This window comes from Phycomyces blakesleeanus (assembly GCF_001638985.1).
Source record: "Phycomyces blakesleeanus NRRL 1555(-) unplaced genomic scaffold PHYBLscaffold_1, whole genome shotgun sequence".
In the NCBI taxonomy this organism is placed as follows: Eukaryota; Fungi; Mucoromycota; class Mucoromycetes; order Mucorales; family Phycomycetaceae; genus Phycomyces; species Phycomyces blakesleeanus.
The window spans coordinates 1,759,118-2,209,664 of NW_017265134.1; the positions used below are offsets into that span (position 1 = coordinate 1,759,118).

Consider the following 450,547-nt stretch of genomic DNA (forward strand, 5'->3'; position numbering starts at 1 on the left):
GCTGACGCTTCTAATAATCTAACCGGTAGATAAGCACATAATACCAATTATTGTGCGTCTTGCAAGGTCCCTGGATCAAAATTTATGGATCTTCTGATCAAGATTTATTTCGAGAGCTCACCACAGCCCACACATGGTGGCTCATACAAGAATATGAAGAAGTTTGAAGAAAACAATAATAAGATCAAATTATAAATTAAAAGGGTCTTGTATTAAATATATTAGGTTTGGTTTTCCAATTAATATTCTGGTTGCTGCTACCATGGACAGATTGCATACTTTTTGATTTGATTATTCTTTAAATATGTACATCCTAACAAAATCCCCTTCGATATTTTGCAGAATATAGTTACACAAATAAAGTTCAAGGTTATTTTAGAAGGAGCATCTTGTACCAACTGATAAATTTGTAAATATGTATATAAAGATTTTACCCGCAAGTGTAGAGCAAAGTATAATAGGCGAATATTCGATAAATTAGGTTGGTATAGACACACACATAAGATATCATTTCTTTTCCTTCCTTCCTAAATATTAATGGGATACTTATCTACCATACGTGAGATCTGTACTGATCTATGTTGTGCTTGGTGTAAAACATCAATTGACTAGAGCCCTGGTAGTTTTCTTTTTTTTTTTTAAAGAAAAAATATGTGACATATGGTAGAATTATTCTAGAGTACCATTGAGTGAGTTCGACTGGCTTCACATTCCAAACTTGGTGTTGTACACACGTACCTCATAGATATGCGTAACCCTGAGTAAAATCGAATATGTAAATAATTCTACTCTCTTCTCAATTGTGTGTTAGCCGGTGTCGTATTCAATAAAGGGGTCAGTGTAAAGATACGCTCCCATACAGCTTATACATAAACCTGTCTATTTTAGATTAAAAATATAACTTTTATTCTGTAATTTTTTTCTCACTTTCTGACTACAAATGCTTGTCTATATGACAGGAATACCTAAGAGTAAAAAGCTCTGTGTTTTCTTTGATGTGTGTGTTATTCTGAAAGAAAAAGAAAGACCGGACACATTCAAAGCTTTTGTAGAAACCGCCCTTATTACTATCTTAAAAATTGATCTTTGTCATCCCCGAGAAGCTGTGATACAGTAAATAAAGAAGAATATGGACAGCCAATTATACTATTATTATTGATATCTTTGTATCTATACACAGTGTATTATAAGCTTCTTTTTTTATATTAATGAGGAAATGATTACTCTTTCATAATATTTCTTTTATGAAGTAAAGAAACTATGTGGTGCGTAAGGCCATTTATGTTCATTGGTAAGAAAGTCCATATAGAAGTATAAATGCATAATGGATACCAGATATATTATAAAACATGATTAAATGTGATTATTTGATATTCTTATAGTGTAAACACCTTTTTATTCTATTTTGATATATAAAGTAGTCGTACATACATTAGATGTGCATATCGGCAATCAGTTACCATTATACCATATTATATTGCATTATCTCTTATAGTGTATTAATAGGTTCCTTTAATATTAAATGTTTTCTTTTCAGGGTCAAAGGCGCCACACAGGAATGCACATAGATATGCATTATTTGTTTTTGTGAGAAAGACTAGTCAAATATAAGCTACGTGGTGGATATAATTTCTTGAATCCGCATATTAAAGGATGCGGTGTGATTCAATTTGTATTCTTGTTTTATTAATGTAGGAACCTTGTTTTATATCTCAAGCATACTTCATTGTAAGCATTTATTCATTATTCACTATACTAAGATAATGTAAAAGTACTTGATGTTTTAAAGCCTTTTTTCAAATTTTAGTTTTTCTCTGTTTTAATTGTCAATCTGTGCGAGTCTTATATTGAAAAATATGTAATATAGATCTTTTGATAGAAAGCAAGAGATATGTATCTATGTCCAAAAAAAAACAGGGTTCATAACCTAATAATAAAAGTCCACCCACAAATTCAAAGCGCATATAGAATATATGGTCTTTAAGGCTAATATCTTAAACGTCTATAGTTAAATGTAAGACGAATAAAGAAGCATATACACACAATATTATACAGTCAAGGAACAACAGGTGAACGTCTAGAATGAATGTGTTTGGTATTAAATACAACCTGGTCTTATTTCATACTCTTCCCGCCAAACATAAAGCTAGTCTAATATATACTTTTTTTTTCCCCACTATTTTTCCACAGTAAATCTCATCTTCATATGTATATTGAATATCCTCACTCCATTTAATTGCTATTATTTCAAAAGACTTTTAAATAAATTATTTATTTTCATGGTAACTTTTTTTTATATATAAAAAAACTTTTATATAAGCCAGCATGGAAGTTATCACAGACTATTATAAGTGGACTTACCATATGTTTGGTACACACTATTTTTAAGTTACAAGGAGGAACTTTTAGGCTAAACGTTTTAGACATTTAGCTTGGTTTTAGTAGGCGTTCTTTAGTCTACTGCAACAGTATTTTGGTCTAAATTGACTTGCTGTTTGTGATGCATTAACCAAACCCAAGGTATACGTACATATATATTATAGTGTTGGCGTAATCTTATAAGCCATAGCTTTGATGTAATACTTGATAATTTTTTATGTTGAGTTCGATTAGTGTATTGTATAAACCTTGAAAAGAATATTTTTATATTTTGGTAAGAGTGGACTTGTATCCAAACGTACTAAACGTTAATTGTGTACCATTAAAAGGCTACTGAATAATATATCCACTTATATTTGTAGAGTTAATACTTCTTATAATGCCTTTAATATCAGTACTCTTGCAAAAATGCATTAAAATTCAAATTGGCCCCAGTGGTCGACCTCTGTTTTCTTGACAATACAAGTAGTATTAAGCCTTCCATATAAATGTTAATGTGGTTGTTTTATGTTATTGCTTTTGTCACTAAAAAATTATGTAAATGTTAGGATGATGTTTATAAATAGCCTTTCTGTTTTTATGTATTATTATAATAGTCTACATCTAAGCCTAATAAGAATATTCAAATGATCTGTATATATCTTATATAAAGTTACGTCCAATTGATATTCTTTTCTTTTTTATAAGATACTTGTTTATTTGCGAGCTTTATCAGGTAACAGAAAGATTTACAATTCAACACAACTTGCCAGTATAAACAATCTATTCTAATATTCTATTGTAGTAAGACGAAAAGGTATTTTACAATCAGAAATAATAATACTATTTAGCACCAAAGATACTAAGGAAAAAAAATGACGTTACAGATAGTTGGACCAAGGAAACGCGTTTTTGGTAGCAAACTTGATCTTAGTTGAATGTTCTTAATCGACAAAAAAAATACTCCCAGTCTTATTTGTTTGTCTGTCTATTCTTCAAAGAATATTACTAATCAGAAATATTAACCAAAAAAAAATGGGAATCGTTCTTTCTATATATTGAACATTAACATGAATTGATTATGTCATCTCTTCCATTTTATTACATCAACAAACTACTTATTACAGTGTTTTTGAGACTAGTAAATACGACTTACTCCCAATAGAGTATGGAAAGGCTTCCCACTAAAACTCGTACTCGTTTAGCTTCATTCAAAATAAATAAAGTAATGTAAAATATAAAAGGCACACTATAGAGAATTTTACTCTAATATATACATATATATATAATAAAATGCTTGTAAAATTGGGTGATACTATAGAACAAAAGTACTCTATCGGTATATGTAATCCAAGTCGATCAAAATCATCTTCTTTATTGACGAATTAATATTAAATTATTAGATTATTTTTTGCAAAAGAAATTCGAAGATTTGTATTATTTGATAAAATGTTATTTATGTAGGTAAATCTTTATCCTGCAAATATCACGCTTCGATATCATAAAAGGCAAGTGGCTCTGAACATTCCCTCCGACAGTTATAATAATCTATGATAATACCTGGTGTAGCTGTATACAAAATCTTTCTCTTTATATACTCTGGAGTAATCTGTCCTTTTTTCAAGCCCATATAATAGGCAGTTAGTCCTACAACATGTGCTGCTGCTGCCGATGTTCTGAAAGGACATATTTTGCGCTCTTGTCCGAATTCCAGGCGGATAGTATATTTTGACCAGGTGCATATAAATCTACACAATCTCCGTAGTTTGAGAATTGTGCAGCTGTGTCGTAGTATGTGGATGCTCCAACTTTAATTGCCCCAACAGCAGAAGGTGGTGAATAATAGCAAGCATTATTCCCGCTATTTCCAGCAGGAACAACAATAGAAATCCCATAATGCGTTCCCTGTGTTTTTATAATTAACTTTTAGCTTTTACCTCACTATATTAAATGTAAACAAGAAAAACTACCTCGTCAACGGCTTGGTTGAATACAAATGAAATCGTTGTGACACAATTTAAGGCTATGATGGCTTCTTTATATCTCCATTTATTAAGAAGAGATTTCTGAACATCGAATGTATGCCTCTTTAGTACCCAGTGAATTCCAGCTATAGCATCTGATACTGTTCTAGTACCATCTTCATCCAAGGTTTTTACAGAGACTAGCTTGGCTTTTTTGGCTACTCCGTATATATTACCTCCAATAATTCCAGCAGAATGGGTTCCATGACCGTTGTCGCCTTCCGAAGAAGAATTATTTAATAGATTTACTCCAAAAGAAGCTCTACCCTCAAAATCATTGTGTTTGTCATAAATTCCGGTATCAAGAATGTATATCTTAACATGTTTGCCGCCGTCTTTTTCGTAAATGTATTCATCAAACGTAAGGTTGTTTAATTCTTCACGGTGTGAGATTCGAGCCAGGCCCCAAGGCGCTTGCTTTTGAATAGATGCTGCTTGTACATATTTATCTTGCTCGATATAATCCACCTGCTCAAATCCGGATATTTTTTTTTTTAAAAAAAAGATCAATTTTGTATTCGTTAAATAACCCAATCGATTTATGTGCTTAATTACCTCTTCATACGTTTGAATAATCCGTATTACATTTGAAGAGAATTTTCCAGAATATCCTTTGAAGCCCCCTATTTCGTACTTGTGGATGATCCCATAATCAAGATTTTGATTAGTGTGGGATATCTAAGACTGTTGGATTTCCTCAATTTCATTGTAATGAATCAATGCTGTTTCTTGGTCTGTTTCTGGTTTGAATACAACTATGTACGCATTGGGAATAGTGGAGAACTGCTCAACCGAGTGTGGTTTCACAGAGTGAGTATTGGATGTATAAGTCGGCACCAATGGAATCTGGGACGGAATATCTTGGTCTGTCATAAGATTAAGATCTCCACTTGATATGCATAATACAAAGTTCAGCAAAAGCAGTAGTATAAGGTGGAGGATCATTTTCTTTGCTTCAAATAATATACCCGGTTAAGAAAGGGTAAAGAAACAACAAAAGTGATTTTTTTATCATTCTGTAAATAGCTTAAATATTAGATTTTAGACATACAGCTAACATATTTTTTATACTGATAAAATCTAGCACGATATATTGAGGACTGTTGGCCAATATCAAATAAGCAAAACAGATTCATAATTAAGCGTAAAAATAAAAGAAGTATATAGGCAGACAGACAATGAAAAAAAAAAGAATAAAAGAATAATGCATATAATGATCAATAGGAACAGTGTAGAATAATCAAAGGGCAATTAAAATAAAGCCTTGGAAACATTACTGATGGGTACCTACCCGATAGAAATAATGAAGCTATTTACTTGCATATGTCGACTTTGACTTCTTGGATATTACAATTTATTAATTTTGAAGTAGAAATTATTGTGCAAGCTGGTTACTACTATTGCGCTGATTTTGAGTTACTCTATTAAAATATAACACAGTTTATCAATCTTGAAAAAATATAAATCAATGAAATGTTGTTTACAGGCATATTTTAACTGGAGCAAAAATACTTTATTTATGCGTGCATAAACTTGCAATAACTGATTTGATCTTTAAATGATTATTTTAAAAGTTTTTGTGCTAGGATGAACTGCTAATAGCTTAAACATAACTTAATCTTGCAAATATTATAGTTTAAAACCATTAAAGGCGATTGGCTTTAAAGTAGAACGCCCATAAGGATCAAGCTCTAATATTACATCCGGTGTAGCTATATCCATAATTTTGCTCTTGATGTATTCAGGTGTATTTTGTCCTTCTCTCATGCTAATAAAGTAAGCAGCCAAGCCTGCTACATGCGATGCTGCCTCAGATGTTCCCGACAGAACTCTTTTTGAATTTTTATGAGAGTTTCCGGCAGATATTATGCTTTGACCTGGTGCGTATATATTCACACAATTCCCATTGTTTGAGAACAATGACTTTTTGTCATAATAAGTTGATGATCCAACTTTGATGGCCGCTGTAACAGAAGGTGGCGAATAATCGCATGCGGACTGGCCATCATTTCCAGCCGGAACAATAATGGTAACACCTCCATAAATTCCCTAGTTATGAAAATAAATTATTAATATCATATTTACTAAAGCATATTTAAAGAGAAATATCGGTTTCTTTTCCTACTTCTATGACGGCTTTATTCAATGCTTTTGTACTAGTAGTAATAAAATTCAATGTTGCCACGGCTCCCTTATACGTATTGCCTTTCAAAAGAGATTTCTGAATATCAAATTCATGACATTTAACTATCCAGTCAATGCCAGCTATAGCATTTGAGACGCTCCCAGTAGCGTTTTCATCCAAGATTTTTACAGAAACTAGTTTGGCCTTTTTGGCTACACCGTATCTTTTTCCTCCGATAATTCCAGCCGAATGGGTTCCATGGCCGTTAGTGTCATTATCTGGAGAGCCCTTTAAAAAGTTTACCCCAAACGAAGCTCTGCCACCAAAATCTTCATGTTCTTCGTATATTCCACTATCCATAATATAGACCGTTACATGTTTTCCAGCATGTTTGTTATAGAGATACTTGTTAAATGTGTTATCTGTTAATGCTTCTTTATGAGAAATTCTGGCTAGTCCCCAAGGAGCTTGGTTTTGTATACATGCTGCTTGTACATGTTTATCTTGCTCAATATAATCCACCTATTAGAGATAATTGATGCGCAAAATACAATAGTTAGCTTTAGATTTTGTTTAATAAATCCAATAACTTTAAGAAAAGTTGGATATTTGCATTACCTCTTCGTATGTCTGGATAGTGCTAATTACGCTTGAAGAGAACTTTCCAGAATATCCTTTGAAGCTGCCTATTTCGTACTTGTGGATGATCCCATAATCAAGATTTTGATTAGTGTGGGATATATCGGACTGTTGGATTTCCTCAATTTCATTGTAATGAGTCAATGCTGTTTCTTGGTCTGTTTCTGGTTTGAATACAACTATGTACGCATTGAGAATAGTGGAGAACCGCTCGATTGAGTGTGGCTTCACAGAATGATTATTATGTAAATGAACTGATATCAATGAACTCTGGGATAAAAGATCCTGGTTTGGCATAAGATATGGATCACCATTAACTATCGATAATACGAAGCTTAGGAGGAGTAAGAAGTGGCGCATCATTTGTTTTGCTTCAAATGAGATATATGGTCAATAAACTATAAGAAAGCAACGCAATTGATGATTTTAAATAGGTTTAGCAATTAAAATACTAAATTCTAGACGTACGGCTGATATAGTCTTTTTGTATTAAAAAAAAACATAGCACAGTATATCGATAGCTTTTGTTCAATATTAAACAAAAATGAAACATAAAAAAATATGAAACAAACATATAGAAAACCAGACAGATAAAGATGAATAGCCAGAAACCAAGAAATAACTCAAGAATGATAGATAAAGCGATTAATAAAAAAAATGTTAAAAGAAGGATCTTTAAAGTATTGGTAGAGGTGTGGTAAATAATTTAATGATTATTCTAGAGTCTAAAGATGTTTTTAGTAAGGAGCTTTAGAGCCTTAGACCTAAAAAGAAATACTAGAGCTAAAAAAATTTGTTAAGAATATATATATATGTAACAGAGCTTGTAAATGTAGAGAGTATCGTAAACACATAATGTGCTACTTATAAGTGTAATTAAATTGAATCAAAATGATTTATTTACCCTGGATTAAACAATCTTCTTTTTAAAAAAAACAAACATATGAAAATTGTGTAATTTGATAAAAGTGTATCTACATAGACATATATCACTCTTGCAAATATTATGTATTTGTTTCATAAAAGGCAAGTGGTTCGAAGTATGAGCGACTGACCAAGTCCACTCTGATGATATCTGGTGTACTTGTGTATATGATTTTTCTCTTGATATACTCTGGAGTACTTTGTCCTTCAACCATACTAGTGTAATAAGCAGCCAACCCTGCAACATGGGATGCGGCAGTAGATGTTCCCGAAAGGACCTTTTTTGAATTCATATCAGTATTCCAGGCTGACAGTATATTTTGACCTGGTGCATATATATCCACACATTCTCCAAAATTTGAGGGTCGTGTATCATGATCGTAGTAGGTCGATGCACTAACTGTAATGCAATTCTTTGCGGAAGATGGCGAGTAATTGCAAGCGTTCCCCATATTATTTCCAGCAGGGACAACAATTGAAATGCCCTTATATGCTCCCTATTTTACAAAAGTTAATTGTGCATCTAATTCCTTATATAAAATGTAATATACATATATATATCTATAAGCTCCTACTTACTTCATCAACAGCTTGATTTAGTGCAGTACTCTTGGTCGTGATAAAATTCAAAGTTGCTACAGCTCCTTTGTATATCCACTTTCTTGAAAGACTTCTTCGAACACCAAATGCGTGGTTCTTGAAAACCCAATTAATTCCGGCTATAGCATTTGATAGTGTTCCAATACCATCTTCATCCAAGATTTTTACAGAGACTAGTTTGGCCCTTTTGGCTACTCCATATACCTTGCCTCCGATAATTCCAGCAGAATGGGTCCCATGACCGTTGGTGTCTTCTTCTGAAGAACAATTTAATAAATTTACTCCAAAAGAAGCTCTGCCATCAAAATCATTGTGCTTATCATAAATCCCGGTATCAAGAACATAGACTGTGACATATTTTCCGCCATTTTTTTCGTACATGTACTTGTCAAATGTAACACTGTTTAGTACTTCACGATGTGATATCCTGGCAAGACCCCAGGGAGCTCTGTTTTGAATAGATGCTGCTTCGATATATTTATCTTGTTCGACATAATCCACCTATTTAAATGCATGTGGTAAATATGTGTATAAAAGCATACAATGCTTAATTTTTTTTTCTGTATTTAATAAATCCACCGTTACATTTAATTTAATTTAATTTAATTTAATTTAATTTAATTTATTTTGAAATTACCTCTTCGTAGGTTTGTATAATGCGTATTACACTTGAAGAGAACTTCCCAGAGTACCCACTGAAGTTTCCTATTTCGTACTTGTGGATGATCCCAAAGTCAAGATCCCGACTAGTCAGAAATTTTTCAATTCGCTGGATCTCCTCAATTTCATCATGATGAGAGAGTACCGTTTCTTGTTTTGTTCCTTGCTTGAAAATTATTAGATAGGAATCAGGGATACTGAGAAATTGTCTAATTGGATCCAGGGTCACAGAAGCAGCTTCTGATGGGTGCTTTGACAGCAATGGAGTCTGGGATGAAAAATCTTGGTCTGTGATAGAGTGTGTTTCTCTATTGGCCATCCAGAATATGAAACCAAATAATATGATTAGGTAGTGCATCATTTTATTTTATTTTATTTTATCTTTGCTTATAATTCTGAGCAAAAAGGTATGGTTAAAGAAAGGTGACAAGAAGCGATATAATTCGTAATGTTTGTTACTTTGTCCTTAAAAAATACTATTATAAATGGATTGAATATTTTGGATTTGAGAGCCAAAAATCTTCAAAGAGCCATGTCTTCGAATTGATAAAATGCATTATGATATATATATATATATATATATACATATATATACATATACATATTAATGGCTCTCAGGTATCATTAAACAAAATTTGAAAGAAAACGCTTGTTATAAACAAGAAATATCCATTAATCATATCAAGGATGTATGAACTAAACAGTTAAAGGAAGAAATAGACAAATGATAAACCATTTGTTAAATATGTATTACATGATAAACATAGTTAGCTAGTGTTGTATCTTCTTTGAGACTGTTGAATAAGATCAACTGCAAATGATTCTTTTTCTTTTTAACACAAAAGCATTTTATCTTATTGATAAACTGGATGAGAAACTGACTTTGTTAAATGTACTAATTAATATCGTAAAACGCAAGAGGTTCTGCACTATGTAAGCCACTGGGATATGCTACAGTGATTGTTTTGTTGGTACTTGTAAGAGAAATAGTCTCTTTGATGTATTCTGGGGTACTTTGCCCTTTTCTCATGCTGGCATAGTATGCTGCTAGCCCTGCAACATGTGAAGCCGCCTCTGATGTTCCAGAATGAACCTTTTTTGCATGTCTGCCAGAGTTCCAAGCCGATAGTATATTTTGACCTGGTGCATAGATATCCACACAGTCTCCAAAGTTTGAAAATGATGTACCAGCATCGTAGTACGTAGATGCTCCGACTGTGATTGCTTCAGTTGCAGATGCTGGCGAATATTCACAAGCATTAACTTTGGTATTTCCTGCAGGGACCACAATGGTAATCCCATGGTAAGTTCCCTAATTATGCACTATAGTTAGCATTCTTTTTTCTTATCTAATTTCACTGGAACATATGCAATAAACAAAAAAAAGTATTCTTACTATATTGACAGCCTGGTTTAATGCAACTGATTTAGTAGTAAAAAAGTTTAGTGTGGCCACTGCTCCTTTGTAGATCGAGTCCAACGGATGGAGGCAGCTTTGTTGGATGTTATATTGATGTGACTTGGAAACCCAGTTGATTCCGGCTATGACAGTCGAAACTGTTCCGGTGCCGTGGTCGTCCAGGACCTTTACAGCAACTAGCTTGGCCATTTTGGCCACACCGTGTATTTTGCCTCCTATAATGCCAGCCGAATGAGTTCCATGACCATCGATATCAATGTCTGGAGAGTTCCTCAAGAAATTTACTCCCCATGAAGCTCTGTCCTCGAAATCTTCGTGTTCCTCGTAAATGCCGGTGTCAAGGATATAAACCGTGACATATTCTCCACCATCATCCTCGTAAATAAATTTATCAAACGTCATGTTGTTCAATCTTTTGCGGTGTGAGATTCGAGCTAGACCCCAAGGTGCTTTGTTTTGAATAGAGGCAGCCTGTACATATTTATCTTGCTCGATATAATCCACCTACTCAAATACAGATAATTTTGTATTCGTTAAATAAGCCAATTGATTTAGTTTTATGTGTTTAATTACCTCTTCATACGTTTGAATAATGCGTATTACACTTGAAGAGAACTTTCCAGAATATCCTTTGAAGCCTCCTATTTCGTACTTGTGGATAACCCCGTAATCAAGATTTTGATTAGTGTGGGATATCTCAGACTGTTGGATATCTTCGATTTCATTATAATGAGATAGTGCTGTCTCTTGCTTTGTTTCTGGCTTGAATACGATTATGTAGGCATCAGGAACAATGGAAAACTGCTCCATCGAATGTGGCCGCACTGAATAAGGCTTGGGTGGATGAATTGACATTAGTGACACCTGGGATGGAATGTCTTGAGCTTTAGCAGGATCTGGATTCCCACTGGCTATCCATAACATGAAGCTGAATATTAATATTGTACAAGGTATCATTTACCCTTGCTCTGAATAATTGTTTGCTTTTTCTTCTGTTTTTTTTTAAATGATTAAAGAAGTAGCCAAACCAAAAATCAATTCAATTCGTCATTATTTACAAAATGAATTGAACAAAGACTATTGTTTTTTTTTCCTTTGGGTTGATAGAATGCATTATGATACATTGATGGTTCTCGGCCAGTATCAAACGAGAAATATATATATATAGAAAATATTTATTATAAACAAGGAGCAATGCATTCAGTGCATAGCAAAGAAAAGAATAAATGGGATACAATAAATAAATAAATAAGATTATGAAATGGTCGAAGAAAGAATAATAATAAAGAAAACATGTACAAGATGATAAACAGGCAACCCCCAGGTGTATTCTTTTCGCTCCATTTTATATATAACGTGTGAATATATATATAATAATATAATAATATATGTACATACAATATCTGGACCCCGAGGTTAGAATTCTGGAAACAAATGACGATGTGGGTCTGCCTGGGCCAGTCCATAGGGCACCGTTTCTTCTGGGTACTTGTCAAAGTTACTAGTATCCCCTTCACCCTGCAATTTCGGGATATAAGGAGGTGTGATCTTTCGGTGGATCAGTTTTTCAAAATCCATTGGCTGGAACCATGGATGTTCGATTATGTCACTACACCCACGTTTGAGATTACCAAACCGATTTGATAGATCCTTGGTTAACAAGTGAGACAGCAAGTCCTTTGCACTAGCGCTAAAGTAACTTGGATAGACCGGCTTGCAAGCTACGATCTTTTCATATAGTTTAAATTGGTTCTCGTCGTAAAATGGTGCACTCCTTCAATATGAATGTCAAGATGTGTATATATGAAATTGTAGATGTTAAAAATAATTAGACCAAGTACCTTCCCTCATACTCTCATACACACACGCAAAATAGTACCGTTAAACAATGAAATACAAAGGGAGATTTTTGGTATCCCCTTTGAATGCTTACCCTACAAGCATCTCATAAATCAGGACACCAAACGACCAATAATCGGCTGGCTTTCCGTACCCCTTTGACTGAATTATTTCAGGTGCTGTATATATATATATATATACACTATTCGTCAACCCCATTCTCTCCTTGTAGAGCGTCTTTATCGGGAATCACAAGAAAGAATCTTACCTAAATAGTCCGGTGTTCCGCACAGGGTCCAGGTTACATCCACGACATGCTTAGCAAATCCAAAATCAGTAATTTTGATGTTTCCTTCAGAATCCAATAGGATATTCTCTGGCTTCAGATCCCGATAGATAATATCCTTGTTGTGAAGGTAAACAAGACCCAGAAGGACCTCTGCAGCGTAGAATCGTGCAATGTTTTCTGAGAATCGCTAAAGAACAATGATAATGAATCAATACATATATATATATATACATAGTAATGTGTATAGGGAAGAATTCAAATATGTATTTTTTTTCTTTCTTTATTTATTTACCTTACTTTTGCGAAGAACACTAAAGAGTTCTCCACCCGGAACATAATCCATTACCATGTAAAGGTTGGCATCGTCTTGGAAAGTGTCCCAGAGGTTGATCAGGAAGGGATGGGAAATGCTCATCAGAATTGATCTTTCATTGCGTGTGTGTTCGACCTGCTTGGATCGGACTACATCGGCTTTTTTAAGAACCTTCAATGCATAGAATTTCTGGTTGAACTTGGATTGGACCAGATGGACACGGCCAAAGGACCCTGTGCCGAGGGTGCGCTGGAGATGAAATGTGTTGAGGTTGATCTGGCAACCAGAAGATGATATCTTGCGACATGTTGTGGGCGTGTTGCTAGGTTGCATATGCGGTACCAGATGCGGTTCCTGTCCCTGCTGCTCTTGGTTCTGGTGGTTCTGGTGGCTGTCATCGATCATCATTGTGTGAGTGGATGCCTCGAGGTGACTGATTTCGTTAGCTAATAAATCCGGCTCGTCGGGTTCAGCACTAGTGAGTTCTTCGAATTTCATTGCGGGCTCCGATTCTTGGCTTGAATTTTTGCTAGCATTATTGTTCATGAGCTCAGCTCCCAGAGATGTCTTGTATGACACATTGGGAGACCGGGGAGGTGAATTTGGGAATGAATGGCCTCTTGGTTGGTTAATGGATAATGGGGCTACATTTCTGTATGTGAGAATGTGTAGTAATGAATGTATTGATATATATATATATATATCAAATCAATGTACTTACGATAGATGTTTACATTTGATCCACTAGTGCGCACAGATCCTTCAGTTGATTCAGTTGGCCCGACTAGATTATGATTTATTTAGTTTTTCGTTTTGGTTTGTTAACAAGATGATATAGAAATTCTAGACTCCATTGACTTTGGACAACACCTTGGATTTTTTTTTCTTTTCTTTAGATCTTTTCCTTTCTTTCTCTGTCTATTTTTGTCTTACCGGCTCTATCTTCATTTGTGTTCCAACTTTCTTCTTTTAAAAAAGGATATGGTGGCGACATTGGACGATAGTTGTTGTAGTACTGATAGTCAATATCATTGCCGTAGTGATCATGATCATGATCATGACCGTGACCGTGGCCATGGCCGTGGCCGTTGCTGCGGTTATCAAAGGTCTGGTTGTGATTGTGCTTTTCCGAGCTATCCCCGCGAAAAGACGCCATAGGGTGTCGTGCTTTGTGCATGATCTTACTTAGGAGTTGAGGCATCAGAGACGAGTAGAGAACGCTAAAGCAAGCTGTTAAATATATATAAATATAAATATAAATATATATATATATTTAAATAAATAAAGTTAAGATAAGATAAGATAAGACAGGATTTAATATTTATTGATCTATATATTATTATTTTTTGGATCTTTTTTTTTTCAAGTACATAAATATATATATATATATATATAATTTATTTATCTATTTTTTTTTTTTTGCTTAGTGCAGAATCAATGAGAGGGGGGTTTAATTCAGTACTCAGATAATGGTGTCACAGTTAAGTAATGCATTTAAGGCTATATATTTTATAATTTTTTTTTTATCCCAATTTATTTATTTTTCTCAAAATTAATACAATCAAATATAATAATAATATTAATATTACCAGGTTTCATGAAAAAGCCACCACCCATGGGTTTTGGTCGTGAAGTTTGCTTTGGCATATCGAGACAATTGAGGGTTTTTTTTTTTTTTTAAAAAAAAAGAAGTTGGTAAAGGAAAAGAAGGGTACTGGCGGTACATGAGCCTGCTACAGCACACCAATAAGCAATGGCAAATGTAGCAGAAATGAAAGGGGATTTGATACAAAGTAAAACAATAATAATTTATTTTATTTTATTTTTTTATTTTTTAAAAAAAAAAGGAAAAGAAAAGAAAAGAAAAAAGAGAGAAGAATTACTGAAAATATGTCTTGGTCGGCTTATTTTGTTCTATTGTCATGGCAATTAGTATTAGTATTGATATCAGTATCAGTATTGATATCAGTATTGGTATCAGTATTGGTTGCTGTTATTGTTGCTTACTATTGCTTACTTGTCATTGATGTTCTTATTGATATGACTACTATTGTTGTGCCGGTTTTTATCTTTGCCGAGATTATTAGTCTGTACTTTATCAAATCCACTTTAGCTTTCTTCATTCGTGTGTGTAGTGTGTATACGTAAATTAGCATTGATGATTGGATAAGACATATTATTATTATTTCTCTCTTTCTTTCCTTTCATCTCTCTCTCTCTCTCTTTCTTTCTTTTCCTTTCTGTACGACAAGGGTTTGGTGCTGTGTGTGTGTGTGTATATCTTGTAGTGTTTAATTTTTAGCTTCTAAATATGAAAATGTTCTTTTAATGAGAAATTATAATAAATTGTAATTTTGTTCTCTTACTTTTACTGTACTGTACTGTAATGTAATGTAATGTAATGTAATGTAATGTACTTGACTTTGTCTTTTTAACCATTACTCAACAGTACGTAAGAAATTATTTCAATTGGTTGCCCACTAGATTCTACTACATTACACTAAGAAACGGTAAGCAAATCGGTAAAAGTAATTGACAGTGTAAATTGTGGATATTGTTAGCTTTCAAGAGTTTTATTTTTGATGGTTTATTACATATATGACCATTTATATAAATATCCATTAGAGTATCTTACATGGTGTGTGTATGTGTGTATGTGTGTGACCGAATTCATGCATATATGCCATATCTCCTAGGGCTATAAGTCACCATTTGTCTTTTTTTTTTTGATTTAAGCATATATAAATATAAAGGGAAAGAGCTTTTAAAAAAGCAGGCGTTGTTAGATCTTGCTTTTATTTATTTAGTATTAAATTTCCTTACCCCTACATAATATTAAAAAAAAACAAGAATAAAAATAATAAAAATCACTATCAGTGGCTCTTACATATTACTTGTAAAATATTAATGATTTATTGTGGGTATTCTCATAAGTAATAAAAATGCTATATATATATATATATTTATTTATGGGTTTGAGTGTAGTCTGTATTGTGTATAGACGCTTTTGATCCCCCATATTATTGGACTCTGAAAATGGGATTTTCATAAATACCAGCAGGTATACCAATGGACCTTTCTTTCTTTCTTTCTTTTTTTTTATGATAGTAATCAATAAACCAGAGCAAGCTATTATATATATATATATATATATACACATAAAGAATCGTGTATGCTTACTGTGGGTAGACCTACAATAATTCAATATATGATTATATAAAAAATCACGCAGTGTACAGTACACGATATGAGTGCCTACTTGGATATTCTCTCAACTTTATGCAATTATATCACCATTCTTTGTACCATTATTATTATTATTAGTATCTTTTGGTTTAAAAAGAAAAGAAAAAAGTTCAAAATTCGACTGGTAGTCCTGAAGATCTCTTTCATTTTTTTTTTAAAAAAAAAGGTAGGCGTATAAGGTTGATGTTATCACCCCAGATTTATAAAAATGGTTATAGTTTATGCACCAAGTAATACAAACTAAATAAATATCAGACTTTCTAATCAACCCAATGCTTTGGGTAACGCCTTTGATATATAATTATATATAAATTACAAAGGGATAATGTTCTCGTTTATTCTATTTCTTTTTTTTTTTTTTTTAAAAAAAAATATTAGGCTTTTAGAGTTATTCGTATCTATAAAAAAAAATGTAAAGATGATTCTGTGATTGACGGGAAACTAGAGACCCAATAAAAGCTCCCTCCCAAAAAAAAAAGAAAAAGAAACTAAAGGCAAAACAAAAAGAAGTGTATAATGAAGACAAAAACAAAACAAAATGAAATGAAATGAAAGACAAGACAAGACAAGACAAGACAAGACAAGACAAGATCCAATTGTTCTTGTAATATTCTTTCTTTTTTGGGGGGTTTTTTTATATAACATCAAGTGTGTGGTACAAATTAATTGAAAGAAGGGGTAAAGGTAGGGTATATAAGAAAGAGAAAGAGGATGAAATGGTTGATATCTATTTGTTCAATCTTAAACCAAAACCAAAATAAGTCTATCTATATGAATATGAAGAAGGGTTCGTGGCGTAGATCCCAAAAGACTAATTAGTAGTATTATTGTCTTTTGGGCGTCTGATCGATCATTTTCGCATTATTAATTCCATCCCTTATTATTGTCTTATATATATATCATAGCAACAGAAAAGTAAAGAAAAAAAATGGCATATTCATGGCATGTAACACCCACAAAACCCATTCATGATATTCTTAGTATTATTAGTATTGGTATTTTTTGTAATTACTAGATGAATAATTCGTGTAGACTTTGACTCTTTGTGATTATAGTAGCTGTGAACTTTTTTTTTATTGGATCAAACCAAATGGTAACTGCATTTAATATATATATATGTATACAAAAAAAAGGGAGATCCTATAGGTTGGTAAAAGAGTATCAGGAGGGATCTGTGAGCCGATTCAATTAATAATGGAATGTGATTGAACTGAACTGACTTGACTTGACTTGGCTGGAAACAAATAGAGTTAGATGAACCAACATCACAATCAATTCAATTCAATTCAATTCAATTCAAATTATAATATAATATAATAGTGTGATCTTCAGGGTTTTTGTTTGTATTTATTGGTGCATATTACTTTCTTTGTGATCTGAAGTGAGCTAAAACTAGAAGAGCCCATTTATTTTAATTTGTTTTCTAATTGACAAAAGAGACAGAGTTTTGTCAATGTATGTGTGCGTTGATTTTTTTTATTTATTTATTTATTTTGACTTTCGATCTATAGCAGAAGAGTACATCAGGGAGAATAAAGGTTGTTTAAGATATAAAAGGATAAAAAGGAAAGGTAGATCTTGAAGTCCACGGTTGACGCCAGATACCAGAAAGATATCATGATAGATAAAGAAATAATTTATATATCAAAAAAGGAGCAAAAAGAGAGAGAGAGAAAAAAGCATAAATCACCAACTGAATTCTCTTTTTTATACATATAACCAGGTCCATTCTACAGTAACTGAAAGAGAAAACAAAATTGAATGGATAATAGGCCTTGCCTGTCTTCAAGATGAGTCGACCAGGCAGATCGGCAAAGTTCTAGATTTAGAAGTCAGGAACATGCATCTTTGGGGAAAACAATAAGACACAAAGGGGAGAGAGAGAGAACAAAAACTTTCTTTTTTTTTTCCTTTGGGTAAACGTGTGCCATTCTGCACTAAAAATAGAAAACCGAAAAAGAAATGACATTTTTACCTTTTTTGAAATGTTATTGTAATGACATACTACTATATATAGATGTCCTATTTATAGAAATACCATTTATAGACCATACTTTAGTATATCACATTCCCGAATTTGTATAGTCTCCCAAAGTATTGTTTTACCCCACAAATCTTGTACACTGCTTTACTTTTTTTTTTTACACTGACTTCATTCAACATGCACACACCTCTACAGATATTATTATACCCACAACTGTCTATATACATATACATATACATATATATGTATATAAGTATTACGGATAATATTACTATTACTATTATATTGGTCTTTCACTAAAATGAAAATAGAAAACAAATCAATAGAATCTCTTGGTTGTAACTTCATGTACATATGTGTTTGAAAATGGCATCATTATAATAATGATCACCTACTACTAATACTAGTGCTAAAACTATTCTTGCTATTACTAATATCTAAAAACAAACAAATCTATGGTATCTTTTAATGATAAATTTAAATCAAATTATTATTATTATTATTATTATTATTATTATTATTATATGCATCTTTAAGCATATAACAAATTTTATAAAATTAATGTCTAGTGAAATTAAAGAAAATACAATATATTTATATATGAAGGAGGGGTGTGTGTGTGTGTGTGTGTGTGTGTGTGTGTGTATAGATAGATGACCATGCGTTCTTTCATGAGTCAATGGGTGTTGGGTTTCTTATTTAGGAAGCCACTAATTACTATGAAAGGAAAATACAGACAAACAATGCGTTTTTTTTTGTTTTATATTTTTTTTTGAAGGTTGAAGATAAAAGATGGAAATTTTGCAGGTTGCAGGTTGCAGGTTGCAGATTGCAGATTGCAGATTGTAGATTGCAATTGTTCATGAATTCCCATCATGTGCCTTATTGGCGCATCACTAAATCAGGAAGGAGGGGATGGTCTACCCACGCACGATAAGTGCTCAGACCATAATTTCCTTTTTATATTTTATTTCATTTCACTTAAATAAAACTACAGCAAAAAAGGCTGGTGAGTTCATATAAAAGCACTGTTGAGATTGACAAGGAGTCCATAAAGAGTCTATCTGTTGTAAACTAAAAAAAAAAAAGAAACTGTATATAGATATCTATCAAATAGAGCGTACTTCTTGAACCCCATTTAGACTCTTTCTATAGTCACCTTCTCTCTTTCTCTCCACCCCTTTCTTTTATATGTATTCTCTGCGTATCGTCTAGCGTGGTGTAATGTAGTGTACTGTAGATGGCCTGGACTTTATCATCCTTTTTGTAAAAGAAAGACAAAAAATTAATACCCCTTTTTTTACTTTTACGTATCTTACTTTTTGTATAATCCCCCCCCCCCCCCTCCTTTCCTCCTTCCTTGCTCCCTTCATCCCCCCCCCCCTCCTTCCTTTGTCCCCTTATTTCACACCTATTATATAATTTTTCTTTTAGCCGCTAATGAGTTCCGAAGGGGTATAAATTCAATAAGTCTCATCTTTATCTTCCTCTTTCTTTAGCTCTCTCTATCTTTTTTTTTTTTAAAAAAAATAAAATAAATAAATAAAAATAAATAAATAAAAAGAAAAGAAAATAAAAGAAAAAAGAATTGAAATCTTCTACCTTTCTTATATTATATACTACCTTTACTACAATGTCTCCACAACCATCTTCACTTCCAAAGGGAACTCGCATCGACAACTATGAGATCAAAGAAACATTGGGTACAGGTGGATATGGTCAGGTTTACCTTGGCCAGCACATCGACAACCCTGACAAAAAGGTCGCCATTAAATCTCTGCAACACTCGATTATGGACGACCGCCAGAGAACCTTTTTACGTACCGAGATTGCACTCCACACACATCTATCAGGACATGCACACATCATCAGCCTCAACCATGTCGTTAAGGAGCGCGATTGGACCCATGTAATGCTCGAGTGTGGTCTTGAAGGCGACCTGTTTGAAGCAATCACGGACCGCAACATTTACTCTGCCAACCACAATCTAATCCGAAAAGTGTTTCTGCAACTCATCGATGCAGTCAGCTATTGTCACGCCAGAGGTGTCTATCACAGAGACATAAAACCCGAAAATATCCTTGTGTTTGACAAAGGACACACTATCAAATTAGCCGATTTTGGTTTAGCCACAACTGATCCTATTTCTAAAGATTATGGTTGTGGAAGTACCTTTTACTTTTCTCCAGGTAAATAGAGAAAAATATATATATATATATAAATACTAATCCTAATCTAAAAAAAATATACATTTTTTTTCTCTCTCACAGAATGTCAGGGAGATTTTGCCCGTGAATCGAACCGAGTCGGCTATGCTACTGCACCAAATGATGTATGGGCTCTTGGTGTGATCCTGATTAACCTAGCAACTGGCCGAAACGGCTGGAGACTCGCTTCTCTCAAAGATGACTCTTTCCGTGCATATCTGACTGATCCTGATTTCCTTCTCAAGATCCTGCCAATTTCTCGAGACATGGCTCGGATCCTAAAACGGATCTTGTGCGTTGATCCCATGCGTCGGATCGGCCTCGATGAATTGAGAGAGCGAATCGAGCGCTGCAAGTATTTCACACGCACTTCAGAAGTTGACGTATATGAAAAGCAACAGGACAAAGAGGCTGCCATGCGTCGCATGCGTTTGTTTGGCACACTCCAATCCAAGCAGCACACTCCTCAAACCAACACATCACCATCTTCGTCTTCGTCTTCTTCCTCCTCCTCATCATCATTATCATTATCATCAGTATCAGTATCACCACAACCACTGCCTCCTTCTCCTCCGGCAACCCCTTGTACTTTCAGATCGAGGTCTCCAGCCGGAACAAAACCATCTACTGTTGTGCCAGCCACGCCTAGTCCATTCACACCAAACACCACAAATGATGCTCGTCTTTGTATTAACTCAGATGGCACAGACAATCTCTTGACAGGACTTGCCACGTTGGTAGTCTAACCTTCTTTTTCTTTATTTTTATTTTACTGCCATTACCACCCGTCAATTCTACCAACAGAATCCCTCTGTCTCTCGATTCAAGTATTACCCACCATATTATTCTTCCTTTTCTTGTTGCTGTTATTGTCGATAATCTCGTCTTTCATTCTTGAATGAGAGAACAAAACACAACGATACACATCTTTTTCTCTATTATTATTACTATTATTTTTGTTCATTTCTTTTTCTTTTTCTTTCCAGCCTTATGCCATCTTATTCTTCACTTTTTCTTCTTCTTTTAATCCACATCCACAAACGCTGATTTAATCTACGCCAGTTCAAATAGCAAGGTTGAGCTTTGTTTTCATTTATATATATATATATACACCTTCATATCTACACTCACAATTATATACATACACTCTCACATACATTAACACTATGCTTTATCCTTCCTCCACCTCCTCTCAATTTCCCTAACCTTTGAACCGCCCCCCTCTTTTCTTCTTTCTCTTTTTATATATATATATAACATTATTACAAAAAAAATTCATATCTTATGGTTATCCCTTTCTTTTATATTTATGTAAAGCATAAATACCTACTATCTTTCTCTTTCGTTGTACACAGTTTTCTAGTTTTATTCTCTTGTTTGCTCTTATTTATATTTAAATATATACTTAGATATAGTGTTTTTGTTCAATATGAATCGCATTGTTTCAATAACCAAAATAAAATAAAAAATAAAAAATAAAATAATAATAATAATGACAATTTCATCAAATTCAAACCACCAAAGAAACTCAAAAAATATTAATGTAAAAAATTAAAAAAAAAGACATATTTTCTTTTAATGTTTAAGGTGCATTGTGCAGTGTGCAGTGTGCGTGGGAATCAATAAAATTCTTTTTATATTTATACATTTTTTTAATATTACTCTCACACTCTCACTCATACTTGCTCACATGTAAAGGAACAGGCGCTTTTATTTATTTATTAATTCATTTATTTGTACTTTAATGTATATAATGTGTGTAGTGCATATAGTATATCTGTATGTGTGTGTGTGTGGGGAGAGGACTTTTTATTTATATATATATAAAAAAAAGATGTTTGACTTTATTCGTGGCTCCTTGTGCCTTGGTTTATTTTTATTTTATCTGGCTTTGCCAAACTTTGTCAATAGCCTGTAGGAAACCATGGTCAAACTGCCACACCTGAGCAGCCAATAGATCCAAGCCGGATTGATCTTTGTATATCTCCAGCAGAGGTTGCACGAACCCTATTTGACTCTGATTCTGATTGACGAATCTTTGAGCCACGTCGAATCCAATCCGGTATCCATCTTGAAACAAACCAAAACATTCTATCACTTGCTGAGAAACCCCACCGGGCTGGCCAGTCCAGTAGTCTCTATGGTTCTCAAATGCCTCATCTAGCCAGCCCTGTTTAAGACCACTGAGTCGATTTAAATCAAGAGAACACTGGCTGGTATCAACAGAACCACTGGCTAGTATCTGGTGCTCTTGACAGTATACAAAACTCCAGAACCAGGTGTCATTACCGGCTCGATAATTCCAGTAGAAATTTCCTGCACTGACTTGGTCCCACACCTGTAGTTCGGCTTTTCCAAAATCACGCATCACATTGGCATCGTTTTCGTGGGCAGGAATCGACTGGTGGTTCAGAACAACAGACCACTCACCGACCACCAGACACCCGGCCAACTGATCCCTGGCTCGCCCGACGCGATCTCTGACCAGTGTTTTTAGATCCTGTGTGTGCTGAAGAGCTGATCTGGCGTGGTCTCTGGGGGTGTGACAAAAGTACTGGTGTGTATCCATGACAATAAGTTGCCTTGGTTGCCTTGGTTGCCTTGGTTGCCTTGGTTGAATGTTGCCTTGGTTACAGTTCTGGTCGTACAGGCGGGACTGTAACCATTGAGTATACTTACCATCTGGATTCCAGCAATCAGATATGTACAATGGTAATCCGATTGTGTCTGGATAGCTAAGCTTAGTCAATGCCCTTTCATAAAACTGCTCAAGACTCGGGTGGTCAGTCGGTTCATTCAGGAGTTCCAGACCGACAACGTTGTTGATCTTTACCAGCGTATGGGCAAGTGTACAGAGCACCTCTAGGGTAACCTCCTGATAGTGGGGGTTGGTGAAAAACTCGGCCCGCCCGGTCGATACCCCACAGTGTGTATCTGAATTTTGACCACCTACCAACCAACCAACCAAACTTGGATTAAAAAATTTTTTTGTTTTTTTTTTGGTCTATATAAAATATTTTATATATATCAATAGAATATTAATCATTAATCAAAAGAAACATATAACAATAGCAATAACGCAAGCAAGCAAGCAAGACTTCTAGAAGTTTCTATATATGTTATATGTTATATGTAAATATCATTATTGTTATGATTAATATTTAATATTACAAAAAAAAGGTAGAATGAATTAAACAACGTCAATATACATATGTATTTATGTATTTTACCTGGTGCTCCATGTAGATCAACCAAGACGCCAATACCGTATTGGGCAGCCATGTGAATTGTACGTAAGAACCAATTCCAGGCAGAGTCATAGACACCTTCAAATGATGCGAACGGTGGGACCAAAAGCGAGCGTTGTACGATCCAATAGCCGATTGGAAGTCTAATTGTGTTGATTCCTTTGGAGGCTAAAATGGCCATGTCATCTTGAGTGACATAGGTCTCCCAGTGGTCCTCTAGGATTCTCCTAGCCTCTTGTGGGGAAGAGCATGATTTCAAGAAATCGTGTTCTGATTCCCAGCCCTTTGCGGCCGGTACCTGTTGGCACAGCTTAAGGGGGCACAGCCAGCGCTCGAGTATGAATACACAGCCGAGATTGACACCGATCTGACGGCGGTACCGGTAGACCTGAGCCACGGCTGGATCAAACGGATCAAAGGTTGGTGGACTAGGTATGTTTGTCGACAGAGGCAGACAGGTTGACGAGGAAGTATCATTTGGTTTTTTGAGTAGTTTGAAAAGAGAATGAAGACCCATCTTTCTTTCTTTCGTTCTTTCTTTGTCTTTGTATTTGTATTTGTATTTGTATTTGTAAATCGGAACAAATATACGATAAAGACATGCTTGCACGTATGTACACACATACATATATATATATATATATATATATGTATGTATGTATGTATGTATGTATGGTAATTAGTATATCACCCAAACCAATATGTAATATATTTGTAATGTTTATTGACGGGTACAAATCAAATGAACTGATGATAAATACCTTGTTGCAATAAGATAAAGATAAGTAAGAAGAAGAAGAAGATGAACACTAGCAATACTACCACCGACACTGACTTTGACACTGATACTGATAATAATGCTATATAGATATAGATAGATATATGTATTGGGTGTTTTGAGTACAAGAACAGTAGTAAGATCTACACATGATTTGATGTGAAGCACAAGAATAAATGTGTGTGTAATTTTAAGACATAGATAGATAGAAGATAGATCTATATAAAAAAGCAGAACAGACAGGACAAACAGAGTTCATGATTACCCCGCTCTCAATAATTTCTTTATTTCTTGTTCACAGCTTTGGTTTCTTGTTACTATTTAGTAATAAGAGTACTAATCTTTACTAGTTTGACACGATGTATTACTATCCAAGATGACGATAAAGAAATGCGTGTGCGAATGTAAAGATAGTAGTAGTAGTAGTAGTGATTATATCTGTTCTTTTGATTTGCATTCCCATCTAGCCTGACAGCCATACCTACTTGAATAAAAATGATCCGCGGCTTTTGGTATGTTGGTTTTACAAATAAATATATATATATATATATATTGATGTATTTCAGTAGTGATAATGTATACCATATGTGTTTTGTATTATATAAAGTACAAATATTTTCTTTTTCTTTATTGTGATTATTTGATGCCCTTTTTAATTCATTCATTCACTCATTCACTCAATTTGCTTTGATTATCTGCTCTTTCTTTTTCTTTCTTTTTTTAAAATATATATATATATATATTTCTAATACCATGTATGCTACACAATGCGGAGATGAATACCAAGCATGTGAAGTAAAAAGATGTAGGACGAGGTGTCACTATTGAATAAAGCGTCGTGCACGTGCAAAGACATTTCTTGAAGAGGAAACAATATACATATATATTTATTTATTTAAAAGAAAAGAGAATGCTTAATAATCTATCGTCAATAGGTTGAAATTTTCATTTATCAGTAAAGAATTTATTTGAACCAATAAAATAAAATATATTATATTATAATATAATATAACATAACATGTTGAAATAAAGAAAAGCAAGCGCAAGAAGAATAAAATAAGAAAAAAAGAGAGTTGATTGATAGATAGATAGATTAATTGAAAAAGGGATGTGGGGGACTGGCTCTAAAGAATCACATGATAAGACAGCAGCACCAAGAAATAAAGAAAGAGAGGGAGGGAGAAAGAGAAAAAAAAAATCAGATACAAAAAGAGTCTATTTTATTGCCACCTTTATTTCTCTCTCTTTTTCTCCTCTTTCTTCCTTGAATCTTATAAATAACCTTTCTTCTACTCTTCTCTTTATTTCTCTTCCCTAACAACCACAACAACAACAAGCTCAAACTCACCTTGACAAATGTCACCCATCGCACCAACAACAGCTTTTATTATTAGACATGGAGAAAGAATAGGTATGTATTTTGTATATATAAATGTATGTATGCATATATGTATAATTTGTATGTATAATGTGTATGTATGTATGTGGGTATATACATATATTATATAGATAAATATAATTTCTTATAATTATATAATATAAAGTATAAAAATATAGAGTATATTCAAAAATTGCTTAAACTCGATAAGCCAATTAATCATCAAAGCTATCTAGATCATGTCAACAAAACATGGCAACCTGATCCAAGAGATGGTATCTGGGACCCTCCCCTGTCAAGCATTGTAAGTTTATACATTACATTACATTATATTGTATTGTATTGTATTGTATTGTATTACATTGTACTAGATATATATATTCATTATCTAATCAAATCAAATCAAATAGGGTCATAAACAAGCAGAACAGACAGGCTCCCGACTGATGGATCTTCTTCTCGATCGTGGCATAAAACCTCAAAAAGCTCTAATTGTCATCTACACATCCCCTTTCCTTCGTTGCGTCGAAACAGCAATCGGAATAGCAAGCGGAATGGCCAAATACAACAGCAAACTAGAACCAACAAGAGAAAAAGACGATGTGATTCTTATGAAAGACATCCTGATGGACGCACAACCAGATCACGGATCTCTGCTCCGACCCATCCTCCGTCTGGATCTCGGGTTGGGCGAATGGATGTCGGACAAGTTCTTTCACGAAGTCTGCCCGGCACAGGCAATGATCAACCGTCGACAGGAGACCCTGGCCCGTCGTCAGGCCATGACTTATGCCGCAGCAGCACACCCTCACAGACTATTCCCTAAAGGGACCCTGGAAACCCTTCCTCCTCTTGTCATTGACTACGGTCACCACTCTCTCTGCACCGAATTCAACTATCCCGAAAGCTACCTAGAGATGATCGACCGGTTCGAGGAAAGCCAGAGACACTGTGTGGAGCGGGCTACATTGGGCCTGCCCGTCAAACTAGAGCCTGAGACGGTTGTTGTGCCCGTGTTTGTGACTCATGCAATCGGTGTCAATGCTCTCTTGGACAGCTTTCGAAATCAACCCACTCGACCTGTTGAGACCGGATACTGTGCAATTGCATGCGTTCAATCAAATCACATCAACACCCATGGTAACACAAATGGGTTTCGGGCTACGATGAATAACGGAAGCCTTATTAGCAGTAGTATGAGCAGCAGCAGCAGCAGCTATAGTAGCAGCAGTGGAAGTAGTGGCAGCGATCAGAGTGATGGGGATCTAGACGAGGATGAGCCGCAATACGCTGAAATAGCAATGCCGACAATAATGTCATTCAAAAACCGATGGACTGTCAACATGGCTGTGTCCAATTCTCACCTTCAAGATATCTGTTAACCATAAAAGAGCCAAAAGAAGGCCTTTTTAATCAAATCACCCGCGCCCACAAAAGAAAGAAAGAAAGAAAAACATACGCACACATAACGACGATAAACAAAGGACGACAAACTTCTTTGCTTTGCTTTTTTCTTCTTCTTCTTATCCCCTTTCTTCTTCTTATACATACATATTTACTCTCTGTTTTCTTCCCCTTTTGTTTATACATATTTTAATATTCTTTTTCTTTAAACCTCGCACCTTTTACATAGTTTCTCCTCCTCTTCTCTTCTTGTAAAGAATTACAAATACAAGCAAATCTATTTACATATGTATCTATCTATCTATCTATATATATATAGGTAGGTAGGTAGGTAGGTAGGTAGGTAGTTGGATATACAAATCAATAGTCCAATATATATCTATATCTATATTTATTAAAACGACATTCATTGTTGATATGTGGGTATTTGATCTCCCCACATGGATATTTCCTAAATCAAGTAGACTTCCTTCCTTAAGAAGCTTTGACAAACACCATAAATTATGTCGTGACAACAAGAAGAATTTTTCTTTGTTTTCTTTATAATTTAAATTTAAATATAAATATAAATATATTTTTATACTTGAACGACAACACAAAATAAATGAATAGAGCATTTTATTATATATATTTTTTAAAATAATAATAATGAAAAATGAAAAATATGCGATTTTCTATCCAAGCAAAATAGTCGCAAAAAAAAAACTTAAATATAAATATAGAAAGATAGAAATTCTAGATAATTCTGTAATTGGGATATGCTTTTATTAAACTAGTTCTCAATAATAGAGAGTTAAATGAGATACTTCTTTATAAATGAACAAGATGATATAATATTAATATTAACTTTAAATACTATGTAATGTAAGCAAAAGAGGTTTATTTCCTTATAATAATAATAATAAATATTAATTAATTAAACATGGTATGGTTTGGTATATATAGGTTTTATATTCAAATCGTTTCAACTAATCCAGTACCTCGTTTCTATCTTTTGTCATGACCTGTGATCCTCTCTCTGTGTGTGTGTGTATACATTAGGGTTAATTATTATCCAATTGGTTCAACCTAGATTGTTTTAATACTATCCGTCCGTACTCATCATTTAAATCTTACTTGACTATTTAAGTGGTAAGAATAAGGCAATATCGACACATAAACATACACATTTTTCTTTATTTATCTATTCTATGAAACATGCTGTGCATATCTGCAGACCTACTGCTTAGAGAAAGCGTTTAAACTCTTTAAGGCTTTCCGGAGTTGGAGCCGATTAGGAAAGAAGTATAATTGTGCCAAGTATTATCCTTTTTATCAACAACAACAACAACAACAACAACAACAACAACAACAACAAGAGTAATGTATTCTGAGAAAATACCTAAAGCCATGTATATAAATATAATGTCTTGCTTGGATCTAAAGACCATATTCGAATAGCCAAAAACCAAAAAATAGTGGCCTGACAACTTTTTGGTTTTTGTTTTTGTTTTTGTTTTTGCTTAGTTGCTATCTGCTGCTTCCTGTTGCTGTAACCCTAGAGTTTTTTTTTTCTCCTTTGTATTTTTCTGCAAATTAAATTAGCCACACCCACATACAGGTCCACCTAAATCTACATCTACATCTACATTTAACACACATAAACACACACTCATTATACACTACAAACTACATACATGTTCACATACGCATGAGTTGTATTCTATTCAACATCATAGTATTGCTGTTAATTGAACGATTCCCCCCCTCTTTTATATAAGCAAGAGCTTGATTAAAATTGGCCACTCTGGTCAAAGCTATACGTATTATAATACTATAGTCACAATACTTTGAGGTTGTATTACCAATCATGCATAATAGCTGTATGAAGCTGGGATGTGCAGTGAGATAGAAAAAAAAAGATTGTCATGTCCGTAAGATATGTAACTATGAAAGGAAGCTAGCCTAACAGCTTAAACGACATATGGTAATGTGTTGGCATAGTAACAACAATACTCAAAATTAAAAAAAAAAAAAGAATGGTTATGTATCATAAACGTCAAACGCAAAACAAATATAAATAAACAAATTACTAATTGATATCATAAAAATCATTATTAAATGCCTTATGATCTGGAACACACTGTAGTAATATCTTCTTGTTCTTCTTAAGAACTAAGAGATTGTCAAAATAGACGTTGAATTAAAGATGAATCACAATGACGTTTGAGCAAAATAAACCAAAACCAAAACCAAAACCAAATAATAAAACGTTAGTGGCCAGTGCATCATTCCTTGTTTCGATAAGCTAATACTATAGTATTATTATTATTTTCTTTGCTGTACCCACCATCAGCAAAGTAAAAGCACTCTCTGGTAAAAAATCAATTACGTTATATCAGTCAGAATATAGAACAGACTGTCATATATATATCTATGTATTGAAAATAATCAGGTACTCAAGCAATATTTCAAAGCACAATTATCCAAAAAAAAAATATATCGAATCAAGTCCAAAGGGGAAAGAAAAAAGAAGAGGGGGATTGGGGTGCTGGGGTGCTTGTTTATTCAGAAAGGTTTCCTCCGCAGGTACTATTAATTCAACGCATCTTTTTTTATTCTTTTAAAATATATATATATATATATCAAGTCATCTAAAGTAACGTGCTATTTAAGCTAAAAAATGCTTATTAGGTTATGATTATGTGGTACCTAGAAAAGAAGCAGAAGCAGAAGCAGAAGCAGAAGAAGAAGAAGAAAGCTTGGCACTGGTTGTTGCGATTTGTAAAGAGAGTTAAAAGGGGCGGTTTCACCAGTTTTAGATTATTAACTTTTTTTTTGATATAATGATTATTGTTTTAATATATATTATGTATATATAAAATGAATGATTAGCAGAAATTAAGCTTAAAAGAGACGGAGATAAAAGATAAAGAGTCTCGAAATTTAAGCATATTTTATTTATATTTCGCCAGAAAATATCCAATATTACAGGATACTTATTTGTGAATTTACCTTTACCTTTACTTTTATCTTTATCAGTCCTTGTGTATCAGTATATTGAATACCAAGATCGCCCGACTCTCTTTTCTTTACAGGCAATAGTGTTTCTGCAAAGATGAATTTTGATCCTCTGCATCCTCGGATAAGTGTTGAGCTGGTACATGCTCGCACATGCTCAATAGGAATCCCAAATATATATATCCAACAACTTAACATCCAGAATATACAATCAGTGCCTCATTTTCCTCTAATTCCTAGTTATTCTGAGCAGTATTTATCACAAAATCTACAATAGATCCTATCATATACCTACATCTATGTCGTTTTTATTTTGATTAATTAAATATTAAATCTTAAGATTAGTAAATAGAATATTCCATCATTCTTTACTCACTTGACACCAAGCAGATTTAGCTTTATCTATCTATCTATCTATCGCCTCTTCTGTTCTAGATATCGCAAAAAAAATCGTAATTGATTAAATCTTGGGACTGCCACAACATTAACTCCTCAAGAATATGTACTTCTTTACATACACACATACATTTGAATGTATGTTTTATAGCCTTGGCTTGTTTGGATATGAATGTATATATTTAATATGATGAATAGAGTTCCACACCAATGTAATAATAATAACAATACTAATACTAATACTAATAATACAATTCTTAGATTGGATACTGGAATATTATTGAATTTACTGGTCCACTTTGGTGGACGTTAATAAAGGATTCTTTGCCTTTTTCTTTTCTTTTGTTTTCTTTTTTCGAAGTAAAACAATCAAATCAAATCAAACGGATTTACCGTGCTTTCTACGGAAACGTTCGATCATTTCAGATACAAGTGATATAGAGTCTGCTCCAAGGATATAATACGACACATTCCTAGTTGAGCTAAACATGGTCGTGTGAGCAGTCACCTCTGAAGAAGCATTGGAAGAGACTGGTACAAAATAGTGGGATGTTTCATCAGGTGGTAAATCAATAAATGTCCTTGGTTGATCACCAGTAGAAGGCAACTTAAAAGCCGAGCCGAGCCAAACCAAACCGATACACAATATAATATGAATTAATATAAATAAATCTATATAATTATTTTATCTAGTTTACCTGTACATAGAAGCATTTAAATAATACATCATCTAGCTCTATAAGACGAGTGACTCTACAAAATCCAATCCAATAATTAAGTAAATATTTCTTTCTTTCTTTCTTTAGTATTCTATGCATTTACCTTTCTTCACATCCTTGTGTGTCGATCAAAGTATTCACAAATTCCAGATGATCAAATGCTTTATTGATTCCATTCGAAATCAGCTCTCGGCCCACATAGGCAGCAGCTCCTATTGCTGCCACACCCACAATTCCAGCAAATAATCCCCATCCGGAAGACGAAGACGAAGACGAAGCAGTCCGGGCCGTAGCTTTGACTGCTGCTTGAGCTGTGTTTCCGATTTGTCTCGCATTAGCTGTAGAGGAAGATGAGCTGCTGCCTTGAAGAAATCGACTGGCCTGGTCTGCATAACTAATGACTCTGGAAGACACATACTTTACGTTGACAGAGTAAAAAGGTGTATCATAAGCCAGTAAGCCCACAATAAAAGCTCCGTCTAATGGATCGTCAAGTCTTTTCTTGAGTCCCAAGATAACCTCTGCAGCTAAATAACCATAACAATAAGAAATGTATATATATATATATAAAAAGAGAAAGAGAGCTAATTTTTTTTTAAGAAAAATAAATAAATTCTTACAGACAATTCCACCCATCGAATGTCCAAGCAATGCAACCATTAGTCTGCCTTTACCACCCCATGCTTTCGATTCTTTTTGTCGAGTATTAACTTGATCAATCAGCCAGGTGGTCAGGTCCTGGACAGCTAATGAGATATCCCTACACTAGAACAATTCGCATTTAGAATGTAATATAATATTTGAATAGCACGTCTATCGATTTACCCCATTGTTTTGTAGCTGGGATAAATAACGGCATCAACATCGACTTTGTGAGTATTGGTAAGGATTGTACGAATTCGATTGGGGAAATCCTATAATGGTAATAAAAAAGAAGAAGAAGAAGAAGAAAAAGAAAAAATAGTGAGTTACTATGGAAACCACATTTTGTTTTATTATTATTATTTACCTCAAAGCTAGTATCAGATCCATGGAAACCATGAACAAAGATGAGCAATAGTCTATCTGCATGTTCCGGTTCACTCATCTTTTAATAAAATTAAAAATAAAAATAAGGGGGTGGAAAGGAAAAAAAGATAGGAGTTTTATTTATTTTTATATTAATATTTTTAAACAAAAAGAAAAAGAAAAGAAATGATCTTGCAAATTGAGACGACAAAGAAGCCAAACAAAATTCGTGCTTATACATTTTGGTTTCTTCAATAATGAACCATTATAGTTCGTTGATATAACTTCCTCATGACCTCTGTATCACACTTTTATGTCTTACTCTTTGACATCAAAAAATATATCTCTTTCTCTCGTATTTTTGTTTGGCTTTGTTAAATAATCAACCTTGTCAGGTTAAGTCGAACGTCTTGCCCTTCTTGTTCTTTATCATTTAATATCGTTTTATTCGCACATAATATTAAAATTAATCTTCTAAAGTTATATTGAGCTTGTAATGGTTTTGTAATTAAGTCAAGAGCTTATTAAATTGATTGACCACTTGTTATTTAATAACCAATTAAATATATATATAAAAAAAAAACAGGTGTATTAAAGGATTATCTTCTTCAAGATATTTTCTATGGTTAACAAAACCTTAATTTTAACTTGTAGACTTGGGTTATCTCTCTATTTAATAATAGTCATAGTAATATCTTTTTTATCATAAAAGAAGTATTATTATTAATTATCTCTATATACAAATTATTTCGAAACATTTTTTGGTTTTTAATTTTTTAAAAAAAAAAAGTCTATATTTTAACCCACCAGAATCAAGTCGAAATATGATTGGCCAAAGTATGTATCTAGTCCCCCCAGTTTTACATGTCCCCCCAATAATGTTTTGCCTATTATGGACAAAATTCGCCCCGTATGACAAAGTATGATTTTGGAAGGAATTTTCCCAAAAACATCTCTGGTATTGAAATACGTAGACTTTTATTGGCCAAATCAAACATACTTCTATGTTTGGGAATAATTTGTTTGTCGGCAAACTAATTCAGCCAATGAATAAAAATAAAAGTCCTCCATTTGGGCAAAATTCGCCCCGTATGACAAAAATACAATTTTAGAGGAAGTATCTAAAAAAAAGTTCTGGTATTGAAAACAATGAATTACAATTGGCCAAAATCCAAAACAAAATTCTATTTTCGGGCATATTTTCTGTTCGGCAAACTAATTCAGCCAATGAATAAAAATAAATGCTCTTCATTTGGGCAAATAATTCGTCCCGTGTGACATAAGTCTATTTTTAAAAATAAAACGCTTAAAAAAAAAAAAAAGTCAGGTATTAAAATAAAGAGTGAAGTTGAGTTTTTTTTTTTGGTTTGTTCATAATTTCTTTTTTCTTTTTCTCTATTAAATTCAATTAAAATCTTCATCGTTATGTCTACACTAAAGCAGCGACATTCAGAAATATTACAAGAGACTCTCAGATATAGAGAAAGGTAAAATTATAGGATTTCATCTTGTAGGAATGGCTGATGCTAACATTTGCAGTCAGAGGCAATGTTCCAATAAAGACAATTAGCCGTCTAGTGACAAAATACGAAACACCAGAATATGCTGCTTACAAGAACGTTTTTGATAGAAGCAAGTGGATCCCAACTAGAGAAGAACGCTAGCTTACTTGTGACACCAACCTTCTGAGGCATATGATGACTTGCGTTGATCCAAAAGAAAAAAAAAAGCAAGGCAATGGAGGATCATTCATGGTTTGGGGATACATTTGTTCAGAAGGGAAAGGGTTACTTGTATTTCTAGATGACAACATGAATGGTTCCAGGTACATTGAGACTCTTGAAAAGCACATTTTGTCTTTTCTTAGCAGTCATCTAGTTCCAGAAATTTGCACGTATATCTTCCAAGACAATTCCCTAGGACACAAGGCCAAGGTGGCAATCACATACAAGGAATGCATTAGGTTTAATGTCATGAACTGGCCCAAACAGACTTGACGTAATCTCGATAGAGAATATCTGGGCTCACATCAAGGACAAAGTACGCTCTTCAAAATTCCAAGCTCAAAGCTTGAAGGAGCTGAAGGAGTTGGTCCAGAAAGAGTGGGATGCTACTGACTTAAACATATGTCAGACTTATTGTTTAAACATGGAGAACTGCTTGGTTGCTTTAGAAAGCAGGGATTTGAAGCATACTTTTTATTCTTATTATTATGTATACAATCCGTTTTACTAGATTATCTGTGAGAATTAGAGCTCTAAAATACTGGCATGTGTTTTATTATGCGTTTAAAGATAAAGAAATCCGTGTTATAGAAAAGGTATTGTAAATTGACAAAAGATATGACTACCTCCTGTATTTTTTCTCGTCTTCACCTGTCTACTGCTATTGCTATCAGAACACATTGTGGTAATCATTTTTATTTTTTACGGCCATTACTCGATTTTTAATCCCTTTTTTGCTTTATAGGCTGGTATCTTTTCTACTCCGAGAAATACATATAACGCTCTTTTGGCCAAGAGTTTTGTTGAAATCTGTTTATTTCATCTTTATTTTTAGTACTAAATGCAAAGGAAAGAACAGTCATTTGATATGCGTTTAAGTGGAAAGTTTTACCTCTGGAGGATATAGTATTTATTATAGCACAAATGTATTGTCTAAAGTACAAAGTACCAATATTTCTATTGTTCGTACGATTATCAAAAAGAAATTCTAATCGATCAAGCCGCTCAGTAAGCACTTATGGTATTGCTAAAAGTCTATTTATTTCTTTCAAAATATCTGTAGATATTTAACTTTGATTAAGCCACAGAATAATAATAAAGTATTTGTGAGAGTCTGCATAGAAGGACTAGCTCTTTTTCAGAGGTCTATTTATATTCAGATACTTGGAGTTTATATGCAAGTGGGAGAATACCTACTATATGTATCCTGAAGAGTATCTTGATTTTTTGATAATTCCCACGTCCACTTTTACTTTCACTGTATAAACACGAAAAGCGTGTAAATTGTTTTTTTTCTGTTTCGTTCTATTAAATCTTGATGAATTTCTGTTTATAGTCGAGTTTTAGTTCTACCATGATAAAGCATATTTTGCTATTTTACGATATATCTGTTAATGCAGGTTATTTTTGAAGCTTTTTTCTTTTTTTCTCTATAGAGGCACTATATATAGAAGGATTCTTATAAGCTAGTAGATATTATATTTAGAAGACGAAGAAATAGAAATAAACCCAAAGACACATTTGGGTACATCCTATTGATTTTTATGATTTTATCAATCTATAGAGTCCATGTCTTTCGATAATTAGAAACAAAAATAGAATCTCAAAAAGAAATAAGATATTTACAATGGTAATTCTTGTATTATTTCATATTTTATTGTCATTATTAGAACAATGATACCAAGATTAAATTCCCAGGCGAAAGGAGAAAAGTAGAAAGAAGAAGAAACTTTCTTACGTTAAACTTTGAGCATGCCTCAATTCTGTAGATCGATAGCCAAATGAAGAAGAACAAGAAGAAAAATACATGTAAAAAGATTTTTTTGTACTCTATATATTTGTAGAAATGATCGATTTTCATTATAATTTATTTATATATATATATATAAATGTTGGAAGAACAATAAGAACAATTTACTATCAAAATGTAATTGTTACATGTCAATTGCCTGAATGAATTTGAGGTAAAGAACAATAAGACTTAAAGACATAATTATAATGATAATGAAAAAGAAAGAAATTTAGATGAATTTCAAAACTATCTGATATGGTTTTGATTCTTGATGTATACTTATTGTTCAAAAATTAGCTTTTTTTTTTCTTTGTTCTTTTTTGTTCTTCCCTGGTTTAATTTTGTGGAATTGTTCATTATTGACAATCAGAATATTTTATATGTACGGCAAATGTGTCAAAAGTTATGACAGAATTATTTCAAGAAAGCGCATTTTTTTTATATTTACAGAAATAGCAATTGAAATATGATATGATGTGATGTGAGGTGATGTGATTTCATTTGATTTTATCGTATTTAATATAACAGATATATATATATATATATTGGGATCATATACAATAAGGTACCCCGCATTTTTCCTTTTTTCTTTTTATTTTTTTACTTGACACTTTGACATGATAAAATGGGATCTTTCTGGCCGTTGTGATATATATATACGTGTGTGTGTGTGTGTGTTTCTGCTTATGAATATGAATATGCATATGAATATGTGCGGGTGTATTCCAATACTTTCCAATGACATTACCCAACTATGATTCACTAGATAAGTAATAGTAATAATAGTAAAACAATCTATTCAATTGATAGCACATACACTAATATAGCTTAACCTTCTTTTTTTTCTTGTTGAATAGATAATTCAGCTATCTTTAAAACCAAAACCCAAGAAAAATAAAATCCCAAGAAAAATAACAATAAAAATAAAATTCCCATCTTTTCTTTAATGTCCCTATTGTTGATATGTGATCTTCCATTGGATTTCTGTATATCCAAAGCCAAAGTAACAATAGTAAAATATTCTAAATCTTTCCCAAATTTCTTACATGTATATGCATGTATAATTATTGATATCTATTGAATGATTAAGCGCCAAAACCAGAATACCAAAAAAAAGAGCCTCATTAATTCACATACTTGCTTTTTTTTTATATACATTATTATTCTTACAAAACATATACCTAACACATGTTTATAATTCTACCTTTATTGTATTGAGCAGTATCTTGTAATAAGCAAATCGATTGGACTCACTTGGACCTGTTTTAATTATATCAACAACCAATTGAAACAGTGATATAACAATGTGTATTCTTTTGAGAAAGTATGGGGGTTTTCTTTCTTTAATAAAAAAAAATAGAATCTAAACTGAGCTCAAAAGAATATGATGTGAAATGAAAGAAAAAGAAAATATTTTGAGGATGCACAGACTACTGATATTTAATGTTACACCCCAATGACACGCCCCAATAAATACTCAATTATATGTATCGACTTCTTCTATGACAAATACAAGTCTTGTTAATTTGTATACCAGAAAACTAAAAAAGTAAAAGAAATAAAGTGATATTACAAAAGTCTATTCATTTGATGGCAAGTTTCTATAGATAGAAAAAGCAAGACAGTAATGGGAATTTCGCCCTATTGAAAATCAAGGAAGACCAAAAGAAATATATTTATATAGTATTTTGATATAAGAAAAAAAAAACTACTAATGATAAATGGTCTCAATCAGGTAGGTACCTTTAGACAAAAACTTTTTCTTTTAGTATCACTTCCCCTCACACTTTCAGTGTGTTCTTGTACACAAAATCACGCATACATACATATATATATATATTTAAGTCATAATTCATAATGCATAATTCATAATTCCCAGAAATCAGCAGTTTTTTTTTAAAAAGAAATTTTACTCTACCCTACTCTACTCTACTCTACTCTTAAGCTTAAAATGAACCAGGAATAGTTTTTGACTAAAAAATAAAATTACGGGAGTTGAATTGGTTTGAGCACAAGCGTGAAAATACATTAGTGCACGTGATATGCCTTTAAACTTTTTCCACACCTCCACCTATAAAAAGGCTGTAGCAGATCTCTTTTGATTGGGGGTTGATCTTCATCTTTTCTTATATTTGCCTACTTTCTCTCTCTCTCTCTCTTTCTCTCATTTCTTTATTCTTTTTCTCTTTTTTAAAAAAAAAAAGATAAAAATAAGAAGCCAGTCATGACTGTACCCGAAGGAACTACCGAAGCCAGCATTGCTTCTGTAATTTATGACCCAAACCTCTTCTATGTAAATCCTCCAGTCGAGCTATCAGCCGCCCAGGCTGAGACACTAGAGGTCATAATACGTACAATCGTACCCTCTTTAACCCAGGAAGAAGAAGACCAGATAGTGGCCCGTCTGTGTCGCAAGCCAAACCCACTCCACACTCCCGAGACCGTGCGTGAATTTTGCCGCTTGGACGGATTTACAGAAGAGTCTGTCGAATATGCCAAATACTTTATCTACCGCGCCATCCCACTCGAAAAGAGGTCCGAACTTCTGGCCGTGCTTTCGATACTTTCCACAACCCCAGGAACTTTTGCGCTGACAAGTCATCTCCGACAATTCAAGAATCTGACCCAAGCCGAGCGCGAAGCGGTGTTTTTGGGCTGGAAGGACTCGTACATTCCTCAGATCCGAAACCTCTATAAAGCTTTGGTAACAGTTTCTGTATACACCATATATGCTGCACAGGAGTCTGCTCTCCACAACCTAATTGGATACAAAATCCCAACCAAAGAAGAGGAAAAGGCGAAGTATCTGGACCCTGTGCCTGAGAGATTGAAAATGTTGACATTGGAAGAGCTCAAACAATCCTTGCATTATGATGCCATTGTAGTTGGTAGTGGAGCTGGAGGAGGTGAGTAAACCCCCCCCCCCCCCCCCCCCCCCCCATAATATATATATAAGAAATAGAAAGTAATGGTCGGTTCTGCCTATAGGTGTGGTTGCTGGTGAATTGGCAAAATCTGGAAAGTCTGTGCTGGTAATCGAAAAGGGAAGATACATTCATGAAGAAGACATGATCCAAAAAGAAGATACCGGCTACGCCAACATGTATGAGACTGGAGGCGCGTTCACGTCTTTAAGTGGCTCTATGAATATATTTGCTGGAAGTGTGTTTGGTGGTGGAACTACTGTTAATTGGAGTGCATGTCTCAAGGTTAGTTACTTTGGCACTATTTACCCATACATACATATATATTAGAAAATCAAGTAGTGTTACACAATAATTTGCACTAAGCAAAAAAAAAAAGTGTGTTCCTCTCTCAAAATCCCAATCCTAATCCTAATTCTTTGATTTTTGAATTAATTAATTTATTTATTTACAAACCCACAAACAAAGCTTCAACATTTTGTACGCGAAGATTGGGCAAGACAGGGATTGACCCATTTTACATCCCCAAAGGTAAATTTTTATTTATTTATTTATTTATTTATTTATTTTCTCTATAACTTTCTAATAAATATATATAACTATAATTATAATTCTTACGAGAGGGAGATGTTTGAGTGGTCAAAGTTTAAAAAGACTACAAGTCCTCCTCTAATTTGCATTGCTCTAATATATCCTATTCTATTTTATTGTATTTCTACTTTCATTGCCTAGTTTTCAAATGACCTTGATCGAGTTTTTGAGCGCATTGGTGCTACAGCAAAGGGTATCAACCACAATGGTCCCAATCAGATCCTATTGGATGGCGCTAGGTAAGTAAGCCTACAAAATAAGATTTTTCAAAGAGAGAAAGAGAGTTAGAGTAGAGAACCAATTACAATTAAAATTACAATTGCGGTTGTAGTTGCAGTTGCAGTTATAGTTACAGTTACAGTTATCCAAAACATAAACCCCTTCCCAAAAGAAAAAGAGAAACATATATGGATATATGTATATGTGTCGATTTACTTGTTTTATTTATATATTTGTAAACAGTAAACTTGGATATCACCATGCAGATATTCCTCAAAACACAGGGGGCCGGGCCCATGATTGCGCCTTTTGCTTTACTGGATGTAAAGCAGGTGTCAAGAACGGTACAATGAATACCTGGTTACGAGATGCTGCAGACAACAACGCTAGATTCATTTCCCAGACAAAGGTCCTGCGTGTATTGACCGAAAAGGGCAAGGTTACTGGCGTAGAGTGCTTGGTGAACAACAGGGAGGTCGTCAAGGTCTATGCAAACACAGTTGTTGTTTCTGCAGGATCTCTTCAAACTCCTGGTGTATTGCTTCGAAGTGGTTTAACAAACAAAAACATTGGTCAAAATCTCCGGCTTCATCCCTGCTCTATTGTCTATGGTTTCTTTGATCACAATGTGGACATGCATTCTGGTTCGATCATGACAGCCGTAAGTTATTACTATATATCTCTCTCTCTTTCTTTTAATATATATATATATATATATATGTATGCTTATTTATTTATTTGGATTAACTTTATTAATCTACTCCTTGTACCAATCATTGTATATATGTTTGTATGTGCTATTTTTTTTCTCTTTAGGTGAGCAATGTAGCAGAAAATGTGGATGGCGAAGGGTACGGTGTTAAACTAGAAGTTCCGTTGACCCATATACCAAGCTTCGCTACTATCCAAGTCTGGAGAGGCGCGGCTGCTCACAAAGAAGCCATGCTTAAGTACCGTCAAGCATCTCCGATTATTGTCATCACACGTGACAAAGATCCCAATAGTAAGGTGCGGTACGACGGCAACGACAATATGATCATAGACTATGATGTTTCGGACCACGACAAGATTTCTATCGTCGAAGGTATCATACATGCATGCAAGATAACAGTTGCAGCCGGTGCCCGTAGTGTGTCTGTGATCATGTTCGCAGTCGAACCGTTTGAGTTTGCGGATGATGAAGAGTCACGTACAGACAACCCCCGATTTGTAAAATGGCTGGCTAGGGTCAAGAAGAACGGATTACCTCGCTATGGATCTGGTATTTTCTCGGCACATCAAATGAGTACCTGGTGAGTTGTCTTGTTAAATTTAATATACATCATATACAAATGAACAAGAAAGAAAGAAGGCAATCAGGTCAACATTCCAGCGGGTCAAAGGAACTGTATTGAAGTGAAGGGTTTAAAACTTGATTCTATTGTGGAATTGAATACACAGATTACATACATGCCTACATACATTTTTATTTATTAACTTTTTCTTTCTTTCTTTATTTTCATAGTCGAATGGGCATTTCTCCTTCTGTGTCTGTTACCAAACCAACGGGTGAGACATGGGAAATCAAGAATCTCTATGTGGCCGATGCTTCTCTCTTTCCTACAGCTTCAGGTGTTAACCCAATGGTTACCACCGAAGCAGTCGCACTTCACGTAGCAGACTGTATTAATGAAAAATCTCGGGAAAACGTTGCAAAACTTTAAGATTTATTCCTATATATATATTTTTTTTATCTATTATCCATTATTCATTACTTCATTAATTAATATATATTTATATATACATAATACAAAAGAAAACAAGAAACAAGACAAAGTTTGATAGCCAATCTGAACGAATAGTTTATATACATAGTTCATTGGTAGAACGTTTATTTCTTTTACAACATACAGGTGTTTGGAGAGAGAGAGAGAGAGAGAAAGATAGAGAGAGAAAATTTGTGAATTCGGTAGATATATAGATAGACCCAGAAAGATGGTCAGATAGTTAGATCGTAAGAGAGATAGAAAGGGGAGGTTTGGTAAATGTGGTGATAAAAAAAATGAAAAAATGAAATAAAGAAAGAAAGATTGATTAACAATATATATATATATGTGTGTATGATTATTATTATTATTATTTTCATTCATTCATTAATGCATTCTTTTTCTTTCTCTTTAGTTGGTGCTGTTGTGCTTTGACTTCTTCCTGCTGTTTTCTTCAGCTTCTTCAGATTTGTTGGTACGCTTTGAAGTATTGTTAGGTTCGTAATAATCTTTGGCTGGCGGGGGGATGTAGGTGCCACGATGACGACCCAACTTTGGTGGAATACGCCAGAAGTACTGTTTGTCCTGCAAAGTACACTTGCGAGCACTTCTGCCGACCTGTGTGTAAGCTGTACGTCTCCATTCAACAGGATCCTTATCACTGCTGTAATAATAAAGGTTTTCTTTTGGTGATCCGTCTGCTGTCTTTCCCTTGCGAACAATTTCTCCAAAGAATGGGCAGATCTGCAGAACGTGTTGAATACGGGACATCCATAATTCACGAGGTTGTTGGCGATAGGTTGGGTTGGTTTTCATGATGCGTGAACAGATATCACTCATAGGCATAGATGATTTACGTGAAAATACTAAACACATACACATACATTTGGCGTAGAAGTACAATACAAGTTGTTGTTTTTCTTCATATTAGCTACAGTATCTTACACTCCAAAACTCCAGGATCCAGATTTTGTAAAAGCCAAAATTAAAAAGAAACATTACTTACCCAAAGCATCAATAATAATTTCAGAATAATCTGTTTCCTTTTCAACACACTGCTTTTCTTCCTTTTTGTCTTCTTCTGCCTTTACTTCTGCTTCTTCGTCATCGTCACTTTCTTCGTCTTCTTCTTGGCGAGGACGCTGGCGCTGACGGCGAGTGTTTTGAACGACATTCTTTTCTTCATCTTCCTCGTCTTCATCTTCGTCTTCTTCAATCAAGAACTTTCTGGAGATCTTCTGGTTTACTGGTTTCTCATCCTCTTGGTCCTCCTCTTCTTCGTATTCTACCATTTCTTGTCCTTTTTGTCTTTCCAATATTTCCTCATCTTCGTCATCATGGTATACAGCTGAGAGCATAGAAAGATCTTCCAATTCTTCCAGTTTATCCATTTCAGATCCTTCCATCATTGAGCTCAGTTCAAGATGATCACCAAACAGATCTTCATTCTCAACAACCTCGTCCTCCTCTTCCTCCTCGTGTTCAAGCTCATGCTTATTATCATGATTATATTCATACTCGTGTTCATGAACATGTTCATGAATATGTTCATGCTCTTGGTCCTCTGCCACTTCTTCTTCTTCCTCGTACATATGCTCCTCTTCCTCCATTACCTCCTCTTCGTCTCCTGCTTCGCAGAGTGGGGGAGGTTCTTTGAAGAGAATGATGTCTCCCAGTACATCAATCATGGAGTCCTGCGAGAGTTCTGCCCTCTCGTGCTGACCATAGAGTACATTATCTACGGTCGCGCCATTGAGACCAAGGACAACAAGTTCAAAAGAGTCCTTTGTGGGGTTATGTTCGATCGAGACGTGGATACGACTGATCTGCCGGTTTCTTCTGCCAATCTTTACTGTCGATGCACCACCTCTGCCTAGTGTGATGGTTTTTTCGCGAGAGCCAACGATGACTAGTGCACGAGGGGTGTGGTCTGCTGGAGAGTAGCCAACGTCTGAGGTCTGGACGAGGTCATCTGAATTGAGGTAGTAGAGGTCAGAATCCTGGCGATCTGGTGAGTCGGGCATGTCTGATGGCTGTGTAAAAGGTGTGATGCGTTTGATGTTCCAATTGGATGGTGGTGTCTCAGGGGCTCTGTCTGTCATCATCATCATCGTCGTTGCCGCAGTCGCAGTTGCCGTCGTCGTCGTTGTCGTCATCATCATTGTCATTTTTTCGTCCATCTTATTCATGTGTTTACCATCACAGGTCGTCATCGAATTGAAGCAGGTATAGAAAGAATAAAATAGTAATTTTATATATATATTGATATATTTATATAAGTGATGAAGTGTGTATTTTTTGTGTAATTACAAAGACAAAAGAAAGGAAGAGAAAAATGGAATAAATATTAAAATAAAAAAAAAATCAAAAAGAAATATCAGTGGAATTATTTGTTTTTTTTTTTTTAATTATTTATTTATTTATTTATTTATTTATTTATTTTTATTTTATTTTATTTTTTGATTGATTGATAAATTTTTTTTAAAACAACTTATACGATAATGATCATTATTGTCATTAGTAATAATAGAAAAAATAAAATAAAAAAATAGCCCTTTGTAATATTACAGATTTTTCTTTTTAGTATATATATATATTTCACTATCCATGGCAACCTTTACTATTATCAATCTTTGAAAGCTTTGGAATTCCAAGTAAATTCCCATTTTTTTTTATTTTATTTTTATTTTATATAAACTAAAATAAAGTAAAATAGTACGCGACAGATTCGCGTTTTTATTTATTTATTTGTTTAAGGGGAGAGAATGTGATTGGTCAGCGTGGATTTAATTGCGTCCAATAAAACAAGCTTTACTTTAAAATGTATTAGAAATATATCCACAGTAGATTATATTTCTTTATTTGGAGATGTGCGTATATTTTCTAAAAATAGAAGAAACTGATGATATGATGACATGATAAACTATGTGACTGCATCTGCGATTTATGTTCAACAAACCGGAGATTTGAAATTACAGTGAAGCATTATATTTTCGACATTTTTTTATTTTTTTTTCAAAGTGAAAGAAAGTATACCTTTCTCTACAAAGCAGTACAAATACATATATATATATAAATATATATATATATATTACAAATAACAAAGGATGTCAGCCAAACTGCCTGAATTGGACGCTCATTATCCCAAAGACCTAAAGCTGAAGCAAGTTGAATATTTCTTTATTTCTTTAAAAGACAAATAAATTCTAAAGATATAATATATATATATATATGCAGATATGTATATGTATATGTATGTATATGTATGTACATGTATGAATATATTGCAAGACGTCAAGACTAATTATGTTAATTTGTACAAATATATCTAATATTTGATATTTGAAAACAATGTCTATTATTACTATTTTTATGTTTATATTTATTAATATTAATACTACTATTTAAATAATAACAATACTAATGGCAATAAAGACTGTTGCAAGTAGTTCATCGCCATGGTATGGGCCAAAGCTTCTTTTTATACAAACAAATATATATATATATATTATTTTGCTTTATTTCATTTTAGGTTTTTCTGGCTCACTTTTGTATTCCTCAAAAAAAAATTATAATTTAAGAGAATAAGAATGGTAATGTTAATATGTACAAACAGGTGAACGTACACCCGTAAGAAGAAGACTAGAGCATATGTTTCCACCCATTTGGAATATGTGTGATACCAATCGCCAATTGATGTCCACCATTACAAGTATGGATGGTCTGGATGCTAAATCGCAAGTTATTGGAATTGAACGAATTGTGGACAGACCTCATCAATTCACAGCAGACAATGCATGGTAAATAGAGAGAAAAAAACTTTACTATGGTTTTTGTATATGAAGTTTTGATAAGTATTTATTTAAAAGTAATAGTAAGAAAATAAATTGAGTAAGAATAATTAGATATATCTATCTGGAGGTACACTGCTTTATTATTATTATTATTATTGTAATTGATTTATGTATGTATGTATCTAAACATTCTACTTTTGTGCATTGGTGTGCTGAATAGCTATTATGGGCAATTGACCAACCTGGGAAGAAATAGCATGAGCTTACTGGGAACTCGCCTCCGAGAGATCTATGTTGACAAGTAAGCTTCTGGAATTCACATCCAAGACAGTGTTACAACCATCATTAAACAACTTGGTCTTTATTCATCTATTTTGTATATACAAACAATTAAAAAAAAACAAAATTAGACTTGGGTTTCTTCCTGATCGATATGATGAAAAGACCATCTACATTCGCAGTTCAGACTACCCTCGTACTCAAGAATCTGTCCAGCAATTGGTTGCAGGCGGTCTTTATCCACCCACCAAGCGCGAAGATGACTTTAAACTCAAGTTACGCATAAGGTAAACATTTTTAAATACACGCTCACTTTGAGATAAAGAGGCAGAACTAGAGAACCAGAGAACCAGAGAAGTATATATATATATATATATATATATATATATATATTATATTTGTAGAGGATACAGTGTACAATCGATACCAATGTCTTCTATAAATGTACATATATTAATAATAATAATTAGATATATATAAATATATAATTCTAAATTGAAATTTTCGCTATTAAAATATATAAATATATATATTACATATATATTTTTTATATTATTATTTTGCTCATCCATTTATATTATTATTTTTTGCCCCGCACACAAGAAATGTATAATAAACCAATAGTCCAATAACCTCTCTTTAATTTCTGCTTATATATATATATATATGTATATATTTTAGAGATCCACGCGATGATAATATGTTCCCCAATCCTAATTGCCGCAAGTTGCGTACATTGGCCAAGGAATTTAACAAGACAGTTTCTGTGTTGTGCAAGGATGAGTTGGAGATTGTCTCCGATCAACTGAAGCCCTATGTTGACACCGTCTCACTCTCCAGCCATCCTTCTGCCAACGGTGTCCTGGACACCCTTATTTCGGCAAAGACCCATGGCTTCAGTCTTCCTGCCACGGTTACCGACGATGTCCTTCAGAGACTAGAGGCAGTCGTGGTCAAGGAGTGGTTCTATGGAGCAATGGAGTCGCCTGTTGTCCGCAGACTGGGCATGGGTAGGTTGATGGGAGATATCAGGGACCGTATGGTCAATAGGGCAACTCGACTAGACAAGGACACCCCAGAGGCCGATCATCAACTGGCAATCTATTCTGGCCATGACACGTAAGTCATATGTTTATATTTAATATGCTTTATAAAAAAAAGTATTTTATTTTATTTTATTTTATTTTATATAAATAATTAAATGGGAACACAGACATGCCCTGTTCTCAGGCTTATTTAAATGGGTTGTTAATTTTCTTTTATTATATTATATTTTATTTTTGTATGATTGACTTGTTCCTTTTTCTGTGCTTTTTTTTTTGTTTTTTTTTAATAGAACGGTGGGACCTTTATTAATTATCTTGAATGGATTTGATGAGCGGTAAACCAATGAGGAAGCCTTGTGCACCAAATCCAAACCCAAAAAAGAGATACTTACACTCACCTACAAACACACATTTGTAAGTATGTATATATGTATATATGTATATATGTGTTTGTAAGTAGGTGTAGGTGTAGCTTATAGGTGTTTTGTATTTGGAATTAAAAAAAAAAGAAACATAGTTACTAATGTATATATTGTATTGTATTGTATTGTATTGTATTATTATTTTTCTGTTAGATGGCCTCCATTCGGTAGTAGCGTGATATTCGAACTCTTTGAAAAGGAAACTGCAAAATGGTTTGGAACCAAGACTGAACATTTTGTTAGAGTGCGATACAATGACAAACTGCTCGAATTGCCCGGCTGTGCTGGTTCTGGAGATCACCTTGCTGAAGACAAGAGCATCTGTACCCTCGAGGCATTCCAAAAGATTGTAAAGGACAGTATCCCAGAGGACTGGGAACAAGAATGTAATCAATAGAGATTCTCAAATCATCAAAAAATAAATAAATCAATAAACCAATAAATCAATACAAATTTGTATACATATCCATTATTTAACTATATTCTGTATACTGTAATGTAAATTTAATTTAATGTTCTATGCTATGTGCTATTTAGTGTAGTGTTTTCTATAGTTAAACTTGGTCAAGCTTTGTGTCTGTGTTTATGGGTGTACATGAAGAAAATTATCAACTACTTTAAGCAGAACACATAACTTTACTTGTATTACAGTTGAATGCAAAGTGCAAGTGTATGTATGTATGTATAAATAAATATGTATAAAAAAGAAGCATCTTTGGAATTATATCGCCGTTTTAAATATATCGTAACAATCCAAAAAAAGAAAATTAAGAGTTGCTTATTTTTTTTAAAAAAAAAAAAAAAAAAAAAAAAAAGACGAAATTACGCCCTATATTTTTTGTGTCTTATTCTTCTTCTTCTTCTTCTTCTTCTTCTTCTCTTTCTCTTTCTTTCTCTTTACTTATTTTTCTTCTCTATTTTTTTTGCTGTATATAATACAAAGATATACAACTATATATATACATATATAGAAAATATATTATCCATTTCAAAATATATACATATATATTCTTAATATATTTATATACATAAGCATAGACATCTATATCTATATATCTATATCTATATACACCTTTGTTGATTTACCCCAAGACTCGAATGCTTCTATGAACTATAATACTCAAGACAATTCATTTTCTTCTGTCTCTGACAATATCTCTAACGGACAATGGTTCTATCCAACTGGAGGAATCACATATCATGAACCACTCGAAGAGCCTGTGCCTTTTGAAGGTAATAATTATAATGTCAAACGACAAATCAAATAATATACACCCAAAAAACCCCAACCATGACTAACTTGTTTTTATTACATTTTATTATACATATCTTTTGTTTCATGCACACCAGACTTTCAGTTTAGTTTTGGTCTAGATCCTGACTTTGCAATGCCCATCCCACTCGACATGCTTCCACTTCCACCAGCAGATGGAGGAATGCCTCCAGAACCATTTGGTCTACTTGCACCACCACTACCAACACCTACGACTGTATTAAACGAAGACGATCAAAAAACATTCGCTCAGTTTTTGGACACTTTTGTTATTGACCCGGATCCGCAAGTCAATGTGGTCCCCAGTCACTTACCCAGTCTGTACGATGGCTCACTAATGGATTCTTCCTCATATCCATACCACCAATCTCGCCAGTCACACACCAACACTAATACAAACAACAACAACAACAGCAACAGTAGCAATAATAATAATAATAATAATAATAACTCATTTCGTAACTCACCACCATCGGTTATAATGGGTCAGACAACAGCAGAAGAACAGGAAGACGCCTACAGACGGACTTCGATTCTCCAGTCGCTCGACCAGCAAAAACAACAGAAGCGAGCAAATCTACTAAACGTCGCACAGGCCAAGGAAACACATGTTGAGTTGGGCCACTACTTGGACCACCCAGACTTTCCCCCTCCCCCTCCCATGCTTCCACTGTCTTCAAACACCCGTCAATCTCAAGCTCAAATTCAGGCCCAGGCACGCGCTCAAATTCAGGCTCAGGCTCATGCTCAAGCACAAGCTCGAGCCCATGCTCAGGCACAGGCACATTCTCAGGCTCAAGCTCAAGCTCAGGCTCAGGCTCAGGCTCAAGCTCAAGCTCAAGCTCAGGCCCAGGCCCAGGCTCATGCTCAAGCTCAAGCTCATGCTCAAGCCCAGGCTCATGCTCAAGCCCAGGCCCAGGCCCAGGCCCAGGCACAAGCTCAAGCTCAAGCTCAAACCCAGGCACAAGCAAAAGCAAAGGCACAAGCCCAGGCCCAGGCTCAAGCACAAGCACAAGCACAAGCACAAGCTCACGCACAACAGCAGCAACAACACAGTCAGTCTTCTACTCCTTCGCCAGTTTATGGAGCCGGATCCAGTTACAGATCAGACGCCGTCTACTTGCAACAGAGTAGCACGATTACTGCACCTTACACTGCCACGCGTCCTCAACCTCCTCCAAACGATGACGATGAAGAAGATGAAGAAGACGAAGATGAAAATATGACCGAAAAGGGCTGGAAGCGCAACAACAGCAACGGTGGCAACAGCAATGGCAACAATAAGTCCCAAAAATTGCACAAGGAACTTTTGACAGAAGAAGAAAAACGCGCCAACCATATCATGAGCGAGCAGAAACGGCGCAGTACAATCCGGACTGGTTTCAAAGACTTGACCGATATTGTGCCCACCCTCAAAAACATCAACAACTCCAAGAGCACGGTCTTGTTCAAGGCAGTTGATTATATCCGGTATCTCGAGAAACGCAACAAGAATCTTCGGGAGAAGATTGGTGGACTTGAGATGCGTGTCGATGTCGAAGGTCGAATGGGAGGAGGCGGAAATGGAGGTGGTGGTGCTGTAAATGGTAGTGGAAACACTGGCATGATGACGGGCCGGTCTCATCATCGTGATTCTCGATACTCCCAGCCTTATCCTACCCCACGTCAACAACAACAGCAACAACAAGCACAACAACAAGATCGGTCTTATCGTCAAGAAACAGCTGAGCACCCTTATGCAAATCCTAGTCCACCCCGGTCATCACCCTCTGCTGCAAATGCTGCAGCTGCTGCTCTCATGGCTCATAAAAACCAACAAAAACAACTCATGGCACTTCAAGAACAACTTCATCTCCACCAAAAGTTACTGGCACATCAACAAGATATCGGACCTCGGTCCAAGACAACATCAAGGCCTCTTTCTTCTCACTACACACACGCACACGCAAATCACCATCATAATTACCATCCGGCTCTTGGTAGTGGTGGTGGTGGTGGCCGGCAAGATGATTTGGGAGGAGTCTTCCGGTCAGTGGCGTCCGATCGATGGTATCCTACAGATCCTTCTTTCCTAAGCTCTCTTCCATCTGCCACACAAATCACTCGGCCAGACGCCACTAGAGACGATGAAGAACCTCTCCAGACAGCTGTCTCTGCATAAATTTGTTTCTCTTTTCTTTAAAATATTTTCTTTCTCTATTACATTCATATGTTGTCTTTTAGTTTGTTTTATTTCTTTTTATTTTTTTATTCTTTTTCCAAACTCACACTCACACACAAATCCACTTTCACGCACATCCTCCTCTTCATTTGCCTACCTATTCACCTATCTACCTATCTACCTATCTTGTCATTTCCCAATTTATTATTATCATTATTATTATCGTTTGTCCTTTACTGTTTATCATCTTTTCTTTTTCTTTCTATTCTTCTTTTCTAGTGCTTAATAAACTCATACTGCCCACCCCTCATTTACATCAAAAAATAAAGATAAAAAAAATGAATAGTAATAATTGGTACAACAAACACTCTTTCCGTATACAGCATTTTTATATGTATCTTATTATAAGAATCGTATTATTATGTGCTTTGTAAAATGTATATAAATAAATAAATAAATAAATTATATATATATTGAATTTGTTGTCTTTCTCACGTACACACAAATATATATATTTATATATATATATCTAATTATACAGTAGCATATCAGTTTCTTTTTTGTCGTCGTTGTTAATGTTACTGTTGATAATCCAAGCAATTAACAAATTTCAACCTAAACCAAACCAAACCAAACCAAACCAAACCAGACCAGACGAAACGAAATGTACTAATATGTATAAAAGAAGTATAATCCATAATTGGATTCCGTGATGGAGACAGATTAAAACCCGAGAAGTAGGCCAAAATAAATAAAATAGAATAAAATACTACAATGCAACAAAAAACCAGACCAAATTATATAACTAAATATGATATAATATAAAGTACAATACCCCAATATATTCTAGTAATGATCTTAATGAACTCATCACAAATGATACGAACAAGCATGTGTTTTGTACTATTATTTTCAAGTGAAAACCAAGTGTGCTACCTTGTCCTCCAAATACACATTTGTATTATAATTATATATATATATATTCTTTTGGTTGCTTGCTGCTTGTTGGTTTGAGTACCACCAAAAAGGGGTTCTAGATCGAGCCTTTAAAGACATCGTTTGTGAATGTGTACAAGGATATTGTGTCTCTCGCTTCCTAACATTGACAACCGTGGCTCGTTGTATTCAAATACTTTGAAATCGTACAACCTTGAACAAGGAACATAAATAATAAATAATAAGAACAATAAGCAAGAAAATGATAAAATTGATCGTATTAATAACAATACTATATATTCTTGTTGCAGTAAAGAAGTTTCGTAAAGTGGGTAGCTATTTTATAGTATATAAAATAAAATAAAAAAAAAGGTAACATAAAGTAATAACAATAATGCGCCTTTCAAACAATCGAAACATCCCAAAGTTTTCTCTTTCTCTTACAAAAAGAAATAAATAAAATCACACCTGATATTTTGTCAAAGATAACGTTATCCATTCCGTAAAATCCTTTATTTTATTTTATTATTTTTTTATTTGTTGATTGTTGTTCTCTTCTTGGGTCTTTCTTTTTTGGTCAATCTGATTGTGCTTCAGAGTACGATTTTCTTAGTCTTTAAAGATGCTCTCTTTTGTTTTTTTTTTTTTTTTTTTGCTTTTTTCTTTAAAGAAAGCCATTATGATTATGCTTATAATGTTATTATAAAATATTTTTAAAAATGGGATCTCACTCCACTTTGGTTTCCATTTTGGGTTTACTTGATGGAGACAGATAGAGAACACTAATCTACAAATGTGGGTTGAGGGAACAAAGAAGGAGAAATGAGGTGGAAAACGGAAAGAAACAAGGAAATAATAATAAAAAAAAATTAGAGTGAGTGGGTGAAGGAAACAGTCAGATTATACAGACAAGAGAAACGGGGAACATGGAAGGGTTACAGTTTTTCCTTCCAGACACATGACGGTGTATCAAAGATGTGTCGGCCTATTAAATACAAAATAAGCTATTTATTCGCCTATTTAAATAATATAAAAATATTTTAGAGAAAATATCGTAAAAAAAAATTTATAGGACCACTTTATCCCTAAATTTTTTATTTTTTATTTTTTTTTATTTTTCTTTATACCATCTGAGATTATATTTGTGGCGTTGCTTTAAAATATACAACAACTATTTAAAGAAGCGAAATAAAATATATACATTTGTTAATAACTCAGAAGAGCAGTTGGAAGCACTCGCAAAATAAAAATAAGATACATGTATCGATTGAGAGGTACACAGTACAATTTGACTTTCTCTTGTGTAAGTTACATACGTACATACTGTGTACTGTCACATGCAAATGCCTTGTCATATTACCCGGTTCACGAGCCAATATTATCTATCATTGAATCTCTCCCTCTCTCTATACGTCAATACAAAATAACCAAAAATAATAAATATATATCTATATATATCTATATAAAAAGACATGTGAAAACAAGAGGTACATATATAAAATAAAGTAGAATAAAATAAAAAGAGGATAGCAATATCTTGGTTTAATGACACTTTTGTTTCACCAATTTTGCTTCTTTATTTCACTCTTTTCTTAGTACAGATAGAATAAAGCCAAGAGATAAAATAGCACAAAAATGAAAATGAAAATAAAATGACAAAGGGAATATTTCAAGTCAAGAGTACTAGTATTGATTTGTTAGTCTCTTGCATAACCTTTTACATAATATTGTATATCCTTTTAGTGTGTGTATTTGTATCTATCTATAGATATTCTATGGCAATCAATCAATAATTCATGGTTTATTAGTCAAGTATCCCATTATTTTTATTTATTAGTGTAGCACAAAATTCTGGCAGAAATAGTCTGAATAAAGGGTAATTTATTTTTATATACATGTATTGCAATTATTGGTAAAACATAATGGGAGTTCTTTTTCTTTCTTTCTTTCTTTAATGATGACATCAATGGTCTATGTTCTTGGAGGAGAACAATATGCATATTATCAAATAAAATCTAAATTCCCATGTGTCTATCAATATATCTCTTGTTGTGTATCTATGGTGAAGCTCTTTGATAGTGGCTTATAAATTACTATATGTTTTTTTACTCGTTCTGTCGATCTCAAAGATCTCATTTCATAGGCTGGCCAGTGCGTACAAAATCCTCTTTCTAGAATCAATTACATCTTTTTTCACATGTTCATAAAAGTGTACAAGACACAAACACAAACACAGACACGAACAGTATACACACACACATATTGCTTTTCTTTAAATTACAGTTGTGTGTACAATAACAGTAACAGGAAAATAATTTCCTCTACAATATGGAGAAAATATATTCCAGAAAGACAGTCTTTCTTTCAAGGCCTTTTCTTTTTTTTCTTTAAGAAAAATAAGAATTTATTGGTTTCCAGGTTATTAAATTGTTATGTACATACAGACAAGATTTTTCTTTTCTTTTGAATATGATGAGTTTTATGATGTTCCACAATTTCATCATCTTGAAGGACAGTGGATTGAATTAAGTACTCCTCCTTTGAGCACAGACCACACAGACTACACACTACACTCACACACCTTACAAAAATTATTATGAGAGCATGAGGAAAATAAAATAAGAAATTTAAATTAAAGTCAAAGAAAGAATACATATCCTTGAAGATCCCAAATTAATGATGAGTTTTTTCTTCTTCTTGTAATTCTTGGGGAAATTGTCGTGAATTCACAAGAAAGCTTAGAATCAGAAGAAGACAAAGGCACTTCAACATTTGACAGCAATAGGATCGTCAAGGAAAGAGCACCATTTGTGCAATTCAAGATCATCGCCGTCAAACTTTATTATTATTATTATCATTACTCTAAGTATGATTGTTATGATCATTATCTTATTCTTTTCTATTGGCTTATGATCTTCATATTTATTATTATTATTATTACTATTATTATTATTATTATACTCTTTAGTCTATAGCAGATTACCTAACTCTCGAATCTACTAGTTTTGGGCAACATATTTCTTTTTGTACTTTAAGGCTTACTTGACACAAACTTAAATATTTCCAGTTAAATATAAAAAATTTATCCCATACATCTTTTGATAAATAGATCTATAGATACATATTCATTATTCATCATTTTACCTTGAAGTATCAACGGTAATTTTTACTACTTATTTATTTTATAATCTAATTCAATTCAATCCGGAAAAAAAAACTTGTCTTTATTTGTTGAGTGAATAACACAGGCATTGAAGATAAAAGGAAACATATTAAAGAGTAATCTCTAGCAAAATAAATGAATAGATATTTATTTTCTCTATTGAAGGAACAGTAGTACCAAATGACATATGAAATTTACTTTCCAAATAAATAGGGACATATATATATATATATATCTAAAGAAAAAAAATCATCAGATAAAATTGAAACATTATAGGAAGAAAGGCTAAAGGACAAAGGAAGAAATTAGATAAAGGAAAAACAAAACAAAACAAAAAAGCTAATAGTGCCTTTTCTTTATTTTTGTTTTTATTTATTTTGTATACAAAAATTCAATTAAACATTTGAAGAAATAAATGGGTTACTCAATAGATCACAATCGATCTCACTTACAAAATTTATGATTGTCCAAGGTTTGATACTCAAACAACCACCAAATACAAGTACAGGTACAAGTACGAGGGAAGGGTACAAAGGATCGACATCAAATGCTTCCAATTCACATACGTGAAACCGGTTTCAAAAACTGAAAGCTGAAAACTAAAGTATGGTACAAAAAACAATTTTTGTAAATACAGTTTATATTATGTCTTTTAAATAATTCATGGGAATTTCATGAATATTTTTTTTTTATCTTAAAGAAAAAATAAAGTAGTACTTGTTTGTACACAATAGGCTATCCCAACATGCCTTAATATATACAATCGTTTAAAGAAAAAAAAAGAAAAATAGAATTTAAGGTGAATAATTCCGTGGATACAAGAGTTGTTTTATTGATGTAATTCACGTACATCAAATATATTGTATTATTATTCAACAAGCTTCTTTGTATATGTTAGTGGTATATGCACAATTAAAAATCTAGTCATTATAATTGGGATCATATACTACGTCTCGGACTCACCATAAGCCAGTGATGCTTTATTTCTTTATTTCTTGTATCCAAATAGGCTTTAAAAAAATCCTAATTCTAATCATAATCATAATATCCATAAATATAACCATAAAGAAATAAAGAATTTAATTAACGTTTGCTGATCTTTCTACTTTAATTTTTTACCACACACAAAGAATTCATTGCTTTAAAGCCAAGTGAGCCAGAAACTTAATATCATATATAGTCTACACTATTTAACTATATAAAAAAAGAGTGGTGATTCCAGTGGTGATTTTTGGAAAGTACTATAAATATTTTCTAAAATCACCATTATAATCACTACTCTTTTTCTTTCTGGAATTTATCTTGTTGAAAAGAAGCCCTATTTCATCAAATCTGATTACATTTTAATAAATAGTTGGTTGAATTCCACACACAACAATGTCAACGACAAAAAAAAAAGAACAGGAATATATGCATTAACAGAATTGCAGAAATAAGAAAGGCATAAAGAAAGAAATGACATATATATAGTAATAATCTATCTACAACACCATTAGGGTCTTGCCTTCTAATGTGGTCCGTGCACTTGTCTGTGCGCATCTTATATATCACCACGTTTTATGTTATAAATACACCATTGTTAACTCTCCTACAAACTATTTTAAATAAAGAAGCATACACACATATATATGTATATTATTATTATTAGTATTATTTCTATTAGATTATGTGAAGGAAGTGGTGATTCCGATGCTAATTTTGGAAAGTACCATAGGCATTTTCCAAAAAAAAAAAAAGGTCATTTAAATCAGTGCTCCTTTTTCACGATGTTATTATTATCACCTTGAATGAATAGGTGGATAGATTAATGAATAACTTGGTAAAGTAAAGATATATATATAAAAAAGGAAAATTGGATAGCTTTTATATGTAGATACATAGATGCGTGTGTAAGTATATAATTAGTATTAGTATTAGTATTAGTATTAGTATTATTATTTGTTTCTTGTTTATTTATTTTATTTTTATTTTTATTTTATTTTCTTCCTTAAAATGCAGAAGATCCCCATGGAGATGCGTTCATGTGGGTTGGCTTCTGTAGTGACTGTAAAGTGTGCGGGTGACCAAACGGATTTATGGGAGCCGCGATATCCAGTGTATTCTGCTGAGTTGTGTGAGCAAACGGATTAAAGGCATTTTGTGAGGTTGGCAAGGGTGTTTGGAACTGCGAAAAGGTTTGGCTTCTTTGCACCGTCGATTGTGCAGCAGGCATGCCCGTCATTTGCGCTTGCAGACCTTGGAAAGATATACCAGCACCACCAGTATTATTGTTGTTATTATTGATAGATCCTGGTGGCATTGTCATACTTCCAAACGATGATCCCAAAACAGACAGACTGTTCTGGGCCGACGAAGGAGGCGGTAAAGTATTGGAGCGGAAAGGATTTGCGTTGGTGATTGTGGCTGGAGACTGAACGAGAGATCCGGCAGGTAAAGAAGATAGGTTGGTTAGAGGGTCAAAAGATTGTGGCTGGACCATCGTGGCTCGAAACGGATTGTGTTGGCTTTGCATCGTCGCCGGACTGAAGCTTTGTGTGGGTTGTAGACTTGTAGGAGATGAATTAAAAGAAGCCTGTCCAGCTTGATTATAATAAACTGTAGCCTGTTCTTTTTCGAGACTCGAAAAGAAATCAATTAACTCAGTTGGGCGTTGATTTTCTTGTACAACTGGTGGTTGGACAGTAGAGAATGCTGACTGTGTAGCTAGATTAGATGGCGAAGATGTTTTTGGTGAAGAAACGGTTGGTGAAGATACTAAATTAAAGCAAAAGAACATTGTTATCATTATTAGTATCATTATATATATCTATCTATCTTAGGGGTACTTCTTTTATTTTCTTTTTTGCTTTCTCTAGTATACCTACCTTTTAAGGTGTCTTGCTTTGGTGCTCCATCACGCTCTGTATCATTTAGGTATTCTTCTAATGCCTCTGCCAGCGATAAAGGTGCCTTTTGTTAAAATAATTAGATATTTATGTATGTATTATTTGAGAGCTTACGATACTCCAACATCTCCCTTTATTATTTTTATTATTGGCGCTACTATTAACAGTAATAATAGTCAAGGTCTTTTTTTTTTACTCACATGTTTTATGGCTGGAATCGACATTTGTAATTCACTTTGCAAGTGTCGTGCTCGATTTAGGAACTCGATTATTTCTTCTGTTTGTCTTGCAAATCGTTTGTAGATATCTAAAGAGGCCCGCGCATCATGTTTGCTCATAGCAAAATAGTGCTCTTATATATATTCAATAGTGACAAAGAACTAAATGAGTCTTTCTATTATATAATTTCTTGTCCAAAATTTCCAATTACTTACCCAATATATTGACAACACCTTCATTAGTAACCTGAAAAAGTACCATAAGATCCTCCACCAAGAATCGTGTAGCAAAAAGACTGATGCTATTATCTGTATCTTCCAAATGAAACTAATATAGATAGATAGAAATAAATAAAGGTGTATTTGTCAGCTTATACTATCATCATTAGCTGAAAGGGGTTTGTTTCCTTATATTTGTTTTATGTATACATATACATATATTCTTCTTCTTATTCATATATTCGTTTCATTAATTAATTAATTAGTTAATTAATTAATCCTTTTGTTTTACCTTGCATTTTAATAAAGCAGACAGTTGTTTTTGAAGAGCTATTGTTTCGCGCAAGAGGCCTTTTGCAACAGTAAGGTGTCTCAGACGTCCCTCCTTGTTGGTTTTGATTGCTTGGATGTGATCAAAATTCAATTCACGATAGACCGCAACCCTTTGTGCAAGGTACGCTGTGTAGACGTAGATGTGTTGTATTTGAATCACGCCCGATGACTTTTCCCGGAGGCGTGATGTATCCAATGCCGATGGATGTTTTCCCATGTAATCCATCACACGTTCGTTGTTGCCATCTCTCATCAAGACATGAGTGATGATCAAGACCTTGAACACAATCTACCAAAGCAGATTACAATAAAGAAAAAATAAAAAAAAACAGAATACGCATTGATATATATATATATATATATTAATTATATAAAAAAATGGTTTCTCTCTCTCTGTAGCTCTCTCTATCTCTCTATTTGCATATATACACGCATATGTGTATGTACGTTTCTGGCTCTTTATATTATCACCCCCTTTTTTTTCCCTTTTTTCTTCTCTTATTCTTCAAGTAGACACATACGATCCAAGAGTTTTCTCGTAATCTTCTTTCTAATAAATCCATCATGTCTGCGATCAAAGCTGGATTCTGAAAAGTTAAGGAAATCAAGGCTATTTCGAAGTTAGATTAGCTCAATGACCTCATTTGAGCTTGTGCTTTTTGTTTTTGTTTTTTTTTGGTGGGTTTGTCCACAAAGATTAATATGTGCTTTACTTGACAAATGTTTTTGTTTAGGTGGTTGGTAGTCCAGTCGAGTTGCTTTCCGTACTGCGATTTCCATTGTGTCTTTTTTTATGTATGTAAGTATGTTGGTTTCTATACTTCTTTTCGTATTGAAAATGAAATTATTATTATTATTTAGAATAAAATAAAATAAAATTTAGTTTTTCTTTAGAGTACAAAGATGTGTTTAGGCAAAGTAAAGAAAAGTAAAGTTAAAGAAGAGCAAAGAAAAGGAGGTGAACCAAAGATTTAATTCTATTTTGCTCTTATTTTTTTATTTTATTTTTTATTTTTTCAATGACTTTAATTTTATCCGGACCAACCTTTCAGGATAGTCAAATATATATATATATATGTATGTATATAGAAAGTAAAATATAATAATAATATAAAAAGGCAAAGGTTTACCCTATTATCCCTTTACCGTTCTCCTCTCTCTTTCTCTTGACCCCCCTTTCCACGTGTAGGGCTAAAAAAGAGGATAATGTATGTCAAATTGCCATATAAGAAAGCAAGAGGTCCTACAATTTTCTTTCTCTCTCTCTTTATTTCTGAGGTTGATTTTTTTTAAAAAAATTTATTTTATTCGTTTAAATATATTCCTGTCAAGGTCTTGTTTTCTTTTTGCTTGGAGGGCTTGAGATTATGGTTTCAATTGGTTTCGTTAAAGAGGGGTCCAAAATCCCCAAATGGTTTGTTTGTTTAATTGATCGATCGATTAATTGATTTTGCTCATTTGGATGTCATTGTTCAGAAGAACTCTTACTAGGATAGAAGTCTATTCACGCAAAATCGAGTGAGAAACCAAAAAAAAAAGAGTCATATGATAATCTACTTTCTTTTTTTTTCGTGTGTAAAATATACATTTTTGTGCTTGAATGTGCATAAATGATCAAGACATCGTATTACTAAGACATGCGTTTTATTACAACAAAGCCATTCTCTATTCAATTGGGCTATTAACTTGTGTGTGTGTTTTCTCAAAGATTTATAGCACACCACTCTATAGAAAACGGCAATATAATAGCCAGGGTATCCAAAAAGAACCAAATTAAATATTAATGATATTACAGTCAATCCTATTGAATTTGGCGTTTTTGAAAAAATAAATGGCTGAATCTCAAAAAGGAATGGCCAAAATAGAAAATTGATTGGCTGAAATATAAAAAAAATATTTGTCCTTTAGGCTATAGGCAAATGTCAACAAGTGCTAGCTAAACTTGGCATAAAAGTAACGTCTTATTTGCTATAGTCTTGAGTTTAGCTTTACCACTTCTTTTTGTTTTTTACGAAAATGGGCTTGATAATCTTTACAGTGAGCGAGGTGAGAAAGTTTCCGATCCCAATATTGTCCTTGAGATCATCGCTAGTAGAGAAAAGTACTTGAGCGACAAGCGTCCTGAAAAAATTCTTGAGAAAGTTTCAGCTAAAAAGCAACCGAGATCTAAAAAGTCCAGACAAGCCAGCTCTTACAAAAATTACATCGATTTTTCAAGGGAAACTTTTATTGATCGTATACTTGAGCAACCAGTGGAGCGCGGTGTAGTGAGTAGAGTTACAAAAAAACCCTTACAAATTAGAAAGATATATGTACGTCTGCTATGTTTGAAATCAATTAACATGTTTTACGTTAGTATGGCTTACATGTATCTGATGAAAGAAAGAAAGATGTCTATACGAAATAAGTAATGTTTCCTGGAAGATGACAAGTTAGTATCCGAAAGTAGAATAGCTTTTGCTTTATGAGCTTTGCTTCATGAACACACAAGCATCTTAGAAACAGTCTCAAAGTACTTTTACTCTGTCAATATTTCTTGCTTTGTTTTCTATTTCAAAACACCACATCAACAACGTAATAATATAATGAGTAATACCAGTATGTATATATGAAACCCGACTTTTTATAACAAAAAATCATAGTGACTTCAAGAAGCGAATGATTGGTTTGATTACTTCAGAGTATTGATCAAACGAAGGTTATGATGACTTTTTTTCTTCAGAAGGCAGCGATTGTTCAATAATTTGCTATAGTAACAATTAAAAGTCATAATGAGAAGATACTTATCATATATATGTTTAATTATAGAGTAAAACCTACTTTAGAACTATAGAAATTCTCAAGTATTTTTTTCAATTGATCCATTAGCTCTGTTACGCTCTGGGATTTCAACTGGCTTAATAATTGAATAATTATATTCTCCATTATCAAATTGCAGCTTTGTAAGTTTCAACACAATTCCTTATTTCTCTATACGAGAATACATCAGTACACTTTCTTAAAGCTTACATATAAAAAGATATTCTTGGAGACTGTTATTGCCAAAGAAGTGTTGGGCTAGTTGCTGTATTGATCAAATCCCGTATTAGCCCATTTTCTTTTATAAAAAGGCCCCATTGGGCTATGTTAAGTTCTATGTAACTGTTCCCTACTGGTAATAGTGTACGGCACACAATTACCAAGTAGTATAGGTTTTTACATTTTATTTTAGTGAGTAATAGCAAGTAAATTAGAGAACACGTGACCGATTAGAAGGGCTAAATCACATGATCTCTAATTTCATCCTGTCTTTCTAATATGATGATGATGATGATTAGTACAAACATTTATTAACACTATAGTCGCTTCATACCTCCGGCAAGTATTCCAAATGTACAGTGCTCTTTGGTGTGATTAACTTATTTGAAGGCGAAGGTGTAATGCCTTTTGCAAATTTCAGCTATTCTTGCTCTGTAAATGTCTATCAATTCTTTACTTTTCTTAGGAGGCTTTACTTCTTCACAGCCCACTTCAATGACTTTATAACACATCATTATGATGTCCGGGCGTGTTGTACGATACTCTTTAGGCACTTCATCCATCAATGAAAAAGAAGAGGTATCCCTATTTAAAGAATGAGCCGTCAATATTTTTCTACTATATATAATAAGAGTGATAACAGTAATAATAAATAGAGCTCTAAATCATAGATAGTACAAAACAAAGTCAAAGTGATTTAGTTATTTTTTTTTAAAAAAACACACACCCACCAAAGGGCAACACTATGTGAAATCCAATTATTTAATTTTAACTTACCGACACCTTTTTTGCTACTTTTGCTACTTTATTTGTAGCATTTAAGAAATAGACCGTTTAGTAAAACATTTTATAAAGTAAGCTTCTAATTCCGAAATAACAAAATTTTGCTTTTTTGATTATACGACATTAGGAGAAACAACATATTAAACCACCACCGCATTTTTTTTTGTGGACGAAAACTGCTAGCCTCACAAAAATGCCACGCTCCCAGGTGTTTTTAAATTACTAAAAACATCTTAGACCGTTTAAGTTTTAAAAATGCCCTACAATCTGCCAGAAATACTTGACAGTCGAAAAAAAAGTGATATTTGAAACTTGAATTAATTATTTTATTTTATTTTATTTTATTCTATTCTATTTTGTTTTGTTTTGTTTTTGCTTTAGTGCAAGTTTTCAATTAGCCTTTGAAAGCTGTTATTTTTTATTAAAAAGAATTACCCCTTTTATTTCAACTATGATTCCATTTGAACATTACAATCCATTGCAATTGAGGCATTTGGGATTGATTTTGGGTAAGTATTTCAATATTAGAAAAAATAGATACTGTGAGAATTTTGAGGTGTTCGGAACTAATTTCTGGCTATTATCTTAATATTAGAAAAGGTAGATACTGTGAGAGTGTTATTTATTAAAGAGATAGAATAATATGCTTATATATATATCAATCGACAAAGACTTTCTTTTTCTTACTATTCAATTTATCTCTCTTAATATTTGTACCCGCTGTACCACGTCTGGTACTCAAAAATCCACCCAGGCACACATAAATTCATAGACCTATATAAAGAATAAGTTATTAAATAATTAGCATACTTTTTGGAAGTAGAACTCCCCTCTCCCTTCAAGCTTTATGTACATCTTCGCTATGAAAATTTTAGCTACTATATATTAAAATTAATGCGCAAAAATTAGTGGAGCAGTTTATTGAATGGATAGTAGACATAGATAATGTAGCTGTAAAATGGTAAGAAGATTTGCAGAGAACTTCAAGGCAGAGTCTAAGTCACATGCTTATATTCCAACTTTTTAAAGATATAGATAAAGAAGAAGATAATAATAAAAAGACCTCATCTTCATCTCCGCTTATATGACTAGACTCAAGGCTTAAGACTTAGGCTAAGGCTTAACAAGTTGGTTCGAGAAAGCATGGTAAGAGAAAATAAAGAAAATAGAGTAATAGTACCACCTAATTATTTCCTTCATTTTGTGGAGAGTATAAGGTTAGATTCACAATGCACATATATAAATATGTATATACATACTTCAGTTTAATAGCAAAGTACATGTAGAAGGATTAGGTTCTACATTTCTATTGAGTTCTTGGTTTAAAATGAATATAGATTTATATATTTCTTATATATATATGAATTTTACCTATATTGTAACCTTGTTTTCAAATGACAGAGTTTGTAGAAAGCTTTGATAAAGAAAAAAACAACATGGAATATTATAATTGACCATTCACATCTATCTCTCGTTCTCTGGCGTTTTTTCTTATTCTTATTCACGCGTAATGTCTAAAGACTTATGGTGTCCTGAGAAACCATGTGAGAAAAGATCTACACGTTTAGCTTAAGCTACAATGTCCGCACAACCACATATATATAAAAACGTACCGCAAAAAAAAGATTATTCTTTTTGTGTCCCTCCTCCTGTTCTTCTTTCTTATCCGTCATCTTCCTCTCCCCCCAAAAAAAACAATAAGAAAAAAACTTCTGGCCCGTAATTATTCAAAGTTGGCTAATAATTTGTGAAAATACAGTATGTGATACCGATTGACTGGATGTACAAATGATCTTATTCACATGGAAGATTAATTCTTAAGAATGTTCTTCAGTAAATGTTACTATCTCACCACATGTTTAACATTTTTACTTTTATTTTACTGTTATTATTATTACTATATTTTGATATTTAGACAAATAATATATAGTGATTTTATAAATCATTAAAAGAAAACAAAAAAAAACTTATTTGATATGTAAAGGGTGTGTAAGAGCAAAATTTTAAATTACTGCGATACTTATTAATATATATATATGTTAACGTGCACATATACATAATATGTATAGAGAATTTATTAATTACAAGATGTAATCCTTAAAGTTGCTAAGTAGATTTTTGTTTTTGTTTTTGTTCTTGTTTTTGTTTTTTTTTTGCTTGTATGGACAATTGAGATTTTATTATTGTTACTAGTGTTATAAATTATCTGCGATTTTGGATATATGTTTCTCTGTATTGTTACGATTTCTGGATATATGTTTGTCATATAATCGCAAATTCTATTTTTAGAGACACATATTTTAAATTCATAAAAACAAAAAAAAAACAGATGTATAATTAATGGGTATATATATATATATATATGGATATATATGTACATGTATAAAAACAAAGATAAAGACTAATATAAAGATGAGCAATGCACTTTTGACTTTTTGGTTGGCGTCTCTTTTTTTTTATTACATACTTCTTTAATGTATAAAATAGCTTAGCATGAGAAACAGATGTCATCGTTTACGAATATGTAACATGCATGCTTATAGCACAATGAGGTAATAAGCAGATAATGGAAATAGCATTACTTACCACTATTTTTTTACAGGGTCTATTTGGCTCTTTTGTGTGTGTGTTTATTTTTTGTATTTTTTATTCAATAAGCTCTCGACCTTTCATAGGTCCTATTCCTTATCGAAAAGCAGGAAAAATCTGCACTGCATTGGAATAGATTTGGGCTCAGAGGGACCCCATTTTGGAGCTTCACTTCTTTTCTCTCTCTTTTTTTTCTCTTCTTTTTTTATTATTATTTTTTATTTTATATCTTTCTTTTTACAGCCTTTATCCCTTTCTCACTTACGGATTTTGGAGAAACAGGTTTATTGTTCAAATCCAAATCCAAATCAACTATTATATTAGCTTTATCTTTATTTAATTTTCTTTGCACACACACACACACACACAACACTATATACATATATATTATCATTATCATTATTATTATTGTCATTTTCTCTATTTATCCTCGACTTTTAGAACCTTTCAATATCCAATAAAATACCATCATGAGCATCTCGGTTGATCTTTTGCATGGAGTCATGACAACGGGATTAGGTACAGAAGCAAATAAATAAAAATATAAAATAAAAAAAGACAAAAAAAAAGAAATAATAATAAAGACAAAACAATCTTTAAAGCTAAATGCCCAAGATTAACAATCAACCAACGTTGATGTTAGATTGCGGTCAATGGACAGCAGACTGCTCAGTGTGTGCATCTAAGAAAGGTTGTGGATTCTGTGCAAATGAACTCGGAAGTTGTGTAAATGGATTCTGGCAAGGCCCCTTGGACACCAACGATTGTCCTACCCAAGCTTATTTCTATGACCAGTGCCAACGTACGTTTATTTTATTTTATTTGGTGTTATTTACAAACACACACACACATACACATGCACACTAAATGTTATATCTATATATAGTCTCTACTAGATCTCTTGAAATTGGTATATTTGTTGCCTTTGTCTTGGCTATCCTTTTAATCGTTTTCCTCTGTGTATGCTGTCGCCGACGACGATATAACGACGAAACAGAAGAAGAAGAGAGACAATCATTGCTACCATCGGGAACTTTTGGAACAAAGTATCTTCGGCGATCGGCTACCTATTATCAATGGAACCGACCACCACCACCACCGCCCACAAAAGCTCGATTTACGAAAGCCCTCCAGAATCAGAAACTACCTACTCAATCACCTCCTCTGTCACTTAATGGTCCTAGCCAACCACAAAACGCCAATTGGGAGGATCGTCGATTAGCACTGTTGAAGAAATACGCAAGAGGAAGTTCAACGGGCACAACACGATAGCCTTGCTTGTTTTATTCGTGCTTATTATTATTAATATTCTTACACTTATTCTTACTCTTTACCCTTATTCTTATTCTTTTGTGTATCTCCCCACTCCCCGCTCCTTTTTTTTTATATCTCTTCTTCTTACCTTTACTTCACCATATTGTGTGTATTTATCCTTTCTTTTCCAGGTAACTTTCTTATTTGCCGCATCCTCTTCTTTTTCTTTGTTACTCTTTTTCTTTTATTATTTTGTATACTGTCTTCATTCTATAGCATTACCATGGAAACAATTGTGTGAGTGTTTCTGTTTTCCCTTTTATTAGTACCATTAGTATTACTCAAGTACAAAAAATCAACCTTGCCATCTTTACCTCTCTGTCTTCTTCTTTTGAATTGTGGTTTCTTGTTAACAGTTGGGATAACACCAACCATTGTTTCTTCTTTTCTTCATAATTGAAATCATGACAGACTTCACAAACTCAAACTCAAAACGAAAATACATATTAATTTTTCGAACCCCCAAATACATTAAATATATTGTCATTAATTCTCTAACCTTTTTATTGGAAAAGCAAGAAACAATAGCATCTTGTATATATAATTTGTTCTTTCTTTCGATTTTCTTTACACGTAATTCCTGCAATATTCCTACTCACCTACTCGACAAACAGATTATTTTTATATTTTTATATTTTACCTTTTTTACAAAGAATCCCGAAAATTATTATCGCCGCTTAAAACGTTGATAACTGATATAATATTTGAATCGAAAAACGCAAGACTTGGAACTGGAACACAACAACACTGACAAAGACTGACACCTTCATTAAGGGTACTTTGAGTTAGCAATAAGTACTTCTTCGAATAACCCAGGTTTATAAGATAGAACTAAAAGCACAATATAGCGCAAAATAAAGACAAAAGAGCATTTAACAATAGTAATAATAATAATATCAAAGAAAAACAAAAAATCTCTTGAAATAGATTGATGTTGGTGATACATACATCAAATCCGGTCAGTCTCCAATCTCAAAGTTCTTCTTAATATATTAAACGCTTAATCAAAAGAATACCACCGTTTCCAAGTTTCACCAGACCCTCTCACATTCGAATTGATATCCGGAATGCGACAAATATGTTTGATCACTAGTGTAACTAGATATTAAGCATATATCATTATCATTATTCTTATTTTTATCATTTGAAAGTTCCGTATTCCGCCAATGACTGTCAGATCCCATAAATATTAAGCTATTACCTTTACATAATAATACAATAGCTTAACCTGTGGTAAGAAACTTTGGTTAAAGGTCGTCTAAAAATAATTCAAACTTTGGAGAAAATCGAAATAAATGCATATTCAGAAAGGATTGATACCGGGATTTATACTTCAAAAAGTTTCCTTTTTTGCTTCGGTTTCAAACTATAGGAATTACAAAATCAAATCACAGTTTGATTTTACCCTGTAATGATTTATTTATTTATTGATAAAATATTTAATATACATTATTACAATTTGTACAATCTGGAAAAAAACTAACACTATGTTCAATCCAGTACGGACAGTTATCGCGAGCGACTTTAATAGAGCATTCGGATATATATCTCCTGAATGGATCATAGGCCATAGTCGGCTTCCTTTTGACTAGTGTTTAGAGGCTTGAGAAATACTCTCCAATTGGATTGAGGAAGGGGGAGTACTGAGGGAGAAAATGTAGCCTGTGTCTTGAATTATTTAACAATTCCCTGACTAGGGGAAATTTGTTCCTGGATACGTTATTTATAATAAAGTTGTGCGGATCAGCATTATCTTGGTCAAGTGAATCCATAATTGTCTTTACAAATTCAATAAAGACAGATTCTGGTGTGCCACCATGTACCATTTTTGCTTGAAATTTTTCAACGCCTTGGTAAGCGACAGCAGCAAGAATTGTAATGCCCAAACCTCTTTTAGCCAAGCTTTTAACAGTGCTTTTTTCGCTTCTTTTTGTGCTCCCAGCACGTCTGATTAAGTGTACTTTGAATTCTGCTTCATCCACAAAAATAGAATTGGTTATGTATGAGACACCATTTGATCGCATGCTGTCCATAAATTCTTTTCTTTTCACAATTGTCTCCGGATTGTTTCTTATTTCTTCGTCTGGCTTGGCCCTTTTCATAGCAAATCCAATATTTTCCATAATATGTTTATGTAAATCACCAGGCTTCAGGTTTTGGTCTTGAATTTCAGGGAATTATTTGATCAATTCTTCTTTTATTTGACCCATGTTCAGAGTAGTACATTCATCCAGAAGATCTTGGATGAACTTGGTATGTTCATCATAAATCTTCAGGATTTTTTTCGTGATCCTCCTCGTGGTTTGGGCTCTACTGTGCCATCTTTTGCGTATTTCTCAACAACATTGTTAACAGTTGTCCAAGATAAACCGAGCATTCTTGCGATTGTGGCCCGACTCATGGGATTTTTCCGATAATATTTGTTCACAATTTCGTTCTTGATATCAGTCGTCAAATGTTTTTGCGGTCCTTGTCTCTGTCTTTTTTTTTGACAGTAGCGCCTGAGTCTGGGGTCATTTTATTATTGCTATTAAGTAGGATTGAAAGAAAGAAAAGAATTAAAGCAATTGAAGGAATTAAAGCAAAAGGTAATGCATTATGATGATATTCAAAATATAACTGAAAATTTAGCATAATTAGAGAGGGTGTCGAGTTGTGATAATCTCAAGACGGCTAAAAAATAATTATTTGTAAAACCCAATCAAAAATAAGAATAAAACTCAGACACAGCTGGGAAGATTTATGCTGAAAACATTAATACTAAAAAAAATGTAAAATAGACTTTAATAACCTTGGCTTTCCAAGGCCTATTCTATTAAGTAGATGTAGAGAAGAGACTACTTGCTATCACATATTTTGTTCTGAGGGTAGAAAAATAAGCCCAATTTTTACTAGAAATTTAGTGAAAATTTGAAGCCAAAAGTTAGGGATGCCCTGATTTTTGGCTTCAAATGCTCACTAAATGGCTTCGACCATGAAATTTGCGAAACTAACATTGGAATTTAATTAGGCGCGTTAAATACAAATTTGCAAATGTTTGCAATCCAGGCTCGAAGACACCCTTTCTATTATATATTTCTTGCTTAATGACGTTATTGCCCATAAAATACGGAATATGAAATTATTTGTTTTTTTTAAAAAAAAAACATATCAGTAGCTTAAAAGCAAAAAATCAAACTTTTGCAGTGGAAATTCTGTACTTCTCACTCTTTCACTCTCTCACTCTCAAAGTTTTTGGCATAGTTGACTCTATGGTCGATAAAATCTTATCACTTTGAAAACTTGCTTGCTTATATGCAGGGCATAAAAGCACAGTGTATTTCTAACATGCGATTTATACAGACTTCATTCTGAAGTAGCTATAGAAGAGTAGGTCTCCAAAATGTAATATGAAAAGCACTCAAAATTGCTACAAAATGCTCAGTTCATTTGTCAATACTTTTATTTGCTTCAACTCATCCAAAATTTGATTTTTTTAAAAAAATAAATAAATAAACTTCAGTGGCACTACTTTGTAGCTAATATCCTTAATTTAAACAAAATGCAGAATAGTAATTATTTAATAAAATGACCAAACGCTTAATCAGTTTAAATACGCAAATACTTAATATCTCTCTCTGTGTGTGTGTTCATAGATTATTTATTAATACGTGTAGACTTTATATAGCTTTCGCTTTAAAAAGTAGCCTAAAATATCTTAAGCTCTTTAATTCAAAAGTATATCATATAATATATAAGTCCATCAGTTCACGACAATACGTATGAACAGTGGAATCTTTATCACAGTACTAGAAGCGACCGAATTTCAGGGCGTGACTGATTTTCCTCGGGGTAACCTTGCACTCTTTGAAAATAGGCAAGTCTTTTTCTTTGTTTTTGACAAAAAAATCGCCTTGTCTCCGCCCTCCTCCCCACTTTTGTAGCAATGGCCTTCCGACCACCACCCACTGGACTTGCTAGACACGTTTCTAACCTCTTGAAAGGTGACCTGTTGAAGAAGGCTCCTGTCTGGCTCCCAGTTCTTCAGTCAATTCCCCCTGGACCATCCATCATTCGCGCTCAGCACCACAACCCCATTGAGGTAGCAGCTCTAGATGAATCAAAAGAAGCCTTTAGACAATCCAACACTCGTAATACCGTTGCTGCAACACGCCACAAACAGAAGCATCTTCGTACAAAACCACCACGACCAGTAGCAATTGTCTACCCTGAAGATAAATTAAGAAGACAGTTCTACAGGGATCATCCCTATGAATTGGCCAGACCTAAAGTACTTGTTGAAAACAATACTGGACTGAATCGCACCGACTTTAGCAAACTTCTCTTGCCAGAAATGAACCTGTATGAGGTTGATGGTGAAGCGTAAGTATAAAGAAAGATAGAAAAAAAAAGGAAACCAAAAATTTGGTGGATTTTTCTTTTATTGTTTGGGTGTGTTTCTTGGTTTCTCTGTCATTTACTTATTGTGAGCTTTTATCTTTTTATTTGTGTATGTGTATGTGTTTAGTGTTGTAAAATATCAGCTTTACCTCATGACACACGAAAAGATGCCAGAGAGAAAGGCTTATGCTAAAGCTACATCTGAGTTCTATGAGATCCGTGCTCTCCAGGAACAACAAGAAAGAGAATTGAGAAAGGAAATGTTTACGATCGTAGAATCTAGCCACAAGCACAGCCAGCGTGCATTGCGTCTTGAAGAACGTGCTTTGAAGCAGGTCTAAAGAATCGTCCTTTCTCTTTTTTTCCCCTTCTTCTTGACACTCTTTAGAATGTATAAAGTATTTTTTATTTGTTGGTATTTTTTGTTTTGTTTTTGCTCGATGTAAAAACACGGTACACATCAAGGTAGAGAGAAGAAGAGAAAAGAAAGGATACTTTCTGTATAATAGTTGTGTGTGTTTGTGTGTGCTTGTGTATGCACACTGGGATAAAATAAAAGAAGAGGAAAAATATTTTACACTCAAACGTAAAATATGTACATATATATCATACATATTGCGTTGGCTAGATTCGTATTGAAAACTACATAGTAATTAGATAAAAACAACTTGATAATTAACATTAGCCAATTATCTTGTTATTTTGGTATTAAGCCATATATATGATAATAATAATTGGCCATTTATAAACATTCTATCAATTTGTCTTGTCTTGTCTTGGATCCGGATTATAGCTTACAATACTGGCTGACAGAATGTAAACATACAAAATAAACTTCCTAAGAATCTCAATTATTCAAACAGCTTGATTTCCACTTTATATTTTCTTTAAATGTTTTGACTGTATTCTTTTTATCTGACAAGCTGTAGGAATTTTATAAGCGCAAAGAAGTATATTTCAATCGTTATCGTTAATGAGAATCATAATAAGAATATTATAGAAAGAAAGAAAGGTTGAAAATGAGTTTTTACCACTCTCTCCCTTCCCTCTGTCTTTTTTTGGGTCACTAAAATAACTAAATATAAAGTAAAAATCATAATACATATGTACACACATCTTATTAAATCTCTAAATAAAATATGTGCCTTAATTGCGTGACGTCGAGTGACCACTTGCTGACGTTACTTTGTACTAAAAAACACAAGCAAAGATAGCTTGGCTTCAGGAGAGTTGGCGTTTCATTCTTATTTGTTTATTCGTTACAAAATAAATAAGTAAAAATAAATAGATAATTATATATATTTATATATATAACGAAGAACAATAATAACAAGAATAACAATAACAATCGTAATAACAATCATAATAATGTCATCCGTTAAACCGACCTATCTCGGCGTTTCTGAGCCCATATCAATTGCTCCACCATCCGCAAATGATGAGAAATTAAACGAGAAACTCGAAGCCACGTTAAAAGATCACAACATGTACGAGACGAAAGAAAAAACATGCTTGAGGTACGCTACACCAAAACAAAGAAAAAGAAAAGGGAAATATTTTAGAGTAAAGTATACTTGCTAACATCATCATTCAAAAATTAACCTGCATCTATCGTAGAAAAAAAGTTTTGGAGATTCTTGAAGCATTAACAAAACGAATGGTAGAAAATGTCTACAGAAAAAAAGGCCGTTCTGAATCAGAGATAATGATTGCTGGAGGAACTATAAGAACCTTTGGAAGTTACAAGCTGGGAGTTCATGCAGCAGGTGACTTCTTGTTATTCTTTTTTTTAAAAAAAAAATAGACAGTAGATTATATTACAGGCAATAAAGCTTGACCATTCCATCAAGGAGAATAAATTTTAGATACTAATTCAAATTTATTTGCAGATGCCGACATTGATACAGTCTGTATCATCCCTTGTTATGTAACAACGACCGACTTCTTTGACGAATGGTGCTCGATACTTCAAGCACAGGCTGGAGTGAAAGATGTATCGGTACGTATATAATAATTAAAACGTGTATATAAAAAATTCGATAATGTTCGAGCTTTTTGTTTTTCATGCCTTAATTGAATTCACTTTTATCTACACAAATACATGCGTGTGTCTACAGGCTGTTAAAGACTCGTATGTTCCAGTAATCAAGTTCAAGATATTCGGTATTTCTGCAAGTCATCAAAACTGTATTACAAATTTTTGTTTTGGTTAGCATAATAAATAATATCTGTACATATCTATGTACACACACATGCACACGAACACGCACACACACAATCATATATATATATATATATATATATATAGGTCGACCTTGTGTGTGCCCGAATAAGCGATCCATTTGTACCCGTCGACATAGATGTCAACAGCACTGATTTACTCAAGAAACTAAGCGAAAAAAGTCTTCGGAGCATTAACGGTACTCGAGTTGCCGACGAAATTCTGGCGCTTGTTCCAGACGTTACAGCTTTCCGTACTGCATTGAGGTGCATCAAACTCTGGGCTACGAGAAGAGCTATTTATTCAAACTCACTTGGGTTTTTTGGAGGTGTTGCATGGGCTCTCTTGGTAGCCCGAATTTGTCAACTCTATCCAAATGCATGTGCAAGTACGATAGTAAGCAAATTTTTTATGGTCGTAGCACAATGGGCTTGGCCATCACCCGTTGTTTTGAAAGCAATTCAGGGAGGTCATGGATTCTCTACTCTAAAACCCTGGAATCCAAAATTAGTACGTAACGTTTGTTTTGTTTTATTTTATCTTGTATATATTATTCGTATATACAAGATACACCTTTTTACTGTTATTATTATTTATTAATTATTATATATGCATTATTTAGAGTCACCATGACAGATCTCATCTGATGCCGATTATCACCCCAGCGTATCCAAATATGTGTGCAACGCATAATGTTTCTCAGTCGACTAAAACGATTATATTGGGCGAGTTGAAGAGGGCCGCAACGATTGTCGATCGAATCATGATAGGTTCTTCATCATGGAATGTACTCTTTACTGAACATAATTTCTTTGGTACATATGATCACTATATACAAGTTGTGGCCAGCAGTGATACATACGAATGTCAATTAAAATGGTATGGAAAAAATAACACAATATTACGCTTAAGAGAAAGGAGGGAAAGGTTTAAATAATAATAATAATAATTCACAATTCTCGGTACATACACACACATGTATATATCTATATTTAGGGGTGGTCTTGTTGAAGCTCGTTTACGACATCTATTGTTGAATTTGGACTCTACAGATGGTGTGGCACTCGCTCACCCATATGTTCACGGGTTTGACAAAGCTCATCTGTGTCAATCTACAGAAGAATTATCTGCTGTCATTAATGGTATTGACACAAATGGATACCCTATCACTTCAGAAAATAGCGACGATTGGAAGAACAAGACAGGAGTTTATTTTACACGAACATTCTATGTTGGACTTTATATAAAGCTGAATCCAGGTAAAAAATCGTATCTTTTTTTAAAGAAAATCCTTTCCGTCGACAATGACAACAACGACGATAACGACAACGACGATGATTACGACAACGAGAAAAGAAAATAATTCAACCACGGTTCATGATCTTCGATGAGATAGAAAAAGAGAGACAAAGACAAAGAAGGCGTTTTCTTGGATAAAAGAAGACTACAGTACACTTTTGAGTGTGTGCTCTGATTTCTTTTCTTTTTTTTTGAATCTTTTTTATATATTGCTTTGTGAATTTCTCACTTATATAGCGTGGACGTCAAAGAAAGTGGATATTACCCATGCAATCGAGGATTTCAAGGCAAAACTTACAGAGTCCAATAGTTATGAACCTGCTAGAATGTCAATATCTTTCCAGCAGTTGAAAAGGTCAGCTCAGCAGCAGAAGAAGAAAAACAGATTACTATATTGCATTGCTAGTATTACGCACATACACACGTACGGTTATATTATCAGGAAGAAACTCACTAGGTGATCTTAGATCGATGTTACCTCGGGAATTTATCAAAAAAGATAGTACCAAGCGATCCCCTCAGGTTTGTTTCGCTTAACCAAGACAGCTGTACCTTCTATATTATTATTTTTCACCTCTTTCCATTCAAAGAACATAGTTACAAGATTATCAAAAGTCTGAGAGAGAAAGAGAGAACAGAGTTATTTATTGATGCTCTTATGTGTGTGTGTTAGTCCAATGATTTAGCAACACAGGCAACGCCCGGAAAGAAGATGAAGATATTTGGAGATTCAACAACAGATCAATCAGAAGAGAACAACACTTCGAATGACTTGTCTAATACTTGTCATTCTCTTGGTGCGACAGACTATTCGCCATCACCACCTTCTGTTTCAACAACCATGGATACCAACTTTATTTAGTGCAACTCAGAAGACAATGTAATGCAAGGCAAGGCAAGGCAAGGCAAAACATGGCATGACAAGACATGACAAGACAAGACCGGCCGGAACGAAAAAAAAAACACAAGAAAAAAGAAGAAGAACAAAAAAAAGAATGATTTAAAAAAAAAAAGAACAAAAAAAAAGATAGAATTAGGCGAGGGATTGAAGTCCTTTGGATGTCCCATTCTGGGACTTTCAATTCGAGTGTTACAAATACGGGTAAGGATTTGTTACGGCTTGTTTATTCTTTTCTTTATTTTTTTAAAGAAAAAGAAAAAACATAAAGGCAAAAAAAAAGAAGATAGCTCTCAGAGGACAGAATACCACAACAATATAATTATTTAGGAATCCCATCCATATATACAAATTACATAAAATAACTTAGTACAAATTTGCAAAAAATAACAAAAGAACAAAAGGAGAGTTCTTGAGTTGAGCTTTACTCACCTGTTCTGTAGTGTCAAGAAATAAGTATATATACATACACATATAAATACATATATATATGAATAAATAAATAATAGGTGTGAATTTTTGATTTATTTTTTGTCAAGTTCAATAACTACATTCTTTTTTATTTTTACTGGGATTTGATTATTTAAATGATTGGCCATTATTGATTTGAAAACAAACAAACAGATGGATTCTATTGGTTCAAATATGAAAGTTTTTAATAATTCATCATTATTGGTCAGTATTTAAATCCAGATGTGAATAAATCTGTAAGAGCATGAAATGCTTGCTCTTAAATTTTAATCCTTCTCCCACCTCTCCTTGATGTTATTTATTCAATCCAATTTTGGTAACCTAAAATCCATTTTATATGATTCTTTACAGGCTGGGTGACTGGTTTCTTACAAAATGAACTTACCCCATTTTAAAAAAAAATCCATTACAGGCATTGACTATCTTGTAAGCAAATATGCAAGCGCACATTCGAGTTCTTGACAAGTTGGATAATGAATTCAATACACTAGACCAACAATATTCACGTGGAGAACTACGGGTGTTTGGTAAATATATATATATATCGACCATGGATTCTTTTTTATACATTTTCCTCCTTCCTTTTGGCCATTAATAAGTGATATCGATTATCCTTAGGAAGTGACACAGAAAAGATCTTTAAGGAACTTGATGTAATTCGCCATAAGCAGATTGAGATTGCTGGGGATCACATTGCCATTGAATCCATTGGAGACATCTCGTATGGCAACAACATTATATATTTGTGAATTATTTTTTCTGTGCCTTACTCTTTTTCTTCTTCTTCTTCTTCTTCTTCTAGCCATCAGTCATCACGTTCTAAAGAGGCAGATGTTCAGGATGACTACCAGCGAGAAGTCAATAATTTTAATAAAAAGAGAATTGCACTGAATAATCTTATGAAAAAGGTAGCTTTGATATTCTAGTAAAGAGGATTACCCACATTAATGTGGACTTTTATAATAATAATAAAAACTAATACATACATATATATTAGCTTGATGATCTTAGGACTTCAATGTAAGCCAGGTTTACCCAAATATAATCAAAATATATTTAGAGGATTCTATTTATTAAACATAATCTATTTAGGACTAATTTTAGAGAAATCTCTGATTTGGATGGATAATATATACTTTGGTAAAGTACACCCACACAGAGATATATATATATAATTTCTTGGCTATAGATTATAAAGCTAATTTATATATATCTATACATATATACATATATATATCTCTTGCTTTATCTCTCCAAATACAATACAGGTTTTCCGGAAACAAAGGCCAGTCAACAAGGAAGAAAAATTGTCTTACGGTTGGATAACTGATATGTATATATATAGCTTGTTCCAGTTGCTTTTTATATAATCAAGATTTTTTTTATATTTTTTTTTATTCATTTAAAAAATACATTATTAGAGGAAGTAATCAGGAACTGACTTCTTGATTGGTAGACCTCTGAAATCTTGTTGAGGTGCTGCATCAAACATCTTGTACTCCTTGTTAAGATTATCGTCTAACTTCAATATCGCTGCAACGTTTCCACAACTATATATATATGTGTGTGTGATTTGTTCAATAAAGTGCAAGTTAAATTAGTATTAGTAATACATGAGAACAATAACAAAATGAATAATTATCTTCCTTACCGATAACAGTAGTTGGGTGCTGACCAAACTGTAACAATGGTATCTTTGAACATAAGCTTGTAGCCTTCCATCACCAATTGATGAGCACGAGCAATAAGCTCAAGATTGTTTGTTTGTAAGAACTATATATGCATACAAATTAAAATAAAAAGAAAAAATTAAGAATATTTTCTGTTCAAAGAATTTTTCGTCTTCTTAAAGAAAAACATTACTTACACCATTGACAACGTCTCCTCCAAACAAATAGCCTGCGCCGCGCGGACTATACCCCCATCCTTCGATTTCTAGATTATACACACAGCCAAGGGCACATGTTAGAAAATAATAATAATTAGAAGAAAAGGTGCATAAGCTTATAATATCAATATATCAATATACCAATATATCTATCATTTTCTTTACCTTCTGGATCAGACCATAATAAGTCACACATGGCACCATCGTGTGGGACCTCTTGTTTTCTATCGATGGTCCGAATCTACAACAAATTGCAGGTAAAAATCAACAAAGGAGAGAAGGTAATTAATAAACACACACGCACGCACACTCACTCACACACATGTATACATGCATATATGTATATTTATATATATATATATAAGTGTGTGAGTGAGTGTATATATAGTGCGTTGTCTAGAGAGAGAGAAAGATAATAGCCTTCAAAGAAACAAAAGAAAGAGGGAAAATGGGGGTTTATGAGGGAAATAAAATTACGATACCTGATCAAGGGTTGTGATACTTGGTGAAAGACCTCCATGAACGCAAAAGATCTTGTCATCAATAATAGCACTCAAACTGAGATAGTCAAAAATCTCGCAGCAGTAACGCCACACATTAGCAGATCCAAATTTACGCAAACATTCTTCATAAAAGCCATAGACTTGTGTGATCTGTCGACTTTCATGGTTTCCACGGATTAATGTTATTCGGTCAGGGTAGCGCACCTTGAGGGCAAGGAGTAAAAGAAAAGTTTCGACGGAATACAAGCCACGATCGACAAAATCACCTAAGATGAAAAGGAATGAAAAGAAGAAAAATAAGATGAGATGCATTCTCCAAAGTTGTCCAATTGTTAAAACAAAACAGAGAATGACCATCCGCAAAACCTCACCCATAAACAGATAGTTGGTTTCTGGGCATTCGCCTCCTACTTTGAAAAGCTCCTTGAGGTCATGAAATTGACCTTGAACACCAATAGCAAGCACACACCACACAAGTTAGTACTCCTGGGCATCCCAATGTCCACACAACATGCTGACCGTGAATGTCGCCACAAATCTATGTACGGCATAATGAATAATCGGCAATTCTACAGCAATCTAGCCTCACCGTCACTGGGGCATCTACCCGCTGGACATTGCTTTCTTCAATCAAGATCTCCCTTGCTTTGTTGCACAATTCTTTAACTTCCTGCTCAGAGATGATTTCACCACGACGCAATTGATCGAGTTGTCTATCAAGACGATCTCAGTTACAATTATTTTTTACACAATGAAACAAATAAAAAAAAAGAATTATAAAATAAAGACAATAAAACAAGAACAACAACAACAACAGCAACAGCCAAAAAGAAAAAAGAAAAAAAAATAACAAAAAGAAAAACAGCAAATATAATGTATTTTAAAGAGGTTCTTATTTTCTCTTTCTTTTTCTTCTTATTATGATTATTATGATTTGCTACCTATCAAGCTGTCCCATGGTTCAAGAAAGCGTGCAACACAGCGGGAAAGAAGTAGAGTACAGATGGCTCTATTTTTGTTTCTCCATTTGTCTTTTTTGTATTTTAAACACCGACTAAAACGCACACAAAAATGGCGGTCGCAATAATGAAACAAAATGATGATGAACATATATAAAATATATAATATATTTATAGTGGGTTTAAAGAAATTGACTAGGATTTCGATTATTATTATTTTTGATTGCTTTAAAGCTGATTTTTCTTTTCTTGATGACGTTCTTATTAATTCTTTCTAATAAATAAAGTACCAATTCATTGTAAACCTTATAATAGTTGGAAATATTTATATAAAAGTCAAAAGCCACTCGTCAATGTTAGGCTTAAAGCACCATAGGGCATACAAGCAAGTATATCTGGGCTTAACCGAATAGAAAGATATATATAAAAAAAAAATTACGTCTTGAACTCTTTCCTTTTCCTTCATTGTCTCTGCCCTGAGCCACGCATAAGACGTCACATTTGTAATCTATATATATCTATATCCGTATATAACTACAATTATAGTGATAATTAATTATATATATATATATAGAAAGCCAAGAGTTTATCACCTCTTTTGTTTGTTTTTGACAGAAGCCAATGGTCTTCAATCGCAATCGTGATTCTGAGGAAGCTAATGCCATGCCCATGCTAGCTACTCACGAAGAGGCTATACCCTTAAATCCGTCCCAACCCTCTGATAATCAAGAAAAAGGAGGATGGGTAGACGAAATACCTCCTCATCTTGAACCCTATCTTCACACCATACCTACCCAAGGTCTATCCGAAAGTGAAGTTGCCGAACGACAAACTCGATTTGGAAGAAATGAACTGATTGAAAAGAAACGAAACAAGATAGCCCACTTCATGTCATTTTGTATGCCCCTGATTTTTTTTTTTTACTCTTATATATATATATATATACTTCTTTGGTTTTACTGATATATTAAACCCCCTCACATTAACCGTACACTACTCATATAGCTATTAACATTATTAATATGTTTAGTTACTGGTGCGATCGCCTACCTGATGGAAATATCGATTATCTTGACAGCTATTACAAACGACTGGATCGACTTTGGAATTATTCTGGCCATGTTAATCATCAATGCCATGATTGGCTACATCGAGGAATCCAAAGCTGAATCAGCCGTAGCTGCACTCAAGAACAGTCTGGCACTAAAATCGAGATGCTGGCGATCGGGACGTTTGACAGAAATCGAAGCAAGAGATATAGTAATTGGCGATATAATTGTTCTCCGTTTGGGAGATATCGTACCTGCCGATGCCCGATTACTTGGTCTGGGATCCACTGGTGAAACAGCTGAATCTGATTTACTGGTGGACCAGAGTGCACTCACTGGCGAATCTTTACCGGCTCGGAAAAAACTCGGAAGCATAGTCTACTCATCATCTATTGTCAAACAAGGCCAACAACTAGCCATTGTTGTGCGCACTGGCCACCACACATTTATCGGCCGAGCTGCCAGTCTGATGACAGTTACTACGGACGCTGGTCACTTTCAGAAAGTCATTAATTACATTGGAAACTTCTTGATTGTTGCATCTGTTGTATTGGTTTCTATTATCTTTATTTATGATCTGGTAGAACAAAAGGTCAAGTTTGGCGTTGTCACGAGCCAGCACGTATTACAGGCACTCAATGAAATGGTGGTTTTAACTATTGCAGCGTAAGAGATACATTTATTAATTATACTACATATACGAAATTTCAGACAGGTTCTAACCTTGTAAAACGAAACAACAACAAAGTATCCCGGTCGGTTTACCTACAGTTATGTCGGTCACTATGGCTATCGGAGCCAAGCAATTAGCTAAACGACAGGTCATTGTGAAACGACTGACAGCTGTAGAAGAACTTGCATCAGTTTCGATCCTTTGCAGTGACAAAACCGGCACACTTACTCTCAACGAGCTCACGTTTGATGAGCCTTACCTCAAGGCACCCTTTGTAAAATCAGACATTTTACTCTATTCTTATCTGGCTAGTGAGCCTGCTACTCACGACCCCATCGAAGTAGCAGTTCGAGCAGCTGCACAAAAGGGAAACCCAAAGATCAGTCCAAACGATTCTGGGCATGCCGAAGGATACCATGTCACATCATTCATGCCTTTTAATCCAGCCGACAAGATGTCTCGTGCAACCATACAACACCTAGAGTCGGAAAAGGTGTTTAGGGTAGCCAAGGGTGCACCTCAGGTCATTTTGGCTTTGGTGGGTGGAGATTCTGAGGCAGAGCGTAAAGTGGATGAACTGGCTAGCCGAGGCTTACGTTCGCTCGGTATTGCATGCACAAAGTTGGGCACCAATGACGAGTGGCAGCTAGTTGGTATGTTGAGTCTTATTGATCCGCCACGCCACGACTCGGCCGATACTATTCGCGAGTGCGCAAAGTATGGAATTTCGGTCAAGATGATTACTGGCGATCAGACAAGTATTGCTAAAGAGGTTGCAGGTCGTTTGGGTATGGGTAACTCTATAATGGATGCCGATCATCTTGTCGATCACAACAAGTCTGAACAAGAAGTGGCCGAAGAGTGCCTCAGAGTTGATGGATTTGCTAGAGTTATTCCAGGTAAAAGCGACAATCCAAACAAACAAAGACTGTAGAAGTACAAAGATTTATTTGCGTGTATACGGAAATATTAAACAAATGGATTTATATGAATGAATAGAGCACAAGTATCGTGTAGTAGAATTATTGCAGGGTATGGGATACTTTGTAGCCATGACTGGTGATGGTGTGAATGATGCTGCTGCCCTAAAAAAGGTAAATGATAATACTAATACATCTAAGTAGAAGAATTAACATTTATGTTTTTTCTTCTTCTACATTTATTTTGACAATATGTGTATTTATCTGTACATATAGTCCAATGTTGGAATTGCTGTTCATGGAAGTACAGATGCTGCTCGGTCTGCGTCTGATATCGTATTACTTGCACCCGGACTGTCTGCGATTATTGAGGGTATCAAAACCTCTCGTATTATTTTCCAGCGTCTGCGCTCTTATGCTCTCTACCGCATTACATCAACTATACATTTCCTGGTCTTCTTCTTTATCGTAACCCTCGTAGAAGATTGGCAGATGCCCCCCATATTTTTGATCCTGATCTCTGTACTCAATGATGCGGCCACTTTAATTATGGCCGTCGATAATGTCAGCATATCTCTAAAGCCAGACATGTGGCGCCTTGGACTTTTAATTGTACTTTCTTGTGTCTTGGCGGTCGTGTTGAGCATTTTCTCGTTTGCACACTTTTACATATTTAGGGACATATTTCATGTTACTCCCGGACAATTGTCTTCAATCATGTACCTTCATATTTCTTCTGGTAAAGTCAAATGTTTCTTTTCTTGTATTTACTGCACTAATACTAATACTAATATTAATATTAATATTAATCCTATTCTACTCCATTTTTTTTCAAAAAAAAAAAGCTCCTCACTTTGTAATCTTTTCCACTCGTATCGAGTCTTTCTTCTGGAACAACATTCCTTCCTGGCCATTTACTTTGGTTGTGCTGGCGACCCAATTTGTTGCACTGATCTTGTCCGTGTACGGTGTATTTGGAAAGATACCGAATGTAGAGCCAATTGGGTGGCCACGCGGAATGATCATTATGGCGATATCGATTGGCACATTTATGGTAGTTGATCTAGTCAAGGTCTTTACGATCCGGTTGTGGAATCGTTTTGCAGATAAACAAAGAAAACCAAATATTCCACAGGGTCGTGCTCAGCGATTTCAGCAGCAGCAAAATGAACAACATTCACGTACGGGGTACGACAGAGCAGAAAGAAGAGAATCTGTCAACTCTGTTATATCATTTTAAACAGATACAATATACATATATACATTTTTAATAAAATATTTGATGTCTATAATCTACCGTCTGTTTCCAACTGTAAATAAAGATGTATATACGGTTCGCCTTTTTGTTTACAATTAAGTACAATTTCTTAAATTATTGGATTTCTTTCATTTGGTTTATTTTACTCTTTATTTGGTTTCTTTTATATACAAAATAGTAACAGGATGATATCATAATATCTAATTGGGTCTGATATGATCTAAAAGCGATGCTTCAAGCATTGCAGGGACATTTGGCCTTTACACAGTTATCCCATTCGCTGGTGGTGTTGTGGTGGTTGTTGCAGTAAGTAAATATATTGTCTGTTCAGAAAGATGGGAATTGTAATTTATTTGTTAGAATTCATTTTGCTGATTTGGCTTATGTGTATCATCTATATCTTACCAAGATACAATTCACAACTGTGGGTTTCATTTCTGGTTCCATCAGATTTGTTGTAGCATAGACACATGGATGCATCTGTGTTGGTTTTGGTGGGTGTTGTCATGATACATTTGCAACCTATTGGGCTCAGCTTTGGGGTGTGTACCGAGGCAGCCAAGGCAGTGGCAGCAGCGAAAAGGAAGATCAAGGAAAGTGAAAACTTCATTGTAAATATAGAGAAAGAGAGAGAGAGGCTAAGAGTGAGATGAAGAAATTAAAATTGGAGATTGTAAGCAAGCCTTTATATATCAGAGTAAATATGTATAAGCATGTATAAATATATATTTATATATTTTATATAATAAATGTAGTTTAATACTTCATTAAAACTATTACCCATTTTTGGAATTAATTTCATACACTTTTCTTGTGCGGTCATCATTAGCCTTTAAAAGGATAAAAAAAAAAGACGGGCGGTCAGGGAACAGCACAATGAAAAGAAAATCTCCTTACTTTAAATCCACATAATAGTATCAAGAAGTAAATGGAATTGTGTGGTCGCTTATTTGACGAAATAAAATCATATTTTTTTAAGAAAAAATAGGATAAAGACAAGAGAAGAAGAGGAAAATGAGAATAAGGATTGAGGGAGAAAGTGTAGCAACTGATTCTAGTTGACTCTAAAGAGGTATGGCGTATTGGCGGTCAAAATGCGTAATATCAAATGCATCAAATTAAAAACAAATCAGTGTTTTAAAGAGGTTAAATATAATTTCGCGTGTTCTGTTTGAATACAACTTTAATCTTCTTCTTTTTTCATTTTTTTTTTGGTGTGTAACTATATGGTTTCTGCTGCACCACAAGTAGATGTCAAGTTTTAAGTGCGAATTCAACATCATCTCCGCTTTTGAATTAATGGTCGATTTTTGGAAATATTTTACTCACACTGTATATATTAACATGTTTATATTTTGCTGCTTGTAGTGTTGTATTTGGGGCCATGCTTTTCACTTTCTTTATTTTTCGTTTCGCCAAGAAAATCAAGGAGATAAAGGGATATTAAGGGAGAGGTTGGTGATGATATTTGTATCACAGCCCCCTCTCTCTATATATTTATGTATCTTGTTAACTTTTTTCCTATCATTATTTAAGAGCATTGTATTGCCATCGTGTTTAAACTATACCCTACCATTTTACTTTACTTAATATTCAATTTAATAGCTGTCTTGTCCATTTAAAGTATTATGATGACCTTTTGGCTATTTATAAACCACCGGTTGGCGCCACCCAACCACATCTAGTACGATTGTATTACTTTTGGGAAGTCTGGATAATAGCAATTGATTGGTGCTTCAAAGCCAATAGTCTTTCTAGGGTAGTATACACCAAAACAAGTAAAGCGTATGTAATAATAATAAAGTAAAAATCAAAGAAAAAGAGATGGAGAAGAGGGAGGAGTTAAAGAACAAGATCTATAGGCTCCCCTTTATGTGAATAAATAAAGAAACCACTTTGACTTTATAAATCCCAAATTCCAGGAGCTACCTTTTTCTCTTCTTCTTCTTTAATTGTACTTTGTTCTTTAAAGATTTGTCTATTTACAAAAAGAACTAAAAGGCAGCTTCTTTGGCTTTCAAGGGCGGAAACGAAAATAAAATAAAAGGAAATACCCGAGATAAAATTAAGAGCCCATGGAATTGATTGATTTTTGCTTGATAAAGTATCTAATATGTTATAGAGGAGAATAAATTAAGGTAATGAAAAAGATAAAATAAAACAAACCAAAACTTTACTTGTCATTGTTCTTCTTCCGCTTATTTATATACTCGGTCTAACCATCAATTAACCTTTTACTTGAGAATTAAGAACAAGTATCGACTCGAAATAAAGAAAGGTCCGGAATTTATAGAACATCTCTAGAAGTCGTCTTTTTTTTTTGCTTTCTTTCGCTTGACTTATTATTACCAATCTTTTATTCACATACACTAAACAGAGTGAAAAACAAAGAAGAATTGCCCATTTACACTCCATAAGCTCAATTGCATATTCATTTTGCACGCACAGTTGCACTTGTCGACGTCGTGTGTCCTACGTTTATTTCCCTGATTTTAGATATAATCCGTATTTCCTAAAATTGTTTCAAAAATAAAAATACAAATAATACAATATAAAATAAAATAAAATAAAATAAAATAAAATAAAGGACATAATACAAACACGCACATACACATTAAAGCGCCGGGCCGAGGTATCATATGTGCAATAAAGAGCATTTCTTCTTCTTGTTCTTCCTCTTATTAATAATAATCTCGGCGGCTCATTCAGTAATAGTATCTGTTCTTTACTTGTCTCAAAATAGAAATAGTAATATTAGTTTACATTGACAAAATGTCTGCAATTTAGCCACTCCTAAATACAAACAAGCCAACCAAATTTATATATAGCAAATTAGTTTTCTATGCAGGTTCATTACTTTAAATTTCATTTAATTAAAAGTATAGGACATCACACTTGGTAATAATAAAACCGGCGTTAGTTTGAGATTCTAACACAAATTTCTTGGGGGGTTTCAAAGGGTACGCTTATTTTGATATTTTAGAAAAAGTGCTTTTCCTCCCTGCTTTACATAAATTGGGACGTTGCAGGCGGCTTGACAACGACTGAGGATGTGGCACAGGCTCTCAGAGTAGTTCTTTATTCATCATAATGTTTTGTGATATCCTACTCTTTACATCTTTTTAAGGAGGAATATTTATCATATTTTTTTTCTTTCTTTCTGTGGTAAAGGGCAGGCAAACCCGGTCTAATTATTAGTACAAACAAATAAAAACTACTGTGTGTTTAAATCAACATCCTAAACCATGGGCAGGAAATCACCACACCCTCAGTCGTTGTCAAGTTGTGGGCAACATCTCTGTTTATTCTATATATTTAGAGTATTCACAGTGATTTGTCTTGATAAATGTTTTAACCAAACAAAAAAAAAGTTTTAGACAAATATTTAACGGATATTCAAATCTACCCACTCAGTATTTTTAAGTCTCATATGAACAATTATATAGAAACCAAACTATGCATGACAATAAATAAGCCAGTTTTTGAATTTACCGATAGAAACTTTCCAAAAAAAAACCCCCTCAAGACATATATGATTGGTATATAATGTGGAAAGATACGGATATAAACTTTATAAGGAATTGAGTTTTTATTGATGAAGTCAGCTTTTATATCAACATGAGATTCAATTGGAAAAATTCTGACATTGCAACACAAGCAATAGTAAATACGCCAAAGCCAAGAGGAATTACTCGCAGCATCTTGGTTGTTATTCACAATTCAACAGTAATGCATGTATCGTTGAAGCTGCCACTCAGAAAGCTGAAAACAGAAAATAACCCTATTCCTTTCCCAAAAAAAAGGACTAACAAAAGCAAAGGCGTAAAAAGAACTGCTGATGAAATTGATGATGAACAAAAAAATGAACATGACGAGAAAGATAAAGATGATTAAGTATTAAATTTTTTTAAAAAAGAAACAATATCCCATTACTGGTAAAAAAAAAGTCTTCAAGAGTACTAGCACACTTCATTTTATTAAGATTATTAATGATCTGTTTGATGTTATGGATAAAGATGAAAGGTTCCAAAACTCATACCTGGTTCTCGACAATGCTAGTATACATAAATAGGATCCGCTGTACCGCAAGGTAGAACAAAAGGTTTGCAACGCCTGCCTTCTTACTGCTTCTCACCCAAGCTTAATGCAATTGACGAATTTTGGGTAATATCAAGGTGAAAATAAAGCAATCAAAAATGAATCCGACCGAAAAAAACCTATCAAGTATAATAAAGGATGTAAGCAATGGGATACCAGCTAGAAACTTGTACGATTGATGTGCTTATTCAAAATGTATGATAAATATTTGCTTTATTAAAAAACCAATAGATATTTAATATGTGTAGGTTACTTTTGGGGATAATGCTACTGGGGAGAGGTAAGGTAATCGGGTTTGAGCGGGATATGGATCAATTGTGCCCTGGGCTGCTGGAGACACTCATAGGATTATGTTCTGCCATAGTACTTGTGTGTCTTTCTTCATTCAAGCGACTATGATTGAGTTTATTATACTGCAAAGTTATTTTGGTTTCTTACCCTTTGATCGTAAAATGGTTTTATGTTCTTGTTAAAATTCCTTCAGCACTGATAACGTTCCCTGCAAGCAATCTATATTCCAAAACTCAATGTTGTGAGTTAATACACTCTTCCTCTATCTAAACCATGCTCTTGTGCCATCCAACTTAGAGTAAGTGTTTTAAAGACGCCAATAAACGGATGAGCTGGAATATCTTTTTCAGAGAATCTTATAGGAGCACTCACCCTCTACTATTTGGTCACAATGTAAATGCCAGGTATATATGTTGGCATTGTCCATTGTCTGGTAGAACTACCTATGCAAAGAGAAAAATACAGTTACTCACACAAAATGTACTTAAACATCGTATTTCACGAGTCACTTACGATGGGCATGTAGGAAATGGATTTAAAATTTTGTGAAAGTATTTAATGAGACTTTGTCACAACAGCGCCACAGTTCGTACTATTGAAAATGTTCCAAATATGGATTTATAATGGTCAAAACTTACACCCGGCTTAGGGTGAAATTGACTTACTTCCAACTCCGCCATGACTTCTTTCTATGCAAGAAGACCATCCTCTATTTTCCTTTCATTTTAATTCTGTAATCTCTCTAATAAAACAAATCACAATGCCAAAGAACAATAAAGCTAAAACTACCAACTCATATTATAAGACAACAGATTTCGAAAAAGGAATGATTATTGGAAGATATAAAGAAGGACGTAGCTCCTATGAGATTTCACATGCAGAAGGCATACCCCAATCAACTGTTTATCATATAATTAAAAAATACGAGACAAAGAAGACGTGCGCTGAGAAGGAGCATCCTAGGGCCTCTAAGAAGCTATCACCATGGGCAATTCGTTATTTGAAGTTCACCGCAAAAAAAAATAGACGTGACACATTAGCTACCATCACGCGCAGTGTTAAAGAGATGCATGACATCTCAATCAGTCAAGCAACAGTACGCAAATATCTGCACGATATGGACCTTCGCTCTTGTGTTGCTGTAGCCAAGCCTTACCTAGATGAAGCACATAAGAAGGCACGCTTGCAATGGGTTAGGGAGCGAAAAAATTGGAATGATGAATGGACATCAGTAATTTGGAGTGATGAGTCCAGATTCACCCTTTTTCAGAAAGGTGGACAGCAATATGTTTGGCGCCAACCGCATGAGAAGTATGACGATGACTGTCTGGTACCAGCAGTGCAAGGGTTGGGTGGTTCAGTATCAGTTTGGGGATGTATTTGGGCAGGAGGTGTTGGCCCACTAGTTATATTAGATGACTACATGACAAAAGAAATGTATGTCCAGACACTGAGGGACAACTATCTCCCATTTCTTGCTGCCCTTCCTGACAAGGACACCGCCACCTGCCTTCTCCAAGAAGACAATGCCAAGCCACATAAGAGCAAGTTGGCGGAACAGTGGAAAAAAAGAAACGATGTGGCTATCTTACCATGGCCTGCAAAAAGTCCAGATCTCAATCCAATTGAGAATATGTGGAGCTACCTTGATAACAAGGTTAGAGATAGAAGACCCCAGCCTACCACGCTAAAAGAACTGGACGTTGCTTTGTTGGAGGAGTGGGCAGAAATCACAGCAAGTACTTGTGTGAAGTTTTGCCTGAGCATTAAAGATCGTATGATATTAGTCAGGAAGAAGCATGGAGGAGCTATTAACTATTAAACCTCCATCAATTTTTAATATAAATAAGCAACACATATTACAAAATCTTCCATTCATTTTTTGTCTTTAAGGATCATGTCTTTGAGAACTTATTTAACCTTGAAAAACAGAGGTGTACTTCTTTGATTTTAGCGGAGTTGGAAGTAAGTCAATTTCACCCTAAGCCAGGTGTATTTTACCAGCTTCATTTGAGCCATAACCAGACGACACTTCAGTCAAAAGAGTTTCAGTGGCAGAGATATCATTGACTCTTAGTATTCCATCATCATTATACTTATATCGGCGATCATTCATTCCTTTATGTTTTAGTGGTATGGATATGACAATGAGAGAAGAAACTTGGGTGGAGATAGTTACCGAGAGGGTGCGTAGGAAAATATAGGTAGATTGGAATTAAAATCACTATCCTAATCCCTTGAGAGATTTGCCAATGTGCAGATCGCTAAAGGTCTCATGCCAATATCAGTTGTACATTTGGATGTGGGTCGGTAACAAAAGTAAGTTGAAGGTCGATCAAATTTAAATCGCACTTGACACAATTGTATATGTTCGTCGAATGGATATAAAAGTTGTTGTTGGTGAGGTTATTCTTTGTATCATTTTTTTTTATATCTTGAAGTTTATGTTTGACCACAAAAATTTGTATCGCTCTTCCGAAAATAAAATCGTTTGAACTGGGCGCACCAATGTTGAGCATTTGTTATTGACAAGGCAGATTAATGAAGTGAATAAACCATTCATAATTGTGGTGCCCAGAAAATTAGTTTTTTTTTTCGAACTGTCATTTTTTTATTAAAACCATTTTAATGTTTTCGTATCTTGTGCCAGCATTAGGTAGAGATGATTGTGGAGTGTTCCCTTTCTTTGATGCTGCTGATTTCCCATAAATAGTATCGATGGATGACAGTTTTGAATACATTTCACCACGAAGGACAAATAATATATTTTGTTTTCTGTAGGTATCGTATCTTCCATCGGTCTGGCACATTAGTTAACTATTCCAGGGTTTTGTGTCTACCCGTACCTTAATCAGAATGCGATTTTGTATTCAAGTTCGATATAATTTGACTTGGAAAGCAGATTTCTATAATGGTTATCCAGAATCGCTAATTCTAGAGAGGCCACATTTTGATTCTAACAAACCACAGTATGTGTCTACTCTGCTACGATCTTCACCTGAGACAGCGTGGCATGAATCAATAGCTTTGGAGGAAAGGGCAAACAGATTTGCTTACCTTTCTCTTTCAATGAAAGGCCTTTGGTCACTTTCTGGCTATATAGATAGAATAGGTAAAAGAGAAAGGTATCATACGCGTAAGAAGGCTAATAAATAGTAAAATGTCCTACAATATTGCGTCACAAAGTCTGTTATGACAACAACTCCTAATAATCTTTTGTATAACTGGCTATTGATAAAGTGTATTCGTAGCTATTTTTTTAGAGTGGTCGAGTCTAAATTTAGGGCTACTAATTGAATGCATTGTATGAATTTCAGGACACACCATTTTGCCCTGAAGGATTAAAGAAAGACGCTGTAACCCGAGCATGGCCAGGTCAAATAGAAACTTCGTGCCCCACTATAAAATATTGGCCCTGTAGGACTGTTGATCCAGAATGGTATTGCAGATGGAAGGGGAAGAAACTTTGAGTGAATCATCTTCAATGGTTGTCTTTCTTTCTTTGGGCACAACTAGAAAAATGATAGCAATAGATCCTTCTCTTGTAATGATATCACATTCTGAATAACTTTTGGCGCAGCTAGTAAGCTGTGCTCTTTTCCTTCATAATCAGTATATGGCATTGGCCTTATATCCCTTAAATATGCTATCCGAGATTTTATTTCATTTTCTCTGTCCCTTTCAGGTTGATTTGATGCGTTGAATACTGGTGGTACGGCCGTCTTGTAACAATGTCTTGTTGTTTTTTCTTCTTCTTGCTCTTCAATGGATGTGGGGGTCGTCACTATATCAAGAGAAACATGAGCACTATCGTCAACCTCAGATGCAGTCTCCACCCGATTTATTTCGTTCCCGGGTTGCTATTGCGACATTTACGACAAGCATAGTAAGTCTTCACTTCTTGCATTTTGGATGTATTTGGATGTACTCTCAGCTTACCATTTATGACAAAACTTGCAGGTTAAGGCAATTGTCGACTCGATCAAGATTTACACATTTTACGAATTCTATTTTAAAAAATTAAGTTAATAATATACGACAGTTTGTTTCCGTCAGCTTCATTTTGCTTTATACTTTTATTTTTTACCTTGTGAATCGGCATAGTTAAAACTATGTGCTTCATTATTATATTGGTATTTGTGATTCTGGAGGCTTTTCTTATTAAGCTTATGGTGAAGGCATGGTGGAAGCAATGTCTATTCAGTTTAATAATACTGAAAAGAAGAGTATTGATTGGAAAAAAGGCAGTTGAAAAAACTGACAGGCAAAAATCAAAAACGTCTGAATTTCCTTTTGTAAACGTTTAAAATTAAAATAGAAGTCGTCCAAAGCAAAAAAAAAGAGAGAGAGAGAGATGGTCCAAAAGGTAAGTGAAAAGGCTGATTTTTTATGCTCATATTTGTATGATAGAACAGAGATTAAACTTTTTTTTTTCTTCTTCGTACTCTCTTAAATTATTCATAGAGTTTGGCCACTGAAGATCTTCATCCGTGACACACTTTACTGAAGTGTCGTTTGGGGTTCTTGATTACAAACTAGATTGATTAGTAAAAAAAATGCCTGCTTGACTGTAACATAAATATGTAATTTATGTGTAGGACTCTTACTAACACTTGAATATAATCAACGTTTTCTTCTTCTTTTATTTTGGTCCGAATTATGCTTGGATATTTTGATAGTCTTATTAGACTCGATAGAAAAAGGAAGAAACTGGTATGATTATGAAATTGCTAAATTTGTACATCATATATACATATCACCAGCCAATCCTTAGTCAGCTACTTAGGTGAAAACAGCTTAATATTTTTCTCGCATTTTCTTCTCAAAACTGAACATAAACCACTCTAAATCACCTGAAAATCGAGTTTTCTTATGACTGAATCTTCTCTGTTCCCAAAAAGAAAAAAAAAATCACTCTGAATTCAAAAAATCTGAACCTATAATTTCGGAATCTTAATTACGCGTCATCATACGTAGTCCTTACTGTTAGCTGTATAAATAGCTGTAGCCAGCTTGAATAAGCATGTCTTTATCTCAAATAATTTGTAATCATGTCCAACATCGAAAAGTTTGTTAATGACAGCATTGCCAACAACAAGGTTGTTGTCTTCTCCAAGTCGTACTGCCGTAAGTAACTCTCTTTCTCTCTGCTTATTATAAATAAAAATTCAATATATATATATTAAGACTTTAACCGAAACTTTATTAATATTATCTTTATCCTTATATAAATAGCTTACTGCACCAAGGCCAAGAAGATTCTTGCCGATTTGAAGGTCGAGGTCTTTATCGTTGAATTGGACAAGCATGGTAATTGTTTTATTTCTATCTTTGAATAATTGCCTAACGGAATGCGCTATTATACCAAATTTTTAATTTTTTTTTAAAATATATATATATATTGTTATTATAAATACACAGCCGATGGCGCAGCTATTCAGGACTATCTCCAGACCTTGACCGGTCAGCGTACAGTTCCCAACATCTTCATTAACACCAAGCACATTGGCGGTTGTGATTCCCTTACTGCTATCTACAACAGCGGTGAACTTCAAAAATTACTTTAAATAAATCATAAAAATTATATGTATACCATTTTTTTGGAGGGAAGGATTAGATCTTCGTGCGATAATGAAAAACATTCTGGGTTTGTGTCTTGGGATGATTGTGAACTATAGAAGAAAGGAGTGAGTGGCATTGTAGCTTTACGAGATATATATATTTGTATGGAGTTATCTTTGACGCGCACTGTGGGTTGATGTAGGATAAAATACAAGATGATGACAAACAATAAATAAATCAGAAATCAGAAATCAGGAAAACAATGACAAGGCTCAATAGAAGTGTTCCAACAATAACATAACCGAACCAGGCAAAAAATATAAAACTCTTCAGATATCTTGCATTACTTTAAGAAAAATAATACTATACTTCCGTATCAGAAACCATTGATAAAATCTTTGATTCCTGCTTCCAAATAAACCATACTTCAACTTCATTATGGTATATTTTCGCAGAAAAATGACAAAATAAGACAAGTTTTTGTTCTGTTATAAATAAATGTATACATATATATATATATATATTGTAGAATTAAAAAAAACAAATTCTAACATATGATGTGGTTACCACAAGCTTTAATTAACACTTTGTCTCTGTCGGGTGGGCTTTTCACAAATGTGCATAGCTTCTCGGCCGAGCTGCTCCCGTTTCTAGGTGATAGATATTTTAGGATCTTGGATATTACTCGTAGAACTTTTTATTTATTGAACTCTGGCTTTTATATTATGCCAAACATCCTCGATTGTGTGGAGATTTGGATTTTGCAATCTAATAGTCAAATCGTTGAATTTTCTAATAGTTTTCCAATCATATCGGATAGAACCCAGTAAGTTGACTAACAATATCTTGTTTGAATATAAGCATTGCGTGATGTTCTTTATTCAATTTATTTAAACATAGGGTTAAAGTTTTCGGGCATATAATGAATATATATGTCTTGTATAGTTGCTAACATGAATTGGCATCCGGAATTTTTTTATGCCATGTATAACTTTTGAAAGGATTACATCTTATACTCAAAGAAAAAAAAAGACTGATAGCACCTGTATTAATCTATTTAGTATTTGAGGTCTTGATCTTGCTCTAGCTGCTACAATACGATACTAGATTTTCATAATGTTGTAAAATACGGCTATAAAATGTTCATGTGGAAGCCCAACAAAAAATAATCCGATCCACGCATAAGCTTCAATAACTCACATCTAAATGGAGGACTTTTGAGCCTTTTGTTTTATAATAATATTTGTCAGTAAATATGACGAAAACGCTTTATGAAGAGAAATATAAAGAGTGTAATAAAAAAAACCCAATAAAAATGCAAAAAATGTGGTTAATTGGTGATTTATGAAGTAGGGGTGTAGCAGGAACAGTAAATGTATCTATTTAAAAAATCGACAAAAAATTAATATTTTTATTTTTCGTTTATGTATTCAGTACTGACCTGAGCCATTAAACTCATTAATGTTTGATATCGGAAACGTCGTTTTCATCGCTGCCATTGTTGCCGTAGCCATGCATGACATCTGAGTATTCACTATTGATCTCATTGTCAGACATGAAGTTGGAATCTCAAAAAGACGAGCTAGCCCGATTCACCATCGCTTTTACAGAATCAGATGAAAAGGTTGTGATTACTGCAAGTAAAATTTACAGAGGTTTATTAGTTTTGATATGTTTTCTTCAGAGAATAAATAAAATAAAATTACTTCACATTATCTACTTTCATGGTTCTCTTTTCAGCTGTGTTTTACTCACAGCTATATATACATATAAATGGTTATTAGACAGTAAATGGCAAAAGCCCATATCAAATACATTATAATATTCTTAAATATCTAAACAACTTCAAATGTAACTGTTTTGTTATCAGTCTGTAATATGTGTTGCTATTCTAGAAACAGCTTGCTGATTATTATTGGATCTACTGCAGCAAGAGTCCCTGATGCGTGTCTTTGGGATAAAACGAGGGGATGGAATATGTTGTGTGCATTTTGAATTGTAAGTTATTAGTAAAGCAAAATATATTGCTTTCGAAATTTTATCAACTGCGATGTTAAAGCATAATGAACTTGAAGTATTTTGCATTTTGTACTTTTTATTTATTTTAAATCAAGATGATTAGACTATTGACGTACAAGCACTGTTTTAAAAAAAAATGTGTAGAAGGAACAATGTTGTACTTAAGTTAGATCACCTACCACCACAACTCTTAGTATCCTCCATTACCTCCATCTCTTAGGAAGCATATATTGGCATCATAGTGTTGATATGTTTGTATAAAAGTGGAACATGCCAGCTCTAACTACTTCGAGGTAAAAATCAAACAGCTTGGCATACATTTACATTGTTGCATATAAAATGACATTTGTTTTTACAGCAATGACTCCGTGAATATTTAATAATTAATTTTTCTTTTACAGTGTATTCTCGACCCACATGCATATGTTTTTACTGTATCAAGATACGGTTAAAATGAAGCGCAATTTCCGACAACCCAACCTCTTCATCTCTTTTGCCTCTTATTATTCTAAATTCAATATTTAAGCAATATAAAGTGTATTAACAATTAAATAAAAAATGACTAATACTTTACCATCCACTAGGATACATAAATATATATTCGTCCAGAGTAAATGAAAACAATAACGAGGATTCCAACTTAATCGTAAGACAAGTTAAAGAAAATTGAATTACCAAGGTGGGTTGGATGGGGAGAAAGCATGCAATAACTGGATAACTGTAAGTGGTCAACAAGAGGATAATATATAGAAACAACTAGGAGATTTTGAGTCGTCGGTTTTGTAAAGAGAGTCAACGGCTGTCATTTACAACATAACATTAGCGCAGTTCAGTTTTCTATATTTTCTTAAAATGCAGCAGGACATCCTTAACCATGTAATATCTGATTAAATCTTTGTTTTTAAGGATGTCAAAAGGTTTCACAAACGTATACTACTCTTCATTGCTGTTTTCTTGGACCTTCAAGACTATCTCTGGTAAAACAGCTTGATATATATATATTCTTTCATAAAATATGCCGGCATATACAACATGCAACCTAAAAAACTTATAAAGTAAAATAATCATAATAAAACCGCTGTTTAAGGTGCTCTTCAGCGATCTCAGTATAATTATTTTGGCTATAAGAAAAAAACGGGAAATTACAAATAAAGTAGAGAGACTGCTTTTTATAGTAATCATGATACACAGCCATAGATTTCACTCCAAAAACTAATGTGAAACATCTAATTTAATTGGTGCTGTTGTAAATGAGTATTGGCTACTGCTGTAATTGAGAATAAGTCTGAAGGAAATAATATAAGGCCTCAGCTATTCCAGTCAAAGGTGTCTACCGATTACTTTATTATTTAACACACAGGTTTAGCATGCATGATAGTGATTATATTTCATATGATGATATCACCATAATATGGGATACATCAGTGGATTATTATAAGCATAATTATAACTCATAAACACATTTACTTTCGATGTTAATACTTCATTAGGACTACACACATTTATATAATTAATCATACATTAATTATCCCAAGATCACGTTGCTCTGATTAAGGCTCAGATAGGATCGATTACCTGACCCCAGTCATATAATTTTCCCAATCCAAAACAATATAAATAGCAGTAGTAGTTCAGTGTAGGAACCTGGTCAAACTTTGATACAAAATCTTTCTCAATAAACAAAACCTACACAAGTTCTCACGAATCTTCGTTCCTAATTTCAAATCTTCAATTCTTCCTCTTAAAAACTTCTTCAACTTCAACCACCACAACAGATGCAAAACCTCGGGAAACTACTTGGCAAAACTATATTCAAGAGGCGTTGATATAAATGGAAACGATAGAACCAATTATAGTTTACTAAAATAACTGCTCGCTTTCAAATACTTTATTATTTAATAAATATTTTAATATGTCTTTTGCCTTTGTTCCTGTAATATTTACATAACAACTCTCTTTTTTAAAACAAATATCCTATCAACAATGAACCCTACCTTTACCAACACCAACTCCATTCACCAAAATGTGTTGAATATGGTTCCTTCGCAAGAAATAACCGTTTTCCAAGAAGTTCCTCAATCAGGAAGAACCCAAACTGTTGGTCGTCCATCTGCCTGGAATGACAATATTATTAAGGTCCTTCTTCGCCTGATAATTGACACTGGGTTTTATGCAAAGCATGCCATCTTGGATAACTCTGGAAAGACAAGACTATGGCAGAAACTTCATGATGATTTCTGTAATCATCTAGATGTTGTCCGTTATGCAGCATCTCCTCTCAATGCTGGGTTTTCTAGTAAATATGAAGCTGTCAAATATATAAAAGACAAGTTCCAGTCGATCAAGAAGGATTTCCAAAAGATTACTGCGGAAATCAGAAGAACTGGATCTGGTGGACCTCCTCCTCAAGAAAGGTATATCCACTTTGATGATATGAAGGAGATTACCTTGAGCAACCCTGGTTTCTTCCTGTCAATGTTGATGGAGACAGGCCGTGTTGTTGAGGAAGTTGTTGCTGAAGCCGTGATCAGCATCTGCCAAGATGACGGTGTTACTTACAAGAACACCCAATTGACAACCCCTTCTTTTGTCTCGGAGGGACGGTCTGAGATGAGTCAGTGGTCCTACAGCACTCCCAATCCTGTCCCATCCCCAAGACAAGGCACGGAACCAGTGTCAACATCCGGGACCAGAAGAACCACGCCATCTGAGCTCCAGCAAGCCTTCCTGGAAAACTCAAGAAGCCAAACTGACATCATGACATCCATGCACGACCTTCTCAGTACCAGGTACCAAAGACTTGAAGAGCTATATGAAGATACTCTTCAGCAATATAGACTGGATGTGATAGCATCTCAAGAAGCAAGACGTTTGGATTGGGAGAGTAGAGAGCTGATTGCAACACGTGAATATAATAGACAAGTTATAGCTGATGAGAGAGAGGAAGAGTCAAGAAGGTCTCTATTGGAAATACTTTCTAGACGTAAAAGATCAAGAGGTCCATCATCTTACCTCACTCGTATAAATGAGTTAAATTAATAAAATCATCTATTTTTTCTTGCTTTTTCTTATATAATAATATATTCATCATTAATTACCTCTTATTTATCTCATTAACAATATAAAAGCATAGCTTTTCAAATCATTTTGGTCCAATTTAAAATCTATTTTAAAGAAAATGTATAAATGTTTTATGAGACAATATATAAAGAATCTTTCTCTTCATCTCTTCTAAGTTTTCCCTCTGTACTAAGTCTAGCTCTTGATCGTGTAGAGAGTACTGGCGTAATGGTAGCATCATCATCATCATTGTCAGAGTTGTCATTGTTATTATTATCATTGTTTACAATGTCTAAAGTTGTACCATCCATGTTATTGGTACGAGCAAATCCATACATTGTGGGTTCTTCATATTGCGAATCATCAATGTCTTGTCACAACATATCATTAAGATACTCCTGGCTGTCTCCATACATAATACACAGATTATGCAATATACAACATACTGTTATGACTTCACACATTCTTTCTGTGGTAAGAACATACAGATGCTTAAACATAAACCGCCACCTGATTACAAGCAATCCAAATGCATTCTCAATAGCAAATCTGGTAGATGATTATACCTTGTTGAAGTGCTTTTCACGTCGAACAGTTGTTGAATGGCTATATGGGATCATGCAATGCTTAAGAATTGGATATGCTGAATCTGATATCATTACAGATGTACAAGTTTAGATATAGTGTAAATAATTATGTATTTATAAAAACATACCTCCTACTATGTATGATCTTAGATCAGGAAAGAGTGCTTGGGGATTGTGAATCATATCATTATAAAAATAACTTGTTGTAAAGATATGTGTATCATTTTGACTACCTAATTATAGAATATTTTAGAAAGAGTAACATCTTTATTGTTTATCAATGTCATTTACCTGGATGTCCAACCTTGATCTTTATGAACATCTTTTTGTGATCACATACAGCCATGAGGGACATTGAGGCATTACCATGTCGGTCCAGTCAGCTATTTCCAAACGAAGATTGTTTCTGAACTACCACAAGTTTACCATCAATTGCACCAATACAGCTTTTTAAATGAGGATTCCCTGTTCTGCGCGATGCTTCAGCAAACCCTGACATTACTCTGCGACTTTCTCTAATAGTCGATGGCCACTTGATTGTGTCATTCAAAAAGCAGCAAATCATAGCTTTCAGAAACCTCTCAGTGAACCGGTGGTAAGCTGCCTGGCTGACACCAAACATCTCTGATGCCATTCTGTATCCCAAGTGGGTATTACTCAGGCGCCAGAGAACAATAGCCACCTGTTTCCATATGGAATGGCTAGTATTTCCTCTTTCATTTGATGCTTTGAACTCGGAGTCTCTGGACAAAACATTGACCATACAGTTGAATGTTCTTCTATTGATTCTGTAATGATCACGGAAGCTGTTGATTCCGACTCCATTATGTAAATGTGGGTGGCAAAGTATCCACCAATATACATTGCTTCCGTCTAAGTTGTTATGTACTATACGCTCTGCAGTGATATGCATAGGAGAACCAAGGTAGCAAACAGTTTGGAAATCATCTGTCATATGGTTATTTCCAGCAAGCATTATATTGCTGTATATTTGAATAAGTGTCTCGTGCATGTTCAACAGATGCTCTCTCATGTAGTGTAAACGTTTCACTTCAGTTTCTGCTTCTTCATAATCTTCATCATTATCAGATGCAATAGTTTTTTGGGATGAAAATTGAAGGCTGTATACAGCCAAGATCTCAGTTTCTGTAAGGTCAGTGTTGATGTTATTCATTTTAAATATTTTGTAAGATAAAAGTAGTAAAAAGAGTAAAATGTATATAAAAAAAATATGGGGACGTTTTAGTAAAACCGTGGTTTAAAGTTACTTTTATGATTTTAGCGCCGCTTTGAGTTATACCAAGTAGTTTCCCCTGCAAATTCGCGCGTAAAACTACTTGGTAGAATTAACAATTTTCGGAAAGTAATTCATGATTTTTTGGTGTATAACTACTATATTTAAATAAAACTTTTCTTTATCACATAATTTTGAATTATACCGAGACTGCTGAAGAGCACCTTTAATATAATGCTGGATTTGATGAATTGGTTTATGAATGACAAACATCAAAGCTGGCTACCACTTTTGGTAAATAGTAATGTTTTTGACAAATATAATATGTATTTAGAGATGCTCTTGGTAAAATATGGGTGTGTGTGCATGTGCGCATGTACATGATTGTAGTAATGTTACTTGTAAATTTGATTGCAAGTTGATGTTAATAGGCATGCTTATTGAAAGAAATGCATATGAAAAATAAATAGATAAATAAATCAGTAAGAGTATTATTTTTGTTTATTCTGCTAGAAACCCCCTGTCCTCATTTCTCAACTAGAATCATTGCACCAATGACTGCATTGAAAATATTTTTTACAACTTTTCAACCTCTCAACAGAAAATATAAAGAATATCAAATGTATACATATATATACCTCTTGTAATTAAGATTATTTGAACAATCTGTCGCCTTGGTTAAAGGGCATGCAAGATACCAAAAAATAAATAAATAAATAAAAAATATTGGTTTCAGTTGACATTTATAATATTATTATTTTTTTATTTTTTTTAAGAAATCAATATTTTATCAAAAAATAAAATTCATATAATTCCACTTTTCTTGACTTCTACTGATTGTATTTGTATGTTTCTTAGCTCTACTGATAGCTAATAAAGGAGAGTAACAAAAAAGTGGTGTTAGAGACGCATTGTTGATCTTTAGAATTTTCGGAGTTTGAATCATGCTACGATTAGATGGCCACCGGGATTTGGTATAGTGGGCAAGTTGGTAGAAAATTAAAATAAATTGAATATTGCTGCCCAAGTAGAATATAATCATTATATATATATATATTAATTTATTCATTAGATAAAATAAAAATCGAATTAATTTACAGAAAATATATCTATTTGCTTAATTTTTTTTATATACAACTATTTAAATTAAGTAAAATAATAACAACAACAAAAAAATAAAAATAAAACAGTTGTGTGAATACTTCAATAAAACAAATATTAAAAATGTAGACAAGTTAGTACAAAAAAGTCTTATTTTTAAAAATTTCTTTAAATAAAAAGTAAAAGAATATTCTATTTAACATGAACAAAAAAAAACAGAAGATGATTAAGATTGGGATAAAAGGCAGTTAATTTTTTTTTACATATCAACCAACCATTTAGACTATTCCGAGTAGATTGTCTAAATATAATATTGCTTTTTTATTGACAGAATGAATATCTTATAAAAATATAAATTAAAGTCATCATTAACTATTGCTAAAATTATTGCATACAATATTTTGTTCAACAAAATATTCTATTAAAATTAAAGATTTTTTATAAATTAACACAAATGTCTATATATCACTTTTTATTATATTTCAAAAACTACTTTCTCTTGATCATCAATTTTATGTATAACAGTGGTAGACAAACAGTAAAATTCTAAATAACTATTTCTTCAGCTTTCTTTGTAATAAATCAGATTGGTTAAAAGAGTAAAAACTTTGTCTCAAATTTTGTTCTCTGTTTTTATGTGAGCAAAATTTGAAACAAAAATATAATAAGGAGAAATATACAATAATTCTGTAGAAGTCTCCTAAGATTGGTACACTGCTCAATCTTGTTCGGATTTTCTACTTTTTCAAGTTAATTGTAGACAAATAAAGCTTAATATGATTGATTTAATCTAAAACATACTTATTCAGAATTTTACCGTCTGTCTATTGCTAACATATTAAATTAAATTTCTAATCTGATTTATACATAAATTGTAGATTTTAATTTTATTTATAAATATACTAAATACAGCTATTTATTATACAAAACATATGATACTTATAAACATATATTAAAAAATATCTTACATTGCACAAGTAAAACAAATAATTATATATTAAAAATGGTGGAAATAATATATTTATTGCTCTCATTAACACATTTATTGCTTCTCATAAAAAAAATCAAAAAAAGGAACTCATACAAAACTTTAGGGACTTGTCAACAAATTAAATAGTAGTCAGCAATTCGGCATACCAGAGTAACATTGTTTCAACTATCGAACATATGTTTATAAAAATATAATATATGTCTCTTATGTATGATTTGTATGAAAATAAATATTTTGATATTTATATCATAATAGATATGATTTAAATAGTTAACTTATAGATAATATAATTTAATACTTTGATTATATTATGATAGATATGATTTTAATAAATAATAACTAAGTATAAGATAAACTAAAAGCAAAGTAATAATATATAAAAATAAAATAACTAGTTATATGATTTTAGTCAATATATTGATAGTAGACTAAGTAATTATACAGTCAACACTCAATTTAGTGATATAGTTGGGAGTCGCAGAATTTTATTACTACCACCAAATCAAATGTGATATTTTCTTATTCCGAATATTTTTGTGATATTAGAACTCAGTTGTATGTGACTGCTGCTTTTCTCATAGCAAGATGATAATATATTATTTTCTATATGTTAAGATCAATAGTAATAAAAGTCATTAAATATATAGAAATATATTAAATACAAGATGTTAATCTATAAAGTAAAATCAGTACTTTAATAAATAATTTTAAAGAAAGATGGATGAATGTATTAATAATAAAAGCCATTTAAAATTACATTCATCCATTACATATTTATATATTATATAGACAAACACTACAGGAAAAGACAGACAATATAAGACATATAGAATATATGTTCTATTAATAATTGTATATTCTTTTATTCAACAAATTATTATAATATCTTTATAATGAGATATATAATCTTAAGAACCAATAATAAATGAAGCATTATTTGAAACATCTTTGTAAAAAAAATTGATGGTAATGATTGTTTTATATATTCTTAATTCAATAAAACTTAACCAAGTTTACATATCTTCTAAGACATAGTAAAAACCAATCAGATGTATTACCATATTTCATTTTATATCATATAAATGAGCTTATACTTCTTCTAAGAGACAAAAAGCTTAACTAATGATCTCCTTATACTTTATCCATGAAAACAAAAAATATGATTGGTGTGTTATAAGCGCTATGTCTTGTTTAATAGTAATATGTTTTATTTAATAATAATATGTTTAATATAAAAGAAATACTGTAAAACATATTTTTACTGTTATCTTTATTGATAAAAATATTCTTAGCTATAAACTCTTTTTAAACACACACTCACACACACTTACACACCTTCAATCACTTTATTTCTTTAACATGCCCATAGTATCTAACACCTCGTACACTTCTTCCGACAACAACAGCAATGTCATGGGTCGTGTCCATCTTAATGGAAATCAGAAGCTTGCTATTTGCAATAAGTTTAGACACAGACTTAACCAGAAGCAGTTGAGAGCCTGGGCTAAACAGCAGTTTGACTTGCCTAAGCTCCCATCTCAGGCAGCCATATCAAAGATTTTGCAGGAAGAAGAGAAAATCCTAGAAAGAACAAAAAAGAAGTTGAAGAAGACGTCCACCAAAGAGACAACCTACCCTTAGTTGGAAGAAGACGTTCATTAGTTTATTTTGGATATGGAGAAAAAAGCAGTTCCAATCAATGTTCACTCAATCAAAAACTATACCAAGATAATTGCAGTAAGCAAATACAACATCACACAGGAAGACATGCTGAGCTTTTCAGATGGGTGGATTGCAAAGTTGAAGAAGAGACTCAGAGTAAAAAGCAGAAAGATGCACGGCAAAAGTTTCTCTGCTCCTAAAGACACCAAAGAAATTAACCTGAGAGTAGAAGAGATAAAGAAGAAGTTGAGAATGTATGAGAGAAAAGACATTTTCAACTTTGACGAAACTGGTCTTTTCTATAAGCAGCCACTAGTTTCAACCATATCAACAGCAGCAATTTCTGGTCAGAAGACCGATAAAGTTCGACTAACAGTTGCATTGATTTGCAACTCAGATGGCTTCTGGAAGCTGAAGCCTTTCATCATTGACAAATATGCCAAGCCTCGCTGCTTTGGCAAGAAGAATGGTAAGTTATTACACTATTTATATGTGCTGAAACCAATAATTTTCTTAGTATACTAAATGTTCTGATTTTATAAAACAGGCCCAGAGCATGACTTTTAGTATTATAACAATGATAAAAGCTGGATGACAGGTACCATATTTAAAGATATATGCAAGATAATTGACTGTTGAGCAAGAAACTTGGGCAGAAAGATACTTGTTCTGCTTGACAACGCAGCCTGCCACAATACCCATGTCAACTATACCAATGTGGAATTCTTATACCTCCTACCAAACACTACATCATACCTTCAGCCACTAGAGCTGGCATTATACAGAACTTTAAAGTCAAATACCAGCACTACCAATATACCCTTGCTACTCAAAGATATATCAGCAACATGGCCATCAATCCTGATGACTACTTCAAGCTTTCACAACTAGAAGGCATGAATTTTATCAAGTTGGTGTGGAACTAAGTGACTCCAGAAACCATAATCAATTGCTTTAATCATACTGGATTATTTCATGACAACATACCCACATCACACAGCATATCCCCAATTATACCTGAGACTGTCAATATACCTATTGAAGATATAACTATTATACCCAGATGCCAACATCTTACAGAAAGCAATATCAAAGTTGTTGATACCCCAGAAGAATTCTTATATACCCTAGAAGATGATACCATTGATGAAGAAAATGAAAATGAAGAAAATGAAGAAAATGAAGATGAAAAAGATGAATATTCTCCCAAGGAAAAAAGAAAAATAGTAAAAGAGTTAATAGCCAACTTGATACATTTAGTAGTACCAAATAGTCAGCCTTATTAATATATAATGATGAAGACACTTTGTCAATTTATGAATAATATAAAAGCTAAAGAAAATTCTGAAAAAACTCTTTAAAAAAATATAAAAGAATACTTTAAATAATAATTGTAAATAGTGATAATTGTAAATAGTAATAGTTGTAAATAATAATAGTTGTAAATAGTAATAATTGTAAATAGTAATAATAAATAGTAATAATATATTTTATAATAAAATTCTTTTTTTTACAAAACATTATCTTTAAATTTATATTTACTAAGAAAATTACTGTTATTTTTTTTTATTTTTTTCAATATGTATCCCATATAGTTTATTTAATTTTAAAAAATAAAAATAAAAATAAAGCTGTAAAATAACATTTGGATAACCCAGTGTTTGGTATAAAGTATTGGCGTACTTGACATTATAATCAAATGTGTTTATTCTATGTAAAAGTAAAGTAGTCTAACTTGTCATGTTTCAAAAATATTGAGCAGAAATTTGTATTAAATTTTTTTTCACTATAAAAAACAAACTCAGCGTTCGATATAGTGATATCAGTAGAATTTTTTTTCATCACTATCACTAAATCAAAAAATAGTGATAATTAGCAAGGAACAGACAAAAAATCTCAAAAAATATCACTAAATCGTGATTATCACTAAATCAAACATCACTAAATCGAGCTTTGACTATATATATAAATATAATAATTAGCTATATGTCAATAGTTAATATGTATATAGTGGGATATATAATGATAAATAATATATTAACAAACAATAATATGATAATAATTAATATACTAATTACCAATTATATAATAGTAATAATATACTAACACTACAGGAAAAAAAGTGGTCTTTTTGGTGGTCTTTTAGATGGTATTTTAGGTGGTCTTTTGGGTGGCAGTTTTGGTAAAACCAGCAAAAAGACTATCCCTATTTTTGGAAATATAATTAGATCTCCGTTGACTGATGGATGTTAGATTTTATTCATATCCTGATATTTAAATTTATGTATTATTCTTCTCGTTCTATTGGTAGAAAGAAAATAAAAAAGAGCTTTCTTATTAGTATAGATGGAAAAAAAGAATCTTTGTATTGTCACTCATAAAATACTTTAGTTATACTGCTACTTTTAATTGGATAATATAAACTTTATTGCAGTATGCACATTGATAGTATTGGTCATTTAAACAAAAGCATTCTCTCAATTGGTTCTCATATATATATTCTGATTCATTCACAGTTTTAATTGGGCAAAAAAATTTTATTTCATAGAAGATCATTATTTAAAAATGTTTTTATTGGTTGTTATAATAGAAATAATATTTTATTCATGAATCGTACTGGCTAAAATTTCTTCAGATTATTACATATTCTCACATTAATTACACAATTTATTGTACCTACCAGATATGAACTTACCAGAGTATTCTCACTTCTTACGCCCTCTCCAGAGCTGGCTAACCCTTGCAATTGATGCCTAGTTTCTGTGGCATCTGGTATAATCGATTCCATTGTCTCTGAGTATGATGGAATGATTGATACACAGCCTGTTTTTATCCTCTTGAGGAAGCAATGACCAGCCAGGGTTTGTTCCAAGATCCTGAACAGATGGAAGAGCTGCCAGTTGATCACATATGACCTTGGTACATGTGTTAACAATTCTTTTGGTTTCCTTGGTCAATTATATTCTAAGATCATCTGTTATCATCTTGTATATATGCTTTAAAGTTATATCGTTGATTTTTGATACGGGTCTTGGAATGATGCCAGTAAGAGTCTATTATGTTTGACATTAATTGAAAGGACTTTAGTTGTTATAGTATTTGCTTACACTGGTAGAGGTTACAATAGTTCTGTCTGGAAATTCCCGATCTTTAAATTCATTGTAAAAACTTGTCATTTGAAGTTGCATTGTATCTTGTTTTTTTTCTAATGCTTCTTGATGGCCTAGCAATGCTTCTTGACCACTCTTTAGGGAAATAAGTGCAGCTTGTATTCCTTAAAGCAACTGAATCACTGTATTGTCTGTATTGTTCATAATTGTAAGAAAAAATCAGTTACATGTTTGTTATAGAAAAAGAAAGAAAGAGAAATTTTTTTACCAGAAACTATTATTAGTTTCAAATCTTTAGCTTCAATTTTTTAGCTTCAAATTATTAGTTTCAAATTATTTATACAAATCTATTGGTTACTCCTGAAGAAACATTGATGTAGTAACTTCACTGATGACATACAGATACTTCTTTAAGATCCCAAGCATATAACATCATTGTCTTTATATAATTAAGTATAAAGCTATACATTCAGAAAGTAATTAATTCTATTCTTACTTATATAACAAAGTTTTTTTTTACCTATCTCAAACATGTCCAAAATTACAAAAGCCCCTTGTTACCAATGCCGTACTTGCAAGTCGACCTTTAATAACAGTCAAACATATAAAAGATGTCTCAAATGATGCATGACAAATAGGGCAGAATTACTTGCCAATGGCGGTTTCCCAAACTGTTTCTCTTCCTGATCAAAGCCAGTTTACATCAGCAATGGTTCCTAACTTGGCTTTTGGGTAAGCTTATCAAAAGCAAAAACACAAAACGATAGAGAGTATATTAATTAGCTGTATACTTTGATAAACAAACAGAGAAAACATCAACACAAGCAGTAGTAAGGATATGGATATCATTGACAGTACTGAAGATGATGAGTCCATGGTGAGATACATAAATACATATATTATGATAATCATACTTATTGTTGTTTATCTTACTATAGTACGATTTTGGAGAAGAATGCAAGAATGTCATTGACGAAATTGAAGGCACCACACCCTCACTAGTCTTTGATTTTAGCCAGCCTCTTCCTGTTCTCAGCAACGATGATAAAAAGAATCTTGCGTTCATGCAGTTGATCCAAGAGTTCGGAATTTCTTGACGAGCCCACAAAAAGATTGTAGAACACTTCAACCAGATCCTTGATTGTTCTATCAATATTATGTACCGAGCATGCAGCCCACACCTTAGAAACAAGCTTCTTGAGCACTTCTTGGGTATCAAAGCAGACGGATACAACATTTGCATCAGAGGTTGTATGCAGTTCAACAACAAGAATGATATCACATGCGTAAAATGTGGTGAAGCAAGATACAAAAATGGCCAAACTAGCAAAAGTGATACCAGGGTTCCTGTGAGATCAATTGTATAGCTTCCTTTAGCCAGACAGCTTGCTTTGTGCTTGGCTGATGACAAGACCAGGGCTGAAATGCTCTATCGTCATAACCACCAATCCAGCCAAGACGGGCAGAAAGCAGATGTTTTTGATGGTCATGTATACCAATCCATGAAGCATCTGTTTTCTGGTGAAAACAATATTGCGATTTCGTTGTCCATGGATGGGTTCAACCCACACAATGTATCTGGACCAGTAACCATTGTTCATGCAACTGTCTTGAGCTTGAATCTGACGATCCATTATGAGAAAAACAGGATGATCCAAATAGCAATGCTTCCTGGTTGCACTGGTCCCAGTGACATCTGGTCTTTTCTTGAGCCAATACTGAGAGATCTCCGTTTGCTCCAGACAGAAGGCATAGAAGTAAAGATACCGACGACAACAATCAGGGCAAAGGTACATGTCCTCATAGTCACTGGCAATATTCCAGCTCTGGAAAAGCTGGCATGCCATGTTGGCTGCACGAGTAAGAATGGCTGTCATATTTGTCACGTAGTGGGCCAAACTCCTAAACATGGCCAGTGCTTTCGCATGTTGCCTGGAACCCAGACGCGCTCACTGGAGAGTTTCAGAAACTATAATCTGGCAAGTAGTGAAGACAGAAAGGGGCTCAATGGTCAGTCACCATTAGCCTCAATGGAAACATTCTCTGGCCCGTTTTTTTTCGCATTAGACGAGATGCATGGTCTGTGCCATGGAATTGGTAAACAGGTATGGGTGTTATATTTTTAGAAAAGAAAGAAAAACAAAGTGCAGATGAGAAGTACGGTGAGACTTTGTTTATTGATGAAAAGAGAGATGATCTTCTATTGCTATTTGCTATGTGAGTTTATATAGACATTGCGTGTGTATTTAGGATAATGATATGAGTATATCATGTGATGTCTGTTTTCTTATATCATAGATAATATATTGTTAAGTTATTATCTACGCTCTTGTTTGAGTGATTAGTGATGTTGACTAAGGTGTGTGACCTTGTTATTGGTATATTCTTTATTTAATGATAGTGTGAGAAATAATGTATAATTGATACTGGTCGCTTATTCAATATGTCTTTGTCTTATTGTCTGTGCACTCTATTTGAATCTACGATTATGTTGGATACAACAATGGGGACTTGTATGCGAAAAGTATGGAATCAAGCATCCTCTATGTCTTTCTCTTGCCACTCAAAGGGAGATTGGTGCTGCAATGGTAGCCACAAAATCCACAATCCCTACATTGTTGCATGGTGCCTGAAGAGACGTGACAAAGAATGCCGGTTTCTTTAGAGCTGTAGATTGGGCAGACTTTTTACTCTTTGTTGTCCCCACGTTGGTTGCAGAGCGTGTCCAGGACTTGGTTGCCCAAAATGCATTACTTGGCCTGGTTCAAACATGCAATTTACTCATGAGCTAGAAGTTATCAGCAGAGGATCAAACCTTGATAAGAAGGTATGTTTAATGCCATATTTTATTTCATTTTTCATAGTAATTTACTTTTATCTTTTTTCTTAGTAATCTTGTAGAATGGAACTTATTCCTAGAGAGTCATCTTTCTACAGCAGATATTGACATTGGCATGTTCACAATTAACCAGCACATTATTCAGCATTATCCTCAGATGATTGATCTATATGGCCTGCCAAAAGCATATAGCACACAATCCGTGGAAAGAGCCATTGGTGAGTACTGCAGATCCATCAAGAGTAACTCCCAAGTCAGTGTCAATGCTGGAAACATCATGATCAGACTGGCGCAATCCCGGCATGTAGTGGAACTGACAACCATTGCAAACACAAAAACTCCACCAGCTAACCTTCTAGTTTACAGTGCATATACTGATGGGTGGCCTGTTACAGAAGGAGGTGATCCTGCCAATGCTGAGTGTGAGATTGAGTTCTGGGGGCCTTTGAAGAATTTAACAATTTTCAATAGCTTTGAAGATAGATCTCATCTTTCATTGCTTCTTAAAACGTTTTATGATTTGAAGGGAGAAGAATGTAGTATGCTTGAGCCTTCCATAAAGACAAGCTGGAAGGCCTATCTTAATGGTTGTGTTATTGACGCTGCATTCAACCAAAGTTCTACAAGAGAGGCATGTCATGTTCATGTGCAGCTACAAGTGGACATGAACTCCAGAAGATCCCACTCTTACCGTCCAGGATATAAGCATTTCTTCGGAAAAGTGGTTATATTCTTTCAACATGTACACAACTCGAAGAGATGGCCACTAGCTCTCATAACCATATATAGTGTACATTTGAAAAATGGATTGCCTATTACATCTGTAGTAAAGCCGAAGACTATAGTGATTCATACCAGTGACATTGTAGAGTTGATTGGCTTGATGCCATCAAATGTCAATGGTAGCCATTACATCATTTGGCCTAGCCTTAAACATGGCCCAAAATTGACACTTGGTGTCTTAAGTGATATATAATTTGTTTTTTTTTCTTTTTGTAATAAATTTTTCTTTTTTTTCAAATTGTCATAACAAATTTTATCCAAGCAGCAGAAAGTTTAGATATTTTCTTTTTTTTATTTCTGACATCCAATATTTCTCAATTCCAATATATATTTACCAAAAATGTAAGATGTTTAATTAGAATGGACATTTGTCCCTTTTGAAATTTAATTTTAAGCAATTCATTTGCTTTTTATCAACCATTTCAAAGAACAAAGATTTTCTTGTTTCAACTTGAATTTTTGGTGATTTTTTGATTATTATAGACCAAAAATGAAGTCACAAATTCAAAAAAGACTACCTTTTTCCCATTGTGTAATAGCTAGCTATATGATATTGTTTAATATATTAATAGTCAGCTATACAATATTAATCAGTATGTTAGTAACTAACTATATGATAGTAATTAATATATTAAAAGCTAATTATATGACAATGATTGATATATACAAATAGTTAATTATTTAATAAAAGATTATAAGTTAATAGTTAATTATATACTGATTGTTAATATAATAATAGTAAATTATATGATTATAATCAATATATTAATAATCAACTATATGATAATATTCAGTATGTTAATAGTCAACTATGTGATGATAGTTAATATTTTAATAGTTAATGTACTAATAGTCAGCTATATAATAATGATTCTATAGTATTTCAGGTACAAAACAATAGAAAATAATAAATTTGATAATAGAGATGTATAGAAATACTTTGAAACTATATATAAGTTGTCTTTTATTTATAAATAAAAAGTGTTTCTTTTTATAAGAAAATACAATCTGCTCTTATCATTACATTTTAGTTTTTTAAAGTTTTGTTTTGTTTACTATATTTAATTATTAGAGTGTATTTACTACTTAAGTAGTGTCAGTGTTATAATTATCACTGGGGAATTAAATTTCTACACATATGCGATAGTATGGGAAATTCTGAGTGACAGAATAATTAAATTCTGGAATTTGGCATTTATAGATTCCATTCGCAATATGTTATGTTACATGTGAGTTGTTCATGTAACTTCTGAACTTATAATGATCCATATAGAGATGTAAGGTTCTTTTAAACTATTTAATCGCAGAGAGAATAATCAAATTATCGCATTTTTTTTGGATGTTACATTAAATTAAACTTGATTTGAAACAGAGATTCTAATAAAAAATCTATTTTTGATAGAAAACTGTCTACTGAAATAATGATATTCTATTGGATCATTTAACAGAAGAAACAGGATTTATGTATACTATCTTCCAAATCTAAACACTTTTATTGAACAATTATGCATGTCTAAACTATATGATTCACACATGACATACTACTACAATACTTTTTGCACTTCATTTCAAATATTTATATAGGGATTGTTTTGGAAAAATTGCTTTTATTTTAAAAAAAAGCTTCTTGCTTATAATATGTACGGCTTAACAATATATAGTCTAATCTAATATATAGGCTACTACATAATTAATAGAATAACAAACCTTTCATATATTATAATATATAAATACTTCCAATATGATAGAATCCTAAAAAGAAATGCGTATTTACGGTATTTCACTAGTAAGAGAAGGCTAAAAATTTATTCAATTATATTAGATTATATAAATATTTATTTTTCTTTAATTTAAATAGTATGGTTACTTACCAGTACTTTCGTCAAAATCAGGCATAGTGCACATTGACTGTTGTTCTGAAAGGTTTAATAAAACACATTAGTAAAGATTATGGAATAAAATTTGGCTTTATTACTTACCAAAGAAAACTAGTTTTCAAAGATAAGTCATTCAATCAGGTACATAGATATGTTGGCAGTACTAACAGAGATAGAAAATAAACAAAATTAGATATAAGGATAAAATAAATAAATATATTATTCAGACTTACCAGATAAATTTCTGCTGTTGGTATGTCTTTATTATGAGCTGAGGAGTTAATGAGCTGAGGAGAGAAAAAGAAAATAATTAATAAAGAAACACATACACAATAACCACATTTTACCTTTTTGTTCTTGTCCACTAATCAACACGGCAAAGACTTGTAATACTATCAGCAACCACAATAATAACAAAAGAAAAAACATTAAGAATAAATATAACAATAGAATAATAAAGACAAATTGCTTACCAGGGTGTGAACTCAAATACATTAACCAGAATAAAAGTAAATAAAGCGGAAAAGAAACAGAAAAAAAAGAAATAAAAAGAAGAAAAAAAGTGGGCTTTTAAACAGAAGGCAGTTTAGATGAGAATTGACTCTAGTAAAATACAATAGTAATAAAATGAATAGTTCAAAATTATATTGTAACACTAATTTCTATGATGAATATTAAAGAAGTTGTTCAAGATTATAAAGAATTTTATAGAAAATAATATATAATCTCTTTCTTTTCTCAGCTATTTCATAAATTTACTTTACATCAACTTATTTTGTATGTATATCTTTGATTAAACAAAAATAAATATATTTCAACCCATACATTTATTTTATTTTAATAATTTATTAATATATAAAACTTTAATAAAATACAATAAGGAAAAATGCCTTCCAATAGCAGCAGAAAAACAGATCATAAAGGAAAAGAAAAAGCATCTGCAAGTATATCTACCTCTGCAAACCATGTTTTGGCTGGCCGTGTTGCACCTGTGGTGATCCAGACACTCAGATGTTGGATTTATCACATATAAGAACATATTCATATTGGGATAGCATAGTAGCTATCATCTTGTCAGTATAAAATATATATAAACGATTAAGTAATCAGCCCAATAATTATTACAGTTAGTACTGTAGATAATATCTTAAAGATTGTTAAGATAATTATATCATACTGCTGGGTAAACTGTGTCAGATCGATATGGAGCTAATTTAGTAGGAAGTTCTAAAGCTCTAGTATAAAAGAGAAAAGAATAGCTAAGAGCTAAAGAAGTACGATTTATGACTTGATGTCATAATTGTAACACTGACACTAGTTAAGCAGTAAATACACTCTAATAACCAAATATAGTAAAGGAAGAAAGCCTTAAGAAACTAAGACGTAATGACAAGAGCAGATTGTGTTTTCTTATAAAAAGGGACACTTTTTATTTATGAATAAAGAGAACTTATATACAGTCTCAAAGTATTTCTATACGTCTCTATTATCAAATATTTTATTTTTCTATTGTTTCGTACCTGAAATACCACAGCACCTCGAAAAATTTCCCCCAGTTTCTCATCTGCAACTATCCAAGATCAGCGATACGCAGAAATTGTTGAAATGTTTAACAAAGTAAGCAACAGTATCAATGGTGTCAAGGATGACATTGCTGCTGTCAATAGCAACATGACAGCTTTTAAAAACAGGATGGGCGTTGTTGTTGACATGTCTGGAAAGACACATACGGCATTTGCAGACTTTGCAACTGCCTATGCCAACGATCAGACTCGTATGGCTAGTCTAGAACCATCTCTGATGCCATTCTATGTCCCCCAGACCTCCCTCAGTGATGCCAAGGTTTCTGTCATTATCTCGGTAATTAATATTAATATATGTTAGTATCAACAACTTATTAAACAACCTGTATTTAAGAAATCTTTGCAGAAAAGTTGTGGGACTAAAAGTTTGAGTCTGATGACCCTGCTCTTGTTGCTGAGAATGAGAGTAAGAAGAAGTGGAACTTGAACAAGATTAACCACTGCAATAGCATAGCTGTTATCAACTACTTGAAGAGCTACATTAGTGCCCAGACTTGTCTAGCTGGTACTCACCCACCAGTAATAAGTGATAAAATAAAGAACAGGTACAAGTACAATCATCATACTTTTCACAAGTCTCCTGAGCAGAAGGCCAAGAAAAACAGCAAGGGGTGAGCAAACAGTCGTACTCTTCAGGTTTGTATATACTATATAAAAAATTAATTGGTATATTACTATTTTCTCAAGCTACAATATATATAACCAGATATCTATCCAACGCAAGTCAACATACATGGACAACTGAGTAGCCATTGATGCTGCAATGGGATATAAGACTGGAAACCCTGTTGAGAAGGCCTATCTCAAACTCTTTCAGAAGGATGCCATGTCTGATGGTGAGTCGGATATTGAGATTGTGGACAATCTTCTATGATGGTGTTTGCATGTGGCTCGCCCTACTTGGAGAAGTGAAGAGGTAAATAATATTTAGAATAAATAAATAAGTTTTATAACAAGAAAAATAAAGAACTAATAAAAATAAATACAGTTCAACAGATTGCTGACAATGGTTGACAACATTGATTGTATCCATCATGTGTCAAATGCAGGCGTGGGAACAAAGCCAAGAATGAACAGATATCCAGCAACATTGTTGCCTTGCTCTGTTCCTGCCACCCTGTCCCAGTCATTGCCTCGTTGGGCAATCAACGATGAATAAACATTTTCTTTTTTACTATGTTCTGTTCTAGGGCCAAATAGTAATAATTGAAATTGAATTGATTAAAGGAAATAATAATAATAGAGGATAAATATATAAGTAAGTGTGTGTATGAGAATTAATAGTAAATTTTTTTTGGTAAAGGAATCGCGAGTTTTTTGTTGACATTTTTTGTAGTTTTGTAATCTACTATTGCAACTGTTAGGAGAATCCGATGTACTGGCAGGATGCTTTGAAAATCTTGCTTGTAGAATTCATCCTGTAACAACTCAACTCCTTCTAATTCTCTTGTTTTGTCCAAAGTGGATTTGAACCATTTGACAAATGCAAATACATGCTGACTACTATGGAGATTTCTGTATGTTAGAGAAGAAACAGTTGGCCTAAAATTGTGAACAAAAAGGTATTAAATCTCTCCAACATACGCATGTTTTGACCCAGTTCGTTCAGTGAAATATGCTTGTATGTATGATCCGCAGCCATTTGTGCCAATGCACCCTTTGTAGCTTTGCCCAAGAAGATCAACGGACTTCACTATTTCGATCCAGTCATTGACGAAAGGTGAGTCATCAATTACATCTTTGCAACCTGAGATCTGTGGATTCTTGTACGCAGCTTGATAGTATTCTACAAGACAATCATATTCATGTTTTGGCATAAATGATAATGGTCTTGTTTTCAATGGCAAGGCAGATAGTGGCAGGGACTCGTTTCTACGAATTGTCATTGAAAGATTCTGTGAAGCTTCAAGATATTTGGAAATTGAGAAAGAGTGAGAGAGGTAGGTGTTGGTGTTGGTGTTGGTGTTGGTGTTGGTGTTGTTGTTGTTGTTGGTGGTGAACTTATAAAAAATTTCAAAACATGCAAGTGTATGCATAGGTTTCAGAAGTCGACAAACAAAATCTCCCTTCCACGACTCTTCAATGAACTGTCTCATAAATGTTGATTCGAACCTGTTTCTTCGATTGGTCTTGATATTTTTCAGAACATTATTGTATCTTTCAAAGCTGAAAAGCCAATAGCCATAGACGGGCCCAAAGTCAATCATTGTTTGACGTAAGTGCAGATGCAGGTGCATGTTGGAAGAGAGAAGGTCCAGGTCGTACAATGTCTCACACCCTTTACAGAATTCTTCTAAGCATTTGTGTCCTTTCTCAATATCTTCTTCAGAAACACTAGGCTTGGTGAAGTATCTGCATGCATTAACAAACTCTATCCAGTTCTTGAACTCTGGCAATGACAATACATCCCTTAGAACCACAGGAGAGTACACAAGGTACCAAGACTTTCACTCATCAGCCTTCATATAGGGAAATCCCTTAGCAATCTTTGTCCCAAGTGACATGTAATTGGGCGGCAACACTACCTTCTCAACAGCCTTTTGCATGGCAACAAGTTTTTTACTGTCAATTAATCCATCTGCAACCCATCTCTCCAGCATTCTTTTGGGAGTGTCTAAGAAAAAATTGTACATGGGATCAATGATCGTGCAGCGGACAATGTCAAAGTACTGAAGACAATGCAGTTTGGACCAGTAAACAACATGTGCAACTTCATGACACTGTCTCTTAGTTGGTTTGATTGTATTTCTCCAGATCTCTGCATCCTTACAATTGTCATTCTTAGTGCGAAAGAGCCACTTTGAGAAATCGAATCCAGAATAATCAATGGAACTTGTTCCAGCCAACCTCAAAAATTGACGCTTACACTTGTGGTATGCATTTGTACTTGTATGTGATGTGAACCCACATACTTTTCTTGCAGCAGGTATATTACAGACAACCATGAGAAGGGCTGCTTGGATAGAAGTACCGTTTGGACATTGGTGAGTCTTAATCTTAATATCTTTGTACAGCTCTATCAACTCATTCACAAGTGGTTTCAGATAATTATTTATGTCAGAAGTGTTTGCTTCTTTAGGCCCTGGCATTAACCCAACAAGAATCACATTCTTCTTCTTGAACTACTCACTGCATGAAAGATTATTGATTGCAAGATATATGGCACCACAGGAGTAGGTAACACCATCAAATGGCTGAAACCAGTCAATGTTCAGCGTGAGCATAGTGATCGTTCGGTATCAACAAAAGGTATAACATCTACGTCTACTATCTCATTCTATATCGCACTATCATACATGTCAAACAAAGTGCTATCCATTTTCGGGCCGCAGTTCTATGAGTTGATCTTGTTTTCAAAATCCGGGCATTGAAAAAACGTCTTTAGGACTTTCTTGATGGAGTGGAATACATATGTCTTTTTGGGTGCTTTTGACCTGGGACCAGACTTCAACAAGCTGTTGCCACACAAGGAGGTTTTACCAAAATTGGGTGATATACAACACAAAGGGGCGGCTTCATTATCATATATGGCATGGCATTTGCTACATGCAACATACTTCTTGACACCACTTGTCAACGCTTCAAATGCGGCCAAATGTTTGAGGTCAGCAACACTCACAGGAAGGTGGAATGGGTCAAACAAAAACTGCAGGATCTTGTTGATTATGGCAATCAGGATTACAGCTCCTTCATTCACAACATATAGTGAGACAAAAAGAGCAACTGAAATAACAATGAATCAGTGAATCAAATTCAATTCTGAGATTGATTCCAACAAAGAATTTTTAATTTGATTTTTTTTAAAGAATGTTGATTAACTCTCTATTTTCTAGAATATAATATTATCTAAAGCTGTGTACCTACCTTTATCATTGTCCATCTCAACATTGGATTCATCTTCATATTCTTCTTCTTCTTCACAAGTGTCACTTGTATACTAGACATTATCTTCAGAGTCAAACACGCAATCCATTTCAGAGAAATGTTAGTTTCTTGTCCATATATCCAAAATGTTATTTGTGTCATTTAGGTCTACAAAAGCGGAATGTTAGACCCAAATAAATCAATGTAATAAAAAAAGTTTTCTTACTTCTAAGCTCAGAATTGATTTCAACATCTTCCTGTTCAAATTCAAAACTATCTTCCTCTTGATTTACAGGCTCAGAAACAGCACTACTAATTGTATCGCATGCGTCTTTATAGGCTACATATTTATTATTATTATTATTATTATTATTATTATTATTATTATATAAAATAATAAAAAAGGAAATGATACAAAATAAAATAAAATAAAGTAAAGTAAAGAAAATGTATTAACTGTACGTATTTGAACATGTGTAATATCATGATTATCTTTTTCTTGATGACATTTAAATGTTTTAACAGATACACGATCAAATTCTAGTGTCTTGCTTTTACAGATAGAGCATTGACACTCTTTTCTAACAGTTGGTTTGCGAATAGAAGCCATTTTAAAATGAAAAGAAAGGTTTACAATAGTATTTAATAGTAAAGAAAGAGACTTCAAAGAAAATACACTTTTATTTTATTTGAGTTTGATATTGCATTCTAATGCTACACAGCTGCTAGTAGCCAATAGAGTAGCTTAAAATACTATTCAAATACTTTACTCACAAAAGTGAGCTGAACTACAATTTTATATATTCTGTTTATCAGAATTTAGGTATACTTTACATATGGGAAATTGATCTGTTTTTGCAGTGTATGATATCAATTTATAAATTATACTTCTTTAGCTGTTAGCTATTTTTTTCTCTTTTATACTAGAGCTTTAGAACTTTCTACTCAATAAGCTTCATATTGCTCTGACATAGTTTATCTGACAATATGATATAATTATTTTCACAATCTCTAAAATATTATCTACAGTATTAACTGTAATAATTATTGACCCAATTATTTTATCATTTATATATATATTATACTAACAAAATGATAGCTACTATGCTATCCTAGCATGAATATATTCATATATATAATAAATCTAACATCTGAGTGTCTAGATCATCACAAGTTCATATATTAATAGTTAATATACTAATGACTTCTATACTAATAATTAATATGATGATAGTCTCTATAATAATAGTCAGCTATATGATAATAGTCAATACAATAATAAAATATATTCTGTGGTATTTCAGGTATGAAACAATAGAAAAATAAAATATTTGATAATAGAAACGTATAGAAATACTTTGAGACTGTATATAAGTTCTCTTTATTCATAAATAAAAAGTGCCCCTTTTTATAAGAAAACACAATCTGCTCTTGTCATTATGTCTTAGTTTTTTAAGGCTTTCTTCCTTTACTATATTTGGTTATTAGAGTGTATTTACTGCTTAACTAGTGTTGGTGTTACAATTATGACATCAAGTCATAAATCGTACTTCTTTAGCTCTTAGCTATTCTTTTCTCTTTTATACTAGAGCTTTAGAACTTCCTACTAAATTAGCTCCATATCGATCTGACACAGTTTACCCAGCAGTATGATATAATTATCTTAACAATCTTTAAGATATTATCTACAGTACTAACTGTAATAATTATTGAGCTGATTACTTAATTGTTTATATATATTTTATACTGACAAGATGATAGCTACTATGCTATCCCAATATGAATATGTTCTTATATGTGATAAATCCAACATCTGAGTGTCTGGATCACCACATATTCTAAGAGTTAACTATAAGATAATAGTTAATATACTAATAATTAACTTTTTAATTATAATTAATTTTATAATAATTTACTAAAAGATTATTTATATGATCATATTATATATATTATTTTAATATATATATATATAGCTATAGCTATTATGGTAGTAATAGACTAAGTATCTATATATATAATTAAAATAGTCTGTTATATATAGCTAAAAGCTGCTGTGGTGGTTGAAGTTTTTAAGAAGTTGTAAAAAGAAGAATTAAAGATTTGAGAGGAGGAATGAAGATTTGTAAGAACTTGTGTAGGGTTTGTTTATTAAGAAAGATTTTGTATCAAAGTTTGACGAGGTTCCTACACTGAACTACTACTGTTATTTATATTATTTTGGATTGGGAAAATTATATGACTGGGATCAGGTAATCAATCCTATCTGAGCCTTAATCAGAGCAATGTGATCTTGGGATAATTAATGTATGATTAATTATATAAATGTGTGTAGTCCCAATGAAGTATTAATATCGAAAGTAAATATGTTTATAAGTTATAATTATGCTTATAATAATCCACTGATGTATCTCATATTATAGTGATATCATCATATGAAATATAATCACTATCATATATGCTAAACCTGTATATTAAATAATAAAGTAATTGGTAGACATTTTTGACTGGAATAGCTGAGGCCTTACATTATTTCCTTCAGATTTATTCTCAATTACAGCAGTAGTCAATACTCATTTACAACAAAAGCAATATAAATACTTAAATATAAATAATAAAAAAATAAAAAACTTAAAAAAAAATACATTTTGATCAAAATCTTTATAATGTTATATAATATAAAATGATACTAACTATATATAGAATAGAAAACAACAATTTGTATAGTTTATTTCTATCATTTTCTCAAAAATTAAATATATATAATATATGAAACTTATACCATTAGATATGTCTTGAAAAATGCTACATTTTGACTATAGAATTATTTTTGACAAAAATTGTCTTTTATAGTTAGTACAAAAGCATGGCATGGGAGTACTTCTAATTTAAAGTATATATAAAATTGAAATGGATCAAAATTTTGAAATGATATCATTCATTTATAAATGAGCAATATTTCATAATAATTTTGGATTTCTGAGATTTATGGGTTTTTAAAAGCTCCGAATTCAAACTCCGCCATTTGCTTACAGTGTCATAAAGCAACACTATGGCGGAGAAAATGGTAACATAACTGCCATTTTTTACTTAATAAAAAATGGCAGTTATGACTCTGTATAAGGCCAAAACAGGCACTGTTACCATTTTTTACATAATAAAAATGGTAGTTATTTACTATGTAAAAAGCCAAAACAGGCACTGTTACCATTTTTCAAAAAAAAATTAAGCGTCCTTCCTTTCCTCTATTACATTCTTTCTTTTGTTCTATTGCTTTCAATTCTAGCACAACCTCTTGTTTTTCCTTTGCAGCTTTAACAGAATGGTCTGTTTTTTATTATACAATATTGAATCGGGTTTAATTGAATTGAATCTTTATTTCAATGCATGTTGTTGTGGTGGTTGAAGTTGAAGAAGTTTTTAAGAGGAAGAATTGAAGATTTGAAATTAGGAACGAAGATTCGTGAGAACTTGTGTAGGTTTTGTTTATTGAGAAAGATTTTGTATCAAAGTTTGACCAGGTTCCTACACTGAACTACTACTGCTATTTATATTGTTTTGGATTGGGAAAATTATATGACTGGGGTCAGGTAATCGATCCTATCTGAGCCTTAATCAGAGCAACGTGATCTTGGGATAATTAATGTATGATTAATTATATAAATGTGTGTAGTCCCAATGAGGTATTAACATCAAAAGTAAATGTGTTTATGAGTTATAATTATGCTTATAATAATCCACTGATGTATCCCATATTATGGTGATATCATCATATGAAATATAATCACTATCACGCATGCTAAACCTGTGTGTTAAATAATAAAGTAATCGGTAGACACCTTTGACTGGAATAGCTGAGGCCTTATATTATTTCCTTCAGACTTATTCTCAATTACAGCAGTAGTCAATACTCATTTACAACACATGTTTTATTAAATGAAAATGATACTGATAATAGTAATAATGAAAAAACAATTCCATCAGCCACTTGCAATAAAAAATGGTTCTGTTTAGCTACTGCAAAACGTATGCAGTAAAACACTACTATTCAAATTGTATTTCATATACTTTGGGTATTCTAATATATCTTAGATAGCACTTATTATTTTTTACCGATTTCTACAAATATACTAATATTAGAGAAAAAACTTAAAATAAATAAATAGATATAATATTATTATAATGCTTACCTTTATATAATATGCTTACTTGTTCAGTAAAATAAGCATTTACTCTAAGAATATATATATATATTAAAGAATGTATTAATATTTAAGATCTATATATAAGAAAAGCAATAAAACATAAGCGCTATAGAAAGTCGTTATCGTAGAAGAAGAAAAACTTGAGCAAAGATTCAAGTCATGTAACATGAAGCTAATTCGAATCTGATTCATACAACCGGAATGAGCATCTTGTTAGAAAGCTTAACGTGTTTATTCTACTCAATATACTTACATATAATAGAACAACTCCCAAGTATAATATATCAGTACAAAAATATTACTATTAATTTTTTTCCCAAAAAAAAGGCTATATACTATTTCCTTTTATATTTGAATGTAGCGGAATTGTAGATGTTGTACATTAGTTTCAAATTCTTGTAATCACAACATTAGCAATCATATGAAAGAGGTCAATAAATTTTTTATATGAAAGAAAAAAGGAATAAAAAACATAAAAAGAAAAATGACGAGATAAGAAAAAAAATGCACTAAAGACAGACTAAAAAAATCAAACTCGGCCAATCACAGCAGCCAAACTACGATCTTTGGCTTCTCTTGCGAGCAGGCTCGACACTTGCTGTGGGTGGAGGAGACCTACATAAAAGAGTAAGAAGTTTATATTAGTTTTGTATTAACAGCGCATGAGAAAAAGCAACAATGGTAACTTACAGCACATCTGCCATTATGGGCGACTCAACATCACCAGTTTCTGACATATCAGAAGAAGAAAGCAAAGAATCACTTATGTCTCGTTGTGTCTATAGCATAATAAAAGGAAACAATGTTAATTAAAGTTTACAATATATAGATTTGTTAATTGATAAACTTACTTTGTTCTTCTCTGCCATTCTTCTCTTGTGCGTCTGGTTGTCGCTCTTGAAGCTTTCCCGAAGAAGGCTTCTTGCACACCTCATTCTTTTACATTGGTGGATGTGCAATCCACCATTCTTCGTCAACCTCTCCAAATGCATCATGTAGTATTCCCTGTTTTTCTCTGGGATATTCTTCCATTCTTTTGAGGCCGCAGGATAGTCTTTGTCAATGATATCATGCTTTACCGTACAGCCTAATGTTTTGAGATGCAGTCTTTTTACTGTCAAATCATGGTCTGAAAGAGGGACTAATGGGGGCAAAGGCTGCCCTTTTGGAACTTCTTTGCAGCGTGCCTTCCAGTCCTGCTCATGAAGAATCTGAAGCAACAGATTGTATTTTTGTGCTTTGTTTTTTCCTTTGAACTTGCCGCCAGTATTGAGTACTTGCTTACCGAGCTGATCAGGATACTCTGTGAGCTGGGCTCTTTTCACAGACTCGGCAATGCGCTCAAGAGCTACAAAAAATGTATGACAATATTAATAAAGTAAATAAACATCTAAGTACAGAATATATATGACTTACAACTCTGCTCAATAATGCTTTGTTGCATTGTAGTTAGATCTTCCGCACTGACTGCTGGCGCAAATTGATTGCTGAATTGCCTTTGAAGCTCGTGCAATGCTTGCTTGATTTCAGCAAGATCAACCTCAATCTTTTGAATTGAGTTGAGGAGAGTTGTGTTAATATCGGACATGTTTAAGTTTTTTTTTAGCTATAAGCAGTGAGTTGAAAAGAAAAGGTGATAGTTTAGACAAGTAGAATAAGAGCGATTTGAGTTTGAGAAAGGCAACGATTTATTACAAGCAATTGATAGCTATTTATATGAAAAAGATACAGACAGATGTACAAACAAAACATATAAAAGAAGGGATGCTTATGCACTTGTATGCACCTGTCTGCACCTGTCTGCAGTAGCTCATGTGAACATGATACAGTCTTTTTGTGTCGACACAACAAAACTGTAAGAAATATAAAGATAAAATGAATTAGACTTTAAATCAATATTATATGTATAAATGTTCATACTTTGCACCGTCTACATATTAAACGTTTTAAAGTATATGATATAATAATATAACTCTATACATATTGCAGATATAGCATGAAATTTGGTTAAAGTTCTTGGTGACAAAACCCTGTACCAGTTAAAATTATAACTTTAAATATACTCTACAGTAGCTATATAACATCTGAACATCATATAGTTAATTAGCCCCTTTTTATCAACATTAAAGTAAATGTTATGATACTCAAGTTCATATCATACTTATTATCATTATCGACTAAAATGCGTTTTGATTGATGCTGTCATCAAAGGTAAAAATAATTTTAACTGTCATTACTATTATTTACCAAGGGGCATTTTTGACTGAAACCATACATTTTTGAAAAAGGTGTGCTTTAACTCACATCGGCACTTTCAATTAACACCCCTTTTGATCAGTAGTGCTTATCTTGATGATGTCAGTAAAAGAGTATCAGACTATAGCCCTCATTATCTATATCTATTTCTTTAAGTTTTATACATAAACAAGAAAATAATGCTATTAGCTAAATATATATTCACTATCTCAAAAATATTATTAGTACAACACAGATAATATAAATATGTCTTTTCTACCAATGTGTTTAGACAGTACTACTTTTTTTTAACTGTTAATTATTAGAAGGCTGTTTTTCTTTGCCTTTGGTATTAGAGAGTAATTGATAATTTATTTAAAAAAAAACATAAATTATTTGGTCATTAATTATCCTAAATATACATATACCTCTTTATAAAGCCCAAAGAATATCTAATTGCTCACAAGTAAAGAGTACGTGTCTGTTTCACCGGTGCTCTTTTAATGGTACCCCCTTGTCAACCAAGAAGTATTTTAACTTACATCATAATTATTAATGAAGAAGAATCTTTCCAACCACGGGAATTATTTACTGACAGGTGTTTCACCTAGCATTAACATTACTGTAATCATTGCTATATCATCATTATGAGAGAGAAAAAGAAAAAGAGCCGCAAGCATTTTGGTTAAAAAATAAAGAGTATATAAAGATGTCTTTTACATTTAATAAATAGCACCAAAATCCTCTTCGCAGCTTTATTTTATATATTACATACGTACCAACTCAACCAATATGTCTTTTTCCAACGCCAGCCAGCAGAGAGATAGAATATCTACACAGCAATACCAATGTGATCAATGTGTCTTGTTTTTTGATAACTACCAGAAGCTGCAAAACCACAAGAGAATTCACAGAGGAGATTCAGCAACAATGACTGAAATTGACCAGTCTATTCTGGATGATGTTGACATGTACCATGACGAAAATGATACTAGTAATGAAGATGAATCTGTTAGCAATTCAGGTAATGAAAAGAGCTGTAATTGTATTATTTATTTTCCAATTACTAAATAATGTATTACAGAATATACTATGGAGTCTATGGAGCTTGATAATACTATTTCATATAAGTGCGCATGTAATTTTGAGGACAGTGAGGGTGAAGCTCACATTTACGACAGCAGCCAAGTCAGTACAAATACTTTTACCAAGGCCGAGTTGATGAGTATTCATCTGTCTCAATTGATGCTACAGCATAGAATTGCTAGAGCAGCATATAGAGATATTGTTCAATTTATAAACACTGTCATCCGAGACCATGACGATATAATGATGGGTAAAATATTATATTTTCTGTTACCTTGTACTTTAATTCCAGATCACTAACATGTAGTGATATCGTTTTTTTTAGAACGTGGGGCTAAGATCAGTCATGGCGAAACTGTTGATGCTTTGCTCAAGTCAAAGTCAAGTGTCAAGGGCCATGAGTATGATGTCTGCTCTAGTGGTTGTCGATTATATGGCATTAATGACGACCAGGAATCTTGTGTTGACTGTGGCAAACCGCGATACAAGACTGATCCCAATCAAAGTCAGACACCAGCCGCCAGTATGAAACTTATGTCAGTTGGGGATATGCTTTCTCAAATGTTGGCAGATCCAGCCACAAGAGAACTCCTCTGTTACAGAGCAAACCGGGAATCTGTAGCTGGTCAGCTAACCAACATTTTTGATGGTGACAATTACAAGCAGTTGGTGCAGCAGGGCCTGTTCTCCAATCCCGATGATATTGCCATTGGGCTTTATACCAATGGGTTTGTCAATCAAAAGAAAGGCAAAAACTCATATACCATCATCCATTGCATAATATTCAACCTAGACCCATCCATCAGGTAATTAATTAATTTATTACTATTTATTATTATTATTACATTTTTTAAAAAAAAAATTACTAATAAAATACTTAGATATACTAACAAATACCTTTTGCAACTGGCAATCTTGCCTGGCCCCAAGAAGCCAACTCATTTGGACTCCTTTCTTATACCCATCATCAATGAATTGCGAGATCTTGAGGCACATGGCTTGGTTGTCAAGCACAATGGAGTGGAGCTTTGCAGATCCAAGGTCTATCTTCTGCTTGCTTCTGGCAATATTCCAGCTGTAGCTGATATGGCCCACATTGGTTCCCATACAAGTTTATTTGGTTGCCGTTTTTGTGAGACCAAAGGCAAATGCCCTACTAACAGATGGCATGACATGTACTTTGATGACATTTCTGCCCAGTTAAGACCTTTGGAAGACTTCAAAGTAGGCAACCCTGTAAGTATACAAATGTTCAATTAGCCATCTTTTTTTCATACTAAATAACTGCTTGTAATAGTCGAAGAACATATACCAGCCGAGCATATATACCCAACTCTCAACCTTCTCTGGATCATCATTTTTTGCATTAGATGAACTTCATTTAATTGCAAGAGGGATTGGAAAGCTTGTGTATGACCTGATTACCATCACCCTCACAAAGGAAACCAAATTTTTTTATACCCATCCAGACAATACCCTCAATACCACCGAATACCCTTTTCATATACCAAGAGCAGACCTTGTAACAATCGGAAACTGTATCACCAGCTCACGAAAATATATACTCACCTCATTTCAAGGCAGTTTCGACAACGTATTTGCCAATATCGATGGTACTCGCGCAGTGGACTGGCTTGACTTTCTCTTATACCTTGTCCCCACTTTGGTCGTGCCTTATTTACCAAATAGGGCTGTCAAAACGGCTCTATTATCTCTCGTGAAAGGTTGCGTGCTTGCCTTGCAATGGACGTTGACATCAGAATTGCTTGATGAGATGGAGTCGTAAGTTATTATACATCTCATATATTATCATTACAAATAGCTGATTGTTACCATTTTTTAAATATTAATAATAAATACTTCAAGCACTGGCACTCGTTTTTATACCAACAAGTCCAGGATAATACCCTGTCTCGTAGTGTTTTCCAACCAGTGCAACATTACCTGGTCCATATACCCTATATCATCAAGCAGCAAGGCCCTCTGCGATGCTACTCCACTTGCTCAATGGAGAGAGTAATTGGCATCTTCTCGAAATTGATAAAGTCCAAATCAAAGGGTGGCCGAAACGCCAGTTTTCTTGTCGAGCGATTTGCGATTCACAATTATACCAGCACGGCAATCAGCATCTGTGATGAAATCAACCTCATTCGGCCAAAGCCATATGGAAGAGAGAGCTACATGAACCTTCCTAATGATCCTAGTGGTGCGCAGTTGTGGGAGCCGTTTCATCAGTTTGTTAATTTGAACGATGATTTGGTGGAAGGTGTAGGTGGCCCTAGTGTGAAGGAAGCTTTATTGAAATACTACTGGAGAACAACAGGCTTGACTGGCCACGAGTTTGGTGACTCTGTTGTTATTGTAGCTGCACGTCTGTGGATGGACTTGACTGTATATTCCTCATGCATGTACCGAAGAAAGAAAAACGAGACCAGCCATGGCAACCATTACGTGATGTTTACTTGCCCCTATAGAAAGTAAGTATAATATTTTTCAATATACAATCAAAAGTTGCTTACATTCTATTTATTTATTTATTTTAGCAACCGTAATGTAATTGTTCACAGCTGGCTCGTCGGTACAGTACAGTTCTACTTTCAGCATGTAGATTTCTATGGCTTCCCACACTTTCTTGCTTTCGTGGAGGTCATGAAGGAACATGACGCGGCTGGTCATGACTCATCAGTACCTATCGTCAAACAACGGTCACAAAGCACCCGTACACTAGGCCACCAAACGCAACCAACTTATGCAGTTATAAGTGTAAATGACATTTGTCATCAAGTTGGTCTGGTCCAATACCCACCGAATGGAAACCAGTTTTATGTAATTGCGCCCTATTATATCTTTAACAACAACATGCGCATTACTAAAGGCAATCTTTCCATTCTGTAATCCTTTTTATTTTTATCTTATTTTTCTATATGCTCTATATCCTTATATCTTTTATATTTTTTATATCATCCTTGTATCTTATATTCTTTTTTTAATTTTCTCTATTTCTTATGTTTTTTTTAATCTCTATACACCTTATGCTTTTCTCTTCATTCTCTATATGTTCTATATGCCATTACGCGATTTAAATAACATCAAATTGCCAATTCATCAAGATAAAAAGAATATCTAAAAAAAAAGAACGTAGTTTAAAAAATAAAAAAATGGCAGTTATGTTACCATTTCGTTCACACATTCCAAAAATTATTAATCTTAATAATTGTTGACATCTTTGATATTCAATAAAACATATATTTCAATACTCAAAGTGGTCATTACAACTTACAAATATTTTTTACAGTATTGAAAATATTGTACAGCAACAAAAAAAGTGTTTTCATGTTACTTTTTTAAATTGCTACAAATGACATTACCATCTTACAACAAACAGCGGAGATTTTATTGGGTTTCGACCAAAAAAATGGCAGTTATGTGCCTACTTTCGGCCCAACTGCTATTCATCCTGCTGTAGTGCAATCTGTTGATCACTAGTTCAATTCCCACAAAAGACATATAAATACTTAGTGAAATATAATATATTTAAATCATTATTATTAATCATTTTAAAGTTTGTTTTCTTTATCACTTTGTGACATCTTGTGACGTGCATATACCTAAAACAATGCTGTGACAGTACGCTATATAGATTCAGTTTGATTGTCACATAATGTCACAAATTGATAGAAAAAACATAATTATAAAGTTTATTGTATCTGTTTTAAGTATTATAATCTTATAAATAATATGATTCGTGTGGCTTAGTTACGTGCTACGTCACAGAAAAGTTTTGTTGATGACTTTTATTTTGTTTAAATATTATGTTTATTTGTTTTCTTTTGCTTTCTTTTCTTTTATTTCTACTTTTTTTATTTTCAAATGGATAATTAATCTTCTTTATCAGTTTGTCCATTATCTATTCCTCCTTTGAGCTACACACCCACTGAGATTTTTTTAAACTCAATGTCGAAGCTAGATTTAAAGTTGGCCTGACTAAAATTTCCTAAAGCGGAATATGAAGTGTCCGCTCGAATTTACCGCAAATGGAAAAAAGGATGGATACAAAAAATCTGAAAAATGGGGGGTCTAATAATTGCAATTATAGGGTTTCAAAAAATGTGTTTCAAAAAAAATGTTTCAAAAAAATGTTTTTATTTTGGTTTCAATAAAAAATAGTACTAGGATTACGCATTCTATATACTAGTAGCTAGTCTAGTGTAGCATCCTCTCTTATGCAAGAGATTGGGAGATAGACATAGTAAAAGTAAAGAAGAATGACTATTAAACAGAAACAAAGTATTAGTGTTATGATCTTTGAAATAAATAATATGGTAAATTATCTTTTTATACTAGACAGACAGTGATATATGAGACTTACCTAAAGAGATGAGGGTAAAGTTATTAACAAAAATAAAGGAAAAGACTACTTGTTTAGTTATGTTAGGAGTAAATACCTTATAATACCACAATAGACAGCTTGGCATAGTTTGAAGTAACTTTCTAATACAATCTCATGTTGGAATCTCCATAGAATCTAATAAAAAATATATATTAGTATCAATATGAAGTAGGACATAATAAATATATTACTTACTGAGGGTGTTTGGTATGATGAACGCTATCATCTTGTTAGATTACGCTTGAAACTTACCTTTCAGTCATGAGAAAAAAAAAAGAAAAAAAAGGAAACAAGTAAACAAAAAAAAATTAGCTCACATTATTTTACATGATTTTTTTGCAGTCTTTTTTTGCATGATTAAAGATACGGTACCTCAAATTAGTTTACGTTTTTCTACATCTTTCGTTCCAAAGATTTTTAAACATGGAAAATCACTTCACAACAAAGAGGAACACATTCCTCACACTGACAGCTACAGACAACCAAACATTTGTGTGCACTATCTGCGAAACCAAAAGAGTGTTAGGGTCCTTGCAAGGCCTCAGAAGACATTATACAAAAAAACATCCAAACGAAACGGGGGAGTATGAGAAACTTCTAAAAAGAAGGTAAGTTAATCCTAAAAGTAGGATGAAAAATACTATGTAATGTAAAGCTGAAATTGAGTATACCTTAACATTAGACCTGCTATGTTTGATGGTCTTTCTTCTTCTGCAAGCACTGCCACTGCCACTACCACTGCCACTGCCACTACCACTGCCACTGCCACTACCAACCTGAACAGTAATAATGGACCTGCCCCAATGGAATTTATTATTGAAAACCCTCAGGACACATATGGCCATGAAATCTCTGACAAAAACGAATTTAGTGATGATCACATTCTATTGTAAATAAGAATTAGTAATGCAATATTGAAATAGATAATAACCTGTTTTTTTTTGCTGAACAGTGATTCATCAGATGACTATGATGAGACCACTGACGACAAAGACATGGACACCAGAGTAGAATATGATAGCCAGGATCATATCGCTAGAGTGGCAGCAGAAATGAGAACCTTCCAATCTCTTTCTCATGCCATGAATTCCTACTCGAACGAAGACAGCAGCAGACAGCACTGGGGAATTAGATTTCTACACATATGCGATAGTATGGGAAATTCTGAGTGACAGAATAATTAAATTCTGGAATTTGACATTTATAGATTCTGTTCGCAATATGTTATGTTACCTGTGAGTTGTCCATATAACTTCTGAACTTATAATGATCCATATAGAGATGTAAGGTTCTTTTAAACTATTTAATCGCAGAGAGAATAATCAAATTATGGCATCTTTTTTTTTTGGATGTTACATTAAATTAAACTTGATTTGAAACAGAGATTCCAATAAAAAATCTATTTTTGATAGAAAACTGTCTACTGAAATAGTAGAATTCTATTGGATTACTTTACAGAGAAAACTGTCTACTGAAATAATGATATTCTATTGGATCATTTAACAGAAGAAACAGGATTTATGTATACTGTCTTCCGAATCTAAACACTTTTATTGGACAATTATGCACGGCTAAACTATAGGATTCACACATGTCATACTACTGCAATACTTCTTGCACTTCATTTCAAATATTTTTATAGGGATTGTTTTGGAAAAATTGTTTTTATTTAAAAAAAAAAGCTTCTTGCTTATAATATGTACGGCTTGACAATATATAGTCTAATCTAATATATAAGCTACTACATAATTAATATAATAACAAACCCTTTCATATATTATAATATATAAATACTTCCAATACGATAGAATCCTAAAAAGAAACGCGTGTTTACGGTATTTCACTAGTAAGAGAAGGCTAAAAAATTATTCAATTATATTAGATTATATAAATATTTATTTTTCTTTAATTTAAATAATATGGTTACTTACCAGTACTTTCATCAGAACCAGGCATAGTGCACATTGACTGTTGTTCTGAAAGGTTTAATAAAACGCATTAGTAAAGATCATGGAATAAAGTTTGGCTTTATTACTTACCAAAGAAAACCGGTTTTCAAAGACAAGCCATTCAATCAGGTACATAGAAATGTTGGCAGTACTAACAGAGATAGAAAATAAACAAAATTAGATATAAGAATAAAACAAATAAATACATTATTCAGACTTACCGGATAAATTTCTGCTGTTGGTATGTCTTTATGATGAGCTGAGGAGAGAAAAAGAAAATAATTAATAAAGAAGCACATACACAATAACCGCGTTTTACCTTTTTGTTCTTGTCCATTAATCAACATGGCAAAGACTTGTAATACTATCAGCAACCACAATAATAATAAAAGAAAAAACATTAAGAATAAATATAACAGTAGAATAATAAAAACAAATTGCTTACCAGGGTGTGAACTCAAATACATCAACCAGAATAAAAGTAAATAAAGCCGAAAAGAAACAGGAAAAAAAGAAATAAGAAAAAAATAAAGAAAAAGAAGAAAAAAAAGTGGGCTTTCAAACAGAAGGCAGTTTAGATGAGAATTGACTCTAGTAAAATACAATAGTAGTAAAATGAATAGTCCGAAATTATATTGTAACACTAAGTTCTATGTTGAATATTAAAGAAGTTGTTCAAGGTTATAAAGGATTTTATAGAAAATAATATATAATCCCTTCCTTTTCTCAGCTATTTCATAAATCTACTTTATATTAACTTATTTTGTATGTATATCTTTGATTAAACAAAAATAAATATATTTCAACCCATACATTTATTTTATTTTAATAATTTATTAATATATAAAACTTTAATAAAAATACAATAAAGAAAAAATGCCTTCCAATAGCAGCAGAAAAACAGACCGTAAAGGAAAAGGAAAAGCATCTGCAAGTATATCTACATCGGCAAACCGTGTTTTGGCTGGCCGTGTTGGACCTCGAGAAATTGCCCTCAGTTTCTCATCCACAACTATCCAAGATCAGCGATACGCGGAAATTGTTGAAATGTTTAACAAAGTAAACAACAATATCAACGGTGTCAAGGATGACATTGCTGCTGTCAATAGCAACATGGCAGCCTTTAAAAACAGGATGGGCATTGTTGTTGACACGTCTGGAAAGACACATATGGCATTTGCAGACTTTGCAACTGTCTATGCCAACAATCAGACTTGTATGGCTAGTCTAGGACCATCTCTGATGCCATCCTATGTCCCCCAGACCTCCCTCAGTGATGCCGAGATTTCTGACATTATCTTGGTAATTAATATTAATATATGTTAGTATCAACAACTTATTAAACAACCTGTATTTAGGAAATATTCGCGGAAAAGTTGTGGGACTGGAAGTTCGAGTCTGACGACCCTGCTCTTGTTGCTGAGAACGAGAGTAAGAAGAAGTGGAACTTGAACGAGAAGATTAACCACCGCGATAACGTAGCTGTTATCAACTACTTGAAGAGCTACATTAGTGCCCAGACTCGTCTAGCTGGTACTCACCCATGGGTGATAAGTGATAAAATAAAGAACAGGTACAAGCACAGTCATTGTACTTTTCACGAGTCTCCTGAGCAGAAGGCCAAGAAAAACAGCAAGGGGAGAGCAAACAGTAGTACTCTTCAGGTTTGTATATACTATATAAAAAATTAATTGGTATATTACTATTTTCTCAAGCTACAATCTATATAACCAGATGTCTATCCGACGCAAGTCGACATACATGGACAACTGGGTAGCCATTGATGCTGCAATGGGATATAAGACTGGAAACCCTGTTGAGAAGGCCTATCTCAAACTCTTTCAGAAGGATGCCATGTCTGATGGTGAGTCGGATATTGAGATTGTGGACAATCTTCCACGACGGTGTTTGCATGTGGCTCACCCCACTTGGAGAAGTGAAGAGGTAAATAATATTTAGAATAAATAAATAAGTTTTATAACAAGAAAAATAAAGAACTAATAAAAATAAATACAGTTCAACAGATTGTTGACAATGGTTGATGACATTGATCGTACCCATCACGTGTTAAATGTGGGCGTGGGAACAAAGTCAAGAATGAACAGATATCCAGCAACATTGTTGCCTTGCTCTGTTCCTGCCACTCTGTCCCAGTCATTGCCTCATTGGGCAATCAACGATGAATAAACATTTTCTTTTTTACTATGTTCTGTTGTAGGGCCAAATAGTAATAATTGAAATTGAATTGATTAAAGGAAATAATAATAATAGAGGATAAATATATAAGTAAGTGTGTGTATGAGAATTAATAGTAAATTTTTTTTGGTAAAGGAATCGCGAGTTTTTTGTTGACATTTTTTGTAGTTTTGTAATCTACTATTGCAACTGTTAGGAGAATCCGATGTACTGGCAGGATGCTTTGAAAATCTTGCTTGTAGAATTCATCCTGTAACAACTCAACTCCTTCTAATTCTCTTGTTTTGTCCGAAGTGGATTTGAACCATTTGACAAATGCAAATACATGCTGACTACTATGGGGATTTCTGTATGTTAGAGAAGAAACAGTTGGCCTAAAATTGTGAACAAAAAGGTACTGAATCTCTCCAACATACGCATGTTCCGACCCAGTTCGTTCAGTGAAATATGCTTGTATGTATGATCCGCGGCCATTCGTGCCAATGCACCCTTTGTAGCTTTGCCCAAGAAGATCAATGGACTTCACCATTTCGATCCAGTCATTGACGAAAGGTGAGTCATCAATTACATCTTTGCAACCTGAGATCTGTGGATTCTTGTACGCAGCTTGATAGTATCCTACAAGACAATCATATTCATGTTTTGGTATAAATGATAATGGTCTTGTTTTCAATGGCAAGGCGGATGGTGGCAGGGGCTCGTTTCCACGAATTATCATTGAAAGATTCTGTGAAGCTTCAAGATATTCGGAAATTGAGAAAGAGTGAGAGAGGTAGATGTTAGTGTTGGTGTTGGTGTTGGTGTTGTTGTTGTTGGTGGTGAACTTATCGAAAATTTCAAAACATGCAAGTGCATGCATAGGTTTCAGAAGTCGATGCACAAAATCTCCCTTCCACGACTCTTCAATAAACTGTCTCATAAATGTCGATTCGAACCCGTTTCTTCGATTGGTCTTGATATTTTTCAGGACACTATTGTACCTTTCAAAGCTGAAAAGCCAATAGCCATAGACGGGCCCAAAGTCAATCATTGTTTGGCGTAAGTGCAGATGCAGGTGCATGTTGGGAGAGAGAAGGTCCAGGTCGTACAATGTCTCACACCCTTTACAGAATTCTTCTAAGCATTTGTGTCCTTTCTCAATGTCTTCTTCAGAAACACTAGGCTTGGTGAAGTATCTGCATGCGTTAACAAACTCTATCCAGTTCTTGAACTCTGGCAACGGCAACACATCCCTTAGAACCACAGGAGAGTACACAAGGCACCAAGACTTCCACTCATCAGCCTGCATATAGGGAAATCCCTTGGCAATCTTTGTCCCAAGTGATGTGTAATTGGGCGGCAACACTACCTTCTCAACAGCCTTTTGCATGGCAATGAGTTTTTTATCATCGATTAATCCATCCGCAACCCATCTCTCCAGCATTCTTTTGGCAGTGCCTAAGAAAAGATTGTGCATGGAATCGATGATCGTGCAGCGGACAATGTCAAAGTACTGAAGACGATGCAGTTCGGACCAACGAACACCATGTGCAACTTCAAGACGCTGTCTCTCAGTTGGTTTGGTTGCATTTCTCCAGATCTCTGCATCCTTACGATTGTCATTCTTAGTGCGAAGGAGCCACTTTGAGAAATCAAATCCAGAATAATCAATGGAACTCGTTCCAGCCAACCTCGAAAATTGACGCTTACACTTGTGGCATGCATTTGTACTTGTATGGGATGTGAACCCACATACTTTCCTTGCAGCAGGTATATCACAGGCAACCATGAGAAGGGCTGCTCGGATAGAAGTACCATTTGGACATTGGTGAGTCTTAATCTTAATACCTTTGTACAGCTCCATCAACTCATCCACAAGCGGTTTCAGATAGTTATTTATGTCAGAAGTGCTTGCTTCTTTAGGCCCTGGCATTAACCCAACAAGAATCACGTTCTCCTTCTTGAACCGCTCACTGCGTGGAAGATTATTGATTGCAAGATATATGGCACCACAGGAGTAGGTAACACCATCGAATGGCTGAAACCAGTCAATGTTCAGCGTGAGCATGAGTGATTGCTCGGTATCAACAAAAGGTATACCATCTACGTCTACTATCTCATTCCACATCGCACCATCGTACACGTCAAACAAAGTGCTATCCATTTTCGGGCCGCGGTTCCATGAGTTGATGTTGTTTTCAAAATCCAGGCGTTGAAAAAACGTCTTTAGGGCTTTCTTGACGGAGTGGAATACATATGTCTTTTTGGGTGCTTTTGACCCGGGACCAGACTTAAACAAGCTGTTGCCACACAAGGAGGTTTTACCAAAATTGGGTGATGTACAACACAAAGGGGCGGCTTCATTATCATATATGGCATGGCATTCGCTACATGCAACATACTTCTTGACACCACTTGTCAACACTTCAAATCCGGCCAAACGTTTGAGGCCAGCAACACTCACTGGAAGGCGGAATGGGTCAAACAAAAACTGCAGTATCTTGTTGATTATGGCAATCAGGATTACAGCACCTTCATCTACGATGTATAGCGAGACAAAAAGAGCAACCGAAATAACAATGAATTGGTGAATCAAATTCAATTCTGAGATTGATTCCAACAAAGAATCTTTAATTTGATTTTTTTTAAAGAACGTTGATTAACTCTCTATTTTCTAGGATATACTATTATCTAAAGCTGTGTACCTACCTTCATCATTGTCCATCTCAACATCGAATTCATCTTCATATTCTTCTTCATAAGTGTCACTTGTATACTGGACATTATCTTCAGGGCCAAACACGCAATCCGTTTCAGAGAAAGGTTGGTTTCTTGTCTGTATATCCAAAATGTCATTTGTGTCATTTAGGTCTACAAAAGCGGAATGTTAGACCCAAATAAATTAATGTAATAAAATAAGTTTTCTTACTTCTAAGCTCAGAATTCATTTCAACATCTTCCTGTTCAAATTCAAAACTATCTTCCTCTTGATTTACAGGCTCAGAAACAGCACTACTAATTGTATCGCATGTGTCTTCATGGGCTACACATTTATTATTATTAGTGTTAGTATTATTATTATTATTATTATTATATAAAATAATAAAAAAGGAAATGATATAAAATAAAATAAAATAAAGTAAAGTAAAGCAAATGTATTAACCGTACGCGTTTGAACATGTGTAATATCATGATTATCTTTTTCTTGATGACGTTTAAATGTTTTAACAGATACACAATCGAATCCTAGTGTCTTGCTTTTACAGATAGAGCATCGACACTCTTTTCTAACAGTTGGTTTGCGAATAGGAGCCATTTTAAAATGAAAAGAAAGGTTTACAATAGTATTTAATAGTAAAGAAAGAGACTTCAAAGAAAACACACTTTTATTTTATTTGAGTTTGATGTTGCATTCTAATGCTACACAGCTGCCAGTAGCTAATAGAGTAGCTTAAAATACTATTCAAATACTTTACTCACAAAAGTGAGCTGAACTACAATTTTACCTATTCTGTCTATCAGAACTTAGGTATACTTTACATATGCGAAATTGATCTGTTTTTGCAGTGGACATCAATGTCATTGATGGTAGTTGCGTTACTGGTGATCACTACACTAATTCTTGTATCCATCAATGTGATATTATTCTTCATGGCCTTCATCTTTTCTTTTATTGCATTCAAAGCTTGTAAAAACTGGACATCAGTGCTAGCAAGAGAAGGAGCGAGTCTGCGGTTGGGGGTAGACATTATCTGTAATACATTATAATATTTTCAATTGTTAATATTAGTTCTTTTTTGTAAGAAATAATGCATCTATTTTGTTATGTAAATTACAGTAAATTCGCAACATAGATTTGTTGAGATGATATAATCAAGAGTGAGTGACATTGAATTGCAAATATATATATTAAGTATTTATAGGTGGTAGTGATGGTTCAGGAACACTTCAAAGATAACTTCTTGAAACACTGAGATGTAAATTGGCCTTGATACATTTTTTGGTCTCAATTGATCATCTCTTTTCAGTTTTTTTTTGCTATTGTTTATTGAATAAGCTTTTCAGTATTTTGTTTCAAATGCAGAAAAAAATTTACATGTTTTTCTTTTTTCTTTTCTGCTCCTTTCCTCTTTTTCAATGTTTGTCATTATTATATTAGTGGCTTTTTTTTTGGCAACATACTTCTTTATTAGGGAGGTTTGTGTAATTTTGTTTTATCAATCTTTTTTCCAATGTACTAATATGGACAGAAATGTTTTACCAATTTTCTGAAGTTTCATTTCTATGATGAGGTCCACGTCACGGTCGGAAAATAGAATGCAGCTAAGCTAATGAACATTAACTTGTATTAATGATTAAGTTGATAGTCTGGTAATGCTTGGTCAATCAATTGGCATAAACTATATTGCTAATTGCAGAATTAGTAATAGAGTGCATAATATATATAATTCAAATATATAATTTTTAAAGAATGACATAAAAGAAGTCATATTAATATAATATATCTACATTGTTAAAAGTATATCTTTTAACATATTTTACTTCTACATCTTCCTTTGAATATATTGTTAGTTTAGCAGTTAAAAATAATCTTCAATTATTGGCTGAAGACAATTTGTAAAGCTCAAATTGGGCTTACAAAATTTTTGGAAAAGGTGCCCTTTTAACAAAATCATTTTTTAGAAGTATAAAACAAACTATTCCTTTTTAGATGGGCAATTTCCTTTTTAATTTTGTTAAGAAAATTGCACTGTTGTGTCTAAGGATAACCCTGCCTGTATCCCAGTCATAACTAGTACTCCGGTGTTCTCACTGTCTGCATCTCTCAACGCATAGATCATCTCTCTGCATCCTTCTGTTTCTGTCTCTGTCTCTGTCTTGTACTGTTGTGGTATGCATAAGCTTACGTATACCACAACATGTCCTATCTTTAGCTTCTCTATCTCTCAATATTTAGTAGAAATACTTGCTCAATTGCTATCAATAAAAGACTATCTTTCTTAAGTTCATAATCTTCATCTCCCAAGCCTAGTTGCCTAAACTAGCCTTGTATTCCTACATAACTCTGCATAGTTATTACAGCACAAACCTCCCTATTATATTTTTTTATAAACAGTAAAAATTAATACATTCTTTTATTATCATAATAGATACTTGTTTGCTCTCATTTATATGCATTCATTTCACAATCGCTGTCCAGATTAATAAAGGTCAATATTATATTTTGCAAAATTGATATCTATAAAAATCCTTCTGACTTGTTTTTTCTTTATTACAGACTTGATCATCAAGAATAACTGCTACAAATGAATTTGGTTCAAAACAGCATAGTAATGTATATGTTGTAAATGAGTATTGACTACTGCTGTAATTGAGAATAAGTCTGAAGGAAATAATATAAGGCCTCAGCTATTCCAGTCAAAGGTGTCTACCGATTACTTTATTATTTAACACACAGGTTTAGCATGCATGATAGTGATTATATTTCATATGATGATATCACCATAATATGGGATACATCAGTGGATTATTATAAGCATAATTATAACTCATAAACACATTTACTTTCGATGTTAATACTTCATTGGGACTACACACATTTATATAATTAATCATACATTAATTATCCCAAGATCACGTTGCTCTGATTAAGGCTCAGATAGGATCGATTACCTGACCCCAGTCATATAATTTTCCCAATCCAAAACAATATAAATAGCAGTAGTAGTTCAGTGTAGGAACCTGGTCAAACTTTGATACAAAATCTTTCTCAATAAACAAAACCTACACAAGTTCTCACGAATCTTCGTTCCTAATTTCAAATCTTCAATTCTTCCTCTTAAAAACTTCTTCAACTTCAACCACCACAACAGTATATATATATATATTATTTTGATATGTATCTTACAAAAATAAAGTTTTGTTATAGGTGAACACTGTTGATCCCATCTTTGATTTCCCTTACATTATATTACTAGGAATGACATAACATGGTAAGGATCACTATTTTATTTTGTTTTTTAATTATATTAAGATTATAATGTGTTAACATAAAATATTATTCTTTTTCACTAGAGTTCTATCAAGTATTTACAAAGACGATCTATCTCTGTTAATATATATTCTTGCTACTGGTATATAAATTATTTATTATTTTATTTAATTCACAAAAATTAACGTTTTTTGTTGTTTTTATAGTGAAAGATATCATAAGAAACATCATGGATAAGCAATATCAACATCTATTTTTGCTTGCTCTTTTTCAATATTTGTAATGTAAGTATAAAAGTGTACACAAAATATAAAGACATACTACATTAAGTGTAGTATCTAGCACACATAACTAATAATTTGTCTATGCTTCTTAAAGACTGTTATATTTCAACAAACAGTCTGTTTTTTTTTATATTTTCAGGTATTTCTTTTCTGTAAATAATTATTCTATTCAAACAGTATTAAGCAGACCAGTAGAAGCAGTAATGCATATCCAATAAATCAGTACTACAAGATTGTTATAGTTTTAAAAACATTCTGTTCTTTCCAAATAAATACTATTATAAACTTTTACTAATAAAGCAATTTCTGAAATTAAAATAAAAACAGTTGAACTATACTATGGTTCAGAATCCAAAGAATTGCTCAAGTATTGAATTTAATTGAATATAAAAGATAATGAAGAGGTGTAATATTGAACTATACTACTGTGTCAAGATAGAAAATAAATATATTATCTACCTTTAAAGCTCCATATAAAACATATAAAAATAAAACCTTAGTTTCAAAAAAGTCTTTTCAATATCCCAAGTCAGATCAATACACCAAAAGTGCTGAAGAACCATATCCCTGTCATTTTTATTTGACTCCACACATGTGTAAAGCTGGTCATGACACATTGTGCTAAGACAAACTTGTTACATGGTGATATGTATCTGGACTCAATGTTAAACCCCATCTTGACAGCTAAGTAACTACACCTTTACACATATGTATGTCAGATCATTTTTCCAGTAGTTGTATAATCAACAATCTATTAAATGTGATTTGTTTTTTACTATCATTAAGTACAAATAAAATAAAATAATTATTAAGTCATAGTCATGAAGATAATTATGCTTGTAAGAAAATATAATAAAAATAATATTAATTCCAAATTGATTTGTTCAGTTAACTATAGTGAGAAAATAAGATACAATATGTGGTTGCGTAAAGTTATTGTTGACAGAAGGATACTTTTTTGTTGTATTTATTGGTGTTTTGCTCTACAAATAGAAAAATTGCTTTCTATCTAGCCTCGGCTACCATCGGAAAATCAAAAAAATAATAGAATATAATTTTTCTAGAATTATAAAGAATTCTACAACGTCACCGCATTGCTGGACAACCAAAATTTTGTTAACGTTTAATCATTTTTACAAACTCTGTATCAAAACTGTTGCGTGTGATATGTAGTTGTGTGTAGAAGATGTACAAGAAAAGATAATTGTATATAAGAAGAGGAATTGAAAAGAGGAATTGAGGGTTTGGGTTTGATATCAGATAAATTGAGGTAATAAAATAGTCTCTTTGTTACCAAATAGAAGAGTTAAAGAAATTAAAAAGAAAACTAACACTAAGGTAAGAGTGTAAATAATTTGAATGATTAGAGAAATAGTTAAACTAAAAGAAGTCAAGTAAATAATACTAATTCTAAAGAGTTAACTATGAGGAAGAAATGTTTCATAGAGTAAAGGATTTAGCTAAAGGGAAATTTATTATGGTAAATTTACTAAGAGATAAATAAAAAGGGAAATTGGAATAAAATAATAAAATAAAAGGGGATGGTCAATCTTCCATGAAGACTTGACAGAAAAATAAATAAAATGAAAGAAATTTCACAAGAGAGATCAGAGATAATAGACAGTGTCTTGAAGAAAACTTGTATCAGAAAAATTTGACAGTTGTTTATTGATTGATTTTAGAGAGATACTAGGGGAGCGGTGCTCCCCCCCCCCCCTTTGGGGGGGCCCCAGATCCTACCAGACCTTAATAAAAAACCTTTTCCTATAGGAAGTTCGAGTGCTGTATAGCATAATTAATATGGTTATTTATTTATTCTCTTTTTATTTATAAGTTTATTTGATGAATAGAAAAAGTTATACTATAATGGTATAGACATATATATGAAATTGAAAAAAATAAGAATAAAAAAAGATCTTTGGATGTTGCATAAATATAAAATAGCATGAAAAGTACATAAAGTTGACAGTAATAAAAGAAAAGGGCATACTTTTGTAGAATTTAAGTTATAGATTATAGGCATAAGATTTCGGGTCTAGTTTGTGGAAAGTACTTCCTTGTATACAACATTATCAGTATATACAGTAGTTGGGGGCATAAGTGTGTCATATGGACACTTAATCATAATTTTGACCCCAGATGGTCTCCAAACCCAAGAAAGAGCAACATATAATTGGCCATGACCAAATACTGGGGATGGGAGATACAGACCAACACTGTCAAGGGTTTGATCCTGTGCTTTTTTTATGGTCATTCCAAAGGCAAGACGGACAGGAAACTGACAATGCTAGAAATTGATTGAGGAAGTAGACTTGGAAGGACTAAGCTTGATCTTAGGAATAAGAACAAGTTTTCCACAGTGTAATCCAGTTACAATTGTTGTTTTGATTACATGGCCACCGAATGAATTACATATCAGACATGTACCATTACATAAGTCATTCTTAGGGTCAAGGTTGCGAAGAAGCATTATAAGACAGCCTTTTTTTAGTATAAGAGAATTTGGAGGCAGTGACCCAGGGTTAAGACTGTTAAGTAACTCAATTGGATATGCTAACAAATCATTTTCACTTAGCCCTTTGTCAATGCTTTTAAACTTGTGTGCCTCTCCAGGGAACTGATTAATTAATATACTATTAATTTTCTTAACTTTGTTGTTCTTAGAAGTAAGGATTGTATGACCCATTAAGAAGTCAGTATTTGTTGAGTTGTTAGCAAGATCATAAAATATTGTACTGGCCAGATGCTTGAGAGTATGGCCATCTGCACGCATTTGTGTACGAACAGGAATAGAGAATTTGTCATCAGCTACAGAAACTGAGCCACTACCAACTTGTAACAAATATGCTGCAAAATCTCTGAGATCATCTACTCTATTTTGGTCACTTACTTGTGCCACGTGCATGTTCTGACTAAGGGAAGCTGCTTTACATACAACCACAAAAGAGATTTGTTGATACACTGTGCTACAAGTTATGCTCTTGAAGATCGAGGGACAACAGGAAGAACTTGATGGATGTCTCCTTTAAAAACAAAAAGTTTCCCTCAAAATAGTACATGCTCAAGTATTGGGTTTATTGCCTTCATGATATCTTGCATGGTTTGACTTACAGCATTAAAAATATCCTTGCTTATCATCAAGGCTTCGTCCCAGACAATGAGCTCAGTTCTTTGGAGTAATTTTGCAAGTTGGGAATTGATGGGAATATTATACATTGAATGTGTATCAACTTCGAGAAGGATTTTGAAAAGGGAATGAGCTGTTTGACCACCATCCAAAAGCAAAGCAGCGATTCCATTTGTTACAACAGCAAGTATAAACTTTTCTTGTTGTCTAACTTTTCTGAGTAAAGAATTAAAAACAAAAGTCTTTCCAGTACTGCCTGGGCCATCAATGAAGAAGAGTCTTGACATATTATGTTCTGCATTGACTGCTTCCATTATACTGCTGTAAACTGATCTTTGATCGTTGTTAAAATCAAAGGTATCTGGGTCTGGTAATGTCAATGCTTCAGCAGAAAGGTCTTCCTGTTCACTAACCAATGTATGTCTTCTATATGTCCGACTTTGCTCTGCTATTACTGGCATAGGTGGAAGGACGAAACCATCAAAAGAAGATATTGATACTGTATTAATGGACAGGTGGTTTTCTATACTCCACATGCATTGGTCATACATAACTTGAGATGATTCAAGAGAAGGGTTGAATTGCTCTGTTTGTGCTGTGTGAAGATAATCTTCTATCATTGATTTTCAGTGGGCATTCCAAAGAGCAAAAGGGTCTGATATCTTATAAAAGACTAACAGGACTGCAAACAACCATCTCATTTCTGATAGAAGCGAAAGGGCAGCAGCTTCTTCCATGCAAGTATTCCACTCACAATCATCTACTAACAAACCAAGAGCACGGCATGCAGTCTGATTTGTGTCATATTCTACACCTTCTATAGTTCTTAAATGTTGGAAACTTGTGGCTCCTCAAACGTTGTGTAATAAAATATGCAGGAAGTACTTCTCAGGATCTCTAAGTAATACTGCATATACTCTTCCTATGGTTCCTTTTTAAAACCTTATACATGGAGTCCACACTTTTTCTTTTGTTTGCCAAACATAGTGGCTAGGAAACTCCACATAGAGATATTGTCGAGACTCTGTATTTTCAACATTGTATACAAACCATGACGTCAATGTGGTGTTGATGTTGATGTTGGACAGTCTTTCTGCGTTTGTGGAATTAAGGTAGTATACAGGCTGCAGGTTTTCGAGATGAACAGCAAGTCTTTGGTAAGTGGGGAATTCGTGATGGAGCTTGAAAGAGAATATTCTCCAACATGTCTCAGATGCTGACACATATCTGGCATCAAGAAATTCATTCACTTCATTTGTGTGTTGTTGCTCTTCTTGCGGAGCTCTAGTTACTGCATTTTCTGTTCTTGTTGGCTGCACGCTTGCTATTGCACAGTCATGGCCTTTGTAAATGTACTTTTACAGATATTTGATAGAAGATACAGAGGTACTGATCTCAACGTTAATATGGGCATCATATTTTGCACACAAATATTTGTTGTGAGGAACAACCCAAAGGTTATTCACTTCTATATCTCCTTTCTTAACTGTTCTTCCATTTAAGCATCTTTTATATAAAGGATGCCCAGTCCTATCCTCAACTGTTTCTGTTTGTTCTTTCTTTGGGTAATGCTTTTCACAATTATCATTCTTCATGCACCGTGCTGTCTCATTTAGCTCACTGCATGGACCATGGATCATATTTCTGCTGACTGTAGCATATGCAAGAGGTTCAGTAATTAGATCAGATATTTTGGCTGATACTATATGATCATAGTCTTGAACTGTTGTTAGCTTATCTTCTGGACACAGAATTAATAATATGTGGATATGTGGGAGTCCCTGCTTCTGAAATTCGATCACATAAATGAATGTCAGCACTTTCCCAAATACATATCTCTTGGTCAAGTCCTTTATAAGCTCCTTTAGTTTCAAGTTAAAAACTTGAGAGCAAATATCTGTGTGGTGATCCAGACACTCGGATGTTGGATTTATCACATATAAGAACATATTCATATTGGGATAGCGTAGTAGCTATCATCTTGTCAGTATAAAATATATATAAACGATTAAGTAATCAGCCCAATAATTATTACAGTTAGTACTGTAGATAATAGCTTAAAGATTGTTAAGATAATTATATCATACTGCTGGGTAAACTGTGTCAGATCGATATGGAGCTAATTTAGTAGGAAGTCCTAAAGCTCTAGTATAAAAGAGAAAAGAATAGCTAAGAGCTAAAGAAGTACGATTTATGACTTGATGTCATAATTGTAACACCAACACTAGTTAAGCAGTAAATACACTCTAATAACCAAATAAAGTAAAGGAAGAAAGCCTTAAGAAACTAAGACGTAATGACAAGAGCAGATGGTGTTTTCTTATAAAAAGGGACACTTTTTATTTATGAATAAATGGCAGCTTATATACAGTCTCAAAGTATTTCTATATGTCTCTATTTATTAAATTTATTATTTTTTTATTGTTTCATACCTGAAATACCACAATCTGGCCTGTCATTAGCTTTTTGTCTACCTAGAAGAGAAGAAGTAATCTCTGGCCACTGTGGGCTGCAAGTAAATGTAATGAACAAATCAGGCTTGTCAAAGTGATGAACAATGCTCATTGCATCCTGATACAACTCACGCATGTGTTGTGAACTGCCAATAAATGAGGAAGAAAGAATTACTCTCTTTCCAAGATTTGCCACATTTGTATTGTCAAGGGTAATTGCATCCTGGATGCCACTATACAGATCTACACGAAGGTGAGCTTGATTTTTGTTGATGTAGTGTAAATGGTTATGTTCAACTTTGGTATACATATCAACAATAAATTGCTGAAAGAGGTGGCCAAAGAGGTGGAGGTGATGTTGAGATGATTGACGGTACATCAAATGACTGGAATACTACTGCATCACTGTTACACACTTTCCTGAAAGAGAGGTAGATTTTATGGTCCAGCCATCTTCACTGTATAGAAAAATCAAAACATAGTGAAGAGCATCATAGGATTGATGGTATTCATTTATGTTTTAGAGAGTGTTATTAATAGTATGCAGAACAATGTCTTGAGAAGAGGCTATTTCATTGCTCATTATTAATATAGCAACTTTATCAGTGGTTGGAGCATTGTAGCATCTCTGATCTTGGGAAGCCTCTGCAATTAAACGCAATGTCAGGTCTGCCATATGGCCATTATGGCTAGAAATTTGATTCATTGATCTGAACAAAGACACAAATGGATTGATATTCAAAAGAACAGACTGTATCTTTTCAATAATTTCTTTGTTTAAATATAGAGCATTGTGTTGACGGTGTTGAACTTGAGTTTGAGAATTATATATATATAAATGGGCATATTTAGAATGAGCAAGATCTTGATCACTTGTTGAGGAAATAGATCCCATCCTATGGCAAACAGTTCCATGGATTCTGAAATTATAGGCTCCTCCTATATTGTTGGCAACCAAATTGTTGATTTTTGCTCCCAAAGAAGTAAAACTCAAAGTACTGTTGTAGCTTCTGATTTTTTCATAGAAATGACTGGTGTTTTGTCTTCCATGTGCCAAGAGTTCAGTGAATTCAGGTGGCATTGGTTCCAAAGGAGGAAGGACAAACTTTTCATAACTACAGCACATAGAAAATTTAATGTTCTCAACTGTTGAACTGCCAATTTTCGCGTTCATCCACATCAAGGTTCCACAGTGTTGACATTCTACATCCATTTGCCCTTGATTGTCAACAGCTGGTTCAGTATACACAGATAGGCAAGCAATTTTGTGGGTGCTTAGACCATTAATTCTTGATCTGCAGCCAAGTCTGTACCTCGGGTTGTTGGGACACTGTAAGCTGTTACCTTGTCAATGATCAGTTCCAGAACAGCTGGGACATTAATGGGAAACAGTGCTTACATCCACTGGCACAATGATCTCTTCTTCTTCTTCTTCTTCTTTTTCGTCCTCATTTTCATCTTCGTCATCGTCTCCTCTGTCTTCTTCTTCAATTTCTTCTTCAATTTTTTCATCTAATTCGAATTCTTCGATGTCTTCGTCTTCAAAGGTAATATCTTCAGAGGTAATATTAACAGGAGAAGCTACTGATTCTGTGCTCAATACAGGCTCTTCCTCAATTCTCATTCTCAAAGCAGCAGCTAAATATGTCAGCGTTACAAAAGTTAAAATTTGTGTTATTGCTTAATTGTAATAGTTTAGTATTACATCTACTGCTCTCTGCAGGATATTTTTCAATAAATATAAACTCGTTTGTTCTTTTCTGAGGAATATTAAGAGTATTTTTCTTTTTATTCATTGGACAAAGTAAGCTGGAACTACAGCTATGACAAACCAACTTGCATGAAGCACAACGTTTCTCAGCGGAAAGCATATTTTTAATTTTAGTTTTTTTAAAGTTATGTTTCAATAAAATTCTTAAAAGATGAAGAAGGGGTTTTTTTTAGAGAAAATAACATTTATTATAATAATTTTTATTATATTCATTTTCAGAAAATAATTAGGTACGCTTTTTTAATCTGGGAAAAAAAGACATCTTCATTATTAACTGAATAGGATATATGTATATGAGAGAGGAAGGGGGAAATGTGTTTGTTTTTTGTATTTCAAAGGCAGAGTATAGTCGGTAAGTCATGTGATTTAGAAAAGGCAAGGATTTTAAGATAATGAAAAGTGGTAGTTGCTAAGTCATGTGATTTAGAAAAGATAAGAATTTTAAGATGGTTGTAAGTTCCAAATTGGGAATAGGTAAATCACATGATTTTTAGTTACTAAGGATTTTAAAGATATAAATTTACATTACTTTATAGATAAAATATATGGCAAAAATAGGCTAGATAAAACTTGATGAGATAATTGTAAATAAAAATATAAAGAAAAATAGCTATATAAATATTTCGTCATGAAAGAAGAAATAGATGAAGTTATAATATATAACTATAAGAAAAGAAAAATATTGAAAAGAAGTATGTTATAAATAAAGGGAAAAACTATTCAGTTAACAATTTTGGTAAAGTAGTTGTTGTGGTGGTTGAAGTTGAAGAAGTTTTTAAGAGGAAGAATTGAAGATTTGAGATTAGAAACAAAGATTTGTGAGAAATTGTGTAGGTTTTGTTTATTGAGAAAGGATTTTGTATCAAAGTTTGACCAGGTTCCTACACTGAACTACTACTGCTATTTATATTATTTTGGATCGGGAAAATTATATGACTGGGGTCAGGTAATTGATCCTATCTGAGCCTTAATCAGAGCAACGTGATCTTGGGATAATTAATGTATAATTAATTATATAAATGTGTGTAGTTCCAATGAAGTATAAACATCGAAAGTAAATGTGTTTATAAGTTATAATTATGCTTATAATAATCCACTGATGTATCCCATATTATGGTGATATCATCATATGAAATATAATCACTATCATGCATGCTAAACCTGTGTGTTAAATAATAAAGTAATCGGTAGACACCTTTGACTGGAATAGCTGAGGCCTTATATTATTTCCTTCAGACTTATTCTCAATTACAGCAGTAGTCAATACTCATTTACAACATATATAAATATGTTTTTAGTTTAATAACCTTATCTTCAACATTGATGAGATTGTGAAAGAAAACTTGGGTAACAACATTTCCCAGTTGTTAGACAGAAATCTTGCCAGCCTGTCTGAGAAACTAGTTCCCAATGACGTCATGTTATGTTTCCCTCTGTGGACCCTTAGAGATGGGCCATAATAAAAATAATAAAAATCATTGTTTATCTCATCTTATTTATTCTTATCTTCACAAACTCGATGCTGACGATTTATATAAAGATAGTAATTATTTTTCTCTGCCCTTTTTTGTTATCATCATTTACTTTACTTTATCTTTTTTAAAAAAGAAAGAAAAGAAAGAAAGGATATTTATTATTGTTTTTTTTTAAGCATAAAGCTTTTTTGGTAATGCAATTACCAGTTTTTTTGGACAAGTCCTGTTGTATGATTAGCAATTGCTACTTCTAAAGAGATTCTATGTACAGGCAAAATTGAATGATAGTTTGATGACGAAGGTGTTGAACCACAAATATCAACTTCATCTTTCTCTCATGATTTATCTCCATGTAATAGAAGCCAGTTGACAAATACAAATACATGTTGATCATGATGAGTGGAATCAGCTTCATAGTAGGGCGACGTTGGAGGAGGAGTAAATGAATGAATGAAGATATACTTGATTTGACAAGTGAAGGTTGTTTCTATACTTCTATCACTGCCAAGAAATAATGATTGGACATATGATCTGCGGCCAGTGGTGCCATTATTGCCATAGAACACTTGGCCAAGAATATTGATTGATTTTAACTTTATAATCTGATTGTCAACAAAGAATGGAGAGGCAGCAGCATTTTGATAATGGACGAGATCAGGAGTGAGGTACGTGAGTTTGTAGTATTCCAACAAATGGGAATAATCAATATCACCCATTGAAGAAGGTTTACTAGCTGAAAGTGGGAGAGATGTAGGTGGGAGAGATTTGTTGTCTAAGATAGGAATTCTAGCAGTTTCAGAAGAATTCACAAATGCTTGCAAAATGAATGATGGCTGAACAATGTGAAGGAGGCAGATGGCAAGATAAGGACAGGTGTAGATGAACAGACAAGTTTGAAAAGGACAGGAAGAAAGGGAGCTTGAGTGAGACATGTGAGAGCAGAATTAACAAAATCACTTTTGTATATATCTTCAACAAAGCATTTCATAAATGTGGCTTCAAAACCGTTCTTGCTGTTTGTGCTGATATTCTTGAGTAGGCCATTGTATCTCTCAAATGCAAAGAGCCAATAACTATACACTGGTCCAAAATTGAAAATAGTTTCTCGAAAATGGAGATGTAAGTGCATATTATAGATAAGGATTGTGGTAGTGTAAATTTCGTTGCATTTTTCACAAAAGCTTTTGAGATGTCTATGGGCAGTATTAATATTATCAAATGTAATGCTGGGCTTTACAAGGTGACAGCATACATAGACAAAATCAATCCAGTTATTGAAATGCAAGGATGAGAGCACTGACTTCAACACCACTGGAGAATATATCAATACCCACAACTTCCACTTGTTTGCTTTCATAAATGCAAATTATTTGCCAATTTTGCTTTTTAATGCAGTATATCCCCTTGGCACAATCATCTTATCAGCTATCTTTTGCATGGCAATGAAATATTTGTCTCCGAGAACACCACGTTCAATCCACTGATCTATCATTCTTTTTGCTGTCCCCAAGAACAGGTTGTGTATGGGATCATTGATTGTTTCACATACTATATCAAAGTATCCAAGGCGATGCAACTACAACCATCGAACACCATTTTCGATTTCCAGATGCTGCCTTTCTGAGATGATAACTGCGTTCTTTCACTCCTCAGCATGCAGTCTATTCTTCTCACAGTTACGATGACACCACTCAGACTCTTTAAATCTACGGAAATCAACCTTGTTTGTGCTGTCAAAGCGAGTGAAATGACGGTTGCACTTAAAGCATGCGCAAGTGCTATTATGCATAGTAAATCCACTGGTCTTTCTGGCAGCTGGGATGTTGCAGGCAACCATCATCAGTGCAGCACGAATCACTTCGCCAGCAGGAGACTCAAATGTTGGGATTCTTACCCCACAATACAGCTGTATCAACTCATCTACCATTGGCTCAAGATAGTTATTTATCTCATCAGTTTTAGACTCCTTGGGACCAGGCATAAGTCCTACAAGGATTATGTTCTTGGCTTTAAACCAGTCACTGCGAGGCAAGTTGTTAATGGCCAAGTAGATTGAACCACAGGAGTATGTAACTTTATCAAACGGCTGAAACCAGTCAATATTGAGCATCAGCATCAGCAAACGAGGCTGCTCAACAAATAAAACACCATTACTATCCTTGAGTTCTTTCCAAACCGCACCATCATACACATCGCACATTGTGTCTACTAATTTTAGCTCTGTATTCCATTGACGTATCTTTTCTTCAAAGCCTGGATGATTAAAAAGAATCTTGAATACATTTTTGATGGACTGGTAATGGAAACTATGCTTGGGAACCAAAGCACCAGACAAAGATTTCTTTGTCATTTCACAGTTACAAGCTGCATGAGCACATGTCTTTACAAAGAAGCAGCGAGGAGGGACAGATTGATTTTCTTTGTAAATTGCATGGCAATCCTTGCAGGCCACAAATTGTTTTATGTCCTTGGAGAGCTCACAGAATCCTGTCATATACTGAAGACCAGGCAGACATGTGGGAAGCTGGAAGTCCTGCTTGTAAATCTTCAAGAGCTTGTTGATGAACTCAATCAAGACAACTGCGCCCTTGTTGACCACGTAGCGGGATGCAAATAGCACAGTGAATGTTGCGATGAATCTGTGTACAGGATTCTCAGGCATACTGCTGTTTGAAAACATGTCTATTTAAAAATATAAAAAAATATTAATTTTTTTGACTTTTTTTTAGATTTTTTTGACTTTCACATAAACATTCAGTATTGACTTCTTCAACATCAATATCAACAGTATCTTTGGCATTCTCATTGCTCTCATACTCAAAGTTCATGTCATTGAAATTGACATCAACCTCATAATCAACTGACATAGGGGAGATATCCAAAACGGGTAAGTCAGACTGATGTGCAAGAACTTTTACGGATCCAGATTCTTGGACTACAATAGCTACAAATATAAAATATAATAAGAAACTTGTTTTTTTGATACCCAAATAAAAATGTCTTTCACTCTGCATCAACATTCATTACATATCTCTGCGCACCTGTGTTTAATATAAAAGCTATTAATATATAAAAATGCAAATTTTATATTATAAATGACATATCAAGTTCACTTCTGATAGCATCTTTTAAAGCTGCTTTCTTGCCATGACACTGGGCAGTTCTCTTTGACACTAAGATGTATTCATTATAATTTTTAATGCACTTGGTATAATAGCACTCTTCAAAGTTTTGTTTGATAGTAGAAGACATGACGTTTGTGTTTTTTTAATAATGAAATAAAAGGGAAACAGGTGTTACATTTATCTATTCACAAAGACTTTATAGTAATAAATAAAATAACTTTTGTTGCTTGTTATATCCGAGCCAATAGAATATAGTAAAAGCAGATTTTTTTATTTGAACACAAAAAGTAGTGCTGAGATGAAATATACTCTAGATATACATTATCACTGAATTATTTTGGCACTAGTATATTCAGGGGTATTTTTTCAGTGAATAGTATAATAATGAAGTCTAATAAAAATTTAATAAAAAATAGTGTAAATAAATATTGGCAATAAAGAAGTGTATAAAATTAGAGGAAAGAAGTATAATTTTTAGTAGGTGACAGATGTTTCTGAGGTGATAATATAGATGGGTATTCTAATTATTTAAGGAATGGAATGAAATTGGAGGTTTGGGTATAAAGGGTATCGGAAACAAGATTTTCTAAGAAACCTGGGGGGATCATACCTGTCTCTCAAGACACGTCACCTGGTTGACTCACCATTGATGTCAACATCCACGAGTCCGATATCACTTGTCATGGCTCACCGCCAGACCAAACCACCAAAGGAACCCACCATCTGGTGTCTATCATCAGAAACTGGCTGAAGCAGGATTTGTTCACAAGACACGTGAAAAACTGATGAGTGTGGTACTTGAATTTGTAGTAAATGTTGACAGGTGATATTATCATGGTTTTTGAGGTTTGAATAGGTTTGTAAATGTGAAATAATCTCTCTTTTTTACAAGAGAGAAAAAGACAAACTCAAAAGAAAATGTAAAATTAAAGATAATAAAATCAATAAAAGAAAAATAAGAGAAAAACAGTACTATTGATCAATCTCAATAGACTTGACTTAATATACTCAGATAATCAAACAAGTAAAATATCAACAGCGTTAAATATTCAGAGAACTTGTCAGAAAATAAAACAAAGAAAAATTTATGTTTATTAAATGCAAGTATTGCGATATTTATAGTTTTGCAACTGACTTGTTGAATAATTAAATAAATAAAATTATAAAAAAAAATATAATAAAAGTTGTATAATTGACAATCTATTAAATGTGATTTGTTCTTTACTATCATTAAGTACAAATAAAATAATATAATTATTAAGTCATAATCATGAAGATAATTATGCTTGTAAGAATATATAATAAAAATAATATTAAATCCAAGTTGATTTGTTCAGTTAAATATAATGAGAAAATAATATACAATGTATAGTTGCCTAAAGTTATTGTTGACAGGATAATGCTTTTTCGTTGAACTTATTAGTATTTTGCTCTACAAATAAAAAAATTGCTTTCTATTCAGCCTCGGCCACTGTTGGAAAATCAAAAAATAATAATAATAATAGAATATAATTTTTCTAGAATTACAAAGAATTCTACAACATCACCACACTGCCAGACAACAGAAATTTTGTTAAATACTAAGAATGGTAATATAACAACCCGTGTCAATATATCAAGTGGGACTATGGCCCAATGGACAAGGCGTCTGACTACGAATCAGGAGATTCCAGGTTCGACCCCTGGTAGTCTCACACTTGAGTTTGTTCAGAGTCTATCTAGATTCTTGTTTTTTATTTTACTCTAATATGTTGTACCCGAATTCTTGTCAGCCAATCAGTGTCGTGCTTAATTTTGGTGATACATGTTCTAGTGACTTGTTCTTAAAAAAGAAGCAGGAATTAGAATGATTATTCATCAGTTTGTAATTTTAGAAATTTTTAATCAACTTATAATAATTTGTAATATTACTAGACACTACTTGAGTGTAGTCAAAAATGAATAATCATTTCAAAAAGTATATAAGATAACCCAAAGCAAAATAATAAAAGTCATCTTTTTATCCTCTCTCTTATTTACTTACTCCTGTGTTATTAAAGCCTGACCAGTTTGGCTACATTTACAGTGAATTTGAAGATAGCCTAGATCAGGAACGACATCAGAATGACAATTGTCGTTTTCAATCTGGGTTGTTTTTCCAATGCTATAACACAGCCAAAATTGATCAAACTCACTGAGAATCGTAAATGAAGATAAAAGTGTCAAGTCTTGATCTGGTATTTCTTTTCTGGCACTTGTAACTCAGTCACAGAATCAATACCACTAGAGATCGTCAAGTTTTAAGAATAGTTTTTTAGATAAGAATAAAGATGCTTTTTATTAATTATGTTTCTTGACTATTTATACAAAATGATGTTTGATCTCTGGCTAAAAAATAGCTATAATAATATGTCTTAGATGCTTGTTGTCCAGTAATATCTTCTACAAGTATATTCAACATCTTAAACATCTAAAACATTTACAAGAGATCAATTGGCAATGTCAAGATTTTTTATCCTAAAAAGTCAACTATTACTGGTTGCTTGCAATTCCCAATTTTGGACACCAATGTCAACTCTGACAAAGTCTCGACTGGGTGTATCTTTCTATTATTTTAACTTGTGTCAGAGTTGACATTGGCAATAAAAATCGCAATTCACAAGCAAGTAATAATGGTTGACTTTTAGAGTAAAAGATCTTGTCATTGCCAATTGGTCTTTTGTATATATGTTTTAGATGTCTAAGATGGTGAATATACTTGTAGAAGATATTACTGGATAACTAGTATCTAAGACATATTAGCAACCTTTATGCATTTGGAACTTTCAAATACTTTTTTAAATGTTGGGTATTACATTGTCTTTGTCATATCAGATTAAATTGATCAAAATTTCAAATCTGTCTATATATATTATTGGACATGTAATATTGTGGTATACACACCACAATTGAGTGAAGAACAGACCCCACAACCAAACACTGGTTCCTTCTTGCTAATGAACCTGGCAAGTTAACAATCTCCGGAACTGTTACACACCAGGTACACGTACACTACACACTCATACAGTGTAAACCAACCATTACACAACCACTGCAAAAGGAGGGCCAATTCAGTATACTAAATCTTGACCAAATACTGTCTGAATGAATAAAATTCAGCATGAATTCGATCGGAATTTATGATGCCAATTTTTTAAAATTCGTGAGCTAAATGAATACAATTAGTATACTGAATTTTAGGAACGCAAAAAGAAAAAGTGTGATATACTTTTATGTGATATATTTTGGTCGTGAAAATATAGACGCACTTTTATCAGACCGCAGATTTTTCATTTTATATTGGTTTTGGGGGTTTTTTTTAAATACACCACATAACATTCAACATCTTTTTATTACTATATATGGGTTGTTAAAGAAGAGATTTGGTCAAGATTTGGTCAAGATTTAGTCAAGATTTAGAGGTTTATGGGTCATTTTAAAGGTTTTTATTGGTTTGAAAAAATTTTCTTATTGTTTCTAGCTGTTTCTATTCGTCTACATCACTAATCGTCTTCTGTTGCAATTGGGTAGAAACATCACACTCGATGCCATCATTTATTTTAGTGGATACTATGTTATTCCTTTCGAACATCCATTGGTCCACCTCTGGTGCAATCGACCCCTACTGTATTCCATTGCTTGCTGCAGCATGCCTTCTTGGCCTGTTTGTTTACTTTTATAAAAAATAATTATAGGGTGGATTAGAAAAAATGTTCTAGGTATATTTATTTGAGAGCAACAGATTATTTAAAAAATATGAATGTACTTACAATAAAGTTAAACACGAGAACAGATGGATGTCTTTAACATAAAGATAGATATATCAACGTTTTAGTTAAATGTCTCAATTATAGTAATATTGTCTATAAAAATAATAACTTTTGTTAATACGATGCAAAGTAAATAAGACTATGATTTGCTTACCAGACAGTTCAGAAAACAGAAGAGTTGACAAACACAAAATACAATGACATTGTCTATAAAATATAATCTTTTATTAGAATGAAATAAAGAGTATCAGACTATTTTTTGCTTACCAATTATTCAATACAATAGAAGATGCAGCATGCGGGAAATGGAGATATTATCTATAAAATAATTTCTTTTCATTAGAATTACATACAAAGAAGTAGAATGATTATTTACTTACTTGTCTGTCTGTAGAGAATAAGAGTCGGTATATAATCAAAAAAAGAGGACCGAGATAAAGACCAGTGACTATAGAGTATATGGTATACATAAGAAAAATAATAAATACAAGTTGTATCTTGAAGGTGCACGTTAATATTTATACAACATACCATTTTGTAAACCCTCCCAAGGTATATGTCTTTGTTAATGGGCCAGAAAAATCTAAGCAGAATAATTAATACATAAATCGTGAATAAATATTCAAGTATATTTTTATTACCTTTTTATCATTATTTTTGAGGCAGTTAAGAAGGACTTGGTGGTTTAAAGCATAGTGTATCATACTAGAATAAAAACAACAAGATGATTAGGTCTTGAAACTTTGATGTGAGTTGATGCTTACCATGTTAGACATTAAGAAAGAAGTAAAGAAGAAGAAAGAAAAAATTAAAAAAAAAATGGGGGAAATTCAAAATTATAATTTTATGACCGTTGACCCTGAGAAACTGATAGAATCAATGGAGCAAATTGAAAGTCATTCAACCCATCCCGATTGAGACAAGACATTACGTACTAAACCATAATCTCTCACATCTTTGTAATGGATGTAAGCTATTACAAATGCCTTTCCAAGTCGGCTTATAAAGAAAAGTATAATATAGAAAGCAAAATGCTATAAAGAGCATCATCAGAAAAATAATCTTTTGGTGCCTTACTTTCCACCTTTACGTATGTTTTGATTTATTTTATTATTTTAAAGAAACCCGACTCTAATTATTAAAGTATTCACATTGTTTCCATTTCTTTCATTAACCTTAAATATCTCAATTCATGTCTTCTAATACGCAGCAATCCAAAAAAATGAAAAAGACGACTACAAAAAAGTCTGTTCAACAAACTGCTGGGACAGCAGCAAGCACAAGACAACGGGAAATTCTTCCCAGCTTGACAGTTAGCGCAGAGCTAGATGGTACTGTCCTGTCCACTTTGTCCACCATGAGCACCCAACTGAATGAATCTCATTCACTTTTGGAGAAGGTCTACCACAACATGGGAGCAACCAATGGCCAGAATAACAATTCGAACCATAGTCCCATTGGTCAGGCTCTTACTACAGGAGAATATATAAAGTACCGCCTTCCAATGGTTTTGGTAGGATATATACTAGTAATAGAATATTGCAAAGTTACTTACATTATATTTTGCAGAGATTGATCCGTTCTCAAACACGAGCAGTTCTGGCAACAATGCCATTGACAGTCAATGAGGGCGCCTTCTCGACATCCAACCGTCCCATTGCTGATGTAGTGCAGAGCTACACACATCAGCAAGCTGAAGTAAAGTCTGTTTCGTCTGCAGTTGTGGAAGAGAAAACCCGAAGACATATTTCGTATATGCTTCAAAGGGCAAAAGCTTTGCCAGAAAAGATAGCTCGACAAAATCGGATTTCTCGACGCCGGTCCAGAAAGAGAAACGTAAGTATAGTCAACAGTTTTTGTGTAAACTATTTTAACTTTTTTTTTCAGATTCTTGCAGACTACAAGGCAATTCACTTAGCTGACAAGGCAAACCTTGAGTCTAAGTTTGGTGAGACTGTCGTTAACCTTCTGGACTATGACATGTTGTCTGATATTGAGTCAGATGAGGAGAAAAATAAAACTAGATATACTCCTAGAAATAGACATCTCTTGGTAAGGCTCTCATGATAAAAGTTATTTTTTTTAATACTTCTAACTCAAAAGTATTTATATTATAATGCAGGTGGATGAATACTTTACTGTTTTGAAGAAACAGAGACTTGCTAACAAGGGACCAGACGTCATTGGCAATTCTGTCTATCCAATTATTTTGAGAAACACCGAGTTATCGAATGAGAAAAAGGCACGTGTTGCTGCTTGGATTCACACACGCCAACAATAAATCATTATTTTGTTTACAAAGTGCATATAGTACTTTAATGATTTTTATTGATTGTGTTGAATGATGTGGGGTGAAGTGGTAAAATATAATCAGGTGGTATTGTCAAGATGAGAAGCAATTAATATATGAATAAAAGGAAAAAGAAAAAGACAAAATCAAAAATCAAAATAATAAATTATTATTTTATTTTATTTTATTTTATTTTATTTTAAAGCCAATTAATAAAAAAAATATATATACAAAGCAATTATTTAATTATATAACCCTGATTGTTTTATCCTCGTTTTTTTTTATTGGAAATTATAATACTGATACTAGCAAGAATATGTAATAAAGGCAAAGAAAATGGTAAATGTCGGGTATTAAATATACAAGTTTTTTTGTCTTTTATATTATTGATAAAAGCAAGAGAAATAAATAATGGTTTTTACTATTTGTTAATAGTTAAAAAAAACTGGTAATATAATTTACTATTGCTCTTTTAAATACTTAATAAAGAAGTAATGTTAAAACTAAATAAGAATACAGAGATAAATAAAGCTAAACCTTTTTACAGTCAAAAAAACTTGTATTATAATTATTTATACTGGTAACCTAAATAGTTGTTATTTATTTTTTATGTGACTACTTTTCTAGGCAGTGGAATAACCAGGTGCTTTTGCGTCCCACTCTGCATTTTATGTGTAGTCAACGCAAAGCACGAATGCAGACGATGCACTGGAACAATGCACGAAGCATCTTCTTCCATAAATCCCTTGTCCCACAACTGCAGACCTTGATCAGCTAATGGCTGATGACTACTTGAATAGTAGGCGGGAAACCATTTAATGAATGTGAACATTGACACTCTTTTGACTCCACCAATCTTGATGGTATGAGTAAATAAATACTCTATTTGATCAGGGAATTCAGATACATCGTCATTTGTTCTCTCAAGAAACAATACCCTCACAAAAGACCCGCGCTTCTTCTTTTCACCACTGCAGTACTCTTGCCCCAGCAACGAAATCTTCTTCACCTTTTGAATCCGATTGTTCACAAATACATCCTCACCAATTGGGATTCTCCCTACCACACAGAAGGAAACACTTGTACTCTGGTAAGCCTTGACATAGAATTCAAATAACCACTGATAGTGATCATCCTTCATCATAGTCAAAGGCTGCAACTTGATTGGCAATGTGGTCGGGGGCAAGGCCTCACTTCCGGTGACATTGTACCATGGATTTGTAGCAGCTTGCTGGAACATTGCTAAGCTAAATGGCAACGCAGGAGGGTGGCCAGCATCCAAATTCAAGGGAGAAGAGCTGTCGGAATTTGATTTTACTTGGGCAACCCCCTCAAGGAACTCTATCAGTGGTGATGAAAGATTGGTAGAATATGCTCAAAGAAAGCTACCAATGAATGCTTTCTCCAGGAAGACTCTCATGAAGGTGACCTCAAGACCATTGCAACGGTTCGTCTTGATGTTCTTCAACTTGCCGTTGTATCTCTCGAAGCTATACAGCCAGAATGCGTATACCAGACCAAAATTAAGCATTGACTCACGCAAGTGCATATGCAAGTGCATATTTGGCGTGATGCTGCTCTCTCCATAAAGAGTCTCACACTCTTTTCCGAATTCTCCAAGGAGCTGGTGTGCGCTGTCAATTTCTGAATATGTGACTGAAGGACCGGTCAACTTTTGGCATGCTTTTACAAAGAGAGTCCAGTTTTTGTAGTCGTCTTCAGGCAAAGCGTCTTTTAGTACCACCAACGAATAAATCAGACACCACAATCGCCACTCGTCTGCCTTCATATACGGGAAACCAGATTCGATCTTTGTTGATAAAATGGCATACCCAGGAGGAACAAGAATACCATTGGCAAGACGTTGCATACGGATGAGAACAGCAGTTGGGAGATACCTCAGGTCTTTCCAAACACTGATCATATGCTTTGCTGTCCCAAGAAACAAATTGTGCATGGGATCAACAATCGTGTATCGGACGGGATCAAAGTAGTGTAGGCGATGCAACTCGGAAAAACGGGTGCCATGCTGCTTCTCCAAAACAGCTCTCTCTGCATCAGATTCTGCACAGAACCACATCTCAGCTTCGGTTGCATTTTCCTCTTTTGTTCGGGAGACCCAGTTCTCATGATCGAATCCAGAATAATTGATCTTACTTGTTCCAGCAACAACAGTGAAATGACGCTTGCATATGTGACAGGCGTTTGTACTTGCAAATCCTGTAAATCCAGCAGTCTTTCTTGCAGCAGGTATGTCGCAAGCAACACACATAAGAGCAGCGCGGATACTAGTACCATTGGGGAACTCTGGAGTTTTCATAGTTATGCCACCGTATAACTCTACCAGCTCGTCTACCAGAGGTTCCAAGAAGTTGTTCATCTGGTCGATCTTTGCTTCCTTTGGACCAGGCATGACACCAACAAGGATAATGTTTTCCGGCTTCATTCTTTCTTCCCTAGGCAGGTTGTTCATTGACAGGTACAAGGCCCCACTTGCATGTGTATGACCCTCGAACGGTTGAAACCAATCCACATTCAATGTCAACATCAAAGAATGGTCGTGATTCACAAAAGGCTTGTCATCTTCATCAAGGAGCTCAGACCACATTGCACCATCATAGACGTCCAACAAGGTACTGTTTACGGTTTCCCTTGATCTCCATTGAACGATTTGATGCTCGAACCCAGGTTTGGCGAAATGCTGTGCCAATGCATTCTTGAGCAAGTTGTATGGAAAAACCATGAGAGGGACGGCGCGATCAGCTTCGGTGTCAGAGAAAAGAGGATTTCCGCAGTATGTTGGTGGTGTGGTTGTGTATTTTTCGAATGTGCAATTTGGTTGGCGATTGCCTGGCAGGTAAATTGCAAAGCACTTGTTGCAGACGGTGTATTTGACGATGCTTTTTTTCATGAAATTGAAGCCGGTCATAGTCTTTAATGCATCAATGGTGAGTGGGAGATCGGTATCCTTATCAAAGGCAACAAGAAGATGGTGGAAGAATTTCAACATAGCAGTTCCACCTGCTTGAACCAAGTAAAACGCCTGAAAGATAACGCCAAATAGAGCCATGAATTGGCTTGTTTGAGACATTTCATGAATTTTCAAAGAAGCAACTACAAAGGCAAGTATTTCTGTTAATTATTTGTAACACAATTTATGTATATTTCTTTTTTAAATGTATGCATACTGGAAGCAACCATGTCTTCAAAATCTTCAACACTGGCAACCTCAACTTCACTCTCATCTTCAGACTCATCGCTTGAATCAGGATCGTCATTGTCAGAAGCCAATGATGTTGTCTCGACATCAGACTCTTCGAATTGAAAAATCTCGTCTTCTCTCAAAAAAGGTACACTCTGTATGGTAGTTTCGGCTGATACAATAGAATAATTGTCTTCATCTATAGTAAAACCAGACTATTAGCTATCTAAATTATGATTTATTAAAAAGAAATTTTATACTCACAATCAATCGATGTTTCAGATACATCTACCATCTCAACGTCTGTCTCTTCTTCGACAACTTCTGTATTAACTGATAATTAACAAAAAAAATATTAGATTACAATTTATCCAGTAATGCGCGTACTACTCAAATGTCATTTACCTCGATTTTTTGGGCCAATGTCTAATAACTTATCAGCATTATTATGATGCTTAAAGGTCTGTGCATTTTGCAAAATTCCGCCAATTGCATTTTTGGTACATGATGAACATGTACACATAACAGTGTAGGTTTTAGTTGTAGAATTCATAACAGTAAGAATAATATTAATAATAATAAAATAATAAAGAGGTGTATACTATATTTTATTTTCATCTTTTATATGTCTCTTATTTTTGTCATTAATAATGAGTTGATATATCTTGTTCACTATGTCATTGACTACATTGAGCTTACCGTCCCTATTAGTAAGAATTACAAATGGATTTTGATGCAGCGATCTTTTCTTAAAAAAAGTGTGCCTGATTATTAATGGGGCTTCAATTTAATAATCACTGATATAATGGCGTAGTTTTTCTCTTTCACGTTTTTTTAACATGACATCAATTCTCACTCATTTTGACAAGTAGCCTTTTTTGGATTTTCTTTTTCTTGTATTTTTTATGACATCAATTCTTGCTCTTTTTTTCAATTTTTTTTGATATACTTTCTTATTAAAAATAAGTCATATATCATACATTATTATATTCTAATAAAATTCGGTATTTTTTGCAATGCAATAAAAATATTATTGAGTCTAAATTAGGTGCATCTGTAACAACAAGTTTTTCCTTCTAGAAAAATAATTAAATACTACATTTAACATTTAATATTTTATTTTTATTTTTTATTTTTCTGCCAAGTCAATCGAAACATATATTTTTTAAGACAATTGTGCGATTTATTGCCTAATTAATAAATATTTGTGTTTGTATCTGTGTTTATTTAATATAATCAGAAAAAATTGCGAATTCCCATCTCAAGAAAAAAATATATTGAAAAACGATGGTGTTTGAAATATTTTTCCAAATTTTGCCAAAATTCAAAAAATAAAATTCGATTGAATCCACCCTCCTTTTGCAGTGAACAGGGATTTGAATTACAGAGATTTGAATAGTAGCAGATATAAACAATATTATTTTGTCTCTTTAATAAATAACACTCTCACAGTATCTACTTTTCCCATTATTGAGATACTAACCCATAAACAATCCCGAATACCTCAAATATAACTAAAATTGCAAATGGTAATATTAAATAATTTCATTTCTTTCTGCTAGTATTTTTTAATGGGAGTTTAGTACAAAAATTAAAAGCATATAATTGGTTGCAAATTTGAAAAAATATACTTCTTACCAAGCAAATTTTGAAAAATAAGAGACTTCTTTTTTCAAATTTCTTTTGTTTTGTTACACTTAATTTAAAGTTAAAATTTGAAAAAAAGTCTTCAATATCCTTATAAAGTAATTTTTTAGTTTTTTCAAAATGCATAAAGATTGCTATTAACGTAGCTATTCTTTTAGTCAGAAATCAAGTATCAATTCATATAAATAGTCAAGAAATATATTTATAAAAATTATATTTTATTTCCAATCCAAAAACTATTCATAAACTTAACAGTCCCCAGTGGTATTGATTCTGCAACTTAGTTACAAGTACCAAAAAAGAAATACCAGATCAAGACTTGACACACCAATGTCAAATCTGACAAATGTTGTTCCCAATCTGGGTTGGTCTTCCTTTTACTATAACAAAGTCAAAAGGTCAAACCCACTGGGAATCAAGGAGTATACGTAAAATCAAAGAGAGGATAAAAGATACTTTTTATTGGTACAGTGATCCCTCAATAATTTCACGCCCCTTTAATTTCACGCTTCAATAATTTCAAGGCTCTGAAGACCCAACTCGAAAAATAGGGCTTAACTATCACGATTCTCGTTAATTTCACTTTCACGAATTTTTTTGGCCATGAATCCTTAAAGAAAAAAAATTAGCCAATCAGACAAGAGCACTATAGTTAAATTTTGCTTTAAATTTTTTTAATTCAGACTTTTCATGATTTTGTAATTGACATCAATTGGTGTGGACAGACTAAAAGTTCAAAAAAAGGGCAAAAAAGGGCAAAATTAATCAACGGCTATAATTGGCCAGTTTTCGTCTGATACTACTTGCATGATAATATCATGCATCCCTTCTAGTTGCATTACACTTAAATAGCAAACGACAATTTAAAGCATATATACTTGCTATAATTAAATACTAGCATATATAAAAGTGAGAAATATATTACTCTTTTACTTATTATCTTAAAAAAATGCCGCATACTCCAATAAATATACTCGCAAAATCATTTTTGGATGCATCTGCAGCTATCACTCAACACACGTTAAAGAAGATGATCAAGATGTTGTCCAACTCTAATGTCATTGCTTGTGAGGAAGATCATGACACATACAAAGATTTTGCAAGCATATGCAAATTAAAGCTACAACAGGAGAAATTGATGGTTACAAAGGCCCAAGACAAAATCAGCAAAGGATGCTATTTTTTTAAAGGGCAAAACAAGATCAAGAAACTTGTAACTCAAAAAGAAAGATTGAATTTTCTGCTTGCCTTGGATGAAAGCGGCTTTCTGGAAGAGTTTCGAATGAGCAAGGGCTCTTTTTATAAGCTGTATGATCTTGTAAAAAATCACGAGCTTTACAAACAATTGTCAGGATTTTACTCGATCGATGTTAGACTACAGATTTCTATTGTTCTTGACCAATTAGGATCAAATAGTAATTCTTCATCAAGTGGCCGTTTGGCAAGACGTTCTGAAATAGGAAGTAAGTGACTCAGAATAATATTCTACAACTGTTTACCCACATATACAAGAGCAAATTTATTCACCTGTTTCCTACAATAAAAACAAATAGAGGGCTCTATCAAGAATATAACAACCAGATTCTTTAAAGTAATTCTCTCTTTGGAGCACAAGTTCGTTTATTGGCCAACCAAATCTGAGAAAGCAGAGATAAAATGAGCAAATGAATATCCATTAGGATATCCAAACCTTGTTGGATTTCTTGATGGATGCTTATTTAAGCTGGCAAAAGCACCATCGTGGAAGTCAGAGCAGTTTTTTGGTCGCAGATTTGCTTACTGTGTAAACAGTGTCACAGTGTGTGATCATAGACACATAATCCGATGCATATCAACCAGTTTCTTTGGAAGTTCACATGATATGTGTACTTTGTCTGAGTGTGAGCTTGGAAAATTCCCAGAGCAATTCTTCTCTGATGATGAGTATGTGTTGGCAGACGCGGGGTACAAGGCTATGAACTATATTGTTCCAATCAAAAAGAAACCAAAGAACAGTGAACTCTCATTAGCAGACCAAGAGTTCAACACCAAGATCTCGAGCATGCAAATAAAAATTGTGCATGAATTTGGAATCTTGAAAGAGAGATTCTACTCTCTCAAATCAATCTCTGTAAGAATAAAAAGAAAGGAAGACATTGTAAAAGTTAACACATGGATTCAGGTTTGCGTAGACTTGAACAATTTCCTGATATGTCAAGATGATGACAAATGGTCTCAGGAAGCCAAGCGTCGATGGGAAGATAGAGAGAAAGCTGAAGTTGAATGTCTGCGGAAGACAGGATATTCAGAGAAGTCTGGTATAGTAGATGGATCCCAGAATATAGACAAAAATACAAGGTGGATCCAAACACAATGTGTTGTTATGTCAAAAGAGAAGAATAAATCTTCTTGAATAAAGAAAATAAGCTTTGATCATTCTAAATACATTAAAAAAACAGAAGTATTAGCTTTTATATCTATTAGATAGATCTCACTTTTCGGCATTTGACAGCTGTAATTAAATAGATATTTTGTCATTATTTATGTTCTTCTCTTTCTTTAATATTTTATTATCAAACTATTTTGAAGATGTAAGTAGAAGATCAATTTTACCTGTTTTAATGATAGTATCTTTATATAGTCTACATGCCTTTACATTTTTTTAAATGAAATAACATTAGTTCTGAGAATTTGTATATATATAAATTAAATGCATAGTATAAATAAAAGAAATACAATTTATTAATTGAGGTATTGGTTATATACCTCTTCTAATTCATTCTTAGTCTTCTTCTCAGACCAGTCAAATGTTTTTGCCATAAGGATCACTCCTTTTACCTGCTGCTTGCATTGAAGCTCTTTTTGCAGCTTCTCCTTCTGGTTCTTGAGCTCTTCCTTGTACTTTGATTCTAAGAGCAATATCCGGGCATCATTGAACTCTTTTATACTATGCCTGATATTCTCTATGCTCTTGACTGATCTTTTTGCCGTGTTCTTCACAATCTTGCCAAAGAATTTAGGGCATATTTTGCCACTGTACGCACTGGCATCAGAGTGCTCGGAGCTGCTGCTTTCACTATTGCTTTAGACAATGGCCTCTCTCTGAGAACTGATCTCATTGCTGACATCAGCTCCCTGTTCTTCTTGGTCTTTGTAGCTTTTGCTGCTCTCACTGGCTTCGTCACCTCTATCGTTTTCACCGTCTTCACTGTCTTCACCGTCTTCACCCTTGCTCATGTCTTGGGCTTTGTTTAAGTCTAAGAGTGTTGTTGTATTACATACAGCAGGTGACTTTGCCTTACTTTTACCAAGTACTTTTCTCATCTGCGTGAAGTTTGGGCATATATTATTAAGATATACTTATAAAAAATAATTTAAATTATTTAGATGTTTGTTTTAACTTATACGTAACAATATTCATATCTTCAAGCTCATCTTTTTCATGTTGAGACATTTCTTCTTTGCTAATTCTCATTGTGCTGTCTTCCCAGGCTTTGAATGCAATAGGATATTGCTTGGTTATTAAATACGTCAGCTTGCTTTTTATTTGAGAGCTGGTGTGCTTCACACCATGCTTATCAAAATACTGGCAGCAGTTGTTGATTACTCTGGTCTTGCTGACCTTGACCTTCTTCCCGTTCTTGAAGCCACCAAGATACTTCCTCAGATTGTCTGCATCGTCTTTCAGCAGAAAGTACTGCAGCCAATCATTCGATGACAACCCATCTTTACCACCATCTGGCTTCATCCAGGAATGTGACTGATTGTCATCTTCCTGATGAGAAACGAACTCAATAGCACTGGGGGTGGACATACTTTTATTATGATAGTTTAATGTAAGGTACAGACGATACAAGAAGATAATTTTTTTATAAAAAAAAGACAAAAAGGATGGAGTTAAAATGAAGGTAGATGAGTATTGATTATTATTTATAACTTTATAAGAGTAATATATACTGCTAAGCTATTTTGGCTAAAATGTTATACCTGTAATAAATGGGTTTGTAAAAAAAGTGATGTAGATAATTAGATTATGAGATGGAGAGAGGTTTGAGCTCAAGAAGAATGATTTTTATTGATGAGAATTGTTAAGAGTTCTTGTACTGATTGAGAGGACTTTTAGAGACAGGGGATATCGTTTGCATACATATGCTTTGACGATATGCAGATACGGATTCAAGCAGGGAGAGATTCTGAAGAGTTGTAATTGGATAATATAAATAAATTCGTCTTTATCCACAACAAAACAGACTTCTTTATGTTGATGTATTTGAATATGAAGCATTGACTATGCTTACTGACAGTGACGGCATTATGAGCATAGCATTACCTAATATTTATTTTGAACTAATTTTGAACTTTTAGTCTCTCCGCACCAAATGTCAAGTGCATTAAGTTTTCATGCCAAACACTGGGTTATCAAGTTGTCATCTAGCTTAATTTTTTTAAAATTTTTTTTTTTTCATTTTTTTTCCAGAAATAAAATAAAACTATATGTACTATATTTTGATTAAGTTTCATTTATTAATTGTTTAATAAATATTATTCACTTGAAAACTATAAATATAATTCTAATTTGTTTGTTATAAAAGTTTTTATTATAGATTTTATTATTTCTATCTGTTATTACTATTTATTGTTATTTGCAATTGTTACTATTTACAAACATATTACAAAATCAAGCTTTGACTGTACTTGGCTGCTAACTTTTTTTTCTATTTTTAAATGAAGAAAAATATATTTCTTATAGAAAATTGCTTTTATTTTATTTGAAAAAGAATAAATTTTAAAATGACTTGAAGAAGCTGATTACTTTAGTTTGCTTTGAGTTTGCGGTTTTCTGGAACTTGTTTCTAAGGCCTTAAATCTTACTGACAAAGTCTCTGTTAATATCTTTGTCTTCCAAGATATTCAAAAGCGTGCAAACACACTCAAACTTTTCCGAAGCAGAATAAGTTCTTTTGAAAGGAACTGCTGATTTCACTTCTACAATTTCTTCATTGCTGTTGTTGTTGGCTGCATTATTGTCTGCGTCATACTTTTCCATGACAATGTCAGTGATCTCATTCTCATTGATCACTCTATGAGTGTATTGTCTCTCATAGAGTGGATCTGATTTGCTGGTTGGACAATCTTCAAGAGACAGAAGACCTGATCCGGCAATATTGTCTAGGGTTTCTTCCAAACCCTCAACCAGAACCTTTTCAGTCAGACTTTGCTGAATCATAGCCTGGTTTACATCTATAAATTATATTTAAAATATTAAGAAAGTGAAATTGAAAGATTATACTACTATTATAACCAATAAATTGTTTTACTAATATCTTCACTATCTTTGTCTTCAATGAAGCAAAAGATTGTTGCATTCTAGCAGTTCTCAATAGTCTTTGCTGAGACAGATTCCCGAGCCTCTCTTATCCATTTCATGACCCACAATTGATCAATTTCAAAGATTTTATCAATGGCCCCAATCTTATCTTGTTAGCCATTTTGAATCATGCCAATATACTGATATGTCTTGGCATACTGTTTATGCTTGAAATAAGCCTTAAAAGCCCGAATGATACCACCATCCAATGGCTGAAGGTGGGACGTGGTGTTTGGAGGCAAAAAAAGAAACTCAACATTTGTAGGTGCATAATCTACTATATGGCCAGAGAAATTATTGAGGATCAAAAGCACTTTGCAGTTTTGTACTTTTATTGAATGATTAAAGCAATGGAGGAAAACATAGAAGATTGATCGTGTTATTCAGACATTACTGTTGTAATGATACATAGACAATCCATGATCTACTGCCTCTTGTTTTTTGTTGCTTTTGTTAAAACAGTTTGGTCTTCTTGCATGACCAATCATCAATATGTCAGACCACTTGTCTGTTCCATTGGCATTGCACAAAAGGTCTACTGTAAGCCGCTTCTTATTTTCCTTCCAACCAGAAAATTTCTGGCAGGAAATTGTTGTTCTTGGTGGGGCGGCATAGAAAAGTGCTGTTTCATCAAAGTTATAGATGTCACAAGCACTATAAGCCTCTATCTTCTCTTTGATAGCAGCCTTGTCAATCTGAAGCAACTATATGTCTGTTGAACCAGCCTCACCATGAATTTGATTCATCTTGATATAATGACACTTTACAAACTTCTCCATCCAGCCTTGAGAAACATTAAAATCTTTAACACCTATTCTTTCAGCAAAAATAGTAGCTTTAGTCTTAATCAATTCTCAAGTGATGGGAATCTGATTATTTTCAGCAATGTTAATCCAAAGGATCACTGCTTCTTCGATTTTCTATAGTTATGTGACAATATAATAAGGTTAATTTTATTTTTTATATAGAGCAAAAATACATAATGTTGTAATATATTACATACAGGTCATTTTTTCTTTCTAACATGCTTTCTGTTCTTTATGTTGGCTTGCATTATCAAGCTCTGGTCTCCTCTCTTCAAAATCTTTGAGATTGTAGAAGCATCAGGAGCTTTCTGAAGGCCAAAGATTTCCTTTGCCCACTCAGCCAATTGAAGGTTACTCATAGATGGCTTTTTCTCTTTCATATCACAAATCTCAAGATGATTTGCAATATTAAGCAAAATGTTTTTTTTACTCATATTTATTGTTTAGTTCTGGATTTGATAGATTTCATTAAAGTATGAAAAAAATTGAAAATGATATTAGATAAGTATTATATAATAAGATAAAAGCATACCGAGAAGCTGTTATTATTTGATTGAATAAGAATTTGAAACAATAATTGGTTACGAGACAGGGGGGGTGGAAAACAGCAATGCAGCCAGAGATTATATTTAGCTAGAATGAATTTAAACAGAGGATTGAAGCATATCAAATCATTACTTGATATATTTTTCTTTATTAAAGAATACTGTAAACTCTGCCAATAGTTAGCGGGAAATATATACTCCAAACTCATTAATTTCACTCTTCAATAATTTCAAGACACCTGGCCTTCCCTAGGCCTTGAAATTATCGAGAGACCACTATATAAATTGAATTGTCTTATATAGTTTTCTAAACTAATACTGTGCATTATCCACAGTAGTTATTATTTATTTTTAATTAAAGAAATAGTCATTATACTGCGGTTAATGCTCAGGAAGATATTACTGCACATAAAGAAGTACTGTGGTTAACTATCTTCAGATTTTAGGGATTCATCAAAATAATGTCTGACATTTGCTATAGTAAAAGGAAGATCATCCCAGATCAGGATCTGACATTAATATAAAATTAATATATTATATCGATGAAAAGCCCAACGGGGGGGTCGAACCCCCAACCTTGAGATTAAGAGTCTCACGCTCTACCGATTGAGCTAGCCGGGCGTAATTGTTTTGACATAAGGTACTGTAATAATTGTCAGCCGTTTACAAATTTCGGTTGTCCGGCAGTGCAGTGATGTTGCAGAATTCTTTGTAATTCTAGAAAAATTACACTGCAAAACACTGCTGATTTTAGTTCCTGAAAACCTGCAAAAATTTTACTACAATTTTCGATTTTTAATTTTTTCAAATAATTTCTATTTTTTTCTGTTGTGATTTCAGATCGCTTTTTTTTAGCTGTAAAATCACACTACCGTCATTTTTTTGGCCATAAAATTACAAAATTGGGTTTTTTTTGATATTATACACTTCTTTGATATAATTCTAAATTACATTGAAAAAACACTTATACAAAAGTTAATATAATATTTAATAAAAATTATATATATTCTTAAGGTTTCACTTTTTCTATTTCAAAATAAATCATTTAAATATTTTTTATGTATTATAAATGTGAATATAAGAACAAATATTTAATCCATATATTTCAAGGGAACAAGACAAAAGATTGTGATTTCATTTTTACTGTGGCAATATTTTTGCGTGATTTTTCCCTTTGATATATGGAACTAAAATATCAGATTTTTTTATTTCACATGTTGTGAGAGGCGAATGTTCCATTTTTGAATTATTTTTCGTCATGGTTGAATCATCGTCATATCAAATATTATAATTCTAAAAAAAGACTTTTAAAAAAAATTGCGTACACTTTTAGTAATGTACGCAGTATTTGACTTGGTTAATGACTTAACAATATATGAGTATAATTATGATGATATGTGCGGTAGATGTATCAAAGAATTACTTGACATACTATAGTCATGGCATGGAGCAGTATTTTATCTATTTATAATTTTTTTTTTGGTATATAAAGATCTTGATCAAGATCTTTTAAAATCTATATAATTTTTTTTATAATTTAAAACAATCGACATGTCTAATAATCAAAAGAAAGACAGTTATGTTATCTGCAAATGTCCAGACTGTACAAAGTTAGATAGCTGTGGAAAGAAACAGAAAAGACAAAATGCATAATGACACTATGAGAAACATATAGTGCCTGTTGCCAAAGACGATGCAATGGGTAAATAACAAGAATAACTCGAGCTGTACATGTAAAATTAATATAAATTAATTCATAAAATATATGTTCCTGAAGAACATTTTGACGACATGGAAGTAGATAGTATTGACAGTGACAATGACAATGATTATGATTATGAGAACGAAGGCGAAGGCAAATATGAAGACGAAAATGAAGAACAAAACATTGAATTTGATCAAGAAGATAAGAAAATAAAATAAAATAAATGAACAAAATAATAATTGAAACTGATATATATTTTTTTTATTTTTTATTTTTTATATGATTATAATTGTAATTATATTTTTATTTCTACATCTTTACAACAATTATTCCTTTCCAGTTGACTTACCTTTGTCCCAAGAAGAGTCCATCTTTACTGCCGAAGATACAATTACAGGAGCATTTGTGGTTGATGGCAATGAGATTGAAGAAGGCGATACCGGTTTTGATTTTAAACAAGAAGAAAACTTTGATGAGACCAGTGGGACCTTGATAGTAGAATCAGGTATAAATTAATACGGTATAGACAATTAATCAATATATTAATTTAAACTAACTTAACCTTTGTCTTCATAGTTCGTCCTTCGTCTTTTGATAACATGCCCTTGTATATCCGCTTTGTTGCAGTATTCATTGTCATATTTCACTTGATCTTTTTGGTGGAAAGCGGTGGATCGATTCTCATTGAATTTTGTAATACTCTACTGTCTCTCTGTGATATGTCTGGTGCCCTTCCACTGATGATCAATAGCTTGAAGCATAAGACAGGATTTAACATGGCAACAGACGGAATGACAGTATACATTGCATGCTCACAATGTCATTCAATTTATCCTCCAGAAACAAGTCAAAGAGTCTGTACATTTAAGAAATTCTCTCAATCCGCCATTTGCAACAACAATCTCTTTAAAGTGTCAACCGGAAATCGTTCTCTTCCAGCAATGGTATATCCATTCAACTCTCTGAAGTATGCCTTGTAACAAAAATTCTCCAAGCCAGATTTCGTGTCCAAGATCAATTTGTGGAGAAGTTGTCAAATAATTGAAAACACCAAACTTGACATTTTCAATGGTGCAGTTTGGAGTGATATTAAAGACATCAATGGCAGACAGTTTGTTGATGATAGCCGATCTTTAATGTTGACTCTGAATATCGATTGGTTTCAGCCATTTGATGGACGAACACATTCCAGTGGTATGATATATCTCTCTATCAACAATCTCCCACAGAGTGAACGCCTTAAGTCTGAAAATGTCATTCTTGTTGGTATGATGCCTGGGCCGAAGGAAGCAAGCACTGACAGCATGAATCATTACTTGAAGCCGCTCGTTGACGAATTGTTGGAGATGTACATTGGTGTAGAAATGACAGACTCACAAAATAGAAAGATTGTTGTTCATGCTGCATTGATGTGTGTTGCCTGTGATATCTCTGTCACTCGCAAAACCTCTGGATTTACTAGCCACATGAGCACATGCGCCTGTCACAAATGTCAACGACAATTCACGACTATAAAGAAGACCAGCAAGCTTGACTACTCTGGATTCAAGTATAGCAATTGGGTGAGACGCACGAAGACAATGAATCTGGAACACGCTGTCAGCTGGGCAAATGCATTGAACAATACTGAGCAAACACACCTAGAAAAAGAAAACGGCACTCGGTGGTCAGAGCTTCATTGGTTATCTTACTTTGACCCAGTCCGCTTTACAGTTATAGACCTGATGCATAACCTCTATCTTGGAACTGCAAAGCAAATGATTCAGATATGGCGCAAGTGTAACTACATCAATGAAAAGAATCAGTTAACTATGCAAGAGCTTGCCAATGGTATTGTTGTACCTTGTGGATATGCCCGTATAACAAAGAAGATTGCCAATGGGTTTTCGTTCATGAAAGCTGACAAGTGGAAGTCGTGGTGCATCATATACTCTCCATTTGTTCTGAAGCATGTGCTCCCAGCCAAGAATCTTGAAAACTGGATTTTGTTTGTTGACGCATGCCGCTTACTCACAAAAACTTCGATCAATGACAAAGAAATAGACGAAGCCCACAGTAAACTCCAATTGTTTTGTACAAGATTTCAGACACTGTATGGAAAATCGGCCGTGACACCAAATATGCATCTACATCTTCATCTTAGCAAGTGTGTTCATGACTTTGGGCCAATTTATGCTTTCTGGTTATTCAGTTTCAAGAGATACAATGGTTTGTTGAAGAATATCGAAACAAATCAAAAAGGCGGCTTCGAATCAACGATGATGAAGAGATTTTTGGAGAGAACATACATTGGCAGCTTCATACAATCTTTCGTCAACCATCTTCCCCAGTTTGCAATTGACTTTCTGCATTGCATTTCAAATAGTCAAGATCAATTAGCAGCATTGCATCCATCTTCTACTGCCAGTACCTTTTCTCTGTCTGACTTTGTTGAATATTCGTTAAACCCTCGTCATTCTGCTTTGGGTTGTGAGCCGTTGCCCCCTTCAGTGTTTCCGATTAAACTCGACCAAAGGATTACAATGTGCAAGGGACATTATGAATGTTTACTGGAGTTTTACAGACACGCGTATGGCAGTCACGATCTTTTTGGCTATTATTCAAACTGCGAGTCTAACCAGATTTTTGTCAATAACCAAATTGAGAAAATGAAACGGATATCTCTTCTTGGACAGGAATACTCTTCTGGATCTTATTTCCGCACCTATTATCTTGAGAATAACAGTAAAGATAAAGCAGTGTTTCCTGACCGTATACTGTATTTATTTCAACATTTGATAACTATCAACGAAACTGTCATCACCCATACTTTTGCGTTTGTTGAGTGGTACTCTAGTTATTCTTCGGGGAGTTACCAGCCAATGTTAAATGAAGGCATTGAGCTCTGGAATGAACCTTCTTCTGTACTTAATTATGAATGTATTATTCCAGTACATCGTTTATATTCACCAATCGCAATTGCTAAATATAGGTTTACTATAACTAGTGAATTTAAACATTTAGTAATCCCTTTACCCCAAAAATAGAAGCTTAAATAATATTAATAAAATACCACTTTGCACTCTTTTATCAATTTATTAGAAAATGTTTGATTTATTATCTTATTGTTTCTTTGACCATGATGGCAGCTTGTTTGCCTTGGTCTTACTAAGCTGCTTATCTCTTATTCCTTTAAATTTATGCTCGAATGGACGGGTATTATTTTTCTTATCATGAGCTGCCTCATAATCCGCATCAAGTTCATCAACGAACCTATCTCCCTATATGTCAATGTAAGTATTATTACACACCATCCAAAAAAATAGTTTTTTGTACTATACCTCTTTGCTTCTCCAGCTTGGGCGGAATCTCCAAAAAAAACTCTTTTCTGAGGACGAATCCTGTTCCTCTACTTCTCTTTCGTCATCACTCTCAAGGTCTGACATGTAATCAGCATAGAGAATACTGTCAACATTCTCTCCAAAGCTGTTCACAAAGTGTGCCCGATTGGCTTTCAAGGCAGATTGTCTTCTTTCACACGACTATATATAAATATATAATATTTCTAATTTAATATCACATCTAGTATATTGTGTGCGTGTGTTTTTTACCTTTACACGTCGCTGACAAAGACAGGCCCGTCGATTCTCTTCCTGCTTCTTTTCTCCTGTTTTTTTTTCTTGCAACTTTCTGTTGCCAATGTGCCGCACAATCTTAGTTTGAAGAGTTGGCAAGTCCACCTTTTTCCCCTCTTCTTGACGACGAAGATAATCGGTAACAGACTTCAAAACGAGTCTGTTTCCCTCACTGTTTTTATTTTCATTGGTATTGTATTGGTCATACAATTTCTCTTCACTCAAATAATCGCGCAATAATTGCTATAATATAAATGTATATTAAATTCTATCTACATAAAAACATATTATGATTACTTACATCCAATGTTGGTTGACGTCCAGGCAACATGTCTTGCTCAACTGCATTACTAGCAGTGGCTTCAGCTTTCTCAGAAGATGTGTTCTTCAAAACAGTGTTTAAGACACCATTCATGGTATCAAGTTTCTCGTACACATCATGGATGTTACGAGTTCTACCCGACAAATCACCTTCAAGATTCAACCAAGCTCTCTTTGGTGCTAGTGGTCTTTGATTGCTCACTGTTCCCTGTGAGTGTTGCAACATTATTATCCTTATATCATTGGTATTTCTTGGTGGGCTTTTTTTTGATTTTTATAAAAAACGAAAATAAAATTAATATAAGAAAATTGAAGACTGCCTGGTTTTAATCTACCTTCCCACAGAAGGTTCTTCACCAAAAGCATTGTTAACTGAATTGTTATTGAGATTTCTTGACATTGTGAATAATAAGAATAGCTTGTTTTTTTTTAAATCCAAAGGGTCTATTTATATTATGTTTAATTTGGGCTTTAAGTTTTATTCTTTCTCAGAGAACACCATGATCTATTACGTAACAAGAACAGCTTTGAATGTTTCCACTCTTGTTGTGAGTATTTTATGTGTTTCTTTAATTTAATTTTCAATCCATGTTTTATTCTTATATTATGTATTAGTATTTGAATAATATGATTTTATACTATACTCTGTTTTTCATATGTATTAACTGCTGGCATAGTGCAACTGCGTTTTCTTTCAATTCTAAGTTACAGACAAAAATTATTTTTTGATTTATTTATTTTTAAAAAAAACCCCGAATTCGTATTTAATAGAATAACCGCGCCCCTCTTTTTTATTTTCTCTTTCTTTAACCTGCTCTTCTCATTTTGTCTCTTTTTATATGTCTTGGTAAGCTTACTCTTAAGATCTCAACTTTTATTAATACTTTTGGCTTTTAGAATCATCTTAATATATATTAGATAAACAATACACACAACAAGTATTCAAAACAGTACAGGTAATAAACAATCTCCTAACCAAAATGAAACACCTTGCTGACTAAATATCTTTTATTTTTAAAACGATAGGGCTTCTACCCATTTTGTAATAAAAGATGTTTTGCTCTTGACACTATATACTTTCTGGTATTTTCAGTCTATGAAAAAGTAATATATATATAACTCAACTTAAATAATGTAACTTATCAATTCTTCTTCTCAGATAAATATGTCACGCCTTTTTTTCAAGTCATACTGGTTTGCCCCCTTTTGCAAACGCGTGTCTATAATATGTAAGTAATTCAAGTGTCTTTACAATCAAAGCGTACATATTAATAAAGTTGTTTATTTTATTTCTTGCTTTTTATTTAAAAGAAAATATCAATCAAACGGATTTTTATTCTATCACGAGATTTGTTATGAACCCCCATAAATGATCTAGTAAGTATGTTATTTCATTTTATTTCATAAAGAAACCTGTATTAATACTTCTGTATCTTTTTTTTGCTCTAAGCTAATGTAGTTCCAAACAAACGTATTCTCCAAGAAAATACCAAGGATTTCATTTTCAGTTAAAGAAGTGTAAAACCAAAAAACGCACCGAATACATGAAACTGATAAGGTAGGGAAGTATAGTATAAGTTAGGTCATCCAATGTATTCAAGCCGTCCAATAAATGAAAGTATAACATGTATACAAGTCGTACTATTCGGATACACACTTTTAAAGAAGTATTAGTGGTCCATATTAAATAGCTAAATATATTTTCCAACCATTCAAAAATCAATAAAAACCATTTTTTCCATGAGATTCTATTTCAAATGCGTCATCTCTTGATGATGTCAACAAGATCTATTTAAGTTTTTTTTTACAATCATTCATTTGAATGCTGGTTCCTGTCAGATTTCAGACTGATTCTAGGTCGATTTTAGTGAGGTCTATCCAATAATATCATGTAATTAAAGCAAATAAAATTCTTTAAGAGGTAGAGAGTTCAAAGCCAATTCCATAACAAGTAGGGTTTAGGTACGGTTTGAAGTTATGGGTGAATATATAATCAGAATTACAGACAATTATAACATTTCAAGAAAAGGGGGAATTATAACTCTCAATTTATCTATTGATTTTAGTATCTATAATCTCATCATTTGGTTAACTAAATGAACCAATTTTTGTAACAAATACCGAACTATAATTGAACATAAACCACTGATTTTTGGAGGATTTAAACAAAAATTAAGCTACTTAAATCGGTTGTCTTTTGCAGTGTTATATTCTATTATTATTATTATTTTTTGATTTTCCAACAGTGGCCAAGGCTGAATATAAAGCAATTTTTCTATTTGTAGAACAAAACACTAATAAGTACAACGAAAAAGCATTATCCTGTCAACAATAACTTTAGGCAACCACACATCATATCTTATTTTCTCACTATATTTAACTGAACAAATCAACTTTGAATTAATATTATTTTTATTATATATTCTTACAAGCATAATTATCTTCATGATTATGACTTAATAATTATATTATTTTATTTGTACTTAATGATAGTAAAGAACAAATCATATTTAATAAATCGTCAATTATACAACTTTTTTTTTTATAATTTTATTTATTTAATTATTCAACAAGTCAATTGCAAAACTATAAATATCGCAATACTTGCATTTAATAAACATGTATTTTTCTTCGTCTTATTTTCTGACAACAAGTTCTCTTAATATTTAATACTGTTGATATTTTACTTGTTTGATTATCCGAGTATATTGAGTTAAGTCTATTGAGATTGATCAATAGTACTGTTTTTCTCTTATTTTTCTTTTAATGATTTTATTATCTTTAATTCTACATTCTCTTTTGAGTTTGTCTTTTCTCTCTTATAGAAAAGAGAGGTTATTTCACATCTATAAACCCATTCAAATCTCGAAAACCGTGATAATATCACCTGTCAACATTTACCACAAATACAAGCACCACACACATCAGTTTGTCATGTGTGTTGTAGGTAGATCTGGCATTTTACCATGTTGTAGTGTCCGGTACTGGAAGGTCAGTCTGCTTAGTAGGTTTGTCCAGTGGTTTGCTGTGATGTGTCATCCTGGTTATGAGAGGCTGATATTAATGGTTTGTTGATGTGGTGTTATGTCCTCAGTGGTAAGAGGAGAATTTTTCTGTACACAGAAAAAATCTTGTTTCTGTTCTCTGTTCCTTCTACAAACAATACCTTTTCCTTTTCTCTTGTTAACATATTTGTCTACATTGTACTCATTCAAAATCATAGTCCCCCATGCTAATAACATTTCTCTTCTACAACGCACATAATTCATCTTGCCAATATCTCTATGCAACATCAGTATCTTTATTATTATATTTGTTGTAAATGAGTATTGACTACTGCTGTAATTGAGAATAAGTCTGAAGGAAATAATATAAGGCCTCAGCTATTTCAGTCAAAGGTATCTACCAATTACTTTATTATTTAACAAACAGGTTTAGCATACATGATAGTGATTATATTTCATATGATGATATCACCATAATATGGGATATATCAGTGGATTATTATAAACATAATTATAACTCATAAACACATTTACTTTCAATGTTAATACTTCATTGGGACTACACACATTTATATAATTAATCATATATTAATTATCCCAAGATCACGTTGCTCTTATTAAGGCTCAGATAAAATCGATTACTTGACCCCAGTCATATAATTTTCCTGATCTAAAATAATATAAATAGTAGTAGTTGTTGTGGTGGTTGAAGTTGAAGAAGTTTTTAAGAGGAAGAATTGAAGATTTGAGATTAGGAACGAAGATTTGTGAGAACTTGTGTAGGTTTTGTTTATTGAGAAAGGATTTTGTATCAAAGTTTGACCAGGTTCCTACACTGAACTACTACTGTTATTTATATTGTTTTGGATTGGGAAAATTATATGACTGGGGTCAGGTAATCGATCCTATCTGAGCCTTAATCAGAGCAACGTGATCTTGGGATAATTAATGTATGATTAATTATATAAATGTGTGTAGTCCTAATGAAGTATTAACATCGAAAGTAAATGTGTTTATGAGTTATAATTATGCTTATAATAATCCACTGATGTATCCCATATTATGGTGATATCATCATATGAAATATAATCACTATCATGCATGCTAAATCTGTGTGTTAAATAATAAAGTAATCGGTAAACACCTTTGACTGAAATAGCTGAGGCCTTATATTGTGTCCTTCAGACTTATTCTCAATTACAGCAGTAGTCAATACTCATTTACAACAGTAGTAGTTCAGTGTAGGAACCTCATCAAACTTTGATATCAAATCTTTCTCAATAAACAAACCCTACACAAGTTCTCATGAATCGTTGTTCCTCATTTCAAATTTTGAATTATTTCTTTTACAACTTCTTAAAGACTTCAACCACCACAACAATATTTTTACCGTATTTTTATTCATATATTCTATTCTTGCTGTATTGATTATTTATCATTCTATTTTTACTATCTTTATTTTTTCCAAACTTTTATTATCAATTTAAAATCTTGTTGACTATAAAAAGAGAAGTAAACTCAACTCAATAAATAATCAATCAATCAATCCTTGGATCAGTTTCAGTATTTTTTCTTGTTTTCTTCTCTTTGTGGTCTATATCATCTTGCAACATAACATATTGGTTTCTTGGTTTTAGGAAGGTTGTTTGTTGGTTTTGGTCTCCTCATTGGTTATTACTTTTTTGTTTTATCATTCTCTTTTCATACACCTTTCTCTCTCTCGATTTTAACAACAATTCTATCAGTTGTTCTCTCTTTTCTTACCTGTCAACTATTGCTGCTTGCCGTCTTTTGCTGTATCTGTCTTCTGTTCTATTCTATTATCCTTGTATTTCATTTACCAAGTAATCTGTTACAATCTACAACAAACCTAACATATCATGCGTCATGTTTTTGTTATGCGTGTTATAAAAAAGGTCAATGCCAAATCATGTTGTGGTGTCCGGTATCAGAAGGTTAGTCTGCTTGGTGGGTTTGTCTGGTGGTTTGCTGTGATATGTTGTCCCAGTTATAAGAGGCTGACATTGATAGTTTGTTGATGTGATGCCGTGCCCTTGGTGGTAAGAGGAGATTTTCTGTGCACAGAAAAATCTTGTTTTCATTTGAGATATATGAATAAATTTCAGAAAGGGAACAATAGGTACTGTGAGAGTGTTGTTTATTTAAGAAAGAAGATCATAGCTGTTTATATGGACATTTAGTTCCCTAATTTAAGATCTTCATTAGTTAATAGTTGGTTATCACTGAAACAGTATGAAGTGTATGAGTGTCTGGTGTGTGTTACGTTCCTGAGATGTGATCTTGCCAGGTTCATTAGCAATTTTAGTATCTGTTCTGAATTGTGAAGTTTGTATTTCACTCAATTGTAGTGTGTATACTACATCATTCCCTGTTTTTTTTATAACAATAGGTGCTTGCCGTTGCCTGAAAAATTATTGGCATAGAAAATATATTATTATTGCAAGCATTCTAAAAGGAACATCACGTGTTTTTTATTTTTGTCTTGTTTTGAAAAAATAAAAAGATATGCTAAAATAATCTGCCTTTTTCCTATTTAGTTATCTTTTCTTAAACAACAACCTTTTATTTAACATCTTCAAAATGAACAATAATAACAACAACAGCAGCAGCACTGATTTATCTGCTGAAATTCTTCAACTTCTGGTCTTTATTATTAATTCTTACAGAAATACAATCTTAACCAACATTGAACTACTCTTGAATCAAATAAGTAAACAACATTTGATTTTGCAGCAACAAATTGAATAGTCCAGACAGTAACTTATAGATTGTGTAACAAACATCATGATTGAAAGTTTGCAGTTACACTGCAAAAATCCACTGAAATACTATGCTGTAAAACCGCCTGTAATATAGTATAATTTTGGGGTTTAGCTTCTATCTTTGGTGTGATTTGATATAGTACTAAAGGTAGCTTGAGAACAAGTGCTGTGCCGCACCTAAGATGTGGAATAAATCTTGGAAAAATGACCGAGTAGGGCGCATTAGTATTTCTGTGTGTGCACTGGCATAGTATGAAGTATTAAGAAGGTTTAGTTTAAGTTTACACTTTATTGTGATACACGGGTCATGCCAGTTTAAAGAACAATATGCAGGTACTTGACTCATGTAATAAAGTTACTTTTACTGAAAACTTTTTAGTAAAGATAGGATTGTTAACTGTTTTAACTAATCTTTGACACTTTTTATTATGAGGTTATCCATAGCATGCTCCCTCAATTACTTGATATTCAGTTATTATTGGTTTAAAATATAATTTATTTTTTGTATTTATTAAAAAAAAGAATTGTTCTGGACTGATGATCTAATAGTACTATTGTATATCCTGGATCCTTTCTACTGGTCTGCTTGATATTATTTTGGATTGGGTGGTTCTTTACCCAAAAAATAAAATGCCTGAAAAATAAAAACAATATGCTGTTTGATATGATAGAGTAATGTTTAGAAAGTATGAGCAAGAAGTGTGTTCAATCAAAAGGATTATGCTTTCTATAAATTTATACTTATATAACAGCTGTTTGTTGAGAATAGACAGAATTTTTTTTGAGGATGATAAAGATGACGTTTGATATGATTTCTTTGACTATGAGAATAATTGACAAAAATTAGTTCGGATAAATTGGATACTAGAGAAATTCATTTACCTTTATAAATCAAGAGAATACATTTGTAAGCCAAGAAGTACTTTTCAAGAGCTAATATAGCATCTAGTAAAAGAAAATGTTATATTATTATAGTGTAGCAATAATATTAACATATAGATATTCTTTACAAAAAAAGACTTATCATTGCAATGTCAGTAGCATGGGATAAAGACTCTTGATCTACGGCATGTTCGTGAGAGGAACGTTCACCTATAATAAAAAGTATATTTGGTTAGATAAATATTAAAACATAATATAATAAAAAAGAGATATAAAATATTACTATGTTGATAGCCGTGTTTAACTATAGAGAGTATTTTTGGCAATATGATCTTTATGAAAGAAAGAGAAAAAGTTAGAATAATGTTATGGGCTGATAGCAAGAAGTATATTTACTAACCTTCACTAATCCGGATGACCATTGTGAAGAAGATGCATCAGAAGAAAATAAAACGCTAGTGTCTACAACAACAGAAACAATTATTATTTTTAATTATATATATATATATATTATTTTAAATAAGTCATCTTACTAGAAAAATGCGTGAAAATAATGAAAGTTGGAAAGAAAAAGAATGGAAGAGAAAAAGAGAGAAGAGAGAAAACAGTAAAATGGGGAAAAAGTAAAAAAAAAAAAGCCAAAAGGCCGAAGGACAGAAGGATGGAAGGACAAAAAGACAAAAAGACAAAAAGACAAAAAGACAAAAAGGCGATAAGCATATATTAGATGGAGTTCAAAATAAAGTAATACAAAGGCCAATTCTCATTTAGTATTCAAAGAAGTTATTTTAGATATATTCATAAAATAATATTCATCGCATATAAATATTCTCAGACCTTTAATATCCACTACGGCGGAGAAAATGGTAACATGTTACCACTTTGGTAACATAACTGCCATTTTTTACTTAATAAAAAATGGCAGTTATGACTCTGTATAAGGCCAAAACAGGCACTGTTACCATTTTTTACATAGTAAAAAATGGCAGTTATTTATTATGTAAAAAGCCAAAACAAGCACTGTTACCATTTTTTTCATAATAAAAAATGGCAGTTATTTATTATGTAAAAAGCCAAAACAGGCACTGTTACCATTTTTCAAAAAAAAATCAAGCGTCCTTCCTTTCCTCTATTACATTCTTTCTTTTGTTCTATTGCTTTCAATTCTAGCACAACCTCTTGTTTTTCCTTTGCAGCTTTAACAGAATGGTCTGTTTTTTATTATACAATATTGAATCGGGTTTAATTGAATTGAATCTTTATTTCAATGCATGTTTTATTAAATGAAAATGATAATAATAATAGTAATAATGAAAAAACAATTCCATCGGCCACTCGCAATAAAAAATGGTTCTGTTTAGCTACTGCAAAACGTATGCAGTAAAACACTACTATTCAAATTGTATTTCATATACTTTGGGTATTCTAATATATCTTAGATAGCACTTATTATTTTTTACCGATTTCTACAAATATACTAATATTAGAGAAAAAACTTAAAATAAATAAATAGATATAATATTATTATAATGCTTACCTTTATATAATATGCTTACTTGTTCAGTAAAATAAGCATTTACTCTAAGAATATATATATATATTAAAGAATGTATTAATATTTAAGATCTATATATAAGAAAAGCAATAAAACATAAGCACTATAGAAAGTCGTTATTGTAGAAGAAGAAAAACTTGAGCAAAGATTCAAGTCATGTAACATGAAGCTAATTCGAATCTGATTCATACAACCAGAATGAGCATCTTGTTAGAAAGCTTAACGTGTTTATTCTACTCAATATACTTACATATAATAGAACGACTCCCAAGTATAATATATCAGTACAAAAATATTACTATTAATTTTTTTCCCAAAAAAAAGGCTATATACTATTTCCTTTTATATTTGAATGTAGCGGAATTGTAGATGCTGTACATTAGCTTCAAATTCTTGTAATCACAACATTAGCAATCATATGAAAGAGGTCGATAAATTTTTTATATGAAAGAAAAAAGGAATAAAAAACATAAAAAGAAAAATGACGAGATAAGAAAAAAAATGCACTAAAGACAGACTAAAAAAATCAAACTCGGCCAATCACAGCAGCCAAACTACGATCTTCGGCTTCTCTTGCGAGCAGGCTCGACACTTGCTGTGGGTGGAGGAGACCTACATAAAAGAGTAAGAAGTTTATATTAGTTTTGTATTAACAGCGCATGAGAAAAAGCAACAATGGTAACTTACAGCACATCTGCCATTATGGGCGACTCAACATCACCAGTTTCTGACATATCAGGAGAAGAAAGCGAAGAATCACTTATGTCTTGCTGTGTCTATAGCATAATAAAAGGAAACGATGTTAATTAAAGTTTACAATATATAGATTTGTTAATTGATAAACTTACTTTGTTCTTCTCTGCCATTCTTCTCTTGTGCGTCTGGTTGTCGCTCTTGAAGCTTTCCTGAAGAAGGCTTCTTGCACACCACATTCTTTTACATTGGTGGATGTGCAATCCACCATTCTTCGCCAACCTCTCCAAATGCATCATGTAGTATTCCCGGTTTTTCTCTGGGATATTCTTCCATTCTTTTGAGGCCGCAGGATAGTCTTTGTCAATGATATCATGCTTTACCGTACGGCCTAATGTTTTGAGATGCAGTCTTTTTACTGTCAAATCATGGTCTGAAAGAGGGACTAATGGGGGCAAAGGCTGCCCTTGTGGAACTTCTTTGCAGCGCGCCTTCCAGTCCTGCTCGTGAAGAATCTGAAGCAACAGATTGTATTTTTGTGCTTCGTTTTTTCCTTTGAACTCGCCGCCAGTATTGATTACTCGCTTACCGAGCTGATCAGGGTACTCTGTGAGCTGGGCTCTTTTCACAGACTCGGCAATGCGCTCAAGAGCTACAAAAAATGTATGACAATATTAATAAAGTAAATAAACATCTAAGCACAGAATATATATGACTTACAACTCTGCTCAATAATGCTTTGTTGCATTGTAGTTAGATCTTCCGCACTGACTGCTGGCGCAAATTGATTGCTGAATTGCCTTTGAAGCTCGCGCAATGCTTGCTTGATTTCAGCAAGATCAACCTCAATCTTTTGAATTGAGTTGAGGAGAGTTGTGTTAATATCGGACATGTTTAAGTTTTTTTTTAGCTATAAGCAGTGAGTTGAAAAGAAAAGGTGATAGTTTAGACAAGTAGAATAAGAGCGATTTGAGTTTGAGAAAGGCAACGATTTATTACAAGCAATTGATAGCTATTTATATGAAAAAGATACAGACAGATGTACAAACAAAACATATAAAAGAAGGGATGCTTATGCACTTGTATGCACCTGTCTGCACCTGTCTGCAGTAGCTCATGTGAACATGATACAGTCTTTTTGTGTCGACACAACAAAACTGTAAGAAATATAAAGATAAAATGAATTAGACTTTAAATCAATATTATATGTATAAATGTTCATACTTTGCACCGTCTACATATTAAACGTTTTAAAGTATATGATATAATAATATAACTCTATACATATTGCAGATATAGCATGAAATTTGGTTAAAGTTCTCGATGACAAAACCCTGTACCAGTTAAAATTATAACTTTAAATATACTCTACAGTAGCTATATAACATCTGAACATCATATAGTTAATTAGCCCCTTTTTATCAACATTAAAGTAAATGTTATGATACTCAAGTTCATATCATACTTATTATCATTATCGACTAAAACGCGTTTTGATTGATGCTGTCATCAAAGGTAAAAATAATTTTAACTGTCATTACTATTATTTACCAAGGGGCATTTTTGACTGAAACCGTACATTTTTGAAAAAGGTGTGCTTTAACTCACATCGGCATTTTCAATTAACACCCTTTTCGATCAGTAGTGCTTATCTTGATGATGTCAGTAAAAGAGTATCAGACTATAGCCCTCATTATCTATATCTATTTCTTTAAGTTTTATACATAAACAAGAAAATAATGCTATTAGCTAAATATATATTCACTATCTCAAAAATATTATTAGTACAACATAGATAATATAAATATGTCTTTTCTACCAATGTGTTTAGACAGTAATACTTTTTTTTAACTGTTAATTATTAGAAGGCTGTTTTTCTTTGCCTTTGGTATTAGAGAGTAATTGATAATTTATTTAAAAAAAATAAATTATTTGGTCATTAATTATCCTAAATATACATATACCTCTTTATAAAGCCCAAAGAATATCTAATCGCTCACAAGTAAAGAGTACGTGTCTGTTTCACCGGTGCTCTTTTAATGGTACCCCCTTGTCAACCAAGAAGTATTTTAACTTACATCACAATTATTAATGAAGAAGAATCTTTCCAACCACGGGAATTATTTACTGACAGGTGTTTCACCTAGCATTGACATTACTGTAATCATTGCTATATCATCATTATGAGAGAGAAAAAGAAAAAGAGCCGCAAGCATTTTGGTTAAAAAAATAAAGAGTATATAAAGATGTCTTTTACATTTAATAAATAGCACCAAAATCCTCTTCGCAGTTTTATTTTATATATTACATACGTACCAACCCAACCAATATGTCTTCTTCCAACTCCAGCCAGCAGAGAGATAGAATATCTACACAGCAATACCAATGTGATCAATGTGTCTTGTTTTTTGATAACTACCAGAAGCTGCAAAACCACAAGAGAATTCACAGAGGAGATTCAGCAACAATGACTGAAATTGACCAGTCTATTCTGGATGATGTTGACATGTACCATGACGAAAATGATACTAGTAATGAAGATGAATCTGTTAGCAATTCAGGTAATGAAAAGAGCTGTAATTGTATTATTTATTTTCCAATTACTAAATAATGTATTACAGAATATACTATGGAGTCTATGGAGCTTGATAATACTATTTCATATAAGTGCGCATGTAATTTTGAGGACAGTGAGGGTGAAGCTCACATTTACGACAGCAGCCGAATCAGTACAAATACTTTTACCAAGGCCGAGTTGATGAGTATTCATCTGTCTCAATTGATGCTACAGCATAGAATTGCTAGAGCAGCATATAGAGACATTGTTCAATTTATAAACACTGTCATCCGAGACCATGACGATATAATGATGGGTAAAATATTATATTTTCTGTTACCTTGTACTTTAATTCCAGATCACTAACATGTAGTGATATCGTTTTTTTTTAGAACCTGGGGCTAAGATCAGTCATGGCGAAACTGTTGATGCTTTGCTCAAGTCAAAGTCAAGTGTCAAGGGCCATGAGTATGATGTCTGCTCTAGTGGTTGTCGATTGTATGGCATTAATGACGACCAGGAATCTTGTGTTGACTGCGGCAAACCGCGATACAAGACTGATCCCGATCAAAGTCAGACACCAGCCGCCAGTATGAAACTTATGTCAGTTGGGGATATGCTTTCTCAAATGTTGGCAGATCCAGCCACAAGAGAACTCCTCTGTTACAGAGCAAACCGGGAATCTGTAGCTGGTCAGCTAACCGACATTTTTGATGGTGACAATTACAAGCAGTTGGTGCAGCAGGGCCTGTTCTCCAATCCCGATGATATTGCCATTGGGCTTTATACCGATGGGTTTGTCAATCAAAAGAAAGGCAAAAACTCATATACCATCATCCATTGCATAATATTCAACCTAGACCCATCCATCAGGTAATTAATTAATTTATTACTATTTATTATTATTATTACATTTTTTTTTAAAAAAAAAATTACTAATAAAATACTTAGATATACCAACAAATACCTTTTGCAACTGGCAATCTTGCCTGGCCCCAAGAAGCCAACTCATTTGGACTCCTTTCTTATACCCATCATCAATGAATTGCGAGATCTTGAGGCACATGGCTTGGTTGTCAAGCACAATGGAGTGGAGCTTTGCAGATCCAAGGTCTATCTTCTGCTTGCTTCTGGCGATATTCCAGCTGTAGCTGATATGGCCCACATTGGTTCCCATACAAGTTTATTTGGTTGCCGTTTTTGTGAGACCAAAGGCAAATGCCCTACTAACAGACGGCATGGCATGTACTTTGATGACATTTCCGCCCGGTTAAGACCTTTGGAAGACTTCAAAGTAGGCAACCCTGTAAGTATACAAATGTTCAATTAGCCATCTTTTTTTCATACTAAATAACTGCTTGTAATAGTCGAAGAACATATACCAGCCGAGCATATATACCCAACTATCAACCTTCTCTGGATCATCATTTTTTGCATTAGATGAACTTCATTTAATTGCAAGAGGGATTGGAAAGCTTGTGTATGACCTGATTACCGTCACCCTCACAAAGGAAACCAAATTTTATTATACCCATCCAGACAATACCCTCAATACCACCGAATACCCTTTTCATATACCAAGAGCAGACCTTGTAACAATCGGAAACTGTATCACCAGCTCACGAAAATATATACCCACCTCATTTCAAGGCAGTTTCGACAACGTATTTGCCAAGATCGATGGTACTCGCGCAGTGGACTGGCTTGACTTTCTCTTATACCTTGTCCCCACTTTGGTCGTGCCTTATTTACCAAATAGGGCTGTTAAAACAGCTCTATTATCTCTCGTGAAAGGTTGCGCGCTTGCCTTGCAATGGACGTTGACATCAGAATTGCTTGATGAGATGGAGTCGTAAGTTATTATACGTCTCATATATTATCATTACAAATAGCTGATTGTTACCATTTTTTAAATATTAACAATAGATACTTCAAGCACTGGCACTCGTTTTTATACCAACAAGTCCAGAATAATACCCTGTCTCGTAGTGTTTTCCGACCAGTGCAACATTACCTGGTCCATATACCCTATATCATCAAGCAGCAAGGCCCCCTGCGATGCTACTCCACTCGCTCAATGGAGAGAGTAATTGGCGTCTTCTCAAAATTGATTAAGTCCAAATCAAAGGGTGGCCGAAACGCCAGTTTTCTCGTCGAGCGATTTGCGATTCACAATTATACCAGCACGGCAATCAGCATCTGTGATGAAATCAACCTCATTCGGCCAAAGCCATATGGAAGAGAGAGCTACATGGACCTTCCTAATGATCCTAGTGGTGCGCAGTTGTGGGAGCCGTTTCATCAGTTTGTTAATTTGAACGATGATTCGGTGGAAGGTGTAGGCGGCCCTAGTGTGAAGGAAGCTTTATTGAAATACTACCGGAGAACAACAGGCTTGACTGGCCACGAGTTTGGTGACTCTGTTGTTGTTGTAGCTGCACGTCTGTGGATGGTCTCGACTGTATATTCCTCATGCATGTACCGAAGAAAGAAGAACGAGACCAGCCGTGGCAACCATTACGTGATGTTTACTTGCCCCTATAGAAAGTAAGTATAATATTTTTCGATATACAATCAAAAGTTGCTTACATTCTATTTATTTATTTATTTTAGCAACCGTAATGTAATTGTTCACAGCTGGCTCGTTGGTACAGTACAGTTCTACTTTCAGCATGTAGATTTCTATGGCTTCCCACACTTTCTTGCTTTCGTGGAGGTCATGAAGGAACATGACGCGGCTGGTCATGACTCATCAGTACCTATCGTCAAACAACGGTCACAAAGCACCCGTACACTAGGCCACCAAACGCAACCGACTTATGCAGTTATAAGTGTAAATGACATTTGTCATCAAGTTGGTCTGGTCCAATACCCACCGAATGGAAACCAGTTTTATGTAATCGCGCCCTATTATATCTTTAACAACAACATGCGCATTACTAAAGGCAATCTTTCCATTCTGTAATCCTTTTTATTTTTATCTTATTTTTCTATATGCTCTATATCCTTATATCTTTTATATTTTTTATATCATCCTTGTATCTTATATTCTTTTTTTAATTTTCTCTATTTCTTATGTTTTTTTTAATCTCTATATGCCCCGTCTTTCTTTTCTTCTTTATATACTCCGGTTTTTTTTCTATTCTCTATACACCTTATGCTTTTCTCTTCATTCCCTATATGCTCTATACGCCATTACGCGATTTAAATAAAATCAAATTGCCAATTCATCAAGATAAAAAGAATATCTAAAAAAAAAGAACGTAGTTTAAAAAATAAAAAAATGGCAGTTATGTTACCATTTCGTTCACACATTCCAAAAATTATTAATCTTAATAATTGTTGACATCTTTGATATTCAATAAAACATATATTTCAATACTCAAAGTGGTCATTACAACTTACAAACATTTTTTACAGTATTGAAAATATTGTACAGCAACAAAAAAAGTGTTTTCATGTTACTTTTTTAAATTGCTACGAATGACATTACCATCTTACAACAAACGGCGGAGATTTTATTGGGTTTCGACCAAAAAAATGGCAGTTATGTGCCTACTTTCGGCCCAACTGCCATTCATCCCGCCGTAGTGATCATTGAAAGTTTGTTCTTTATTTATTGTTGTGCACTTAATCACAAATCTTTACCTACTAACTTACTTACCCAAACATTCACACAAATGATTTCAATCTACCTGTGGTGATTCAGACACTTGGATGTTGGATTTAGCACATATAAGAACATATTCATATTGGGATAGCTTAGTAGCTATCATCTTGTCAGCATATAAAATATATATAAACGATTAAGTAATCAGGTCAATAATTATTACAGTTAGTACTGTAGATAATATCTTAAAGATTGTTAAAATAATTATATCATACTGCCAGATAAACTTTGTCAGAGTGATATGGAGCTAATTTAGTAGAAAGTTCTAAAGCTCTAGTATAAAAGAGAAAAGAATAGCTAAGAGCTAAAGAAGTACGATTTATGACTTGATATCATAATTGTAACACCGACACTAGTTTAGCAGTAAATACACTCTAATAACCAAATTTAATAAAGGAAGAAAGCCTTAAGAAACCAAGATGTAATGACAAGAGCAGATTTTGTTTTCTTATAAAAAGGGATACTTTTTATTTATAAATAAAGGATAACTTATATACAGTCTCAAAGTATTTCTATACGTCTCTATTATCAAATTTATTATTTTTCTATTGTTTCGTACCTGAAATATCATACTATCTCTGTAGGTTTATTATAAAAGACATAAAATATATACGAATTTGTATAATAGACCAATATTAATAATTGCAAAATGAGCAATATAACATTTATTAGAAAATGTCTAGAAACCGCCATATTCTCTCTGAGATTACTGTGGGAGAGAAAAGTATCATTGGCAGCCTTGCTTGTATGCAAGCTGACATAAAAGCAGTAAAGTGTCAATTGTCTGACATGGGCAAAAACGTTGGTGCTATTGCGGCAACCAGCTCTGATAATGCTGTACCAGCCAGCACGGTTGCCAACCCCATTTCTGCTCCTATTGTTGCCACCATCCTTGCTACTGCTAGTACCAAGATCACTGCACCTCCCCGAGCAGATTTTGCTGCGGGACCAAGTAAGGCCGATACCAAAAATGTCTATGTATGTATTCGAATATATAAAAATATATCAATTCAGTATTTAATTATAATCAAACAGAAATTCATCAAAGGGTACATGTGGAATTCCAACTTTTGGTCAGACGAGCCTGCCTTAGTGCAGGCAAACAAAAATAGGTCCAGATGGGCTACTACAGTTTGCTTTTGCCTTTCACCTAACTGAGAATTGGCTAAGAATTTTCTTAACTATCTGGTGCCTAAGTTTGTTGGTGTTGGAACAAGAGAGGCAGACCTGAACAAATATGTCTACATGACTTACTGCTCACATAAGTGTGAGCAGAACAAGGATAGAGAGGCCAAAAAGAAGTTAAATACTGTTTCCAGAAGACATGGGCGTGAGAAGGAGGTAGGTTATATTTTTTATTGACTTCATTTTATATTTTTCTTGATATAAATTAGAAAAAATTCTTAATTGATATTTCTATTAGCACTTCAGACGTTGCAAGGCAGCATACAATAAGAACAAAATTGCCATTGAAGAGAAAATGATGCAAGATTGCTCTGCTCTGCTCATCAGGGAAGCAATGTCTGAAGGTGAATCAGACAGTGTTTCAAGAGGCTTGACTTCTTCCTGACCGATTCGGATCTTGCGTTCAGAATGGAGAAGCAATGAGGTAAATTTTTCAGATAATTTAAATATTTTTTTGTTTTCATGATGTATAATAATATATGGATATGAATATTGTTCTTTATATAGTATAATAATTTGATTGAACTTGTTGATGAGGCTGTTATAGCTGATTTGGGCAGCAATGCCCATCAGTTACTGGAATGAATTTGGTTTAGAACCACAGATTTGGCAGTCTCAGATGCAATTGCGTCACAGTTACCTCAGTGGGCTATTAGAAATGGGCCCTAAATAAAATATGCAAATTCTTTTTTTTTAAACAAAAAAAAACTTTTTGTCTATGCCTACTTCCTACACTCTAATTATCAAAAAAAATATAAAAAGAGGTACTACTCATCTTTGGAATTTTCTTTTTGTTTTTCTTTATAGAAAGAGGGGCATAGGGCATATTTATTAATAGAAACTTTAGACATAGTATTTTTGGGTAAAGGAACGACGAGCATTTTTTTGATATTATTTCTTGTTTTTTCAGTAGCAGTTACAACTTCTATATCAATGCGATGTACTGACAGAATACTATGGTAATTGTCTGGCATGAAGTTTGGCAAGTAGACATCAATGCTTTCAGTTTCGCGCCTTTTATCAGCTGTAATTGATAACCATCAAATATATGCAAAGATGTGTTTTTTTTATGGACTTGAGATGCAGGAGAGTTCGGATGTGGTGGAGGTTTGAATGAATAAATGAACAAGTACTGTATTTGTCCCGTGAATGCGGTTTTAGTTACATTGTTGCTGCCAAGAAACATTGCTTGTATGAAAGACCCACGATTTCTAGAACTGTTTTTGCCTTTATATATTTGGCCAAGAAGATTGATTGATTTTAATTTTGTGATTTGATTATCAACAAAATAAGGGCATAAGGAAGCATTGTGGTAACTAACAATACCAGGATTGGCATATACAAGCTGATAAAAATGAAGTAATTGAGAATAATCAATATCGCTCATTGTTGATGCATTTAAGGAACGTAATGGGACGGATGACAGAGGAAGTGGTTTGTTGTCTTTCGTTGAAGGTGATGGGCATAAGGATATGTTAACAAATTGTTGCAATCGGAAATTTTGGCGTGAAAGGGAGGCACAGAAGGCATAGGAGGCATAGGAGGCATAGGAATCATAGTTGGCGGTAGTTGTGGCAGAGAAAGTAAGTTTTTGAAGGAGTGGGATGAAGGGGACTAGGCTAGGGCATGTCAAGACCTTTTGCACATAATCACTTTTATATGCATCATTAATAAATGTTTTCATATATGTAGTCTTAAATCTGTCTTTTTGGTTGGTGTCAATTTTCTTAAGCAGCCCATTATACCTCTTGAAACCAAAGAGCCAATAACTATACACTGGTCCAAAATCGTTGATGGTCTCATGAATATGAAGGTGCAGGTGCATGTTGCAGGTGAGAAAACCAGGTTTATATATCACTAGGCATTGCTGACAGAAACTCTGCAGATAGTCATGAGCTTTGTTGATTTCAGGCATTGTAATTGATAGCTTTACAAGAAGACGGCATGCATTTACAAAATCCATCCAGTTCTTCAACTTGTGTCATAGCAGAAAATTCTTCAAGAGAACTGGAGAGTATATTAATACCCAGGATTTCCATTTGTCTGCTTTCATATACAAGAAACCCTTCCCAATTTCAGATCTCAAAATTATGTAATCAGCTGGCAGCACCATTGATTCTGATATCTTTTGCATTGTGGCCAAATCTGCTGGTGATATGCTATTTTCTTTAATCCATTTTTCAACCATTCTTTTTGCTGTTCCCAGAAAAAGATTATGCATGGAATCAATGATCGTTCCACGTACTAGATCAAAGTATCCAAGACGATACAATTGCGACCATCAAACATCATTTTCGACCTCCAGCTGCTGTCTTTCTGAGGGGGTACTTGCACTTTCCCACTCCTCAGCATACAAACGGTTCATATTATTATTCTTTGGCTGCTATTGGTCTGTGTTGAATCCAGAAAAGTCAACAGTAGAACTGCCTTCCAGGCAAGAGAATTGTTTGTTACATTTGTAACATGCACAAGTGCTATTATGTGAAGTGAATCCACTGGTCTTTCTTGCTGCAGGAATGTCACACGCTACCATTAATAATGCTGCACAAATCCGGATGCCTGCTGGGTGTTCGTAAGTGGGTACATATATTCCAACATACAGCTGCAATAACTCATCCACCAATGGTCTTAAGTAGTTATTAATTTCGTCAGTTTTTGGCTCCTTTGGCCCAGGCATAAGTCCAACTAGAATTGTGTTCTCTGCCAAAAATTGTTCTTCTCGAGGAAGATTGTTGACAATCAGATATATAGCACCACACAAATAACTGGCCCCATCAAAGGGCTGGAACCAATTGATGTTCAACGTGATCATTAACGAACGAGGGTCTTCAACAAAGGTTTTGCCATCCTTATCTTCCAACTCTTTCCACATATTGCCATCATATACATTGCATAACATGTTTACAATCTTTAACTGCTTATTCCACTGTCTGATTTTTTGCTCGAAATCTGGGTGGAGAAAGAGCAATCTTAATGTATTTTTTACTTACTGGTAACAGTATTCACGTTTGGCGACCTGGAGACCAGAGGAAGATGTTTTTGTCAATTAACAGTTGCATGCAGAACGCATGCCAAGCTTCATGGAGTCACAATGGGAAGGAGCCAATGCACTTTCCTCATATACCTTGTGGCAGTCCTGACACACAAGGAATCTTTGAACGCCTTTGTTCATGGCGGAGAAACCTGTCATGCATTGGAGACCAGAAAGGCTCAAGGGCAATTGGAAATCCTGCTTGTAAATCGTTAAGAGCTTGTTGATGAACTTGATCAAGACAACAGCACCCTTGTTGACCACATAGTGGGAAGCAAACATTACCACAAAAGTAGTAATGAACCTGTGCACTGGGTTCTCAGGCATATTGGGGGTGGCAAAAGGGTCTATTATAAAAAAAATTAACACCCCCATTTTTTTTCTTAGTTGTTCAATACTGACCTTCATTATCAAATTCTTTGACCTTGATTTCAACAATATCTTTGACCTTGATTTCAATAATATCTTCGACCTCTTCACTTTCTTCTTTGTCATTGTCTGTGTCATTGTCAATAGTCATGTCGTCATTTTCAGACATAATATTGGCTTTCCAAAAAGGTGAGTTAGTCTGACTGATCAATATTTCCAAGGGGCCTGCTTCCTGGAACAGAAAAGCTACATATAGAATAAAGCTCTTAGTTTATATTCTCTGATATTAAAATATATTCTGCTTACTTTCAACATCAACTTCCATTGAGCTGCTTTGAGCAGATGTATCTATTAAAAATTATTATTATACAAAATACCCCCAAAAAATAAAAACCAAAAATTCCAAAAAAAAGTACCCATTTCACTTTTTTCGAAGGCTTTATATCTTGTTTTTTTGGTATGGCGTTGAGCAGTTCGTCTTTGAACTAGACTGTAACCTTCTTGGTTATTTTTGCATTCATTACAAAAGCACTTATTATTATGAGTGTTCGAAGTAGAGGACATTATGTTTTTTTAATTGTTTAAAATGTTAAAGTAAAATAAAAACAAGTGTTACACATGTTTTTATTTATTACAACTTTATAATAATAATGATAAAGTAACTATGATGATTGAAATAGCTAAGCCAATAGGATCCAGTACAATGATACTATCAGTTTGAACACAAAAATAATGCTGAGATAAAAAATCACCCTAAATTTACTATGGTGTTTAGGTACCCCCACACGTAGATATTCAGAGTCATTTTTCCAGTGAGGAGCAGATGGTTTGTTTGCTGAACTGGTTCTGCAAGGTATTTGCGACCAATACCCGCACAGTAACGTCTTATGTCCAGCACAACATTGACACTGATGACTCTCACCCTATCTCTGGGTCACCACATTGAGCATCTGCTGCCAAAAACAACTAAATCAGTGACATGATTGATGACATGCTCAAGGATGACATTGTTGTTCCCTCCAACTCCCCTTGGAGTTCTCCAGTGGTCATTGTCAGGAAGAAGGATGGGTCACCTTGTTTCTGCATCAACTATAGGTGACTGAATGGTGTGACTACCAGAGACGTATACTCACTCCCACGCATTGATGACACGCTCCATGCTTTGGGAAACTTGGCCTTATTTTCCACCTTGGATCTAACTGCGTTCTACTAGCAGATTGAACTGGACAATGCCTCCCGCCCTCGTTCAGCATTTGTCTGTTAAAAAGGCCTTTTTGAGTTTGTTTGGATGCCATTTGATCTCTCCAATGGCTTATGGATGCTGTCCTTGCAGAACTCAAATGGCAACTCTGCCTCGTCTACCTTGACAACATCATCATCTTTTTCCCATCGTTTGATCAGCATCTCCAGGACTTGGCCACCATGTTCACTCGTCTTCAAACAGCATCCCTCACTGTGAATATGAAGAAGTGCAGATTTGTATGTCCTGAAGTCAAATATCTTGGCTATCTCATCACAGCCTCTGGTTTCTGTACCGATCCTGACAAGATCAAGACTGTTGCATCCTGTCCTACCCCATCAGAGGTCGATAGCCTCCAATCTTTCCTTGGTCTCTGTGGCTACTACCACTGTTTCATCCCGCAATTCCCCAAGCTTGCTGCCCCCCTCAACCGTCTTCTTGGCAAGGACGTTGCCTGGATTTGGGACGATACCCATGCTGCTGCTGCTACCAAACTGCAAACAGTACTCCTCACAGCACCTGTCCTGAAATTCCCTGACTTCTCTCGACCTTTTGAGCTTCACACCAATGGCGCCTGCACAGCTAGAATTGGTGTCATCCTGTCCCAACATAAAGCTCTCTCTTCTCGCCCCCATGTGTTGTATCCAACATAATCATAGATTTAAATTAAAAGTACAGACACTCAATAAATATGTACATTGAGTTACCGACAACTAGTAACGATACTAAAAGATATACCTTCCCTTATACAAGAAAATTATATGAAGAACATACTAAGACAAATACTAAGACTCTAGTCAATAACACTAAAAACATAAGAACTAAATCATAGAAGATAATGGTAGAGAAACAGACATTATATGATATCATTATATCATCACCAAGCTAAATGCAATGTCTATATAAACACACAATACTAATAGCAATAGAACAGAATCTCCTTTCTGATTCTTTCACTTCTTCTAATAAAACAAAGTCTCACTATACTCTCATCTGCACTTGTTTTATTTTATATCTTATTTTTACCTCATACATAACAGTATCTATACTATTGTTTGTATCTACTCTATTATTTGTATCTGAATTCTTGTTCCAACCCTTTCCCCTCGTTTCCATTACATCTCTGTTAACAATATGTGTTTGAACATGTTCTCTCTATCTAGCCAAAAAGTATAAATACTCATTGTTTCTTCTATCAGTAAAAAGCATCTTTCTTAAGCTCAAACTTCTTTCTCATCGCCCAGTTGCCTAAACTAGCCTCCAAATTCAAACCCCTTTATCCATAGTCATGTCATACTTAATTTTTGTAATACAAGTTCTAGTGACTTGTTATTACAAAAGAAGCAGGAATTAGAATGACTATTCATCAGTTTGTAATTTTAGAAATTTGTAATCAGTTTATAATAGTTTATAATATTACTAGACACTACTTGAGTGTAGTCAAAGATGAATAATCATTTTAAAAACTATATAAGATAACTCAAATCAAATAATAAAAATCATCTTTGATCCTCTCTCTTATTTGCTTACTCCTGTGTTATTAAAGTATCAAGTCTCAATCTGGTATTTCTTTTCTAGCACTTGTAACTAAGTCACAGAATCAATACCACTGGAGATCATTAAGTTTTTAAGAATAGTTTTTAGATAAGAATATAGATGATTTTTATTAAATGTAATTCTTGACTATTTATAAAAAACGATTGTTGTTTTCTGGCTAAAAGAATAGCTACAATAATATGTCTTAGATGGTGGTTATCCAGAAATATCTCTACAAGTATATTCCTCATCTCCAACATCTAATACATAGACAAAAGACCAATTGGCAAAGTCAAGATCTTTTATCTTAAAAAGTTAACCATTACTAGCTGCTTGTAACTTCTGATTTTGGTCACTAATGTCAACTCTTGTCAGACATTATTTTGATGAATCCATACAATCTGAAGATGGTTAACCGCAGTACCTCGTTATGCACAGTAACATCTTCCTGAGTATTAACCACAGTATAATGACTCTTCTTTTATTTAAATATAATATAATAGCTACTGCAGATAATGTGCAGTATTAGTTTAGAAAACTATATAAGACAATTCAATTTATACCAATAAAAAGTATCTTTTATCTTCTCTTTGATTTATGTATACTCCTTGATCCCCAGTGGGTTTGACCTTTTGACTTTGTTATAGTAAAAGGGATACCAACCCAGATCAGAATGACAGGCATTAAGACGAAAAAATATGAGACTACCAGGGGTCGAACCTGGAATCTCCTGATTCGTAGTCAGACGCCTTGTCCATTGGGCCATAGTCCCATAGTTGGGATGACACAAGATGTTGTATAAAATGTTCAATTGTTAACAAATTCCGGTTGTCCAGCAGTGCGGTGATGTTGCAGAATTCTTTATAATTCTAGAAAAATTATATTCTATTATTATTTTTTTGATTTTCCGACAGTGGCCGAGGCTGAATAGAGAGTAATTCTTTTATTTGTAGAGAAAAACACCAATAAGTGCAACGAAAAATCATCACCCTGTCAACAATAACTTCAGACAACCACACATTGTATTTTATTTTCTCACTATATTTAACTGAACAAATCAACTTAGAATTAATATTATTTTTATTATATATTCTTACAAGCATAATTATCTTCATGATTATGACTTAATAATTATTTTATTTTATTTGTACTTAATGATAGTAAAGAACAAATCATATTTAATAGATTATCAATTATACAACCTTTATTATATGTGGTATTTCAGGTATGAAACAATAGAAAAATAAAATATTTGATAATAGAGACATATAGAAATACTTTGAGACTGTATATAAGTTTTTTTTATTCATAAATAAAAAGTGTTCCTTTTTATAAGAAAACACAATCTGCTCTTGTCATTACGTCTTAGTTTCTTAAGGCTTTCTTCCTTTATTATATTTGATTATTAGAGTGTATTTACTGCTTAACTAGTGTTGGTGTTACAATTATGACATCAAGTCATAAATCGTACTTCTTTAGCTCTTAGCTATTCTTTTCTCTTTTATACTAGAGCTTTAGGACTTTCTATTAAATTAGCTCCATATTGATCTGACACAGTTTACCTGGAAGTATAATATAATTATCTTAACAATCTTTAAGATATTATCTACAGTACTAACTGTAATAATTATTGGACTGATTACTTAATTGTTTATATATATTTTATACTGACAAGATGATAGCTACTATGCTACCCCAATATGAATATGTTCTTATATATGATAAATCTAACATCCAAGTGTCTGGATCACCACAAGTACTGTTTTTTCTCTTATTTTTCTCTTATTGATTTTATTATCTTTAATTCTACATTCTCTTTTGAGTTTGTCTTTTTCTCTCTTGTGGAAAAGAGAGGTTATTTCATATCTATAAAAACATTCAAATCTCAAAAACCATAATAACATTACCTGTCAACATTTATCACAAATACAAGCACCACATGTGTCAGGTGACACAAGTGTTGTAGAATACTTTGACAGTAATCAAAAACATATATTTGGTTGATGTGATGTCAATTTATAGACAGACTATTAAATTATAGACAGTGCAAAGTTATAACTCTATCTTCAAACACAACAAAATCCAATTTCTTGGATTTATTTTCTCTTTCCCTCTTTTTCCTTTTTTTCTTGCTATCAACATTTAAATTCTTGCTGGACTTTAAATGCTTTTTCCTTTTTTTCTATTTTTTTCTTTGATTTTTATTTCTTTTTAGCTTTCTTCTCTTTGCATAGCACTTGTTCTTTTACACTTCTTGATATTATCTTTTTAAGATGCTTCCCGAGAGTTCATATTTTTTAGTAGTTTGATTATTTTTATTTTTGATTATTTTTGATTATTTTTGATTATTTTTGATTATTTCCTTTTGTAATTATGCCCAAAGACCTGTACACATTGCAAAAATTATCCTATAATAATATGTAAAATATCTGTAATAGCAGACTTAAATATAATATAATAAGCCTTTTTGAATTCCATATAAGATTGTAAAAATGGACTTCTGGATTTGTCAATGATAATGTTTTGCATACTATTAGATAATAAGTTACATTTGACATTTACATTTATATAGAATTAAAATGCTATAATCCATTAGTATTTTGGTTATATATTTATTCATAGTTATGAATCCTACTCAAATATATCTTTATATGAATCTGTTTTTTTTAAATAATCATCTTCACTGAAAAAATGACCTGACATACATATGTGTAAAGGCGTAGTTACTCAGGTGTCAAGACAGGGTTTAACATTGAGTCCAGATACATATCATCATGTAACAAGTTCGTTTTAGCATCATGTGCTATAACCAGCTATACACATGTGTGAGGTCAAATAAAAATGACAGGGATATAGTTCTTTAGCACTTTCGGTGTGTTGCTCTGACTTGGGATATTGAAAAGAATTTTTTGAAACCAAGGTTTTATTTTTATATGATTTATATGGAGCTTTAAAGGTGGATAATATATTTATTTTTGATCTTGACACAGTAGTATAGTTCAACATTACATCTCTTCGTTATCTTTTATATCCAATTAAATTTAATACTTGAGTAATTCTTTGGATTCTGAACCATAGTATAGTTCAATCGTTTTTATTTTAATTTCAGAAATTGTTTTATTGGTAAAAGTTTATAATAGTATTTATTTGAAAAGAACAGAATGTTTCTAGAACTATAACAATCTTATAGTATTGATTATTGGATATTCATTATTGCTTCTACTGGTCTGCTTGATACTGTTTAAATAGAATAATTATCTATAGAAAAGAAATATCTGAAAATATAAAAAGAAAGCAGACTGTTTGTTGAAATACAACAGTCTTTAAGAAGCATAGACAAACTATTAGCTATGTGTGCTGGGTACTACATTTAATGTAGTATGCTTTTACATTTTGTGTACACTTTTATACTTACATTGTAAATATTGGAAAAGAGCGAGCAAAAAATAGATGTTGATATTGATAATTCATGACGTTCCTTATGATATCTTTCACTATAAAAACAATGAAAAACATTAATTTTTGTGAATCGAATAAAATAATAAATAATTTACATACCAGTAACAAGAATATATATTAACAGAGATAGATTGTCTTTGTAAATACTTGATAGAACTCTAGTGAAAAATAATAATATTTTATGTTAACAAATTATAATATTAATATAATTAAAATACAAAATAAAGTAGTGATCCTTACCATGTAATGTCATTTCCAGCTGTATAATGTAAGGGAAATCAAAGACGGAATCAACAGTGTTCATCTATAATAAGACTTCATTTTAGTAAGATACATGTCAAAATAATATATATATATATATATATACACTACCTGATGTTTTTAACCAAATTCATTTGTAGCAATTATTCTTGATGATCAAGTCTGTAATAAAAAAAAACAAGTCAGAAGGATTTTTATAGATGTCAATTTTGTAAAATATAATATTGACCTTTGTTAATCTGGACAGCAATTGTGAAATAAATGCATTTAAATGAGAGCAAACGATATCTATTATGATAATAAAAGAATGTATTAATTTTTATTGTTTATAAAAAAGTATTTAATAAAGATATATGTTACCAAAAAAAAAGTCACTAATATAATAATGACAAATGTTAGAAAAGAGGAAAGAAGCAGAAAAGAAGAAAGAAAAAGACGTAAATTTTTTTTCCACATTTAAAACAAAATACCAAAAAGCTTATCCAATAAATGATAGCAAAAAAAACTGAAAAGAGGTGATCAATTGAGATCAAAAAATGTATCAAGGCCGATTTGCATCTTAATATTTCAAGAAGTTGTCTTTGAAGTGTTCCTGAAGCATCACTACTGCCTATAAATACTTAATATTTCTACTTGCAATTCAATGTCACTCACTTTTGATTATATCATCTCAACAAATCTACGTTGCGAATTTACTGTAATTTACATAACAAAATAGATGGATTGTCTCTTACAAAAAAGAACTAATATTAACAATTGAAAATATTATAATGTATTACAGATAATGTCTACCCCCAACTGCAGACTCGCTCCTTCTCTTGCTAGCACTGATGTCCAGTTGCTACAAGCTTTAAATGTGATGAAAGAAGAGATGAAGGCCATGAAGGATAAGATCACATTAATGGATACAAGAATTGGTGTAGTGATCACTGGTAAAGCAACCGCCATTAATGACATTGATGCCTTGTCTGCCCTCCCAGCACCTGTGCATGTGCCCACTAGTGTTGCATCCACTTCTGCTGCCCTTCCCACCACCAAATCAAGTGATACTAATGCTGTATTTGTAAGTATAAAGATACAAAAGACACTTGCCAATCTTGTTGCTAATTAAAATATAATAGGGATATATTTATGGTTATATGTAGAACCCAAAGCTAAAATCAAGAGACCAGGCAGAAATCCAAGCAAACGCCATAAAACCAAAGTGGGCAGTTGATGTTCGTTTTGATCGCTCTCTAAATAGAGAGTTAGTTAAACAACTCTTGTATTACTTGGAAAAGAAGTTTGCTGGCACTGATATGAGGACACGCAACCTTCATAAGTGTATATACACAAACTTCTGTAGTAGACATCGCCAGCAAAGGGAACTTCTAGAAACAAGACAATCCTTGAATACTAATTCAAGAAGATCTGGCTGTGAAACTGATGTAAACTATATTTTCAATTTATACTAAATAATAACAATTAGAATATTAATTGTATTGTCTTTTTCCTTTAGAACTACACTCGCCATTGCCTTGCTTAGGATACTTACAAGGCTGACATTGATCTCAAGATGAGTCAAAACTGCTCTGGACTGATCCAAAAGTTGGTCATGTCTGAAGGCGAATCAGACAATGATATGTCCCCCTCTCAGCCAAGAAATGAGATTCGTGTTGCTTGCCCAAGTTGGAGAAGTGACGAGGTAAAACCTAACAGTTTTCTTTTTTGAATGATGCCAGGCTGAATGTTAATATATGTTTATTACTTAGCTTAACAAATTCATTACAGAGGTTGACTCATTTGTTGTTAAGCAATTGGGTGCAAATTCCCACCAACTGCTTAAGAGAGTTTATGGTAGAACAGTGGAATCAGCAGTTTCAATTGATTTAGATCCTGCTCTACCTCAATGGGCTCTTAAATATGGGTCATAAATAAAACTTATTTTTTGTCGTTTTTTTTCTTTTACTCTCAAAATTTCTTAACACATATGTATTGTTCGCAACATATATAATAAGACTACATTAGCTTATGTATTGAAATTTTTTATTAAAAAAGAAATGTATTAAATATTAATTGTATTGTTTGTGTGGTAAAGCTTTGACAAGTATTTTCTTATTATTTGTGCTGGTTTTATAATCACATGTTGCAACAACTGATGATATTCGATGTACTGGCAAGATGCATTCAAAATCACATGCAATAAAACTGCACTGCAGATGTTGAAACTTTCCAACTCTCTTGAACGGTCATGCTCAATCTGGAACCACTTAACAAACACAAACATGTGTTTATCTTGATAAATAATACGTGCTTGGAGCTCTGTGTTGTCTACTGGTAGAGTGAAAGAGTGCAAGAACAGATACTGAATTTGGCCAGTGTATGCCAACCAATTATTGCCTTGACTTTCAAGGAACAGAGATGGAACAAATGAGCTGTGACCAGAAGCATATTTGCAGCCTTTGTAAACCTGACCAAGCAAATTGATTGATTTCAACTTTATGATTTGGTTGTCAACAAAGGTGAATGGAGAGGAGGGATGCTGGTAACCTTCAAGATTTGGCATGCAGTATGCGAATTTATAGTAATCAAGCAAATGAGGATAGTCGACATCACTTATTGCTGATGGGGGTTTGATATGGAGAGGAAATGCGGATGGAGGAAGAGGTTCATTGCCAAGGACTAGAAGAGAAGGGTTTGAGTATGCTTGGATGAAGGCTGATAGTCTGAACGGGCACTGGGGAAAAGTTATTGTATTTTTTGAAGTGGAGGGTTGAGCTGTGGCAGTAAGCTTGGCAAGAAGAGGAAGAAACGGTACTTGGCTTGGGCATGTGAGAGCAGCATGAACGAAATCACCTTTGAATGCATCTTGGACAAAACTATACATGTATGTAACCTCAAAGGAATCTTTTCTGTTCGTATTCACGTTCTTTAGCAGACCATTATATCGCTCAAACCCAAAGAGCCAATATCCATATACTGATCCAAAATCACGGATGATCTCGCGAAGATGAAGATGTAAATGCATGTTACAGGTGAGAATAGTTGGAGTGTAAATACGCTGGCACTCAGTACAGAATTCTTGAAGAAATTTATGACTATCGTCAATGTCAGAGAACGTGATGCTTGGCTTTACTAATTGGTGACAGGCATCAACAAAACTGATCCAATTTCTGAACATTTCAATTGGCAGGACGGCCTTCAACAAGATAGGCGAATACACTAGCACCCAGGACTTCCATTCATCAGCTTTCATGTATGGAAAGCCCTTTCCAATCTTCGATTTCAACACCACGTAATCCATTGGCACCACCATTGTCTCTGCCATTGTTTGCATCGTAGCTAGCTTTCTATCGTCTATCAGTCCTTCTTTTATCCACCGCTCCATCATTCTCTTTGGTGTCCCCAGAAATAAATTATGCATGGGATCGATGATCATTCCACGTATTAGATCAAAGTATCCAAGGCGATGCAGCTGCGACCATTGAACACCATTTTCGATTTCCAACTGATGCCTTTCTGAGGGCGTACTGGCACTCTTCCACTCCTCAGCATGCAACCTGTTTTCCAGACCACTACGGATTTTCCACGTCGAATAGTCGAACCCACTGAAGTCGACCTGATTGGTGCTTGGTAACCTGGTAAACTGCCTCACACATCTGGGGCATGCACAAGTACTGTTGTGGGCAGTGAATTCACTGGTCTTCCTGGTGGCAGGGATGTCACAGGCAACCATATGTAATGCGGCACGTATATTAACACTGGCTGGGCACTCAAAGGTCGGGATGGTTATCCCTGTAAACAACTGCAGCAATTCATCAACTATTGGCTTTAAATAGTGGTTGATCTCTTCGGTCTTTGGCTCCTTAGGACCAGGCATCAAACCAACAAGGATGACATTTTCAGGCTTAAATCTTTCCTCACGAGGCAAGTTATTTATTGCAAGGTAGATAGCTCCAGTTGAATATGTAATGCTATCAAATGGCTGGAACCAGTCGATGTTCATTGTTAGCATCAATGAACGAGGTTCATTCACAAACAATACGCCACTTTGGTCCTTTAGCTCCTTCCACATAGCACCATCATAGACGTTGCATAGTGTATCTACGACCTTAAGCTCTTTGTTCCATTGTCTGATTTTTTGCTCGAACCCAGAACGAAGAAAGAAAACTTGTAATGATCTCTGGATAGAGTTGTAGACGTATGCTCGCTTGGCTACCATGGCACCAGAAGATGAAACCTTCATCAATTCACAATTGCATGCTGATCGAGAATCATGCTTTTTGAAGTTGCAATGAGTAGGGAGAGGCACATCTTGTTCATAAACCTTGTGGCAGTCTTCACATACAACAGACTTCTTGATACCATTGGCGTAATTGGAAAAACCAGTCATTCTTTGCAGGCCAATAAGACTTGTTGGTAATTGGAAATCTTTGCTGTACATCTTGAGTAATTGATTGATAAATTTAATCAATACGGCGGCACCTTTGTTAACAACATAACGCGAGATAAAAAGAACGGCAAAGGTAGCAATGAACTGATGGACAGGGTTTTCAGGCATGTTAGGAGCATCAAATGGGTCTATTTAAAATTAACAAAAATAAATTAGAACAAATTTTCTTTAGGTCTGTTTTTAAGAAAACAAAATCATTTATGACTGACCTTCATTAACAAACTCTTCAACGTCTGTCTCGACACCTTCTTCTTTACCACTGCCAGAGTCAGAGTTCATGTCTCTTTCAATGTCAGAGTCATTGCCATTGACCTTGCTGATCTCATCGTCTACCGAGACATTGTCCACCATTGTGGTGGCATTCAAATCAGGTGAGTCGGCCTGATAGTCTATTTTTTCAATGGATTCAGATTGACAGGTTGGGATATATACAAATATAGATTAGTTTAGCTCATTGTCTCTACTGGTTTTCAAATATTTTTTTTCTTTTCTTACATTGGGTATCAACGTTCATCATTTGTTCTTCTTACACAGCTGTGTTTCATTAAAATTAAAAAAATAAAGTTATTACTCAGTAATCGAAAAATAAACCCTGAATATAACATACTATTTGCCAATCTTTAAGCCGTATCCAGTCTCTCGATTCTCTCAAGCTCATCTTTTCTAATATGGTGCTCAGTGGTTCTGCTTGTCACCAATGAGTATCCCTGTGAATTTCTGCTACATTGAGCACAACGGCAGACAACATTATGGCTGTAGGAGATAGAAGACATTTTATGTGTTTTGTTTGATGTGATTTATTGAGAATAAAAAGAGAAACAAGTATAAAATATACTCTATTTTCACCAACTTTATTGTAAAAAAAAACATTATATTTTATGATTGTTTAATTGAATTCTTCTAACAAATTCTTTTCTATATCATTAAATATAGAAAGAGACATGACAATTATGATATTATCAATTCATAGTCTTTATTCAAATGTTTTCAAGAATGCCTGTTGTGTGTAAAAGACATATATTTTTTACTATAAGTTTATAAATAGATTATTGCGAGAGTAAATCCAGAAAATAGTGGGAATAAAAAAAAAGAAGTGGTAGAATGAGAATTATGATAGGTCTCTGTATGTGAATTTAGCCTTCCATACCAGACTGATATTCTAAAATTCTGTTAGCCAATGAAACCAACTAAAACTACATCTTTGACCTGAACTTCAAAAAACACACTGAGTTGAAAAAAATCACTATTTCTACACATGTGTTTACCAACCTGGCCACATTGTTAATCAGGGCGGTTTTTCCAGTGTGGCTGTTGGAAATTCTGTGTAAGAAAGTAATAATAAATTTGTCAAAACTGGTTGAAAAGGCTCTGATATAGCTGCCGATGTATGCTTTTTCAAGAAATTGCTTTATCATTATTGACTCAAATCCACCCTTCCGATTTGTCTCAAATTTTTTTAGCAAACCATTATAACACTCAAAACTAAACAGCCAAAACACATAAACAGGGCCAAAATTATTGATACACTTGCTAAGGTGAAGATGCAAGTGCATGTTTGGAGTAATTGCTGGTTTTTTATAAGAAGTCTGACATTTGATACAAAATTCTTGAAGATACTTGTAAGCTTCTGCAGTTTCTTTGACAGTTATGAACGGCTTAGTTAGCAGACAATATGCTTTTACAAAAAGTATCCAATTGGCAAGGTTGACGGCAGAAATTATGTGCTTCAAAACAAATGGGAAATATATTATGCACCATGACTTCCACTCGTCAGCCTTCATAAATGAGAATCCATCACCAATTTTCTTTGTAATACGAGCATACCCAGAAGATACAACAACTCTATTAGCAAGTTCTTGCATGGTCAAAAAATCCTTGTCACTGATCAGCTTGGAATCACGCCAAATGTTGATCATCTGCTTTGCAGTTCCAAGATAGAGATTGTGCATTGGATCAATAATGGTACACTAAACTGGATCAAAGTATGGCAATAAGTGAAGCTAAGACCACCGGGTTCCATTCTCTCTCTCCAAAATTGTTCTTGCATTGTTGTTTTGTGCTGTTTTCCATCTGAGAGCATCTCTGAGATTTGTTGTCTTTGTATGCTTTATCCACGTCTTGTAATCAAATCCAGAATAATTGAGCTTGGTGGTTTTTTTGAAAGTTTTAAATTGGCGTTGACATCAGTGACAGGTGCATGTACTCATATGACTAGTAAATCCAGACGTTTTTCTGGCAGCAGGAATATCGCAAGCAATACACATCAAGACAGCACAAACAGTTATCTGAGTATTTCTATAGTCTGTCATTGATACACCAGAATACAGGTCTATCAATTTGGCAACAAGGGACTCCAAGTAGTGGTTCATACTATCTGCGCTTGCTTCTTTTGGTCCTGGCATCATGCCAACAAGAATGATGTTTTCTGGTTTGAGATGTTCACTTCGCGGGAGATTATTAATGGACAAGTAAATCGCACCACTTGAGTGGGTTTGGCCATCAAAAGGTTGAAACCAATCAATATTTAATGTCAGCATTGGAGATCAGAAATCATCAACAAACGTTGAACCATTGCTGTCTTGTAGCTCATTTTATATCGCACTGTCATAAATATCAAGTTTTGTATTTTCCATTGTTGGGTGGTTTCTCCAAAGATTAATTCTTTGCTCAAAATCTGACTTGGAAAAATGTTGCTGTAATGTGTGCTTAAGTGAGTTGTATGGATACATCATTACTGGAGAAGAATGGCTGGCAATTGTGAATTTGTATAGTGGATTGTTACAAGTATTTGATTCAGGAAAAATTTTAAAATTGCAATTCTTTATGGTTGTGCCTGGAGGATATATCAAATGACATTTTGAACATGTCACATACACTGTCATTCCTTTTGTTGCTTTGTCAAAACCAGTAATATGTCTTAGGCTGTTGATTGTCAAACAGAGAGAACCAGCCAGGTTGCAAATGGAGAGAAGATTGTTGCAGAACTCAATGAGAATATATCTATCATTATCCACCAAAAAGATCAGGTGAAATATGACAATAAAAATAGTCACAAAACAAATATAGATGGGCATGCTATTTATTGAAAACTCACAAACTATGAAGACAAATGATAAGTTAGATTCACAATCCAGCTTTGCAACAAAAAGAAATATTGATATCATAATATTTCATACTTCTAGAAGTTACAGAACTCTCAGTGTCAACATCCAAAGTCTCACCTTGTTCAAAATCGAAACTTGTATTTCCTTCTTCAATTTCATTGCTATTAATTACAAGTGATTTAAGGTTGGTGTCTTCAGAAAAAAATATTGACTCTTCTTGATATGCCGATATGAAAGCTGATAGTGTATATTTATTATTAATGAGTTAGAATAATATATTAGCATCATATATAAGAAGAAAGAGTAATAGATTTTAATAATCTTTTTTTAAAAATTATATTATTTTATTACCTTCTTCATCATCACTATGATCAGAATTTACATTGTCTTCATTATCATTATCAAAGATAAAGTCTTCTTCCATATCAATATCTTCATTTTACATGTCTATATAATATATTTATTAATATCAAATCTATATATGTAATCTTAGTTTTATTAGTTTTTTTTATTTATCTGTTGTGTTGGCTGCAGAAACTAGGAGATCACACTGGAAAAATTAAAAAAATAAGGTAGTTTAAATATGGGGTATAGTGTAGTATAGTTTCCATATTTAAATTAGTTGATTTTTTTTCCACTTGTGCTGAAGGTGACCTTCACAGATAGTGGAATGACTAGAGTCAACTAGCGGAATTGTGGGTGGGGGTGCCGCAGATAAGGTTTGTTAGCACTTTAGATATACTTATCTGACTTGATATATAAAAAGAAAGGTTTTTAAAACTGCGTATCTATTTTGATATTCTTTATATGGAACCATAAAGGTCAGGCACCGACACATTATAAAGATTAAAAGTAGCATAAAGGTGACCTTTAAGCTAGTTTATTGTTAAGAAGTTTGGTCATCAGCAGCAAAAAAAGGCGTTTTTAAAATTATAGACCAGTAATATGTTCTTTATTTATTTGGTTTCCCGTTCTTATTAGGTTGGTAATGGTTTACGCTTTTATTTTTATTGGAAAGAATAGAATGTTTCTAGGTTTCAGATCTAATAATACTATTCTATATCTCTAGCTACTTCTTGCTCGGTCGGTTTGTTATATTTGGGATGAAAATTTTTCTACAAAAAAGAAATACCTGAAAAAAAAGATCCACTGGAAAAGAGGTGCGGTTTTCTTATGTGTAAAACTGTAATTAATTATGTGAAAAGACCAGGTTTTACAATGCGATCAGATAGTTTTTACAAGTGTATGAAGCTGGCTTACTCATAGGTGGTAAGACCAACTTTCGAACATAGGAAAAGGTCAGAACAGCAGGATAGTAGGATGTGTTTGCATTTTCTGTATATGGGTTTTTACCACATGCACTAAAACGGCAACTCAGAATTACGTTTTGTTGTAATATATCCTACTGCTTTCCGATTAAAAGAACAATAAATGAAAGATCGATTATACAGATATGCCAGTTTTTACATTGTTTAATTTATGGATATGCCAGTTTTTACAGGGTTTTGTTGTATTTGAATTTATTTTATCCAATCTTAGAGACTTCTTCTTATACTGTTTGCTTCCATACACTTCTCCAATCTTTAATTTATTTATAATAATTATTGGTTTATTTTGTTTTTATTAGAAAGAAAAGAATATTCTTAGGTTTATAGTACAGTGGTTATATTTAATATTCAGGAACATTCTGGCTAGTGTTCTATCCTTCATACAATTTGAAATGGCCAATGTTCTGATAAAACAAGTATTCTCCAAACAATATCTCCCAGAGAAAAGCCCAGTTGTGTGTTGCTTGCTTGTAAATGGTTGTTCTATGAAATTAGAAAAGTGTTAGCTGTTTGAACAAGAAATCGTGGATATTAAGAATATATATATGTAATTATGCTTGCAATATAATAGCTTACCAGAGACAAAAAGAAAAGGCATCATGAATGCGAACCATAGTACTCAATATACTTTATTTGGCTATAAAAATGCTGAAAAAAATTATTTTTTGTGAACTGTGTGGTAGAATATTTCATTTACCTACCCGAAGCAAAAGGATTTATTTGCAGACCAAGAGAGTACATAGGAGACGCTAATATTGTCTTCAGTAAATGATATACATTAATATACAAAATAAATAATATTGTTATATGTACAAAAAAAAATACCATGTCAATGACACTCATATGAAATGAAAGTTCTTGATTCGCGATGTGCTCATGAGAGGGAGGTTCATCTATAATAGAAATTATGTTAAGCCGTGTGCTTATTAAAAAGAGATAGATTGAAATAAAATAAAATATTACTGTGTTCATAACCGTGTTTAATAGTAGAGAGTAATTTCGGCGATATGGCCTATACAAAAGAAAGGAAAAGGTCAGGATAATTTTATAGGATGATGGCATAAAGTATATTTACTAACCTTAGCTAATCCGGATGGACATTGTGAAGGGGATGCATCAGAAGGTAACAAAACGCGAGTGTCTGTAGTAATAGAAAACAATTATTATCATTTTAGTTATATATATATATAATATTAAAGAATAAGATATCTTACCAAGAAAATCTGTGAATATAATAAATGTTGGAAAGAGAGAAAAGAGAGAAAACTTGTAAATGAAAAAAAAACAAAAAGAACAAAAGACCAAAGGGCCAAAAGGCCGAAAGACAGAAATCATATATTGGATTGAGTTGAAAAAAGCATGTTCAAAGCCGATTTGCACCCCGTTAATTCCAGGAAGTATTAATAGAGATACGTGTATTAAAGAAATCCTGAGTATTTACAGCAACAAGTGTAATATAATAAATGGGTTCTTGCTTTTACTTTTACCATCTTTCCATTAACTACACTTTATTCTTTCGCTTAACACCTAACTTCTTTTGTATGTTAATAACACTCTATATATACAATGAATAGATATATAAAACAAATATAATTAACAATCAACTCATGTATAACATTTTATTAGATAGCTTTCAGACCATGGTTAACAATTGTCAGTCAATTGCCCCGGCTCCATCCCCGGAATATACTGAGCTTTTAAGAAGGCTCACCGCTATGGAGGAAAGTCTCAAGACCATGGATTCAAACATTGGTATTGTCATCAAGGGGAACAAAGATTCATTGGAAATACTTGATAGCATTGCCAATGCCTCTGGAGAACTTCTTGCAGTTATTGTTCCTACCACTATACCTGCTTCTGCTTCTGTCCCTTTCGCAGCTTCTTCCATTGGTTCTACTCTGGATTGGTATACAACACCTTCTGAGGCTTTTTTTGGTATCTCTTCTGCTGCTCCTTCTGTTGCTCCTTCTGTTGCTCCTTCTGTTGGTCCAGTGGTTCTTACTGGTGCAAACGCTGGTGAACTTAGTAAACAGGATTGCACTAGAGTTTTAGTAAGTGTTGAGATATACAGTAGCTCATCAACATAATATCTCACACTAAGTATAGGCTCTTATCCGAGGAGAGTCAAAGAAACACAACTTCAAATCAAATAAGCTGGAACTAGTTGCAGCTAATGACAGCAAGCGCAGTTGGGATGTTAATGTTGATTACAGACTTCCACCCAACAGACAGCTGATGCATGACCTTCATGCATATCTGGCTCCAAAGGTTGTTGGGACTAGTGTTTGACAGGCCAATATTAGCAATTGTATCTACACAAACTTTTGTGGAACGAGACGCCGAGTCAAGGAATCCTATGAAGCACGCAAAAAGACAAATTCTCGGTCAAGAAAAGCAGGTCGAGAGACCGATGTATGTTAGAAGTATATTTTGATTGCAAATTAAATGTATTCATATTAATACATTTATAAACTAGCATTTTGACCGTCGTGAGCTGACCTACCATACATTCAAGGCTGAAATTGATATGAAGGTGGGTAAGAGCTGCGACGGACTCTTACAGAAAGAAGCAATGTCTGAGGGCGAATCTGAAGACGATATGCCTGGAGTCTCAAGCAACCATGCGATTCGTACAGTGCGTCCAAGTTGGAGAAGCGATGAGATAATTTCTTTTGTTTACATTATTGTATATAGCTTTTTTTTGTTTTTTTATGGATTTAAATGAAACAGAACTTTGATTAATCACTTATTTGTATTTAGTACAATCACTTTCTTGCAGTTGTTAATGATTTTATGCGTAATCGCATGGACTTCAATTCGCGTCAGATGTTGAAGAGGTCCTTTGGTAGAGATGCTGTTTTAGCAGTCCCGCCTAGATTGACGTCCCTTCTCCCTCACTGGGCTTTTAGAGATGAGTTTCAATAAATTTTGTTTTCTTATCCTCTACATCCTCCACATCCTCCATCTGACAATGATAAACGTACCAACAAATACGAACACTATGATTATTCTTTTCTGTGTGCCTTTAAAAAAGGGAGTTATAATTTTATTATTTTTTAAATGTATTGTTTTTTTGGCAAAGGAATGACCAGCATCTTTTTTACTTTTCTGCGTGTTGTGTGCTCAGCAGTTGCTACTTCTAACATAATTCTATGCACTGGCAATACACATTGGAAATCGTCAGGAGAAAATGTTGGAAAGCAGGTTTCAACGTGCTCGTACTCTCGCGATTTATCATTTTCGGGTGTGTACCATTTGATAAATGCAAAAGTATGTTGAGAATTGTGAAGAAGTTGTGTTGGGTGGCGATGGGTGCGGAGCAAGGGAGTAAGGAATGAAGAGGTGGGTGGAGGAGTGAAAGAATGGGTGAAAATGTACTGTATTTGACCCGTGTATGCGATGATATGCTCACCAGTACTTCCAATGAACTTTGCTTGTACAAGAGAGCCACGACTTCCAGATTCACCTTTACTCTTGTAGACCTGCCCAAGGATGTTGATGTATTTCAACAGGGTGATTATATTGTCAACAAAGTATGGTGATTCTGACGCTTATTGAAAGTGAACTAATTGTTCATTGTTGTACGCAACTTTGTAGTATTGTAAGAGATGAACATAGTGAATGTCACTCATTGTGGTAGCGGATTTTAATGATAGAGGGAATGCAGAAGGAGGGAGAGGTTCGTTGCCTTTTACAAGTACATTTGGATCTTCAGAAGCCTCGACAAATGACTGTATGTGGAAGGTACGTTGACGGATGGATGGAATGGTAGCGGGTGTAAAGGAAGAAGTGAGTTTGGTAAGGAGAGGAAATGCAGATGTCTGGCGGGTACTCTGAAGGAAACTGTTGACAAGATCGTCTTTGTGCACATCTTCAATAAATTTCTTCATAAATGTTTCTTCAAACCCGATCTTCCTGTTTGTCTTCAAATTTTTTAACAACCCGTTAAACCGCTCGAACCCGAATAGCCAATAACTGTACACTGGTCCAAAATCACGAATTGTATCTCGAAGATGGAGGTGTAGGTGCATATTACAGGTGAGAATTTCGGCGTTGTACAGCTCATCACATCTGGTGCAAAAAGTTTGAAGAAACTGATGGGCAGTGTTGACTTCATCAAACGTGATCATTGGCTTGATCAACAGGTGGCATGCATCAACAAAGTTAATCCAGTTTTCGAATCTGTCTTTTGCAAGAACATCTTTCAACAGAACTGGCGAGTATACGAGCACCCATGACTTCCACTCGTCTGCCTTCATATACGAAAACTGCTTTCCTATTTTTGAGTTCAAAGAGGTGTATCCACCAGGCACAATCATAGTTTCTGCAGTCTTCTGCATTGCCGCAAAATCGCCATCTTGAATGTCTTCGTCTTTGATCCAACGATCCATCAATCTTTTAGGCGTTCCCAGGAATAAATTATGCATGGGATCGATGATCGTTCCACGTACTAGATCAAGGTATCCAAGGCGATGCAACTGCGACCATCGAACACCATTTTTGACCTCCAGCCGATGCCTTTCTGAGGGGGTACTAGCACTTTCCCACTCCTCAGCATGCAACCTGTTCTCTACACCGTCACGAAGCACCCACCAAGAGAAGTCAAACCCACGAAAGTCAACATTGACACCATTTTCCAAGCGAGGGAAATGTCTGTTGCACTTGTAACATGCGCATGTACTGTTGTGCGAGGTGAAACCACTTGTCTTTCTTGCTGCCGGGATGTCACAGGCCACCATCATCAATGCGGCACGGACGCGGACACCACTAGGACACTCAAAAGTTGGGATTGCCAGTCCCTCATACAATCTTATCAGATTATCTACCATAGGCCGGAGATAATGGTTTATCTCTTCGGATTTGGGTTCCTTTGGGCCAGGCATCAATCCTATGAGAAGTGTGTTCTCTAGCTTGTATCTTTCATTGCAAGGCAGATTGTTTACTACCAGGTATATGGCACCAGTCGAGTGCGTGACGTTATCGAAAGGTTGAAACCAGTCGATGTTGAGAGTCAACATTAATGAATGCGAATCCTTTGTGAATTGCACGCCATCTTTGTCTTTGATCTCCTTCCACATGGCACCATCGTATATGTCACACATCGTATCCACCATCTTCAGCTCATGATTCCAATGTCTAATTTTATCCTTGAATCCTGGACGAAGAACAAACATTCATAAAGTATTAACAATGGACTGGTACAAGTATGAACGCTTGGCCACCAAAGCACCCGATGCTGATGTTTTTGTCAATTGGCAGTTGCAAGATGAGCGTGCACCAAGCTTTACGAAATCGCAATGAGACGGGACAGATGCACTTTCTTCATACACCTTGTGACAATCCTGACACACAACAAATTTCTTTATGCCTTTGGTCATGGCTGAGAAATCTGTCATGCGCTGAAGACCAGGAAGGCTCAAGGGCAGTTGGAAATCCTGCTCGTAAATTGTCAAAAGCTTGTTGATGAACTCGATCAAGACAATGGCGCCCTTGTCAACCACATAGCGGGAAGCAAACATCACCACAAAAGTAGCAATGAACTTGTGCACTGGGTTCTGGGGCATATCGGGGGTGGCAAAAGAGTCTATTATAAAAAAAAATTAATGCTTTTTTTTTAAAAAATTTTTAACACTAACTGACCTTCACTATTCAATTCATTGTCGTCGAGCTCAATAACATCATCTTCGCTTTCGTCTTCACTGATTTCATTGCTGTTGCTTCCACTGTCATCATTGTCGCCATTGCTGATCGCATCATTAGTAACGGAAACGTCTTCAGTGTCAGACATTGAAGCTCCTTCCCAAACAGGTGAGTTTGTCTGAGTGTACGATTCTTCCAGGGCTCCGGGTTGATGGGTTAAGATAGCTACATTTAGAATATAACACTTGGTTAATATCTAATGGTATCTGAATTAAATAAACCTTACGTTCATCATTGACCTCCATCATATTTCTTTGGGTAGACATGTCTATTACAACACGTTATTTCATGGATTACAATACAATTAAATAAATTCAAATATTGTACCCCTTTCACATCTTATGGCATTTAGTCTTGCCCTTTTGTTATGACGTTGAGCAGTTCTTCTGGCAACAAAACTATAGCCGAGATCGTTCTGACTACATCCAGCACAATGGCACTTTTCATTGTAGAGTTCAGGAATTGTGGACATAATGTTTATTTATTTTTACTTTGAAGTGTTAAGAGAAAAAGGAAACAAGTACAACGTTTACTAAATTTACTATGTCTTTATAATAATAATAATAAATAATATTTTTGCCTGTTTGTTATGTATGAGGTAAAAATAAGATATAAAATAAAACGAGTGCAGACGAGAGTACGGTGAGACTTTGTTTTATTAGAAGAAGTGCAAGAATCAGAAAAGAGATCCTGTTCTATTGCTATTAGTATTGTGCGTTTATATAGACATTGTATTTAGCTTGGTGATGATATGATGATATCATGTAATGTCTGTTTCTCTACCATTATCTTCTATGATTTAGTTCTTATGTTTTTAGTGTTATTGACTAGAGTCTTAGTATTTGTCTTAGTATGTTCTTTATGTAATTTCCTTGTATAAGGGAAGGTATATCTTTTAGTATCGTTACTAGTTGTTGGTAACTCAATGTACGTATTTATTGAGTGTCTGTACTTTTAATTTAAATCTACGATTATGTTGGATACAACATTACCCCCCTCCAGGTTGGTACAACCGTTTGAATTGCATGCGGAGGTATATGTGTCTGCAATGTTGCTGTTGTTTATTTGCGTGTACGTTTACTAAAGCGTGTAGGCTCTTGTGCTGGATGTGTACGCTTGTTATGTATAATTGTAGATTTATTGGTGGGTTTCTCTGGACCTCGTCTTTGCCAATATTTGTCAATTATGCTCAGATCGTTGAAATTGCTTGTGGGCTCCCAAGTGTCTTGATCTGGTGCATAGTTTTTCCAGCGCACTCTGTAAAGGTAGTCGCCTTTTTCTTGACGATGATCAATGATGGCCTGTATCTCGTAAAAGCTATCTGGAGATATAACAGTATCTTGTGAGATCAGCTTTATCTGCAAAGGTGGGATGTTTCGTGATAGAAGTGCTCCCGTTTCGTCTTGCAAAATGTAGCTGCCTCCCTTTGTTCTGCCCTTGACTGTGAATGGTCCTTCATATCTTGGGTCCATCTTAGACTTTCTTAATATGTTCTTTATCATCACGTTGCTGTCGTTCGGGAACTCCATTATTATTTTATGGTCTTTGTCGTGTTTTCCTTTATCAGCAGCTTGTGTAGCTTTGATGCATTCGCAGATTGCTGGGAATACGACAGTCTCCATTTGTTCAATTCTTTTTTTCATATCTGGTAGACTGTTAGGAGCGTTGTGCATGCTCTCTGTTTTTCTGTAATCAGCAAAATCGTTTGGTTGTCTTGCAAACATTAGAGTGAATGGGCGTGTGCCATGTAGCTTAGCATGTTTGCTATTTATGGCTAGCTGTGTGCTTGGGATGTATATGTCCCAGTCTCGCTTTGCTCCCTGTGTTCTCTTGTTGATGACTTCCTTGGCTGTGTGTACCCATTTTTCAGCAACTCCATTTGCTCGCGGATGATAGGGTGTTACAAGCCGATGATCAATTCCTGCTGTATTTGTGAAAGTCTTGACGAGTTCGTTGACAAACTCGGTACCATTATCTGACTGTAAAACCTTGGGTAGGCCGAAGTCGCAAAAGATTTGAATGAGTTGTTTTGCAATTGTTAAAGATGTCTTATCTGGAATTGCGCGGAGTATGCAGAATCAGGAAAAGATGTCAACCATTACTAGCATGTAATGATTGCCATTGTGTGAGGTGGTGTATGGGCCAGCTAAGTCTATGGCCCAGTGTTCACCTGGTTGACTGGCTGTAATAGGCTTCAGCGGATGATAGCTGTGTTTTGAGACATTGAACCATTGGCAATTCAAGCAGCGCTTTACTGTTTCTGTTGCCTCTTGCTTGAGATTAGTCCAGTGTAGTCCGTCACTGTGTATAGCATTTACTATGGCATCTGTGCCAAAGTGGCCAAGTAGATGTGCTTGGTCAAGCAGATTCTGTCTGTCTTTGACCGGTGGTATTATCATGTCACTTGTGCTATGCATGCGTTGAATGGCATGTGTTTTGTGTTTTCTGTCCTTTGTTGGATGTTTCGTAGAGATTTCTACGGTTTTACCCTCCCCCAGCGGTTTTTCCGAGGTGAAAAGGCGCGATAAAACATCCGGCAATACATTGTCAATGCCAGGGCGGTGGACTATGTCATAAGTATAGTCGCAGAGTACATCAAGCCAGTTTATCATCATAGGGTTGGCAATTTCTTGCGTGTGAAGGTACGTGAGAGCCTTGTGATCCGTGTACAACGTGAACTTGTTACCCCACAAGAACTTATGGAATTTAGCCAAAGCATAAACGATGCCCAAAAGTTCGCGTTTGGTGACAGGATAGTTGCGTTCAGATTTGGAAAGTGACCGTGCCATAAAACCAATGTAGTGATATTGGTTGTCTATAATCTGATAGAGCACGGCGCCTATACCTGTGTTGGAGGCGTCTGTGGCAACCAGAAATGGTTGGGTTGTGTCAGGGTGGCTTAGTACTGGTGCGTGTGTAAGTGCAATTTTGAGCTTGGAAAAAGCTTGCGTTTGTTCTTCTGTCCATAACCCGTGTAGTGAGTCAGCATTGCGTAGTTTGTCCAGAGGAGAAGACAGTTGCGACAAGTTGGGAATGTGCTCACGAAAATAGTTGACGAGACCCATGAAGCGTTGAATGTCTTTGCCAGACTTGGGTTGTGGCCACATGGTAGCATTGTGAACCTTGCGAGCATCAAGATCAATACCTCTAGTGCTTACAGTAAAACCCAGTAACGATACAGAAGTTTGTGCAAAGTGACATTTCTGCGGATTGAGAATGAGATTGACATCCGTGAGCTTTTGAATAGCCGTTTGGACGTGTTTAACATGGTCAGACATGTTAGTGGAAAAAACTACGATGTTGTCGACAAATGCAGTGACGTATGGAGTATCGTGATAAATCAAATTGACTACTCGCTGAAACTTGGACGACAATGGCTTGAGACCAAAGGGACATCCTCGAAACATATACTGATTGCCTTCAAACGTGAATGTAGTCTTGTGTCTATCGTCTTCATGAATTTTGAATCGATGAAAGGCACTCTTGAGGTCTAGCGTAGTGAAGATTGTTGCACCTTGTAGCCTGTGAAAGAGTTCAGAGATGAGTGGCAGAGGGAATCTGTCGTCAGGTAGCAGAGTGTTGATGGCTCTGGGATCTAAGCAAGGACGCTTGCCTGTGGGATTACCAAACTCATCTTTTTTAGGAGCGAATGTAAGTGGGCTGTTCCACTTAGTATTGACGGGTGCCCTTTGTATGGTGCCATCAGTAAGCCATTGGTTTATATGTTTGGCCATCAGTGGAACAAGTTGTAAAGCTATAGGATACTGTCGTCTATAGACTACTTGGCCTGGAGGTGTTGGTAGTCGTACAATAGATTCCTTAACTGTACAAAATGAAGTGATGGGTATGGCTTCATTTGCTTTAATAAAGGGTAGTAGAGCCTTCATGAATTGAGAGTGTTCAGTGGGTGTGCCAGCTGGTGCATTATTGGGTTTTTCTATTTCTGCTATGGGTGTTGGAGTCTGAGGTGTATTAGAACCGTACCAACTCTCTGCTAGTCCAAGTAAATGAATACCTAGACTTGGCATTAAATCTGTACCAATGCTAACATCTATGTTCTCAGCAAGATCCAAAACTTCAAATGAATGTATAATATGCTTGTTGTTATAAAAAACTTTTATTGGTTTTGTTACTCCTAGTCTATGAGCTATAGCGTTGTTAGTGGCCAACACAATTTTTCCGTTGCGCGGAATTGTGGGCCAGCCCAACTTGCTACAGATCTTGGTGCTGACGGAACTGATAGTAGCCCCTGTGTCCACCAATGCCCACAGTTTCTCCTCCTCTAAAGAGATAGGAACAAGATAGGAGTGAGTAGATCGTTTATTGTGATCTGTGTGAGTGCTTGTATACTTACATGTGGAGCACTGTTCAAAGTCCATGACCATGGACTGGTCGTCCTCAGATGAGCTGGCATCTGAGGGAGTACTGTCGTTGGTGACAGTGTGGATGGAGCGGACGGCGAAGTGGGGAGCAGAACCCTGGGGAGAGCCAGACGCAGAACCAGAAGAGCTGGAGGAACCAGAGACCGAAGAACAGCGGTGTTTGTGAGACCAAACTTCACCGCACCAACAACAGGGAGCAGAACCAACGTACTTGTTGGTGTGGGGTGCCTTCTCCACCCGATTGCCGCCCTTGGTGGCAAGTGCATTCTTGAGGATGCGACAATCCTCAGTGTCATGGTTACCTTTACCATGTAGGGAGCATCTCTTGTGAGTTGAACGCTCACGGCTTTGAGCGTTCTCCCTTGATGAACCAGATGAGCGCCCAGCAGAAGACGAAGAAGATGTGCGGGACACCTGCTCAGAACCCAAGGTGTGTGCCCTGGCCACGGGCTCATTGCTACGGGCGGTTAGGAATACTGTGCTGTAAATAGACCTGGCCAGAGACGCAGCTTTGTCAATTGTGTCACGCTTTTCTCTGGGCATGTTGACCTGAAGGAGAGAGACCTGGCGTGCAAGCTCTGGTAGCAGCGTGGAAGTGTAGGCAATGGCAGCCTGCATATTATCGGCTACATCAGCTTCGTGGCGTACCCTCTGATATCTGTCCGTATAGTTGCTGACGGACTCTGTGGTTCGCATACGCATGAGCATCAGCTCATGTGTGAGCTGAACGCGTCTCTCAAGGTCATTGATTCCATATGCCTTGATGAAGGCATCCCGAGCAAAGGACCAGGGGAGTTCTGGGGAACTGCGCAAGTAGTTGTCAAACCAGGATCTTTGCTCGCGTGACAATACAATTGGGAGGAGACGGTGCCAGTCGACGTTGAGGTCCATGCTGTACGAGTGCAGCACATCCTCAAACTTGTCCAGGCATTCTTCGATAGATGCATAGACCTTCTGTGTGTGGTCCCACTCGTTGCCTTGCCACTGAAATACTGGAAGCTCGCGGGGTACCAGACGAGACTGAGGAGCGGTTTGCTCAGCTTGAACCGGACTTGAGCGCACTAGATGACCATGGGCCGAGATCAGCATGACCAGGTCGCCTTCTGTCGCTGCAATGGTTTGGCGAATGGAGTTCTTGTTCTCCTCAGGCATATTATGTTCGATTGCATCTGCCAGTGCCGAGGAACAAGTGGCCAGCATTTCCCTGAGGCGGTCTATTGCTTGCAGGGTGCGGTCTGCATGGTTGATGACTTGGTTGTTGACAGGGGCTTCCATCATGCTCAGATCGCTCTGGGCAGTCAGGACCGGAGAGTTACTTGTTGTTTGTTCAGAGGACATGTTTGGTAGAGGTTGTTTTTCAATGAAAAAAAAGAGTTCACCATAAAAAATGTTATGTATGAGGTAAAAATAAGATATAAAATAAAACGAGTGCAGACGAGAGTACGGTGAGACTTTGTTTTATTAGAAGAAGTGCAAGAATCAGAAAAGAGATCCTGTTCTATTGCTATTAGTATTGTGCGTTTATATAGACATTGTATTTAGCTTGGTGATGATATGATGATATCATGTAATGTCTGTTTCTCTACCATTATCTTCTATGATTTAGTTCTTATGTTTTTAGTGTTATTGACTAGAGTCTTAGTATTTGTCTTAGTATGTTCTTTACGTAATTTCCTTGTATAAGGGAAGGTATATCTTTTAGTATCGTTACTAGTTGTCGGTAACTCAATGTACGTATTTATTGAGTGTCTGTACTTTTAATTTAAATCTACGATTATGTTGGATACAACACTGTTGTATCCAAGCCAATAGAAAACCAGAAAACAGTGTTTTCATCTTGAACACACAAAAAAAGCTGAGATGAAAAAATACCCCAGATTTTCTATTGTTATAATTTAACTTTGTACATGGTAATTCCCGTATGTTTTTCTAGTGAGAGCTGCTCAATACGTTTTTTTTGGGGTACAAGCAGTACTCTTTGAGAATAGATAAATCGTTAGTGATGGGTGTGCGTGTGTGTTAGATATTTCAATTCTTATAAACCATTAATACTTACATTGGAATTATCCAGTACAAAGATCAAACAATAAAATATTACAAGTAAAGCTATGGAATTATGATTTCTTTGACTATGAAAATGATTAGAAAAAATTAATTTTTGTGAATTGGGTGATATAATTATTAATTTATATACCCAAAGCAAACGGATTTATTTGTAGATATAGATAATACTTATCAAAAGTTGATATGGTATCTGATAGTTTTTTTATTAATAAACAGCATAAGTAATATAGTGATATATATAAGAATAGTAAAAGAACAAAAAAAGTCTTACCATGTCAATGACAGCAGCATGAGATAGAAGCTTTTGATCCATAACATGTTTTGGAGAGGATTGTTCATCTATAGTAAAAATTGGATTCAGTTTGATTAATATTAAAGAGAAATATAATAAATAAATAGATAAAAATATTATTGTGTTAGTGGTCGTGTTTAGTTGTAGAAAATATTTTTGGTGATATGTCCTATAAAAAAGAAAGGAAAAAATCAGGATACTTTTATGAGATGATGGCATGAAGTATATTTACCAACCTTGGCTAATCCAGATGGCCATTGTGAAGAAGATGCATCAGAAGGAAACAATACATGAGTGACTATGGTAGCAGAAACACTTGTTTTTACTCAGCTATATTTGAAGAAATTACTAATAAAGAAAAAAAAGAAAAAAAAGTGCCTTACCAGAAATATTTGCAAGTATAAGAGTAAAAGAAAAAGAAAGAAGTAAAAAGAAAAGAGAGGGTGAGTGTCTATGGCAACTAAAACAACTAATTCTTTTTAGTTATATAAAAAAAGTACTTTAAAAAAGCAGATTAAAAAAAAGACTAATAAAAAAAATAAAAAAATGGGTGGAGACAGCGACGAAGAGTGTGTCTATGGCAACAGAATAAATAAATTCTTTTATTTTCTATAAAGAAGACTTTTTAGAAAGAACATGTCTTACATAAATAGTTTGCAAATATAATAGAAGTTGCATAGATAGAGAAACAAAGAAAAGACCAATAGCAAATATAAAGAGCAAAAAAAAGAGAAACAGGAACAACAATAAAAAAAGAAAAAAAAAGAAAAAAGAAAAGTGCGTTTGAAATAAAAGACTAGACTGGTTTGATCAATTGGGTTCTAAAGCAGTATGAAAGCCAATTTGCATTTCAGTGATTACAAGAAGTATTAATAGAGACTTATATATCAAAGATATACTGAATATCTATATAAACCATACGTTTTATACAATTTGTTTACTCTTTCTCCTGCTTTCTTGCTACTTATTGCACTCATACTCAAACACACACACATCAACCTATTTTATTTCAAATAATTTAAGTATGTAAATTTGATATAATTTATTTTTATTTCAATTCAATTCAATTCAATTGTATAATAACATCAATAACAATGTATGTGGTGATCCAGACACTCGGATGTTGGATTTATCACATATAAGAACATATTCATATTGGGATAGCATAGTAGCTATCATCTTGTCAGTATAAAATTTATATAAATGATTAAGTAATCAGCCCAATAATTATTACAGTTAGTACTGTAGATAATATCTTAAAGATTGTTAAGATAATTATATCATACTGCCAAGTAAACTGTGTCAGATCGATATGGAGCTAATTTAATAGGAAGTCCTAAAGCTCTAGTATAAAAGAGAAAAGAATAACTAAGAGCTAAAGAAGTACAATTTATGACTTGATGTCATAATTGTAACACCAACACTAGTTAAGCAGTAAATACACTCTAATAATCAAATATAGTAAAGGAAGAAAGCCTTAAGAAACTAAGACATAATGACAAGAGCAGATTGTGTTTTCTTATAAAAAGGGATACTTTTTATTTATAAATAAAGACAACAGATATATAGTCTCAAAGTATTTCTATACATCTCTATTATCAAATATTTTATTTTTCTATTGTTTTGTACCTGAAATACCACAAGTGACGTGCCCAAATTCTTGTCAGCCAATCAGGATGACGATTACACAGAATTCTCTTTTGAGAACAACGACCAAACTGATTTCCTTTTGCTCACAAAAGAATTAGAAAGCACATAGCTTAACAAAAGTAGAATAGAAACTGAAACAGACATTTATAATGGCTGGGTAGGTTTAGAAAAGATATAAAAGAGAACGTTATTTCATTCAATAAAAGTTATCTATCTTTACGATTCCCAGTGGGTTTGACCAATTTTGGCTGTGTTATAGCATTGGTAGAACAACCCAGATCAAAAACGACAATAGCCTAGTGTTGTGCTTAATTTTTGTGATACAAGTTCTAATGACTTGTTATTACAAAAGAAGCAGAAATTAGAATGATTATTCATCAGTTTATAATTTTAGAAATTTGTAATCAGCTTATAATAATTTGTAATATTACTAGACACTACTTGAGTGTAGTCAAAGATGAATAATCATTTCAAAAACTATATAAGATAACCCAAATCAAATAATAAAAATTGACTTTTTATCCTCTCTCTTATTTGCTTACTCCTGTGTTATTAAAGCTTGACCAATTTGGCCATTGTATCTAACATAATCGGATTTAAATTAAAAGTACAGACACTCAATAAATACATACATTGAGTTACCAACAACTAGTAACGATACTAAAAGATATATCTTCCCTTATACAAGGAAATTACATAAAGAACATACTAAGACAAATACTAAGACTCTAGTCAATAACACTAAAAACATAAGAACTAAATCATGGAAGATAATGATAGAGAAACAAACATAACATGATATCATCATATCATCACCAAGTTAAATACAATGTCTATATAAACGCACAATACTAATAGTAATAGAACAGCATCTCTTTTCTGATTCTTTCACTTCTTCTAATAAAACAAAGTCTCACCATACTCTTGTCTGCACTTGCTTTATTTTATATCTTATTTTTACCTCATATATAACAGCTTCCAGGGGTTGAACCCGCAATTATTTCTGTAGAAATTTTAAGCTATAACACTGTATCAGCAATCAACTACCAGCTTTAGCTCAGATTAAAGATTATTTTTATTATATCACATAATGCTAACAATCTATGGATCATATAGCTGTGATAAGAACTTATTTGAGAAATTTTATTACATAGAGAAGAAAGGAAAGAAGAAAGAAATTATTTTTGATTATCGCTAATTTTCTGACAGAGACTTAGAAAGAAGAGAACATGCTTCATTAAACCCATGACAGATATCGTAAATTGCATCAGAAAAGGGCACCAGAACCAAACCAAACCACACCAGAACAGTATCAAAACTCAATGGGACAGGAGATAGAAGAACCAATGACTTGCGGAGACAGGAAGGGTAGTAGGACAATGGCTGCACTCAGACATTAACGCCTATGATGCAACACCATGACAGCAAGAACAAAGAAGGGAACCAGGTGTACAGACCCAGATAAATGTGTAGCTTCCAAGAGTTGAACCCACAATCTTTTGATTAAAAGTATCAAGGTTTACTTACTATACTAAGTAAGTGACATATGTGATACTTTGTTGTGTGTATGATGTGTACAAGAAAAGCAAGGTATGGATAATAATAAGGATTGAAATCTGTAATGAGGTAGGGTTATTTAAATTGGGAAACGATTGTAGTAAAATGTAAATTAAACAAGAGAAACTACTTCTAGAAGAGAAAAATAGAAGGAATTTCAGAAGGGAAGAAATATCTAGAGCTAGCAAAAGGAAATAAAGAATGCTAATGTAAAATAAACTAAGTTAAGAGAAGTATTCAGAGAATAAAAGATTAAAAAATAACTAAGAGAATTTTTAAGGTAATTTTATAATGAAAAATAAAAGAAAAATTTGACAAAATGAAAACCGTAAAATTTGAGGGGAAGAAAAATAATAGAAAATAGTCAATCTTCCATGAAGACTTGACAAAAAAAAATAGTAAACGGAAGAAAAATTCACAAGAGAGATCAGGGAAAATAGATAGCATCTTTAGAGAAAACTTTTGTATCAGAAAGATTTGACAATTGTTTATTGATTGATTTTGAAGAGTTATTTATACTACTTCTTGGATAAAATTTATGACAAAAATAGATTGCACTGATGTCTAGGGGATAATTATGATAAAAAGATAGATAAAATAACTGTAATCAGGATTCGTTATAAAAGGAAAATAAATGAAGTTATAATATATAACTACAGAGAATGAAAAAGATTGGGAAGGAGTATGTTATAAAAAAAATAGAAAAACTACAGTTAACAATTTTAGTAAAGTAGTGTTGAGAGAAAAACGTCATATTTAGTGCATAAGAAAAGTAAGAAAAATAAAAGAGGGAGAAATTAATTTTGGGAAAGAATAAAGGGAAGGGAAATTTGTCTTCAGAAAATTGGAGAAGAATAAAAATAAAAATAACAAGGTGAAATTTTTAGAATAAGAAATAAAAATAATATAAATAAAATTAAAATTAAAATTAAAATATAAAATTATAATTGGGGGTTTGGGACTTTGGGACTGATTAAAAAGATTGAAATCGATTGAAAAAGGGACTGATACTGCAGCCGATAAAAACCACAATGCACCGTGTCATAAGCACTATGGCAGGATGAATGGCAGTTGGGCCAAAAGTAGGCACATAACTGCCATTTTTTTGGTTGAAACCCAATAAAATCTCCACTGTTAGTTGTAAGATGGTAATGTCATTTGTAGCAATTTAAAAAAGTAACATGAAAACACTTTTTTTGTTGCTGTACAATATTTTCAATACTGTAAAAAATGTTTGTATGTTGTAATGACCACTTTGAGTATTGAAATATATGTTTTATTGAATATCAAAGATATCAACAATTATTAAGATTAATAATTTTTGGAATGTGTGAACGAAATGGTAACATAACTGCCATTTTTTTATTTTTTAAACTACGTTCTTTTTTTTTTTAGATATTCTTTTTATCTTGATGAATTGGCAATTTGATTTTATTTAAATCGCGTAATGGTGTATAGAGCATATAGGGAATGAAGAGAAAAGCATAAGGTGTATAGAGAATAGAAAAAAACTGGAGTATATAAAGAAGAAAAGAAAGACAGGGCATATAGAGATTAAAAAAAACATAAGAAATAGAGAAAATTAAAAAAAGAATATAAGATACAAGGATGATATAAAAAATATAAAAAATATAAGGATATAGAGCATATAGAAAAATAAGATAAAAATAAAAAGGATTACAGAATGGAAAGATTGCCTTTAGTAATGCGCATGTTGTTGTTAAAGATATAATAGGGCGCAATTACATAAAACTGGTTTCCATTTGGTGGGTATTGGACCAGACCAACTTGATGACAAATGTCATTTACACTTATAACTGCATAAGTTGGTTGCGTTTGGTGGCCTAGTGTATTGGTGCTTTGTGACCGTTGTTTGACAATAGGTACTGATGAGTCATGGCCAGCCGTGTCATGTTCCTTCATGACCTCCACGAAAGCAAGAAAGTGTGGGAAGCCATAGAAATCTACATGCTGAAAGTAGAACTGTACTGTACCGACGAGCCAGCTGTGAACAATTACATTACGGTTGCTAAAATAAATAAATAAATAGAATGTAAGCAACTTTTGATTGTATATCAAAAAATATTATACTTACTTTCTATAGGGGCAAGTAAACATCACATAATGGTTGCCACGGCTGGTCTCGTTTTTCTTTCTTCAGTACATGCATGAGGAATATACAGTCAAGTCCATCCACAGACGTGCAACTACAACAACAACAGAGTCACCAAACTCGTGGCCAGTCAAGCCTGTTGTTCTCCAGTAGTATTTCAATAAAGCTTCCTTTACACTAGGGCCGCCTACACCTTCCACCAAATCATTGTTCAAATTAACAAACTGATGAAACGGCTCCCACAACTGCGCACCACTAGGATCATTAGGAAGGTCCATGTAGCTCTCTCTTCCATATGGCTTTGGCTGAATGAGGTTGATTTCATCACAGATGCTGATTGCCGTGCTGGTATAATTGTGAATTGCAAATCGCTCGACAAGAAAACTGGCATTTCGGCCACCCTTTGATTTGGACTTTATCAATTTCGAGAAGACGCCAATTACTCTCTCCATTGAGCGAGTGGAGTAGCATTGCAGGGGGCCTTGCTGCTTGATGATATAGGGTATATGGACCAGATAATGTTGCACTGGTCAGAAAACACTACGAGACAGGATATTATTCTGGACTTGTTGGTATAAAAACGAGTGCCAGTGCTTGAAGTATCTATTATTAATATTTAAAAAATGGTAACAATCAGCTATTTGTAATGATAATATATGAGATGTATAATAACTTACGACTCCATCTCATCAAGCAATTCTGATGTCAATGTCCATTGCAAGGCAAGCGCACAACCTTTCACAAGAGATAATAGAGCTGTTTTGACAGCCCTATTTGGTAAATAAGGCATGACCAAAGTGGGGACAAGGTATAAGAGAAAGTCAAGCCAGTCTACTATGCGAGTACCATCGATATTGGCAAATATGTTGTCAAAACTGCCTTGAAATGAGGTGGGTATATATTTTTGTAAGCTGGTGATACAGTTTCCGATTGTTACAAGGTCTGTTCTTGGTATATGAAAAGGGTATTCGGTGGTATTGAGGGTATTGTCTGGATGGGTATAATAAAATTTGGTTTCCTTTGTGAGGGTGACAGTAATCAGGTCATACATAAGCTTTCCAATCCCTCTTGCAATTAAATGAAGTTCATCTAATGCAAAAAATGATGATCCAGAGAAGGTTGAGAGTTGGGTATATATGCTTGGCTGGTATATGTTCTTCGACTATTACAAGCAGTTATTTAGTATGAAAAAAAGATGGCTAATTGAACATTTGTATACTTACAGGGTTGCCTACTTTGAAGTCTTTCAAAGGTCTTAACCAGGTGGAAATGTCATCAAAGTACATGCCATGCCGTCTGTTAGTAGGGCATTTGCCTTTGGTCTTACAAAAACGGCAACCAAATAAACTTGTATGGGAACCAATGTGGGCCATATCAGCTACAGCTGGAATATTGCCAGAAGCAAGCAGAAGATAGACCTTGGATCTGCAAAGCTCCACTCCATTGTGCTTGACAACCAAGCCATGTGCCTCAAGATCTCGCAATTCATTAATGATGGGTATAAGAAAGGAGTCCAAATGAGTTGGCTTCTTGAGGCCAGGCAAGATTGCCAGTTGCAAAAGGTATTTGTTGGTATATATAAGTATTTTATGAGTAATTTTTTTTTTAAAAAAATGTAATAATAATAATAAATAGTAATAAATTAATTAATTACCTGATGGATGGGTCTAGATTGAATATTATGCAATGGATGATGGTATATGAGTTTTTGCCTTTCTTTTGATTGACAAACCCATTGGTATAAAGCCCAATGGCAATATCATTGGGATTGGAGAACAGGCCCTGCTGCACCAACTGCTTGTAATTGTCACCATCAAAAATGTTGGTTAGCTGACCAGCTACAGATTCCCGGTTTGCTCTGTAACAGAGGAGTTCTCTTGTGGCTGGATCTGCCAACATTTGAGAAAGCATATCCCCAACTGACATAAGTTTCATATTGGCGGCTGGTGTCTGACTTTGATTGGGATCAGTCTTGTATCGCGGTTTGCCGCAGTCAACACAAGATTCCTGGTTGTCATTAATGCCATATAATCGACAACCACTAGAGCAGATATCATACTCATGGCCCTTGACACTTGACTTTGACTTGAGCAAAGCATCAACAGTTTCGCCATGACTGATCTTAGCCCCACGTTCTAAAAAAAACGATATCACTACATGTTAGTGATCTGGAATTAAAGCACAAGATAACAGAAAATATAATATTTTACCCATCATTATATCGTCATGGTCTCGGATGACAGTGTTTATAAATTGAACAATATCTCTATATGCTGCTCTAGCAATTCTATGCTGTAGCATCAATTGAGACAGATGAATACTCATCAACTTGGCCTTGGTAAAAGTATTTGTACTGATTTGGCTGCTGTCGTAAATGTGAGCTTCACCCTCACTGTCCTCAAAATTACATGCGCACTTATATGATAGTATTATCAAGCTCCATAGACTCCATAGTATATTCTGTAATACATTATTTAGTAATTGGAAAATAAATAATACAATTACAGCTCTTTTCATTACCTGAATTGCTAACAGATTCATCTTCATTACTAGTATTATTTTCGTCATGGTACATGTCAACATCATTCAGAATAGACTGGTCAATTTCAGTCATTGTTGCTGAATCTCCTCTGTGAATTCTCTTATGGTCTTACAGCTTCTGGTAGTTATTAAAAAACAAGACACATTGATCACATTGGTATTGCTGTGTAGATATTCTATCTCTCTGCTGGCTGGCGTTGGAAGAAGACATATTAGTTGGGTTGGTACGTATGTAATATATAAAATAAAACTGCGAAGAGGATTTTGGTGCTATTCATTAAATGTAAAAGACATCTTTATATACTCTTTATTTTTTAACCAAAATGCTTGCGGCTCTTTTCCTTTTTCTCTCTCATAGTAATGATATAGCAATGATTACAGTAATGTCAATGCTAGGTGAAACACCTGTCAGTAAATAATTCCCATGATTGGAAAGATTCTTCTTCATTAATAATTATGATGTAAGTTAAAATACTTCTTGGTTAACAAGGGGGTACCATTAAAAGAGCACTGGTGAAACAGACACATACTCTTTACTTGTGAGCGATTAGATATTCTTTGGGCTTTATAAAGAGATATATGTATATTTAGGATAATTAACAACCAAATAATTTATGTTTTTTTTAAATAAATTATCAATTACTTTCTAATACCAAAGGCAAAGAAAAACAGCCTTCTAATAATTAACAGTTAAAAAAAAGTAGTACTGTCTAAACACATTGGTAGAAAAGACATATTTATATTATCTGTGTTGTACTAATATTATTTTTGAGATAGTGAATATATATTTAGCTAATAGCATTGTTTTCTTGTTTATGTATAAAACTTAAAGGAATAGATATAGATAATGAGGGCTATAGTCTGATACTCTTTTACTGACATCATCAAGATAAGCACTACTGATCGAAAGGGGTGTTAATTGAAAGTGCCAATGTGAGTTAAAGCATACCTTTTTCAAAAATGTACAGTTTCAGTCAAAAATGCCCCTTGGTAAATAATAGTAATGACAGTTAAAATTATTTTTACCTTTGATGACAGCATCAATTGTGGTATTTCAGGTACAAAACAATAGAAAAATACAATATTTGATAATAGACGTATAGAAATACTTTGAGACTGTATATCAGTTGTCTTTATTCATAAATAAAAAGTGTCCCTTTTTATAAGAAAACACAATCTGCTCTTGTCATTACGTCTTAGTTTCTTAAGGCTTTCTTCCTTTACTATATTTGGTTATTAGAGTGTATTTACTGCTTAACTAGTGTTGGTGTTACAATTATGACATCAAGTCATAAATTGTACTTCTTTAGCTCTTAGTTATTCTTTTCTCTTTTATACTAGAGCTTTAGGACTTCCTACTAAATTAGCTCCATATCGATCTGACACAGTTTACTTGGCAGTATGATATAATTATCTTAACAATCTTTAAGATATTATCTACAGTACTAATTGTAATAATTATTGGGCTGATTACTTAATCGTTTATATATATTTTATACTGACAAGATGATAGCTACTACGCTATCCCAATATAAATATGTTTTTATATGTGATAAATCCAATATCCGAGTGTCTGGATCACCACATCAATTAAAACGCGTTTTAGTTGATAATGATAATAAGTATGATATGAACTTGAGTATCATAACATTTACTTTAATGTTGATAAAAAGGGGCTAATTAACTATATGATGTTCAGATATTATATAGCTACTGTAGAGTATATTTAAAGTTATAATTTTAACTGGTACAGAGTTTTGTCATCGAGAACTTTAACCAAATTTCATGCTATATCTGCAATATGTATAGAGTTATATTATTATATCATATACTTTAAAACGTTTAATATGTAGACGGTGCAAAGTATGAACATTTATACATATAATATTGATTTAAAGTCTAATTCATTTTATCTTTATATTTCTTATAGTTTTGTTGTATCGACACAAAAAGACTGTATCATGTTCACATGAGCTACTGCAGACAGGTGCAGACAGGTGCATACAAGTGCATAAGCATCCCTTCTTTTATATGTTTTGTTTGTACATCTGTCTGTATCTTTTTCATATAAATAGCTATCAATTGCTTATAATAAATCGTTGCCTTTCTCAAACTCAAATCGCTCTTATTCTACTTGTCTAAACTATCACCTTTTCTTTTCAACTCACTGCTTATAGCTAAAAAAAAACTTAAACATGTCCGATATTAATACAACTCTCAACTCAATTCAAAAGATTGAGGTTGATCTTACTGAAATCAAGCAAGCATTGTGTGAGCTTCAAAGGCAATTCAGCAATCAATTTGCGCCAGCAGTCAGTGCAGAAGATCTAACTACAATGCAACAAAGCATTATTGAGCAGAGTTGTAAGTCATATATATTCTGTGCTTAGATGTTTATTTACTTTATTAATATTGTCATACATTTTTTGTAGCTCTTGAGCGCATTGCCGAGTCTGTGAAAAGAGCTCAGCTCACAGAGTACCCTGATCAGCTCGGTAAGCGAGTAATCAATACTGGCGGCGAGTTTGAAGGAAAAAACGAAGCACAAAAATACAATCTGTTGCTTCAGATTCTTCATGAGTAGGACTGGAAGGCGCGCTGCAAAGAAGTTCCACAAGGGCAGCCTTTGCCCCCATTAGTCCCTCTTTCAGACCATGATTTGACAGTAAAAAGACTACATCTCAAAACAATAGGCCGTACAGTAAAGCATGATATCATTGACAAAGACTATCCTGCGGCCTCAAAAGAATGGAAGAATATCCCAGAGAAAAACAGGGAATACTACATGATGCATTTGGAGAGGTTGGCAAAGAATAGTGGATTGCACATCCACCAATGTAAAAGAATGTGGTGTGCAAGAAGCCTTCTTCAGGAAAGCTTCAAGAGCGACAACCAGACACACAAGAGAAGAATAGCAGAGAAGAACAAAGTAAGTTTATCAATTAACAAATCTATATATTGTAAACTTTAATTAACATCGTTTCTGTGGTGATCCAGACACTCGGATGTTGGATTTATCACATATAAGAACATATTCATATTGGGATAGCGTAGTAGCTATCATCTTGTCAGTATAAAATATATATAAACGATTAAGTAATCAGCCCAATAATTATTACAGTTAGTACTGTAGATAATATCTTAAAGATTGTTAAGGTAATTATATCATACTGCCAAGTAAACTGTGTCAGATCGATATGGAGCTAATTTAGTAGGAAGTCCTAAAGCTCTAGTATAAAAGAGAAAAGAATAGCTAAGAGCTAAAGAAGTACAATTTATGACTTGATGTCATAATTGTAACACCAACACTAGTTAAGCAGTAAATACACTCTAATAACCAAATATAGTAAAGGAAGAAAGCCTTAAGAAACTAAGACGTAATGACAAGAGCAGATTGTGTTTTCTTATAAAAAGGGACACTTGTGGTATTTCAGGTACGAAACAATAGAAAAATAAAATATTTGATAATAGAGACGTATAGAAATACTTTGAGACTGTATATAAGTTGTCTTTATTCATAAATAAAAAGTGTCCCTTTTTATAAGAAAACACAATCTGCTCTTGTCATTACGTCTTAGTTTCTTAAGGCTTTCTTCCTTTACTATATTTGGTTATTAGAGTGTATTTACTGCTTAACTAGTGTCGGTGTTACAATTATGACATCAAGTCATAAATCGTACTTCTTTAGCTCTTAGCTATTCTTTTCTCTTTTATACTAGAGCTTTAGGACTTCCTACTAAATTAGCTCCATATCGATCTGACACAGTTTACCCGGCAGTATGATATAATTATCTTAACAGTCTTTAAGATATTATCTACAGTACTAACTGTAATAATTATTGGGCTGATTACTTAATCGTTTATATATATTTTATACTGACAAGATGATAGCTACTACGCTATCCCAATATGAATATGTTCTTATATGTGATAAATCCAACATCCGAGTGTCTGGATCACCACATTATCCCCACCCAGGTATTAACTAAATACCGTTCAAGTACTCTATGCAATTCTTCTGATCAGCTTGTTCTTTTTTCTTTTTTTTATTTTTCTATTGTTTCGTACCTGAAATACCACAACACTTTTTATTTATGAATAAAAACAACTGATACAGTCTCAAAGTACTTCTATATGTCTCTATTATCAAATATTTTATTTTTCTATTGTTTCGTACCTGAAATATCACAGTTTCCTTTTATTATGCTATAGACACAGCGAGACATAAGTGATTCTTTGCTTTCTTCTCCTGATATGTCAGAAACTGGTGATGTTAAGTTGCCCATAATGGCAGATGTGCTGTAAGTTACCATTGTTGCTTTTTCTCATGCGCTGTTAATACAAAACTAATATAAACTTCTTACTCTTTTATGTAGGTCTCCTCCACCCACAGCAAGTGTTGAGCCTGCTCGCAAGAGAAGCCGAAGATCATAGTTTGGCTGCTGTGATTGGCCGAGTTTGATTTTTTTAGTCTGTCTTTAGTGCATTTTTTTTCTTATCTTGTCATTTTTCTTTTTATGTTTTTTATTCCTTTTTTCTTTCATATAAAAAATTTATTGACCTCTTTCATATGATTGCTAATGTTGTGATTACAAGAATTTGAAGCTAATGTACAGCATCTACAATTCCGCTATATTCAAATATAAAAGGAAATAGTATATAGCCTTTTTTTGAGAAAAAAATTAATAGTAATATTTTTGTACTGATATATTATACTTGGGAGTCGTTCTATTATATGTAAGTATATTGAGTAGAATAAACACATTGAGCTTTCTAACAAGATGCTCATTCCGGTTGTATGAATCAGATTCGAATTAGCTTCATGTTACATGACTTGAATCTTTACTCAAGTTTTTCTTCTTCTACAATACTGACTTTCTATAGTGCTTATGTTTTATCGCTTTTCTTATATATAGATCTTAAATATTAATACATTCTTTAATATATATATATATATTCTTAGAGTAAATGCTTATTTTACTGAACAAGTAAGCATATTATATAAAGGTAAGCATTATAATAATATTATATCTATTTATTTATTTTAAGTTTTTTTTCTAATATTAGTATATTTGTAGAAATTGGTAAAAAATAATAAGTGCTATCTAAGATATATTAGAATACCCAAAGTATATGAAATACAATTTGAATAGTAGTGTTTTACTGCATACATTTTGTAGTAGCTAAACAGAACTATTTTTTATTGCGAGTGACCGATGGAATTGTTTTTTCATTATTACTATTATTATTATCATTTTCATTTAATAAAACATGCATTGAAATAAAGATTCAATTTAATTAAACCCGATTCAATATTGTATAATAAAAAACAGACCATTCTGTTAAAGCTGCAAAGGAAAAACAAGAGGTTGTGCTAAAATTGAAAACAATAGAACAAAAGAAAGAATGTAATAGAGGAAAGGAAGGATGCTTGATTTTTTTTTTGAAAAATGGTAACAGTGCTTGTTTTGGCTTTTTACATAATAAATAACTGTCATTTTTACTATATAAAAAATGGTAACAGTGCCTGTTTTGGCCTTATACAGAGTCATAACTGCCATTTTTTATTAAGTAAAAAATGGCAGTTATGTTACCAAAGTGGTAACATGTTACCATTTTCTCCACCATAGTAAAGCTGATGCGTGATGTGTTAGGTTTGTTGTAGATTGTAACAGATCACTTGTCAAATAAAATACAATGATAATAGAATAGAACAGAAGACAGATACAGCAAAAGGTGGCAAACAACAATAGTTGACAGGTAAGAAAAGAGAGAACAACCAATAGAATCATTGTTAAAATCGAGAGAGAGAGAAAGGTATATGAAAAGGGAATGATGAAACAGGAAAGTAATAACTGATGAGAAGACCAAAAACCAACAAACAACCTTCCTAAAACCAAGGAACCAATATATTATATCATAAGATGGTATAGACCACAAAGAGAAGAAAACAAGAAAAAGATACTGAAACTGAATTGAATGATTTATTGAGTTGAGTTTGCTTCTCTTTTTATAGTTGACAAGACTTTAAGTTGATAATAGAAGTTTGGAAAAATAAAGATAGTAAAAATAGAATGATGAATAATCGATACGGCAAGGATAAAATATATGAATAAAAATATAATAAAAATATAATAATAAAGGTACTGATGTTGCGCGGAAATGTTGGCAAGATGAATTATGTGCATTGTAGAAGAGGAATGTTACTAGCATGGGGAACCATGATTTCGAATGAGTACAATGTAGACAAATATGTTAACAAAGGAAAAGGAAAAAGTATTGTGTGTAGAAGAAACAGAGAACAAAAGCGAGATTTTTCCTGTGCACAGAAAAATTTTCCTCTTACCACCGAGGGCACAGAACCACATCACCAAACCGTTGACATCAGCCTCTCATAACCAGGACGACACATCACAACAAACCGCTGGACAAACCTACCGAGCAGACCAATCTTCTGGTACCAGGCACCACGACATGGTCAAATGTGCTACTTACCTACAACACACGTGATAACGCAACTACCCGGCTTTAGCTCAGTTGGTAGAGCGGAGGACTGTAATGAATTGTAATCCTTAGGTCACTAGTTCGAATCTGGTAAGCCGGAAGGGTATAATTTTATTCTCAATATGTCTGAAATTATTTTTTTCAATCCTGATCTAGGCTATCTTCCAATTCACTGTAAACGTAGCCGAATTGGTCAAGCTTTAATAACACAGGAGTAAGCAAATAAGAGAGAGGATAAAAAGTCAATTTTTATTATTTGATTTGGGTTATCTTATATAGTTTTTGAAATGATTATTCATCTTTGACTACACTCAAGTAGTGTCTAGTAATATTACAAATTATTATAAGCTGATTACAAATTTCTAAAATTATAAACTGATGAATAATCATTCTAATTTCTGCTTCTTTTGTAATAACAAGTCACTAGAACTTGTATCACCAAAATTAAGCATGATAAGTCTGTCAGAGTTGACATCAGTGAACAAAATTAGTAGTTATAAGCAACCAGTAAGAGTTGATTTTTTAGGATAAAAATCTTGACTTTGTTGATTGGTTTTTCATATATGTTTTAGATGTTTAAGATGGTGAATATACTTGTAGAAGATATTACTGAACAACAGGCATCTAAAACATATTATTGTAGCTATTCTTTTAGCCAGAAATCAATTATCATTTTGTATAAATAGTCAAGAAATATATTTAATAAAAAGCATCTTTATTCTTATCTAAAAACTATTCATAAACTTGACAATCCCCAGTGATATTGATTCTGCGACTTAGTTACAAGTGTCAGAAAAGAAATACCAGATCGAGACTTGACAAGTCTGTGTCGGACATTATTTTGATGAATCCAAGAAATCGGGATAATTGACCGCAGCAGTTCTGTATGTCAAAGATACCTCATAGATAACGAACTGCAGTAATGTCTTGTAAAGATTAACCACAGTAACATCTTCTGAGCATCAACTGCAGTAAAAGGACTTCTCTTGTAATTAAATAGAGTATAATAGTTTACTGCGGATAATGCGCAGTATTAGTTTAGAAAACTATATGATAATTCAATTCCTATCAATAAAAAGCACCTTTTATCCTCTCTTCGATTTTACATATACTCTCCGATCCCCAGTGGGTTTGACCTTTTGACTTTGCTATAGTAAAAGGAAGACCATCCCAGATCAGAAACGACATCTGTGTTGGACTTTTCCAAGTTACGAGTATCAAAAAATAATTGTAGATTTGTTTTCTACAGTGATAGTTCCCCAACGGGGAATTGAACCCCGGCCACGACGGTGAGAGCGTCGGATCCTAGCCACTAGACCATTGAGGATAGTATACCTCTATTGGATTGCGTTACAATTCTAAATCACTAGCCAAGCAATATAAAAACAGGCAAAGAAGTATACTTAAGGAAGTACAATCAAATAGACAAAATAATATAGTAGATAAAAAGATGATTTTATTATGAACAATTGCTATTGATATTTATACTAATTATTTGGAATGTTTGTCTTAGGGTCTTATTCGATATAATGCCTCATCTGTAAGAATGTTACACTGGAAAAACCGCCCTGATTAACAATGTGGCCAGGTTGGTAAACACATGTGTAGAAATAGTGATTTTTTTCAACTCAGTGTGTTTTTTGAAGTTCAGGTCAAAGATGTAGTTTTAGTTGGTTTCATTAGCTAACAGAATTTTAGAATTTTAGAATATCAGTCTGGTATGGAAGGCTAAATTCACATACAGAGACCTATCATAATTCTCATTCTACCACTTCTTTTTTTTTATTCCCACTATTTTCTGGATTTACTTTCGCAATAATCTATTTATAAACTCATAGTAAAAAATATATGTCTTTTACACACAACAGGCATTCTTGAAAACATTTGAATAAAGACTATGAATTGATAATATCATAATTGTCATGTCTCTTTCTATATTTAATGATATAGAAAAGAATTTGTTAGAAGAATTCAATTAAACAATCATAAAATATAATGTTTTTTTTTACAATAAAGTTGGTGAAAATAGAGTATATTTTATACTTGTTTCTCTTTTTATTCTCAATAAATCACATCAAACAAAACACATAAAATGTCTTCTATCTCCTACAGCCATAATGTTGTCTGCCGTTGTGCTCAATGTAGCAGAAATTCACAGAGATACTCATTGGTGACAAGCAGAACCACTGAGTGCCATATTAAAAAAGATGAGCTTGAGAGAATCGAGAGACTGGATATGGTTTAAAGATTGGCAAATAGTATGTTATATTCAGGGTTTATTTTTCGATTACTGAGTAATAACTTCTTTATTTTTTTAATTTTAATGAAACACAGCTGTGTAAGAAGAACAAATGATGAACGTTGATACCCAATGTAAGAAAAGAAAAAAAAATATTTGAAAACCAGTAGAGACAATAAGCTAAACTAATCTATATTTGTATATATCCCAACCTGTCAATCTGAATCCATTGAAAAAATAGACTATCAGGCCGACTCACCTGATTTGAATGCCGCCACAATGGTGGACAATGTCTCGGTAGACGATGAGATCAGCAAGGTCAATGGCAATGACTCTGACATTGAAAGAGACATGAACTCTGACTCTGGCAGTGGTAAAAAAGAAGGTGTCGAGACAGGCGTTGAAGAGTTTGCTAATGAAGGTCAGTCATAAATGATTTTGTTTTCTTAAAAACAGACCTAAAGAAAATTTATTCTAATTTATTTTTGTTAATTTTAAATAGACCCATTTGATGCTCCTAACATGTCTGAAAACCCTGTCTATCGGTTCATTGCTACCTTTGCCGTTCTTTTTATCTCACGTTATGTTGTTAACAAAGGTGCTGCCGTATTGATTGAATTTATCAATCAATTACTCAAGATGTACAGCAAAGATTTCCAATTACCAACAAGTCTTATTGACCTGCAAAGAATGACTGGTTTTTCCAATTACGCCAATGGTATCAAGAAGTCTGTTGTATGTGAAGACTGCCACAAGGTTTATGAACAAGATGTGCCTCTCCCTACTCATTGCAACTTCAAAAAGCATGGTTCTCGATCAGCATGCAATTGTGAATTGATGAAGGTTTCATCTTCTGATGCTATGGTAGCCAAGCAATCATACGTCTACAACTCTATCCAGAGATTATTACAAGTTTTCTTTCTTTGTTCTGGGTTCGAGCAAAAAATCAGACAATAGAACAAAGAGCTTAAGGTCGTAGATACACTATGCAACATCTATGATGGTGCTATATAGAAGGAGCTAAAGGACCAAAGTGGCGTATTGTTTGTGAATGAACCTCGTTCATTGATGCTAACAATGAACATCAACTGGTTCCAGCCATTGGATGGTATTACATATTCAACTGGAGCTATCTACCTTGCGATAAATAACTTGCCTTATGAGGAAAGATTTAAGCCTGAAAATGTCATCCTTGTTGGTTTGATGCCTGGCCCTAAGGAGCCAAAGACCAAAGAGATTAACCACTATTCAAAGCCAATAGTTGATGAATTGCTGCAGTTGTTTACGGGGATAACCATCCCAACCTTTGAGTGCCCAGCTGGTGTTAATGTATGTGCCGCATTACATATGATTGTCTGTGACATCCCCGCCACCAGGAAGACCAGTGGATTCACCATCCACAACAGTACTTGTGCATGCCTCAGATGTGTGAGACAGTTTACCAGATTACCAAGCACCAATCAGGTTGACTTCAGTGGGTTCAACTATTTGACGTGGAAAATCCATAGCAGTCTAGAAAACAGGTTGCATGCTGAGGAGTGAAAGAGTGCCAGTATGCCCTCAGAAAGGCATCAGTTGGAAATCGAAAATGGTGTTTGATGGTCCACCACAATTAGGACACACTGTCTCATGACTGTCATTGTAAAGTTTATAATCGTTATAACAGATGTCATACTTATCTTCTTTTACAGAAAAAAATCTCTCAAGAAGTTTATCTCTAAGGTATGAAAAGTATGCTCTGTATGTTATGTCATTAGATGTCTCTAGAATCTTGTTGAAATGACAAGCAATCATTCCATGTGCTTCATGTGAAATTCCAAAATTCTTGATTATCTTAATGAACTCAAGATTTTTTACATTGTCATTGTTAGGAATGGGAGTTAGTTGACTGAAATCAAATATCAGAGAAAAGGTTTTGACGTGAATGTCATTCATGGCATGATTCAGATTGGCATCATACTTTATTAAGGTAAATAGTAATTAGTGTTATAGATATAGATACATAGATATATGTATATATCTTACCATGGGCTGATCATTATTGTTGTCACCATTATTGAAGGCATTCACAGTTTGATTATCAATTGTGGCTGTATTTTCTCTGCTTGTTCATAAAGATAATAATATAATTAATTACTTGTTCTAACAGTGTGTATGTCTTTCATAGACTTACTCAGAGATGTATCCAGGTACAATGCTTGATGCAACTTTGGTTTGCTGAGAGACAGAAATGGGTTGGGAAATCTCAAAATTAACTATGTTTGAAGAACAGGTTTTCATACACTGAATTCTGTATAAATTGACTTTTCTTGTGTTAGTATAAAATGTATTGCAGAATCTGCACTTGTAACTACTACGCTTTGTAATTGAGAACATTTTTAAAGGTTGAAAATAACATTTTGAAGTAAAGGTATGAGTATCAGTAATTCGTTTTAAATGATGTCTTTATACTTAATAACTTTGAGTTTTGTGTAGATATAATAGCTTCAAGATAATAATGACATAGATAATATGAGTATAAACTCAGAAACAGAATCTAAAACATTGCATATTAGCTGTCAATATAACTATAGTAAGTCAAAATTAATATTGACTGAGATAAAAAAGTTAAGCTAATTAATATGAAACTAATAATAGATGATAGAAATTTTTTTCACTCTTTATTCTCCTTTCACAACCATTTTTTTGCTTACACAAACTAAACTCTTAACATGAATAACACAGAAATCCAGATCATATCTTTACTACAAGCTATGCACAGTAAAATAATCTTTTTGAAGACAGGACAGGACATAATCAAACTGGAATTGAATTCTACAAGAGAAGAGTTGAATTTGAAGATTGACTACCTCCAGAGTCAACTGGACAACAGAGGATTTTCTAAGCAAAAGACAGTACCTTCTGCCACTGACATTGTAAGTCAAAAATAAAATAAAAGAAATATGTATTAACATGTAATCCAATAGCCTTGCAACAGTCTTATCCGTGCACCTATTCCAAATACCTGGGATATAACTTTGAAGCACGTCTTCAAAATGATGAGTGAAGATCTTGGTATTGAGATAAACAATGAAGAGAAGGCCACTCTTCAAGTATCTACAAAGATTATTTGTGATGAGTTGGCTGTCCATCCTTTGGTGAAGGATCTTGGTTCTTGTCCTAGCTGGAGGTCTATACCAGTAATGGTTAGAAAACAAATGTGTACTAAACATACAATGTTGATGAAGGATGCTGGTATCAACCTTATCAGATGCCATGAAAACTGGACATCTGCCTCGAGAATCTCTTATCTCTGGAGAGACCATTATAGAAGATTGTAGTCTCATAAGTAATCGAATGTAATAAAATTGAATGAGATACTCTACTATACTAACTTAGAATATAGTGTAGTTTATAGCCAATAAAATGAATATTAATTTTTTTTGTATAATAACACCCAATAAAACAAACAATAAAAACTTTTTCTTATATTAATATCCAATAAAATGAAAAATAAAAGCTTTTTTTTCTTTAATAATACCTAATAAAAGCATAATTATTAAATCAAACAATAATTCTTATAAATATAATCCAATAGACAGCTATTTTCTTTAGAGCAATAATAACAAAAATAAATTGTGTCCAATAAAATGTCTAGTTAATCTATATTTTAAAACAATAATTGTCATATAAGAGGGTACCAAATAAAAGTATCCAATGACGTATAAGCTTTATACAATAAATAAAAGAAACCACATCCAATAGAAAAGCCAATACTAAGAAAAGAATATGGCTATGTTATACAAACAATATATTAAAGAACAGAGTACAGAAAGTCATTTATTTTTGTTTAAACTCAACAGTGGTTTGAATGGAGAACTTGCAAAAAACCACCAGTCAAACCATCAGTCAAACTACTAGTCTAACCACTTTTTTTTCCATAGTATATAGTATAGTATATTGTACAACCCATTGTATATTTAATTGTATATTTCTATTGTATATTCTACTGCGCAGCAAGCATATAAATAAAAATAAAATCCACCAAATTTACCACCAAATTTACCACCAATTTTTCCATATATGAATTTACTACCATACTTTTACTCAACTGGCCAGTACCCAACGCAGTAATGACACAACAGCTCCTACTTGTAGTCTCACTGGACCCTCGTCAGTTATTATCAATTTTCCTCTTGTGTGGCAGATTGCGTGTTTCTGATGCATACACTTATGATTATACCATTGGGTGCATTTTTCAAAGAAGAGACTAGAAACTTTGGAAGGCTAGAAGTGCTATCGGCTCAGCCTTTTCACTTCTAGATCATGGCAAACTGCAGCTAATTGAGTGGCTCTCTGTCCTTACCAACTCGGCTAGCTAGCCCCCAGACTCTATAATAGCTTCATTCTTCCTGACTCCTCCTCACCATTTTAATGGTTTCCTGTCTCCAGGCCTAGAGGAGGTGCTCTATATTCACTAATTCACACCTAAACAGATTTGATCATATATTCGTATCCCTATAGCAGCCCTTCCACCTCCCTTTCTTAGTGCCCCAGAAAACCACTGGCGCACATTTTGGAACTCCAGTATTCCACCCAATGGCTTCACAATCTGGTGGAGACTGATACATCAAAAAATCTCATGCCGTCAAAGACTATATGACAGGAGAGTCAAGGATGTTGACAGTTCAAATTGTATAATTTGCAACAATCCAGAAGATTATTGGCATCTCTTTTGAGAGTACCCTTCAAAAAGATCAGTATGGAATATTATTACTAACAGATTCATTTCTAACCCTGCTACACTGAATTTTGAACAACTCTGTATGTCTTGCTCTCTATTCTCAATACAACTCACAAACACTATTGTCAATGTACATACGGTACTAGGCTGCACTCTGAGTGCCATATGGTCTGCTTACTTCAGACTAGTGTTTGATAAAATACCATTCAACCCAACTTAACAGCCGTAATAGCCACCTTAGCTATTTGACGAGTTGAAGCAGAAAGGTATTTAGATCTAATCTTCTAAATACATGTATAGATAGATATCACATAAGGAAATTTACATCCAATAAACAATACAAAAAAACCATCTTTTTACTATCAATCTGTTTGAGACTAAGTTGATCAAACATGCTGCTTTACTATCCAGTAAATTAGTAGCAATACCACTATAATTAGTGGCAACCATAGCTCATTTACTACCAATTTTCCCTGCTTTAGCATAGTGTGGCCAGCCATCAAATTTCATGCAAATTAGTAGTATTACCACACCAATTTCATTCATAATGTACAATCTCGAAGGTCACTCACTGGTCTGTTCTTCTGGAAAAATCCATATGTGTCTACAGTGACAACAACACTGCCATTGCCTACATGAACCACTTTGGGGGGACTTAGTCTGCTTATGACATGTCACTTGCCACCAAAGTTTGGTACCATTGCTTGGCCACTGGCACTTGGCTTTACCTAGCCTATGTACCTTCTCCTTTCAACTCTGTGAACTCTCTGTCTCACTAACGTACCCACCAGTTAGAATGACATATTTGCCACACCTTCTTTTGTCACTTGGTCTTGTTGTGAGTTCACACCAAGTCGACTTCTTTGCTTACCAGACAAACACACAACTTACTCTGTACATGACATGGAGATAGGATCTTCAAGTCATAATAATGTATAACTTATCAGTGTCAGGAACAAGACAAGGCAGAATGAAACAGGGGAAAACAGATAAGAGAAAAAAGAAGAGATTTTTTTATTTAACGTGTTGTTTGCTTGATCTTTAGAGGATTAAGTGCAATGAGTATTTATACAAATGGGAAAGTTGACGAAGTAGAGACAGAGAATGTGATATTAGGCTCTCCGAGCTGCGCTTTTATTTTCAGTAAATAATATATATAGTAATACACTTTAAGTATCCCCTTTTCCCTATATCTTTTCTAGCTAATTATTCTATTTTTTTGTCATGATGTGGTGTGTTTTGTTGTTTAAGGTAAGAATTCTGTAAAATTGTTAAGATATAAATGTTGGTTTAAGAAAAAAGAAAAGAAAACCAGTGGCGGGTGCCTACCACATCCTCTGTCTCCACTTCATCAACTTTCCCATTGTCTGACGTACTTAAGACAATTGGTGTTGCACATCAAAACCAATGGGAAAAGGTTAAGGTCACAGTCCAATGGATTGCTAAGAAACACACTCGTGGCTTCACAGCTTGGCAGACACAACAAGAAAAAGCTCTTCAAAGCAAGCAAAACCATCTTATGTGTAAATTTAAGATAAACAATATTTGCAACACCCAGCTTTCCATAGTGAAATGCCAAATGTCTATTATTCAACAGGAAACTGTCGAAATACTGACCATGTGAGCCTAAAAACACTGGAGAGAAAATGGTGAACGTTCAGCCAGGTACCTGATAAGAGCAATCTTGGCAAAGACCATTAAAAAAGATATTTTTTTTGTGTCACCCTGCCTCAGAGGCCTTGTGCACCACATCCGATACCATAACAGATGCGGCCATGCACTTCTATGAGAAGTTGTATACTGTCAATTCAATTAAAAACTTGTCAGTTGAATATCTACTCAATCATATCCCTCCTGAGAAATTCTTGAGTGAAGCCACTCAATTCTCAATGACATGTTCACTAACATTTGATGATATCTGTGCTGCAGTTAACCGCTTCCCCCATCGTAGCAGTTCTGGCCTAGATGGTGTGTCCTATGAGATTCTCTTTCTTGTTTTACAAAGACAGATATTTCACACTATTAACAAACATTTACAATAACACTCTCAACAAAGGAGTCTTTCTATTTTCTTGGAGCTCCACCTGCTTGTCACTCCTCCCAAAGAAAGAGGATCTCTTCAGTCTTAAAAACTGGTGGCCTATAGTACTGATCAATGCTGATGCAAACGTGTGTATTTGTCTACTTAACACCTGAATTATAGATGCCTTAAACTCCCTTGTCAATCACTACTAGACTGGGTTTGTGAAAGAATGATTTATAGCTGACAATAGACTCATGGCTCATATGGTTATAGAACACGCCCAACACACTTCTGATATCTCAATCAATCTGATACTTAACCAAGAAAAAGCATACAATTATGTCTACCCTGAGTATTTGAGATTAGTTCTTCAAAAATTCCGGTTCTCTGACACAATAGTGCACTGTATCTCACAATTATTTTTCTCTACAAATATCTTGATCAATGTCAACGGTTTTTTGTCAGCATCAATTGTACAAAATTGAGGGCCACAACAAGGTGAGCTGCTGTTCTCTGTTCTGTTCAGCCTTGCTTTCAAACCTTTGATTTGCCAGCTAACTGCTGATAAATTTCTTTTAGGATTTGGTCTGCCTATTGACAATCACACTGACCAATCCCCACTGCTACCCCTCAAATACTTAACTTATGCAAATGACATTCTTATATTTTTTAAGACATCATCTGATCTTGATACTCTACACAGACACCTGAAAACTTATTTCAGAGCCTCAAATGCGCAAATTAAGATGCATAAGGCACAAGCCTTATACTTGTCTGGTAACTTACTCTCAGAGTGGCATATACACCTATAACAAAAGCTTATTACCTCATGTCATAATCGTACTTACCTAACCACTCTTACATATTTGGGCTTTACATTGATATCATCTCTTGCACAAAGAGATAAATTCTGCACCTCACTCTTGAATACAGTTGACTCATCCTGTAGCATGTATCTGCAACAATCACTCTTGGTCCTAGGTCAAGCTACTGTAGTGAGCACATTGATTCTTTCCCATGTTTGGCATGTTCTTTGAATAATACCAATCTCCCAAAAGTTTTTTGACAAACTCCGATTCATTGTAGATCAGTTCCTCTAGCAGTGTATGTTCTCTATAACAAGTTTGTCTACTCTATGATTTCCAAAACTGCAAGGAGGTCTAGGTGTATTGGACTCTCAGATTCAACAAAAAGCTCTGACTATGCGATGACTACTGTGGTGATCCAGACACTCGGATGTTGGATTTATCACATATAAGAACATATTCATATTGGGATAGCATAGTAGCTATCATCTTGTCAGTATAAAATATATATAAACGATTAAGTAATCAGCCCAATAATTATTACAGTTAGTACTGTAGATAATATCTTAAAGATTGTTAAGATAATTATATCATACTGCCAGGTAAACTGTGTCAGATCGATATGGAGCTAATTTAGTAGGAAGTCCTAAAGCTCTAGTATAAAAGAGAAAAGAATAGCTAAAAGCTAAAGAAGTACGATTTATGACTTGATGTCATAATTGTAACACCGACACTAGTTAAGCAGTAAATACACTCTAATAACCAAATATAGTAAAGGAAGAAAGCCTTAAGAAACTAAGACGTAATGACAAGAGCAGATTGTGTTTTCTTATAAAAAGGGACACTTTTTATTTATGAATAAAGACAACTTATATACAGTCTCAAAGTATTTCGATACGTCTCTATTATCAAATATTTTATTTTTCTATTGTTTCGTACCTGAAATACCACAACTACAATCAATTCTTGATGACCACCCCTCAGTATCGTTTGTCACCCCTTAGATAAAGTACTTTTTTCACCTCCACACGTCCTTTAGGGACTCTTGCCTTCCTTTATTGTTTTCTAGACTGCGTATTCCTGCTTTATGGACAAAGAACAGTGTACTTTCTACTCTTATTGGCGCAATGGACTTTATCCCACAAAAATTTTTACTTCTCACTCTGAGCTAAACCACTTGTCATTCTCTGAAGCTGCTGAATGTTGTAACCTACACAGCTTCTTCTGCACCTGTCACCTCTGGCTGAAAGCGTCTTAATGCTTCTGATGCTTTAATCTTTGATCAGAACCTGCAAGCTATCTGCCCCCAAACGCAAACCAAACAGTCCACCTTGTCATATCTGATTGCTAAGCTGTTTTGGGTCCTTGATAATGCAACTGCTGAGCTCACGCATTTTTTTTGGCGTGCTACTTTACCTCCCAATGACTATCCTGAATTGCTACTGCCAGTTAACCTTTTGATTATAGATTGCAAGCCATTTGTTGGAGCCCTCCAAACTGGATGTAAACACTTATCTGACTTTGCAACCAACCGATTTTGGGAGGCATGCCGAGATCACACTCAATCTCCTCTTGTGCCCCTCCCATTGCAAGCTAAACAATGACATTTATTTTGGGCCTTTTCCATCTATCACACATCCAGAAACATATGGTATCGAGCTATACTTAACTGCATGTCATGTTAATACACCCTTCACAGTTGTGTACCAATCATATTTGTCACTCAACTGTCCCATTTGCTTGTCTGAGGTGGACACACTTTCTCATTTTCTCTACCAGTGTCTACAAAAATGGACGGTGTGGAAAACTCCATAGATTAAGTACTTTGAACTATCCCCATCAACATTTGATATCCATTGCACACTATTCTCTAAAAATGTCTGACCATCCATTATCTGTATTACATATCCACTTATATCAAATAATTAGCAGCATCATCCTTGCTCTGTGGTGCACTCACTGAAGCTTTGTTTTTGATAGCAGACCTTTCCAGACCTCCTCAATTAACTCTAAAATAGACACCTTTGTTTCGCACCTTTCCTCTGACTTAGATTTAACATAGACTTCCCTTAAACCTATATTTCTATTTTCTTCAAACACCAAAAACAATCCAAAATAATTGTGTTCCTTTCTTAACACACACTAAATACAAGGACTCGTTCCTCTTTACAAAAAAAAACTGTTGTTTCACCATCTTGTTTTTGACATTGTGCTAGTTATACCCTTCCTTTGCAACGTTGGTCCTAACAACCAACCCATTCCCATTGCTCTTACCCATAAGTTGTGTTGGCTTCTTGCAGTTTGTGGCTTTCTGCAACCAGCCGATCTTGAAAGGGTTGATGATGTACACATATCTGTTGACAATGTCATTCTGTGCGTCATCATCATTGCACCCAAGAAGAAACTTTTTTTTTAGTATTTTATTGATCTGCTGTCACGCTCTGCATGCAGCTTTTAAAATGCCATCAAAGTGGACTTAATTGAACAGATAAGAGATAGAGAGACAAGGGGAAGGAAATACGAAAATATAAGAAAAAAAACGGAATGAAACAGGAGAGGAAATTAGACAAGAAATACTTAAGCTAGTGTACCGATGTGTTTTTCTATTACATTAGACGCTTTTTGTGACATAACACCTGACAGAAAGGGTTGGTCATCAAAAACAAATTTCCAATGAGTACTCCAAATCGCTTTAGTAGTGACAGCGGAAAGGAGAATCCAAAGGCCTTGATGAGAGAAATGTCATAGGAAGCTGCCTCTGGTAAGGAGAAGACAGATTTCAGCAAGGTTCCAGGCCAGGCAAAAGCGAGAGAGAATGATGTTCCACACCTAGCGTTTGATAGAACAGCCAAAGAAAAAGTGATACTGATCTTCAGTAGCATCTTGACAAAAGATGCAAGATGAGCTGGGGAAGCGTCAAGGTATAAATAGGTTGAGACGTTTTTGGGTTGGCGTTCTATCCCAAAGCATTTTCCACCAGACTGTGCGACAGTAGTGGGGGATAGAGACAGACCAGAATTTACACCATTGGACAGACAAATTTAAAGATGAGGGCACTTGCGGGTAAAGATAGCATTGAAGAGATCCGGTGCTAGCTTTACCCAAACTACTGCTGTCCAACTGTACCAAAGAAAGAAGTGAGGAAAGATCGGGGGAAGGGGTATCAGTAGAAGGTTGATGTTCAAGGCAAGAGATAAACCAAGGACAGAGGACCATCCTGCCAGAATCAATCTGTTGAAAGAAATGACCAATATAATTACGTGCCTGAGAAAATGTATCACAAACCTTGCAGACAAGACGGTCATCAGTCTCCAGAGAAAATGTGTCAGGGACCAGAATTGTTTTCAGGTTCAGAGAAGAGTCAACAAAGGGTGGTACGCTCATCTATATTGAAGTTAATGGGAAGTATTGTACCACAGTTGGTGGCAATTGCAAGTTGGATGGGAGAGAAGCTGGAAGAAGTGAGGTACAAGCGCGATGCAGTAGAAGAAGTGAAGTCAGGCAAGTTGCACTACTACAGGGAAGCAAAAGTGCAATACTGGCAGAAGGAGCGCAAAAGTTTAGAGGAAGTATAAATTCGAGGTATGGCAGTATAAAGGAAGTAGAAGAAAAAGAGGAAGAATGAAAGATAGGAAGAATCCAACACAATTGAAGAGCTTATTGTTGATAATCAGGATCAATCAGGCCCAAACCGCTTGATTTGCGTGGCAGACAGAGAAGCAGCCAACTAGGGCTATCAAAATCCAGTTGCAGGAATGAGCAAATATGAGTGCGAATGGCAGCAAAGAAAGATAGCGGTGCAGGAGTCACATATATCACATGCCATACTGAGCTGAGAAGAAGTAAGTTTGCCACAATACTTTTACCACGAATGGACAAGCATCTTTGAGAAAGTAGCATGCAATGGTTTCTAAGCTTGCCCAGTAAAGCCGCACGGAAGGTCTCAAGCTGGGACAGATGTGAGCTCAATGGGAAACCTAGATAACGGATGGCAGTGGCGGAGTGATGGTCATGTTGACTGTGAATATCAGCAGCATCCAATACAGGGCCCCAATCCGGATGAAATTGTCCAGACATAGCAACAGCAACTGTCTTATGGAGATTGACTTTTGCATTAGAGGCTAAGCCAAATATATGCAAAAGGTTGAGTAGGCCACTCATCTCAGCAGGCAGAGAAAGAAAGACGAGAAGGTCATTGGCATAGGCAAGAAGTTTGAGTGGAGGTGGTGAGAGCTCAGGAGAGGACGATGAGAGAGATGGCGGAACCAGAAATTGGAAACCACATATGGCAGGAGAAGCAAGAATAGATCTAAGCAAAGGGTTGAAGGCCAGGTTAAACAGCAAGGGGGAGAGAGAATCACCTTGACGTAGCCCCTGGCTTTGTAGAAAAGAAGAAGATATGTGCCCATTCACATTCATGTAGATTTGAGTAGAGAAGAAGAGATCACAGATGGAGTCAACAAAAATTGTGGGGAAACCGGCTCTGGCCAGGACAAGATGGATATGCAGGGTGGACATGGTCATAGGCCTTCCCCTGATCCAAAAGAAGGGCAACACATGGGTCTTGGGTTATTTGTGCATGTGACATGGCAAGGCATGTCAGCAAACCATTGTCAGCAATAAAACGATCTGCAATAAAACCCGTTTGGAATGGTGTTATGAGTGTGTCGATACCATGTCATAAACGGGACGTGAGCATTTTGGTAAACAACTTAGCATCACAGCTTATAAGAGATATGGGTCGCCAGTTGCGGAGAGAGGTAGTGTCACCGGCTTTTGATAGCAGAACAAGTATGGTTTCTAGCCAAGATGGAGGAAAAACACCATGCATTGCATCATTATAGACTTGAACTGCAAGATTTTGGACCGTTAGGTGAGAGAAGAGCCGAGCCCACAGTGGATAGGGCAAACCATCCATCCCAGGACTAGAGTTGGTGGGGGTGGCTTTAAGGACAGACAGAATGTCATCCAAGATGACATCAGCAATGAGGTAGGCAGAGTCAGTGGAAGACAGATGGGCAGAAGGTGGGAATTTGTCAATAAGAGAGTGTGCAGCAGGATAGTCAATGGGTTCTGGCGAGTAAAGGGATTGGTAGAAAGAGCAAGTATGGCCAAGCAAATCCGTGGGAGAGGTGTAGATCATGCCAGTAACAGGGTCGACAAGAGAGGAGATGGTTTTTGCAGCGGCTCACTGTTTGAGTACACAAAAGAAATATTTTGAAGAAGTCTCATCAGCTTCACACCATTTAGCACCAGATCTGGCAGCCAAGGTGGATGCCTGAGACAATTGTATGGTGGTGAGCTCATGTTCAATGCAGAGAAGTTGAGGAGAACGAGTATGAATTGCAAGTTCATTTTGAGCACGATGAAAATGGCGTTCCTGATTTTGGAGTTGACGTTGAACTCGTTTAGAGTATGTTAGGGCAAGCTGTTTGATAGCATGTTTAATATGATCCCACCGAGAACTGGGAGACATGTCAGGAGAGAGGAAAGAGTTGGCCTTATCCAGAAAGCCAGTAATGAGAGCATCAAATTCATCATGCAGGAGATATTGCGTATTAAACCTCCAAACTCCAGGACCTGGTGGGCGAGAGAAAGGAATAGAGACAGCAAAAAGGCAGTGGTCAGTCCATAAAGAATTGATAAATGTTACATCAGGGCGTTTGGTAACAATGCTGTGTGGACGGAAAATGTAGTCGATGTGTGTGCGGGTGAGAGAGCTGTGGAAAGTGGGTAGTGGGGGTGAAGAAGAATTAGTGATGGCATTCATGCAATTACCCTGTATGTATCCTTTCCAGTCTGGTGGATGGCTGCAACGATGGCTAAGATCACAGTTAAAGTCCCCAAGAATAAAGGCGGGCAGGGAAGAAATGACAGTAGAGAGAGTGCGTGCTAATGAGGAGAAGAAAGTGCGCCAGTGGGAAGGAATGTTGGGTGCATAAATGACCACAACTACAAAAGGATTAACATGATGGTCGGTATATGTAACCTTGACAACGAGTGCACGGTTGTCAGGAGAAACATGCAGTTGAGATAATTGGAGGAGGGGATCGAAAGAGATAAGGCCACAATGTGGGGTCCATAGGCTGGTCTGTGCTTGGAATGTAAGGTGAATAGATGAGTGATGTATAGGGAGTAAATGAGTCTCTTGGAGAGCAAGTAATGAAAGGGAAGGGGAAAGGGAACGAAGGTGTCAGATGAAAAGAAGTTTTGGGGATTGCGGGTTATTGATGGTAGAGAGGAGGTCTTGAACGTTCAAGGTTCCTATGCGAAGATGTTGTACAGTCATTTATGAACTTGGTTGACTTGAGCGGTTAGACTTTTCAGTTCCATCAGTCATAGGTGTGTTACCATCCAGATCAGTATACGGCAGTGCACCTTGGGTGCGAGTCTGGAGAGTAGCCTTAAAAAGAGACTGTCAAAGTTCGTCATCAGTGTAAATTGCTGGGTAAATGCCATCATCGCAACTATGTAGGCCTCAGGTGCCTGGTGAGTGCTTGCTGGCATTGAGCCCACGGCCAGTTGGGTCATACATAGTTGTATCAAATGGAATTGGGGGATTGTCGTTGTGTGGGGTCTGGTTTCTGGTCGTCATGGCGCGAGTATTCATCGCTGATATGGAACAGCGACATATTGTGTGTGTAGCAGGTGGGTTGAGAATGGGTGAAGCATGGGTAGGAGTCAAGGTTTATGATGTGGCTGGTGGTACAGGTGTCTCTATCATAGCGACCAAGTATTGGTGTGTTGGAAGGGATGCAGTATTGGCAAGTGCAATCTGCTGCTGCTCTTGGGTAGCGCGCTTGGCTTCGATATTGTCTGGATGAGTAGGTCACTCGCAACTGTCTATGGCGTGACCAAGAACACTGCATCATTGGCAGCAAGGTGTGAGGTGCGAGGTGCGAGAGGAGAACGTTTTGTACAGGAGCGTAGATAATGTCCTTCCTCTCGGCAGTATCCACACACAGGTGTGATATCGGTGGAGCGGAGCTCAGCAAGGCAGGAAAGAGACCCACCAAGGTGGAGACGGCTTGGGAGACTGCGGACCTCATCTTGTTCAGAGGTGTCTAAATAGATAGTGGCTTCGCCATAGAAAGTACCACGGTGTGAGAGATAAGCTCTCAGCTGAACGATTTTGCCAAAAGGCCGGAATGCATTTTCGATGGGCTTGAGAATATCTGTGCTAGGATCGCAGGCGTTAATATGGTAAAGATTAACCTTAACAATGTAGCAGTTAGAAGGCAATCTTAGTGTAGCAATGATTCGGGTGTTCTGATAGGTCAACTCGTCAGACGTTGCTTTGGTGCGGGAGGAAGGGTCAGTAAAGAAGGCTTCTGTCAGAAGGTCTTTTGAGCGAGTATAACGTAGAGTGAGAGAGGTCATCCGGCCTACACGGTCAGAGAGAACATCATCCACGTCCCTTGCGGAAACGAGTTTTCTGAGATTAAACAAGACCCTCATTGGATGGATAGTACTAGCCCATGCAGCGGATGCAAGATCTACAATCATATTCTTGTCAAAGTTGGGAGCAGTGAAGATGTGCAAAGATTTGTTCTTTGGACATAGTGTTGTAGACGGGGCACGGTTAGGTAAGTTACCTTGCCATAACGTGTGTGCCCTGTCCTGTGGGTTCAATCCCTCAGGGGTACTCATGTCAGAAAACGTTAATTGGTATTAACTTGTATCGGTTATATGAATTTCAGTAAAACTATTCTTTAGTGGAGAAAGGTGACCCAAGGAGAAACGCTCTGGTCGTCATATTGAACGTGTCATGGCTATTCAACCTCACAGTGACCCTCTCCTCTGTCCCGTTGCCACTTACAACTCCTACAAATTTCGGATTGCTTGCATCGCCTGTGTACGTCCACACCCTGTTCTCTCAAATGTTCGCATCTATCGGCTTGTACGTGGTGTATATTTCCCCAACCGCCCTATTGGTGCCGAGTGGATATCCAAGCATATCTGGTTTGTTATGAATAAAATTTCACGACCTGCTAGTATGGCACGTCCCAGGGCAAGAGCCCTAGGTTCCACTTTTGCATTGGCTGCAGGTGCTTCCATCAACGACATTCTTATGCATTGTTCTTGGGCTCTCTCCACTGTGTTTGACACATTTTACCGCCTGTTCTGACAAACTGTCAGCAACTTTTCCGTGCTAGCCCTTTCTTCTTCTTCTTTCTCCTTCTCTTCTTCTTCTCGTAGTCCTCTGGAGTCACAGTCAGAGTATCTGTCAAACAAAGAATAATAGGTTTTTGGTCGAGGCCGTAGGGCAAAGATCTATTCTTATTATTCGAGGAGACAGAGACTCAGGCTGTCCCCTTCCTTCCCTTCCCTCTTACTAATTTCTTAATATCATTCGCTTAACTATGATAATGAGTACAGAATATGTATAGCAACAATTTATTCTGAAAATTTTGTATAAATAAAGAGATGATGGTAACACAGTCAGAGTCTCTGTCTCCTCAAATAATAAGAATAGGTCTTTGGCCTACAGCCTCGACCAAAAGACCTATTCTTCTCTTTTCTATTAAAAGTAAAATTCTTTATTAATAGGGCTCCTATTGAAGTAAATTCCAGAAAGTACTTATTAGCACGGTTTCAAATTGCTAATCTGCAATGACCAAAGTAATCTCTTTGCTATCTCCCAGAAAAATGATGATTTTTTAATACAACTGATTAATAGTTCTTATGAGATGAGTGTACAATAGAAAAGAAGGTTTCATATCTAAGTATTGAATTAAGAATTTCAGGACACATCGTTTTTGCCCTGAAGGAGTAAAGAAAATACATTAGATCCCAGGTAAATAACTACAATAAATAAATAAATTAGTCTGGCAAAAAAAAAGGTAGTTCCCTGTCAGAAAATATTGCCCACGTAAGATTGTTGGATATGATATGTGAGTAGACATTTATAAATAAAGTAAAGGAGAAAATAGGGGATAGAAACGAAAAAGACAAACAATAGAAGAGTAAGTTTTGGGTACCTCTTGCAGTTTAATTTATCAAACAAGGGCTAATTGATTGATAAAGTATTAAACTTTAAATAAATAAAAAAGGGTTTCATTAAGGGGGTTTTTTTTTTAAAAAAAAGATTGAATTTCAAGTGGCTATAAATTGTCTGGATATTGTTTTTCGAATCCATGTTTTGGGAATCCTATATTCTAATAGAGCATTAGCCAATTTTTATATATAATTGACTTAATAGTTGAACTCCCCCTTTTCTTTTATGTTTCATATCTGTGTATGCAAATATATTGACCCAAAATAGTTTGGATTTCGATATATAATTTCTTCACAATAGTCCTCCAATTTTCTCGACTGTTTGAGATTAAGAATTTTGTATTAAGAGATCTAATAGCTTTATTTTTTTAACTGTAAGATATAAAAATAAGGGTAATAAATTTAGGGTTAAAAAGAGATATATAGCTCAATGAAAATGAACAAATTAATAAAACAAGATATTGCTTGTGCTGGAGATAGCATTCTCGGACTTCTTTGCATAATTGTCTGTTCTAATTTTTCTCTAGTGTTTATGTGATAAAATGTTAAAATGTAAAAAAAAAAACAGGAAAACAACAAAATAAAGAAATATACATTCTACATGGATAAACTAAACATAAATTAATTAATTAAAATATGACATTGGACAAGAACATGTTCTTGTATTGTCTTCAGTAATACGATTGTTTTTACAGTCCAAAGGAAAGAAATATGTTGAAGAAGAATGGGAAATATGAAAGGGAAATCTCTCTCCTTCATCCACCCCCTTACACCATGAATGTTTTGTGTGTGTGGATCATCCACGACTAGTTATCCTGTTTCTCTCTCTCTCTCTCTCTCTCTCTCTCTCTCTCTATTACTAGCAGTAAAGTATATATATAAAGAGATAAAAACCTGTCCCTCCAAACTAATTTAACATTCGTATTTTCTCAAAGACTTTCGCAGACTAGTTTTACACTTCATGAATGTTGTTGCTCTCTGCTAATATTGATTATGGGAAGCAACGGGAGTCTGCATCAAAGCAACAGGTTCATGCCTTCTAGGATACAATTGCGCTGGAATCGGTGCTATTGGTGATGTGCTTGATGCTGGGGTCACTAAAGGGAGAGGACGTTGGTAAACAGCTGAGGGTAGCGGAGTAATCTCGGTGTAACTAGGAGGGAGACAGTCTGACGGTACCAATATTCCATTCATTGTATTCGAATTTGTGAAATCGACTGCTGCTTGGTAAGGTGGTAGAGATTCTTGCTCCATCTCAGAGTCTACATCCACTACCTCGATCAAAAGGCAAAATAAGCCAACTCTTTCGGCTGGAGTTAAAGGGTCGCGTTCGTTAGGACGACGTACACACCATTTGATACGGTGTGCAGCGGTGTCAAGTTTAGTAAACTCCTTGAGGGTCTTTTTTAGAGCACGCTCAAACTATCAGATATGTTTTTATGTTTGTTTGGATTTTAGAAATATTAAGTAGACTGAAGACCTTTTGCGACTGAATTAATAGAAAAATAAAGCGAAAAGAAGAAAAGAATTTCGTCCTTACACTTCTTATCCGGTCAATTAATCCAGATCGGCGCTGGTTTGTCCATATATTAAGACCGGCTGGGATCAAGAGAAGCAGGAGTGGATACCACATTGATATACCAGCAGAGCGTGCAGCAAGAGAAAACGCAGCAGAACATACCACACAGGCAACCGTAAAGACATAAACATAGTACTCAAGATGTATACTCGGGCATGAGGTTCGGACAAATATATCAAGTGAGTCAATTCGGGCGTCAAACAAGTCTTTAGGTACCTTTGATGACCAAATGATAATAGAGCAAGACGAATATCAGCTATGGTTATTTTCTTTTTCTTTTTTTTTCAAAAAAAAAGTGACAGCTAGAATTTAGCACATACAATTTGAAATATATTTGGATGCTGTTCAAGAGTAATAGAACAGAGTGTAGGAGGGCGCCACCGTCGACTGAGAACTGATACAGTTGCTAGAGCGACCATCTTAAACCAAACGAGTAAGAAAGGGGAAAAGAAAAAGAACTACAAGGGAAAAAATAATAACAGAAAAATCAAAAATAACAATACAAATGAAAAGTTTTCGTTTGAACAGAAAGGGGAACCAAGCAGCAGAAGAGGACACGGGCTCAGGAGAGTTACAAAAAAAACCATCTGTTTGATTTCCTCTTTGGTCTCTTCTGCCCATCGATGTTGTAAATACTTCTCCTTTGCAAGTATTTCATTTCATTTTACTTTATTTTATTTTTCTTTCTGTCTGTCTTTCTTTCTCTCTTATACTCAATACACTGAAACTATTCCAACAATACGCGTGCAGGAAGAAGTACAACCTCATCCTCATCAATAAAAAGTGGACTAACGACAAGCTTGACAATCTTATTCTTGTCTGCGGTGCTGTCTCCAACAACCGCCATGATTTCTTCATCGTATTTGCTCCCGGCCGCAATTGGTTTTGCATAAACATCAGCATCTCCACCGTGAATTTCCAATGACAAGACCATGCAGAGATCGAGGATATCGTCCCATAGCTGTCGATCTGGAATTACATCGCCTTGATCGTCTGTAGTCTTTCTCATGCTTGCCAGCAGATCTTCAAGATGTTTTGTCATTTGAGTACGCATCTCTCCAAGATACTCCTTTGTAGCAGGATTTAAGGAGAGCGATTGGACAGTCTGTCGTCTGTACCATTTTGAAAAGTTGGAACCAAGTGTGCTCTGAAATCGCCGAATTTGATCCGAGTAAGCTGTGTTAAGCAATTCCTGTTTTTCGGTTCCAAAAGGAAGTGAGCTCAGATAAGACTCGACAATTTGTGTAAAGAGAGATTGTTCAAGAGTTATTCGCTTGTCTTGGTCGACAGCATCTTGGACGAAACGAGTAAGCCATTCGGCAAGTTGTGCCAGTCGTTGAGTGAGAGTACGAGCATTGACAATGTGGGACAAAGGTGCGTTACGTTCCATGTCGAGATAGCCATTGTTTTGCTGGCAAGAATAATCTGCGGCATCTGGGAAGGAAGATGTGCTAGGAAGATATAGACCCGTTGTTTCACGACCTAGCCGATCCTGCTCCTCTGGTGTTGCATGGGACATATGAAGTGCTCTTCCATACACCTCCTCACCACACGCCGTCAATGTCCTCAAGTTTGCAATAACCTCAATTTGTTGTTTCTGGCTGCGTTCCAGGTTCTGAAGTTGTTCTCTCAGCATCTCATTTTCTTCTATCAAGGTTGTATAAGGTTTCGTAGCCGATGCAAAGCTAGGTTGAGGCTGAGGAGGAGCTGATATAGCATCGTTAAGTGCAACAGGTGCCTGACTATTTCCTTGGTACCCAGAGTCGGCCGTGCGCTCCTCGTCATCACTGCTGTCAATGTGGCTAAAGTCTCCAGCAGCAGAACGTGTACCATCGTCACCAAACTCTGCAGCGACTGAGCGAGGGTATTTCTCTTCATCATCACCAGTAATTACACTGGCATTATCATGGAATGCTGATGGCATGTCGAGATCACGGAATGTCTCTAAACGTATTCCTGGATTATCGATTGAAAGAGCGGGTTCATTACTCGAGCTGACACCATTGCGGGCGCTTCCATCCAGGGTGGACCTGTCATCGTCTGTTTCTTTCCCTTCTGTTGTGACTCTACTTATGCTTCCTGCTATGCTCATATTGCCTCCATGACCGCTCATAACTGACTCTTGGTCATCTACTGTTGCAGCCACACTCCAGGCATCAGTGTCGCGAGGTCTGGTGTTAGATTCAAATGTGTCAAGTAAATCTGTTTTACGAAGATATGCATAACGAGATGCAAGCCCCTCTGGGAAACTCCTATGAAAAAAACCGTCTTTATCGCTGCCTTCGTGTGATGATACAGAACTCATGAAGAAAATAGATGGAAGAAAAAGAGTGAAAGAAAGCACTCATATGATTCAGCGGGGGTTGAAGTCCAAGGGGTTGGGGGGCTGCCGATAGAACCAGAGCTGCTTATTTCTTGACTCAATCAAGTGTTCTATGTACAGCATCTAAATTTAGTTATATTTATACCTATTGTAATTTAATTGTCGAGGGAGATCCCACCTGCAGATGTTAGAAATAAGAGCACGAATATAAATACTAATATAAATAACAATAACAATAACAACAATAATAATAATAATAATAATAGTAATAGTAATATACGATACAACCCAAGTTTTAATAGAAAAGTCTGAAGAAAGACAGAAGCATTAACAGCGATGTGACTTTTTGTGAGGCCGAGCTTCATGTAAAATATTGGGTTTTCTTTGATTAGACTTTAGTTCCACGTATTATTCTTTAGCATGTTTTTACCAAAGCACTAAATAGATATATATAATACGTCTGTATGCTTATCTGCTTTTGTTTTTAAGCTAGTAGTCTTTGATTTTTCTTTCCTTGTTAAAAAGATTTGCATGCAAGAAAGCATACATCTTAAAAGACAATATATTTCTGGGACCAAAAAATCACAGCCAAACAATTTGCTTTATGTTCGTGGAAAGTCAAATTTGGTTACAGATTTTCTTTCGATTTTATTTCAAACATCGAGAAGGGAACAAACCTGGAGCACTTTTGAAAACATTCACTCTAAGGATAGTCTTGGGTTTTATGAAAAGCATGGGCATGAATTGGTTTATGAGACTATCCTATATAGCTCATATGCATTATCCTACTATCGATTCTATAATACAATAGTTCCAAAAAGTATACTTGTTGTGGCACACAGATGTTTATATAAGCCACAGCATATAACAAAGGTTTTATGTAGGCAAATCAACACTTTATATGATATATCTGTTAGGAGAAGTATCATACAAAACATGTATATATAATAGAAACCATATCAATCATTATGCTTCTCTAGTAGATAGGATAAAGAAAGAAACAAAGGTTCCCTTGTTTTACTCGGAGCCATTTACTCCGACGTTGGCTTTAAATTTCTTTTAATCTTTTAGCAGTCCCGAAAGTGATCCAAGCTGTCCCTTACTCTTGACACGGGTGCTGTGTGTTCTCCAGCTTCGCACACCATGATTTATTTTCTTCTTTCCCGATCGTTCCCCTCTCCCTTTTCCACGACCATTCTTTTCGTAAAATCACTTTTATATAATATCACATTTTTACCTTTTTCATTTATAGTAAACTCAAAAACCGGCTCACCAAATGTAAAATTTGTACTCCGCAACTTATATCTTCTTGAGTTCTTCTTCTTTCACAATAGTTCTAGTACACACTGGGACGTCTGTTAGAGAACTACAACATACTATGCTAGTACCCATATATATATAGTATTAATAAAAAGTTATATGAAAAAAAAAGTTGAAATTTTCAGTGAGCCGGTTTTTTAGGTAAAGGTATTTTTTTATTATTTTTCGGTAATAAAATACCCTTTCTTCAAAATGCATTTATGCATTCTGCTTTGCATGGATGCAATCAGATTCGTGCACGTCTCCTCTGGGATACTATCCCATTCATTCTGGAATCGAGCCCACAGTTCCTTCATTGAGCTGGCCGGCTCCTCATGCTGGTACAGCTTACCCTTTGGGCATACACAAAGGTTTTCGATGGGATTGAGGTCAGACGAAAACGGTGGGAAATCAATGACCTCAATCCCCTCTGTCTTCAACCACTTCTTGGTATTGGCTGCAGTGTGCGACCGAGCGTTATCATGCAAAAACATGATTTCTGATTTTCTGAAGTTTTGCTTCTTCAAGGTCTCGAGCAAGCCCTGCTCCAAAACTTCTACATATTTTTGACTTGTCATAGTCTCCTTGATCTTAAGAAGCTCTCCGTGACCTCTAGACGAAAAGCATCCCCAAACCATGACATGTCCTCCAGCGCGAACAGGGGAAGCCTTACCCTTGTATTTTTTAAGGGCCGACTTCTTCAACCTCCATCTCCACCTCTTTCCGTCAGAATCAAAGCGATTCACCTTACACTCATCTGAAAAGACTACACACTTCCAGTCCTCCACGGTGAAGTTTATGTAGTTCCTGGCAATCTCCATGCGCTGCTTACGGATCGCGGGGTTTGTTTTCACCTTCGGAGGCGATTCCAGGCGACAGGTAAACCCAGATGCTTTCAACAAGGTACAGATTGCTGGAACCTTCACAGCAAAACCTTCACCACATAATTGTCTCTCGGCTTGTGTAGTTGTTACAAATTCCTCATTTAAGAATGCATAAATAATGCGGTGGGCGAGCCTTTCGTCAATTTGGGCAGATCTACCCCCAGGAACTGAGGTAGAGATGTCATATTTTTGTCCGTATCTCTTGACAGTAGACTGCGAAACACCAGCAATCTTCGCTACTTGAGCGGTAGACTTTCCGTGTCTAAGTTCGACTGCAATTGATAGGGCTTTTTCGTGCGAGATAGGAGACATTTGATTTTAAATTTGAGCAAAAGAGCGAAGAAAACTCTGAATAATTTAATATAATATACCTATGTTTTTGCAGGATTGTGATGCAATGACAAAACATATTACGTATGCAAAGTGTGACAAGGAGCTCTGCATTGGAAGTGAAGAAAGAATACTTTACTCTATTTTTTGGCCCATACCTAAAAACCGGCTCACTGAAAATTTCAACTTTTTTTCATATAACTTTTTATTAATACTATATATATATGGGTACTAGCATAGTATGTTGTAGTTCTCTAACAGACGTCCTAGTGTGTACTAGAACTATTGTGAAAGAAGAAGAACTCAAGAAGATATAAGTTGCGGAGTACAAATTTTACATTTGGTGAGCCGGTTTTTGAGTTTACTATAATTACTTATTTATATTCTCCTCATATATTCTGCTTTTGGCACCTTTACCCTTTTTACATATATACATCTTCCCATTTCCTTTTCCAGTTTCTTCCCTACATTTATTGCATATACGCATCGTACACCTTTCCATTGTAATTCATCTACATCCACACCTTCATAACATACTTCTACCTCTTGCGTCATTTTACCCACTCATACTACTTATCCTTCATTATTACTTGGTGTGAACAGACTAAAAGTTCAAAATTTCGAACTTTTACTATGCTTACACCAAGTGTTAGTGTGTGTTTGCGTGTTTGTCAATAAATAATCATGGTATGAAGGCGCAATTTACCAAGAGTAAGATATCATCTGGATTAATCGATAAAGATACATAATCACATTTTTACTAGTTTTTTTTTGGCAAAGCTAGTAAAGGTTCCAAGATTTTTATTTTGTATAAAGTAGTATAATGAGGGGCTATCCGGAAAACTTGTTTCGAAGAAAACTCATCACGTTTGTAAGCCCTTTCATTACCAAGGTCTACAGACAGAAAGATGTTGCTAACAAACTTCTGTAGCAGAGATTAGCAATATAAAAGACGTTACATTAGTAATGAATGTAAAGATGAATAAATAAAATTTATATATGCCTTATGCTAATGTATAACTTGATTGTTGGACTCTGTTATGTCTTTCTCACTAGTACTTGTGGAGGTTCATGAACTTTTTGTCGAACGGCGGTATTTGCTATAACGAAATGAGAAGTATTTTGTTCGCCAAATAGCTACTAGCAATGGTTCGAAAGAGATATTGTTTGAATAATACAGCTCATTTTCATTATAGAATCTTAAGAATAAATTCATGGCCAATGCACCGACAGCACTGACTTCAGTTTGACGACGATGGATTGACTATCCGTACTCGATCTTTCCGTGCCGTTTTTTTCAAAGGTCTTGGCTGCCACCAGAGCAATAAATTATGTAGCACTTTGATTATCTAGCTCCAAAGAGAGAAAAATCGGACAATTGCATTCCAAGAACTATTTGACTTTGGCATAGATTTGCATTGCCGATAAGAAAGCAAAGTCTATTTCGACATGCACGGGTATCGTTTTTTAACATCTGGTGCGCGTGTCGTATTCATGGTATCAAGGCAAGCGCGGAAAAGTGGTTCTCTTACTAGACCATTAGGATTCCACTAAAAAGCTTTATGTTTACTACATATGTCGGATATTGCTTTGTCATAACAATACTAATAATCTGTCTAATAAAATCTCTGAGCAGTCTTCCATCCTCTTTATTTTACGCCCTCTCTTTGTGACACTACACATCAATAAAAAGCTTAGTTTCTCATGGCACAATTGCCGCTTAAAATCTAAAAGCAATACGTTTAATACCTTTTTTTATAACGAGCAATATTATATATACTGTCATTTCTTATTGCTTGGCAGAATATGCTTTGGAAGTATTCTCAGACCAAAGCTCCATATTTTGTGATAAGGCTAATTGGCTGCTAGTGCATATTGCCGATCTGCTATCCATCATTCTCTGAAGGCTTGTTTTGTTGACAGCAGGGTTAGTGCTGTTGGTGCTGTTGTTACTCATTTGGAATTGGATAAATAGAAATAAAATAACGTATAGTATATCAGCAAAATTATTCATAAAGCCTTTGAAAAATTGAAGTAGTAACGTACTAATTAAGGCATAGATACACTTATAGCTCTTTATGAAAATATTTGGTTTGTTATAAAGTATTTTTATTTGAAAAAAAAAACCTAGATATCGGTGTGTCGTACTAAAGATACACTATGAAGAAAATTAAGCACATTAAATTAGAATAGTATATTGGAAGTGTAGTAGTCATTATCAAGAAACGATTTCTTGGTTTGTTAAAGATAAACCAATCCTAGACTTCAAATGCCTTGCAAATAAAGATATCTTGCTTTTATTATTGGATAAACCACCAAGGATTCATACTTCTCTTCTTAATACATTGTAGTGTAACATGTAAAACAACGTAAAATTAAATATAGGCTATAACGAGTAACCATAAAAAAAAAGCCATTTTTCATTAGATGTATTTGCATTTGCATTTCATATGAGTCCGACATACGATATATCATGGTAGTCTTCATGAATATTGTATGGAAGCAGAGGACTATTTTCTCTTTTCTTTTTGAAAGAAAAAAATGCACAGTAAAGCTTTAGAATGCAGCAAGAAGAGATTTGAGTTTAACGCAATTTTCATAAATCAGATGCTGTATTGCTTTTGACACTAATTAGCCTGTTGGGCATGCTATTACGGTAAATATAATGTTCTTGTGAACTTATCAATCACAAGGCTTCTTCTTACCAGATAATAGTCTACATCTGGTTATATGTACTTTTATTATTTGCTTTTTAAAGTGCCATGTTTAAATAATCCAAGATAATCTAAGAAAAAAAAACAGGAGCATTACAAGAAGTATAGTCGGAATTTAAAATCATGGATTATTCTTGTGGTCACTCCTTATATATAATATTAATATATTGTTAGTAAAAGTGTTGTATTTTTCACAAAGAGGTATATTGGAATATATCTTTTTATTATTATCATTTCATTAGTATGATTATTTATTGTTAATGATATCTCTTTACTCTTACAAAAAATCACTTTTTTTTCCTTTAGGTTATAAAAATATATAAAAGCTCAAATCCAAAGACCCTGATGGTCAAAATTGAATGACCCAGAAATACGGTCTGTATTGTGTGGTGCTTGTAATTTTTTTTTAAAAAAAAAGCGAGATTGTGATATTTCTTTGTTACATAAATGTTTAATTTTTGTACACTTTGGATTCGCAGTAAAAAAGAATGTGTAGTATTCTGATCATAATTGGAAGTTGAGATAAACCGAAGCTGTAGAACAATAGTCGAGGTACTCGAACGGGACCATGTAAAAGTGATGAATTACACAAGAAGTTCCTCACAACTGGTTAATATATCATTTGTTATCTTTGACCAATTATACAACAGCCATGATAAAGGAACTGATTGGTGTATCCAAATGTTGAAAATTTGCAAAAAGTAATAATAATAATCCACTCACCATTGCCTAACATCAGCTCATACAGAGACCCTCCTTGTGGTGACACAAAGCAGAACGTGTCATTATTGAGACAAAAAAAAGAAACTTTTTTTTAGTTGGTAGAATATGTGGGACAAAATGCCACTGGGAGATTAAAAAATATGAAAATAGTTGAAAAAATTTACATGCGAAAAGAGAACGAAAAGAGATAGATAAGATGAGATTTTTAGTCTAGTTAAGCCCCTCCACAATTTCCTTCATAGCCTTGGCACTTGCAGCGAACTGTTCCTCCTCCTCATCAGTGAGAGGAATCTCATAAACATCCTCAACACCGTTCCAGCCAAGCTTGGCAGGCATAGACAAAACAGCACCGTACTTTTCAACAAAGACAGAGAGGGGGCGGATATCAAGTTTGTTCAAGATGATGGACTCGCACAGGTCAGCGGCGCAGGCACCAATGCCATAGTAAGTCGAGCCCTTGAGACGAATAATTTCCATGGCCTTTCCACGAATAGTCTGGTGAACCTCTTCCTTATCAAGTGCTTGGATCTCGGGGAAAGACAAGAGGGGTTTGCAGCCAACACTTGCAGCATTCCATGCGATCATTTGCGATTCACCATGCTCACCCAAGACGTAGGCGTGAACAGCATTGGGGCTTACCTATAATCATTAAACCACAATCAGCCACCTTATTTCCCAATCTAATCCCAACCCAATAATTTCTTCTTCTTCTTTTGTTATTGTACTTACATGAAGAGTCTCGGCCAAAAAGACACGAAGACGGGAGGTGTCAAGGAAGGTGCCGGAACCAATAACCTGGTTAGGGGGGAGGCCGGATAGCTTTTGAGCAATGGCTGTCAATACATCAACAGGATTGGAAACCAAGATCATAACTGCGTCAGGACGAATGGGTTGCATCTGACCAATGATGCTTTCAAGGATCTTGTAGTTGCGGCCGACAAGTTCAGTTCTAGCCTCTCCTTCCTTCTGCTTGGCACCAGCAGTGATAACAATAATGTCGGCTTGACCGGCCTCCTGGTTGGTACCAGCGCGGATTTTTGTTGAACTGATGAGGCCGGCATCACTGAGATCAAGGGTTTGGGCCTTAACAATATCAGCAACAACATCAACAATCATGATTTCAGAGGCGACATCCTTGAGCATAAGGGCGTATGCAGTTGAGGCACCGACAGCACCAGCACCGACGATAGCAACTCTTGAGTGGGGAGCCATATTTGTTATATATAAAATAAAATTTCTGAAGGAGAATAATAAGATTTAGTTGATGGAAATTTGATGGTCGCTTAAATACTTTCTGAAATAGAGGGGAGTGAAAATGAACGATTGCTTCGGTCACAAGAAAAAAAAAGTGTTCCGGCCATTGCCAAAATCAGCTGACCAAAGAAATTCAGTCTTTAGAGGTAAATGAAGATAAAATCAGATATTATGCCCAACACACACCCAACCCACATACACCCACAATCGTACAAACTCCAAAAATATATAGACTTAGTCACTTCTATATCGATAGCACATTCACTTGTCTTTAAGGATTAAAGATATCTATATCTATATAAAAGCTGTTTAATATAGTGCTTGCTTTGTATATCCGACAAACTCCATATTTGGTTACAAGACAGAAAGAGAAAAGTAATACCTTTAAAATGGATTGATGAGGAGAACTTTAGCACCAATTGGCTTGTGAGTATTGATGTTGCTACTGTGTAAGAGTAGGCCAGGAAAGATATACACTATATATTGTATTTGAGCTACCAAATACATTAGCAATACTTTAAATAAAGACATTATCTATCAGAAACAGATCGAAACACGCCATTTGTTTGCTGTAGAATCGATATAACAAAGCCTTTCACAATATGATATGCCATTAAATATACATATATTAATACTTTACTGCTCATAGTGGCTTATTTTTGTGACATTTTCTGCATGAATTGAACGGAAATATAAAAACGTCATATCATGCTATACTGTTTCGCTACTTAAACCCCTCCAAAGAGAAAGAAAGAAAAAGTTATTTGATTTGGATCTACAGAGTAATATGCTTTAAACACATCTTGCTCATTTTAAAGACGTTTGTTTCTTTTTTCTTGTTCGTTTAGCTTTGTATCATATATATATATATATACGGTTTCCGTAAATCAATTCTTAATGTATTAAATATCAAATTTCTTGATTTAATTTTGTAACACACCATTCAAACTATAGACTTATTGTTCTTTGTAACCCATGTATGTATATATGAAATACCTTGAAAGGTTATATACCTAATATTGGTTCAAATTACTTAACCAATATATATATATATATATATATATATATACGTATTTGTATTTGAATTCTTTAATTGCAACACTCTATTTCTAATAACAGCTTGTTAACATGAAATATTTATATCAAACCATTGTTTTGTAAAATATACTTTAGTTACCTATAAGCGACAAGCTCAATTTTAATCACTATTCTATACTTGTTTCACTCTTTATCACTTATATATACATATATATATATATTATAACTAAATTTTCATATCTTAGGACTAGAACTTGATTGAGGACCTTGTAGTTCTTCAAGTCCTATATACATATAAAGTTCTTCACATGTATAGAATCTCAGCAAGAGAGCATCGGAGTGCACGAGACTTTAAAATATTCTTGTACAAGGGAAGAACTGTCTAAGATTAAATTTTTTAAAAAAGAAATAGAGAGATACTGGGAGATTAATGTGATAAACGGCTTCCAGTATCTCCCTTTCCTTACTCTATTAACCAGTGCTGTTTTATTTTCTGTTTATTGTTGAAACAACATCCGTTCTATTTTCGTACGGATTAGGATACACGATAAGGGACCGTGCATCTTACATTACTTTTCAAATTATCTAAATTCTAATTTTAAACCGCCGGGTCAAGCTGTGCTGCTGCCACCAGCTATGTACGGGTCCCATAATAACGACTAATTCCCATGTGTTGGTGACTACCATATTAACTAGAGAGTAAATCCATAAATGATATCTGAACTCCTTTGGGAGCACATTATGCCCAAGCGGGTTGTTGTAAGGCTCGATAAGAAAGTCAGGGCGTGGGTAGCCTAGAGAGACTAGGACATCTGGGTTGCCACAGTTAAGTCGCACAAGGCAACCGAAAAAATTCGGGTCTATCATCATACGTTGTCTGCCCTTAATATTGGATTTTGTCGGCTTATTCAACTCTGCACTTACCCGCTAACTCCCAGTAGCTCACAATAGCCACAAATACAGCCCAAACAATAATAAGCAGGTAATTGCGTGCCCAGAACTGCCGAAAGACATTGCCATAGTTGAATATCAGGGCTGCATTGACAAATTGAAAGAGCGAAACAAAAGTCAAGAGAGATGCTTCAAAGCTGTCTCCTAGCAACCACCATTTCGATGCATCTGTGGCACGAGAATCCCACTCATTGCACCGAAAAAAATCATCGCGAGTATAAAGCCAAATGAATGCGCCAACCAGAAATCCTGCATTAATCACCAGCTGCCCGAGAACAGAGAGAATTACTTGAGGTCCAAGGATACGTGCAGTAGGACGGTAAGGAGACAGGCTTGTGGCAGGACCAGCGCGTGTGACAGCAAATGCACAAAAGACAGTAATAAACGCATCAACAAGAATGAAGTTCCACTGAGAGAAAGACATTGTGTAATAAAATGTAAAAAACTTGACGGTTGCCATGGTTTCACCATACATTATCAAGTATTTGTAACTTGCAAAAGACGTTGCTAAGGCCGCTCTGCCCTCTATTAGCAGATCAACACACGCTTGAACAGAGCGTCTGGGTGTACTGAAAGGACTTACAACCGATGCTTCTGCCTCAGACATAGCGATACCTACGTGGGCAGCTCTAAGAGCGCCACAGTCATTTCCACCATCGCCACACATTGCTGTGATCTTTCGCTCCATCATAAGCTCGACACACACTCGTTTGTTGGCTGGTGTCATACGAGAGAATATACGGGTCTCAAATAGTATGTCACGTATCTTATTGGTATCGACAAGAGCGTCAAAAGCATACCCTGTGAGAGCGAGTTCTATGTTACCATTTGAAGCTAATTGTAGGATATCTGAATTGACAAGGCGGTTTGTATCCATATCCCTCCATACTACTTCTGAATTTTCTACATCTCCTAGCACTAGCTGGGTGACTCTAGGCATCAATCCACAGGTTCGACTGATAGCTGCTGCCGTCAGTGCATTGTCGCCAGTTATCATCACTGTACGAGTAGAGCCACTCTGCAGAGCATGTAAAGCGTTGGCAGTATCATCCCTCAAAGAGTTCCTGAAGAGGATCAAGCCCAGAAATTGCAATTGGTTGGACTCGAGCGTGTCCCGGGACCAACTGGCCACCTGGCTGCTATCTATCGCTGAACCTAAATCCATATGAGCCATTCCCAACACATACAGTCCCTCGCGTGCCATGTGCGATGTTACATTGTCAAACTCAGAAGGCACAGACGTACTTGAGCAGATATTCCCAATTCGCTCAAAAGCGCCCTTGCAGAAGATGTGAATATGCTGCGTCTTAGTATCCATAACTACCACCGACATCAGCGCTCGCGTATGCTCAAACTCGAATCGTCGTAATACTTTAAGTGTTGAAGGGACGTGATCGGGACCGCTTGGAGAAAGCAGGATATCGCCTGTTTCACAAAGATGTGCCCCACTGGCTTGAAACATAGCACTGTCGACTGGATTACCAACAATTTCTGCTCCAATATGGGTTACGGAATGACATCCGCTCAATCCAATTTTCATTAAGCGCCCCGTCTCTGTGTCGTTTAGTTCGTTGATATTGTGTATGATATCTCCAAACGAAGGCTCTTTCAATTCATTTCCATTAGTCCCGTGGGAGGGGTGTATACCGTAGTATTCCAATCCTTCCTTGGTTAGAGTTCCTGTCTTATCAAAACAGAACACCTGGACCTTTCCCGCCATTAGAATTCGTGGCAAATCTACACAAAACACTCCTTTTTTCTTTAATCGGCCAGCAGCCACCGACTGTCCTACCACTAGCATTGCTAATTTACCCCAAACAAAAAAAAATATTAAAATGTCAATCACATAACAGCCGTACCCAAATGCCAAACATACCTGGAAGTAAAGGGTTCATAACCTGAGCTGCACAGATAGTCCCATAAAACCATGCTGTCATCCCTGTTCCTCCTAACCACCAGGATCCCACTGCAAGCAGTATGAGTGCATAGCCCATCAAAATACAAAATACCAATTTGAGCTGCTCGTGGAATATAAATGATACATTCTGTGGGTAAAGTATTTTCTGAATAAGTTTTCCTTTGTCCGTATTTGTTCTAGTTGCTAGCACAAGTGCTAGTGGCTTAAGGCTAGTGTATTGAACTGTTGTTCCAGAAAATAGGCTGTGAATTTTCCCATCGCCACACGTATCGCAAGAGTAGTACTGTTCATCGTTGCGCAAAGGAACTTTTCGAATCGGCAAAGGTTCTCCGGTGAGAGAGCTCTCATCTACCACGATATCATCTTGAAGAAGGACAGCATCAGCAGGCATGACCTGCCCTGTCTTTAGTTGAATCACATCTCCTGGTACAAGGTGTGAGCTAGGTAATGTTTTCCATTGGCTGTCTCGCAAAACATCACAGCTGATAATATTCTCAGCCATCATTTTGATCCGGTGTTCTGAGCGCAGACGGATCACAACTTTGACAATAGCTGCCAAAATAACTACAAATGTGTCCGAGAGGCCAATTTGCCAATACGCCAAGTAAAAGTAACACCAAAGGATCATAATTTGGTAAATGTAAAAAAACCCTGTCAACCTTTTGTGTTATATGTAATTAAAAGAGAACTGTAGTGATGAGTATGTTAAAGAAACAATCTATGCGCCTTACTTACTCTTTTAAAAGGGCCTTTGCAAAGCTTGGGATGGCTACTTCAATAAAGTTATGTCCCAAAAGTTCTAGCCTCCTGCTCGCTTCTACTTCTGAAAGTCCGGACACCATGGCCAAAAGAGCGGGCGGGTTGGTAGATAGCTGTATATTAGCCGGTATAAAATTAGCCAGAGTATCATTCCATATGTAGCGTGTGCTCTGAAATTCAAAAAACGGATCATTCATAGCAGTCAAAAGTACAGGCACTGTGGACACTTGATAATCCAATCCAAGAATACTTTTAAATACGGCCTCTAGTTTTTTGATGTAAAGCAATATGTAATTAGATGTCATGCTCTCATGTGTAAACATCTCGATTGACTTGAGTGGTTGTTCAATTTGAACAAATGACGCAGTCTTAATATCGTGTCGAAGTCGAAAACAATTTCTTAGTTTGGAACGAACAATATTAAGGACCAAGTACCAGCTGGTAGACAGAAACCATAAAAGGCAAAAGGCTTTACTGCTCAAAGCATATGAACTGTATGTAAGCCCAAACGGAGTGCCTGTGACCTAGAAAAGATTACAAGTCTGAGGTTATTTTATTGGTATACTCCTTTTGGTCTTTTAGCTCTTTATTTTTTCTTATTACTCACATAGCCATAATAATCTAAAGAGAGGATCAATAAGAATACAGAAAGACCAACTGATACAATGACAGTGTAAAAAACCAATAAGGTGCCAAACCAATGATCATTATAACCCTTTAGAGTATAGTTGGATGTAGACAAGGCAATGTTTTTGAGACAATAGGCGTCATCTTTTTGGTAAACTATTTCCTGTTTCAAAATAAGCTATTAAAGACATACTAGATCATCAGATATTCGAACAAATATGTGCTATACTGATTTCATGTGTAGATCCTATCCCATAAATTACCTTTTCGTGGCATCTTTTGTAAAAAACCCAAAGAAATAGCAGTATATAGAATGTCCAATACAGAGCAAGATATAAAATTACCACAGGTGCTTGGTTCAATACAAGCATTTAGCCAGCCGTTGTTGTTTTTTTTTAAAAAAAAGTGCATATATATATACTTACATTTAATCGGAAATATGATGTTTTCTGGTGCAGTACAAATATTCCACACACCATTGATAGTAGAGTTAATATCAGTAAAGCCATTAGCCCATGTGTATTGATGTGGTGTTTGGTTCATTGCAAGTGAACAGGCTGCCAAAGTTTGCTGCTGTGACTTTGCCGGATTGTAGTGACTGATCTTAACCTTGAGCATTGCAGCACATGCATAACGAACTACCCCTGGCTGAGAGGAGCAAGTGCAGATGTTTTGAATTCCTTGACAATTATGCTTACAGGTACCATCTCCGCACAGATCTGTTCCTGTAGGACAAGATGTTATGCCTGAAACTGGTCCAGGGCACATGTTTAGATCAGAAACGCAAAGAATGGGACATGGTATATTGTCAACTGTTATTGATGGACAAAGAGTTCCATTGTGAAAAACATGGTTGACTAATAGAAAATATTACACGCATTTACATCAGTTTCCTAGAAGAAACAAATATTAATATTTCATTTTACCAGTATGGAATTGAGGTACAGCAAATATGACAGTAAAGGTAGTTATAAAGATATAAAGGATAGGCAGGTTGGTTTTCATTGGCAACAGTTAGATAGTAAAATCAACGGGAGGAAAGGAAAGGAAAGGGAGGTCGGTTAAAAAAAAAGGACCTTCTAAGGAATGGGCCAAAAGAAAAGAAAGGAGACTATAACAATGTCACCAATACATTTCATTAGTTTATCTATGTATTGCATATCTAAGCTCATTAGTGTACCTCTGATTGAGAAAAAGGATTGACACTCAAAGAGGAGCAAACCTCCATTGATATTATTGTGGTATTGCACGAAGTACCAGTATAATATAAGAATATTTTGGCTGCTTAAAAAAATACTGATATTAGGAGGATATATATGAAGCATATAATTTAAGTATTATAAAGATACTTATACATCTTAGTTTTGACTGTATTTTAACTCCTCAGTGTATCTGACGATCCCTCTCGGTCGGTTTAAAACCATTGATATATTTCAAATTACCCTAATTTAATAATACACTATTTATATAAGCACAATATCTAGTTTATTGGTTAAAATGGGCAGATATTATATAGTATATACTCTTTTGAAAATCTATAGGATATAGGTACTTATAATATAAAAAACGACAGATAATTAAAAGTACCAAGAAGAAAACTGTATAAATATATCAATTCCCCAAGAATTCATCTAAACGATATCTTTTATGCATATTAAATATATTAATACATTAATAATGTGAAAATAATAATGATCGAATAGAAATCCCTTAAAGAGCTACAGTTGAATGGTTTAATTATGTAACTGAGGGCATTGATCAAATAAGTTTAATTTCATATTTAGGTTTTTCTCTTAATTCTCATTATCTATTTTCCTTTCAGCACACTCACTTTTAAAAGCAAAACTAAGTTTACTCTTGAATACATCTTTGGAGGCATCTTAACCTTAATTTGAGCCTCAAGGCAATATAAATCTAAATATGAGTTATACAAGATAAGGATCATATTCTGCATTTCATAATAATTTTATTTATTTATTCCTAATATCGTGCTACGTTTCTCATATTAAACTCTATACAGCCAGCTGCAAACTTTTGTGCCGTACTCTTACACATCGTGTCGTTCAATGAGTACAATTTGTATCACTGTACAAAAATACGCGAGTCGTTTATTTTTCTAACTGAACGTTATATCAACTTTCAGTTTCTGTATGAAAACATCCAAGGAAATTTACACAAAAATAAATATCTGTTGACTAATGTCAAAAAAAAAGTGCTCAAAAGAATGCTTTTTTGCAAAGTCTATTTAGAATTGGGATTACTAGCGTGGATCCTAAACTTTGACTTTCCCAAAAGCTTGCAGTAGCAATGCTATTTTTTTTGGATGTTTTCATGGCTTGTAGCATAATTTACATGTCCCGAATGCCTTGCGGTTGGACGCTAGATTTAAACCTGGTAAAATAAAGAGAACGTTTTCTCGACTTATTGGGCGTGGGTTTAATCCTATAGCAGAACTTTTTTTTTGGTATACACGATATGATAGTTGGCTGTCAAGCAATTTACCATTTGGGTATATTTTAGTGTGTTTTGACTTGACGTGCTTATTATGCTTTATCAAAAATCTATGTAAGCAACTGCAGAAGCTTTATCCAGAGCTGTGTTTGATGCATTTCATGTATTGTTGCATTAACACTCGAGCCTCAAAACAAGGTTGTCTTTCTCTTCTTTTCTTGATGCCGATTTTAATACTATTTTGCCTTTTACATAATGGCTCAGTTGGGCCAAGTAAATATGTGACCTATGTGCCAAGCCAGCGGCTATAGCATGTAGTGCGAACGAAATGATAGCAATTCAGAGCGTCATAGACCAGTAGTTCCAGTACTTTCTGTGTCAATGTTACATCAAATACGCATGGCGTTCCCGTATCAAAAAGATGTAAATCATCTTAAGACATATAGTGATATGGTTTTTATTCTTCTAACTATATTAATAAACCAAGCTTTTCCTGTGAGTCTATCTTTAAACAAACAAAAAATAACGCTTAAAGATCATCCATCATAATATCCCCCTCTCTTTCTTTTACTTTTTATATTACCATTTAACAATTATTCCATAAGCTATACGAACAGATAACAACAATTATAGTAAAATATTAAAGTCCTGGGTGTTAAGTGGCACTGATGAAGCACACTGTTACTAGAGAATATACACAATAATGTATGTATAGAAAATACCAAGAAAATGACAATAGTATACCTAATCAATTGTATCCATGGTTTTTGTAATGCTAGATTGATAACATACTCCCATCATTACAATTAATGAAATGATAATAAATGTATTTTTGCCAAAGACAGGCTTAACCACTACTGGGCGTCTATTTTTCCAGGGATTTGGCTATCTTTACAGAAATAATAATTAAATAATCAATATATTGGTATTGGTATTGGTATTGGTATTGGTATTGATATCTGATCTTGTTAGTTTTAGAGCCAATGCATTTGTAAGCAGCTTGAGTAGACAGTAGCAAAAAACCGGCCCCAATGTATAGACATAGAGACGAAACTTTAATGTCTATATCTACGGGAATTGTCATACAACTAATGTTTCTTATCAAATACAAACTGTTTCGTGAAAGCCTCAGTGGCGACTTTGTTAATCCGGCAAATTACTTCAAATATTGATTCAAAAGGTCCATCAAAATCGGTGTATGATGCTAGACATTAAAAATACATGTCTTTTTCTGTGAAAGTGGGTATTAAATGAGTCTCATGCAACTTTGAGCATTATACAGCTAAGCGTATTATATGACCAGTTTGCTACACAATGCTGTACTATCATTTAGAAACGTTAACAAGACATTCTTTTCTCTGTGAATCTTTCCAGGTCCCTTAAGCAGTTAGAACAAGAAATGAAAAGACACTCTATCACTTATTTGAATTATAAAAAATCGTAGAACAAAGTTTAAATGGGTTGGTCAGAAGCCGAATAATAAGACAATAAGAAAGGGCTGTTACCTATGGATATACTATATTCATTGATATTCCGAAAAGTATGATTGAATATGAAATTAGAATTCTTTAGAGATAAAAATGTATAATAGACGTAATATCACCTAGTAAGGAAGTGGAAGGGTACCAAGAGTACTTATGTCGCCATGCTACGCTCATTATATAAGATATTGTGAAGGTATATTAGGGATTAGCTTGCCCAAAAACTACGCAAAATCCGAGAGGATGAAACCAATGTAAATATACCTTAGGTGGTAACCTATAAGACATCGATAGAGATAGCACTTCAAGTGCTGGAGGTTTTGGTGACCAGCGTACCAAATAGAGTTCAAGAATTAAGTGCCACTATATATGCCACAACCAAATACCAGTCTCTCGTATTTTTTTCTCATTGATATATATATATATATATATATTGGACTATGTTTTCTTAAAGTTTAGTCTTATTCTGAGCACTTTTCAAGATTTAAATTATCAATAAGAAAACACCGTCAATAATATGCTTGGGAAAAATCCAAATATTCGAAATTTCATCGCTTACCCTCTGCCTTTGAGTGTATTTTATCGCTTTAAGTAATAGAAATCTCACTTTTTAGCCGTCTAACTTAACTATGTACATGTGTTGTATTAAAAAGCCTTGGGATTAGAAAATACTCTGTAATGTAAATGTGGTTGAAAGGTAAAATTGATATATATATATATACTGAACTCTTATTTTAATGTGAATATGGCCCTAACTTTCTTGAGGGTTGGAAATAAAAGAAGTGGGAGGCATACACAACATATCTAACTTTGGTAGGCCAGTGCCTGTAAGATTTCTATGTAAAGGTGAATTAAGATTCTACACCATTCAGGTCAAAGTATAAATAGAAGACTTGACAGACAATATACTGATTGAAGTTACTTTATAAGATCTACTGTCAATCTTTGAACATTTTTAGATGACTCAGTACTTTTGTACAAAAAGAATATATTTAGGTTATATAATTTCTATGCGTATTTGGAAACAAGTGATTGTTGAGCTTCTTGATCAACACTAGATGTGGTTAAAGAGCGTTTTTTACGTCGATATTGACAACGTCCAAAAGACATAATAAGGTACATGCCAAAGACAAGACATAGAACTTGGAAGAATAATTGGTTTGGTTGCTTTGGCTTCACGAATTGAGGAGCTTCGACAATCAATGTGGGAGTAGGTGTGTGCAATGTAACAAATGGGTCTTCTTTATCAATGAGAGTAGGATAATTTTTGTCTTTGGTAGGTAAATCTTCCAAGACTGTTGAAGTATCCAATGTTGAAGTAGTAGGTTTAGAGATAGTGGGAACTCTCTTAATTTTAAAAGGCGTTTCTGGTAATACATGGTAGTTGTCATAATCGATCTACATCGAGAGTAATTAAGCCCAGGTCAACTCAAATTCATCAGATCCACTTTATTCCATTAACTATACTTTAATATATTTACCACAACCATGCCCTGGACTCGCAACTGGGTTTTTGATTGTATCGTCTCAATTGTCCAGCCTACATTAAAAGGCCATGACTTTGGACTTGGGTTGGAATGCCCAAGTACACCAAAGTTTTCGTCTCCAGCTTCATCATCACATGCGACCGGCGCAAAATCGGAATCGCTATAGTCTGTAAACATACCGACGGTTTGGTTGAGTTCATTTTTAACTTGTAGCAATATCCCTTGGTACTTGACAGGGCCAGTAATCTGAACTGTAAGCAATGAATTAGGTGATGTGATTGGGATGATATTGATTGTATAGCATTGATCGCAAGTACTCTGAGAAGGACCATGGCCCTGAGTGGCCATTAGCTCTACATCACACTTAAAAACTATAATTTAGCGTTCTCCGAGCCAAGTAGTTTAGTTTAAATCGCTTATTCTTACAGCACCAGGAGCACTTGGATAGGCCATAGTATATGATGCCATGACAATTAACACAAAGATGCCATACCATGACCTGCATGTGGCTGCCATATTAAAAGATAATAATGTAGGTAAAAGGAAAGCAAAAGTTCAACTCGACCGGTCACAGAATCAAGACACAAAGTGATTATCAAGGATGTTTAAACACAGCACAAACCCACTATGAAATATATTTTTTTTTCTTATATAAAAGAGATAATAAGAAAAAAAGTTTCAAATAAGAAAAATATAGCCATAGAAATAATGGGATAGAGAGAGAGAGAGGTAAAAAGAAAAAGCGCCCGAGATAAAGAAGGGCAAAAGACAGAAAGAAAGAGGTTCAAGTCAAAGATATTTTCGTTTTGTTTTGCTTTTTAGCGCATAGAGGTTCTACTCTTTTCACTCTCAATGCGTGAATACAGCATATAAAGTGCCATCTGGTTACTCTCGGGAGTTCCAGTGATAGTAACAAGACGTTCGTTATTGTCTCCGTGTGGGTCAGCAATCTTGATATGGCTGCCACTTATTTGTCTTATTTCGTTGATCTTGGAACCGCCTTTGCCAATGATACATCCGACCATCTCATTAGGAATGAGAATTTGTTGAGCTTGAGAGCTGGCTACCATTCCGTAGTCAGCACAACCTCCTCTTGGATGGGAAGCACCATTGTAGCCTGCAGCTGCCTGATAGTAGAACTGCGGGTTGGCAGCAACATTCATACCCATACCCATCATTCCGTAACTGCTGCTTGAATGAGAAGCCATTCCAGGGTTTGATCGAGGCATAGAATGATACCCACGGCTACTTGCAGAAGGAATGCTATTATTGCTGCTATTGTTTCCATTGGCAGAATTTGTCATCTGAGGTTGAGGCTTGTAATGCATCATCCCACCATTAATGCGCTCCATGTGGTCCATGAGGATCTCGCAGATCTTGTATACTGCTGTCTGGATAGCAGGAGGAGTTCCTATGACAGTGATAGTACGCTCTGTAGACATGGGTAAGGTTTCTTCTGATGCAATAAGACGAGCACCACTCTGCTCTTGTATTGACTTGATTACGCTTCCGCCGCGACCGATCAATGTACCCATGCGATTGTCAGGAACCAAGATACGGATGGTAAGTGTTTGATCTTGTCCATCTTCACCAACAGGTTGCTCCAATAAAATCTTTTCTCCAACCAAGGAATATGCCTATAAAATTGAAATAATATAAAATAATATAAAAAAAAGATTTTTTTTATAAAATAATAATAATAATAACAATAATAATAATGGTAGTAGTAGTGATAGGAAGCGTTTAATACGTGTATATATGTATATATTTTATTTTGTTATTTTATTTTATATTACATCACTCAATGGTATTACTATATACTTCTTATTATTATTGAGACTTTTCTTACCTTTGCAATTGCAGCAAGGGGACCACTGACGGTGAGAATACGTTCAAAGGCGCCAGGGACGATGTCAGAGATGGTGACGCGAGCAGCGGACATCTCTCTAATCTCGCTTACGTTTTTGCCTCCACGTCCAATGATTACTCCAGCGTCTTTAGTGCCTACCAGTGAGCGGATAGAGAGAACAGGCTGCTGAGATGGATCGTCTGGATCAAGTCCATTACCGACGGACTGGTCAGTTGAGGTAGATTGGATTGGTTGAGCAGATGGCGAGAGTTCTTCAGTCTTGATGGTGTCGTCAAGAACAATCTGAACCTCGTCGTCACCGTCTGACTCTTGGGAGCCATTCTCATACTCTTCCCAGCGTTTACGTCTATTACGTCCAAAATCCTTTTTTGTGTCGTCGTCTGATTCGTCTGGAGCAGTTCCAGCAAAGTGAGGTGCCTTTGTTTCTGGATCAGGGACGGCTTGTCGCTTAGATTGACGGTCTGTATTGCGGTCATCGTACTCCTGGTTCCAGTCTTCGTCTTCAAGACGAGGGCGCTTAGACCGATCTGTAGGGGAGTCAATGAGATCTGCGTCAGAAGTGTTTGCCATCTACAGGACACGGCTAGGGTTAGAAGGTAAATATAAGGGGTACATGTGCGTGAGTGTGTTTACAGTGGGGTGTGAGGTTTTTTTTTGTGGGCTGTGGAAGGGGGGTGGATGACAGTAATGAGACATGGTTGACGATCTATCGCAGTATTTACCTACCTGATGTCACGTGGAAAGCGGTGCTATGACGGAGTGAAAAGGGCTGACAATACAGACGTGTACAGATTTTGATTTATTGTTACAAAAAGGGTGGGGGCTAATGTAAGGAAAGGTGAGTAAGAATAAACCCAGATAAAAACAATCGTTGGCTTTTCAATAAAATAAATATAGTTGTGTATATGGTTGCTGGAATCCGAATAAATGATCAGTTGTGTGTGCATGTATGCATGCACAAGTATGAAAATGTGTGTTTCATTGGTGAATTGAGTCATGGATAATTGTGAAGTGCGAGTGTGTTTGTATGTACATTATTTTTTAATAGGCGTAAAGAAAGAAATATCAATAGATGAGTATAGAGAGCAAAAGAGTGCGATAGAGAGAGAGAAAGACAGTGAGAGAATAACCGTACCGGTACTGGTACAAGAAGATGTGTATGTGTGTGTATATATGTGTGTATGTGTGTGTGTATGTGTTTTTTGGATTATTGTTTTGCCAGGTAAGGTAGTAAAGTATAACAAAATAAGAAAATAAAATAGAGGTCAAAATAACGTAATTTCTTGTAGGAGTGGGGGGGGGGGTTTGCCTTTCTTTTTTCTAGATTCCTGCTCTTCTTCTCTGGTAGACGAATAGGAGGTTGAATAATAGGCTAAGCCACCGCCGCCCATGGCTCGAGCGTTGATTAAGCAGAAGAACAAAAAACTTGTCAGTGGCGGACTTGTTGTGGATGAAGGGAAGATCGTCGTAGTGACAACAGAGCAGTCCTGCATAGGCAGAAACCCAACAAATCAAAGGTAGGAGGATTTGTGTGGGCAATCGATGTGATTACGGTGGTTTTAGACAGGCCTGGTAATGAATTGTGTGGTGTAAACCTTTTCCTTCTTCCCTTTTGATTCCCATTTTCTTAACGGGCACTTTGGTAAAGTAGGAATACCTCGTCTATAACAATATTTTTGTCTTTCTGTCTGGCTTGTGTGACCATGCGATCAAAGTGTGTAGGCTGGGCTCAAAAGACAGACAGACAAAGACCAGAGCAATAGACATACCAAAGAAAATTCAACTTAGCCTTCTTCTCTAGTAATCTTCCCCCCTCTTTAACTCTCCATTGTGGCTCCATCCATGTCAGAGAGTCAAGTCATCCTCTGGCCACCTATCCGCTGTTCTTACGACGAACTTCTTCCAAGACAGCCAGTAAACCCTTCTTCAGCCTCCGCGCTGACCGTCAAACGCACAAACATCGAGGGTCTATATGAATGGATACCATTGGCCACAAACAATTACCATAGGCTGCATTTAAACAGTTGTAGATTTGTGCAACACAATTTTTATGCTATTGAAGTCTCCTTGACAGTCGAAAGACCAGAAGTTATCCCGAACTTGCAGCTCTGTGTTGGCTCGTACATAGTACCCACAAAAGTTTGTCCGTACAACACTGCGTCGGCAGTTCTGCTCACATCTCTGCCGGCTTTATCGGGACCACAGGGACAGGATCGAATTCCTATTTGGGTTGTTGCAATTGACCAAGATAGAGTGCAGGATAGTGCACTTGTTGCAGAGTGTATCTATCGTGAAGACCAAAGAGCTGACCTTGTTGCAGTTTATGTCGATCAACGTCAAAGGCCGATCCCTTCTTTGACAGGTAAGAAAATAACTCTGTCCGGAATGTACTCATAGTGTTCTTTCTGTTCCTGTGGCTAACATTCTGTAGATAATTTGGCTCAAATTTCCGTTGTCGGTTTTAACGAATACGACCTCGGACGTACTTCTCAGTTGGGATACTCTACTCCCCGTGATGACACCTTTTATGATAGTAAGTCAAAGATATTAATATTCATTTCTTAAAAAAAATGCTTGTGTTCCATTGTTTCGCCTCAACCAATCACTAACTCTTCCACTTTCCGACAAAGGCTACCCTCCCAACTCCTATCCTACCTATTCGTCTAACATGACACTTCCAGCTGCAGAATATTCTCTTGATTCAACCACACGTCAATTACCTCCCCCTCTTCCCCCACCTCAGACCTCTTCTATCCAAAATCCAGCACAAAACCAACAACAGCAGCATCCAGTACAACATCAGCATCCAGTACAACATCAGCATCCAGTACAACAACAGAATCCAGTACAACAGCAACAGCAGCAGCAGCAGCAGCAGCAGCAGCAACAGCTACAGCAGCAACAGCAACAGCAACTACAGCAACAACAGCAACAACAACTACAGCAACTACAACAAATACAGCAACAGCAGCAATTACAGCAACAACAGCAATTACAGCAACAGCAGCAATTACAGCAACAACAGCAATTACAGCAACAACAGCAACTGCAGCAACAGCAACAATTGCAACAACAACAGCAACAACTGCAGCAACAGCAACAGCAACAGCAACAACAGCACACAGCTACAAGTTCTCACTCTCGGTCCCATTCACACTCTAACATTCAACCTAAACCGCCTTTACCAATTCAACCATTACCACCTCAAATCTCTCGACCCCAAATATCACAACAAGGAGCTACAGTATCTACTACCTCTGCTACTACTAGTACAGCAGAAGCTAGTACTTCATCTACTGGTATTAACCCTGACCCAGCGGTTAATTCAGCCACTACTACTCCAGATGTTCCACTAGCGGCATTATTGAATCAACCTGATTTTTATCTTCATGGTCAACTTTCAGAGGCTACTCTTGACTGGACTCCCGAAGAATTCAATGCAGGTCGACGCCTTGTCAGCTTCTGGCGTAATATTGGCAACAATGTAGTCACCTGTGGTTTCAGCCTTATCGAATCGTGGGCTGATGACAATGATGACACTCTTACCATATCGTGTATATATTGGCAAGAACAAGATGCATTCTATTACACGTCTGTAGACTGTATTCGTTTACTGGAGTATCTTGTTGACGGAGAATTCACTCAACAAGAAAAGAATCGTGTCCGGCGTAACCTGGAAGAGTTTCATCCTCTGACACTTGGAAAAACCAAATCAGAAACAAGCCGATTTTTTCGTATGATCATGGGGTATCCTGGCCCTAGACCACGAAATATTGAAAAAGACCTTAAAGTCTTTCCTTGGGATACTCTCGAAGAAGCCCTTCGTAAGATCATTATTCATTATACAGCCAGTTACAGTAGCACCGCTACTGTACACCAATCTACCCACCGATCCAACACTTAACTTAATCGCACTAATCAATCCAAATACTTACTACACACCCTTACTTAATTCTTAATTTTCTATATTGCAATGTTCATTTTTATTCTCTTTAGACTTTAGACATTTTCTCTCTTTTACTATCCTTTTTATTCTTATTTTTACTATCATTTTCACTATCATTTTTCACTATATTTTTTACCATTCTCTTTTTTTTAAAAAAAAACCAAAAAAAACATAATTATTTAAATTACATTTTTGAAAATTTAAAAGCCTAGTTTTCAACCCTGTTCTTTATTTATTTTTGCGAGTAATTCAATATACACGCTTAAAGCATAGAGCAAAAACGAGTTAAAGAAAATGGAGTATTTATTATGCAGGGAATAACTTGTTGTAGTATAAAGCTTATTTCCCGAAGCATAAGATGATTTTGTATACTATTGCCGCATTTTTATTTTATTTTAGAAAACCAAGATAGTTAATACGAAATATCCTGAGACAAGACGCACCTTGACATATTTATAGCATAGTTTCCGAAAGAAAACTGGTAAGTATAATATCTACCTTTTCTTACATACACTCTTTTTGACTCTCTTTATACGACTTGAATATTGAATCCTAGGCTTTGAACGAGCTACTGCTAGAGAATTTTAATTGCATGACCCACAGAAATCTTGTACAGATAGCCATGCCATTCTAATGTGCTGTACTGTTTTTTTTTCGCCACAAAAGTTCTAGACCAAATAAATTATCTACACATTTTGACTTGCATTTATTACCAAGTATCACGGTACTCAAGAATCTCCTGCGCAAAAATAGTTCTAGATCAAAGTGTATTGTTACTTTATTTATAGATAATATCAGTAAGCTTTACTATATACTCGCCTTTTACAATGAATAAAGACCTAAAGTACCAAGTGATAATTTTCATTAGCCTGCCTATTTGGTTGATCCTGTAACTGAATTTACTTCAAATGTCTTTATATCGAATCTAATTCGTGTCCTGTCATCTAAAATAAGAAACTCAAAGAGTCTAAAAAATAGGTATTGTGCTTTTTTCAGACAGATGTTTCTGTCTACCTAACTTCCAATTTAAGAGTACCACAAATTGAAAATCCACCATTTTGCATATGAGCAAGTTTTCTTTTGTCCTTTTATTACACTTGTTTTGGGCATTCAATATATATTGAATCTTTCTGTGATGCTTCTAATCGTGAGTAAGCTCATCCTCAGTGCCATTGTAATTCTAATAAAATTAAGTTAAAGCTAATACATCTAGATTATTGCTCAAATAGTATGAGTCGCGTGTATCTTATAATCTACAAGTAAATCCTGTCTTGGTTTTGAAAATGATTAGCAGCACGGATGGTTAATCTATAAAAGTCTATAATTTTTTCACTTTGTAAAACAGTATCAAAATAATAATAACAAAGCACCAGTTGGTTTCCAGCACAGTGAGTTTTCTATTTTAATGTCAAGTCTTTCTTTACTACCACAGATAGAAAGAATAAGAAGAAGAAGAAGAAATAATTGTAAATTAAACATGTCTTTGCTCAAATATTTCTTTGTTACAAACTATATGATTTACAGACAAATATATTGTGGGTGGGCCAATTGATTCAAGAGACATTATTGCCCAATTATTTTTACAGCTATTAAAAGCTTAATATCTAATCAAATATTGGATCATTGATAAGTATTACACTTTAATTAGATGCGTTATACAACCCTTGAATTCATTCACAACGCCCTATTTTTTTTAATTTTTTTTAAAAAAAAAGAATTTATGATCAAAACTATAAACCAAAAATTGTCAGGAAACTCAGTAGTTCAACACACAGAGAAAACACCCACCGTCACATACCTTTTCTTCATGTCACTCTACTCCTTCTTTGGCTGTCTCTTTCTAGCCTATGGTCCCATTCTTTCCATATTCTTTCTTTACATTGCACGTAATGCTCAATATGTTCTCTTGATGGTCTCAAGGTACTCATCATTCCCCTTTTTATTATTCACATGCTCTATAAAAAAAGAGTAAACTAACCAACATCCAGTGCATTCTTTTGCTTGATTGCCCTTTTGATCTCGAGTGTAATATGGTACCTGGCTAAGAAAACTCAATCTACTCATGCCGTCACGATAGCTTATAGTGTCGCAATCCAGGAAATATTCCGCTGGGGATTTTTTAGAATCCTGAGGTAATGCATCCAAGGCTTCTATTCCCACCACAAAAAAAAAGAAATGAAAAGAAAAAGACAACCCCTCGGTTATAATTAGCTTTAAGTTTATGTCTACTAATAATATGACAGTCGTGCCGAAACAGGTCTTAACCTCGTTTCCAGAAACCCAAACTCCCCATTCAACAGGCCTGTGTTTGGTTTTGGTTTGTGCTATAATAACCAAAGTGCGATTCTGATACTTGCTTATTAACCCAAATATATATATATATATATATTGTAGTCTCAGGATTTGGTTATGCATTGATGTCTTGCTTGGTCAGTTACATATCCCTGCTTGTAGAATCTTTAGGCCCTGGCGTTAAGATGTGCCAATCTTGCCCTGGACTTAGCCTATTCTTTGTATCTGGTAAAGGAATAGAATATATATATATATATATATATATATATTTGTAGATGTAGATGTAGATGTAAATGTAGATGTGCATATATGTGGGTGTGCATAGACATTGGATTTATTAATTTTTCCATGTGCTATTAGCCATCAATACCACAATATTCTCTCTGCTACATATGGCTTGGATGATGGTCGCATTTGAAGGATTCTCTTCTTACAAGACAAAATCGGGCATGCTACAGATTACCTGGGTAATCTTTTCACATTACGGCGCTTCCTATGCAGTAAGATAAAATTTAACCGATATTGACCGGCTTTAATTGTAACAAGTATTGATTGAATGAACCATAGACATTGTTCAATGCGTCAGATATTCATCTTGGCTGTGTATATTCGGCACTTATTGGTGTGGTTATCTTAGCAATATCTTGTGCTTGGATTGCCTATGGTCTAAAATCAAGAAACTACATCAATAGACACACAAACTAAACCTTCTTGTGGTGAGAGAACAATAATTGCTTTCTTGGTATGCAAATGCGTTCTGTACTTTGTTTATTCTGGCTGACAACTCATATTATTAAAAAGAAAGAAAGAAAGAAGTATTTCTTCGCCTTTGCCTCCACAACAGAAAAAGAAAAAAGTAAAAACGAAATATGTGAAGTTACTAATCAAGATCCAGATCAGGAGCATCATTATCAGGATGATCTTGGTTGTTGTCAGAACTAGCGGGTGAATGGTTATGGCCGTTTGAGGCGCGTCTCTGGCCAGGTCCCCAAGAAAACGGACCCGGAATGTTGGCTGGCCATGATGGTGTGTTTGAACCACCTCGGTCTTGTCGAGATCCTCCTAACCAAGAGAAGATGGAGGCACTAGTGGGGGGTTGTTGGCCTTGATTACCGGAAGAAGTGTCGTTTGTGGACTGGTTGCTGTCGGCAGCAGTGTCTGTCGCTTGACCGGATGATAATGGATCATTCGTAGTCTGGCTTCCGTCTCTTGCTCCTGCTGTCTCTGGCACCACCGAATGACGACTTGGAATGGTCATCAAATCCAACAGAAACATTACATAAAACAATCAAAGCAAAAAAGGAAAAACAAAGCAAAACAAACAGACAATCACCCACAACCCCATAATTCCATCACCCCCCCCCCCCGTTTTCCATATGTTTTACTTACCATACAGGACAGGTTCCATTCATCTTTAACCAGGGCTTGATACATTCATTGTGAAAGATGTGTGCGCATGGCAACTCGATTACTCGTTCTTTAATATCGAATTCTTCTTTGCAAACAGCGCAGTCGACCTGGAGATCTAGATACATGGATATTCTTCTTGTTACTACCCATCATTTCACAATCAATAATATCATCACACTTGGTCGTACCTTGTTCTGCCTGTGTTAATACACGATCTCCGAGAGACTCGATAACCTCGTCTGGGGCAGGGGGAGGTGCTGTGCGACTGATTTCTTCGTCTTAGCCCTCGTCTGTTTTTCACGCCACTTACCCAACCGTCTGCTCCATTAGCTGCGAGATGATGTTGTCCAGTGCGCCTTGCGAGAATACGTAGTCGTTCGGGTTCCCCACAAAACCAGCGTCAAGGGGTGCACCTGCCAATGTCTGCAACATTTGCATTACACTAAACAAATACAGGAGTACATAATAAGTATTCTGATGAAGAATGGATTGGGTGTGGTCTAATTTTATATTTGTAATCGTAATAATACCTTGCAATGCTGCTGACTCTATTTCCCGCTTCACCGTCGGGTGTTTGATTCGAAGCATCTCTGTTTTGTGCAGAGTCGTTTTCAGAAGAGGCCCGCCGGGGCATGTTGGTACGTATTGGGTGAATGTTACCACCGTCTACAAGACCAGTGTAAAGCACAAATGGACTTCTCTGGTTCTCTTGACCACCACCTGTCTCGGGTGTACCATCAGTATCTGTTCCATTTCCTGGAGTATTGGTTCCATTGGGGCGCATTGGTGTCTGCCCAAGTATGGCAGCCATAATGCTCTCAAAGAATGGACCAAGCGCGTTCTCATCGGGTCCACCTTCGCCTAAAGAAATACTCAATTTTAGTCAGCCGCCATACGTTCTTTCTTGATGATTGAAACCAATGTAGTCTCTGAGTTAATGTTACCCGTCTCGGACCGGAAAATGTTCATAAGTGGTGGTTGACTCTCAGTCCCCGAGAGGAAGCGTCGGGGGTCATCAGCATCATCTTCAATCTACACAATCATTCGATTCGTAAGACACTCTTTTTTTTATTTTTATTTTTATTTTTATTTTTATTATCTTTTCTAATTCTAACCTCTTCGATAAACTGCTGGTTGCACACTTGACAAGTAGGATCTGGGGCCATGTAGATGGGCACTTCAGTACTGCACACATGGCAAAAGTGTCTGGTATTATTTGGTGTGGACATGTCCTAGGCTGAGATGTTTGTAAGAAAAGGGTAAGGGGAGAAAGATGACGAAGGGAAAGCCCGCCGAGTTTGCTTTCGCTCAATCTGTGACTTTCCACTATCCCAAAAGTATTCTATATATTTAAATCAAATATTACACTCATGGCTCTTCCCGCTAAGACTCCGCCACCCCTACCAAGGGACCCCTCACCACCTCCTGGCTCACCCACGCCATCACTCAACACTCCATCTACACCAACTGGCTCACCACCATTGTCTCCATCTTACGTAGCTGCGGCTGTTAAGTCTGTAGACAATTCTTGTACATCTCGCATCATCGGCTCCATCGCTGGTAATGGCGCTCCACGCATATGGAAAGAAGACTCCTCTCCATTTTCTGTTTTCTACGAGGTCCCTGCTGAGGGAAACCCTCTTCGTCCTTTGTTCTTTGAGGCTCTTAACACCGCTTTCCCATTGGGTGTTGGCCGCGGCCTCACATATGCCTCTCGTACTTCCCGCACCTCCTTCGAATTCCATCTAGTAGACCAAGAAGCATGCTCGCGCGCATGCCAAGTTGGCTTTCCTTTTAATGGACGTACTGTCTTCGCTTCTCCTGCCATTCCTTCGACGTTTAAGCTCTTGCGCTTACGTGTGTCTCGACTTCCTCTTCACGGATATGCGGATTTTGATGAACTTGCCGAGAATCTTCGCCGCTGCCTTGCTATATACGGACAGGTTCAGGAAATATCCTTGAATTTGAAATATAACTACCCCGACGGCACAGGCACCATCCATATGCTATGCCCACCTAATCCTGATCTTCATCTGCGTCACTTGGAACATGAGATCAAGTATAATGAAACTACAACTTTCCTTGCCACTTGGGCACGTATGGGTACTCATTGTACTTTCTGTAAAGAGATGGGTCACGAGAAAGAAGCTTGCACCAAGCGACCCAAAGAAACCCGCACCTGCTTCCGCTGTGGTAAGGTTGGTCACCTTGCCCATCAATGCCCACGAAACGAGGAAGCCGAATCAAAACGCCCTCGCAAAACTGCTCGCTCCCCAACCCATGCCCCTGCACCCCCAGCCGCTCAGATGTATCATGGTCTTCTACCCTCTGAAACAATCTACGGCTCACAGCACGCCCCGCAGAACATACCCCTACCTCCATTGGCTACTGAATCCCTTTCTAGACCACGCGCGGCCCCGGGCGCCATTCCGGGTGTTCTTCCCGCCAACCATCCTGACTTCCTGATAGAAGCAGCGGCTAGTACTGGCATGGATGACAACGTCCAATTGGTTAAGACCAGTGATGGCGAACTTGGTAACGAAGAGACGAAGAAAAGCGACGATGAGGAATACTACAGCGACGATGACATCGATGAGATCGCCAAGTATTTCGCTCAAATGGAAGATGATCCCATGGATGGTGAAAATGACGGTGGACAAGATCCTCCAAATCCAGCTCTTACTTTATGATTAAAATCTCCACGATAAACTGTCGAGGCCTGGCCAAATTGGCCAACCCCACCTTACGCTCATTATTTATACGCCACCTACGCTCTCAGCATGTCGATATACTCGCCCTGCAAGAAACTCATGCTTCCTCTATGGATATACAGAACACATTCAATATGCAGTTTAGGACTACTTCCTCAGTTTGGTCCCAACATTGTGGTTTAGTGTGCCTAGCTCCTATGATTTCTATTGTCAACCCTTTAACCTCTGTCTGTGGCCGATGTATATCTGCTACAGTTGAGCATGCCAACAATAATTTTTCCCCTTTTCAGATCTGTATGGTATATGCCCCAGCTACAGTTGGACAGCGGTATAAATTCCTATCTGCCCTGCTTGCTAACTCTTTATTATTGCCCACTCATCCTTCACGCTTCATCCTGCTGGGAGATTTTAATCACTCCTATCACACTCGTTCACCTCGGCCCCGACTTGCACCTCATACGTGGCTCCAATTCCTCTCTGACCACCTCTTTGACTGCGTCACTATGCCTGATTCTACCCCTATGCCTACCTTCCATCGCGGCACAACGTCCTCCACCTTGGACTATATATTCTCCTCTTCCGATATGTTTTCCCACCGCATTTCGTCTTCCGTGGATTATATTCATCCGCAATGGTCAGACCATTTCCTAGTTTCCGCATCTTTTCTCTTTGATTCAGGCACTGTCTTGGGGAAAGGCCTATGGCGTGCCAACCCACGTCTGTCCTACAACCAGCATTTCTGTCTCCAGCTTGACTCTCACATTCATTCCCTCGTCCACTCTCTACCAACATCTCTATCTGTTCAAGAACAGTGGGATAGTCTCAAAACCGATGTCATCCATTTTATCCGCTCTTATTGCCGTCGCCCTCGCCGCAACCTCACTACGATAGAAGCCCAGTTGCAGAGCAAGCGCGCGCACCTGATACAAAAGTACCGACTCAACCCCTCCATTAACTTCCAGCTTCCTTTTGTGGAACGACAGATTCAGGACATACAACACGAAAAGGTAGAAACACAGGCATTGCGCGCTGGAAAACACTGGCGGGAACAGGGTGAGACCTCTGCCGGTTACTTGAAACGTACGATTGAAACACGACAAGTCCGTAAGTCGATCTCTGGCCTACGCCACCCCTTCACCAACGTCCTTTCGACACAGCCTTCTATCATGACCGATTCCGCGGCTGCATTTTATGAAGATTTGTATTTCCCCGATGACATTGAGCAAACCGCTGTAGACGACCTTCTACATAATCTTCCGACTCATATTGTTCTCTCTGACGCTCTTGTAAACAAACTCACTTCCTCCTTTTCCATCGTAGACATACAAGAAGGTGCGCAGCGGTCTCCTTCCGCCAGCAGTCCCGGTCCTGACGGGATACCCTATGAAATCCTTCGTCTTCTTTTTGACCATCCCGCGTGTGCTCATATCTTGGAAAAGCTTTACAATGACGCTCTCACCACTGGAGTTTTTCCTGCCTCTTGGCAATCTACTTGTCTCTCCTTGCTACCGAAGAAATGAGACCTTACATCTTTGAAGAACTGGCGACCTATTGCCTTGATTAACACTGATGCAAAGGTCTTTACTCGACTACTCAATGCCCGTATGATTCCTGCTGCCAGCTCAATTGTGTCTCAATATCAAACCGGGTTTGTGAGGGGAAGGTTCATTGCTGACAATGGCATGCTTGTCAAGACCATTATGGAACAGGCCCGGCTCACTCAATCCACCAGTATTGGCTTGCTCTTGGATCAAGAAAAGGCTTACGATCGTGTACACCCCTCGTACCTGCGACAAGTCCTGCGCCATTTCCGTTTCCCTTCCTCTCTCGTCGATTGTATTTGCAACCTATTCTTCTCTACTCGAATACGAGTCAATGTGAACGGTCATATCTCCCGAGAACTTGTTCAGCACCGCGGTCTCCGACAGGGCGATCCTCTGTCCCCCGTTCTCTTCAATCTCGCCTTTGAGCCTCTTCTACGCCGCCTCCAACATGACCCTGAATTTTCTGGGTTTCTCCCACCTATCTCGCCAATCCTTCCAGCCCCCCCTCCAGTCAAATGTCTTGCATATGCGGACGATGTCATTGTTTTCCTCTCCACACCCGAATGTTTCACACGCCTCCACACACATCTTGCCACTTACTCTCGGGCCTCCAATGCCAAGATCAACATGGCCAAGACGGAGGCCATATCGCTTTCGGGACAACCACTTCCTCACTGGATCACGTTCCTACAGGCCCACCAAATAACATCCTGGCACGACCGTTCCTGTCCTGACTCCCTCCGCTACCTTGGCTTCCCTCTTGTCAGTTCGATTGCCCAACGCGATGCCTTTTGTTTTTCATTGTTAACAACCATACAATCTTCCTGCGCCATACACCTCACTCGATCCTTATCGATCCGGGGGCGTGCCACCGTTCTCAATACTCCCATTCTCTCCCGTCTCTGGCATGTCCTACGCGTGATCTCTGTTCCTGTGTCGTTTCTCGATAAAGTGAAGTCGGTCATGGGTCAGTTCTTGCAGCACCGAATGTTTCCTCCCATTAAGCTGTCCACTCTTTGTCTCCCTCTTCGTTCTGGCGGCCTTGGAGTATTAGATCCTTCTATACAACAAGGTGCTCTTCATCTGCGTTGGTTACGTCCTCTCTGTCTCTCTCCTCACTCCACCTCTGGTTTAGTTCCTCCTTGGCTGTCCTTTCTCTTACGTTATCATACGTCTGGCACCGACCCCCGATTGACACTTCTCTTCCACGATCTTCGCCCCCCCGATCTGACTGGCCTTGCAGGTTGCTTCCGCAACATATTCTCTGCTATTGATAGGCTCCCGCACGACTTCTCCCTTGCCCCCAACATTGCTACGTGTTTGGCACTTCCCCTCCGCTCAGTATGCCTACCAGCCACAAGCACTACCTCCTTCCCTCCCTCCTGGCAACACCTCCGCGTTGAAGATGCCTTTCTTGTTGACCCTTCTTTCGACGTTCTCTGCCGTCGAGCGCCGGCTGATTTCCCACGCAACCCGCTCATATTGCGCAAGTTTTTCAAGAGAGTTGACTCTCGCGACACCTTGCTACAACATTTCCTTGTTCGCGCTTTCCTCCCTTCTCATATCCTTCAGCTCAATGACCCTTCCATTCCTTCCCGTTCAGGCTCATCAATCAATGCTAGCCCTTTTGTTTGCGGCCTTTTACCCGGAATACCGTGGTCCAAGCTGAAACCTCGTATGTATCGTTCTTTTTGTTCCTCTTCTGTTTCTCCTCCCCTGTCGTCTACACTGTCCAGCTCACAATGGCTAATCTTTTGGAACCTTCCTATACACCACCATGTCCGCAACATCTGGTACCGAGGTCTGCACCACAAATTGTCATCCCGCTCCCTGTTGCATCGCATACTTCCTGGCCCCTTCCCCACCGACTCTTGCCCCATTTGTGAAGCCTCTACAGACACACCCGACCATTTCCTCTTCTCCTGCCCCCTCAAAATTGACGTTTGGTCTACATTCTGGCAAGATGTCTTTGGATCTCATCCTACTCTTCCTATACTCCATGATGCATTTTACAACCTGTCTTTCCCCTATACCCGCCCCTCTGATATTCACGCCGCCTCTCTCTTTAGCTGTGCCCTTCTGGCGATCTGGCGACATCATTGGTCCACGGTGTTCGACAATACACCTTTTGTATCTTCCACCGTCCTATCTACCGTTTCCCGCTTGGTTGCCATATTTAAGGCTGAAAAATCTCGTGATGACCTTGCCTGTTCTCTTGCTACTTAGCTCTACCTTTAGTTTTCCTTCTTACATATACACCTCAAAAAAAATCAAAAACCCAAAAACAAATTTTGTGACGTGCGTCCTTTTGTTTAGCTAGTGATCCTCACAATAAAAACCTGAGCTCTAATTGCTCCCTACAAAAAAAAAAACTATCGGTAGCAGCCAATGAAGATATGAAAGACCTATGTTGGAACCTCTTTAGCATGGGGTCGTAATGGTTTTCGCTCAATAAATGGCCTTGGTATAAAAGCGTCATCAGACAAAAGATCCATTGGCGCTATTCGTACCGATGGTATTGCATTTGAATTTATTTGCGAACGGCCTGTCCGTGCCGCTGAAGCTTCTTTGGCACCTGCTGATATTGTCACCAAGATCGATTTGAGAACTGCTACTATATTGGAGTTAGATTCTAGATCTGGTGCTGGCTAAAATAGGCAAAGACATAGAAGACGTAAAACTTCCACGGGTGAGTATTACCAGCTTTTCGGATTCAAGTCTGCTACCATAAAAAGAGCCAAGCACGACAGAGTTAATCATTATGTGCACCACCTGATTTGTAACACTCCATCAACAAAGATATGTAACTGGGACTAACTTAATGAGGTTTTACAATATATCTTTCGGAACTTTGAGACGATCAAAGGCTATTACTTTGATTGGCTTGAGAAAGTTCAAATACCATAGTTATAGTAACAAGAAAAAGACACTAGATGAACTGTATAAGCGACTGTTGGTCAGGCAAGTTGCCTTGCTGTAATTACATATTACATTATTTCATACCAACATTAGTGTTACTTTATGCGAAAACAATGGCCTCAACGATTCAATGAAACTATGTCTTGTATAACAGCAAGACACTCTGTACTTAGGGGTGATATTCAACCTAAATAACTGACACTAAACTTCTTTTATCTCTTTGTAATTCTATCTTTTTTATCTCAATCTTTGGACTAAATGCCAAGTTCTCTAGTCTACCCTCAGCTGTCGGCATAGATCTTTATATCTTTATTTTTATTACAATGCTACTCTCTTACTCTCAGGTACGCAATTTGCTTTCCTTTTTCTCCCACCTGTTTCCGAAACTGTTTCATAAAATGCTCGAGGGATGATACGTTCATATATTGACCCGCATAGTGCCATGGAAAGTGCACTGAAATTCGTTAATCGTCAGCACTCGCCCCTTTCCTTTATTACGAATGTAGTTTTAAAATTCCCCAAGCCGCATGTCTACATTTCTATCATGAGCATAGAAGGTTGATTAATAATGTGTCACCATCACCAGCTTAAGCTGATCTACTGTCAGGCAATGATATACCTTGATCTCTTCATTTTTTTTTGCCTCTGAGCTCTAACATATAATCGGTATATGGCATCATTCTTGTTGCCCATACCTGACATTATTCCACAGCATGAAGCTCCCGTATCAAGGTGCTCATACCTAAAGAGAGAGAAAAGCATGGATAATATACACAAAATACAATCAAGTTTATCTAATCGAATGAATAAAGCACTTATTTTCAGTGATATATCAGAATCCTTTGATATAGTGAAAATAAGAGCGAGTATTAGAGATGTCACAAATGTTAGATACGGGTAAAAGATTACACAATTTCCCACTTTTTAAAGCAGAAAAAAAAAGGCATGTAGGATGACAGGCTGTTGATGGCAAAGAATGACTCAGAGATCCAAATTGCCGGGTTTATTCGACTATATGTCTTTACAGTTCATAATTGGTGTACTCTTCTTTTTTTTATAGATTTTGTTTATGGCTCATAATGACACTTAATTATTATTATTATTATTTAATAATTCCGACTGTTTGCTCGTAGAACTTGGCTTGATTAAATTGTTTAATAAACTCTTTAGAGCTTTTTTTTTGATTTTTGTGAGCGTGTATTTTTATTATTGCTATCACTATTGCCTATCATACAATTTATTAAACCATGCCCTTTAATATCGAAAAGGTCATTCGTCCTAATATTCTTGCCCTTGCGCCATATCGATGTGCCCGCGACGACTACAGCAAAGGGGTTCTTTTGGATGCCAACGAAAATGCGTTTGGCTCTGCTTTGCCAATTAAGTACAAGGAGGAGCTCAATAGATACCCTGACCCTTACCACCCCAAAATCAAAGAACGTATTGTCAAGTTGAGGAATGTGTCTTTGATTCGTCAGGTCTTCCTTGGAGTAGGGTCTGACGAGGTCATTGATTTGCTGATCCGTGTGACATGCACACCAGGAAAGGATAAGATTCTCACTACACCTCCAACCTATGGAATGTATTCTGTTTCTGCTCAAGTAAATGATGTTGGCGTTGTCCACTCTAATCTTAATATCGAGAATGGATTATATCAACTACGCTTGGACGATGTGAGTCATGAACCTTTTGTGTACACCATCATATAATATATGTATATATATTGAATCATTATCGTTACCATTATTTCTCTCTCTCTCTCTTTAGATAACAGCTAGCCTAAAAAACAACCCAGAAATTAAGGTTGTATTCTTGTGTTCTCCTGGTAACCCAACTGGCACTGCTTTATCTCATGATAGCATTCGAGAGATACTCAAGTCTGGGTACGAAGGCATTGTAGTAGTCGATGAGGCATACGTTGACTTTGTAGACCATGAGAACGGCACTGTTTCTTCTTGGATAGATACATATCCAAATCTAGTTGTTATCCAAACCCTTTCAAAGAGTTTTGGTTTAGCAGGTATCAGGTACAATAAAAAAGAGAGAGAGTCTGTAGATATCTAGAAAACAAGACTTCTAACCGCCCAGCCCCCACAGACTAGGAATAGCGCTGGGTAACCCGGACTTGATCCAGATTCTCAATAATACAAAGGCACCTTATAATATCGGTACTCCGGCGGCTTCAATTGCTTACGAAGCTTTATCTGATGTTGGTCTAGCTACCATGAATACACACCGATCATACCTTATCCGGCAACGTAGCATGTTGGTCCAAAGGCTTTTGGCCTTTCCTCTTCAGGGACTTGGTAGGATTCTTGGTGCAAACGATGCAAACTTTATCCTGGTTGAAATTCTTGACAAGAATAACAAGCCGTGTAATGTACGGGCTGGAAAGGTGTACAGTCGCCTGGCCGATTGTCTTGGAGTTGTGATTCGTCTAAGGTGTAAGGAGTATGGGTGCTTTGGATGTGTTCGTATCACTGTTGGTACTGAACAAGACAATGAGTACTTGCTAGACCAATTAGAAATTGCATTGAAATCAGTTTAATATACCATATTTTATGTGGGGTTTCTGCTAAAAAAAATAAGAGTTTAGATTTGCTCGACTCTAATGAAATTATAGACACACCAGAATTAAAATATAGCACATATATATAATTTGTGATATATTTTGATAGTATGTTCATTGTGGTAATTTGAAAATCTCAATTGTCTATATGAGGGTGGGATGATAAAATCAAGAGTGAAAAGAGAAAGTAAAAGAGACGGTATATTCCGTGTATGCGTTTATTGCTGTTTAGTAACTTGGGTATAGATTTTCTTCTTAACAGTTGAAGAATATTCTTTTTGTATGTATTGAGCTGCATGCACCAAGACATATGAATATACAAACATATAGGTTTAGTTCAAATTTTGCAGACAGTTTCTTTTTTTCTTCTTCTTTATACCAATAAATGACCTTGAAACAAATCAAAGGCTTATTTCTATTATTGTTACTATTATAGCTGTATAATAATACTAATAAATACAGACGTACCTGAGTCAATCACCTTGTGTGTGTGTATTTTAGAGATTTTTATCTTCCCTTTGAGTTTTGACCGATATTATTGTTCGATTAATAGGAAAACTTATCCGGATATATGATTAAAATCAGACTCAAGCCAGATCAGTGAAGCCCCCAATTATAATAGTATTGTGTTATTTTAGAAAAGAGAAAAAAAAATTATCGATTCAGTAACACCAAGGACAAAAGGAAAAAAAAAGTGCTATTTTGTATGCTAATTCCGTTGGGTATCCCATTCCAAACAAAAACAAAAGACAAACCTTGATGAGGTTGATGAACACCTGTAAACCATTGACTAATATGAACGACTATCAGTTGACTTTTTTTTATAATATTAATTAGTTTAGTATACCCACCCACACACACACACCTATACACCTATACTCACTTTGTCTTTAATTCTCTTGTTAAATATCAAGAATCTATACATGTAATTCTTTGGTGTGCTTGGTTTTGTCTTTGTACCTCTTGTGAATTCTATTTTGAAGCTGTATAAAATGTAAGTAAAAGAAAGTACAATGAAGATGTCCAAAATTATGGCTCATGTAACTCCAATCAAAGAATAGAATAGAATAGAATAAGAAAATGACAGATTAAAAAAGAAACATTTTATTTTTATAACAAAATATATATATATCTGAGTTGGGCATTCTACAAACGCCAGAGTTTCACAAAATGTAGACAAATAAGAAATCATCGAGGCAAACAACGATATTTCTTATTTATTTTACAGTGAAAATTTTCCCTTTTGTCAAAATCAGTTGTACAGTGGTATAAACAGCGCCTAGTCGACATTGATAATTTACAAGGCTTAAAATGTAGTTTAAAGAAACAAAAAAAAAGCCAGAGACAAAGACAAGAATTCAGGTCCCTTATTGACACAATACAAAGCTGTAATACAAATCAGGTCAATTCATTGATAAAAATGGATATATGAATGTCTTGTGTCAAGGCATGCAGCTGTATGTAGAGTATGACGTATGAATATATTTTTTTTTAAAAAAAAAGACCAATTCTCTTCTTCTAGTGTATTACATTATTGTAATGTAAAGAACAAGAAGTGTGTCAAGAACTATATATTAATGGTATTTAATTTATATATATTTATATTTAAATCAAATCAAATCAAGTAAAAGCTTATACTTAAAAAAAAACCTCTCTTTTGCCTTTATTTTTATTTCCTTGGTTACATAAACTATTTGTTAATGTTTTCTCTACGTCATCTCACTCTGCATCGTAACACATACTTTCGATCAGAGCACGATTGTAGCCTTGGAAGGAAAGGACTGGACGGTGTCTGTAGATGATAAATTCTTAATTGCTACACATATTATATATATATTTCTTATTAAACAGCTTCCCCCCTTTTTTTTTCTTGTCTTTTGGTCCTTTCCATTCCTTTATTCCTTATTCTTTATTTTTTTTATATTCAACTAGCACTACATTCAAACGCATACCAATTCATCATACAAAACATGTCTCACGTTGATAAATCTTTTAAAAACTGGCTCAAGAAAGTAACCCTTCCAACTCGGAAAATAGTCACCTCTACAACCCCAAATACTGGTAGAGGTAAGACGATAAACGAATAACTGGTTCATAAAAGTCCTGTCTGACTTTATTGGTATTATTGTTTATTAAACATGTACAATATTTTTCTGTTACAGTATTTAGTGTTCATCTTGAAGTATCCATTCGATATGCCCAATCAACCATTAGCTATCATGACACAGCACGTTCGGACCAACCCCAACTTGGTGCAATTCCTATAATAGTAGCCAGATGTGGTGCATTTCTGAAACAAAATGGTAACATATATAAAATAGTCGTACCATTCATCAATCAATCAATCAATCAATTAATTAATCAATTGATTGTTTATTATATCATTTCTAATAATCCTCAAGCCCTTTCTACTGTGGGTATCTTTAGACTCTCGGGAAGCTCTAGGCGAATACAAGTTCTTCAAGACATTTTCGATAAATCAAGCACCTCTTATGGTGTCCACATTGACTGGCATGGATTTACAGTACACGATGTTGCAACACTCCTCAGAAGATACCTCAACCATTTACCCAACCCAGTCATTACACACGAATTTTATCAGCCATTTTGTGATATAATGCGTAAGTAGACATATCAATAGAAAGAAAAGAAAAAAAAAAGAAAATAATACTTACAGGCACCATTACAACTTATCAAAAACAAACAAACAAATAAACTGGTCTCTATAGACAATCGAACTTACACAACAACCAATCAACGAATCATCGCATTTCGATCTCTGATCCATAAATTGCCTCTGGCTCACCAACACCTCTTGCTCTATCTACTCGACATGCTCAATGTCTTTGCACAGAACTCATGTGTCAACCGAATGGACGCTTCTAATCTTGCGGCCATGTTTTGCCCTGCTATTCTTAGTCACCCGTCTCAAAATACACCAATCAGCTACGTTGTTTCCCAAAGAGTAATCGAGTTCTTAATCGAGTTCCACTCGTTGTTTGGTATGCAAACCATCTCACGTCGTAAATCATCTCGGTCCCGCCAATCGTCATCATCGGCCTTTGGGCGCATAATAACCGTATCAAACGGCAAATGTCCATCAAATACGGTACCTGCTCTTCGGAGACGTCGTCCTGCCACTCTCGAAATCAACTTGATCCGAACTCCAATGTACTCGCCCGAAAGTCTTGGAGACGACCAATTTAATATTGGAACAAATATACCCACACGCGACACAAAAGAGCAAGAAGAAGAAGAAGAAGAAGAGAGAGGAGGGTTGATAACTCCAAGAGTTAGTGGAGACTATGATAGGGGTAATAGTCACGTCAGAGATGATGAAAATGGTCAAAAGAAGACTGTGTATAAATTGCATGATGCACCGGTTACTATACTACCGTCATCTACAGAAACCAAACCCACAAGACCAGTTTCATTAAACAGAGAGACTATTCAATTGTGCGATGCGATTGGCAGTGGGATGAGTGAGTAACAAAAAAAGTAATTACAATATCACGCATTGGATTTGCCTCCTTAATTAACAATATGTATATATGGCTTTCAAGGCAACATTGACACAAAACTACCCGATCCAAAGTATAAAAACGGCCTCACTATTGATACAAATCTCAAAGGTACAATTTTTTTTTCAATTCTTACTATTATTGTATTGAGTCTCTTTCTCAATAACAAAGAAACAAGCAATTTTGAAATCCTGGCATTAACAAATACAAATACGAAAATTGTATTTGATCCCTCAGACAAAGTGCTGAGTCAAAGTACGACTAGTGTAGGCACAGATACAGTGGTTGAAACGTCAATAGGAAGCTCTACAGATCTATCGCTTGATGTATTGACGGACGAGATATCGATTGAAGATACCGACAGTATACTAGAAATGTCTCTAAAAGAGAACCTAGCGCGAGAGGAACAGCTGATGCAAGACGAGGAGGTGATGTTCCAGTGGCGAGATTTGTTGACTCGCTCCTGGAAGACAGATGAAAGTACTCCCAAGATTCCCCTGACTACCTCCTCATCGGTTTGTTCCAAGCGAACAGACTATTTTGGCCACGCGTCATTACCAGACGATGATAGATCTGGGTCTCATACCTCGACTCCAAGCAGGTTTCTTGAAGAAGAAGAAGAAGATGATGATGATGATGACGATGACGATGATGATGAAGAGGAAGAGGAAGAAGAGGGAAATCTTGAGAATAAATCTGAAATGAAACATACTGCAAAGCAATTTTCTTGTGAAGCTACCTGGAATACAGACACACAACAGAATCAACCACATTTTCAACGTATTTGTCAAGAGGCATTGTTACCCATGAATATTAAAGGCCAAAGGTGATGACTTGTGTGGACTCTCAGAAGAGTGGCCGATGTTAGTTAGCCCTTAACTTTAGGGTGGCTTTAAAGTATTCAGGTTTACTAGACCATAAAATTGTATATATAAAAAAAAGGAAAGGTTGTACTTTTACTACACAAATAGTTTAGGTTTGTTAAATGGGTAAAACAGGTGTGTTACTTGGCATATTATTTTCATGTGCAAAAATGCGGCCTCCTTATGCCTAGTCCCTGCTGTATCTACTATGTACATTATAGTTTCCTTTATTATTTCTATTTTATTATTAATACTTGTATAATAGTAATAGTAATAGTAATAAAAAGATGCTTGTTGTATATGCTTTAAAGAGATATAAATATATATCTTGGGTTTGTTGAATGATTACCGGGTAGTTCTGTAGGACAATGTGTGAACATCGGTTGTATTGCCCTGTCGATCATCTTTCGATAATCTAATTGGATACCAACAGAATGTTTAATCAAACACATATATATTTATAAAAAAATAGGACGCTTGATACAAATCCGTAAAATGAGATTGGTACTCTATTCCTGGCTACTCTATTATGTGCTATGGCTCTGCATGACTCTGTTTCATAACAATGGTTGTCATTGCGCACCGGTATTATTGTATTCTTAGACAGGCTATCAATAGATACCCTCTTTTATATATATATATATACTAGAAGCTAAACACCCCTTTTCTTTGTTGTATTTGACCACAATATATATATATATATATTATTATTATTGCTGCTAACCATTTCATGCAATTCTTTTATATATAGATTATTGTTATTATTATATTGGTTAGTTCTAGACTTCCAAAGCCAAATAAGATCTACGAATTGAAATGTAAACTTACGAGTCTAAGGACAGACCACCAAATCTCAAGAAACACAATCGAGACTCTTTGTTGCGAATTCTTAGGTTCAATCTACGGGTTTTGTGCTCGACAGTAACGTCCATTTCTCTTCAATTGGGCGTTTCTCTATGCAGACTAATAGCAAAAAGAAAAACCAAAGAGCCCTTTATATTACACTAATTTGGAATAGATACCTACCTACCTACCTACCTACCTATATACATACATACATATATGTATAAGTATAAATACTTCTTTTTATATCTATCTATAAATCTATGTAATTTTATCTATGTATATTTGAATTTCATGTGTCGATCTGGATCATCCTGGCCCGTCTAAAAATAAACAATGAAATAATTTGCGATATACAGCTAAACATTCGATAAATACGGTCAAAGTTTTTCTATTATTATTATTATTAATATTATTATTATTATTATAGTGCATGTATGCCTGTGCAAGCGCAGAGATCTTCCATTTCAACCACTCCAGTTTGTAACAGTTCAAACACAGGTTTGTAAAAAATAAATAAACAATCGTCCACTTTAAGAAGCAGGTCTTACACTTTCAAGGCCTTTGGTTCATGATTTGCTTCTTAACTGCACTTGGCATTTACGGTGCACAAGCAGCACGGCCATGTAAAGCAATTCAAAAGGGATATGTCTCTAACGTCTATCTACTTATCTATTTATCTATTCTGTACTAACAAGGCTTTAGCGAATAAAGATACTCTTAATAAGATGACCCGCTTTATTGTTATACACACATACACATATACATACACATACACATACAAATTTCTTATAAGCCATGTCATTACACTTCCTGATCCCTTGTTTTTTCTTTCTATGAACCTCTCTTTTCTTAACCCCTTGGCCTCCTGCAGACAAGTCTTTAGAAAGAAAGAAAAGAAGAAATAAATAAATAAATAAAAACAAATCCCTACTATGGTAAACTAACTTCAGTGCCATTATATGCTATTCCTATCTGCGTGTCTGTATTTTGAAACTACCACTATTAATATTATTACTAGTACTAGTATTTGCCGCCTATCTTTATTCGATCAAAAAAAAAAAGAAAACAGGTTCTCGCAGCCTCCTTTTGCTTCCAATGTAAGATCCGAATCTGCCTCCCTCTGCAACTAGAAGACACTGTAGACCAATCACTCGATCTGTTCTCAGAGCGATCCACCTTGCCGACTTGAGACCATTCAACCCGCACGCACATATACACATAGAGCTTACATCTCTGAATCCTATAAAAAGGGACCCCTCTTTCCCAATTGTCTAGCTTTTCTTCTTCTTCTTCACCACTCGCTTCTCTCTTTTCCTTCTCTTTATCTTACTGTCCCTCTACAGAAATTAAATGAAGTTCCAAACCTCCCTTTTGATCACCATTGCTGCTGCTAGCCAAGTTATGGCCCAAGGTACCAACAAATGAATACAAACACACACACACATACATTTGTATATAAGTGTTTGTGTGAGTCTGTATTTGTATACCTATTTCAATTGAAAAAAAAATAATGTCTCGGTATTAACTAATTGATAGTCTCGATTCCTGCTGCTTCCGAATCAGTTGCAAGTGCTCCAGAAGCCACACCTTCTCTTGTTTCTGTCGCCACAATTAGTGTTGATACGTCTAGTGTAGTGCCAGAAGTTAGCCCAGCCACTCCCTCCGAATCAGCTGCTCCAATTGCCTCAGCCGCCACCATCCTTGCTTCTGTCTCCGGTGTACCAGCTGAAGCAACAACTGTTCCTAGCGTTACCGACTCTATTCCAACAGAGACGGTCTCGGTTTCAGCCGATCCTCTCGGTAAAATAAAAATAAAAATGATATACATACATACATACATACATATACATATATATACACGTACATGTACATATAGAATTTACATATTAACTTGTGATCTGTACATCTTTTGTACCTACAGCTTCTGGCACCTCCCCCGCAGCAGTAGAAAGTGGAAGCCTTGGTTCTGCATTTGCGAGTGGAACACCAATTCCCTCTGGTGCTTCTGCTGCTCCTGCTAGCAAACCAGCATCTGCAGCTGCCCTTATACCTCAGGCAAGCGTTGTTCCTGCTTCCACTGGTGCTGCTCCACCTGCCCCAGCTGCCTTCCCACCTCCCGCCCAGGGATCAGTATCCGCCAAGCCATCTTTGGGTGGCTTCCCTCTTCCTTCCCGTGCAGCTTCAGTTCCAGCTTCTGCAGCCGGTCAAAGTAGTGCATCATTTGCTGGAATCTCAACCCTAATTATTGCCGTTGTTGTGTGCTACTGTCTCTAAAACCAAAAGAGAGAGAAAAAAAGAGAAAAATATCCAAAAAGATAATAATAATAATAATATATTTTTGCTTCCTATACTACATTAGTAGAATTATTTCAGACTTTTATATATATATATATATATATATACCCACACACACACACACACACACACCCATATACAAAAGAGCCTTGATACTGTATTTTGAATGAATACTTATGATACTGTATTGTAATAAAAAAAAATATCCACCTTTTTTTAATGATACACTTAATTTGTCTATTGATCTATATATGTGGACAAATATCATTAGGGGTCATCAGCCGTCAATATTCATCGGTTTTTCGAAGAAGAAAAAAAGGTGCAATTGTTTTGGGTAATATGATTGGATGATCATATATATATATATATTTATCTTTTTGAAGAATTTCACCTTTGAAATTAAAGTTTTTGTTTTGTTTTTTGTTTGGGATACATTATTTGATCGAATATTTACGGTTGACGACCCCTAATGATATTTGTTAGATGCAATTTTTTTTAAAAGGTGGATAAGCTAAAGTTAATTTAATTTCGAGAAAATATACAGCTTGGAAACAAGCGCACTATTATCAAAAACACACACACACACACATATATATATATATTAAAAGTGGGTACTCTATTATGGCTACTTGGTGTACTATGTAGACAAGAAGAAGAAGAAAAAAGCCAAATATCTTGTTTTATTTTATCTTGTAATAATTGTGATGAAATTGTTACCAAAGGATATTATTGGCTGAAGATTCTATCCAGGAACGCGTTTTTTTTCCAAGATAATTCAGTCTAGTCTCGTTTTTTTTTTCTGGGCACAAGCCTTACACGTTTTTGTTCTTTCTTTGCTGTTGGTGAATCAGATTGCCCAGTTTAGATATTCAGTGTACAACATTAAATGTCTGGATCTAAAAATAAATGACTGGTTACCTTTTTACCTTATTTTGTTCTTTTTTTTTTCTTCTTTCCCTCTCCTCTCCTCGCCTCATCTCACCTCACCCCACTTCCCCCCCCCCCCTTATTTGTGTGTGTTTGTAGTGTGTGTGTGTGTTTCTGTGCCTGTGCTTGTGTGCCTGTGTGCCTGTGTGTGAGTGCGTTCTTCTTTAAATTCACAGCCAAGAACCGAGTGGCTCGACTTCACCTCTTTCCCCCTTTTTTTACTCTTCTTCTCCTCGCACTCCTGTCTTTCCTCATGAAGGTTCTTGGTCTTGTCTCCTTTTTAGTTGCCACCGTGGCTGGCGTGTCCGCCCAGCTGTCTGCTCCTATGAAAAACTACAATGTGACAAGCCCTGTCAGCAATGGACCCTATGTGGTTGGCCAGGTTGTGCCCTGTACCTATCAGCTCTTCAATGAGTACGATACCTCTGGTATGCCACACATACACATACAAAATATTATAATTTTTTTTATTACAACAACAAGAGAAGAAGAAAAAAATGTAAAGACTAATGCCATCATCTTAGTTTTGAAACTCCAGATCAGCCTCGAATCAGCCACTAATTCAAGCATTAACTTCCCAATCACAACAAATGCTGACATTTCAAAGACTACCGAGTTCTCCAAGTTCGAGGGCAACTATACCTACTATGAGCACTCGATTAACTACCAAATCCCCAGCACTGTGGCTGTTGGTCAATACAACGTCGTTTTTCTCGATGCAACCACCCAGACTAAGCTCGTTGTGCCCATTGAAGTCCGTGCCGCCGCTGTAATTCCATCCACGACAATTCCTCCCAGCAAGGCCGCCACAGAGGGATCGTCGTCGCCCACCGGTGGGTCTGGTGCTTCTACTCCAGCTTCCTCTAATATCTTTGCTGGAAACTCGGGTGCCATGACTAGCCCCGGTTTGGCCACAAAGACTTTGTTTGCCTTGGCAGCCGTAGCTGGCATTGCTTTTATGCTCTAAATTCATTGGAGCGAGATAAAGAGAAAGCAAGAAAGATAGAGAGAGAGAGAGAGATAGAGAGAGACGATATTGCTTTATAACAAAAGAAAGTGGGATACTCCTTTCAATACTTACTACTTTATCTTTCCTTTTTCTTTTTTCTTTTCTCTCTTTCTGTTTTATTACATTTAATTTATTGACATTAATTACTTCTTCTTCTTCTTCTTCTTCTTTACTTTGAACACAATTTTTTCTATTGGGAATTGGGGTCAATGAAACGGTGTTGATTGTATGTTTTTCTGCTATTTTTTCTTTCTTACTTACTTACTTACTTACTTACTTATCTTACTTTGTACCAATTATTCTTTTCTTTTCTTTTATTTTATATTTTTTTTTCTTAAAATAATAATAATAATAATAATAATTATAATATTAATATTAATAATAAACTCCTTTATTATTATTTTTATTATCAGTAATATTAATATTATACATTCAACTATATGAGCCAGAGACGGAGAGAGAGAGACAGAGACAGAATCAAAAGTAAAGTGGTTTCTGGTAGTGGTTCTCGAATATGAGTGTCCGCTCTTTATTTTTATTTCCTTGTGAAGATAACTATAGCGGAGTGAGTCCAAGTCAAAGGAATATATAAAAAATAGAATATTGTGTCTTGGGCGTCTGACAGGGAAAGATCAATGTAATGTTACCCATACTTCTTCTGTATAAAATAAAATATAAAAGTAATTTAAAAATGACTCAAAAAAATCACTCCGCCTTTTGTATTTATATTTATATATTCTTATTATTCATACTCTTGTGTATCTTTGTTTTTAAGAAAGAAGACCTATCTGGCGTCAAAATTCAGTTACAACAACAGCAACAATCTATCTATTTATCTATATATCTCCCACGCACACAGAACTTGTACCAGCAATATACAGGTCTTTTGAAATTCTATTTCTTTCTTTCAATAAGGTTGGCAGATTTTCTATAAAATCTGGGTTTGCAACTAGAAATTGCAACCTGTTACACTACTTTTCACTGCTTTAAACCGATATGCTTAAAGTATTCATTGGTACAACAAATGTCGGGTATTTCTTATTGGCTGTCTCGGTGATACACAAGAGATACGTAAAAGATATATGTTTAGAGAAAATAAACCTCAAAAAAAAAGCCCTTGAATTTATTATTATAATTATTCTGTAGATATCCTTGATGAATAATGCAACCATATGATAGGTGTCAAAACACACCTTTTTACCTTTTCTTTCTTACTAATAAAGGTTTACTAAGCTATATAAGTGTTTATATATCTAATTAGAAAGCCATTCTTTAATTATTATCTGTTGGGTATGAAATTCACATCACCAAAGAACCTGTATTTTTTTTTTTTTTTTTTTTTTTTTTTACTTTTCCAGATTGATATTCTGTTACAAGTTATAAACGCAAATATATAAATAAATATAATATATATTTATGGAAGAAGATGGGAAAAAGAATAAAGGCTTATTTTATTTTGGTGGTCATACTTTAAAACGTCCTAGCTTCTAAAGGTCATAAACTGGGTACAATACTTTGAAAGTCGAATTCTCTCCTATTTCAGAAAAAAAAACCTTTTTTTTTCTTTTCTTCTTTTTGGCTTTTGAAGTATTAGGACTGGTGCACCCCACCCTACCCCAGCTCAAGTGTTTTATTTCTTCATTATTATTTTTACTGTAAGGAAAGCGTAGGTCATTATTACGTGTCAATTCGTTTTAAAAGATATCTAATTACATAAAAGGGTCAGTACACAGCTATAAAGACAATCAATCACATGAAAACATAGAGTAAATATGTATGTATATCTATTCTTGCACAAATATCTCTTGTATTCTCATGACGAAAGTTTTTATATATATATATATATTTATACACATAATAAGCTTCAATAACACTACAAGTGGAACTGGTAATACAATAGACAATATTAGTTTGAGAAGAAAGAAAGAAAGAAAGAAGAAAAAAATAATTAAAAGCGCAAACTTGACTTGAGCTATCCAACTGAACATCTTTTGAGAGACCCTATTAGTTCAAAGAGCTATAAATTACAATGAAAATGAAAATACAATGCTAGAATGTATAAGCTACCACTTACTCAAGCTAAAAGGAAATCTAATAAAGACTTGAAATTTATTCATCTTTATTTCTTATTGGATAGACTACAGATATAATACAAGGCGTATTGAGCACTCCTTATTTATTAAATACTCTCCTGGAATAGCAAATAGAGAATATTACAGTAATAACTATATTTTATTTTTCAATAAATTGCTAATATCTCTAGACATATGGTAGATCTTGCTTGTTCAAGAAAATTGCCAATATAAATACACAAGTCCTTATTAAACTTTGACCAAAATTAAAACCACCAATAAATTTCCCCCTTTTCTTTCTCTCTCTCTCTCTTTATTTTATATATATATATGAATACATTACTTCTGTTAAGCCTTTCTTCTCTATACAGTATTCATTGTAGAAATGTAATGAAATATAAGAAATATATTAATACAATTTCAATTAATAAATAATAATAATAATAATAATAATAATAATAATCTAATTAGAGTATAAAGTCACAGGCTCTCTCGTAAATATTAACACTTTATTAATTCAATATTATGCCCAAAATATTCCTTTTGAAGCAAAATCAAAAAGAATAAGAACAATGAGAGAACAATCGAACTTTTATGGTCTGTTATTATTTGATAACGCACATTTCATACATATACATATTTAATAGCATAATTATGGTAGGCTATTAAAGTTACACATCTAAAGAACAAAAAAAAACCTGATATTCGGGTTAAAGATAAAAATCATATATATATATATATATATATTGATTTTAATGATCGAACAAGATCATATCCGTATTCTGTCTATTATAAATGCACTCGAGTTTATAAGACTCAATAACAGTCTTTTATGTATTTAAACCAACACATACCCGTACATACACCCGTCAACTCACACGTATTTACAAACGCTTGTATATATCACACCTTATTAAAGTGATAGAGTGACATTATTTTATAATATGTAAACCATTTTTTTTTTAAAAAAAAAGAAAGTAAATGTCCACTGGTTCACAAAAATTGAGTAGAAAAGTCTGATAACCGAAAGAGATAGAGAGATAAAACAAAGACCTTTTACAATATAGGCACTTTTGTTATTTTGATCCTCGATCTTTTTTTTTCTGTATTGCTTATTCCCTTCCCAAGTGTCACTGGCCAGTTGGATTTCTGATATTGTACTTTTAATCTATAAATGATATTAAATAGGTATATTTTGTTGCGTAATTTGAACACATAATCTCATAATGAAATGTCACCTAATACCCAGACGCATTGTTGACCTTACTTTCTAATAAACAATACAAAAACAAACGAACAAACAATGATCTAATTTGTAGTCAAGCCGATAAAGCAGTAAGAAGAAAACACACACACACACACACTTTATTGTATATAAATCAAATATACATTAAAAAAAAAAAAGCTAAATTACATCGAGATCAATTTGAAATAAAATGCAAACTTCAAGTTAAACCAACTTTGGTTCAAATTTGATCTCAAACAATATACATATGAGGTGGATAAATTGCAACACACTTTCATTTTCACTTTAGCTTTTGCTTTTGCTTTTGCTTTTGTAATATCTGAACAAAACCCTATGCTCAGACAGTCTCTTTACTAAAAAGTAATAATTAGGAAATAAAATGAATGTCAAGAATTTTTATTAATTAAAATGTTTTGTGAAAATGAGGTTGTGGATTTTGTGGAACTTGTAGATCTTGTGGATTTTAAAAATTTATGCCAAGCGAAGCCCGGCTGGCAGCAGAAATAGGAACTTGTCCTGATCTATTAGCTTGTTGAGGTACAAGGCTGCCTTTGCGTTGGCGGTCAAAGAATAGAGCTCCTGGCCCTCCATTGTTGGCCATAGAAGAGGATATAGTAGAAGATTTGGAAGGTTTTGGGACAATAGGCAAAAAGTCAGATTCTGGAGTGGTTGTTGACCGGGAAGTAGCCAAACGACGAACTGCAGTGGAGGGAGAGGCAGTCCGTTGAGTAGGAGCCTCATCAGTCGTCTGCTGAAGAATCTTCTTGGCATTAATCATCACACGGAGAGCTCTTATCTGAAGAGCAGTGCGGGAAGTGAGGGCTGCGGTTTCGTAGACTGTACTTGCAGTCGAGATCGTAAGTAGTTGATGAAGGGCATGGCTGGCGAGGAGAACGAGGCGTGGAAGATTGTAAATGTCACCAATTACCAATAGTCGAGTAAGAATATGAGGTTGGTGTTGCTGGGCTGTCATAAGATGATCCGTATAAACAAACTGAAGGAAAGCCAAAGTAACAGAATAAGTTTCTGGAAACATAAATGTCTTGTGAAGAGCTTTGTTGGTCTTATAAGTGTCTTGAAGCATCTGCGCAAAATACGGCCAGCGTTGTGCGAGAATAGAAGAATTGGCTGGAATCGATTTGTTGTCTACAGTAACGACCTCCATATCTGACATACTTGGTTCATTCAGCATGCTTAGCCCGAGCTCTTGTGCAATAGGCGCACAGGTTGGTTTTGGGTATGAATAGATCCCAAAGGCCTCCAGATCCACAATGGCCAGATGGTCAAAGTTTACCTGTCTGTGATTATAGTCTTCTAAAAGATCACGGTCTCGATGGCCCAAGACATATAATTTCTGGCTAGTTTCGTTCAACACACCTCTGTTCCATGATCCACCAGATAATAGTGGGCCTGAATCAATGCGTACCCAAACAAGGTTAGCAAGATTTAGTGCCCAAATATGGAAAGACTGGTGGGTTGGGGTAAGGTAGGTTCCAGTCAATAGTAAATGGTGTCCAAGTAAATCTCCTGTGGGAAAACGTAACCCAGGTGGGAGAGCAGTCCCGGACATTGCAGATGAATGATCGTGGAAAGTGATGGGGTGTGGGCGCTGGGGGTAGAAGCTCTGAAGTTCTCTAGTGACGTCTGCAAAGTTGTAATTTGAGTACACGCATACTGGGACATCATCTGCATCAAGTCGTTCTTCTTTATCCCAAAACGTCGTGTGTCCAACCAAAGCTGGATCAACTCTGGAAGGTACAAACACAATCGCTCTGTAAGCACCTATTTGGCGATCAAGAGGTCCGTTGTGAACCCATTGCAGACGATCCAAATCAAATACGTTGATTTCATGAATATACTGATTCTCCATATCCTGACCACCCATAACTACGAGCTTATTTTCAGCACAAGTTGCAAGATGGGCATATCGTGCTTGAGGGCTAAATAGACTGGGAATAATTTGCGATTGTCTCCACGTCAACGTCCCAAGGTCGAAGATGCATATGTCGTCTAGGGCGCACAGTCCTTGAGATGCCCTTCGCTGAGATTGACTCATTCCACCAAAAATCACTAGGGTATTTTTATACACATTTGCAGAATGAAAGTAACGTGGACGAGGAGGATCAGCAGAACCAGGTTCCGCAATGTGTCTCACCCACACTAGTGTGCGTACATCGAGAATGTAGAGATGATTTGTCATCTGGCGCGATGAAACCAGGCGACCTCCGAACACATACAGATGATGGCCTACCATTGAGGTAGATGCTCCCACAAGTGGGGGCGGCATGTCGCCGGTCGTCTGCTTGGTTTCAGTTGTCAAGCCAGCAATGGACTGTGCAGCCTGCATCACCGAGGAATTAAAAGCAACGATAAAGTGGTAAAAGAAAGAAAGAAAAATAGGGTTGATAAAAACAATTGCTCGATAATCTTCATTTCGTGTTTCCTGTCCCTTCAGGGTTCGTTACACGCCGTTTATAAACAATTGAGAGTTTTTAAATATGTGATCACACCTTATTGTTTAACCGAAAAGGATAATCTGGGAATCAAATAGCATCTCTTTTTCTCGTCTGACACTTTAACATGGTGAATCGAGTTGCTGTCACCGTTGAACATTACACTCCAGAGGATCCTCTTAGAGCAGTCGACATTTACACTCCTCCTGATGTCCAACCTACAACACCCTTAATGGTTTTTGTTCATGGCGGTGCATGGGTCTCGGAAGATAAGGCAGATCATGCTGATCTCGGAATGGCCTGGGCAAAGTTGGGCATGGTGGTTGCCATTCCTAATTACAAGTAATTATATACATAAATTTCCCGGAAATACTGTTCTTTTTTTTTGCTTAATATCTTTTGTATATACATTTGTATATCAATAGACTTAGTCCTCGAAAATACACAAAAGAATCGATTGTTCATCCCAGCCATTGCAATGATATTGCCGAGTCGATCATATATCTGGAGCAAACTGTAGGAAAGGGACGTCAAATATACCTTTCAGGTCACTCTGCCGGTGCACATATCATTATGATGCTACTCATCGACCCATCCTACTCTATCCTCCCTCTTATCAAGGGAGCAGTGGGTATTGATGGTATATATGACATTAAGCTCTTGCTCCGTACGTTCCCATCTTACATTAGCTTCATCACGGCTGCATTTGGCGATGATGATGAAAAATATGCAGAATGCTCCCCTGCTTTAATCCCAGTTGCTTTTAATATTCCCCCTGTTCTTATTGTTCACAGTTTGGAAGATACATTGGTGGATTATGCTCAGGCACAAGTCATGTATGATCATTTGAGGCCCTTCGCCAAAGTCGACATTGATATTTCAATCAAAGGTGATCATGCAATTATGCTAAAGACACCTCAATTAGCAAGCTTGATAGCTACATTTATCAACGCAAAAGAATAAAACTATATATATATTTTATAATATTTTTATTATACACACACATACAGACACAAACGAAGATTTAGGAGTGCCTTTATTTCCCACAAAACATTGGCAGTTACGTCCTTTTTTTTAAAAAAATAAATAAATGATAAGAGCATCTGCAGCAGTAGCATTTCAATTCAGTTTTTCTCGATTTAAGTACTTTTTGGAAATGCTTTTCAAAAGAATCGTCTGCAGCAGTAACATTTCCGACAGCATGTATTTACATGCTCCGTGATTTTTATGACCTTGAGCATGGAAATAGATGCTCAATTTAAAAACTTGCCGAGCATTTAAATCGTTTTTCTTTGTTATTTTTTTTCTTTAAATCGAATAATAGTATATAGCAATACTTACAAAAACTCAAAAAAAATTATGCTCACTACAAAGCTGATAGTCTTGAGAACATTTAACTTTTATTTTTTATACTAAAAATAAAATAAAAATATATAATACTAATGAATTTTACTAGTGAAGAAGACTGTACCAGATAGTAAAATTATCTAAGAGCATCTGCAACGGTTACATTAAAGTTGATTTTTGCAACTGTTTTAATGTAGATTCCGAAATGTTCTCAAAAAATCGCCTGCAGCGGTTACATTACAGACAACATTATAGATAATGTAGTCCATTTTTAAGACCAGGAACATTACATGTAGTATTTCATTATAAATCGATATTATCTTTTCGAATTGTTTTCTTCCCTCTCACATCCTTTGTTAAAGCGAACAATGGTCTATAGAAATGAGCAAAGAAATTCTCACAAATTATGCTCACTATTAATTTGACAATATTGAAATTATTAAATTCATATTTTTAATGCATCTATAGAGAACAAATGTCCAATAAAATAAACTTTAAGAAAAAGAATATGAACAAAACCATTAGTGAAGAACTGGCAACTTTAGACAGTCAAAAAGCTCAAATTGTTCTTTTGTAATGTAACCACAATTTGGCAATCTGTTTTTAACTGTTATTAAATCCCCGGTGTGGCTATACTATATTATATATAATGTTTTTGATAATGTAGCCGCTGCAGATGTTCTTGCTGAACTTGTCAAAATGAACAACCTACAAATGAGTGCCCATAACTTCTGTAAAAATGAGATCTGCGTTAATTGAAAGGTCAAAAGGCTCATCCGTATTTAAGGGAGAAGATCTGATCAATTCTCTCATTAATCTTGTACTTGGTGCGCAATTGGCCAACTTATTCAGCAATAAGTGACAAACATGGGTGAGAGGTTTATTTGGAATTTTCGTGGAGCTAGCTAAAATTTGAGCAGCTTCATTGTGATGAGTCGAGTCCTTGTCTAAAAAAAAATTCTCGCCTAATCTGTATAAATAAAAAATAAAGTTAATTAAGCATAAAAAATAAAATCTCAACAAGCATACTCATCGAAAGAGTGATATTCAAGATCTTCAGTAACTTTTTCCTTGGTATCTCGTAAACTATGATTAGTTGAAATACTACTAGCTCCAACACTATCAGAGTTGTCATTTTCTGATGAATTATTTGCAGCTCTACCACCACTGGCAGCAGCGGCAACCTATTTTGTGTAATTAGTACTTCAGCTATCATAATTCTATTCAACCAGAACTTGCCCTCTTTACGATTGCTTCAAACGTGGAACAAGCTTCTTCGTTACTTGATTCAGATGCTCTTCTTTGTCTTTTTGTTATTCTCTCTTGTAACTCATTACTATTTCGACTGGACCAGTATTCTTGATATTTCTTAAAAAAAATGCTGTGTTTTCTGCGTTTCTTTCCTGAAATTAAAAGATAGAGATAAGTTAACAACAAGTCTATATCTGATTATATAGGGTAGTTTCTTACATTAAATCCATTATTTTTTTGAGCGATCTCGAATTTATCTGCTCCCTTTGCAACTTCCGAAGCTTTTTTTTATCGCGTTGCCGTACCAACGATTTATACATCTCTGGTTTTCATCAAAAGTGTTGGCAAAGTCAAAATAGTCGTATGCTGGAGAAAGCCGACCAGCCGTTGGTAACCAAGAAAAGTAAGAATATCTTGTTGCTACTGGTGCTTAACATAATATTTTTTAAGGAAGAGAGCAGATAATAAATAGCTGGTTAGATTGTTATGTATTTTAAACTAAAAAAGTGTTTCAACACTGTCGTAAAAGTAACTCCATTATACGTTGTTTTAGTTAAGTGGAAACACCTTAATTTTCCACAGTAGTTTTACTTTTTGTAAAAAAAAGCATTTGCTATAGTTTCAAAATAAAAAGATAAAAGGGAAACCTTACGGACAGTCTGGCAGGACAGCCTGGACAGCTTGTACCCTAAGTTTAGGGGGACGGCATTTCTTGGTAAGGGGTGACATTTTTATTCTACCGGAACACAAATAGTGGCCTTTTTTCCGGCATGAAATAACTCTATCTGGCTCCTAAGGATACAGAATATTTGAATAAAGACATTCTTTTGTACTTTTCAGAAAAAGAGTGGATGGGGATTACTTACCAGCTGGTACTGTCTGACTCTGGGAATATTTAGGTGAAAGAAAGACAAATGCATTGTACGCGTAAGAAGGTCAATAAATAATAAGATATCAAACAAGATTGCGTCACAATATAATGACAACAACTCCTTATAGTCCTTTGCATAACTAGCTACCGATATAGTTGGTGTGGACAGACTAAAAGTTCAAAAAAGGGCAAAAAAAGAGCAAAACTTTAAGTCATATCATTGGGCGAGAGTTTTAATTAATTTTACCCCTTTTTTGCCCTTTTTTTTGGAGGTTCAAAAAAAGGGCAAAATTTTTAATCGACTCTAATTAGCTAGTTTTCTTCCATTGCCACTAAGATTGAGAAGAGAAGAATTTTTTTATGGAGAAGATATCCCATATGATGAGAGGTCTAGAAAAACTCGCAATAAAAGGTTCTCACTTAATGACAGAGACGGGATTATGCACAATTTTATCTAATATGTATTTTGAACTAATTCTGAACTTTTTTTTTTAAAAAAAACGGTGTGGACAGTCATAAATTAGTCTGATTGACTAAGTTCTGGATGAAGTTGTTTTACCCTTTTTTTGCACTTTTTTTGAACTTTTAGTCTGTCCACACCAATTGATTTGGTGCAAAGATGGAATACACCAAATGCATCAAAAAAGATGAATTAAGCAGAGAAATATGAATAACAATAGAAATACAGTTTGTCCCGGACCCGCTGAATTCCTTCAGGTTCGGGAAAAATGTGACCGCCTGTATTTTGTAGTATATAAACTTATCGAAGATTTAGGTGATCGGTATATGAAAATCAATTACCTTTAATGACATTTCATCACTGTCACATTAGTCGTGGTTATCCATATACAGCTCCCTGCCCATGTTCTCATTTCTTCGACGATCTGCTGGTGTCTTAGCAGACTCCAGTGCCAAGGGTACATAGAATCCGCCTTTTTCTTCGTCAAAAGAAATTATGCTTACCTCCTTCAACTCTCAACATTCTCAAAGCCCTCCGCATGGACGGTCTTCAGGGCTGGCAAAAAGAGCTACCAATGGCTGCACTCAACTCTAAAAAAGATCTTGCTCAATGGGCAATTGGCTGCGACAAAGACATTGGTGGCTTCACTGAGGCTAGTCTCGACATTACTCCCGACAACACTGGACTATTCCATGGCAATCTTTCGCTTGAATTGCCTGCTAACCGAGAGATTCAGCATAGTGGTTATGCTGCCATTCGCTCCAAGGTTTGTACATTTATTTGGCTATAGAAAACTGGCGCTCAATTATACATGTGCTTGTATATATACTTTTTTGCGGTTTGTATGTGAACATATTTAGGTTAAGCCCTCATCTATGTTTGGTACTCCTTGTTGGGACACAAGTTTGTTCCGCTACCTTGGACTTCGCGTCAAAGGTGACAACCGCAAGTACTTTGTGAATATTCAGACTGACGGCGTAATCCAGACTGATCTTCACCAGCACAGACTATTCTTGAGAACGCCAGGTCAATGGGAAACTGTTATGGTATAGTTGCACCACACCTCTTAAAATGGTCTCTGGCGTACAGAAACTTTGTTTAGATCTGACACTCGCACTATTACTGCTATGTGTAGATCCCATTCCGTGATTTTATCTTGACAAACAATGGTATGATCCAGGAAGAGCAGGTCGAGATGTTCCGTGAGAAGGTCAAGACAGTTGGTGTATCTCTTATGGATCGTCAGGAAGGTCCATTCAAACTAGAAATTGACTGGATCAAAGCCATGAATACAGAATTCACAGAAGGTGATATGGATCGCGTACCACCAAGTAAAGAAACATCAGATATTTCATAGATTGACATATAAGAAATGAGAAGAAGAAAAGAAGAGAGAATGTCATGTTTCTCGTCTTTTCTTCATTTCCCTTTTTTTTTCTTTATTTTTTAAACAACAACAAAATCATACCTCACCTTGGATTTCAAACGAAAAATAAAACAAGAAGATAGATAGAGAAAACACGTATTGACTGTATAAAGACTATGGCCATAACTATCACTATCATTATCATTATCATTATCACTATGAATATAAGCTCGAGTAGATTTTGTGTTTATTAATTAGTTGGGTCGTTTAACATAGTCAAGTACTATAAAAATAAAGCTTCTCTGATGCCGTATTATTGATAAAAGAAATATCGATAAAAATAACAATGCATTACTTTTGGAAACTTGAATACAAAAACGTACACTAGACGAGCAAGTTTCTTTTTTCTTTCGGAATATTTAAACCCCGGGGCTTCCCCTTTACTGCGTCTTCGCGTTTATTAAAAAAAACTGATTCTTCTTTACACTTCTATACCAATGACTCTCCGCGAACTTAAGATTAAGACCAACGTTCTCAAGCGGTTAGTTAGAATCTCTTCAAAGTCATGAGCTAATACCAAATACAGTATCTACCGAGAAAATATTGGTTACGCCCAGGAGGAACAACAGCAGCTGAAGCGTATTGACAAGCTGATTGCTGATGGTGCTGATGAAGCCGATGTCAGAAAACAGGTAAATCGTTTCCTTCCAGATTCTTGAGCTAAGCTATCTCAATAAAAATAGAAAGAGGTCCTTGAAGATACACTCCAAATGATTCCCGACGTTCAGAAGCGTCTGGCAAAAGCTTACGCTGACCTTGAAGATAAAGTTGTAAGTACACAATAACGATATGCTTTATTTGTTAATACTTATCTTCCTTTTATCAAAGACCGATCCAGCCTATGCTGACTCGGAGGAACTTAAGGATGCATTGCAGGCATTAGAGGAGTATAAGCCTGAGTAAAAAGCAGCTTATTTCATCTACATATAAATATATGTAAAAGTATATGTTACTTATGCTTATACTTACCTTGATCGTGTCTGTGTGTCTGTACATATGTATTTTGTACGTACGCGTGCGGGTTTGTGTTCCGCCATGGTAGAATTGCTTTATATTTGATAAAGAAAATGATCTTGTTTGTTCAATAGTAAAAGTCTATAGTGAGAATCAAGCAAGTGATCCTAATGGTTTGCGTCTTTTTAAATAGATTTTGTGTCAAATTAAGCATTCATTTGAGAAAACCAATTATTAATCTGTAGTTAGTTTATTAGTGAAGCTACCATTAAACCGATAATAGTAGTTACTAAAGAGAATACAAGTATGTGTAGTGGGGATAGAGATACTAGAATCCACTGTAAAGAGAACACTACAACTTCAAGGACGCGATTAAATAACATGCGAAGAGACGTAGGCTTATATACCAGTAGTCATCATAAATCTAAGCTCTCCTCAAAACAATAATACAACCTCTTTAACTCTCTTATCCTAGTTTTCTACTTTATTTACAAATACACACACATGAAAACACACCGACAAAAAAATATAGATTCCTTAGAATAATTCCATGTATTATTCATATAACTTTTTTTTATTTGTGCTTTGTGATTAGACATATATATACAATATATTTCAAGTATTTTAGCTATAATATCCTTTCATTATTTATGGATGATAGTGTTGAGCTCTGGGCTGTTTGGTAGCCACACCATCACTAATAAGATCTGACACTTTTCAGAGACACTTTAAAGCTTTAGCCTTTGATATACAGCGTTATTTCCTTGGTAAATGAACTTGCAATAATATATATATATTTTATCAGATATTCCCCTCATAAAAAGTAAGTTTTACGCTAAGTATCCCCTAAAATCCTCTATGAAATCGTCCTCGAAATCTATCATTTTCTTCTTCTTCTGTATTATGTAGGGGAGTGACTATTACGTAAAGTTTATGAAAGTGGGTAAAGTAAAATTAACAAGAAAAGCAAAAGGGATCTTTATATATTTATTATCTTAAAATATATAGTAGGGCCATTAATAATGAATTTGGACTTATCAAGTAAATATTAATACAAAAGATTTCTTACCCTTTCTCACCTTTTTGTTGTAATTTTGTAAAGGGTATTTTTCTTATTTAATCAGACAATATGAGGGAAAGTATGCTTTTTTTTTAGAAATATATATGTATATAATGGTCTTTTCTATGTGGAGGGTCTAAGTTATTGCTTAATAGTAACGAATGTGCTGGATAATTTGGCTTTTGCACATTCACCAAGCATGATCTTTTGGTCAGTGGGTGTCCAGACGTCTTGTTCAGGGACATCATTCTTCTTAACACCATTGCCCAAATATGTTTCATGATAACGTCTTGATTTTGCAAGCAATCTATAAAATCAATAAGATTAGTTTAATTTCACTTTAGTTAATACTCAAAGACTTACTGTTTATATCTTGGTACATCGCCAGGTCCACCCATCACAACAACAACAGTAGAAGGAGGTAGACTTTCGTATAGTTCCTTGAACAATGCATCAAATCGAGTCAATCTAGATGCCACATCATGTGAATCCGAGAATGTCTGGGGAATAACACTGGGTATTTCCTCGTCATCTTTTATATCGTCTCCGGTTTTCATACAGCGGAACATCGAAAGAATGAAATTTTGTGTCTGGACCTTTTCGGTTATCTTCTCCACAAGCTCCTGATCAGTATCGCATCGAACGTATTCACTTCCCACTGTAGATCCCAACAGGCGATTGGCAGCATCGGCACTCTCGAGGATAGCACCGGTCTTTGGAGGATCAAATTTTCTGAGTCGGTCAAAGATCAACTCTGTCTTCTTACCATACACACCAAAACCAGGACCACGCTCCAGTTTGAGTTTAAAGAGATCAAGAGTTGCGCGGGCATCTTCTGCGGAATCGTGACCAATAGTGTTTTCGTTTTGTTCCTGGATACCACGCTTCAGGAAAGTACGAGCGAGCATTTTGAGACCTGGTCTGTAAGGAGGACCCCTGTAGTGATCAAATAGAAGCGATGTATCTGCACAGTAAGGGTGGACAAGTTTCATGGCTTTTAAATCGTTATCTAAACTGTGACCAATCAAGAGGACATCATGATCGACAATTTTACGAATATGCTTTTGGGCACGGGTGAATGAACAGGTGGTACTTTCCATAATATCTGGAGTAATACCAGAGTATTGTGTTAAGTAGTCCACGACAGGTTCATCTGGCTTTACAATCTCATCAAGCAATACGATTCCACCTACACGCGCATATCAATTAGAATCTCAATATTTCTATCTGGCCAGGCAAACCTACCTTCGTCAATCAATGTCACACGTGCTAAAGCACTTCCACTAGTTGTCAAGACCTACAATAAAATACAATATAATAAGTTTTTTTTTACAAACATTTACACATAACTCAGTAATTTTACTCACCATCTCACAATCTACGGCAATCAGCTTCTTCTCTTTTGATGGGACCTTGACAGCTCTAGTTTCTTTCCAGCCCTCAGCCAATTTCACAGTGGGATCAAGGGAAGGAGGGATAGGGTAGTCAGCCGCCTTTAGCTGATTGAGAGTCATAACATAGTATTCCTTCATATTATCCTTGTGTTCAATCGAACCTATATACAAGTGTTACTTTTAGACACTCGTTTTCTCTCTCTCTCTCTCTTGTAGTTATTGAACTTACGATCCCATTTCTCCTGGAGCATCTTATTTTTCTCAGTCAAACTGACATCGCATTTAAGAAGTTCAGAGATAGGAGATTCAATCTTTCCCTTCTCACCCGACAGCTTGCTCACTATCATATGGCTGAATGTGCTAGAGAAAAATGGCATGGAGGATTTTCCAATAGAGTCATCTTTGATATCAGTGAAGGAGATAGTGTTTGGTACATTTTGACGGTTCTTCTCTGCTCCAAAATAAGTAATATCCAAGCCCTGAGCAAACACAAGTACCAAGTTTTTCACCAGGCCCTTGTTGACAATTGGGGCCCAAGAAGGAGTCGAGGCCTCAGTAAGACAGTAGAGAATGAACTGACGAATGCTTTTGAGAGGCATTTTGACCTTGACCTCCTGAGGTCTGATGATAAGCGATGGTACTTTTGTCTAATATGAGATCAGTAATCAACCCACAGTCTTTATTCACTATATTATATATGCTTACCACAACACCATCGACAGTCTTTCGGGCCAACTTTGCCAGGCGTTTTTTCTCTCGGTTTTTTCTAACTCTCTCCTTGACATCTTCAGGATCTGTGGATGCCTTTACGTTATTTTTTGCGATGAAAAGCTTGTGAGCTGGCTTTTTAATAACTGTATAACATTATAGAGATTCTTGTTAGCATGACTCGAGCATTGATATATTATTCTAGTATTCTTTCCAACACACCATGAACCATTGTATCTAGTGCCTTTCCCTTCTTTACAGGCGTGGTTGTTGGGGACGATTCTTTAACATTCTTTTTCTTTTTGTCTTTCTTGCTATCTTTATTCTCAGCCGAAGGTTCGCTTTCTTTGGTCGTTTCGACAATATCCATAGATTCAACAGGTTTAATTGTCTTTGGCGATTCAAGTGATCCGGATTGTTTTGTAACTGGAGGATCATGAGCAGCATGATGTCTCGTCTTTTTCTTTTTTATCTGACCATCCTCATTTGTTAATGACCGATCTTCCGTTGCTGGGCGTTTCTCTGACTTGGACTTTTTATTCTTCTTCTGCGTAATGGGTGTTTCTTCGTCAAGATCGAATGTCATATGCACTTTTTTTGTAACATCCGCAAGTGCCAGGTTCTTGGGAACAATGCTGGGTGTGAACTTCATGGTCGAAAGTGCTTAATAGATCAGATCGTTATATTTCTTCTGTCACTTTTTTTTTTTCAACTCTTCACTTGGATTTTTTTTTTTAAAAAAGAAAGGATTAAATTGGACATTTTTGTGACTAGCAAAAAAAATTTAAGCGTACGATCAAGTCTACAGGGATATGTGGTCTTGCGTGAGCAAACCTCTTTACCATCTAAGAAATAAGAATGGCCTCCGAACTCACAGTAGCCTTTACATGTTTCTCGATACTTATATATATATATATATATATATACATTGTATTAATGTATTAACTGTAGGCATTGATAACATTGAGAATGATAATGTGAACCCCTGTAAGCTCTTGTGTGCAAAATACACTATTACCAAAAAAAAAAAGGTACGCCCGAGTGAGGTGTCAAGAGAATGTGATAAAAAAGAGATATATTTCATAGCACAGATCCTCGTGTTAAATACATGACAGAAGAATATTAATATATTCCAAATATTTTTGCTAATAAGGCAAAGCTTTTAAAGTATAAAATTAAGTGAATGAGCACTTTTACTACAGAAAATATTACAGCAATATTTGATGGTTTTCGTGCTTCTTGTATGATTTAAAGTTGGAGAATACCCAACTCTAATATTTGCCACGTATTAAGTAGAGAATTAGGTCAATCGGCCTATCCAATTTCATTAGTACAAATATGCTTTATAGATTCACAATTCGGTATACTTCTTTATCAGGATTAATGTTTGGTTTTATAATTTTTTTTGACGCATTGGCTCCAACAAACGATCAATTCAAAAATAAACTTCTACTTGGGAACTTGCTTGACATTAAACCATAGAATAATTAGGTGCTACTGTGCCGATCAATTTAGCCAAACCTCCAATGATATACTCAATCTATTTAACTTAAATGCGAAGATTGTTTATATTATTATCTTCTTGACTTTCACACAGCCAATGCCACTTGCCTACAATTCGTGTGACTAATTAGGCCAATCAGGATCAGGTCCGACAGCTGTCTTCAAGAGTTAGTTTTTTATTATTTTACTTATGAAGAAGATGAGTATCGATAGTTCCAATATGTCCTCATCATAATTCTTTTAAAAAGAAATATTTGTATAATTAGCAACGCATGCTATACATATATAAGAAGATTAAATATATATATATCTTTATTTCATGATATGTACATATATAAAGAGCTGTCTATTTTTTGCCGTTCTTTTATTTTGTCAAGATAGTTTATAACTTTTTGGATAGATTAATCAAATTCAGTACAAATACGCCCAAGAAATAACTAGAGGTAGCTGGTATACTTTAAAGAAATAAGCAGGATGAAATATTTCCCGGTAATATTGACTTTTTTTTATTGATTCCTTTGAGCTAGCCACAATAGCTTAAAGAAAGTAAGTAGTAGAGAGAACTAGAAGAAGAAGCCTCGAACACATTCTCTATGGCACCATTAGAATTGTGCTAGTAAATGATGACGTATAACTTTCGCCATTGATCGTATAATCAAGCACGACAGCTGTTAAAACAAATAAATTATCAATGTAAACTACCTTTAGTGTTTCAAGTGAATTCTTTTTTCTTTTCTTTTTTTTACTTTTATATTCTAGGGTTCAAAAGCTAGTCAATGTATCAAAAATGATACTGTTCTATGGTTTCCCGAATATATCTTTTAATATCTCGATCAAAGTTTCAAAAATCCTTTTCTTTACGAAAATTCAGTGTTTAATTTCAAGTACATGATTTCACTTTAAGTCTAGAAGGATAGAATTTAGCTTATTTTGTAGTAAATGGGGAATGTAGTGTAACATGCCGAAGTGTGAGCAAGTGCTTTTTTCTATCGGTTTAAAAATAAACAAATAAAATAGTTTATTTCCAGTTTATCTTCTTTGGCCGCACATTTTCGTTAAAAAGTAATGAGTGAACCATATTCTTGTGTATCCAAAGTAACCTTGGCGTACGACCGATTGGTTGCAGCTGAACTTTGATGATTTACGTGCTGGTTACTTCTATAAGAAGTCTTTCCGCCGAGCCTCACTCTTTTCCTTTTCTTTCTTCTGTTAATTATCTTTTTTTTTATATTTCTCTTATAATCATGTCTGGCGAAGCAAACTCATACCTCAGTAGGTTATCGTTTCTATCGGGAAAAGACGCGTAGTGAAAACACATGATTACTAACCATTAGCTATTGCAGGCCACTATTCCCGACCTGACCCTCAGGCTGCTGCCCGTTATGCTACTCAGCAGGAAGGTGTTTCAGAAGGTACAAACTATAAAATAATAATAATTAAGGACGCGTTCTATTCGTCTTTGTGAAGATATAGAAGTGTTTTCCTAGTAGCACATCCCAGAAAGATAATAACGCATATTATTGTTTTTGGGGGTTTGTTTTGTAGAGGACGAAGGCATGTTCTCTTCTGTCCTTTCCCGCTTTACCGGAGATGATGACGATGATGATGAAGCACCCCACAAGCGTCCTATCCAGGATGATGAGGCCAACGAGGCTGCCTCAGCTCACGACCGTATCTACAGTCAAAACAACGGTCAGCCCGACGAAGGAAACACTTCACGTGACCTTGGATCAGCTGCTGCCCTCCAGGCCTTCAAGATGTTCTCTGGTGGCGGAGGTGGCAGCGGTGGCGGATCTAACGAGATGATCGGTATGGCTATGGGTGAAGCTATGAAGCTTTTTAACGCACAGGGTGGCAAGGCAGATCAGTCCGAGATGCTCCAGAGTGCTGCAATGATGGCCTTGAAGCTCTACACCACCAGCCAGGCTTCCAAGGCCGGCGGTGAAAGCAGCGGTGGACTTGGCTCTATTATGGGCATGTTGGGCGGAGGTGGAGGAAGCAGCGGTGGCATGGCTGCCAGTTTACTTTCTAAGTTTATGTAATAATACCAATACCAATAATAATAGTAATATAATAATGTATCAATTCCAATAAGAGCAGATAAAACATGGCTCATCTATATAAAACATGACGTCTATCTGTATTTTACCAAACCGACTATATCCAAACCAATCTAGTCAATTTCAGTTCATTTTTATGTGTAAGTATAGACTAGTATGCACCATAGTGCTTTTTTTAGCTTGAATATACATATACATATTTTATCATACTGGAACATGTATAACTGTTAGAATGTTCCAAATAAGAAGGGTGCGTAGGACAATGCTTTTATGCGCTTTATACAAAAAGTAAAAAAAAAATATCATTTTAAATTTTAACATTTATGAAAGCAATATCATCAATACGTAGTAAACCTTGAATGTCTTGGTCAATTATGAGTGCAGTCTCTTTCATCATCTAACTTCTTTAAATACAACTGTGAAGAAAATTGAAAAAAAAGGGTTATGGAATATGAATCCAAGTTACACCCACTGATTTTTTCGGGATCAGTTTACAAGCTTGATTTAAACTGACCCGATAGATTTCTTAAAGCGGAACAAAAGGTGTTTTCTCAAAAGATTCCTAAATTGAATTAGAGGCGAACACCAAAATTCTAAAATACAAGAGGGGTCCAGTTGTTGGAAACTTCTTGTTTCAAAAAATGCATATACTTATTGATTTTGTTTCAAAAAGCGGTGCTACAACTAATTTTATCCTAACTCTACTACCAGGTAGTATGATCGATATACAAACCTTTCATATAATATTCTTGATAAGAAAATATTCAACTTATTCAGTTATATGACGGGTTCACACCTAATAATACTGCAACAGATATACTAAAAAAGTACTTTTGGATATCTACTTGCTCTAATGATGAACTAGTTTTTGTAATTACTTATTATAATGTCATTGGAATCATATAAGTTTATCTTTTTTTTTTCTAGAAATTAATTATAAAAGTATACATTCGATATATCATCATACAATACACTTGTAGTAGGCAAGGATCCTTTGGCCAGATCACAATTGTAATGTACCTTTCAGTGATTAGAAAAAAAACCCCGTCTCCAATAACGATACAAGAATGAAAGAACAATTAGTCTATAATACTTTAAATATCACATCTTGAAATATTCTATTCTGATTCTCTGCATTTAAGGTGAATATCAAGATCACTTGCAAGAGCAAACTAAATAATAACATAATATATAATTTTATTGTATATGTTGTTTAAATGTCAGAAATTTGAATTAATACGCACTTTCTTTTTTTTTCTTCTTCTTTAAGATGAGTAGCAATCTACTACAGAATTGCGATGATACTTGAGGAAATGACCTTTGAATCCAGCAAGAATAACCTTGTCTTTGTCTAGATTATTGCTGTATAATTGTTCTATTAAGACGAAAAAATAGCTTTTAATGTTTCAAACTTCGGCATATTATTTTAGACTTTCATTGACTTGGCAAAAAAAAAGCCATTTTTACCATTAGGCTTTTAACCAATAAAATCTTTATTCCAGGTCCCTTACCTTTACCCTTTTTTTTTTCCATTTCAAAAAATAATAATTTATATATATATTTTACAATCGGGAATTTAATTCGAGGGCACAAGAAATAAGTTTAATCCTATTTTAGAACATTTCTAACCATTTGGTACACCCAGCCCTGAGACTAAACTCGTTTAATTTCAGAAGAGTTTTTCCAACCAATGGAATCAAGGGCGCTTTTATGAATTTCCATAAATGGGTGGAGTATCAGTGGGTGTGTTTGACAAATTTTTTTTTAATGTGCTTGTCAGCTTACTTACTTTTAATAAGTTTCTAAAATATGAAAGTATCTAAAGGAAAAAAAAATGGATATTGGGAGTTTTATTCAGTTAAGCAATAGGAGTATATCTTCTTGTAGACGAGCATGCCTTGTTAAAGATACCAGTATAGCAGTCTGTTGGCATTGAGTCAGGGTGGAATATACGGGTACCTAGTGTGTGTGTGTGTGTGATACTTCCCGAGAGGTTACCTTGGCAGGCCCAAAAAAAAAACAAATGAACCTGATAAATACGAGCTTTCGTACAAAATATTATGGATTTAGTGTCTCGTCAAGCTGTAGTATACACACTCGTATATATATACAACAGTACAGATAGATGAAATCGACTGTTGGCTAGGGTCACTTGATTTTGATTACATGTATAAATCTGCGGGAAGAAACGATATATCTGAGCACTTTTCTTCAATTCCCTTGTCTTTTATATATATATATATATATATATATACAATTTTCATATGTAATTTATTCAGTTCAAAGAACTATACTGACCATTATTGTTAAAGAAAACATCAAGAGGTTGTACAGCAGCTTAGATGGCAGCAAAATATAGAAGCTGAGCACCGAAAAGTTGATTAATATATATATGGAACGACTTGCATTCTCGTGTGAATAAGCACAGCAAGAGTGATTTGCTGTGTAAGGTAGAAGATTGTATTGATTAATTAATGCTGTAGCCCGGTGTACTCCTAATCATGGATTCACAATAAGTTTCGTGGTGCAAGGACTTCACAGTGGATGAGTAGAAAGAAACCGCGCCACACAAAGCGCAAACATTCCAGGATTTTTCAAACAAAATGGAGGAGTATCTTCAGTCTTACAAGACTTTGGTAATCAGCACGCTTGTAAATATTTAAAAATAATAATATGAACCCCCCAAATATAAACCCGCTTTTGTTCCCCTTTCACTCCTTTTCCTTTTTCTCTTCTTCTTCTTCTTTTCTACCTTTCTTCTGTTTCTCTGTTTCTTTGTTCCGCTATTCCTCAATTTCCCAATCTTGTTTCCCTTTAGACAACCAATACTATAACAAACCATGCTCGATCCTAAAAAAGACAAGTCCAAGGACTATCTCCTTGGTTTACACTGGGCAGCCACGACAGGCAATGTAGGTGAGTAAACGAGCCCTCGACTGAACACCCTATCCTCACACAATTACAAGGCCTTGTTAAATTTGCATTGGACCACGGCGCACCCATTGATGCCGTTGTTAACGGATTCATGCCTCTTCAACTGGCCTGTATCAGTGACAATAATATTGCAGTGGTTCAATATCTCATTGATCGAGGTGCGGGCGTGAATGCCCAAAGGTAAAAAGAGGGGAACACAAGTCATCTGGCACGTTGTAGCCTCGCTAATTAGGCCCTCCCTAATGCCCTTGTCATGTGTTTCGTACAACCTTACCGTTGTTGGTTTTTTTCTGTTTTAGATGGTCAAAAAAGCACAGTGCCGATAAGTCGCAGGCAGTCGCAGGGGCAATCGGGTCAACTGCACTGCATGTTGCTTGTGCCAACGGATGTGCAAAAATCGTAGATTTACTACTAAGAAACGGCGCCAAAGTCAACGTCAAGGACAAATACGGCTCACGACCCATGGATATTGCAGCAGCCAAACATCATGCTGAGATTGTCAAGCTTTTAGAAACATTTGGCTCAATGCAACATCAAGAATCCATCTTAAAACATCGAGAAGAAGGAACCGAAAGACGATCAATGGATGTCGGTAGTAGCTCGCGAGACGAGCGGACAGAACGTTTGCGTAGACCGTCATTACCAGCTATATTTGAAGGAAAGTCACAAAGACCCGGTCTTCCACCATTGTCAACCCTACCAATACGAAAGGAACCAGAAACAATTGCAGAGATAGAAAGCACGACAAACTCGATTGATATCCGACGAAGACGTCCCTCAAAACACAAAACCCCCGAACTGGCGTCGTCCAAGTCTTCCGACGGCTCAGCACCCGACGATATCCTCGGCATACCGCCGAACGATGGTGATCCGGTCTGGGTTGAACCCAAACCAAAGGTCAGTATGGACGGGCGTCCAGATTGGTATGGTTATGGCGTTGTGAACCATTACGAAGACGACACCTATCTTGCCTCCCTCGAGCGTAGAGCCTATGGTATCGGAGAGGACCCTAACGAACGTGCTGGACGAGCATCATTGGACCAATGTAGACCCGCTAGAACTTCTATTGATGGTGTTTCACCAAGTCTTAAACGATGTTCATCTGATGGAGGACATTTACGTACAACGGCACTCATGAATGCCATGGCTGCTAATGCAAGTCAGCAACAACACCAAGACGACGAACCTGCACCACGACCTTCTGTTGCCCTTGAAGACGGACCTGAGGCAGAAGCCTTGCGCCAATTCCACGAAAAAGAGATGAAGAAGGCATGGTGGAGTGCCTTTGGAGGGCGCAAGTCTATGGATGTTGCTACTTATCAGTACCACCATGGTCGTACTTCTATGGATAGTCCCCGAAAGAGTATTGATTTCAGACCAAGCTTCGATGGACTGTCGCACCTCGCTAAAAAGAGTGTCGAGGGTCTTTCCCGAAAAAGCGTCGATTGTTCAGAGGATGATGGCAGAAACTTTTCGATGGCTGACATTCACCCCTCTGCTCTAGCACGTAAGAACAGCAAAGCTGGTTTCCTCTCGCGCTGGGTTGGCGCCTGGTCGAAGAAGTAATGAGGGGACCTTCTTTTATTATTATTATAATTACACAAGCGCAACATTCACCAAACATTCACATCACATACGCACCCCATTTTTCATGCAACACAACGTTGGTTGTGTCATGCCAACACCTCAAGGCTTATATTTTTTTCTTTTATATGTACGATACTCTCACTTCCCTTCTTCATGCCCCTTCTCTTTTTTTTTGTATATACCAATTCAATGCAAATTCCTATTTGAACCCCCAAGATATCTTTGTTCCGAGATCTGTTTCTGTAAAGATCAAAGAACCCTTTTTATATATATAAATAGTATGGAGATGCATGCGCTTGAAGGAAAGAAAAAAGAAGAAAGTAGAGAGAGAGAGAGAGAGAGAGAGAGAGAGAGAGATAAAAGCGTTCTTTAACGAGACCCAGACGTGCCAAGATTGTAAAAGATGTTATTATGCAAGTGGTTGCGATTTGTCAAACCAAAGTTTCACTGACTTGTCCTTGTCAATGGACCCTGATGCAATAATATTCATAGTTGGGTGGCAGGCAATACAGAGAACAACATCTGATTGGAGTTAATAGTATGGTTAATACAGATAAAAAATAAGGTTCCAATCATTATTACCTGAATGACCCTCCAATTTCTGAACAATTTCCTTTGTTTGGAGGTTCCAGATGTAGATAGAATGGTCCTCACTGCCACTAACAATCCACTTGCCACCAGTGACACTGAAGCTTGCAAAGATACAGTACTTGTTGTTCTCGTGTCCACGATACGTCTTTAAGCATTTTCCGGTGTGGTAATTCCAGAGACGGAGTGTATTATCCAAAGTGGATGCCAAAATATATTTACCGTTGGGCGAGAATTTAACAAATGAACTGCAATATATTATATTAGTTCTTTCTTTCTTTCATTTATATCACGATCTAAACTTAGACTTACACTGGCGGATTGTCATCATCTACAAGAGTTTTCAAACATTGCCCACTAGCCGTATCCCAGATGCGACTATATTATACATTAAATATCATGTACATATACTTTGATACTTTATGTATGCCTTACATCAGACCGTCATGACTGCAGGACACAATCATTGTCCCGTCTCGGTTAAAATGAACGGCTGATACAGGGTCTGAATGTGCTGGCAATGTCTTCATACATTTACCTACATACAGTTACACCATAAATATCCCACGTCAAAGCTTGCCATCCCAAAAATAACTTACCCTTCTTTACATCCCAGATCTTGATACTTTCATCAAACGAGCCAGAGACAATAAGATTTGATTGAGGGTTGTAGTTGACACAAAAGACATAGTTGGAGTGACCTCTCAGTACTTTTGCTGTTTCTCTCTATACATATATAAATCTAGCTTTTAGCCAAATCCTCGTTTTTTGCCCTTTTGGTTATATCCACTCACTGTGCTCAAGCTCCAGATACGAATTGTCTTGTCGTCTGATGCAGAGCACAGACTTTGGGAATCTGATGCCCACGCAACATCAGAAAGGCCCTGTGTGTGTCCCTCTAATGTTGCTTCGTATTTTCCATCCAATGCATGCCAGATTTTTACAGTTTTATCCGCAGCTAGTTAACATAGAGAAGTGTCAAATAAGAAAAAAAAATCCTTTTTTAACACGTATGATCTGATTTGATCGAATAAAGTAGTTGCCTTGACTTAAACTTACAGCAACTAGCCAGCCATTTGCCGTCTGGAGAGAATTTAACACTCGACACGGACATACGATGACCGACAAGGGAATATTTGAGTTCATATTGAGGTTTTCTATGTTCTGCTTTGGCTGCTGCAACTGCTGCTGCTGAAAGTACAGGGGCATCAGTTGCCGGCTTAGCTTGTTTTTCGGGACCACCCTCTTCGTCTTCTTGTGGCCGCTTCTCGGGTCTTTCATTCTCTTTTTGATCAGTTTCTGGACTAGGCACTGATTTTGTAGGGGTTTCATCGTTGTGTGGTGGGGATTGAGACTCCATTGCTAACGATAATCCAGCAACAAACATTAAGATAACAGATTAAGGGAAGCGATAATGATAATAAAAGAATGAATGAAAGAAATAAATGAAATGAAATGAAGGATGGTAGTGATTTCGGCGATGAGGCATTCACGCGGGCATGGTGCATCTTGCACTAATTGCTGAATGATTTGGTTTACCTATAACAATAAGTGATTAAGCGGGAATGAATCAAGACTAGGGCGACGTCGTCGACAGGTTTACTTGTCGGCAAAACAAAAAAAAAAGTAAAGAGGAGGACAAAGGTTGTCTAGAAAGGCTCAAAATGGAGAAGGAGTCAAAACAGGCGTGACTGTGAATTATTTTTCATGCCAAAGCAAGAGTGTTTTAATGATGGATGAAAAACGATATGGTAATAAAAAATATAGGGAAATCTAACTACTGCTTGTATCCGAGTTCAGCCAAGGACTCAGTCATGGCCTTGATAACCTTGTCAATGTGGTTGCGCTCCATAACAGAAATACCCATGTGACTAATTATTTCAATAAACAATAAATAACCATAATTTTTTTTCCGATGAATACTGATTTACTTACCCAACACGGAAGTACTTTGGTGAAAGATCACCAAGAATACCACCGGCAATCTGTACGCCCTTTCCGGCGAGAGATCCAACCAATTGACCGGCAACAAGACCCTCGGGAAGCCAGACGGCAGTCATACCGTTGGCAGCAGCATCATCAGTAACAGCAACCTGCTTAAGACCAAGATCCTTAACGGCCTTGCGGAATTTAGCAGCGACCTCTTGATGCTTAGCCCAGCGCTTTTCAATAGGCTGGCTGGTGATCTGCTTAAGAGAAGTGTGGAGAGCATAGATAAGCTGGACAGCAGGGGTGGCAAAGTAAGCAGGTTTGCGAGCTTCGTAAGCCTTCATGATGGGAAGCCACTTCTTCCAGTTAGAGTAGTAAGCAGCAACAGGAGTCTTGCGGCTCTCATAGATGTTAATAGCCTGCTCACTGAGAACTACGATGGAAAGTCCAGGGGGGACACCGAGACCCTTTTGGGAGCCGGTGATGAGAACATCCAATTTCCAGGCATCAAACTGGATCTCCTCAGATCCAACAGCGCACACAGCATCAATCACAACCAAAGTCTCAGGGGACAGGGCTTTAATAGCCAAAGACAAAGTTTTGATGTCAGACAAAACACCAGTCCTGATAACAAATAAGATCAGTAAAATTAAAAAAGAAATAAAGGGGATATGGTTTTTTTTTGTATAAAATATTATATTATGGGTACTTACGAGGTATCGACCTGAGTGATTGTAACCATCTTGTACTTCTTTTCCTTGACAGCGGTTGTGACCTCGTCTAAAGTTGGGCGGGAACCAACAGGGGCACGTAACTGGGTAATCTTGGCGCCGTATGTTTTGAGACTAAAAAAAACGATTTCAGGATCTGTATATCGTTTTTTACCCTCGACTCATATACACACACACACACAAGATTCTTACCAGTCAGCAAAGTTTTCACCAAAGTAACCAGTGTTCAGGACAAGAACCTCGTCTCCCTGTTCAATTACGTTGACCATCTGATCCCATCCAAGGGTTCCTGAGCCAGACAAAATCAAGGGTTGAGCGACCTTGGAGACAACAACCTCACGAATCATCTCGATGGACTCGCCAAAGATAGGGACAAAGAGAGGATCAACGTGGGAAGTAGCAGGGGTGCTCATGGCTGTCAAGACATCCTCGTGGAACTCGATAGGGCCTTATCGAATCGACCGCAGTATCGTGAACGCGTCTCTGGGTTAGCTATTTGGTCGCCAAGGGCTTTTACTAAAGGATACTTACCGGGAATCATACAAAGCTTGCGGTCAGACATCTTGAAAATTAGTGAATAAAGCTGAAGAAAAGAGTAAAGACCCACGACCGCAATCAACGACCACTTAATGCACTTTGGACTGAGGATCATGTGATAAGTACTAAAGTTTTATCCAACCAATAAGAAGACAAAAAAAAAACAAGAAGAAAGAGGATGTGAAAAAAAAACTGTATTTGATACTGTGGAGAGGCGGAGTGTAAAAATCACCAATCGGAAAAGAGTGAGGCATAGGAGAAGATGACAAATGCTGCCCTCGAATCAGCAAAAGCGGCGTGAGAATGCAATAGATAAAAGAAAAAAAAAAGTTGAAAGTAAAAGTATAAAAGGCTTTAAGAATACAAAGAAAAAATATATAGAAAAAAAAAACACTAGGTAGAGAAAAACAATAAAAATATAGAATATAACAGCAACAGCAATAAGCAATAACAACAATAAAAGAAGAAGAAGAAAAAGTTTACATATACAAATGAAGGGGGAAGAGATTCATTTAAAGAGTCTAACTATACTCGAAAAACCAAGTCTCGTTTCATAAAAAGGGAGAGGCGAAGGAGAGGCAAGTGATAGAATAACAAGGTGGTCCATTTAATCCATAATAAAAACACCCGTTTTCGCTTTAGTGGGCTCCATTGTTTACAAACCCTTCTGGAGATCTGTTGAATAGAAGCATTGGGGCTTGTTTTTCTGTGGAATATACGGAGAGTGAGAAAAAGAATGAGTCTGGAGGAAGTAAGATTCGAGAGGAATGGTGAAGGAGAAGAAGGACTTTGCTTGAGAAGAGAGAATGCGTTACGGAAGCAGTCTGGCAAACGAATCGCTGGTATATGTTGTCCGAAATGAAAGTGGTTATGATGGTGAATATGTTGATGTATATGTTGATGAGTATGATGTTTCTGTATTGGTCTGTCCAAATGCGACTGGGAGGGAGATAGTGCCTGCACTGTCTCAAATAATTCGTCCATAGCCTTGGCTAGACTTTTTTCACTATGAAGATATTTTGTTGAATGGTCATTTGATAGATAAGATGTATCGTTGTCGATTGGGTGTTCATATGCGTCGAATTCAAAAGGATCCCGGAGATTCGGGCAAGAGCTAGTACGCGTTAATGGTTTTCTGCCGGGGTTGGTTGTGGTTGAAAGACTGGCTTGTGCCTCTGCAATCATGTATTCGACCGAACGACCAATGCGTCCAAGACTGTCACTCAAACTAATATTGCCGGATAGCGTAGTTGGTGATAGAGGTGCGGCATCAGCTGAAATGTAACCTTGGCTACTGTTATGTGCCCTGATCGCCGGTCTATAAAAGGAAAAAATATAGAATTCAGTAAAGTGGGGCAAATGAGGCGTGAATCTTAATTGTGCTCTTCAAGTGGAAGGCAACTTACTCATACTTTGGCTGGTTCTTTGGATAGACTGGTACTGACGGATATATCTGTTCTAACCTAAGAATCTTCACGTGTTAAATAAGTTATATCCAATTGAAGTACTTCGACATGCAGGAATTGTAATAGACACTAAACAGTCCAAATACGAAATTGATCAAAGATGATGAATAATGAAAATCAATCTACCTTGAGAAACGATCCTCGAGGTTTTGCATCATCGATTGAGTGTCTTTTATCGTTTGTTTCATCTCAAAGCATGTCTGGTCGAGCTCATACATCTAAAAAGCAAGCAGTATTAGTTAATTGAAAGTTTTGCATTTGTCTGGCAATATTTTTTTTGTGGAATAAAGTATAAACAATAATAATCACTCCACACACCACCATTCGACATACTTTCTTTACCCACATATCCTGATGGCTATGAACAGAAGCATATGGTGGTGGTGGTGATGATTCTAGTAGACAGTCCACCAGAACTACTGTTTTAAGATCGTTTTTAGGGCTTCTTGCGAAGCTCGCCATTTGAAGTGTATGAATGAAAGAAGGAACGTAACAAACCCCAAGAGTAGAAAGACAAAAAAGAATAATTTGTTTCAGTTTCTCCATATTGATGTACAACAATAGCAAATTGGGGATATTCTGGCGCCGATTTGCTAGCGGAGCACAGACTGCACATGGCTTTTGTCTTCACAGCTAAAAATCCCACCAAAAAACCAGGGCTAGTCAAACCTGACCTTCATCAGTGATAATAGATAGTCACACCAAATACTCCTTTACTCTATTGTCCTCTACCAGCCTTTTATTCGTATCTTCTTAAAGAAGAGTGTTTTTGAACAGTAATATGTTATTCGGTCGATATAGGTATGAGAGTGTAAAATAAAGACCATGATGTATGTATATATATATGCATATATATATATATACTATTCTCCTTAATGCAGACAGTATAAGATCAAAGAAAAGATCGAAATAGACGTCATATGTGGCATTGCCTAAATGGTCCCTAAGCTTGGTGTTTCCATTATTACTTTTGCTTAGAATAGCCTCCGTGATACTGAGGTCTTCTGGCTCTAGAAGACTCGGGCATATCAATGACTCCGCTCGAACTAGGCCTTGGAAGGATCTCAATGTGGCGTTGGTTACGAGGGAAATCAGCTTGGTAATCTACAAATCCTCCACTGACTTGACCTCCGACGTTCATTGTTCCGGACCGGGTTGGTTTTGGCATAGACTCTCCCCCAAGCGCTTTCCAGTTGTTGTTTCCAGTAGGCGATTGATGACTTCGTACATGGTACGTGTCTTCAACTGGACGCTGGTGGGAGAACTCGTGTATATTGCCACCATCAAATCTCTGATGGTTGTTTTGCTTTGGTTTCTTTGATTGTAATGATAATGGCTCATCATGGAATAACCTCTTCTGTTTCTTTCCAACATTGTTATTATTGTTCTTATTGTTATTATTGTTATTGCTATTGTTTTTGTTGGCGTTGTTGTTATTGATGTTGCGTTGGTGTTGTGATTTATATTGATTTTGATTTTGATTTTGATTTTGATGTTGATTTTGGTGTTGGTGTTGGTGCTGATATGGCTTCTGGTACTGAGGTGGAGATGGATTTGGTCTTCTACGACGATCAGAACCAAAGAAGTTATCCAATTCTCCACTGGAAACACTGTTATTTCTCCCAATGTTCCTTGAATGCGATCCTCCTCGAGAATTATTACCGCGATTTCCACCATTTCTATTTCTTTGATTTTCTGAAGGACTTGGACTAGAGAATCGGATATGATCTCCTTGTTTATATGGAGTAAAAGAGCTAGCGGAATGCTTAGCGATATTACTCTGACTGTAACGACCTCCAGGCATGATGCTGTATTTACTAAAGGCAGAAGGGGTAATATTGTCCAAGTTGTGCCGCATTCCACATTCATCACCATAATGACCAATATCACCACAATAGTAGCAATATGGGGTGGTTTTCTTTCTACCTTCAACCTCCCCGATGTAAACATGGGCAAGAGTTGGACATTGCTGTTTCCTTACAAACATTAATATGCTATACCTATATTACCAACATGAACTTACCGTAGAAATATGGGTGCTAGATTTACAATGACTACAAGGTTGATTCACCTCAGGAAACTTACATTCCTATTATTATTTTCAATTGATTAACTTTCTGTGAAATACTGCTGTGTATATCGGCTATTTACAATTTGTGTATGTCCACGGCGTTTGCATCTAGTACAATTGATAGATGAATTACAGGTATCTATATAATGTCCGGATAATCCGCAAGATAGACACTAAATGGTTTTCTTCCGTATTAGACAGATATATACCTCAATGTTTACTCTTTTTTAACAAGAAATCTAATTAGTTTGCATACCGTATTACAGCGTTGTCGTCTATGCCCTGGCATATAACATAAGTTGCAAACATTGACATGCTGGAGTTTCTTTACGGCGGTTTTTGAACGTGCGATGGTCTTTGTAGCAAATGATATTAAAGCGACTATAGACAAGCAAACAAACATGGGCCTAAAAAGCCCCACACAATTGGATTTTTGGCTTTACCTGATTATCAATCAGGGCTTGTAGCTTTTCATTTGATTCACGTTCTTCCTCAGACTCGGAGTCATCCGCCACATAGAACTCAGGAGTATCGAGGTCAATATATCGAGTCACCTTTGGAGCCTCTTCCTTTGCTATAATTTTCTCAGCTGGTTCATTCAAAGAATCTTCGTATGAATCAGAATCATCACTTGAGCTTGAGTCATCCAGTCTGAACATTTCCTTGGAAGAAATATCTTTAATCTCCGTTACGCTGTCATCGTCTGATTCATGTACAGGTGCTTTTGCGGATTCTCTTTTAGTAGGTGCATTTCCATACTGCGTCAAACTCATGATCTTCTCTTCGATATCGCTGTCGACCTTATCGCTAGAAACTCATAATGAGCCTTCAATTCAAGCAATTTTCAGAATATTTTCCTGAGAGAGATCGTTTACCTCTCTGAATCTGAGGCATCTTGCTCTTCGTATTGTCGTAACAATTCAAGATCGTCATCACTTTCTTCATACATGATTATGAATAAGTAACTTCTGTTGAATTGAAAGGTGCATAAAAAATTCGGCAGTGGCTTTGATAACTATGAGCGGGCTTACAACCCACAATGCAAATCTATATGTCGTATTTACCGTTGTACTTTCTCACTTCTTTGATGTTAGAAGCCTTCTTGTGAGCTTCTAGCACACCAAAGGTTTATTTATTCAATTTATTTATTATACAATTTGCACATGCTAGAATCACTCCCTCAAGATTTAATTAATCTCTTTATCATCTATAACTAAATAAAATATCAAGAGATAATATCTATATAGATCTTTAGACTTTAAAGAAACTTTTTACAACTAGTATTTGGTATTTAGTATTCCCTCATTTTCACTTAATAGACTATGTCGTACTGGAGGGGTTTTCTTCCTTTCTTTACTTGAAAAAAAAATAGCAAATTTTTTATTTATAAAATATTCATTTCTCACATGTGGCATAATTTTACTCTGAAAACGGTGAACTATATTTAATTGTGCTACCTTGTAGCAAAAACAAAATAAAATAACAAGGAATTAACATGTGTATACTTATTATGTATATTTATTGTATTAGCTTTCCAGATAGTTAATCATTTAACAGCCAAAATAAATATCTTACCTACATAGATCGTCATAATAAATGAGTAACGCCAAGAAAAAAGAAAGAAGCTTTTGGTTTTATTATTAGCTATTAGATGGTAAAGAGAAAGTACTACCAAACAAGATTAAGGTTACCATTTATTTATTTTTAAAGAAAAATTATGCACATTAGATTTTTACAGGTTATTGTTATCAGGAATATAAGACTGAAATTAAAAACAAATTCCAATAGTTTATTTGTCTATAAAGCTTGGATTTATTTGACCCCTCCATTATGGTGAAAAGGAGGCGAATTTAGTAGGCGATTTTTGAAAGCTTCTTTTTGTGTGAAGATTTAAGGGTTGTTTTGAGGTTGAATTTGAATTAAATACTACTCTTCCTCCTCCCTTTTTATTATTATTTTGGTATGTTTCAATTTTATCCTAGCTTTTAACTTTTTGCTACTGTAGTTCAAAATAAAGAACATTCATCCTACACTATGTAGTATAACATAATTCATTAAGTGATCCAAAGGATGTAATAACTTGCCAAAAAAGTATCTTGAGAATACTTTGCGATAACCAGGTTGGAGTAATTATGCTTCTCTTGTTGCTGTCAGGATTTTTCTTACGCAGTGGCCCTTAGGAACATCTCCTTTTGATCTTATAGTACTTCTACTTTGAATAGAATGATTGGAAATATCAGGGATCTTGTCATTATGTTTTATTTTTTTAGTGATGTGCTGAAAATTCATTACAATACCATAAGTTCTATTTCACCAAACAATTATCAAGCTGTAATGAGGAAATGTTCACCAAAAAAGTTGGATTGGCTCATCTAGAATAATCTATAAAAGAAAAGGTTTACAGATAATCGAAAAGAAAAGCCTCTTTTTTAATATCATCCTAGAAGAGCATGGGAGATTACATATAGTGTTTGATAGTGAAAATATGGGGCAATTATTTGAGACTTGCTTAAACTTTTCAAGAAATTACTGTAAGTATGAAGGGCAGCGTTTGAATATATCAAATATATATTATTTATTAGCTTATAATACTATTTGTAAGATAGATGCTTTTGCAGTATAGTAGTAGGTAAAAATATTTTTAGAATGTATATCTTTCTAGGTAAGTCTTCAAGATAGGCAAGATTACCGTGAAGTAATTTTTGCATTATTTGCTGGTAAAGGTACCTTTAGACTGGCAAGTTGATACTTCTTTTTTAAGCACTCTGGCGGATCAGAATATGTGCTTTGTGAGCATTGTATTGACCCTCTTATCGATTACTCTTTGTTAATGTAACTACTAATTAAGACCCTTCTCCCCTTTTCTTCTTTTTACATAAATAAAGTCAATGATCACTCGGCGGAGATACTGCCTATGTGAACGGTGTGGATTTTGAAGGACGTTTGAGAGGGAGATACGGAGGTAGGAGCTTGCAAAAATATATGCATTGATGTGGCGGAAAATGGGCTCGCGATTCAGCATTGACAATAAATGCTCGGGATAGGCTAGTTTTGCGCATTGCTTTCAAATCTGCGACATTAGAGATAAGAAGTATTCTTGAACAGGGCTTTCAAGAACATCGATTAATATGTATGATGTACTAAGTTTTTTATAAACTTAGATACTTAAATCCAGGCAATACAATACAGTAATATTACGGGCACAACGTTCATTAATGGGGCACGACGTTTTTATCTAACCGGACTAGTTAATTGTGGCTACCTGTCCGGGTCCCGGTGTCTTTCTCTAATCCTTCAGGGCAAAATGATGTGACCTAGAAAAACGCAGTATATTTATTGTACATATTAGCTTACTACTTTGTCACCACATTTTGTGTTAATCTATCTCCCCAGACACCTAACTCTCATTCTTTTAAGGGTTAAAGTCTGTTTTTAGCCAATTTAGTAATAAAATGATATCCCATCCAAAGAGAAATCCTGTATGTTCAATTAATAACAGTTTGCGTCCTAAATTTAGACTTGACAATAAAGAAGTAATAATAATTAATCACATATGCACTATATCAATAGCCAGTTATGCAGAAGATCATAAGGAGCTGTTGTCATTAAAGTGTGGTGCAATCTTGTTGAATATTTCACTATTTATTGGCCTTCTTACGCGTATAATGTCTTTGTCTTTATTTTACCTAATGTTCCCAAAGTTTGGCAAGACAAACTGGTAAGTAATCCCCATTCAATTTTTTTCAAAGCACAAGAAAGAGTCTTTATACGAATATTATGTGTCCTTAGGGAACAAATAGAACCATTTCATGCCGGAAAAAAGGTCAGGATTTGTGGTCCGGTAGAATCAAATTGTCGTCTCCCACAAGGAAATTTTGTCCCCTAAAAGTAGCGATTATACACTTTTTCCGGAAATTCTTGGTGTAAAAATACAAAATTATTTGGTGCAAAAATGGAATGCACCAAATGCACCAAAAAAGATGAATTAAGCAGAGAAATGGTAAAAAAATTGCACCAAATTTTATCTTTGTTTTTGCACTAAATAATTTTTTATTTTTGCACCAAATTTGTTTTTATTTTTGCATCAATAATTTCTGGAAAGAGTGTATATTGAGAAAAATAAAAACAGTATCGTATTGCATATAAAAAAGTAAGGATTCAGCCAATCAGAGAGCCGTATATTTTTCGATCAAATTTTGATCGTCGCTATTACAATTGTGATCCAATAATATTGCGTTCGGAATTTAAAATGTGATTGATCTATCTGGCTGAGTACCCCCTTAAAGTAGAAACACTGTATTACCGCTTTATATTCGTTGTTCTGAATTTTGTGTATATATCAAAGTTAAATGTGAGTTGGGTGGTGCAGACTTTGAGTACAAATTACCAGAGACATAGGAATCTGTTTTTCTATTATTTTTCCTATTCTTAACATTTGGATATATCTTAAAGAAAATTGTATATTTGCTGTACTACTTGTATAACTTCTTTAAGCTTTAATAATGGGAACTGAATAATAAAAAAAAAAGCATCAAAGGTAATAAGTAGTTCAAATATTGATTTTCTCATAGATATGTATGGTCACACGATTCCTACATTCAAACAAGTGGTGTAATGCACGCAATATTATTAATATCAGCCTTTTTATTACTCTACTTTTTAATAAGGGGAATACATACTATAATTATTCCAATTTTTGGATCTATTTCCTCGATCTGATTTGCTTTTGGGTCTGCTCAGTTGACTGAACCCCATCTTGTTTGTTAAATCCCCCAGGCTTTTTATAGTGATAAAATAAAAGGCAAATCGACTATGGTTATTTGTAAATAATAATAAAAAACTGTATAAATACTTCTCTGCCATAGTTCTTATAATCATAAACTTCTCGAATATTATGTTTCTTACAAGTTGACACTTTAGATGGTTTTCGGTACAACATTTATCCGAAAGCTAAAAAAAATACGTAGGTGTGTTCGGACATTAAACCATATTGACCGTATTAGGGTCAAGAAAAAAGTTGGCCCAGAGCCAATGCGTACCTTTTTAGTTTCTTTGGCTTTATCCTTTTTTGCAAGATACAACTAACGCATCAATGAGCGGTTTTGAACTCGACACTACAAGCTACACGCTCCTAACATCTATTTTGACGGCTGCAGCTCTCCTGTCAATCCATAATACAAAGGGCCCTGACATTCATCCTCTTTTACTTAATACTCAATCAGATGTATCGCGTTTACGGCATCCAGGCGAAAGTGCAATGTAAATTCTTTTTTTCGTCTTATCAGAAGATACATAAGAAGATAAATTACATGTACTTTTCTTTTCTTCTTCTTCTCTAAATGTGGGATTTGTTTTTGTAGCTATCGCTCCCGTATGTATCCCAACGGCTCGCCACTGTTGTCTACATTTGACCGCTCTATGCGTACCCTTTGCGATCTTTATGAAGCTGGTGGTCTGTCAAAGCAGAGAACGTCTCCTTTTGTTGGAAAATACACCGACTCTGGTGCATGGGAGTGGGTAAGTTTAGAATGCAATACAGATACATATGCTTGACTATTTATATTGACCATTAATCCTATAGACCACTTATGGTAAAGAAAGAGAAAGAGAGAAATTGTGTATTTTAGACAGAAAAAAAAGAAGAAGCAAATAATAAACGCAAAATGTACTTTCTGTAGAGGTTATTAGTAACAAATCCAAACACGTTCAGGCTGGTCTTCGTACTTGGGCAGGACTTGTACCTGTCTCTGGAAACGAGTCTTCGTTTGTAGGCATCTACGCTTCCAATTCACCTGGTAATATTAAAGTTTTGTGTGATGTGTATAGTTGTGCCTTAGAGAATATGCTAACATTCTATTATTATCTTTTCGGTTCGATCAGAGACTGTTGCAATTGGGCTGGGTAAGACGCGCGTTTACCCTTCTATTAATTACTCTTTAGACTGACACTGCGCTTACTTTTCGTTCTTTCGTTCTTTCACTCCTAAGCTTGCCACTGCAATGGCCTTGTGACTGTTCCTATTTCTGCTCAGGCCACCTCATCGCATGTATCGCATGTGATTAAAGATACGTTACTCAAAGTACTTGCCGTCGACCCTGTGAATCTTGAGAGAGCTTTATCTCTTGTGCCAGGCACAAATGTCAAATACATAGTTGTTTTGGGATCAATTGATGCTGCTAACAAGGACGCTGCAAAAAAGGCTGGTATTGAATTGCTCACCTTTAAGGAACTTGAGGTGCTAGGACAGTCTAGCACAGTGGAAGCTGTACGCCCAGGTAAAACAAAGCATAAACATAATGTGAAATACTGGTGCGGTCATTGGTAAAATAAGACCGACTATTAATTATGGGATCTGATTTAAAAGGACCAAACGATGTTGCTTCAATTATGTTCGATAGTACTTCCAATCAAGTAAGCAGATTATCTTGAACTTATAAATATATACATGTTTATGTATTAATCACATTGGATTTGTATTCAACAATATTCCTTAAAAGTTATCTAAATCGGGTGCTGTTCTTACACAAAAGGTAGGCTGTAGATACAAAATTAAGGGAGTTAAAATACTAACCTATAAATGAATATCTATATCTATATATACATTAAAGAACCTATTGGCCAATGTTGGTAAATAGCTATTTACAAAGATAGAAAATGTAAAGGGGGCATAAACTTATCTATATATCTACTATTATTATCTGGATTTGCAGCAAGTTACTTAATGGTATTACCTCCTCAACAAAAAATTACTTCCAACGACAGATTACTTCATAACCTCCCTATTGGTAAGTTTTGAATATACTTTTTTCTTAATAATAAAAAAAAGGCATAATAAAATTGAATACTTAAAGTAACATGTGTGTGTATTTGTGTTTAACAATTATTTTTGACAGACAATGTTCTTGGTCACACGATTTCAAGCGTGTTCTATTATGTCGGTGGATCTATTGCCTTTGAGGCTGATGAGCCCAAGAAGGATGTAAAAGCAACACTTTCCAAAATTTCGGAGGCAAAGCCAACAATTCTCGTTAGGTAAAAGATTACTGGGCTAAAAATGTTTACATTCACAAAGATTGGGGCTAACAACATTGCTTTGTAGTGGCCCCCATTTCCTGCACCAAGTTAAAGAAGTGATCGAGTCAAATTATGGAAACTCTTTCCTCTTCAGACGTGGTTTCAATAAGAAATTGGAGTGCTTCAAAGAAGGACGTCTGGTAAACGACAGTAAATACGATATGCTGGTCTTCAGAGATATACGACAGACTCTCTTTGGTGGAAACTTGCGTGTTGTGTTTATAGATAATGGTAACGGTTATTGCTTACATAAGGGAATGTGTGGAGTGAGCTTGAGGGTTGGTTTTGTGGATACTAATGATAATGTATTGAAATATATAGATGACAATACTGAACCAATTGCTCCTTTCTTGCGTGCTGTATTGGGTGTCCAAGTATTAAAGACATTCAACCGAGCTGAGACTGGTGGAACAATGACAGCATCCATGTTCTATGATTATAACGCTGACACTGCTGCCTGTGGTGCACCCTTGCCCTGTAACGAACTCAAGCTGACAGATTTGACTGAGAATGGTTATACAGCTGAGGACAAGCCCAACCCTCGTGGTGAGATTTGGGTCAGAGGAAACAACGTGTTCAGTGGTTACTGGAACGACCCGACCTCTACTTCCGATGTTATGGATGCTGATGGTTGGTTTATGACTGGAATGATTGGTGAGGTCTTTCCAAATGGAACTGTCAAACTTTTAGGTCGCAAATAAATATAAACACACAAACACATCAAAATATTAAGCAAAATAGCAAGCAGAAACGGCATTAAAATGATCAAATATATCCCAATAAACACAAAAATTATATAAAATGTATATTTCTTGTTTTTGCCTTTTTTTATATTTTGTCTGAGGCAAATAAAGGTCCCGGATTTTCTAAGCCCAAGATCTACGCATAAAGGGATGCGCTTCTGTATTAAAGACAAATTTGTCAAGGGAAATATGATCCGTGGGACTAAAGAGGAGATATAGGTATTTGAAGGTTTCTGCCAATAAGAAACTACATAATACACGCATGAGGACCAGAAATGGAATAGTAAAGAATCAGTAGAAACGATTACCTCTCCATGGAATCTAATTGATTATCTTGAATGTTTTGTTCGTAAATCTCTAAAATGTTTACATTTCTAATAGAGGCATATGCACTTGGTGTCTTGCACCATTTCTCAATAGCCTCAAAAATCTCCCATCCATATTCCTTTAGGAGTTCTTTTTTTAGTATAGTCTGTAGAAATATACTCTTATATACATCTCTTTTACCTGATATTTGGTATCTCCCGTCATTCGGTAAAGAATATAAAGACTTTCGACGGTTTCTGTACTCACTATTTAGTATCCGTATATTATATGTGTATGTATCGCATGTACAGAGTATTTACCTGGTCGAAGCAAATAACGTCGATCTGTTGCCATCAAACCCTCTATAGTATTTTTACTAGAAGAATTAAATTTGAAAATGTCTGGAAATATATCCGTTTGCTTTGCAGGGAATTTTTCTTTTAGAGGTGGGGGAGGAAGCTGCGTATTGTACCACCACTCGTGTGACCCAGCCATCTCCTCATCTGAGAGAGAGTATGTCAGCGGATTGTATGGTTCAGTTGCCGGAAAGAGCCATGTCTCGGGGCACAGGCCAGTAGAAGATGTGCGATACATATAAACGCATGTCTCTAAAAGACCTTTTGCAATAATCATATCTTCTGGTCTGTCAAGTAAAGTGGCACCCATGGCCAGCATACCAGGTGCAAAACATGTCTTTAAGCCAAAGCAGAAGAAAAGATAAGATAAGTAATGGTATATTATTTCCATTTTGAGACGTTGGGAAGCAAAGTTACCAAATGATCCATGGATTTCTTGAACGTTTTCTTACGAGTGTCAAATGGAGGGAGGAAGAGAAGGCTAGTGCCCGGAAGCTGTTGCAGCATGTGGATCTTCATATTATCAATGGCCTCTATATCTATTGTGCTCTAATCAGTTTTTGTAATTCTTTTGTTGCTCTTCTACCATCTATACATTTATCCAACTTACACATTCGGCTATATTGGCGCACTGATCCATCCAATAGCACATGCTCTTTCAAAAAGTACTTGAAATCATATTTATTAATTTAGCCGATAGTTCCGTTTTATTGCTTATAAAGAAAATACCTCAAATACACTATCGCCCATGGCACCAAAAGTACAAACAGCTGTCAAGAGGCATTGGTTTGGTGAAAAGGTGTATCATATGCTTTAACTTTTGATTTACCATCCGTAAATCTTCCTTTGTAGAGATTGATGCCACTCGGATATAACCCGGGAATAAATAGCCCGTGAGCATAGCCAACGCTGTCCAAGAATTCTGTGATCTTTTGGGCCTATATGGGGAGAGGAGTTATTTATTTTTTGAGGAAAAAAAAAAGTCAGTCATATTCATAGACAATCAAATTAATATCCAAAACAGCACAATAAATGTTTTGATATCTGTCTCTACCTTTTCTGCGTAGATAGGCTTTCGAGTATGGAATGACAGAGTGATAAGTTCCAATTGTACCGTACCAACATCTGCAACGAGTGTGTGATTATTTGTGCCCTTTTGTCTATAGAAGAATAAGAAGAATAAGAAGCAAACACACGAATTGTATACATATTCAACTTGAGAGTATGTTCTTACTTTGCACTGTTCCAGGTGTGATAAGGTAAACCAAACGGTGTATCAAATGCTGGAAGAATCATCTCCCCGAACTGATCTGCTTTAACAAGCAATGCCTTTTCTCCAGAAAGCTCGTAGGCACTCAAGAGTCCACCGATATATCTAATCGTGGTTTCAAATACGCTTACATTTTGGTCCACAACCATCTTTATCTTTGCAACCTCGGGCAAGGCAGCAGTGAATTCATTGTTGAGCTCCATCACGAGCAGAGTGCTCAGACTATCCACTAGTGTTGCGCCCCAACCACCAAATGTGTTTTTTGTTCTATTAGACAAAGGAGCAATCTCGTCAAATCCCAAGGCATGGTTATCTGCTTACAAAATACGGTACAAAATACGGTCTGGTTAACAGAAAAATGAAATGAAGACGAAGACAAAGACTAAGACGAATATAAAGAAACTAGAGTGTATTTGTGTATAAGATGTGTGTAGATACTGACTGTAACCATTCCAGGCGTGTAGAAAGGCTTTCTTTACACTCTGTTTCCGACTTTCACGTTTGGATTTCTCGGTTGAATTCTCAGGCTTGAATGTATATTGTAATTGTGGGAGAGATGAAGTAAAGTCTGGGTCTCCAAGAAGAGGTTTTTTGAGTCGCTGAAAAGTCGTTTGGTTTGGTATGAGGGCGATAATATCGTCTGTTTCTTTAAGTCTCTCGGGTTTGTTGAATGAATTTATAAGTATATTTTGGCTCAGCTGAAGTACTAGGATGGTGCAAGTAATGACAATCATCACCAGACGCCATCTACGAGGAATCCTTGATAGAAAAGACGGCTGTAACATCGAGTGGAAAAACAAAAAGGACAAGAGAATAACAAGAAGGATTTGAGATTTGAGAAAGATTCATAACTGGATTTGGTATATTTTCTATACGCGGAGATGAATGTCGGGGTCACTGACTTTTTTTTTATTCTTTTTTTCTTTTTTCGTTGTTTCCTTTCTGTAATGTACGTAGTTGAATTTCTGGCACGATTTCACACCATCAGTACATATAGAATCATAAGTAACGGAGCAAAACGAAAGGACAAGAAGTATTGTCCTCGAACTAGATCCCAATAAGCAGTTGGATAGAAATTTAGTACATACTACTTCAAATGTAAGATATGCATGATATTCCAAGATGAGATAGTTAGATATAATAAAAAAAAACGAAGGCTTTAAGGTACCATTGCTAATGGAGGCTATACCGAGTTTGGCATATTTATTGTGTTCCAACGCTAGTCACTAGCCTGCAGCAAAATCATTTACCGAATGTCAAAAAAAAAGGTTGTATCTTCCACATGTTTGTGAAGAATAGAGCTGAATGTTAAACAAACCAGCAACCAAAAAAAAATGCAATATTTCCGTAGTGAGATAAATATGCTATTTTTGTAAAAGTATAAGTGTCTCTATATTTAGTTGCATGCATAGGAATATGTATGTATTTATATAGATCCATATACATATATATACATGTGTGTATATTTCTGTACATTGATACATTGACCGTTTAATACAGAAATTCTAAAATTAACAATAAAGCAAAATACAAGAGTGCATACATATTTCATACTTTTTTTTTCTAAAACAAAGGCTTATTATATAACTCAAAATATCGTGCTGCAAAAAGAAGTAGTATTATCCAAAGGCTATTTATCAGATAGTGTGTATATACAGGAGACTCTTCAAATTGGAAACAAGCCTTTCAAGTTACTGCAAATTTGACAAATAGCCTTATTATTTCTTTTAGCCCTTATTACAGCACCAGAGAGAGAGAGATATGGTTAATTGAATTGGACATCTTTAGGTTCAATTTGAATTCTGTTTTTTCTTTTCATGATTTTGAGTAGGACTGCCATTTGATGCCTTGAAGATAGTGTTAATTTGACAAATATAATTCACATATTTCATAATCACACAAGACTAGCCAGTCAGTCAGTAAGGCAGTCAGGCAGTCAGCATTAGCTTCAATCAAAATATCTTTCAAGTGGAACCAAGTCGCAATTGATTTTTTTTTGTTACAACTGAAAGTATCTTTTTATTTTGGTATAAGCTAATCCATGATAAATGATAGACTATATGCTAAAGACAAACAGTGGTAGGGTAATAGGCTCAGCCTATCTATATGCAAAAAAAAAGAAGAAAGTCGGTCATCTTTAGTTGCGCTGGCAGCCAGTCTTGGCAATGATCTCAGCAGGGCAAGTGACAGCCTTGAAGGTGACATCTGGGTTGTCGGCGTTCTTGAACCAGCCGAATCTCCACTTGCAACCGGCCTGCAACTGGGTAGGGAGATTGTCGCACTCAGAAAGAGAGCTGATACCGCCATAGCGAGCACCCCAGCCGTCGGTGTTGGTGTTCCACTGGGACTGGCAACCGTTGAAGTAACCGACACCACCGCCGGGCATCTGCAAATCGAAGTGGTTGGTGGTAAGATCGTCACCGGTGTTGGTAACCTGGACGACAAACTTCTTGCCGGAAACAGCAGTGTTGGTGAAGGTGAGCTCGTAACAGCCGCAGCAGAAAGCGGAGGCACCGGCGCTGCCAAGACTGGCAGCAGCGAAACCGTAGGAAAGGTTGTCGTTGATAACCCAGGGCTGGTTGTCATTGCACATGTAAGCCTGGCCACCAACGCAACCACTCTGAACATCGGCACCGAGACGGCTCACACCGTCCTTGGCACAGGTGAGAACGGGCTTAGTGACGGAGGCCTTTCCATCCCAGGCGCAGGAGGGCTTGCAGCAATCCCAGTAGCGGGTAGTGTGACCGTTTCCAGAGAAGCCACCGGAGATGGGGCTGTAACCGGTGCTGGCAGCGGGGGTAGTGGCGGCGGCCTTGGTGGTGGTGGTGGTGGTAGTGGGGGCCTTGGTGGTGGTGGTAGTGGTGGTGACGGGGGCCTTGGTGGTAGTGGTGGTGACGGGGGCCTTGGAGGTGGTAGTGGTAGTAGTGGTGGGGGCCTTGGAGGTGGTGGTGGCGGCAGCCTTAGTGGTGGTGGTGGTAGCCTTGGTGGTGGTAGCAGCCTTGGTGGTAGTGTTGTTGTTTACTTGAGCTAATAATTAAAAGCTTGTTAGGCTCATAATTCTATAATAAAGAAAGACAAAAAATCTATTCTTTTCTTTTTGGTATACTAACCATTAGGAACACACTGGGAGTACCACTCGTTGTTCTCAGCAGCTACGCAAGTGAATCCGGCAGTGCAACAAGTGGGACCAGTCCACAACTTGCCTATAAGAAATGGTTTGGTATAAGTATGGTTTGGAGACAATGTGTTACCAAATTACCATCCCCGGACTTACCGCCACACTGATAGTAGCCTTGGCTGCATTCAGCGGCATAAGTTGAGCTAGCAGCGAGGAGGAGGGCGGAGGCGATGATGGAGAACTTCATGATTGGATGATTGTTCTGTTTTGAAGGATAGGAAGTGGGGTTGATGAGTTTTTTCCTTTGAGCCAAACAAGGGCTCCTTTATATACTTTTTTTTAATTATTTTGAAATATTTCTTTTTTGGTACACCTTTGATGAAGTGTGCAGATCTGCTCATTTCAACAAGCCAAAAAAAAAATTTGGTTAATGAAAGTGCTACATCGCTTCGGAAGAGTATAATCCAAATGAGAGACTTTGTACAATTTGACCTAAGAGCCTCGGGATCGCCACCCTATCCCAGACCTGGTTCTGCTCTCTTTGGCCAGCTAGCAAGTGGTTGTGGGTAACAACCTAGTAATTCGCATACCCATTTCTGGAGGATTTGTTACACGCAATATTATGCCAATAATTTCACTTAATGAGGAATCGACTCCGCGCTGGCAAAATAAAATAAAAATTAAAGTGGAAAAAAAAATCACACGTGTAGAATTGAATACGAAGAAGCTGCAAACCCTGTTTTTTTTTTGATATTTTTCTCCGTTATCTGGTGTGCATATCATGCCTCATTGACAGTTTCTTAGAGACAAGTTCGCACACAGAAAGAGATATTTATTAGATATACAGATATACAGATATACAGATATATTAACAGAAACTTGTATAACTTTATATGTCAAAAACTCGGTATACTTGTTCCTTTGTCAGTTCCTTTTAGGGTGTATATTTTTATCATTTTTTTTATAAAAAATAAATTAAAGTCATAAAGATTTTTTTCCAGGTACTTGTTTTCCCGCAACAGTAGTAATAACAACAACAAAAAAGGGGGGTATATAGAATAAAACAATATATACTCCTTCAAGAGTTCCCTATACTAGTCAATTAGTGTCTAAGACCTAATGCTGGTCCTTGGGTAGGACGATTATTTTGGTGAATCTTAATTTCAAGCTTGTCATTTTAGTTAGACTACAGCTACAGCCTATGTTATACCAATTTTCTTACAGCACAGTTCCCATTTAATTCAATAAATTATATGTTACTTTTTCACGCGTCTAGGCCAAGTGCTATAATATTTTCATTTATTATATTTTGTCTTATTTCTGACTATAATTCATGAAAAAGAAGATATGCCGCTAGTTTAAGATACCGTGCATAATCTAGACCGAAAATTAGTTAATCTATATGTTTTATTAATCAAATATTATAATATATTTGAAGCAAAAGAAGTCCGCTTTCCAGATATCCGGTAACACTATAGATAAATTGGTATCGACCTCTCGAAATCGAATCTAAAGATATGCTAAAGTTGTATATATATATTTTCATTTAATGATATTTAGAGCAAGCTGTAGATACATTATATCATATTACATGGGAGCTGTATGACAGCTAAAAGTGTCTAGATATTGTATAATTTGTTTTTCTTTTTTTTTTCTTTATTGTTTTTGGAAATGTCATCAATAAAGATTAATTGGATTTCTCAAGTGTTTGCCTAAATAACGCACGCGCGTGTGTACGCTTGTGCGTCTATACGTTTATGTAGTATGCATAGCTTTATAGTTGTTTAGTGTTTTTTTTTTAAAAAAAAAGTATATAGAGAAAAGAATATTACTGTTCAATAATGGTACTACCTGTTGATTTTCCTTTGAAGAGATTTTAGTCTGTTAAAATCTGTGTAAAGAAAAAAAAAGGGTCATAAAATTAATATAGCGAATCGTAGCTTTTTCTTTGAATTAAATAATCCTTTTTATTTCCTTTTAATTACACAAGTCTAAAACCTACATCGAACGGCATGGCTGTGGTAGCATCTGTACCACATTTGGATGTACAAACCCGAAACAGGGTAGTAAAACGGCCGATTGTTTTACTTAAATTTTTATATATTTCTTATTATTTATTATTATTATTATTGACTAGGAATATAATATAATCTTTTTTTTTGAAAAATGTACACGATCTGAATATAACTCAAGGAGTAAAAATAGGCTTTGTATATATCTATTTATTTTATGATGATGATTTATAGACGGGTGTACCAACCAGGTGGAGTGTAAGTGGGTAAGTCGAGGTAAAAATTCTCAAAAGCTTGCTTTTAATACGATAATAAAGGAGGGGTTGTGGACTTGGAGGTGTTTTTCGATTCTGTAATCCTATATTGGTTTGTATCGAGCAAGCATCAAAAGAGATTTAATAACTAGGTACAGGCTAACCAGCCAACTAACTAGCTAGATAGATAGATAGATAGACAGCCAAATGAAAAGTTGTAAAACTTGACAGTACTTAAAAGGAGGTGTGTACGATCACAGATATTCTGTTTATGATATTCTTAGATACTTGCTTCTTAAAGATTATTTTTGACAGTTTGAATAGATAGACTTTAGTATACTCATCATATATACATTTAGGAACTTAGACATATATCAACAATGGCTCTTTATACATGTCTCCAGAAACAAAATACAAAGTTTTTCTTTAGGACAAGAAATAAATAAATGAATGTATATTGTTCAGTTATTGCTCTATACTTCTTTGCTTGGTGTATCCCTTTGGTAAAGATCAAATTTGGCTAGTCAGATACTTGTGTATATATGAATACATATGATAAATACATACTTTTCAAGCTACTACATCTTTATAAGCCATTAATTTATTTATTTTACATTTTCTTTCTGATAACTCTTTACAAGTAATATACAGATATATTATCAAATATGAATAGCAGTCTTTTTTTTTCTCTATAAAGAAATATGGCCTTTGTAAAATATCAAAATCTTCGGGCAAATAAAAGTCAAAAACCAAAATAAAGAGAAAGGATGTCTTTTTGCTCTATACGTAACATTGAACTCAATAACTCTCAGATACCCATATTACTTTCCAAATAAAGCAGGGTTAAATAGGTTGTACTAAACACAAAACACCAAAACTTGACTTTTCCACCCAGAGTACATTTATTTTTATTTTTTGAATTAAGATGTAATAATTCTATTTTAATTAATTGAGAGATATTTGGTTAAACAATGTATAGTTTATAGAAGCAATAAAAAATACTGGACCCATGTATCATTTGACAGCTACACACGGAATAAACGATGAGAACAAGAGTAAATGCTACATTATTATTTTAAAAAAACGCCCTCTCCTTCTCCTTGTTTAACAAACACGAATAATACTTTGGAGAAAGAAAACAAAGAGACCTGAAGTTCAAGAACAAGAACCCATTTTGTTTTTATACACGCGTAAAAGGTTTGCTTAAATTCTTGGTAATGATCACAAAAATTATTGAAGTTATATTTCTTTATTCCACAGAATAATGAGAGCGGAATCATATGTGTACTATCCTAAATGTGTCAAGGTCTGTCATAGCTATATATAATACAATTATCTTTAAATGAGTTGTTATTAAAGACATACTATATTTGAGACGAACAGGAGTTTTTTATGATTTTGGAAAATATTTAAAGTTGGCCAATTTAGAACATCTTTATTGGATTTTGTAGACAAGAGTTGGTGGATTGTTAGACATGTACAAAAAATTAAAAAAAAAAAAGCATGATACCAAAGATGTCCTCCTAGTCTTTCTTTTTTGTCCTACTATGAATATTAGTATATTATAAATTTATGTAAATGATAAATATTCGTTATTATAACCTTTGTGCACAGACTGGTTCATTAGATGATTTTTTTATAGTCTACAGTAATCATCATCATGATTAAAGTAAAGGAGCCATTAAAGATGTGTATATTTCGTTTGATTGCAAGTGAATATGGTATTGGGCATGATGTTATCGTTTTCTTATTCATTTATTAAATATTTGTAAATGAGATATTTATTTAACTGGAGCGTAAATCCAAGTTTGACAGATATATTTCAATACCGTGGTGTGGAATAGAAACACATCAAATATACCCACCAGCCCACAGATACACATACAGATATACATATACATACTTGCATACATACGTATGTATGTACAATGGGTTCTCAGTTATATATTCATTAATGCACTTTTATAATAGAACAAAAAAAAAAGCAAAAATAAGAGAGCAAAATGACAAAGACCTTATTTTATTTTACTGTTATTGTTTTCTCAACTGGCGTCGCTTGTTGTATCTATTAGGCTTACATGGAAGCGCCATTTTACAGTATGTCGAATACTTTTACTTTGTGATTCTGTCAATGAATGATCAAATAAAACACAATGTGGCTAATAGCTTGTCCTTTCCACCACCCCTCTATTCCCCCCCTTCCTTTATTTTTATTTTTTACTTCAGGGTTGTGCTTGTGATTTTTTTATATAGATTTCTTTTATAAGTGAATGGCATTTCAAAAACAATTACAGGATTAAATTATATGGAATTTTATTTTTATTTTTATTTTTTGAATTTTCTGTATATATCTATGTACATATACACGTATAATTCTGTTATAGTGTCATAATGTTAATTTTCAATTGGCCTTTATCAAAAAAGAAAAAAAAAGAAAGTCTTATTGGAATGATGTATAGGAGATTGTTTAAAAGATTTTCGAAATTATTATGATGATTATGTTGATGATGGTAAACTTGAGATCAAAATCGCGAATGATGAATTATGGATGAACGGTCATGACAAACTTAAAAAAGCACAGACTCGTTCTTTTGTGCTTATTAATAGATCCTTATCATAGTAAACTCTGGGGATGTTGTTTAATTGCTGCAGGGTAATATTGTGTTGCCATTACAGAAGCTTTTCTTTGTCTTCCTCTTCTTCTTTTTGTTCTTCTGCCTATTCTAGTAAAACTAAAGGGCAAAATTAACTAAACAATTTTTCCTGACAAAATGGGTGTGTATATATCTTTTAAACTCAGTAAATGTAACCCTAGCTGTGTGTATTGCGTGTGCATATGTATGTACGTGTGTGTGTGTTGTGCTTCTGCAGTGTCTTTTTTGAGTCCTTGATTTTGGTTTTTGTCTTAATGATTTTACTTAAGAAGAAGAAGAAAAAGGAAATATCATATATATTAATATAGCAAAGAATAATTGCCAAAGGGGTGCCTTGGGGGTAGAGTAAGAATTGGTAGTTGAAGAAGATTTCTTATATATAGTAAGAACAAGAACAAGAACAAAAGCAAGAGCAAGAGCAAGAGCAAGAGCAAGAGCAAGAGCAAGAGCAAGAGCAAGGATATTGATATTGATATTGATATTGATCTTGATATTGATATTGATATTGATATTAATATGCTTTGTTGTTGTTGTTGTTGTTGTTGTTGTTTTTGGTATTAAACAGCGTATAAGCAGAGTATAGCACGTCATTTAGGATAACCGTCTTCTGATAACTTATTTTTTTTCTAACAATGCGGTATAGCGCAATGAGGCTCCATACACCGTAGGGGTCCCTTTATTTTATCCTCTTTTTGTTTTGCTTTTTGTTTTTCATTTGCTTGATTATTTATTTGAAACTACTAAAAGTCTTTTTCTTCTTCTTTTGCTGCTGCTGCTGCTGCTGTTATTGTTGTTATTGTTTTGCTGTTGCCGCTGCTGTGTTTCTAATTGAAAGGAGACATTTCATTTTACACTTGTATACTATTATTGTTATTTATTTAATTTGATTTGATTTGATTTGATTTGCTTTTTTGTTAAAGAAGTATATTTCTGGTTTTATTTCCAAGCTAACCTGTCCTTATTTCTTATATATATATATATATATATATAGTTATATTCCTGAGCCACTATTCAACCTCAACCAGAATAGGAATAAGAATAAGAATAAGAATAAGAATAAGAAAATAAAATAAAATAAAATAAAAGGGGGATAATAGTATTGGTCCCAAACTGGCCTGAATTTAAGCCGATCTATAAAGTGCCTTCTAGGCCAAGAGAGTTTCTTTATTTAAATCTAGTCTGAATAATATATATATAAATCTAACAGTAATAGTAATAAAAAAAAATAAGAGTAAATACCTAAAGGAATATGACAAGAATATTGATACTTGTCAAGCCACAAAGTAAAAGAAAAAAATTGTACAATTACATTTGATATTTATGTGTATATATATGTATATGTATATAGATATATATGTATATATATTTATGTACAAGAAATAGATCATGTCAAATGTACAAAAAGGAATTTAAAGATGTTTATTTTTGAATTGAAATATATGTGTGATTTGTTATGAGCTTATAAAGAGTATAAACATCTTCTTCCAGCCACCCACCCACCTTATGTGTCGTGTTGGACATATAATTGATGATATAGCCCAGGTTTAGTAAAGAAAAAGAAAAAAAGAAAAAAGACCCTGCATACGGATGCGTTACATCATGATACCATCCAGGAAGGCGTAGACAAGGGCAAGTAATGATAATAATGATAATACAGCATTGAATCCGAATAAGTGATCTTCTGCACATCACACTAAATATACAAAACTATATATATATACTTTGAACCTTTGAAGATTATCGATTGTCTGGGAGCAAGTATAAGTACATGATCTTTCTTCTTCTTTCTTGGTTCTTTGATTGAATAGACAACAAGTTATCTTTACATTTAAGAACAAATTTTGGTACAGACTGCTGATTTATCTATTGGATTCTGGGTTTACAAGCTGTCTATGGGTAAGAGTTATAGGTCTCGGGGGATTTGAAGGGAGGGAGGGAGGGGAGAGTCTGCCTTTTCCCTGGTCTGATTTAGGACATCTTATGCGAGATGATGGCTTGAATATAAAGAAGATTGGTGCGTTTGATTAGGCTCCCGCTGTTGGATGCATATATCTATGCACCATTTTACAGGAGTATGGTCTGTGTGGTGCGTGTGATGTGTGTATGTGTATGAGTATGAGTATGATGCTGTATATATATATATTTATTTATATATTTATATATATGTGGGTGGTTCAACACTTGGACTGGTTGTAAAGATCACCTTATGGCTTGAAATAGAGAAAGGAATGGAACACATGGTGCGATGAGACGTGGCGTCGCGGGACACCCAACTTGACTGTAATGTTTACAAGAACATGATAGATGCATCAATGGAATGCGCGCACTGCAATACAACGTCTAGGTAAAAAAGCGAAAGAGAGATAATAAAATATAAAATACAAAATAAAAATAAAAAGCCATTTTTGGTTAAGCAATAAAGAGTCCATCATAAAAAAAAATATTACTACGCAATTAAATATCATATGTATAAAAAAAGTAAGAAATAAATCTCCAGAAATCTCAAGAAATCTCAAGAAATCTAAATATAATTAAATAATTAATTAAATAAATAAATAAATAAAAAGATCAAATAAAACAGGGCTGTGAGTATAGGTGATCCAGCGACATTGGTAATTGATCTACGGAAATAAGGGAAAAAAAAAGAAAGCCAAAGCCAAAGCCAAAGCCAAAGCCAAAGCCAAAGCCAAAGCCAAAGCCAAAGGACACAGACATTCATAAAATGAATAGAGATAGAGAGAGAGAGAGAGAGAGAGGGATATAAGCACTTGTATATACATACACACGCACACACACAATGAGAGAGAGAGAAAGAGGCAAAAAAAAGAAGGGTGTCTTTGGTTGTATCGGCAATCCAAAGAAGGGGGAAGTTTATTTTGTCAGTCCTTCTTGCACGGACAGAAAAAGAAAAAGAAAAAAAAGCAAATTGTAAGCTCATTCAGGTGGGATGCCTTGAACCTTTTCAATATATCCATAACTGGCTCGACAGTCTTTCAGGTTGCATGGATCCCGTCAAGATTCTGACAAGTCCGGGCTCTATAAATATGACAAATCCCAAGTTCAGCAAAAAGGTCAAAAACTAATTGATTAACTTCCATGTCTTTATCTCTTTCCAATCGACAACCATCTCTTCAATTCCACTCCAGGCCAATGGCCATTTCTACTATCACATCACCTCCGCTTGCCTCTTCTCATCTTCTGTCTCCAAACCCCTTCTTCAGACCCGGGACAGAAATCCCTACTCTGGCCTCATCAGACTCTTCCCCAACATCCTCTTCATCCTCTACTTGCTCCTCAACTTCTCCTCCTCCCATCCAAAAGGCCCTCTCTGTACGCTCACCCCGACTATTTACGCCCAACTGCGGCCCTACAGATCCAGAGACCCAAATGACCCAGATGACCCAGATGACTCAAATGACTCAAATGACCCAAATGACCCAAATGACTCGACCATACAGACCCGAAAATATCCACCGCACCTCAATTCCATCATCTCATCGACATGGATCCCACTCATATGCTTACTCTCCCCTCCAACGCACCCACACCCATAGCAACCATACTCACAATCAAGCCTCTCCTCAGACCATGGCATCATACACATCAGACTCCAGCAGCAACAGCTCACCTTGCATGACACCTCTCTCACCATCCTCTCCACTGTCCCTACAGGAACGTCGGCAGCGTAACAAGGCTGCCTCAGCCAAATATCGAGCCAAGAAAAACCAGCAGCACGGAGAGATGCGGTCTCTGATCGACTCGATTACCAAAGAAAACGATCTTTTGTCTCGCCAGCTAGACCATGCCCAGCGAGAAAACAGCCGACTCAAGGCAACATGCGACCGTCTCCGGGGAAAGATGCTTGCAGAAAAGATGCTCAAGCGGCTCTTGGGCCAGGACAAACAGCACCCAAACTCAACCCCAAACTCAAATCCAAACGACCCTAAGCATAATAAGGAGGACGAAGTGATGTCTCTGGCTGACCCTTCAGAATGTTATTTCCAGAACCACTCAAATCAAGCAACAACAGCGGCTGAACAACAGCACCAGCGCCATCAAAGAATGGCCGTGCTCGAGCGATTCGATGAAGACATTGATTTTGAAGATGATGTTGATGACGAAGAAAAGAACCAAGCATGGAACACAAAAGAGCGCATTGGCCGAGTGTCACCAGAAGGCAAACCAAATCTCTTTGGATAACGTCCCAATCGATTGTCTTTATTCTTCTTCTTCCCCCCCCCCCCTTTTTTTATACATATTCAAGATGACTTTCACGATATTGTCTCTATGCTTTTCACTTTCATGCTTACTGCTTGCTATAAAAAAAATATCCGTTTTTCTTCCTTTTTTTTCATCCTCTTTCTATTTCACACTTTCATTCTACCTCTTTTACTTCTTTATCTTTATGTGATGAAAACCCCGTCTCATTCTATAGCGTATAAGCGTCCATTGACACTATGCTTACTATTCATTTCATCTGTTTTATTTTTTTTTATTTTTTTTTATCTTATTTTTTTGTACATTAGTGCTCATGGGCCATGCTCTCTCTCTCTCTCTAACTTTCTCATTTATATCTATCTCTCCTTTTATTTTTTATTTATTTTGCTTTTCTTCTTTAACTTGTTTTCTTATCTGCGCCAAAATGTGAGCGTGTAATGTAATCCCAGCTTTTTATTTTATTTTATTTTATTTTATTTTTTGTTCATAGTATAATCTCAATAATAGTCATGTCTTTAGAAGACATGTAGCAAATTCTCCTTTTTTTCCCATCTTTCCTCTGGCTTCCTATCCTATTCAACCCTGCAATTCTTTTATATATATATATACATACATACATAAATACATTCATAAAAAGTATATATAAAGGAATACGCTGTCTATCTCCATTTCCATAAGAAAAATAAATAAATCAATAAATCAATAAATCAATAAAATGACTTAATGATTAAATAGCTATTCAAGTATTCAATTATTCAATTATTCAATCATTCAAATAAATCGATATTCCAGCCTTGTCCTAATTTTCTCTTTCTAAGCGGGAATTTTCCCATTTGTATCCCCCCCCCCCAGATTATCATTTTTGTATGTATATTTTGATGACCCTGCACATCTATTCTTACACTATATAAACATTAAATCTTTTTTTAGGTACAGCAATTGTGTATCTATAGGTGTGTGTGTGTATTTACGTACATACGTAGATATATATATATAAATATATAGCTAAGCAAAGTATAAAAAATATACGCACATGAAAATAAAAATAAAAATAAAGATTAGTTGCCAAGTAACCGATTATATTACCCTCTCCCTTTCTTCTTCTCCCTTTCTTCTCTCTTTCTCTTCTGTGGTCTTTATCTTTTGGTACATTTCTTTACATATATTGTTTCAATTCTAATTACCAAAATCACTGTTACAACTACTACGACTAATTCTTTTCTATTACCTTTTTCTTTCTTTAAAAGAAAAGAAGTATGAAAGCATCGAGTATTTTAGTCATCTTTATAGCTCTAGCATTCGCTAATGCTCAACAATTATCAGACAAGGCAAGACAGTTGGGACTCAATCAGACCTGGTCGGCTCCATTTCCGACCTCTCCTCTTTTGGACGATAGTGCGGCTACGTACATAAACACCAACTGGCACAACCCAAACAACTATTTTTACGGAACTACTGACGTATCATATGTACCTGACCCCATTACCACCACAAACAACAGCGCCAACAACAATATTAGCTCTCAAGTACTTCAAATTAAGTACAACAAAGGATCTTATTCGCCAACCGGTACAAAATCTTCCAGTGCCTCAGTGGGTGGTGCAGAATTCTATTCAACCCCATTTAGAAACAATTCGTATGACAGTGTGCTCCTACGCTATGATCTTGCCTTTGACAAAGATTTTGACTGGGTACTTGGTGGTAAATTACCAGGATTATTCGGCGGTAAGATTATTTATGTATTTATGTATTCATTTATTACTATTCTTATTATTATTACCTTTGTGAATTTAATTACAATCATAATTACAATTACAGTTGCAGTTACATAAATGTATCTACATATTTTTGGTGTTATTGTTTTTTTATTTTTATTTTTATTACTACTGTTGTACTCATTATACTGATCTTGCTATTATTGAATGAATAATAATAACTATAATACAGGTCCCCCTGGTCAAGGCTGTTCTGGTGGAGACAAGGCTACGGGGTCCAATTGTTTCTCTGTTAGACTGATGTGGCGAGAAGCAGGTGAGAAAATCTCGAGTTCTACCTTGTTAATATAATCGATCACCAATATGAAAACAAGTCAATGCACATACACACTATAGACATATACTATAAACATATACGTGTATATACACAGATATATAGCCATAGCAATATATATATATATATATAGAGAGAGAGAGAGATAAAGATAAAGATAAAAAAAAACCTACCCCCTTTATTTTCTAAAACGAGTCTATTTCTTGTATTTTTTTTCTATCTTCTATTCTCACCTTACCTTCTCCTTCTCCTTCAAAAATATAGGCTCGGGGGAGGCCTATGCTTATATTCCAAACTCCGACGCTACCTGCTCACTCCCTCTGGTGATGTGCAATGATCAGTATGGAACTACCTTTTCGCGAGGGTTGCTTCAACTGAAAAAAGGCCAGTGGACAAAACTCGAACTGTACATTAAGATCAACGATCCTTCAAAATCCAACGGTATCCTCCAGGTGTGGCAAGACGACTCCCTTCTTATCAGTCAAACGTCACTTCAGTATCGAACTTCAAATGCAGTTGCGATCTCCAGTCTCATGTTCAGTACCTTCTTTGGTGGTGGAACAGCCAATTATGCTACTCCTCAAGACACGTACAGTTACTATAGAAATGTCGAATATAGTGTTGGCCTACCTGTCACCCTAACACCCCAACAGTCCTCTGCTTCTAACCTTGCACGCCTCTCTTTTACTCTCCTACTTACTGGCTTCATCACTCTTCTGTACTTATTCAGTCTATGAAAAACAAAACAAAAAAAAAAACAAATTCATGCAATCCATTTACAATAACCCTTCCCTTTAATTCTTCTTCTTTATACATATATTCACTCTGCATTTCAGTTTTCACTATAAAAAAAATTCATTATTGTATAAATCAAATATTACATTTACACTTGGTATCTTGACCATCGATCTACACAGTTCTTCCTCTTCTTTTTATCCTTCTTCTATTCTTCTTCCTCTTTATTTTACTCCCTGTTTGTAGACACACACACACACACACATGTATATATATATATATATCATTTATGCGCCTTCATACACTCGTGTTCAAGAAGAGGAAGAGGAAACAACACATAAAGGTTTGTATGTTAATCTATTAAATAAATAAATAAAAGGTTATTTATCAGCAAAAAAAGAAAGATAAGTTCTTTCTCTTTTCTTTTTGTGAATTTTCCTCATGCAAAATATTCAAGTCAAAATTATCATCAAAGCATATACATACATACACACACGCATATAACTCCACATTTACACACACATACAAATATATACAAGCCTCTGTACAGGTATATTAATATACATGTATAAATGTAATAAAGTAACAAGACACTTTTGATAAATGTTCGTCTCAGTCAGTTATTTTATAGCCCCCTCTTCCCTCGCTTTCTCCCTTCTTTTGTTTTTCCCTTAATTTCTCCCAATATCCTTCATTCTTTTTTTTCCTTTTCTTTTTAGTATGATCTTGGCATATGTGTATGTATGTGTATGTGTATATGTATGTGTATGTGCATGTGTTTGTGTCTGTGTCTGTGCGTAAGGTGTATATGTCCGTGTGTGTGTGTATGTATGTGTGTGTGTGTGTGGGTGTGTATGTATGCGTGTGTGTGTGCGTGTGCGTGTGCGTATATGTCAGATTGTGCGTACGTTTGTATTTTTGCGTGTATACAATTTATGTATATATGTATATACAATTGTTTTTGTGGGTGTCTTTTTGTGTGTATATTTTATTCTCTAGTTCTCTTCAGGAACAACGACGAAGTTGGGTGGAATATAGTATTTGGTGTTGTTGTAAACAGACTCTCCGGCCTTCCAGTCCTTGACATCCTTCATGATCTCGGCTTCACGAGCATTGGCTGCTTGTGTGCGGCGGTAAGTGTCGCGATCGGCTTCAGCAGTCAAGAGAGGAACGACATTGATACGAGCCCAGAGGTTTTCGCGCTTAAGTTCACTAATAATAATAATAATAATAATAATAATAATAATAGTATTTAATAATAAAAAATATATATTAATTAACCCACACCCAAAATAAATATGATAGTGATGATAATAATAATAATAATATATATGCTTTGTCGCGCTTACCGTCTCTCCAGGTTGCCAACAGCAAGCTTGTAGAAACCAAAGGCAGATACAGCGGCAACGCTAGCAAGAATAACAAGTCCGGAAGGACCACGCTTAGGCAAATAACGACGGTATCTAACTTCAGAGTAACCCTCGGCAGGTGGCAGATCTTGAGCACCTCGTGCGGACATGGTTTTTCTTTCTTAATGAAAAGAGTGGGGAGGGAGGGGTAGGAAAAAAAAAGAAGTACTTGATGAATTCAAAAAGTTAACTTTTTGATGGGACGGCACTTTGGGGGGTGGCTCTTGCCTAGGATTTGTTGTTTTTGAAAGGAATTGTGATGTCAGCACGCTACAAGTGATTGGTTGACAGGGTTTGAAATTTTTCCAAACCGCACATTTATCTTCACACAAAGTACGGTGCACGCACCCATCTACGCACCTTTTTTTTTTCTTTCCCTCCATTCCTTCTACAACGAATAAATAGTGATCAATATTTAAATGATCGATTAAATTGAAATTGAAATTGAAATTGAAACAACTATCTTTTATCAATATATATTAAGATAATTTTTTTTTTTCATTTGCTGTCTTTCTTGACTGTGATGATGTAGCTTGTTTATATAAGTATATATATATAAAAGTATGTAGTGTAATGTATTAAAAAGAAGAAGAAAATAGGAAAATCTGATTAACCTACAAGGATGTTGAAGAATCCTTGAAAGGCAAAAAAAATATAGAAGAATAAAGAAGAGGGTGATCCAAAACCTTTAACAAAAAAAAACTGTTGGATCAAGAAGTATGCTAGGAGAGAGAGAGAGAGAGAGAGAGAGAGAGAAAGACAAAATAATAATAATAATAATAAAAATAAAAAGCAAATATGATGAGGGAAAGAAAGGAAAGGGAAAGATAATAATAATGGAGAGAGGGCAATGGTTTAAAGAAGAAAGAAGCAGAAAAAAAAAAGTGAAAAAGAAAAGAATACTGTGTTCTTTTGTCTTTCACTTCTTTCACTTCTTCTTCTTGACAGGGTATGTATGAGTGAATTTTTTTTTCGTTCTCTATCTCTTTTGTTTTTTGGAGTGGGGGTTTTTTTTGGGAGGTTTATCCAGTAAAGATTCTCATGAACAAGTAAGAACACGATCCCAAGAAACGAATTGCTGCAAGGCCTGCAACAGACCAAAGAATGAAACCAAGATATGCTGTACTACGCTCCTCATAAGAACCAAACCAGTGTAAGATCTGTCCGTTGGTAATGACAGCAACAAGGGCCATGTTACTGATTATCCAGCAAAGGACAAGGTTGGTACGGAAAGCTCTGTAGTAATCATCCTGCTTGGTCTTTGCGTCACGATGCTCGGCTTCAGGTACAAACTTTCTCTTGAGATCCAGACAAGCTTCTTCGTACTGTTCGTTGAGATCCTTTTGTTCGGTTGGTACTTCGACTTCAACTGACTGGCCACCATCCTTGTCAGTTTTTGCCTTTACAACACCCAGATCGGTAGAAACACCATTATCACCCTTGGTACCCCACGAAACATCATGAGTGTTACAGAAAGCATAAATGTTGAGCACGTTGATATAACTGGGAGACATGAAGATATATGGTATGAAACTTGTGAACATGTGCCAGGGATCCATGAACAGCATACTGGCCACAAAGTACATGATATAGGTTGCAAGGAAGGATATGACGACTTGACGGAAAGTACTTTGGTTAAAGAGGGCAACGACTGCATTTTCGGTCGCAGAAGCAGCATCTACAGCAGTGATGATACCAACAACAGTAATCCAGAGAGTACAGAACATGATGTACACCATCATAACAGCGAAAAATGCAAAACCTCCAATGTAGGCCCATTTGAAGCCTTGAGGTCTGTTACCCATAGCAATAATAAATTGAACAACAAGCAAAACACCTAGAGATTTTTTTTTATTTTTTGTTTGGTCAGACACAATACACACACACACACACATATATATATATATGTATGCCTTGATTTTTTTTGTTTTGTTTGATCAATGGTACTTACAATAGATATAGTTGAGGACAATGTGGAGAATTTTAGCAACATCAGCAGAGAAAGGTTTGGGGTTCAATTCCTCAGATTCCATAGAGCTAGTCATGATATAGAAAATCAAGTAAAAATTGCCCTGAAATCACCAAAGTTAGCAATTTGATGCGTATAATTTTGAGAGACGTTTGACGTTTTACTTACGATAGCAAACCAAGAAAAGAACAAATTGTACAGCTGATAGATATCTTCAAACATAAAGGCCAGTTTACGTCCAATAAAATGGTTCGAACTCCAGACTTTTCTCCAGTGAGCAAGGGAGTAGATACCAGCAAAGAAGGAACCGTTGAGCCAACGACGACGCTGAGATACAAACTCAGGAATATTGTCAGGCACATCAGTTTCACCATAGGCATTGCAGACATAATGCAGTGTCCAGGCTTCGTTTCTCTTGGCAACCAATTCATAGCACAGGATACGATCTTCGGCGAGATACATATTGGCTGTAAAGATGTCGGCATCTGAACCATGCATCTTCTCACCCATAAAGTACTTCTCGAGGGGACCGACGCCATTGTGATCGTTCTGCAGAGCCTTGTAGCGATAAGCAGAGAATGCACCAGGAAGTACAGAAATATGTCCAAATACAGACTCGAGAGGCTTGTCGAGAATATTTGAAATCTTGTATTCAAAGTTCTGTGAGGCCACAAGAGGATTTAACAGATTGCTTCCATATTTTCCGGCCATGGCTCGAATTTCACCACACGCACCGGCCACGTTTTTGTTGATATCGAACGCCTTCCACAAATGGTAAATCGAGTTGTGTCCGGGCTTAGTTCCAACATCGAGTAGGACACAGACATTAGGTCTAAGCAGAGGACCAAAGGCCTGGAAGAACCATCGATGGGAATTGATCTTCTTTTGATTCTTTTCCTTTAGGCAAAACAGCAGCTGAACAGGAACAATGCCCTTGTCGGCGCCTCTGAAACTCATGTCGGGTTCGACGGAGATTTGTGTTGTGTGCTACAAGAATGTGCGAGATTTTTTTTTAAGCAAAATAAAATAAAATAAAATGCGCTGAAGAGATTGGGGGAGAAAATGGATAGAGAGAGAAGGGAAGGGAAGAGCCCCATGCGGTGCGGAGCATAAAGTAGAAATCACCCACGGGTTTATATATATCTATATATATATATATATTGTAGAAGCCTACCTCAAAAATATGGGCGGCCACAGGCTTGCCCTCTACGACGTTCTTGGCAACACCTTCTTGGTATACACCTAATGCAGATAGGACGGAAAGGGTACGAGCATTGATCTTGGTACGGCCATCAGATACGATACAAACAACCACCTTCTTCCATCCCTCAGCATTCCACATCTTATTGCGGGTCTTTGCACACAAATGGGCAATATTCTTCATGACACCATGCATTGTTCGGCAAAAAAGAACTTCGTCTTCCTATAAATCGTACACATACACACATATATATAAATACAATTATAACTTTAACTCTAAATGTAAATGTAAATATATCTTTCTTACGTTGTACATGGTTAATACAATAAACAATTCAGTGTCTCTTCCAGACAGATTCTGTCTCAAGAGATATTTCTCGGACTCAAAATCAGCAGGGTCACAGGTGGCAGCAGTATATCGCATGTGGGTAAATTCTTCGCCTTCTTTGATGGGAAGACTTTGGAGATACTTTGTTGGGACAGGATTGTCGAGGACAAGATTACCTCTGGTAAGCTTGACCTTTCGAACTATTATTATTATTGTTGTTATTTTTAAGAAAAAGAAAAAGCCAGCCATGTTAAATAGTGCACAGACATGGACACACACACACATATATATATATATATAATGAGAGAGAGAGAGATATAATTACCTGTCTTGTATCGTCGAGGTTGGCGGCGAGGAGGTTCGGTAAATGAGCCATTAGGAGATGGACTCGAGTTTTGGAAGTGAAGGCCAGGGCTGTTGGGCGATCCTGCACCTGATCTTCCACGATACATTGGTGAAGGTTGCATGACAGAATTGGGGCTTCCGAGAAGTGGTTGGTTCATGGTCTCAGAGGAAATGTGTTCATCGTGATAGCCCATTGTATCAAAGTTGTTGTTTGGTCTACGGGCTGGTGGCTGTGTACCAAAGTTGGTGTCTTGGAGAGGATACTGCTCCTCAGTATAGCGAGGCAATGGTGAGCCTGCAGGCGAAGTAGGCGATGCGTATTGGCCTGGATTGTACATTTAGACGGTATCCAGAAGATTGGTGGAGGTGATAGTAAAAGTAAAAAAAGAATGACTCTGGGGATGCTAGTTATATATGTATATATGTATATGAGTATGTCTATTGATATATATAAACGTATATTTGGCTACAGAAATAATAATATTAGGATTTTAGTAAAAAAAAAAGAATTGCCATTGTTATTGTTACTACTGTTGACCAATGCTTACTCAAAGCTACAGCACTAGAAGATAAAGGAAAGACAATCCAGTCTGTAAAAGGAAAAACAAAGACGTATCCTGGGTAATGAAAGAAAGGGTGGGTTTATATACTAGTTGAAAAGAAATGAATTGATGAGAACAAGAAAAAAATAGATATATATATATAAATATAAAAATAATAAAAAATGATAGGTTACACTTGTCTGCAATATTTCATAAAAACAAAATGGCGTTTGAGCATCGTTTGAAAAGAGCATTTTTGGAACCTTGGCAGCACAGAAGTGCATAGCTGGCCACTCAACAGGACATGACATTTAGTCTGTTACACGTCTTCTAGGGTCGTCGATTTAAAAATGTCATGGTGCCTGTGTTTGTCTCCCGCTGTAAATCACCAGAAATAGCCATATTTACATGCGCGTGCAACAATGATATTAATTGCAAACATACTCAAGTCTAAAAAAAACGAGAGAGAGAGAGAGAAAGAAATCGCGGGTATCAAAACAAAAATACATACATATGGCTTTGCATGTCTATAAATGATAATTTGTTCATATATGTGTATATGTCTTTTTAAAAAAAACAAGACCTGAGTGTATTATGATATATGTCTATCTATCTATTTGTATTTGTATTTGCACTTATATTTGTATTTGGTGATACAAATGCTTTTTACCTGATATCTAAAAGCACCAAAATAGAGGCAGCAATAATACATTATTTTTTTCTGTCTGTATTGGTCTGTGAGGTACTACCATTGAAAGTGGATGTACGACAATATAGGTTCCATTCAACTCCCCGACCATATTATTGGTCAAAATGGATTTACTATATAAAGATATTAAAAATTATGTATATATATATCTTGTATGTGCGTGTGTGTATTGAGTTTTATCAGTCTTGTTAATTAATCATCCTATTGATTTATTGATGTTTTTTCTCTCAATATAATTTAGTGTTATTTTTTATTTATTTTATTTTTTGTTCTTTAATATTATCTTTTGTTGTGTTTCCATGGTTACGAATTTTATATTCTGATGGAAAAATAAAATATAACATTTTCTTTTATATCTTTTGGTTGTTAATCAAAACACTCTTTATTTCCATATATGAGAAAGCAAATCGATTTGAAGATCCAAAATAAAGAAGAATTACATAAATGTGTATATGGTTGCCTGGTGACAAATAGATAGAGAGAGAAATGAATAGACGGACCCTAAAATAAAACTATTTTACGTTACCACAAAAAGTAAAAATATATATATAAATCCTGGGTGCAAATCAAGCTAAATATTCTTAGATACAGTGAAAACAGTGCCAAATTCCGGAATTTGAAATATATGGGCGGGAAATATAATACCAAAGGGCAGACTTTTTGATTTTCAAAGGGCGATTATTTTATTGCCAAAGGGCGGGGAAGTACCTACTTATTTCCTGCCTCATCTTATTCTGTTCTTGTCGTATAAGACGCATTGCCTGAGCACCCTACATAATTGTGTTCTTTTCTTTTCGATAATCAATTGTCAAAACTTTGATAATTATGAATACATGACTATATATTCAAAGAAAGTATTCCCGTCCAATACAATATGTCTTTAACTGATTGTGGTATGACTCAATCAAGTTATTGGTATCAAATATTGCAATTTTTTGAAGTCTAAATCTTTGTAAAATACTTCGTAAACAGTTCGTATACTTTAAACTCCAAAGTAAACAGTTCATACTCCTTATCAAAGATCTCTGGGCTTGTTGTGTGTATCATATTGCTGAGATTATGACAGATGACATTGTGAGCTGCTTCTGTATCTCTTATAGAGCCATATATTTTTAACCATACAATATTAGGATTATATATTGAGTAATATTTATAGAAGTAAATGGCATTTACATGCTTTATGTATAAAAAATATACTCCATTTTTCTGCATTCTCGAAGTACTACTAGAAATAATAAATGATACCATCTGGTATTGAGATACTAGAAAGTTCGCAAAGAGTTCAAAAAACTCTGGCTGACTAGTATTTTTCCATTGGAGATTGGATCGAGAAGAAGATTATGCTTTTGATGGAAAATATGGGGCACAGTGCGCAAGATCCAAAAAACTGCGATAAAAGAGTTTTACTTGATTGGAGAGATGGTATTATGAGCCTTTAGTTTTTATCTAATATCCATTTGAACTTTTTAGTCTGATTTTCTTGCTGTTGTTTCGGTGATTCTGATTGTGGTACCTAGAGAGAAAATCATTATTCCAACCATATTCACTTAAAGAGAACACAAATACAAAAAAAAACATAATAAAGCCGTCCATAGAATTAGATTGGCTTAATATCTTGACAAGGTCCTCTACTACTTGATAAATAGCTACAACATCTCTTAAATTAAGTGCCAGATCTTCATTATCCTCACCGCTGACAATAATAGCGTCAACTTCTGAGCCATATTTTGATCTATTTTATCTTCTGCGATCAGGCACCCTTTAAGCTCTAAAAACCAATTGGAAATAATATTATCTTAATTTTTGAGTAAATTTGTTGTTTCTCACTGCAGAATTATGGATAATTCTTTTGAATGAGAGATTGTATTCGTTTTTCAAGAAAACTTGAACACTAGGATTCTTCAAAGTGAATTTTTCGATTATTTTTATTCTGTTGTTTGGTTATGACTTTGAAAACTCTTTCCCCGCACTTTGGTATTACATTTCCCGCTATATAACTTAAACATCCAACGTTTTGCATTGTTTTCACTATATACTTATCCAAATATTCAAATAATCCCGTGTACATACAAGCATATATATATACATTGGTAACACTTTTTATTTTGTCTTTGACCCTTCCTTGCGTCTAGTCTTTTGAATATTTCATTGATTCTGGTAACGGTTGCCTGCACATCCGCACATACATGCATACTGAAGTATACGATATTGCTTTATAGTTTGTATCTTAATATTTGGAAAAGTAGATACTGGGAGAGTGTTCTTTATTAAAAAGAGTCAAAATAACATTGTTTATATCCATTACTATTCAAATCCCTTGTAATTCAAATCCTTGTTGTGTAATGGTTGGTTTACACTGTCTAAATGTGTAACAGTTCCGGAGATTGTTAACTTGCCAGGTTCATTAGCAAGAAGGGAACCAGAGTTTGGTTGTGGAGTTTGTATTTCACTCAATTGTGGTGTGTATACCACACACACAGATATACAAGTGTATTTATGTTGCAAGCTTAACTTTACGCACCTACACGTGGTCCAGAAGGCTGGATCAGTGTTCTTTTGACACCAACCTCCGCTGTGTAGTAAAATGAGTGATCGTCTTGCCAAAAACACGTTCGAGCTCTGTGTTTGGACAGTCTGCACAACAAACGAGCGGTGATCTCTATAGAAAAAAAAACACTCACTTTTATTTTACATTAATCTTCGATTTGTAGCTCCAGAATTAATCTTTGAAGAACTGTCTAGAATGCAATGGCCTTCATTTCGATACTTTTGAAACGTGATTCTGTTACCATAGCTTTTATTTTATTTTATATATATATGAACGTTTTTACTTTTACTTTTATTTTTCTTCTTATTCTTTCAAACTGAGATTATAGATACAGATATATATATATATATATACAAATACATATGTAAAATACAAAACATGTATACATTTCGCAAGATAATTTATCATGTATATACAGATTTTTTTTTAGAAAAAAAAAGAAATACAATCTAAAATACACTTTAGAAGACTATACACACATGTATAAAAGTATATACATAATTCAGCAAGGTGGATCAAGATAATAACTAATAATAGGTACCTCTAATGGCATCCACAAAGTTCTCAGCACCAAATTATAATAATCGAATCATAAGTTAAGCTGTACAATATATGTTGGTATGTCAATCAATAGTTTGTTGAACATAAAGCTTCGCATATACTTTGTTTGCAGAGTGTACAAATCTTATTGGACTGTACTAGTTTAAATACAAAAATAATGGATATATAGATTTATATCTATATAATAGTTAATGAAATTCCAAGGATATTCGGAACAATTTTACCGTGTCTCTAATAGGATATTTGATCTCGAGCTAAATGATACGATATTTTAGCTATTGAAAATAAAATAATTGAAAATAAAACATAATATAATATAATATAATATAATATACCCCATAAAGTAAAATAAATAGATTTTCAGCAACACCAAAAGTTTTATTAAACTACAAGTTCTTCGATGCTTAGAAAATTAAGCATGGTAGCATTCTTCACCACGCACAAATACACATACGCATGTATATGTTTATTTCTTCAATTTATAAGTATATATACGTATGTGTATAAATTCATATTATTTTTTTAAAGAAAAACATAATAATAACTGTATCTAAATAGCAACTTCTTCTCGTTGATAGAACGGTTTTTCTGCTGTGAATAATCGCATTGTCCAAGTGTATCCCATAAATGTCGCTGCATTTGATGGAAAAGCTCTTAGAATAGTAGGTGTCAAACCTCGAAACAGGATTCGGTAACCCTCTTCTCTATAACAGTGTCTTAAACAATCCACGAAACCTTTATATCGATTAGGTTCAGACTGTATACGAGTCTTTATAACATCTTTTTTGTTGTTAAAATAACATAATAATGAATTAGTAACACACACACACAGATATATATAAAACCCAGTAATATTCTTACCTGCAGGATATGTGGAGCACCATGAAACAATTCCCGCAGCTCCACCTGCCAAGATGACTTTGGGACCTGTGATTTCATGGTGTGACATTGTACTGCCTTTGGGTGTCAAACCTCGACATATGGACTCGTAACAAAGGAAATAGGGACCAAAACTTAGTTCTCTTAGAACGGTTGATCCCATACCTTTAAAACATTGGCGTATACCACCTGCATAATATAGCTTGGTAATACAATCAATTGGGCCTCGATACTTCATAGCATCCCCTGTGGTTGTCTGGTTTTGGAGTTGAACTTTGGCCAATTCCATTGGACATGTCATAATGCTACCAGACCATCATGTAAATTTTATGGTGTAAGTACTACACCATATATATATATATATATATCTGGTTCTTGGTTTGGGTACTATACCTTGTAATAGTTCCTGCTCCCATTCCAGCAATAAATACATCTAGCAGCGGTGGTAAATCTGTTTCGCTTATTGGCCTTCCTCTGAGTTCTGCTTGTTTCTCAATCAGAAAGGTATAAGATCCAAACACAAGCGCATTCGCACCCGCTACACCGACCTATAATACATATATGCGTACAATCATACATATGTATATACAAATGCAAGTACAAGTATAAGTATAGGTACAGGCACAAGTACACACCAACACACGCAAAGTCTAAGTCTTGAGCGTAGTAATTCAGAATACACACATGCATGTACTTTGTATACTTACAGCTGGGGATGCCTTTGAGAAAATAAATGGATCAATAGAAAGTAAGTATTTTAGTTTTGACTTTATTTTTGAGTATATGTTGCGCTCACCATTCCTTTGTAAAGTCCAAACACCTGGTTTAGTAATAAATGAGTTTGAATTGTAGTAATTGCGATGAATTAGAGGATATATAACATTACCTTTTCTTGTTTTATGATCATGGCAAAACAGTGCCATGTGCCTTTGTACCGAGAAGCAAGTTCTCGAGATTGTAATCTAACCTTTACTGCAAAAAAATAAGGGCTCAAGTATTATTTACTGTTATTTACTATTGTAGATTACAAACCAGTATCTAAAAAGAGTAAAAGAATAGTGAGTATGGTTTTATTGTATTTTATTACTAAGAGAATATTTTATATATATATTATATATATATATATATATATGTAGATATATCTAATAATAATACTAATGATAAGTACCAAATGGGTGTCCGACAGCGAGGCCTGCGATACCTATAGATAACCAAAAATTGCATATATTGATAAGAAGTTATTTCAATCGATACGTTCCTGTAAAGTCTTTATAATCGAACCTCCAACAAACCCAGCCCAGAAACTTGCAAGTGTGTTAATGTTTGGTCTTTCGGCTAGAAATGACCAAATAAACGTCAGATATCATGGGAGTAAATCGGTTTGTAAGCTTACGAATTTCATCGACATCCAACATATTAATAAGACTGACAAGACAGAAAGAAGTAAAAAAAAAAGGTATATATATGTATAAAAGGGGTAGAGAAGAAAGAAGATGAAAAAGAGAGGAGGTGAATCGACAATCCCCTTTCAAGTTATTTTTGATGCATACCAGGCTTACAAGTTTCCCACGCTTCATATTCGTTCCTGTCTTAAAGGGAGGCAAGTTGTACCGTGTGACTTTTTGGATTAAAATAAACATAGTTTGAGGCACCAAAGCCATTTCCTTTTTACTATTTAGAAACGCCAAAATGTTTCTTCTTATTCTTCTTCTTTAGCTTCTTTTACTATATAAAGTAGCTTGTGATTTTGTGAGGTTTTCTAATTATTATTAACAAAAAAAAGAGCCTGTAGACAGTAGACTGCATTAGCTATTATATTGCATATCCATGTTTTAATAAGCATTGCATTTGGTACTCATAGTATAATATATTACGAATCTTCGATCTATAAAGTTGCTCACTTTTTATATTTCCTGTTTGTTTGTTGTAATCCAGGGCAAAGAAAATATGCGCATCGATCATCGCAACTGTGCTTATTTTTAAAGAATATATATATATATATATTCGGGACTTGGGCTAAGTACAGAAATTGATGAAAAGGGTTTGCCCAATTATTGCAGTTTTGACCGATACTTTATACAACACTTAAGTATTAGTCTGCAGAAAAGCTTATTGACGTCAACCAAACCTTGCAAGCCTGCGGTTCTTATGAAACACAAGCAAATAATGTAGCCATTTCAATGTATAGTATATATATATATATATATTGCCTTAATAAATTCACATTCAGAATGAATAGCTTAAATATTATCGATATAATATTATATTGAATACAAAATAATAATAATAATAATGATAAAGGTCTTTACTGATTTTTTGCGCAGGTACATTCCAACCAGTGTATTGGCATGAATATCACGATTTTTATTTTTATTTTCAACACACGCAAAATAATTCCATCGAATATTACGCCATTAATTTTCCTCTGTTTAAACTGTGTGCATCAGTTAAGCTCAACCAAAACATTAAGACGGGGCTACATAAAAAAAAGTAAATCTATGTCACTGACATTGAACTTTAGAGCATCTAAGTAGTATACATAAATATATATAATACATACACAGATTTAGCAGTAATTCCAATATTGATCACAAATTCCAACATTTTGCTGTGTGGTAATTAAAGTAATTACTACAGTCTTTGTGTGCATTGGAGACTATGCTTAACCATAAACTTTCATGTCTTTGGAGCACAACAGAACATTTAACATTAATAATTAAAGGGTTAAAATTTCAACAATCATGGTGAACCATTGGAAGAATCGTGGATCGAAATTATGAAAAAAAAAGAATTATAGAATTCCGCTTGTTTGCCATATTTATTTTTATCTGTCACTTTCCCAAAACTTTTTATTTTTATTTGTTTCTTTGCTCTTCTTCTTCTTCCTCACCGATACTCTAACCGTCGTCCTCGAAACAGACAAAAAACATTACCTTGAACCAGACCATTTTCTCTCCTAGTATACCACTCCAAAGACGAAAATAGAGAGAGATACAACCGCAATCGAGCTTACATAGATATAGCACGACGCTTCACGTATCTGAAGATCTATTTTCACCCTTTCCCACTCGTTTCTTTCGAAAATTCCGCAACTCTACCTTTATCTTCGATGGTTGGCTCCAGCCGTGACCTAAAGCTCTGTGCTGAAGTTGAAGAAACAGGCACTCGATGCCATATTTCAGAAGATGATATCCTAGCCTCCTTTGGCTATAAACAAGTAAGACTTACATATATACATACCTGTGCACGCAAAAATTATATACTTATATTAATATTGCATTATATCACATCATATCACATTAAAACAAAATGAACTAAATTCAACCCTATTTATTGTTTATTATCGTTATAGGAAATGCACAAAACAATGTCTACAGTATCAAACTTTTCAATTGCCTTTGGATGCTGTTCAATTCTTTCCGGTCTTAGTCCCGTAACGTCTTTTACTATTTCTCTATAATAATGAGTTTTCTTTATAAAATATGTACTCACTCTTATTTGTTTTTTTATTACTATTCAGATGTGGGGTGATGCTATGCAATCTGGTGGATCAGTGGCCATTATTTATGGTTGGATCCTTGTCTCTATATTCACCTTTGGTGTTGGTCTGTCGCTTGCCGAGATTTGCTCTGCTTATCCAGTTACTGGCGGTCTTTATGTCTGGGTGTCTCGTCTGGCACCTCCCGAGTGGGTTCCTATTGCTTGCTGGTTGACAGGCTGGTGTAACTGGCTTGGTTTGGTAAGATTTCTTTTAGTTTGTTAAACCTCAAAATTTACAACGTATTTGCTTAGAGCATAATTTATCAGATCCGCTTACCTGGCTTATTCTTCTTTTTTTTATATTTATCTATCTATATATCTATTTTTCCCCTTATCTATTGTTAGACTGGTATGCAATTAAAGAGCTAAAAAGACAAGGACTAAGGCTAAGGCTAAATTGCTCAGATGGATCTAATCATTTACATGTATAACCTATTTATTTGCTTATTTACCAGTTGCCATTACTTCTGCTGACCTTGGTCTGGCCCAGTTTTTGTCTTCAGTCATTGGAATCAAAAACCCAGATTACGACGCTGGAATTTACTGGCAATATGGAATCTTTTTGGTCATTGTGTTCATTCATGGAATGATCAATTCTGTCAGTGTAAAATACAATGGGTTCTTTAATCAAACATCTTTGTACTGGCATTTGATTGGAACACTTTTAATTATCATTGTCGCTTTGGTAATGACACCCAACAAATCTAGTGCCAAATGGGTTGTAAGTATTTATTTCTTGTAATTACTTTTCCCAATGATCTCATCCAAGCCATATTTTTTTTTTATTCTTCTTCTTTAGTTTACTGATTTCCAAAATGAAACAGGGTTTTCATCGAATGGTTACGTATTCTTGATTGGATTACTGCAGTCCCAGTATACACTCTCAGGATTCGATAGTGCTGCTCACATGTCAGAAGAAACCCGGGATGCTGCACGAAGCGCCCCACGTGGAATTCTTTATGCTATAGGTGTGGCTGCATTGGTCGGCCTAGCATTCATGCTGTCTGTCAATTTCTGCGTTCAGGACTTTGATGCTCAAGTTGTGAATGCCAAAATCAGTCCACAAATGACCCAAGTATTCTTGGATGGTGTTGGGTACAAGTGGACTATTGTGTTTACTGTAATTATCATGGGCGCAATGTTCTTTTCCGGATCTGCCCTTACTCTGGGAAGCTCACGTATGGTGTACGCCTTTGCTAGAGATGGAGCTATGGTATGATTTTTTCTTTTTAATATTTTATTTAATATTTTGTTGTGGGTATCAAATATGCCAAATATGCTAAAAGTATATATGTGGGCATATTCTTTATATTCTTTTTTTGTAGCCATTCAGCAGTTGGTTGAGCTATGTTAACCCAAGGACAAAAACACCTGTGTATGCTGTATGGGCAAATGTGATTTTTGCCGCAATTGTTGGCCTCTTGGTAATTTTATTTATTTACATATTTACATATTTCCCTTTTGTGTGTGGGCATGTGTGTTTGGCTGTCTGCTTATAACGATTATATTAATCTAAAAAATAATAATAGTACATTGTAAACACCACCGCCTTCAATGCTATTGTGTCTATCAACACTATTGCATCTTCATTAGCGTACTTTATTCCAATTGCGCTCCGACTCACTACTGCAAGAAAGAGCTTCCAAAAAGGTCCATTCAACCTTGGCCCATTTTCAAACATCATCAACCTTGTTAGTTGTTTCTGGATCTTGTTTACCTCGGTTCTTTTCTTGTGCCCTACTGAATACCCTGTAACAGCTTGTAAGTTAGAGTGTAGCAATTGTTTATTTGAACATTTACTAATGTATTTATTACGACAAAATAGCCAATATGAACTATGCGTGTGCACCTCTGGTGTTTGTTCTCGGTGGCTCTATAGGATATTACCATTTCCGTGCAAGAAAATGGTTCACAGGCCCTGGTAGAAGTTTAGAGCCTGACCCACAAATTGATGGGCCTGCAGTTACCGAAGAATATTTTTCAGGTGATTATTCTCCCGACAAAGTTACAAGCTATGCACGTCATGCCGATGGCGAAAACCTACACCACCGGCGTGGTTCTGTGGGTGATGATGAGAACAAGTTGTAAATTTTAATCCACATTAGAAAATAACCAAAAAGCAATTGGTCTTGTTGAAATGGCTTCATACTTTTATATATCTTTTATTTATTTATCTTTTTTTAAAGAAATACACACACACAATCGTTTATACATAATCATACACAATCATTCAAATAAAGTTCTCTTGAACATACACGATTTTCGAGACAGCATTTATATTTTTGTTTCGCGTAGGATCAGATTTCGTTACAGTATTTACTTATCACAAAGTTGAAAAAGTCAAAGCTTCATTTCTATCCCTTTATTTATTAACTTCTTATTTACGAGAATCTTTCAATTGCCCTTTTTCTTTTCAATAAGCTGACAAACCAAGACAATACTTCTCTTTATAATTCTATGTGAAAAGGTTTGGGTTGAGGACTCAAGAGTTCCTTTCTATCTTCGTAGATGGCTATAACCTGGTCTCCGATAATTTCAATAGCACCTCGATGCCCACCATACACATAGGAGATACCAATATCAATCAAGACAACCTTTCCATCACAACGAGTGTGAATCTTTCCATCTCTTTGGACGGTGTGACCAACAACAATGCGATCAGCCTAAAAGATCAGTTTTTTTTTAAAAAAAAGATAGCGTTTAAATTTCAAAGACAAAAGAAAAATAAAACAAACTAGAATCTTAATAACAAAACATGTCAATAAATACCTCCATCATCTTGAGGGCTGCATCGAGCATAGGACAGACATCTTCTTCAGGATCAAGAGCATAACCACGGTACCATGTTGGTCCTTCGCCGCTAAATACTCCCTCAGGATCACCGTGCCGACCTCGTCCTTTCATGTATCCTTCGATAGATTGGTGAGTTTGGTCATTGATCCAGTCGACACCAAACTTGGCAAAGTAAGGGTGAATTCCACCGTGGCAAAAGACAGAGGATCCAACTTTGGTAGTCATGTTGAGATTAATGAGGTAACTGCCAATAAATCCATCGGCAGCCCAGGCTTTGGAACGCTCCTTGGCTCCACCAAATGTAGCTGTTTCTTCAGGTCTCACGTAACGAAGGTCTCCAACAAGATTCATAATTTCATGGTTACCTAGCAAAGGGATCACTAGCCCGCCGGCATCTCTAGCTTCTTCTCGAAGTTGTTGAATGAGGTCATACAACCGGATAGTATCAAGCCCGCGATCGACGACATCTCCCTGTATAATAGTATATCATAGTCAGACTATATGTATACCCACGTATGTGCATTTCTAAAGTGTATAAAGAGCGTTTCAAGTCTACTTGCCGTTTGGACGAAAATTGCGTCTTTGCCGATCCAATGGCCAGTCTGGTTGGCAATTCCAGCAAACTGGAGAATAGTGAGGGTATTGTCATAGTCACCATGCAGATCGCCCATTGCAACAATGCGTGGAGAGGGAATATCACCCAACTTGCACATTACAGTTGAGGCTAGTAGACTCCAGCAGAAACACAGGATATATACTGGTTTGAGCATTCTTTTTTTTCTTTATCTCTCTTATTATTATTTACTGCCAACAGTAAAGAAGAGATTCGTGCACATGAATGTGCAAATCGGAGTCAATTAACAGACTAACCGATATTAAATTGAAACAAATTAATTGAAAAGGTATGGTTATGATTATTTTAATATAAAAATAATTTATTATAATTATTATGATGGTGGAGCAAGATGGTTTTCTACAATTTTCGAAGGAGACTGAGAGCGTGAGCGTGAGCTCGAGCGAGACCGAGACTGAGAACGTGAGCTTGAACGAGACCGAGTTCGAGAGAGAAGTCCTCCAAAACCCTCGATTATGGACTTTCTACGGGAAGCAGGTCGTTTCTTTTGCTGATCATCATCACCGAGTTGGTCGTCGTCACTGTCGCTTGAAACCGGAAGTCCAATAAGACTTCCTAGGCGTTTTCGAGTAGATTTGTTTTTACTGTCCTTTGGATCTGAGCGTACCACAGTGACTGGGACTGGCGAGTGTTGCAAACAATACTTTGATACACTTCCGGAAAATATACCTTTGAGTTCAGACATTCCTCGTGTTCCAACCACCAGTAATGATGGCTGGTACATACTAATCTGTTGTTGGTATTATTATCTTCGAATTTATATAGACACACATTATGAAACTCTTTATTCTAATAAAACTTACTGCGCGATGGATTGAACTCTGGACCTTTCCAATAACAAATTCAATTGTGACGCTAATCTATAAAGTGTAAAATGTATTTGTGAGAATTGATACTGTTTGAATACAAGTTGTGTACTTGCCTGTCTGTTTGGTGTACATCTTTCCATGACTCTATTCAGTACGTCAGTTGCACTCTGCCGTGCGTCACTGCATTCCTCCTTTAGTGTTTTGTGGACTCCCTTCTTCTTATCTGCGCACAAAGTTTTATGTGTTAGTATACAGCCTATAGAAAGCATTCCCACTCACCATTAAGGTCCACTGTCAATACTCTTAAAACAACAATTTCATCACCGTCGTCCATCATTTCCTGTTAATAATATTTAGTATCAATGGCACACAAACAATGGTACATGTATGCATATATATTTGGATTGGTTGCACTTGCGTCACATGTCCAAGAGAGCGCATATTCACTATAGTCAGCCAAATCAGTGGCAACCATGAACATCCGGGATCGTCGTGTTCTCTTGTATTCTGGTGTCTTGGCATTGAGAGTAAAGGAGTAATCCGGTAAGGAAGGATCTGTCATGGTGTTAAACGACACCCCGCGCACATAATCACAGTTGTTGTCGCTAGAAGACGTCATTTTGAAAGAGCAAACAAGAGAGTAATGTGAAGCAGTAGAGCAGGTAGATATACAAAATTGCAAATTTCCATTCAAAGCCAGCGAGACATCCTCAACATGCTATCATTGTTCGGCAGTTGTCTCGTAAGTTAAGTTATAGAACCTTTTTTATCGATTTTGCTTTTTGGATCTTTCAAATCCAGACCAGGGTGTCATCCAAAGCGTACCACTCCTTATTGAATCTCTTCTTTTCTTTTTATTGGCTGCACAAAATATTATTTCATTAAGCGCCGACCTATTATCCATTTTCTATAGAATTCATCCGCCTAAAAAAAAAGGAAGAAGAAGAAGGAAATTCTTAAAGCTCATCTCTTTCACTCACACAATAATGGTAAGTTTGGCTTCATCGACCATCTCGCGTTCTGACTCTTTATATAGGAACAAGAATACGATGTCGTTATCCTCGGTACTGGTCTGACCGAGTGCATCCTCTCTGGTTTGCTCTCCGTCGATGGCAAAAAGGTCTTGCACATGGACCGCAATGACTACTACGGAGCAGAGTCTGCATCCCTTAACCTCTCTCAGGTAAAATATAGCAATGCACCTTTCAAAAAACTGCATAAAAAATACTTTCTCGTTCTTATATATGATATTATCACTTTTGTAGCTTTACAAGAAGTTCAGACCCGGACAGGAACCCCCAGCTGAGTTGGGCAGGGACCGCGACTGGAACGTTGACTTGATTCCTAAGTTTATGATGGCCAATGGTGAAATTGTCCGTTTCCTGACTTATACTGATGTCACTCGTTACTTGGAATTCAAGCAGATTGCCGGTTCATTTGTGTACCGTAACGGCAAGATTTCCAAAGTACCTGCCAACGAGATGGAAGCCTTGTCTTCTCCTCTGATGGGTATCTTTGAGAAACGCCGCATGAAGAAGTTCCTTGAGTGGGCACAGAACTACAATGAGCAGGACCCAGCCACATTCCAGGGCTTGAGCTTAGAGAAGAGCACTATGGCAGAAGTCTACAAGAAGTTTGGTCTTGAGACTGGTACCCAGGACTTTATCGGTAAGGACATGTTACAGAATGTGTTCCTCTAAGAAGAAAAAAAGGAAAGGAAAATATTGTGGGAAAGGAAACTGAATCAATCAATCGGAATATTTTTTAGGTCATGCCATGGCACTCCACCTTGATGATGAATACTTGAAACAAACCGCCAAAGACACTGTTGAGCGTATTCGTCTCTACGCTGGTTCAGTTGTCCGTTATGGCAAGAGTCCTTACATTTACCCTCTCTACGGCTTGGGAGATCTTCCTCAAGCATTCGCCAGGTAAGAATTATAACGATTGTAATTATAATTATGATGGTGGATCAAAAAACAATGAAGAAAAGGAAGAAAAGCAAATCAAACTTGAACCGGTACTCAACATTTATCATTACTGATTACTGTACAATAGATTGAGTGCTGTGTATGGTGGTACTTATATGTTGAACAAGGACATTTCAGAGATTGTCTACAATGAGAGCGGTGCTGTTGTGGGTGTACGCTCGGGTGGTGAAGAAGTAAAGACTAAACAAGTCATTTGCGACCCTTCGTACGTGCCCACCAAGGTTCAAACTGTCGGATCTGTTGTACGCGCTATCTGCATTCTCAATCACCCTATTCCCAACACCGGTGACATTGACTCTGTCCAGATCGTGATTCCTCAAAACCAGGTTGGACGTAAACATGACGTCTATGTTGCCTGTGTTAGTTTTGCCCACATGGTTTGCGCAAACAACTACTATCTTGCAATTGTATCCACCATTGTTGAGTCTGATCAGCCCGAACAAGAAATCAGTGCAGGACTCAATCTTCTTGGTCCTATTGTCGAGAAGTTTGTTTCTGTAACTCCTCTCCAGGTTCCCGTAGAAGATGGCAAGAAGGATCAAGTGTTTGTATCGCGCTCTTATGATGCTACTTCTCACTTTGAAACCGTGTGTGAGGATGTACACGACTTATGGCGCCGTGTTACAGGCGATGAACTTGTTTTGAAGAAAAATGATACCGAGGAACAAGTCAATGCTGTTTAAATCACACATTTATCCCCCCTACTTTTCCCCCCTTTTATCTTTCTTTTATTTTCTTTTCTGTTTTATAAATTCCACCTCCATCAACAAATGTTACCAAAAACAAATGGTACTTTTTGAACATTGTTTCAAAATACGTGTAAATAGCATTCCGTGTGTGACGTGTAGCAATGCAACCGTCACGACACAGCTTGAACTTGTCATCTCCCTCACATATATCAAAAGGAAACTGACGACCAAGTCAAACTCGAGTGAATTTCATTTTGACCTTTTTTTTTTAAAAAAAAAAAAAGAAAATAATAATTACATATTTTCACTTTTGACTTGATCAACAGCATGGGATTCGCTTTACCTGATGGCTGGATTGAACGCTTAGGCGATCATCCTATCTTTGATCAAACGAACTCTACCAAGTCAAATATATCTTCTCAACGCGAAGGTGTCACGTTCTTGAATAACCAGGAGAAATGCATCGCCATGACCAAAACAAATGACCTTATTGTTGCAGTGGACTCTGAGATCAGAATTCTTAATCTTAACTTGGTCAAGGAAGCTTGGTTGCAAGAGGCACATGATAACGACAATGCACCACCAACTGACAAGGAATGGCTCTGGCAGGTTCCCTACAGAGTGAGCGACTTGAAATTTTTATATTATCTTTATTTTCGCTTTTATATTATTATAAGAAAAAGAAGAAAACTTGTTATTCCCGATAGATCTGCTAACATTATGTTTCTCTTCTTTTGCTTTCCTTTTGTCCATAGATTTTAGACACGCCTGATATTAATTTCCCCATCAATTCAATTACACCAAATGATAATGGGCGTCTTTTGGCTGTAGCCGGTCTCGAATCACTCGCTGCCATAGCTTTGCCACGCGAGGGCTTTTGCACTGTAACTAAGGGACTTGATTACAAACGCGAACTCCATTGTCGTACAATGCGGATTGGACGCCGTTATTTCGATGAAGCAAGCACATCTGTTCTCAAGGTAGCCTGGCATCCTTTGAGTGAATTCCACTCACATTTGGTAGTTCTGAGTGGAGACAGCATGTTGAGGTATGTAGGTATAAGATCATTTTCTTTTATATATATACACAAACATATGTATATATATATATATATTATTTAATATATATTGTTTATATATTTATAAATATATTAAACAAAAAACCTAATGCTTTATGCAGAATGTTTGACGTGAGCAAAGATATTGAAGAAGCCGAGCAGTCGTTTGATCTTTCACCCTTGTCTCGCAAAAAGCCTTCGAAATTCAAAGGATTCTCTTTTTCTGAATACATGGGACCTAGTGAAGAAGCTGTGTCGTTTTCATTGGGAGGAGACAGTAACAAGGATGGTGGATGGGAAGCATTCACAGTATATTTTGCGCTGCGGAATGGTCACGTTTATGCTCTCTGTCCTGTGCTCCCTTACGCAAGGTAAATTTTTAGATACACATAAATATATATATATCATGTCTTTTTGAGTGATTAATAACCTCATACAAAATTATATACTTATACTCCTACATTTTTACATATGATGTACATCACATAGTGTGGTGAAAAGAGAGCACATGGAGACGTTGGGATGTGTTGCAGATGCGAAAATGAAGATGCTTTTAAGCAAGGGCAAGACATTTGATCAACTTGATGATGATCATCAAGCTCTTTATTATCTTCAGCAATTGCACTACCAGTGGTTGGATGAAATGCTCAAATCTACTGTAGTTGACCGCCAAAATCATCCTTCGCTTGTAGACAGATCTATGATAAACATCCAAAGCAACAAATGTTCACTCCCTTTTACAGTTAAACGCCAAGGCCCTTTTTTGACTGGAGGAAACTTTGACGGTGTCTTGGATATTAATACTGCACAAATTAGCGACATTCAGTTCATCAAGTCCAAGGCATCTGATATTCTTGTCGTGGCATGTACTGATGGCTCTGTCCGAAACTTCTTGCTTGGAACCCAAGTTGATCCTCAATGGCTTATGCCTGTTCAAAATAACCCTCGGTATCCATGGCAGGCCAAGGTATGATTTTCATTTAATTGCATTGACTATAATATATGTATATATGTATATATTGAACAAGCTTATTTAATTTACATGTCATTTAGCTTGGCGAATTTCTCTCCAGTACCGACGTTCTTCCAAAAATGGCCCTCTATGAGAGTATTAAGCTCAACAAGAACATCCAAGGACATACTCGCATGAATATAGTCGTGGATCCAATTTATCCTGATACTTATTACGTATATCACAATAGAGGTGTACATATTGTGTTAATGAAGCAATGGATTGATCTCTTGGCAGAAATGAATGCAACCTTCTCAAAGGGTGGTAACAAAAAGGATGTTGGAGACTCTCTCCAAAAATGGGCTACAAATAAGAGTGGATCTAGTACTAGATGCTTGGTTGATTCGTCTCCTTACAAAAGAGGGTAAGTTTGGTATGAAGTATATTGCATACTATGTAATAATGAGAGCAATACTAACAACCTATTATAAATCACAGAGAGTCTGTACCTATCATTGGTCTGTGTATTGTCACCGATATATACCTATCCCATTGCCTTTTCGCACTTTCTGCAACCTACAGCTTGTTGAGTGTGGAAGTTGGGAACCGTCGATTAGTTAGCATTGAAAAGGGATCTCTGGTTTCAAAGGCTGTTGAAAGTCAGCTCAGGGATGCGGTGGAGGACCGAAAGGGAGGAGAGGATGGCTACACTTGCATATTGTCCTTGCCACCTTTTGAGGTCCCCAAGTCTCTCCAGGCATTACAGCAACTTCCTAACCAATCTAAGGTTGTTATTCCTGCGTCTATGGGAGGTAATAAGAAGATTATTGTAAACGAGGAAACCCTTCGATTCTTCAACAAGAGTGCCGAGAAATTACAGACCGACATTCGTACTATTGTCAAGGCAGGAGAAGAGACTGAGAAACGGATGGCCTTGCAACAGATTGAGTTACGGCAGCAGGTGGTTATGGCTCAGTTGATTGATAAGAAACTTGAGGATATTCAAACAAAGATGGACCAGGTGCGCAAGGTCAAACTTGAGCAAGCCATGAAGCAATATGCAAAACTGTCTATGCAAATCGACACAATTCTTGCCCATAATATACTCTCCTATCAGCCAGAACGGTCTGAAGAAGAAAAGCAACTTTTGGAAAAGTTGAGACAGGATCGTAAGAAGGTTCAAGGAAAGAGTGGATACATTGCTCGTACAAACAAAGTAAGTACACGATAATAAGAATAATATTATCACAAACCAAATCAGCAAAGACATATTGACAAGGATATACTAATATATATATATATATATATACTATTATTATTATTATCTAGCTTTTGAAAGAAGTTGAAAAACTCAAGGAAAAATTGCCTCAAAAGAAAACAGAACAGCCAATTCTCTACACTAATACCTTGTCTTCAACACAACTTACCAGCCTGAAACATGACTTGGATGATCAGTAAGTTAAACTATTTGACGATGAATAGAAAAATTGACGTGTAATGTTTTTTTTTTATTGAATATAGAAAACATCGTATGAATGATATGACTAAAAGAATCAACTCTCTGATGGAGAAACTTACTGTTGTATAACTTCTTTCTTTTCGTTTCTTCCCATTCCCCTCCTCCCCTTCCCCTTACTCGTCTCACTGACTCTCATCTCTTCAATTATTTTTCTATTCCAAATCACACAACCACAAGGTTATTCTTATTGTATCCTTTTGACCTTATATATATATATATATATATATTGCTTAAATAAGATCGTCTAATCATCTTTTGTTGTAGCTTAAAAATCGTATATACAAAAATAAATACAATAACAATACATTAGCTATATTGATCTTATCTATATTTATGATTTATTCAAATGAGATATAAGCATTCCTTTCTTTAATGATATTGAGTATTATAATAACAAATCAGAGCACGGAGTTCTATTTTCAGAGACTTCTTGTATGTAGATATCCCCTTACACACTTGGCAAATAGCTAGATATATTGATATATTGATATGTATATGTATATATATAACCAAATCACCCAAAAATGTACACTTTGACAGATGTGCAAATGATTCCATTTTTGGGTTGAACAAATTTTATTTTGATAGCGAAAACTTTTTTTTTTTGTAGGGAGCAATTAGAGCTCAGGTTTTTATTGTGAGGATCACTAGCTAAAAAAAAAGGACGCACATCACAAAATTTGTTTTTGGGTTTTTGATTTTTTTTTGAGGTGTATATGTAAGAAGGAAAACTAAAGGTAGAGCTAAGTAGCAAGAGAACAGGCAAGGTCATCAAGAGATTTTTCAGCCTTAAATATGGCAACCAAGCGGGAAGCGGTAGATAGGACGGTGGAAGATACAAAAAGTGTATTGTCGAACACCGTGGACCAATGATGTCGCCAGATCGCCAGAAGGGCACAGCTAAAGAGAGAGGCGGCGTGAATATCAGAGGGGCGGGTATAGGGGAAAGACAGGTTGTAAAATGCATCATGGAGTATAGGAAGAGTAGGATGAGATCCAAAGACATCTTGCCAGAATGTAGACCAAACGTCAATTTTGAGGGGGCAGGAGAAGAGGAAATGGTCGGGTGTGTCTGTAGAGGCTTCACAAATGGGGCAAGAGTCGGTGGGGAAGGGGCCAGGAAGTATGCGATGCAACAGGGAGCGGGATGACAATTTGTGGTGCAGACCTCGGTACCAGATGTTGCGGACATGGTGGTGTATAGGAAGGTTCCAAAAGATTCGCCATTGTGAGCTGGACAGTGTAGACGACAGGGGAGGAGAAACAGAAGAGGAACAAAGAGAACGATACATACGAGGTTTCAGCTTGGACCACGGTATTCCGGGTAAAAGGCCGCAAACAAAAGGGCTAGCATTGATTGATGGGCCTGAACGGGAAGGAATGGAAGGGTCATTGAGCTGAAGGATATGAGAAGGGAGGAAAGCGCGAACAAGGAAAGGTTGTAGCAAGGTGTCGCGAGAGTCAACTCTTTTGAAAAACTTGCGCAATATGAGCGGGTTGCGTGGGAAATCAGCCGGCGCTCGACGGCAGAGAACGTCGAAAGAAGGGTCAACAAGAAAGGCATCTTCAACGCGGAGGTGTTGCCAGGAGGGAGAGAAGGAGGTAGTGCTTGTGGCTGGTAGGCATACTGAGCGGAGGGGAAGTGCCAAACACGTAGCAATGTTGGGGGCAAGGGAGAAGTCGTGCGGGAGCCTATCAATAGCAGAGAATATGTTGCGGAAGCAACCTGCAAGGCCAGTCAGATCGGGGGGGGGGGGGGGGCGAAGATCGTGGAAGAGAAGTGTCAATCGGGGGTCGGTGCCAGACGTATGATAACGTAAGAGAAAGGACAGCCAAGGAGGAACTAAGCCAGAGGTGGAGTGAGGAGAGAGACAGAGAGGACGTAACCAACGCAGCTGAAGAGCACCTTGTTGTATAGAAGGATCTAATACTCCAAGGCCGCCAGAACGAAGAGGGAGACAAAGAGTGGACAGCTTAATGGGAGGAAACATTCGGTGCTGCAAGAACTGACCCATGGCCGACTTCACTTTATCGAGAAACGACACAGGAACAGAGATCACGCGTAGGACATTCCAGAGACGGGAGAGAATGAGAGTATTGAGAACGGTGGCACGCCCCCGGATCGATAAGGATCGAGTGAGGTGTATGGCGCAGGAAGATTGTATGGTTGTTAACAATGAGGAACAAAAGGCATCGCGTTGGGCAATCGAACTGACAAGAGGGAAGTCAAGGTAGCGGAGGGAGTCAGGACAGGAACGGTCGTGCCAGGATGTTATTTGGTGGGCCTGTAGGAACGTGATCCAGTGAGGAAGTGGTTGTCCCGAAAGCGATATGGCCTCCGTCTTGGCCATGTTGATCTTGGCATTGGAGGCCTGAGAGTAAGTGGCAAGATGTGTGTGGAGGCGTGTGAAACATTCGGGTGTGGAGAGGAAAACAATGACATCGTCCGCATATGCAAGACATTTGACTGGAGGGGGGGCTGGAAGGATTGGCGAGATAGGTGGGAGAAACCCAGAAAATTCAGGGTCATGTTGGAGGCGGCGTAGAAGAGGATCAAAGGCGAGATTGAAGAGAACGGGGGACAGAGGATCGCCCTGTCGGAGACCGCGGTGCTGAACAAGTTCTCGGGAGATATGACCGTTCACATTGACTCGTATTCGAGTAGAGAAGAATAGGTTACAAATACAATCGATGAGAGAGGAAGGGAAACGGAAATGGCGCAGGACTTGTCGCAGGTACGAGGGGTGTACACGATCGTAAGCCTTTTCTTGATCCAAGAGCAAGCCAATACTGGTGGATTGAGTGAGCCGGGCCTGTTCCATAATGGTCTTGACAAGCATGCCATTGTCAGCAATGAACCTTCCCCTCACAAACCCGGTTTGATATTGAGACACAATTGAGCTGGCAGCAGGAATCATACGGGCATTGAGTAGTCGAGTAAAGACCTTTGCATCAGTGTTAATCAAGGCAATAGGTCGCCAGTTCTTCAAAGATGTAAGGTCTCATTTCTTCGGTAGCAAGGAGAGACAAGTAGATTGCCAAGAGGCAGGAAAAACTCCAGTGGTGAGAGCGTCATTGTAAAGCTTTTCCAAGATATGAGCACACGCGGGATGGTCAAAAAGAAGACGAAGGATTTCATAGGGTATCCCGTCAGGACCGGGACTGCTGGCGGAAGGAGACCGCTGCGCACCTTCTTGTATGTCTACGATGGAAAAGGAGGAAGTGAGTTTGTTTACAAGAGCGTCAGAGAGAACAATATGAGTCGGAAGATTATGTAGAAGGTCGTCTACAGCGGTTTGCTCAATGTCATCGGGGAAATACAAATCTTCATAAAATGCAGCCGCGGAGTCGGTCATGATAGAAGGCTGTGTCGAAAGGACGTTGATGAAGGGGTGGCGTAGGCCAGAGATCGACTTACGGACTTGTCGTGTTTCAATCGTACGTTTCAAGTAACCGGCAGAGGTCTCACCCTGTTCCCGCCAGTGTTTTCCAGCGCGCAATGCCTGTGTTTCTACCTTTTCGTGTTGTATGTCCTGAATCTGTCGTTCCACAAAAGGAAGCTGGAAGTTAATGGAGGGGTTGAGTCGGTACTTTTGTATCAGGTGCGCGCGCTTGCTCTGCAACTGGGCTTCTATCGTAGTGAGGTTGCGGCGAGGGCGACGGCAATAAGAGCGGATAAAATGGATGACATCGGTTTTGAGACTATCCCACTGTTCTTGAACAGATAGAGATGTTGGTAGAGAGTGGACGAGGGAATGAATGTGAGAGTCAAGCTGGAGACAGAAATGCTGGTTGTAGGACAGACGTGGGTTGGCACGCCATAGGCCTTTCCCCAAGACAGTGCCTGAATCAAAGAGAAAAGATGCGGAAACTAGGAAATGGTCTGACCATTGCGGATGAATATAATCCACGGAAGACGAAATGCGGTGGGAAAACATATCGGAAGAGGAGAATATATAGTCCAAGGTGGAGGACGTTGTGCCGCGATGGAAGGTAGGCATAGGGGTAGAATCAGGCATAGTGACGCAGTCAAAGAGGTGGTCAGAGAGGAATTGGAGCCACGTATGAGGTGCAAGTCGGGGCCGAGGTGAACGAGTGTGATAGGAGTGATTAAAATCTCCCAGCAGGATGAAGCGTGAAGGATGAGTGGGCAATAATAAAGAGTTAGCAAGCAGGGCAGATAGGAATTTATACCGCTGTCCAACTGTAGCTGGGGCATATACCACACAGATCTGAAAAGGGGAAAAATTATTGTTGGCATGCTCAACTGTAGCAGATATACATCGGCCACAGACAGAGGTTAAAGGGTTGACAATAGAAATCGTAGGAGTTAGGCACACTAAACCACAATGTTGGGACCAAACTGAGGAAGTAGTCCTAAACTGCATATTGAATGTGTTCTGTATATCCATAGAGGAAGCATGAGTTTCTTGCAGGGCGAGTATATCGACATGCTGAGAGCGTAGGTGGCGTATAAATAATGAGCGTAAGGTGGGGTTGGCCAATTTGGCCAGGCCTCGACAGTTTATCGTGGAGATTTTAATCATAAAGTAAGAGCTGGATTTGGAGGATCTTGTCCACCGTCATTTTCACCATCCATGGGATCATCTTCCATTTGAGCGAAATACTTGGCGATCTCATCGATGTCATCGTCGCTGTAGTATTCCTCATCGTCGCTTTTCTTCGTCTCTTCGTTACCAAGTTCGCCATCACTGGTCTTAACCAATTGGACGTTGTCATCCATGCCAGTACTAGCCGCTGCTTCTATCAGGAAGTCAGAATGGTTGGCGGGAAGAACACCCGGAATGGCGCCCGGGGCCGCGCGTGGTCTAGAAAGGGATTCAGTAGCCAATGGAGGTAGGGGTATGTTCTGCGGGGCGTGCTGTGAGCCGTAGATTGTTTCAGAGGGTAGAAGACCATGATACATCTGAGCGGCTGGGGGTGCAGGGACATGGGTTGGGGAGCGAGCAGTTTTGCGAGGGCGTTTTGATTCGGCTTCCTCGTTTCGTGGGCATTGATGGGCAAGGTGACCAACCTTACCACAGCGGAAGCAGGTGCGGGTTTCTTTGGGTCGCTTGGTGCAAGCTTCTTTCTCGTGACCCATCTCTTTACAGAAAGTACAATGAGTACCTATACGTGCCCAAGTGGCAAGGAAAGTTGTAGTTTCATTATACTTGATCTCATGTTCCAAGTGACGCAGATGAAGATCAGGATTAGGTGGGCGTAGCATATGGATGGTGCCTGTGCCGTCGGGGTAGTTATATTTCAAATTCAAGGATATTTCCTGAACCTGTCCGTATATAGCAAGGCAGCGGCGAAGATTCTCGGCAAGTTCATCAAAATCCGCATATCCGTGAAGAGGAAGTCGAGACACACGTAAGCGCAAGAGCTTAAACGTCGAAGGAATGGCAGGAGAAGCGAAGACAGTACGTCCATTAAAAGGAAAGCCAACTTGGCATGCGCGCGAGCATGCTTCTTGGTCTACTAGATGGAATTCGAAGGAGGTGCGGGAAGTACGAGAGGCATATGTGAGGCCGCGGCCAACACCCAATGGGAAAGCGGTGTTAAGAGCCTCAAAGAACAAAGGACGAAGAGGGTTTCCCTCAGCAGGGACCTCGTAGAAAACAGAAAATGGAGAGGAGCCTTCTTTCCATATGCGTGGAGCGCCATTACCAGCGATGGAGCCGATGATGCGAGATGTACAAGAATTGTCTACATACTTAACAGCCGCAGCTACGTAAGATGGAGACAATGGTGGTGAGCCAGTTAGTGTAGATGGAGTGTTGAGTGATGGCGTGGGTGAGCCAGGAGGTGGTGAGGGGTCCCTTGGTAGGGGTAGCGGAGTCTTAGCGGGAAGAGCCATGGATAGCGAAAACCCAGCAAACTGTAATTTAATTATGATAAAAGATAGTCACATGAATGGAAATTTCAAAAAAAAAGTCAGCATTAACTTAGCATAATTATGTATATAATATATTATACAATTCCAAGCATATCTAATAATTTATAAAAAAAAAACTTTTGAATTAAAAAGTCACAAACGGAAATTGAATACTCTTTTTATTCTCAAGAATAATAATAAAAAAAAAAAGGCATAAATAGAGGCATCAAATGTGGAAAGCTTTTTCTTTTCTTAACCCTGCTACCGCCGTTCTTTGCTGTACAAAATGTTGACAAAGCGGTTCTTTCTCGAAAACAAAAGAACAGGGAATAATGAAAAGCCAAAATAATCACTGAGGATGATTATCAGTTCATCCAAGGCTTCATGATTTGGCCATATTTTTTTATATTTATATAAAATATATTTTATTACACAATAAATGAAAATGAAAGAGAAAATTGCTAAAAAGAAGTAATCAAGCTAGTTAGCCGGTAGTTTGAAAAAATATATAGGCAGTTTTTGATAATTGATAAGCTAGCTACATAAAAAAATATACATAAACGCACTCCAGTATATGTATAAATGTATATTGTAAATGTAAAATACAAATATATATAATGTAAAGAAAAATAAATAAATAAATAAATAAATAAATAATTGCTTGTTATTTTTTATTTTATTTTTACATGAATATAAGAATATGAATATCCAATTTTCAACAACTTCTTGTGTTACAGATATTGAGGAAAATGATGACATTGTTGCTTAGCTGTCTATAAATACAAACCAAATTCAATTTGGAGAAAATGCTCCTTCAAGTCAAAGCCTTTCACTTTTTCACTTTTCACTTTTCACTTTTCACTTTATTTCGTCTTATCCTATCTTATATATCTATTTGGCGCGTACATTATGAATACACCTCCAAAGCGAGGTAAATAAAATTAAATTAAATAAAATAAAATAAAAAATTAAAATTAAATTAAAAAATTAAAAATAAAAACCTCATTTTCGCAAAAATGGGATTGTCAATTCATTATAATTACTCTTTGACACAAAAAAAAATATTCAAAAATATTCAAAAACGCTTAAACGGATATTGAACTGTAGAGCTAACGAGGGCGTTTTTTCCTCATGCAAAGACGACCCTCGACTTAGTCTGGGACTACATAAAAGAACAGTTTGCCTGGCCTGACGTTTTGCGATGGAAGGGATCGGTAATCTCAAATTTTATAGTTAGAGGGAATCTCCAAAGCTCATATTGTCCATAGGTCCTTGTCCCGACATTACCTGGTGTGTTTGGCATGACCTGTTTTGCTTGTGTCATATGTATCTGCCACATCCAACTCAACTTCTTTATCAATATTCCTGTCTCTGTTTGTAAGTTAGGACATGTCTATCAAATAGAGAGTATTTGGTATTTACGTCTTTTTTCGTTTTTTTATTGTTGCTTTTGTGGACCTGATATTTCAGTGGGAACGGTCTCTGTCGCACTTGGTTTGCTTTTGGCTTTCCGTGTGAATACCGCGTACGATCGTTATTGGGAAGGGCGTAAATTGGTTCAAACAGTTATTGCTACCATCCGCAATCTGACCAGACAGGTCTGGATAAATATCCCCGAAGAGACGGATCAGGACCATCGCGAGAAAATGCGCTGCATCAAACTAATCTTGGCGTTCATGGTAGCAACAAAGCATCATCTCAGACACGAATATGGAATTGATTACTATGATTGTGAGTAGTATATCTATAATCCAGAGACTGGAGACATAGTTCTTACTTTATTTTCTATTCGTACTTTTTTGTTTAGTGGAAGTACTCCTGCCTCCCGATTGGGTTCCATGCAGTGTAAATCACTCTGAGGACTTAAACCAACCTGTAAAAAAAACTGTCAAAGATCTCAACCTTACACCATTTGCCCAGCGCGCCCTTGCCAAGGCTAGTGCTCTTCCTTTCGTTATCTCACTTCATAACAGCGTCAAGCCTCCAAACCACGATGAACCCATGGAAGCCGATGACCCTATCGATATCATGAACGCCCGTCGCAGCGAACTTACTGACCGGTTCCCTGAGGCTGGACTTGCCGATGTTTCATGTGCAGATCTCAAATTGGCCGCGTCTGGCAGAGGTCGCCAGCTGACTATGCAACAACAGGACTTTAACCGTTCAGGAAGATTAATAATGAATGGAGACGAAGAAGCTCAACTGGAAGGAAGGTCCGATGAGGACGACACACCTCATCATGATAATGCAGTCGTACCAGATTCTGATCAGGCCACCGTAAGAGTACGCTCTTCGGATGAGGACGTTCACACTACCCGCCACAAGCATCATTTTAGCAACCTTAGACGCCGTCTCAAGCCAAAGAGGGCCTTCTCTGGCCCTGAAGATTTGCCTTATCACGGTGATTCTGATATCTCCTTGCCCATCGAAATTCTATTCAAGATTGCACTTTATATCAACCAGGCTAAGGCGGCCGAAAAGATTGAGTCTAGTTTTGTAGCCGTTACTACTTCTTCACTCGATACCCTCACAAATTCACTTACTGCATTCGAACGCATTGTTCATACCCCTATACCAAAGGCTTACAATATTCATTTGTATGTTTCTTTTTCTCTCTCTTTAAACTTAACTAACTTTACAGAAAACAATAAAAATAATAGTAATATTAATAATAACTTTATTTCTTTTATAGGAAACAAGGTGTCCTTCTTTATATCTTCTTCCTTCCTTTTGCATTGGTCGAAACCATCGGCTGGCTTACCGCTCCAATTGTCGCACTTGTATCTTTTACGCTATTCGGTATTGAGGCCATTGGTGCTGAAATTGAAAATCCATGTACGTTTTTTTTATTTATATAAACCCACCTCAGCCATGATTCCTAAATTGCTCATCATTTTGTCTATAGTTGGTTACGATGAGAACGACTTGCCGTTGAACCGTTATTGTGACGACCTGAAGAAGGAGGTCGAATATATCATCTACCATATTCCCAGTAAATCTAGTAGTATTCTGCTTGATGGCCGGTAAACCAACCAGCTTTATATTAAAAAGAAAGAATCCCCCACCCTAAAAAAATAATACAAAAATTATTAAAATATAAATAAATAAATATAAAAAAACAAACAAACAAGAGTAAGAAGAATAGACTTTTATGCTCTCATACACATACACAAGTACACACGTATACCCTTTATTTTTCAAGTGTACGAAACTATAAGATAGCAATCTGTAGTAGATATAAATAATATAACAGCAGTATCAGATTACAGTGGTGATACAGCTCTTCCATTGTAATACTAAAGAATAATAATAATTCTACACATACTTGATATTGATACTTACATAAAATACCTTCAATTCCATCCCCCTTTCAAAACTCACTCAAATCCAACCTAAATAAAATATCTGCGTTTCTATATTCTAAATTTACAAAATACTTTTTTTTTGTGATCTTCTCAAACATCAAATGCTTGACAATTATCCTATTGATTATTAATCAAGGTATATTTACTAAACATATATATATCAATATAAAGCAAAAGCATATTTAAGGTGCGTTGATCACCACTATGGTGTAGTTGGACAAACAGGAAGCTCAGCATCACTATCCTCCTCATTCTCAAACTGTTAGCAGCTGATGAGTGTACTTGAATTCATTATTGCTAAAGTATTGCAAATAAGTTACTTTACTTGAGAAACAAGCACAAGTAACTCGCCAAGTTTGCTTCCGATTGTTTTCCTGTAGCGACATATGTATGTCGCTGGTCTATCCAACGTTATAGCACGGATCTTGAGACTTATTAATATTGCCCTTTAGTGCAATTAGAGAACAGTTTATATTACCCATCATCACAAACCCAGCAATTACAAGGTCCATTCGATGCTGGCGTGTTCTTTTGGCTAGTATAAAGAACATCACATTTTTTTCCGGTTATGAATTATGTAGGCACTGAAATGTAGCTGTCTTCTGCCGCTTCTGGCACGAGAGCTTTTGATAGCGCAATTATTACTTGTGTGTCAGTTAGTACCAGTTTATTAATTAAGTCAGTTCTTGGCCTGTGATTATAGGGGAGGATGCTGTCAGTTGTGTCTAAATAATTTCATGTAAGAGAGTGTTTGTTTTTATAACACACTTTCTTATTTTTACCAGTGTTATTTGAAAATAGAGCGTCACCATTCATAGTTATTTTTTTGAGAACAATCAACTAGTATTTTTCCAAACATTGACACACGCCCTTTTTACTTACTGATAAAATCAATAAAGCGACTTCACCCCAATTAACACATGCATTGTTGCAGGGTGTTTTTCTGACCGGTGGGCGGCCTTTTCTCCCTTGTGTCTCTTGTTCAACTCGACGGTCGCCAACTCCACAAGGATTTGACTGGTTCCCTCAGGCGTCACCTCCTCACGTCTCCTTCCTCTTTAATTCACGCTGATATTTCCTGGAAATTGTTCTGGCGGTGGTCCATGCCACATAACACACGATCTCTCTGGTGGAAAATCCTCTGGCAAAGGGTCCCAACCACTGAGTTCATTTTCAACTGCACCTCATCTTTCCTCCTCAATGTAGTCACAACTAAGGCAGTAACTACCATACATAGATCCCATGACCTCCACACCACCTAACTAGCGTCCATATCTTTTTTCTTTTCCCTTCCGTAACTTTATCTTTCCTCAATTTTCAATTTCAAAGGTCGCGCACTGTGTGCGGCGGCAGTACCAATAAATACAAAAAAAAGTATACCATTCTGATTGTTCAACACATGTTTTACCAGGGTGAGACGTAAAGCACATGAGAACTTCAGGCCCTTACCTTTTACACGTTTGCCTTTAAGGTTTGGGTCAAGTAATAGTTGTTGCATAGTTTGGGCGACCTAGTCTTGTCGGCCAGTATAGGCCTGCTAATCCCGACTCTCAAGATTTAAAAATATGTGATTCTATGACATCCTCTCTGTAAAGTAATTTGAGCCATCGCATATCAGAAAAAATCATAAAGAACTCTGCCTAAATGCAAAATAAAGTGCGTTATTGATACCTGTAGTATCCAATTCTATATAGATGACTTGTCAACTTTTAACTTTGGAATCCAGTATGGTCATGCCAATGATGATGGGCAAGAACGATATTATCAATTTTTGTTGCCTCCCCCTGCCCCCCCCCCCCCCCCTTTTTTTTTTTTTTTTTGTTGTTGTTTTGTTTGTAACTTACAAAAGTCAATTATAATAAAATGAGTTTACAGTAAGTCTTTTGCGCATTGTTATGGATAATTCCACAATATACAAAACTAAAGAGGTCGTGACAGCAATTCATGACAATGGATGTATTGCTTTGTTTCTACCACGATACCTCGTCTTTTTTAAATCTCATTGAAAAATACTGCTCCAAGATTGAGGGGGAAGTAAAGGACCTTGACCAAATGGGAATATCGATAAGATTTTAGCCCTAATCTTTTGGCTGACTCTTCAGAACCCCCCCAAAAAAAAGAGAAAGGATCATCAACAAAGGTTTCGAGTATTTTTTAAAGTGGCAGTTTCGTAATCAGGGGTTGTATGGTTTGGATTGTCATCCGTAATCCCGTTCAGCTAAGATTATCGTATGTAATTTCTCTTTTTCGGTGAGAGTGAAATCGTGTTGCTTAAAAGTCAAAACACAAATACAAATGTTTGAAAATCATATAACAGTAACAACAATGAGATTCACATTTAACGAAAACAAAAAAAAAAAGAATATGTTTGGTCTAGTAAATGGACAAGTCAATTTTTCTTTTTCTTTTTTGTATTTCAGCATATTTCACGATTTTTTTTTACCTTCCGGAAACAATGTATATATTTTTGTAATACTCTTTTTTTTTGCTGGCTGGATTTTTGTCTCTAGACGTTATCCTAATGAGTGACATTACAGCAGTTTCACCATCAGATCTTGACATTGATACCGATATTGATTCAGGGTTCGACATCACTAATCTTCCGGAATCCTTTAAACGTTTTCTCAAAGACAATGACATTGATCCACGAATCTATACAGTCACGAAACTTCCTCGCTTCGTACGGTGGAACAGCCATCTCGATCAGAGCTTGTTACCAACTCTTGATCAACTTCGCGAACAACTAAAGACACAAGATGTCTGGAAAGTCCAGGGCCTTGATGGCTTCTTTGGGTTTAACTTGGTGAAAAATGGTCCACGTTTATTTGATATCCCTGCGTAGGTAGTTCTATTTCTATATTTATTTTTGTTAATTTGTTTTCTAAATAATTCAGATTTTTAACCTTTTTTTAAATATATATATATATATAAAACAAAAAAACTCCCAGGTACAAGGACCACTCCCTTTTTGGAATTGATTTGAGTTCTGCCGTAGCTGTTGAAGCCTTGTGTATTGAGCAAGATGACCATGTATTGGATGTCTGTTGTGCACCTGGTGCCAAACTATGCATGATTGCCAACATCATTGGCCAAAAGGGAACAGGAACTGTGACAGGTGTTGATTTGGCTCCTCACCGATTGGCCACCTGCCAATCTTTGTTAAAGAAATATCGAGTTGGTGAACGAGCAAGATTATTTGCAGCTGATGGAACGCAGTTTGCTATTCCTGCACCATCGCGTCTGGGAAGTGTTGTACTTGGTGATGTAAAACTAGATGAGGCCAGACCAGCAAAACGAAGAAAGACCCAAAAAAAGGCCGGGAACATTAATCCATTTTGGGCTCCCAGAATGTTGCGATTTGATGATATGTGCCCCAGTCGATTATACGACAAGGTGAACGAATTGCCCCCATTTATTGGAACATTGTAATAAGAAGTTTCTAATGTGATATTCTGTGTATATCAGGTACTCGTTGATGCTGAATGCACACACGATGGATCAATTAGTCACATAATTAAGGTTATTATTCAATTCTAATTACTAAGTGATATTGGATATTAATCTAACTGTACCTTATAGTATGAGAAATGGGGTTGGGATACCTTTGAGAAGAATTTTATGGATAAAGAACGCTTGGCCACCATCAGTGAATTGCAGGTAGATTGGTTATTATCTACTTATATCTTATTTGGTACTTATTTTTTAAACACAATTAGCGCAATTTGATGAAACAAGGCTGGAAGATGCTGAAAGATGATGGACTTATGGTCTACAGTACTTGCTCTCTTACTATCAAGCAAAATGAAGATAATGTTGCTTGGTTCTTAGCGCACTATCCAGATGCAACATTGGAGAATGTACCATGTGTAGAAAAATTGGATATTAAGCTTGCATCAATCAGACGTACTGATCTCAAAGAGGCAACACCTGAAATTCAGGATGCGATACAGAAATCGTGTGTACGATTTGATCCGCTTACTAGTCGTACAAGTGGGTTCTTTCTTGCAAGGTTCAGAAAATCATCCTCAACAAAATAGATAGGCTTAGTCAGAACGCTCTTGTCTTTTACCTTTTGTATATTTGGCACTTATATCACAAACAAACAAACAAACAAACAAACAAAAAGAAATAAATAAATAAAGCTATAATTTTCTGAAACTTTCATCATTTAATCCTTTTGAGAAGAAACGTTTCAAATATGACAGAGGGTAATACTAGATACAGTTATTATGATCATATATATATATATATATGTATGTATGTGTATGTGTATATTACAGAAATAAATCTCAAATGAAATACAACAGTAGAATCTATAGGATACGATACAGGAATTATTACAGGTAAACAATTAAGTACCAACTTTTTCCAGGAGCACTACTCATCAGCCTGCATCAGTCAGCGACACGTCCTCGGTCAGCCCTAAGCTTGACAAAAGCGGACCTGTCCTTGTAGAGATTCTGGAAGACACAAAAAAGTATCGTGTGTGTAAAACAGACATTGTGCCTGATGATGTTGATCAGATTCAAAAGCATGTCAGACATTATGCGGATGAATTCAACCTTGATCTTATCGTCATCACAGGTGGTACTGGGTTCTCAGAAAGAGATACTACACCAGAGGTATTGTATATTTAAATCAAGGAAAACCATGTAAATCTGTATATGTGTATGTATGAATAAGTCAATATTCACTGTACTTGAATACAGGCTATTATCCCTCTGTTGACACGTCAGACACCTGGTATCACTCACCTACTACTGGCAAGCTCTCTTGCTATTACTCCATTTGCAGCACTTTCACGCCCCGTCACAGGAATACGTAATAAGACCCTCATAATTACACTCCCAGGCAGTCCAAAGGCGTGCAAAGAAAATATGGCTGCTATTATCAATGTACTTCCTCACGGTCTGGATCTTATCCGAGGCGAGCCAGTTGCTATGTTACATGCTGCTATCCAGAAAGATGAAAATGAAAAACCAAACCCTCAGAAAATTACAAAACATCATTATCATACATGCACGCATAAACATGATGCACCAGGACACGCTAGTCAAACAGGCCGGTCAAAGGATCTCGGTTCATTTGGTATGATTTATATATATTAATAATGGGGCATAAAGTATAAGCAACCAATTAAACCGTGGCCATATCGATCATGTTTAGTCCCCACTCGTGCCCGGTCTTCTCCTTATCCCATGGTGTCTGTATCTGAGGCACAGAGCATTGTTTCCTCGTATACTCTTCCTATAGGGACTATTTCCTGTGAGCTTGGAGCTGGGTTGGCTGGAAGAGTACTTGCAGAAGATATCTCAGCCGTTGAAAATGTCCCAGGCTATCGCGCTTCTATTATGGATGGATATGCTGTACATGGTAAGTATATTGATCTTAGTAATATGTGCATGTACACCAATTCATTAATTTTGTGGGCTGGTGTGCAGTGGAAGATGGGCCAGGAATTTATACTGTCGGATCAGTATCCCTGGCGGCACCCACCACAGAAAAGAAAGTTCTCCAACGTGGTCAAATCTCTCGTATTTCGACCGGTGGTCCTCTTCCTCTAGGTGCAAATGCGGTAGTAATGATCGAAGATACTCGATTGGTAAAGTCCTCTGAAGATGGAAAACACGAAGAGACGGTTGAGATCCTTGTCCAAGCTCAGAAAGGAGAAAATATTCGTGAGATTGGAAGCGATTGTGCAATTGGTGATATTGTTGGCAAGAGAGGGCAGGTTATGTCCAATATGGGTGGGGAGCTTGGATTATTTGCTTCTGTGGGAGTCTTTTCTGCACATGTTTACCAGGAACCTGTTGTGGCTATAATGTCAACAGGAAATGAGTTACGTGAAGCTTCTAGTGAGAATGGTCCTCTTATTGAAGGACAGGTTCGAGATGCCAACCGCGTTACTTTATCTGCAGCAGTGACAGGCGCTGGATTTGATGTATTTGACGTGGGAATTTTGAAAGATTCAGTAGAGTCTATAACAGAAGGAATATCTACTGCTCTTGAAGAGGCAGACGTTATCATAACCACTGGAGGAGTTTCTATGGGTGAAGCTGATTATATGAAGCCTATTCTTGAACAAAAATTTGGTGCCAAGATACATTTTGGTCGTGTTCTAATGAAACCAGGGTAGGTGAATTTGATCTTATTTTATTACTAGTATCGGCTGCGTATATATTGTTTGGGGCTAATCCAAAAGGCTATTGCAGAAAACCAACGACATTTGCTACGATAAAACATGAAAGCGGAAAAGAAAAACTTGTTTTTGCACTACCAGGAAATCCAGTGTCTGCTGCTGTCTCATTTTACCTTTTCGTGCTTCCTGCACTACGTCAAATTTCTGGCCACCCTCACCCAGAGAATGTTTCTCTTCTCGTAAAAGTATGTATTTAATTTATTCAAAATGAAATTTAATAACACGTTTACTGAAACTTCACTTATTTACTGATTATATTCTACCCGTTAAATTTTCGGTAGATCGCTCAAGACATTGAATTAGATGGCCGGCCAGAATACCACAGAGTTCGAGTTTTTGTCTCTGGTAGTGAGCTTATTGCAGAATCTACAGGAGATCAACAGAGCAGTCGTTTGCTGAGTTTATTAGCCGGAAATGGTCTTCTGGAACTTCCTGCGCGATCAGATAGCCTAGCAAAACTTAAAAAGGGAGCTGCTGTGAAATGTATTATGCTTGGACCACTATATTAATTAAAAAAGAAAAGATGCATAGAATGTGGTTATTGAAGAAAATCTGTGCAATTAGTTGTTTAAGACCATGAGCAAAACATTTTTATATATCTATTTAATAAATAATGTTAAAATGAGAAAAGGTGTTATTTGTGTGTGTGATTTCTTGAGTATTATTTTCCCCTTGTAAACAACACAAGTGTTTAAAAAACAAGTAGTATACGATATTTAGCAGAATAAGAGCCAAGGTTAGGATATACTTTTTTTTTACTCTCATTCTTTTAAGTATTCTGTTTATGAGGTTAGGTTGATATAACGGCCACAGGAGTAGCTTGTGTGTGATTGAAATCCAGGGCTATAAAATGACCATAAAACGGCTTATCTGGCATGGTTAATTTACAAGATAAAATTGAAATATAAACAAAATATTCAGCTTTCTTGATAGGACTATCATAATTTTATGAAACATCAAATTAGCTACATTCTTTGCATATTAAAGTTATTCTAACACACTGAGTATTTTGAATAATTATAATTGCAACAATAGGTATTAAGTCTACTATGAGCTCAGATAAGATGTTTATATAAAGGTCTATTATGCTATAGTTGTCCATTCTTCTTTTCATTTGTTATCACAAATAATGTTTGGTTAGTTGAATATTTTCTTACAAAATAACAGGCAAAGGTTTAAGAGTTGTACAAAACGAATAAAGATAATGACAATCCCTTCTCCTTTGTTAGTTCCTGCGCATGAAACCACCTCTTTATCCCGAAAACCTACAAAATGGCATCCCGCGACTCCTGTGAACAACCCTTCACAAATGCAACCTTCCCTTGATCCCCTTAATTTCCAGAATCTACAAATCAATTCACGATATCAAGCCAGTGCCCCAGCGCCAATTCAGCAAAGCAATCAATACATTCCAAGTCGCCCAAGGCAACACTATTCAACCTTTTCTACGGCTAGTCAAGTATCTGTACCTTTAGTCCTACCACTAGGTCCCTCCGGACAAATTTCTTTAAATCGACCAAATCTTGATACAGCGAAGCCACCGTTGTATAGTTCAGCATACGTTCAACAAACGCCAACAGGCATACAAAAAAGCCCTACTAAGCGATTCTTGCATCCGCAGCTACCTCACCCTAACTATGGTACAACCGAAACCAGTCGTGACGTGTTGTTGATGAGAACTCCTCCTACCGTGCAAGACCTTCATATTTCTCGCCTTAGTCCTCAGCCACCGCCAAATGTAAGACCTAGGCTTATTAACCAATTTTTTTTAAAAAAATTAAAACTGAATATCATAATTTTATAGAGTACGGTTTCTTTACCTACGCATGCTCAGTGTAGTTCTGTCTTCAAAAGATGTACTCTAAATGCTATTCCTCATACAAAAGATTTGTTGCAAAGGTCTAGACTACCCCTGTCACTTATTTTAGAACCTTACCCAAATCTTCAATCCAATGATGTGAGTATCGTTTTTTGATGTAACATACTTAGTAACATAGAATCTTTTACTGATCGTATCTACATATATATATATTTACAAGATCAATATACCCTTGATAAATAACTCTTCCGTAATTCGGTGTACGAAGTGTCGGTCTTACATAAATCCTTTCATACAATTTGCCGAAGGAGGCACAAAATGGCAATGCAACCTATGTGATACCAAAAATCAGGGTAAGTTTATTTGTAGAGGTTTATGTTTCCATATCCCTATTGAATATGTCACTAAAATAGATACTGTGCTTTATATAGTGCCACCTTTTTTTGACTGGGATAGTATCAATCAGCGTCCAGTAGATCGCTGGAGTCGAGTGGAACTTAACCACGGGTGTGTAGATATAGTTGCACCATCTGAATATGCTCAAGATCCTCTTCAACCTCCGGTTTATGTGTTTATTATTGACGTTTCGGTACAGGCTGTTCAAGCAGGAATACTCCCAGTTGTAGCAAATTCTATCTTAGAAGCATTGGATAGTATTCCCAATCCAGAAGGACGAGTTAAAGTCACTTTCTTAACCGTGGATAGTGGAGTTGGGTTTTACAGCCTGTCAGGAAAACAACCGGAGCTTATGGTTGTAAGCGATCTATCCGAGATTTACCTACCAAGGACACCCGACGATCTGGTTGTAAACTTGTTGGAATGTAGGCCTATTGTGGAGGACTTGTTGAAAAGGATGTCAGAGATGCATGTGAAGCGATGTACGAATTTGAATTGTCTTGGAGTAGCCATAGAAGCTGCTAAGCAACTATTGGTAAGTTAATGTCTAGTATGAATATATATATATATATAAAAAGAAACCAAGAGTCGAATGTGCTGTATTGATAATCTCGTTTCGCGTTATATGTTGTAGATATCATCGGGTGGAAAAATTGTATGCTTTCAAGGAAGTTTACCCAGTGTTGGAGAAGGAGCAATTCGATCGGAAGACTTTAAAAAAGCTGTATCAAGCGAGATGCCTATTATGGCATACCAAGAGGATTTTTACAGATCAATTTCATCCGATTGCTGTAAAGCAAACATTTCAGTTGATATGTTTGTTTTTGGAAGTAATAGCGTTGACTTGGCAACTATGAGTAAAGTATCCTTAAAAGATTATACTAATTAAAGCAAACTAATTTGAGACGATGTGTGTGTGTGTGTGTGTATTTTATAGATATGCTTCCACGATTCACAGGAGGACATACCCATTATTTTCCTGGCTTTAATGGAGCAAACGGAGCAGAAGCTAATAAGCTTAGACAAGAAATACTTTGCATGCTAAACCAAGATATCGGGCTCGAGGGTGTGATGAGAACAAGATGCTCGAGTGGTATTGCATGCACATCATTTCACGGAAATATTACCCCACTGTCATCGGATGTGATGCTTTTACCAAATGTACCGCAAGGACAGTCTTTCTGCGTCGAGATGTCAATCGAGGCAGAAATTTGTACTTCGACATCATTTTTTCAAACAGCTTTGATTTACACCACCAGTTCAGGAGAAAGACGCATTCGAGTAATGACGCTTTGTTTGCCAGTAACAAAAAGTTTATCTGAGCTATATGCGCGTGCAGATCAAGTAGCAATTGCAAAGTCTCTTTGTCTTCAATGTAAATTTTTGTACACGAGGTTTTTTAATAATAATAATAATAATAATAATAATAATATGAAGCTTACACGCCCCCCTTTTTTCTTCTTCTCTTAGCAATCGAGAAAGCTGTTACTCAAAAACGGCGTCATGGCAGGGACCATTTGGTTAAAGAGACCGCAGAGATTTGTAAAGCCTACAACAAAGAGATGACAGGTGCTAAACAAAACGGCGAGAATAATATTTCTATCTGCCATAATCTGAGCTTATTGCCGCTTTTGATATTTGGAATACTAAAGAGTGTATGTACATGTCTTTATATATATTATTCTATACATAATATAGTTAGCCGCTGACTATTGTTATTATTTATGGTGATTAGGAAACCTTCAATGAGGTGAATATAGTTCCGTGGAATATATGCACACAAACAACACTCTTGCTCAGAACCCTTCCTCTACAAGAATGGGCTCGTATCGTACACCCTAATTTATACTCACTTCACAACCTTCCGCCACTCGTAAGTAGGAGTAATATAGACAGCATTTAACTGCCTAAGCAACGCCGTAAATGTACTCTAATCGACAATATGTAAATTTATATATGTATGTGGAAATTAGATGGTATCTAAGGATGGGATCCAGAATCATACAATGCCACTCCCAATGAATTTATCTTTGGAAAAGTTTGACAGCCATGGGTGCTATCTTTTAGAAAACGGACAACGTATTATGATATGGATTGGGAGAAATGCTGTGCCTCAGCTATGCAAAGATCTTTTAAACGTTTCTGATATACATCAAATCAACACAGGACAGGTACGGATACAAAACATGCGATTTATAAGATATACTCATTATCTTTGCTATCTCTAGGTTGATTGCCTACCCAAAATTGACAACCCATTGTCACAACGAGTCAATTCAATCATTGAGCATATACGATCAAGAAAAAATTCTCATACATACTACCCATCTATTTACATAATCAGAGAAGATGCCGAATCTCCATTGCGCTCTTTATTTTTATCGCATCTTGTGGAAAGCACAGGCTCATCACATGCCACAGAAAAGAAGAACATCATATCCAACTTAAACTATCTTAGTTGGCTTCACCATATTTCCAACAGTAGCTATTAACAGCTCTACCGCACTTTATATAATAAATTATAAACACATCTAACTTTATATCTTGATTTATGAGACTCACGTTTCATAAGATAATATATATATATATAGCGTGTGCGTGTGAGATATGCCTTTATATTTCTAGCAAACAAAGCTGCTAATAAAAACATTATATTCTTTATATGCTTTTTAGAAAGATATCTTTTTTACACTGAATTCAAGACCTTACCAGAATCAAATCCAGTCTTTTGTTATCCAAAGATATATTATTATTATTACGTTCCAAATTAATGGGTAATAAACATTTAATTAATAATAATAGTAATAGTAGTAGTATACGATGATGATGATGCTGAAGAAGAAGATTATGGAAAGTTTTAAAGAGAATTTTATCGATTTGTGCTTTATATTATCAAGTATCACCTTTAACTTAGCTGTACAGATGATATTGTCAAAATTAAAAACACGTAATGCATCTGAACCAATAGAAAGAATGACCAAGATTTTTAAAGAAGTATCAATGAATTAAAAAAAAAAAAGGCAAATACGTTTATTGGTATTGAAAACAAAAAAAGAAGCACCACAAATTTGTTTGTGGCACTTTTTTTTTAAGGCTTTATTTTGGGAGTTTGTTCTAGGGAGTTTGGTTTTGGTGTTGTGATTTTTTGGTAGTGTAGATTATGTAAAGGAAAGACTTTGCTTTTTTGAAGGGATTGACTATTATACAAATTTTTTGTTTGTTTGTTTTACAGTGTGTATATACAAATGATTAAAATCGAGATCAAAATCGAGATCAATTTAAGACGAGCGATAGGCAGCTGGTCTAATGCGGACTGTGACTGAAGGATGATCAAAGATAAGTGAATCCAGGGCCATGGATTTTTCAGATACTGGGCAAGATTTGGAAAAGTTCTCGTCATCAGAAAGGGCAGAAACAAAGGAGTCATCAGAGATCGTCGATGAAGATGAAATCAAAGAAGGTGCGACTGTGTTTTGGACTTTGTTGCAGCTAAAGGCTTTCTTGACTGAAGCGAGGCCTTTCATGCATTGGCCCATTGATGATGTGAATGTGGAGACACGGCTAGCTGTGTTGGTAGTTGAGGATTGGCGACGCTGGCACTTTGAGATGATACGCTTTTGGATAGAGAGGATCTGCATTGTAGAGTGTTGGTTGTGAGGTGTAAAGGTAAAGAAAGGCTTGGTAGGTAAGATGAGGTTGAGAGAATATGTAATAAAAAGGAAAGAAGTGCAAAAATGTCAATCCTTTATATACTATTTCAAAAGATCCGTGCTCTTGGGGTATGAGTGAAGGATTTCATGCTTCTTCTTCACTTTCTTGCCATTTTTAGGACAAAGACAAGGGGCCATCGTATCTGATGTTTGGCATCTATCGGAAAATACAGCCAAAAATCCTGATCCACAAAACCACAGCTAAAAATCAAAATCAAAATCAAAGATCCATGATTCCCCCCTCTATCGAGAATCAAGAATCGAAGATGTACCTGTCTCCTGTATCAATTGATTCACGTCACCTTGATTATTATCTGCAAAAGGCATTGAACTTTTCGATTCCGGGCTTTTGGGGTTTACCAGTAATTAATTTAGGAAACTTACAAATCATTCACTTAATGCCGATTTTAACTCCACGGACAAAATGGGTGAAATATTTCAGGCATTATCTTTTCTAATAAAGCATTTTGCTGTTTTTAATGATAGCAATGATAATGATAGCAATAAATTTGGTCTATACTATTTTAAAGCTTCTTGGATCAACCACACAATGTAATAACTCATAAACTAACAGATATTTAGCAGGAAATATGTCTACTGCAGTAATTTATTGGCAAAAACGCACAGATATATATATTCATATTAACTTGATATCTTCACCTTGAGTCTTCTTCTTTTTATCTCTTTAGTTTAATACTTTAGCTATTAAATATAACCAAAAGAAGAAGAAAATCAACTCATTTATATCCTCTTTCTTTTCTTTGTGAGATCCTCCTAGTGTGACTTGTCTTGATGAAATGGGCTGGTTTCAAGGCTTAATTAGTCGCTTAAATTACCCTTTTTTTTTTGGTATGGAGCACATTATTACTAGGCAACGATTAGCATGGGGGTTGGGAACTCTTTTCTTGGTTGTCATCATCATCCAGGTGGCTTCTCACACCCGCTTTCTATTTAATTCATCTGATGTTGATTCCAAAGACAATATCCCAATCGATCAAGGAATTACAGCAGCAGCAACGACAAGACATTTGCATCATTCTACTTTATGGTCCCATTTAGCCACACTTTGCACAATTTATGCATTTGGATTGGGGTATATTCTTTACAAACGACGAGCCCGAGAAAGAAGACGATTAAGAGGAGACATTAGTCCTGACCGAATAATCGATGGATGGTTGTCACGGACCTGGCGAGGTCGATGGCGCCGATGGTTGAATTTTGAGATTCGGGTTTTTGGAGTGCTTATCAGTCCAGGCACAATACTCGTAGCAATTGGATTTGTGACTATTCATGTGATCCAGATTGCAGGAAATCTATTAGTAGTAATATCAATAGCATCAACAACGACAGAATCACAATCAGTAGTAGCAGCAGCAGGAGCAGCAGGAGCAGCAGGAGCTCTGGTAGATAAAATACCCGCTGATGGATCTATTAAATCTGACGAGGTCACTTATCAACAAGAGCTTGGGAACCGAATTGCCCAGCTTGCCTTGGTTGATATCGCAGTTGCCGTCGCTCTGTCGGCAAGACACTCGATTCTCTGGCGGCCGTTTGGGTTCGAATGGGCAGTGATGTGGCACACCTGGTTTGGCCGGATCGGGAGTCTGTGCGCACTTTACCATGCTACTCTTGAGATAGCAATCTATTATTCTCAGCAAAGCAACAGCAGTCTGTTTGAGGCCATGACAAGGAGCCCGATGGCCACTTCAGGGTCTGGAATTATTCTGCTGGTATCGATTCTTGTGTTTGGCTCTCACCCACTTGTGCGGTCCATGTCATACCGCCTGTTTCGGCTCACGCATCTCTTGTCTTTTGGTGGACTGGTTGTCTTGGGTATCTTGCACCATTGGGCGTTCTTGGTGTTCTACACTGCTGTGTTTGGCGTCTGGATGGTGGATCAGATCCAGAGGTGGGGTGTGGAGTCTCGACCGGTGCACCTGGTGTCGATGGAAGCACTACCGGGCAAGATTGTCAGACTTAGACTGGAGCCTTCTTATGGTGTATCAACCTTTATACCTGGGCAGTTTGCGTATGTGTCTCTTGCAAAGTCCAGGATTTCAAGTTGGATATTTTCACATCCGTTTTCGATTAGTCGAATAGACAATAGTCCAGGTAAAGTATATATACATATGTATATACATTTGATGATGGGATGATAGAGAGCGAGACTACTACTACTACTACTACTACTACTACTACTATTGTCGCTGTTATTCTTTATTTAATTTGTTTAGACTAGCTTTATTTTCTTTATTTACTCTTCCTCTTCTTTATAGGCAAATCGTCGATCAGAGCAAGCGCTACTGAAGTGTCGATCTCGAGTTCTGGGGGATTACCGAACCATGGAAACAATTTTTATCTTGAGCCCGAAACAATGGTTGTCAAGACCAGTACAAGCCGTTCTGTGCTTACATTCCACATCAAGACGAGTGGTAGGCGTACCAGCGGTTTATACAAACTTGCTCAGGATACTGCGGGTGATGATAGCCATGGACTGAGATTTAGTGTGAGTAAACCACTTGGATTCCCATTGTTGAGTGTGGCAGGCCATGGGTTTGGTGATTTTGAGACAGTTGTGCTGATAGCACAAGGCATTGGAATTACTCCTTGGATAGCTGTACTACAATACATGCAACAGACCAAGGTACAGACCAAAGAACTCAATCTCATCTGGTCTGTACCATCTTCAGGTAAAACAAATAATAATGATAATCTTTATTTTATTGTACAACAACAACAAAATCGCGTATTCTTTTATGGTTTTGGGGGGGTTTTTTTTTCTTCTTGTGTGTATGTGTATGTGTGATACCAAAAATTCCATGTTTCGTAGATGTCTTGCATGCTTTTATGCAAGAATTGAGTTCATGGGAATATTCAAGCGATTTGGTATTGAACTTTGATGTTCATATCACAAGAGAGGTAGCTGATGTTGAGCCAGGATTGTTGTCGGATGTAATTAAGATCCATCACGGGCGTCCTGATTATGGGCTGGTGCTAGAGACAATCCGGCAACGCAATTCACGAACCCATGTGGCGCTTGGGCTGTGCGCGGCTGATGAAACGGTTCAAAAGTGTGGCAATCAGGTCCGAGGTGCAACATTTAGCAATGAGCAGTCGTGGTGGTCAATCTGTGCAGAACGCTTTGAATTATAATACAAAGTATATACATATAAAGCCTACATCTATTCAAACTATAAATAAATAATATATATATATATATATACAGCCAAAATGTTCATTATTATTATTATTATTATATCCGTTGCTTATAGTCAATATAACCATACACACGCGCGCGCACACGTATATAGATACGCGTAGTTTGATATATAAATATAAATATAAATATTTTATTAAATATACATAAACAGGTTCCAAAAATAATAATAATAATTTTAATACTTCTTCTCAACCCCACCCAAAATATGTATATATAAAATATATATATAAAAAGAGATGGAATTGAGATCTCAATGTCAAGATCACTTTAAAGATATATATTTATTTTACAATAATACGACTAATATAAATACATATGAAAATTGAAGAAAGAAAAAAAAAAGGAGGGGGGGGGGAAAGAGATCTTTGAGATGTTAAATATGTAAAGGCTTTGTGGGTGGGGTACATAGGTTTCTCTTCAAATCTTTTTTTTCTTTTTTCTGTTGCTTTGTTCTATGATGATCTTATCCCCGCCCAGAGTTCTTCCCCAAAAGCATGAGATTTCTAATTGATAAAGCAGTAAAGCCTATTTAATCTATAGACCGCGAAGTGTTGAAAATAAAATAAAACGGGTAATGAGTTTCAAAATTAAAATAAATAATTGGATATTTTATTTTATTTTCTATTATAAATCTATCTAACTATTTATTTATTTATTTATTTATTTTCCCAGGCAGCAGAAACAGGTACAACGACAAAAAATAAAAATGCTGTATAGATATTGAAATTGAAATTGAAATTGAAATTGAAATTGAAACACACGCAAAAATACCGCCTATATTTCTTTCTCTCTCTCTCTCTCATTGTCCGTCTATCCGTCCGTCAGTTCGTCCGTTCGTCTGTCTTTTGCAGTCTTTGTTCTTTTTGGTTCTATTGTTTCACACATCGCTCAAGTGCACAGGTGTACAATTGTAACTCTCTACGCACGGGCTGTCAAAGATTGATTGGACCAAGACACTGAATAAATTCAAATATATATAACTCCATGGCAACCAACAACAATAGAAAAAATTATATACATTTCAGAATTCTTTACTTATAACATATATTATTAGTGATAGATATATCTTTTCTTGTTCTATTTTTCAAGTGCTAAAAATAATAATAATAATAAAAAATTCGTCCAAAAAAGTAAATTAACCACAGACTTGTACACAAACAATTTCAAAAGTACAATTTGGTTTTTTTTTATAGTCCCAACCAAACCTAAACCCAGCCCAACCAAAAGAACTCAAACTCTCCCTTTCCATTTCCCTCCCACACACAGACAAACATAGACAAAACGATCTAATTTTTTTTTGAACAATTCGGTAAAGAAGTGTATATTATAACCCATCCTGCAACCGGGATGACTGTCGGCTGACGATGTTGAACGCCATTAATAAAGAGAAAAAAGAAAATATGTAAAAAAAAAAGAAAATAGAATCAAACAAATAATAAAACAAAAAAAAAGAGATAAAAAAAAAAGAAAGAAAGAAATATATTAGAGACAAAGATAGAGTTACTAAGCAAGATGCTGTACACTTCTTCTTTCTTGATCCTAAATACTTCTTCTTCTTTTTTTTTTATCCTTTTCTTTTTTTTTCAATCTTTAACAATCTGTGTATAAAATATTATAATAAAATAAGAAGAAGATGTTGTGAGGGGGGATTTGCGTGATGATATGATGGGTGAAACTAAATGAGAAAAGAGTTTGTTGAAAACAAAAAAGAAAGAGGTGGGAGGATAGGGGGAGGGGAATGTGTACCAAGTTTTCTTAAATATGTATATAATATAATATTATTATTATTTTTTTATGTGGAATGAAGGCAAAGAAAGAAATAGAGTTACTTAGAACTTAAGAGTCTTGGGGTGCTCCCAGGTGAACTCATCACGGCCAAAGTGACCGTAGGCGGCAGTCTGCTGGTAGATGGGCTTGAAGAGATCGAGATCCTTGACAATGACACCGGGACGGAGGTCAAAGTTGTTGCGGATGATGGCAACCAACTCCTCGGGGGTCTTCTGGGAGGTACCGTAGGACTCGACGAAGATGGAGAGGGGCTCGGCGACACCGATGGCGTAGGAGAGCTGGACAAGAGCTCTGCGGCAGAGCTTGGCAGCAATCAAGGACTTGGCGATCCAGCGAGCGGTGTAGGCAGCGGAACGATCGACCTTGGACCAATCCTTACCAGAGAAAGCTCCACCACCGTGGGCACCCCAACCACCATAGGTATCAACAATAATCTTACGACCAGTCAAACCGGCATCACCCTGGGGACCACCGATGATGAACTTGCCAGAGGGCTGCAAGTGGTAGACGGTATCCTTCAAGAGGTGGGCGGGGATGATGGGCTTGACGACGTGCTCCATAAGGGCCTTGCGCAAGTAGTCGGTCTCGATCTCGGCAGCGTGCTGGACAGAGATAACGACGGTGTCGACACGGAGGGGAATCATGGCACCGTTCTCGTTCTTGTACTCGATGGTGACCTGGGTCTTGGAGTCAGGACGCAACCAAGCCAAGGTACCGTCGCGACGGAGGTCGGCCATACGGCGGTTGAGCTTGTGGGCCAAGACGATGGTGAGGGGCATCATCTCAGGGGTTTCATCAGAGGCATAACCGAACATGATACCCTGGTCACCAGCACCAATATCCTCAATGTTGAATGACTTTTGGACCAAACCCTGGGAAATATCGGGAGACTGCTGCTCAATGGCAACCAAGACATTGCAGGTCTTGTAATCGAAACCCTTGGCAGAGTCATCGTAACCAATCTGCTTGATGGCGTTACGGATGATCTTCTGGTAGTCGAGGTTGGCCTTGGTGGTGATCTCACCGAAAACCATGATCATACCGGTCTTGGCGGCAGTCTCGCAAGCAACCTTGGACATAGGGTCCTGGGCAAGGCAGGCATCGAGGATAGCATCAGAGACCTGATCGCAGATCTTGTCTATTATTATTTTTGTTATTATTTAGTTTTGCAATAAAAAAATAAAAAATAAAATAAAATAAAATAAAATAAAATAAAATAAAATAAAGCGTAATAATTATATTATAAAAATAATAAAATATATATGCAAAAAAAGTCAAAGTATTGCTTTGCTCTGTATTGATTCTGAGTGAGTGCTTACCGGGGTGGCCCTCGCCGACGGACTCAGATGTGAACAGGAAGGTGTTGCTCATTTTGACAATATAAATGGATAGCAAAAAAAAAGAGGTGTAAGGAATTAAAACTAAAGAAGAAACTAAAGATTGTATTTATTTATTTTCCAAAAAAAAAAATCACATTAGCCACCCAATCAGAAAGTCAGCAAAATATGAAAATTTTTTCAAAATGGCAAAGATTTACAGTCCAATCAATTGGTCGATCACAATTATTTTCACCACACATAAAAAAAAAAGAGAGATAGATAGATAGAGGGAGAAAATGAGATTATTATGTTTTTTGGCTTCATCTATTGTCATGTGTAAATTTACAATCGAAATTATACCTATAATTTATTTGTTAAGCTCTATAGACAGAATAAGAGATAACCAAATAAAATGCATAAATAAAGAGGTTCATTGACAGATCTTATAGATGAATACATCAAATCTCCTTTTTATTTATTTATTTAAAATAAGACAAAAATATAGAGAGATCTAATGTGTAAAAACACTGTATGCACTGCACTGCACTGCACTATGTTCAAAATTATAAACTTGTATTTACTTTATATATATTTTATCAGCAATTGAAACATTTGAATACTTTACTTTGATGGCAAAAAAAAAAACTTTTGGGGATAAATCAATCAAAATACAGGTGTATATGTATATATATATATTATTTATATAATAAAATGCCTCACAAAAAAAAATATTGACTACATTCATTGTAAAATAAAATGTGTAAAGTGATCATAAAAAACGCAATTTTTTTTATTAAAATATTATTGGCCAAATCAAAGCCAAAGTTTGATCTAAGATCTCTAATATAAATATAAATATATTTAAAATTCTAAAGAAACACCAAAATTTTTTTGACTGATTGTTAAGAAAAAAAATCAACATCTAGAAAAAAAAATGAACACAAGATGATCAGTTTTTTGAACTTGTACTCCTCTTTGTTTAAGTGCAAAAAAAAAACCCCAAAAATAAGAATATCAAGTACTTTAAAATTTCAGTAAAAACGACATTCGACATTCTATAATGTGCTTGTACAGGCACGAGTCCGTCCGCCCGTCGTTACGTATCATCATTAAAAGTAAAGTACTTTATATACACACTTATTGTAATGTATATTATATATGAAGAATAGCAAATCACACCCCACCCAAAAAAAAATAATCTATAATTTAAAGAGAATATATAAAGGAATTGAATTTACTTACACAAACCCTCTTTCTTTTCTTTCTCTTTTGACTTCAATTCTTTCAAATCGATTTACCCCCCCAATACTACTTCGCTATAAAAAGACGAACCAGCCAAGGAACATAACATATCTATAAATCAATAAAATTTGATTAGAATCAAAATACATGTATTTACTTTTTGATATGAAAAAATACGTGCAAAAAGTATATTTGCATTTTAAAGAGAAAGAGTCAGACAAGGCTGATAACTTGTACTTTGTCTTTTTAGGCAACATAATTTTAATTCAGTTGAGTTTGGACATGTTTGTCATCAGTCTCTTTCTCTTTTAAAATACACATAGCATCAAAAATAATAATAATAATATATATATATATTTACCTTTTTTTTTTGAAAGAATTTTGAAACAGCAGGTTTCCTTTATACTCTTGCCGCCAAGAGTATAAAAGGCATATCAAGAGAGAATGAAGAAAAGATTATACAAAATCGTAAAGAAAACAGTAATGAAAAAAAAAAAAACAATAAACAACAACTGTAAAATCCCACTGGGCTTTATATCTCCAACGAGCAGAAAAAATTTTCTTTCGCTTCAGTAGGACTTACGAGTCACACCAGTTGCGGTGAATCAATCAAAGCCATCATTTAATATTTTTTTTTTATATACAGAATGTTTAATTATATTGTATGTGTATATATAATATTGTATATTTTAATTTATTTACAAAAATGAACCGCGACTGCTGCTGCCAAATCGATCATCCAATATACCAGATTGTCGCATAAACTCTTTCTTCTGCTTTTTGTCCATAGGCTTATAGCCTTTTAGATCCTTTTCACGGTCAAATGGACGATTTCTGACATCTTCCATTTCTCTATTAACCTTTCTCTTCTTTTGGTGCATTTCCATCAATGACAATGGTCTTTCCGATCGCTATATACATACAAAAAAAAAAAATAAGGATCACAATCCATTAGAATTTATAACAAACTTACATTATGCTTCTCAATATTGTGCTTGATAATTCTTTCCTGCTCAAGAGATGCTCTTGGAACATCATCCTTAGCCTCTTTACGCTTCTTATTCTTCTTATCTGAAGGAGATTCGGTCCATCCACTATTATCACGATCCCGGTCTGACAGCTGGCGGTTATTGAACGTACGAGAACGTCCAGAATCAGCTACAATAATTTTTTTTTTTGAAGTGTTTGGTTGTATAAATGTGTGTGTGTGTCATTAAATGTCTTTATTACATATACATCTAATTCATTTCTATAATACCCAAGCAAACAAACAAACTTACCAGCTTTTAGGTAATCAACTTCTGGGGGTAACAACATCCATTCTGGTCTTTCAATTTTTCCAGATGGGTCATCCTTCTACAATTCACATACGCCCATATTAAATACATATACCTACAAAATTAACCTGTACCTATCCTGTCAATTTGTCCATTAGGGTTTACCTTTTCCATTTGCTCTTTACTCTGACGTGCACGTTCTTCGATATCTGCCATAGTAGATTGAACTGCCATCTAATACCAAACATTTATAAATAAATAATTATAAATATATATATATATTTGAATAATAATGCTAATACCTTTTCGGGATCATAACTCGATGGAAGAACAGGTCCAATGTCCTCTGCATCCTCATAAGTAGCTACACTCAAAGGACAGGATGGCATTGCAGGCCCTACAGGTCTACGACGCCGATGTTGTTGTTTGTTGTTGTTGTTGTTGTTTCTATCTTCAATTTGAGGTTTAGGTTCGGTCTTTTTGCGTTGTTCAAGTAAATCTGGAGGTAATTCAGGTAAAAAGGCATCTTCGTCATCCGATGCAGGAGCGGTGTCTACTGCTGGTACTGTTGGAACCGACGGTAATTGAGTTTCAGGAACAGAAGAGGATCGGTTGGCAAGGTGAGGAGGTAAGACTGGTCCGATAGAAACAGTGGAGGATTCATCCGCAGGTGAAGGCTCGGGTGATTGCTTTGGTTGAAGCAGATGAGAAGGGATTTCAGGCCCAATCATTTTTTATTTATTTATATTTAATATATTGTTGCTTTCTTAGCAATGAAGCAATGGAAAGAAAGAAGTATATGAAAATAAAGAAGAAGAAGAAGAAGAAGAAGAAGAGAAAAAAAAGAAAACAAGAGAGGAGCAGCGAAAAGGAAAGCTCGCAATGTGACTTTGATTAAGGCAGTGCAAGTTCTAAAGTCTTACTCTCATTTACTCACTCTCACTCTCACTCTCTCATACACACATACACACACACACACATATATATATATATATATATAAGAACGATTATTGAACATATAGACGCTTGGCATTAATTTTTAATTTTATTTTATTTTTGGTTTCTATCTTTACCTTTCTCTCTCTATATATATATCTATATATAAATATATTTGATTCAATTCAATTCACTTCAATTCAATTTATTTTACTTTACTTTACTTTATTCTTTCTTTTCTTTCTTTTCTTCTTCTTCTTCTTTTTTGCTTTTGACTATTATATATTCATTACCTAATGAAATGGAGTATAAAACTTCATCCTCTTGCTATTGTTGCATCTGGAGCAATGACAGGAATTGTACTTATTGCAGCCGCAGCATACCTGTTTGACAACCATTCCAGTAGAAGCTCTCTAGACTCATCCCGAGGTGGCCGGCTGAGAAGGTCTCGGAATGTCCGCCGCCGTCGATTGCGAGTTGGGAATTCACGAATGACAGAAGATCAGGATGATGGTTCTCCTGTTCTGCTGGGTATGTCAGACACCGATGACGATGACGATGGAGACGGACCGACTTCACTATTCAAAGAGTGGAACGAAGACGATAATAAAAACCTATTGAATTTACTTCATGCGATTTCAGATAATCAGTCGCGTAAAGGTAGGTAGGTGTGTTTGTAAATAAATACATAAACACATATCTATATTGCATAATTTTAAATAAATAAGTAGATGAGAATTATGCAGTTTTCAAATAATTAAAGCTAAAAATCATGTTTAATTGCATACTCATATATATATATATATATATATTGGTTGATTTTTTCAAAAAAATTAACTTAGAGGGATTTATCCATCGTATGTATTGGTCCATTTTGGTTGCGTAAAACATATATATCTATATATGATAATACTGTAGTTGACATGGAATTAATTTAGGTGGAATTACTTGCAACAAATGCAGTGTAACTCCTGTCCGGGGGGTACGTTACAAGTGTGCAAACTGTATCGATTTCGATCTGTGCGAGATGTGCGAGGGAACCAACAGCCATGTCAATACACATGTTTTCCTGAAGATCCGTATACCAATACCCCCACTTTCAAACCCTCGCAATGCGCTCTTGCCCGCATTCTATCCAGGAAACAACATAAACAGACCTCCACTAACTCACGAAAGAATTCGAGAACTCCAAGACAAATCTCATTGTAAGAAATCTCATTCTTATGATCTGTTAAAGATATCAAACTGATACTTATCGTTATTACAATTTTTTTTAAAAAGTCGACAAGGTGGAACTAGAAGCTCTTTATGAACAATTCAAATCATTGGCAACAGTAGAAAAGACAGAACCTGGAATTGACAGAGAAACCTTTGAACAGTGCCTTGGTCCTCTTGGATTAGAAAAGAATCTTATCACAGAACGTATATTTGCCTTTTTTGATCAAGACAGGGATGGAATGATTAATTTTGGAGAGATGGTGAGTGGCTTCAGTGTACTCTGCAAAGGCAATCTGGATGAAAAGATCGAATGTAAGCGGAAAACTTTATATATATATATATGTATTCTTATTAACAGCAAATATATATATATATATATATATATATATAATTAAGATGCATTCAAGGGGTACGATTTAGACGAAGATGGCTTCATATCACGCGATGAACTCTACCGCATGTTCAAATCGTACTTTTATCTTTCAATGGAGCTCGTACGAGACGTTGTAAGTGCAATGGAAGACGAAATGATCGACAACTTTGAATTCTCGGCTTCCCAACCTGTCAGTTCTGCCTTTAACGTCGCAATTCCTTCTCCTGCATCAGAAGACAGCAGTGAAGACGACGAAGAAAATGAAGAAGAGAATTCAAATAGAAATATAAATGCAAATGCAAATGCAAATGCAAATGCAAATACAAATTCAACAGCAGTAACAAGTACAGATACTGCTATCACTGCAGGAACCACAGGAACCACAGGAACCATCGGAACAACATCGAGCTCTAGACAAAGAAGACGTTACCCAGCAAAAGAGAATTATTTCGATGAACAGGCCCGAAACGCATCGGATCCAGCCGCCAGTCTACCCAAAGACAAAGGTGGTCTTATTGGTAGTGATAATAGTGATAACGGTGATAAAGGTGGTAAACGATCATGGGAAAAGGAAAAGATGGCTGATCAAGGGAAAAAGAAGGCGTGGGAAGAAAAGTTCCCGATTATGGAGACCATGTCCCAAGATGCGATCAACGAAATGGTAGAAAAGACATTTAAGAGTATTGATACCGTCAGGGATGGATATATTAGCTTTGAAGAATTTAAGCGTTGTGTACAAGCTGATTCTAGTATTGTTAGCTGGTTTGAAGCGCTAGGAACTGTATTTTAAAAATGATAATAAGATGATACAGTTATTGATATATTTGGAATTTATTCCCTTTTGAATCCTTTGCCTTCCTTGATATCGACTGTTTTTGAGACATCACCGTAGATGTCAAAACGACGCTGCTCGTACAAAGGAATATTGGTACGAATGGTTTTGATCTCTTCTGGATCTACAAAGAATAAGTAGAACCACCAGTTCAATTAAGATATTCAATTGACTCTCTTTCTTTTTTTAAAAAAAAATGGAATGAAACCGCTTTCTTCCTTTCTTGACTTACCAATGTGAGCGTAAATGATTGTTTCATTTTCCTCACATGTTTGCAAAACATTTCCACTACAATTAAAAAGTAAAGAATAACATAAAGAAGTCAATACCAATATATATTTATTTTGTGTATGTATATATTACCTAGGACCAACAATGGTGGAATGACCCCAGGCCTGGTATGAAGCATCAGGGTCTCTAGCAGGAGAACAAGCGGCAACAAAGATTTGATTGTCGACAGCTCTGATAGTAATAAAAAAATAATCATCAATTGGAAATTGGCTCAAAAGTAATATATATATATATATATTCTAACGCTTACCTAGCACGCTGAAGAAGTTCCCAGTGCATAGGACCAGTGGTAGTATTAAAGGCACCTGGATAGATCATAGCCATACAACCCTTGCGTGCGGCAATCATGGCCATTTCTGGGAATCTATATCCAAATCGAGTTAATATTTTTTTATTAGTATGCTTATTCTTATTTATTTATTTTAGTCTATAAAATATATCTATATAAATTTATCTATTAACCTGATAGATTATACTAATTTATCTACAGTATATACTACTACTACCACTATTATTATTATAAAGAGATATATATATATGTAAAGAATCTTACCGCATGTCGTAGCAAATACCCACGCCAATCTTTCCATAACCTTTTTTTTTGGGTTTTGTTTTTAGTTAAAATAATAATAATAAAAAAAAAACGACCTTCTTAGTTCTCTTGACAGATTTCCTTTTAAGGATATTGTACTTACGAGTATCAATGTGAGTCAACCAGCTGCCCCCAGTCAGGGTTTCGCTTTCCTAACATAACATGAAATAAAATTACAGTTACTACAAAATACTATTACTATAGACAATAGATTTTATTTATTTTTTTTACCTTGAAGCAAATCTTCCCGGGAACATCAATATCAAACAAATGAACCTTACGGTGGGTACCAATAATAGAACCTTTTCTTTTTATATTATTATCAAGTAAAGTTTTCTCTCTCTTTTCTTTCTTTCTCTATTTCCAAAATACTACAATATATATATATATATTTACCTCCTGGGTTGTAAGCTGTCAGGGTGTTGTAGATTGCACCACTACCGTCTTCAGCAAGTTCTGGAATAGAACCACCAATGATATAAACGTTAGCTTCCTACACAAAACAATAAGCTTCAGGTTAGTATATACATCTATTTACTTATTTAATTAATTTTTTAATTTTTTTTTTTTTTACTTTTGCTGTTTCAGAAAGCATTTTAACCGAAGCACTTGTAGACAAAGGCTCGGCGTATTGAGGGAAGTATGAAGTTCCATACGGAGAGTTGAAACACTCCTACAAAAGAAAACACAAACACAAACACAAATATATATATATATATACAGCTGTGAGCATTTCGTCATTTATATAAATTAAACGCGTTTGACATTTACTGGCAAGACAACGACATCAGCACCGCGACTTGCTGCAACAAGAATCATTGTGCGAGCATGTTCAAGATTGGCATGCATGTCATGCGTAACATTTCCTAGCTGAACAAGAGCTAACTTGAATGGAGAACAGGTAGCAAGAACTGAAGACATGGTACGACGGAAAGGAACCGAGGAAATTGGCTGGGTGAAAGAGCGGAGAGCTTGTCCGAAAGTAAAAAGCATTATAATCTTTTCCCTTTTTTTTTTTTTTTTTGATAAATTATGTGTGTGAGAAGTGAAAAGTAAGAAATCTGTATTTTAGCAGCCGATCAGAATGAATTAGCTCAATAACCGAAATCAATCAAAAGATCGAAAAGAAAAATTAACAATAGTATAGCATATATGGATAAATGTATGTGCATGTAATGAGAATTGTTCGTTACTACTGCCTTTTACACAAAGCAGGGGTCCCCCTTTTTTTTTGGGGGGAGAAGGAAGAAAATAGGTAAAATGCAAAGGGAAAAAAAATAATTACTAATAAAAACACACGCCAAGGCTCATTACAAAAAGACCAGTTTGTCTAGTGAATTATTTTTTTGGGTTTGTCATTGGACAGAACTGTTTTTGGGGACTGTACTGGAGTATATAATATGCACTGTGCAATGTACAATGTGTGCGTGTGCATTGCGTGTGTGTACATATTCCAAAAGAAACAAGTATAAAATAAGCATATAATTTATCTATTAATTTTGATTTGATTGAGTTTCTGTTGTCAGATTTTGTGTATTTTCTTTTTTTGTTGTTGTTGTTTTTGTTATCTAATTCTTCTTATTTGACAAGAAAAGATACTGTAAGTATTTTGTACAAAATACATGTAACAATGCGGTTTGGCAGGTTTGAGAAAAAAAAATGCTTAATTTACTATTTGGAATACTCGATCATTTTTTTCTTATTAATAACCTTTTAGTCTATATTTCAAATGACCAGAAGAAATAGAAACGAAATAATCAATCTGTAACAGTCATTTGGATACAAGAATATGTATTATCTTTTTTTTTTCTAATTGCATTTTGCATGTTGCATATTGGCGTAGTCTAAGGGACTATGTTTCAATCAGAAAATGCAGAATAAAAGATAAATAAACAAAATTTCTTTAAGAAAATTTTCAAGACAAAGACAAGAGATACATAAATCATTAGTACATAAGATTATCTTTTACTGGTCTATAATCTATATGTGCATTAAAAAAATACTGTGCCTCCAAGTTTCAGATATCCAAACTGCAGGCAACAAAGGGGGTTTCTCCTTGTTGTTTTTGTTTTGCTTTGCTTTGCTTTGGTTTGTTAAGAGGCACAGTAAATTAAGTTAAATTAAAGCAAAGTAGAGTGGAGTAAAGTGAACCTGTGTAATTTGAGATTGAAGATTCTTATTCTTTAGAGAACATCAGAAGAACAAGAAAAGAAAGAAAAATTACAAAGCTACACAGACAGAACATGGAAAATGCATCTAAAATACTACGTGTCCCGCAGTAACAAAGACTAGTAACAATCTATAATACAATAATAAATATATATATATATATATAAAAGGTGATTTTAACAAGAACGGTCTATTTGTGGGAAAATGGAACTGACGTACGGTTACTTTGTGTATTAGTCTAACGTATCAATTCTCGTGCATTAGTGTAATAATAAAAAGGACAGGTTATTCATTCAAGGTTTATTTTATTTTATTTTATTTTATTTATATATAATATACATCTACACATTAGTAATATTGATATTTATTTTATTGCTCCTGGTCTGATTACCTATCTCGCCGTACACAGCTGGGGTAATCGTGACACTTTTGATCATCAATATTTATGATTGTGATTACAATCATTACTGTGTGAACGGTCCAGACATACAGACCAATAGACCAATATACAAAGAAGTATGTATACCTGCCTTCTTGGCAAAACAGTAATATTATCTCAGACACCTTAATTATTATTACTCAGTATGAAATAGGTGGGCATAATTGGTATCCTGTTGACAAATGACGCTCTTTAGGACTATTATTATCGTTACCTTTGTACCTACTGAGATTAATTCTATCTATAGTGGTAATGGCATCAATATTATGATTATTTTATTTAAAAAAAAAGGATAAATGAATATCATTACCACTGTAGTTTCCATTATCATTGCCATGATCAATATGAATATGAATATGAATGTCAATGTCAATTTCAATTTCAATACCAAAAAAAAAAACAAAAGGCATTGGAGTTAATTCAAGAAATGATGCTTTTTATAGTTGTCCCACCATTTTTTTTTCTCTTTTTTCTTTTATTGGAAAGTTGAACGCCCGGAAATAGGTCACTTTTTATTTTTATTTTGTAAGTGTGTGTGTGTCTTTATCTTATTTTCTTGGGGGGAGAGAGGAGTGGAAGGGAGGGGTTTTGATTTGACTTTGTACGATGATGTTACAACAAAATAATATTAATAATAATGATAATGATAATGATAATAGCGATCAATTGAATGGAGAGTTAGATTTAAAAAGAAGAAGATGAAAGGGGCCTGGAACGTTTTAAAGAGCCCTTTAGCTTACACTTAATTTTGATCCAAACGATACATGCAAATGAAGATCACCAAGACCTACCACAAGTTGTCATCAGGAGCAGAAAGCACAAAGTATATATATATATATATATACATTTATTTATACTGCTGTGTATATAAATAAATAAATGGATGAGTGATTAAGTTACTATAATCGAATTTCTATAATCACACTCTATAATAAATAAGGTATTACAGTGTGGAAAAGCCACACCTTATTACTATAATTTCTAAAAACAGAAAGTGCTTAACAAATTTTGATCTATATAGTAATACGATATCCTTCACAACTCAGCACCTCCCCCCCTCTTTATTTTGAATTCTAATTTGGACAAAATCTGATATACTTTCTCTCAGATGGTGATAAGAGTGAGCACAATTTAATGACTTAAATTTCTACAATAACTTTTTAATTTTTTTTTAAGAAAAAAAAAAACTATTGACAATTCAAGCGAGAAAATGGGCAAGAGAAATAGTAGCAAGTAGCAAGTAACAGCCAAATTAATTACAACGACAAAAAGCAAAAATAAGTTTTTAACTATCAAAATGCCAATTTCACCATCCACTATCCAAATAATTTGTTCGAACTGTCATGATTTTGTCGTATATTTCGGAAAAAGGATCTACTGAAATGAAAGAAAAATAAGTAAATATTATCACCGGACAACTTCATGAGTTCTTCCCTAAAATAGCGTAAAAAAGAAAACCTGATGTGTATGGTCTTGTATTAAGTTGAAGTAGATGATATAGGTAACCAGACGAACTGTTCTGCAGTAGTCCTAATAACACTGTAAAGTCACATGAAATACATTAAATAATATTGCGAATTATGGAGTTGGAAGAGACATGGAATAAAAAGTAAAGGAATGCAACAGTCGACTTGTTCCAACCTAGTTTGAAGGGATTGACACTTGACTAGTTCTTTCCATATAAAATTAAATTTTAAATAATTACAAGTCTTTTCTAAAATAAAGAGAATAGCAACCTGTATAGCTAAATAATCATGAATAAGATTCTGGTAGAGCAATACATGTATATTTTATAACCGTCTGAGAGAAAGTATAACAGAATTAGTCCAAATTTGGTCAAGTAAGAGTCTGTAAAAGAAATATCCAAATTTGTACTTAAAGTAACATAGCTTATTATGGAAGATAATCGGAGACTCAAATCAAAGTGTCTTTTTTTTATTTTCAGTGTTCTCGAACAAAGAAAATCAATGTTCTCGGTCCCTGTACAACAAGAGGAGGATGTATAGAAATAAGAATAAAGGTCTGTACATGACGCAGCAAGTGATCGACCGACTTACACGGCAGATACTAATTGTCCACAGACAATGGATAAATGTTATGCTCTATACATTTTGTATTTATAGAAAATATAGATAAAATAAAATGAATCATTGGTAACCACGGCAACCATAATATTTTTGGCTTCATCTTATTTTTTGGCATATCATTCTCTTAGTCTTATGTCGTATTTCTGTTTGTTTATTTGTTTATTTGCGTATTTACAAAATCTGACAAAAAAATACTTTAGATTGCTCTAGTTTTCTACTGATAGTGTTACCTGTGTTTCCAAGTTACCGTTCAGAAAATAACAACAACAAAAGAAAAGGAAAAGAATTAGATCGGGTTCTGATCCGTTCGGGCCGTTTTATTATGTGTTATATATATATATATATATAAGAGAGAGAGAGAGAGAGAGAGACCTTGTACACTAAGTATGACACAAGAAGAATAAAAATAAGAATGGTAGGAATCAAAAAAATAATAAAATCATCATTTTCATTGTGTTTGTGCGAACGGCTTGATGAATTCCGACCGAGAACATATGAGCACATTTATTTCACTTGTGTATTTTAAAGAAGTACAGATATACATACATAGATATATCTAAAATTTACTGGGATAATTTTAGCAGCAAGAGTCTTAAGCTATTAACAATTTTCTTTATATATATATATATTTAAAGAAATGTCAACTGGAATTGTATAAACATATTTGCACATAATTTAAACATTTTTTTTTAAAAAATATATATATAAATAGAATAAAAACGTTGTGTTTTAAAAATAAATAATAAATAAGAGAATAAAAGAATAAAAAGCATATCATTAAAGAGCATTATCAAGAAAGTCTTTAAGTGAAGGTGACAGGTGTCAATGCCATCGAACGTTTTTTTTTCTTATTTATTTATTAAGTCCTTTTAATTGGTCCCAAATTCAACTGCGTACACGTGCGTGTTGAGTGTGTGCTATTGATAGAACACATTTGTGTCAAAATTTATTTAATTTATTTATATATGTGATTTTAAAGGAAGCAAGAATAAAATAAAAGCAAAAATCCAAAGTGAGACCAGATCATGTGAGGATCCGAAGTTGTGGAAGAGATTTTCTCTTGTATGTATATATATATATATATATATGGCAAGCGATACTCTAAAGAAGTATATCCAAATAAGGAAATAAAAAGTATCAAGCCAAAGGAATAAAATAAAAATAAAAAATTATAAGCATTTTATACAAAGTGTAATGAAGGCAAAGAAAAGTAAAGTAAAATATAGTAAAGAAATAAAATAAATAAATAAAAAAAGATCGACCTTTTGGTGGTTCAAGCGAGCTTTACTTAAACAGCTTTGGATCTGTGTGACATTACGGCTGTTTACATTCTATATCTAAAGATAAAATATATATAAAAGAAAGAACAAAGATAGCACGCATGGTTCAAATTGGAATAGACTCCTTTGTTTTCCCCCCTCTTTATCTTTGAGTAATACATATATGTACTTTTATACAAGAGGCTTTTGATTGCTTTGGATCTCTTATATATATATATACACTCTTATTTCTTTATTTCTATTAAAAAAATAATACGAACCTTGTGTTTAGTGTGTGATACGATTAAAGCATTTGAGTGCCACTTTCTTTATATTCTGTTTCTCTTGTTACACCCTAAAGCACTTTATTAACTATATGCTTTTATGATCAATTGGTCGAATTGATTGGTTAATTGTAGGTGAGTTAGTTTGTGAGTTCGTGAATTAATAATTGATTGACAAGTAGTAAATCTATTCTTTAGAATAAAATAGATGATATTCTATATAATTTCCACAAGGTCACAAGATTGTGATGTGTTCATGTAGAATCAGACATAAGGCACTAAAAAGAAAGCACTATAGAGATATTTTGAACTCTGCAGTATATAAGCTGGAATTACAATAGATGTACTTTCAATAATTATAATCATATTCTTTTTTTTTGTGGATGCCAACGATATGATTTTTATTGGATGAATGAAAACGAGAAATATATATATATATGCTGTAGTGAAAAAGAAAAAGAAATGTGGAAAGTGAGATTTGCTGTACATGTCAATGATAAGATGAAAGAAACAAAAGAAACAAAAGAAGACGGAAGGGCTCTGAAGGGCTGTACATATCTAAGAAATAATGATAATAATAATAATAATAATAATGGTATGATACAATGAAATGAGGCTCATAAAAGATATATAGAAACATAAAAGAAAACCATGAACTAAGTAAGATATAGAATAAATAAAGAGAGAGAGAGGCATAGATAAAATAAAAATAAATTAAATAAATAAATAGAGAAAAGGCTATAGACAAGATATAAAATAAAGCAATGAAATATACATAAGAGAGATGGAGTGGAAAACAGAATACGGAGCATAGGTGTATAAAGAAATGATAAGAGAAGAGAAGGGAGAGTGTTTAAAGAAGTAAAGAATGAAGAGTATATAGAAAGAGATTTTAGACCCGAAGGTTGCTCATTTCAGTGAGGAGAGAGTCTTGGGTGGGTGATTTCTGAGAGAGGACGGGTGAGATGGGTGGTGACCAGGTGTTCCAGGGAATTGAAGGTCGATGGGTGCGAGGTGTAGATGGTGGAGAAGGTGGGAAGGAATCAAGTTCCTGAATTTGGTGGACAGGCTGAACGATCCGAAGACTTGGACGAATGCGGCGAGAAGCCGAAGCAGCCGAGGCAGCCAAGGCGGCCTGTTCGTAGCGCTCACTCTCCGGCGTGCGTGTAAAGTATCGGCAGCGAGCAATGCGTTCTCTAAGTTCGTCTAATTCAATTCGTCGGATAGGATCGACACACAGGGTGCGTTTGAGAATAGTGTGGAGTTCTTTGGAAATGGGTAGGATTTTGAACAGAAGATCTGGATCGGACATGTATGCTTTAAAGGTCTCATCCTTGAGAGATGCCTGTCGCCATGGGTTGCGACCTGCTGCAAGGTTGATGAGGACAATACCGAGTGACCAGATATCATTTGGAGCAGATGCATATCCTACTCTGTGTGCAGGGTGAGCAAGATCTCCTTGGCATTCTGATAAAAAAAATATTAGTTGTTATATTCAAAGCATTTGATGTTTCTCTAATGTACCTGGTGAAAAGTAGAAACCACTCCCGCAGCCGTAATCCTTTGAGATTGGGTCAGTGGTCGCTAGTCCAAAGTCAGCCAACTTGAGGGTGTGTCCGCCATCGAAAACGAGGATGTTTTCTGGTTTGAGGTCCCGATGGTAAACGTGATTGTCGTGGCAGTAAGTAACGGCATCAATGAGCTGTAGGAACACTTTGCGTATGATGTCGTGGTTTCCAAAGTATACATCCTTGTCTGCAATGGACGAGAACAAATCGCCCTCAGGGCCGTACTCCATCACAACATGGATCCACCCCGGCTGGCGAATGACGTGCTTGAGGCCGATGATGTGAGGGTGAGCTGAGAGACGACTGTGGAGACTGATTTCTGTGCGCTGGAAGTTGCGCTGGCGAAGGTCGAGTCCAGTTTGGGGGAGTGACTTTATGGCGTACAGTCGAGATGTTTCCAAGTGACGTCCAAGGTAGACCTGGCCATATCCTCCCATCCCAAGTACATCGACAATCTCTAGGTTGTGTATAATTGTGCCTTTTGCTAGTGCTGCTTGGCTAAGTCCCGTCATGATAGCTGAGAGTAATAAAGACAGGAAAACATTTCAAACTCTCAATTTATAAACATCACTGCGCAGATAAATAAAATAAAATACAAAATATAAAAAGAGTCTAGATTAAGCAAAAGCCCTATTTAGAAAATCACACACACACACACTTACAGGAGTTTATATATTTTAGGGGGGGGGGGCGTACAGACAGGATAGACCTTGGGGGGACTAATAGGAGGAGGAAGAAGTCCATGGATGTGTGTGTGTATTGAATGGAGAGAAGGGGGGGAGTTAAAAATAATATATATGTATATAAAAAAAAAGAGGGGGGAGAAGGCTAACAAAAATTTATTGGGGGAGTAGTTAATATATATATATATATATACATATATATAAATTCTCTTTACAATTTTGGGATGTTCTTTTATCCTAAAAAAGGAATATGAATTACAGCAATTTTGTATGTTAATCAATCTATCCATCAATCAATCTGCCTGCCTCTCTTGTACACTCACTTTCTACGCCTTGTGCTAATTTTGTTGTTTTTTGATCTTGCATTTTATTTTTGAAAAAATAATAATAATATTCTTGTCATTCTTGGTTGCTTGAATTTAATTTATTCTATTCATTTCTGTCTGTCGGTTAAAGAAGCCCAAATATGCGCCTTGTCATTATATTTCTAATGACCATTAGCTGGGTGTGGTGTATTTCTGCTCAGGTAAAACACCAAAAAAAAAAGATCCGCCTTCAACATGGAATCCTAAATCCTGAATTTGATCCTAAATGTAATTCACAGACTCCAGTTCTTGATTCCAGCCAGATCCACACCATTCTTGAACAGGGAAAACGACATCGACACCGGCTACAATTACAAAAAACACAACTTTTTAATAATTATGAGACATTCCATAACGAGAAAGATGCTCTTCTTCTTCGCCTTGTGAATGTAAAATTAGAAGATCTAGAGGCATTTGAAAGCTTGGTATTCGGAATGATGAAGATCTATGCCAATACGGTCGACAAGTCCAATCGGCTGGCAAAGTATGACTTCCGCTCTCCGGCCCTCAAGCTTGCTTATGAATTCGAGCACGCGATCAAGGAATCCCATCTTCAGCTTCAAAAGGATCCTGCCGATGATCTCGGTCATGAACAACCCTCAGAACACTTTGAGGATGCTCACAAGGCATATGCACCCCACCATTCCCACAGCCCGGGTGACGCGGAGGACTCGAGTGACACGATGAACCAGCTGTTGCATGGAATGCTGCAAGAGGTGCGTGAGAACGCGGATCACCTTGAGCAGGGCATGCACCAGAACAATCCTGCCTTGGGATCTGACCAGGCTGGATCTATCGAGACTGTCAGAAAACTCAGGGACACCACGCAAGGCAAAAAGGATGACGAGAATGTCGCCACTCTCATCGATCAAGACAACAACGAATACATCATGACAAGACCCTTTGATACGACTGTAATTTACGAAGGTACCTTAGTTGCGATTTGAGAGGCGCAAGGAGGCTGATCGTAAGGAGGGGGGGACGGATAGATATGCAACTACTGCATGATCTCATTTTGATCATTGTCATCTCCTTTGCATTCGGATGGCTCTTTTCTGCAATCGGTTTGCCTGGTAAGTATTAAGAATAAGAACTATATGAACAACGAACAACGAACACTGAATCAACTCTTTGCATTTAAAAACACAAAGCATTTTTTGGCTATATCTTGGCTGGAATAATCTCTGGGCCATCCGGGTACAATCTCATCAAGGTACATACATACAAAGATATGCATATTTGAAGTCGTGCTTTATTCACTTGTTCAATTGTTTTTTTTTCTGTCTTGACAAATAATAACGATAATGATAATGGCATCTTGCAATTATTAGGAGCTCATCCAGACAGAAACATTAGCCCAGCTGGGCGTTGTTCTAATTCTTTTTGTTCTTGGTCTCGAGTTCTCTCTTGACAAGATCAAAGCCATGTGGAGGCTTACATTGAGTGGGGCTGTCTGTATTCTTTTTGTCACCGTCATTTTTTTTGTTGGTTTAGGTGTTGTTTTGGGCACGACTCTCAAGGAAGCTGTATTTATGGGTGCCTGTGTGAGTCTGAGTTCAACTGCTGTGGTCGTGAGATGCATTCGTCTGGATCAACTTGAACATCTCTACGGACTGTTGGTAATGCAGGATGTACTTCTTGGGTTTATGTTGGTGAGTCAAATATTCTACTTATTTGATCATAAACCGCAATGTAACTTGTGATTTTGTGAATATAGGCTATTCTGCCTGCACTGGCTAAGTCCGGAATACAGATTGCGATTGCGATTTTCAAGACTTTTGTGTCGTTTGCTGTGTTCGGTCTGGTTTGTTTTGCAGTTGTGCGGTTATTGCCAGCATTACCAACCACATTCCGTGCCTTATTTCCAAAGCGACAGATACCTCACAGCCATGAGCTGACCATGCTAGGCGTCATCACCCTCTGCATGATTATGCTCCTCATTTCAGAACACCTCGGTCTGGGTATAGAAATCGGCTGTTTTGCAGCAGGCGTGATTATCAGAACCCGCAAACATCTTTTTGAGGCGTCGATTGGCTTGGTAGAACCGATCCGGGATTTCTTTGCCTGTCTTTTCTTTGCCTCAATTGGCCTACACATCTATCCTAGCTTCCTGGCCTCCGAGGCTGTCTTGCTGCTGACTCTTGCGGCGGCTGTGATTGGATTCAAGTACATCGTGACATCCGTGATTCTGTTCCTATTCAAGTTTGACATCCACAAGTCATCAACGATGGCCCTTGCGCTGGCGCAAATATCTGAATTCGGCTTTGTGTTGGCGTCGCGTGCCAAACAGCTGAACATCATCACTCGGGAGGCTTACTATCTTCTCCTGGGTGTGACCGCAATCTCACTAATGGCAACACCTCTATTGTGGAAACTGACAAATAAGACTCCACTAAATAGCACCGTACATGCCTTCCACCGAGAACCAGAAGAGTACGCCCCAGTAATTGTTTCGTTTGAGGAACCTGACAAATTGGCCTAAAAATTCTATAGATTTTCGTTACATTGCATTGCATTTCTTTTTCTTTTTGTCTGTTTTTGTTTTGTTTTCTTGAATATATATATATATATAAGTATATATTATATATTGATACTATCACCACCACAATCACTACTACTGCTAATAGAAATATATTTATGCTTATTTTTAGCTTTATCTTTAACTTTAGTTTTTGTATTTATTTATTTATTCTGTAAACTAATAGATTATCAGGTAGAATAAATAAGTAAATAGAAGTGGGAGTAATGACAAGCAAGTAATTTACCATCAAAGACGCGTGAGACAAGCGTGGGCGCAATTTCCTTTTTTTTTAAAAATAAATAAATAAAGAGGCGTAAATTTCATATAATATGACATGCAGAAAGAGGGCACTAGGAGGAAGGATAAAAACACGAAATAAAGGAGATAAAATGAAGATAAAAATAAGAGTGAACTTCTTTGATAGTAAACTTCTCTTTGGGCAGTCTGTGCAGTCCAAAAATAAGATCTGTGAAGATTTGAAAGGTGGAGGAGTAAGAGGGAGGGAGGAGTAAGAGGGAGGGAGGAGTAAGAAGGAGGGAGGAGTAAGAGGGGATATAGTCGTTGAACCAAACCCAATAATAATGACAATCAAACGTCTTCAAAGGCAAGGAGAGTCTATGATACCAATGGTAATAATCAGTGATAATCCAGTTCATGTCTGGGCGCTGGAGCTAATAATAGGCAGATATCTGTAGCTACACTTGCTTGTCAAAGGATTGATAGAAAGGGGATTCAAACTTTATTTCTCCAGTAAACCCGTCAATCTATCATTTCATACGCCTTACACGCCACAGTTCACAACACAGATACAGATATAAACATAAACACATCGACAAGATAATCACCCTCTCACAACCCCCTTCATCTTGTTTCTTATTAGGAAGAATTGGCTACCCCCCCAAAGAAAGAATAAAAGAAATCAAAGTAGCTTTTTATTTTTATTTATATCTGACTTTTCGTGATAACTATATGGTCGATCCGGGTCTTTTCCCCTCAAGACTAAAGACATTTACACAAAAACAAAATGTGTCACGCTCCTGAAGTACAACGTGGTAAGCAAGGTCAACACGCTCTGGACTGTTTAAGGTACCTCAGCATGCCTTATACCGGAAGTAATTGGGGGTGAGGCACCAAAAATACACACTCACATCCTCTCCTCTTTTTCCCTATTTCTGTTCCCCTTATTTTCTTTATCTTGTCAATAAAAGCAAATTTACCCTATGTATGTATATATCGTACAAACACCAAAATAGCACTTTCTTTAAGAGCACAGTTTTGTTAAAAAGAATTTGGCTCAAGATTATATAATAAAGTAATAAAAAGGAACTCGGATCGGCTCCATTCGGACCAATGACACTTCTGCTTCCCTCCCCCACCTTTATTCTTTACGGGAATCACATTCAATGATAATGATAATACACGCGACTTTTTCTATTTTGTTTTGTCTTTCCGTGTACGTGTGTAGGGGATTTTATAAGTGAAATTAAGTAAAGAAAAAAAAATACACTTAATTAAAGATAAATATATCTTATATATATATGTGTGTGTGCGTGTGCGTGCGTGTTTTTATTGGGTTTCAAGGCAATGCTGATGAATGAAAATAGAACATAAAATAGAAAATAAAATAAAGTAAAATAATAGAAATAAGGGTCATAAGAGTAAAAGTAATAGTAATAGTAGTAGTAATAGTAAGAATAAGAGTAAGAATAAAATAATATAAAAGATAATTTAATATACTGTACATGGTGGACATTGACAAAATACAGCCAAAATGGAAGCCATTGTTGGTACTAGTACTGGTACTGGTAATGGTATTGATATAATTTTTTGCTCCCCTCAGCTACTCTGTAATATTGGTTTCCGGTTGGCTAACCTCGGGTATCATCCAATCGTCCTCGACATGCCCTTTTAACTGTAGATCATGATAATATCTCTGTTGTTCTGCCATGCGAGCTTCCCGGATCTTTAACATCATCGAACCGTAGTTGTCATAGTATTGTCGCAACTCAGTTACACTCAGTCCTTCCCACGCACCCTTATCCTGACTTGCGTCTGAATTCGGAAGAGGTGTAAAGAGATGGAGAGGATGAATAAGACCGCGGTATGAAGTCCAGACCTCGCCTTCAAAGCGACCCTCAAGAGCTTCCTGAGTCTTGTCCCGGTCAGTCCATGGATCGGAACCCAGTATGTGGGTGGTCAGGGACGTAGCGGCTGAAGAGTTTATTGTGTAACCATAGCCTTGCCACACAATAGTCAGAGCAGTGTCTCGATTGTCAGGCATGAGAACAAGTGTATTATCGTACTCCATCGTCTTTCGTTTTGGTAGCTTAATCTCAGCTTCAACCAAATGTTGCTTTGGATCGTCCATCACAATTCCACCATGGGAATCCGACATTCCCGGTGTCACGAGCACAGGAACCAGTCCGCTCATCCGAGGCGAGTCTTTCTCATGGCGCGAGTTGAGATGAGGGGATGCATAGACGACTGCGGATAATGAACGTCTAATCGAGCTGCGCACATCGCTACTGTTCGTCTGGGCTGCTTCTGCAGGGTCATATTGGGTCTTGGACTTATCTTCCTTTACCACCCCCGCCTTGGTGGGACTCCGGAAGGACCTGATAAACAGGCTCTGAGACTTTTTGTCCCTCAACTTTCGCCGGTCAATTTCGAGGGGTCGTCTATCTACTTCGGTCGTCCGTCGATCAGCTTCGGCCGTTCGTTTGACAGATTCAACGTCGACTGCCGGGGGTTCTTCAGCCAGGACTGGCTTTGCAGACGTGCCTGAGAAGCTGAAACTGCGGGTTAGACTGGTAAGTCCGGCGAAAGAAAATCGTTTGGATTTGGTTTCCATAGAAATTTATAGCAATATAAAATAAATAAACAAATAAAACCCGCAGTCTATTAAGCTCCCCTTTAGACAAAGAAAAAGAAGAAAAAAAAAGAAAAAAGAAAGAGAAAAAGAGAGAATAAGATGGTTTTGCTAGGCAACCCCTTTAAAATTTTCAATCTCCTTTCTTGTCGTGTGGGCATGTCAAAGACGGACTTGTCAGTCTCCCAACCCCTTGTTCTCCAAACTGTCACACATCCTGGCGGGCCATTGCCATCTTTATGTTACTTCCTCGTGTCTCATAAGATATTGTGTCAAAGCACTATTATCTTGTCTTCAATTGTATCTATCTTCTCTATATAGTATGAACATACATAATAAATGGATGTCCTTTAAGAATAATAGATATTTATACAATATTTATATATGTAATTATATTTGTGTACAAAATTTTCTAATAGTAACAAAGATATACGAGTGTATATGAGTGTTACAGCTATTCTCTATTAGCTTTGCAAATATCTTTACTAACTATTGAGGTTAAACTATTGATAAGAATATTAAGTCAAAGCAAACCAAGTATCAGGAAACAGAAGCTAAATTATGTACTAAATGTCTGAATATTTTGACTATATACTCTTGATCAAATAAATAAATAAAGCCACGAAGAAGGTGCTACAGTATCCAATCACACTATGCTTTGTCTAAATTTTTCTTATTATTACTATAAAATCTCAATAATTTCTTAAGAAGTTTTACCAAGAATCATTGCTCTTGTTATCTATCAAAGTTGGAACCTTAGTTTTTTGCCAGAGAATTTTTTTATAGTATTTTATTTAATTTCTAAACTAGCCATGATTTAATATTGTGCGTGTATGTGTGGAGGGTTAATAAAAGTTGATTTTTAAGCCAATTGTATTACCAACTAGTCGTCTTTGTCAGTACGGAAGCCCTTTTTTTTCGTCTTCTAGAATGTATATTTACAAGCAAGTTCTCTTGAAATATAATCCTTCTAATGTTTCAAGATGAAAATAGTACTGACTGTATATCACTCATATATATTTAAAACAAAAAATCAGACCACAATTTATGAATTCAATGCACTGCACAGATTTTAAGTCATGTTTCTGTATTTCTTTTTATTTATTCTAGGTAAATCTCAAAGGAGTAGAGTACAAGACTTTGTGTGTGTGTGTGTGTATGTGTGTGATTTCTTTGGTGGTTGCACAATAATTAAGGTTTTGTTTTTTACATTTATTATTAATATTGTCAATATAAGTGTTATTAATTTTCTGTACCAATGATGGCAAATAGTTGTTTGACTGGAATGGAATGATCAGATTATCATCACTTTATCATACATATTCTCAACACACCTTTGCATTTTTTTAACTCTTTTCCTTTTACTTATTAATATTACCTTTAAAACAATGCTTATTAAAAAAAAAGGTTAGTTACTTCTCCGGTCCATACCAGTAGCCGTATAAAGGGAAGAAAGGCATAATAAGAACCTCAATATAGGGTGGACTTTATAATTGAAGAGATTGAGCGAATGTAGAAAATTGTCTCAACTAATAATAATAATAGGTATCAGTGTTTTTTATTTTATTTTTTAAAAAGACAACAAGCTGATTGACTCGGAAACTGACAAGAAGTCTTTTGAAAGAGCTAGAGGCATTCGTATTCACAGAAATGAATACGATCATACGTTGGACATACATGACAAGCTCAATAAAGATATTCTAATAAAAACACAACAAAATACAATAAAAAGGTGTCAATTGAAAAGTAATTGAAGAATAAAACATTGAATGGAATCAGATCTTATACATGTTGCTATGTAACAAGTTCAACTTGGGCTTTTTTACATCTCTTTATCTTTGTAAAATAATAATAAAATAGTAATAATGTCTAATGCCAACATAATGAACAAGCATTACCTAAAATTATGCCAACTCTTTTTAAACAAATAAGATGAAAATTCTTATTGTATATATCTGTCAAAATAAGCTTTATTTTATATGTATATACAGGTATTTTATGAATGAATTAGAATTTTACAAGTGCTATATATCTTCTTATATCAAAGGTTTGAAGATAGACTGTATTTATGGTATTATTTATGGCATAAAGATTAAGTGTTTGATAATTCGTACAAGACCCCGTACAGCACATTTTTCCGTGGTATTTGATGTCTGGCTAGTATGACACATTTTGTCATATTTTTTTTCATTATGAAAATTAATATATCTATATATATATATATATATATTTAGATACAAATGGCCATAGCTATTATATTTAGGGGTTAGCATTTATCTTGGTAGCTTGCAACATCAGAATCAGAACCTGAATCAAGTGGAGAGTATGTTTATGAATTCCCTTGTTATGGAGTGTCTATTCATTAATTTATGTAGATAGTTTACTTCAAACAAGTTTGACGTATATCACATTGTTTGCTATTCCGGGTTTATTAATTTCAAGTGACATATATAATCAACCTTGTAATTTATTATTTAATAAGCGTTGTCAGTTATACCTATTATACCCAATCCATTGTCTTTTGAATAGACTAATTCCCAAACAGCAGATAGATACAGCATTTATTGTGTATGGCAACAGGTATAATATACAGACCTATTAAACTCACCATCTTGTTGTCCCCGACATTTACTTGTACTTTTCTCTTATGTATATTCTTTTAACATTTAAATCACAAAGCACAACAATATATATGTATTTACAACACTTTATTTGTAACTTGTAAAATGATAAATACACAATATGTACTGAATAATGCAATGTTGCTATATATATATATATAAATCCCCCCCTCAAAAAAGAAAATAAAAAAGAACGACAACAGATGTACTAGGGTGTTAATACTATAAATAAGGGTATCTAAGAAAAAGAAACCAAGAAAAAAATCAAAACTAGGTCTTGTTAATTCTTTCACCTGAAGCTGCACCTCAACCTCTATAGAGCTATCATGAAGTCTGTATTTTCGAAAGAAGCTCTCATAAATGACTATGTGAAAGGTAAATACAATATATTGTACACCACTGTATCATACTTTTCTCTCTCTCTCTCTTAGCATATTAGCATTATGTATAATTTATACTTATATTTTTTATAAAAAAAAAAAAGGTAATAATAATACATTCTACACCATATATCCGCCGTCTTCATCATCCACATCGCTTCAGCCACGTCCAGAGAGTCCAAAAAACAGGATAACGTGAGTACAAAATCTTCTTGATTTTTTTCTGTCGAATGAATCAAATCTCACACATCAATTTCTTTTTACATATATATATTTACATATTTTACTTTAGCCACTTTATCAAGAAATTACGGAGAAAATTCTTATTTTGAAGATGTCTTGTATTATTGCTTTCTTTTGAGATTCTTTATTTATTCATTTACTCATTTATACAGCCTCTTCAATAACGAAGTATGTAAACATTAGTGTAGCTTACAGGTACAATAGAAAGAAGAAGAAGAAGAAGAAAATGTTCATTATTTTCTGACAATGTAATTTTACTTCTAAAATAGACAGCAGGATATTAAGCTTTTATAAGTATACTACACATTATTCAATTTGCCGTTTAGAGAGAACAATGATAATCAGTAACAGATGCTGATCCAATTGTAGTTTTTTCTCTTATCTTTTTGAACTACGAATTAATACAACAAGCAATATCTATCAATTTTTTGTATAAAATAAAACAAACCACTTATATCTGAGTGTAGTATAAATGTATAGTAGCCAAAGTAAAAATGGAGGGGGGATAAAGGTTTATTGATTTATCTATTCTTTTTTTCTTCAGTGTCTACTGTTTTAATCACTGAGCCAAGTATTTCTTTATTAGAGTGATATCTCATAGAAAATTCGGGATTGTTGAAATTATAAAGCAGTTAAAACCCAATGTCGGAATATAATATACTTATGATTTGTTTGTACTTCACGTATAAGCTATATAAAATGATATCATTTGAAAAAAGCAAAAATTAAACAGTTAGATATTAAGACACCTATTGAACACTATTTAGGAAAGATGTTCAAAATTTCTGTAAGATATCACCTATATTTTACAAATTTTCTTTCCAAGAAAAATAGAAAAAAATACCGTATTTTTAAAACATACTACTATTAACATGGCAAGTGTATATATAAACGTATGCAAGACCATACATTAGGCAGGAGACTCACCTTTAAGAATATAAATAATAATAACTTTTATTTTTACATTGTAAGCAAAACATAGCTTACAAGACACCACGCTCGCATACAAGAGGAGAGTTTTAGTACATATTGCACCAGTACGTAGACTTATTGATTATCTTCATTAGCCATTTGTTTTCTTATTCTTATTCTTTTACTTTTTACAAATCTGCTTAATAGTTATTTGTTCTTTTTCAATTTTTCTACCAATTCTGCTGACACATTCAGTGCTGCGTCAATAGGTTTTATCCCAGGCTCCTTTAACAACGACAGGGCGGCAATTCCCATATACGAGTGCATGACATCTTGTAAATTGCAACAACAACAACAACAACAACAAAAAATTCTCTTTAGTTTATCACTTTCGTATGCACATTTTTAATCTTTTCATATTACCAGGAAATGCGTCAGGCTCTTTTCCAAAGCCTCCATACTTTGATTGAGTTGTCATGAGATATCCACGACAGTTGTCATGGTTTACTAGGTCGTATACACCAAGTATCTAATACAGTTCATGTTCAATAACAACTTCTTTTTTTCTAATATACATACTACCTAATAATCAAGTGGACACCATTTTAATCTCATTAGCTTTCCCAAACAAAGCCAAAACAAAACCAAGCCTTTATATATCTATTCTACCTTTAAAGCTGCACCAATCCAGAAACAGTAGCATGTATCGGTATTCTTGTTTGGTCTTCCTTCAAACCCAGTAGATTGTCTCAATAGGCACCATTTTATTAATTTCTCTTTGTTCGATATGCCTTCATCTTTTTTCCCCATTAATTCCAATGCGCCTACACCACAGAATGTGGATCCACCTACAACAATATAAATGATTAAAATATTTGTTTTTAATTTTCTTGGGAATTTACCATGAGATTCTTGTCCTGGACTTTGACCTATGGCATGTTCATATGACTTATAATAGATAATTAGTACGCATACACACATATATATATAAAGAGAAAGACAAAGGTTCCAAAATGATGTTGATACAAACACGCTAATAAAGTGATATTAACATTTACCTGTAGATTTTGAATATACTTTAACGTTTTTTCCATGTCGAGTCCACTCCAGTCATCGAGAATGTAGCAGATAGCAGTGGCACAATAAATGAAACGGACATCTCTTTCATAACTACCTTCTGTTGGTGCAATACTGAGATATATATAACAATATAAAGATATCAGGGCCAGCATTAATTTTTTTATGTACATCTTAGAAAGAAAGATATAGCACTTTTGGGCTATATACATATATTTACCTTCCATCGTCTTGTTGTAGGCTTCGGATTGCACGAGTAATAGCCTTTATGTTGACACGAGACAAATCATCCCCAAGAATCAATAGGTTCAAGAGAGCAGTGTAGGTATTTGCAATATGAGCAGAGTCATAAGGCTGGTAACAAGTATGAGTCTAAAGCAAGTTAGTTAATACTTGATTATCTTGTGCTTTTCTCTCTCCTGTTCCTTATTGCTTATCGCTTCTTTTTCTTTTTATTTTTCTTTTTCTTTTTAATTTATTAACCAACTAATTAATTAATTAGTTCTTACTGCAGTAGGATCAAAAGGTCTTCCTGAAGATGATGATCCTCTGAATCCACAATAATCAAGATTGGGATCTAAACGAAAAAAAAATCAAGAAAGAAAGAGAAAAGGTACTCCTTAAGATCGACTTGACTATAAATAGTCTAATTCCTGGAAAAGGTACCTTTCTCATCATCTGTTTCAGGCAATAACTGTTGAGCATAAATCCATTCAATCCAGTCTTTTTTATTCTGCTCTGAAACTGACTCATCAAGTGCTCCAAGTAAATCCAAGGCATTGAGACAAAAGAAACCGAGTGTCATTCTATTGCCATTAATGTCAACATTTAAGATTTAGCTTTCTTTGAAATTAAATAAAAGAAAGAAAGGATTCAACGCATGCCTATTGGTTTCTGTCGTGGTGTATGCATTTGGAAGAAAAGAGAGATTGGTTTTAAAGTATGTGATATGCTTGAGACGTGTAAAGTCTTGGGAGAATTGTGGGCTGTCGTCTGTCATTGTCATTACGAAAGATGACACTGTTTTTTTCTTAGTTTATATTTCTCCAGAACACCGGTTTACGAAGATAGTTGGATGGTGCGCGCCACGTGACATTTCTTAAATATCATTCTAGTTCCCAGTACAGAAGGAGGGGGATGAAGGGTAAAGTAAAGAAAGAGTAGTGTAACTAGACCACATTAATGTGTAGAGTGCGAATTTTTTGATGCAGAATTGACTGCAGTTGTCCTTAGAAAAAGTTAGAAAATATATTTTTTGTCAAATCAATGGTACATATACATATATTTATGTATGTATACATGAAAGCATATCACAGGAATTGGATGTGCTTAGATTAACGAATAAGAGGAAGCATTTTAGGGCTTATATAGTTTTCAAGCTGTTGGATTTACTTGGATTAACGTCGTCCACACACATTTATAATGGGTGGTATCGTTAATGTCTTTTTGGGAGACCCAGTCCAGTCACATGTCATATCATTTGGATTGTATTACGGTGTCGAAGATACATTGAAGAGCTTAATTGATATCTGGATATCTCCTTTCAGTATTGCTCCCTTTGGATTTTGTTTTAGTAGAATGTGATTGTTAATTGGCGATTCTAAAGATTAATATAAATAAGCACCATATTATTGTTAGACACTGGCAAATAAATAAAACAATCTCTTTAAATTTCTTATCCTTTGTTTAGCTAATTTCACTTAACAGCTCATTACTTGAGTAATAGCACTACATATTATATAAAGCTTGTGAAGAAAACAAAAAATTATTAAAAAATAAAATAAAACGATGTGCTGATTTCCCGATAAGCCCTCCTCATTTGATCTATGATATTAAGCATTGAGGTCCACTGCATTCAACGAAATTTCAGCTAAATTATTATTCAATTCTACACGTATGGTAGTATCCAACTCCTTAGGTTTTTCTTTTGGGGTGTAGCTATTGTTTTCGATTTCTTGCCAGTATGCTCCTGTATAATCTTTATATAATTGAAATCTCGGCTGTTAGCTGACCATATTATTGCTGGTGAGCCATGACACTTCTTATTCTTGTCCGTCAACTCGGGTTTGTGATAGGAACAATTATATTCTTGATAAATAAACTCCCCGACATTGCTTTTATTAATGGCTCTCTAACTTTTTTTAAAAAAGAAAACCTTCCTTCGTATCGAAACCATGTCACTAATTGAGTTACAAAAAATCTCATATTAGTGTTAAGAGTCGACAATCCCATCACACTCCATGTTAAATTTATTAAAAATGTCTATGAACCGGGGTATGAACTAAGGCCAACAAAAAAAAAGTTCGTTTTGTTAATAACCCGGCTCATTATCCGGATTGACAGCTCATTCAGTAACTCTTTCAATAACCCGCACGGCCCGGCCCGGCATTACGGTTCATTAACCCGATGCATTATAGAAAAGTTTAATATAGTGGTGATATTGACAGGAGCAAAATCATATAATAATAATTATATACTTTGAAGAATTGCTTACTAAAAAAAAAGAGGGTTATTCTTTATTAAAGTGGCAAGTTAAATACAGAAAATCAGCCATATCTCCAAATCAGTTAAGCATATTTACCTTAAATTTGTAAGTAACACTGTGGAGCACATAAATATCCACAATTTAAGCGTTATCTACCATTGATTGCTCCAATATTGATCAAAATATCCCGTTTTCTCACTCTAAAACATTTTTTTACTAAAACTTTTGTATATTTCCACTACATGACCATGTTTGATCCCAGAGTTCCTTCAGGGCATATACCTAAAGAAAATTGAAGATCCATAATTCTATTAATAAAATTGTGTAGAAAGTTAATACACGATGAGCAGTATTTATCTGACTAACAATAGACAAATATCCATAGAGATAGATAGATTTACAAATGACAATATCGATATTTCCACCCCCAACGATGATGTTTAAATATCCGATAATAAAATGAATTCACTAAAAATAAGCTCACCGGATATTATGATTTGCAACTACCAAGAAGAGGATGTCATCAAAATAATACTGATGATTATCCGAAAGCCATACGATCTATTCCCGTTTTTAGCTTATAATGTACCATTACCATCTCTAGAATGACTTGTATAAGTCAATTATAGGTAAGAATTAATTTAAAAATGTAAGCACTAAAAAAATCAGTGTTCACTATTGTAACAGTAGGAATAATTACCTGACTTTCTAAAGACGCATGTCAATAGCCATCATAAGCAACCAAAAACTAATCAAGTAAAGAATTTACTTTGGTGGATGTTCTATCGCTACTCGAGACTGTAATCGTGACTAGGAGAGGCAAGCTCTTTGAAGTTTATAAAGAAAGGACTTGCACAATATGCGGATGTGAACCCGCTTTGAACAAAGCTTCTTTAGTTTTTCAGTGTCTTTAAGAGACAATATAACTAGAAGTATATTTGCCAAGAATATAGCACTGCATACCAAAATTCAAAGCTAGTTGAGGGCTAAAAAAAACAAAAGCTTGCCCACAATGGTGTCTTTACCCAGCAATCCAGGTGTTAGTCCTACTGAAAAAAAAAAGATAGAAACATACTAAGCATACATCAAAGGCAAGACCATTAGTTAAAAAAAAGAGCTGTAGAAATAGTTGGATACGGCTTTTCGTTAATAGTGTAATGATTTTTCAGTTAGAGTATGTAAAAGACATTGTATGTCAATGTCTAACTACCTAGCAAAAATGAAGAAGACACATAGCAGGAATATACTCTCTTAAATATCAAAAGCCCGGAATCGAAAAGTTCAATGCCTTTTGCAGATAATAATCAAGGTGACGTGAATCAATTGATACAGGAGACAGGTACATATTCGATTCTTGATTCTCGATAGGGGGGGAATCATGGATCTTTGATTTTGATTTTGATTTTTAGCTGTGGTTTTGTGGATCAGGATTTTTGGCTGTATTTTCCGATAGATGCCAAACATCAGATACGATGGCCCCTTGTCTTTGTCCTAAAAATGGCAAGAAAGTGAAGAAGAAGCATGAAATCCTTCACTCATACCCCAAGAGCACGGATCTTTTGAAATAGTATATAAAGGATTGACATTTTTGCACTTCTTTCCTTTTTATTACATATTCTCTCAACCTCATCTTACCTACCAAGCCTTTCTTTACCTTTACACCTCACAACCAACACTCTACAATGCAGATCCTCTCTATCCAAAAGCGTATCATCTCAAAGTGCCAGCGTCGCCAATCTTCAACTACCAACACAGCTAGCCGTGTCTCCACATTCACATCATCAATGGGCCAATGCATGAAAGGCCTCGCTTCAGTCAAGAAAGCCTTTAGCTGCAACAAAGTCCAAAACACAGTCGCACCTTCTTTGATTTCATCTTCATCGACGATCTCTGATGACTCCTTTGTTTCTGCCCTTTCTGATGACGAGAACTTTTCCAAATCTTGCCCAGTATCTGAAAAATCCATGGCCCTGGATTCACTTATCTTTGATCATCCTTCAGTCACAGTCCGCATTAGACCAGCTGCCTATCGCTCGTCTTAAATTGATCTCGATTTTGATCTCGATTTTAATCATTTGTATATACACACTGTAAAACAAACAAACAAAAAATTTGTATAATAATCAATCCCTTCAAAAAAGCAAAGTCTTTCCTTTACATAATCTACACTACCAAAAAATCACAACACCAAAACCAAACTCCCTAGAACAAACTCCCAAAATAAAGCCTTAAAAAAAAAGTGCCACAAACAAATTTGTGGTGCTTCTTTTTTTGTTTTCAATACCAATAAACGTATTTGCCTTTTTTTTTTTTAATTCATTGATACTTCTTTAAAAATCTTGGTCATTCTTTCTATTGTTTCGAATAGAGTCTGTTAGTTGATATCTGCCTCTCACATCAAAATATCATAGTATACAAGATACTTGCTATTGATTCCTTCTTTTTTTTTAAAAAAAAAGAAATCGACCTTCTTCTTCTTGACTGATATTCCGGCTGAACACTGATTCAGGTACACTATTAAAACAATGGGAAATTGCTTTATGCCTTTCTCCTTTTTCATATTTATCTTTAATTTATTATCTAGATATTTTAGAATTCATTCTGGCCTTCGAGAATATCATGTTGCACGCGTCAGACGTAACAATACATATATACTTACACATAATAAGAATAAGAATAATAACACCGGATCAACATTTAGTCCTTGTGAATCTTCATAAGAGCAGATATCCTATCAATCTAATAACAAAGGCATAGTGAAAAAACAAACAATAAAAGGCTTTCTTTATCAGACTCTTGTTGGTTTCCTGAAAATATCCGATAATGCGCATGCTGTAAATACTTCGTCCAAAGAATATATATATATATCAAATAAAAGATTTAAACCAACAACATCCCATACTTTGTGCTTTTTGGACTAATACTATCGTTATCTTTAAAGATTTCTTTTTTTACGTGTATGTATATCTGTGTGCTTACAAATGAAACCTTGGAGGAAAAGGGAAGATTCTTTTTGAAATTGGCTTTTGTTAGTTAGATTTTCTTTTTAAAAAAAAAAGTATAAAAAGCTTAAATGAAAATATTAAATTCCCGGGTCTGAAATGCAAATATAAAAACAAATTAAATTGCAGCAGTAATCATCACCTGATTCGCAGGCCATTTCCATTCCGTGCACGGAGATTCAAGAAAGGAAAATTACAAGCCGGTTCCCGACCGCCTAGACTCTTGTGAAAAGATGAAGAGTAACAAAAATAATAAAAAACAAGTGAAACAAATAAATTGCACCTTCTTTTCTCCAAGTTTTTTTTATCAAGGTTACACGCGCATATATTGTCATGACTTCAAAACTGTATACACTTGCAGAGATCAAAAAACATACAAAGGCAAAGGATTGCTGGGTTATCTATAACAACAAGGTCTATGATGTGTCTCCTTTTATCATGGACCATCCTGGCGGCGATGATCTTATTTTAAAATACGGAGGCAAAGATGTCACGGCAATAATGAAAGACAAGGACGAACATGAACATTCCGAGTCTGCCTACGAGATATTTGAAGAGTATCTCATCGGCCAGGTCTCTGAGGAGCCTGTCCGTCACTTTGATGGCGAGAGAGCTCGACTTCACCGCAAAAGAATCGAGCTTTTGAAACAAGAAGAAGAATTCGAGACATTTGGCAAGGATGATTTCGAGCCAGCAGTAACCAATATCACCACCGACATAAAGGCGAATCAGTTCCTGGATCTTCGCAAGGCCTTAATTCCGCAGATGCTCAAGGCAAACTTTACAAAGGAATTCTATCTCGAGCAAGTCCACAAACCTCGTTACCTTCCTCATCCTGCCATCTTCTTTGGCCACCCACTCCTCGAACCGTTCACAAAGACAGCCTGGTACATGGTGCCTATGATTTGGTTCCCCTACGTAGGTTATCAACTCAGCAGATCATTGATCTATCTTAGACCAGCCCAAACCTTCTCATTCTTTGCCTTGGGTGTGTTTCTCTGGACCATACTGGAGTATATCCTTCACCGATTCCTCTTCCATCTCGATGATCTTCTTCCTGAACACCAGATCGCATATCTTTTACACTTTGCTTTGCATGGTTTCCATCATTATTTGCCAATGGACAGGTGAGAAAATGGTGCCACTTTTATTACTATTATTACTATTATTACTATTATTACTATTATTATTATTTTCTCCTCCCAGGTTATCCAATAATTGACCTTTTTTTTTTTATTTCTTTCTTTTGGAAAACAGGCTAAGATTAGTTGTTCCACCAGCCCTCTTTATCGTTCTGGCAACCCCATTTGTTTCGCTTGGATATGCACTGTTTCCAATTGGTATAGCCCATGCAATTATCGCAGGAGCCTTCTTTGGCTATGTGCTGTATGATATCACACACTACTACTTGCACCATGCAAAGATTGCCACTGCTTACCTTCGAGAAATGAAAAAGTATCATCTTGCTCACCACTACAAAGACTTTGAGGCTGGATATGGTATCACTTCAAAGTTTTGGGATTACTGCTTCAACACAGTTCTTTCTTACAGCTAAATCAAGCAAACAAACAAACAAACCAAAAGACCCCTCCCTCCTGCCACTCTTCTAAATACTCTTACTTACTCTTCTTCCTTTCTTCTTAATACTACAAACCTAATTCTTTACTTACACTCTATATAATCATCTATAAACCTTATATATCTACCTATCTATACATATATGTATACTAATACACAGTCAAGAAGACACTAATAATATAATAATCATTCTTACTTTTATATATAGTTTTTATTATATTTTATTCTTAATAAAGTGCCTGGACACCAATTATAATTTGGCTCGCAGAAGCTTAGCTCTTTTGGCTGCTAGTAAAGCAGCACCTGCTCTGGAGCCTGTATCACGTCCAAGTTCATTGGAGATCCACTGACCAATATCAATCAAAGCATCCAAATCTACGTTTGTTTCTAATCCCATTCCATTCAACATATACACAACATCTTCTGTTGCCACATTACCCTTTGCTCCGGGTGCATAAGGACATCCGCCTAGATTAGATGAAGATTGGTTTAAAGAGTAATCTCGAATTGGTTAAAATAAAATAAGATTTTAGACTTGTTACATACCAAGACCAGATACAGAACTGTCTACAACCCGAACTCCATGCTGTATGAATATAGAAAATATACATATATATATATATTTGGTCAATTGTGATATTTATATAGAATGGTATATGTATATAGCTATTTGCACCCACGTCCAATGCTTTTGAGATGTTTGCCAATGCCTGGCCATATGTGTCGTGGCAGTGTACTGCTACTCTGTTAGCAGGAACAACCTTGAGAACTTGCGTGAGAAGTTTGTTCATTGAACCGGGTGTTCCGGTTCCAATTGTGTCACCCAAACTGATTTCGTAACATCCAGCATCATAAAGTTTCTTTGCCATGGTGGCCACAAGTTCTGGCTCAACTGGCCCTTCATAAGGACAGCCAAGAACACAAGAGAGATATCTTGAAAGAAGAATATAGAAAATCGATCGATCAATCGATCAACCAGTAAATTGGTATATTTGAATCAGTATTTTTTTCTTGCTTCAAGGGACTGATGATTAAAATTATAGTAATAAAAATAGCTTACCCTCTAACCTGCAATCCATTATCAAGGGCTTCTTTGATAACTTGTCCTGCACGCTGGAGAGATTCTTCTGTTGAACAGTTTGTATTTTTGCGGTTAAACGATTCTGTAACTGCTACAAACACAGCCACTTCCTGAGCACCAGCTTTGAGAGCACCCTTTAGGCCTTGAAGGTTAGGCGTGAGAACTGGGTAACTGACATTTGCCTTTTTCTGAATAGTTGTGAATACATCATGGTTATCGCCCATCTATTAATTACACACACAGACACACAGACACACAAATGCATACATTAATAAAAAATAATAATTAATGCTTAAAATAATATATATATATATATTGCTATTATTCTTTTTATTACCTGAGGTACCCATTTGGGATTTACAAAGCTGGTTGTCTCAACCACTGGTAGGCCGGCCTGAGCCAATAACTCGATCAATTTCACTTTTGTCTGAACAGGAATAAGCTGCTTTTCGTTCTGTAGACCGTCGCGAGGACCAACTTCGACAATCTTGACATACTTGTTTTCTTCGTGGTCGGTGTGTAGTAGCTTCTTCTGTACTGAAATAGGAATAAACTGGCTCAGGTTTAGTGCAGTTTTTTTTTTTAAAAAAAAAAAAAAGTTGATTCCGAATCTCTCTTTCTCTCTTTTCTTTTCTTTTTACCTTTGGTTTTAAAGCGGCTTGAATGTGCTTTGAAGGCGAGATGCGGGGTAAAGCTCTAAGCATTAGTCACTAGTAATGGCGTGTCTGCGTATAATATAGCAGTAAGAAAAGTGTAGTCTATGATTTTGAGAGAAGGAGAGAGGAGAGAACTAGAAAAAAAAAGTCATAGTTTGTCATAAAAGATAGTGTTGATTGGCTCGTTTACTAGAAGTTCTCTCACGGTCATGTGTAATTAGATGGATGGGTTGAAATCATATATAATTCTTGGAATTACTATATTTGTAAGTTTCAATAGATTCTGCTGTAATTTGTGGGAATGTACTCATATATTAATATAGATAACAACAACAACAATAACAGCAGTAAAAAAAAACATGACTGTTTTAAATAATATAGTTTTGTTGGCTTGTTTGTTTGTTTGTTTGCTACATTAAATATCCAATATATATTTACAGAGAGATTGAGGTTTTTTTTGGTGGTTAAGGAGGAAGGAGTATCTAGTTTATTGACTAGTGAAGGAGACTTTTGTGTTGATAATATAAACTTGCAAGAGTTCCTCCATTTTTAAGATTCATCAGATAATTAAGTTCAAAACTTGGTCAGATAAAAAAAAACCAGCATGAACAACAAATAAGGGGTTCCCAGCTGCAATTATCAAGGAACACTTTCTAATCAAATGTGACCAAAGACATTGCCGATATGTAAGTGTTTGATCAAAGTCACTCGCACAAATTGTGTGCTCAAGTACGAGTATCAATTTTTTTTGGAAGTCCAACCTGTTTGTATGTGAGATTCAGAAGCGTAAATCTCAAGATAATAAGATATCAAGCCATATTGTTCTTACAGGTTGTAGTAATTGAGATCCGTCACTTGGTTAATAAACCTTGAGGACATTTTGCTCCCTACAAAATGAAAAATACAAGAGTTGAAACCTAGTACTAGACTGTTTCCAAACTGCTTGCATTTCAATATACCATTTTTTAAAATACAGTACGAGGTATGCCAATTATTGAAATAATTCAGTGCTCCCAGAAATTTTCAACCTAGTTTCTACAAAAAAAAAGAAAGCATAATCTCCAGAAATGTTAAAGTCATGTCTTTACACAACAAAAAAACACACCCACGTAAACATCAATAAATGTTTTGGTTTAAATAGAAAAAATATCATTCGATGCGATCTTGAGACCCTCGTGTATAATGTAAGCCAGTATATGATAACTTATTATTAACACCTTAGTTAAAATAACAAGCTCTTTTGAATCAAACATACGAGTTTGAGTGGTACTGAAAACAGAATAAGATCAATAATTCTCATCATTACAGTCAATAATACAAATTCCAATATTATATATATATATATATCATATTATTGTTAATTTGGTTTATAAAACAGCTATCTACAATGGACAGTTTAACAAAAAAAAAAAATTTAAAAAAAGAGGCTTGTAACGGGTTTGGTTACTTTAGTCTTTAATAATGTGATGATTTATTAGAAAATCCAAAAAGTCTTTAGGTACGGTAGATAATTCATGGCCGTTCCTCTCTCTCTCTTTTGGTTCAGTCATTGCAGTGATATTGTCATACTTTCTATCTTGTCTTGTTTTAATTAAAAGTGTACCATCTTAATCTTGATCTTATGTCCTTTTTTGGAGTCTGGTACATGTGGAACCATCTTTTTTGTATGCAAGCCAAAGGTACATACATACATACATACATACATACATATTGATATATTGATATTGATATTAATATTAATATTAACAGCCAATTAGAATTCTAATATAAAACCAAAGAAAAATAAATCCTGTACTTCTTTGTGGTCTTTTTGTTTTGTTTTGTTTTCAATACTCACGATAGTAATTATGATCATTTTGGAAATACTGTATACATTTACTTTAAATCTCAAGGGCTTATCTATCTTATTTTTTCTTCTGATAGATATATACACTGTTTAATAGCTTTGCAAAATTTACGTCCTCACGGCTTTTTATTATTAT

General features: G+C 35.3%; 142 protein-coding genes and 5 non-coding genes across 147 annotated transcripts; 71 read left to right on the forward strand and 76 right to left on the reverse strand.

Moving 5' to 3' along the window:
* Window positions 1–4,005: 4,005 nt before the first annotated feature.
* On the reverse strand, window positions 4,006–5,255 carry PHYBLDRAFT_138356 (hypothetical protein; the record flags this gene model as incomplete). The annotated part of the gene is made up of 4 exons (XM_018429978.1): window positions 4,006–4,263; window positions 4,329–4,850; window positions 4,938–5,060; window positions 5,136–5,255. The coding sequence occupies 4 exons, from the start codon at window positions 5,253–5,255 to the stop codon at window positions 4,006–4,008; spliced, it is 1,023 nt and encodes a 340-aa protein (XP_018298845.1).
* A 756-nt stretch (window positions 5,256–6,011) lies between these two features.
* On the reverse strand, window positions 6,012–7,443 carry PHYBLDRAFT_153967 (hypothetical protein; the record flags this gene model as incomplete). The annotated part of the gene is made up of 3 exons (XM_018433289.1): window positions 6,012–6,431; window positions 6,508–7,029; window positions 7,126–7,443. The coding sequence occupies 3 exons, from the start codon at window positions 7,441–7,443 to the stop codon at window positions 6,012–6,014; spliced, it is 1,260 nt and encodes a 419-aa protein (XP_018298846.1).
* A 707-nt stretch (window positions 7,444–8,150) lies between these two features.
* Window positions 8,151–9,649, reverse strand: PHYBLDRAFT_105457 (hypothetical protein; the record flags this gene model as incomplete). Its single annotated transcript, XM_018427905.1, has 3 exons — window positions 8,151–8,567; window positions 8,650–9,171; window positions 9,308–9,649. 3 exons carry the CDS (start codon window positions 9,647–9,649, stop codon window positions 8,151–8,153), a joined length of 1,281 nt encoding a protein of 426 aa, XP_018298847.1.
* Window positions 9,650–10,357: 708 nt separating this feature from the next.
* On the reverse strand, window positions 10,358–11,542 carry PHYBLDRAFT_98547 (hypothetical protein; the record flags this gene model as incomplete). Its single annotated transcript, XM_018444054.1, has 3 exons — window positions 10,358–10,642; window positions 10,727–11,254; window positions 11,324–11,542. Coding segments are annotated over 3 exons (1,032 nt in total), but the record flags the coding sequence as incomplete, so codon positions are not given.
* Window positions 11,543–12,169: 627 nt separating this feature from the next.
* Window positions 12,170–13,461, reverse strand: pkaC5 (protein kinase A catalytic subunit; the record flags this gene model as incomplete). The annotated part of the gene is made up of 4 exons (XM_018440071.1): window positions 12,170–12,524; window positions 12,684–12,768; window positions 12,858–13,065; window positions 13,171–13,461. Coding segments are annotated over 4 exons (939 nt in total), but the record flags the coding sequence as incomplete, so codon positions are not given.
* A 6,644-nt stretch (window positions 13,462–20,105) lies between these two features.
* PHYBLDRAFT_99519 (hypothetical protein) lies at window positions 20,106–20,993 on the forward strand (the record flags this gene model as incomplete). Its single annotated transcript, XM_018444097.1, has 2 exons — window positions 20,106–20,610; window positions 20,692–20,993. Coding segments are annotated over 2 exons (807 nt in total), but the record flags the coding sequence as incomplete, so codon positions are not given.
* A 1,937-nt stretch (window positions 20,994–22,930) lies between these two features.
* PHYBLDRAFT_100304 (glycoside hydrolase family 5 protein) lies at window positions 22,931–24,273 on the reverse strand (the record flags this gene model as incomplete). Its single annotated transcript, XM_018427580.1, has 3 exons — window positions 22,931–23,210; window positions 23,277–23,577; window positions 23,859–24,273. Coding segments are annotated over 3 exons (996 nt in total), but the record flags the coding sequence as incomplete, so codon positions are not given.
* A 1,737-nt stretch (window positions 24,274–26,010) lies between these two features.
* Window positions 26,011–27,414, forward strand: PHYBLDRAFT_138363 (hypothetical protein; the record flags this gene model as incomplete). The annotated part of the gene is made up of 3 exons (XM_018429979.1): window positions 26,011–26,065; window positions 26,212–26,336; window positions 26,443–27,414. The coding sequence occupies 3 exons, from the start codon at window positions 26,011–26,013 to the stop codon at window positions 27,412–27,414; spliced, it is 1,152 nt and encodes a 383-aa protein (XP_018298852.1).
* Window positions 27,415–29,285: 1,871 nt separating this feature from the next.
* PHYBLDRAFT_161456 (hypothetical protein) lies at window positions 29,286–30,713 on the forward strand (the record flags this gene model as incomplete). The annotated part of the gene is made up of 4 exons (XM_018434404.1): window positions 29,286–29,318; window positions 29,772–29,775; window positions 30,110–30,199; window positions 30,514–30,713. The coding sequence occupies 4 exons, from the start codon at window positions 29,286–29,288 to the stop codon at window positions 30,711–30,713; spliced, it is 327 nt and encodes a 108-aa protein (XP_018298853.1).
* Window positions 30,714–31,211: 498 nt separating this feature from the next.
* PHYBLDRAFT_138364 (hypothetical protein) lies at window positions 31,212–32,638 on the reverse strand (the record flags this gene model as incomplete). Its single annotated transcript, XM_018429980.1, has 6 exons — window positions 31,212–31,439; window positions 31,531–31,585; window positions 31,655–32,078; window positions 32,172–32,311; window positions 32,377–32,465; window positions 32,561–32,638. The coding sequence occupies 6 exons, from the start codon at window positions 32,636–32,638 to the stop codon at window positions 31,212–31,214; spliced, it is 1,014 nt and encodes a 337-aa protein (XP_018298854.1).
* A 1,346-nt stretch (window positions 32,639–33,984) lies between these two features.
* On the forward strand, window positions 33,985–34,223 carry PHYBLDRAFT_138365 (hypothetical protein; the record flags this gene model as incomplete). The annotated part of the gene is made up of 2 exons (XM_018429981.1): window positions 33,985–34,046; window positions 34,103–34,223. The coding sequence occupies 2 exons, from the start codon at window positions 33,985–33,987 to the stop codon at window positions 34,221–34,223; spliced, it is 183 nt and encodes a 60-aa protein (XP_018298855.1).
* A 147-nt stretch (window positions 34,224–34,370) lies between these two features.
* Window positions 34,371–34,812, forward strand: PHYBLDRAFT_138366 (hypothetical protein; the record flags this gene model as incomplete). The annotated part of the gene is made up of 3 exons (XM_018429982.1): window positions 34,371–34,493; window positions 34,573–34,722; window positions 34,795–34,812. 3 exons carry the CDS (start codon window positions 34,371–34,373, stop codon window positions 34,810–34,812), a joined length of 291 nt encoding a protein of 96 aa, XP_018298856.1.
* Window positions 34,813–38,602: 3,790 nt separating this feature from the next.
* Window positions 38,603–41,467, forward strand: PHYBLDRAFT_96857 (GMC oxidoreductase; the record flags this gene model as incomplete). Its single annotated transcript, XM_018443985.1, has 7 exons — window positions 38,603–38,981; window positions 39,064–39,284; window positions 39,468–39,530; window positions 39,732–39,829; window positions 40,053–40,470; window positions 40,626–41,101; window positions 41,314–41,467. Coding segments are annotated over 7 exons (1,809 nt in total), but the record flags the coding sequence as incomplete, so codon positions are not given.
* Window positions 41,468–44,469: 3,002 nt separating this feature from the next.
* Window positions 44,470–47,729, forward strand: PHYBLDRAFT_76860 (hypothetical protein; the record flags this gene model as incomplete). Its single annotated transcript, XM_018443195.1, has 10 exons — window positions 44,470–44,531; window positions 44,661–44,721; window positions 44,990–44,999; window positions 45,171–45,354; window positions 45,569–45,649; window positions 45,759–45,914; window positions 46,309–46,746; window positions 46,964–47,008; window positions 47,249–47,481; window positions 47,638–47,729. 10 exons carry the CDS (start codon window positions 44,470–44,472, stop codon window positions 47,727–47,729), a joined length of 1,362 nt encoding a protein of 453 aa, XP_018298858.1.
* An 8,820-nt stretch (window positions 47,730–56,549) lies between these two features.
* On the reverse strand, window positions 56,550–59,226 carry PHYBLDRAFT_184459 (hypothetical protein). The gene is made up of 7 exons (XM_018438936.1): window positions 58,997–59,226; window positions 58,805–58,893; window positions 58,243–58,572; window positions 57,948–58,059; window positions 57,714–57,865; window positions 57,493–57,577; window positions 56,550–57,382 (listed from the first exon to the last, which is right to left on the reverse strand). The coding sequence occupies exons 1-7, from the start codon at window positions 59,061–59,063 to the stop codon at window positions 56,616–56,618; spliced, it is 1,602 nt and encodes a 533-aa protein (XP_018298859.1). The 5' UTR covers window positions 59,064–59,226; the 3' UTR covers window positions 56,550–56,615.
* A 5,917-nt stretch (window positions 59,227–65,143) lies between these two features.
* Window positions 65,144–65,945, forward strand: PHYBLDRAFT_138371 (hypothetical protein; the record flags this gene model as incomplete). The annotated part of the gene is made up of 3 exons (XM_018429983.1): window positions 65,144–65,192; window positions 65,317–65,475; window positions 65,560–65,945. The coding sequence occupies 3 exons, from the start codon at window positions 65,144–65,146 to the stop codon at window positions 65,943–65,945; spliced, it is 594 nt and encodes a 197-aa protein (XP_018298860.1).
* A 1,042-nt stretch (window positions 65,946–66,987) lies between these two features.
* Window positions 66,988–68,011, reverse strand: PHYBLDRAFT_61877 (hypothetical protein; the record flags this gene model as incomplete). Its single annotated transcript, XM_018440864.1, has 2 exons — window positions 66,988–67,085; window positions 67,681–68,011. 2 exons carry the CDS (start codon window positions 68,009–68,011, stop codon window positions 66,988–66,990), a joined length of 429 nt encoding a protein of 142 aa, XP_018298861.1.
* Window positions 68,012–68,259: 248 nt separating this feature from the next.
* On the reverse strand, window positions 68,260–69,090 carry PHYBLDRAFT_61878 (Homeodomain-like DNA binding domain-containing transcription factor; the record flags this gene model as incomplete). Its single annotated transcript, XM_018440865.1, has 3 exons — window positions 68,260–68,467; window positions 68,779–68,794; window positions 68,982–69,090. 3 exons carry the CDS (start codon window positions 69,088–69,090, stop codon window positions 68,260–68,262), a joined length of 333 nt encoding a protein of 110 aa, XP_018298862.1.
* Window positions 69,091–69,912: 822 nt separating this feature from the next.
* PHYBLDRAFT_184460 (hypothetical protein) lies at window positions 69,913–70,781 on the forward strand (the record flags this gene model as incomplete). The annotated part of the gene is made up of 2 exons (XM_018438937.1): window positions 69,913–70,349; window positions 70,495–70,781. 2 exons carry the CDS (start codon window positions 69,913–69,915, stop codon window positions 70,706–70,708), a joined length of 651 nt encoding a protein of 216 aa, XP_018298863.1. The 3' UTR covers window positions 70,709–70,781.
* A 954-nt stretch (window positions 70,782–71,735) lies between these two features.
* On the forward strand, window positions 71,736–74,749 carry PHYBLDRAFT_138374 (hypothetical protein; the record flags this gene model as incomplete). Its single annotated transcript, XM_018429984.1, has 10 exons — window positions 71,736–71,884; window positions 71,985–72,133; window positions 72,257–72,366; window positions 72,485–72,508; window positions 72,676–73,098; window positions 73,211–73,467; window positions 73,585–73,847; window positions 74,125–74,242; window positions 74,355–74,409; window positions 74,561–74,749. The coding sequence occupies 10 exons, from the start codon at window positions 71,736–71,738 to the stop codon at window positions 74,747–74,749; spliced, it is 1,737 nt and encodes a 578-aa protein (XP_018298864.1).
* Window positions 74,750–75,692: 943 nt separating this feature from the next.
* PHYBLDRAFT_61881 (hypothetical protein) lies at window positions 75,693–76,385 on the forward strand (the record flags this gene model as incomplete). Its single annotated transcript, XM_018440866.1, has 5 exons — window positions 75,693–75,783; window positions 75,875–75,977; window positions 76,059–76,164; window positions 76,254–76,276; window positions 76,349–76,385. 5 exons carry the CDS (start codon window positions 75,693–75,695, stop codon window positions 76,383–76,385), a joined length of 360 nt encoding a protein of 119 aa, XP_018298865.1.
* Window positions 76,386–76,673: 288 nt separating this feature from the next.
* Window positions 76,674–78,605, reverse strand: PHYBLDRAFT_161469 (hypothetical protein; the record flags this gene model as incomplete). Its single annotated transcript, XM_018434405.1, has 9 exons — window positions 76,674–76,806; window positions 76,908–77,029; window positions 77,124–77,191; window positions 77,310–77,385; window positions 77,627–77,913; window positions 78,019–78,090; window positions 78,167–78,185; window positions 78,237–78,360; window positions 78,589–78,605. 9 exons carry the CDS (start codon window positions 78,603–78,605, stop codon window positions 76,674–76,676), a joined length of 918 nt encoding a protein of 305 aa, XP_018298866.1.
* Window positions 78,606–79,275: 670 nt separating this feature from the next.
* PHYBLDRAFT_104703 (hypothetical protein) lies at window positions 79,276–82,488 on the forward strand (the record flags this gene model as incomplete). Its single annotated transcript, XM_018427861.1, has 6 exons — window positions 79,276–79,504; window positions 79,637–80,321; window positions 80,404–81,227; window positions 81,328–81,422; window positions 81,525–81,987; window positions 82,094–82,488. The coding sequence occupies 6 exons, from the start codon at window positions 79,276–79,278 to the stop codon at window positions 82,486–82,488; spliced, it is 2,691 nt and encodes an 896-aa protein (XP_018298867.1).
* A 129-nt stretch (window positions 82,489–82,617) lies between these two features.
* Window positions 82,618–83,144, reverse strand: PHYBLDRAFT_178767 (hypothetical protein). The gene is made up of 2 exons (XM_018438042.1): window positions 82,912–83,144; window positions 82,618–82,829 (listed from the first exon to the last, which is right to left on the reverse strand). The coding sequence occupies exons 1-2, from the start codon at window positions 83,114–83,116 to the stop codon at window positions 82,741–82,743; spliced, it is 294 nt and encodes a 97-aa protein (XP_018298868.1). The 5' UTR covers window positions 83,117–83,144; the 3' UTR covers window positions 82,618–82,740.
* Window positions 83,145–86,124: 2,980 nt separating this feature from the next.
* On the forward strand, window positions 86,125–86,685 carry PHYBLDRAFT_61884 (hypothetical protein; the record flags this gene model as incomplete). Its single annotated transcript, XM_018440867.1, has 3 exons — window positions 86,125–86,328; window positions 86,423–86,441; window positions 86,579–86,685. 3 exons carry the CDS (start codon window positions 86,125–86,127, stop codon window positions 86,683–86,685), a joined length of 330 nt encoding a protein of 109 aa, XP_018298869.1.
* A 3,551-nt stretch (window positions 86,686–90,236) lies between these two features.
* On the reverse strand, window positions 90,237–90,997 carry PHYBLDRAFT_138380 (hypothetical protein; the record flags this gene model as incomplete). The annotated part of the gene is made up of 3 exons (XM_018429985.1): window positions 90,237–90,407; window positions 90,465–90,755; window positions 90,983–90,997. 3 exons carry the CDS (start codon window positions 90,995–90,997, stop codon window positions 90,237–90,239), a joined length of 477 nt encoding a protein of 158 aa, XP_018298870.1.
* Window positions 90,998–91,758: 761 nt separating this feature from the next.
* On the forward strand, window positions 91,759–92,484 carry PHYBLDRAFT_120658 (hypothetical protein). Its single transcript, XM_018428752.1, has 3 exons — window positions 91,759–92,022; window positions 92,131–92,205; window positions 92,317–92,484. The coding sequence occupies exons 1-3, from the start codon at window positions 91,947–91,949 to the stop codon at window positions 92,460–92,462; spliced, it is 297 nt and encodes a 98-aa protein (XP_018298871.1). The 5' UTR covers window positions 91,759–91,946; the 3' UTR covers window positions 92,463–92,484.
* A 3,975-nt stretch (window positions 92,485–96,459) lies between these two features.
* On the forward strand, window positions 96,460–97,515 carry PHYBLDRAFT_61887 (hypothetical protein; the record flags this gene model as incomplete). Its single annotated transcript, XM_018440868.1, has 1 exon — window positions 96,460–97,515. The coding sequence occupies one exon, from the start codon at window positions 96,460–96,462 to the stop codon at window positions 97,513–97,515; it is 1,056 nt and encodes a 351-aa protein (XP_018298872.1).
* A 152-nt stretch (window positions 97,516–97,667) lies between these two features.
* Window positions 97,668–98,478, reverse strand: PHYBLDRAFT_138383 (hypothetical protein; the record flags this gene model as incomplete). The annotated part of the gene is made up of 5 exons (XM_018429986.1): window positions 97,668–97,906; window positions 97,997–98,027; window positions 98,103–98,185; window positions 98,252–98,356; window positions 98,415–98,478. The coding sequence occupies 5 exons, from the start codon at window positions 98,476–98,478 to the stop codon at window positions 97,668–97,670; spliced, it is 522 nt and encodes a 173-aa protein (XP_018298873.1).
* A 24-nt stretch (window positions 98,479–98,502) lies between these two features.
* PHYBLDRAFT_138384 (hypothetical protein) lies at window positions 98,503–99,297 on the reverse strand (the record flags this gene model as incomplete). Its single annotated transcript, XM_018429987.1, has 1 exon — window positions 98,503–99,297. The coding sequence occupies one exon, from the start codon at window positions 99,295–99,297 to the stop codon at window positions 98,503–98,505; it is 795 nt and encodes a 264-aa protein (XP_018298874.1).
* A 3,919-nt stretch (window positions 99,298–103,216) lies between these two features.
* Window positions 103,217–103,750, forward strand: PHYBLDRAFT_104648 (hypothetical protein; the record flags this gene model as incomplete). The annotated part of the gene is made up of 2 exons (XM_018427855.1): window positions 103,217–103,603; window positions 103,679–103,750. The coding sequence occupies 2 exons, from the start codon at window positions 103,217–103,219 to the stop codon at window positions 103,748–103,750; spliced, it is 459 nt and encodes a 152-aa protein (XP_018298875.1).
* A 1,961-nt stretch (window positions 103,751–105,711) lies between these two features.
* PHYBLDRAFT_61890 (hypothetical protein) lies at window positions 105,712–106,754 on the reverse strand (the record flags this gene model as incomplete). Its single annotated transcript, XM_018440869.1, has 4 exons — window positions 105,712–105,740; window positions 105,788–106,004; window positions 106,219–106,385; window positions 106,742–106,754. The coding sequence occupies 4 exons, from the start codon at window positions 106,752–106,754 to the stop codon at window positions 105,712–105,714; spliced, it is 426 nt and encodes a 141-aa protein (XP_018298876.1).
* A 5,852-nt stretch (window positions 106,755–112,606) lies between these two features.
* On the forward strand, window positions 112,607–114,462 carry PHYBLDRAFT_138388 (hypothetical protein; the record flags this gene model as incomplete). The annotated part of the gene is made up of 5 exons (XM_018429988.1): window positions 112,607–112,733; window positions 113,255–113,580; window positions 113,670–113,822; window positions 114,079–114,159; window positions 114,292–114,462. 5 exons carry the CDS (start codon window positions 112,607–112,609, stop codon window positions 114,460–114,462), a joined length of 858 nt encoding a protein of 285 aa, XP_018298877.1.
* A 118-nt stretch (window positions 114,463–114,580) lies between these two features.
* On the reverse strand, window positions 114,581–116,527 carry PHYBLDRAFT_138389 (hypothetical protein; the record flags this gene model as incomplete). The annotated part of the gene is made up of 4 exons (XM_018429989.1): window positions 114,581–114,818; window positions 114,888–115,712; window positions 115,755–116,385; window positions 116,434–116,527. 4 exons carry the CDS (start codon window positions 116,525–116,527, stop codon window positions 114,581–114,583), a joined length of 1,788 nt encoding a protein of 595 aa, XP_018298878.1.
* A 110-nt stretch (window positions 116,528–116,637) lies between these two features.
* On the reverse strand, window positions 116,638–117,777 carry PHYBLDRAFT_138390 (hypothetical protein; the record flags this gene model as incomplete). Its single annotated transcript, XM_018429990.1, has 4 exons — window positions 116,638–117,026; window positions 117,168–117,218; window positions 117,394–117,507; window positions 117,630–117,777. 4 exons carry the CDS (start codon window positions 117,775–117,777, stop codon window positions 116,638–116,640), a joined length of 702 nt encoding a protein of 233 aa, XP_018298879.1.
* Window positions 117,778–121,273: 3,496 nt separating this feature from the next.
* Window positions 121,274–122,957, reverse strand: PHYBLDRAFT_73769 (hypothetical protein; the record flags this gene model as incomplete). Its single annotated transcript, XM_018442911.1, has 6 exons — window positions 121,274–121,294; window positions 121,374–121,398; window positions 121,931–121,984; window positions 122,060–122,148; window positions 122,221–122,717; window positions 122,786–122,957. 6 exons carry the CDS (start codon window positions 122,955–122,957, stop codon window positions 121,274–121,276), a joined length of 858 nt encoding a protein of 285 aa, XP_018298880.1.
* Window positions 122,958–124,396: 1,439 nt separating this feature from the next.
* PHYBLDRAFT_161479 (C2H2-type zinc finger transcription factor) lies at window positions 124,397–127,585 on the forward strand (the record flags this gene model as incomplete). The annotated part of the gene is made up of 7 exons (XM_018434406.1): window positions 124,397–124,628; window positions 124,689–124,940; window positions 125,016–125,496; window positions 125,854–125,926; window positions 125,988–126,472; window positions 126,610–127,167; window positions 127,234–127,585. 7 exons carry the CDS (start codon window positions 124,397–124,399, stop codon window positions 127,583–127,585), a joined length of 2,433 nt encoding a protein of 810 aa, XP_018298881.1.
* Window positions 127,586–129,503: 1,918 nt separating this feature from the next.
* PHYBLDRAFT_138393 (hypothetical protein) lies at window positions 129,504–130,252 on the forward strand (the record flags this gene model as incomplete). Its single annotated transcript, XM_018429991.1, has 3 exons — window positions 129,504–129,688; window positions 129,763–129,969; window positions 130,033–130,252. The coding sequence occupies 3 exons, from the start codon at window positions 129,504–129,506 to the stop codon at window positions 130,250–130,252; spliced, it is 612 nt and encodes a 203-aa protein (XP_018298882.1).
* A 658-nt stretch (window positions 130,253–130,910) lies between these two features.
* Window positions 130,911–131,366, reverse strand: PHYBLDRAFT_138394 (hypothetical protein; the record flags this gene model as incomplete). The annotated part of the gene is made up of 5 exons (XM_018429992.1): window positions 130,911–130,937; window positions 131,012–131,056; window positions 131,120–131,180; window positions 131,251–131,288; window positions 131,349–131,366. The coding sequence occupies 5 exons, from the start codon at window positions 131,364–131,366 to the stop codon at window positions 130,911–130,913; spliced, it is 189 nt and encodes a 62-aa protein (XP_018298883.1).
* Window positions 131,367–131,905: 539 nt separating this feature from the next.
* Window positions 131,906–133,216, forward strand: PHYBLDRAFT_138395 (hypothetical protein; the record flags this gene model as incomplete). The annotated part of the gene is made up of 4 exons (XM_018429993.1): window positions 131,906–132,331; window positions 132,388–132,693; window positions 132,764–132,973; window positions 133,046–133,216. The coding sequence occupies 4 exons, from the start codon at window positions 131,906–131,908 to the stop codon at window positions 133,214–133,216; spliced, it is 1,113 nt and encodes a 370-aa protein (XP_018298884.1).
* A 118-nt stretch (window positions 133,217–133,334) lies between these two features.
* Window positions 133,335–136,520, reverse strand: PHYBLDRAFT_161482 (hypothetical protein; the record flags this gene model as incomplete). Its single annotated transcript, XM_018434407.1, has 5 exons — window positions 133,335–134,758; window positions 135,530–135,832; window positions 135,914–136,075; window positions 136,134–136,247; window positions 136,373–136,520. The coding sequence occupies 5 exons, from the start codon at window positions 136,518–136,520 to the stop codon at window positions 133,335–133,337; spliced, it is 2,151 nt and encodes a 716-aa protein (XP_018298885.1).
* Window positions 136,521–147,277: 10,757 nt separating this feature from the next.
* PHYBLDRAFT_161484 (hypothetical protein) lies at window positions 147,278–148,291 on the forward strand (the record flags this gene model as incomplete). The annotated part of the gene is made up of 4 exons (XM_018434408.1): window positions 147,278–147,305; window positions 147,522–147,523; window positions 147,577–147,777; window positions 148,130–148,291. 4 exons carry the CDS (start codon window positions 147,278–147,280, stop codon window positions 148,289–148,291), a joined length of 393 nt encoding a protein of 130 aa, XP_018298886.1.
* Window positions 148,292–148,641: 350 nt separating this feature from the next.
* On the reverse strand, window positions 148,642–149,663 carry PHYBLDRAFT_61900 (hypothetical protein; the record flags this gene model as incomplete). Its single annotated transcript, XM_018440870.1, has 2 exons — window positions 148,642–149,078; window positions 149,264–149,663. The coding sequence occupies 2 exons, from the start codon at window positions 149,661–149,663 to the stop codon at window positions 148,642–148,644; spliced, it is 837 nt and encodes a 278-aa protein (XP_018298887.1).
* Window positions 149,664–152,701: 3,038 nt separating this feature from the next.
* PHYBLDRAFT_161486 (hypothetical protein) lies at window positions 152,702–153,608 on the forward strand (the record flags this gene model as incomplete). Its single annotated transcript, XM_018434409.1, has 3 exons — window positions 152,702–152,719; window positions 152,963–153,136; window positions 153,471–153,608. The coding sequence occupies 3 exons, from the start codon at window positions 152,702–152,704 to the stop codon at window positions 153,606–153,608; spliced, it is 330 nt and encodes a 109-aa protein (XP_018298888.1).
* Window positions 153,053–153,125, forward strand: PHYBLDRAFT_t2. Its single transcript has one exon. It is a non-coding gene; the product is annotated as a tRNA-Arg (tRNA).
* Window positions 153,609–155,024: 1,416 nt separating the features above from the next.
* On the reverse strand, window positions 155,025–156,147 carry PHYBLDRAFT_161487 (hypothetical protein; the record flags this gene model as incomplete). The annotated part of the gene is made up of 5 exons (XM_018434410.1): window positions 155,025–155,111; window positions 155,374–155,426; window positions 155,600–155,667; window positions 155,751–155,802; window positions 156,078–156,147. The coding sequence occupies 5 exons, from the start codon at window positions 156,145–156,147 to the stop codon at window positions 155,025–155,027; spliced, it is 330 nt and encodes a 109-aa protein (XP_018298889.1).
* Window positions 156,148–156,411: 264 nt separating this feature from the next.
* PHYBLDRAFT_61903 (hypothetical protein) lies at window positions 156,412–157,530 on the forward strand (the record flags this gene model as incomplete). The annotated part of the gene is made up of 5 exons (XM_018440871.1): window positions 156,412–156,732; window positions 156,789–157,055; window positions 157,107–157,271; window positions 157,342–157,498; window positions 157,526–157,530. 5 exons carry the CDS (start codon window positions 156,412–156,414, stop codon window positions 157,528–157,530), a joined length of 915 nt encoding a protein of 304 aa, XP_018298890.1.
* A 586-nt stretch (window positions 157,531–158,116) lies between these two features.
* PHYBLDRAFT_161489 (hypothetical protein) lies at window positions 158,117–161,264 on the reverse strand (the record flags this gene model as incomplete). The annotated part of the gene is made up of 6 exons (XM_018434411.1): window positions 158,117–158,850; window positions 158,899–159,610; window positions 160,178–160,641; window positions 160,698–160,910; window positions 160,976–161,044; window positions 161,117–161,264. The coding sequence occupies 6 exons, from the start codon at window positions 161,262–161,264 to the stop codon at window positions 158,117–158,119; spliced, it is 2,340 nt and encodes a 779-aa protein (XP_018298891.1).
* Window positions 161,265–164,255: 2,991 nt separating this feature from the next.
* PHYBLDRAFT_94085 (hypothetical protein) lies at window positions 164,256–164,549 on the forward strand (the record flags this gene model as incomplete). The annotated part of the gene is made up of 1 exon (XM_018443847.1): window positions 164,256–164,549. A coding segment is annotated over one exon (294 nt), but the record flags the coding sequence as incomplete, so codon positions are not given.
* Window positions 164,550–165,079: 530 nt separating this feature from the next.
* Window positions 165,080–166,151, reverse strand: PHYBLDRAFT_161491 (hypothetical protein; the record flags this gene model as incomplete). Its single annotated transcript, XM_018434412.1, has 3 exons — window positions 165,080–165,340; window positions 165,428–165,661; window positions 165,750–166,151. 3 exons carry the CDS (start codon window positions 166,149–166,151, stop codon window positions 165,080–165,082), a joined length of 897 nt encoding a protein of 298 aa, XP_018298893.1.
* An 845-nt stretch (window positions 166,152–166,996) lies between these two features.
* Window positions 166,997–167,703, reverse strand: PHYBLDRAFT_161492 (hypothetical protein; the record flags this gene model as incomplete). The annotated part of the gene is made up of 3 exons (XM_018434413.1): window positions 166,997–167,052; window positions 167,210–167,578; window positions 167,640–167,703. 3 exons carry the CDS (start codon window positions 167,701–167,703, stop codon window positions 166,997–166,999), a joined length of 489 nt encoding a protein of 162 aa, XP_018298894.1.
* A 385-nt stretch (window positions 167,704–168,088) lies between these two features.
* PHYBLDRAFT_105401 (hypothetical protein) lies at window positions 168,089–168,397 on the reverse strand (the record flags this gene model as incomplete). The annotated part of the gene is made up of 1 exon (XM_018427901.1): window positions 168,089–168,397. A coding segment is annotated over one exon (309 nt), but the record flags the coding sequence as incomplete, so codon positions are not given.
* Window positions 168,398–169,604: 1,207 nt separating this feature from the next.
* On the reverse strand, window positions 169,605–169,677 carry PHYBLDRAFT_t25. The gene has a single exon. It is a non-coding gene; the product is annotated as a tRNA-Lys (tRNA).
* Window positions 169,678–170,607: 930 nt separating this feature from the next.
* On the forward strand, window positions 170,608–173,787 carry PHYBLDRAFT_161494 (hypothetical protein; the record flags this gene model as incomplete). The annotated part of the gene is made up of 5 exons (XM_018434414.1): window positions 170,608–170,659; window positions 170,732–170,758; window positions 171,102–171,266; window positions 171,338–171,728; window positions 172,365–173,787. 5 exons carry the CDS (start codon window positions 170,608–170,610, stop codon window positions 173,785–173,787), a joined length of 2,058 nt encoding a protein of 685 aa, XP_018298896.1.
* A 75-nt stretch (window positions 173,788–173,862) lies between these two features.
* On the reverse strand, window positions 173,863–175,096 carry PHYBLDRAFT_161495 (hypothetical protein; the record flags this gene model as incomplete). The annotated part of the gene is made up of 5 exons (XM_018434415.1): window positions 173,863–174,021; window positions 174,082–174,282; window positions 174,352–174,618; window positions 174,677–174,956; window positions 175,032–175,096. The coding sequence occupies 5 exons, from the start codon at window positions 175,094–175,096 to the stop codon at window positions 173,863–173,865; spliced, it is 972 nt and encodes a 323-aa protein (XP_018298897.1).
* Window positions 175,097–180,918: 5,822 nt separating this feature from the next.
* PHYBLDRAFT_161496 (hypothetical protein) lies at window positions 180,919–184,506 on the reverse strand (the record flags this gene model as incomplete). Its single annotated transcript, XM_018434416.1, has 12 exons — window positions 180,919–180,944; window positions 181,367–181,429; window positions 181,505–181,576; window positions 181,650–181,698; window positions 181,767–181,828; window positions 182,503–182,577; window positions 182,827–182,832; window positions 182,904–182,947; window positions 183,480–183,533; window positions 183,609–183,697; window positions 183,770–184,266; window positions 184,335–184,506. The coding sequence occupies 12 exons, from the start codon at window positions 184,504–184,506 to the stop codon at window positions 180,919–180,921; spliced, it is 1,209 nt and encodes a 402-aa protein (XP_018298898.1).
* A 4,189-nt stretch (window positions 184,507–188,695) lies between these two features.
* Window positions 188,696–189,136, forward strand: PHYBLDRAFT_157000 (hypothetical protein; the record flags this gene model as incomplete). The annotated part of the gene is made up of 2 exons (XM_018433541.1): window positions 188,696–188,718; window positions 188,785–189,136. 2 exons carry the CDS (start codon window positions 188,696–188,698, stop codon window positions 189,134–189,136), a joined length of 375 nt encoding a protein of 124 aa, XP_018298899.1.
* A 1,380-nt stretch (window positions 189,137–190,516) lies between these two features.
* Window positions 190,517–191,611, forward strand: PHYBLDRAFT_138413 (hypothetical protein; the record flags this gene model as incomplete). Its single annotated transcript, XM_018429994.1, has 6 exons — window positions 190,517–190,819; window positions 190,877–190,972; window positions 191,039–191,182; window positions 191,265–191,370; window positions 191,434–191,450; window positions 191,534–191,611. 6 exons carry the CDS (start codon window positions 190,517–190,519, stop codon window positions 191,609–191,611), a joined length of 744 nt encoding a protein of 247 aa, XP_018298900.1.
* A 340-nt stretch (window positions 191,612–191,951) lies between these two features.
* On the reverse strand, window positions 191,952–192,941 carry PHYBLDRAFT_161500 (hypothetical protein; the record flags this gene model as incomplete). The annotated part of the gene is made up of 1 exon (XM_018434417.1): window positions 191,952–192,941. The coding sequence occupies one exon, from the start codon at window positions 192,939–192,941 to the stop codon at window positions 191,952–191,954; it is 990 nt and encodes a 329-aa protein (XP_018298901.1).
* Window positions 192,942–194,072: 1,131 nt separating this feature from the next.
* PHYBLDRAFT_161501 (hypothetical protein) lies at window positions 194,073–194,990 on the reverse strand (the record flags this gene model as incomplete). Its single annotated transcript, XM_018434418.1, has 4 exons — window positions 194,073–194,404; window positions 194,460–194,672; window positions 194,733–194,774; window positions 194,852–194,990. 4 exons carry the CDS (start codon window positions 194,988–194,990, stop codon window positions 194,073–194,075), a joined length of 726 nt encoding a protein of 241 aa, XP_018298902.1.
* Window positions 194,991–195,129: 139 nt separating this feature from the next.
* PHYBLDRAFT_138415 (hypothetical protein) lies at window positions 195,130–195,372 on the forward strand (the record flags this gene model as incomplete). The annotated part of the gene is made up of 2 exons (XM_018429995.1): window positions 195,130–195,141; window positions 195,202–195,372. The coding sequence occupies 2 exons, from the start codon at window positions 195,130–195,132 to the stop codon at window positions 195,370–195,372; spliced, it is 183 nt and encodes a 60-aa protein (XP_018298903.1).
* A 2,529-nt stretch (window positions 195,373–197,901) lies between these two features.
* On the reverse strand, window positions 197,902–197,974 carry PHYBLDRAFT_t24. The gene has a single exon. It is a non-coding gene; the product is annotated as a tRNA-Arg (tRNA).
* A 3,732-nt stretch (window positions 197,975–201,706) lies between these two features.
* On the forward strand, window positions 201,707–202,835 carry PHYBLDRAFT_161502 (hypothetical protein; the record flags this gene model as incomplete). Its single annotated transcript, XM_018434419.1, has 4 exons — window positions 201,707–201,985; window positions 202,068–202,349; window positions 202,448–202,606; window positions 202,674–202,835. 4 exons carry the CDS (start codon window positions 201,707–201,709, stop codon window positions 202,833–202,835), a joined length of 882 nt encoding a protein of 293 aa, XP_018298904.1.
* A 1,469-nt stretch (window positions 202,836–204,304) lies between these two features.
* On the reverse strand, window positions 204,305–204,835 carry PHYBLDRAFT_102202 (hypothetical protein; the record flags this gene model as incomplete). The annotated part of the gene is made up of 1 exon (XM_018427684.1): window positions 204,305–204,835. A coding segment is annotated over one exon (531 nt), but the record flags the coding sequence as incomplete, so codon positions are not given.
* A 1,139-nt stretch (window positions 204,836–205,974) lies between these two features.
* On the reverse strand, window positions 205,975–207,303 carry PHYBLDRAFT_61913 (hypothetical protein; the record flags this gene model as incomplete). The annotated part of the gene is made up of 2 exons (XM_018440872.1): window positions 205,975–206,107; window positions 206,624–207,303. 2 exons carry the CDS (start codon window positions 207,301–207,303, stop codon window positions 205,975–205,977), a joined length of 813 nt encoding a protein of 270 aa, XP_018298906.1.
* A 234-nt stretch (window positions 207,304–207,537) lies between these two features.
* On the reverse strand, window positions 207,538–207,891 carry PHYBLDRAFT_61914 (hypothetical protein; the record flags this gene model as incomplete). The annotated part of the gene is made up of 1 exon (XM_018440873.1): window positions 207,538–207,891. The coding sequence occupies one exon, from the start codon at window positions 207,889–207,891 to the stop codon at window positions 207,538–207,540; it is 354 nt and encodes a 117-aa protein (XP_018298907.1).
* Window positions 207,892–207,945: 54 nt separating this feature from the next.
* On the reverse strand, window positions 207,946–208,882 carry PHYBLDRAFT_138421 (hypothetical protein; the record flags this gene model as incomplete). Its single annotated transcript, XM_018429996.1, has 3 exons — window positions 207,946–208,451; window positions 208,531–208,695; window positions 208,810–208,882. The coding sequence occupies 3 exons, from the start codon at window positions 208,880–208,882 to the stop codon at window positions 207,946–207,948; spliced, it is 744 nt and encodes a 247-aa protein (XP_018298908.1).
* Window positions 208,883–210,157: 1,275 nt separating this feature from the next.
* PHYBLDRAFT_161505 (hypothetical protein) lies at window positions 210,158–211,121 on the reverse strand (the record flags this gene model as incomplete). The annotated part of the gene is made up of 6 exons (XM_018434420.1): window positions 210,158–210,269; window positions 210,484–210,545; window positions 210,612–210,679; window positions 210,750–210,798; window positions 210,866–210,927; window positions 211,001–211,121. The coding sequence occupies 6 exons, from the start codon at window positions 211,119–211,121 to the stop codon at window positions 210,158–210,160; spliced, it is 474 nt and encodes a 157-aa protein (XP_018298909.1).
* A 272-nt stretch (window positions 211,122–211,393) lies between these two features.
* PHYBLDRAFT_161506 (hypothetical protein) lies at window positions 211,394–212,711 on the forward strand (the record flags this gene model as incomplete). Its single annotated transcript, XM_018434421.1, has 5 exons — window positions 211,394–211,837; window positions 211,893–212,054; window positions 212,079–212,198; window positions 212,263–212,421; window positions 212,547–212,711. 5 exons carry the CDS (start codon window positions 211,394–211,396, stop codon window positions 212,709–212,711), a joined length of 1,050 nt encoding a protein of 349 aa, XP_018298910.1.
* Window positions 212,712–212,842: 131 nt separating this feature from the next.
* PHYBLDRAFT_161507 (hypothetical protein) lies at window positions 212,843–215,958 on the reverse strand (the record flags this gene model as incomplete). The annotated part of the gene is made up of 6 exons (XM_018434422.1): window positions 212,843–213,336; window positions 213,415–214,264; window positions 214,976–215,370; window positions 215,427–215,651; window positions 215,713–215,754; window positions 215,814–215,958. The coding sequence occupies 6 exons, from the start codon at window positions 215,956–215,958 to the stop codon at window positions 212,843–212,845; spliced, it is 2,151 nt and encodes a 716-aa protein (XP_018298911.1).
* An 11,150-nt stretch (window positions 215,959–227,108) lies between these two features.
* On the reverse strand, window positions 227,109–230,158 carry PHYBLDRAFT_138425 (hypothetical protein; the record flags this gene model as incomplete). Its single annotated transcript, XM_018429997.1, has 10 exons — window positions 227,109–227,460; window positions 227,527–227,582; window positions 227,613–228,032; window positions 228,111–228,147; window positions 228,222–228,706; window positions 228,768–229,073; window positions 229,199–229,211; window positions 229,277–229,679; window positions 229,755–229,959; window positions 230,078–230,158. 10 exons carry the CDS (start codon window positions 230,156–230,158, stop codon window positions 227,109–227,111), a joined length of 2,358 nt encoding a protein of 785 aa, XP_018298912.1.
* A 2,122-nt stretch (window positions 230,159–232,280) lies between these two features.
* Window positions 232,281–234,519, forward strand: PHYBLDRAFT_138426 (hypothetical protein; the record flags this gene model as incomplete). The annotated part of the gene is made up of 5 exons (XM_018429998.1): window positions 232,281–232,449; window positions 232,518–232,588; window positions 232,670–233,014; window positions 234,298–234,386; window positions 234,462–234,519. The coding sequence occupies 5 exons, from the start codon at window positions 232,281–232,283 to the stop codon at window positions 234,517–234,519; spliced, it is 732 nt and encodes a 243-aa protein (XP_018298913.1).
* A 364-nt stretch (window positions 234,520–234,883) lies between these two features.
* PHYBLDRAFT_61920 (hypothetical protein) lies at window positions 234,884–237,275 on the forward strand (the record flags this gene model as incomplete). Its single annotated transcript, XM_018440874.1, has 8 exons — window positions 234,884–234,935; window positions 235,051–235,073; window positions 235,164–235,169; window positions 236,229–236,327; window positions 236,350–236,562; window positions 236,662–236,679; window positions 237,010–237,096; window positions 237,162–237,275. The coding sequence occupies 8 exons, from the start codon at window positions 234,884–234,886 to the stop codon at window positions 237,273–237,275; spliced, it is 612 nt and encodes a 203-aa protein (XP_018298914.1).
* On the forward strand, window positions 236,608–236,689 carry PHYBLDRAFT_t3. The gene has a single exon. It is a non-coding gene; the product is annotated as a tRNA-Tyr (tRNA).
* A 569-nt stretch (window positions 237,276–237,844) lies between the features above and the next one.
* Window positions 237,845–237,916, reverse strand: PHYBLDRAFT_t23. The gene has a single exon. It is a non-coding gene; the product is annotated as a tRNA-Glu (tRNA).
* Window positions 237,917–239,977: 2,061 nt separating this feature from the next.
* On the forward strand, window positions 239,978–240,256 carry PHYBLDRAFT_102425 (hypothetical protein; the record flags this gene model as incomplete). Its single annotated transcript, XM_018427721.1, has 1 exon — window positions 239,978–240,256. A coding segment is annotated over one exon (279 nt), but the record flags the coding sequence as incomplete, so codon positions are not given.
* A 143-nt stretch (window positions 240,257–240,399) lies between these two features.
* On the reverse strand, window positions 240,400–241,108 carry PHYBLDRAFT_138429 (hypothetical protein; the record flags this gene model as incomplete). The annotated part of the gene is made up of 4 exons (XM_018429999.1): window positions 240,400–240,450; window positions 240,518–240,787; window positions 240,854–240,929; window positions 241,002–241,108. The coding sequence occupies 4 exons, from the start codon at window positions 241,106–241,108 to the stop codon at window positions 240,400–240,402; spliced, it is 504 nt and encodes a 167-aa protein (XP_018298916.1).
* Window positions 241,109–241,539: 431 nt separating this feature from the next.
* PHYBLDRAFT_61923 (hypothetical protein) lies at window positions 241,540–242,148 on the forward strand (the record flags this gene model as incomplete). Its single annotated transcript, XM_018440875.1, has 2 exons — window positions 241,540–241,743; window positions 241,795–242,148. 2 exons carry the CDS (start codon window positions 241,540–241,542, stop codon window positions 242,146–242,148), a joined length of 558 nt encoding a protein of 185 aa, XP_018298917.1.
* Window positions 242,149–242,940: 792 nt separating this feature from the next.
* On the forward strand, window positions 242,941–243,546 carry PHYBLDRAFT_138431 (hypothetical protein; the record flags this gene model as incomplete). Its single annotated transcript, XM_018430000.1, has 2 exons — window positions 242,941–243,056; window positions 243,357–243,546. 2 exons carry the CDS (start codon window positions 242,941–242,943, stop codon window positions 243,544–243,546), a joined length of 306 nt encoding a protein of 101 aa, XP_018298918.1.
* Window positions 243,547–245,828: 2,282 nt separating this feature from the next.
* Window positions 245,829–247,984, forward strand: PHYBLDRAFT_61924 (hypothetical protein; the record flags this gene model as incomplete). The annotated part of the gene is made up of 4 exons (XM_018440876.1): window positions 245,829–246,027; window positions 246,154–246,351; window positions 246,939–246,982; window positions 247,667–247,984. 4 exons carry the CDS (start codon window positions 245,829–245,831, stop codon window positions 247,982–247,984), a joined length of 759 nt encoding a protein of 252 aa, XP_018298919.1.
* Window positions 247,985–248,592: 608 nt separating this feature from the next.
* Window positions 248,593–249,764, reverse strand: PHYBLDRAFT_138434 (hypothetical protein; the record flags this gene model as incomplete). Its single annotated transcript, XM_018430001.1, has 3 exons — window positions 248,593–248,784; window positions 249,017–249,361; window positions 249,438–249,764. The coding sequence occupies 3 exons, from the start codon at window positions 249,762–249,764 to the stop codon at window positions 248,593–248,595; spliced, it is 864 nt and encodes a 287-aa protein (XP_018298920.1).
* Window positions 249,765–251,061: 1,297 nt separating this feature from the next.
* Window positions 251,062–251,355, reverse strand: PHYBLDRAFT_94810 (hypothetical protein; the record flags this gene model as incomplete). The annotated part of the gene is made up of 1 exon (XM_018443866.1): window positions 251,062–251,355. A coding segment is annotated over one exon (294 nt), but the record flags the coding sequence as incomplete, so codon positions are not given.
* A 1,567-nt stretch (window positions 251,356–252,922) lies between these two features.
* Window positions 252,923–254,030, reverse strand: PHYBLDRAFT_138437 (hypothetical protein; the record flags this gene model as incomplete). The annotated part of the gene is made up of 2 exons (XM_018430002.1): window positions 252,923–253,184; window positions 253,243–254,030. The coding sequence occupies 2 exons, from the start codon at window positions 254,028–254,030 to the stop codon at window positions 252,923–252,925; spliced, it is 1,050 nt and encodes a 349-aa protein (XP_018298922.1).
* A 118-nt stretch (window positions 254,031–254,148) lies between these two features.
* PHYBLDRAFT_138438 (hypothetical protein) lies at window positions 254,149–254,508 on the forward strand (the record flags this gene model as incomplete). The annotated part of the gene is made up of 1 exon (XM_018430003.1): window positions 254,149–254,508. The coding sequence occupies one exon, from the start codon at window positions 254,149–254,151 to the stop codon at window positions 254,506–254,508; it is 360 nt and encodes a 119-aa protein (XP_018298923.1).
* A 1,850-nt stretch (window positions 254,509–256,358) lies between these two features.
* Window positions 256,359–257,584, reverse strand: PHYBLDRAFT_184462 (hypothetical protein; the record flags this gene model as incomplete). Its single annotated transcript, XM_018438938.1, has 3 exons — window positions 257,277–257,584; window positions 256,918–257,172; window positions 256,359–256,799 (listed from the first exon to the last, which is right to left on the reverse strand). The coding sequence occupies exons 1-3, from the start codon at window positions 257,373–257,375 to the stop codon at window positions 256,359–256,361; spliced, it is 795 nt and encodes a 264-aa protein (XP_018298924.1). The 5' UTR covers window positions 257,376–257,584.
* A 27-nt stretch (window positions 257,585–257,611) lies between these two features.
* Window positions 257,612–259,270, reverse strand: PHYBLDRAFT_76865 (hypothetical protein). The gene has a single exon (XM_018443196.1). It carries the CDS (start codon window positions 259,259–259,261, stop codon window positions 257,684–257,686), a length of 1,578 nt encoding a protein of 525 aa, XP_018298925.1. The 5' UTR covers window positions 259,262–259,270; the 3' UTR covers window positions 257,612–257,683.
* Window positions 259,271–259,810: 540 nt separating this feature from the next.
* PHYBLDRAFT_61930 (hypothetical protein) lies at window positions 259,811–260,641 on the forward strand (the record flags this gene model as incomplete). Its single annotated transcript, XM_018440877.1, has 2 exons — window positions 259,811–260,099; window positions 260,532–260,641. 2 exons carry the CDS (start codon window positions 259,811–259,813, stop codon window positions 260,639–260,641), a joined length of 399 nt encoding a protein of 132 aa, XP_018298926.1.
* A 4,587-nt stretch (window positions 260,642–265,228) lies between these two features.
* On the reverse strand, window positions 265,229–266,467 carry PHYBLDRAFT_129416 (hypothetical protein). The gene is made up of 2 exons (XM_018429286.1): window positions 265,959–266,467; window positions 265,229–265,868 (listed from the first exon to the last, which is right to left on the reverse strand). Exons 1-2 carry the CDS (start codon window positions 266,439–266,441, stop codon window positions 265,440–265,442), a joined length of 912 nt encoding a protein of 303 aa, XP_018298927.1. The 5' UTR covers window positions 266,442–266,467; the 3' UTR covers window positions 265,229–265,439.
* A 1,982-nt stretch (window positions 266,468–268,449) lies between these two features.
* Window positions 268,450–270,901, reverse strand: PHYBLDRAFT_96590 (hypothetical protein; the record flags this gene model as incomplete). The annotated part of the gene is made up of 2 exons (XM_018443976.1): window positions 268,450–270,275; window positions 270,349–270,901. Coding segments are annotated over 2 exons (2,379 nt in total), but the record flags the coding sequence as incomplete, so codon positions are not given.
* Window positions 270,902–276,716: 5,815 nt separating this feature from the next.
* On the reverse strand, window positions 276,717–277,711 carry PHYBLDRAFT_138444 (hypothetical protein; the record flags this gene model as incomplete). Its single annotated transcript, XM_018430004.1, has 3 exons — window positions 276,717–277,106; window positions 277,190–277,558; window positions 277,622–277,711. The coding sequence occupies 3 exons, from the start codon at window positions 277,709–277,711 to the stop codon at window positions 276,717–276,719; spliced, it is 849 nt and encodes a 282-aa protein (XP_018298929.1).
* A 335-nt stretch (window positions 277,712–278,046) lies between these two features.
* Window positions 278,047–279,386, reverse strand: PHYBLDRAFT_98622 (hypothetical protein; the record flags this gene model as incomplete). Its single annotated transcript, XM_018444061.1, has 2 exons — window positions 278,047–278,832; window positions 279,045–279,386. Coding segments are annotated over 2 exons (1,128 nt in total), but the record flags the coding sequence as incomplete, so codon positions are not given.
* A 3,097-nt stretch (window positions 279,387–282,483) lies between these two features.
* Window positions 282,484–282,969, forward strand: PHYBLDRAFT_104999 (hypothetical protein; the record flags this gene model as incomplete). The annotated part of the gene is made up of 1 exon (XM_018427874.1): window positions 282,484–282,969. A coding segment is annotated over one exon (486 nt), but the record flags the coding sequence as incomplete, so codon positions are not given.
* Window positions 282,970–284,818: 1,849 nt separating this feature from the next.
* Window positions 284,819–286,008, forward strand: PHYBLDRAFT_138447 (hypothetical protein; the record flags this gene model as incomplete). The annotated part of the gene is made up of 6 exons (XM_018430005.1): window positions 284,819–284,931; window positions 285,000–285,143; window positions 285,255–285,328; window positions 285,406–285,531; window positions 285,664–285,803; window positions 285,871–286,008. The coding sequence occupies 6 exons, from the start codon at window positions 284,819–284,821 to the stop codon at window positions 286,006–286,008; spliced, it is 735 nt and encodes a 244-aa protein (XP_018298932.1).
* Window positions 286,009–286,055: 47 nt separating this feature from the next.
* On the reverse strand, window positions 286,056–287,947 carry PHYBLDRAFT_157004 (hypothetical protein; the record flags this gene model as incomplete). The annotated part of the gene is made up of 7 exons (XM_018433542.1): window positions 287,829–287,947; window positions 287,658–287,745; window positions 287,244–287,574; window positions 287,024–287,155; window positions 286,902–286,978; window positions 286,693–286,828; window positions 286,056–286,547 (listed from the first exon to the last, which is right to left on the reverse strand). Coding segments are annotated over exons 1-7 (1,175 nt in total), but the record flags the coding sequence as incomplete, so codon positions are not given.
* Window positions 287,948–288,083: 136 nt separating this feature from the next.
* PHYBLDRAFT_161527 (CCHC-type zinc finger transcription factor) lies at window positions 288,084–289,403 on the forward strand (the record flags this gene model as incomplete). The annotated part of the gene is made up of 1 exon (XM_018434423.1): window positions 288,084–289,403. The coding sequence occupies one exon, from the start codon at window positions 288,084–288,086 to the stop codon at window positions 289,401–289,403; it is 1,320 nt and encodes a 439-aa protein (XP_018298934.1).
* A 131-nt stretch (window positions 289,404–289,534) lies between these two features.
* Window positions 289,535–293,340, forward strand: PHYBLDRAFT_184467 (hypothetical protein; the record flags this gene model as incomplete). The annotated part of the gene is made up of 2 exons (XM_018438939.1): window positions 289,535–290,235; window positions 291,736–293,340. 2 exons carry the CDS (start codon window positions 289,535–289,537, stop codon window positions 293,192–293,194), a joined length of 2,160 nt encoding a protein of 719 aa, XP_018298935.1. The 3' UTR covers window positions 293,195–293,340.
* Window positions 293,341–293,373: 33 nt separating this feature from the next.
* Window positions 293,374–293,728, reverse strand: PHYBLDRAFT_61940 (hypothetical protein; the record flags this gene model as incomplete). The annotated part of the gene is made up of 2 exons (XM_018440878.1): window positions 293,374–293,616; window positions 293,669–293,728. The coding sequence occupies 2 exons, from the start codon at window positions 293,726–293,728 to the stop codon at window positions 293,374–293,376; spliced, it is 303 nt and encodes a 100-aa protein (XP_018298936.1).
* A 1,406-nt stretch (window positions 293,729–295,134) lies between these two features.
* Window positions 295,135–296,435, forward strand: PHYBLDRAFT_138450 (hypothetical protein; the record flags this gene model as incomplete). The annotated part of the gene is made up of 3 exons (XM_018430006.1): window positions 295,135–295,560; window positions 295,655–295,914; window positions 295,976–296,435. 3 exons carry the CDS (start codon window positions 295,135–295,137, stop codon window positions 296,433–296,435), a joined length of 1,146 nt encoding a protein of 381 aa, XP_018298937.1.
* A 1,991-nt stretch (window positions 296,436–298,426) lies between these two features.
* Window positions 298,427–302,377, forward strand: PHYBLDRAFT_161531 (hypothetical protein; the record flags this gene model as incomplete). Its single annotated transcript, XM_018434424.1, has 11 exons — window positions 298,427–298,523; window positions 298,619–298,759; window positions 298,859–299,077; window positions 299,186–299,938; window positions 300,020–300,088; window positions 300,149–300,803; window positions 301,106–301,116; window positions 301,313–301,425; window positions 301,592–301,658; window positions 302,114–302,184; window positions 302,222–302,377. The coding sequence occupies 11 exons, from the start codon at window positions 298,427–298,429 to the stop codon at window positions 302,375–302,377; spliced, it is 2,352 nt and encodes a 783-aa protein (XP_018298938.1).
* A 2,744-nt stretch (window positions 302,378–305,121) lies between these two features.
* On the forward strand, window positions 305,122–306,294 carry PHYBLDRAFT_157006 (hypothetical protein). The gene is made up of 2 exons (XM_018433543.1): window positions 305,122–305,336; window positions 305,433–306,294. Exons 1-2 carry the CDS (start codon window positions 305,162–305,164, stop codon window positions 305,873–305,875), a joined length of 618 nt encoding a protein of 205 aa, XP_018298939.1. The 5' UTR covers window positions 305,122–305,161; the 3' UTR covers window positions 305,876–306,294.
* Window positions 306,295–310,382: 4,088 nt separating this feature from the next.
* PHYBLDRAFT_105239 (hypothetical protein) lies at window positions 310,383–311,582 on the reverse strand (the record flags this gene model as incomplete). The annotated part of the gene is made up of 1 exon (XM_018427889.1): window positions 310,383–311,582. A coding segment is annotated over one exon (1,200 nt), but the record flags the coding sequence as incomplete, so codon positions are not given.
* Window positions 311,583–311,808: 226 nt separating this feature from the next.
* PHYBLDRAFT_157008 (hypothetical protein) lies at window positions 311,809–312,693 on the forward strand. Its single transcript, XM_018433544.1, has 2 exons — window positions 311,809–312,030; window positions 312,114–312,693. The coding sequence occupies exons 1-2, from the start codon at window positions 311,816–311,818 to the stop codon at window positions 312,649–312,651; spliced, it is 753 nt and encodes a 250-aa protein (XP_018298941.1). The 5' UTR covers window positions 311,809–311,815; the 3' UTR covers window positions 312,652–312,693.
* Window positions 312,694–313,556: 863 nt separating this feature from the next.
* Window positions 313,557–315,206, reverse strand: PHYBLDRAFT_61947 (hypothetical protein; the record flags this gene model as incomplete). The annotated part of the gene is made up of 7 exons (XM_018440879.1): window positions 313,557–313,665; window positions 313,748–314,005; window positions 314,065–314,219; window positions 314,373–314,438; window positions 314,878–314,899; window positions 314,939–315,078; window positions 315,153–315,206. 7 exons carry the CDS (start codon window positions 315,204–315,206, stop codon window positions 313,557–313,559), a joined length of 804 nt encoding a protein of 267 aa, XP_018298942.1.
* An 813-nt stretch (window positions 315,207–316,019) lies between these two features.
* Window positions 316,020–316,974, forward strand: PHYBLDRAFT_61948 (hypothetical protein; the record flags this gene model as incomplete). Its single annotated transcript, XM_018440880.1, has 4 exons — window positions 316,020–316,074; window positions 316,148–316,383; window positions 316,478–316,663; window positions 316,753–316,974. The coding sequence occupies 4 exons, from the start codon at window positions 316,020–316,022 to the stop codon at window positions 316,972–316,974; spliced, it is 699 nt and encodes a 232-aa protein (XP_018298943.1).
* Window positions 316,975–317,477: 503 nt separating this feature from the next.
* On the forward strand, window positions 317,478–318,161 carry PHYBLDRAFT_29391 (hypothetical protein; the record flags this gene model as incomplete). The annotated part of the gene is made up of 4 exons (XM_018439947.1): window positions 317,478–317,524; window positions 317,570–317,675; window positions 317,727–317,813; window positions 317,872–318,161. The coding sequence occupies 4 exons, from the start codon at window positions 317,481–317,483 to the stop codon at window positions 317,944–317,946; spliced, it is 312 nt and encodes a 103-aa protein (XP_018298944.1). The 3' UTR covers window positions 317,947–318,161.
* A 1,037-nt stretch (window positions 318,162–319,198) lies between these two features.
* On the reverse strand, window positions 319,199–321,811 carry PHYBLDRAFT_161539 (hypothetical protein; the record flags this gene model as incomplete). Its single annotated transcript, XM_018434425.1, has 7 exons — window positions 319,199–319,364; window positions 319,421–320,246; window positions 320,303–320,354; window positions 320,425–320,612; window positions 320,681–321,098; window positions 321,157–321,305; window positions 321,382–321,811. 7 exons carry the CDS (start codon window positions 321,809–321,811, stop codon window positions 319,199–319,201), a joined length of 2,229 nt encoding a protein of 742 aa, XP_018298945.1.
* A 2,059-nt stretch (window positions 321,812–323,870) lies between these two features.
* On the forward strand, window positions 323,871–324,809 carry PHYBLDRAFT_184474 (hypothetical protein). Its single transcript, XM_018438941.1, has 3 exons — window positions 323,871–323,934; window positions 324,006–324,074; window positions 324,208–324,809. The coding sequence occupies exons 1-3, from the start codon at window positions 323,907–323,909 to the stop codon at window positions 324,702–324,704; spliced, it is 594 nt and encodes a 197-aa protein (XP_018298946.1). The 5' UTR covers window positions 323,871–323,906; the 3' UTR covers window positions 324,705–324,809.
* Window positions 324,810–327,696: 2,887 nt separating this feature from the next.
* Window positions 327,697–328,043, forward strand: PHYBLDRAFT_104141 (hypothetical protein; the record flags this gene model as incomplete). Its single annotated transcript, XM_018427820.1, has 2 exons — window positions 327,697–327,836; window positions 327,956–328,043. Coding segments are annotated over 2 exons (228 nt in total), but the record flags the coding sequence as incomplete, so codon positions are not given.
* Window positions 328,044–329,459: 1,416 nt separating this feature from the next.
* Window positions 329,460–330,978, reverse strand: PHYBLDRAFT_120669 (hypothetical protein). Its single transcript, XM_018428753.1, has 7 exons — window positions 330,891–330,978; window positions 330,626–330,789; window positions 330,431–330,557; window positions 330,267–330,369; window positions 330,144–330,209; window positions 329,826–330,079; window positions 329,460–329,765 (listed from the first exon to the last, which is right to left on the reverse strand). The coding sequence occupies exons 1-7, from the start codon at window positions 330,943–330,945 to the stop codon at window positions 329,653–329,655; spliced, it is 882 nt and encodes a 293-aa protein (XP_018298948.1). The 5' UTR covers window positions 330,946–330,978; the 3' UTR covers window positions 329,460–329,652.
* Window positions 330,979–331,520: 542 nt separating this feature from the next.
* Window positions 331,521–333,075, reverse strand: PHYBLDRAFT_120672 (hypothetical protein). Its single transcript, XM_018428754.1, has 5 exons — window positions 333,023–333,075; window positions 332,684–332,939; window positions 332,474–332,605; window positions 331,767–332,384; window positions 331,521–331,702 (listed from the first exon to the last, which is right to left on the reverse strand). The coding sequence occupies exons 1-5, from the start codon at window positions 333,051–333,053 to the stop codon at window positions 331,609–331,611; spliced, it is 1,131 nt and encodes a 376-aa protein (XP_018298949.1). The 5' UTR covers window positions 333,054–333,075; the 3' UTR covers window positions 331,521–331,608.
* A 5,975-nt stretch (window positions 333,076–339,050) lies between these two features.
* On the forward strand, window positions 339,051–340,451 carry PHYBLDRAFT_161545 (hypothetical protein; the record flags this gene model as incomplete). The annotated part of the gene is made up of 7 exons (XM_018434426.1): window positions 339,051–339,096; window positions 339,168–339,194; window positions 339,241–339,282; window positions 339,471–339,527; window positions 339,915–339,983; window positions 340,136–340,283; window positions 340,355–340,451. 7 exons carry the CDS (start codon window positions 339,051–339,053, stop codon window positions 340,449–340,451), a joined length of 486 nt encoding a protein of 161 aa, XP_018298950.1.
* A 1,206-nt stretch (window positions 340,452–341,657) lies between these two features.
* On the forward strand, window positions 341,658–344,340 carry PHYBLDRAFT_138467 (hypothetical protein; the record flags this gene model as incomplete). The annotated part of the gene is made up of 13 exons (XM_018430007.1): window positions 341,658–341,824; window positions 341,926–342,082; window positions 342,147–342,156; window positions 342,244–342,360; window positions 342,446–342,466; window positions 342,553–342,840; window positions 342,930–342,976; window positions 343,063–343,095; window positions 343,174–343,192; window positions 343,276–343,350; window positions 343,459–343,597; window positions 343,665–343,870; window positions 343,961–344,340. The coding sequence occupies 13 exons, from the start codon at window positions 341,658–341,660 to the stop codon at window positions 344,338–344,340; spliced, it is 1,659 nt and encodes a 552-aa protein (XP_018298951.1).
* A 165-nt stretch (window positions 344,341–344,505) lies between these two features.
* On the reverse strand, window positions 344,506–347,048 carry PHYBLDRAFT_104869 (glycoside hydrolase family 47 protein; the record flags this gene model as incomplete). Its single annotated transcript, XM_018427868.1, has 11 exons — window positions 344,506–344,629; window positions 344,691–344,827; window positions 344,890–344,945; window positions 345,009–345,381; window positions 345,462–345,583; window positions 345,655–345,712; window positions 345,774–345,814; window positions 345,874–345,982; window positions 346,099–346,204; window positions 346,279–346,627; window positions 346,757–347,048. The coding sequence occupies 11 exons, from the start codon at window positions 347,046–347,048 to the stop codon at window positions 344,506–344,508; spliced, it is 1,767 nt and encodes a 588-aa protein (XP_018298952.1).
* A 1,267-nt stretch (window positions 347,049–348,315) lies between these two features.
* On the reverse strand, window positions 348,316–349,715 carry PHYBLDRAFT_157012 (glycoside hydrolase family 45 protein). Its single transcript, XM_018433545.1, has 3 exons — window positions 349,589–349,715; window positions 349,425–349,517; window positions 348,316–349,341 (listed from the first exon to the last, which is right to left on the reverse strand). The coding sequence occupies exons 1-3, from the start codon at window positions 349,677–349,679 to the stop codon at window positions 348,452–348,454; spliced, it is 1,074 nt and encodes a 357-aa protein (XP_018298953.1). The 5' UTR covers window positions 349,680–349,715; the 3' UTR covers window positions 348,316–348,451.
* A 1,729-nt stretch (window positions 349,716–351,444) lies between these two features.
* On the forward strand, window positions 351,445–353,149 carry PHYBLDRAFT_61960 (hypothetical protein; the record flags this gene model as incomplete). Its single annotated transcript, XM_018440881.1, has 5 exons — window positions 351,445–351,495; window positions 351,570–351,627; window positions 351,679–351,710; window positions 352,678–352,753; window positions 353,058–353,149. 5 exons carry the CDS (start codon window positions 351,445–351,447, stop codon window positions 353,147–353,149), a joined length of 309 nt encoding a protein of 102 aa, XP_018298954.1.
* Window positions 353,150–354,256: 1,107 nt separating this feature from the next.
* Window positions 354,257–355,425, forward strand: PHYBLDRAFT_161550 (hypothetical protein; the record flags this gene model as incomplete). Its single annotated transcript, XM_018434428.1, has 3 exons — window positions 354,257–354,351; window positions 354,736–354,906; window positions 355,344–355,425. The coding sequence occupies 3 exons, from the start codon at window positions 354,257–354,259 to the stop codon at window positions 355,423–355,425; spliced, it is 348 nt and encodes a 115-aa protein (XP_018298955.1).
* Window positions 355,426–357,448: 2,023 nt separating this feature from the next.
* Window positions 357,449–358,552, forward strand: PHYBLDRAFT_61962 (Skn-1-like basic-leucine zipper transcription factor; the record flags this gene model as incomplete). Its single annotated transcript, XM_018440882.1, has 1 exon — window positions 357,449–358,552. The coding sequence occupies one exon, from the start codon at window positions 357,449–357,451 to the stop codon at window positions 358,550–358,552; it is 1,104 nt and encodes a 367-aa protein (XP_018298956.1).
* Window positions 358,553–359,826: 1,274 nt separating this feature from the next.
* Window positions 359,827–361,356, forward strand: PHYBLDRAFT_138471 (polysaccharide lyase family 14 protein; the record flags this gene model as incomplete). The annotated part of the gene is made up of 3 exons (XM_018430008.1): window positions 359,827–360,295; window positions 360,518–360,601; window positions 360,884–361,356. 3 exons carry the CDS (start codon window positions 359,827–359,829, stop codon window positions 361,354–361,356), a joined length of 1,026 nt encoding a protein of 341 aa, XP_018298957.1.
* Window positions 361,357–362,242: 886 nt separating this feature from the next.
* Window positions 362,243–362,873, reverse strand: NDUFA13 (NADH dehydrogenase 1 alpha subcomplex subunit 13 NDUFA13/GRIM19; the record flags this gene model as incomplete). Its single annotated transcript, XM_018438942.1, has 2 exons — window positions 362,243–362,566; window positions 362,704–362,873. 2 exons carry the CDS (start codon window positions 362,871–362,873, stop codon window positions 362,350–362,352), a joined length of 387 nt encoding a protein of 128 aa, XP_018298958.1. The 3' UTR covers window positions 362,243–362,349.
* A 409-nt stretch (window positions 362,874–363,282) lies between these two features.
* Window positions 363,283–366,889, reverse strand: PHYBLDRAFT_120681 (glycosyltransferase family 2 protein). The gene is made up of 6 exons (XM_018428755.1): window positions 366,586–366,889; window positions 366,240–366,460; window positions 365,907–366,155; window positions 364,901–365,719; window positions 364,715–364,835; window positions 363,283–364,600 (listed from the first exon to the last, which is right to left on the reverse strand). The coding sequence occupies exons 1-6, from the start codon at window positions 366,797–366,799 to the stop codon at window positions 363,786–363,788; spliced, it is 2,439 nt and encodes an 812-aa protein (XP_018298959.1). The 5' UTR covers window positions 366,800–366,889; the 3' UTR covers window positions 363,283–363,785.
* Window positions 366,890–368,798: 1,909 nt separating this feature from the next.
* On the reverse strand, window positions 368,799–370,648 carry PHYBLDRAFT_161555 (hypothetical protein; the record flags this gene model as incomplete). Its single annotated transcript, XM_018434429.1, has 4 exons — window positions 368,799–369,032; window positions 369,548–369,624; window positions 370,378–370,515; window positions 370,624–370,648. 4 exons carry the CDS (start codon window positions 370,646–370,648, stop codon window positions 368,799–368,801), a joined length of 474 nt encoding a protein of 157 aa, XP_018298960.1.
* Window positions 370,649–371,515: 867 nt separating this feature from the next.
* PHYBLDRAFT_138474 (hypothetical protein) lies at window positions 371,516–373,259 on the reverse strand (the record flags this gene model as incomplete). The annotated part of the gene is made up of 9 exons (XM_018430009.1): window positions 371,516–371,745; window positions 371,827–372,149; window positions 372,238–372,392; window positions 372,552–372,563; window positions 372,641–372,664; window positions 372,731–372,816; window positions 373,013–373,045; window positions 373,126–373,179; window positions 373,238–373,259. The coding sequence occupies 9 exons, from the start codon at window positions 373,257–373,259 to the stop codon at window positions 371,516–371,518; spliced, it is 939 nt and encodes a 312-aa protein (XP_018298961.1).
* Window positions 373,260–374,136: 877 nt separating this feature from the next.
* PHYBLDRAFT_161557 (hypothetical protein) lies at window positions 374,137–377,472 on the forward strand (the record flags this gene model as incomplete). The annotated part of the gene is made up of 11 exons (XM_018434430.1): window positions 374,137–374,168; window positions 374,409–374,459; window positions 374,968–375,061; window positions 375,197–375,277; window positions 375,365–375,583; window positions 375,730–375,733; window positions 375,840–376,105; window positions 376,184–376,597; window positions 376,710–376,808; window positions 376,914–377,145; window positions 377,210–377,472. The coding sequence occupies 11 exons, from the start codon at window positions 374,137–374,139 to the stop codon at window positions 377,470–377,472; spliced, it is 1,755 nt and encodes a 584-aa protein (XP_018298962.1).
* A 261-nt stretch (window positions 377,473–377,733) lies between these two features.
* On the reverse strand, window positions 377,734–379,039 carry PHYBLDRAFT_157014 (hypothetical protein). Its single transcript, XM_018433546.1, has 3 exons — window positions 378,738–379,039; window positions 378,154–378,648; window positions 377,734–378,047 (listed from the first exon to the last, which is right to left on the reverse strand). The coding sequence occupies exons 1-3, from the start codon at window positions 378,888–378,890 to the stop codon at window positions 377,832–377,834; spliced, it is 864 nt and encodes a 287-aa protein (XP_018298963.1). The 5' UTR covers window positions 378,891–379,039; the 3' UTR covers window positions 377,734–377,831.
* An 85-nt stretch (window positions 379,040–379,124) lies between these two features.
* Window positions 379,125–380,239, reverse strand: PHYBLDRAFT_138477 (hypothetical protein; the record flags this gene model as incomplete). Its single annotated transcript, XM_018430010.1, has 5 exons — window positions 379,125–379,541; window positions 379,615–379,671; window positions 379,776–379,843; window positions 379,900–379,960; window positions 380,093–380,239. 5 exons carry the CDS (start codon window positions 380,237–380,239, stop codon window positions 379,125–379,127), a joined length of 750 nt encoding a protein of 249 aa, XP_018298964.1.
* A 307-nt stretch (window positions 380,240–380,546) lies between these two features.
* On the forward strand, window positions 380,547–382,415 carry PHYBLDRAFT_120686 (hypothetical protein). The gene is made up of 5 exons (XM_018428756.1): window positions 380,547–380,609; window positions 380,657–380,803; window positions 380,886–381,288; window positions 381,389–381,551; window positions 381,679–382,415. The coding sequence occupies exons 1-5, from the start codon at window positions 380,607–380,609 to the stop codon at window positions 382,292–382,294; spliced, it is 1,332 nt and encodes a 443-aa protein (XP_018298965.1). The 5' UTR covers window positions 380,547–380,606; the 3' UTR covers window positions 382,295–382,415.
* PHYBLDRAFT_76884 (hypothetical protein) lies at window positions 382,389–386,158 on the forward strand. The gene is made up of 8 exons (XM_018443197.1): window positions 382,389–382,921; window positions 383,056–383,348; window positions 383,480–383,728; window positions 383,847–384,324; window positions 384,411–384,733; window positions 384,808–385,525; window positions 385,639–385,763; window positions 385,831–386,158. The coding sequence occupies exons 1-8, from the start codon at window positions 382,628–382,630 to the stop codon at window positions 385,895–385,897; spliced, it is 2,547 nt and encodes an 848-aa protein (XP_018298966.1). The 5' UTR covers window positions 382,389–382,627; the 3' UTR covers window positions 385,898–386,158.
* A 232-nt stretch (window positions 386,159–386,390) lies between these two features.
* On the reverse strand, window positions 386,391–390,240 carry PHYBLDRAFT_184484 (hypothetical protein; the record flags this gene model as incomplete). The annotated part of the gene is made up of 2 exons (XM_018438943.1): window positions 386,391–388,039; window positions 389,540–390,240. 2 exons carry the CDS (start codon window positions 390,238–390,240, stop codon window positions 386,572–386,574), a joined length of 2,169 nt encoding a protein of 722 aa, XP_018298967.1. The 3' UTR covers window positions 386,391–386,571.
* A 2,307-nt stretch (window positions 390,241–392,547) lies between these two features.
* PHYBLDRAFT_157016 (hypothetical protein) lies at window positions 392,548–394,870 on the forward strand. The gene is made up of 7 exons (XM_018433547.1): window positions 392,548–392,640; window positions 392,817–392,923; window positions 392,978–393,086; window positions 393,180–393,440; window positions 393,517–394,306; window positions 394,402–394,544; window positions 394,615–394,870. The coding sequence occupies exons 1-7, from the start codon at window positions 392,619–392,621 to the stop codon at window positions 394,734–394,736; spliced, it is 1,554 nt and encodes a 517-aa protein (XP_018298968.1). The 5' UTR covers window positions 392,548–392,618; the 3' UTR covers window positions 394,737–394,870.
* A 97-nt stretch (window positions 394,871–394,967) lies between these two features.
* On the reverse strand, window positions 394,968–396,572 carry PHYBLDRAFT_61974 (hypothetical protein; the record flags this gene model as incomplete). The annotated part of the gene is made up of 6 exons (XM_018440883.1): window positions 394,968–395,005; window positions 395,091–395,191; window positions 395,395–395,498; window positions 395,720–395,799; window positions 395,857–395,914; window positions 396,483–396,572. The coding sequence occupies 6 exons, from the start codon at window positions 396,570–396,572 to the stop codon at window positions 394,968–394,970; spliced, it is 471 nt and encodes a 156-aa protein (XP_018298969.1).
* A 1,023-nt stretch (window positions 396,573–397,595) lies between these two features.
* Window positions 397,596–399,244, forward strand: PHYBLDRAFT_184486 (hypothetical protein; the record flags this gene model as incomplete). The annotated part of the gene is made up of 5 exons (XM_018438944.1): window positions 397,596–397,912; window positions 398,023–398,467; window positions 398,540–398,593; window positions 398,654–398,731; window positions 398,791–399,244. 5 exons carry the CDS (start codon window positions 397,596–397,598, stop codon window positions 399,109–399,111), a joined length of 1,215 nt encoding a protein of 404 aa, XP_018298970.1. The 3' UTR covers window positions 399,112–399,244.
* Window positions 399,245–399,367: 123 nt separating this feature from the next.
* PHYBLDRAFT_161567 (hypothetical protein) lies at window positions 399,368–401,782 on the forward strand (the record flags this gene model as incomplete). The annotated part of the gene is made up of 7 exons (XM_018434431.1): window positions 399,368–399,417; window positions 399,447–399,696; window positions 399,784–400,162; window positions 400,241–400,447; window positions 400,516–401,206; window positions 401,287–401,458; window positions 401,555–401,782. 7 exons carry the CDS (start codon window positions 399,368–399,370, stop codon window positions 401,780–401,782), a joined length of 1,977 nt encoding a protein of 658 aa, XP_018298971.1.
* A 1,295-nt stretch (window positions 401,783–403,077) lies between these two features.
* On the forward strand, window positions 403,078–405,980 carry PHYBLDRAFT_17480 (hypothetical protein; the record flags this gene model as incomplete). Its single annotated transcript, XM_018437342.1, has 9 exons — window positions 403,078–403,230; window positions 403,313–403,445; window positions 403,524–404,023; window positions 404,123–404,345; window positions 404,426–404,863; window positions 404,959–405,143; window positions 405,224–405,361; window positions 405,462–405,659; window positions 405,717–405,980. Coding segments are annotated over 9 exons (2,232 nt in total), but the record flags the coding sequence as incomplete, so codon positions are not given.
* A 786-nt stretch (window positions 405,981–406,766) lies between these two features.
* PHYBLDRAFT_138484 (hypothetical protein) lies at window positions 406,767–407,126 on the reverse strand (the record flags this gene model as incomplete). Its single annotated transcript, XM_018430011.1, has 1 exon — window positions 406,767–407,126. The coding sequence occupies one exon, from the start codon at window positions 407,124–407,126 to the stop codon at window positions 406,767–406,769; it is 360 nt and encodes a 119-aa protein (XP_018298973.1).
* A 2,548-nt stretch (window positions 407,127–409,674) lies between these two features.
* On the forward strand, window positions 409,675–410,393 carry PHYBLDRAFT_157018 (hypothetical protein). The gene is made up of 2 exons (XM_018433548.1): window positions 409,675–409,888; window positions 410,029–410,393. The coding sequence occupies exons 1-2, from the start codon at window positions 409,828–409,830 to the stop codon at window positions 410,349–410,351; spliced, it is 384 nt and encodes a 127-aa protein (XP_018298974.1). The 5' UTR covers window positions 409,675–409,827; the 3' UTR covers window positions 410,352–410,393.
* A 1,324-nt stretch (window positions 410,394–411,717) lies between these two features.
* On the reverse strand, window positions 411,718–413,612 carry PHYBLDRAFT_29416 (hypothetical protein). Its single transcript, XM_018439948.1, has 2 exons — window positions 413,526–413,612; window positions 411,718–413,344 (listed from the first exon to the last, which is right to left on the reverse strand). The coding sequence occupies exons 1-2, from the start codon at window positions 413,575–413,577 to the stop codon at window positions 412,248–412,250; spliced, it is 1,149 nt and encodes a 382-aa protein (XP_018298975.1). The 5' UTR covers window positions 413,578–413,612; the 3' UTR covers window positions 411,718–412,247.
* A 1,853-nt stretch (window positions 413,613–415,465) lies between these two features.
* On the reverse strand, window positions 415,466–416,775 carry PHYBLDRAFT_61981 (hypothetical protein; the record flags this gene model as incomplete). Its single annotated transcript, XM_018440884.1, has 5 exons — window positions 415,466–415,678; window positions 415,741–415,925; window positions 416,048–416,123; window positions 416,210–416,278; window positions 416,347–416,775. The coding sequence occupies 5 exons, from the start codon at window positions 416,773–416,775 to the stop codon at window positions 415,466–415,468; spliced, it is 972 nt and encodes a 323-aa protein (XP_018298976.1).
* A 227-nt stretch (window positions 416,776–417,002) lies between these two features.
* On the forward strand, window positions 417,003–418,510 carry PHYBLDRAFT_37167 (hypothetical protein; the record flags this gene model as incomplete). The annotated part of the gene is made up of 4 exons (XM_018440087.1): window positions 417,003–417,640; window positions 417,823–417,837; window positions 417,919–418,185; window positions 418,262–418,510. Coding segments are annotated over exons 1-4 (894 nt in total), but the record flags the coding sequence as incomplete, so codon positions are not given.
* Window positions 418,511–418,745: 235 nt separating this feature from the next.
* On the reverse strand, window positions 418,746–421,278 carry PHYBLDRAFT_129453 (hypothetical protein). The gene is made up of 10 exons (XM_018429287.1): window positions 421,058–421,278; window positions 420,861–420,959; window positions 420,683–420,779; window positions 420,518–420,588; window positions 420,390–420,438; window positions 420,248–420,287; window positions 419,945–420,058; window positions 419,767–419,865; window positions 419,636–419,691; window positions 418,746–419,527 (listed from the first exon to the last, which is right to left on the reverse strand). The coding sequence occupies exons 1-10, from the start codon at window positions 421,205–421,207 to the stop codon at window positions 419,403–419,405; spliced, it is 900 nt and encodes a 299-aa protein (XP_018298978.1). The 5' UTR covers window positions 421,208–421,278; the 3' UTR covers window positions 418,746–419,402.
* A 6,402-nt stretch (window positions 421,279–427,680) lies between these two features.
* Window positions 427,681–428,565, reverse strand: PHYBLDRAFT_99386 (hypothetical protein; the record flags this gene model as incomplete). The annotated part of the gene is made up of 2 exons (XM_018444095.1): window positions 427,681–427,991; window positions 428,049–428,565. Coding segments are annotated over 2 exons (828 nt in total), but the record flags the coding sequence as incomplete, so codon positions are not given.
* Window positions 428,566–429,152: 587 nt separating this feature from the next.
* Window positions 429,153–430,087, forward strand: PHYBLDRAFT_178798 (hypothetical protein; the record flags this gene model as incomplete). Its single annotated transcript, XM_018438043.1, has 2 exons — window positions 429,153–429,301; window positions 429,380–430,087. The coding sequence occupies exons 1-2, from the start codon at window positions 429,242–429,244 to the stop codon at window positions 430,085–430,087; spliced, it is 768 nt and encodes a 255-aa protein (XP_018298980.1). The 5' UTR covers window positions 429,153–429,241.
* A 44-nt stretch (window positions 430,088–430,131) lies between these two features.
* Window positions 430,132–431,957, forward strand: PHYBLDRAFT_178799 (hypothetical protein; the record flags this gene model as incomplete). The annotated part of the gene is made up of 4 exons (XM_018438044.1): window positions 430,132–430,213; window positions 430,292–430,353; window positions 430,472–430,792; window positions 430,858–431,957. The coding sequence occupies 4 exons, from the start codon at window positions 430,132–430,134 to the stop codon at window positions 431,620–431,622; spliced, it is 1,230 nt and encodes a 409-aa protein (XP_018298981.1). The 3' UTR covers window positions 431,623–431,957.
* Window positions 431,958–433,199: 1,242 nt separating this feature from the next.
* On the reverse strand, window positions 433,200–434,567 carry PHYBLDRAFT_178800 (hypothetical protein). Its single transcript, XM_018438045.1, has one exon. The coding sequence runs from the start codon at window positions 434,510–434,512 to the stop codon at window positions 433,502–433,504; it is 1,011 nt and encodes a 336-aa protein (XP_018298982.1). The 5' UTR covers window positions 434,513–434,567; the 3' UTR covers window positions 433,200–433,501.
* Window positions 434,568–435,918: 1,351 nt separating this feature from the next.
* On the forward strand, window positions 435,919–437,059 carry PHYBLDRAFT_61987 (hypothetical protein; the record flags this gene model as incomplete). The annotated part of the gene is made up of 6 exons (XM_018440885.1): window positions 435,919–435,937; window positions 436,109–436,276; window positions 436,542–436,690; window positions 436,781–436,853; window positions 436,906–436,992; window positions 437,013–437,059. 6 exons carry the CDS (start codon window positions 435,919–435,921, stop codon window positions 437,057–437,059), a joined length of 543 nt encoding a protein of 180 aa, XP_018298983.1.
* Window positions 437,060–438,705: 1,646 nt separating this feature from the next.
* Window positions 438,706–440,769, reverse strand: PHYBLDRAFT_178801 (hypothetical protein; the record flags this gene model as incomplete). The annotated part of the gene is made up of 9 exons (XM_018438046.1): window positions 438,706–439,018; window positions 439,110–439,215; window positions 439,356–439,534; window positions 439,589–439,634; window positions 439,745–439,877; window positions 439,984–440,135; window positions 440,273–440,340; window positions 440,430–440,569; window positions 440,642–440,769. 9 exons carry the CDS (start codon window positions 440,767–440,769, stop codon window positions 438,894–438,896), a joined length of 1,077 nt encoding a protein of 358 aa, XP_018298984.1. The 3' UTR covers window positions 438,706–438,893.
* Window positions 440,770–443,930: 3,161 nt separating this feature from the next.
* On the forward strand, window positions 443,931–444,290 carry PHYBLDRAFT_61989 (hypothetical protein; the record flags this gene model as incomplete). Its single annotated transcript, XM_018440886.1, has 1 exon — window positions 443,931–444,290. The coding sequence occupies one exon, from the start codon at window positions 443,931–443,933 to the stop codon at window positions 444,288–444,290; it is 360 nt and encodes a 119-aa protein (XP_018298985.1).
* A 1,278-nt stretch (window positions 444,291–445,568) lies between these two features.
* On the reverse strand, window positions 445,569–448,663 carry PHYBLDRAFT_120705 (hypothetical protein). Its single transcript, XM_018428757.1, has 7 exons — window positions 448,551–448,663; window positions 448,247–448,462; window positions 447,889–448,133; window positions 447,509–447,761; window positions 447,375–447,414; window positions 446,505–447,296; window positions 445,569–446,374 (listed from the first exon to the last, which is right to left on the reverse strand). The coding sequence occupies exons 1-6, from the start codon at window positions 448,611–448,613 to the stop codon at window positions 447,079–447,081; spliced, it is 1,035 nt and encodes a 344-aa protein (XP_018298986.1). The 5' UTR covers window positions 448,614–448,663; the 3' UTR covers window positions 445,569–446,374; window positions 446,505–447,078.
* Window positions 448,664–450,547: the final 1,884 nt, after the last annotated feature.

Excerpts from the sequence above, each read along its gene's own strand:
- PHYBLDRAFT_157008 (XM_018433544.1), top strand. The coding sequence starts at position 311,816 with ATGGTGAATCGAGTTGCTGTCACCGTTGAACATTACACTCCAGAGGAT. Across the intron at positions 312,031-312,113 it reads GTTGCCATTCCTAATTACAA|ACTTAGTCCTCGAAAATACA; the intron begins GTAATTATATAC and ends GTATATCAATAG.
- PHYBLDRAFT_184459 (XM_018438936.1), bottom strand. The coding sequence starts at position 59,063 with ATGGAAATCGCAGTACGGAAAGCAACTCGACTGGACTACCAACCACCT. Across the intron at positions 57,866-57,947 it reads AGGTGTTGTCAATATATTGG|AGCACTATTTTGCTATGAGC; the intron begins GTAAGTAATTGG and ends AATATATATAAG. Across the intron at positions 57,578-57,713 it reads CGATTCCAGCCATAAAACAT|GCACCTTTATCGCTGGCAGA; the intron begins GTGAGTAAAAAA and ends TTTTAACAAAAG.
- PHYBLDRAFT_120669 (XM_018428753.1), bottom strand. The coding sequence starts at position 330,945 with ATGTCCGTGTCGAGTGTTAAATTCTCTCCAGACGGCAAATGGCTGGCT. Across the intron at positions 330,080-330,143 it reads GATGATGACAATCCGCCAGT|TTCATTTGTTAAATTCTCGC; the intron begins GTAAGTCTAAGT and ends AATATATTGCAG. Across the intron at positions 329,766-329,825 it reads GAAATTGGAGGGTCATTCAG|ATGTTGTTCTCTGTATTGCC; the intron begins GTAATAATGATT and ends AACTCCAATCAG.
- PHYBLDRAFT_76884 (XM_018443197.1), top strand. The coding sequence starts at position 382,628 with ATGGGATTCGCTTTACCTGATGGCTGGATTGAACGCTTAGGCGATCAT. Across the intron at positions 384,734-384,807 it reads TCGTCTCCTTACAAAAGAGG|AGAGTCTGTACCTATCATTG; the intron begins GTAAGTTTGGTA and ends TATAAATCACAG. Across the intron at positions 385,764-385,830 it reads AAACATGACTTGGATGATCA|AAAACATCGTATGAATGATA; the intron begins GTAAGTTAAACT and ends TATTGAATATAG.
- PHYBLDRAFT_129416 (XM_018429286.1), bottom strand. The coding sequence starts at position 266,441 with ATGGCTCCCCACTCAAGAGTTGCTATCGTCGGTGCTGGTGCTGTCGGT. Across the intron at positions 265,869-265,958 it reads TTTTGGCCGAGACTCTTCAT|GTAAGCCCCAATGCTGTTCA; the intron begins GTAAGTACAATA and ends TAATGATTATAG.
- PHYBLDRAFT_120658 (XM_018428752.1), top strand. The coding sequence starts at position 91,947 with ATGTCCAACATCGAAAAGTTTGTTAATGACAGCATTGCCAACAACAAG. Across the intron at positions 92,023-92,130 it reads CTTCTCCAAGTCGTACTGCC|CTTACTGCACCAAGGCCAAG; the intron begins GTAAGTAACTCT and ends TTATATAAATAG. Across the intron at positions 92,206-92,316 it reads CGTTGAATTGGACAAGCATG|CCGATGGCGCAGCTATTCAG; the intron begins GTAATTGTTTTA and ends ATAAATACACAG.
- PHYBLDRAFT_178800 (XM_018438045.1), bottom strand. The coding sequence starts at position 434,512 with ATGGAAACCAAATCCAAACGATTTTCTTTCGCCGGACTTACCAGTCTA.
- PHYBLDRAFT_120705 (XM_018428757.1), bottom strand. The coding sequence starts at position 448,613 with ATGCTTAGAGCTTTACCCCGCATCTCGCCTTCAAAGCACATTCAAGCC. Across the intron at positions 448,463-448,550 it reads AAGCCGCTTTAAAACCAAAG|TTTATTCCTATTTCAGTACA; the intron begins GTAAAAAGAAAA and ends AACCTGAGCCAG. Across the intron at positions 447,762-447,888 it reads AATGGATTGCAGGTTAGAGG|ATATCTCTCTTGTGTTCTTG; the intron begins GTAAGCTATTTT and ends TCTTCTTTCAAG.
- PHYBLDRAFT_157014 (XM_018433546.1), bottom strand. The coding sequence starts at position 378,890 with ATGTGCAAGTTGGGTGATATTCCCTCTCCACGCATTGTTGCAATGGGC. Across the intron at positions 378,649-378,737 it reads ACGCAATTTTCGTCCAAACG|GGAGATGTCGTCGATCGCGG; the intron begins GCAAGTAGACTT and ends ACTATTATACAG. Across the intron at positions 378,048-378,153 it reads CAGCCCTCAAGATGATGGAG|GCTGATCGCATTGTTGTTGG; the intron begins GTATTTATTGAC and ends CTGATCTTTTAG.
- PHYBLDRAFT_157012 (XM_018433545.1), bottom strand. The coding sequence starts at position 349,679 with ATGAAGTTCTCCATCATCGCCTCCGCCCTCCTCCTCGCTGCTAGCTCA. Across the intron at positions 349,518-349,588 it reads AGGCTACTATCAGTGTGGCG|GCAAGTTGTGGACTGGTCCC; the intron begins GTAAGTCCGGGG and ends CATTTCTTATAG. Across the intron at positions 349,342-349,424 it reads CTCCCAGTGTGTTCCTAATG|CTCAAGTAAACAACAACACT; the intron begins GTTAGTATACCA and ends TTTAATTATTAG.
- PHYBLDRAFT_157016 (XM_018433547.1), top strand. The coding sequence starts at position 392,619 with ATGAATACACCTCCAAAGCGAG. Across the intron at positions 392,641-392,816 it reads GAATACACCTCCAAAGCGAG|AGCTAACGAGGGCGTTTTTT; the intron begins GTAAATAAAATT and ends ATTGAACTGTAG. Across the intron at positions 393,087-393,179 it reads CAATATTCCTGTCTCTGTTT|TGGGAACGGTCTCTGTCGCA; the intron begins GTAAGTTAGGAC and ends CTGATATTTCAG.
- PHYBLDRAFT_178767 (XM_018438042.1), bottom strand. The coding sequence starts at position 83,116 with ATGAAGTTTTCACTTTCCTTGATCTTCCTTTTCGCTGCTGCCACTGCC. Across the intron at positions 82,830-82,911 it reads CAGTTGTGAATTGTATCTTG|ACAATATATTTACTTACTGC; the intron begins GTAAGATATAGA and ends CTTTCTGAACAG.
- PHYBLDRAFT_157018 (XM_018433548.1), top strand. The coding sequence starts at position 409,828 with ATGCAACAGACCAAGGTACAGACCAAAGAACTCAATCTCATCTGGTCT. Across the intron at positions 409,889-410,028 it reads CTGGTCTGTACCATCTTCAG|ATGTCTTGCATGCTTTTATG; the intron begins GTAAAACAAATA and ends CATGTTTCGTAG.
- PHYBLDRAFT_76865 (XM_018443196.1), bottom strand. The coding sequence starts at position 259,261 with ATGAGTTCTGTATCATCACACGAAGGCAGCGATAAAGACGGTTTTTTT.
- PHYBLDRAFT_129453 (XM_018429287.1), bottom strand. The coding sequence starts at position 421,207 with ATGTCTTCAGTTCTTGCTACCTGTTCTCCATTCAAGTTAGCTCTTGTT. Across the intron at positions 420,439-420,517 it reads CCGGGAAGATTTGCTTCAAG|GAAAGCGAAACCCTGACTGG; the intron begins GTAAAAAAAATA and ends ATGTTATGTTAG. Across the intron at positions 419,866-419,944 it reads GAACTTCTTCAGCGTGCTAG|AGCTGTCGACAATCAAATCT; the intron begins GTAAGCGTTAGA and ends TATTACTATCAG.
- PHYBLDRAFT_120672 (XM_018428754.1), bottom strand. The coding sequence starts at position 333,053 with ATGTCTGACCGCAAGCTTTGTATGATTCCCG. Across the intron at positions 332,606-332,683 it reads GGTGAAAACTTTGCTGACTG|TCTCAAAACATACGGCGCCA; the intron begins GTAAGAATCTTG and ends CGTTTTTTTTAG. Across the intron at positions 331,703-331,766 it reads CCAAAGTACTTCCGTGTTGG|TCACATGGGTATTTCTGTTA; the intron begins GTAAGTAAATCA and ends TGAAATAATTAG.
- PHYBLDRAFT_184474 (XM_018438941.1), top strand. The coding sequence starts at position 323,907 with ATGTCTGGCGAAGCAAACTCATACCTCA. Across the intron at positions 323,935-324,005 it reads CGAAGCAAACTCATACCTCA|GCCACTATTCCCGACCTGAC; the intron begins GTAGGTTATCGT and ends TAGCTATTGCAG. Across the intron at positions 324,075-324,207 it reads GCAGGAAGGTGTTTCAGAAG|AGGACGAAGGCATGTTCTCT; the intron begins GTACAAACTATA and ends TTTGTTTTGTAG.
- PHYBLDRAFT_120681 (XM_018428755.1), bottom strand. The coding sequence starts at position 366,799 with ATGGGCTATCACGATGAACACATTTCCTCTGAGACCATGAACCAACCA. Across the intron at positions 366,461-366,585 it reads ACCTCGACGATACAAGACAG|TTCGAAAGGTCAAGCTTACC; the intron begins GTAATTATATCT and ends TAATAATAATAG. Across the intron at positions 366,156-366,239 it reads TTGTATTAACCATGTACAAC|GAAGACGAAGTTCTTTTTTG; the intron begins GTAAGAAAGATA and ends TACGATTTATAG.
- PHYBLDRAFT_29416 (XM_018439948.1), bottom strand. The coding sequence starts at position 413,577 with ATGAGCAACACCTTCCTGTTCACATCTGAGTCCGTCGGCGAGGGCCAC. Across the intron at positions 413,345-413,525 it reads CGTCGGCGAGGGCCACCCCG|ACAAGATCTGCGATCAGGTC; the intron begins GTAAGCACTCAC and ends AAATAATAATAG.
- PHYBLDRAFT_120686 (XM_018428756.1), top strand. Across the intron at positions 380,804-380,885 it reads CATCCCTTAACCTCTCTCAG|CTTTACAAGAAGTTCAGACC; the intron begins GTAAAATATAGC and ends TCACTTTTGTAG. Across the intron at positions 381,289-381,388 it reads TGGTACCCAGGACTTTATCG|GTCATGCCATGGCACTCCAC; the intron begins GTAAGGACATGT and ends AATATTTTTTAG.
- PHYBLDRAFT_157006 (XM_018433543.1), top strand. The coding sequence starts at position 305,162 with ATGAAGGTTCTTGGTCTTGTCTCCTTTTTAGTTGCCACCGTGGCTGGC. Across the intron at positions 305,337-305,432 it reads CAATGAGTACGATACCTCTG|TTTTGAAACTCCAGATCAGC; the intron begins GTATGCCACACA and ends CCATCATCTTAG.